The sequence below is a fragment of the Cokeromyces recurvatus genome, assembly GCF_025118155.1.
Source record: "Cokeromyces recurvatus strain NRRL 2243 chromosome Unknown BX663scaffold_2, whole genome shotgun sequence".
Lineage (NCBI taxonomy): Eukaryota > Fungi > Mucoromycota > Mucoromycetes > Mucorales > Mucoraceae > Cokeromyces > Cokeromyces recurvatus.
The window spans coordinates 9,377-530,162 of NW_026251388.1; the positions used below are offsets into that span (position 1 = coordinate 9,377).

Sequence of the window (520,786 nt, forward strand, 5' to 3'; positions counted from 1 at the left end):
TATATTCTCATTTATAATCATAGATATTCCCTTCATTTCACTTGTCTATTTTTATTTTATAACATGTCATTTATCCAGGCTTCTTTTTATAACTGTTGTCATTTATCTAATAAAAGAGAAATAGTGCTTTTCTCCTTTGAATACTCTTTTCTATCTTTCAAATACATAACATTATTCCCTCAAGTCCTGTTATCTGATTTGTTGTTTTCATATAATTAGTTATTTTACTACTGCTGCGCAGAGTAATCAATATTATTACTTTTCTTGAAATTGATTGGATAAACAACAAGTCTTAATTATTATAAAATAAAATGGATGACTCATCCAAGCCACCCTTTTTTTGTGAGCTGAACTTTAAATTTATCAAGTTGAATAAATATAATAATCAGCTAAAAAGATGTATTTTATTTGTCTATCTATTTATTAAAAATGACTGGTCTTTATATGCTCGATTATGGAGCAGGCAATGTTCGTAGTTTAGTTAATGCCATTCATCATTTGGGGCATGACATTAAATTTGTCAAAGAACCTTCTGATATTGCCCTTGCTGAGGTAAATACTTTAGAAAAAAATAAAAAAATAATATTAAAAATAAAAAAAAAAAACTTTTCTTTTTTTTTTTTTCCTCCTTTCTTGTTACTGAAGAATTCTTATGTAGAAACTCATTTTTCCAGGTGTTGGAGACTTTGGTTTTGCTATGCGTGCATTACATGCTAAAGGTTATTCTGAACCTTTAAAGGCTTATATTAAATCAGGCAAACCTTTTATGGCTATTTGTGTTGGTATGCAAACACTTTTTGAAGGCTCTGCTGAAAGTGATGAACCTGGTTTGGGTATTATTCCAGGAAAGGTACTCAAATTTGATAATAGCAACAAAGCCGTTCCTCATATGGGTTGGAATCATACAGATCTTCTCAAGTCACAACCTGATAATACACCAGGACAAGCTGTTAATTATAATCTGGATGAAAATAAGGTGTATTATTTTGTTCATTCTTATGCTGCGCCTTATACAGAAGAAAATAAAGATTGGGTTTTATCTACTACGCAATATGGTGATGAAATTTTCATTTCTGCTGTACAAAAGGAGAATGTATTCGCAACTCAATTCCATCCAGAAAAGAGTGGTTATGCTGGTCTTGCTCTTTTGAAATCCTTTATTACAGGAACGGGTGTAGTGGATGAAAGGACAGTGATATACAAGTCACCTATGAAAAAGGAAAACGATGCCTTCACAAAACGTATTATTGCTTGTTTAGATGTAAGAGCTAATGATCAAGGAGATTTGGTGGTGACAAAGGGGGATCAATATGATGTACGTGAATCAGAAGGAAATAAGGATGTTCGTAATTTGGGTAAACCTGTTGAATTAGCTAAACGCTATTTTGAAGAAGGTGCTGATGAAGTCACTTTCTTGAATATCACTAGTTTCCGTAACTGTCCATTAGTGGATACCCCTATGCTTGAAGTTTTGAAACGTACATCTGAAACTGTCTTTGTTCCCTTAACGATTGGTGGTGGTATTCGTGATGTTGTAGATCCAGATGGTACTGTTCATCCTGCTTTTGAAGTCGCTGGTGAATATTTCCGTTCAGGAGCTGATAAAGTGTCTATTGGTAGTGATGCAGTTTATTGTGCTGAAAAGTGGATTGCTAGTGGTGGTGAAAAGACGGGTACAACAGCGATTGAAACAATTGCTAAAGCTTATGGTTCTCAAGCAGTCGTTATCTCCGTTGATCCTCGTCGAGTGTATGTAAAGGATCCTAAAGAGACAACTCATCATACCCTGAAGGTCTCTCAACCTGGACCTAATGGTGAGGAATACTGTTGGTATCAATGTACTGTGAAGGGTGGACGTGAAGGTAGAGATTTAGATGTCATTCAACTAGTCACTGCTTGTGAACAATTGGGTGCTGGTGAAATTTTATTAAATTGTATGGATCGTGATGGTACTAACTCTGGATTTGAACTTGAATTGATTCATTCTGTTCGTCAATCTGTGTCTATTCCTGTTATTGCCTCTAGTGGTGCAGGCTGTGTTGACCATTTTACTGAAGTGTTTGAAAAGACGGGTGTTGAAGCTGCTTTAGCCGCAGGTATTTTCCATCGTCAAGAAGTCCCTATTCAATCTGTTAAAGAATATGTGAAAAATGCTGGTATTCCTATTAGACCTATTGATACAACTACTTTGTAAATAAATATATACATCATTATAGAAAATTAAAAAAAAAAAAATTAAATAAAATAAAATAAAATAAAATAAAATAAACGTGGTAAACTTCTTTTTAATCTTATTCTCGTTTCATTGTTTATTTAAATATTTCATTATCAATATTTGTTTATTTTTTTTAAACTTTGCCTAATAACGTATACATAGTACAGAAAGAAAAGAAAAGACTTTTCTTATTCTTGACATTAACTCATCATTAGCTTTACTGTAACTTTTTTAGAATGTATAGCATCGAGCCTAATTTATATAAATATAGAATACTTCAAATAAAACTCGTGCAAAATAGTATTCAACTGTCAGTCCGCGAAATTCCTGACCAATCAAGGAAAAGATATCATGTTAAATTCTCTAATTAAAGATTATTCTCGCCCCCGCAAAATTCTTCTCTGGAAACTAACACTATTTGAAATAAGCTTTCCTCCCCTTTTTGCTTTTTTCTTTTTTTCTTTACTTCTACATCATATTCACGTATTATTTTTTAAGCTATACTTTTATATTTATTATTATTAAAAAAAAAAAAAAAAACTTAAAGGAAAAGAAAAATAAAACTAAAATAAAAAACAATACTTGTTTTTTTCCCTTTTTTTATTAGTTACTGTTTTCTCCTAACTAAATCCATTTTTGATCTCTTTTTATATTCATATAAATTTATATATTTCCCCTTCCTCACAATTTTTTTTTTTTTTTTTTTTTTTTTTTTGTTATTAATTGTTAATTATAATGTCAAAATCAATACCAAGTTTTTCAGAAATTATTACACAATCAACGAATCCCATCTCATTTTCGGGATTAAAGGTCAATCAAATTAAAACAGAATTGACAAATCAGCTTACTGAAAAGAAAAGCTATTACAAAGACTTGGAACAAGTCCACTTAGTAGAAATGCATTGATTAATCAAACAGATATGATTCGAAAAGAATTATTAAATTTGAACCAATATGAAGAACAAGAATTGCCTGATGAAATTCGATCTAAGCTTGAAGATTTAGCCAATGAATTTCAGTACCTGAAAAATGTAAGTAAAAAAAAAAAAAATAAAATAAAAAATTAATACAGTTTTTTTTTTTTTTTTTTTTTTTTTTTTTTTTTTTTATTATTATTATTATTATTTTTATTTATTTTTTTATATTCAATTATAGGTAGCCAATTCACGTGATGCTTCCTTTCTACCAAATAATTATCTTTCCTCTACTCCTTTATTACCTCCTGCACCAACAAATAATTTATCACCTTCAAAGCAACGAACAAAGCTGATGAATGGAAATAGACGTAACCCCGATATCGAATTTGCAACAGAGATTGGCCAAGGATTATTATTCGAGGTACGAAAACTTCAAAATATCTTGCAGGATAAAGATGAAATTATCAAACAATTAGAATTATCTCAAGCTGATAGTGAAAGAGCGAGTGAAATTGTTCAAAGACAATTAAAACAAAAAGAAGAAAATGATGGTAATAATAATAATAATAATATTAAAAAGGTATACGTATATGTAATACTCTATTTTTATTTATTTATTTAATAGAAAAATTAAAGGATGAAAATTGGAATCTTGAAGTAATGAATCAAGAACTTCAATCCAATTTATTAGAAGCCAACCAAACAATTTCAAGATATAATATAGAGCTTGGAAGATTAACAAAACAACTCAAGAATCAATCAGAACAATTGGATATAATGAAGGCGCAAGAAGAGAAATCAGCATCCATGATGGAAGCAATGAAAGCACGTCATGAACAGGAAACATATCAGTTACGGCGACATGCAGCAACTGCGCAGCGTGAACAAGCCCAATTGAAAAAGCAAGTGGAAACACTCAACACCGAATTAAAGATATGTAAAGCCAAATTAGCCATTAAATTAGCTACCTCTTATCGTAGTGATGATGGTGATATCCATAGGATAGATCCTATACCTTCTCAAGATCAAGAATTACTATCTGAAGGTTCCGATTCCAATCAAATTGCATCTCTTTCTTCTGGTGCTGTAGTCTGCTCTGCACCTTCATCCGTGAATGGTTCTAGAAATCAAGCCATGGAGGTTGAAACACTCAAACAATCATTAGCTCATGCGCATCGTATCATCTCCAATCTCAGAAGCTCCTACCATAAAGAAAAGCTAGAAAAGTTTGAATTTAAAAAATTGTTATCAGAAAATCAAGAAACCATTGAGCAAATGCGTAAGGAACTAGCGAATCAAACGAGTTTACTGGGTCTTAACAATAGTCGTGCCTTAGTTAAATCAAATTTTAATAAACGGAAACCCATTTCACCAAAAAAGAAAAGAGGTGGTATTGCTAGACAGCCTAGAGGCCTTTGTCATAATGAGTTATTTGATACAGAAAAGCAACAAAGACAGCAGCAAAAACAACAACGACAACAGCAGCAGCAGCAGCAGCAGCAACTGTTGGAGGACAGTTATACAGAAGAAGAAGAAGAAGATAATACAAGCACTGATGAAGATAATTTTTTGGATCCTGAATTTTCTAATCATACATTAGGATTTGAAAATATGATGTCATTTTCTTCTATTACTATGAAGCCTCTATCATCTGAATTAGAAGCTAATAAAGTCCAAATGATTGATATTGGCATTAATACAGAGCCTTTAGAATGGTTTGATTTAAATAATGTGATTCATATCAGTGAGAATCATTCAACTTCAAGTATGGGTGATGAAGAAGCACTCGATATGGATACATCATCTACAAATAATACCTATTCTGAATCATATCTTATGGCACAAGAGAATATTCATGATAGTTCTCCTATCTCTAAAGAAGTAGTATCAAACTTGTTAACAAGAGACGTTCATAGTCATCATCAGAATGGCTCACTTATAAAACTCCCTTTTGGTCATGCTGACTCGATTTCTATATCAAAGATGCCATCAACGGTAGAAGAATATACTCGTATTATTCAGAAACATATTTCAAGAGCGTTAATCAAAGAGAGAGAATTAATGACAGAACGTGCAACCACACTTCTTTCTCCTGAACAAATGAGAATCTTATTCCCTTCAACATCAGAGGAGGATGCTTCTGATTTACAAGATTCATTCGCCTTAGGCTCCGATCATGATAACGATCTTGAAAAACTAATCCAGAAAGCTATCTTTGAAAAGGTAATGAAGATGATACCAAGAACTGGAATGGATGCATTAATAAGATCTGTTCGACAACAAATGAGAGGAGGAAATGAAGGAGAGGAATTAATAACAAGTGTTGTGAAAGATGTCCATTTAGACGTTCATGTTACACCTTCACAAGATATATTAACAACGGATTCACCAGTACCACCTGATCAGGTGATTAATGGATTTGAAATAACACAAAAGAATCAAATGAGGGATGAAAATGAATCTTTGAATCAACTTACTCTAGACAAGACAAGTGAGGTGTATAATTTATTAGAAAAGCAAAGGAGAGAATTTGAATCTGCTAAAAAGCAGGAAATAAAAGAGTTAGAAGCGACTCATCTAATGAATCTAGAGGAACAAAGAAAGGATATGGAGGACATAAAAAAGACTGAATTAAACAAGTTTATGCGAGAGATGGAAAGTTTGAAAGCATCTGCGTTAGAAAATGAGAAAAAGCAGTATGAAGCTAGTAAGCATGCTGAATTAGAAAAACAACGATTAGAGATGCAAGCTATCTTGACATTAGAATTAGAAAAGCAAAGAGATGAATTTGAGATAGCAAAATCCGTTGAATGTGAAAATCAGAAATCAGAGTTAGAGTTAACCAAGCAAATAGAGATAGAAGCTTTGTCTAAATTAATAGATATTCTGAAGAAAGAATTAGAAGATACAAATCAGCGTATGAAGACAATGTTAACAAAAGAAAGTGTAGATGTACTTATTAAGCGTGCTGTGGATGAAGCTCTATTGATTTCAGAAAGAAATCAGGCAAAGACATTAGCTGGTATGATATCTAGAGAATATGCAAACATAATGGTGAAAGATGAGGTTGAAAAGGCACTTGAAAAGGAAAGGAAGGAAGTAGCTAAACGAGAGGAATTGGAGGCGATAGATATGATATCCAAGGTAGAATCAGAAGCACTTGCTAAGGTTGCAGCAGCAGACGCTATTGTAAAAGAACGTCAGGCTACAGTTGCTCGTGAAAAGGACTTGATGACAAAGGAAGAAGTAGACTTTATGGTTCAGACTGCTTCTAGAGAGGCCGCTAAGAAAGAAAAGGTTAAATTATCCTTAATTTTGGATAAAGAAAGAAAGATGTTTCGTGAAAAAGAAGAAAAAATGATTCCTAAGGAAGAAGCTGAGAGGGCTATTCAAGATGCATTATTAAAATATCAGCAAAACAATATAACTATGAGCAGAAGAAACGAGTATGATCATCATCACCAGATACCCTATTTAGAAACATCCATACCTATAGCAAATTATTCAACTACTCAACAAACCAGCAGATTGGAACCTACTACTACTATTAAAAGGTCTATCTCTACTTCTAGGTTAGCCTCTTCTTCTATTGATCCAAGTCCTTCGCCATCTGTATCCTCCCCTGCTAATTCTAACCATCAACTAAAGTTATCAAGGTCTGTATCTTCATTCAAATTAATGTCTAGAAAAAAGGAAAACCATCATACACAAAAGGGCAAAACCATACAACAAAGCTTAGAAAGTGGGAATAATACCATCAATTCATTTGGTACTTTCTCTCTATTAGGTACTAGCAAATACAAACCATCTCATCGACTTCATTCAAGATCAACTATGAGCCTACGAGATATGACAAACAAGCAGAATTCATCCGTATCCATATCAACATTATCCTCAAATGATGACCATTATTCAAATAATCAATATGAACGAATGCATATTAGTGAGTCCTTTCCAAGCTTCTCAAATACTGAAGGTGGCACGAATATGGAAATTATTTCAGCTGTTACTCAGACAATGATCGGTGAATGGATGCTTAAAAATACCCGTCGTTATGTTGGTGGTGGTATATCTGAGAATAAACACCAGCGATTCTTTTGGGTACATCCGTATACTAAAATTTTATATTGGAGTTCTGCAAAACCTGGAGCAGAAGGAACTCAAGCACGAACAAAGAGTGGTATGAAAGCAATAATATTAATAATAATAATAAAAAGAGCCTTCAAAGAATATACTAATTAAGAAAATGTATACATCTATAGTATTTATTGAATCTGTATCATCTGTTCCTAGTCATGATTATTCTGGTATATCTACAAAAAGTTTACTGATTAAAACACCCAAAAGAGAGTTAAAGATAACAGCTTCAACACTTGAAAGACACGAATTATGGTTAAAGGTAATAAAGAATATCCCATTACAAAAAAAAAAAAATAGTATATTAACTTACAAATTTAATTGTTGTTTGTATTTAGTCATTAACTTATTTATTGGGACGACCTAATATCGCTAATCAACAAATTGTAGAAGAACCAAGACAATCAACAGATAATTATAATACTGAAAATACTAGTCATCAACAAGCTACTACGATATTAAGTGCACATAGTTCTGAAAAAAGTATACCACAAGTAGGAGATATTACCCAATATGACTCGGATGATTCAGAAGACATTGCCAACATTAGACAATGCTGTAATGGAAAACATGACTTATCTACTTTAAGTCGAGAAAATTTTCATCATAATCATTCTCATTAATATATATCTATTGTATATTTAGTAAATAAAATAATAATTCTATTTTTTTTTTAAAAAAAAAAAAAAACTCATTAGGAATTCTCTCGATCAAGCTAATACGTTCACCCCATGTATCGCAGAAGCTTGTATTCAAGTTACTGTAGAAGATTTCAGGGGGTTGGGGTAAGATATATGCTGAAACATATTGAGGCAGATGTCTTTTCTTTTTCTTTTTTTTTTTTTTTTTTTTTTTTTTTTTTTTTTTTGGAATGATTCAAGAAAGTTTTTGATCAAGTCAATTTTTATTTTGATCGGCAGGCTAAGAATTTGAATACATTGAATACAATTTCTCAGAACCTTGATTTTTAAACGCAAAACATTGTATAAAAAAAAAAAGATCCAAGTTTTTACCCCACATACGCCCTTTTTCAAGCCACTCTCAATGGTATAAACTTTCGAAAATACCTATCTGGTAACGGTATACTGCCTCTTTTGATGATGATACCTATGATCCTCGTGCTTTTGCTGGTATCTGTAAAGCATACCTGAAAGATAATCTTGGTGATCGACGAAACAGTAACAATGCTGTTCTCTTGTCTCCCTGCCGCCCTACCCTGGGTATCGATCCTATCCTCTGGTTACCTATGTCAAATACAGAACGCAGCCGAATAGTCCGCTAGCGCCTAGGTTGGTTACCTGGTGGTGTCCCTAAACCGTGCATCTATCATCCTAATGCCATGTTCACACAATCTCATGCTATATGGTCCCTACATATGCATCGACGATTACAAACGCCTTTGATCGAACCCGACCCTTTATCTTTCCTCTTGAATAAGCTGTCAAATAAACAAAAACGCAGGCCACCAATCTCATCAGCTCTCAACTCATCTGTCTTTCTCGCCTGGACAATTCGTTGGCCTGTGATGTGCCTTCTACTTTTTGAACTTGACTATCTTCATCATGGTAAACTTCCTCCAGAAACTCCCCCTCCCCTTGGTAAACTGGTTACGTAACTCTGAATTTAATATTTATTGATATATCTTGCTTTTCCTCTTCCCTTCTCTTTCTTTTTTACCCTTTTGTCTATCAGAAGGTTTTTTAGTACGCTTTTATCCTCTCTCGAACTGACCCGGGCAATCCAATACGCCAGTATTATGTGCTCACATGGGTTTTTAAAATTTTTGTTATAAAAAATTTTTTTTTATTATAAAAAGATAAATAAAAAAAATAAATAAAAAATAAATAAAAAAAAAAATAAAAAATAAATAAATAAATAAATAAATAAATAAATAAATAAAAAACAAAAAATCAATAAATAAAAAATCAATAAATATGAGATACAAGACAAAATGTGGAGTGAAGTTTATATTCAGTCCCTGGAGACCCCTTTCTCTCTTTTAAAAAGACTACGATTGTTACATGATTATTTTCATTGGTCACTAAATGATGCTATCCCCTACACAAAGTGACTATTGTAACAAAAAGTATGGGTCACATGCTCTTTTGTATTAATTGGGTACAGGTCACTCTTAATAATAAACTATAATATGCAAACGAAGAAGAAAAAAAAAATCGGAGTTAGGGTAGTAGATTTAAATAGTTCGAGATGTAATGTTTTTATTTCCATTTTACTTCTTCTTCTTCTTCTTCTCATCTACTAGTTTCTTAACATTATACAGAAATGAGTAATACAACCACAAGTAAATTTCAGACTTATACATATATATTGTATAAAATCCATTAATTTATTACTATTACTATTATTATTATTATTTCTTTTCTTTTTTTTTTTACTTTAGATTTACGTTTAGCATGTGTGGTAAATTAAATAATTAAGAAATCTATACCAGTTAAATAAATACATGCCTATATATTATAGATGGTTGGCTTACCTGCACGTGGAAAGACATATATCTCTTATAAAGGTATTATCCCTTTGAATATTAAGCTGCATAAGTAGTGAATATATATTAAAATATATATGGACTATTATTAGTGAGTCGTTATTTGACTTGGTTAGGAATTAAAACACACATATTTTCTGTGGGTAATTACCGTCGTAAAATTGCAGGACTAAATTTACCACATACCTTTTTTGATACCAACAATATGGAAGCAATGAAAATACGTCATGAAGCAGCTATGATGGCTTTGAATGATATGATTCAATGGTTTTTTAAAGAAGAAGGTACATTAGTAGGTATCTTGGATGCAACCAATTCGAGTAAAAAAGCAAGGGCTTGGATAAATCAAGAACTTACATGTCGTGGTATTCAAGTTTTATTCATTGAATCTATTTGTGACAATGAAAAAGTAATCATGTCAAATATTAAGGATGTCAAATTATCTTCACCTGATTATTGTAATCGTGATCCAAAGGCAGCTACAGAAGATTTTATGAAACGTATTAGTCATTATGAAGCTACTTATGAAACAATAACTGAACAAGATTTAAGTTATATCAAGTTAATCAATGTTGGAAGTCAATATATAATTAATATGATTCGTAGTTATTTAGAAAGTAGAATTGTCTATTATCTTATGAATTTACATACACGACCCAAAAGGATATGGTTTAGTAGAGTAAGTTAAATAAACAGTCAAACAAACAAAAAAAAAAAAAATAGAAGAAGAAGGAAAGGGAGTTTATTTACTTGTTTTATCTTTATTTATTTATTTTATTTTTTAAGCATGGTGAATCACTTTTTAATTTAGAAGATAAAATTGGTGGTGATTCAGGGTTATCTCCAAGAGGAGAACAATATGCATTAAAATTACCAGAATTAGTGAAACAAAATATAGGTGATAGGCCTCTTACTGTTTGGACTTCTTCTATGACTCGTACTATTCAAACTGCAAGACATTTACCATTCCCTAAAAAGCAATGGAAAGCATTAGATGAATTAGATACAGGTGTATGTGATGGTATGACATATGATGAAATAGCTGTAAGTAGTAGTATATCCTTATTTATATGAATTTGACTAAATAAAAAAAAATGAATGAATTAGGCAAAATATCCTGATGATTTCTCTAGGAGAGATGAAGATAAATTTAATTATCGTTATCGTGGTGGAGAGGTAAATAAAACATATGTAAATACATATATATATATATATAAATATATGTATGTATATGTGTATATGTGTATATATGTAGATATGTAAATATATATATATGTATGTATATGTATATAGAGCTACAGAGATTTAGTGCTGAGACTGGAACCTGTTATTATGGATTTAGAAAGACATGAAAATATTTTAATTATATCACATCAAGCTACTATTCGTTGTATGTATGCTTATTTTATGGGATTAAGTCATGAAGAGTTACCCTATGCTCGTATTCCATTACATACAATCATTGAATTAAAACCAAAGGCATTTTCTTGTGAAGAAAAATTATATAAAGGTATACTATACATCTCTATTTATCTATCTACATACATAATTAACATGAACATAATAGTGGATGTAGGAGCAGTGGATACTTTTAGACCAAAAGGTCAGAAATCACGTAGATTAACAAATGATACATTTGTGGATTCATCTATTCCCTTAGCAGAGGGTGCCAGTGGTGAGATTGCAGATGCAAATACGTCTATTTTACCGATTACACCTATCAGTGTAACTCCTTGTTAAACCATTATTCTTATTGTATTTAATCTAATCCTATTCCCCTCTTCTTCTTCCCTATGATCGTGTTTATTTTGTGATAAATGATTATCTATTTTAATCGTATTATTGATATTAAATGTATGCTTTATAATTTTAGATAAATTAAAAAAGAAATAAATTCTATAATAAATCAACAATGTCTATTCCTTGCAGTATCTTTAAAACAAATGCAATAAAAAGAAAAAGACAGTTATATATATAAAAGAACCATAAAAAGATAATAAACCAATACTATGTAACGAATGTTATAAAATAGAATTACATTTAAATATGCTGTAATGCCATGAGTAACTATGACAAAAAAAAAGTACCAAATATAGCCATTTTACTCGTTGTTAGTTGAAATGCATTTCTAAAAGAAAAGAGTATACTCTTTTATTATTATTACGTAATACCAATAGTAATGCAGAGTAATAGGATGTTTAGTTAGTGGTAGTATAACTCACTCGTTATATTATATTATGTGTTTCATTTATGGTAAGTTTAGACAGCAAAATTTATTGTATATATTAGGACTAGCGTATATATTTCCTTTTTTAGAGTAATAAAATATGATCAACAACACGTTAAAAAACAATAATAGTAGATCGCTTTATTACTACTTGCATATGATATTTATTTGTTGCGTTCATCTGTATTCTAAATAAATGATGGTAAAGTAAAATTTATTCCATATAACAACTGAATAGAATGATAAAAAGGAAGGAAGATGATACTAGCAGTAATTGAATAGTATATTTATTTATGTTATTTCCCGTAGTATACAATTTACTAAATCTAGAGTAGAAATCATGTTTATACCGTAGAAGCTTTTTAGTCTTACAAAAAAAAAAATAAAATAAAATAAAATAAAAAAATAAAAAAAAAAAAATAAAATAAAATGAAATAAAATAAAATAAAAAAAAATAAAAATAAAAAATAAAGGTACAGGGAAGGAAAGTAAATCATGTCTATGTAGGCTATATTTGGAGTGGTAGTAGCACATACTGCATAAAAAGTATAGAATTTAATTTGACACATTTCACCCTTATTTGGTATGCTTCTATCTTAAATTAGATAATGAACAATAATGCCAACGATAATACACTCTTCTTTAATAGTAATAAATTATATTATTTCATACAGGATAAAATGAATGACGTAATTAAGGGTCAATAAGTTGAACAGTAAATCCTTTTATTTATTTAATACGCGTATAACAACATATATGAATTTATTTTAGATTGATAAACATCTTCTTCTAAATAATCCAATCTCCGCAGTTGTTGTTGTTGTTTTTATTATTATTATTATTATTATTATTATTTTTGTTTCCGTTATAAAAAGAGCAGATTTTTATTTTCTACTATTTTTCATTTTTCTTTTAATATTATTCTTTTCATTAACGAACAAACAAGCTAAAGAAAAAAGGGGTCCTTTTTTTTTCTTTTTTTTTATATACATTCATTTTTTTTTCTCTTTGTGATTTTTTGTTGATCAAAAAATTATTCCCCCCTCTTTATACACATATTTTTTTTTTCTTGAAGAATGTTTCCGGTTCAAAGAGGTTTATACGGTCATCGATCAACTATGAGTCAATTTGCAAAGCCAGGATATTCATTCATGGCATTCGATCCTTTCCCTTTTACAAATGCAAATTTAACAGACTTTTCAGTTCCAAATAAATCACCTTTAATGCAATATCCTTCAAGTACAGATGAACTTTATGATCAAGAAATATCAAAGGAGTCTTCTAACAATTCTTTACCTCCAAAAAAGTAAAGCTATCATAAAATAATTCATTTAAAGAAAAAAAAATTCATTCAAACTAATTCTCTTTTTTTTTTTTTTTTTCTTCTGTGATAATTGAATCTAAATAGACCACTTACAAAAGCAGAGCGTCGTGCTGAGCATAACGCTATTGAACGCGCTCGTCGTGAAAACTTGAATTCGAAATTTCAATCTCTTGCTCAAGCTCTCCCTAATCTTATTAATTATCGTAGACCTTCTAAAAGTCAAATTGTTGAAAAGGCCTTTGATTGGGTTAAGCAAAGTATTTCCCGGGAAGAACGTTATCGTTATCAAATTTTGCAACTTCAAAGGGAAAATAAAAGACTGCTGGCTCAGTTAATGCATTATCAGCATCAACAACAACAACAACCAGAAGAAGGCGGACACGCTAAATATCCTATGGCTAACAACCCAATTCCAACTATTTGTACACCCCATGCCTCTACTACTACTACTACTATCATGAGTACTTCTCCTCCTGCTTCTATTCCTATGTATAGTAATTTGAATCCACCTACACCACCTCCACAATCTCTTACTTTTACTGCTACTTCGACTACTACTCTCTCTACCTCTGCTTCCCCTACTTATGCTCCTGTCAATTCCTCTATGAACGCCAATACGAATAACAATGGCTGGTCCACGAATCCTTACTTGATGAATCCTACTCTTCAAATGAACCACTACAATAATAGTACCGAAGATATTACAAAGCAGGACTTTGCCAATTCTAAAAGCGATGATGATGATAATACGAGTAGTGGAAATGAAGATGATACTGATTATCAATCTTCTCCGAATGGTATTTTGAATAATAATAATATTAAGCAAGCAGGGACTAACTAACTAACTTTATTTATGTAGCTTCTTACTTGGAAAATAGATCCCCTCAAAAACAATATGAAAAAGTAAATCAGAAAAATCTTTTGGTTAATGAAATTTATCGTAAGTTTCTTTATTCTTTATTTTATTTTATTTTATTTATATGTTGTATAAATAGCTGTTGGAGGTGAAGGAAATTTTCAGTCAACAGATACCCCTTTTGATTCACCCATTTTATTGAATAATTGGAATCAGTCTGGAAGATATTCTTCTCATTTGATCAATAGTGGTAATTTTGATCCTGGTTTAAATAATAGATCTACTCCAGCACAAATGTTATCTTAATCTTTCACCTTTCTTTCTAAGTTTTATATGCTTCTTTCTTAAACATTCCTTTGTATACATGACTTATATATACACATCTATATGTTTTTTTTTCCCCTTTTATTACATACAAACAAACAAACAAACAAAAAAAAAACAAAAAAAAAAAAAGAGAGAGAGAGAAAAGTTTGATACTTTTGTCTTTTATAATAATAGAGTGAGTATATAAACTAGCATATGGTCTAGTTATACTATTTATACATGTATACTCCATTTATGTAGAAAAAGCATATTGATTATGCTTTCTTCTTTTTTTTTTTTTTTATTTTACTTTTTACTAAAAATATACTTGAATTTTAACAATCCATTTGTATGGATACAAAACATATTACTTTTTTTGTCTTGTTGTTTTTGTTTATTGATCCGATAAGAGGTTTTAGTTTATAAATGTTTTTTTTTTATAAAAAAAGAAAAAAAAAAAAAAAAAAAGAAAAAAAAATTTATTTCCAACAAGCGACAAAACTTTAGTTTGAGATAAATACCCCATTTCCTTTTTTTTTTTTCCCGCAAGAACAGAAATGCGTTATTACTATGAAAATGACGCGTTTTAACATTAATGTATACACATATATTAATATGTCAAATTATGACTGTATTCTATATCCATATTTCTTATGTAAGCAAAACCAGTTATTCTGCTGTGACTGTAGTTGACTAAGGGAAAAAGTGAAAAGTTGACGTCGTCCAAAAAAGGCAAAAACTGTCTGAATTTAAAGTAACTCTACCACATAGCCGTCATAATGATGATTACGTAAAGTTCTAAATATTAATTCTATGCATTATCAAAAAAAAAGACACTTTATTTAATATATATACATATATACATGTATATGTATATGTAAAGATAGATAACAAAAAAAAGCGTTTATATTTCATAAATTGTAAGAGAAAAGAAAAAAAAACAGTTACATGAAAAAAAGAGGAGAAGGAAGATGATGATAAAAAGGGAATGAGGATAGGAATGTTATTCTATGTACAATGAAACATGCAAGCGTATATGTAAATGTAAATAAGTGAATATGAATGATAAAAAAAAGAGTAGTTTTCATAAAGTGAATGACAGCCATACTTATGCCCCTATTACATAGAATCTATTCTTTCTTTTTAGGAACCTTTTTAGATAACCCAAACCTGGGTAATCTTCTTGAATCCGGCGGTATAAGGGATTTTGTCTTCTTTTCTTGTATTTTTTCTTGTTGCTCCAACTGATGAAATGAGGATCTTTGCCTTAAAAGCTCCTCTGGCTTCTTTATATCTTCATTACTACTTATAGCAAATGGAGGTGTTGCAGAGTCCTTACCAACTTCTTCTTCTAATAATAATAATAAAAAGATATATTATTTTCTAACTGAAAAATAATAATAATAACACTCTATTTGCTTTCTTACCTATTTCAATCTCTTTCTTTATATAATTAGCAGAGGATAAGAAAAATTCATCAATTGTAGTAGGCTTCTTAACTATACTGCTTCGAACTTGTTTCTTATCAAGCCTTATAAGTTGACTTTCTCTAAGAGTATGGCTTGCTAAAGGGGATGGCGATCGTCTTCTTTTAATAGTGTTGGATGATAGTGTTGGTTTAGGTAATAATAATTGTTCATGTACAGTTATACTTGTCGTCTGCTTCTCTAATTGAAGGATATCCTCTTCTGTCAAGTCATCATGAAGAAGATAATCATCTTCTTGTTGTTGTTGTTGTTGCTGTGTCTGCTTGGCTAAGCCAACAAAAGTAGCCAGAGTACTCGGCGTGCTCGTATCATTCTCTTTATTCATACTTTCTAAGAGTAAATCTTCATCACTTAAATATAAGCTAGGTGGAGAGGTAACTAGTTCTTCATGATAAGATAGACGATCGTTAAATAATGTCGTGCTTTCTTGTTTACGTAGATCGTCACTAGAAAATAAGGGTTCCGGTAAATCATGAACATCATTTGGTATAGTATCATTGACTTCATAAGGTAAAGTATCTGGAGAACTATTGCTATAATCAATCCTATCTGTAGGGTTATACGGTGCTGTATCAGGCAATGATGACTCGGAAGAATTAGAACGATCAAGCGTGTTATTCATACTGTCAATTTCAGGAAGATCTTTTAAAGGATCATCAAATATAGGAGAAGAATCTAAAGAAGGACTGTTATTATTATTATTATTATCAGGTAGAAGAAGATCATCTATTTGATTGGATGCTACATCATGACAATCTGGAGTATCTACAAGATAAGGTGCAGTAGTTGCTGTTGTATCTGAATTTGTGCTACCAGAAGAATTATAATTATCTGGACTGTCAATATTATAGGGGGCAGTGGTAGTGTCAGAACTTGTATCAGGGAAACTGATATCAGATCCTTGGTGATAAAAATCATTGTTGGGTAGTGATAATGAACGTGGTAATAAATCATCCTCAATATCCTCTGATAAAATACGATGATCTTCAACAATTCCAGAATATCCATTTATGGTAAATGATAAATCAAGCTGTTGTTGGTCCTCTGTCTCTCGTTTTGACTGCTCCTTAAAAGCAATATCAGGCAATGAACAAAGTGAATTTTTATCATGATCATCTTCAGGTAATCGTAAAGAATCATTAGTTAATGAAGGAAGTTCTTCAGTTCGATGACTATCTTTTATATGGCTTGAAGTCTTGCTTAAACCCCAATGAGGATTTGAATCTTCAACATGCGATTCTGGTAGGGTAGTATTCGAAAACCAATTATCAATAAATGTTTGTTTGTAAGATTTGCCTTTTCCTTTTGAACCCATTGAATCTTCACGAGTTTGCTAATGATAACACGAAAAAAAATATTAGTAATTGCGTATTTTTTTTTTGTTTAAAAAAATATATTATTAATACACTTTATTACCAGTAGTGATGCGGAAGAAGTATTTGAAACTGCCTCTAATATACAAGTAAAGTTTTTTTTTTTAAGGATCAGTTTTCATTCTGAGTCAATTCTTTTTTTTTTTTTTTTTTACCTCCAGAGTAAGTTCTATTGTCTAGTTTCGTTAAAAATGATAACCCACTTGGTTGCCTTGTAGGTGGTATCTCACTAACTGTTATCAATTCATCAATATTATCCATTGTTAATTAGATGAATATATTTAGGTACCAAAAAAAAAAAAAAAAAAAAAAAAAATACAATTTTGTCATGAATTGAGAATGATACACTGGGGTGTATATAACTTTTTATTAATTTTTATTTTCTTAATTTTGTCCAAAATACATGATTTCTACGCAAAAGATTGTATTGAGATATAATTCTCGAATATGTTATCTTAGAAAGAATAAATATATATGCATATATGTATGTATTCGACATAGTGATAGAATGATTATGTTTACTTACAAAGTATAGCAATTACATCTGATATAGGCATAATACATAAACTATAATAGTATTTGCTTGTGAATCTATATCTTGACTAGAACAATGATCGACTGTATTAAGAGGAATGCAATAAACTTAGATATGTGTATTATTATCATTTAATCTTCAATCATAGTATTTAGCAGGGATAATCTACAAATAACAATAGTACATAATAATCACGACACGTATATTAAAAATATTCATTATTGCTATGCTATAAATATTTTCAGTTGTACTTGATCTTGAAGTATTCAAATATGTAAAGGTCTGTAATTCCTACTAATGTTTAATGATTATTAACAATTTTTGCTGGTATTTTTATTATAATCTTTATTATTGATTCAAGTTTTAATTTTTTTTTCCTTCCTTTATGTCAAACAAGTATTCTACTCAGGATTTACAATTTATGATTTGTTATACAAAATATCATAGTGACCTAGGATAATGTTAGAAACAAAAAAAAAATAGTATACATAATATGTATCCTTACCTGGCCTATATATTAATTTAATAGGCGTCTTAGTTTTATCGTCTTCATTTGGCCAAAATTCATGTATAGCTGCTCTGTCATCTATACCCCCATCTAAATATACAATCTGTATAGGTACATCTAATGCTTTACTGAGAGCAATGATTTGTAAATGATCTGATTCTCTACCAAAGGCTTCAACATGCATTGAACAAAATTCATCAATAGATATCATTTCATCAATTAGAAATGGCTCATATTCAGCAGAATGAATACGAAGGTAAGCAGAAGCTATGAACCGAAAATGCATTACAATAGCATTACTTATTTCATCTGTTTGAAATCCAATCAAAAGCATATCAGGATCGTTCTTATTTAAGGATTCATATTGTTGTAGTGTTACTTCATAAAAGTCTTCATAGGCTAACTTTTCAAATCCGCCTAGTTGTAATAAATTCTCTGTTTCTTTAAGTTTTTCAAGTCGTAAGTTGTATATACATTTATCTTTAATTGCGCTTTCAAACCATGCAAAAGCAAAAGCTTCAAAAAAAACCTGTTTAAAAGTCTAAATTGAATTAAATCTTTACATATTCTTCAAATACCTCGAAAGAAGCAGTTGCCTATATTATTTATCAATTAATGTTTATGATGGTGTTATTTATTTGTCTTTATCCTACCATCCCCACGACATTTTCTTATACTATCATGATCGTTATTTAGATTCTACATTAACAAACATATTTAAATATATTAAGATACATCTATTCAGTTCTTTTTTTATATATATACATATATATACACTTACAGTAACCTTCTTAAAGAAAGGCATGTTGTCTTTATATTCTTCAATAAGCGTTGAAATAGATTCTTTTTGACAAACTAATGGTATCTATTTAAATTCAATCTTTAGACAACATGATTATAAATGACGGCTATGTTATTATTATTTTTTTTGTAGCAATGTACTTTTTGAGCTTCTTCATCTTTTATTTGTTGTTCAAACTGTAAGATTTGTTCATCAGAGAGTACTGATTCTTCTTGATTAGACATTTTTTCTATTTAACACAGAAACCGAGAAAAAAAAAGAGTTAAATTCTATATGGGGTTGTTTTTATTTATTACGTGACTTATGTACATGTGTGTATCACTTTTTTTTTCTTTTTCTTTTTTTTTTTTTTTTTTTTTTTTTTTTTTTTTTTAATTTCTTCTATTATCAAAACGCATAATAATGACAACTAATATGGATGAACAGGGAACATCTGAAGACTTGGCTTCTTATGTAAATACACATAATACTAGCAATACATGTTTATATACTCACCTGAAAGAATAATGTTAAACCAATTAATAAAATTAGTTTATGGATGTAGCAAATAAACTTGTAAGCTTTTATTATTATTATTATTGTTATTTACCATTGTAGTATAGTATAAATAAGACATTCTAATAGCAAGCTAAATTGGATGATGCAAGCGATAAAATGACTAAAAAATGTAACTATTTAGATTAAAATATTTAACGTACTCAATATTTTTTTTTTTTTTTTATATAGTAGATGAAATGTCTAAAAAAATAGACACCTTAGAACGTTCTTTTTTACAGCAAATGGAAGAAACATCAAGCAATAATGGTATTAATTTGCAAGGAGCAAACGACAAAAAATAAACATTGTCATAGATATTCAAATACATATACACACATACATACATATATACATATATACACATAATAAAGCTCATTTATGTATGCCTATATCTCTTTATTTAATTATCAGCTTGAACCCAATCAACGTTGGCAGGTGTCCAATCAATAAGCTCACCAGCTTGACCAAACCATAAACCAATTTCCTTTTCTACAGACTCAAAGGAATCGGAACCATGAATAATATTACGACCAACAGAAATCTAAATATTTATAATATTAATATCCGTATATTCAAAAAAAAAAAAAAAAAAAAAAAAAAAAAAAAAAAAAAAAAAAAAAAAAAAAAAAAAAACTCCCTACCGCATATTGACCACGAATTGTACCAGGATCAGATCCAAGAGGGTTGGTAGCACCTATCATTGCACGTCCTTGCTTAATAACATCCTTTCCTTCCCAAACCTATAAGAAAATATATAATTTTTAAGATAAATGGTTCACACTATACAAATAGTATTCATTATCTTACCATGGCAATAACAGGTGTACCACTGGTCATGTAATTAACAAGTCCTGAGAAAAAAGGACGAGATTTAAGATCTGCATAATGCTTTTCTGCCAATTCCTTAGAAGGAGCAATAGCCTTTAATCCAACAAGTTTGTAACCACGTTCTTCGAAACGAGAAATAACCTTACCAACCAAGCCGCGTTGAACACCATCAGGCTAAAATTAGTAGAAAAATTATATTTATTAGATTTATTGTTAGAAAAAAAAAAGTTTCCATAATTTAAAATACCTTAACAGCAATGAAGGTCCGTTCACTAAACGTTCCCCTTTTTTTTTTTTTTTTTTTTTTTTTTTTTTTTTTAATAAATTATATTTAAAGAGATAATTAGTATTCAGTCATTTTAGATCTGTGTTCATATTAACATATTTACTGAACACCTGCAATTGGCTTAGAGTCAGCAGCAATAGATTCTATAATTTTTAAAATTTGTAAATAAAAAGGACATCATTCTTTGTAGCACTGCTTCCATCTATCAATATAATAAAATGAATACACGTACTTTGTAAATAGGCATAAGAGAATGCACTGGCAGTAGCAACACCAACAGCAGCCAAAGTCAAATGGAAGCTTGTTTTAGTGGTAGTATTACGTGCTTTAGTAGTGAAAGTACGAGCTGGATTTTTTGTTTTGTTTTTTTATCATTAATATACAATACACTATGTTACATGACTTCATTACCTTTTACTGTAAAACTAACAGGTCTAACAGCTATTTTATAGTAGCTTGTATAAATATATAACATTTATGACTTCTATATATAGGTATATTTATACATACCTGAACGAACAATGGTACGAGCAAACATGTTGGTGAATATATAAATGGGAAAGAAGGTGAAAAGAAAAAAAAAAAAGACTTGCGTTACTTGTTATAGTTGTTTTATTTGGGGAAATTTTAAATCAATAAACCGGGGAGATAAAAATAACATAACATATGTCATTATAATGTATGCTGCTTATTCTTATAAAGCTGATTTTAAATTGTTGGGTTTTTTTTCAATTTTACACATCATGCTTTTTATTAGCTATATTGAAGTTGCTATCCTTTTTTTTTTAACAGAACAATGGATCAAATTTGATACTAACAGGCTTATTTGCATAGATAGAAAACCTTAAGGTGAAGTAAGATTCTGGGACCCAAATATCCCCTCCCCTTATGATACTATGGATCATAGTATTATTTGGAATATTCTTCAACCAATACTCCGGCCTATTTTACTTTATTATAACACATATTTGTTGATGTCTCCATTGAAGTTTTATTATCCAAAATTGCTTTATTTAGATTCATACCTACTTCTAACGCATTTCGGAGCACTATTCAGTCATCATTTCTAAATTCTTACTATATTAACGGTCAGCCAGTCAGCTTTATTTAGGTCTATTTCTATATCAAATACAATAATATCTAGTGTTGACTGCTTATTTTATGTGGATAATATTGCACTGCTCGCTTCTAATCAAATCTTACAAAGACTTCTCGATCTATATCAGCAGCATAATTTACAACTTGGCTATTCGATAGAATCTAACCAAGCGTGCAATTCTCATTACATCGAATCATAATACAACTTACATTTTATATGCTCAACCTTTACCTCGTCAAGAGTTTCTTTTTCTATCTATTTTGGTATTTCTTTCCAAGATACTGATGTTTTTAGTGTCAAGAATCTTATTCAGCATAATACAGAAAAGCCTCATATCTCTATGCAAGTTCTCAAACATACTAGCATCAATGCATTTGATTTCTCCAAATTATTATCGACACACGATTGTATAAGCAAATGATACAACCTTAAATGGAGTATGATTTGGTTATCTTTAGATTTACAGTTGCTCAGCAGAGACAATTAGAATAAACTTAGGATACTTGCTTACGTACAATCTTCGGGGGGGATGTTTCACATACTACTCTTTAACAAAAGTAATACGAGATATGTATAAAATATCTTCCACAGCGAGAACGATACCACACATACAATGCAAATCAAGTTTATTCAATGGTTCATTTTCACTTCCTGATGATGCACTCTTCTCAAATGCTTACTACCATGATATTACTAACCTCATGTCAGGTCAATGGTATAAACTTACAAATACACTCTTTACCAAGACTTTTTTTTTCCCGTCTCATTAGACAGCAATACTATTTCAGTATTTCATAAATATCAACAACGATTTTCTTAAAAGATAAAATATTCAACGGGCACTTCAACACACATACAGTAAGTTATTATCTGTGTGTCGCTCAACTCGATCCCTGGATCCAATCCTTTGATCGCCTATACATCCCATCCTATTCTATTAAACATAGTAGTTATATTCTATGATGGATACCCAAACTTTGCTCATGTCTACAATACAAGCTCACCTATATCATGCAATGCTTCCTCCATGTACACACCAGTCTAAAACATCCCTACAGCTATTGCTAACTCTATTTCGTATATCATCAATATGCTACCTAAACGACCTCTCAACTCATTTACTAAGCTAGCATAGTAGAAAACTTTTTGGGTCCTTCTCTAGCAAATCTTATCACTTGTAAATTTAATACAACATAGTATGCTAATCTTTACTGCTAATATTATTTATAGATTCCTATTTCATTCATTGTATTCAAAAACATTAGATGCAATATCTATACTCCCCCCTTTTTTTTCCCTTCCTTTTCTCTTTCTACATTTTTTTTTACTTGAACCCATAAAGATGGGGATTTTTTTTCTTATTCCCTGTATTTTGAACTAGTCCAAAGGAATTTTTGGTATATAAAATACTCGTGTTCATCTGAATCTTTGGAAAAAAAAAACTAATAGTATATTATTGCAATAAAAAAGCAGGAAATTTGAATATTGTATATTTTAGAGAATACAATCAAACTGTGTATTTTATATTTTTGTTTAATTCATTTTAGTTATAATGCATGTATTTTTCTTTTTCTAGAAATTTATTTTAATATATATTACCATGCTATTAAATTTCTTTTGCATGATAAAAATGCATAAAGCTTAATTATTAGAGATGCATAATATGAGGATTACTTTTTGTGGCTTTGTGACCTATAGGTGACTGTTTGCATATTTAGTCGGAACATTTAAAATTTTTTTTTTCACTGTATAACAATTTTAAGAAAACAAGACAGTTGTTCTTTCCTTCCCTTTTCTCCTTTGTGAGCTTAATATAATAGTTGAAATGTCTGCTGAATACGAGGGTGCTATCGGTATTGATTTGGGTACTACGTAAGTGTTATAAAATGTTATACATACACATATACATATACATATATACATACATACATACATATATATATATATACATGTGAATGCATATATTTCAACATTATTACAATTTCACATAAACAGTTTACCATTTACGATAAATCTAAAACTATATTTTTTTTTCTGTTTTTCATCTTAAAATAGTTACTCCTGTGTTGGTGTTTGGGAAAGTGAACGTGTTGAAATTATTGCCAACGAACAAGGTAACCGTACTACTCCTTCTTATGTTGCTTTCTCCGATAACGAACGTCTTATTGGTGATGCTGCTAAGAATCAAGCTGCCATGAACCCCAAGAACACCGTTTTCGATGCCAAGCGTCTTATTGGTCGTCGTTTCGATGATCCTGAAGTCAAGGAAGATATGAAGAACTGGCCTTTCACTGTTATCGATAAGAACGAAAGCCCTTTTGTTCAAGTTGAATTCGAGGGTGAAACCAAGACTTATTCTCCCCAAGGTAAAAAAAAACGACCATGAATATAATAGAGGAAAAAAAATAGTAGCTTTGCATTGTAACGTTTTTTTAATATGATAAATTAATGTAGAAATTTCTTCTATGGTTCTTATCAAGATGAAGGAAATTGCTGAAGCTAAGCTTGGTAAGAAGGTTTCAAAGGCCGTTGTTACTGTTCCTGCTTATTTCAATGACAGTAAGTATATATAAATATATATCTGTGTATTATAAAATAGTGTGGATAATTAAATTATTTTGATTATTATAGGTCAACGTCAAGCTACTAAGGATGCCGGTACCATTGCTGGTCTTGATGTTCTCCGTATTATTAACGAACCTACTGCTGCCGGTAATATATATATTTATATATACATATATATTTTTAGAAAAAAAAGCAACGTTATAAGATTAAGGATATGTGTAAACTGATAATTCAATATAAATATAGCTATTGCTTATGGTTTGGATGCTAACGATAAGACAGAACGTAATGTTCTTATTTTCGATTTGGGTGGTGGTACCTTTGATGTTTCTCTTTTGACCATCTCTGGTGGTGTCTTCGCTGTCAAGGCCACCGCTGGTAACACTCACTTGGGTGGTGAAGATTTCGATAACAACCTTGTCAACCACTTTGTCCAAGAAATCAAGCGTAAGCACAAGAAGGATATCACTGGTGATGCTCGTGCTCTCCGTCGTCTTCGTTCTGCCTCTGAACGTGCTAAGCGTACTTTGTCTTCATTGACTCAAACCACCGTTGAAGTTGACTCTCTCTTCGATGGTGTTGACTTCCAATCTAACATCACTCGTGCCAAGTTTGAAGAAATCAACTCTGCTGCCTTCCAAGGTACTGTTGAACCCGTCGAACGTGTCCTCAAGGATGCCAAGATTGATAAGAAGAACGTGAACGAAATTGTTCTCGTTGGTGGTTCTACTCGTATCCCCAAGATTCAATCTCTTCTCCAAGACCTCTTTGATGGTAAGGAATTGAACAAGTCCATTAACCCTGATGAAGCTGTTGCCTATGGTGCTGCTGTTCAAGCTGCCGTCCTTACTAACCAAGCCGGTAACGAAAAGACTCAAGACCTCCTTCTTTTGGATGTTGTTCCTCTTTCTCTCGGTGTTGAAATGCAAGGTGGTATCATGGCTGTTGTTGTTCCTCGTAACACCCCCATTCCTTGTCAAAAGTCCAAGGTCTTCACCACTGCTGCTGATAACCAAACTACTGTCACTTTCCCTGTCTATGAAGGTGAACGTTTGATGACCAAGGAAAACAACCTTCTCGGTGAATTCTCCCTCTCTGGTCTTATCCCTGCTCCTCGTGGTACTCCTGAACTTCTCTGTACCTTCGATTTGGATGCTAATGGTATCTTGAAGGTTACCGCTCAAGATAAGACCACTGGTCGTAAGGCTGATGTTACCATCTCCAACTCTACTCGTCTCTCCGCTGCTGAAATTGATCGTATGGTTGAAGATGCTGCCAAGAATGCTGATGCTGATAAGGAACGTGAAGCTGTTGTTCAAGCTAAGCAAGACCTTGAAGCCTATGTCTATCAAGTTGAAAACAACATCTCTGATCCTAATGTCAACATGAAGCTCCGTCGTGGTGATCGTGAAGCTATCGAAACCGCTCTTGCTGAAGCCATGGAACTTATGGAAATCTCTGCTGATGAAGCTAAGGCCGATAATCTCAAGGCTGCTCAAGCTAAGTTGAAGCGTGCTTCTACTCGTGCTTTCGCTCATGTTTACTCCCAACGTCGTTAATATTTCAACTTCATACTTATAAAAAGAAATATGTTTTTTTAAAAAAAATGTTTTTATTTTGTTTAATTTTTTTTTGCACTTGTTTATAAATATATATGCACTTTACATAAAGAAAAATAATACCGTATGAATCTACATTAAAAGATTCTATCATAAATGAAATCATTACAAAAAAAAAAAAATGGTTTGTCTGACAATTAATTCATTCGTAGTCGATTTTAATTAATAAATTATGCCGAATTAAAAAAAAAAAAAAAAAAAAAAAAAATAGATATTAGAATGTCATATTAAAAATATTAGTTCGAAAAAAAAAAAAAAAAAAAAAAAAAAAAAAAAAAAAAAAAAAAAAAAAAACAGATAATTTGTTTAGTAACCTTGATGTCTTTTTTATTATTATTAATGCCCCTCATAGCTTTTCTAGTTAAATATGACACTTCTGCTTAATAAATAAATAAATAAATACACATGTATAAAAGAAAATAAGCTTTTTTTTTTTTTTTTTTTTTTTTTTTTTTTTTTTTTTTTTACAATAGTGAACTCATTTAAAATGAACATCATGTATCACACATTCAAATAGATCCCATAAATGGATATCATCTTTTATGTTAATCCTCATTAGACGCTTAGAAACTAGTTAACAGTAAAATGAAATTAATTTGAGAATATCCCTTGTTTGATAGGTAATCAATGCGTTTTATCCGAACACACACACACATACACATACACATATAATATATATATATATATCTGTATACCTATAAATATATAAAACAATATCTCATTATAGCCTATAATATTTTAATTAATTTCGTTTAATCTTTATTCTATGTTATATTAAAATAAATAAAAAGTCCCTATATTAAAAGAAATATACATACAATAATAGACATAGTGGTGGGGTGGCATGCGCCATTCTATACTTACAAAATGATACTCGGTCTATTTCTAGAAGATATATATATATATCTTAATATATATACATGTATACATATACAACTAAGACTATACATTGTCTAACATATAAAAGCTGATATACATATATGCATATAACATAAAAAGCGCATATACATTTATAATCGAAAGAGGAGACTCTATATTATATTGTACGATTGAATATGTGTGAAGGAGATTATTCAGAGAGTTGTTGAGGAGAATAAATATATAAAAAGAAGAGATATATATAATTTACTAGTGTTTTTTTTTTCCTCATAAATAATTTAAACGTTTATATTTATTTATATAATAAATCAAATACACTATAATCCTCAGTTTTTTTTTTTTTTTTTTTTTTTTTTTTTTTTTTTTTTTTTAAGTTTAGACAATTTCATCAATTTATATTTTACACTATTATTTGAATGTATATATTAATTACAGATAGAAGGGAGATTTATAACTTATTCAAGCAAGCAAGCAAGAAAAAAAAAACTCCTTCTCTACTGTAGTATGTGGCTATAATTCCTTTCTCCTATATGAGCTTTATATCTAAAAATACTATTTAATAACAAAATAAATATGAGTACTATATATACATATGTGTATGTATGTATGTATGTGTGCGTATGGTGGCAATGAAACTTATTTGTTAACATTCTTATTCCACTACACTCCTTATCTTTTTTTTTTTTTATGAATATATACATACACACACATATATATATATATCTATCTATATATATATCTATATATACATACTCATATGCTTGCGAAAGGAGTATATATGTTTAGATTGAAATCTATAATGTCAATAGACAACAAACATTAGAAAGGATTCATTTAGTAATAAAGAGATAGATTTACAAAAAAGGAGAACTAATTTATAACAGTTCAACAAAAAAAAAAAAAAAAAAAAAGAATTATTGAAAAAGGAGGAGTAAATAGAGGGGAACGAGAGTAATATAGAATTTAATATAAATATAGAAAACAAAAAACAAAAAAAAAAGAAGCTTTTTTCTTCGTTTTCTTTCTGCTGCTTATATTTATACAACAACAATAATAATAATAAAGTTATGAAATCAACCTGTATTTTACCTTCACTTTCAGACATTTTGAATCCTTTGCCTCAGCAGGATTATAAATCATATCAACAAAGAAATTTATCTAATGCTAGACTTAAGGTTTCAAATTTATTGTTATCCAAAAATGATATAGTATATGAAGAAGAACCTGTTAAAGCAAAACGAAAAAGAGCTTCCAGTTCTCAATTGAATATCCTGAATCGTGTATTTGAACAAACATTTTTTCCTTCCACTGAGCTTAGAATAGAATTAGGAAGACAGCTTGGAATGAGTCCAAGAACAGTTCAGATCTGGTTTCAGAACAAGCGACAATCACTTAGAATGAAAGAAAGAGCAAGCTATAACCATCTAATTCGTTCACCACCCATTTCGCCTTCATCTAATCATACATACTCATTTAATAATGCAAACCATCAAACAAAGTCGGTTTATAACACTCTACCACCACTTAAATTATCACAGGCTTCAACTATCTTCCCTTTAACGCCTTCATCATCTGCTCAACCAAGTCCAACATCCTTCGATCATCCTATTATACATCATGAATATTATAAATCATAAAGTTAAGGAATGTCAAAAAAAAAAAGAAAAGACATCTTTATGTTCTTGCATACTTATGTGATTCCCCCCCCCTTTTTTTTATTATCTTTTTTATAAATTGTTGTTGTTTACTTGCTTGCTAATTTTCGTGAGGAGAGTATTTTTTTTTTCTGTGTTTAATTGTTTTGTTAAAGAAATACAGAATAACATGATAGTAGTGATTTCTATAGCTACTGAAGTACATATTTATATGAAACTAATAAATTTTTGTATATGCAATGTTTTCAGATCAAGTTATCATATTTGGCGATTTTGCTAAATTCATGAAATATGTTCAATGACTGCATTATATCTAATTTAACATATCTATTTTTAAGTAAATACAAAAAAAAAAAGTTAATAATATGAAAAGATATGATGCTTTATTTTACTGAGCTTCGGTTTTTTAGTATCTTCGTTTATAGCTTGAAAGAATATTTATACGTATATAAAGATCATTCTATTTTAAGGGTTCTATTTTTGGGAAACTATTAACTTTATAATACAAAATAGAATAAACGATGATTTACATTTATAATAAATAATATATACTTTACGCTAAGCCCTTTTTTTTTTCTTTTAATATCTATTAAATTAGAGACTTTATTTATGGAACCAAATGTTATTTATTCTTTTCCTTACTAATGATTATTCAACTTGATAAAAAAAAAAAAAAGGAAAATTTTTTGTATTTTAGCTTCAGTAATACCAGGCTTTCATTTCCCTCTTAATGATGTATATTAATCCAATCATCAAATAAAGTGGTTGGAAAATCAATTAAATGATATAATATGTATTAAGGAGTAAAAAATAATGACACACACACACACACGTTTTGCAGAGTATATAATATTGTTAGCAAATAATCTTCAGTTTTATTTATAGTATACACATGTTAAATAGTAAATGAATGATAAATCAAATCAAGTGTAGAAGTAGAAAGAGTAAATTTAGTGATCATAAAAAAAATTCTTCTAAAAGAATTACACCAACAAGTTAATAAGAGTTGAAAAAAAAAAAACTACCTTTTAGATATTTGATCGAACCTAAAGTTTTCATAATTAATGGGTTATCTACATAATTATGATAATTTAGTAATTTATATTTGTAAAAAGTATATTAATCACTTGGTTGATTTAAGACGTATATAAGCTTAAATCCATACTATACTATACAGTCGATTATAAATATATAAATATATGTTTTGCTTTTAGTATAATCTTACAAAGAGAATCATCGTAATATTATGTATTTATTGCTTTGACATGATAAATAAGCACAACATGTTATTAGTTACATAACACTGCTTATTCCCCTATTAGCTGTTTAATTTTATGTATAATCATTTCTTATCTAATGGGTAGTTAACACAGTTATCATACTGCAACTTTTTTTTTCCGGAAATAGACTGCAGCCACTACAGGGGAGAATATGATTTAGACAGGGCAAAAAAAAAAAATAAATCATTTGCAACACAAATATAGAAAGAAAGAAAGAAAAAAGCAGCACATAAGCTACAGTTGATAGTGATCAATACTGATTTTTTTTTCTAGATGAACGACGCTGAGAACAGAATTATTGATAGTTACTCTAATAAAAAATTGATATGAGATGCTGAAAACTGTTTCTGTTCAACTAGAGATTACAAAAATTGTTTCAGTTTGTATTCTGACAGTTTGAATTTATTCTCCTTGCCCAATTTCATTCATTTGAGCCAATTTCTGCTGAACAAAGATTTTTTTTTTGACAGCGAATCATACTATATATAGAGTTCGAATGGAGGCAACAACTGCTAGAATACGATTAAAGAAGAATTTTATTTAAAAAATTAAAAAATGACCAATGAGCACATAGCATTTATATATGCTGTTTTGTCCTGGCCAGATCGCTATGAAAAAAAAAAGGAAAGAAAAACCCCTTTGGGATAAAAGGAAAAATGATAAAGTATATGTATAAGTGATGATAATTAACTGCCAGAAAATCGTTATTGTATTGAAAGAAGATGATGATCAGAGGGTTCAGGGATTTGGGAGTGAAGCAAGATAATCCATCTCCAAGCAGAATTGCATATATAGAAGGCCAGCGTATAAGCCAGGCATCAATTGATTTTCTCACTTTCTTAGTAAGGAATGTTGATGGTAATAGGAGGTTCAAGAGATAAGAGAGTGAGTGGATCTTCAATAGATTTGGGGCATCTGAAGGCGGTTATGCATATACATCCAAAAATACTATGTGACCGTGTGTGTTTGAATAGAAACTAGAATTTTTCTCTCGTGTTTTTTAATTTTAGTAAATTGCACTTTAGAGAGTAAGTTTTGTTAAAAATATATATATATATATCTTTATAAAAAAAAAACAAACTAATAGTAAATTGTTGACAAACTATAGTATATCACAATTAATGCCAAACGGAGAGAATACAATCTTGTTCAACAATTATGTAAGGTCAGACGGGTTTGCAATCGACTTTGTATTCAACAGACGACGCAAAGATAGTACCGTTAGATTACATGACTTGACACTCCAAGATTTTACTTATAGTGAAGTTGAGAGTACTTCTAGGCCTACCTTTATCAACCCTGGTAGGAAGTCTGTAATTATTGCGGCTGTTGGGTTGGGGGACTCCCAACAAATAAGAAGATGTAGTACGAAAGAATATTACACTATGACTGGATCCAAAAACTATCAGAAAAAGATGGAAAGGCTAAAAAATGAGTGAGGTATCACGTCTATTGAATCAGAAATGCCTACGGCCAAGACAAATCAATCTGAATTATACGACAAGTATGTAGAGTATATGCTACGCTACAGACAAGTTTTGTTCAATTTCTATGACTTTCAAAGAGCAAAAGATCGGGTTTACGTATATCAACAAAGGCAAAAAGCGGCGCAGATCATGGTCAATATGATAATAAACAGTGGCAAGAAATATGACCGAAAGCAAAGGAAAAAAAAAGAGAAGAAGAAAGGAAAAAAATAGCTCATGTGTTCCCGAATTGATTGTGGCCAAGTAAGCCAACAGACTTTATTTTTTTTTTCACGTTAATTGACGTATTTCACAATATAGAGTAAAACGGAGGCCCGCAAAGTTTAGTCAAGATGCCACCAAGGTCCCGCTAATAGTTTTTGGAGCAGGAATGTTTGGAAAAGATGGCATAAATCTTAAAGGAAATAAATGCGGTGCTACTGGTGTTTTGTTGAGGGCGGTTAAGAGGAGGGAGAAAGAAGGTGATCTTTTGGCGATAACTATTGATGAGTTCAAGACATCAAAAATATGCTACAAATGCTACGATGATTCGCTCAAAAAAGTAGAAAATATGAAAGGTTCCAGTGTTCTTGCTTGCAAAAACTGTCGAACACTGTGGCAAAGGGATTATAATGCTGCTAAGAATATGTCGCTCATATCGTCATATATCTAGAATGACTACGATCATCCTTCCATGTTCCTCCCCACTAGATCAACTAGATCAATTTTTTAATTTTTTTATTTTTATTTTCATGAATCGCCGTAGTAAACACGGCTTCCCTTTTAGGGATTTAGATTTTTACAGGTAAACATCTGAAAAGCACTGTTTTTTTTCGTCTAAAACTAATTTCTTTTTTGTCTAAAAATCAATTTTAATTCATCCAAAAAAAAAAAAAAACTAACATCGCCTGTATTTGAAGTGTAAAAACTGTAGGTACAAATTACAATGTTATTTTCAAATTCTTCAGTATAGGTGCCATAATATTTCTAATTAAATATCAAAATATAAGCAGTAACCTATATATCGAAAATCAAACATATACTACCTTATACCCGAGTGATAATGTTGTATATTAGCTCCTTTATCTTTGTTGTATCTCTTTTCGCAGTACATTTCATTATCTTTTTTCTTCTTCTTCTTCTTCCTAATAGGGTCGTAGAGACTGAATAAGAAAATGTTTTTAGTTCCTGAGAAAGCCATACATAGATTTTTACTTACATTCTCAGGGATATTTTATGAGTTTCTCAACATATCACCAATTAAAATACATTTTGCAATATTCTCTTCTATAAAACAAGCCAATTGACGAGGCTCGTCTTTATATATAAATATATTTTTTCCTCAAAATAAAACTATTAATAGCATTTAAAGTCAAGCTTTCTACCTTATTTACTTCTTAGTGAATGAAGAAGTTTTTTTTTTAATATTATGAGTCTGTGAAAGATTTTAAATTTTGTTATATTTTATAGTGGAATCTTTAACCCTTATTAAAGTTTAACTATGAACTGTAGTAGTGTTTGTGATATTGAATCTCCGCTACTTTCATATATACAAATATGTGAATGTGTGTATATATAATTTATTTTTTATTTTTTATATTACCAATAAGCCTTCATATTCCCTTTTTTTTTTTCTTTTTCCTTCCTTCCTTTGACAAAAGCTAATAATGGAAATAAATAAAGATGAGGCACTTCGTTGTCTTTTAATTGCAAAAAATCATTACGGAAACAAGAATTATGAAGCAGCGCTTCGTTTAACAAAGAAATCGCTTAAATTATATCCAACAGATGAGGCAAAAGAATTTTTAGCAAAAGCTGAAAAGGCTGCGAGTTCCACCTCTTCAACATCTTCCTCACCAAAGATGCCCTCGACTGAAGAAAAACCAAAGACAAAAGAAAGTTCATCGAGTAGTCAACAAACAGCTGAAGTTCGAGAAATTTTGGCTTGTGGTACTGATTATTATAAAGTTTTGAAACTTGACCGTCAATGTACTGATGTCGAGATCAAAAAATCTTATAGGAAGGTAATCTTACTCAGTTTAATGAACCAACTATAGTGTAAATCTTTTTCTTTTTTATTTATTTATTTATTTATTTATTTTTTATAGCTTGCTCTAAAATTCCATCCTGATAAGAATAAGACACCTGGTGCTGATGAAGCATTTAAACGTAATTAAATTGTTATATACATGTATATAAATATTTATAAACACAGTTCTTAATTCATTTCTTGTTATAGTCATCTCCAAGGCATTTACAGTTTTATCAGATCCTCAAAAGAGAGCCATTCATGATGCTGGAGGAGGAGATCCTGAGCAAAGAGGAGGAGGAGGAGGAGGAGGGGGATTTTCTGGATTTTCTGGATATCGAGCACAAAACTACGGAGCTTCACCATTTGGAGAAGAAATTTCGCCTGAAGACTTATTTAATATGTTCTTTGGGGGCGGTGGTATTAATATGGCAAACCTACATAGACAAGGAGGTGGAGGATTTTCGTTTGGTGGCCCAGCAGGATTTAGTAGTGCCACCTTTGTTGGACCTGGTTTTCGCGCTCGTACCTTTAATAGACAAAGACATTATCAACATCAGCAACAACACCAGCAGCAACAGCAACAAAGATCAGGATGGTCCATCTTTTTACAAATTTTACCACTTCTTCTTTTATTTGGTTATACTCTGTTTTCAGGTCTATTAACAGACGAAACACCCATCTTTTCCTTTCAATCGACTTCAGTTTATTCTCAACCACGTATGACATCAACACATAAAGTACCTTATTATGTAGAGCCTAATGCTTTTAGACCTTATCTTCAAAATCATTATAAATTGTCTAAAGTTGAACAACAAGTTGAAATTGATTGGGTGCGCTCTTTGCAGCAATCTTGTTTATATGAACGTAAACAACAACAAATGAAATTAAATAATGCTCGTGGTGCCTTTGGTTTTGTGGGTCGTGATGAGAAAAGATATCAAGAAGCTTTAAATATGAAATTAACAAGTTGTGAAGAATTAAAAAAGTTTGGAAATTATAAATAAACAAAGACATATAAATAAATAAATAAATAAATATATAATAAAAAAGGGGGTATTTAAATTAGAGCTAATTCTAAAGTCCATGTACGTCTTGCCCATAAGCGAATAGATTCTCCTTTGATTTTCACTGTATTTCCATCCCACCAATATTTTCTCTTTCATACAGAAAAATGATTAGTTTTTTTTAAAAAAAAAAAAAAAAAAAATATTATTATTATTCACTTACTGCAGGTTTCCTCCAAAATAAAAGTAGCTTTTGTGCTGTAGCAAGATGATGATGACTGGGCCCTGTTGTTTTTAATGTAACTAAACTCATGCTTATGATGCAAGTATGTTTAGGTTCGAGTTCTCTATAACCCCACGTGCTTTCCTTTGAAAATCCAGCATCACATAGCATGTCGATCAAATGGTGTTCAGCGGCACTATTGTCTCTTTCTATATTTTTTTCAAGTGCAGTAAACACTTGATCTTGTCTTTTTAAATACTCTCCTGCAGATAATTTGATCTGATTAACTGTAAGAGTTGAATTAGTAGTGACAATGCAATAATATTCTAATTCTTCTCGAAGAACAATGATAGCTTGTTTATCTAGTAATGAAGGATAATAACGTGCTGCTGGAAGCGATGCAAATACTAATCTTTCATCTTCATCTTTTCTTCCCTCTGTTATCATCTGTGCTTCTTTATAACACTTTAATACGTATTGTAAACATGCTGCATCAAAATCAACTTCGGTACCCAAGACTGTTTCCTCCTCCTCCTCTTCAGATGGGCCTAATACTAAACCATTAGGGAACATGGCAATCAATAAACTTTCTGGTAAATTAACAAGTGTTTCTCTATCCAATTCAATATGAACACCACGCAAGTTTAAATCAAGTATTTGTGGGATAGCATCTTGGATAGTAGTGTCATGGTCTGAATCAATATCCTCGTAGTATTCTTGAGCTGAATAAATGAAATCTTCCTGACTATTTGAAGTCATGTCTGTAAAGGTGTCCAAAAAAAAAAAAAAAAAAGAAAAAGAAAGATAATCATATTTAAATAAAGTTAAATATATGTATCCCTTAATACCTAATTTCCCCCTCAAACAATAACATAAAATAAATAAATAAAAAAAAAAAAAAAAGCTCCAATTTATTTATTTAACTGTTTAAGCAGAGGTGGCAGTCTTTTGCTTAGAAGCAGACTTTTGCATAGAAGAAGTACGACGACGTTCCAACTTTTCTTGCTTTTGTTCCTTAACACGCTTGGCAAGCAATTGCTTGTATTCAGCTTCAGCTTCGCGAGAGGCTTCAGCTCTTCTGCGCTTAAGAGCTTGTCTATGTCTCTTACGTTGAAGAGTAAGAGGAGTGACAAGACGTTGAATCTTGGGAGCCTTGGTGTAGGGCTTCTTACCCTCAGCCTTAGGTTGAACCTCACGACGAATGACATACTTACGAACATCATCAGCCTTAGACAAGTTCTATTATCATTTAAATATGCATAAGTAAAATATATATCTATATATGAATGTATGTCTTTATCTATAACTTACGAAGAACTTTCTAATCTTGGAGGCACGCTTAGGACCAAGACGCTTAGGGACAGTAGTATCGGTCAAACCAGGAATATCTTGTTCACCTTGCTTAACAACAACAAGAGACAAGACAGAGAGATCAGAACCGACAATACAACCACGGACGGACTTTCTCTTACGTTCACCAGTACGACGAGGACGGTAACAAGAGTGACCCTTAGACATCAAGAGACGAACACGATGGGGCAAAAGAACACCTTGCTTCATAGGGAAACCTTGCTTATCGTTACCACCAGTAATACGGAAAACGTAACCTTTGAATTCATCGCCGAGAGAATCACCAGAGACTTCTTGGGCCATACGCTTATCATAGAAACCTCGGCTAATGTCCATAAAATAATATAAAAAAAAGAAAAAAAAAGAAAAAGAAAAAGAAAAAGAAAATCAATACAAATTCCAATTAAATCAAAATAAGCGTAATCAACAATTTATTCAAAAAAAAAATAATAATTCTTTTATAAACACTCACAGACGACGTTCGTCTTCGATTTCGATCAACTTTTGACAGCCGGTGGCTGGATTAGCGATGTTCAACTAGAATAGAGAAAACAATCAGCCTCTTTTTTTTTTCATTCCACCGAAAAAAAAAAAATAATGTCATGAATGTGATGAACAATTGTAATAATTTTCCTTTGTTCTAATTTTAATAGTTGGATTTGTAATGTCAAAATTGAAATTTAATCGTTCCTCTTCATTTATCGTATTGTATTTTTTTTTTTTTTTTTTTTTTTTTTTTTTTGTACAAAAAATCCATGTTATCCATTATAACTGTTATACATCCATCCATTTATCTATTGTTCTGTCTTTTTTTTTCTTTTTATATAATTCATCACATCCATGACCTTTTGTGATTTTACCTTCATGTTGGCGCTGGAAGAGAAGGGATAATTAAAGTTGAGGGCGGAATATACACATATATTGTGTGTGTGTATGTCTGTGTGTGTGTGTGTGTGTGCGTGTGCGTGAGTGTTTGTCCCGCACTTTTTATTTTACCGACGATACAATAGAAAGTCCGTCTTTATAATTTTAGTCCCTATTTTGTGATTTCACAAGCTTATAATGATTAAAAAAAAAAAAACTTGTGACAAGGGGAAATGTAGACGTATTTATTTTATACCTTTCAAATGTCTACTAAAGATGAATATGAAGTATCGACTATTGGAGAAGAATATACAAATGAGTATCGAATTTTCATAGAAAAAAATGGTAAAGTTATTTCACCTTTCCATGATGTCCCTCTCTTTGTTGATAGTGAAAAAAAGATTGTGAACATGATTGTTGAAGTTCCACGTTGGTCAAATGCAAAATTTGAAGTACATGAAAAAAAAAAACCAAAAAAAATGAAGGGAGGAAAAACTAAATTAAATACATTTTATATAAAAGATAGCAACAAATGAGCCATTTAATCCTATTAAACAAGATGTTAAAAAAGGTAAATTAAGATTTGTTCGAAATTGTTTCCCCTTTAAAGGTTATATTTGGAATTATGGAGCCCTACCACAGGTAAAAATACAGATATATACATCTAATGTTACAAGTAAAATAATGTATTATTTTTTTAAGACTTGGGAAAATCCTACAATAATATCGAATGATACAAATACAAGAGGAGATAATGATCCTATTGACGTCTGTGAAATTGGACAAGAAATTGGGTTTAAAGGACAAATAAAACAGGTAAAAATTCTGGGTATCTTGGCTTTATTAGATGAAGATGAAACGGATTGGAAATTAATAGCGATTGACATTAAAGACCCCTTAAGTCATAAATTGAATGGTAAATAAGAACAAGAATAAATATAATAGTAAATAAGGCCCTTTAATGATTACATAATGTAATATAGATATTCATGATATTGAAATTTATTTCCCTGACTTAATGAAAGCCACACGACAATGGTTTAAAATATACAAAATACCTGATGGTAAGTTAGCTAATAAATTTGGTTTTAATGGTGAATTCAAGAACAAGGTAATAATATAAATAAGTAATACATAAGCCTAGTTTAATATATGAATATCAATAAGGATTACGCCTATAAAATCATTCAAGAAACACATGAATCATGGAAAGGGCTTATTGAAGGAAGAATACCTTATAAATCCGACACTCATCATATCAATGTGTAAATATATAAATATGTATATAATACAATATTTTAGTAATGATTATGTAGGATGAATGTAACCATCAAGAATTCGCCTTATAAATTGTTACATGATGATGATAAAAAGACAATCATGATAAAGGTAATGCATTTAATGATAGATATACAAATATCTCACTATGCATTACTACTAGCATCTAAAGAAGCAATATAAAAGAAAATGCCATGTAAAAGAAAAAGATGATAAATGGTACTTTGTAGCCAAATCTCAACTTTAATAAAAAGGAGGGAAAGAAATAATAGCGTATTTTAGACTATGTAACTCTTTGAAGCCGCCAAAAGAAGAGATTTTTCATTCCCAATTAAAGGAGAAAAAAAAAAAAAAAATCTCACTTTCAACCTCAGAACAAAAAAAAAAAAAAAAAATTCATATTGATTAAATCCGTACTTTTTTTTTTTTTTTTTTTTTTTTTTTTTTTTTTTTTTTTTTTTTTTCTTGGGCGTTTGTTTATATAAAATATAAATAATATTCTTTTTCTTTTTTACATAAAAAAAAAGATAAGAAGTAATTTATATTATTTATTCCTTCATTTTATCTCTGTCTCTCTCTTTCTTTTTTGTTTGAGTGATTTACATTCATTTTCCCATTTGAAAAAAAAGGAAAAGAATTCAACATTCAACAAGAAATATAACCCATTCCTTTCCTTTCTTCTTTTATAACATTATTATTTTTTTATAATGAGTTTAAATACTGTAATTGCTTTTGCACTCTTATTAAAAAAGGTAATTGTCTTCTTCAGCTTATATCTATTTTTATATGAAATGAAATAAACTTTATTATAGATGACTCAAAAAGACTCAATGAAAAGAAAAACGACTCAGCAAAGATTACGAAAAACAACAAATAATAAAAAGGATACTATTCCACTTAGTTCAGAAGACGATGATAAAAGAACTTCATTGATTGTCTCGACTTCTTCAATGAAGAATACTTTATTAAAAGCCTCAGTTATAGTAGACGAAGAAGATGTTGTGATAATGGATACAGAAGAGAAGGAAGATTTTATTGATGAACTAAAGGTAACAACAATACTATTGTACTATTATGTTTTAAATACCAAGTCATCATTATAGCTTGAACAGATAACAATAAAAGCAAAAGAGAACAACAGTAAAAAAAAAAAAATATTATGTGTTACTTAATATTTAACTGTTCTACTGTAGATATTATTATACGTGACTTCGCTTATCCAATCGATTCTCCCTTGCATTTCGGTCGAAATAGTGTGTTAAAAAATAATCAATCTACTATTTCTTTGTCTTCCCCAGATTTTACAGGAAGAGATGCACGAGCCCTTTTCGATTTTAAACCAGAAACCGAATATGAAGTTGAGTTAAAAGCAGGTCAATCGATTTGGGTTCAATATCGTCAATGCCCGGTATTTATGTGTTACTCATAATAGCTAAAAGTAATATTAATTTCTAACCATATTTTAGGGCTGGTTAATTGCTGATGTTCAAGACGAAACTGGTTTAATTCCTGAATCTTATGTAGAATTTATTTAACAAAAAAAAAAAAACTTTTTTTTTCTTTGTTTTATAAATATACTTCTTTTTTCTTCATGTATTATGTAATGTATTTATTTACAATTTTTATATGATACATAGCTTTCATATACCTGAGTAGGAATTATTATGTAATACATATCATACATTAATAAATTTGAGATGCCAAAGTAACTCAAGACTTGATTAATTATTATAGACATTTTCTTCATTTACTTCATTATTAATCTTGAAAATATAAATACACTGATTATGCAAACAACAAAACGGACATAAATTGCTATATAAAGGCAAAAAGAAAAAAAGAAAATGGCCACTTATATTAGTCCAGTGACTATTACTCTTCATGTAGATTTTTACAGCAAGAAAATTTTACACTTTTTTTTTTTTTCAACATTTAATTTACTTTTATTCATTACCATTTATTTTAATTTATTCAACATGTGTTCCAAGAGAATATGATTGCTTGACAATAATATACAAGATTTATTGTGCAATACTAGATTATTTATTTACAATAGAAAGAAAAGCGATATATGATATATGAATATAAAAAAAAAAAAATTAAAAAGAAAAGGGAAAAAGGTTTTCTGCTGCTACAAATCTATTATTGATGTCTCACATATTTTCCTACAACTACAGCATGATCTCTTTCATAGGGTTCAAGAGTAAGTTGTTCTTGTGGCTTAATTCTTTCTTCTTGAAGCTTCTTGACTTCACGAGCAAAGACAGTAGCTGCATCAACAGTTGAGTCAATACAAGAAGCCTTGATAGAAATAACAATATGTCCTTCATTCTTAAGGAAATGATGAGCATTTAAAGCAATAATACGTGCTTGATCAGGTTGAGCAACATCAGCAAAAATAACATCTACCATGGGAACCAACATACGATATTTTTGAGGATGACGAGCATCTTCAATGATAGGGACAACATTAGTACGCTTCTTGGCCATGTTAATCAAGTCACGACCAGGACGATGAGAGAATTCAACAGCATAGACAGCACCTTCAGGACCAACGACATCGGCTACATGAGAAACTGAGGTACCAGAAGCAGCACCAAGATAAAGGACCTTTTTACCAGGTGCAATATGAATATGATCTACACCACCCAATACTGCAGCAGCCAATTTAGATCTGAAAGGATTCCAAACACGATATTCAATCTTTGTTCCTTCAGGACCATCTACAGAAATACGTTTCTCACCATAGACAGCTTCACCAGGAACTAAATTCTTAGTTACCAAAAGATCTTCCTTACCACGGGCAACAAAGATGCCTGCATGTCTATGAGGTTCAATGATAACCTTGGCACCTCCCTTGGCACCTCCACGGCCGCCTCTAGCGCCTCCTCTACCACCACGAGCACCACCTCTAGCACCACCACGGGCACCGCCTATTTTTTTTAAAAAAAAAAAAGAAAAGAAAATAATTTGTTATTAGTAATCTCATTACTAGTAATTAAGATCGACTAGAAACAAAATTGAAACATTGACTTTCTTCAATTAATGAATCCATGTCGAACAAACTAACTTACCACGAGCGCCACCTCTAGAACCTCCACGGCCACCTCTAAAGCCGCCACGGCCACCACGGCCACCACGATCACCACCAAATCCACCACGATTGCCTCCACGTCCACCACGAGCAGCTCCACGACCTCCACGAGATTCAAATGCCATTATATTTCTCTGTTTTATTTTTTAACAAAAAAAACTGTTATAAAAAAAATTAAAAAAAAAATAATTTTGATTTTCAAATAAGAAAAAAAAAAAAAAAAAAAGAGGAAAAGGTCACAAAACTACTGTCACAACTAATTGTGAATTACAGTCACGTCCTGCAATAATAATAATTCGAATGGCAAAATACTCTTCTGAAAAATCCTTCTTGATATGTTAAGAAACTATATAAATATATCCCAATTTTGTTTATATCAGCATGCATTTAGACATTTGAAAATAGAAGGTAAATTATGGAAGTGGTTATTTTTATATATTTTCTATTATTTAATAGTAGTATAAATTATGTAATAGCAATGCTTAATACATAGAAATCTATTAGCATAATAATTCAACAAAAGATTATACAACCACTACAGATTGAAATGAAATAAACTAATGCATAAATTCTTCCAACTGGTTATAATAAAAGACTTGATACAAAGTGAAAGTTAAGTTTAAGTTTGTTTAATAATAAAGAGTTGGGGTTGGGTGAGTAATACAATGCATAAAAAAAAAGTTCATACAGCCATGGGTAAGAATTATAAAACCGTGTATAATCTATATGAATATAGAATCACTTTAAAAATGAATGAGTATCATTTATAAATCTAACAGGCATAAAATTCCATTTGTAAATATCATTGTTAGGCTTCTTGCTTTCTATTTATTTATCTATAGTCAGGAGGAGTCACTTTCTAAGATTGTTTTTTTGTATTGTTGGAGGATAAATAGTAAAAAAAAAGGAGGGATAAAACTCATTTGCAGATGAGCTTATGTTATGACAGTGCTTCCAAGATTATGACTAGTGCCATTATCTAAAATAAATTTCTACTTTTCAAGAACTTTAACCTATTCTTACATTAAAGACATGTTGAAAGGGAAAAGATCCTAGAAAGACAAATGAATTTAACTAGAGTGGAAGTAACTAACGAAATTTTTTATAGCAATATGATATTGAAGCCATGCTTAATTAAACAATATTTTAATATCGTATTTCTTTGTTCTTAAAAAAAAAAAATATTATATAAGCTATGTTTGACGTATTACTCATATTCTGATTCAGTTCCCTTTTTTTTCCAGTATGCATAAATTGCTACAGGTCACATGGTAATATATTCTAGTGAGCAATAACACTATTATATTCATGTGTGTGTATTTGACGTTATATCTTGCCTAGTAATTTATATAGATAAAAATATATATCTGTATACACATATATTTGTTTGGAGTTTGTTCATACAGTATGTTGCTATGTCAACCATGATAAGCCTGAAATTTTGTAAATAATACTAAATGGTTTTGGATATTTTTAGGCCGAGTAAATAATATAGAGATTATCAACTCTTGTTTCAACAGTGTTACATAATATTTTATACAAATTTCTTCAGCATTAAATAATGTCTTTTGTAATAAGATACTTTTTATTTTAACTTTATGAGTATTGCTGCTATTTCTTAATAAACAATATAATATATCGTTTATTTCTGATCCTTCCCCGCTTTTCTTTTTTTTTTTTTGTCTCAAATATGTATCTATCAAACATTCTGTTTCATGTTTCTGTTTTGCAGAGTTTGGTATTAATAAATTGTGTAGAAGATGGATTAAATAATATATATTTTTCCTTTATAAATATAATAATGAATCAAATTAAAGCTACACTACCTCTTTTTTTTTTTTTTTTTTTTTTTTTTTTTGCACTCTGATAAACAAAACGTCTCCTCTTTCTAATAAGGGGAATGGGGGGGGGGAAAAAAGGAAGAACAAATGTATATCCATATTAATATAGAATGAGTCTAGAACAAAGTGTATGTAGACTAACAGTATAAGCATACTGAATTCTAAATTTTCGATACGATAATTTTAATTTGCACCAACTATCATTCTATTACATATAATTAGCAACAGCATGTATTTTTCTGACAAAAATAGCATAAATACTTTCAATTCGATACTAAGCTTATACACATACATACATATAAATATATATATATTAGCTGGATATGATTTATTCTGTAAATAAAACAACTTAATGAGGTTAGCATTCATTTTAGTATACTTTTGTAATATTATTTAGTTTCTAATTTTACCTAATCAATAATGATTGGCGTACCTTAAATACATGTAAATATATTCATATATAATATAGATCAAAAAAAAAAAAAAAAAAAAAAAAGAAAAGAAAAAAAAAAGCTTCACTTTTTTAAAATTTTATTATTATTATTATTATTTTTATTGATAATTCTTAAAAGTCATAAGTAATGACTTTAGTACAATTGGGTGCAATAAAATTTGGCCATTGATTAAAGATCCATAAAGCAATACCATTTGTCCAACCAAAACCTGTTTGGGAAATATATTCACCTTGACTACCAGAGCGACCAATTGTATTTACATCAAACTTCTCAAACATGTGTCCCTCATCCATAATGGATGCATTTACCTTATCAAGGATACCAGGAACAGATCCACCGGTATTGACCCAACCACAATAAGCAGATGCAGCATAACGTTCAGCTAATACTTGTGCTAGTTTTACAAAGGGTGTACCCAGTGAGGTTGTCCAAGTGTGATTCTTGCTGTCAGTAACCTGTGAATTATCATTATCGGTATCATCATTATTTAAATAATTCTCAATTCGAAGCATACTTTGAATAGCAATATACGTAAGAGGAGGCCAGCCATTAGGCCAATCCCATTGCATTGTTGTATTATAGTAAGATGTGGTTAAGATACCAGGGTACTTTAATAGAGCTCTCTCAGTTTCGTCAAATAGCTTGGCTAATGTTGTCTTGTTCCTTGCTATCCTCTCAGGTAATGCACCCACCCAGATGGGGAACAAAGTGGCAGGTGTAAATTGAATATTTTGTGCATGACTCGTCAAATTGAAATCATAAAAGCTTCCTTCCTCTTCATTCCACATAAGGCTCTCTATAGCAGCTAAACGGTTCTTGGCTTGCCGCTTATAATATTTTGACTTTCTCTTACCCGTCCTTGTACGGTTATTACCAAATTGCTTATACCATTCAGATAACTTATTTTCAGTATGCCATAAAAGTGAATTGAGATCGATAGGGACTATATTGGCTGTATTGATGGTTCGAAGCATTTCATAACTTGCTGTTTGATTTATCGAGGGTACCTTTTGCTTTGTCCAACGAGAAGAATAATCCCAGCCTGTTTCAGCACCTGCTGCAATATCAGCATACATCTGTCGTTTTTCAGCATCTGTAAAGTGCGTACCCTTGTTGACTGTATTAAAGTCTTCAACATAGGACTCTGGGCGAGGTGATGTATTTGATGTTACATAATGATTTAAGGTATATATCTTGAATGATTTCGGATCTTTGACTTGTACAGAAGCATTTTTAATCCAATGAGCATACTCTTGCTCCAAAATAGGTAAAGCTTCAATCATAAAATCTCTATCGCCAGTCTTTTCATAATAAGCTTGTACCATATGAGTCAAAAATGGTGGCTGTGATCGGTTAAGGTAATATATACGTGCTCCATTAGCTATAAACAAAATGATTTAGTTTCAAAAAAAAAAAAAAAAAAAAAAAAAAGTGAGAGAAAGAAAGAAAAAACAATTTACTTACGAACAAACCCATATTTTTTTACAAAATCGAAAAAATTTTCAATCATATTTTTTGCCAATTCATCTTGATCACTGAGTAGGAGACCTTGAATGACGAAAAATGAATCCCTAATAATACATATATATATATATATGTAAGTAAGTAATGAGGACATATAGTGTTATTATAAGATTAGAATTCATTATATACCAATAATAAAATTCACGGAAACGACCGCCTGGTACAACAAATGGACGATTTACAGTCAAAGTAGATGTTAGACACTCTTCACACAAATTGGAATAATCAAACGTAAAAGATAGATTCCCCCATGCCTGATTTAGGTGGCTAACCCAACCGTGATATTCTGGATTGCTAATTTTATCAATCCAAGAAAGCTCGGGGATACTTATATTTTTTAGCAGTTTAACTTCTGAACCGGCAGGTAGAAAATTTTCTGACAAAAACTGCATAACTTGTTCTCTGGTCGCATTTGTGCCACCAAATTTTTGGAAAGAGTGTAATATTTCAGACTCTGATTTTGTGGTTGGCTATGAAATTTTTTTTTTTTTTTTTTTTTTTTTTTTTTTTTTTTTTTAAGAAAAAAAAAATGAAGGATAAATATCTACATTTCTACATTTATATACATTTGCTTATGTATTTGACATATTGAGTTATTTTATGTTTTACCATATCTACAAAAGTTTTTGAATCTTCAAAAATTCTTGCCAGTTGAACAGTTTGAAGTATTGGTCCATCACAATATATGGGTGAATCACACGAATATGAATCATGATTTTGAATAGCGAACACAGTAGAGAAAATCGAAATGTGAGTGAGAATAGCACCACAAATCAGACGAAAAGGATTGGTATGTATATACATGAATTAATAAAAAAAAATCTATTTACTATATGCTGAATATATTATATTCAGTGTATCAGATAAGTAAAATATATATTTATATATATGTATATATGTATAAAATAATGGGAATCAAAATATAAAATAAAATATATGCAGAAGAAAGAAAAAATGTGGGGAAAAAGAAAGAAGTAGGATTAATCTACAGATATTTATATAAATGCTTTTTTATATATGTATATGCATGTTGAAAAAAAAAAGCTTGTATTGACCGATTCGGAGAAACCAGTAAAACCAAGCGATATATATAAAACAGTCAAAAAGAGGGGGTTGAGAGGGGATTGAGGAGACAAAAAAAAAAGGTTTTATGAAAAATTTTAACTTGGAACATGTAGACGTTAATTAGATGTAATTGTGTAAAGTAAGACTAGTCTAAAATGTTCATATTTATCTTCATGACGAAAGCAAGTGTAACCTAGTTACTTGTTGAGATAGTATAAAGTAATATCATAACAATCATTTTGTTTTTACACATAGAAACAAATTAAACAATTATAATTATTAAATAGAAGACCGTATTGTTTGTTCGAGATTCACAGATAAATTGGGAACCCTTATAATCTATATTTGTATAGAATAGAAAAAAGGAAGGAAGTGATATATATATATATGTATATATTTATATATAAAATAACATTGCATTATGTACAAGATTTTCTCACTTGCACAATAAATTATGTCAAAGCATTTACCGATTACGTTAAAGAAAAAAAGACATCATTTTTCTTCATGTGCTACAGTAAAACATTAGAATTCAACATGCTATGTACAAGTATTTATAAAATAAATTCTCGATTCATATTCTTAAGTGTAGTCAGTAACATTAAATATGTACTCGATCGATAATAACTTGCTCATATGTTTCAAAGAAAGGTTTCTTCACAACTGTTAAGCTTAAAAGTATTACGGAGTTAATTACGGTACATGACAATTGACTATGATCATACATATTATGATTCTATAATACCAACAAACTTTTTTTTATTTTAATTATCAAAATACTTACATATATGTATATGTATATGTACGTATAAGATAAAAGAAAGGAGAAAAGGATATAGGATTATATTGATGATATTAATAGATGAATTCACTTGTATATATAAATTGATTTATAAAAGTATACATTATATTCATAGTTGGTTATTTACTACGATTTCTACTTGATAACATATTATTTTATATTTATATCTAACTTGACGGTAAAACAAAGATAGATTTGCAAGACTAATGTAAAGTACTCTGTAAATTTCCATTTTTGAACAGGCTATAAAGATAGGTGATGTTGCATTTTTTTTTTTTTTTTTTTTTTTTTTTTTTTTTTTTTTTTTTGCATCAGGTTTATTAAATCTGCACTCGTGATTTTTATTTTATTCTATTTTGCATATCGTCACCCTGTCTCTTCATTAAAAAAAAGAAAGCATATTAACATATAACCTATTATATATTTGAAAGCCTTTACTATAAACAGAGTTACCAAAATTCTTAATAATGAATGATTTTACAAAAAGTTGAACGGAAAATCCTTACTCTACATTCATATAAACATGGAATAGTCAATTTCTCTGTAAAGAATGTGTTAAATCTATTTTATACTACAACTATCGAACATTATTTGCCAACAATATAAATATCGAAGAGCTTATTAAATTTTTCAGTGCAAAGAAAGTTTTCTTAAAAAAAATAAAAAATAAAAAGTAATAGCCCTTGAGGTAAATTGATAATTTAACCGATATTATTGCCATATCAGAGGAACTATTTATTTATAATAACAAGAATTATTAACTTGACAAAAGTAGTAAAAACTCCTGAAATACTTTGTCCATAATGATGCCATTATTGTAGTTTTGTAAGATATCTGTATACTAAATCCTAATTTTCCCAACTAGCCTATTAGTTTCTTATTCGCCCATGTAGGTTTGATATGCTGCTGTAATCTTATCTTTAATATATATATATATATATATATATATATATATATATATATAAACAGTAATAAAAGGTAGACAATTTTGTTCCATTAGACTAGAATTTATTATATATCATTGTAGGATCAAAGAAAATAATACTAGTAGAATTTGTGATTTATAAGAATAGCTTTATCTCTTTACTATTTCCAATATGTCTTCATTGGTCCAAAAATATCAAATTCATAATTATTATTAATAACTTATATATTTAAACTTTATTGACGACTCTATGCGAATAATGTATTAATTGAATCATAAAGCTAATTCATGTAGCATGTCTCAGATTTTGAATATTAACGTGCGTTAAATGATGAGATGGTATATTGAATATAAATCTAAACCTCAAAGTATTTTTTATATCACTTCAAAATACAAAAGGCAATATAAGCTTAAAGAAAAAACTACAATGTAGCTTAGTAATAAGAAAAATGTTAGAAAATAGCAAAGCAAATTCTGTTAATGATATCAATTATGTATTTGATTACAATTGGTTTGTATGAAGAAAGGAAGGATATTACTTCTTGAGAGTGAAAATTTACGAATACAAAACATACTAAAAAAAGTCTCTTCTCTATTTTAAATGTAATACTTTCTTAGAATCTTCTAAAGATTAGACAAAAAAAAACTTATTGAGCTAATGTAACAGTGTGTCGAAGAAAATAACTAAAAGAAAAATAATATTTTGGAAGAACATCAAAGTAATACCGTAAAATAGATATCATGCATTTATTTAGGGGTTGTTATATATACTCTATACCTGAATATTTTATAGCAGTATTATCACTTATAAAAGCACTGAAAACTCAGAGTTAAGTATTATGTGTTTGAAGATATATATATATATATTAAATGTCAAAGTAAATTATCTACACCAATATATGTTACAGATGCTTTGAATGGGAAATATTCGTACTAGTAAACCGCATTAATAAATATTCAATTAATTCTAGTTAATTAAAGAATATATATTATACTCGAATCAAAATTTTTACATTTCTACAGAACACTTTGTTAAACTTGTAAACAAAGTATTGAAAAAAGAATGAGCAGTAGGTTAATTATTTCGATCTATTAGAGTTATTTGCTCAATGACATATTAAGAAAAAAAAAATAATGGTATGCTATTAAACATTATAGAAAGCTTAAGAATATAGTATGAAGAATAACTTTTCTTAAATAAAAAAAAAAAAGATTTTACCATTCTACATTATAAATATCTGAAATTTTATTTTGTCGAATGAACAAAAAGAATTAATCATGTATTTGTTTGTGAGCTAGATTTCCACCTGCCAACTATTTTATTATTTCTATACTTACTACAAGCCAAAATGGTTATGGTGGTGATAGTAATAAGCGAGGTTTTATACCTTTATCCTATATAATCATTTCCTCTACCAAGTATTTCTCATCAATTATTATATAAAATTATACTATTGTCAGTATTAATATATAATATTCAGCATTCTTATGAATTATGTGTGGCTTAATAACCTAGGCCAAGGAAACAACTTCTTTCAGTGACATTTTTATGAAACAATGAAATTATTGACGGGTATTAATTGGCTTTTATCAAGCTTAATGTATAGTATGCTTAGACAAGCACGAGGATTTTGGTTTTGATTGATTGAAAATTAAATAATTTGATATATCATAAGTATTTTCCTCCTTTTTTTATACGTGTATTCATACACGCACCATTTGGTAGTGATACAAAATAGAATAAAAATAAATAATTAATATATCCTTTTTCTTCTTCTTCTTCTTCTTGTATTTCCCTTTATTCTTCTTCTTTACAGATAGAAAAATGGATTTATATCTTCCAGCTGAGCTAGTCGAGTTAATAGCATTATGTCTATCTAATAACGAACAATTTCACTGCCTTACAATTTCTAAAAAATGGTATGAATCAATATTTCGAGCACTTTATAAAATAATTCGAATCAACTATCGTCGACAACTTAAATTATTACTCAAGCTGTTCAGCTATCAACCAAAGTATGGTCTCTTAGTTCGCCAAATTTATTTTAATAAATCAAGCCATAACATTGTTGGTATCACCACACAAGAATTAGATCAATTAATTACATATTGTCCATTTTTAGAAATTCTCGATTTCGATCAGAGTATTTGGAAATACATTAAACATGCCTCCATTTTTAAATATCAACTAAAACAGTTACCCACTTTGAATCTGTATGCACCTTCTTTATTTTTATTAGAGAATCCTTTCTATCTTCTCACATTAACTCAGTTAACTTTATGTGGTGAACTAGTGTCTCAACTGTTTGATCATTCTCCTAGACTGATTCAATTACTATCCAATACACCTGACTTAAGAAGACTCACTCTTGATAGTAAACAGCATAAATCACATGTTATTTATGTATCATATCACATTATAGAAGCTATTCATACTTCATTGACAAAACTTGAGGAATTGGAAATAACAGGGTCCTTCCAGTTTCATATACAAAATGGGGATGGATTATTAGGATTCATATATCCTACAAAAGTGCGTAGGCTAAAATTGAAAGCAAATTTATTGCCGCCTCAATGGATTTATTATATAGCACAAAAGTACCCACAGTTAGAGGAACTTGATCTAGAAGTGATGAACACGGCAGATAACTTGACATCTTATCATCAACGGGTCTTATCCAATAATATATCAGCTACTATAAAAGAAGATTCCAATTCACAATCATTATTCTCAGAGGAAGGCATTCAATACCTTTTCTCTCTATTATTAGATCATTGTTTGCGTCTTTGTAAAATTCAGTTAGACAGTAGAACAGCAACGATGTATTTAACACCATTCTTCTTTGAAAGGTCAACAAGCCATAAGTCTTTAAAAGAAATTAAAATAAAAAATATACCCTATAACCTTGTCTCTTGTGAACATGTATTTTTCGATACTTTGGTCAAATATGGTCAACAACTTGTGACAGGATTAGGCACAGAGTTCATCGATACTAACCCACTTTCTCATTTTACTAATCTAACAGAACTCAGTTTATGCTGTGGTTATCCTTATGTTGACTGTGGTTTAAATCTGCTTTTGATTCATTGCAAAAAGCTGAAGCATCTTACGATACGATCAGCTCATGTTATGATCGAACAACTAAATTATGTCTATTATCGTGAACTTAAAGGTCATCCACTAATCTCACTTCATCTGAGTGCTGTCTCATTTTCATCCGATATCTTTGTTTATTTAGGGAATGCATGTCCTGCATTAAATCAGCTTTCAATTTATGATTGCAGTCAAAGAGATAATTTTGCTAATTGTATTCATATCAATATGCCTAATAATAACTTTCATTCTATCATTATTAATGGTATTCGGCTTGATTCTGTACTACTTCATGCTCTTGTTTGGATGCCTAATGCACGTGTCTTATCCATCAAGACGGCAACTGGTAAAAAAAAAAGATGGTATCATGTTTATAATAGAAACAAGTTATGCTACCCTGTAAATCCAAAAATCCAAAGATTAAACGCTCGTAAAGCAACTATCGCAGAGTGTTATTATCAACTTAATCATCAAAGTTATTTAGACGAAATTATTAGTGAAATAAATCAATTATCAGATCCACAAAAGAAACATGACTTGTGTACAAGAAAAAATAGTAGAGAATGGGAAGATGATTTATTGTTTGGTCAAATTGAAATTCAATGTCGATCTATCAAGCACTGGGAATTCATTTGTCATACGACTTTTAACGAATTTTGATGTGTTGTTTCAATAAAGTAATTATTATTTTGTCTATCTGCTTCTATATTTTTTTGAAATGTTTCAATTTCATTTATAAATTGTAAAAGAGCTCGTTCTTCAGTATGTCCAAACACAAATCCAACGATTAAGCATATCAACACGCAAATTAACGTTAAATTCATCAAAAGACCCCCAAAAGCAGTAACTAAAGCAATGGGTAATCTTCCATAACTTTGAAGCGTGGTTGGTAACACAATCACAACGATGTATAGTAAAATATGAAGTATAGCACAAATGGCTAATGTATATAGTAATACGTTGGCATCTTTTTTTGCTCTTTCTTGATTAGTTCGTAATGCATCTAGAATATCATGTATAATAGCAGGTTCTAAATGTGTATAATTTGGATAGCATAGTAAAAAGGAAGGTGGGGCCATCCCAGTTAATTGATTATTTTTATGTTGATGAGCATTGCTTATTTTAAATATAGATACAACACCAAAATGATCTGAATAACTCATTTGTGAATCTGGTATGGAATTAGTAAAGACTACTTTGGAATCAATACATTGTAACTCTGGTGTATGCCTATAAAAAATATAATCTAATCGCTTTCCAAATCCTTTTCTAGCATTCGTATCCTTTCCCTGATCATAATAGCGAGAGAAAGTATTAAAAGGTGAATTGCATGTATACCCAAAAAATTGAGTGTATAAATCTGCTGTTATATTATTCACATCAAAATACTTTGGATCAGGTTCGCCATGTATCTGTAGCCATGAATCTGTCATGAATCCATGATCACATATAAGACGATAATTAAATGATGTTGGAATGCTATTAAAATCTCCTGACTAAAGGGGAAAGGGGGAGAGGATTTTCAATGAAATGATTTAAGTCACATGTGAAATGAAATAAGTATTGACATTCATACCAAAATAATTTGTCTACCCATTGCTGCTGATGTTCTTAAAATTTGTGCTAACTGCCAACATTCTGTAGCACGGTGAGCCCTATATCGATCTTTTGGTCCATATCCACCATGAAGATGAGTATTGAAAACTTCAACAAGACCAATGGTTGGATGATTGATGAGTGCCGATCCAATACCTTTACCAACATAATAATCTCCATGGAAGATCATTAATGGCTTTCCATTTAAAGTAAAACGATGATAAGCAGTTGAAATTATGGGAAATTTTGACAAGATGGCTAATCCACTTCCAAAGGCTCCACTGGAAGAAGGATAAAAAAAACATTTATTGTTTGTATAGAGCTTGTATTATTGTATACTCTTACCTATAAAAGTATTTAGAATAGGGTAAAACATGTTGAACAGATGCTTGAATCAGTTCAAAATCTTTGTATACCCAAATCTCTTGTAAAGTAATAATGTCATAATCTTCTTTACTTAGTGCCTCAGCTATAGCTTTTAAGCGATAGCCTCTATGTTTTGATACAAAAGCTAAGCCCCTGTAAAAAAAAAGTTTTAAGAATACCATTTAATACCTGCTCTGTTCCTTTATCTTACCAACAATTAAAGGACAACACATTTAGTTGATTAGCACAAGACATTTTTATATTTTTTTAAGAGAGAGAGAGAAAAAAGGAACATAATATAAAATTTAATGCAGAGTTTTACAAATAATAAATTTTTAGAGCACTGATGTTATTGTGCACATCCTATTGTTTATCAAAGATTTGTTAACAATTAAGTTATAAATCAAATCTTACAGATATCATATCTAAAAGTATAATAAATAAAAGGCATATAGTATTCTCAATTTACAGCATTCTAATTGGTTAAGAGACTGAGAATATCGCGAGTATATGTATGTTCTGATCCAACATCGTTGATATAAGCTCAATTTTCGAACTTAAAAGGCTCCTGCTGTAATAATATCTCTCCTTTTCCCCTTTAAAGAGATAATATAGTCATTGACGACATTACTTATGGTCTTAGAAAAACATAGAAAAAAAGTAAATTCAGTCGCCTCATCATTTACATCCGTTTTAAATTCAGCATTTGAAGCTTCATCTGTTAACTATTAATAAACGATGGAAATAATCAATTCCTAGAAAATGTTGTGAAAAAAAGAAAAGAAAAGAAAGTTAATTGTCTGTTAAAGGTGTTGCATAATAATAATAAGAATGAAATTAGCAAGTTGATTTGAATATAATACAGACTCATTTTAAGTGAATTGAAATGCTTAGTATTCCTAGTTGATTTTTAATTTGGTGTTATTAGTATAATTCAAAAGTTCAATAGTTATAACCATATGTCATTATCTGATGATATCTGAAAGCTTACTTAAGAGATACAATTCAGAGAAGCTATATCGAACTGAAGAAATGCTATAATTAGGTCGCTTCCAATACGTTTGAGTGTGAAGAAGAGAAAATGAACGTAAATACCCCCAAAAGCTTGTTTCATTCAAGTATAAGTGATCTTCCACTTATTACCAATTATATAATAAAGGCTAATGCTGATTATTCTTATCTCATTGAAAATACTTTCTTTGATATGGTAAAGTTTGCATTCAGGAGTATTAGAAGCTTACACTTTCATGATAGTAACTAAGTAAAGTTCTTGGCCTTTTAAGTGGAACTCAATATTTAACATTTTCTTTTTCTTTTTTTTTCCCTAGAATCAATAGGAACCAATTTAGAAATTATACTTAACACCTTGCACATTCATTATTCTTGAAAAATATCGACAAATTCAGCAATAGAAATGGAAGAGTTATTATTAGCAATGGAAGTAGTGAGCTATAGTTGTATATGAGCAACATTCAGAGTGTTATGAATGTAGTCGTCTTTACAACTAAGTTGATAGAAATAAACCATCATTTATTTAAATAATAAAGAGGCTATTCAAATAAAACTAGTGTATTGTATTTCACAGCATAATATTCATTCTACATTCAGTTTTAATAACAGTCGTTGTGAACTAAAGAAATAATTATATACATTGTATTATGTAATAATAAGAATTTAATAGGTTTATGACTGTTATATTCAATTACATAATTATTTATACAAGTCATACATGTCTATAATATTAAATATTGTTATGTAATAACATCTTAGAGGATGATAATAATAGTAGCTTATAAATAATTGGTATTGTTATAGCGGGAATATTCACTATGAATTAATATGAACGCGTTGCTTACCCCAGAAATAATAGTTAGTAACAGCGACGGCTAAAGGAGAAAAAAGATAAAAATACATCTTATTGTAAACAAAAAACATATAGATAGCACTTGTCATTTTTCCATATTATTTTTTCTTTTTATGAACTATACGGAGTTTTCACAAACTTGTCTTTTCTGTTTTCTCTTTCCTTATTCTTTTGCGCTTAAAACAATTAACATGTTTAAAGTAACAAAGTCTATTCCACAATCTATTAAAATACGTTAATAGCTTTCATTCTTGCTTTGTTCAGTCGCGAAGTAACCCAACATCGGTTTTCAGTCAGCAATATACGAATTACTGGTTGTAGCGTGACAAGAAAGATGCTGATGAACGAATGTTCAAGAGACAAAGAATGGCAGTCGAAGTAACTAACGAAGCAGCCTTCTCTTCTTTTGAAGCAATAATTTATAAAGTAAATTTTTAGTGGAAAACATCACTTGAGACTAACAATTAAAAATTACTATCCATATCGCCCAAACGGCTTCAAGTGTAGAAAATGGTTCAACAGTGGCTGACATCGAAGTAGGTACTCAAAGGAACGATGAAGTAGATGACGATTTGAAAGAATTAGAAAGTGTTATTTTTAAAGAGTAAGTCTATCACATCTTAGAATAGTCGTTGTTTGGTATTGATAAAATAGACTTCTTACTGCTATATATATATATATATATATAGATTTGAAGAAAAGATTATTTATTTAGACCAAGAAGAATATAAGCAATCAGAAAATGACAATGCAGTAGCCCTTTTCTTGTCTAATATTACAAATATTCCGTCGAAACAACTTTTAGATGATTGTCAACTTCTCCTTGAAATAATTCGTAACTGTGCAGCAAGTTCAAGAATAATTAGATCAACTATCAGATCACATGCACTCACTATGGAAGGACTTCTCGACCTTATGCTTAACGATGATTTGAATTTTACAGAGTTAATCTGTACACATTTGTAAGCTGCTCATTTAATATTAACAAAAATTAGTTCTAAGATCTAAAATTCTACGGAAATAACCTCAACTTAATAGATAGCCCAGGAAATCCATTGCAATAGCAACAGCTAGAGCAGAACACAGTATTTCTCACTACTATTCCAATTTTACATAACTTGATTATTTTATATAGTGATATGATTGATATGCAATGGTAAGCTTGTGACTTATTTTCGTAAAAAAAAAAAAAAAAAGTTAGTTTAACATATATCTTATACAGTACATAGGGTTGAAAGACAGGCAAGATCAACAGAGAATGTAAAGTGGGACAGTATTGCTTTTCGAGTAAAAAATAAGAAAACTACACCGCTTTTTGTTGAGTTATCAGGAGGTATTGATTTTAACAGCAGCATTGATAAAAAAAAGGTGATGAAGAAAAATTGATAAAGCATTTTATCAAAACGTTAAAAGTGAAGAAAGCTAAAGGTATTGAAATACCAAATCAGTTTTATATAAGATATCATGGTAAAATAATCATTTCTTTTGAAAATTTTCTCTATGAATATTGTATAGCTAAGTAGCAAAAATACATTTTTTTATTTAGATTTGAATATCTATTTTGATTCCCTGACTTACTACGAAGACTATTATATTAAACGCACTTACATTGTATTAACTTGTCCTTTGACGCCCACGAAGCTTAAGCATTTTGCTGAGGAAATTCCCCGGATATTTCAATACAGTCGAGGTATCTTTGATCAATTTACTGTCATGGTTGTAAGATTTGTGACTTAATTCAATAAGATAAATAGTCATAATAGAACATATAGTGCACTTGTATAATAATTCTGTCTATAGACATATTAAGAAGTATATTTATTCTTGTGTAGAAAAAACAATTAATAGAAGTCCTACATCTAAAAAACATATCTTCTTCTATTATTGTTATGCTGAATACAAATTTATAAAAATAACTTTACATATCAAGCCGTGGAAACACTAAGAATAATGAAGGTACACGTAATAATTGATCTCACTCAAAGTGCATGTGATAATAGTTATAGAAAATGAATATACTAAAAGACATGGATACATTTTTACCTGAATCATTATTCTCTATCTATATTTATAATATCAAATACAATTTATTGATCATAAAAAAAATACAAACATTCTTATATTTTGTACTTTTATAACCAATAAGAAGAATCATATTATAACCCTTTATCTTAATAAAATATATTAACAAATCTCAACGTACTTCCATTTGTCTCTTTTATTCTTTTCATTTCCTTATTTTATTTTTCTTTATTTTTTAAATTTACTTGAATCATCACACTCTTTCTTTTTTTAGGGCTTACTTCAACCATATTAACACCAGATTCCTCGGCTAACTACAACTCAAAAAAAAAAAAAAATTATCATTTTTGACATCTTTCTAAGGTCTGTTAACTTTTTTTTAGACGGAATAAATGAACCTCATACTAATGTGCTTTGTTTCGATTATCATCAAAGATATCTCATCTCCCATCTCTGTGATTAAAAAAGCTATTTCAGAGTCTACCATTAAGTTTTGACCCACCCTGACCAACTTAATCCAAAAAGTGGCCAACTGGTTCCCAAAAAGTCTGCCCAAACAAGCTTCCAAAATCCGACCAATTGAGTTTGAAAAGTTGACCAAGCCTTTCAGCAAAGTGACCAATTGAGGGTGACAACACTGTACTAAAATGAATCGTCATTATTTTAATAAGGTAGATTATTTCTTCTTTTCAGGCGAATTGCTAGATTTTTTTTTTTTCATTGTTGTACCTTAATTTACAGATAAACTTAATTAATTAAAACTCAGGTTATATAACTCCAATCATCTAATGTTGTATCTATTTCCCTTTTCTCTCTTCCTCTCTTTTATAAATATATAGCTTCTTCTTTTTATACCCTTTAAATTTTTTTTATTTTATACCCTAATTCTTATTAAATTTACTTTAATTTCTTCTTATAAATGTCATTAAAAGAAAAATATAAAATAAATTGTATACAACAGGAGAAAAATGAAGAAGCAATCCATAAAAAGCCTAATGATATACCAAAAAGACAGAAAATAGTGAAGGCTTGTAAAGATTGTCGCAGACGAAAGGTAAACAAACAAAGATCCTTTTAATGAAAATAAAATAAAATGAGATGGATACATAGATATATATATATTAACATTATTTTACTTTTTATTTCTTTCTTTTTTTATTTCTTTTTTTTTTATTTCTTTTTTTTTTTATTTTTTTTAAAAAAAAACAAAAAGGTTAAATGTGATGGAGCAACACCTTGCAGTACCTGCCAAAGGTCTTCTATACCTTGTATATTTGAGTCAACTTCACCAAAAAGAGGAGCAACTAAACACTATATTGAATCATTAGAAAATAGAATTAACGTTATTGAAAAGGCTCTTACTGCTATAAGTGGTCCTACAATGCAATTAATTGAAGAAACAATACGTAGACAGCAAATCATAGATGAGTCTAATTATGGTGGTTTAAAACAACAAGGTATAATTGAATGAATGTGTGTTTTTTATTAATATTTACAATCAGTGTATAGATTTAGTAATACAACACTACCCAGAAGATAAATTCTTAATAAATGAGTTAGGGTGCCCTAATTACATTCAAGAAATTACGACTCATATGTTAGATAATTGTTTAGATTCGATACAGTCTTCTTCACCAAAGAGTACGAATGATAATAATAATTCAACATTAAAAGAAGATATTGAAAATTATATTCAATTTTATTTAATTCAAATTCAACCTTATTTTCCTTTATTTGTACCTTCTCATTTTACTCGTCAGTTTGCTGCTCATGAATTACCAATCATATTAATATATGCAATCTGTGCACTGGGTTCTTATTTTCAACAGACAGGTGAAGATGAGCTATTTTATCATAGAGCCATGATCATGCTAGATGAAGCCATTGGAAGACCCTCTGTAGCACTTATCCAGGCATTATTATTGTTAATTAAATACATGGAATGTACAAATAACCCTTCCTTTTTTGATAAAACTAAAAGCCTTATAACAAGAGTCATTGAATTGTGTAAAATACTTCAATTACATCAAATTGTGACTAAGGATCCTTCAGATCTTGAAACTGAAACTGCAAAACGAACATTTTGCATGGCCTTTACTTATAGTATCCTATTATGGTAAATTAAATGAATACATATAAATACTTATAAACATGTAACTACAAAAGGAAATTTATTAATACTTTCTCTCTCTCTTTTTTTTTTTTTTTTTTTTTTTTTTCGTAAGTGTGGAGCAGAACATCGAATCAGATTTTAATACCGTTTTCATTAAAGAGTTAACGTTATTATTACCTACAACTGTAGCAAATGAATCAACTGTAGAATGTCAACGATATTTTATTTCTTTTTCATTCACATTATCACAAATCTATCAACATATAATTCGTGTTACGCAAAGACAAGAGATACAAAAGGGTTTACGCAATAATTCTCAAATATTAGAAGAAAAAATGGCATTATTGCATTTACAAGTCATGATTGAAAATGATTTGATGCATTTACCACCTAATTTGAGCTATAATTTAACTCATAATATGAAAAATCAGTATCCATTTCCAGCTGAAGAAGAGGTCACGTCGTCTGTAAATGTATCACCTATGACGAGGTTACTCCACATGCTGTACCACTTGAACGTAATACTATTACACTTTCATTATTTCATTCATCCACTTCTTCAAGGATCAAACGAGAAAACAACGGATTATGCACACAGACAAATGTGCGCATCATCTGCTTCCTATATGGTTCGATTAACTGAAGGCCTTTTATCAGATTCAAATCGATCTTATCGATATATCCCTCGTGGGTTGCAATTTGTTGCTTATTGCATCACTATTGCGCTTAGTTTACTTCGAATAGAGACAACACTTGTAAAAGATATGAAATCTGGGAAAATTTATTTTGATGAATATCAACGATGTGCTAACCTTGCTGAACGTATTGCATCTATATCTCCTTCTCATGAAATGCGTGCTTCTGCAAAAACATTAAATGATTTACCAGATACATTCAATTTATCTACATTAGATAATACTCATCTTGTTACTGCTACTTCTACTGCTACTGCTACTACTACTACTACTACTACTGTTGCTGCTGCTACTACTACTGCCACGAGTGCTACTACTACTACTGCTGCTGCTGCTGCTGTTACAGCTAGCCCATCTCCTTCTAGTACATCTTCTTCATCATTATTATTTCCTTCGAAAACCTATACAAATACAACTCCATTAACAACTTCGCCTATAGGTATGCTTTCTGATTGTTCATCGTCTACAATTATGTCTAGAAGACGAAATACAATTTCCGAAAGACCTTATCATCAAAGAGCACCTACATATCCTATTGTAGCTTCTCAGTCACTTTTACAACCTTCTAGTACTGATCTCAGTTCCTTTGCATTAAATGCTCAACATCAACCATTACATAATATTCATGCTACTCCACTTCAAATTCGTCAACCCACAGCAACAAACTTGAAGGCAAATACAATCTCATCACTTGAAAGAAATCATCTTCGAAGTTCAACTCAATCTTGTCAAGACCTGAGATCTTTGTATAGATTGCATAATAATAAAACAATGGTTATATCACCAAACCAGCAGCATAAACCTTCTCCATCTGTATCCAGTGCAATGAGCGCAACCCTAACCGGAACATATCGAAATAATAATAATAATAATGGAAATCGAAATGCATCGCCTAATTTACCTTATAGTAAGCCAAACTATAGCAACGATATGAATGATGCGCTTATTCCCATTGCTCCTCCATACCCTTCACAATCTGCTGGATATGTACGACAAACAGGGAAGATACGACGTGTTCGAAAAAGTGTTTCTATACATGGATTATCCAATACATATCAGCGTCAACAACAAAGATTAATGCAGCCACATCTATTAAATCAATTTACATGTACTCAGCAGCAGCAACAACAACAACAACAACAACAACAGTCAGAAGATCAATTATTTCTTCATCGTCCTTATCAACCAAGTTATGATGACGATAACATGAAATTAATAGCTGATAATTCAATAGAAACAGGAATGATGATTAATGACTTTTCAATGAATGTTGATTTCAATCATTTTTTAAATTCGTATCCTTTACCTTTAACTGATAATAATAGAACTGAAAGTCAACAAACTTTATAGTATGTATATATGTTATATGTGTGTACTTATTATATGATTTTTATATTTTTAATGTATAATAACACTACTGATAATAATTATAATATTAATAAAAAAAAAAAGAAAAGAAAAGAAAAAAAAAAAAGAAATGCATATATTTTTTCAAAGAAAAAAAAAGGAACAAAAGGTAGTTAAGGCACTATTATTGAGAAAGAGTGGTGAGAGAGAGAGAGAGAGAGAGCCAATTATAGAATTATTCAGTGAATAGTACACAAAAGGTTCCAGCTGATATAATAGCAGATCACCTGGAATACATAATACTTTGGAGAACCATTACAACATCAACTCCAAATATTGAATGGTAAATAATTTATCAAATAGCTTGATACCTGTCAAAATACATGGTTTCTACCGTATCTTTAGTGGCTCTCTATTAAACCTATGCTCTATTTTACCAACCTGCCAACCAACCAACCTACAATGAAAAAATAAATAAATAAATAAACGTACTCACATACTACAAGTCCGCTTTGTTGGTTTACCTAGTGATATTACTCTACTTTTAATACATTTACTGCTGCTGTTTCTCCAAACCTCTTCTGGCTCCACGCAATCGCTACCGCCTTACCTAATCTCCATGATGCTAAAGATATGACTTGATTCTATAATTCAGTTAATATCGTCCCTAGTGTCTGGAAGACAATGTTAATAATCATTGTATTGCTCTTAATATCAAACTACGGAATGTGTGCCTTCCCAGACTAAGGTATAGATCCTATCCTAAACAGTTATCTTGTCTATTACATTATATGTTTCTGCCTGGATTATCCTCTGGCAAGAAATAGGTTAGGTTATTCTCTATGCATTAGATACTCTATTTCATAATAATCTCCTCTTCCTCTTATTGAAAAATCTTTTTTTTTTTTTTTTTTTTTTTTTTTGGAAGGGAACCTGTTTAGGACGAAGGAAAGAGGGTCAGGGATGGTGTGTGGCATTTGAAAGTGACTATGCATGTCGAAGTAGATAATAGCATGGTCCCAAGTAAGCCTTGAGTCTGAGTGGAAGGCACGATGTTGCGGCTTGCCACCGGGGAGCTAATCAAGTCACCGTCGAACATATTATTATTTTGAATCAGAAATAATTGTAAGTCATGCTATGCTAATATTCAAAATAAAGACTGAGTCTGACTTTAACCGAAAAAAAAAAAAAGCCCTAAAAGTATAATTCAGACAGATCGACAGCTTTGTCACTTTAGAGCGTTTTCCATAAATGGTAGAATTTGCTGAAATTTGATACTTTATTAGTATATGTAGATTCAAATTAAACATATGATCTGTCAGAAATATTTGCAACAACATGCTCCAGCGCATTTTACCAGTCGACTGTAAAAAAAAAAGCTGATGTGGTTCTATTGCAAAAAAATAACAAACAGTACAGATGAATACAGATGCATATCTAGCGAAGACGTAGAAATTTTCTAATTGGGAGATGCTATGAAGAATGAAAACTTGGCTGATGTTTCTCTTTGCAAACTGGATCCCAACCGACATCAGGTTTTTGCTGCTGCTTATGGGGAGGGTGATGGATCCCATCAAATTAGGTGATGCTCTACTAAAGAGTACTATACCTTAACAAACAGGGTCTATAAGACACGCAAAGAGAGAAACAAAAAGAATGTCTCGAGAAAATATGGAGGATATACTTCTCAACATTCCTACAGCCAAGACAGCTGTTCTTTCAAACTATTTGCAATACATAACTTATATCCTCTTACATCTAAACAGAATACTAGCATTTAACAACTTCTCAACTGTTGAAAGTTGCTTTCATCTATACCAGGGAGTTCAAAGGGCCAGACAAGAAATGGCCAATGTCCTCATTAATGGTGGAAAAAAAAATACAATAAGGCCAAAAGAAAGAACACAAAGAAGAAGAGGAAGAAGAGGAAGAAGAGGAAGAAAAGAGAGAAGAGGAGAGAAAAAGAAGTGAAAAAAAAAGACAAAGAAGTTCCCCAGCAGACAAAGTGAGTATACTAGCAGCAAAGCAGAGAGACAAACACTATATTCATTAACTATTATTTATTTCAGGAACGCCAAGAAGCTTTGGAAGCCCCAACCTTTCAAATACGACAAGAATGAATTGCCTGTTATAGCTCTCGGAAATGGCATGTTTGGAAAAGACGGTGTACATTTGAAGGGTCTCAGGGCGGGAGTGACAGAAGGTCTTGACAAACAACTCAAAATAAGACAGAAATCAGGAGAACTTTTACTTGCTTCTGTAGATGAGTTCAAGAATGACCCAATTATTTTTTTATTGGCCCAACCTAGTTTCCCAGACTGTAAGCCGATCTGGACAATCAGTGCTATTTGGAAACCATTGTAAAGTGGAAAATGTGTGTCACAATAGATTTGTAGAATAAAAGGCAACTTTATTAATTTTAAGTGCAGACATATTATTTAACTCAACACCATAAAAGATCGGGGATAAAAAAAAAAAAAAGTTAACTTTGTAATAAAATTTTATACATAAAAGCGATCATTTTATTTTTTTTTAATAATAATGTCACAAAAAAAAAGATTTTACACTTCGCATAATGTTATTAAATCAAAAGATCTAATATTGGATAGTGATGAAGATGATAGCGACAATAGTGATTTAGACATCCTTGACTTGACTATATTAAAATTAGAAAGGTTGATGGACCAAGGCCAATATAAAGAAGCAAGAATATTATTTAACGAAATGATTAAATCAACTCTTTTCTCTACAAAGGATCTTTGGAAGATCGGTATTGAGATTGTAACAAATACTACACCTGAAGATGTTGTAGATTACATTCGTGCATTGCATGCCAGTTGTCAAGAAGATTTGGTAAAATTAAATAAACCATTTCACTCAACACAAGCTAATCACAGTTTTTTTTTCTTTTTTCTTTAAAAAAAAAAAGAAATTTGATACATTTAATGCATTTATCGATCAGTTGATGCTTGAAAAAAAATGGGAAATGGCTTTAAATGAAATAGATTTGTAAGATTTAATAAAGACACATAAGCAAATGACTTGATGTTAACGCTCTCTCTCTCTCTCTCTCTCCTCTTTTTTTTAAAAAAAATAGCGTATATAATCGATCTTTATATCACCATCCTACACTTTTACGGAAAACGGCATTCTGTGCATATTATCAATGGCAAACATTAAGACAAGAATTACCGCAACCATACCCTGAGGAAGAAATAGAGCTTGATGATGTTGATCCATCAATAATTTCGAAATATATGAAATATGAAGCTCTTGCAAAAGATAAATTAGACAATGCACACAACACATTACCCTATGATGTCGAACTTTTAGATAAATATTGTAATGTAAGTAATTACTTTTTTTTTTCTCTCTCTCTCCTAGAATTGATCTGAGTTTATTCCCATAAAGTTTTTAGATACTATTGATAACCAAGAGACAAAAAAATTAGTTATATTAAAATCTCTTGAAGCTTATAAGAAATCACCCAATTATTATTTAATTTTGTAAGCTATTCAAAATGAATCATCTTTAAATAACCCGGTTTCATTAAATAGTTGCCTTAATATAGCTTTTTATTGCAGGAAAATGGGAAAGATAACTATTTTGAAGGTGAATCTTTCCTTATGGAAATGTATGATTTGAACCCAACATTAGATGACACGTTTGGACTCAAAAAATTAGTAGAAAAGATCTGCGGTGAAATAAGTAAGTTATATATACAGAGGATAAAAAGAAAAAATAGAATTAATGTATGATTTCTTATAGATAATTGTATACCCAATAATGAAGATACAACCAAGATATCCTATCTTCAAAAGCAAGCAAACCAATTATTTAAATTCTTTATCAAACGAATAGATCACGGAACACTTGATATATGGTTTTTAGAGCAAATTCGAGATTCTATTTTAACACATGCATTAAGGTAAAAGAATGCATAAATGTATTGTATACTGAAAAAAAAAATTGATTATTTTTTGTTTATAGTACAGACATTCATGACATGTATTATTCCAAGAAAGTAGATGAATTACTTAAAATGCCATGTTTGTTAAGCAAGCAATCAAAGCCTAATTCTATAATTAAAATAGCAGAGCAAATAAAAGAAAAGATGGAAGGATTTAAAAAGAAGAAGCGAAAGGCAAGAGAGATGAAGAAAGAGGAAGAGAATATAACAAGTGAATTCCATGATATTGAAAACTTTAAAAGATATAAAAGACTTTTAGAGGAATTATATGATTAAGCATAAAGTTATTATGAATATGAATGAATAGATAAATAAATAAATAAATATGTAGTAAAGACTATGACGTATTATCTTCGAAACGTATTATGAATACCACTTTTTCCTGCTCTTTTATATAATTGATCTAATTCAGCTTCAAGAGCTTTAATATGAGCATGTTGTATCTCTAAATCGTTATTCAATTTATCTCTTTCTTTTATGAGCTAAATGAAAAAAAATTAGATAAAGATTTCTACAAAAAAAAAAGACTTTTTATATACTTTATATTCTTTACCTGTTGTTCCCAACGACGAAATCTAGATTCTTCGTTTTTAACTTGCTCAGTAAATAAGCTTCTTAGAGCTTCTTCCTTTTCACGAAATTTAGGATTTTCAGATCTCTTTGGTCTATTTCACAAAAATTATGTTTAATTATAGATAGATAGACAGATAGATAGATCGTTCTTACTTTGGTTCACCAAATTTACGAGTAACCATTTGTTGTTGACGATAATATTCATAATGATATTCTTCAGTTGTATTAATCAAGTCAAGCAGATGAGAACGAATTAATAAATTTCGAAGTTTAATAAAGTCACAATGATCGTCATTCTCAACTTCTGCTACACCCCAATCATATTCTCGTCCTCTCACCTTTTGACCATGTTGATTTACAACAAAATGGGTCGAGCCAATAACTGCAAACGGAAAAGCATCTGCAATAGCTTGATTACGCATCGTACTTTCCTCATCTTCACTTTCAATTGGACATTGAAAGACTTGAATATTATTCATTTGAATACATTCCCGGATCTATACAGAAAAAGAATAAGAACAAGAACAAGAAAAAAAAATTAAAAAAATAGGCTTAAAATTAAAAATTCTCTCTTTCGTTGTTTACTTGCATTTTCTTTAAACTTTTGCAAATCTTTCGGGGTTAAAGTATCAGCTTTAGCAATGATAGGAATTAAATTAACTCGAGTACCAAGTCTTTTCATAATTTCAATATCTAACGCTTTTAAGCTTTTTTTGTTTGTTTGTTTGTTACAAATTCTCTCTCATTGCATGATTACAAAATATAAGTTTTTTGTCATACCTGTGTCCATTTGGCCTAATAAAGTAAAGACAAGCATGAACACGCATATCAATTTTTCCTTGACGATAAGGTTGTTGCTCTTGTCTCATATAACTTTCATGTTGATCATCAATAAAATCAATGATAGGCAACCAACTAGCTTTGTTATTTACATAATCACCAAAACCAGGTGTATCAACAACTGTCAATCTTATTTTAAACCTATTTTCTTCCATCTCTTTTAAAATATACATATATTAAAAATTGGGATGACTGATAAAAGAAATAACCTATTTTACCTGCTTTTGTAATTTCAATGTCTACAGTTCTATCTAATTGCTTTTCAAATCTCTTTCCATAAAGTTGATAATTTTTAATCGTTGTTGCGAATAATGTATTTATAAATGTAGTTTTGCCTAATCCAGATTCACCTGTTTTTTTTTTCGCTTTATGAGAAACCTGAAACAAAGTTCTCCTTTTTTTTTTTTTTTTTTTCTATCATTTATACATTACCACAAACCATTAAGGTGAAATTAATACCTCTATTTGTAGCAATTTTATGTACTTGATTGGGTAAATGTGCAACACCTACACCAGAAGAAGAAATAGTTAAAGAGGACATACTCTTTTATTTATATATATATAAATATATACATATATATCTATGTATATGTAAGGAAAAGAATATTAATAATGACAAAAAAAAAGAAAAGAAAAGAAAAAGAAAAAAAAAAAGGTAATAATAAATTAATTTTCGAAACCCCTTATTATTGGGTAAAAGAGGTTGAATACATCAAATTTGCCCCCCAGATAATTTAAAGAAGGGAATGGGAAAAGAGAGAATGAAAAAAGTAGTGATTCTATTATTATCATATGATTATTATTTTTTTTTTTTTGCTCATGATTTAATAACAATAAAGAAGAGATGGCCTTTTTCTTTAGGATAAAGGCCCATCAAGGAAAGAAGAGGAATGTGTATCACGAAAAGACAAACAGGTGATGTTCGATTGTTTCTGATATTTCGAATCAGTGAAGAAGAGTCTTTATAAAGTGAAAGCCCCTTTCTACTAGTAGATGATATTTTTAACCATGACTACTAACGGTTATTTCTACTATGAACAAAGTAATTAAATTGTTTCATCTATTTGTACATACATGTATAAATATATTATCAATGATTGGTTGATTCTAGATAATAGCTTTCATTATTAATAGTTGTAATATCATGATCATTACAGAATATGCATATTACAAGCTACGGATGAATATGTGTACCACAAATTATGTCAGAATAAAGAAGGATATATCTTTATGATTAAAGAAGAAATATATTTAAAAAATTAAAAAATGACCAATGAGCACATAGCATTTATATATGCTGTTTTGCCCTAGTCAGATTGCTATAGAAACCCCCTTCTGGGATAAAAGGGAAAATGTTAAAGTGTATGTATAAGTGATGATAATTAACTATCAGAAAATCGTTATTGTATTGAAAGAAGATGATGGTCAGAGGGTTCAGGGATTTGGGAGTGAAGCAAGATAATCCATCTCAAGCAGTATTGCACATAGAGAAGGCCAGCGTATGAGCCAGACATCAATTGATTTTCTCATTTTCTTAGTATGGAATGTTGATGGTAATATGTTCAAGAGATACGAGAGTGGATCTTCAATAGATTTGGGGCATCTGAAGGCGGTTATGCATATACATCCAAAAATACTATGTGAACATGTGAAGAGTTCATTTGGATGGAAGGGGCAGGTTTGAGGGTGCGCGTCTAATATACGAGCGTTTGTTCGTATATCTGCCAAATTTACTGTAAAAAAGGAAATGCTAAAACATCAGTCTTTTTAATTTGGTTTTTAGAGGAATTTGGCAAATATACGAAAAAGGTGAGCGAAACACTGAAAATAACTTTTATTGAAACTAACATTGTGTCTCGATTTAATTTTTTCCACTTTGTCCCATTTTCGCATGTTTTTTTTTATTGACCCAACCTAGTTTCGTTGACTGTAATTTACAAATTGATTAACAGTTAGATACAAAAAGAGAAAAAAAAGAGAGATAGAATCCAATTAGCATATTTTATATTAAATTGATAATAAAACTAAGAAATATTTAAAATTGGACACTTTTTTAATATAAAAAGACATGTTATTCTTTATAAATAAATCATCTGAAATACAGGTCTTAAACGTGTTTATTAAAATCATGCTATCTTGAAATGTTGTCAATTTGACTCTTAAACGTTTGTTTTCATAACTAACATGAACAACAACCTCTATTCTTATTCTTGGTAGTAGTAAGTACATGACATTTGATTTCTCTTTTTTTTTCTTTTTCTTTTGTTTTATTTGAATTTTATCTGTACATTATATATGGATAATTTAAATAGATTCTTTCATATATTACAGGATAATAAAAGTTTTTTTTTTAATTCCATTAATATAACTTTTTTAATTAAAATGGGATTTGTTGCAATAAGGACAAAGGAGGAGAAGAAGATGAGATCAATGTGTTTGTACAACAAATTAGAATTAAAATATAAGCTCCGATTAAATTCTCGTTTTTTTTTTTCTTCTATATTCTTAATTTGGTAAACTGTACTTCTCCTTTTTTTATTTTATTTTTTTTATTTTTTGCTGGTATTTTTTAAATCAATAATAAAATGTTATGTAGCTTTATTGTGTAAGATAGAAAGGTTACATTATTTTAATTTTTACCTTTTTTTTTCCTTTTCTTTCCTTTCCTTTCCTTTTCTTTTCTTTTCCTCTTTTTTTTTTTTTATTATTTCTTGTAATTAAACACAACATATAAATGAAAGAATATAAGCTTGTAGTTTTAGGTTCAGGAGGTGTAGGAAAGTCAGCTCTGGTAATTACAAAGATTTAAAAAAAAAAAAAAAAAAAAAAAAAAAAAAAAAAAAAAAAAAAAAAAAGTAATTACACAGTATATTATAAACTCATCAAGGTCATCATTAGACTGTTCAATTTGTTCAATCTATCTTTGTTGAAAAATATGATCCTACCATTGAGGATTCTTATAGAAAACAAGTTGAGGTTGATGGACAACAATGCATGCTCGAGATTTTAGATACAGCAGGTACTGAGCAATTTACAGCAATGCGTGATTTATACATGAAAAACGGTCAGGGTTTTGTTTTAGTATTTTCGATAACAAGTCAAGTTACTTTGACTGATCTTCATGAGATTAGGGAGCAAATAATTAGAGTGAAAGGTTCTGAAAATGTAAGGAGAGAAATAGATATACATGAATATTAGATAAAATAACATTTGATATATATACATATTAGATACCTATGGTATTAGTGGGTAATAAATGTGATTTAGAAAATGAAAGAATGGTTTCAAGAGAAAAAGGAATGTCATTGTCACAACAATGGGGTGGAAAACCATTTTATGAAACTTCAGCAAGATTTAAAATTAATGTTGATGAAGTATTTTATGATGTAGTTAGACAGATTAACAAACAAAATCCTTCAAAAGAGAAGAATAAGAAAAAGTTTAAATGTCTTATTTTATAATATAAGTATTTATTCCTCCCTCCCTTTCTTCCCTTTCGCCTTCCCCTTATATATAAATATCTAATATACATAATAAAAATATATATATTTGTATATATATAAAATAAGATAGTGAGTTCATTTTTTTTTTTACTATGTATATATAAGCTGATTTGTTGTACGAGTCAAACAATATGTATTATTTACATTATTTATTCCATTCATTTAACTAAAGTCTGCCTCCATAGTTCGAGTCACCATTGATAAATATTCTAAAAATGAATTAACAGCTACTCGAAGCATTTTTGTATTATAACATTCGAAATGTCTATGTGAAATAGATAAACACGAGTGAGATCAATTGATCTATTAAAAAAAAATAATAATTTCAATCTTACACTTGAAGTAGATTATCCTGACTGGTAATTACTCTTTTCACTTGATCTGTCTTTAATTCTTCATCCACATTCATAACTCTTTTAGCAATTGTAGCTAAATGCTCATTTGGGAAAGGAATCTCTATAAATCTATCAAAATTATTTGATTATTATAATTTTTTTTTCTCTTATCCGTCTATTTTTATTACATTTTACTGTCCATGTTTAAATGTATAAAAATAAAATAAAATATAAAAAAATAAAAAATAATAATATTTAAATTTGACAGTGAAATTTTTATATTTAAAGAGAGAAAAAAAAAAAATGAGCATCTATTCTTTAACCAAAATAACCTTGAATTGCTTACTTTTTTTTTCAGTTGCATTTACTATCCTAATAGATACTGTGAGCATATTGTAAAAATTAGTATGCTAAAGTGGAATTCAATCTATTTGGATAATAGACCAACCAAATAAAATAATAAGTTTATATCTTGATTTCACCATCTCGGAGCAAGTTATAAGTAATGGAAAAAAAAATAGATAAAAGATAGAAATAGACAAAAGGTAAGAAAATAAGCTAAACATAGTTATATGTAACTATTTAGTTTAAAAGTAAATACATATTGAAGATATTTCTGGCATCTTCATAAGTTTTCTTTTCTTTCTTTTTAACCATAACTGAGTCAGTAATAGGAATAAAACTCTTATTATTCTATTCATATAACAAAAAAAAAGAAAAATTACTCCAAGTAATATAAATAAATGAATAGATTAGATTTCTATATTATCAAAACAAGTATACATGCATGTAATGAAATTCCAGTCTTTTTTTTTTTTTGTTATTATTGAAGATATGCATCATCAATTTATTTATTTGATCAAGTATAAATAAGAAAGACTATCATCAAGCTTTGTTTTTTCTCTCTCTTTTCTTTTATGTAAATATAAATGCTCTATATACATTTTATTAATAAAAAAAAAAAGACTTTATTGCTGTTATTATGTTTGTGTGTATGTAAAGGTGTGTATATAAACAATTAATTTGTATTATTTCCTTCTTCTTTTTCTTTGTGTGCATATTTAAGTGAAAGAGATATGTAATAATTTATTTGATTTTAAAATATGACTTTTTTTGTACATTAGTTGTTGAAAGTAATTTTCTTTGTTGATGATGTAGATGCATTAATGGAAGATATTTTCGAGGCAAGTCAACCACTATATAAATAAAGTTAACAAGAGTCCACACATATGTATTCACTAGTAACCACTTTACCAACTTTATTTTTTTCTTTATTCTCTTGACACTGAGGGCTACAATACCATAAGGATGAATCTAATATTGAAGTTGGATAACAATTTAGATGATATGCACGAGAACAACCTCCTTCACATGGTCTAAGTAAATCCTCTTTATTCTTTTCGGGATTTTGACAAATAACACAAAATTGCTGCACAATTGGACGTCGACGATCTTCTAATTTCTCCTTTACAAATGCAGATAAATCAAGCCTTGGTAATCGACTTGCCAAACCATATCCTTTATAATCACATCCATGTTTACTGTTTAAAAGGTGTATATGTGTATCTTATTAATTTCTTTTCTTCTCACACACACACACACACACACACTCTCTCTCTCTCTCTCTTTTATTTTTCTTTAAAAAAATTCTATTCCATTTACTTACTTGCATAATGTTCTTTTACCCCAAGGTCCTGGTCTCCAATTAACACCTTCTGTTGTACCGCAATATCTACACCAATCAATTCCAGATCGAGTTAAATTCTCAAATAATGTTTCTGTCGAATGAGATACTTTTAATTTCTTTTTATTATTAGAGTGTTCATTCATTGGATTTATTATATTTGAACTTGATATTTTTCTCTTTATTGTAGATGTTTTCTTATTGGGTACAAAGGAAGTTACTATTTTGTTCGTAACCAAATAAGGAAGTTTAGGAGTTTCTAATATGGTCATTTCTTTATTATTGCATTCCTGCTGCTGCTGTTGCTGCTGCTGCTGCTGTTGCTGCTGCTGCTGCTGTTGCTGCTGCTGTTGCTGCTGCTCAAATTCCGAGTTATTATGATGGTCAGAGTCAGCCAAGTGTTCTTCTTTCATGTCATTATTAAATAATACATATGTTTCTTCTTCTTCTTCTTCAATTGAAGTAGTTGGTGTAGGTGGCAAGAGACTAGGATCATGGTGATTAGTTATATCGAACTGATTCAATAAAGCCGACCAATCTAGATCATGATCATTTTTTATTTTTTCATTTAAAAATCCTAGACACCTTTTTTCATCTTGTTCATTATTGATATCTTGTTCAGTTGATAACATTGTTTGACCATAGTCAATACCATCGAATAAAGGTTCATGGTTGTACAAAAAGTCGGAAGGAGAGGTTACAGGTGACAAACAAGGGGTCGGAATATGAGAAGTAGTAGTAGTAGTAGTAGTAGAAGAAGAAGAAGAAATGATGGTATCATCTAATTGTTTAATATCTACTTGAGCTGTAATGAAAGGAGCAAGAAAGACATCATCTTTAACTAATCTTTGTGGAGACCAAAACATCCAACGAATTGTTTGCTGTAATAGTTCATTTGTAGATTGATCAAATAATGTATCTAAAATATTTATGGTCGCTGTGCTGCACTCGTGATACGATACATCGGCTGATCCAGTAAAGACAGAACTATTATCTTCATCGTTTAAGATGGGTGCAACCACTTTTATTTGATTGTTCTTGATCATTGTATCGTTATGAAGGGACATTATTATTAATAATTAACTCTACTTTAGTATGAAACTGAAATATAAAGCGTAAATGGAAAGAAGATAAATGATAAAAAGGAAGAAGAAGAAGAGAAAAAGAAAAAGAAAAAAAAGGAAAAAAAAAAAAGAAAAGAAAAAAAAGGAGAATCTTATAAATAAATAAATTATTGTATGATGATATGTTTTCAAATGCTTCAGAAAGGAGTATAAAAATACATGTATTATTAAGGTTATAATTATGTTATGTATACATAAATACATACATACATGCATTTATACATATTGCAAAACTTCCCCCTCCCCTTTCTCCTAAATTATCTTTTCCCCCCCCCCTCCTTTCTCCCTCCCCTTAATTTAATAAAATTCATTGTTTCTGCTAATATCAATAATCTCCCTTTGATATAATAAAGTTTCATTTATTATAAGGGTTTGTTTGACTTTACATTCTAATTCTTATATATACAACATGTTTTATTATTTTTTATAAAAGAGTCTCTAGAATCAATCTTGCACGTTTAGTTTCTGTTGTTTCTTCTTCTTCTGCTTTTGGTAAAGGAGCTGACATTGCTTGTGCTAATAACTTTTCAGCATCAAAGTCATCGTCCATGCTATTATCATTATTATTTACAGTTGAATATCCTGTCAAATGATGGCTAATAGTAGCTTCTTTTTTTACTGGAATCTTTCCTTCTGCTTCCTTTATTGCTTTCTATAATAACTCGTTAATTTTTTTTTTGTATGAAATAAATGCTTCTTTTTTTTTTTTACCTCACGTGCTGAACCTTGAAGATCTTTTAAATACTTCAACACATTATCAAACTCACTTTCAGGTATCTAAAATACACATTGTATGTTATCATTTAATACTATTCTTACTTTTTTTTTTTAATACTACCTCGTATAAATGTTGAAGTAACCAAATCTGCAAGACTTTCTTGAACTTCCAGGAGCTACGATCATTAACAAACAATCGAACATAGGCAAGTGCCTCTAAACAAACAAATAAATGTACGTACATGCGTGCGTATGTAAATACAAAATATCCTTTCTTCTACTCTTTATAAATAGGCTACCTTCTTGTTTTGTATCTTTTTTAGTAGCGATTTCATTATTTGTTGCTTTTGTTTTTGGCTTTTTAGCCTTTTTTGGCATTTTCTTTTCTTTTTCTTCCTCCTTTTCTTTTTCTTCCTTCTTACGCTTGTTTTTCATAGGCTCAGGTTTTTTCATAGCAGGACGATCCTTTTTCGTCATCTGAACTACTGTCTCCACTTTTTCTTCATTACCCTCATCGTCAAATGATACATGCGTATTTTTCACACCCTTCATAAGGGCCAACTTGGCTGCCTTTTGTGCAGTCATCGTCTTTAATAACTTTTGTCCTGGCGTAAGCTGTTTTGCCTTATCTTCCTCACTAGCTTTCTTGTTGTTAGATAGTGTTGTTGATTTCTTTATATTAGATTCATTTTTGTTAATCAACTTTGTATTGATCTTTTTAGTTTTTAATTTATTTGTTTCTGTATTCTTTTCCTTGGTATCTGTCATTTTTTTTTTTTGTCTTATATAAGAAGAAAAGATTTACAATTGAAAGATCTAAAAGTAATAGATCTTGAAATAAAAAACTTTTTATTAACAAACGAAAAAAAAAAAAAAAATCTTTCGGTGCCAACTCCGCAATAACTTTTACAGAGCCTGTCTGTCTAACTTGGAGAAATGCCTGATAGAAGATTCTAAATATAAAAGGAATAGAGCTTGATCAAAGTCGATGGATAATACTAATCTATTCCAATAATGGCCCTTCGTGTTCTTCATTATCAACAAGAATCCTTTTTACTTGTTCAATTAAATATTCGTATATTCTTTGTTCATGTATTTGTTACTTTCTGGTGCTTGTAGCTGTTGTCTTCATAACCGAGTTAGTTATTATTTAACGGGTAGTCTTTTGCACTTTACAGTGTCATTGTTCATTCTACATTCAGTTTTAATGATAGTATTGGAGTGCATAATAATGATAATGATAATATACTACACTATATTAGACAATAACAAGAATTGTGACTGTTATATTCCCATGGCATTTATCATGGATGATAAATAGTATTGTAATACAATTATATAATAATTGGTGCTGATATGATAGCTTTAGTATTCATTCGAGGTTTATATAAACATATTGCATGTTTTCTTATTAACAGAAATTATTCCGGAAAGAATAAAGATATTCCGTTATTAATATGAATACAAAAAGATATAATCCAGTCCTTTGTAGGTGAGGCCATATTATTTTCCTTATGAAAACATGTAAATGACCCGTTTTTTTTTTCAGTATTATTTCTTCTCGGTATAGTTCTTCGTCTATGTATTAATAAACTATACAGACTTGTCCATTGTTTTCTTCTTCTTCTTCTTTATCTTTTTTTTTTTTTGCTATAAATGTACAAATATGCTTGAAAAAAATAATTGAAAATTATAAAGAGCCACATGTTTGCTATCTATCAACGACTGAAAAATTATGCAGAATAGAGATATTAAATTTACGAAATTGGGTGGTGAAGTAGCCAGAAACTAAAAAAAAAAAAAGGACTGGTCTTATAAGATGATTTTAGCTTTTTAGTAGTAGCCACTGCCTTTGATAGAAAATGTATTTAATTTATTGCCCTCCCTCCACCTTTTTTTCTTTCTTTCTTTCTTTCTTTAAAGTGTTCTTGATTTAAATAGTTGGGCAGCTTAGCCCATTCAATTCTAGATTTTATTATTTACTTTCTTTTAGGTGTGGCAATCAATGCACAATTTTCTAAACTTGTAGCTAAATCAACATAATAAACTAATTTAACATCAAAGCCAAATTGTTCTAAATATTTAACTCGTCCAGCATCAAGAATTCGTTTACATTTATATCCAATTGCTTCACGTTCCTGAGCATCACGACCTGAAAAATGATTCCTAGAGATAACATTAGTTTTTTTTTTCCTTGGGTTAAATAAATTATATTCTCTTTTGAATGACTTTACGCTGTTTCATCAAAATTATCTTCATCATCGCTTACTGCATGGTTATTATCTTCATCCATGTTATCTTCTTCGTTTGATGGTTTTCTTCTACCATTTTTACAAGTGGCCCAACTTGTCATTTTGCATAATCGCTCAAAATCCGTTTTAGAAACACCAATGGACTTGAGGTAGTCTTGGTTGGGGTACATTTCATAACGACAAATTTGATGACAGCAAAGGGCAATAATAATTCCCGTAATAGGCTCACTTTAATATAACAATGAAAGAAAGAGATAAATATGAGGGAGAAGTTTTTTTTTTTTTTTTTTTTTTTTTTTTTTTTTTTTTTTTTTTTGTAAATAATAACAAGGTAAAAAAAAAATAAATAAAAAATAACTATACCTTTGTTGTCCCTTTGATTTTTCATGTTCAACATAATTCATTAAGCATTTCAAGGTAATATCAGTAGCACATCCACAAAGATGCTTTGACATAGCTACCACTTTCTTATCATTGTCTGCAATGCAGTCTACTTTTGATAAAACAAGATCCTTAATATCAATCATTTGTCGTTGTACTCTTGACTTATTCTCTGAATGCCCAAGTAATGCTTGATCTGCTTTATTACGAACGCTCTTTCTATCAATCAGCAAATAAGTTGCTTCTCCATTTTCCTCGTTAATCGCTCTTTTCACAAAAGCTGAAAGATCCCCTTTTCCTGCTCCAAATTCAGTAAAACATGCAGTTTTATCTTTTAACATTTCATTCTTTTCCAAATGTCCTAGTAAAGAAGACAGTTGATCCAAATGCTTTGTATTTGAAATAAATTGCCTTGTATAAGGGAAAGTAAGTTTTTTTTTTTTTTTAATATCATGTAGATAAATTATTTTGATTAGAATAATACCTTTTTTTCTCTGCAGAAGAATGAGTTAATTTTTCCATTGGAATAAGAGGGACATGTGCATCATATGCAAAAGATACTTTATCGATGAGTGACTCTAATTCTTCTTTACTTAGTTGATTTAATCGAACTCTTGCTAGCCAAGGTTGAACATGTAATTTTTGATGGGAGAAAATACTTTTTTGGAAATCTAATTCTTCCTGTGAAAGAGGTAGTGTACAGTTAACATTGAGTGAATGACACTTTGGTAATTCTCTAGGTCGAGCATTGCAACGATTTTTTAAGTGATTTTCAAGATCTTTCTCAAAAATGGTACTAAATGTATTAAGAAAAAAAAAAAAAAAAAAAAAAAAGAAAAGAGTGAGTGAGAGTGAGTGAGTCAGTCAGTGAGCTCTATTAGTACAAAGCATATAATATACACCAATTATAATACCCACTGTGAATTATCATAAGGACATGGGATTCTTTTTGGTAAATCTTTTGCATTCTCATCATCGGCACATGCTGTTAAATGTTCACCACAATACTTCAAGTTCTTTTTGGCCGGTAAACCACAATACCTTCTTTTTCTAAGAACAAAAAAATGGCCTATATAAAATAGACGTCTATCAGAATCTTTTTTTTTTTTTTATTTGAAATTTTTTTTTTTCTTTTGTTCTTTACATTGTTGAGGTTTTGTTGGCACTGGAGGAATAACAAATGGTTCAGATTTCCCATTTGATTTTTTGCTTTTCTTTGCTACAGTATCTTTTGGCATTTGTTTGTTATAACAAAGAAGAAGAAGAAAAAAAAGAAAGGGGGTGAAGGGACAAGACGAAAAATACAAAATAAAAAAAAAAATAAAAAATAAAAAAAAATTTTTGGCACAAAAATATTAGAAAATGTAAATACATATTTTAACATACATTTAACAAATGTTATTTTATATATGCATAATAGATACTTCATTCATTTTATTTTATTTCATTTTTTTTTCATTAAATTAAGATGAAAAAAATAAACAGCCAGTATCTCTTATTAATTCCAACCAGAAGTGGGAGCAGGAGCAGGAGTAGCTACATCTTCAGCCCAGTCAGCGGCAATAGTGTCAGTTTGAGCAGACCAATCACCAGAAGTAGCAGCGAAAGCAGCAGGTCCTTCAGCAGCAGAACCTTCAATGGTCCAGTCACCTTCTTCAGTATTAGCAGCCCATCCAGCATTTTCACCTTCGGGTACGGCAGCAGCATCTTCCTCGTTCTCCTTCTCAACTTCCTCAGGATCACGATAGAAGAACATATCAACCATGACGTCCCAAGCATTGCTGTATTCAAGAGTACCACGAAGACGGAGAACTGCACGAGCCAAGAGCCAGTAGATCAAACCAATAGCATGCTTACCCTTGTTGTTGGTAGGAATAGCAACATCAACAAACTTGAGAGAAGCATCAGTATCAGCAAGAGAAATGACAGGGATGTTGACATAAGAAGCTTCCAAAATGGCTTGGAAGTCGGAACGAGGATCAGTACAGACGATCAAACGAGGTTCACGGAAAGAACGAGTGATGTAGTTAGTGAAGGTACCGGGAGTGAAACGACCGACGATAGCTTCAGCACCAATATACTTGGCGAACTTAAGAGCTGCACGGTGACCATAAGGACGAGCTGAGACAACAACAATATCTTGGGGATTTTCAATGGCAGCAATAACACGAGAAGCCAAAATAAGTTTTTCCCAAGTCTTACCAATGTTAATCAAGTTGATACCTAAAATAATAATAATTAACCTTCAAATTCGATTACATCTTTCTCTCTAAATGATGAAATTAAAATTATTGCATTACCATCAGCACGACGCTTAAAAACATAAGGAGACATACGAGTGTTGACATTCTTAGTACCGATATGGCATTGAGCAGCCAACAAAAGTTGAATGTCTTCTTCAGTAGGGTTCAAAACTAATTAATTACAAATTGAAATTGTGAATGTTAATTTTTGATTCATATTTTTGTTTTTTATTTTTCATTTTTTAAAAAAAAAAAAAAGAAAGATTAACTTACCAGCAGGGATTTTTGACATTTTTACTAATTATTTTTTTCAAGCGGACGGCTATCGTTATTTTCTGACAAAAGTTAAGGTGCAGAAAGATTTATGAGGTTTAGAAGGCCAAATAAGTCCAGGTGAAAAAGGAGGAAGTTTCATCATTTTGCAAATTCAACAATTATTTAATAAAAGACAAAAAAAAAACTTTTATTTTTCACAGTCCGATTTTTTTTAAACGCCACAATTTTTTTCCCCTTTGATCTTCACGTACTTTAAAAAAAAAAAAACTCCAGATTGAGCATGACATTTAAGCCGTTCAACTTAGTTCATTGATGGAAATAAAAGATACCACAAAAATACCTTTAGGTTTAATGGTAAAAAGAAAAAGGAAAAGAAATAAAATGGAAAGAAGAGTAGTAATGACATTAATTAGTAATGGGGGGAAATAGGAAAGCTAGTCAAGGAACAATTACTGAATAGGCAGTGAAGGAGTAAAAAAGATGAATGGATTTAAACCCAGTTTTGGAATAATAGTTCTTTTTGGAAGAATTTATATATGAGCCAAAAAAAAAAAATAAACCTGAGCATCCAGCTTTTTTTTTTATCGGGTTATTTGATGATTATCCTTCTATCGTTCTTAAGAAAGCAAAATGAAAACCATGTAATCACTTTGAAGGCCTGGAAATTTATTTTCCAAGCCCTTGTAAACATATTTGCGAAAGCAGGTAATTAAACACATTTTCGAGTGATATACTCCAAACACTATTTGACTGCGCTTTAGCATTTTTAGTCATTATAGAGCTGCAGGTGTTAGCTTCCAGTAGAATTATGTGTTTGTTATTGAGACAGAGTTTTACTTGCGGTTGATGGGGGGGAGCCTTGTGTTATTATAGATCAGGAATCTCGCTGTAGTAAAAATATATACCCAGAAAAGTATAAACATTTGTATTATTGATTATATTTCTCCTTTTTAAATGTTATGCTTCTCAATAATTGAGTGATTATAGAAGAGAGATATAGCCATGATAGCCAAAGAATTTCCTGTGTTGTTCCCTTTTTAAACAGAGATAAGTGGCTATCGAAATGCTGTAAAACCAATAGAGCTTCTAAAATACACTGCATTTACCATATTATCAGGTTTATAAAATCAGCAGTGGACAATTGTAAAATTTAACATTTTCACTTAGTGGTAAACGCTGTCAGCAAGTACAGATATACTTCTTTATTTTTGCCATTATATTTGCTATTTTTATGTCTATTTGAAGAATACTAAACCAAAATCAAGCAAAATATGGTTTGAAATACTCTTGATAAGTCAGGTAAGATTATGCCTCGCATTACTAGAGTTTACAAGCAGTATATTGCTGCATAGAGTTAAAGATAGATAAAGTAAATAGGGGCTTACTGGGATATATATTTGGAAAAAGAGATTGGCTTGAAATAGTACACTTCTTCTCAGTAAATTATTCGATTATCAAAAAGAAAAAAAAAACGGAGAGCATTTAAATAGTATATTAATTTCGTACGACTAACTTGTAAAGGCTTTTCATTTAAGTAACCTTGTAAATCGCTTGAGTAGATAATATTACAAGCTTCAACAAGTCTTGGTGTAAAGGTTTCTTTCAAAAGTTTCTCTTATTTAGGTTTATTCTTACATACGAGCTATAATCGTTTAAATTGGATTTAGCTATTCAAAATAGTATGATGAAAGATAAACATTATTTATATTCTCTCTCTAGACAATAATACCAGTTAATCTATTGGATTTTGTAACATTGAAGAGCTTTACTCCGATGTCATAGATCTAAAGCAGTTTCTATTTGCTGCTATACTCATAATAATACCATTTTTATAACTTTTGTTATCCTAACAAGAGTTGTGATCTCTTCTATTTCGTATATATAAAGTACCTTGTATATTGATGCATCTGAAGGGGATGTTATTGAGTAAAATATAAATAACAAGAACAAAAGCAAAATAGATATCTTGATTACAAATTTTACTGTATGGCTTCTTCACTTTTGAAATGTAACTTTCAATATCTACTTTTCTTAGTGTTAGCGAATATGCTTTTGTTTTTCTTTCCATTCCAATCAGCTATAATATTTACATATATTTTATTAACAATTAAACATTTTGCTGCTTATAATGGCAGCGTTGTTTGCTATATTATTAATAATAATATTTATCTGCTAGAGTTTGTTGTTTATTTGATGACCTTATTTTATTTAAATATATAGCATATCTATTTTCATCTTTATAGGAATATAGCTTCAGCCATCTTCATATTTTGCTGCTAATTAATTCAAGAATAAATTTAGGATAACTGTTTATTTGCCATTATAAAGTTAAATAGGCATATTTATAATCTTTTCCTTCATAATAAGAGCAAATGCAATATATTATTATTTTGAGCAAAAAAAAAAAAAAAAAAAAAAAAAAAAAAAAAAAAAAAAAAAAAAAAAAAAAAAAAAAAAACTATACTAACTAGCTGTCAGTAACGGTCACGTATTACATAATAAATAGCTGAGGCTTATAAATGGTTATTCAATTTGCATGGTCGTATTTAATTACATCTACTATGATAAGCCTTATTATTATTGAATAGAGAATTCATGCTACTATAAATGATGATGAAATGATGACGAAATTGCTACCAAAATACATAAAAATACTTTGTTTTTCGCATTATTATATAAAAATGATTTATGAATATATTTATCAATCAAGAAGATGCTATTGGGATAATATAGCCAACGTTTAAAGCAGCTTTCTGTTTCACGATTTGTATTGTAAAGAAAAATGTGATAATTACAAACAAATAAAAACAAAAAATATTTATTAAAATTAAAAAAAAAAGAAAAGAAAAAAATACAAGGAAAATGATAATAATAAATTATGACAAGGACTTTACAATAATGATAAATTCTTTTTTATCCTTATTAGATGCTATAAAAAATTTCTCTCATAAAACATACTCCATAGATTTGCGCCTCTTTTTAATTTAATTGTTACTCAGAAAGAAAAATATGCTAAATACATAAATGTTTTTTTTTCCATTACATATTTACATAACCTGTATGTGTATATTTTTTATACAAATATTTCATTTAGTTTCATTTTAACTCTATTCCTTTTTATTTTATCTCATTTTTTTTTTTTTTTTTACTAGGCCTTACATATACTTATGTCCCGTAAACGATGGTTTGATATCTTTTGGAAAAGTAAAGATAATGAAGAAAATAATAGCCGCGACAGATACTGTCAAGGAATACATCGAAGAGCATCCACTGAGAATTCTCAACAGTCTGCTATAACAACTTCGACTTTATCTCATACTGAATCAACAGCTGTCAAATTAAAGAAAATAACAAATGGGGGACGCCGAATATTTATCAATTTACCCCTTTCTACCTTTTATAATAATGCAACAGCAACTGAAAAGAAAAGAAATTTTGCAACCAACAAAATTAGAACTTCGAAATATACCTTACTTTCTTTTATTCCAAAGAACTTATTTGAACAATTTCGTAGACCTGCAAACATGTATTTTTTAGCAATGGCTATTATACAAATGTTACCTCAATTTGGAGTCAAATCACCAGCATTAACTCTTTTACCTATCTGTTTTGTCGTATTTGTTACTGCAGTGAAAGATGGCTTTGAGGATTTTCAACGTCATAAGGTAGACAAACAGTATAATCAAAATATTACGCATACCTTAAGGGGTTATCATAATACAAATTTTCCTTATCAAGATTCATCTTCTTCTTCAGCAAGCGGTAAATTCTTGACTAATATTACTACTACTACTTGGCTATCTGCTATTTTATATCATCTTTCCTTTTTTAAAAAGGTTCCAGCTACAGGAGAAAGTGAAAATGTTCATGATGATGGAAATCAACAAAACTTGCCTTCCCATGCTGAGGATGTATTTGAAAGATCACTTTCCAAGGATATACGTGTAGGAGATTTCATTCTGTTACGTAATGGTGATAGTCTACCAGCGGATGCAGTACTTTTATCTACATCAGATAAAGAAGGGATATGTTATGTTGAGACAAAGGATTTGGACGGCGAAATTAATTTAAAACCTCGAAAGAGTATACGAGAGTTAAGTTATATTCAATCTGGAGCAGATTGTTTAAATGATTGTCATTTCTATCTTGAAGCAGGTGCTCCCTCTCCGGACTTGTATCATTTTGAGGGAACCCTCGTGAGGCTAGAAAGGGATGGATCATTAGTAGATAAATGGATAGAGAAAAGTAGGACCCCAGTTGGAATTGAGAATATATTACTTCGAGGACATGTGGTGAAGAATACAAAGTGGGCTATTGCTGTTGTACTTTTTACAGGCGTAGATAGTAAGATTATGCTAAATTCAGGTGAAACACCTAGTAAAAGGAGTAGAGTAGATAAACAAATGAATCAAGAGGTAATAATACAAACAATATATAATATGTATATATATATCTGTGTGTGTATGTAGTAACTATATACATATATATATATATATCTGTATATAGATTTTTATAGCATTTCTTGTACTTTTTATATTATGTTTAATATGTGCTATTATGGCTGGTGTTAAGAGAAGTTATTTTATGTCAAATACTTCATCATCTCTCTTTGCAGTCCAATCTGGGTCACCAGCTTATGTAGGGTTTATGAATTTTTGGTCTAGTTTAATTATTTTTCAAAATATTATACCCATTTCTCTTTATGTATCTATCGAATTTGTGAAAACTTTTCAGGTACTTTATATATATATGTATACCTCATTTTGTATTTATAAATTTCAATATAGGCATTTTTTATTTGGAATGATTTAGATATGTGGGATGAATCATCACAGAAATCATGCGTACCAAAGACAGTAAGTAAATATCATATATTCGCAAAATAGAGAGAGAGAGAAAAAAAAAAGAATAGTATAATTAATTCTATTATTATTAAGTGGATATTATCAGATGACCTTGGACAGGTGGAATATATTTTTTCTGATAAAACAGGGACTCTAACTAGAAATATTATGGAATTTAGAGAATGCACGATTGGAGGTGTCAGATACGGCAATAATGGATTTGCACCCGAATCTGAAGGCGCTCGTGGTGCCCGTATTCGAAAAGAGAAAGAGAAAAAGAGCAATCATAATGAAACGAATACTAGCAGCCATGTTGGACACGATCTAGAGGAGCAGCGTGAAGCTGTAATGAAGGAATCGACAGAAAATCACTTGCCATTATTGGATGTTGATGAAGATCCTCTTAAAGATAATGATGAAAAGAAAGCAAACAAAGAAAATAAAGATAAACGATTAGAAATTATGAAAGATTATGAAGCAACTATGAAAAACCTATTTCAACCAACTTATTCTTCATTGAACCCTAATAGACTTTCATTCGCAGATCCACAATTATTCAAAGATATTGAATCTTCAGAACCGGACAAAGAACTGGACAAACAATCTGCTAAAATTAAAGAATTTTTCATGTTATTAGCATTATGTCATACAGTAATGGTAGAAAGGATTGGAGAAGATGGTAAAGTTATCGAAGAAGAAGAAGAAGAAGATGATGATGATGATGATAAGAAAATGACTAAACAAGAACCAAAAATCAGTGAGAATATGGCTAACGGAAGTTATAACAAATTGAAAAATACAATCGTTAGTGACATAAAAGATGCAAAAGCATCGGATGAAAATGCAGCAACTGAAAAAATGGAAACAAGTAATTACAAATCACATACAGGGAGCACGAGTAAACTTCTTTCACAAGTCCCAGGTATTCGCCATTTAAAAAAGTCTTCTGATACTGAAGCTACTAATAAAAGGGGTGATTTAAGACGTAAAAAGAGTCGAGGTGAAGAATTCAATTCAATTACAGACGAGAAGCAAAAATCGGATCAAACGGATGATACAGTACGGATACAACTTAACTATAAAGCTGAATCACCAGATGAGGCTGCCTTAGTGAATGCAGCCAAAAATGCTGGGTTTGTCTTTCTTCAACGAAAGGGGGAAACAGTGACGGCAGATATTGTTGGTAAAGAATATCAATTTGAACTACTAAATGTGCTAGAATTTAATTCAGACAGAAAACGGATGAGTGTGATTTTGCGTCGGCCTGAACCATGGAATGATATCATATTGTACTGTAAAGGCGCGGATAATGTGATATCTGAAAGATTAGACAAGAGTAAGCAAGAGAAGGATGTAATTAATCAAACTTTTTCTCATGTGAATGAGTACTCTGAATGTGGTCTTCGTACTTTACTTGCAAGTTATCGCCTTTTAGAAGAGGATGAGTATAAAAACTGGAAGTCAGAATATGATGAAGCAAGTACTGCTTATGAAAATCGTTCAGATAAGATTGCTGAGGTACAAGAGAAAATCGAGGTTAATCTTAGACTACTTGGAGCAACTGGTATAGAGGATAAACTTCAAGAAGGTGTACCTAAATGTATTGAAGATCTTCGAAATGCAGGTATCAAAATTTGGGTTTTAACTGGTGATAAATTAGAAACTGCTATAAACATTGGATACGCAAGTAACTTGTTAGATGCCAATATGAAACTATGGGTCATTCATGGTAGTGATAGCCCAGAGAAGGTATTTCAAACCTTAACTGACACATTGGAAAAATTAGACAATAGACATGAAATAGATGATTCAATCATACAAGAAAATGCACTTATCATTGAAGGGTCATCATTAGCTCATATATTAAAGTCATCAGATTTAAAAATAAAGCTCTTACAAATTGCTACTCATTGCAAAAGTGTTATATGTTGCCGAGTTAGTCCACTTCAAAAGGCATTAGTTGTTCAACTTGTTCGTAAACATCATGATACTGTTACGCTTGCTGTTGGTGATGGTGCGAATGATGTAAGTATGATTCAAGCTGCAAATGTAGGAGTTGGAATAGCAGGTCAGGAAGGTGTACAGGCTTCTATGGCTGCTGATTATGCCATTTCACAGTTTCGATTTCTTCATAAGCTATTATTAGTTCAAGGTCACTGGAGTTATTCTCGTATTTCAGAGATGATATTAACTTTCTTTTTTAAGAATGTCTTTTGGGTATTTCCATCATTATGGTATCAAATATACAGTGCGTGGTCTGGCAATATCTTTTATGATTATTCATTCTTGCAACTTTATAATATTGTGTTTACAGTTGCACCTGTAGTTATTCTTGGTATTTAATAATTTATTATAGAGATTATTTTAATTGTACTTGATATTAAAAAAAAAAAATAGGTGCAACCGATCAAGATCTTACTTCACCTTATCTAAAGCATTTAACAAGTATTTATTCAATTCGAGGAAAATTATATACAAAGTTTAGGTTTTGGCTGTATTTTTTAGATGGAGTTTGGCAATCCGTCATTGTATTCTATGCTTTCTATTTATTGTATATTAATGGAAATCCTAATTCAAATGGCTATTCAGAGTCTATGTTACAACTATCTACATCTGTTGCAGTCACTGCTATAACATTAGCCAACATCATGCCAGGTTTTAATACTTACTATTGGACATGGTGGCAATTTACTTTTATTGGACTTGAATTACTGGTCACATTTTTATGGGTCGTAATTTATGGAGCATTCCCTTCTGTTTCACTTTGGGGCATGGCTAATATGGTCTTTGGTCAGGGTTCATTTTGGTTGACTTATTTATTAGTTATTATATTTGCATTTTTACCGCGTTATACAATTACCTTTATTTATCAGTGGTGGTATCCTAATGTTATTGCAAAGGGTCGCCAATTTGAGCTTTATGACAAGCGCATAAAGAAAAAAGAGAGGTAATATATATATATATACATGTATAATCGATATTTTTTTTTTCTTGTAAATAATTGTATAAAAGGGTAAAAGAGTTATAATCATCTTTTATTTCAGTAATAAAAATTTTTTTTGTTGCATATATTGTAATTGACAATATAAAACTAAGGAAAAGATATAAAGCCAAAGTGTTATTACAAAACCATTAATATCCTTATATAATTTGGTAGCTGAAACCATTTCTGTTTTATCTATAGACCTAAAAGTATTTATTTGCTCTTATCAGATATATAGACTAGATAAAAAATCAATAGATTCAGGAGTTCCCTTGAAGACATTTTGGATATAGAAATTCTATTTAGTAGTAGCAAAATAAATTACGATAGTAACAATGATAAAATGACGTCTAATTATGTTAACAAGAGTTTAAGATGAAATTAAGATAGTACCAATAACGTATAACAATAAAAGAAGATTGAAGGATGTATATACTTCATTGTAGCTGCAGTAATGTGTTTAATGATTTCCTACATTATAGCTTTTTTTTTATTATATCTGAAATAGATACCAGTATTAATAAAAGTTTGCTAAGTAATTGTATACTCATTTTTACAATAATATAGATATATATTGTATTTAAAAGAATACGAGGCACTTTTCTTGTTTAAAGAACTTTGATGATGATAACGTTAGACGTCCAAACTTATCTTTATTATGTATTGATATATAAATCAGATTTATCAATAAAAAAAATATCTATTTTCAGTATCCCTTGAATTCATTATTTATACTCTATTTTTATTACAATGAAAAAGAAATCGTATATTATGATTTTTATCTAGAAGGATAGATGGAAGAAAAGTTTGTTATGATCACAAATAAAAAAAAAAGTAACTCAGAAGCGTGCTATTGACATAAAATCTACTATTGAACAACTAGAAAGCAGAAGGAGATCTAAGGGCACTATTTTCAATAGAGTAAGCTCATTGGTTGAGAACAATAAAAGATTAGAGTGAATGAGGCCGACTTGGTATTCCCCCCCCCTCCACCTTGTCATCAACAAATCAAGTCAGAGGTGCTTTTTAATTTGTTTGGAAGAGAAGCAAATTACAGTGAACCTGAGGGGGGATATTCGATTGTTAACAGAGAGTAATAAATTCGAAGAAAAAGAGATAGACAAAGTTGGATGGATAAAAAGAAATAATGACTGGTCCAACATACATTCGAAAACTTTTTACGGTATTTATTGTTAAAAAAAAAAAAGAATAAACTAATACATTTATTCAACAAGTTATATATAAAATGATATGGAATATTATTGTTTAGAAAGTAAAGTTATATTTTTACAATTATTTATGATGTGCAGTTTACTGAAAGTAAAGTAGTTATTTTTTTTTTTTTTTTATTAAATCGAACAATTTGAAGCAGTCAAGTGATTAAAAATTACTGCTTAACGTGTGTATGTACTTGGATATTTTTGTTACTTTTTCAAGCAGTGACATAAAATTATCAATAGCAAACTAATCTTGATTAAGATTCTTTACAGCAACTGTAGCAGTGGACATCAGATGACCCCCTGTAAAACAAAGTTATTGAGTAAACAAGCGCTTATATTAGACAGAGATAAAAAAAAAAAAATGGAACTTTAAATTCCTTTTATGTTATTAAATTGTATCACTCACATATGATTTGTATACCTAATTTAAATAAAACGTTGTCTACAATTAAGCAACCGCCAACTCCTAACATCTCCGCACATAGGGAAAGGCAACAAAAGATACTTCAGCTAAATCACTATTACCAACCATGTTGGAGTTAAAATGCTATAACTCAAATGCCTTCTATGGTATGGGAACAAAGACATGCGGTACTAAAGAGCAGTAAAACAACAACCAACGTTAACAGAACTTATGTTGGATTACCGAGTCTGAAATCATAATGAAAAAAAAAGAAAGAAATAATGACGTTAGTACCTGGAATTGAATAGTTTTTTTTTTTTTTTTTATTTTTTTTTTTTATAAAAAAAAGGGGTAAAGATCACTTTATATCAAAATAAGGAAATAGAGTAAACAGTAAAATGTCGCATAGGATGTTTCTGCATCTTTTGATTTGTATAATTTTCTCGAAATATTTATTTCCATAAGTTCAAGACAAATAGCCCTTTTAAACTGTTTGAGGAAGAAATAGAAAATGTAAAACTGGGAAATAATAATAAAAAAAAAATGCCTGTTTTTATTTTATAACTATCTGGTGAGATATTTATTATAAATTGTTTACTAAAACGGGGATCCTACTGAGAGCCCAACAAATAGGATGATGATTGCTGCCTGAGGTATTATTAAACCAACGTTTAAATTCACCTTTGAGATTTGCATTAATGTCGCCGTTGGTGTCAGTATGTTGCACCAATCTATCTTTAATTTCATTGAAATTTTAATAAGGTTAAGCATAGATTTAGCTTCCTTTCTTCAGTGATGAACAAGCAGCGATAAGTATATATTCTTCTATTGTGATGTGAAAGAGAATCATACCATTATCTTTGCCGTAGCTATTTACAGTGACACAAGATGTGCAACATGTCAGAGAGTGAATACAAACATTTATAAGGTTATATCATAAAAGGTATACTGTTTATGATGAATCATAAGCTCTATAACGCAAGTATAATTTGTCAACATGCCACGTTCTGATACCAAACACGTTTTTCTACGATGACTCAAAAAATTTGCTTCATGATTTTTTTTTTTTTTTTTTTGTTATCTTTGAATACAAAAAAAAGCTAACATTCTATTGCTACACTATGTATTCATGAGATTGCTAATTAGTTTCATCTTTTGAAATCAGTATTTTTATAATTAGCAGATTTGATTAACTCATGTCTTTATATACATGACCACTTAATTATTGAAAACACACACACATATATATATTTAGTGTCAGATCGTGTTATAGAGTTCAAAAGATATTACATTGAAACCATTACAGGAGAAACAAATTATGATATTTTCAGAAAAGATGTACACCGAACCAGAATTATAACTTTAACTTTAAAATTGAATATCAAACCTTTTTTTTTCTTTAATGACTAACATTGAGTGAAAAATGCTTATGTAGAAAGTAATTTTCTCTGTGCTTATTAATATTAGTGTTATTTATTACATTTAGTAGCAGCAATAGTAGTAACATTAATTATTGCTAATAACCAATATTTCTCCGTTTTAACACAGCTTGGTTCAAGTAAATTTGCTTATTTTTTATTTTTTTATTGATTTATTTTTTTTTTGACCGGGAATTTACGTAATTAATTAAATCAATGAAGGATTATTTTGAAAGAGTATAACAGACAGAGACTGTGATGCAGCTATTTAATCTAAATATTTCCATTTAATTGGAACAACACCTTGCTTATAAGATGCTAATTTAATGAAAGCAGCAGGGCTTAGATCTATTGTTATTATTTATAATTTGTTAGCTTGTTAGTTTGTTATATAATCGAGATAAAAAAAAATATATTTGCTTATTACCTAAACTACCCTTTTTACATCCTGGACACTATTTAATTAGTTAGTGAGTTAGTCAGTCAGTCAGTCAGTCAGTCAGTCAGTCAGTCTTTTGGTCTAACAGTGGTTATTATACTACTTACTGTGTCTACCACTTTTACTTTTACTGTATCACCTTTGTTATTTTCAATTTCTATCATTCTTCCACAATTGGGATTTTTATCAGATTCATGTTTTTTGTTATCCATATCGTCTTTATTAACTGCAGCAATTAAATCATCTTTAGTATTTCTCCATCCACAAGAGCCCTTGTCAGGTGAATAAAAGGTAGCTACACCATGATGATCGAATCCACCACCGCTCTTTTTAGAAGATGATGAAGCAGTCTTTTTATGGCGTTTATTCGAGTGATGTTGTTGTTTCTTATCGAGACGACTATTCTTTCTAATTTTAGAATGGCGATGACTGTTCTTTTTATCCTTATGTTTGTCCTTTGTATGATCTCGTTCTTCTTTTTTGTGCTTTTTATCTGAATGATGACGACGCTTATGAAGACTATCATGTTCAGTAGCCATCATTCTTTCTTCATCATCTTTGTTTTGAATATCTACTAATGTATTTCGGCTCATTTCTTGTTGTTGTTCTTCAAGCGGCAAATCATAGTCCTGTTGTGGTACGGATTTGATAATATCATAATCAATATTGACATTGTTATTACTAGCTAAAGTAGGTGAACGAATAGGTGATGCCACCACTGAGTTAGTTAAGAAATAAGTGGCTGTAGTAATTGACAAGCCAAGCAGTAAAATAGACCTCATAAAGCTTAATAAATGAAAAAAAAAATAGAAGAGAAAAGAAAGGATGTTTATTATGTAATGAAAACAAAGGATGGCATTATATAATCTTAGTTCATTGTAATAAATTAAAAATTAATGCGGAATTGAATGTAGTTGGTGTGAGTAATGACTGTATTGTTCTTCATCTTCCCCCCCCCTCTTCTTTACTCTCTCACTCCCCCTTTTTTTTTTTTTTGCAGTAAAAATATATTTATATATACATATAAAATGAATTTATTCCATGTTTTTTCCTTTTCCTTTTTTTTTTTTTTTTTTTACTATTATTCCTATTTTTTTTTTCTTTTACCTTTTTTCTTGGTTATGGTGCTTAATAACATACAAACATTTTCTATATTAAATGAACCTAATGTGATTCATGTTGGGTTCAATCTTATAGAATATTTAGTATCAGATTTGATGTCTTGCCTTAATGGAATGTCAAATTATGTTATTATTACAGATAATCATCTTGCTCCGCTTTATTTAAATAAATTAATGAACGCTATTAAGTCTCACTTGCAAGAAACTCATCAAAGACTTTTCGTTCGAGTTTTACCCTCTGGAGAACAAACAAAATGCCGTGAAGTGAAGGCGTCCATTGAAGATTATTTATTAGATCAGTCATGTACAAGGGATACATGTCTTATTGCATTAGGTGGAGGTGTTATGGGTGATCTCGTCGGTTATGTTGCTTCTACATTTATGCGCGGAGTTCCTTTCGTTCAAATACCTACCACTCTTTTGGCCATGGTCGATTCAAGTATTGGCGGTAAAACGGCGATTGATACTCCCCGTGGTAAAAACTTGATTGGTACTTTTTGGCAACCAAAACGTATTTATTTAGATTTATCCATGTTGGAAACCCTTCCTAGAAGAGAATTTGCAAATGGTATGGCTGAAGTTATTAAGGTAAATAAATAGAAAAGAAGGGAGGGGGACGGGGGAGAGTGGGAGAGTGGGAGCGGGAGGAAAGGAGAATATCCCTACTTTCTAAAGAAAAAAAATTTTTTTTTTTTTATACATTCATAGACAGCGGCTATATCAAGTGAATTAGAGTTTATTAAACTTGAACAAGGAAAAGACAAAATTGAGTCAGCTTTAATGGGCTCAAATTCTAAAAATCAATCTACAATAGGTAACGAGTTATTGTTTATGATTATTATTTATAAAAAAAAAAAAAAATTTCTATTTGTATTTAGATTCCGATCGAGACTATTTAGCAAATGTCATTAGTGCTGCAGCCCAATTTAAAGCAAAAATTGTCACTCTTGATGAAAGAGAAGGTGGTTTAAGGGGTCTCCTGAATTTTGGTCATTCGATAGGTCATGCATATGAAGCAATCTTATCCCCTGAATGGCTTCATGGAGAATGCGTATCCATCGGGCTTTTGCATGAAGCTGAGTTATCCCGAGACCTTGGTCATTGTGATCAAGATGTCGTTGATAGGCTTAAAGAGTGTTTAAAATTATATAATTTACCTACTGAATTTGATACGAGAACAAAGGAAAAATTATCTATGGCTGATGTCATGAACATAATGAAGGTAGACAAGAAAAATAGGGGTACTCAGAAAAGGATTGTCTTGCTAAGTTCTATTGGTAAAACATTAGAACAAAGAGCAACGGATGTACCTGATTCTGCTATTGAAGCTCTATTATCAAAATATATAGCCTCTACTATGCATAGATCAGTAACTACTACGATAAGTCAAAAGTCCGAATCTGAAACTTTTTCTTCTTCATTCGATAATGATATTCAACTTCCAATGAGAAAGATATCATTAGAACTGATTGCAACATCACATGATATATTTGAAATTATCACATCTCTTCTTCCCCTTTCGGCTTTAAAAGAAAAAAGAGTGACTGATGGTTTTATTGAGATCAAGGAAGAAGAACATAAAATTATTTGTACAAGTCAATCATCTGATAAATGGGTTCATATTTACTTTACTAAAGAACCAGGCACAACGTGTCCATTAAATGAACATGAAAATTGGTTTGAATATGTTCTCTTAACTAAAGATCAACAACAACAAGAGGATATTTTACAATTTATTGATATCATCTGCAGTCGTCATACTACAAAGCATCATATTGACCCATCAAAGAAAGGAGCTCAGACTACATTTTTGACGCCTACTATCTCCAACTATGATTCTATAGAACCTTGTCTCTTCCAGCAATGGATCGAAAATACAGATGCAGTTGAATTCCGTGTGGATCATTTGCAACCTCCCTCTGATACTTTACATGATTGGATAACAACAACGGGGGAACAATTATTTCATTTACGTCAATTGACAAAGTTACCTATCGTCTATACTGTTCGTACTATAGCACAGGTTGGGAGATTTGACCCCTCTCTTGGTTCTGACCATTATCTTCAACTTCTTCAATGGGGCCACCGTTGGGGGTGTAATTATGTTGATCTTGAAATGACAGCTCAAGGTCTGGAAGAGATCATGCGACTTAACCAATATTATCCATGCACTAAATTGATCGCCTCCTTTCATGATCAATCCACTTGGTCAAGTTCAGGTATGACTCAAGTTTATAATCAAGCGAAACAGTTATTTGAAAGATATAATCATAAGGGGGTCATTAAACTTGTAGGCTATGCGAAATCATTTTGGGATAATATAGAATTAGAACAATTTAGACATCAAGTCGATCCTAATAATGATAAGGAAATCATTCTTATCAATATGGGTCCTCAAGGTAAATTGTCAAGGGTCACCAATCATTTCTTAAGTCCAGCTACTCATCCTACACTTCCTTTTACTGCTGCTCCTGGTCAATTATCGATTACCGAAATGTCATTTCTTCGTAAAAAGTTGGCTATGGAATGAATAAATTCAATTCAATTCAATTCAATTCAAATTCTACTATCTTTACACACATAAAACATAATAAAATAAACAATTTTATTATTTATTCATTCATCATTTATAATAAATATATTATTCGTCAAGATTATGCAAGGTCCTTCCAATTAAATAATTATCTTCTCTGATATTTTGAGCTAATCTTGTAGTCATTCTAGTTCCAATTTTACCGAGATAATAGCTCGTAATACCAATTAGAGCAATTGGATATGCAATTTGAACTAATCTTGCTCGCAGCTCTGTATCAGTTTGAGCTAATATAGAGATTTGAGTATAAGCAATGTTATATATGCATATGTATATATATTCATATAAATACATACCAATAATTTTTATATTTATATAAGCTGTTAAAAGAGGAAGAAAAATGGCTGCAAGACTGACAAGTAATAAGGGTCCAAGTAGTTTAACAATACATAATTTTATTTTCATTTTGTGAATACCATCTTGGAATATCTAATAAATACATACAAAATAAATAAATATATAAATGAATTGAATCATCTTTTTTTATATACTCTTTTTTTTTCTTTTTTTTTTAAAAAAAAATACTTACATTATCCAAAATATGTTTCAAATGATGATTAGGGATAATTTGAATACATCCATGAAGAATATTCATACAAACAAATCCTTGAGTCCATAATGGTATTACTTTGATGGAAAAGATATTCGAATCTATTTGTCTCAAAGGTAAAATTGTATAAAATTCAATCAATGCTCCAAATAAGAAGGGTATAATCAAACCAAACGACACCAGAAAAAATACCCATCTAAAAGCCTACATTGCAAAAGAAAATTAAGCCTTTTAATCTTTTTTTTTTTATTAGTATTATTATTATTATCACTTACCCATAAAAACCATTTTGTTAAATATCTCCACACGGATGCTAAAATATTAGGTCTTGAAATAATATCTTTAATGGCTTTGTAAGTATGCTTCATAAAAGAACCAAGTGTCAAAAGAATAAAGACGCCAAGCTTAAAAGAATAGATATCATGTACTTCATTTTCAACCCCAAATTTCATTTTAAACAGGTAACGACCTAATAAAAGAGGAGAGATGATGGCTGAACAACAAACTAACGTCATAATTAACCACATGAATATAACAAACACCAAGAGTCTCAATTTAAAATGAGGTGGACTATAGACAATGATTGTATTTATATCATTACCACCAGCCGCAGTTGCTGCAGGATGTCCTAAACGTCTTTCTGTTTCATCAATAGGTTCAAAAGTTCTATTGTCGACAGGGACTAGCATACGTCGACGATCAATAATAGGAACACTATCATGTCGAGGAACACGTAATAATTGTCCATCCCAAATATACGAAACATCATTACCTATCACATTTTCACAACTTCCTTCTACAGGGTAATAAGCAGGCTTAACTTGCTTTATCCATGCAATCCATGTATGATAAACAAGCGTTCCTTCTTCTTCTGGTCTTCTTCCTCCAAATATAAATGAAAATAATCTCAGTTGTCGACAGGCAAAAGCGGTGCATTTTAAAAATAATTGCTTCATTATTTTCTTGGGTTGGAAATATTTAACAATAACTGGAATATAGATTTGCCCTATAATTAAATCAATAGGCATAATGGAGATTGGACTTCTATTGTATAATATGGCGTTACTTTTATTTTTTCTTGATTCCCCTTTAAAAAAAACATAACTACTTACGATAAATTCCATCTTAAAGGTAAGATTTGACAGTCAACAACATCAAGTAAATGGACTACACTACCTACACCAATCAAGATGACAGTAAGGTAAATTAAAGCACTAGCACCAATTTTTTTAAATTGAAATAAGATGGGTCTTTCAATAATTTCTCGAATTGGATGAAATTGAGGATCGTTTGGATCACGAATAAACCACATAACACCAGGGCGTACCGTTTCACGACATGTGGTAACAAAAACGGCAAATAAGAACATAAATCCTGTCCCCAAGAACCAATGTAAAAAGATAGAAGGAATAGGATGTGTCTGTAAATAGCTAAGACGACTTAAAAGAGTTACTGCTTTAAATAATGGCAGCGTTGAAAAGTCCAATAAAAACCCACAAACGATAGGGAACAGAACAAGTTCAATTGTAATAAACATGCCAACTTTAAAAATCATACTCTGTTGACGAATAATTTCTTGCGCTGTACGTCCAAATGCTGCAACAGCAAGATTTTGTTGAATAGATCGAGTCAAATACCAGCAGCTAGCAAACGTTGCTACCATGTAACCAACCAAAATGCATGCAAAACGGTCTACAGCCGTTTGGCCTGTTGCTAATAATTGATAACGACGAAAAGCAGATTCAAAGATGGGATCTGTTTCATTCATGAATTTAGCCACAGATGTAAAAATAAAGGATGAATTGGATGCATAAGAGGTCATGTTGGGTATAATTTGATCCGATAAAACGATATCAGAGGATTTACTAAAGAGTAATGAATTGCTGATAATAAACGTATAAATGTACATAAATGAGTCTATTATTTTGTTGTAGATAGGTAAAGAAGAAATAGTCACAGAGATGGGTTGCAAATGATTTTGATAAATAGTATGTATGAGCCATGGTTTGACATAATTGGAACATATCATAATTAAATAATCTACTAATGGATCTGTAGCCCAACGAACCACTTTTAATGGTAAACGAATAAACTCCAATGTATCTGTCATAATGAATATCATACCAATGACGTATGGCATCCATACAGTAACAGCAAGACATAAAGCAATCAATACTGCTATCAAAGCACAGTTTTGCGCTAAAGACCATAAACTACCTTGCATACCAATTGCTTCGAGTATACCTTCAAATTCTTCAATATTTTCATCATCATCATCATCATCTTCTTCTTCTTCTTCTTCATTATCATCATTATTGTCGCCTTCATTCACATTATGATTATCAATAGGTTGAATTGGGGCCTGGACAAAAGGCCTATTTTCCTGTTCATTTTCTTCTTCTTCTAGAATAGGCTGATGACTTGAGGTAGGAGCTTCAGCGTGTCGTATTCTCGGAGCATTAGGAGGATAACCACGATGCGTAGTAGCTATGGCAGGAATCAAAGCATGATTTTGTTCCAAGATTTGATTTTGATAGCTAGGCATATGACCAGTAGTAAGTCTATTATCAACAAAAAGTTCCATACTCATCGATTTTTGAAAATTGATTTGTTCTCTATTTAACTGAGATATCAGGTTATTTTCAGAAGTTTCATCATCATCAAAAGAAGTAGGTATAGAAAGTGAAGGAGGCATTGATGCTGCACGAGGAGGTCTTGATGATTCAATATGATTGGAATGCATGATCGAATCTGACGAACTTGTTCCTGCTTCACCAAACCAAATTCTGTCATTTAGAGCGATTGGAGAAGAAGGTAAATCATTCTCAATCTCATTTCTTTCCTCCTGTTCCCAAGATCCATTCAATAATCCTTCTATTCTTCTTTGATCATTATTATTTCCAAAGACTTGTTCATCTTGAATCATTCTCTCTGCTGGCTGATCTAAAATAAAATTATTATCATCTTCAACAGGTGGCGGATCCATTGGAATATTCTGTACAATCCATTCTCTTAATAAAAAAATAGCAACAAAAATAACAACTACAATACAAGTTATAATTTGACCTTCAAAACAATCTGATAAAAATGTTCTTTATAAAAAAAAAAGGGATTAATATATGGATAGGTTCTCGTTTATCATCTATTCTTACCGTAAAGTAAAACGATTATTATAGGTTTGAAGCCAATTGGCAGTTATAGTTTCATTACTATAATTATATGAATCTAATATAACTGATATATTCTTTGCTTGTGCAAACTGATATCTCATATTTTGCAACTTGATAAAATGTTTTCCAAAGTGACTGCCCAAGAAAAAGTATAATCTCCATATCCAAATAGTAAAATAAGGTAATAAAACTAACCAAATACTAGATACAAGAATAGCTCTTAAAGTTTTTGAAATCACAAACAATGTCTTTTTTTGTAATTGCTTTAGAAATAATCTAGCAGGTAAAACTTCTGGCATATCTTGACTATAAACTATACATAGGATGATTTAGTTCATGTTGAACAAGAATGATATTTACTTTCTTTCTATTCTATATACCTGGTGTAAACGTAAAAGGGTGTCCGCATAATTCACAGTATCTAAAAGTTAAAAGCAATAATAAAAGTACACAATTATATTTAGTTATAAACTATAATACACATATATAATAAAATCATATTATACAGCTATAATGCATATACACTATTACTTTTTCCGGCTGTGAGATAGCCATTCTATTAGACTAATACAGAAAAAAAAAAAAAAGGAAGAATGTGAATATATACATATAATTCCTTTCCAAGTTAAATTGCTTCATTAAATTTTACCATTCTTGATGAACATATTTTATACTTCCAGCACATTTACAAGGATGAAATAAAGGTTGCTCAGAAGTGCTTTCTGAACGACACACTCTACATATTTCTGTATATAGTTTTTAAGTAAAAAAAAATGACAAAGGATAGCTTGGTTATTTACCTTCTTCTTCCTCCATGACCTTTTTCTTTTTTCTTCAAAAAAAAAAAAAAAAAAAAAAAAAAAAAAAAAAAAAAAAAAAAGAGTCACTTAAAATGTTGTATTTAAAGAATAATGAAGAGAAGAAGGTGAATAATTATCATAAAAAAAGCAGATAATTTTTATTTGGTTGGCAGTCACTACCATTTATTACAGCCTGAGTATAAAAAAAAAAAAAAGTGTGTATGAAACATGGCAATTTGCTTCATCAATTGCTGTTATAGCATTTTTAACGTTGTTCATGTCTTTTATTGCTTGTCTTCGTATTGTTAAAACAATTCTTTTTAATAGAAGAAGAAACAAAAGTAATGTTCATTCAACAATGCAAGAAGATAAATAAACTTTGCAGAGTAGAAAAGATAAAATTTTATATGAACAGTAGTGATATAATGATTAAATACGCGTGTAAATAACACGACATTCGCTGCATAAATACCACTTTTTTATTGTGACTCTAACATTGTCCATTTAAGCTCCATTTAAATCTTTTTTTTTTTAAATTTTAGATTGATAGATAACCTTATTACTGCTACTTCTTTTCTACTCTATCCTATTTTACATTTTTATGATTGAGAAATTTGATATACCAAAATTAGATAAAGTAGAACTCCTAGACAAATTATCTAATATTAGACTTCCTAATGAATTTAAAGATAACTCCTCTATTGGATGGAAATGTGGAACTCCAAGCTGGGCAGTGCAAGAAATGGTTCGCGCTTGGAAGGAAGGATTTAATTGGGAAGAAAAAAGAAAAGAAATGAGTCAATGGCATCATTATAAAACAACCATCAATGAGCTGAATATTCATTTTATTCATGAGGTGTCATCCAAGACTACAGATGCTATTCCTATCATCTTACTTCATGGTTGGCCGTCTTCTTTTTATGAGTTTCATAAAATAATTGAACCATTACGAGATGGAATAAATTCAACTCAAGTAATAAATATAATATATATATATATATACACACATATGCATATACATATACATATACATATACATGTACATATGAAAGAATTCATTCTCTTCTATTTGTAGTCATTCCATGTTGTCATACCCAGTTTACCTGGATATGGGTTTTCTGAAGCCCCAAAAACAGATGGCTCTGGTAGTATAGCTCAAATAGCAAATATTTTACATAAGCTTATGATCAAATTAGGCTATCAAAAATACAGTAATATACATACATACATACATACATATACACGTATATTAATTCATATTATAGTGATCTATGGTACGGATTGGGGCGCAACGATTGGAACTTTTATGGCACAAAACTTTTCTAATTCATGCTTAGGGTTTATTACAAACATGCCTATTGCAATGCCACCTTTACCTACATTATATAACATCATCTTTCATCCAATTAAAGTAATTTTATTTATCATTTCTTTATTTCTTGGATTTGATCTTGTTTATGGAAAAGGAAAGACAAAGAGATTAAAGACAACTGCTTATGCTAATGTGGATAAAGATGAAACGGCTGGATATCGAGCTATTCAAGGCACTCGACCTTATACATTAGCTTTTGGATTAACAGATAGTCCTATTGGTTTATTAGCTTGGATGCTAGAACCTTATCATCAATGGACTTACTTTCCATCTTCCTCTCATCAGCTTGTTCTTCCAGCTACAGTTTCAGTTGATGAATTCCTAACCCAAGTAACCATTTATTGGATATCAAACTGTATGTCTTCCTCTTATCGAATCTATTATGAAGTTAAAAAGAATCATAACAAGGCTTTAAAGGACATGATGAAAACATACGTTTCGGTACCTATGGCTGTATCTTATTTTGAAAATGAGGTAGTAAAGGTAATAGAGTATAACCATAGGATGTAAATAAGGATAGTTTAATATTTTTATATATATATCCATATATGTATCTAATTCATGTGTAGCTTCCTCGTGATTGGATAGAAGTTAGCTCTCATCTTGTTCAATTCAAGTCTTATGATAAGGTAAAGATGAATTTATATAAAGGATGTATTTATTCATTTTATATATGTATAATAGGGCGGTCATTTTCCTGCACTTGAAGTCCCTTCTTTATTAATAGAAGATATTCAAAAATTTGGTTCCTATATAGTCAATAAGAATAGTATTCAACAAGAACAGAAAATGAAGAAACTACTTTAAAATAAATAAAACTAAATGTTACATTCTTTGTTACAAAAGAACTGAGCATAAATTTTTTTTTTTTAATATTTATCTGCTGGTAGTGTATATTGTACACATATTTTTTTTTTTTTTTTTTTTTTTTTTAATTATTCTACTACATTGAACAGCATTCTATTTAAATCAAATACATAAAATAAAAATGGAACGTTCAGTGACCATTGATTTACCTGTAGAACAAGTTGCTAAAGTAGTAAAACGGCATCTTGTTTATCATCAGACTTCTTCTGCTTCTTCATCTTCTCTAATTCCACCACGACCTTCTCGTAAACAGCGTAAACAACAACAAAAGCAACAACAACAACAAAAAAATTATAAATTAAAAGAACAACAGCAACAACAACAAAAACAACCAACCTATAATACACATCATCTTTTACCAGGAGGTTCTATTTTAGACGAAATTTATAAATGGACAGCTCATGTAGAAAATAAACAACAAAAAAGAAATAGAGCACAAAGTATATCATTACCTGCCATTCGAGAACCTATTATAGATGCTTCATTTCAATCATTAAAACAACCTGGAGGCTTTAGACGTCATTATGTATTAAATAAAGCAGCAAGACAAGGAAAAAGACTTCCCAATTTTGTAACATCTAGTTTTGTTGAATTTTTATGTTTATATGGACATTTTGGTGGTGAAAATCTGAGTGATGCTGATGAGTCTTCTTCTGATTCAGAGTCTTCCTATCATTCAAGCGAAGATGAAGCAAGTAGTGAAGAAGATGTTCATGAAGTGGAAGGTAGCATTATGGCATACCGTGGACAACCTTTAAAGAATTATGTGTCTTATGGCAGTACAGATGATCAAGAGTATTCATCTTTATTACCAACGACAACCTCAAAGAAACCGTTAATACCTTTACAATATGAACAACTAGAAATAAGAGAAAGAATGCCGTTATTATCAAGGTCACGTCCAGGTCAAACATTACAAGGAAAGGCAACACCCGGAAAAGCGATGTTTTTATTATTAAAATCATTTGTTACTACAGGAATCATGTTTTTACCAAAAGCGTAAGTACCTTTGTCATTCCCAAGTACCCCCCCCTTTTATTCATTCTTCCTCTTATATAGGTTTTACAATGGAGGCTTAGTTTTTTCCATTTTTGCCATCGTTGCTTGGGCTTTTATATCATTATGGTCATTTTTATTACTCGTTCAGACTCGATTGATTGTACCGGCTAGTTTTAGTGATATGGGAGGAGTCTTATATGGATCAAAGATGAGAAAGGCAGTATTAGTATCGATTACTTTATCACAAATAGGATTTGTATGTGCTTATATGATCTTTGTTGCAGAGAATTTACAAGCATTAGTTCTTACATTTTCAAAATGTCGAGTCTTAATACCAATGCATCTTTTAATATTAGCCCAAAGCTTTGCATTTATTCCATTAGCTATGATACGAAAGATACAACGTTTATCTATATTTGCATTGATTGCTGATGTATTCATCGTGATTGGATTAAGTTATTTATTTTATTATGATATAAAAGAATTAATTGTGATAGGTATAGCTAAAGTAGAGATGTGGAATCCAGTTCATTTCCCTTTATTTATTGGCACTGCTGCTTTTACATTTGAGGGTATTGGTTTAGGTAAATACATGTATATGCGTATGTGTATATATATATATCTATATGTCTATATGTCTATATATCTATATGTCTATATATATATAGAATATAAGTAAATATGTGTATATGCGTATGCATCTATATATACATATACAAGTATATAAGCATATAAAGTATATACGTATTAAAGTTGTGTATAGTTATCCCTATTACAGAATCTATGAAGGAACCAAAGAAATTCCCCAGCGTTCTTACAAAAACATTAGTTATTATTACATGTTTATTTATTTCAATGGGAGCTCTTTCATATATGACATTTGGAGATAATATGCAAACGATTATTTTATTGAATTTACCTAGTAAAGATCCTATGGTATCCACTATTCAAACCTTATATTCCTTTGCTATATGTTTATCTATCCCCCTTCAATTATTTCCTGCTATTCGAATTATGGAAAATGGACTATTTACGACTAAATCTGGAAAGAATAATGCAATTGTTAAATGGCAAAAGAATGTATTTCGAGTCTTTATTGTCTTTTTATGCGCAGGTATAGGTATTATGGGTTCAAAGGATAAGCTTGATAAATTTGTTTCCTTAATTGGTGCCTTATTCTGTATTCCACTTTGCTTCATTTTCCCTCCTTTATTTCATTTAAAAGCGTTAAAACTACCAACCATTAGACGTTTAGCAAATTATAGTTTAATTCTATTTGGTGGTATTTGGTAAGTTAACTTGTTCTACATAAAAGTCTTTTTTTTTTTAACCATAAAGATATATAATATTAGCATGATATTCGTCTTTTTCACAACATTAACTCAATGGAATTCCTCTGAACCAACTGATCCTGTCAAGCAATGTATTATACATAAAGTATAATGTTTTAATATACCATCAACACTACTTGTGTAAAAAAAAGGAATAATGTTTTTTTTTATTATTATTATTATTAAAGTTTAGAAAGATGAAGTTCTTGTTTATTTATTTTTTCTTCCATGACTTGAATGACATATTCAGCAGAACCCCAACTTGCTTGAACCCCAAATCCACCATGTCCATAAGCATGTGTAACCTGTACAGATCTCCTTTTATCTCTTGAAACTAATTTAATACAAAAAAATAAATATCTTTTGTGTATTTTATATACTAATTTCAGTCTTTACATAAAATTTCATTTTCAATACGTGGTCCACCTAAACGTGTAGGACGTAAACCAACAGCATATCTAACGATGTCTAAAGGTTGATGATGATCCGTTCTTAACTCTGGACATAAATTAACCGTTTTTTCTAAAATCGACTTTGTAACTGTATCATCTGGAAAGGGATTACTAAAAGAAAAGAAGAGTTAATTATGTGTGTGTGTGTGTGTGCAAATGCATTTACAAATCATGTTCGTTGGCTGTTCCACCAAGAATGACAGTCCCGTCAGATCTAGGAATAATGTAATTTATATTTTTTTGTTTTCCTAATATTAATCAATCAGAACTTGTGAAAGAGGAAAAAAAAAAGTATAGAATGATATTACCTACATGTGTAATCGTCTTTTTAATGTGGGATGCTTTAATGATGACTGTTTGTCCTCTTGTTGGATATAAAGCGTTATCTTGTACGCCTCCAAGGAATCGAGCACCCAATCCAGTACAATTAATGACAGCAAAGTGCTGTTCATCTTTATTCATCTCTGTTGGCTGTTGTTGGTGCAAAAAATTGAAAATTTCATCAATATGGGAGAGTGAATAGCGTACAAGATGGCCTCCAAAAGATTTAAATTTAGAAAGTAACCATTTTAAATAGACAGGTGTATTAACAAGAACTTGGTGGGCCAAAAAAAATAAATAAAATAAATTATGTCAATATACCATTACATATCATTTTATGATAATAATTACCTGTAGTATAAGTATGTCCTATTTTAGCTCCTTCAGGTAAATTATCCTTTTCTGTCAATAATTGAAACTATAACCATATATCATTTAACTGTTACTTTTCTCTCTCTCTTTTTTTTTTTCTTTCGTTAATACTATACATTTTGAACTACATCTTTAAACCATGGATCTGTATTCTCAATAATAGAATCATCATCATAATAATCAAAGCTAGGAACTATCATGATACCCGTAGATTCCTTTTCATTATTCTCTGCAAGTTGAATAAACTTTTTATAACTAATCGTATCGAATCCTATAATAAATATTATCAATATTTTCCCCTTCCCCCCTCTTTAAAATGAATACAGATAAAGTTTTTTTTTTTTTTTTTTTTTTTTTTTTTTTTTTTTTTTTATCGTGTTACTTTGAAGTAATTGATCATCATTTTTCGCCATGGTTCGCCAGTGAGCACCTTAATTTCATCGTTTTTTTTTTTCTCAATAAACTTTCGATAATAATAATAATTGTGAGTTACCTGCATAGGGTGAGGTATATTCAATAGATAGGTCTCCAGGTAGATGCTTGGCTACAATAAGCACTTTTTTATATCCTTTTTCCATTAAACTTACTGCTGTAGTAAGACCAGTGACACCTGCACCAATCACAACTATCGTTTTCTGATTCTTCTCGTCCATCCTACTTTCTTCTTTCAACACACACACACACACACACACACAAAATTGATAAAAAAAAAAAAAAAAAAAAAAAAAAAAAAAAAAAAAAAAAAAAAAAAAAAGAGAGAGAGAGAGAGAGAGAGCAAGGAGAAAGAAAAAAAGAGGATATTGATAACCATGTTGATTGATTCTAATTTGAATGTACACTCTGTGATACCAATTACTTTATCCAATCATAACAACTAAAAGCCCTTCTTATTATATTTATCTATTTTTTTTTATTAGAATAATATGTATACTTGAACAGATTATTGTTATTATTATTATTATTATATTTATATATATATGTTAGCTAAGTGTTATCTATGCAATCCTTTTTTTTTTAAGATTATGTGTATTTGATATGCTTTAAAAATAAAGAAAGAAAGAAGAAGAAGAAGAAAAGAGATGCAAAAAAAAAAAAAAAAGGATTAAATAACAGGCTTTGATTTAGTTACATAATTACTAGGGAATAATCCAGAGATGGCATCCCCTTTACCATTATCTTTATATCCCATCCACCATACATTATCACTTGTATCTGTTACGACAATAGGTGTATTTGCACCAAATGCTAATTCTCCAAATTCTTTTGCATCAAATGGATATTTTGCATAATAAAGTTGAGGTGAATCTTCTGTAGCTGGACTATTCGTATTATTACTATTATGTAAAGCATTTGACATCATGATACTAAATGGCAAAGGACCTGTGGACATACCACCACTTGACATCCTTGGTTGTTTATGAACAGAAGAAGAAGAAGATCCAACAACCGCCATATCAGCCAAATCGACACCCGTCGGTTGTCCACGATGAATAGCTGCATGATGTCCTCCTCCATCTACAGCTGTTGAATAGCCTGTTGCAACCATGGTTGTAGTATTAGGATTGTTATTTGAATATTTTTCATTCATTGCAGGGAATGTATCTGCTGCTGCTGTTGTTGCTGTTGCTGTTGCTGCTGCTGCAGTATTAGTAGTAGTACTAGTAGTAGAGGGATCAGTTAGGTTAGCAGCATTAATCATAGCTAAAAGACTTGATGGTCGATACTTGGGTTTCCATCCTTTCATGGGTTCAGAATAATGATAATATTCTGGATGATGACGTCGTTTGATAAACAGAAAGAGGAAGGCAATGAGGACCAAGAAGAAAATGATACCTAATGAAATAGCAATTGAAATCAAAATAACGGCCGGAACTGAAAGATAATGACGAGTAGAGTGGATGGCTGTACAACAAGGCACTGCTGTAAAGACACGAGATATAGAACCCCCTGTTGCTCCATCACGAGATGCAGTTAACAAATAAGGATACCAACGATGTCCATCATAGAGTGCAACACTACTACTACTACTACTACCATCGCCAAAATCGGGTATATCAAGGTGACCCACGACCATCAACATGGTATCCGAATTGGCTGGGTAACGTGAAAGAGTCGGCGCTGAGGATCGTTCAATAGGTGCCCACAACAATTGACGAATGGAGGTAGTAGGACCCAAATCATGTTCAATAGATGTAAAATTTTCCCCATTCCAATTTGCAATATAACTACTACTATTACTACTTTTATTATTTGTTTTCCCTGTTATCAAATAACTACCATCACGGTCGTAAATTAAAGCGACAGGAGAAAGGAATTGTTCGTTATAAGGTGCTGCCTTCCAAGTCGCTGTGGTTGAGGTTGTATCTAATTCAGCTAGTGAAATAGATTGTTGTGTACCTATCGTAAGATCTCCTACTACCGTAAGTACACCTGAATCATTCAGAAGCATATCATGAATCGTTCCTGATATAACCGGTTGAATTTGATTCCATTGTCGAGTATCCATCGTAAGCATACAGATTGCAGAACAACCAAGTAAACCTGCAGTCGTGAAATGGCCACCCACAAAAACAGTACGACCATCTCCTTGAGGTCTGATCACATTCACTTGACCAGGTTGTCCATTTTCATCAAAGAGTCCATTTAACCCTTCTATAGTTTGACTTTCGAGGTCATAAAAGAGGATGCTCGTTAGCATCGTAGTCCCATCTGGTGCTGTCCCATTAAATTCTCCTCCAGCTACTAAACTATTTTTAATGACTGATAAAGTCCGAATCTCGCCTTGAATTCCTTGTAGGACACCTTGCCATGTTCCACCCGCTGTACGCATCACAAGATTGTACACCGTGTTATTCAGATGGAAATGACCTGCTAAAATAAGACACGTTTCTGTCTTATTTTTCCAAAATGCACCCGCATTCACAATAGCATCTGGATCTAATTGAGTAATTGAAGTAGAAAAGCTGTCACTTTGAGATGATGCGAGGGATATAAAGTCGGTAGTACGATACGTTTGTGCGTTTTTCACGGAACCAAGATATAAAGTTGTTTTTGGTCCAATTCGTACCTGATTTGCAATAGGACCTACTATAAGTGAGGTAGGTGTAACCCAGTTTTGGCTGTTCAAATCCCACTCTACATTATTATATAATATAGCATTATTATTATTTAAACTTGCATTAAATGGTCCTGATAAATGAATATGTTTGTTATCTGTTGAATATAAATAATCCACATTATTATTTACGCCCTAAAAAAAAAGATAATAAATAAATATATGAATATATGAATACATGTATATATATATAATATACTTACTTGATCCATGCCTGACCATGTATTTGACTGAATATTATATATAGCAACATGATTCAAATCATTTCTTTGCTGAGGTATCCATGTATTATTAAAGCTTCCACCCACAATCAAGTCTAAAAAAAATAAAAAAAATAAGAAAGAATAAATTATTTTTAAACAAAATTGTTAATACAAATTTATATACATATATCATTCATCCTTACTTGAATCTATAAGTAAAGAAGTAGAAACATCTCCATTTAAACCGCCATCTGTTAAAGGTACAAAACCTGTATCAAAATCATAAGCAACCAAACTGTTGATTGTATTGTTATTTAAAGTAAACTGTCCACCAATGTAAAGCTTATTTTCATTTGCTTGTAAAGTATGAACAATGGATCCCGATGGTAATTGTTGAGGAAGAGCTAACCAAGTATTGTTGTTGGGATAATAGTTTAAAATACTTGATAATGTTGAGCTTGTTGAGTTTCTAACAAATTGAATTGAACTTCCAAATAGTGTTACATTCGTTGTTGAAGATGTTCGAGCTGAAGGTGCTACTTTCATGACAATGGTAGGTTTAAATAAATTCGTTGTAGCTGCAATGGGGCCTGTATAAATTAATTTGTTTTCATCATTTACAATATCTTGATTTAATATTAAAGTAGATTTATTTCCGGGTGTCAATTGAATGGTTAATTCAGCTTGAGTACGTTCATCACAAGAACTTGTGCCTATACAGCCTGGTGTAGTTGCATATACATTATAAATCCCTTGAGCATAAATATATCTAAAAAGTAAAATTAAAATTAATTATGTATAAAGGTATCCTTATATGTATACATATATATAAAAGATCAAAATTTACGGCTGGTAAGTAGCAGATACATCCGTAGTTGATAATTCAGATACAGGAATACTAGCAACTAAGAAATTTCGATAAATTCCAAAAGAATATTGATTTGACCAATGACCTGTGGTAGATACTACAGAGGATTGAGAATTCAAATAAGAATAACAATTTGACTCAGTATTGCCACTCTCTGTTGATAGTTCAGGTTGAAGGGTAACATCTATTCATTCTCATCATTAGTATAACAGAGTCTTATTATTTTATCCATTCTATTCCATTTGTTTTTACCTGTCCTAAAAATACTGACACCACTTAAACCGCCACCTGAACCATACCAAGTATTAATATTGATTCGAATACCACTTGTAGTAATAGGTTTTAATACAGTAAAATCCTGATAAGGTATATTTAAATCATTTGATAAATAACATTCCTCTGTACAAGTCAAGTTCTGGTTTGTAACCGGGTCTTTGTAAGATAATTCAAAATATTCGTTTGATCCCAGAGAAATAATACTGAAAGAGAGAGAGAGAAAGATCAGATTTTGCATATATAATTATGTGTATAAATGTATATAAAAATATGTATATGCATATATATATAATACTCACCTAAATGAATGTGTATTTTTTCCATCAATATGAGCATTTGATAATCGAAATAGAGATGGTTCAAGAGGAGTATTAAATGTAGCTTCCCAATAACCAGGAACACCATCTTGTAAAAGCCAAGGTGCTCGAGAACAAAGAACATTTCTAGGATCTGAATAATTTCCAAAGTTCATACCATTTCCTTCTGAGATGGTCTATATATTAGAAGAAAAAAAATAAGAATAAATAAATAAATATATGTGTATGACATATAAGAAAAGAGAATTAAAATGTGTGTAGCTATATATATATATAAAAAAAAAAAAGATAGATTTTATTTACAGCAGTAGAAATTAAATTGATTTGTTGACTAAAAGTTTGATTCATATACTGACCATCACCGGTTGAATCAAATTGGCCTGCAAATAGAATTGATTGCTGTTGTTGATGTGGTAAAATAGAATAAACTGGGCCATTAAATCCGTTCCAAGGAACAGGAGACCATTGATTATCGTTCCAAATAGCAACATGTCCTGTAAATTGTTGGCTGTTATTAATAGGAGCTATAAAGTTTCCACCAACATAAACTGTGGATTGATTTAGACAATAAACTGAATAAACAGGACCGTCTAAGCCTTGTTGAAGAGGACTAAATGTACGTGATTGAGTATCGAATTGAACGATATTATTAAAAGTTGTATGATTTATGGTATTAAAGTTTCCGGCTAATATAAATTGAGTATCAGTTAATTTACAAAAGGTTTCAATTGATCCATTTATAGTAGAAAAAAAATTAAATATCAGCATATCGTCTTCTTCATCAGATGTAATGAGTGAAGTTGTTGGAAGTGATTCAAATTGAAGAGAGTTTTTAAATGGTGAAAGACCAGCATAGTCACCAACAAACCCTAATTGACCACCCACTGAATCAAGTTGTACTGCTGGTAATTCTAAAGCTGATTGTTGTTGAAATAATAAAATAAAAATAAGGAACCATAGTATTGTCACCATGCCTCCTTCTTTTATTGCTGTTATATAATCTCTATTTTATAAAGGAAAGAAAGGAAAACAGTTATAAAAAAAAAAAAAAAAAAGGAGGGGAAAAAGAAAAGAAAAGAAAACAGTAATAAAAAGGAGAATTAAAAAAAAAAAAAAAAAAAAAAAAAAAAATAATCAAATTGATAATTAATTTTATAAATTCAAACTCGTGTAAATAAAATAAAATATTTCATTGCATAACAAGACTTTATTAATTTTTTTTTGTTTTTGTTTTGTTTTTTTTGTTTTTTTTTTTTTTGCTTTCTTTTTTCTATTTTTAATAATGACATCTGCAAGCATAATTAATACAGATTTCCATAGTGCATAAGGTCAATATTTCTCTGTCATTCTTAATAGAGAAAGTATTTATACCCTCCTACATCGTTTCGGGTAAAATTCATTATGATGAAAAACTATTTATAAATAGTTACTGGTTCTAAATAAGAATTGGAAATAGTAAATCAAGAGGTTACCATTCTTCACTTTAAAATAAATAAAATGAGAAATATCGAATGGATATGCTTCTCCTTCCTTCCTTTCTTTCTTTCTTTCTCCTTTATTAATACCTATTACAGTAAATCTAAACTGGTTCGATCCTATATCTAGTCTTTATATATCTGTTTCACATATTTGTGTTGTCATAATTTCTTGCTACTTGGAAAGAAGCATATGGCTTATTTATCTTTATTGTTTGTTGCCTATTCTTTCATTGACAGTTAACTAGATAAACAAAGCCTTTTTTTAAAGGCTTATAGCAAAAGATGTTCTTATTACTTTAATTTAGATAATATTTCTTTTTGGTAATCTTTTAATACATTGTAATGATGAATACTCTTTATAATTGTTTTTTTTTAACCATGAATATTTGTTAAAAAGTTCTACAAACAGATATATGTCTTGACATGATATCTAAACCATAAATACAGCAGATTATATTGAATTTAAGATTTAAAGGAAAAAAAAATATCACATATCATTATTGGTAACAAATCATTACACATCAATTATTCTATTCATGATTTATCTTTTCTAAAATGAATATGAATCAATTCATTTTGCTACCTTTGACCTTTAGCCCTCCTATATGTGATAGTATATCAACTCAATATATGGAGCGCCTCATTCATACACTAGATATGTGTGTAAACATCTAATAAAGTCAATGTGTTCAACAACTGTCCTTTATTAAGCTTGCTGTCACTTTTTTTTTTTTTTACCATTCCTTCTTCTCATTAAGTCTCAAATGCTTCGAATTTATGTATTCTTCTCGGAGCCTTTTCAATAAAGACAGTGTTTATTCCCTTCAATGAAGCTACACTAACTTGAAGGAAGGGGGTGAAAGTGATAGTGATAAGAGGGGGGGGAGAATAAAAAATACCCTTAGCTAGTCTTTATTTAGGAATATCTACACATACTAAACATTTATAAAATAAATATATTTTGTATAAGAATTATCTTTATTCATATTATAGCAGGTATTCCTTTACATTATGAACATAGGGCGAGAATAAAATATATGTTTCAATGGAATGTTTTCTATTTTTTTTTTTTTTAAAAAAAAAAGGAGTTGAGAGAGCACAAGTTAACATCTGCAAACAGTATAATAAAGCTAGTTAGCTTGTTTTAATTGAAATATGAATTAATGAATTACAATGAATATATGTTTGAGTTTAAAGTAAATAGGTATCGTAGTAACGAATTTGGTTGATCATTTTAGTGAGTTACTATAGGAACGTGATCAAGAATAATGAATTAGTTCCTGATGATAATAATAGATCCAAATAGAATGACTGCTCTCTCTCTCTCATTTTTGTCACAATTGTGATAATAACAAAGTTTCTCCTGATAAATTCAATAGAAAAAAAAAAAAAAAAAAAAAAAAAAAAAAAAAAAAAAACTTTGAAGGTTGCTTCTGAGAAATTTTGAAAAAAAGATCATATGCTGTAGTATGTAAAGTATTCTAATAAAAGAATGTAAATGTTCTTTGATGCATGTTAACACTCATCTATATAATAAATATTTTACTTCTATGTATTACACATAGAACTAAATTAGTGATCACTATTGAACAATCAAATATAATATATCTAGTAAAGTTTAAACTAGAGTCGCTATCGGTTACGATGCAAATCATCACTTGAGATCCTTTTCTTTAATAGAATGAATTATTTTGCTTGTATAATAGATATTAATATGAAAAAAAAAACAATAGTAAGTGGTTATTTTACCTTGATGTATATGAAATGTTACACTCTAGACAAGGCCATTGTTGTTTCCTACAAAAATGAAACTATATTATAGATTTGTCTGTTTGCTACTGCTAGTTATTTGTACAATCCTTCACGTATCTTCATTATTGTTACAACTACAATTCCTTGGCTGGCTACCCTCTCTTCCTTTTCCTCCCTCCTACTAACCGTGTCGTCACAGCTCCATTTTTCCTTTTTAATAACCCTTTTCTTTACTCTCTTAATTCCTAAAAGGATAATTTATCTTTATTATTATTATCTTTTTTTTCTATTGATGCGATAAATATCTTGTGCTCTCTCTCTTTTTTTTTTTGGGGGGGGGGAAGGTTTTTTTTTAATGTACTATTTTTCATATTTCCAATCTCAGATAACCTCAAAAAAAAAAAAAAAAAAAAAGAAAAAGAAAAAAAAAATCAATAGTTTCATTTTAGTTGCCATTATTTTATATGTGTATATATTTCCCAAGTACATAGTAATGACACAATATCTTATTGCTGTATGGGATTATGAAGCTGAAGGTGAATTTGAACTTTCTTTTAAACAAGGCGATAGAATCAAATTATTAGAAAAGCATAACGATGATTGGTAAACATTCACTCCATCTTATTAGATTAAAAAAAAAAAAAAAGTTATTCATCTCTCTCATTCACTCATACTCACACTCCTTTTTTTTCTACATTCTTTGTAGGTGGGAAGGTAATTAAAAATAGTAGATAAATAACAGGGCTTTTAAAACGAAAATAAAAAACATTTGCAATTTCAACTATAGGTGAATTAAATGACGAGATTGGCTTTTTTCCTGCAAATAGAATTCGTTTAGAAACGCCTGAAAACTTGAGTAAATATATAAATTGACTTTATTTTTTTTTAAAAAAATAAGAAAACCAATAGATATTAACTTTCTTTAAAAGCGCACGAAACTGTAAAGTGTAACGTTTTTTATATATTTATAGAGAGAGAGAGAGAAAGAGTTGAAAAAAGAAATTAGCTTATCATCGATATAATGTTTACCCCCTCTTTTTCTTTCCAAAAAAAAAAAAAAAAAAAAAAAAAAAAAAAAAAAAAACATTAGGAATCAACTAAAATTAAACCATCAGCAATAGCACTCGAAGATGTACCTCCTGCCTTACCTTCAAGAACACAGCCACTTCCAGAATCACGTCCTATTTCAAGTCCACTGGTATCTGAATTTACGGAATCTCCTTTACCAGAAGGTTGGGAGCACGCTTATGGTAAATGCCATGAAAAAATAAAATAAAATAAAAACAATGTATTAACAACTGTAAATATTTACATACATACCTTGTAAAGATCAGGATGGTACTATTTATTATTTTAACGAATCAACAGGTGAATCTCGATGGGATAGACCAACTACTACTGCTATTACTCCGCAACTCACAGGACTCCAACGTGAAGAAAATAATAGTGTAGATACAATTCTTCAAGTTTTAAAACCTGAAGAGTTACAAAGATTGGTATTATATATAAAGTCAAGGGGTAAGGTTCAATTTAATTTTTTTATACTTAACAAAATTTTACAAATAGGAATTCGATAAATTACAACCAGAATGGATTCGACATAAAGGATATATTCAAATGAAAATAATATCTGGAAAGGAAGATGGTAGTAAGTTAAGCTCCTGGAAAGTATACTATGCTGTATTATCCAATGGATTTTTGTTACTATATAAGGAAGGACATGCTAGAAGCAAGGTAAAGGATTTGATAGAGATCATAAGTTACCCCCCCTTTTTTTTTTGCTCTAAAACCCATCCATAGAAATCCTCTAGAACACATGTACCTATAGGAAGCTTTGATCTTGAATCTTGTACAATTGATCCTGCAGGAAAACAGGATACAAGACGCAAACATGTTTTTATTATTTCTACACCTAGAAAAGTAAAGCTTTATGTTCAGACGACAAGTAATAAAGAATTCTCTGCATGGCTTGATGCTATTATGAGAGAGTTAATTGCACGTAAAGAAGGTCAAAACGATGACACAGGTAAAGTACTCTATTTGTATGTATTTATGTATTTTATTCATTTAATTCATTTAATTCTTGGGATTAGAGATTATGAGACTATTAAAATCATTAACCATTGATGAAAGTCAAATGAAAGTAAACCGAAAAATAACTCAAGAACATGTAGAAGATAAGAAAAGTTTGGGTCATTGGTTCTCTTCTAAGCCAAATAGTAGTGATAATAATTTTGCACAAAAATATCAATATGCTCAATCACAATCGTCTAATGGTAAAATAGTATAGATTATGATAGTTAAAGATACAAAAAATAGAACTATTAATATTATTATTAGATCATGATGTCTTTGGAGGATATTTAAATATGGAAGAAAATGGAGATATACCACATGTAGTGTCTCTATGTATTAAAGAAGTAGAAGCAAGAGGTTTGAAATCAGTAGGTATTTATAGATTATCAGGTCCTGCATCTACTATACAAAAGTATAAACTTGCATTTAATAAAGGTAAGAGAAGTTTGTATGTGATTATAGGGGAACAAAAAAAAATTAAGCCCATAACTTATATAGGAGAACATGTCAGTTTTAGAGAGGAACATGATATTAATACTGTAACTGGTTTACTTAAACTGTATTTCCGTGAACTTAAACAGCCTTTAATGACATATGAATATTATGGATGGTTTATTGAAGCTGCCAGTAAGTAAAGCATATACTAAGTATATGTATATGTATATATATATATAGAGAGAGAGAGATTCATCTATAAATATTTCAAATAGAAATTTCTGATTACGAAGAGAGAATGTATCAAATTAAATCAATTATACATAGTCTACCCAGACCTAATTACACTGTATTAGAATATTTAATGCGACATCTTCATTTAGTTGCTTCCTATTCAGAAATTAACAAGATGGAAGCCTCCAATTTAGCTCTGATATTTTCAGTGGGATTATTAAGAACATCACAAGAAGATGATCTGAGTAGTTTTATTATGTCTGATCTTCAAAGTAAAATCATAGAAGCCATTATTCAACAAGCAGATTGGTTCTTTGAAGAAGATAATGAAGAAGAACAAGAAATTGATTCACATGATAGAAGTCAAACATCAGACCTTATATATGTAGATAATCATTTTAATACTAGTAACAGTGAATATATCCATAAAGGACATTCAAAAACTGAAAGGTCTTAGTTTATTATAACAATCATTACAAATACATGAAAAAAAAAAAAATAAAGGGAAAATTTTCTAAAAAAAAAAAGGGAGAGGGAGAATTTGCAATAAATATAATATCATTCTATATTCACATATATTATCAATAATCAGTAAAAATATATACAATTATGTTTTCTAGATGTTCATCGTAAATACTATAAATTTGAAAGAAAAGGAAGAAAAAAAAAATTGAGTATACAGTTTGTAATTTACACTAAATATACTTTACTGCTCCAATTGCTCCTAAATGACCTTCATGTCGAAGAAACAATGCTTTCATTTCGCCATTTGACCAAAATTTAATAGCATAAGATAAAGAATTCATTGTGATTGGATGACCTATATACATATATACAGGATAAGTCAGTATGTTTTTATGTTTTTGTTTTTTTCTTAAAATAAAAAAATAAAATAAAAGACATATAAATAGGCGCACATTTACCCCGAATAAAGCATCCACCAAAATAGATTCGTTTTATACCATGTTGTTGTGCATTTAAATAAGCAATTTGACCAATATTGTTACTTACCATGTATAATAAACTCTTTGAAATATCAGCTGATTCAAATTTCTCTTTATTCTGACGTGCGCCTTTCCTGAAGACTTTTCCAAAACTAGAAGCAATTCTTGAAGACTTTAAACCAAGCTTACTATAATCTGTTCCGTATATATCACCTACTAATAAATCCACGTTTCTATTGTCTCCTTTTTTTGATATTTCCAACATATCTGCAAATATTCTTATTTAGTTTTATGATATACATAAATAAACTGTGTGTCTATATACCATCAAATGAGGAAGCATCTGTTAATAAAGATAATAATCCCCAAAGAGTACCACCGCCTAGCTTTAAATGTAGATGAGTATACATCCTGTCCTTTTTATTTATTTATTTATTTATTTTTTCATTACTTACAGAAGTTCCACTTATACGAGAAAAATCGTTTGGTCCTGGACCATCTACTTTAAGTATACTAACACCAGAACCAATATTTACAAGCTACAAGTGAATTAATTAATTACACGATCATAAAGAAAACATATCGATAGATAGATAGATAGATAGATTACCATATATGGATATATATTCTTTGATCGCTCTTCAAAACAAATAGGATTTGCATCAAGTTCATTATAAGTAAACACTTCAAAAGGTATTTCTGTAATAAAGAAATTGAGGCCTAAATAAATAAATAAATAAACATAGAAATGCAGAAAAACGAAAAAATTATATTTACCGGTAATTAAACATTCCATTTCATCTTCTTTTTGTATAATTACACCAGGTAATCGAGATTTTAATTTGTTATAATATAAATAAGCACCGCCTCCTGTTGCTTTAAGGATTTGCTGAGTAGTACCACTATAAGGTTGTTGTGCAACATTCTTTAATAATGTTACAATATAGTCAATACATTCATCTACTTTCTCTGTTTCAAACGTTTTAAAATGAAGGCGACCTCCTTTACAGTCTGCTGATAAAGTAAAATAAGTTATCTTCGCCAATGTTCCGCCTATCTAATAGTATTTAATATCTAATTAGTTTTTGTTTTGTTTTGCTTAATATGTAGAACAGCATTTGTGTGTATTTTTTTCTATTTACATCAATAGCTATTTGAGACACATGTTCCGTTTGATTAGGTAAAAAGATATCTCTTGTCTCGTGTGCAGAATGAAATGTTTCTGATACATATGCACCAACAATATTCATAATCTATTTTTATTTTATTTATTTTTAAAAGAGAAAAGAAGACAAAGGAAGAAGAAGAAAGTAACAAGGAATAGAATAGGATGAAAAAAAAAAAAAAAAAAAAAAAAAAAAAAAAAAAGATATTATTTGATCGGAGCCAACAAAAAAAAAAGCAGCAATATGTGTAATAATCCTTCTGATGGTGAGTCTATTTTTTTTTTATTTTTGGGGGAAAAAAGAAAGAAAAGGCAAGAAGGTAGAAGCGAGGAGGGGAAAAAAATAAATTAAATAAAATAAAAGACAGTGGTTTCATATAAGAAATTTAGATATTATGTGTGTGCATTGTTTATTAATTATTACAAAGACATTTTGTACTTCCTCTTCGAACCGCCTCCCCCCGCCCCTAACTTTAACCTTCCCTTGTTGAGTCGTAATACTAACTAAAATTAAACAGATAGACAAGAAAATAAGATGTGGTAATATGATTTAAAGTATGAGAAAAATAATAAGGGTGAGACATCGAATTATCAAAATTTATTAACAGTCTTTTTTTTAAAAAAAAAAAAAAAAAAAAAAAAAAAAAAAAAAAAAAAAAAGTTGCGGAAATTTAAAGCCCTTTGTTATCTAAAATAATAAAGATAATGCGATTTTATTAACTCGCCATCTTTTTTTCGTAGTTGAGCATACATATATCCTTCTTCTTATCTTTGGAGCATTGTGTCTAAAGTGACACCAATATAACTGGGGGGTTTTTTTTTCGTAATGTCTAAGAGGGCTAGAGTTTATAATGAATCAATTATCGTTCTATTATCGTTGCAATCAAACAAGTCTTTTGTTATTACTATTTCACCTCTTCCCCTTTTTTTTGTAGATAGTAGGGCACACTATCCGTCAGCCACCTTATCAACGTTCTTTTATCTCAGATACATCCAACACTATATTGGCTATTAGGGAAAAAAAAACTTATCGAATTACTGTATTAACCTCTAAATTCGAATACTTTATTTTTTAAACTTGTATATAGCTTAAGTATACATGAAAAAAAAAAGTAGTAACAAAAAGATAAAAATATAAGATTGAAGTTGTGTAATGGACAATCTGTTAAAATAAAAAAGTGAACAAATACTTTTTTTGATTTTAATATGTATTTGCATATATAAGTTTCATTGCCAAGTTTACATCCTATAAGTAGTATGACATGTGCCTGAAACTTTTCTTCTTCCTGGATGGTGTATTCATCGTACTACAAGATCATAATAATATATTACACGTTATCTATCTCTATATTTTACACAGACATATGCACGGCAAAACAATAAATTATAGTATGTATGTACGATAAAGAGTAGTGCTAATTATAATGAACATGAGTTCATTTAAGATATAACCCTTTTATTATTGTTATTTGTTATAATAATGACAAAAGTATATGTAAAATAGATATATAAAATTAAAAGGGAATAATAATAAGCTATCCGATAAATGTACTGACTTTTTTTTTTTCAATATAAATGCACATATATAAATGCGTAGACTATAAAGTATGATAATTATTCAATGAGGAAGAGATTTGGAGATTGGTGATAGGTGGTAGCAATAGATTATAAAAATCTTCTTCTATCTCCTCTTTTTCACTCATGTTATTTTTGATGGCTATTCTCGGGTCATTATTATGATTATTACTGGTATTAGATAACGGTAACAAATTTTTATTGTACACTTCATTTGAGGAAAATAGAGGATGAATGATTCTTAATTTTTCTAGCCAGTTTTCTGCTCGTTGAATTGTATCCTCAAATATAGTAGAGATAGAATTTAACATAGTGCTTGATTCTTGTCCAAACGCTAATAAACGAAGTGCAATATCTTCTTGTTTATATGGAATAACTTTTTTTGTTTGTTGTTGTATTTTACTGTCTTTTTGTTTATTACCTGTCTTGATATAATCATCATCATCATATAAAGAAGCCTAAAGTTATGATAACAAGATAGAGAGAGAGAGAGAGGAGTATTAAAAAAAAGGTAATTGTATATATCATATGTGTATATAAATAAGTTTTTTTTTTTTTCCTTTTCTTTACCCATCTAATAGGTAAGTTGAGAATAGCTCCTCGTATAGTTGCTTTTGTTTGATATGGCAGCGCATTAGTTGCATAGCATGTAATAATATCTATCACCTTTCGTAATGTTGATACCATATCCTGTTTAATTGATGAAAGTAGTGTTGCTGACTGTTCTTTATTTTTATTATTATTTGTTGCAAGTGAAACTAGAAAGCCTCGAATAACATTCATTTGCTCAGTTATATGTTGGATGGCATATTGTAGCCAATTTAGACAATATTTTAAACATTTCATGGATTCCTCACTAACAACAGCGACTGTTGAACCTGCTGCTGATCCGGCACCTAATACAAACTGCTGCCATGTTGTTGAACTGTTATTTTGATTATAACATTGTCTTGAAAACGATTCTGAGTTTGCTGCTGAATCTTCCGACGACGTATAACTCATCTTTCTCTATTACTTGTTTCCTAATATAAAATAATAAAAAGAATGAAAGAAAAAAAAAGCTCCTGATACACGACAAAACAACGAGAAGAGAAAAAGAGAGAAAAAAAATAGATATTTGAATATTTTTATATTTGTTCTTAGTTGTACAAATGATTTTATTTTTATTTTTTTATATGCGTCTATTTTCACATGCTTTTTTTTTATTTTTACTGCTAAACATGTTCTTATTACTTTGGTTATAAAAGATTCTTAATAAAAAGAAAAAAAAAAAGACGTGATATAAATTTTGCAATAAACATTCATTATCTTCATACTTGAAGTAGAATTTCCTATAAATAAGTTGAGAGAAGTTATTCAAAAAGAGACAAAGTAACAATAGCAAAGAAAATAAAAAGTAGTTGTATATACAATGGCAAAAAGTCCTATTATTGTAATCTGATATAATAAAGAAAAAAAAAGAGAGAGAGAGAAAGAGAAATAGTGAATGGTCAATGTTAAAGTAATAAAATCGTCTACTGTTTATAAATGTTTATGCTATTTTAGTTTTATAAAATCTATTATCTTTAAAAATGTATACTGCTTTGTATACAATTGCATATATCATAGTCTTTTGCTCACTATACTAATATACTAATAAAGTATCCATTTTTCAAGTCTTTGCATCATTTGTTAAATTTTGCCTTTTCTTTTTTGTTCTTTTCCTTTAACAAATGTATCTATATTGCGTACTGTCATTTGAATGGGTTAAGTATATTATTTATTTAATTTTGTTTTGAGTCTCAAGTAATAAAACTATACAATATGTTCTTTTCCTTCAAAGAAAATACTTATCATTAATTCATCTAATCAGATAGGGATTCTTGATAAACTGAATAACTTTGTAATATGAATTTCAAAGCTAAATTTAAATGTATTTTATAACTCTTTGACTTTTTATCTTTGCATTCTTTCACTGTATATGTTTTCACTAGCTCTTACTATAGAACATAAAGTAAATACACTAATAAATATCAATTTAAGGTACATAACTGTGTCAATTGTTTTTTCTTTTTTTCTCCACATGAATTACTTTAAAAAGTGTTATATCGTGCCTATAAAGGAATTCAAACTTACTTTATAAGATAATAGAAGATGTGATATTTTTCTTTCTCTATATATACATATCATATATAATTAATATGCTAATTTTCCTATTGACTGTCTCTTTTCATACTCATAATGATATAGAAATAAAATTCTACAAGCTTCATCTCTCATCTAAATATCAAGATTTGGATTTCTTTAACCATAGACACAAGTCCTTCTTACTCTTAAAGCTATTGGAATAATTCATATTTTTTTGTCTGAGTTATAATTTTTTTTTTCCTTTGATCCTCATAAAAGGAAAATTAAAGTAAGCAAATAGGTTAATTCTTCCTCTATTAGCCAGGTAAGAAAAAGAAAATAGAATAATTATGCATCCATCCATCTAAATAATGTATTGATTTATCATCTAACTAGTTCTTTAAAAACAGTCCTCGAACAGTTAATTATACAACATGTCGAAGAGAGAATCTAAGGCCATTTACTTCCAAAAGCTCAACGATTACTTGACTAACTATCAATCCATCTTCATTGTCAATGTTGATAATGTCAGCTCCAACCAAATGCACCAAATTCGTCACTCCCTTCGTGGTGAAGCTGTCGTTCTCATGGGTAAGAACACCATGGTTCGTCGTGCTTTGAAGGGTATGATCAACGAACGCCCCGAACTCGAAAAGCTTCTTAACTTCGTTAAGGGTAACATTGGTTTCGTTTTCACCAATGGTGATCTTAAGGATGTTCGTGAAAAGATCGTCTCTAACCGTGTTGCTGCTCCTGCTCGTGCTGGTGCTATTGCTCCTGTCGATGTCGTTGTCCCTGCTGGTAACACTGGTATGGAACCCGGTAAGACCTCCTTCTTCCAAGCTCTCGGTATCCCTACCAAGATTGCTCGTGGTACCATTGAAATCGTCTCTGACGTTAAGCTCGTTTACGAGGGTACTAAGGTCGGTCCTTCCGAAGCTGTCCTCTTGAACATGTTGAACATCTCTCCTTTCACCTATGGTATGTCCGTTGTTCAAGTCTATGATGCTGGATCTCTCTTCTCTCCCGAAGTTCTTGATGTTGAGGAATCCCAATTGGTTGGTAACCTCATGGCTGCTATCCGTGAAGTTGCTTCCATCTCTCTTGCTGTTGGTTATCCTACCTTGGCTTCCGTTCCTCACTCCGTTATCAACGGTTACAAGAACTTGTTGGCTGTCTCTGTCGCTTCCGACTACACTTTCCCTGGTTCTGAACAAATCAAGGAATTCATTGCCAACCCTGAAGCCTTCGCCGTTGCCGCTCCTGCTGCCGCTGCTGCCACTGATGCTCCTGCTGCTGAAGCTGCTCCTGCTGAAGAAGAAGAAGAAGAAGATGAAGATATGGGTTTCGGTCTCTTCGATTAAGTCAGTTAATCTAGCTTTCTAATACATATATGCATATACATTTATATACACATATATATTTTTTTTAAAAAAAAAAAATTGAGCAATCAATAAATTTTCTATTGTGCCCTTTTTTTTGTCAACAATAATATCATCTATTTGCAGCATTTTTGAGTTTTTCAATTGTCTGAGTTATATATTTAAGCTCTAATATTCTTGTCAATTACATTCTAGCCAATGATGAAAACAAGGCTTTAATTTTAAAGAATGGATTACTTATTTATTGCTCAACACTAAGATTGATTAAGCTTTTCGTTTATAGCAAAAGTCAAAGTTTCTTCTAGCTTGCATTCCCTTTTAATCATATTATTTCTTAAATGTGAATCTACTTGTTTTTTATTATTCAAAAAAAAAAAAAAAAAAGGAGAAATAATTACTGTTTCTAATGAATGTGATGCATTTCACTTTGAAGTTGGTGAATTAATCTATTTTTAACATGATTAGAATACATTTTTTTTTTTAAAAAAAAAAATAAAAAAAAAAATAAAAAAATCGTCGCAACAACAGTTTACATTGCAATTATAATAATCAAGATAATATACTTGCCTTAACATTTGTTCATTTTCTTCTTTATATTGTTGAATAGCTTGACGGAGTTTACCATTGTCATTTTCTAAATTTTGGAGTTTTATGCCCTGATCCTTTAATTTAGCCTAGTGTGTTTTTAAAATGTGAATTTCTTGAATTGCAATCCTAAAATTTTATAATTTTATACCTCTGAACTCTCAAATTCAGCAGTCATCCATCTCATTTCAAGTTCTTTTGATTTCAAAACTTCCTCCTTCTTCTGACATTCATCATCTAACGTTAATAATTTTTGTTTATATTCTTCATTTAATTTTTCGATATCCTTTTGCTGTGAGGCTGTAACGGTCTTTAAGCGATACGAAAAGCTTTCTAATTCTTTATCCTTCAAATCAAGCAACTGCTGGAATTGTGTTTGAAGTACATTGATCTCTTTTTGATGTTGGGATACAATAGATTGAACTCGGCTATCATCATTCTTTATAAAAGATGAATAAATACATTTGTATATAACTACACACACACACACATATATATATATATGTACCTTTAACTGTGATGCGGATACGACTTCTTCAAGTCTTTCTTCAGCTTCTTTGATTTCTTTATCTTTAACATTTAACATGTTTTCATACGCTATCTTGAGTGTTCGTAATTCCTCTGCAGTTTTGTCCGAATTTTGAACTTCTTTTTGAAGTTGCTGAACCTGATTATTCATAGAAGTCAACTCATCCTCCTTTTTCTTTAAAAGTTCCTTATTTGCAGTTTGTTCTTCCTCATGTCTAGATTTCATTTCGTTAACATAGTCTTCCTTTTCTGTCTTGACCTGTAATTTGTTTAATTAATAATTTCCTTGTCTACCTTTCTTTTTTTAATTATTTTTTTTTTTTTTTTTTTTTTTTTTTTTTTTTTTTTTACCTTTTCTAATTCTTTAATAGTATCTGCTAATTTTGACTCCAATAATTCAACAGCTTTTTTATTCTCAGCTTGAAGTACATTCATAGATTGATCATGTTCAGCATGAATCTCTGCCAACAGTTTTTGTTGTTCTTCTTGCCAAGTCAGTTGAATAGATTCTATTTCCTTTTGCATTTGTTCAGTAGCTTCTTCATTACTCTTTGCATGCCTTTCATCCTGTAATTGATACTCAGCTTGCAATAACGCAAGTTTCTCTCGATATTGTGATTCTAAATTCGCTTTCTCTGTAGCCAACTGAATTTTAACTAACTCTGTTGCCTCTGTAGCTTCCTTTAATTCTTTTTCCAATTGGTTTTTAGCGTTCGTATGATCATCTATCAATTGGCTAATTTGTAATTCAAAATTTTCTGCAAGTTCAGCCTATATAGATTGGTACATTTAGATAAGTAGTATACTATATAAAATAAAAATTACCTCTATTTCAGATCTTAATGATTCAGAATGCAACTCCATCTTGGATAATAACTTTTGTTGACTTTCTTCATGCTCCTTCTTCAAAGATTGAATAGCTGCTTCATTTACGGCTTTTAATTCCTGCAAAGTTGAATCATAATTGGCCTTCAGCTCGGTCTATACAATTTTTATATTGATAATTAATAATTAAAAAAAAAAGAAAAGACACACACAATATAATAAATATACTAAATTCTATCTATATCTTATACTTTACCTTTATTTTTTCAGTATCATCCATCGCTCGAGATTCATTCTCTTTCTTTAATAATTCTATGGCTTCGTTATGAGAAGACTTGATGGCTTCAATTAGATTTTCATGTGTTGAATTTAATTGTTGAAGCGTCATATCATGTTCGTTTTTTAAATTTTTAATATCATTCTCATGTTCCTTCTTGATCTCATTCAAGGATAATTCATGTCTTTCAATTAAAGATGAAAGCTCCTCTTTTAATTTGTTTTGATTTGACTCAACAACACTTTCGTATTCTTGATGTAACTTATCCAGTTCCTCCTGTTTAATCTGAATAGCTTGTACATGCGCTTCATTTAGAGTTTGGGTTTCAATAAAATGCTTTTCCTGAAGCATTTCTATTTCTTTATGCATCTCTTCCTGATATGATTTCATTTCTTGATCCATTGTAACCTTATACTCTTCCTTTAATGTCTCTATAGCCAATTCATGGTCCTTTGTAAGTTTCTCAAGCGCCTCTGTATGAAGCGCCTCGGCGGCCTCCATTTTCTTGTTATATTCTTCTACTAATGTCTTATTTGATTCTTTAAGTGTATTCATTTGTGACTCATATTGGTCCATCAGCTTCTCTAATTCTCCAGAACCAGATGATTTTAATGTCTCAATATGATTCATTAATTCTGTGCGTTGAGTTTCCAACTCTTCCAGGACCTTCTTCTGCTGTTCCATCCTTTCACTAAAATCTTTCTCAGCTTCAAGTAAAGCCTCCTTCTTAAGATCTAGTTCAGATTGTAAGGCTTCAATAGCCTCACGATGTTCCTTCTCCAATTCGGTAATAGCCTGATTGTGTTGTTCATGTTGTAATTGCATTTGCTGATCATGATCTGCTTTTAAAACAGATATTTGCTCATCTAATTGAACCTTATGAGAGGCTTCCAATTGTGTAAGAGCATCTTGAAGGTCTTTATCACTCTTTTCTTGATATTCTTTCAATTGTTGAAGATGCCCATCTTGGAGTCGTTCAAGGGCAATTCTATGATTCCTTTTCATTTCTTCTACAGAGGCCTCATTTTGAATTTGATTCTCCTGAACAAGTTGAGCATGATGTTCCTTTAAATCAAGAATCTCCTTTTCAAAACGACTTTTGATCTCTGTCAATCTTTCATCGTCCTGAGAAGCATCAGCAGCATCAGCAGCAGCAGCAGCAGCAGTCATCTTCCATTGCATCTCTGCTTCTTCTAATTGCTTTTTATGTGACATTTCTAATGTAGCAATCGAAACTTCAAGTTCCTGTTTAAGCCTATCATTGTCCTTCTGCAATGTCTCTATCTCTAAATCATGTCTCCTTTTCAATTCTTCAAGCTCTCTATCAAACTTGTTCTTCATGGTATTTAGTTCATCATTTGACTGACTGCTTATCGACATCTCTGCTTGATGTTGAGCCTCTTGTAATTGAAGTTGATATTTTTCTTTTATAGCCTTTAAGGCCTCATTATGTTGAGATTTTAATGTATCCAATTCCTCTTGATGCTTTTCCTCAATGCTCTCACGTTCACGATCACGCTGTAAGATGAGCTCCCGCTTTAATTCATTCATTTTAGAATCATTTTCAGCAACAAGACGAGTTATTTCGGCTTGATGTACAGCTTGTAAAGCATCCTCTACCTCTTTTCGAATATCTTCCAAATGACTATCACGTTCTGTAGCAAGGGATTCTAACTTTTGCTGATGTTGTAAGGCAATAGCAGATTGTTTTTCAATTTCTATTTTGAGTTCAGATTCCATTTGTTCCATACGACTCAAATGATGACTTTGAAGTTGCTCAATAGCTTGAGTATGACCTGATGTTAATTGCTCAATTCTGAGCTCAAATTCCTCACGAAGTTGACGTTCAGTTTCAGAGCGTGCATTCGCAAGTGTTGTGTTCTTTGCTTCCTTTAATGCATTTTCATGAACTTTTAAAAGATCTTGCAATTCTTGTTCATGTGAGGCCTTCAGAGCTTCAATTTCAACTTTTACTTGATCAAGTGCTTTCCTATTTTGTTCTTGAAGCGCTTTTTCATGAGCATCTTGCAATTCTGATAATTTATTTTTATACTCTGTCTCAATACGAGCCTATTCATCGAATAAATATATATATATTTATTTAGATACAATGTTTACATTTCCATATAAATAATTCTAAATTCATAATACCTTTTCATCTTCTTTTGCTTCTTTTATAAGTTTTTCAAAATTTTCTTTTAAAGCATTACTTTCTTCCTCATGAGCAGATTGCATGGATTGCATCTTCTTTTCAATGTTTTCTCTTTCTTCTTTTGCGGTTAATACTGCAACTTCATATTCAGCTTTAATAGCAGCTAAATCTTTCTCAAACTTTTCATGACACATTTTCTATACGTTGGGAGATGAGGGGGGAAAAATAAAAACGAAAAGCATGTTAACTTTTTTTCATTTTCCTTTTCCTTTTCAATATTATTTTAATCTTACTTCCGCCTCTCCTTGAACTTTCTTAATCTCAGTTTCAGTAATTGCTGCTTGTACTTGCTCAAGTTCTGCTTGATGAATTTCCTTTATGCTTTCAAGTTCTTTTTCGTGATTTGATTTTAATAATTCAATTTCATTCTAAATAATAAATAAATATGAATTGACCCTATTCTACTATTTCTTCTCTCTCTCTTATTTACCTTTAAAGAAGCAGTAACTTCATCGAGTTGCTTTTGACGAATAGCACTCAATTCTTCTAATTCGAGACTAGATTGAGTCTTTAAATGAGCTATTTCTTTTTCAAATTCGGCTTTCGACTCTACAGAAAGTGATTCAAGTTGATCAATTTTAGCCAAAAGGTCCATTTTCTGTTTTTCCATTTCTTGTTCAGCTTCAAGATCAGGCTCTTGCAATTTTTGAAGAGCTTCTTGAAGTTCACTTAATTGAGTTTCATACTCTTCTTTCATTTTTGTAATCTGTTGAGTATGTTGTTCACTTAGTTGATTACTTAAGCCTGTTAATCTTGTTTGATGCGATTTATGCATATCCTGATTCGTATAAATACAAAATATATATATATGTATATATATATATATATAGTTAATCGTAGAGAGTGGAATGTAAAGTGATATATGTACCTGAATACTTTCACGAAGTTCATCTATATCTTTCTTAAGTCGAGCTATCTCTGATTCCTTTTGAATAATACAATCTGCCAAATTTTGTTTTTCTGATTCTAATTTCTCTCTCAACTTTTCCATATTCTCACGTAATACTTCCTCTGCTTCTTCTTGTTGTTGAATCAAGATCGCCTTTTCCTCTTCCAAGACGGAGGCAGCTTCTTCCTTTGATTTTTCCAACATGTCATCACGATTTCGTTCTATCATCTGAATTTGCTCCTTGAGTTGTTTGATCTCTTCTTCTAATGATAATACTAACTCAGATTCTTTTGTTTCTACTCCATTATTACTGCTATTGGATTCCAGATATTTTTCTTCTTTCTCATCCTCTTTCTCCCCTTCTTCTTCTTCTTCTGTCATATTCATCTCGGATGTGGTATCATTCTCAGGAGTAACTAATCCAGTTTCAAGGCTTTCTAAACGTTGTTTTAATACATTTAATTCCGTTTCTTTAGTTTCAATTAAAGTTTGCTTTTCAGCTAATAAAGCTTCCATTTCTTCATTCTAAAGAAATATGAATATATATATTTATAAGATTATTAATCATAATTTTTTTTGGTAAAGCAAAACAAGTAAAATAAATAGAATCAATACCTTTTCTTTCAAAAGCTTCAATTCCGTTTTTAATTCATTTGATTTTGAAGCAGTCGTCGTAGAGGAACGAATCGGGGAAGTAGTAGCTGTCGTTGTTACTGCTCTACGAACCGAATTTGCTGGAATACGATTTGTACGAGAGGTAGACGCGGTTGGTGAAGCCGATTTTTTAGATGATGGGGATACAGCTGTTAAAGAAGAAGAAGAAGCTGCAGTGGATGAGCGAGTTAAAGGAACAGTTGATTTTCTTGATAATGGGGCCTTTGTTGTTGGGGTAGTAGTAGTAGTAGCAGTAGCAGTAGCAGTGGTCGATGAGGCATTCGATGTTATAGATGATCTTTTCGTCATGCTTGGTGCTGTTCCAACAGATGCTCGAGATGATCCCGTTGATGCAGCTCTAGTAGTCAGATTAGGTGTCTTTGAGGCTCTTAATGTAGTGGCTGCTTTTGTTGCCGTAGTGGAGCGAGCTGCATTTGTAGATGCTTTTGTGATGATGTTGGTACCTGACGGTGTCTTGGAAGCTCTAGTAGCAGTGGTAGGCCTTTTGGTAGAGTTTACAGTAGTACCTGTAAGACCTGCTGCTGCTAAAGAAGACAGTCTATTCCTTACAGTAGGTGTATTTTCAGTCATTCTCAAAAAAAGAAAAAAAGAAAAAAGAAGAAGAGAACAAGAAAGGTGTATATGTGGGGGCGAAATGAATTTATGAAAAATTTATATATTATATTAATATTATATTAATCGTCTGGGTTTCATATTAATTATACAAGTTACAAATCCAGTATAGTCGGATGATCTAAAAAGAACAAATAATCCAATTAAAAATGATTAAAAGATGAAGATACTTCTAACACCATGTTCACTAATCACCTGCCTTTTTCCTGTTACCAGTAAATAGAAGAAGCTGTGGTACAAGTCACGTCCTTCTATAATGAACTGATTTCTTTATTCTGTGATATGATGATTTCTTATGAATTATATTCACCTACGTGACTGTATATAAACATGTATACAAATATATAGATATAAATACATTTATATCCCAGATCTATTGTTATACAACAGCAATAACTCTGATTCGCGCTTAAACATTCATACGGATTTAAAACTAACCCAAGACATTGTATAAAATAATACCAAGACTTTTTTTTCTTTTTTATACACATATAATTCTCCTTTTTTTTTTATCTTTTATAACAAACAAACATATATAATAGAGATGAAGAAAAGAGAAACTTGTTGTTGGGTATTTCCTGCAAGATGGGCTATATTCTTTATATCATTATGTATAGCGGTAAATCAGTAATACTCTATTTTTATATATGGTAACACATTCTCACCATTTGAGTATTGTTTAGATATTTTCTGCTGCTTTAATTGTAGCCACTTTTAAGCATAGAAATGGTAAAGTAGTACAATATGTCAAATAGTCATTCATTTTTTTTGGAATTAACCTGATTTCAACTTTAGCAATGATGATTCATCTTTCAGTCATTAATAAAGTATTACCCTGGGTTTATATCATTATTCTAGGTAGTTTACAACACACACATATATACATATACATATACATATATATATATATATGTATATAAATATAAATATAAATATATAGTTTTATTTATATGTTCATGTATATTTATATATATATATATATAAACTGAATAGCCGTGAGTGGAGCAATAGGTGTATATGGTCTTTTAGCTACAGTAGCTGTAAAATCATTATATAATACATAAATATATATATATACATGTATTTATACTAACTTTATATGATAGGGAAACTATGGTTTTATGATTTTATATAGAGTCATGTATTGGTTGATGACTATATTTATTGTTCTCATTTGGCAAATTATTATATTTATTCTTGCCCTTGTGAATCGAACCAAGACAACAAATGCATGCAATGAAGCTAATCCACATCAAGACTATAATTCAACAAAAAATGCCACGCTTACCATTGATGGATATTCAACGACTTTATTAGGTCTAAAATTTGGTGAAACCTATGGCTTTGCTAATTGTGATCAAGCTGTTGAAGCAGGTATTATTGGCATAGCTATTTTATTATTTGCTGGAGGCCTTTTCATGGTAAACTATATAAATAATAAACTCTTTCTTTCTTTCTTTCTTTCTTTCTCATTGACTTGAGTTTATTTTCTAATAGACTTGGTTTGGTTTTACTGTGAATCGATATACAACAAGTACAAATGAAAATTATTTGGGATCAAGTGTAAGAAACGCTCATTGGGATGATCATTTAAGTGAATTACAGTCAAGTTATGCAAGAGATAGAAGAAGTGCACCTCAATATCCTTTAAACGATCTTAATAAAGAAAGGAGTCCATTTTCAAGAGGTTTAATGAAATTAAAATTAAAGAAAAATAATCGTAAATAAAATTATTCATCATCATCTGACATTAACAATTCTTCTAATTCACGTTCTTCATTTTCAGTTAAACTAATTTGTTTTTCTTCCTTCTTTTCTAATCTTAATCTTGACTCATTATAATGTTTCATAGAGTCTACTGTCAGACTCCATTTTCTAACTGAGCAATCTAATGATCCACTATAAAGGGTTGAACCCAAGATATCTAAACTGCTTACTTCATCAAAATGACCTTCAATGGTACATAACAGTTGACCTGATCCAATATCCCAAACACGGATCATATCATCACTTGAACCCGTGACGATATAAGGTCCTGCGAGAACAATTGACTTGACTCGATCTGGATGAGTTAGGACCATGTCTTGTTGACCTGTCTCTGTATGCCATCGTCTCACTGTTTTATCTGCAGAAGCCGTCCAGAGATCTTCTTCCCAGACTCGAACACAATACACACTTGTATCATGCCCTTGATAGGTTTGAAGTACTTGCATCGTATCTGCATCCCATTTTAATACATGTCCATCAGAGGAGGCTGAATAAATCCATTGACCTGATTCAGAGGCTGCTAAACTTTCAATCGCTCGTTTATGTTTCTTTTCAGCTGTTACACAATCTAAAGTGTTTCTATTCCATTTACGAAGGAAACCATCCGATGAGCCTGAATAAAGAAAATCACCTACAATCACAAGTGATTTAACAAAATCAGTATGTCCTTCCAAAGTGGCTAAACATTCGCCTGTCATCAAGTCCCATTGTTTAATTGTCTTATCCCAGGAACCAGTCCAAAGTCTGTCGTCTGATAATGCAATACTTGTCACAGGTCCTTGATGACCTTTAAAAAGTTTAACTGTTTTTGATGTCTAAAGAGAGAAAGATGAATGATTGAAAAAAAAAAAGAAAAGAAAAAAAAAAAACTTACAGTTAAAGAAATCTTTCTAACTAAGAAACCTGATTCAGCTACATACATGTATTTCTTATTTTTATCAAGCTGGATCTCTAATGCTTTAGAAGATAATTTGATGGCATCCCCTTTTGTATAGTTGTATTTAGCTTCCTTTTCTTTTAGTTTAGCAATTTCAGCATCAGTTTGAAAAAAAGCACTTGATTCTTGACTAATGTTGACCATTGTGTAAAGAAAATAAGTGAAAAATCAAATAAAATCAAATAAAAAAAAATTTATTAATTATAGAAAATCAATTATATTACTTGTAGCTGAGTTATGTCTTTGAAGTTTAGTATAAAAAGAAGGGTATTGTTCTGTTTGATGATGAAGATTGTTTATTTTAGTTGATTGACTTTGCTTTATCATAAAAGGAGGATTTACGGTACGTGCGTATTTTGGAAATGCAGGCTTTGTAGATTGATTAGGCACAGGTGGAGGAGGTATGTGATGTTTATTAGGCTTTTGATTATTCGATAATATGATCATCTCATCTTGATCATCGTCAAATGGACTCTTTAATTCTTCTTCTTCTTCTTTCTGCAATGTATTATAAAATGGATTATTAGTTGAAATGGTTAATGTATCTTGATGTGGAATAGTAGGGGATTGATATACAAATTTTTGTGTTAAAAGTAATCGTTTCCCATTGTTATTATTATTTAATTCATTTAAAGATAAAGAAGACTTTGATGATTGTAAATTAGCTTCTACTTCTGCTTCTCCTTCTTCCTGCTGATTTGTCATAAAGTATGGAATAAATTCATTTGCTGTTCCAGCAGAGCGAGACCTATTATGTTGTTTTTCATTCATAAATAACATGTGTTCATTATTATATGTTGTATTAAAATCTATGAAAGGTTGTTGTTGGTAAAGTAATGTATTTGGTATAGGTGTATGAGTAGTAAATGGTCCTATATAAGAACGTCTATTTTCAATATGTGATAATGAAGGCTTTTCATATCCTCCCCACCATGATTTTCGGTTTTCATCATGATGCGTACACTTGTTTTCTTCCGGTTCATTTGTAGATAACTGTTGTCGTTGAGGTAGTTCAGTTTTAATCAAAGTATCAAAAGCATTTGTACGAAGATGAGGTATAGGTGCTATATACATTATATGTTTATAAAATGATTTCAAAGAAGAAGAAGAAGAAAGAAAAAAAGGGTTATAAACAAACCTCCTAAATAAACAAGTGCTTGACTAATTTTACGTCCATTTTGAGCATGTGCAATTAATCTAAGCATAGCAAAGAATTGGAATTTATTTAGACCATCACCTGCTGTTTCAAACAATGTAAGGATCTATATATACATGTATTAAAAAGAAAAAAAAATAGAATAATAATCAATATGAACACATTCTGTGCAAGTTATTGATTAACCTCATTTTGCATACTTTCTCCAGTTTATCGTCAGGTAATTCACACCCATTCAAGAATTTTAATATAGTATGATTATCAATTTTTTGCAAATCAAAAGGATCCAAGTCTTTCCACCAAGATTCATATGTAGGTTTTTCTAATTCAGATAAATCTGAAAGTTGAATAGAAGGTGGAACACTTAGTTCCTGAGATGTCGTAGTCATAGTAGAAATGGAGGTAGAATTCGTATTGATTGAAGAATGCCGTTTTACAAACTGCTGTGATCTTCTGTTATCTTCTGTTTTAACTTTTTGTGAACGTTGAAATACAGTTTTTAACTTGTTCATATTTATTAAGAAAGAGTTAAAAGAAGGAAAGAGAAATATAAGACGCACACACACTCACACTCACACTCACACTCACACTCACACTCACAAAAAAAAAAAAAAAAAAAAAAAAAAAAAAAAAAAAGGATGCAAATAAAATAGAGTCTTCAGTTTACTTTTAACATAAAAAAAAAAAAGATACAAATTGGTTGTACTTGTATTTGGTAATTCCCTTATTTGTCCTCTTTACTGACTTTGTTCTATTTTCATCTTCATTATCATTTATTACCACTACTACCATCATTACTTTTTCGATAAGCATTCCCTATACTACACTTTACAAACATATCGTATTGATTTACCGCAATACATTATTATTGGCTTAGCTTTAAAAGTAAATAGCACGTTTTTTCTTATAATAATAAGAAAGTGATACAATGATAATAGGTATGAACTGATTTTCATTCAATTAATTAAAAAGAAAGAAATAATAATGCTTATAATAAATTCAGGGCATTTCTGTACCTTTTTTTTATTTTTTATTTTTTATTTATTTATTTATTTATTTGTTTATTTGTTTGTTTCTAATAGGCATAAATACTACTACTATTATTATTATTTTTTACCGAAATAATGCAAATAATAAATATGAAACAGATGGTATATTCATCATCATCCCGGTTTTTTCTACTAATAAAATCAGAACATTTTTTTTTTTTTTTTTTGTATAATGTGCTGCTATGCAAAAATCTTTACTTTCTTTGATCCGAAAGTAAGGTTAGTCTAAGGAGATAAGGGGAGGGGGGAGATTTCATAGTCTACTACTAGAATTAAGAACTATAATTGCTTATTCAGAGAATTTACTACAAAAGTGGCATACCATCCAACACATTCATATTCTCATCTTCACCATCTACAATTGGAGGAATTGGGACGTGGCGGATATTTGTAAATTTATAAGGGCAAAAAAAAAAAAAAAAAAAAAAAAAAAAAAAAAAAAAAAGTCCCTTCGTTGAAATATTCTTATCTGCCCTGGATATGAGTGCAAGTAATAATGATAATAAAGGATAAATTATAAATTTGATTATTAGTGGGAACTTGGACTCAGATGATTATATAATATACAAATACTCCATGAATAGTCTATAGATCAGAGTGTCTTGAATCAACAAAACATATATACTTATTTGGATATGAACATTGTTTCATGTCTCATATTCTTTAATAGATATCTATTTTTACTAATTCATGATTCATTCGTATAACTACAAGCAAAAGTTGTGCAGTAGACATAAAGGAATCTTTGACTTTATATTCTTTCGAAATTGAATAGATAGTCTTCTCTTTTGTCTTTATTACTATGAGCCATCATTCTTATTTTAGGGGGGGAAATATTGACATTTACTGATGCTTATGTCGGGAGGAAAATTAAATTATTAACCGTATTAATAATATCTTGTGTTGTATTTTTTTTTAAGGCTAGTAGGATAGTCGACATATAACAACAAATTGGACTATGAAAAAAAAAACTTTTATATTGTAGAAACGGGCGATGCTCCTTACTCACAGCTCAAGCGAGATTAATAATTTGATCTCTACAAAAAAAGGTATTTATTCGTCCTTAATTTATTTTAGTTAAAACCTCATTAAGCAGTCCTTGTTAATCGTTTAAAATATATAAATAAACCGAGCTATATGTAATAAGCTTGAAGAAATAAAGGATTTGATAATAAGAGCAATTACTGAGGTTCCAATTGTTCTTCCTAGGATTTTTTTTTTTTTTTTTTTGTGCAGCATTCTGTTAACCAATTTGAAAGGTATCTTAATAGCGAACCTTTTTAACAATTATAACCCCTTATTTTTTTATAGTAAAAGTAAGTAGTAGTAACAGTAGTAATAGTATTAGTAGTGGTAGTGGTAGTGGTCGTGGTAGTATATCGAGGATGATGTCCCCTTATTATTTCTGATTGATCAGAATTGAAAACATAGGTTAAAATGAAAACAAAAAAAAAAAAATAATACAATACTATTGGCTGTTAGGGCTTGTGTGTGTGTTTTTTGGAATAAAGCCACACAATTTACTAAAAAGTTTAAAACGATCATTGATATACAAATCATTTCTTTGTAAATCAGTGCAATAACCAAATCATACTACTTGTCATTTATTTATTTTATTTCTTTATAATAATAAATAATATTTATTTCCAAAGAAAACTTGAACATTTAGTAATGAAGGAATTTTATATATACTATTTGATACATGCAAGTTATACAATATAAAATACATTTAATTCTACAAAATACAATATTGAATAGAATTTTACGTATTAGCAATTTTTTTTTTAAATAAGTGATAAATATTGCATAGGTTGATTTATGATTCATAATAAGGATAGCTGAAAATAAAGTAAAAGAATCTTGATAAATAATCCTTCTATAGAGAATGTACTAGTTTCATTTTTTTTTTCAAATATATAAATGATTCATTACATTACCGCTTTCTTTTATTATTACTATCATCTTTCATATCTTCTTACAGGACTTTTTGAAGGCCTCCTTCTACTACTGACTCGATATGGACTATAATCAAAATATCTTCTTCTCTTTGAATAGTGTGGCCTCTGACGATAGTCATGATCACGTGGATAATAGTCTGGTTCATATCTTCTATAATATCGTATATTATTATCATAATATCGTATATTATCTCTTCTTGTATCATTAACTTGACGTGAATTTGAACATCTTGGTTGTTCGACAACGACGTCGTCATCATCATCATCAATCACGATAGGATTATCTAAAGATGTCCCACGTGAGGATGATGAACTCAAAGTATAATGACTCATATCATTAGATTGAGTTGATTTTTTAAGTTGAGGTAATAAAAAAAAATCACAAAGTTCACCCACCCATTTTGATAATCTATTTGATTTTCTAAACTTTAATTCACTCGTATTTTTCAAATATTGCACTTTATGTTGATAGAGTTCATCAATAGCCCACAAAGGCGAACTATTCGCTGTGTGGTAGCTATCTACAGAACTCCCTTCAGCACCATCAGAGTCGTCAATAACAAAGATCTCCTTGGCTTCAGGAATCATGTTATGGCGACTTGATGAGAACGATGCATCGTTCTGTGCGATGGGTTGAAGGGATGTTCCTTTTGAAACTACCTTTTGTGTAATATCACCATTTATTAAAAATGGTCTCGTGATTTCCTAATAATAATAAAAGATAAGCATTTTTTATATTACTAATTAAAAAAAAAAAAAAAAAAAAAAAAAAAAAAAAAAAAAAGTTACATATCATATACATACCTTTGTAGATGGATGGTTAATAGCTAGATTATTTGTTATTTCAACATCAGAGGACAGACTTATATAATCCTCATTAAGAGGCCAAGTATGGTTTGTCCTTACTGATGTGGTCATGTACTCCATCTATCTTTTATTTTATAAAAAAAAAAGGAAAAAGAAAAAAAAGAAAAAAAAAAGGAGAAAAAAAAAAAGAAATTAATAAAATAAAAAGGAGTAAAATATGCACAATTTGCATTGTTGTCGTCATCATTTTTATTTTTGAGTAACAAAAATGGTTTCACAAGCAGCAAAGAATTTTTTTTTTTTTTTTTTTTAAATTAATTCTTTTCAAAAAATTGATACATAATTTTTCGAACAAAAGAAGACAAGACATCCGCTTCTTCTTGATAAAATGACATGATGATACCCATAGCAAAACTAGTTATTAATACTTCAAAATGCTTCATTTTAAATACCCATTGATGTGAATAGGCTATTTGATAGAAGCTTTGAATTGCCTTGGGAAGCACGTAAAGAGCGAGTTCACTACGTCGCTTCTTATCTTCTAAGAAAATAGCTGGATAGGAACATAGAACACCTGCAGCATAGTAAATATATTTTGAATTCCATTGACCAATTAAACCTGTTTTAAGCAATTGACGGTGTAAGCAAATATAATATTGGTATAAAGTTACAAATGTAGCCATAAATGCACCCGATTTTAATGTTGCAATAGTAGTCTTTGATAACATAGTAACTGGACTATTATGTTAAAAGAAAAAAAAAAAGGGAGAACTATATCAGTATATATATATATATACACATATTTTACTATAAATGTCTATATAACGTTACTCTCTTTTAAAATGCTTTGCTCTTAGTAAAAGCATTGGAACAAAGTGAAGGGTGCCATAGATGGGTAAGAAACTTTTAAATACTTTAGTAAAACGGTCTAAAGCAGTTGCATGACAGCCAATGACCCAAGGATGAATAATTTCACTAAAATAAAGAGTATGAGTCATAAATCTATTGAAGGAAGGAAGGAAGGAATTATATACCAAGCAACAGGGTCTGTATTTGTTTTCATTCGTTTCACATAATCTATTGCATGTTGTGTAGGATGTAATTTCTTCACAACCTCTAAGGCTTCTTCTGAAGTAATAGGTATACCCCTTATCGTCTTTGCGTTTAATTGAATGGAACCTTTAGGACATCTTGCTGCTTTAATCATAAATGAATAAAAGTCAGGAGGTAAAGTTTCAGGCCTCATTGTATATGCATATAATACTTGTCCACAAGTTAATGCGAATAATAAAGCATCCCCATTTCTAAAGTAAAAAATATCACGAGCTTTCCCAGCATTATAAATAGCTTGAAGTGCTCTTATATAGTAGTAGAACAAAAATAAAATATATGAATATGTATACATATATACGTATATATGTATATAATTCAATGTAATATGAACCTCACTAATAACTGTTGTGAAATATCTATTCTACGTTCTTTCTTTTCAAATAAAATACTTAAACCAGCAATAGAACCACTTATTAATCCATTCAATCGATCATCTTTTCCTCGATAAAGTCGCATACCATTATTAATTAATTTCCAAAGGAAAGCAAATGAGCCAAACATGGCTCCAAACCTAAATGAATCCAAATTCTTGAAGGAAGCTTGTAGGATAGATGACCATTGAGCTCTAAGTTCAATTTTTTTTTTTTTTTTTTTTTTTTTTTTTTTTACATAAGTGAATAAGATAAATAGCATTATTATATCATAGATACATATATACATTACTTTCCCCTAATGATTCTTATTAAATATAAACAGAAGCTGACACTTGCTCGAACGCTATAAGCTAATACAAATGCCCCTATAAACGTATTGATGTAAGAAAATAAAAATAAAAAAAAGGGGGGGAAGGGAGACTACAACGTATATATGTATATTACTTGAACCGCCTTTTAGAGAGTGATGTATTATATCTTTTGGTGTATTTGGCTTTGACCAATCTTTTACATTTGTGAATTCAGAAGGATTCCTTTTTAATTTCTCAACTAGTCTTTGATAAGATGTTGTTCTGTATTTTAAAGGTTTAGACTCTAGATCAATTACATTCTCCATACTCTAAATATATATGAATGTATGTATGTCTGTTTGTCTGTATATCTGTATATATATATATATATATATATATTTATATTTATATATTTGTACGAATAAAGAAAAGAAAGAGAACAGGGAAAAAGATGATATTAATTATGATGATGTATAGTAACTTTGTCGACCTTTTCCTCTAATTTGATTCGTAGTTGGGGGAGGTGATGTGACTCGAATTTACCCCAGATTCGATAATTCACTTGAGGAAGAGTAACAGTGGTAATGATTTATTAAAGAGAATATACTAATTTATTGTTTTATAAAGTAGAATGCAAATAATAATAATAATAATACATATATAAAGGGAGAAGATGAATAGCAAGTATATCTAAATAAATATATTTCTAAGTATATAAATAATCAAGTCGTTTTTTTTTTTTTTTTTTTTTTTTTTTTTTTTTTTTTTGCATCTTCTTCTTTTATGCTAATGCTATAGTTGATAATGGTAAGCTTAATTCTGTGATTTGTAGGGTATAGGTTAATGGAGCAGGTGCCATTGATTTAATTGGTTGTTGAGGATATAATTCATTTTCAAATTTTAACTTTTGCTTGTTATTTTGCTGTAATTCATTCGCTGAAGAATGATGATGGCTGCTATTGATCATAGTAGTAGTAGTAGAGAGTGGTGGTAACCTCGTAAGTGCAGCATGCACTTGACACGTTTTATTTTCAATTTCAAATTCAATTGTTTTCCCTTCTTTCATTCCTTTCTCGACTGTAATCACAAAGCTATCTTCACCATTAAATGCTTGATATTTATTATTATTATTATTATTCATTTTTTTTCTAAGCAAAGAACAATGGATTGAACGACGATGATCAAACATTGTCTTGATCTTCACAGGATCCATTTTAATTGAATAATAAGCTCTTTTTGTCTTTGAATCAAATCGAATTGGGCAAGCTGTGGCTTGACTGAGATGAATCTATACGAAGAAAAAAAAAATTCATTCATATATTTATATTTTTGCTATATATGTATATAAAAGAAAAAAAAGGTACATAAATTATTATTACCAGAATTCCCCATTCATGCTTAGATGATTCTGATTTGATAATACGCTTTTCAATTTCATATAATGCATATGACTGAAATAGTCGACAAGTTCGCTCTAGTCGAACCAAGTCAATGATTGACATATAGCCAAGCATATTTGTAAATATTTCTGCAGGAAATAAATATTCCATATTGTATTCTAAAATAAAATAAAATAAAAAATAGAAGGAAAAAAACAAAAAAAAAACGGCAAAGAGCTTATTTATAAGCTACTTGAACGTTTAAATAGATGTTATAAATATGTATATGTTATTATCGTAAAGTAGTATTAAACCACTTTAGGTAGTAGATAAAGATCAAAACTCCGGTAAAAGTCTTTTATTTAGCCTTTAACCTAATCAAGATAAAATAAGTGGGACCACATAAAGTAATATGATGCATATATCCATTATCATTAAAATTCCATTTTTCTTTGTAAACCTTAATGATTGTAGTACTTTACTTTTTATTTAGTATAATAACAAATACTCCGACAATCTACTACCACCACTACTACTACTGCATACCTTATTATTATATAATACAGCGTTATTTTATTTATTACAACAATAACAGTCAGTTTATAATCTGGGAGATGGGAGTAGGTTCTTTGGGCTCTTTGTGGTAAAAGAAAAAAAAAGAAGAAGAAGAATATGATGATGATGAAAATGCTTTTACTATTACGATGCGCTATCCATGCAATATTTGTATGTCCAAAATTTGAATGGTTATCCTTGATAGTATAAAGAATTTTCTTTTGAATATAAAAGTATTTTTGAGTTATTATAGTAAATGAATAAATAGACTTGATTTTCTTTTTACATGCTAGATCAGCTATAATATTATATTGATTTGTATGTGTGTGTGTGTGTGTGTATGCCTTTACATGATAAGTATCAAAAAGTAACATAACTCGTGTAATCTAATTTTGGTGAATTTATATGCTCTTTTTAGTTGATCTATATATCAGTAAGGTGTTCTCTTATACGTCATATTACTATTCATTAATTATAATAATATTAAAAAAAAAAAAAAAATTAAATTTTCACCTGATATAACTATATAATATTAAATAAATAAAACTCATATATTGTTTATGTAAATGCACATGACGAATAAAAAGAAACAAAACAAAACAAAAAGATGATATTTTACTACTTTGTTAGTTAGCTATTTCAAGACCATAGACAACTTATCTTGTATTATGAAAACTAAACTATAAATTTAAACAGTTCCCTTTTAACTTTGACAGAAGATGATTACTACTTTTTTTTTGTGTAATGTAATTAAATATGTACAGTCGATTTTATTTTTAAGCGCCGATTGCGCCCGGTTCAGTTTTTACGAAGTCCGGTCCATGTCTTACGAAGTCCGGTTGCAATTTACTCTGGGTAACCTTATTACACATTCTGTAAGAGAAAATTCTTTGATAAAGAAGACAAAGAAATGATATCAACCTGTATAATGTATGAAGAGAGAAAAGACAATTGTTAAACAAAAGAAAAAGAAATTATAATTACTGTGGTTATCAAGTCTTGTCTGCAACCGTTTTATACTCTTAAGAGTCACTATTTTATTATAGTTAACAATAGTTTCTTTCAAAAGACACTAATTAATAATAACATATATATTTATGTGAGAGTTACAACAGTGAATACAGTAGTTTACTACTGCTACCAGTGTTATAAATAGTGAATATACATAGTAACAACACTAGTAGTAATAGTATATTTTTCAAAGTATATATCCTGATACAGTACATGCTCAACAAATCTTACTCTTCACGGTGTAAGAAAAGAAAAAATTGTAGTATGAATGAAACTTAATTTATATCACTTTCATACTCTAATTAGTATTGTTTTTGTTTTGTTTTTTCCTGTTTTGTTACCTAATAAATTTTCATACTTTGGATCAATAACTTGACTAAAATTCTTTAAACAGGTCTTTATATGGGTCAGACTACTTTTTATTCATAAAGTAGCTTTACAAGGAAAGCTTGCAAGTGTTTAAAGTTAATTAATAAAACCAAGTAACATAAATGGTAGACAATACATGTTATATAAAGACTTTAGATATTATTATGCTTATTGGGACAATGCACATGAAAGTATTCATTACAGCCTCAGTAAGAAGATCGTATTAAACATTGAAAATGAGCATAATACTAAGGGGGGAAGGATGTATTTATCTGATGCAATCAAATACTGATATATAAAAAAAACTCTTTTTCGCATATACAATCCTTCTTCTTAATATTCTTTTATCAAGAAAGCAAAAAAAATAAAATAAAATAAAATAAGATAAAATAAAATAAAATAAAATCCAACATTATTATTTACTGCTTTCGGTTGTTTTATTGACATTCTTAACAAAATATCTACTTTTTTTTTCTTGCACTTGTCGACTTTTATTTCAATTACATATGTTGTTATTTACATAGAATAAGGCAAAGCTTTTTTAAGCATTTTCTTTTGTGTTGTATTAACAAAAACAGTTTTTGAAAGTCGGTTTACTCTCTCTGCTGAAAAGCCTGAATTTAAGTGACGAATACCAGCTTGCCAACGTTTATAATTATTTGTTCCTGTAGGGAAAAACCTATATTTATTATATTTTAATTTGTAAAAAGAAAAAAAGAAAAGAAATAATATCTTTGTTTTATACCTTTTCTTTGCTCCTGAATGAGACTTCAATTTATATGCCATACCTCTTGAAGATTGACCAAAAGGTGAAATGGTCTTTACTAAACTACTTGTAGAATTTACTTTATATTCTTTTAATTCAGTCATTTATATTCTTTTTTGTTTTTGTTTTTTTTTTTTTAAATCTTGTTAAATAGTATACCTAATGAACGGAACATGTGATTGAGTTATATGGAGAAAATAATAAGAACAAGTATCAACCTAGTCCATCCACAACTAACCCCCCACATCTTTTTTTTTTTTTACATCTTTTTTCAGAAAAATTGAGTAGAGTTCAACAGTCACGATGTCAAATAATGGACTTCATTCTTGTTGCATTTTTTTTTTCTTCTTTTCTAAATCGCTTGTTTTTTTATGTTTATCCTAGATTTATAATGAATAATAATTCTAACAATGATAATACAACATTACTTAAAGAACAATTAAATTCGCTTCAAGAATTAAGGTAGAGATAATGGATTTATTTTTTTGTAAACAAGTTAAGATTTGAGTTTATATAATGTGTACATGCGTTTAGACAAAAAACGCAAGAATTGATTGATTGTAAAGCAGCATTGGTATCAAAATCAGAAATTTTAGACCATAAAAAAGATCTATTAGAAGAAGCCAATTCAGAAAGGCAAAGATTGCAAAAAGAAAAAACATTATTAAGAGAAATGTTGCAAAATATTAATCAAGATTTAAACTCGGTAAAAAAAAAAAAAGAAAAAGAAAAAAAAACAGGCATTGTTTACTTAAAAGTCTTGAGAATACTGTAGATTGTAGAAGTTGAGCGAACTTTAGCAAAAGAAAGTGAAGATCTTGAAAGATCTATAAATAAATTAAAAACCGAGCATTATGAGCCTTTACACGGTAAAAAAAAAAAAAAAATCAGACAAACCAAAAAATATTTATTAAATTAAATTAAAATAAATTAAAAACAAATAGACCAGGTGAATGAGATACGGTTAAAAAATGGGTTGACTAAACTACCTCATATCCAACAAGAATTAGAAGCAAGAATGGCAAAGTAAGTTTTTTTTTTTTTTTAAATTTATATTCTATTTTGAAAAAAAATTAATTCTATTATTTTCGTTTTTAAATAGAATACTAGAAGAGAGAAGAGTGAAATGGCAGCAAGAAGAAAATGCAACTTCATCTTTCTCGGCAAAGAGGAAGTTAAATTCACCAAATGCAAGTAACAGATCAAGGAGAAATTAAGTAAATAAAAAAAAAAAATAACATGTATATTTTTTTTTCAATTTATTTTTTTTCTATTTATTTCAATTTTTGTTTCCGTTTTTTTTTTTTTTATTATAAACAGATATATATATATATATATATATATATATTTTTTTTTTTATATAAAAACTAGGAAAAAATAATTTCTTTTATTCTTTTTTTCCAATTATTATGTAAAATGGGAAATGCGCCTTCAAAGAAGAAAGAAAGAAAGCTATTAGTAGAAAAATTGCATCATAAGCAACCATTTTATAATGAAGATGATATAATTTGTATTCATGATTCATGGATAGCACCACCACTACCATCATCGTCGTCAGCTTCATCATCATCAATTTCATCATCGCCTAAGACTATCTTTAATAAACCTATTCATAACCTATTTTCTCGAAACTTACTAAAAAAATCATCTCAAAGGAAATCAGCTTCTTCTGTAATAAACACATCCTATATAGACACAGTTACTCATTCAACAATATCTACATTTGCAAATGAGGACGATGTTAATAATACCTTTTATGAGAGTCCTATGGTGAAAACCGTGACTCGACTGTCTGCTCAATACGATCAAAAGAAGACAACTTCTCAATTTGAACTACTATTATCCTCTTCTTGTGCACCCTGCATCGTTTCACAACCTTTAAGGAGAATGACATATCTTCACAGTAGTAGCAGTAGTAATAGTAATAGTAATAATAATAGTAGCAGTAACAGTAACAATTATAATAATAATAGTAGTAGTAGTAGTAGTGGTAGAAGTAATAGTAGCAGTAGTATCAGTAGTAGAAGTAATAGTAGTAGTAGTATCAGTAGTAGTAACAACAACATGACAGTTACAAAAAATTCAATGTTATATCATAGTAATAATCATTCATTAACTTCTGTCAGTACTATAACAGCAACAGACGATAATGATGACAATGACAGTGTCGTTAGTATAAAAAAAAAGAATCAAAGAAAACCGGTGACGGGCCAAGAAATGAGACTGGAATTATTTTTGAATCCAAATGCTGAGGAACTTCGAAGGATAGAAAAGGATAGACAGCAAAGACTAGTAAGAAATGTAGTAAAATAGTATCATGACTGGTTCTCATGTGTCTTTTTATTATTATTATTATTATTTTATTAGCATTATGTATTAAAATATATCAGCAAAGGTAAAATTCATCAAGCAAAACTAGAATCACCTTCAGTGATTGTCAATTGGTGCTGTGGTATAGGCACATGGTGTATGGAAATGGCTACCATGTTTCCAAATACAAGAATTATTGGTGTTGATTATAAGGAAGTCATTACATCTTTCAATATGCAACATTCTTTACCCAATTTAAAATTCAAATACATTGCCGCTCATGATAAACTAACTGGCTTAGAGTCCTTTGAAGATAATTCTGTAGATTTCGTTATGATGAGAGATGTTTGGCTGATAAATATACCTATTTTAAAATGGGAATATGTTTTAAAACAAGTGTATCGGATATTAAAACCAGGCGGCTGGATAGAACTTCAAGAGCACAGTAAGTTCTTTTTTTTTTTTTTTTTTTTTAATATATACATGCATACATACATACATGCATATATATATGCTAATATACATAAAGCAACTCAGATTGGCACTATGGGTCCTTGTGGTGCAAAACTATTTCAATGGTACACTCGCTTCTTTACTGAAACCCAAATAGATAGAACGATCGCTAGAAAGTTAGGTGACTTTTTAGGATATGCGGGCTTTTCAAACATAGATCAGCAAACAACGATTAGCCCGGTAGGCGAGTGGTGTACGACACTAGGTATGTGTATTTTTATACAAATATATACATGTCTAATATTCCATATTTATAGAGTTAAAAGAATCAGGATTTCTGTTTAAAGACATTTTGGAGAGACATTTACGAGTTTTATCAAGATGGGTTGCTCAAGTATGTGATGTTGACGAAGGGTTAATAAATCAATTATTAACAAAAGTCGTAGAAGATGAAGCAGATGAACATAATACATCTGTTGATTGGATATTTTACACAGCAAGGAAACCAGCGAAAAATAGATAGAAGAATTTCATCCTCCACTGCAATAGACTTTTTTTTTAACATGTTATTAATTTTCAGTTTCATAAAAAAAAAACAAAAAAAAAACAAAATAATAATAATAATAATAATAATAAATTAAAAATAAATTACATATAATCTAATTTAGAGTATTAACTCTGCTCTTTGCATATCCTGTTCATTACTATCTTCTTCCATTGTTTTCATATGTTCAGCTATCTATTTTTTTTTTAAAAAAAAAAGAAAAAATTAGCTTTTGTATGTTTGTTTACATTAGGTTTCTTTTTTTTTTTTTTTTTTTTTTTTTTTTTTTTTTGTTACCTGTTCCAACTCGTTTAAATCCCAGCCTAAATCACTTTTATTCACTTTAAAATGATGAAGTTCATGTGCTAAAGTTCTCAACACGTTTTCGCTAAAAAAAAAAAAAAAAATGTTTGATATATGCTTCATGTAAATAGAATTGATTTACATTACTTTGAATGCTGAATCCATACACTATAGTCATCCAAGAATAGTTTACTGTATATATAGTACACATCATGATGATCAAATAAGTATTTTAATTCTAATAGAGCTTTTAAAATTGCTCTTTTGCCAAGTTTGAATAGAATATACACGTCTTGAAGTACTTTTTCACATAATTCAAAATTCCGATATAATGGATAAACTAATACTCTACGATAGCATGATATTATAACATCTTTTAATACATTAAATTGCTAAATTTATTGTTAGTAAAGAAAAAAAAAAAGAAAAACTCCCCTTCCCCCTTCTCTTCATTTTTTTATAGTCATATTTACCTCTAAGGATGATAAAGTAGGACTTATTTTACCTATACACCACACAGATTCTACGTTATTTTCTCCTTCAGTAATACGATGATTGTAACTGTATGCAAACATTAAGTCTACCAAACCGAGATAAGCGCTCTTCTCAAAAGATAAAAGATATTCTTTTCTTGGTAAGTCACGCATCATAGCTTCTTCATTAGTAGTAAACTTTAAAAGACTTTCTTTTTTGTCTTCAATTGATAAATGACTCAAGTCAATGTCTCTCGTTACATCTTTTGCTTCAATTTCTTCAATCAAAGGCTCTATTAAATAATAATGAATGAGATGTTGCCGTACTTTTCTTTTCTTTTTTTTTCTCTTAATTAATTAATTTACTTGTATCTGCTGCTTTAGCAATTTTTTGAAGTCGCTTTAATTCTTTTGCATAAATAGTTTTATATTTTATCAGTTCTTTAATTTCATCGTTATGAATGTAATCCATACAGTAGTGATCTTCATCAAAATGGTCATTTTCTGAGTTAATTCGCTCTTCTCGTACACTATCTGATGTTGACCTCTCTGGGTCTTGAATCTCATTAATTTCATTTAAAGTTTCGTGAACATGCGTAAAATAACCATGATATTGCTGATCGAACCCATAACGAGCTGTGATTGATAATGCTTCAGATTTAGGTACCTGTTGAGGTATCTCCCAATTAAAATCAATAGCCTCTTGAATTTCGTTTTCTTCTAATGCTGCTTCCCTTCCATCGTCTGCTGTTGAACTACTACCAATTACCTCAATCATTGGCTTCTTCGGTTGATCTTTAGTCTCTGCTTCACCTGTTCTTGCCAAGAGCTTTGTAAGCAAGTCAAGATCGGCGAATTCTTCTCCTTTTGTCTCTTTAGAAACACGAATGGTAAATTCACCAGCAGAGGGATCGTAGACTGCCTTTGAGTTGTCGTCCTCGATAATATTTCCTGGAAAATGAAGTCTATCATATACAAAAATATGAATTTTTTTTTTCATCTATAATGTAATATCTTATCTCATGGAAGAAGAGGTGTTGTTTATTTATTTTACCTTAAAAAATAGGGACGTAAATAAAATCTAAATTCACTGCCTTCTACATATAGATCTACATCTTGTACCTACAGAATTCAAGTTTTAATGATTTATAATCAACTAGAACGAGAGAAAAAAAAAAGTATTATCTTATTCACCTACTCTAACATAAGGAGTATGGATGACAATAGTGACTGAATCATCATCTTGATCTACTTTAAATGTTGGTGTAATCATGATGAATCTTGTTTTGTTTTTTGTTTTTTTAAAAAAAAAAAAAAATAAAAAAAAAATAAAAATAAAAATAAAAACAATATTAATAATAATAATAAAAAATAAAAATAAAATAAAAAATTAAAGCCACTTAATTATTCTTAAACAGCTCATATTATTTAAGCTTTTTTATGCTACTACGAGATGGCAGGAGGATGGAAGAGGACTGCTTGTTGGATATTAATTTTAGGCGGGGGAGGAGCAGCTCCGATACTTTTGACATATCTCTCTTTCTCTGTTACTAAAGGATACCCTAGTTTTCAACATGTTAAAAGCCATAATAAAACCACACTCTTATTTACGGTCAACACAAAGTGGCTATAACAACACAAGACTTTGTCTTCCTGCAATCATCCAGTTCCACACAAGTGCAATGATCCCACAAGAAGAAATGAACATACAAAGGAAATCAGTCCAGTATAAATTGCGGGGGAAGGTAATCCATCAAGATCACATTCAATTACAAAAGTTGATTTTTTTTTCTTTTCTTTTTTTTAACGAAACAAATGTAAATAGGGACGTCAATTTATTGATTTTGTTCGTGTAAAAGTAAAAGGAGGTGATGGTGGGGATGGCTGTGTCTCATTTCAGCGAGAGAAATTTCTTCCAAAGGGACCTCCTAATGGTGGTAACGGTGGCCGTGGAGGTAATGTTATTGTTCGTGCTAGTGCAGATGTTGGCACCTTGAAACGTCTAGGACGAGTTTGTTCAGCGAAAAGAGGAGAAAATGGAATGGGAGGTGGAAGACATGGGACGATTGGCGATCATTTGATTATTGAAGTACCTATAGGTACAGTGGTCAGAGAAGTAATTCCAGAAGAAGAAGAAGAAAAAAGAAAAAAAAGCGTAGAAGAATTAGAAGAGGAACGTGAGGCACGATGGGTGCTTTATCCTCGTTCTGAAGTTGATTCAGTGCCTGAAGGAAAAGTAAATTTTTTTAAACAAGCTGAAAGATTGATGGATGAGGAAGATCGATATTATCGATGGCGACTCTCTCAAGAAAGGAGAGAACAGATTAAGATCGATTTGACTCAAGATAAGCAGGAGGTCATGATATGTAGAGGTGGCGCAGGCGGTTATGGAAATCCTCATTTTTTAACAACAGAAAACCGATCTCCTAAATGGGCCACACGCGGGCGTAAAGGTGAAATAAAAGAAATCGAATTAGAACTTAAAACGATTGCTGATATAGGCCTAGTTGGTTTACCTAACGCTGGTAAATCAACCTTGCTGGGAGCAATTTCAAATGCTCATCCAAAACAAGGAAATTATGCATTCACTACTTTACATCCCTATGTTGGCACAGTGGATTATGCTGATCAATATCAGTTAACTGTGGCTGATATTCCTGGTTTGATTCAGGGTGCCCATCGTAATATCGGTTTAGGGCATGCATTTTTACGTCATGTTGAGCGTTCTAAAATTTTGGTTTATGTAATTGACGTGAGTGGTCCAAATCCATTCGAAGATTTAAAGACCTTACAATATGAATTGGAGGCTTATCGACCTGGACTTACTAAACGACAATCACTTATTGTAGCTAATAAGGCAGATAAAGTGGGTACAGCTAAAGAAAATCTTCGTTTATTACAAAACCAAGTCAATGAGTCTATCCCGATTATTCCTATATCTGCAAGATATGAAAAAAATATAGTCAAACTTACTTCTATTTTACGTAAACAAGTAGAAGCTATTCGTTTAAATGAAAATCAAAAATCAAAAGACGATGAAGAAGATGTGTAAAGACATCAAGCTTATTTATCCCCTTGCTATAATATTTAATTATTCTGTAGTATGCTTGTTTATTTTTTTGGGAGGTTTTCCTTTTTATGGTTTACTTGTATATATTTACATATATTATAGTGTATCTATTACTTTTTTTTTTAAGCAGTAAACATTAATATAGATATATATGTATGTGAAGAAAACTTCTTCAAATATAAACATGTGTTTTGATATCCTGTTTTATTGTTAATTTATTGTGATGCAAGTTCTTCTGCACGGGCTCTATTTTTTATCATAACTTCCTTTTTAGCAGCAATAAGAGCTGTTTGTCTTTCTTGCACATTATAAATAAAATAACCAAATGAACCGAAAACACCTGCAGCTATTAAATGTCCACTAGGATCTAAGAGTGGGTAAGATTTTCATTAAAAATGTCTTTTTTTTTTTTTCATAATTCAAATTAATTTACTTACTAGAGAAAAGTGGGCGCTTTTGTAAACCAAGGGCGTATGTACGGACAAGAACACCAAAAGCAGCAAATCCAGAAACACTACTGATTAAGCTCATTGAAGATTTAAAGAGTGGGGGAGAGAAAATATAATGTCAGTTTATTGACCCTGTTTTTTTTTCCCCCAATTTACTCCACAACTGCAGAAATATAGCATGACTACTAGACTACTTCAAATAAAAAAAAAAGAAAAAGATGACGTTGAAGTAGTATATCCAATTATATTTGGACTGACTTTAAATAGTTTGTAACATTAAAAAAAATGAGATAAGGGAAATTGACTAATAGATCAATAATGATATGCATGTTTGGGTGATATACATTGCCTATCTGCAGAAGAGCATACATACAGCAATCTTATATTTTTCCCTTCCAAAGTAGATTTCAAAACCTTTAATAAAAGTATAATTTACTTCAGTTTAATCTTATTATGTTCTAAAGCTAAATATATAAATACAATAGATACTGATATATTTTGAAGGAAAATAATGAATACTAATATACAGCAATATGTATACTCTAACACAAATATAACATTAAATCTAACATTAATCGTCTTTTGTGAAGTTAGTTTTTCTTTTGTTTATATCTGAGTTATCTCTATAGAAATCTCTACTACAGTTATTTTGCTTGATAAAATGAGCATTCATTTTTAATTGTATTATTACTCTATTTATGTTATAGTAAATCAAACAACTTATTTTGATTTTATAACAGAACCATTTATTGACCTTTTGCTGTTTACTGTCTGCGTTAATCGTTGAGTAGAAATAAATACTCTTAAGCCGTAGTTAAATAGGGAGAAAATAAAGTTTGATTTGTCTTTTTAGTCCTTTGCTTTGAACAGTAGGCAAACTAAAAATATTAGCCTGGTACTTGAACAAATTTGCTTTTGCAAACCAAAATAAAATAAATAAACGTCAATACTGTTATTCTTTAAAATGAATTATAACCAACTTTTTTCGCGATTTTACATAAAACCTATCTACATGTCAGTTTTTATTTTATTTTATTTTTTATTTTATTTTTTTACTAATCTTATTAAAGTAAGTGGAGAGAGAATAGATTTACCTACTAATCCGTTAAGGGATTGGCTTTTGAATTTTATAATGTTATATGTTCTAATAAAGTAGTTTCTTCTAAAAGTGCATTTATTTATTTTGCTAATAATAAGTCTACCAAAAATTAAGATTATTTTACTCAAAAGTGGTTTTATAACGAAGTAGTCTTCTGTATTATTATAGAAGATATCTTTAATTCGATATCTACATTATGTCCCTTGATTTATTTCAAGAAATAAGCATAAGCAGCTTCCATTGTAAAAAGAAAAAAAAATGGATATAGTATTCATTTTTCTACTATAAAAATCATTTAACAATTATTTTCTTTAAAAGTGTATATTGCCAAATTTCTAATACTTTTTTTAATGTCCCGCAAATTAGAATAAGAAAAAAAAAAAAAAAAAAAAAAAAAAAAAAAAAAAAAAAGACGATTTTTTTAATTTTTATTTTTTGTTCCTTTTTTCCCCCTTTTTTTTTTCAAAATTTAAAAGAACAATTTTGTTTGTATTATATTATAGCAAAAGCTATAAAATGACAAAATTATCAAAAAGATGGTGCCATTAATATTAATCTATTTATTTACTATTGTAAAAGCACAATCGCCAATTACTTTTACTGACAGCAGCAACACTACTAGTACTACTACTACTACTATACCAACAACAAATACAACTATTACTACTACTACCTCTTTACCTATTACCACCACCATCACCACCACCACTACTACTGCTGCTGCTGCTTCTGCTACTATTACTACTACACCTCCTATTATTACCACTAATGTTACCGCTATTACTATATTACCTATTGATACTACTACTACACCATCTATCACTACCACTATACCTACTACAATTATAACTCGTCCAATTGCATTACCAACAGTGCAGAGCACAGATTGGGATTCTAGCGGAAATCAACAAAGCAAAAACCAGCAGAGCTGGCTTAAAGAACACAATAGATTTATCTTTATTATTATTATCGGCCTTGCAATCTTAGCATTATTAATCTGGTATATTATTCGAAGTATAAAAGGAATGCGTAAAAGACTTGAAGAAGAAAATCAGGCACAATTATATATGATACAACAAGTCTCATCATCACCACAACCAGCAACAATGTCACCTTATCCGAATTTTGTTTCTGGATTTACACCACAATCTCCTCCACCTGCTTACAAAACACAAGAAAATACTCCAGTTATCATCCCTTCAACAGCAACTGAACATCGTAATTAATGATCCCTCCTTTTTTTTTTGGTCTTGGTTTCTCCTTCATTCTTTGATGTAATATATAATTTGTGTAAAGTTTAAAGTTGATCATGAATAAAGTACTATGTGAAACAACAATAGCGGACCGATAAATTTTTTTTTCTTTGTCTAACAAACTATTCAACTACTAACTCCCAGATCAATAGAAAGGCCCCCCATTCAGGTTACAGTATTTTTTTTTTTTAAAACTACGATACATATTATAATGGGCTGGCATCTTTTATTTTTGCTACATATTATATCAATTTTAGAGATAAATATTATTGAAAACAAAAAAAAAGGGAAGCTAATAAGAACTTTGAGATTTTTTTTTTATTTTTTTTATTTTTTTTGCTTATTAACCAAATTCTGTCAATATGCTTAAAACCATTCAATTTAGACCCGATAGAGATTAAACGTCGAAATCGCCATAGCTTGGTTGGTAATAACAATAATAATTGGATTAGAGTTTTATAGATTTAAAGGGGAAACTGTAATGGAATTTGAAAATAATGATCAGCACCAATAGGTATCTGAACTGTTCAGACTGCTGTAGATCTACAACTTTTGGCGATTTAATTTGAATGCTGAGGAGGAGCAGAATACTCAAAGGAGCGTATTCTACTTGAAGTTGTAGCTATTCTTTTATTTTTTTTCCTCCCTCTCTGACTATTTAATAAGAAAATCTTTACTTTTATAATTTCCTTTCCTCCCTTGAATTATGCTATTGTTCTCTTCAAATATACATACAAACATGTATATGTAATGCAGATTTATCAATGAAACTATATATTTTATAAGCATTTATTTGTTTCAGTTGATTTAATGATAGCTTTATCAATGTCGATCAGGGTACTTTTCTCCTTACAACACGCATAAAAGATAAAAATAAAAGATGCATACTTTTACTGTTATAATTTTACGTACAGTAGCCTTGAAGATTTTAATTACTCATATGTTAAATAATCGAGAGTTTCATTGTTGATTGCTTTAGAAATAATAAGTATACATTTATATATCAATAATACAAAAGAAGATCAGAGACATTAATTGTCTTTTTTTTTTTTTTTTTTTTTTTTTTTTTTTTTTTTTATTTCTGTCCTACCATTAATTATAGTCTCGACACATTTTTTATATTGTAATAATAAAAGTCGAGAACATGTATATTTTTTTTTATGCTACACTTAGTAAGTTCTTTGGCGCCAGTAGTAGGATTATAACCAATCCAATTATTTATTATAGACAATCAATTTCGTGCAACAGATATTTGGACACCAAAATTTTACGTGTTGTGCAGAAGGTTTTCATGTTATTTTTCGACACTGATCTAATTGTTCTATAATACAAGCTTTCTCACTCACTCTCTCTCTCTTTTTTTTTTATTGTTGTTGTTGTTGGCAGATGAGGGTGATATGCTTCCCAAGGATATATATATATATCAAAAATAAGAATGAATTGTTTGTTATACGATGTGTTTGTATGATATAATAATAGAATTAGAGTTATTTTCATTAAACCTCAAGTCAGTTATTTAACATGAGTTTATAAGAGACAACAATGATAAAAAAAAAGAGGGGGCTTACATAATACATTTTAATTTGTCATTTTTTTTTGGGGGGGAGAGGATTTATTATGAAGTTAGTAACTATAGTAGCATTATTTTGTTTTCATGGTAAAGAACTCTAAATTTCATCTAACCAAATAAAGCAGCATAGAGATGATTTAAACTTTATCTCCTTTCTCTTCTGCTTAAAAAAAAAAGGGTCTCTGGTTGAGTAGCCCAGAAGATAAGACAAGCTTTTATGATTATTATTTGTCAGAATGTAATTCAGGATATGGGGGAAAAAAATACTAGTAATAATAAAGGAAATGTAAAGCTTAAGAGAGACCTTGTATTATATATACATGTATAATTATTAAAATGAATTAGGTACTTTATACCATAAAAAATTTTGTTTCTCCAGACAGAGTTTAGACACAAATAAATTCCTATTATAATACTTTTGTTTTTTTTTTCAACTTTTTGAATGAATTATATATGTTTTTGAAAAAAATTGCATGGTATTAAAATATGCATACATCTCAGAGATTTAATGAAGAGATGCGTCTTGAAAATAAGGTTCAGCTGTTAAGTAATTTTCGAGAAAAAATGACCATATTAACTGTATATTTAATTCTATTGTGATATATTCTCTCTCTTTTCTATTATATAATAATCCAAAGTACTTTTTTCTTTGCCCTCCCCCCCCTCGCCCCTACTACATCTTTCTATACTATTATATGAATTATACTATTTTTGAATTGTCCTCCTTTCAATGGCTTCATGTCATGATTTATAATGCTTCTCTATAGGAAATACATTTTATTATTAATCTCTATAGCTTCATTTCATTCTTTATCTATTTCTATTTCATAACCATCAGCATAATTGAATTTGTTCAAAAAAAATAAATAAATAAATAAAAAGTAGGTCAATAATTTTTAATATATAGGATAGGTTTTGAAGCGCGTCAACTAATTCGAACAAAAAAAAAAAAAAAAAAGGCAATAGCGGAATTTGAATTATGTGACATGTTGCTGACTTCTAGTCAACATCAAATACTCAAATTGTATTGAGACAATATTGAAATCCTCCTCTTACTACATACATATTAACACGTATGTAAACCCATCCATTATCCATCCAACTAGAATAATAATATAAATCAGTCTAATCTAATCTAAAAAATAAAATAAATTATGTTTTATTAGTATGTCTGCCGAACTCGCTGTTGTCTATGCTGCTCTCATCCTTGAGGATGACAATATTGAAATTACCGTAAGTAGTGTGTCCCATTCAATTCACATGTTTTTTTTTTGGAACAAATTACTAATTTTAACACTACATTTTATATAAATATATAGGCTGACAAGCTCCAAGCTCTTGTCTCTGCTGCTGGTGTTGAAGTTGAACCTATCTGGTTCTCTCTCTATGCTAAGGCCCTTGCCGGTCAAGACCTCAAGGCTCTTCTCTTGAACGTTGGTGCCCCTGGTGCCGCTCCTGCTGGTGCCGCTGCTGCTGGTGGTGGTGCTGCTGCTGCTGATGCTCCTGCTGAAGAAGAAAAGGCTGAAGAGAAGGAAGAGTCTGATGAAGATATGGGTTTCGGTAATGTCACAAATGATTTAAATGTATAAATGAAAACAAGTATTAATTTATTTATTTATTTATTTTAAAAAAAAATTAGGTCTCTTTGATTAAGTCATTTAATCATCCATTTTTTTTTTTTTGCTCATAAAGTATTAAAAAAAAAATAAACTTCTAATTTCGAAAAAAAAACACATTCAACACTTTATGATTTTATTTGGATATTTATATATTGTAGTAATTTATATAGCCATTCTGTAGTGATTAAATTGCATTCAGTTGAATATTTTCAATTTGTTTTATTCTTATAACTGTAATCAAGCTACTTCAGAAAATTAGGTTTGGGGAAATAATAAGATATACTATCTCTAAAGTTGACCGGATCTACGAAGTGCACGTCTGCTTTCCATCTGTCATAAAAAAAAGAATTAGCATAATGTATTAAATTTTTGTTCATTCCTTTTTTTCTCGTTACCCATTTCTTTTTACATTCTTTATATTGCATAAAAAAATAATCGCATTTCCTTTTATCATAATTATTTTCATCAAGACATTTCATGCTTTGCTTTTCTTCTATTGCACAAGGATTCATGTACTTTGTTGTTTCTTTTACTTTAAATTTTTCATTAAAATCAGTTGGGGTTGATGGTTCATCGAATGTTGGTTTTGGAGGTGGAGGTGGAGGCTTTGTAAGAGGCATTTATAATACAAGGAATCTTTTATTCCATGAAAGGAGGGAAGGGTGAGGAAAAAAAAAAATAAAGCACCAAATGGCCCTGTATTCCTGAGTTTGAATAATAAGTTATTGCTGCAGATGAAATTCAACCAAATCAAGGATAACCGCCTTATTCTAGTCAATAGCGAATACGATTAAGGAATTTTATTTATTAAAAGAAAAGAAAGAGAAAAAGATTTTAATGTAACGTCAGGTATACTTTTTTTCAAAGTTTCTGTTGGCTGTTAAAAAAAAAAAAAAAAAAAAACTGCAGAGGTTGGATTGATCATTCCCAAATACAATTTCCAAAACGTCGCAATATGGACAGATAGTTAAATTATTTTGGTATCTATTTCAATAAAACACTTTTTACACTAATTCGATGCATTTTTATATTTTGACAATAAAATTCTCTTGACCAGACTAAAAAAAAATTCTAATTTTTATTTCCTTAAAATTTTATTTTTCAAACGTAAATCACTGTAATACCATTATTACTAGTGATATAAATAAAAAGAGGAAGGGGAGGAAGAAACATAAGTTGTTTAGCTTTCAGTATTTGAAAAAAAGCAGTTATGTGACTATTTCCCAGCTATAGTTAAGCCACAATAATTTACAGAATGAAACAAAGTATTCAATGTCACAGTTGATTTTTTTGCTGAGAAATAAAGCATTTTTTTTTTGACATAAACCATCTTTTAACCTACTCTAACAAAAAAAAAAAAAAATAAATAAATAAATGGTGAAAGCATATCTTCGTTATGAGCCATTAGCCACCTTTGGTGTAATTGCATCATCATCATCTAATATTATTTATGATCATACTGGCAAATTAGCTGTTGCTCCTTCACTTGAGGAAGTTATTCTTTGGGATCTTAAAAAAGGTGTTGAGGTAAAAGCATTAAATTAGTGTTCATTATATAATTGTTCAAGTCAAATTTTAATTAGGAGATTTCAATTAGGTTGGCAAATGGCGAGAATTTGGAAATAAGTCAGAGGTAACATGTATTGCTAAAAGTCCAAATAACAAGGATTATGCTATTGGGTAATATATTATTAAAAATAAAGGCAAATCTTTATACGTGTATACACATATATATATACATATTAAACTTTTGTTTTATAGCTATGCTGATGGTTCAATTCGCTTGTGGAATACAAATTCATCAACTTCTTCAGTTACTTTAAGTGGTCATCGAGCTGCAGTAACTGCCTTGGCATTTGACAGCAACGGTACCCGACTTGCTTCTGGATCTCGAGATACCGATCTGATTATATGGGACATCATTTCAGAATCAGGTTTATATAGATTAAAAGGACATAAAGATCAAATTACGTGTTTAGCCTTTTTAGATCCTAAAAAAGTTGACATGGAAGACAATGAAGTCGGTGTTTCTAGTGAAGGTTATGTTTTATCTTCTTCTAAAGATACATTGATCAAATTATGGGATTTATCTGCACAATTTTGTCGTGAGACGATCGTTAGTCATCGAAGTGAAGTTTGGTCTTTTGCAGTATCTAATGACCAGAAAATGATTATTTCAGGTGGTGCTGAGCCTCATTTAAAGGCATGGAAAATCGATTGGAAGATTTTAGGTTTACCATTAGAAGCACTTGGAGAACAAGAAAAGACAGATCATCAAATGGAGATTGATTCGACTAAACCAGCTACATTACAAAAGGCTATTAATATATATGGTCAGATTCCCCGTCAATCACGAGATCGCGTCGTGACAATTCAATTTCATCCATCTGGAAAATATGTAGGTGCACAAGCCAATGATAGATCAATTGAAATATATAAAGTGCGTGATCATGAGCAGATTCGTAAGAAAATTCAACGTAGAAAGAAGAGAGCAAGAGAGAAGGGAAAGGATGAATCGGAAGTGAGTAATGAAATTCAAGCAGAAGATGAATTTACAACTGAAACTGTAGTACGTACACCCGCTAAAGTGCGTAGTTTTGATTTTGCACCTGTTACGACGGATGTGGAAAAGGCAGGAGAGATTCAATTTGTCGCATCACTTAGTAATAATACGATTGAAGCATATACAATACCTGTGACAAAGGACAAAAAAGATGAAATTGTAGAACCATCACGTCTGTATTCAATTGATGTACCTGGACATCGTTCTGATATTCGTACTTTAGCACTTAGTTCTGATGATGAATTATTAGCTTCAGCATCAAGTAATTTATTAAAAGTATGGAACATGAAGACAAGATCTTGTATTCGTACTATTGAATGCGGCTTCGCACTTTGTAGCTCATTCTTGCCCGGTAACAAACATATTTTGGTTGGTACAAAGACGGGTGAGTTAGAATTATACGACATTGGTTCTTCATCGTTAGTAGAGTCTGTTAAGGCACATGATGGTGCTATCTATTCTCTTCAAGTTCGTCCAGACAAACGTGGGTTTGTTACGGGTAGTGCAGATAAAGATGTCAAGTTCTGGGATTTTGATATGAAACAAGACAAAAATAATGTAGCAAAGCGCTTAACCTTTATTCATATGAGAACATTAAAGATGTCAGACGAGGTACTTTGTGTTCGATATAGCCCTAATCAAAACCTGTTGGCGGTTTCCCTTTTGGATTCTACAGTGAAGGTCTTTTATCACGATACACTTAAATTCTTTTTATCTTTGTACGGACATAAATTGCCAGTATTATCGATGGATATCTCTTCTGATAATACATTAATTGCTACTTGTTCTGCCGATAAAAATGTGAAACTATGGGGTCTTGACTTTGGTGACTGTCATAAGTCATTGTTTGCACATCAAGAAAGCGTCATGTCTATTCAATTTGTTTGGGGCACACATTACTTCTTTACTGTCAGTAAAGATAAGACAGTCAAATATTGGGATGGTGATAAGTTTGAAAATATTATGAAATTGGAAGGACATCACGGTGAAGTATGGGCACTTGCTGTCTCAAAGCATGGTTCCTTTGTTGTGACAGGCTCACACGATCGTTCGATGCGTATTTGGGAAAAAACCGATGAACAGTTATTCCTTGAAGAAGAAAGAGAAAAAGAACTTGAAGAATTATATGAGAATACGTTGATAAGTCAAATGGAAAAAACCAATATGGATGGAGATGATATGGAAGTTGATTCCGCTGGTAAACAAACGATGGAATCCTTAAAAGCTGGCGAAAGATTGATGGAAGCGATGGAAATTGGAGATGAAGAAAAGAATGGATGGCTTGCCTATGAGGCAGCTAAAGCACGTGGATTAGATGCACAACCACCTCAACGAAATGCTATTTTGATGGCTATGGGAGATATTGAACCTGATCGATATGTCTTGGATGTTCTCAAGAAGATTAAGGCAAATGATCTTGAAGAAGCACTTATGATTTTACCCTTTTCTAAAGTGATTTCATTATTTTCATATATTGAAAGCTGGGCAAAAAAGGTATATTAATATAAATACATGATCCTATTTGCCTAACTTTTACTAACGTCTCTTCCTATATCCATCATCTAGAATTGGAGTATTGTCTTGGTTTCACGTGTATTATTTTCAGTTGTAAAAACACATCATAATCAAATTGTAGCAAACCGAATGATGCGACCTATGCTTGATTCTATTCGTTTCCATCTTCGTACTCAATTACAACGTCAAAAAGATATCATGGGCTATAATAGAGCAGCATTAACATATCTTCAACGTGATTATAAAGCAAGGAACACCTCTAACTTCCTTGATGAAAATGTTGATAAGCCTGTTGATGACGAAAAGAAACGTAAATTCGTTCAACTAGCGAGTTAAGAAAAAAAAAAAGAACCTGCCTGTAATAATAAAAGTAGACATTTATTTAATTTATAGACTATTATAGATTTATTTTATTATTAATAATTAGCTGTATTAGCTTTTCCTTGTCGATTTTTTTTTTATTATTGCTGTTCTTTTGGAACTCACACTTTCAGTATGAGTACAATGATAAAAAAATGTCACTTTCTTCAAGTCAGTTGGATAAAATCAATATCATAACATTATATTTGTATAATTATAAACATACGTTAAATATATTTCAGGATTTATACATGTATACATCAATATAGTAATTTGATCAAGTATACTGGATAACTATACAATAAGAAAAAAAAAAAGGGGGGAGGGTTGGGGGAGCAGGGAAAGAAGGAATTGGATATTTTGTACGTACTAGCAACAATAAAATAGTATATATAAGAAAGAATGTCGCTTCTTTTTTTTTTTTTTTTGTTAGTATATTTTCTATAAGGATACCTATAAATGTATAAATAAATAAAGTCCATGTAGATTGAATTTTTTTTTTATACTATATACAATACAGATGCAGTAGATTCTGTCGTTTTGATATTTTCTATAGTAGATGCTGTCATTGATGAAATTGATATCAATGCTAACTCTGAACGCTTTTTCATTATTTTTATTGGCATTGAATCATGATCATGATCATCATTCTTATTACCACCTCTCATCCTTTTTCGAGAGGATGAAGAAGATAGAGTAGTATGAGATGCGTCTATTGTTGTAGTCGAAGGTGATATCATACTACGATTTCTCTGCTGTTTTTTAATTGCATGTGCTAATAGTTGATTTCCATAAGCTTGTACTTCTTCCAGTTTAATATATAGATTAAAATCACACAAAAAGAGAAAATCCAATTCTAATTGATTCAACTCATCTAATCGAATACCTCCCACCTTTATGCATAAATAGGATGTTAGTATGATGGATGATAGTCAAATAAGGCAAATAACTATATTACTACTCTACTTTTGCATATCTAATGTTTGGATAAAATATATCTGAGGTAAACTTGGTAGCAATAATAATACTGAAAGAAGCAAAGGTGATGATATAAATATGTATGTATATATATATATATATAAATGGCTTGATAAAGTTACCTTGTTATTAATAATCTATGTACAGTTGAAGAACTTAATATATAATTTTTATCATTTGAAATACGATCGAAATAGATTAGTAAATAAATTAAGACTTCATTCGTAAAGGGAGTGTATTTCAATATACGTAAAATATATGAATAGATATCCATATTAGTTGCAGCACGAGAATGAAATCGAGTTAATATTGTTGTATTATTGATAAGTTTATCATTGGCTTCAATAACTGAATTTAGTAAATCAGCCACTATTTTAGCTAATATAAGAGTTGGATACTGAGCAATATTTAAATGATAATTCATTAAAATAAATGAAAGAAGAAGAAGGAGAGCTTTATCTTTTTCGAGTTTATGCTTTTTATTAGCATCAGGGACAACAATAAAGTCTATTTTTTTTTTTGTGGCGGAGACGAAAAGGAAGAATAATAAAAGCATTTTCAGATAAGAGTTGAACTTGAAAGAAAAAAAAGACAAAGTAGACTTGTGGATGTTAAGACTATTTCAAGCTGATCTCAATACTAATCAGTTTTAGCTCTCTGAATCCTCATCTAAATGGCATGTTATCCTTACAGTTTTTTTTTTTTTTTTTTTTTTTTTTTTTTTTTTTTTTATCAATTTAACGTTAAATAATCTTTACGAATAACAGTCATGTATGTTTTTCAGTGCAGGGCGTACTGTCATTGTTGTCTTATTGTTGTTGTTGTTGTTTTTTAAAGAGCGCCTCTGACAGAAATAGAGTCAACTTTGAGTATGTAACATGTAAAGCGTATCCTTAAAAAGGATATGAAATATGTATATCCTCAATTTTTGTCTGATTGAATTCACCTAGTGATCATAAATAGTCATGTAAAAAAAGCATATACCCATACCCATATCCATATCCATATCTATCTATATCCATATCCATATCTATATTTGCGTACATATCTATATACATATACAAATATTTTCATCGAATCTCTAATGGGATATTAACTGCTCCAGATTGCTCCTCTATTCTCTCTCGCCAGAAACAATAATATCGCTGTCTCGAATACAATTTTTTTTTTCTTTTTCTTAACGGAAAATTTAGGTTTTTACAGGTAAACTAGTTAATTGATTTAAAAAAAAAAATTTTTTTTTCTGTAACCAAGTAAACAATAATGAATAATAGGTCTTTCTTTTTTATTCATCTTTTTGTTACCAATCCTCTGTTTTATTTTGAGCATATGTTAGATTTTTTTTTTTTTAAAAAAAAAAAAAATAATCGCATGCTATATAATTCATATTTGGTTGGATAGAAAAAAAAAATCCTCTCCTTTTATGGTTTTATTCAAGCTTTTTTTTTAATTTTCCTCTTATTCATAACAATTTTCCATTCTGGTGTCTTTAATAGTTTTTCAAATTCTGACCCGTTCTTAGATGTCTTTACATTAACTTCATGTCTATATTTCCTTTTCTTAGTTCTAACGATAGGAGTCACTTCTTCTTCTAGTCTTGGTCTAGGACTAACTTCGAAATCTGCATCAGGATCGGGTTTTACAGTTAAAATAGAATGATATTTTTTGAGAATTGATCTTAAAGATTGTGATTTGAGATCCTTTTCCGTAAAGAGTGTACTTAATGAAGGCTCGTTTTCTAAAGCACGTTTTTCGTCAATAATATTCAGATTTTGATAACGAACATATTCTTGAACAGCAATTCCTAAACAATATATTGCTGATAGATCTATATCGGGGAAATTGGATTGTCTTCGTAATAGATTTGCTGCTTTTATCCTTAGTGATTCTAGTAGATTCTACATGGTATCATTAGTGTTTATTATAGTATATGCAAATATATTAAGATTTACAATAAAACATATCTGATCATTACGCCATGCATCTATAGATTCATAAAAAAAATTAATCTTTTTTCTTTACTTTTAAAAATGAAATAAATTTACCATGGTTGCTTATAATTGTTTGTGGGAAATTAGAATGTGTTGATGATGAAACTTCAGGATCATTTTCTTTTAAATATAATTGTCTTTTTACAGATCCTTTCAATTTATTGTTTGATGACATTTTAGTTAAAATAATAATAATAATAAAAAAGTAAAAAAGATATGCAACATAAAAAAAAAGGGAGCCAATCAAAAGAAAAAGACTATGATACACATAAAAAAAAAAAAATTCCTATCCGTTTATTGCTATTATTATTTTTTTCAGCGTCATGACCATAAATGGTTCAAACTCTTGTAGAGCTTCCCGTCTAATAGACAAAATATGTATAGAATAGTATATGAAACCGCTTCTTCTTGGCCTCAGCAGAAGGTGTAGATAAAGGATCTTTTAAGTTAATTTATATATAGCTATGAATAAACGAATTCATGTGTATTATACAACGACTACATGTATGGTTGAATCTTATAGTAAAGAATAAATATACGTGTTTTATATCTTGGGGTTTGGGCTAAGCATCTTTAGCGATAGACCCTACTAGTAATACTGTAGTCTTCCTCTAAAAGAATAATATGAATACATAATAATAACACATATTATGGCCTTTTTATAAATATATACGTATATATTCATGTGCATTTATCTAAAGACCAGTACCAGTTACTCAAGCATGTTCATATTAACCCCTCACTGTTTTGAAGCTATCTACAATAGAAATGAACAGATAAAAAAAAAGAACAAAAAAAAAAAGAGGAAAAGAGAGACAGGAAAAGAATAACAAAACAACAACAAAAACTAAATGATTATTAAAGCCATTGACATGCATAGTTTTCTATTATTAAATATGAATATCTCTTTAATTAAAGCAAGTGCTAGATTTTATATTTCGACATTTTAATTGGCTCATTCTTACATTTTATTTTTATTTTCATTTGCGTAATCAGAGACAAAAAAAAAAAAAAAAAAAAAAAAACTTGGAGAAAACAGCACTCATCTTTTTCTTCTATAAAAAGCTCATATTACTCATGTCTCATCAAAGTGGTATTCAAGGTGATGATAAAATAAAATAAATAAATAAACAATAAAGCTTCCAACTAAACTCGTTTCAATCAATTTTTTTTTAATCCTAACGTATTATAGTGTCTGAAGAGCTATCCAATGTCTTTACAAATGCTGTTTCTACAGGCAGCATTCGTTTCCTTCGCGTTTCTATAAAGAATGGTAATTAAACACATGTGCATGTAATATACTATACAACAAAAATATGATATTTACTTGTATAACTATTAGAATCCCTTGTACCTGATGGCACCTCATCTGTACAGAATGATTTCGAGTCAGGTAAAAAAAAAATGGATAAAGTATATTGAACTTGTTAATTTATTGTTACTTGTAGATTATAAAAAGTACATTAATGAGTATATTGAGACAAATTCACCCGCATATATTTTTGTTCGTTTGGATGAAAAGTCATCCTCAGGTGAATACAAATGGCTATTCCTGTGTTATGTACCTGATAATGCCAAAGTTAGAGATAAAATGATTTATGCTTCTACTCGAGTCACTTTAACAAAGGAATTGGGAGACTATAGATTCGATGACAGTATTTATGGAACTGAGAAGGTACAGTAACATGTAGATAAACCTATAATAATAGGGCATGCACTTAAAGTGAAATAATATAGTCGGAGTTTACTTGGGAAGGATATAAAAAGCATTTAGCACATAAGGCAGCAGGCGCCCCTTTGACAAAACGTGAGCAAGAGTTAGCAGAAATCAAGGCAGCAGAGGTATATTAGAAAAAGAAAGAAAGAGAGAGAAAGTAAAAAGAAAAAAAAACGAAACTCATGGATTAATTTTTGTGTTATTTAGGCTAAAACAGTATCTGATTACCAAGGCATTTCTGCAAGAAAAAGCTATGCTCCTGGTGTTGCATTTCCTTTAACTGATAAAGCTGTCAATGCACTTTCTGAATTATCAAAGACTAAAGAAAACAGATCCCATAACTTTGTTTCATTGGTGAGATATTTAAATGTAATATTAAGCAACATAACTTATAGTTTTATGTATAGTGCTTAGATAGCGAAAAGATAGACTTGGATAAAACTGCCAATATTTGTGTTGATGAATTACGTAAAACAATAACAGAAAATGCTCCACGATTTACTTTCTATGTTTATGAATATCAGCCCTCTACAGAATCTCTTAGTAAGACGGATATCCCTAATTCATTATTAAATATTAGCTCACATATATAATTTAGTATTTATTTATACGTGTCCACCAAGCTCAAAAATCAGAGAGCGTATGTTATACTCTTCTTCAAAGGCAAATGTAATTACAGCAGCTGAAAATGATGCTTCAATTAAAGTTATTAAGAAGGTATGAAGTAGAATTAGTAAAAAAAAACAAACAAACAAACACATATTAACAAATTCTAGCTTAGTTCGAAACAAGTGATTTAAGTGATTTAAACAAGTCATATTTCGATGAAGAATTATTAGAAAATAGTAACTATTCTGACTCTAATAACAGTGGATCTGGCTCTAGTACACCTACTGGTAGTATTGTCAGTGAAAGAATCCAAATGTTAGGTGGTACTCGACAAGGCTTCAAACGACCTGTAGCTCCTGGTAGAAGAAGACCTCAAACTACCCAATCTTCCTCTTCAACCAATACAAATTCCTCTTTTTAAATTAATATTTTTTTTTGACCTGAATTAAACAATTCATGATTAGAAGTATTACTTTTAACTTGCTACTACTTCTAGCTGAACTGTCTCTTTATGATTCAAACATTATTATGTAATCTCAGTACCTTGATAGTAACAACTCATCATTATAATTCTTTCGTTTTATTTGTATACGCAAACTTTATTATTATTTTATTTTCGAAGACGTAAACAATTTTTTATGCGCGTAGATCATAGTCTAAATGCCATTTATAGCCAATAAGAGCCGGGCTTAAAGTATTTTTTTAGAAGTGCTATTTAATTGGATAATTTATCACAAGAAAAAAAAAAACTTCAGATTTTTATTATTTTTAGTCCCCTCCCCTCCACCCCCCATTATAGTGTATATATTTATACATGTATACATGTATATAGACAAATATACATTTATTTATTTTTGTGAAAAATGTCACTTATACAATGCATACAAGATCAGGCTTCATACTACAAAAAACTAACCATCGAACTTGAAAGTGAATTCAATGTGGATAAAGAATTGTCGATTGTTAAGCAAGAAAAAGAACAACTTTCTGAAGCTATTCGTTCAAAAAAATCCGAAATAAATTCACTAGAAAAATACTCGTAAGTTTTTTTTTTTGTATTGTATATAACATATATATATATATATGTATATAAAGTAAGAGAGAGGCAGGAAAAAAAAAAGAAAGGATTAAATTGTTATACCTGTATAGGAAAAAGGAATTTCAAGATGTACGTAAGATGCGACATTTATCATTTCGATCAGCTGCAGCCACAATATCTGGTAAGAAGAAAGAATTAATGGCAAAGGAGGAAGCAAAGTATCAACTTGCTTTCGAAAATGAACAACGCTCGAGAAGAGAATTAGAAGAGCTCCATGCCAATTATGATTCTGCTGTTGCTAAAGTAAGACAAAATTTATGATATCCACAATAATAATAATGTTGTTTATATTTTCAAAAATAGGAAGCGGAACTTATTTCACAAAAGAGCCATTTTAAAGACGCAAGACATCAATATGAATCATTATTAAAACAGGTATATAAACTTATTTAGTAAGATGGAGATTTTTTTTTCTTTTCTTAAGGTATATTTACATTTATATAGATTTTTCAATATGAAGACCCTAATTTTCCTATGGAATCTCAGTTAAAAGCAGAATTAACGAATTATATTGAACAAAGACGTCTAGTAAAGAAATATTATATATATATGTATATGCATATACAAATAAACTTATTGTATGTATTATGTATAAATATATAGGCCAAAAGAGATAGGGATCGTTTTGTAAACGCTGAGCGAGCACTTTCAACGACATTAGTAGATACGAAGAAAGTAATACGTTTATTAGATACAGTGATTAACTATGTACCGTTTGAGATATTTGGTGGCCCTATTATTGACGAAGAACAAGTTGCTTACTTGGAAGGTAAATTTTACAAAGAAAAATATGTATATAGATGTGTGTATTTACATATCTCTGTTCTATATTTTATGATAGCTTCTAAAAGAAGAATTTGGGAAATTCAACGTTTATTAAATTCAGTACGCACTACATTACCAGAGATACCATATCCACAAACACTTGATGTCGTTACTAATAATACATTATTATCTATGCAATTTAATACAAACTATATTGATATAGCATGGAAAGGTATATTATAACCTGTATTCGTGTATGCTGTACTAAACATATTCATGTATTTAACAGCGAAAAGTTCACAATGTTTTGGAATTTTAGCAACTGCTTATCGAAATATACAAAATTCATTAACTTGGGTTAAACAATACAAAGAATATGCAGTTGGAGCGATAAGTCGATTAGAAACAGCAGTGAATGTAACAAAAAAATCGTTAGAAGCAGAACGAAAAAGAATTATGGATACTGTATTAGAAGGATATGTGGATCCATCTGCATCTTCAAGTACTGCTGCTGCACCGCATAATTTATTTGATACTCCAAATAATGACTTACCTCCTCCTGTTTACGAGGCCCCACCTTCTATGAATACTCGAGAAAATAGTCAACGTCAAGAGCAACATTCATTACCCATTATTCCTGATAATTTAACACCTATATCACGTTTATCTGAAGTGTCAATCAATACTATGGATGACGCCAATGGCTTATTGTCTACCACTAGTATATCAGCTAATAATAATAATAATAATATAACCGCACCGCCTCAGCCGATAACACCTGTAATTAATAGTGACAATGTACTTGCTAATAATAATAATAATAACACTCCTACATATATATCACATAATGTAAATAATCCATTTGTTCAATAAATTAATAATTACGCTAAGCTTAGAGTATTATGAATACTGTATTCTAAACCTTATAAATTTATTTATATATTTAATAAAAGATGTTTTTTTTTCCTTTTACACAAGAGAAGCATATGCTTGAAACGACTCTAACACAATAATAATAATATTATGTGCATCTTTCTCAGTAAATCACAAACAAGTCTGATTGAATTGAAGTGGTTTATGATAATTGTTGTATTCTTTCCTAGTTATGCTTGATAGAATAAAGTAAATCAATCCAAGTGATGTCTATGAGAGGATACACATTTAAGCGATAATAATTTTAATACATACTACTTGTGCATTATAATCTAACTCAATATAATTCGAAAAGACTTTGGTTTTAAAATTCTTAAACTTGGCTGTATTGTCGATATTATTCAAAAAAAAAAAAAATCCCCCGTATTGACATATTGTCTGTTCTTATCAATAATTGCATTTTAGTTGGACACATGTTGACGTGGCTTATCATGACTCACTTGAGGCACTCCTTACTATATTTAATATTATGTGCTGCACATATTCAGCACAGCCTTCACATACTTTATTGTATTTTTAGGTTTTTTTTTTTTTTTTTTTTTTTTTTTTTTTGTGGTAACTTATGACAATGTATAACATGCCCCAATATGACTTAAAATAGAATAGAATTTGTATAAGCTAGTGCACCCTGCTCGTTAGTTGTGATGCTAGTGTTACAAATCAAACTTAGCAATAGCCACTCAATTTTTTTTTTTTTTTTATAAAAAAAAAAAATATAAATTATGTCTTTTACTATAAACATATGTTTTATCTATATATAAATAAAAATTGCTGTAACCTCTAGTTTTATTGTTTATACTTGTTCAAAGAAAAAAGCTTCAATGTTATCTTTAAGATTAAAATAAAGTTCTATACTAAACAATTTATTTTTGGAAATACACGAACTTTTATTTTTATTTTTTTTTTTTTGGTAATACTTTATTCTAAGCCACGAATCATAAGAATGATAAATGTATATTATAGGATGCTTATATAATACACATAGATTGCTTTGTTTTTTTTTATCATCAAGTAGAAGCATATCCAATAACAGCACAAGCCAAACGAGCACCAGAGTTACCAGTTGTGTTAGATAATGGAGTGCCACCTAAGCCAAGATCATCTTTACCAGTATGAATAACAATACCACGACTACAAGAAAAAAAAAAAAAAGAGTGTGTGTGTGTAAGTAAATAAACTGGATATAGTATTTATCTATATAAGTACTTACCCAATAATAGAGTGTGGGCCAGATAAGCGAAGAGTAGAAATATTAAGATTAAGCATAGCTTGTCCTTCGGCGTTAGCGACAATATTACCAAAGTCACCAACATGTCTATTTTTACCGGTAGGGCCACCATGTGTCTTATTGAAAGGGTTATAATGGGCACCTAAAGAGGTACAGCCTAAATAGATATACATGTATATATTTATATATTGTAAAAATAAAAAAAAAATTTTAAATATATGTGTATATTATTATATATATATATATTTTCTTTTGGTTACCATCAGAAAGGTCGCCATATTGATGAACATGAATACCATGATCACCTTGAGGTAATCCAGAAATATTAGCAATTACTTCAGTAGGACCATTATGTTTATGCTGAATGAAAGTAACAGAACCACTAACACCAACAGAGGTATCATTCAAGTAAGCAATGGCTTTAATGGAAGTGTTACAAGCAGTGGCAACGAGTGCAGAAGCAAGAATAGCAAGAGCAGTAAATCGCATTATTTTATTTATAAACTGATATGAAGAAAGTAAAGAAATGAGAAGAAGAAAAATAAAGTATTTTTTTTTTTCGTTTTTAAATACATATTTATATATTTTTTGTGTTGTATTTAGCTTGTTTCTCTATACGTTTTCACTTATGACATAAGTGGCACAGGGGATTAAAAAAAAAACACACACACACACACATATAATAATCCCTGCCTATTATCTTCCTTCTTCCCTCCCGACCCTCAAACAATGTGTCAAATAAAGGGTAAATTATTACAACTTAATATGAATGGATCTTCTTTCTTTTCTGTTACTCGCACAAAATAATATTTTTTGTGTATTTAATCAGATAATAATTTGATGTGGAGATATAAAAAAAAAAAAATAGCTTGTATTTATAAACAAATAAAAATCTGATAAATAGTGTTGTGTCATTACAATTATTGAAGATAACATGTCACAAAATAATATCAAGACATGCACCTTTTATATATAGATAGATATATATTACTAATAAGTATTGTATTTGATATGCTTTTTTAGATTGGATCACACCAATTGTACACTGGTAAACAAGATAAATATTTACAATTTGGACATATCTATAAAAAATATATATACAAATATATATATAAAAAGGTTAGTCTGACATGTACAACAAGACGGAAATCAATTATAACATTTACTTTGCTCGGATCTTTGGCTGAGTAAAATTCACGAATAGATACAATATATAGAACTGCTACTATAGCTAAAGCCACTAATCTTAATATCCAAGTAACAATTTTTCTTCTTTTAGAAGCCAATGGCCGCATGGGCGCAATCATCATACCCATAGAAAGACCAACTGCAAATCCGCCTATAAAATAGATATATATATATATTTTAGTATCCTAATTTCATCTTTCATAGTTTATATTACCAATATGAGCAAAATTATCAAGACCGGGTAATAGACCAAGGGCAAGTGAAATAATGGTAGAGATGAATAAGCTTATCAAATCACGTACGGGATGCGGTAATAATTTCCAATTTACTAAAACATCAATAAACATGTATCCAATCAAACCAAATAAAGCACCTGAACAACCCATAGAGGCAGTTAAATTTGGGGAAAACATAGCTGATAGCACGAAGCCCCAAATACCTGAAGCCATATAGAGGACCATATAACGTACAGTACCCAATGATCTTTCTAAATCAACGCCAAGCCTTAGATGAGTAAGCATATTGATAAGATAATGAATAACGCCCGCATGTAAAAATATAGGTAAAACAAAACGAAAGCTTTGGTCAGGTGTATCACCATGACTAAAGCCATTAAAACCACATAATTGCTCTAACGTACAGGTATCACTCTGAAGTTTATAACAATTTCCGATAGTTGTTGTTGATGGAAAACTTGGTATAGATCGAATACATGGAGTAAATCGTGCGCCTATATTGACTAACACTTGAAAACTAGGACCTATCATTGGATTAAATGGATTTGTTTCGATTATTCTGCCTGTTAATTGATGATATCGTACGAATTCAAAAATTAAGGCACCAGCCATAGCCATAGCTGATATATAACTAAAATAAGCAGATCGAACAGGTCCAATAAAGAACCTTAAAAATAGATTTCGATTAGTATAAAGTTGATTTTGTTCTATTGATTGGGTTTGTATTAACGGATACTGTTGTCCTATCATAGGTTGTGAATCATGATATTGTTGAGTTGGAGGTGATGTTAATCCGATATTATTATTATTGTTGTTGTTGTTGTAGTAGTAATAAGGCTGCTGTCCAGTGTTAGGATAATAAGGCTGTTGTCCAGTGTTATAATAAGGTTGTTGTCCTGTATTATAATAAGGGGAAACTGCTGGTGCTGGTGTTGGTGCTGGTGAATAATATGCTTCATTATTAGTAGTAGGTATATTTATAGGTGGGGAATCGGCTGAATGCGCTTTTTGAAAACCATGTACATGACGTTGATGCATTTCATGTGAATCCCACTCATTTAAATGTTCTTGAAATGGAGTATTTGAAGATGGCATTGAGTTATTATTTAAAGATGGTGAGCTAACAAAATAAGATTGAGCATGAGTATCATCCGTATTTGTCTTATTTATCATTTATTATATAAAAGAAAAGTACTTTTTTTTTTTTTTATTTTATTAATACAAAAAAAAAAAAAAAGGAGGTTTGATGTATGATAATAATAATTCATACAATAGAGTTCTATTTTTGGAGTAATCTTAGTTTTAAATAATAAACACGTTTTTTTTTCTTTGTAAACTTATAAAACAGGTATATATCTGATAAGTGGTAGATGCTATTAAGAAAACATTGCGTGTATTGTATATTATCAGATCCATAGGCATGCGTGTATATAATTCGATATAAACTGTTATTGTAAATACAACAGAATTAAATACGCTTATCATCTAGAGTGCTTTGATTAACCATAAGATGCAGTTGAAAATTGATTACAGCTAAATATAATAGACTAACGTTACATATTTCAATGCATAATATGAATCCTTATGTAAGCATACATCATTAAGTCGTAGTAGTTTTTGTAAGTTTTCGTTTCTTTTAATTTCACTACATGTCTTTAACAAAGTTATTATTGCAACACTATTGAGACAATGCAAAAACAATGTTGAAACAGAAAAGATGATTCTGAAACAAATAAAATAGAAATCAATACTAAACGAAAGAGAGATTATTTTATTTTGTAAGAAAAAACACATTTTTCTTAAAGAGTCCTATTTCTACCATAAAGTTCATTCACCTAGGTTTAAAACAAACATGTCTTGTATCGTATTTCATTGTAAATTTTGTATGAAAATTGGTAATAATCAATATTCACCATTTAATAATAGAGAGTGTACTTTTCTTTTTTTTTTTTCTTTTTTATTGTTATTATTAAAATGTTCCTGTTCTAAAAGAAAAAAAAAATTTCCTGGAAACTATTTTGGTTTCAGATTTATAGAATCAGAAATGAAAAATAGAAAACACTACCAACTGAGATAAGGAGTAAAAACTAGTCTCATTTATTTTACATATTTTGTTTTACAATTTTTATTAAGGTGCTTACAATGATAGTATGCGTCAAATCAAGACCACCACAATGAAGCCCTATATAGGTCGCTATATCAAGCATAAGAAAAGAATCCTTTTCATTAAAACTATACCAGATTCCCTTTATTCAACATCTGCTTGTTTTATTTGATATCGTCACAAACAAATATATCAGAAATAGACTTTTTTTTTTCGTTATTTCTTAAAATTAATGTTATTAAGATAGCAATGAACACAAAAGTATTAAGAAGAAGCATGAGAGGTCATACTACTATCTCTAGAGTCTATAGGTGATATATATATTTCCTATTGATCTGTTCCCAAAGTAGCCCAAACCATGATTGAGATTCTATCGAAATAATTACTTTATAGTAAAGTATTTATCTCTAGCTATTAATTAAGCTTCAGAGAGAAACTATTCCTTATTTCTAATTATCCTTATAGCTTTTGAAGATGAAACATATTTAGAGCATTTTGGTATAAAATTATTGCAAAAGAGGATGAATATTCTATGGCTACACTAGTTTTAATGTGTCTACTAGGTCTTACATTAAAGATACCAAAGCTAAATTACAAAAAGTAAATATCAAACGACAAAAGGAAACATAAAACCAATTCTTTTATCAAAAAAAAAAAAGTAGAATTTTAATGTAAAGATAGTTGACGGTTCAAGTACATTTCTTATTAGAGTGATACTACAACTAATAAAGCCCAAAATATATGTAAAATACTGTGTATTCTACAGACACAGCTTTTTTTTTTTTATTTTATTTATTTATTTAAATTTAACTGAAGATATTCTGTTATTTCGACTATCATCATTCCTGCACACTATTTTATTGGTATAAGACTTGTACTATATTCATTTGAAAATAATACCACTCTAAGATATACTGTTCAACAATTTAACAAAAACACGAACAAAAGTATTAGGTCCTATATCTAATAAAAGTTAGACTAATGTAGTAACGTATCTAACAAGTTCGAAGTATTAGTCCATTGCGGATAATTTATATTGTTACATCATATCCTCTTAATATACATATTATCATTCGTTGAACGTAATATATATATACACATACTGGCACTCTGAAGAACTCAATGGTGGTTATTTAACTTGCTCTCTTGAGTGTCTTACACGACTAGTAGATATATCAATAGAGCCAAATATCTGAACCAATTAAAGATCCCTTATATTATCTTTTAAATACATTTTCTTTTTTGTTTTGTTTTGTTTCTTTTTACAGATGAGCAATGTCCCTACTCTAAATTGTATCCTTATCTTGGTCTGTGTTGTCCTTTATAGAACCTGATTGCTCCTTATACCATGAAAGTCTATTTAAAATGCCGTCACAACCCAGGCATTATTATCAATAAAAACTCCAATAAGAACTGCTTTTAATCATCTTTTCTTTCATTGATAATCCCAGCTTAAGAAGTACCTGATGTATTCAATGTTCCGTATCCAACTAGGATTTCTTTTAAAAAATAGTCATGTAAAATTGATCAAAGTATCAGTCAGCGGGAGTCATAATATTTTTAAAATTAAAAATAAATCTGTTTCACAAAGTGGTCGTTTCTTTTCCACATCAAAGATGGTACATCCTTTAGACGACCAAACAGTCGAATCCTTTTCTATTCCAGGAGCTAAGGTTTTTGACAGATATTTTGACTGTCCTTTAGGTATTCGTTTTTTTTTCTTTTCTTTCTCTTTGTTTGAGCAATATTACTATTTTTTTTTGAAATTTATGTTATTAATAGTATACATTTGTAGATTATTCAAATGAGACAACAAGCCCTAAAATTAAGGTCTTTGTTCGACATCTAATTCCAGTTGACAAAGTCTCATCCATGAAAAAATTGCCTTTTTTCCTTTACCTTCAGGTAAAATTATTATATTATGAAAGTAATATTAAAACACTTATTTTTTTTTTAAAAAAAAGGGTGGTCCTGGTTTTGAATGCGCTTTACCAGGAAATGGTACATCAGGCTGGATTAAAGTTGCTTTTGAAAAGGGTTATCAGGTTCTTTTACTTGACCAACGGGGCACAGGATTTTCATCTCAAGTTTCTTCTGAATCACTTGATAAATTATTCAAGACAGATGAAGAAAAAGCAGATTATTTGTCCCATTTCCGTGCCGATAGTATTGTAAGAGATTGCGAAACCATTCGTAAGCAATTAACAGCTGGTAGATCTGGTACAAATGAAGAAGAAACTCGTATTACTTTACTAGGCCAAAGTTTTGGAGGCTTCTGTATTACAACTTATCTTTCTTTATTGTAAGTTAATGACTATTCATTTGAAGATTACCTAACTTTTTTTTTTTTTCCTTTAAAAAAAAACAGTCCAAAGTCTATTCAGAATGCATACATTACAGGTGGAATTCCTCCATTAGTTAATAATCCAGATGAAGTATATAGAGCTTTATATCCTCGTATATTAAAAAAGAACAAACTTTATTACAAAAAATTTTCTCGAGATATGACACGAGTTCGCCAAATTCATGCATATTTAACAAGCAACAAAGTCACTTTACCCAACGGCGGAAATCTGTCTTCTCGTCGTTTTCTTCAATTAGGTTTATTATTTGGTGGTGCGGGTGGATATGATACAGTTCATGGGATTGTACAAGCTGCTGCAAATGATCTTGATCGTTTAGGAAAATTAAGCTATCGTACACTAAACAGGATTCAAGAAGTCCAAAGCTGGGATACAAATGTTATCTATGCTATTTTACATGAGGCAATCTATTGTCAGTCAAATCAATCCAGTCGCTGGTCTGCTGAACGCTTATTAAGTGAGGAACCATTTGCTACGGATTTTGAATGGCGTTTACAGAACTTGAAGGAAGATCAGCCTGTTTACTTTACTGGAGAAACAATTTATCCATTCATGTTTGATGACTTTGCCGAATTGAGACCACTCAAAAAGGTTGCAAACTTATTAGCTGATAAAAGTTGGGGGCAACTTTATGACACTCAAGTCTTGAATAAGGTTGAAAATATCCAAGTTGCAGGTGTTAGTTATTACGATGATATGTAAATATTAGATTAGAGAAACAATTCAAGCGTAGGGTTTGTTTGCTTTAACTCTTTTTTTTTCTAATTTAGGTACGTTGACCTTAAATTGTCAGAAAAGACAGCTAGTGAAATTAATGGTTTTGAACAATGGATTACAAATGAATATGCTCACAAGTAAATTTTTTATTTCAAGTATATATTTATTATTGTATTTTATTTATATTATTTATACATAGTGGTCTCCGGGTGGATGGTGAAAGGATTTTAGCTTACTTGATGAAACTTGCTAGAGGAGATGAAGCTTATAATCGTTAGTATTTTACTATTCAATCTTTTTAGAGATTACACAAGTTTCTTTACATGTACTTTTTTAAATTAACTTTTAAACTGATGATGACATGCTCAATAAGATAACATCTTTTTTTTTGAAAATAAAGGACTCTGCTCTCAATTTGAAAAATAAAATAAAATAAAAAAATAAAGGCGGCTTATTGCTATTAGTAAAGATACTTTCATTACATTATTTCGCACTAGATAAATGAGTGGTATATGTTCATTCTTTTTTCTTTTTTTACCATTCGCAGATATAATTGTAAGCTCTATTGAACGTAAAAGAAGAGTAATACTACACAAATACATTGATACAAGAATAACAATTCTAAATTCAGATATTATTTAACTATGCCATCTGATGAACTCATTATTGTCTTGAGCAATGTTTTCAACTGATGATGTTCTTCTGTCTTGAAGCATTAATTCGACTTGCAAAGATTTTTTTTTTTAAATATTGTATAATTTTGAAACTTTTTTTTTACATATTCTGAAACGAGTTCTTTTACATTATATTCTTTTATATCTTATTTAATACAGGTAATCTTGATGTGTCAAATAGCATCTATTTTTGTGCTCATCACTAGAATAAAAAAAATCATATTTGACCAAGTTAACATAATTTAATCGTACATTTATTTATTTATTTTAAAAAAAAAATCCGCGTTATTTATTGAACCCGCCATTTTGAAGCCCTTTTTTTCCCCCCTTTTTCCTATTGAATGCATCTAACCATCTTTCATGACCAATCCATCAATATTGCAAGAACGTAGTATTGTCGTTATATGTGAACATGTATCGAATTACTGTGAACAATATATAAATTCTGCTACCAATCTTTCTCCTCATTATTTGAGATCATTTCATTCCTTTTTACCTGATTTTCTTGTACATGTATTTGGTTCACCAACTACTAGGTAAACGTAGTAAACTGCCTACTATTTTATACATCTAGAAAATAATAATAAATAAACTTAATTCGATTAAAAATATTTAGAGGTTGGATACAAACCGAAATACAGCCAGTCCAAGAGGAAGCTATTAAAAAGTTACTTTCTATTAATGGCCCTTTCTTTCAAGCTTTATTAAAACTAAGTTTGTACCCTGAATATTCTTATATTCTTGTGCAAGAAAGTTTACCAGTAAGTGTAAATCCTAATTATAATAGATACCATACCATATCCTATCTCATAGACTGACATAAATTATAGGTTGATATACGACAGATACTTTCAACAGGAGCTATTCATCTTTTGCCACCCGTATATAAAGATTGTACAGATATAGGCACTTCTGCAACGACACCCACAAATCCATTAGACATAAAAGCCGCAGCAACACGACAGTCTACACTCATATCTTCAAATGTTGGAGGAAATAGGAAAATTAAGCTGAATATACTTCAGTTTTATTTGTATTACTTTGTAAGTGTTCCTACATGGCCACCTTTATCCCCTCCCTCTCCTTCATTCCCTTCTACTTCTTCTCAGCCTACATTTACAACTTCATTTACAAATTTTACAAAAGGTGGAACGACAACGACAACGACAACGACAGCAACAAATACAACAGTAAACAACTCAAAGATGTATTCCTATGGGACCATCAGTAATACTTCATCCACCCTAAATTCTTCGCTCTCTTCTAATAACACAAACACAAATCCACCCCATTTAATACCAGGCAAACTAAGAACAATGATATATAGTGTATATGACAGTGTGCTAGAGGAGTATTTGACTCAACTTATCCCTATTGGCACAAGTAACTCATTCCCTAACATTGTAAATACATTCCTCTTTGATGCGTGTATGGAACTTTGGATTCGTACAACATGGGTTTCTTCAGGTCAACGACTTAGTAATGAGATTATGCATTATATCACAACCTTTGTAAAATACATTGTTAAACATAACCTTCGTGATTGTGTTTTAAATGAAAGATCATTATTTTATCAAGTCTACTCAACTCTTAGGGACGAATTATATACTCTTATATCTCGATTAGCATTAAATTGGTGTAAACAAGATGATTATTTACAAGTGGTTGAATTGTGGTCTATATGGGCTGCACCATGGAGATTTGGTGCTACTCCACGCAGTTCAGAGAAGCAAGATTACACGCCTATCTTACATGGATGGTCACCTTTTATATTAGATAATATTTTATATTATACTTCATTGGTTAATATTCTCTTACAACGTACTAGTACATTTCCATACAAAGACAATTCAATACAACAGCAGCAGCAACAACAACAACAGAAGACATATACGTCGGGATATAATGATGGAGGTACAATGGGTGGGCATTTGCGAATTTTGTATAGAATCATTAATGTGATTAAGGCACGAGAACTTGTTGAACTTTTGGCCTCTATTGAAAAAGGATTAGAAAAGTTTCAAACAGGATCAGTAGGCATAATGACTGGATCACCTTTGTCAAACAAGCCATTTAAACGTTTATCATTAATAGCTTATGGAACTGATAAGTTTGATTCTGTGATTGAAGAAAAATTAAAAAGGGCATATGATATGCTAGTATTACTGGAAGGTCAGACAGGAGGTATTTGGAAGCCAAAGGGTTTATATACGAACGATATCCAACCTCGTTCTGAGGCACTTTTAAAGACATTAAATGCTATTTATAATGCTATTCTGGTGCGCGAGGGTAAAAATTTGAACATTGTCAATTCGCAAAAAGCAGCTGAACAATTAAATCAGTTAAAAGAAGTTTACAGGATTTTAACTACACTTTTTAATGTATAGTAATCGTATTTTTTTTTGTATTCTGTATACAAAGATATCAATTAGTAATGCATTTATTTAATAATATTCTTACAGGTAACGGATACAAGTCATTTAGTACTAAATACATCAACCACACACACTTCACAGCCAAAGTCAATAACGCCAACCACAAATACATCAACAGCTGAATATAAACAAAAGTTAGCAGGCCTAAGTAATGGAGGATTCTTGACAGAAAAAGAGATTGAACTTGTTCGACAAGGAAAAATGATATGTGCTGAAGATAATGTTCCTACTGTAGGAAATCGTTCACAGAATATCGCTCGTTCTTATGAACTTTCTATTCTTGTACATTGGACACTGTTGATTGATCAGAAACTTAACTTTTATGTAAGTCAATTTAGAGAACCTTTAATTTAATATTAGCTAATGAAAAAAAAAGTATAATAATCTATTATCAGAAAATATCAGACCCAGCTTTTTACCTAAACGATTAACGACTAGACCACTTGCTAATCCAGTAGATATAATATACATAGTGATACTATTGTATATATTCTGGAGTTTTATCAGATTTGTCTTTTAAGGGTTTACATCTATATTCATATATAAAAGAAAAAGAGTTTGCAAGCATTCATGGTTTACCTTATAGAATATTACACACTGTAAATATTATATAATAATAATATTATTATTATTATTTTTTTTCTTTCTTTCTTTCTAATTAATGTATATGCGTATTTGTAATTAAAGTATGTTATTATCAATTTCTATAATTCTTGCTCTGTATATTTGTTTTGAATATCATTTGTTTGAAAATTAACTATGATTTTCTCTTAATTTTCAGACATAGATTACCTCTGTTTCACTTATAACAGGAGGAACCAGTAATAGAGTATATATTAATATGAATAAGGACAATGCTCAAGATAATACCACACCTACATCTGAAGGTACAACAACTACTCACTTACTTTACAAAAATTCATTCATGGTCTGCTTGAATAGTCATGGATCCTAAAGGAAAACTACTTGGTGATCGATATATCGTACCATCCCATAAATCAAGATCAATGATCAGGAAGATTGAAAAGTCGCGATTATAAGAGTAATGTATCCCTCCCTTATTAGCCTGAAAATAAATTTAATGGGTCAGTTCTGGGCAACTATAAAAGGAAGATTGAAGCATCACAAATCATTCATTATTATAATAAAACCTCATTTTAAATATTCTAACTGTCTAAAAAAGAAAAAGAAAAAGAAAAAGCAAAAGAAAAAGGAAAAAAGGCAGTATATTAATCGTAAACTTATAAAAATGATACAATAATTCTTTCGACATTGGCAAATATATATATATACATGTATTTTTTTTTAAAAAAGGACAGTTCAATTTTACTTGGCAAAGTGGCATTTATAGTATTCCTACTTTAATTCCAATCCTACACCTTAAAAATACCACCTCTACAATAATGAATTGCCCAATGAAGATTTCTTCCCGTACCTCCGTGTTCCTATTAAATCTGGTGCTGTCGTACATAAATCAGCACTTTTACAACAAAACATTAATAAAGCACTTGGAGCGATGAGATAGCTTATTACCCTTGGTGTAAATAAAAATGATTTTGACTACCTTCTTTCAGCTTGTTTTTACGCCCAAATAGTTCGACCACAATTAGAATATGGATTAGCAATCACAACCTTCAACCTACGGGAAATCTGCTCTCTAGAAAACTGCCAAAATCAATGTATGCGTCAAATTTTTGGGTGGGCGGCCTTTCACCTCAACCAAAGTAATGTTACACCTAACAAATTTACCTAGCATGAAAGATCATATTTCAATACTCCAAGTACGATTTCTTTTTAAATCCTCCTTTCTACCAAACGATGTATTATTGACGAAATTGCTACCATACATATAGTCTCAAACTAAATCAAAATGGTCCCAACTATCCAAATCTCCTCTATGAATATCAGTTTACAATGAAAATCTTAATACTACGTCTCAAAGATTTTAGTAGAAAACGAAGACGATTCCTGCTTGACAGCTACCGCTCAAAACTACAAGAAAAATATTCAAAACTTTTATCTCATTGCCATAATAATCTAATTGTCGACCCTATTCTCACGATACCAATGACAAGAAGTGAACGGTTTCGTTGCGTGCGATGGTGACTTGGTTGGTTACCTCTTGGTAAACCTCCCCAAGCCTGCCCCTTCCATCCAAATGAACTCTTTACACGCTCACATAATTTTTCTTGTTTGCATATGCATAACCGCCTTCAGATGCCCCAAATCGATTGAAGATCCACTCACTCTCTTATCTCTTGAACCTCCTATTACCATCAACATTCCTTAATAAGAAAGTGAGAAAATCAATTGATGCCCGGCTCATACGCTGGCCTTCTATATGTGCAATTCTGCTTGGAGATGGACTATCTAGCTTCACTCCCAAATCCTCGAACCCACTGACCATCATCTTCTTTCAATACAACAACGATTTTCTGATAGTTAATTGTCATCACTTATACATATACTTTAACATTTTCCCTTTTATCTCAAAAGGGGTTTTCTTTCCTTTTTTTCATAGCGATCTGACCTGGGCAAAACAGCATATAAAAGTAATGTGTTCATTGGTCATTTTTTTAATTTTTAAATAAAATTCTTTAATCGTATTTTTTAGTAACGGACATTTAATTTTCGCAGTGACATTATTTACTGTTCTCATTAAAACTAAAATCTGCGCTTATAAAAAAAAAATTTGACATTATTGGCCTTTCTTAGGTTGCTTTTTTTTTTTTTTTCGTTCTCTTTTTTTTTTTTTTTTTTGTAAAATAATTTGATGAACTCTCAAGAAATTCCTGATCCAGTCCAAGATTTTAAAGCTTTCCAAAGTTCACTATTTAAATCATTAGTTTCAGCTACTGCAGCTGTAAACAGCATTCCTGTCGAGGAAGTTGGTTTTTTTAGATCACTTGATAGAGGTTTTGCCAAAGATCTTGAGCAAGCTGGATCTAATTCTTTATCTATTGGTAATGCTTTATTACAACAATGTGCTATCGACTGTGGTCTTTTAGTCAAAAGCTTTGAAGATACGGACGATGTTGTTGAACGATATGGATCAGTCACTGATGTTTGCGATAGTTTATTAGAGAAAGCTGTGAGTTTGATTACTATAGATTTCAAAAAAAAAAACTAATGGAGAAATTCATTTGAATCATATTTCTAGGATATATGCTTGGATCAACTTGGTGGTAAAATAAAACAAGATGATTTTAAACAAGCCACTCCTGAAGTAACTCAAATTGCAACAAAAGTAAGAAAATGAGTCCTTTTTTTATGTTTTTTATCTCTTTTTTTTTTATCTTTTTAACTTATTTAACATGAATATAGGATAAACTGGATTATAAATTTTTACATGCTAATAATGTTATACGTCCTCAGATGAAATTCAAAGATAAAATCGATAATTCGAATACAACACCATTTCAAAGAAAAATTAAATACAAGCCTCATGCTCTTGTTCCTCTTGATTTTACTGTAACATCTGAAGATAAATCACTTCCTCATCCGTATGCATATGAAATCAATAATATTGAATATCCTGAACGTATGTTTCAAGTTCAAGAACCTGAAATGTATAAAGCTTACGATACCACCTCAGCTACCTGGGTTAATACAGAAGAAGGGTTAATAGAAATGATGAAAGACTTTGAAGGAGTTGAGGAATTGGCAGTTGATTTAGAACATCATAATTATCGTAGCTATCAGGGCTTTACATGTCTCATGCAAATTAGTACTCGTGATAAAGATTTTATTATTGACACATTAGAGCTCAGAGATAAATTATGGATGTTGAACGAATATTTTGCTGATCCCAATATTACGAAGGTACTTCATGGTGCTGAGTCAGATATTATATGGCTTCAACGTGATTTTGGACTTTATATTGTGAACTTATTTGATACTTACTTCCCAACTAAAGTACTTGATTTCCCTCATCACGGTCTTGCCTATCTCTTAAAGAAATATTGTAATTATGACGCTGATAAAAAATACCAATTGGCTGACTGGAGAATTAGACCTTTACCTGAAGAAATGTTGAATTATGCTCGTTCTGATACGCACTTTCTTCTTTACATTTATGATTGTCTTCGTAATGAACTGGTAAATAAATCTACCTCTGAGGATGGTAATCTTGTTCGTTTCTGTCTTCAAAAATCAAACGAAGTAGCACTTCAAAAGTATGACAAGGAAGTATATGATCATCTTCACGGTCTTGGACCTAATGGTTGGAAGAATATGTTATCGAAATGGAAATATGCTATCAATCCCCAACAATTAGCTGTCTTTAAGGCTCTTCATAGTTGGAGAGATCATACAGCAAGAGAAGAAGATGAATCTTGTCGATATGTTTTACCTAATCATATGCTTATGGCTTTAGTTGAACGTATGCCTACTGACTCTAGTGGCGTTATTGGCTGTTGTAATCCTTGTCCTACTTTAGTGCGTATGAATGCACAAGAGATTAGTTACATCATTCAAAAGGCAAAGATGGAAGCCTTATTAGCTCCTAAAGAAAATGCTTTCAATGAAGAAGCTAAACCTGTTACTGTAGAAGTCAAATCAACACATGGCAATAATAATGGTACAATTACAACAACTATGAAAGTACAACAAATTAGAAAGAAACGACCTCATCTTGATTCTGATGTATTTGATTTAAAGAAAGCCAAGAAGCTTAGAACAGAAATAGCTTCAAAATTAGAGAAGGAGACTTCTGCATTATTTGGTTCCTGTTTTTGATAAAATAATATAGCGACCATTTTTTTTCTTTTTTGTTTTTTTTTTTTACAAAGTAGAAAGAATGAAAGAAAAGAAAAGAAAAAACATGTAAATAGAATGCCTTGTTTATAGACTCTATTCTTTAAATTGAGGTGGCTTTGCACTGTTTAATAAAATAAATAAATACAAATGAATACATAATACAAATGAATATTATATATCTGTATACATATATATTTTTTTTTATAAAAATAATAAGTATCTACATTCATAAGTTATAGGTAAGATGATTAAATTATTTTACTTTCCTTCTTCTTCTTTATTGATGTATAAAATGTTCATATCTTTAGTTATCATTTTATACCAAATTTATCAAGTCAATTAACTTTATATCGTTAGTTGTTGTTTGAATAACTCAAGAATCTAAAATCTATAGTATTATACCACTATAGTATTACAATTCTTTGACGCGGTAGGTTTTGTTTGGATGCAAAAAAAATAAAATAAATAATAATAACAGATGAGCAGTTTAACTTTGGAAGAATGACTACTGTCATTTAGTTATCAGTTATTCAAATGAAGTTTTATATTATATATAACATAAGAGAATGTGCATAACAATGTCGAAATTCTCATTGCTAGGATCTAAATTGTAAGGACTCAATGACTTGTGTCTACTTAATGTCATTAAGCTCTCGGTGTTGAAAGAGTCATATTCTTCATCAATGTCCATTGCTTTATTTTTCTATCTTCATCGTAGACGGTGCCTTGTCCATTTTCATAAAAAAAAAAAAAAAAAAGGTTTATTTTATTTAAATCAAGTGAATAGAGTTGCGTGCAAGACGGAAAATAAAATCTCAATGAACGGTTTTTGATTTGCCAACGGGCGGTACCTTTATTCCCAAAGAACGGTTCTTTTTCCCATCCGCTGAATAGAGTAGAAATAATAACAGTTCCATCCTTTACGCACACAGCAGCAAACTTAATTAAATAATTAAATCTGCAACATTATATAATGGTGAGTTGAATTAAATGATTAATCTGAAACGATGATTATATTAAAAATATGTTAATTATATTCATCAAGTTATTGTTATACAATGTGGTTGTTCATGATATAATATGACTTAGTTCATTAAACTTTGCTGCATTAGTGACAAAGAGTTTATTATTGAGTTCTCTATAAAATATTATATTAACAATTTCAATTAACAAGGGTTTCTGAAATCCTTAAAACCGTATAATAGAAAACTTGATTTTGGCACCAACACAAGATAGAGGTGGCATTGTAATATTAAAAATTTAGATAGTATTTCATACAAGAGTCGTAGTAACTTTTGAAATGAGATTTTTTTTTCATTTTCTTTGATTTTTATAAAAAAATGTCCCCTAGAAAATTAAGGGACAAAACCTCCTAGAAAATTAAGAGGGTGCCCCTAGAAAATTAAGAGACTTTGATGCTCCTAGAAAATTAAGAGACTTTGGTGCTCCTAGAAAATTAAGAGACTTTTTTTATGCTCCTAGAAAATTAAGAGCAATAATTGAAAAAGAAAGAGAAAAAGAAAAGAAAATTATTAAAAAAAACAAATCGTAACTATTCATAGTTTTTCAAAAAAAAAAAAAAAACGTGACTCGTTCTTTTAAAATTATGTAGCAGTCATTTTCAAAACGTGGCATTGTAGAGAATTAGCGAATCAACACTATTTCCGGAAATTATTCATTCATAAAAAAAGTGTAATTTTATGAACTTATTAATTATAATCGTTTTTTTTTAATGTTTCAACTCTTGCTAAAAAGGAATTAGAACATTTAGAAAATGTTTAGATGATGTACACAGAACATTTATCAGATTTAACAGCGTAGATTCTGGTTCTTCTAGAATAGTTGCTACGAACAAAAAAAAAAAAAAAAAAAAAAAAAGACGTCAAGCGTCCTTTTGAGAGATGGCATTGAAGAAATGGAGTAAGTTGATTAAAAGTTGATCCTTCAAGCTGAAAAACTCATAAAACATTCTTATTAAATTAGAGGAAGTACAAGGTAACAAAAATCAAACTAAAGTGCTTTGGAACGTTGTCTTTGATACTATTAAGGACCCTCTTCAGCAAGATAACTAACAGGAAGTACAATGATGAACAGATAGATCTTTTCATTGATTTACTTGCTACAGGATCAGATGTCTAAATCCGCCTGTATGACTACAGGCATTAGTCAATCATCTGAATACAAACATAGAAAAACTTATAGAGAGAATCCTGAAAGGAGTCCCGTTCGCTATAGTTTTTTATGCGAACATTCAATTCTTACAGTGTCTCTTCTTCCCCTTCTGGCTCTTTTTCTATATCTTTTGCACCGCTAGTGAGCCCCAGCTCATCGACTAATTCCTCATCACACTCTATTGACGTGTCCACATCCTCAATTGTGGGTTTATTATACGTCTATTATAGGCTAACATAAACCTCTTCAAGGGACATCTTCTTCATCAGTACGACAATAGTCATTTTGTAGCTTGGGGAAATTACGAACTACAGTTTTTCCACTTGATATTGAGACAAATCAAAATGATATTAAAAGAAAAAATTTAAGAGGTGTTGCTTAGCATAAATTGAGTTCTTTTGCAGGGCAACCATCTGAAGATGTCTCTGTATGTCTCTGCTCCATTCTTGACAGTCTTTAGCAGCAATTCTTTTTTTTTTGGCAAGCAGTACTAATTATTGGAATTAATGTACCCATTGTCGTCTAAAGTTAGAAATGAAAACAAATTCTTCAGGGTTTTTTTTTTACATGAAAAGAATATTAAGCAAAGTGGAAGAAAAAAGAGTTTATTTGATTCATTTTAGTTGTGGTATATGAAAGTAGACCTTTAGTATAAGAAGGGGCATTTGAACTATTTTATTAGTGGCATTATTATTATTTGTAGTGAGGGAAATAGGATATTTTACCGTACTATTACCATTCGTTCTTAATCTTATTTCGATAATAATTTTTTTTTTTTTTGTAAATTTTTTATTTAAGAAATTACTATATCCAATCAGTCAAGGCAAGTTCAAGACTGTTGCAAGTCCTTAAGCTGTAGCAATAAACTGATCTTCTTTTTTTTCATTTGAATCCTCAGTTCATCTTGTTCAATTTCTCGTTTCTTAGCCAATTTTAATTCTTCTTCTTTGACTTCTTTAATTTTTTGTAATTCCTGTTCATATAATTCCACCACTGAATACTGCTCATTAGCAGTAGTGGTAATGGCTGCTGTTGTACTTGTACTTGTAGATGGTGTATATGCGTTATTGTTATTTGTACTATAATTTTCGGCAGCTGTAGTAATGTTAGTGCAGCGACACCAAGTAGAAACACGATTCAAAGTAGTTTGAATGGTATCACAGCTCTATCCTCAATATTAGTCAGTGTTCTGTTTATCAATAAATTGCACATCTTACTTACATATTATGCAACAGGCTGATCTTTAAATATAGCAGGCTTAACGAACAAGGGAGACAAAGATCGGCATAATGTACATTTTTTTTTTATTATAATAATAAAAGAAAGTTGCTGCATTCTGTTTGGTTTTAAATTTTGGAAGACAAAAGCTAAAAAGAAAATTATAAATGAAACTTATTTTATACTACAAATATTGAGACAGCACTTACCCAGCCACTTTTTGACTTTTTATAATACTAATAGGCTTTACAAAGGAGCATTTCTTCATAATTTCCATAATATCATTTGCAGTCTTTCCTTTGATTGTTGTTTTCTAATTCTTCAGTTGACATTTTTAAATTATTGGTTTTTGTGTATGTGTTTTTTTTTAAGAAAAAAAGGAAAGAATGCGTTGAGTCCACCTTGTCATGATTGTAAAATTTATAACTTAATTCAATAAGATAAATAGTCAAAATAGAACATATAGTGCACTTTTATAATAATTCTGTCTATAGACATATTAAGAATATTTTTACTCTTGTGTAAAAAAAATGACAACATTTTAAAATTTATCTTGTTCAGCTGAATATAAATTTATAAGATAAACTGGGGTAATACAAGTACGCGTAATATCTGATTCCACTCAGAGTTATAAAAATAAATAGATGGAGATATATCTATGATCATTCTCTTCCATGATTACGTCATGAAATACAATTTGTTATATTATTACTCATCATCCTTAACCACAAAATATATAAATGCTCTTACGTAATTAATCATTTTTTTTTTATGTTTACCATAATAAAACTTATTGGCAACTCTCAACGTACTTCTTCTGTCTGTTTTCTTTTTATTTCTCTTTTTATTCTTTTCTTTTTATTAATATTTTATTATATTCGTACATGTGAACCACGATACACCTAGGAGTCCACAAACGAAAAAGTTGGAAATAAAGATACCGTTCATTGACAAATCAAAAACCGTTCTTTGAGATTTTATTCTCCGCCATGCATGCAACTCTATTCACTTGATTTAAATAAAATAAACTTACTTTTTCTTTTTTTTATGAAAATGGACAAGGTACCGTCTACGATGAAGATGGAAAAATAGAGCAATGGACATTGATGAAGAATATGTCCCTTTCAACACCGAGAGCTTAATGACATTAAGTAGATACAAGTCATTGAGTCCTTATAATTTAGATCCTAGCAATGAGAATTTCGACATTGTTATGCATGACTTGGAGGCAAAAAAAAAAAAAAAAAATACGTTAGGAACAATCAGCCAAAAAGTACAATGTCTATACTGCTGACGATCAAACATCATTTGTATACTTCAGAAAAATAAAGCTTTTGAGTGCAGCTGTGGCAGGTAGAGGTAGCTGGTATTGTTGAACGTACCGCTCAAACTTGGACTACGAGACTGGACAATGATCCTATATTGGGATATATTTGGGAAGGAAACCAAGAAGATCAACCGACCTAAGGCGCAACTACGAGAAGAGAACAAGCATCGTTCATTAGAGTTCTTTGATGAATACACTCAAGCTACAAGAAATGATGCCATGGACAGTTTAACAGAAAAAGAAAAATTTGAAGGGCTAAATATAAAAGGATTCTCTTTTGGTAGTTTTATACTGCATGAGTGCAACTTGACTGTTAAAACAGTTACTCGTCATCCAGCTGCAAAGAAATAATGACAATAATTTTCGATTAGACGCCTACGCCTACGCCTAAAGTGGGTGGAAAAAATGGAGTAAAATGGATATCGACTTCTTAAGTAGTTGCGCTTCTGTTGATGACATTAATAAGAAAAGTTCTTATGCACGTTCAGCTCGAGGTACATCGGCAACAACCATTAAAGCAATTTATCCACACTGGTTTAGGAGCTAACACATACTCCATTGGATCGTAAACTTTTTTTCTCCTTCTTCATTAAGAAATGTTTTCATGTTCATCTTTATAAAAGAAAAAGGTATTCATCATTATGTTATATTTTTATTAGGAAGAGAGAGAGAGAGAGACAAATACAGGTGCAGAAGATATGCGACAATTTGGTGCAATCTTCCTGCCAATTTTAGTTAGCCAGTCCTGACACTTGTTTTTAACCAAAGTGACAAAAACAATTTAAACTCATGATCCAACATTTATTTTTGTCTTCGTTATTTTTTTTTTAGAAAACGCTAAATTGCATAAGTTTGACTGTGTATGCTATAATTTTAAAAGAATTAGTTTGTTTGGTTGCTTGTTTTTGAGACATAATAAAACTTGTTTTTTTTTCTTTTAAATCTTACAGTCACTTTACGCCTTGTACAGATGCATATGTAGTAGAAGATTGATAATTTAATTTGGGGGGGGGTACAGCAGCATCTTTGAATTTATATTATAAATTTTTCTCAAGAAGATCTGATTTAAAGCAGTATACTGATTCATATTAGTCATAAGATTCTTATTTCCTTTAGACTAAATATTTTTTTTTTTGGTGAAACAAAGTATCCATTGAATAAAGTAGTAGTCGTATATAACTTTCGTGAAACATCTTTAATATCAAAAGTATTTATTACTTGACCCCCTCTCCTCCTTTATGTACATCTGTTATCATTCAAGGTAGATAGTAACAGATTCTATTATTTGTTGAGATAGTGAAGTATGAAAATAAATTTACTATAAATGGTATATTTTACTTCCCCCACACAAACATAAAAGGAAATTTAATCGGCCCTTTTTTTTCTTTTTTTTTTTTTTTTTTTTTTTTTTTTTTTTTTTTTTTCATTGAAAATGTACATTCTAAAGAGTTTGCTTCAAAATAGATGGAATTGACTTTTTTTTTAAGTTATTTTCTTCTTCTGTCTATTACATAAATAGGTTGTGAAATTTCATGTAATTTTGATTCAATGAAATAAACAGGCTATACATATATTTCCTGCTACTACTGTCTATAATTGGCTATATTTTCTAAAATTACATAATCTCACATCAATCATATGTACACAGTGGTGACACAATGAGCATACAATGATCTGCTAAAATAAGTCTTCTTTGATCTATAAAGTTTAATAACGGGTTTTAAACAAATCATTATTTTCCTTTTATGCATCCAAGCTACCTTTATGCTTTTCTTCAAACATAAATTACTAATGTGGAAAAAAAAAGGAAGAAGATAGAACAGGGAGTAACAATAAAAGATGTGCATATATTTTTGCATAAGCTTTTATTTATTATAAATTCCTTTTCTTTACACATTTCTCTTAAAAAAAAATTAAAAAAAATAGATGATTATGTCACATAAAACATACACAATGATAAATAAACTTGTACTTATTAGCTTCTCGGTACAAACCGAGTTATTTAAATAAACGTATACAAATTTAAGTGTGGGGAAAATTGAATACATGCTAGATTGATGCACAAGCCTATAACCTAATACAAATAAGAACTTTTTTTTTTTTTTTCTAATTTTTATAAATTTGAGGATCAGCAAAGTGATTTGCATTTCGTGTTTTCTTTTTTTTTTTTCATTTTAATATATATTTATTTTAAAAAGAAAAAATACTAATAATGCCAGATCAGGTAGAAGAAAAATCAAATAATAAAGGTGAAATCGAGCAAGTTGAAGCAGTTCAGTCGAATGAACAACGACGAGATGATTCGATTTTTGAAGAATTTTCAGAAAAGGAAGAAAATAAAAAAAAGAATATATTTATTCGATTTAAAGAGTCAATATATTCTAAACCTGAAAAAAGAGAAAATGCATGGAAACTATTAACAAATCTTACTAATACTCAAAGAATAACATTCGCTGCGGGTAAATATTTATATATATATATATATATATATAATACATGCACTGTTTATGTTTATATATTTTCTTTATAATAGCTTTCTTTGGCTGGACTTTAGACGCCTTTGATTTTTTTTCCGTTTCTTTATCAGCGACAAGAATAGGTATTTACCTTTGTTTTATGATCTCTAGACTGTATATACTCATCACATATAACTTTTCCTATTTTAAGCTGAAACTTATGGTGTTCAGCCATCTGATGTAACAAGTAAGTCAAATTTAGAATCATGTTTACATAGTTATTTATTCTAAATTGGCTAATTTTTTTTTTTATTTATCCAAAATAGGTGCAATTACTACTACTTTGGTATAAATAATCTAAAATACTACATAAATTATTTTCTCACTATTATTTTTAACTTTAGATGTTGCGTCCTATTGGTGCTTTAATTTTCGGGTAAGCTTTTTCTTTTCTTTTTGCAGTATCTTGAAGAATTTAATTTAATTTAATTTAATCAAAATTGATAATAGTGCTTTGGCCGATAAATTTGGACGTCGTTGGCCGCTTATGATTGATATAGTTTTATTTTCTGTTATTAATATGGCAAGTGGTTTTGCACCCAATCTTCAGACTTTTATTGGGCTCCGAGCTATTTTCGGTATTGCTATGGGTGGTGAATGGGTAATAATAATATAAGATAGAGAATATATTAAAGATTTTTAAAACAAATTTTCTCTTTTCTATTCTTTATATGTATATATATTTATATATATAGGGCTTAGGTGCTAGTTTAGCCTTGGAATCATTACCGATCGAAGCTCGAGGCTTATTTTCGGGAATTTATCAACAAGGATATGCATGTGGGTATCTTTTAGCGACATTAGTGAATTATGCTGTTGTTCAAACAAATTCATCTTGGCGTATTCTCTTTTGGGTGGGTGCTGCCTTTGCAATATTGGCTATCGTCATTCGAATTTGGGTCCCTGAGTCTGATACGTTTGAGAAACAAAAGGAAGCACGAAAAATTCTTGGACGTTCTTTATTAACCGAAATAAAATTGGCTTTAAAGCATCATTGGTTACGCTTAATTTACATGGTTATCTTGATGGCCTTTATGAATTTCTTTTCTCATGGTTCTCAAGATCTTTATCCCACCTTTTTAACTACTCAGTTAGGATATACGCCTACAGAACAAACTGTAACAAGTGTGATTATGAATCTTGGTGCAATTTGTGGTGGTATCCTTTTTGGTTATCTCTCTAATTACTTTGGTCGACGTTTGATTTTATCTGTTTGTGCTATTTGTGCAGGTGCTTTTATACCTTTATGGATATATGGTCCTAATATCCATACCCTTCAATTTGGTGCCTTTGTAATGCAATTCTTTGTTCAAGGTGGATGGGGGTAAATAATAATAATAATAATAACGCGTTACTTTACCTATATATTAAATATTAACTGCCCCCCCCTTTTTTTTCCTTTTTTCTTTCTTTCCACCCATTATAGTGTTATTCCTGCTCATATTAATGAATTATCACCTCCATCATTTAGAGGTCTTCTACCAGGTCTTAGTTACCAGCTTGGTAATTTGGTAAGGATTATTATCAAGCTTATTTTAAAATAAAATCACTCTATTCATATTCTGGAATTAGATCAGTGCCGCATCAAGTCAAATTGAAGCCACTATTGGTGAAAAATATCCAGTTCGTAATGCGGATGGAAGTTTCAAGTTAAATACAAAAGGAGAAACTATTGCTGATTATGGTTTAACTCAAGCTATTTTTATGGGATGTGTTTGTGGATGCTTATTAATTACAGGTAATATAATAATACAATATACTACTACAAGTCCATTTATATATATATATATGTATATTTATTTTGTTTCTATAGCCTTGATTGGCAAAGAAGAACGTAACCGAGACTTCTCTGCAGATCTTGCAGAAGGTCAAACTAGTCATGCCATAAGTCCTGGTGACATTAAAGCAGAAGAAATTGAGCAAGGTCATGAAGGAACCTCTCGAGTATCTAACTAGAATTTATTATCTTTATTACTTTATATATCTTCTTTATTATTGTTATTAGCATTTGATTTATCATCGCTATATGTATATTCGTTCTTTTTATTCGAATATTATAATTATCAGTAAATAAAAAAAAATGAATTATAATTACAGTTGGTTAATTCATGTATAGTGATAACTGTTAACTGTTTTATCTTATATGTGAGCATACAGCAACTACCAGTGCGATAATTTCAAAATTGAACTAAAAAGAGCCAAATTAAAAATGCTTGTCATATATATTATGCTTATACTCAAACATCGAAACACACATTTTTTTTAAAAAAAAAAGAAAAAAAAAAAAAAAAACTTTGTTTTGCCCGAATTTTGGGGAGTCGCTTTTTCAAATAACAATGATTTTATTTATTAATTGAACCCTTTTTTTTTTTACCAAAATTATTCTTTTTTTTTTTTTTTTTTTCCTTAAAGTAAAATGAATCTGGCACAACTTCTAGAAAGTGGCCTATCAAGAACACCACTTAATACTTCATACTACCTTGGATGTGTTTTTGGTTTAGTTCTTGCACAAAATGTTTTGGCAGAAATTAAACCATCCACAATATCAACACCTGTCAAACAAATAATGGCTACTCCTATGGTGATTGCTGATTTAATGTTTCCAGTATTTTTTAGAAATGATGGTTGTAAGTAGTCCCACCCCCTTTTCTCTCTCTCTCTCTCTCTCTCTTTAAGCTTTTACTATATGAATTATAACTAAACAATGCTGAATATAGCATGGAACTTACTTGGTGCTACCATCTTATTTATGGCATTTCTTCGATTTTGTGATCTCTTTTTGCTTGCTCCTGCTATTCAAGGTGTAGAAGCATACGCTTCTATGAAATTCTTACGTGATGAGTTTTGGAGTTGTTTACGTACCTTCCCTAAAAACAAAGAAGAAGAAAAAAAATTTGTAAAAGACAAAGTAAGGAGATCAACAAATAGTTTCTTACAAAAAAAAAAAAAAAAATAACTTTTTTATTTTATTTTCTTCAGAAATTTTATCATCTTATACCTTATTTCATTTTTCATGCTCTTGTTTCTGATATTATTGTTGCTTGGTTTTCAACTTTTACAAATGAAGAGCTTATGAATACATATCATCAGAGACCTGTTTTCTTTTTCTTCTTCTTTTGCATGGTTTTGATCGCTATGCCTGCCGGATTTACAGCTAATGGTTATTTATTACAGATTTTATATGTTCTTATTTTTGAGAAAGGTTCATACTGTGAAGGTATGTATGTAGATATCAAGGACAGAGTTGCATTTATAAAGTACTTTTTTTTTAAAAAAAATAATTTCTATATACAGCTCAATGGCGTACTTTGATGAAGCACCCAATTTGCGCAACATCACTTGGACAAATTTGGTCTGATCGTTGGCATCAGGCACTTAAATCAACTTGGCTTCAATTGCCTTTCAATGAAACACGTATTTTAACAGAACGTCTATTGACTAAACGTCGTGTAAAGAGTGCTAAAAGATTAGCTATTATGGCTGGGGCACTTTCTGTGTTTATGATGTCAGGATTATTACATGAATACTTGGCTTACGTGAATATAGGCTATCATCAATATAAGCAATATATGGGAGAGGAGATGTGTTTCTTTACTATTCATGGTGTCGCTGTGATGATCGAGAAATTTGTTGCTAAAGCATGTAAAGGACAAAAATGGGCAACTAGCAGCCCCGTTATTCTCATTCTTAGACGTGTCTGGACCTTGGGTTTTGCTTGTTATACCATTCCTCTTTTCTTAAGGGCTTTCATGTACTGGGATTCATGGCATTCTGCCCCTTTCTTCCCTTTACAACCCTACATTCTAAACATAATGCGACAAATTCCTGGAATGCATCACATCTGTGGCAGCTTATTTTAATTTTATAGATATAGATATATATATACATGTATATATTAAGCTCGACTTTTTTTTTTCTTTATTGAACATATATAATGTATTACTATTTTAGAATAGATTCTCAACAATTGTAATTATTACTACTACCCTCTTTTTTTTTCTTCTTCTTTTCTTCGGTAAAATTATGTTTTATAGTTTGGCTTCCTCCATATACATGTATATAAATAAGCTTTTTTAGTTCTATTTTGTCTTGATTTTGCTATTCACTTTATTTTGTGTTTCCTAAAACTTCTTCTCCACCTTTATAAATATGCTGCTGATAGCAAAGCAGGACAAGCCATTAGATCAGCGTTCTTCCTATATTGAAAAGCTCTATACATACATGTTTATCATTTTTATTCTAGAATCATGCCGTTCCAACCAGTATTAAACTTGCATAAAGTGAAATTATATATGAGAGAATAACAGGGCAGAAAAATAAGAAATGATTTATCTCAAGAATCCTTTACTAATATCGAAAAAAAAAATAACCATCGAGACAGAACTGGGATAATTGCACAAAGTCTTCTTTTCATTGCTATATATTAGCCTCTTGCAATGTGCAAACTTTTTCTACATGCAGAATGCGTAAAAGATAAATTAGCAGCTTTCAAATGTGTCAATGCATTCCCTGTACACTACACCATTTCGAGGATCAACGTTCTAAAGTAGTCATTTTAGTTAGCTATTTTGATGATCCTTATTATTTGCTAGTATATTATGCATTTGCTATAGAAAAAAAAAAGGGGGGAGAGGGGGAAGAGTGGGATTCATTTTTACTAACTTGTTTCAGCATTACATTTCTTTTTTTAAAAAAAAAAAGTTAGAAAAACGATTTCGTTCTCATTTGCTAGAATTTCACATTACTCGCATTGTTTTGTTTAAGCATTGTAAAGCTTTTGATAACCTAATGTACATGGCTGTTTGGTTTATAACATGTGGTCCATAAAAATGAAAGAAAAAAAATTTTTTTTATAAGATTAGATGTACTTTTAACTTCTCATGGTTAATAATCCCATTACTATTAAAGCTTCATTATTCAATGAGAAAAAAAAAGATATTATTAACAATAAGAATGCAAACAATAATACAAAATAACTAAAGTGCTTATTATAATTTACTGTAAAAAAAAAAAAAATAATAATACATGTACATTTACATTTTAATGTAGATGTTTTACATTGATCATCAATTTTTAAGATGTCTATAAATGGATTATCACGTAAGAAAAAGTATAAATTTAAATAAAGCTCTTTCTTAGATGAAACATTGTTAAACAAATGAGCATATATAAAACAATATGTAATAATAATAATCGAAAACAAAACAAGATGCAAATGGGATGGGGTTATTGTGACTTATTAGACTTTAGAGCAATAAGAAGATCATTTTTGTTATATTATTATATTTACACATCATGATTTTTAAACCAAAGCTAAAAAATAAAATAAAAGTTACATGTAAAGATTACAGACAAATGAAGAGAAATGAGTTTTAAGAAAGGCTTTATTATCAAGATAATACGCAGTATAAATATAGAGAAAAAGAAAAGTAGATTAAACAGAATGATCTCAGAATAAATATACTTTATTATATTATACAAAATTACATGTTTTTCGAAAAATTAGGTTTATAATAATAATATATTTCCATAGCACAAACAATTTTTTATTCTAATTATGCAACTTTAAAATACAGGTATTCTCATAGGCTCTGAAATTTAGGAAAAAAATAAATAAAAAAAAACAAAAAAAAAAAAATATTATAGAGGACTGTATCCATCACAAATATTTCGTCATCATCCTATTCATAGTACAATATTGCTTTAGTAATAGTCGTTCAAAGCACTCTCTCTTTCCTTTTCTTTTTTGAAGCTTTACTGCAGTATTTTGTACAAATTGATTATAGCTATAAATAAATGAATACTTTGATCGACATGAAGGTTTAATAAGTCATGCTTAAAACGCTTGTTGATGAACTTTCATTATGTTGTATACAGATGCTAATAGCTAAAACAGAAGTTTATTTTTTTTTGTTTCCTCCCCGTTAATAGCAAACATTTAATTCAATTTGAAGGCACAGTTCATGAATCAATAGTTGGAGAATACAAGTGCTCTGTTGTATAATTACTTCATTGATACAAACTTATTGATAATATTAACAAAACTGCTTTTATAAAAGAGTTTTACTTAAAATAAGTCTTTATTTTATCTCATCTCATTCTCTGTTGTGAAATATCCATTTTTAATAAAAGTTAAAGTAAACATTAGTCTTGATATTGTTAAATAATAAAAAATATCTTTGGCGGGTGAGTCAATAGAAAAAGAAAAAAAAAAGAAGTGAAGAATAAACAGCAAGTGAATAAACAAATGCTTTTTGAAATCATTTAGTGATAGTTAAACAGGATAGAATAATAGAAAACACACACACACACACACAAATAATAGATTTCATAGTTACATGTATAATAAAGGTACTACGTGGTAGTAAATAGTTTACAGATATAAGCATATAATAATAATAATGTTGACATTACTGAACAGCAATTTGTTAAAGATGTGCTATATTATACTTGATGTCTTTAAATTGCATTCTATTTTGTTACCACTAGAGAATAGTCTTGCAGTTTAGATTCTTTCTACAATATATTTATATCTCTACTAAAGTTGTTCCTAATTATGATATTATATACGTACTTTGCATAAAAAAAAAGAATTTTTTTATTTCTTGATAGAACAGTTCTAAAAGTATATAATGACATATTAATTACCGTCATTATATAGAGGATTTGAAGTACATGCAATAATAAGGTTTATATGTACATATATGTATATATTTAGGGGCGATTTTAGTATAGGTTTAAATCTCATATATAGACTATAACACTCTCTGTATCAAGAACTTGAAAGATCAGGTTAGTCGATAATAATAATTTAAAAGCTTAATGATAGTTAATAAAGATGTTCACAAACATAAATCTGACTTTCTTAATCTAAATTGTAATAAGCGCTTCTTTGGCTTCGGTAGAATAAATTCCTTTTTTTTTTTTTTTTTTTTTTTTTTTTTACATGTGCATGCTCACAAGCTGATTAAATAATCTTGTACTATTCATTGCAATAATTATATATGATACAACATGCTACAAATCACGAGTTTTATTCTAGGTCAGCATAATTTGTGAATTCTCTTATCTTTTTCTCTACTGCTGCTGCTGCTGCTTCAGGATAATATAAAAATAAGAAAAAGTACCTTTCTTATCTATTTTAATATATTGTTTAGTGTTCCAAATTGTTCTTGGCAAATTAAGTGAATAAAATATCCGGGATCAATTATCTACCAGTAAATACAAACAACCGGGGCGTCGTAGTAGGAAAAAAAAAAGGGTTAGTAAGTAGATTCATTATCATAAGAAAAAAAAAAAAGAAGACCAATACAATCAATCGAAATAGAATAATAGGGAACTAAAGACATGAAACAAGGCCAATTATAATGGATAAATTGAAATATTTATATACTTTACAGTTTAGTGTTACATTTAAGCTTCTAACCTGTCCCCCTTAAAATATATAACAATCAATTGGGATCAAAAAAAAACACCCCCTTCAATGTAACATTTTAAAGAGGATTTATAAAAATAAAAATAATGATATTACAGAGCTAAACACTATTATTATTATTATTATTTTGCCGATGAGTTTTTCTTCGTTTTTGATGACAAGAAAGAAATATATCTTATAGCAACAAAGTCGGGAATTTTTTCTGAGTGCAAGTTAATTAAGCATCAGACAAGTTTAACTTCAATTTTTCAGTGATAACTGATGAGTTGATGATATGTTTGCGTAGCCTAGAGGATAGAATACATTTATAATTAAATCCTTATGTGAATAATCCTAAGAAAGTAGTTTAATATTATATTCTCGGTCATTGTTACTTCTTGTTTAAAATGGATGCATATTATACTTTGATTTTGATTTTTTTTTAAAAAAAAAAGAAATTGCTGTAGCATATTTCAGAATAAAACACATCTACATGAGAGTATACGTAAGAGAAAGCTCGAGAAATTAATAGTATAACTTATTCCAGTTTTGTATTTTTTTGTATACTGTATTGGTAAATTCTTTATTTTAATAGTCGAAAGATTCTATAATCTCGCTAACAAACTAGACTAGGTAAGTAATAGTTGAGAGCCAATAATGCTAGATCAAGTATTCTATTTCTTCTATATATATTACAAAAGGCGCTTAATGCTTATGGCAATACTTTAAATCAAAATCAGGAGAAAATTCAAATTGTAAAAAAAAAAAAAAAGCAAAAAAAAAAAAAAAAAAACAAAAGACTTCTACCAAAATTATTTACTCCATGCTATCAAGATATTATGTAGTTATTCATTGTCATAAATCAATTCAGGTACATAGCTTTTTTCGAAAGAAAAATAAAATAAAATAAAAAGGGATAACAATTGTTTATTTAAAATCGGGGCATAGAAAAAATAAGAAAAAAAAAAAAAGCTTTAAGGTAAGGTGGGATTAATGATTAATGAAAAAAAAAAAAAGATATTTTTTTTATACCTCCTTCTTTTTTGTGCTTTGTTTCTTTTTCTTCTTCCTTTTTTTTTTTTTTTTTTTTTTTTTTTTTAACAGAGGGATAGTTGGCCCTTGCGTACTATATTAAATATAGCAAAAAACTTTTTTTTTTCGTACCTGAATTAGTTAGATAAATAAAAAATAAAGAGAGAGAGAAAGAGAGAAAGAAAGAGAGGTTGATTGATAGAATATACGGCGAAGGAAGTGCAAATAAAACTTAAAGTTAAATTAGCCTTCTTTATTTTATTTTATTTTTTTGCCAATAAACTTGAATAATATATATGTGCATGCATGCATACATATATTAAATATTATACGCACATACACACACGCACACAGCTTATTTGTAGCCTTCAAAAATGTCAAAGAGTATTAGAAATTTTTCTGAACCAAACAACCCAGTCATAACTCAAGATCATAGTCCAAATAAACCCTTTTATTCTGTATGGCATATCTATTTTTTTTTCTTTTTTTTTTTAGGCTACTTATTAACTTTAATATTATGTATGTAGCTAATTGCATTCTATGATATATTATTATCAAAAACTTTTCAATCACATCAAGAAGCTATAGCATTTTGTAGAGAATTATGCTCGAATTATGGATTCACCGTCAAACAGGAACAAAGTACACATAAGGTAATTAAAATTTTATTTTATTTTATTTTTTTTTAAAAATAAAAAAATTAAGCTCAACTTATACATGTATATACATATACAAGAGTATTTATATTTATTGCTCTAGAGAAGGTTTACCAGATTCTCATAGAAATCCAAAAGTTAATCCACAAAGGAATCGACAATCACAACGTTGTGAATGTCGATGGCGCATTGTGTTATTTGAAAATAGTCAAGGAGTTTGGGAATTTCGAAAATCTCAGAATGTCGATGCTTTCATTCATAATCATTCATTATTAAAGCCAGACGAAATAAAAAAGGAATGGCCACGCGAAGTTTCTGAAAAAATATTTGAATTAGCAAGACAAAGATTGCCAACGAATGAGATTAGACAGCAAGTACGTGAATTATATCCTGACATTTATTGGGACGATAGACGCTTTTATAATCGCCTATCAGAGGAACGTCAAAAGATGAAGCAACGTGATACTATCGAAAGAGCCTTACGACTTGTTAACCTGAGCGCACGAATCTGTATGGTGAATGCTGGTAGTGAAGATTTATCTCATTATGTTGAAAGAAAATTAAACTACTTGCTAGAGACTACGTGTAAATTTGCTAATATGGATTGTAATTCAATTACTGATACACCTGTTTTTAATACAATAACAGCAGAATCGGGTATTTTTGAATCTTCTCAATTGCCTTTTTCTGTATCAAATGATATTGATACTTTAAAGAAAACTTCTATAATGAAATCCGAAAATTCGAAGAATAATAATAACAGCAATATAAATAAGCTAGCAGCAAAACAAGTTGATGATAATAATGTAACTATACATAATAATGCATATAACCTGTACATACATATATAATTATCTGTATCTTACAAACTTTAATTATTTATATGTGTTTTTTCTTTTTTATAATAATAGATAAAAGAAATCAAACGCCCATCTTCAGACAATCAAAATAAATCCTTGGAAACATTACCAAAGGGATATATAGCCATTCCAGTTTCGGACTATACATTATACGTAAAGATGTATAGTCAAGGCTCAGTAGGAGATATCAGACGCGCTATTTTTGAAGGGCAAAAATCAAATTCGAATATCATCCATACTAGCTCTGCTCATTCTCAGTATAGTGACTTACCCAGAAGACGATCACGAGCATTATTTGTTTCTGAAGAACACAATGATTTAATGGAGTTAGATACTCCTGCGAAAAAGGTATCAAAACAATTTAGTTCTATTCTTTTGGATGATGAATTAGATGGCATGTCTGCTCATTCTTCTCCTTCAACTTCTCAAACGACCCTGTTTACACCTACTCCAATACCAAGCACAGCTCATGCACAAAGTAGTCATCCTAGACAGCAATCAGATTTACTACTAAATACTCAATTTAATACACGTGTTTCATCTGTTCCTGTTCCATTAGTTGCAGAATCTGCGAATCATTTGTTATACGAAAGTAACGATGGAATTTTACCAACTAATAACAGAGCAAGTAGTTATTTACGACAAACTCAGTCCCATATTCCTTCTGCTACAGATAATGTATACCCTATAATTAATCTAAATGCCTCTATAAATACTCTAAGGAGAGAACAGCCTCAGCGACTACAGCAACAGCAACAGCAACAACAACAACAACAACAACAACAACAGCATAATCTTACCTTTAACCCTATCTCTTTTATACCTGCTGCTGCTGCTGCTGAACAACAGAGTTCAAATACCGAAACAGGGATTCCTACTTTGCCTCATCATGTTCAACATGAAAGAGCCTATCCTTTGTCTTTTGGACCTACATCACCTCCAACCCTGCTGTTAAGACCTCAATCTAACACTTTTCCTCAAAAAGCGTCTACCATTGAGCCACCTGCTACACGAGCTACTACTTCATATCCTTTGGAGTTCCCTTCTCAAATACAAAATATGTTTGATGAATCAAGTAGAAGATATTATAGTTACCAGGGACAATCTTCTACAATTCCTCCTCGACCAGTCCTAGACACTGCTATGCCAACCATCACTTTATCCTCCCAAAAACAAGTTGAACATCGCCATTATCTATCTCAGCAACAGCAACATGGAGATACTCTATTTTCTTATAATTTAAATCCTTCGCAGCAGCAGCAGCAACAGCAACAGCAACAGCAACAGCATCATATAACCCCACAAGATGTATATTCAATGCCGTATATGATAAATGAACAACAAGCTGTTAGTTCAACAGACGAAAGAAACATAAATCATCCTCAATACTAACAACCTTTGCAATGAAGAGTTCGTGGTCCAAACTAAACCAGGTTTTTCCTTTTTTCTTTTTATACTTTTTTTTCTTCTTATTATAATTTTAGAAGAGCTGAAGCTTTAATTCTAGTAGTTTTATTACGTAATGTTTTTTTTTCCTTATTTTTATTTTAGTTTTTTAATCAAAATATATAGTACGATTTTTCTTTGTTTTTAACCCTTATATAAAATAAACTGTTTACTCTGTTTTATCTACCTTTTTCTTTTTGTAGATGATTTATGTACCACTGTATCTTCTACATGTAGCAAATCATTATCTATGAACCACCTATCACGCTTGTTCTCGACAAAAAAAAAAAAAAAAAAAAAAAAAAAAAAAAAAAAAAAAGAGGGGAGGAGAGAGAGAGGGATAACTTTATAATATATTTTTTTTTTCTTGATATGTTCACTACTGTATCTTTAACTAAACATCATATAATATGATAGGTAGATTTTATAAGTATGATAATGTTCGTTAAGGATAAAATATATATATGCACATTGAATATACACACGAATTAATACTTGGAATTTTGGATTTAGTTATATTTTATTTATTTCTAGTTGCCTACTTGCAAGTTATTAAAAAGTACCATGTAGACTTTAGTAGCAAGTATATTTTTTTCTTCTTTTAATCTCTATCTAAATGTGATACATAAAAAGTATCAATGGCTATTCTATAACATACTGCATTATATGCAAGCTTTTTATTGCTACATCCTTTTCTTTTCTTTTTTTTTTTTTTTTTTTTTTTTTTTTTTTTTTTTGCATACATATCTATTCAATAATATCTTTCTAATATTTTAGTGTACGTAAAAAAAAAGAGAACTTGATATGTTTTAGAATGAATAAATATATATGCTTGAGTTATGTAAATCTATTAACAATATTAAAAATATCCCTTATATTTAGTGTTTGTTGATTAGGATAGATTGTCGACTATAACGCTGTCTCTCTTTCTTTTCTTTTTTTTATTTTTATTTTTCTTGATATAAGCTTATTCCTTATTCTTAGGGTTATGTACAAGATAATTACATTCGTAAGGTATTCATCTCTGTTATCTTCTTTACAATTTTGTGATAATACGAATAGTTACGTAGACTCCTTTTATAAATATCTAAAAGAATAAGAATATAAGTGTGTAGATATTATATAATTTCGGGTGTGTGTGTGTGTGTGGTGGTGGTGGTTCTGTTTAGATCTACCATGAGTATCATACATATTGAATTATATGCTGGGTTAGTCAGTCAGCCAGTCTACTTTTTTTTTAAGAAAAAAAAAATAGTGTAGAATGATGAAGAATGATATTTTATAAATCTACATATTCAGAAGCTTAATCAGCCATTTAAAATCTGGATTTGATGTTTCTACTTTCCCCCTCCCCTCTTTCTTCCCCTTCCCCTTAGAACTAGGAGTTCATACCACTTGTAATTCAGTAGAAATAAAATAAAAAAAAAAACGTGTTCAATTATCTTTAAGCTTTTTTCTTTTCTTTTCCTTTTTTTTTTAAAAAAAAAAACTAAAGTATATTTATTATATATATAAATAAATAAATGACTTTTGATTTTGAAGAAATACCAAGGGATTTACTTAGTTCTATTGCACCAACAGATAGTATTGTTATAGGCATAAGTGAAGACGTTAAGCTACCATGTAAAGGTATATACACACATATATATAAGTCTTCTATACCTTTGTACATCAACTTTTGCTTATATATATTTATAAAGGAGTATCTGCTATATTTCGCCAAAGATATGCAAACCATCTACTTCAAGTTCAAGCTCAAAGAAAGACACTTGGACAAATTGCCATGACTATACACGAACAACGTCATATATTTTATTTAATTATGCGACACAAGCTTTATAATAAGCCTAGATTTATAGATCTTGAAACTTGTCTGATCGAATTACGTAAAAGTTGTGAAAGAAACGGTATCAAAACCTTAGCTCTTTCTCGTGAACAGGGTACAGGATTTGAAGGGTTTCCAGAGAAACACATGAAGGAATTACTCTTTACTGTATTTGATGGTAAATAAGTGTTATTCTATTGAAGATGAAGAAGAAGAAAAAAAAAAAAGGGGGAAGGTGTATTCTCATAGATATTTATTATAGGTTGGCATGGTAAACTAATGATGTATACAGGTTCATAAATATAAACTATTATCCGATTAGTGTGGAAAAAAAAAAAAAAAAAAAAAAAAAAAACGATAAAATATCCTATCATTCATATTATGCATGACTCTATTTTTTATTATTATCGTAACCCCATCCCCCCTTTTTTCTTATTTTTTTTTATATTATAAACAATAATAATAAAAAAATGGTTACAGAAGAGGAGCATGCACCTCTGTTGAAAAGATCTAACCACAATGTCAGTCATTGGAATCGACTGAAAAAGAGCACCATGGTAAAAAAATAAATAATAAAAAATAAAAAAATAAAAATAAAACAAATGCAGAGATTTTGACGCATAATTCTATTCATTTCAAACAACTACATTATGTTCAGCTTATTCGCGCATTTATTGCATTCTCTATATTATTACTCTTTACTGGAGGGATTTCGATGCTCCAGCGCTATTGGAAAAAAAACAATACGTTTGATTTTGGTGATTTAAAAGGATATTGTTCACATGTTCAACCCATTCAACCTCATGAATACATTATTCGATATAAGAAATTAGCCAAGGCATTAAAGGAGGAAGATGCCAGTGCCTTCATTATGGAAGGCGGGGCAACCATGCTTTATTATACAAACATTGACTGGGAATTGACTGAACGTCCTTTTATGGTCGTTCTTCAGTTGAATGAGAGTGAGCCTACTGGTATTCACACGACGATTGTCACACCTGCCTTTGAAGCAACACGTGCAGTTAAGAGTGTAAAGGAAGCAAACTTACCTAACGAAATTCAACCTAAATTTGTAGAATGGCTTGAGGATCGTTCTCCCTTTGATGTTCTCAAGACTATTCTTATTCAACCTACCACCACAATTGACGACGACGACGACAACAACAACAACAACAGAAGAAGAAAAAGACAGCAACCTATTATTTTCGTTGAACAAAATGTCCGTTTATTCGTTTTCCAAGGCATCTCAGACGCTTTGTTGACGGGAAAAGTCATGATGGCGCCTCGATTCATCCGTATGTTGCGCATGGTGAAATCAAATTCTGAGCTTGAAATAATGCGATGTGCTAACAAGGTGACTGAATTAGCCATTCGTACCGTTCGTCCACATGTCAAGATAGGCATGACAGAATTGGATATCCAACGTTTAATGGAAAACGCGCTTCATACTGCTGGATTGACAAAGACTTGGGTTTTAGCTCTTATTGATGAAAATGCAGCGCTTCCGCATGGATCTTCTAGTATGAAAAAGGTGACTGGACATAGTAGTGTTTTAATTGATACAGGAGGAGAATTATTAGGTATGTTCCAAAGCCCCCATTTAGTATTATTATGAGTAATGAATGCTATTATCTCTTCTAGGATATCAATCTGATTGTACAAGGACTTTCTTTATGGGGGCAAGAGGATATAATCAGACAATTGAAGATGCTTGGTATCTCGTTCGTCGTGCTCAGGAAAATGTATTGAATCATACAGAGGCCAACATGACCTGTGCCCAAGTTGATTTAACTGCACGTCATATTATTGATAAAGCTGGATATGGACTTTATTTTACACATCGTCTTGGTCATGGTATTGGTAGAGAAATGCATGAAGAACCTTATATGAATCAAGGCAATAAAGCACAACATTTAGTGCCGGGAATTACCTTCAGTGTCGAGTAAGTTTTTTATAGAAACGTTTACTGTTGTTACAAAAAAAAAAAAAAAAAAAAAAAAAAAAAAAAAAAAAAAAAAAACTAATAATTCTTATTTTTACATAGACCTGGAATATATGTGCCACAAGAGTTTGGTATTCGTCTTGAGGATATTGTTTTCGTAAGAGAAGATGGTAAACTGGAACTACTAACAAGCGGCTTGGCTCAAAATCCTTGGACACTTTAAAATGAAAAAACTAATATTTATAAAATTTTATACATATTACTTGTCATATCTTGCATCTTCAAACCTTATTTCTAATTGCTAAAAAAAAAAAAAAAAAAAAAAAAATGCACCTTAAGCTTTTTACTTTTTTTTTTTTTCAGTGGCTTATCCATTTTAATTTTTATATATTTATGTGTGTGTGTGTGTGTGTGTATTAAAAAATAGACTTTACAATATCTTTGTGTGATTATAATGTCTGATTTGGAAGATCAAAAAGTTTTGTTGAAAAAGAAACAATGAATAAAGAAGAAGAGGAAGATTATACAGAGGACTATGATGATTATGATGATTACGATGATTATCTCGATGATGAGCTTAATGATGCTGATATGTGGGATACTGCTACTGGAGGTAAAATTAGAAAAAAAAAAAAATAGCTTCAAAGTTTTTTTTTTTTTTTTTTTTGTTTAATTCCATGTTTATATACTACAAAATTGTATACTGACTTGAAGTGTTTTTTTTTTCTTAAAAAAAAAATAGATTTTACTAAACAATACAATAAACTACGACAACAGATTGCGCCTTCTCCCAATACAGATAAGCCTGCACCCGTAGTCAATAGAAAGATAGCTCCTATAGCAGTACGTAGTAAAGCTGGCAATGCTCAAACTAATTCAAGCACAGCTGATAAAAAGCAAATGTTAGAAAGCCAAATTGACAGTTTAGGACATTTTGCTAGTCGTATTCATATTGATGATTATAATCCTAGTAAGATATCCTCCTCTGTTGCAAGTGATATTAAATTAAGTTCTAAAAAAGCCAGTGGAGACAAGTAAGATATGGTTTCGAATAGACAATGAACCCTGCTATTTATGCTTAACATGTCATATTTAGGACAATTCAAAAAGATAAAGCAGATCGTGCTACAGTTGAACAAGTACTTGATCCTCGTACACGTATCATTCTTTTTAAAATGTTAAATAGAGGGATATTTTATGAAATTAATGGATGTATAAGTACTGGCAAAGAAGCGAATGTATACCATGCAATGACAGAGGATGGACAACATAGAGCTATTAAAGTCTACAAGACCTCTATCCTAACTTTCAAGGATCGAGATAGATATGTTACAGGAGAATTTCGTTTTAGACATGGCTATTCTAAATCAAATCCAAGAAAGATGGTTAAAGTATGGGCAGAAAAGGAAATGCGTAATTTAAGACGTCTTCAACAAGCAGGCATTCCTTCACCTAATGCACTTGTGTTAAGAATGCATGTATTAGTGATGGAATTTTTGGGTGATAAAAATGGATGGGCTTATCCTAGATTAAAAGATGCAAATATTGAAGCGTCAAGATATCCAGCACTTTATTATCAACTTGTAAAGAATATTCGTACAATGTATCAAGTTTGTAAATTAGTTCATGCTGATTTAAGTGAATATAACATCTTGTAAGTAAGTTTTAATGTATTTAATTTTTTTTATACAGCTTCTTTTCTCAATTTTTTATTTTTTTTAACAGATATCATTCACGTAAATTATATATTATTGATGTATCGCAGTCTGTTGAACATGATCATCCTCATGCTTCAGAATTCTTGAGAAAAGATCTTTCAAATGTGACAGATTATTTTGCAAAGAAAGATGTTCGAGTGATGAGTGTAGTCGATCTTTTCAAGTTTGTTACTGACATGTCATTTGGTAATGAAGAAGAAGAAGTAGATGCAAGACTAGAAAAGGTAATCGAAAATTTATACATGTATTAATGAGATGATAATAAACTAATATATAAATATATACATATAGATTCAAGAAGAGATGAATAATAATCCAAATAAAGAAATTAACAAAACTGAAGATGAGATTTTTGTAAAATCTTATATACCAACTACATTAGAAGAAGTGATTGATATTGAAAGAGATACTTTAATAGTTGAACAAGGAAAAGCAAAGAATCTAGTCTATGCTGATTTACTCGGTACAGGCGTCACTTCCACCCTAGAAAAGTTAAATATCAGTGATGATGAAGAAAAAGATCAAGATGATCCCATCTCAGAAGAAGAAGAAGGAAATGAAGATGAAAGTGAATCTTCTTCAGAGGAAGATGATGAAGAAGAAGATAAAAAGATGAAAAAGCCAAGAGGGAAAAAGAATGAAGATAAAGATGAGAAAAGAGAAAGAAAACAAAAGGCAAAAGAAGAAGCTAGAGAACGTAGAAAACATAAGATTCCAAAAGCAGAGAAAAAGAGAAAGATCAAAACTAGTAGTAAAAAGAAGAAATAAAGGATTTCCTTTCTATTTGTTATTGTGCCACCAAAGAAATAAAATAGAAATAAAAATGAGAAAAACCAGTCTTGTTATTTGTTGAATAAATAAGCTTTTTTTTTTTTTTTTTTTTTTTTGGTTATAGGCTACACAATTATTATATTTCTTATTGTGCAACTAAAACTAAAACAAACGTACATAATTTCATCCCTTTTATCTTCTCCTTGGGCGACTATGAATAAAACGACAATGACGATGTAAAAAGGGAAATCACTTGAATATACTTTTTTGAAACTAAAAAAAAAAAAAAAAAAAAAAAAAAAAAGAATTACATAAATCTCGGCAAATAAGCTGAGTTATTTTATTCTTAAATCAAAGAGTTACACAGAAATTTGAAAATAAGTCTTTATTTATTTATTTTATTTTATTTTATTTTTTTTCGGCTTTTTCTTTTTCTTTCTCTTTATTGGTTTCTTTGTATTATTATTATTATTATCATGAAAAAAGTCTCTCTGTTGAATTATCCCTTCGAACTAGTTGCGCCTATGGTGGCTATTGGATCTGTTCTTTTATTACCTTTAGGCCCGCTTTTGATCCCTCGTATCTATATCTTGTTTTTATTGATTTATTTTACTGTATTCTTATACACTCAAGTAAATCATCTTTTCAAATTTTATCTTACTGCAACTAAAATGACAAGAACGATTCGTAATTATAACAATCAACGTAATAATAACCAAGAGCTTGACAACTCATCACTTACCATTACTACTAAATCTATTACATCTACTACTCGTGAAAGAATTCTTTCAGTTGAAGAACTTGAAGAAATGGAAACTAGTTTAAATTTTTATAATAATACTCAACTGATTCATGCTTTTATTATACCAAACTATGCGGAACCAGAAGCTCTTTTAAGAGATACTATTAAACGTCTAGCCAATCATAAGTAAGCATTTTTTTTTTATATACATGTATTAAAAAAGCGGAGAAAGAGAGAGAGAGAGAGCCATTCATTGATGATATTTAATTTTATTATATTATATTATATTAGAAATGCTCAAACAAATTATGTTATTATTTTAGCTATGGAAGCATCAGAATTAAATTATGAACAAAAGGCAATTAATTTAGAAAATTACTTTAAAGACAGTTTTCTTCAGTTTATTATCACTGCTCATCCTGCTGATATACCCGGTGAATCGCGTGGTAAGGGATCTAACGTTGCTTATGCTGCAAGACATGGCTGTGCTCAAATGCTACAACATGGAATTGATAGAAGACAAATTATTTTAACTATATCTGATTCAGATTCTTCCATTTCTGAGCTATATATTAGTGAGGTTAATATATAAATATATACACATATATCATACTATTTATATAGATATACATTTATATATTAATCTTATTTCTTGATTTAGGTTGAAAAATCTTTTAATCATGCTGAAGATCCTTATTACTTGTTATTTGCACCACCTATCTTCTTTTCTCGTAATTGCTTTGAAGTTCCTGCCGCTGTTAGAATGACGGATATTACTTGGTCTGCTATGGTCATGTCTAGTTTAAGTAATAGTCGTGGTCTTTCTTTCCCTTGTTCAACTTATAGTTTAAGCATGATATTAGCAGAAAGAGTTGGCTATTGGGATACAGATGCTGATTCAGTAGGAGAAGATATGCATATGATGTTGAAATGTTTCTTTAAAACCGATGGACTCGCTCGCTGTTGTCCTATCTTTGTACCTATCAATTTAACAAATGTTCAAACATCAGGTTATCTAGCAAATATGAATGCAAGATTCGTTCAAGCAAAGCGACACTATAATGGTATTGCTGATTTGGCCTATACACTTCGAAATTCATTTGGAGTAAAAGATACAAGTAAATTAGATAACTTGGCATTCACAAAAAAGACAAGTTTACTTTATAGTTCTCATTCATTTTGGCTTGATAAATTAATTATGTGTACAAAGGTAATGGAAGCTCATCTTATTCCTGTTAGTTCTGGTTGGCTTATGTTTGCTGCTGTACCTTTGATGCAATTCATCTTATTTCCTCCTCATTCTATGATTGCCTTCGTTGACCCTTCAGATAATCCAATTCTTACTTCAGAGTTTTATTCAACTTTGTGGAACATTGTTAAGATCATCACTGTCTTTTTACCACTTCCTTTATTTGGAACTTTGGCTATCTATGAGCGCCTTCACCGAATCGTTGATCGGGAACTGTATCGCAAATCAGAATCTCGTAATTGGCGTAACACATTTGATTATATCTCTTTACCTATTGCTGCTTGGGCTTTTATGACAATTCCAGCTACTATTGCTTGTATCAAAAGACTCTACAAAACAAATGATAAATATATTGTAGCAGAAAAGTTTTTTGAAGCAGTAGATAACGAACCATAATAATAATAATAATAATAATATATACACCTATATGCATCATATATTTATATATCTTAATACTCACTAATTATAATACAAGTAATTTTTTTTTTATTATTATTATTTCATCTATACTAATATGTATAATTCATATAGATAGATAGATATATAGATAGATATATTTTAGCTTATAATAAATGTAATCATCATTTATACACAATTCTATTTTTTTTTATAGTAGAATATGTATGCAATGCATGACATAATACTGTATGCATAATTATACATAAAGAATATTTCATTATTTGTAAAAAAAGTTACACTGAATTTGTGATATATACACACTATAAATAAAGATGTTGAATCATGAAAAAAAAACGTCACAACAAACGAATAAAGAAGGATTACAATATTTTATATGCATTATTATAAATCTCTTTTGCTACTTCTTTTCTCAAGAATTCTATTAAAGATGAAGGTTCTTTAAATTCAATACTACCAAAAAAAAAATTAATATTTATAATTTGTCTTTTGCATCATGTGTAGTACCTTTCATGTTGAAAATAAATGGTTTCTATTGGTAATAATAATCGTGAAGTACTTGTAAGAAAACATCCTTCCCATTTCCCTTCTTTAGCATCTTGAAGTTTAGGGAAATCCCATTTAATTGGGATCTGATTCTTTTCACAAACATCAATAACAATTTTTAGAATAGATCCTAAAAGAATATGATCTAATGATGCACAGTAAACAGCCTTATCAATGACTGCTAAAAAGTTGGATGCCATTCCTTCATATATGTGTCCTTTATCATCAATTAAAACGACTTCATTTACATCTTTAGCTTTATTCCTTTCTGATTCTTGTCTATCTCTCACCCATTGAGAATTCTTTATTTCAGGCGAATTTCGCATCCTTTGCTCTATTTCAACTTTGATACGCATTTGAGGTGGTAATGAAGGTAGAGATACAAAATGGGCAGCAAAATAAGCTTTGTGTGTCTTTTCAAGTAAAAACAAATAAATAAATAAATATATTGACTTTTATTATTATTACCTGGAATGAATAGGTTGCCATTAAAGATACTTTGGCTTCTAAAGGATGTTCACTATTGGATGTTGGGTCCACTTGTTTATAGAATGTTTTTAACCCTTTTCTTAATAAAGGAATCAACTTGTTCTCAAATTGAATAGGATCTCTAAGAGATGCCAGGGATTCACTAGCTTCATGGGTCTCCTCAACTGTATTTCCTTCAAATTTTATATTTGCAAGTGCTTTTGTCATTCGTTTCATGTGTGTATTTAGCTCCACAATCGCATCTCTGTGCACTGTACGCATTCCTGTATAAGCCCCTAAATTAAAAAAAAAAATACATACATACATACTTGGTTAACTATGTTGTAATTTCTTCGCTCCTTTTTTTTTTCTTTTCTTTACCGCTTGGATAAGAAAGAATAAATTCATTAAATGTCTTGTTTCCTAATTGAATATCATATTGTATCTTTTCTTCATCGTTTTCGTTGACATTAACTTGTTCAATTATAACTTGTTTTGTATAGAAAAAATAACAGTTTAATTTATATTTATATTTTATTTTATTTTTAGGGTTGATGAGAGAGATAATTACGTGTGGTAGGTTTCAACATGGTAGAATAATTTTTTAATTTGTATCGAGAAAAACGTCTTAATTTAGTTACAAGAGAATAACTATGAAATAAAGACCGCATTAAAAAAAGAAAAAAAAAAAGAAATTATGCCTGAAAAGCAATGATTATTATATAGTGTTGGCTTTATTCAATGATTGGTTAGTTACCAAGATATTTAAGCTGAGTAGTAGTAGTAGTAGTAGTAGTAGTAGTAGTAGTAGTAGTAGTAACCGTTACATAACCTTTTTAAGAGTGTTCTATAAATGTGTTCATCCATAGTAATTAAAAAAAAATGATAAACTTTGTCGGTTAGAATTTAAAGAGTACATAACTTGGAATCTATTTCTATGCAAGAAATAAATACTAGCACATAGTAAGAATAATAAAAAAAAAGGTTTTACAATTTGATTGTTTCACTCTATATTCTTCTTAGATACTAAGAGTCAAACAAACGTCAAAATATGAATAAAAGTCATTATATAAGAACTGTTCATTCCTTGTACTAAAGAATACGAGTTTTTTTTTCTTTTCTTTTTTTCTTTTCAAATTATTAATTAAACATAATGATAATAATAATATCAAAGAATGCTTTATTGAAGGTCATTACGCTATTATCAATTGTGAATATACATTATTGTCAACCTGTAACTACTAGAGGAAAAGGATATTTTAAATTACCTATACAAAAGTTTCAATCTTCATCAGTCACTGGACATGATATTTTTACTGCTACCAATAGTACCTCTGTTGTCTCCTTTATGACAAAGAAGCAAAAGCAACTCTCTTACAATCATGGAACTGGTAAGGAAATTAAATAAAATTAAATTAAAAAAAAAAAAAAAAAGTATTACATATTTGCTTACTTGTATGAATAGGTTATTATGGTGAAATAAGTGTGGGGACACCGCCTCAAAAGTTTAACGTAGTGTTTGATACAGGAAGCGCTGATCTTTGGATTGTATCGACACAATGTAAAAGTGATATTTGTAAAAATCACGGAAAGTTTGATTATGATGCCTCTGAGACTTATAATACGCTAGAGGATGATGATAGCAGCATTCATATTTTTTATGGAACTGGAAACATGCACGGACATTTAGGTGAAGACACCGTACGGTTATGCAATAATCAGATTATTATAAAAAATCAAGTTATTGCAGACGCTGTAACGATATCACGAGAGTTTATTGGCTCTCCCTTTCAGGGCATCTTTGGTCTTGGGTTTCAGAAACTAAGTAGTTCTCCAGACTATAGCCCACCTCTTCAATCTATCGTTGAGCAGAATCTCATGGATGAACCTATCTTTGCTATTTATTCTCAACAGAAGGCAGGTGAAATTGATTTCGGCGGAATCGATACAACCCGCTTCATGGGCACTTTAAGTTATGAAAAAGTAATTGATTCTAGTTATTGGATGATTAAAATAAATAACATTAGGTTTGGTTCTACCTATTTTGGAGAACGAAAAGCAATTGTAGATAGTGGTATAATCTGTGTTATTTAACTAACTAACCAACCAACTAACTAACATATCTTATTATAATAATCTAGGTTCTACTTTAATTATCATGTCTCGTAAAGATGCAACTGTGTATCATAGTCAAATTCCAGATGCTATCTTTAATGGCGATGGAACTTGGTCATTTCCTTGCGCAAATATAAATAAAGTGAAACCTCTTATGATTAAAACGTCAACTGCACTACTTACAATTCCAATGAGCAAATTATTTATAACTCCTGTAAGCTCAACAAGTAAAACTTGTCTATCAGGTATTTCAACAGATAATGAAGAAGAAGGAAACACATGGATACTAGGAGATATCTTTCTACGAAATTTTTACACAGTAAGTTTCATATATTGTAAATATGTATACATTTATAAAAGTGTAATTATACAAAATTTTATTTTCTATCAAGGTATTTGACTTTGGAGAAAATCGATTAGGATTTGCACCTGCTATAGAAGACATTGCCATGTCTGATCCTACTTATAAGCAAATAGGACTCTAGCCCTTTATATTATTATTTTTTAAACATGCTGGTTTTCTTTTTCTATTTCATTTGAAATCTTTTCAAATAAAGCTTCTATTTCTTTCGTATGTACGTCAGGAACAAATTTAACCGAAATCGGTTGCCTTAGTTGACGTTGAATCATCATGTTTAGTAAATGGGTATAATGTTTTAAAGCTCTATGTACATTTCCTCTTTCTCCTTTTTTAGTTGAAATGGGTTCATATAAAATTTGACATTTTCTCAGATTCCTTGAGACTTTTACACCATGTATATTCACTTGACTAGGTGTAATCCATTGAGTGGGAAAATCTTCAGTCGAATAAACGGTTAAAATAGCCCTCTGTATACGCTTTGCAAGACGATCTTGGGCTATTGTCGGTGTAGCATCAAATTCATTAAAAGAGATGGGCTTAGCTGGAGTTGTATATAGATTCTTAATAGTACTTGCTCTTTCCGCAATCTATATCATTCATAAACTCAGTTTATTTAAAGAAAAAATAAAAAAAAAAATAAAAATAAAAAAAGGCTCTTTTAATTCATTTAATTTTTATTTACCGTCTTATTATCATCACCTTGTCTCCTCTTATCGGCTTTTGTTTTAAAATATTTCAATGCAGGACCAGGGATCATAAAGTTATCCAATATATGCTGATTCTCTGAACTATACCGAGAAGGTTTTGTCCATTTATTTGGAATTCTAGCACTGACCGAGATGAATCGCTTTGTACATGGGGACAAGCAAATTTTTGAAAAGTAATGTGTTAATTGCATTATTTAACTTGACATTCAACTGAAAGAAAGATGTTGAAATAATTGTGGGAGGAAAGTTTCTTTATCCAATAATATTTAATTAGAAGAAGGGATAAAAAAAAAAAATTTACGAACAATCTGAGCTTTAAAATATAGAAAAGACAAAATTTGATTTGGTAGTGCAGCAAGAGATATGCGATCATGTGTATATTTCAAGCTTAATTATTTATTATTAGTAGCCTATTTCACGAATATAGTTCACAGAGATTTATTATCCAAACTTAAACAGTTTTCAAATGTAATGCTTTGATGAGCTTCAGTTATAGAAGACGGCAAGCATGACGCTTTTATTCAGAAAAGATCTCTTCTCTCGATATTTGTCTTAGTCTTCGATTAGCATCATTTTAAATAATTCAATATGTATATGTATATACATGTATTATAGTGCAAATCAATGGCTTATACTCTCTCCTCCTGATAAATACAGTATGATGGATATTAAAATTATACATATAATATTAATAGGTTATAATTGCCTCAAGTTGATTAAACTACACAGTAGCCTTTAATTCTCTCTTTCTAAGGGCTTTTTTTCTTATTTATTTCTTTTTTCAAGTTAATCTTTTACTTTCTCTCTTTTTTTTTAATTGAGATTTAGAGTAAGGTTTCTCGAGTTTCTTTACACAGAGTTTTTTTACTTTTGAAAAAAAAAAGTGATGCTAAAAGGAAAAACAACAGTATACAATGCTTATAACAACTTCTTTCTCTTTCTAGCAAATATGTTTTTATAACGAAAATAAACTGCTGCCTATTTTAAGATAATATATATTCTTTGGCTAGACAATACTACAAAGCATGAGGTGAAATTATTCTACTATTAAGATAAATTACTAAAGCTTCTTTCACTATAGCTAACATTGATAATAAAAAGATAGTTATCACAATTAGCTAATAAAAAAAATCGTGTATGCCTGGTAGTATACCTTCTTTAAAAAAAAACCTTATCATTTTCTGAGAAGACTACAAGGTAATACAATATGATTCACTCATGTTAAATAAATGAAAATAACTTATTATAAGCTGTATAGGATAGTAACATCGCTTTTAGTCGTGAGTCTCTTGAATTTTGTCTATTCATTCTATTCCTATTCTATCTTTTAAATCTCAGATTATTCATAAAAATTTTCTTATTTCAGGTTAAAATTCTACACTAGAGTCGGAAAAAATGGGTTCGATCCGGAACTCTTCGATAACTACCAAATTTAGAAACTACCTTACTTAGCCAACTGGCCCGAGGATCAAGTTGGAATCAAGGCAACGAGATTACTTTGGTAAAGTGTAATACTTCCTCTTTCGACATACATCTATTCATTAAAGATGAAGTAAATAGACATATAAAAAATCCATCCAAGTAATAATCAACTAACCTTATCTGTATCTGTTATCTATATAAATTATTAGGCTTGAGATTTGTTCTTTCTCTGGCCACAAGATCTACCCCGCCAAGGGTAAGACTTACGTTCGTGTTGACAGCAGGTAAATTGAATTGTTCATTTGATGAAGAATATGTAAAGTTAACACCCTTTCCTTTTTTTTTTACTTGATCTTTTATTCAAAATTTATAGAGTAAGTGTTTTAAATTCATTAAAAAAAAAGCGAATGACTTTATTATGGATTTCAGTGAATCAGCCATTATTATAAGATAGTCGATTTTCGTCTGACGTTTTTCTTTTTTTTTTTTTATTCGTTCATTTATAGACTTTCCGTTTCATCAACGGTAAAGCTGCTTCTTACTTCCTTCAACGTTTGAACCCCCGTAAGATCAGATGGACTCAAATCTACCGTCGTTTGAACAAGAAGGGTATTACTGAGGAAGTCCGTAAGAAGCGTTCTCGTCGTACCGTCAAGCACGAACGTGCTATTGCCGGCGCCTCTTGGGAAGCTATTCGTGCCAAGCGTAACCAAAAGCCTGATGCTCGTGCTGCTGCTCGTCAAGCTGCTATTGCCAAGTCTAAGGAAGTTAAGAAGGCTGCCGCTGCTGCCAAGAAGGCTGCTAACCCTAATGTAAGTTACTCAATCGAACAATGCTCGATTATACATATACTAATCATATATGTATATATATATATATTATAGGTCAATCACTCTAAGGTTAGCAAGCAACAAGCCAAGGGTTTCGCTCCTAAGGCTGCTGCCACCTCCCGTTAAATAACTTATTTTATCATACGAAAATAAAATATAAGCTTCATTAAAAAAAAAAGCCTAATTTACATGTAAACTTGAAGTAACTATAATAATTATGTGTAATTACACTTCTTGAATTTATAGTGTGTTTTCATTCAATGGGAACTTATATATAAATATGTGCACATATGTATTTTTTTTTTTTATTATGTCATTTACTCTAAAAATGAGAATTGATCATCCTTTTTTAGTAGTGTATAGTTATAGTATGATTTAAGTAAAGAATCTTATTCAATCTATTTTTTTTTTAATTTCATAATTTATTCTGAGCATTATTAACTAACAAGTTTATGTTTGGCTTATTTGAGAAAAAAAAAATACAAGTAAACTTAATTACAAACCGTTTTCTGTGACTATAATTATTTCCATTCTTCCTTGCAGAAATACAGCAACATAGTAAACTTTAAATTACTTTAAAGTCCCAACAATAGTATTCATGATTAAATTTAGCAAACAAGAATATTCTATTGGTTTGTATTATGGATTGACATCAGCAAACTATACATTTCACAAGATTGCAAGTATAATTTACTCATTAGTGAAAAAAAAAAAAGAAAGCTCCCTATTATATAATAACCGTCACACTAGATTACCACATATGCATAAGAAAAACGTTTAAAATATACATTTTTAAACCCAATGAGCACACTGATAAACTACATATCAATGTTACCCAGGGGAATTCTTTAAAAAAGAAGTGAAGGAATTAAAAAGAAAAAATGGGTTCAAGAGGAACAAAGTGAAAGGAGATTTAAATAGCAAAACGAGGGTTTAGCGGGACAATTGTTCAATTGGCTGTTAAAAGCGCATACCTCCAGTCGAGGAGCTATTGATGTGACCTACGGATGCAAAACACCTGGACCACCAGAGCCTTTAATAGGCTGATTACTTGCTTCCAGTCTCTTTCTCTGGGGAAGTTTTTTTTTTTTTTTTTTTTTTTTTTTTTTTTTTTTTTTTTTCACTTTCTCTTTTTTGGAACTGGCCAAGGCAATACAGCATAAAAATTGCGATATGCTCATTGGTCATTTTAATTTAAATAAATAAATTCTTTTAATTATATTAAGCATAGAAAAATTTCCGATTTCCCCCTCCCCTTTTTTTTTCCCTCTCTCTTTTTTATTTTTTATTTTTAATTTATAATAAAAGATTATATATTGTGAGAAACAATTATGGTGAAGAAAGAGATAGTATTAGAGTTAGATTTAACTGATACAAAAATGAATGTAAGTTTGTCATGCTTTTATACAATTTATATTTTAATGAAAGAATAAATAAATAGACATCTTCCACAACAGAAGATTTAAACAATGCAGAGGATACAAATCAAGAAAAATCTTCTTTAAAGACAAAAAGTAAAAAAGAATTGAAAACACAAAAATCTTTAAAAAAGACAAAGTCATTGCCTGAGCTTGGAAACATGAATAACAAAAAAGAAGAAAAGGATTCTAAAAAGAAAAAAAAGACCTCCAGAAAAAAGACTATTAAAAAGGAAGGTAATAAAGAAGATGCAGTTACTGATACTGCGAAAACCCTTAATAAGAAGAAATCTAAGGAAGAAAACGGTACTGCGGAACATCAACAACAGAAAAGTGAGATTATTTCTCAGCAAACTCTAAATGAGGATAGTACTAAACCTGAAAAGCGCAGCAATCACAATGAAAAAAGAAAGATGCCGTCCAAGAAGGTTTCCAGTAATGACGATGAAATAACATACACGGTTGATTATAATAGTATAAGGGAAGCTCTATCTGAATCATTTAGCTTAGATGATAGGCATAAATCTGTACATTTTGCTCCGCTAATTATAAAGTCTAAAAAGAAGAAACAACTACCCTTACCTCAAGTTTCTAAATCTGCTTCACCATCAATACCTGTAGATCAGTCTCCAAGGACCTCAAATACTTCTTCACCTTCTGCTAAGAGTAATTTATTATTATCATCTATTAATTTAGCTTAATATGTCTAACTTTAGTTCATAATAGATCGACATGCTGAGGTTCCTCCTCCTCCTAGTTTGACTACCAATAATACTGCGGACAAAAAGAAAAAATCTTTAAAAACTACGCATAATGAAAAATCAATTATTAAAAGAATCAAAGAGAAAAAGGCTTTGGCTAATAAGAATACTGTTACTACTGAAAAGCAAGATCAAGAAATGACTGGTAAAAAGAAATTGCTCAGTAATCAAAAAATTGAACGATCTATTAAATCTACTGATAAAAAAAGAAGCTCTGCAATTACTTTGGGTACGCCAGTTAAGCCAGTTGTTTTTGTAAAAGAGAAAAGTCACAAAAAAAAGAAGAGTTTGGATAAACAAGGTATAGGTGAATCTGTTAAGCCTGTAGTTTTTGTAAAAGAAGGAAAAAATCAGTCAATGGTTATCTTGGCCAAAAAGGCAAATAAAATCACCCATGATGAAAAAAGGCGTGAAATCAAGGAAATTAAAAAAGGAATGAAAACGATTGATAAAGTAGACTATTGCCATCCAAATGATATTATTCACAGTAATAGGTCTGGTAGAATTCGATATGATCGTTATGTTGATCCTAAAATATGTGAAGAGAAAATTAAACAAGGAATATATTATCAGGGTGTACTTCGAATTAATAAACGATCTCGTTTAGATGCTTATGTAACTAGCGACAATTTGGATGCTGATATTTTTATTAATGGTCAACGTGATCGTAATCGTGCACTAGATGGTGACAATGTTGTTGTTGAATTATTGGATTTAGATACTGTGTGGGAAAAGAAGAAGGAATCAATGACTCAAAAGCGTGAGCAAAGACATGGCACTGTTGAAAGGCCCCCACAAGAAGAAGGCGAAGAAGATAAAGGAAAACCAAAATATGCTGGCAAGGTTGTTGCTATTACCAAACCCGGTAATAATCAAAACTGTGCTGGTATTCTTACAGTTTATCGTAATAACTCAACTGAACAACCATCTCAAGAAGATGAAGTTGTATTAGCTTCTAATGAGGATGATAATGAAGACATTCAAATTGATGCCAGTACTACTACTACAGTTACAACAAAAAATAATAATAAAGATATTCGCCTTGTATGGTTCAAACCTATCGATAAACGAAAGCCTTTGATTGCAATTCAACTTAAATATGCGCCAAATGATATTCTTACAAATGAAGAAAAGTATAAACGTTTACTAATGGTAGCTAAAATTACTCGCTGGCCAATTGATTCTATGTATCCCTTTGGTGCTGTATTGCGTGAATTAGGCCATATTGGTAATATTCCTGCTGAAACTCGAGCAATTTTAGAGGATAACAATATTGATGAAAAAGCATTTAGTAAAAAAGCGCTTAAAGGTTTGCCTAAATTGCCTTGGTCTATTCCTCAATCAGAAATTGACAATCGTCGAGATCTTCGTGATATACGTATTTTTACTATTGATCCATCTACTGCAAAGGATTTAGATGATGCCGTTCATGTAACCAAGCTTAGCGAGAATGAATATGAAGTAGGCGTTCATATTGCTGATGTGTCTCATTTTGTTCATCAACATACAGCCTTGGATCATGAAGCGTTTGATAGAGGCACGAGCACTTATCTTTGCGATCGTGTGATCCCTATGTTACCTTCTTTGTTATGTGAAGAGTTATGTAGTTTAAATCCTGGAGTTGAAAGATTAGCCTTTTCAGTCATATGGAAAATGGATGATGCTGGTAATATTAAAGAGACATGGTTTGGAAAAACTATTATCAAGTAAGTTTATTTTACTACGTAAATAGCTATTTTAGTATCTAACTTCTTCTTAATAGATCTTGTGCTAAGTTGGCTTATGATGATGCTCAACATGTAATTGAAGGTCATGGTTTACCTAAAACTGCTAATGTAAAATTCTTTACAGTTCCTGAAGTTGAACAGGACATTATTTATTTATTCAACCTATCTAAACAAATGCGCCAACGCCGATTTGCTAATGGTGCTTTATCAATGAATTCAATTCGACTTTCTTTTGAACTTAATGAACTGGGTGAACCTTGTAATGTTTCCATATATGAGCAAAAGGATGCTAATCGTCTTATTGAAGAATTTATGCTTTGTGCCAATATGAGTGTAGCACAAAAAATTAGTAAGCATTATCCTAATGAAGCTTTACTTCGTCAACATTCACCTCCACATGAAAAAACCTTGGTAAGCTTATTTTACAGACAGTTTATATATATGCATAAATAATATTAATTTTACATTTATAGAATGAATTTATCAAAATTGCCGAGAGTTGGGGATACTCCTTTGATGGTTCATCTGCTGGCTCATTACAGAAATCTTTTGATGCAATTGATTCTGAAGATATTAAAACAGTTTTGAGACTTATAGCTATTAAACCAATGCAACGTGCCAAGTACTTTTGCACAGGTGCATATGATATTAGCGAATATAGACATTATGCACTGAATGTTCCTCTCTATACTCATTTCACATCACCTATTCGACGTTATGCTGATATTATTGTTCATCGTCAATTAGAAGCAGCCCTTAACGATAAACCCTCATGCGGCTATAAAAAGAATACAGTACAAAAGGCTGCAGGCCATTGCAATGAGCGAAAAGAAGCAGCCAAGAATGCTCAAGACATGAATATTCAACTTTATCTCTCTCATTATCTTCATATGGTTGAGGCTAAAACGGAGAAACCTATTATTTGTTCTGCTATTGTAACACAAGTATTAAGAGACTCCTTTGATATTTTAGTGCCTGATTATGGTCTTGAAAAGCGTATCCATGTTGACGCATTACCAATTGAGAAATTTGTTGCTGACCCCCAGAAAAATAATCTCTTTGTATATTGGAAAGAAGGTATCGAATCTAATTGGGAATGGGATGAACGGCGTAGATTAAATGAAAATTATGTTGGTCCTTCTGGCTCATTACTGAATTATGATACAGTTGATGACTCAACCGAAGATGACAATGATGAATCAATTGCTACAAAGAAGTGTATCAAGATTCCAGAAGAATTAATAAGTGATAATTTGATAGATCAGAAAACTAGAATGCAACGTTTTGAACCTTTATCTAAATTATCTGTTCGTATTCAGGTTAATGTTGATCGTTCACCCCCAATTATTAATATTTATCCTGTTAACCCTTTTATATAAGACTAAGTAATAAATATTTATTTTTATAATAACGAAGTTTTAATGTATCTGCCTAATATGAGAGTACCTTATTTATGCAGCTAAATTATAATTTACGCAGTCTCAATAAGCCACAAAATTTTATGATATTTTGTAATGAACTTTTATTTGCTTTCTAATTCAAGTGTATTTTAATTTTCTAATTTTGTAGAATTTAGAAATATATAAATATACAAATATTCATTCATATACATATAAAAAAAAGAAATGAATAGCAATACAGCTCAATTGGAGGATTATTATGTAACTCCAAAAGAGATTGCTGATGCTTTAAAAGTAAAAGATCTTCCTAATTTAATTCGAGGTAACAATTTTATGCTTTTTCTTTTTCTTTTTTTTTTCTTTTATTCCTTTTAAAGAAAAAAAAAAGTATAGTTGCAATGAACTTGGATGTTAATGCTAACATGATTTAGGTTTATCCAAATTAAGATCACAACTTTCAATTGCAGTTAAAATTCGAGTAGATCCTACCGAAAAATATACAAGACCTCTCGTTGAATATTGTCAATCATGTACAGATAGTCAAGATCTTAATAATTTATGGGATTATCAAGCTTCCGTAAATATAAACAAGAATGTATTGGCAGAGAATTTAACTAATCACTTATTATAATTTCAACATGTTATTAGTCTAATTTACAGGATTTAGAATGCATGTTACCCGACATTATAGGATTATTCATAAAACTCTGCACAACGCCTGTTATCCGTTCTTACGGTATCCAACTGATTCAAACCATTTTACAAAGACAAATGAAGTACATTTATCGCGGCATCTCTTCCTTACGTATTCCTCATTGTCAATCCACCTTCCGTTTATTGACTTCAATAGTATCTTTTAATGAATCAACAGCAAGGGATCTATTCACAGTATTTAATTTCCAAGCTGAAGTAAGCATTATCCTTTTTTTTTTATGATTATTGATGAAGATAATTAGTTCTCATTTTTATTATTTTTTTTAGGGCTTTTTAAGAGCTTCAAGATACCGACAAAACAAAAAAAATAAAAAACCTCAAAGCTATATATATGGTAAAATTCTTAAAAGGATTTTTTTTTTAAAAAAAAAGAGCCGTTCTTTTTTAACCTTTCTTTTCTTTTTTTTTTCCCCTTAAGATTTAAGGACCAATTATGTCCAATTCGTCCTAGCATTTTTTAAATATGGTGACTCGGAATTAAAAAAGCAAGTGCTAAGTGTAAAAAGTCTTGTAAGCAGTATATTTATGGGAATAGAAGAAGACGCATATCCAGTAAATATTTATTTGTTTTCAACTGATTTATATAATATGGAAGCAATTAACCCAATTTAATTAGTTATTGGAGCAAATTCTCGCAGTCATGTATGAAAATTTGATTTTGGATAATAATGTGCCTAGAAGCAACAAAGTATTCTTCTTTTCATCTTATATCTTGGAAAAAATTGCTAAAATTTACTCACGAACTGAAGAAGAAGAGACGAATAAGGGAGAAGCAGGTATTCCTGCCGATTTGATCCACCATTTTTTGATTTCAATCTGTAGTGTGCCTAATGTTGGTGTTTGCTTCCGTGATACATCATGGTATAATGCTCAGTTAAATCCCGACGAGACTATATCATCTAATGGCAAGAGTCCGCATATTATGAATCAAGTATTAGCCAAATTTATTAAAACACTTAAGCCTTCAGATGATATGCGTCAACAGGAGCTTGTTTTGAAAATTTTAAAAGCGTGTCCTGAACTTGTTCAAGTGTAAGAATAATATTTTATATATTTTTTTTTATTTTTTTTTTTAAAAAAAAAGAAGAGATGTCTAAATCCTATAATTTGATGATAGATTTTGGAACAATACAGTTCTAATGCTTGAACCACGTATTTCAAGTAAATGGCTGGCTAATATGACTGTTTTACAGAAAATTATTCAATTGCCTGTTCCATCTTTATATTATGGATCAACAGAGCTTTATCCAGCAGAGCCTCCCAGTCCAGAGACAATCCTCGACAATATTTTACCAAATGTTTTTAATCGTTCAGCTTCTAGTAAAGGACTTCAACATGCTAGCCCTCTTGTTAGATATACAACTATGCTTGTTTTATCTGCTGCTTTCCAAAAATATGATAAAGTAGCTCAATCTATTAAAAATGTCATTATGTCTCTTGAAAATTTGGAAATGGAACAAAATCGAGTAAATAATACATCTAATGAAGATCAGAATAAACCATTTGAAAATTGGAAGCGATGTCTTGAAAATGTTCGTGAAGGATTACGTCGTCGAGTTCCCGATATTTTAATCTTAGTTGCACTACATAAACGTACAACAAATATTACTGTTTTGGAGGGTATGGATGAGGAAGAAATAAAATGTCAAAATCAATTATTACAAGATACTGCTTTTAGAATTATTCGCTACTATCAAGAATTTATACCAGAAACATTAATGGAATCAAATATTGATCCAGGAAACTTTATTCCTTCTGATATTTTGAATGTAAAGCCTGGAACTTTAATTCATATTTTGACTCTATTCTTGAACATGCCAAACTTTAATTGGACTAACAAATCATGTAAGTAGAATATATATATTCATTTTAGAAGCGATAACAATATTAATAATACATGCATAATTAAATTAGCTGGATCATCTGTTTCACATATTACAACGTTACTAACTTTGTATATGCAAACACCTTATAAATATATTCGTGAATTGACTGGCAAATTACTGAATCAAACTTTATCTGGCTCATTTATGTTTGTTCATGATCCTGATGAAGTAAAGCTTTGGCTGATGGCTTTACCCCGGAACTTTTCTTCAACATCTAACAATTTAATCATGTCGGAAACGCAGCAAGCTATTCTTCAGTTCTTGGATAATTGTATTAATAGATTTATAAAGGCCCAATACAAGTATACAGATCAATTGGTAGAGCTTGTTAATACAGTAAATTCGAATATTATTTCGAAGGAGAGTAATAATGCTTTAATGCGTGCTTTGATTGTATCCAGTACAACTTCTGATGCTACAACAGATTACAAACATCCTTTCAGTCCACTTTTATTAACATTATGTGAGAATTTAAATTTTATCAAAGCAGAAAGACGACCAGCTGTATTATACTTGACAAATTTAATTTCATTGTTACTTACAAAACAGAACATTCCCTTTTATCTTCAAGCCATATGTGCAAAATTAGATAATGAAGTTGATGATTCCATAAAGATACTTCCTTACGATGTAAGCGAATGGAGCAAAAATGAAATGATCCATCAAGCAAGATTATGTTTGGGTCAAGAAGCATTAGATTCTACTTCAAGCAATACCAGTCATAAAAATATCGAAAACAAATTAGTTTCATTGATTAAACGTAAGTTTTGCAACTAGGATCTCTTATTTTCTTTATACATGTATTCACATTATTCTTATTATAGAAAATGACATTAAGGATATCAATGAATGTAAAAACGAATTTCTCTATATTTTGAACCAACTACCTGTTAAAGTATTTCATCAACATTTAGAAAATATAGCAGCATTTTGTAGCCAACAGTTAAATTGGACTTTATATGAACCACTTGTAGACTATATTCATACTCGACATCCTTTATCAGGAAGTATTTTTTCGTATAATGATGTGGCTCATATGAAGTCATTAATCTCTACGGAACAGTAAGTATCTATATATATATATATATATATATATATTGCCCTTCAAAAATATATTAGGACTTCTAATTATTCAATTATTTATTTAGTGAGCATACGTTATCATTATTAAAGCAAATTCCTTTTAATGTTCTATTTTACAATACAGTTATTTTTAAAAAGTATGACCAGGAAATTTCCATGATCTTATTGAAGCATGCACTTGACACAATGAGGTCTAGCGAGTTGATGAATGCAACATCATTTATCTTTCAACATTTGAATACGATTTTGACGAGCACCAGCAATAATGATCAGAGCTTGGATGCACTGAAATTTTGCTTCACCCTTTTAAGCCATATTGTAAATTTAATGAATCAAATTCAAGATATTAAGCTACGTTCAGAACTAAATACCTTTATCTTTAATCATCCAACTCTAAGATACCTTATATCCGAAATCACAAGAGACATTCGATCTTTCGAGAATATAGACACTTTCCCTACTAAAATTAGTTCAACAGTATGTATTTTTTTTTATTTTTTTTATTTTTTTTTTTTGAGAAATGGCGGTTAAATGGGACGAACTAACTTTTTATCTTTTGTCATAGTATCTTCAATTGACTATTTTATTTATCAACATTTTTGGAAAAGGGTCTAATGGACAAACATTATTAGACTGTATAATTCGAGTTGATTTTGATGGTCTTCATAGATATTGTGAAGAAGTCTTGAAAAGCAACCATATTAACGAAATTATGAAAAAATTGTTAATTATACTTGTAGAATATGTGTATAACTCCAGCACAACCGAGAATTATACTATTCCTTTCAAAGCATTCGAAATTATTACACACCTTTGGAAGTTAGGCACAACTGAAGAATTTCATTTAGAAGTGTTATCCTTATTAGAATTAAGCATGTCTCGAGAACAATTAGCGACCAAGAATGAAGTTGAACATAATGCCATTCATGTGCTTTTAGATGCATGTTGTGAGCCTATCATTAAGTATATTTTGGCTGGTAACAAATGCTCAATTGATCTAGACGCTCTTCGTACATCCTGTGTTGCATCTTCTATAGAAGTCGCTTCAATAGTTCTTAGCTATATCAACAAGCAATGTCCGTTAACACCTAACCTTGTAGATATTATACATATTGGTTATGATCTTTTATTGGACAAAATGGACGACCGAAATGAATATCTTACAAGAGTGATTGAATATCTCCTGAAACAATTGACTTTAGCAGCTGATGTCAATACATTATCTGTAGAAATGCCAGAGGATGCATTTTTTGACAAATTTGTTCAATTTTTCAAAGCCATCCCCGAAAATTTCGACTGGTCTAATTATGTAAACCTGGAAATTGTACGTGATTTTATATTAACAACGTTAATGGATGCCATCTCTAATGCTGCAGCCATTCGCTTTGTGAGCACATTAGTTGAACGTATCTATGATGGCTATGAGAAGCTTGAACCTATAGAAACTTATCTTCGTCGTATTCTGGATCATGATCAATATCAAAGTTTAACTTCACCTGATGTAGCTAAATTGCTTGCACATCAAATACCAGCCAATGATGAACAACGTTTTGCAATTATACAATTAGTTTATATCTTAAACAGAATACAACCTGCGATTTTGGGTAAAAACCATGGTTTACTTGATCCTCTTCTAACTAGCTATAGTGCAACTATAACAACTACTGATAAGCTTATCCTTCATATTTTGATGACTTGTGAAAAGCAAGGTCATGAAACAATCCTTCCTAAATTACTCATGTGGGGGCCAGGCTCTGATCGTACACGTCAAGCACATGCACAAGCAGGTACTCTACTACAAATTAGTACTATTTCTATTGAAACATTTAGTTTAATTGATCCTGCCTTGATGAAATATACCTTCACTCATTTCCCTGCTGAGCGTACACTTGAGATGGATGCTGATTTTACCGATCATTCTTCCTCTGTCGTTTATGATCCTTCATTTTTCTTTCCATTATTTGCAAATATGATATCCTCTGGCGCGATTGAATGTCGTAAGTTTATCGAATGTAATGGATTAGGGTTTGTCATTGTAGGAATGTCATCCACAAATGATATGATTCGACATATTGCTTATCAAATGATGGACCAATTTTATGTCATGATACAGCACGCACGCTTTAAAGAGCAACCTTCTATCTTATTTGTTTTGGATATCTTTAAGAATTCTATTCATGACCGCTCTAACAATGATGTACCTCCTCGTATTCCCGCTGCTATCAGTGTCTGTATTGCGCATGCAATGTCTATCTTACTTCATCCTGAACACTATATGCATCCTCATATTACCAATTGGATTATGCAAAGCTCAACCTTTGATTTCAATGTAAGTTTAGTATATTATATATGAAACAAGCTTAAAAAAAAGAGAGAGAGAGAGAGAGAGACTAATACTTTGTATATTTAGTATGTTCCAATGTTTAACTCCTTATTTAATTCAACTTCACCCAATCATAAAAAGGAGCGTCTTTGGCTACTTTATGTGCTATCATCATCTATAAAAACATTTGAAGACTATAAAATATTTTCAAGACAAAGTATTTTTGATCTAATTGCTGTATTTTATAACTCTTCATGTGCTGACAAATTAAGTAAAAAAGTGATTATTGAGGTAAGTATTTATATTCATATAAAGAAATAGAAAGAGAGAGAGAGAGAGATTCATTAATTTCTTATCATAGATTATGGAACAAGCAACAGCCATTCCCAGTGTTACATCTAACTTAATACAATATAATGGATTACTAGCCTGGATACATCAAGCAATGGCTTTTGCCTCAGATGACGAAGAATTTAAAGCATGGGAAGGCATATTAAAATCAACAATGGATAGTGTTCATAGAATTGAAAGAGTACCTGAAAAAGTAAAGTCAATATTATCTGATGAAGCTCTTGTATTATCAGAATTAAGATAAATATTATGTAAGATATTTAATCGCGCAAGATTTTAAGTTTAATTACATAATTATACACACCTAATAAATTTGTATATTTATAATTAGAAACATTGTCTTGGTATATTTTCTCTACTTTAATATCTAATACATTAGACATTCAGTTTGCTTGTTAAAATATATGTATATATTTGTATAAGATATATTTTGAAATATGTATTATGTTTGTTTTCGTTTTTGTTTTCGTTTTTTTTTTTCGTTTTTTTTTTCGTTTTTTTTTTTTGTGTAATTATATTATGTACAAATAGATAAAGAAAATTGCTATAGATTAAGCATTCGTATATACACAAACATACACATATATATAGATATACATATAAATATGTATGTATATATAGTTATATTAGTCCTTTTTTTTTGTTTTTTGTTTTTTTGGTCATGTATAAAAAAATAAAATAAAATAAAAAATGATACTAGGGAGAAGTAGAAGGAGAGTGCATAGTAAAGAGATTATAATAGTAGTTTTACAGTTGATTATAAAAGGGTAAAAGTTAGAAATGTAATATATAAAATATGCTTATATATGTGTATATATAAAAAGTGTTATGTAAATATAGGGGAGGGGGGAGGTTTTTTTTTTTTTTTGTTATATAAATGTACGCTGTTAAAGGTCTTCAATAAAAATACCAGAAGATTCATTTGATCCTATAGAAAGATTCTCTAGGTCTCCATCTTCATCGTCAATGACAATCGACTCAACTTCATCTTCTTCTTCATCTGAAATAATAGTTTTTCTATTCTCAATTTGTTGTGATATATCATCGCTTTGAGTGTATAATTTTTTCTCAGAGCCTCTACGTTCCATATTAATCAAAATAGCAGCAGCCTCAAGCATCTGGACTTGTTGATGCTTTGTTAAAGGTAATTTTTTTGTAATTTCCCATTCCTCTGAATGCTCCCAACGATGCTTTTGTAAACAATTGGGGCTTTTATATGACTTTCCACAGTCATTGCATCGGTATTGTCCACTAAATGATTCCGAAAGACCTCGATTAATAGTAAAAGTACTCTTTCTTCTACCTGCAGAACTACTAATATTTATTTCTGATTGGCGACGGTTACGGATAGTTAGTCCTCCAGTAGCTGCTGCTGTAGCAGTTGCTGTAGTACTTGTAGAAGAAGTTGCGTGTAGACTTCGTTTATGACTTACGGGTAATGGTATTAATGAATGATCAATTGTATAGTTTTCTGGCATAGAAGTTGAATAGTCTTTAATAGACATATCATTAAAGACTGTTTGGAGTGAGTCTCTTCGTTTTTTCTGTTCGTTAATTAGGACAACAGGAGCTGCAGATGTAGATGACTCTTCACCACAAAAGGAATTTGGAGGTGAAGGAAGTCCATTTGCTGTACTAGTTTGATGACCTTTTTCAACAATAAGCATCCTTTGCTGCTGTTCTTTCTCTTGTCGAAGTTGGAAGCTAAGTAAGGACGACATGATGTTTGTCTTATTCAAAAAAAATAAAATAAAATAATAAATATGTAATGTAAAATTGCTAAATGGTATATGTATATTTATATGTATTAAAAAAAAAAAAAAAAAAAAAAAAAAAAAAAAAAAAAAAAAGAGGTTCCAGGGCGCAAATTAAAAGGAAATAAAAGAAGTTCGGCGATTAAATTAAGAAAAGCCATGTTTTTCACAAGTGTATGCTGCAATTAAATAAAACCTAAATAAGCATATAGTAATAAACTTTACTGCACTGTCCGAGTCGGTTTAAAAAGAAAAAGGAAAAAAAAAAAAAAAGGAAAAAAGAGGAAGAAGAGATGGTCTCAAATGTGAATAAGGAAGAAAAGAAACTATTTTGTTTGAATAGGAAGAAATGTAAATATTTTTATTTAAGGCTCGAGTTTTATGGAAACTATTTTCAAGATTAGGATAAAATATCATCATTCTCAAAGAAATATCTTGCGAATGCATTTTGGATATGGACTCAAAATTTGGAAAGAACTTCCATTTGAGTGGTTATATTGGACTCTGATGGCTTTATTGTCTTTATCTGTTCTGGATAATCATGCTATAGTATTTCTGCTTAAATTATGGACGTTTACAATTATTTCTTAGATGATAATATTAACCAGCAGCTGTTGTTTCGGACTTATTCAATTAGCATAGATAGTAGTCTTTGCAATGATTATATGTGATTATTTTATTTTATGCTATTAGAGTATATAATAATGCAATTTGTATACATTTATTATTAGTAATTTTACTTTAAAAGCCTGTTTTAGGCATTTCATTTTTTTTCTTCTTTCTTCTTTGAGACTTTGAACTTTTATATTGAGATATTGATGATCATATTCGGCTAATTGCTTAAAAAAAATAGTCAAAATCACTCTTTAAGTTGATACTACTTCAATGTTCATATACAATATATCTATGGAAGATTATTTAATTCACCTTACGATACGCAAGTCAAGTCCAGTTTTGTTAATGAAAACAAAAGTCTTAAGATTATCTTTCTGTTTTAACTTTTGTTTTTATCATAGAAATTTGTATCTGTGGCGTATTTTTATACTGTATCATACTATTTATAAAAGTAGAAAGAAAGCCCTTGGGATTTTTGTATACAAAAAATCGTTTTGCACTTTATTACTAGTTAAAAGTATGGCGTATTTGATTAAAAATCATTCGAAACCTATAAATCAGTTTTTGAATCTTTAATAATATATTTTTTTTTTGTTAAAGTAAGTTAAATATGAAATATCTCATAATATTAATAGATAATATGCTTATGGATAACAATCGTCAAATAGTTTTTTTTTTATCAAACTAAAGATTTCTATATACTTAGTATAAATTAAGAAGGGAATCACATTTATAATGACATAATTACATACATAATATAAAGTTAGAACTTAAAACTTCGATACATAAGAACTATAATGCTATATTGTCGGGACGCTTTTCATAAATAGGATTAAAAAATCTTTAAAGTATAGCCTTCAGAGTTTTTAGATACTAGAGCCGAAGATTTAAAACATATATAGACGCATTGTAATTGTTATGTTTGATGTATTAAAAGGAGAGTAAAAAAATGCTTCTGTGACAAAATAAAAAATAAATAAATACATGTTATACACAAGCATTGTGATTATACGCCAAATACAAAACTTATTCATAAATAATTAGACTAACAGTACTATGCTTCAAAGTTGATAAGGTTTTCTTGCTTTCTGTATTTTAATACAATAATGTGCATATTAGGATCAATACTTTGAATATAAATGTTCGTATTATAAACAAGGAGTTGTGATTCATCTTTTATCATCTACTAATAACTACTTGTGGATTTATAATTAGCTTTTCTAAAGTAGCTATTATATAAAAGTAGTATAGCAGTAGATATAAATATACATAAAATAAATTATAGCAGCTGTTTCTAAAATCAAGTAATAGTTTGTTAGCTTTAAACAATAACTGATTATTCAATCCTATAGTTTTATTATTATTATTATTATTATATGGATATATAAGCTATAAAGATGATTAATACTTGTATGATATATAGTCTTAGCCATTTGTAGCATCAAAGAATACATCATTTCCTTCTCGTGTAGGCAACTTGTTTACTTGTTGATCGTTAACTTTAGTATATCCAAGCCGAGTTGAACGGTTATTCGTTGGTGTAATAACTGAACTATCGCTAATACCGGAGTTAGATAAACTAGTGTTACGGATACCTGATGAAGATTTACTATACCTATAATCATTGTTATTTCTTTCATAATCAGTTGTAGTAGTAGGAGAAGAAGTATTCATAGAAGAGATATTTCTAGTATTCTCATAATTAAGATTTTTAATCTGAGGATTATAATTCTGACCCTTTTCAGTGTAAGTATTATAGGGCTGTGATACGTTGTTATGATTGAACATGGACGAGTTATTAATAAGGTGGTTATCATTTCCAGTAGATTCTTCTTTATTATTTGGCACAGTCATTGGCTTCATATCTAAAGCTTCATTTTGGTGCGGCTGTTCTCTGGTATCACCTCCAGCAGTAACAGCTTTACTATTATAAGGTGTATTTTGATGTTTACTATTATACATACAAGTATTTTGGTCAAATAATCCATTTAAGTTTTGTGGTTGATTTTTATCATTTGTAGGTATCGCCTGATTTTGATTTGTTTGCTTGGATGAATTATTATTATAATTATTATTGTTACTTTCTTTAGCTTGTTGGGGAGATGATTTAGTAGTTTTAACAGGAGCATTTTGCTGAGAATATGAACTATGATCAATAATATTATTTGCTGCTTGTTGATTTGGTGAATTCATACTAACTTCTTCATGTTTAATAACCATAGAACGTATAATTTGGATCCATTGTTGAATATGATTAGGATCAGTAGAAGATAATTGGAGTACTCTTCTACTTTTAAATAACCCATTTATTATTTTCCCCTTCAACTTGAATAAGTGGGTTAAAGGGTCAATAAACGCTTCAGATTGAGGTAAAAATATGGATAACTCAGGATTCATAGGTAATTCCATCAGGCCATCTTCAGAAGCGAAACGATACAATATACCCACTATACATATATATATATATATATATATACAGATAATATAGTTAGAAAGCTTTTGTAGATATATTAACTTTCTCATATAAATATATATATATATCATTACCTGGACTTATGATATAGTACCCTCGACTCCAACCCTTTCCATTTAATCTTTGCAAATATCCTGCAATCAATGGTTGAGCAAGCCGATGGTTAGCATTTGGGAAATCAAGATGATTCATGTCTTTAAAAGCAGCTGTTTGTTTAACTAGTTCATTATCATGATGATGAACAAAATCCATCCATTCAGAGTCTGTTTCAATGGCATTAAAAATATTAGCTGCTTTAGTGATTCCTTCCAAGTTTTCTAAATGTTTTTGACAACGATATTCTTCAAAACTTTGAAACACATTACGATAAACATTAATAATTTTTTGTTGCTCAAACTGACGATAAGCATCCTGTGTATGGAGGAACTCTTGATGTAAGCGGTTTTCTTGCTTATACATGTTTCTGATTGTATGAATTACAGCTAATATAAAGTAAATATATATATGTGTATATGTATGTATTTAGTCATTTATCTTTTTCCATATTTAGTATATTAGTGTATATTATACCATATTTGACTAACAAAGGATCTCTTTTAGGTATGACATAATAATCGTTTGCCTTTTCTTGCTTATTAAGGGTAGAATGAATATCGAAATTATAGCGGGTAATGATCTTATCTACTTTTTCACGACAGTTATAAAGTACAGTTGTTCTTAATGCTTTATTTTTTCTTAAAGATCGCATTTTTTGATCAATATCCTTTAACATATTGTGCAATGATGGTATAATAGCGTTCTCAATAAATTCGACAAAGTCTTCATGAATTAAACTATTTTCACGACTATATTGTCTAAAGGACATCCATGCATCCTGTACACCATTTGATGATTTGAATTGATTTTTAATTTTAGTAGGGAACTTGAAGTTAGCATCAATTTTTTGATAACCTTTCCCTGTATTAGTTTCAACTTTTTTAATACTGCGAAACAGGCTAATCTATAAATACGTTTGTTAAACAAACAAAAAAAAAAAAAAGAAAAGAAATGGTTAATATTCATTGATAAATATTAATGCATTCCGTCAATAATGTACCAAATATTTAATTGAAACCTGCCAATCTAACAATCGTTTGCATAAAGTATTGACAGGGTCTATCCCATCTTTCATACTATAAATCTGCTTTTGAATAGTTCTCTTTCGTGTCGGAAGCCTAATGATAGAAGCCTTTCGAGGAGGACGTGCTGTAAATTTTGGAGGTGGAGAAACTAACGGCACATCAGTACGACTATTACTCTGTTGATTTAATCCTCTCCTTGAGTTTTCTATATTATTTGTTATTTCTGAAGATACTGTAGTGTTATGCGTTACAGTTGGTGTAAAATCTTCAGCATTAGCATCATGAGCTAACCAAGGTAAGCCAGATTGACCAGGCACGACATTAAATGAATTTTTATTACTTGTTTGTACAGGTGAGATGGGTGGAGTAATAATGCTTTGGACTGGCTGTTGTTGCTCTGTTTTTTCAACGAAATTATTCATATTTTCTCAAGTAAATTAATAAGAAAAAGAAATAAAGTTATTATTTAAATCCATTTACGTATTTATACTTTATGATATTATCAGTAAGAAGATATAGTCTGCATTATATAATGACGCTAGTTAAGGGTAATGATTTATTATTATATCCAATAATATTTTTACGTTGGCGTATTTTAAGTTACAAGCCTTTTTTTTTTTCAGAGTCAAAGCTGATTATGCTATGGTTCTATACGGCGCTTTTTAACTAGTTCATCATCATCTTCTAATTCATCTTCATCGCCGTCTTCATCTATTTCATCTTCTTCATCTTCATCCTCTTCCAATACGGATATATCTCTTTTTAATGCATTGTTTTGTTCTTCACCTTCCTCTGATTCCTCACTATCACTAGTTTCGTGTATTGTTGTACTACTATTAGTTTGTTCCTCCTCTTCGTCATTCTCTTCTTCAGCCTCATCATTATCATCAAGAACTGCCTCTTCCTCCTCCTCCTCCTCCTCCTCCTCCTCCTCTTCTTCTTCTTCTTCTTCTTCTCCACCAGTATCTTCTTCTAAATCCACTTCTTCTTCTTCTTCACCATCTTCTTCTTGTTCACCATCTTCTTGTTCACCATCTTCTTCTTCGCCATCTTCTTCTTCCTCTTCTTCCTCCTCATCGTCACTATTCCCTAAATCTTCTTCTTCTATATCTGATTTCGCCTGGAACTTGTCTAGGAAATTTTGTACTTTTGTTTTAAAGATGGATTCATTTATTGATTGCGATAATAGATCATTATTATTCTGAATAGATAAAACTAAAAGATGAGTATATTGAAGATCTTTAAATAGTTGAGTGCATTTTTTCGTCATGTATATGAATCGTTCTTTATATGTATTTGATTTATCTTTTAAAACTTGACATAAATCAGTAATTTGTTCTTGTCTTTCAAAAATATTATCTTTTAGCCATTTTTCTGAACTATGTTCGATTGATTGCATCTGGTTGATAATAGCTGCTGCATATGCATCCTCTTCATTCTTATATCTATTTACAATAATAAGGTAAGACTACATGTTCTTTTTATTTAAGGAAATGTGTAAACAAATACAGTACATTCCAATGGCTTTATGAACTAGGTTTTTATCGTTCGCATCATCATAACTTATTAAAATAAAGTCTGTAACACAATTATTTAAATGTTGTTCTTCTTTTGATTGAACCATGCTAACTTAAATGCTTATGTAATATTTATATATATTTATATTTATATGCTGTCAAGTGAATAATTATATATATCAAGCGTATTATACAAATCCAAAAAAAAAAAGATAATGATAATAAAATAAAATAAAACTAGACCGCGTAAAGTTATAAATAATTATTTATTGATTTTCCCTCCCTTTATTTCTAAACCCAGTAATAAAAATTGTTTCCTTTTTCTTTTTTTTTATATATGAACAAGACTAGTAAACTACTAAAGCCTTATTTGAGAAAATTTGTTTTAGAAACTCATCCAGACTTTTTTCAATATAATTCATTAAGAAAACAAACCAATGCCACTTCCTTACAAAAATTATATAATATACTTCAACCAGACAAAGATACAAAATTTGATACAGAAACAATTAAGCTAAAATTCTTTATAAAGAGTCAAAAGAAGCATAATAAAGAATTGCCAGCAGCTGTTGCTACATTTAACTATCGTGATTCAGAATGGAATAAAGCAAATACATTTCTTAACCTATGTCAGCAACTTAATATACCCATTTTACAGTCTGATGTAGACATTGTTAAGGAAATGATATCAAAGGAACTAAATAAGGCTATTAAATCCAAGCCATATAAATCTTTAACGCAAGAATTTGCAGAGAAACTGCATCAGAAATACAATGCATACACAAATAAGAAATGGGAGCCCGATGATATACTAAAGCAAAAGATGATCATGTTTGATCCACTTGTAAATCAGACATTAATAGCTAAGAAATTATGTCAATGGCTACCTCAATTACAACCTCAGCTATGGTGGGGTAAAATACCTATGCTAATAATCTCATCTAATTCTGATTTACCTCCTAAAGAATTAACTAAAGATTTATTAATCTTTAAAAGTAATATGGAATTCGAAGGTAATGAAAAAAAAAAAAAAAAAAGCATACAATAATTAAATTCAATCTATTAATTAAATATAAGTTAGATTTGAAGAATTACCTAGACGTACGTTTGAAGAATATAACAAAATAAAACCATTATTAGCAGAAGTAAATGATGATCATATTGTATTGTTTAATATTATGAAACTTTCCGTTTCTCTTTTCTTTTTTTGCCCCTGGTTATTGTTGTATTTCCTTGTCGTCGTAAATTGCTTTAAGAAGAAGCATTAATATGATTGGACAAAACTTAAAAGCGGGGCTTTTTTTTGACAATGACAAAAAAAATACCGTTTTTTTTTTTTTTTTTTTTTTTCTTATTTACCTGACATCAATTAAATTTTGAACAACATTACTTACAAAAGACAATTTCAATTAAATAAATCCTTTTTATTTTTATACATGTATATATTTATAAATGGGGAAAGATAATCATCAACAAAAGTCAATATACCAGGCTAATCTTAGACAGGCTTTAGTAGCAGGTGCCTTGGCTGGGACTGCTGCTGATTCAGTTTTATTTCCTTTAGGTATAATTAAATAAGCAAATTTTGAAATAAAGAAATTACATGTAATAATGGTTTATATATATATATATATAACGATAAACAAAAATAATAGATACCATTAAAACACGATTGCAGTCAAGAGCTGGGCTTGCTATATCAGGCGGATTTCGTAGTGTTTATTCTGGTTTATTGTCTGCATTTGTTGGAAGTGCTCCAAATGGTAATGCTAAGCAATATATATATATTTACAATGTAATTTATATATTTCTCTACTAATACAGAATACTTGTAGCTGCTTTATTTTTTGTTACTTATGAAGCAATTAAAAGGTTGCTAGGTGCTTCTACAGATGGTTTATCAGATTCACCCTATATTTTTATGACAGCCGCTACATGTGGTGAAATAGTATGTATGCATTTTTTATTTTTATTTTTGTGTGTGCATGGGTGCTAATTTGACAGTATATAGTCTGCATGTACAGTTCGTGTCCCCACAGAAGTTATTAAACAACGTATGCAAATTAAGCAATACAATACAACATTGGGAGCAGTCACTAGCGTATTAAGGACAGAGGGATTATTAGGATTTTATCGAGGTTTTTTACCCACTGTAGCTCGAGAGATTCCTTTTACTTGTATTCAATTTCCTGTTTATGAATATTTAAAAAGAAAATACAGCGATCATAAAGGCGATAATGTAGAACCTCTTGAAGCTGCTGTTATGGGTTCTTTAGCAGGTGGATTTGGTGCGGCTATTACAACACCATTAGATGTTTGTAAGACTAGAATTATGCTTTCATCCAAGGTTTGTAAATAGTATGAATTATGGAAATAGATGACTTGAGGAAATTTAATTATTATTTATATCATAATAATAGACAACAGAATTTGGTATCAAGCCATATACAGGCATTATAGAAACGATTAAGAGAATAGTTCAAGAAGAAGGCGCAAAGAAATTATTTGCAGGTCTTGGACCTCGTGTTTTATGGATATCTATTGGCGGCGGTATTTTCTTAGGTGTATATGAAAAGGGATTAAAGACTTTTACACAATTACAATTATTGGAGAAATAATATAGAGTTGAATTATTTACACATGTAACCATTAGAGGAAGAGGAAGAAGGAGAAGAAGAAAAACTATATATATAGCACACAATCACTTTTTGTACATATACATATACATTGTAATATTTAATAAAACCTGTAGTATGCATCTTTATAAGAAAATCGTGATGCTTTTTTCTAACAGGCTTAAGAAAAACTGGTGCAACACTGAGAAGAGATTGAACTAATATGAATCTATTTCAAAGCCATTGAGATCCTTGTAGCTGAGACGATTTTTATTTTTTTCTTCAATTCATTTTAACTTTATTAAACAATATCGACTTAATAATGTCATTTATCCCATACTGACCAGACCAGCAAGAGCAATTTGTAGATGAATACATTACTTCCGATAAAGAAATGGAAAAAAGAGACTTGTGATTGTAAACATACATTCTCATATACTTACATACGACATATTATTTATTTTATACAAATTGTTAAATCCAATAATATGAATAAAAGTAAGTAGAGAGACAAAATAAGTGAACCGTCTAAACAAAGTATGATTTTTGATTATGGTTGGCTCTACAGGCCAGTATCTAACCAGGTTAACCATCAGGCTAACCTCTATGTCGTGTATATAATGATGTATTACACAGTATCTTATAATATACAGATTAGAGTCATGAATATTATTTGATTTCAGTTTATAAGACATTCTTGTAATGAGAAAAATAATAATATTATAATAAATACTAACGTTACGAAATAATGACAAGCCAAACAATAGTATAAAGAGTTATAAATGATAAAGACATATATGAATTATAGACTGTACCTATTAGTCATATATACACATTATTGTTATAATATTATCTAGTATACTATCTATACAATATACAATATAATGACATTCATTCAAGTAGTACATTGAAGAATGAATATAGAACACAAAGAAATCTATATCAAAAAGCATCTTTCCTATATCATTCACAGGTATGAACAAATGAGATCTCATTATTTCATTTCAAGGAAAATAACCAAACCTGCTAGATCGAGCACGAATAATTTAATATTTATTAGAGTGAGTTAACTGAGATTAATTCTTCATTCTGTTCCTGTTGCAAAGTAACCCGTTCTCCACAAGTTATAAATAAGCACTCCTTTTTTAGAGCTTAGCTTTTTTAATTTATTCTTATTTAATTTCTTCATAAAAAATCATTTAGCATTTATAATAAATTTAGAGATGTTATCTTAGTTCTTTTTAGAACTGTCATGAGCTGATTTATAATGTCATGTTTCTTGATTAAACATTCGGATCAAGAAATTCATCATCTATAACATAACTTATTCGATCGTAACTAACACTTTTCTGACTCACATCTTATGTCAGGCCTCTTTAACAATTCTTATAAATACTCTCATCAATTTAAATTCATAAATAAAATCATTGACACTAGAACCATTGTTCAGTCTCGTTGACTTTCTCTTGTCTTTTTATTATTTTTATTTGATATTTTACAAGTAATATCACACATATTTCGATGTTAGAACAGTATATAGAATAAAATGCATTGTATACTATATAAAGGGGGAGGGGAAAGATTACTGTGAATGCAAGTCAAAGATACTTAAACTGGTTTTCATAGCATGCATCAACGAAGCTAAAATCGTTAATCTTTACAACATCATTTTGGCAAAAGAATGATTTTAAGCACAACACAAGAGAGACTAGACTTATCAAATACCCCTTGTTAGAAAATAGTAGTATATTGTACAAATGAGATGCAAATTAGTTGCCTAAATAGGAAAAAGAAAGTTGATGAGAATATAAACAAAAAAGTGAAAACAAAAGACATTTATTTTATTTACTTTTCTTTTCTTTAGCATAAACACATTTCATATAGTCATAAAGAAGATATAAAATTGACAACATTTTACTATTTTACACATTGTTACTTTTTATAAGAAAGAAAGAAAATTAAATAATGTAACTGTGTGTATTAAATGTGGGGTAACACATATTCTTATCGATTTCATATGATTGTGACTGTAATTTACAACAACGACCTCCTTATTCTTATAAAAAAGTAGATATTCAAAGTTATTTTTTCTTCTTTTTCTTCTTTATTATTACTATTTCTTTTGTAGGTAAGTCATTAAATAATACTATTTTATTCTTCTTCTTCTTCCCTGCCCTAGGAGGAAATTCTTTTTCTCATAGTTACCACTTATGTAACGCCTTGTGAATCAACAAGACACCCTATCTTGCCCTCCTTGAATTAGGAGGACATTGTAGGGTATCTTGTTGATTCAGAGGGCATTACATATTGTGCTAGCTATGGGTTTTTTCTAACCTCCTAGTAAAAATAAAAAATACAAGAACAAAGAAGGTGCAACGAATCCTAGCCTCCACGCGGCCACCTTTGGACTGCAGTAAATATTATTATTTTTACTGTTGACGAATTGGGGATTCACTTTTTTATATATGAAATAAAAATGAAAATAAAATACAATAAATATCTTTTTTTTTACGCGTCTTTTAATAATCTTGTGCCTTTTCTTTTTTCTCTAAGAAAAAATATCTATTTTTCTTTAACTAAATTGTCTTGGCCAATTTTTCATTTCGTCTCAACTAGATTCACTGAAAATTTGGCCATCCCACTAGAAAGAAATTGTGTCCAAATATTTATTCAAAACCCAATATATTAAATAATTATTATTATTATTATTATTTTCTTTTTGGTATAGAAAGAAAAGCTATAAAGTCTTGTTATTGATTATACATTTACAAATTTCTAATTATGATGAACTCTTCTTGGTAATACGCTTTTTATTAAGACGTTTATCATCGTGTAATTCCTATTTCAAGAAGTTAGTCATGTTTATTTAAGGAAAAAAAACACTCATTTCATAATTTACCATGCTAGCTGCACGTTTTGCTGCAGTGACTTCACCTAATTCATCAATAATATCATTTTCATTCACTTCATATTTTTCCATTTGTTTATCTGAAAAAAATCATATGTCAATCAAACCTTCACTATGAACAAATTGATAATAACTTACTTATACGTGCTTCAATGTTTTGAATAAGTTGAATATCTCTTTCAGTCACAATCGAAATAGCTTTACCTCCTCTACCAGCACGAGCTGTACGACCTACACGATGAATATAATCTGTAGGATCTCGAGGAATATCGTAATTTAATACACATTCCACTGAGGGAATATCTAAACCACTATATAATACAATCATGGTTAAATATCATAATAAAATTTATTTAATTTAATTTTTTTTTTGTATCTTACCGAGAACCAACATCAGTTGAAATTAGGATCTTTATAACTTCAGCTCTAAATTTACCGAGTGAATTTAAACGTTCCTGTTGTGTCATTTTGGAGTGAAGTCCTGTACATCGAATACCCAATTCTTTTAACATATTTGTTATTAATTCAGCTGTTGAGCATCTTCCACAGAAAATAATAATAGACTTGTCATTTAAATCATCTGAACGTAATAAATGTGTTAAATAGACTATTTTTACTTGTGATGGTACAAACAAATAGAATTGATCCAAAGTACTGACAGTAGAGATAGACATATCGCAAACATGAACAAAGGGACGTTTTTTAGGATCTTCTTCAGCATCACGTAACGCTAAAATCGAATCTGTCATTGTAGCTGTGAAAAGAAGGGTATGTCTGTCTTTGGGTAGTAAAGGTAAAATGACTTCAAGTTCAGGTGCAAAAGTGGAAGATAACATTCGATCAGCTTCATCCATAACTAAAAATTTACAACGTCTCAAATCTACTGCGCCTGAACTGCTTCTGATATGATCTCGAAGTCGACCTGGTGTTGCAATAATAACATGTGGTTTTTTTGAAAGTTCAATAGCTTGTTTCATCATATCTAATCATGTTTAAATTAAGATAAAAGATGAGTGTTAACTTGAATATAATATGTATATATATATATATATAATAAGCTTACCCATGCCACCAACAACAACACATTCTTTTAGGCCAACTCCTTTACCAAGAACTCGAAATTGTTCCGCAATTTGAAATGCAAGTTCTCTTGTAGGTGTTAAAACGAGAGCAAATACACCGTAAGGATCTTCTGATAATTTTTGTAAAATCGGAAGTGCAAATGCAGCAGTTTTACCTGAACCTGTCTTTGCTCCACCAATAACATCTTTACCAGCAAGAATAGGTGGTATACAAGCTCTTTGAATCTCTGTAGGCTCTTTGATTGACATGGCTTTTAAAGTTTCACAAAGCCAATCATCAATTCCAAGATCAGCAAAGGTGGAGCCTTGAGGCGCAATTGTTTGTTTCTTTTTCTCGACTGCTTTTTTTTGTGAGGCAGCAACTCTACTTAATGTTCTACTTTCTGTCATTACTTGATATATACAAATTAAGGGAAAAAAAAAGCTATGTAATTTTTTTTTTTTAAAAAAAAAAAAAAAAAAAAAAAAAGAATTGAAATGAAATGAAAAAAAAAGAGAACTATATGACGATGGTCACAAACCGAGTCACAATAGTCACCTTTGATTTTTATTGTGTTTGTTCCTGGAATATAGAAGCGGAGTTTTATTCAAAAAAGAATTGCCAGATTATTATGTAAATGTATTTTTATTTTATCAAATTTTTGTTGTATAATATTTATAAAATCTCATAACAAATAAAGTAAAGGGGGGAAAAGTAAACAGCGAAATACATGATACAAATATATTATTATTCTTGACTGTTCCCTCCTTAATAATTCTTCATCGAATTCTCAAAGATAGAAGCAAGTTGTTCACGAGCTGGCTCACGAGTGGGGGCAAGTTTAGTAACACGATGCTGAGGTAAAGCACCTTCAACCAAAGCAGGAATATAAGATGAATCATAGCCAAGTGCACTCAAACCATTTGGAACTCCTAAATCTTCAAGGAATCGAGTTAATCTTTCGGCAAGAACCTCACCAGCCATAGCTTCCTTAATTTGAGTAGGATCGGCACCAAAGGCGGTAGCAGCATCAATATGACGATCGGGGCATGCAGCAGATGTAAAGCGGAAAACGGATGGTGCAGTTAAAGCAACAGAGACACCATGAGGCTAAGTAGAAACAATGTTAATTAGTGTGTGTGTGTGTGTGCATTTTTCACATTAAAAAAAAAAAGAGGGGGGAGAGGGGAGCGTTGAAAAATTAAACTTACAACAATAGCATGATCGACATTATAGCCAGGATGCTTATAGTTCTTGTTCAAACCACTAATAGGATAACTCAAACCATGACAAAGATGTACACCAGCATTACCAAAACCAATACCAGCAAAAGTAGCAGCTAAAAGCATCTGGCCTTGTGCTTCATGATCCTCAGGGTCCTTAACGGCTCGGGGTAAATAATCAACAACCATCTTCAAAGCATGAAGAGACCAAACATCACTAATAGGGTTAGAACCTTGATAAGCAGGTCTCTCAATAGGATCTTTAGGACGAGGAGAACGTTGGTTATATGGCAAGGCAGTATAGGATTCGAGAGCATGACTTTATATTAAAAAAAAAAGATGAGTTTTATGTTCCTTTTTTTTTCCCAAAGTATAATTACCATAAAACATCTAAACCACTAGCCAAATGAACTTGAGAAGGCATACTACGAGTATTTAAAGGGTCAACAATACCAAGTAAAGGCTTGAGTGCACGATGAGCAATACCAGTTTTTGTGTGAAGGGGCTCATAATCAAAAATGGCAGTACCAGTTGTTTCTGAACCAGTACCAGCAGTAGTAGGAACTATTATAAATTAATAAGAAAAAAAAGAAAGTAAGATATAATAGTACGCCAAAAAAAAAATTATGTATTGATGACTCTTACCAGCAATTAAAGGATTTAACTTCTTTCTGATAGGTAAGCCTTTACCAATAGGAGCATTGACGAAATCTAAAAAGTCAGCTTCTGGATGAGCGCTGTAAAGACTTGCAGCCTTCGTAGTATCAATAACAGAACCACCACCAACAGCAACAAATGCATCAGGATTATGCTTACGTGCAAAATCAATAGCAGATTTAAAACTTCCATCTGTAGGCTCTACACGACATGTATCATAAAGAACATAATTGACCTTATGTCTTTCTAGTGATTCAATAACTGCTTTAACTGGATGAAGCTTGGCAATCTGAACGAGACAAATAAATAAATAAAGTTGTATAACACTCATATTTAAGATTAAACTTACATTGCTATCAGTATAAACAGCAACTTTCTTTGCTTTAATGTTATTTAAATCCATACCGATTTCACTTGTAATAATAAAAATATTTGAATTGACAGTTTTTTTTTAACATAATATTTTTTTTTTATTTTTACCTAGTAACACCAGGACCAAAACGAATATTACTAGCAGCCATTTCAAAGGCATAGTCTGTAGTTTCTTTGGCACTGGCATAGTTACGACCATATTTTAACAAACTGGAAAAGGCACCCAGATTAGCATTATGGGAGTGTGCGTGAGAGTGACAAGGACAACTGCTAGCCCCAGATTGAATTAAGCTTAAAAGACGTGTAGCGTTTGTACGTGAAGCTGCTGCTGCCATTGCAACTATATTATTGAAATAAGTTATAGAGAAAAGAAAAGGTGAGCATATAAGTGTGTGTATTTTTTTTTCTTTTTTGTACACAATAATACACTTCTTTTTTGGAAAGTAAGGTTTCTATTTCACCACGGTCACATGATTCATACTATGTTTAACCGACTCATCATCTTCTAGCAAGTAGGACAGAATTGTCAAGGAGGTATTTATAGAGCAGTATATTTATCAAACTAAACAACCTATAAAAAGGTTTTTAATAGCATATTGATATTGGCCTTAAAAAAAAACACATGAATATAAACAAAAAATCAAAGAACAATTTCACAGTTTCATTAAACGCATAAAGCATTTACCGTTCATTTTCGAGCTTTATTTTCTCAAGGTTTTATAGTGTGGGACTAAAAAAAAATAAAAAAAAAATATCCTTAAATTAACATTAATTATAAAATAAAAAGTCTATTGTTAGCGTATTATTTTAAATCAAAGGAGAAGGAAGTGTGAATAGTGCGGGGCGGGGAAATAGAGTAATAATATATTGAGGAGACGATTTATATTCTTATGTTTTTTTTTCTTTAGGCAAGTTTGTTTGTATAAGCAAGCCAAGAACCTGGTGGATATTGATAAGTGGTTCTACTACGTGTGGTACGACGACTCATTTCATATTTATTTAAGTTTTGTTGATCCTATTATTACATAAAGGCATAAACATATAACCTAAAAAGTTACACTAAAATGTATTCTTGCTTACCAAGGTACGCTTTTTCATTCCATTTAACAAATTATGAAACTGCTTTTCTAATTCTCGTTTTAGTCTAAATTCACGAACACCTTTAGGATTTAACCAGTCTAATAACCGTTGTATCTACAAAATAAATGAAAATGTAAGTTTTTTCTTTTTTTCTTTCTTTCTTTCATATAAAAGCTTTACATCTTCTGGCTCATCATAAGATTGCCACCATTCTTCACTCGTATAAGAATCATCTTTCTTTGTCAATGCTTCAATACGCTTTTCAAAAAATTCCACTTCTTTGATTAAGCCTTGCTCCTTCATTAACTGAGATACAAACTTAACACCTCCTCCACGCCCGCATGGTAGAGATACATCCAAATCTATTGATTCAATCGAATCACGCTCTTGCAAAACCATCAAATCTGTATCACTAGGACTTTGAACAAATAACCTTCCAGAACCATGCAATAATGTGCCTCCAATATCATCCAAGTAATAATAACGATTATAAAATTTATCTCGACCAAGAGGTTTAATACGATGATTATTATATTTACGCATATCACGTTCAATCTGTTCTTCCTTTTTGTGCATAACTCGTTCCTCTTCATCAAGTCGTTTACGAGTTGCATTTCGAATTTTAAGCTCTTGATTTCGTATACGTGCTTCCTCACGTTGAAGATGATGTAATTTCAATCGTTTAGCTTCTCTTTCTTCTCGTTCTTGTTGGCGTCGTTTCAGGGCTTCCAGTCTTAATTCATGACGAGAAAGCTGTTCTGCTTTACGTTGTGCTTTTAGAAGTTCATTATCCTCATTATCACTCGTGTCATCATCAGATTCACTTTCTTCAGTTTCATGTATTTCCGGTAATTGGTTATTTTCTTCATTTTGTTTATTTTCCAATTCACGTCTTTCAGCATGACTTTAATATAAATAAATGCATTAATATTCTTGTAAGCTGTATGTATCGATATACTTACATTCTTCTACGCTCACGACTCAAGTCAATTTTTTGTTTACGAAGTTCAGTTAATTGATCTTGGCATTCATCCATATAATTCCTAAGTTTTAGATGTAAGTATATACATAAAAGAATTATTATCAACATTAGTTTACTTGATAACATAGGATTCATTGGCAACATTGAGTAAAAGTTCAAAGACGATAAGCTTATCACGTAAACTTAAAGATATATATGCTTGTTCACGCTCTTGTAAAGTAGATGTTGCACTTGGTACAAGATGACTTAAAATACGATCAATATCAGGTAAAAGTTCTAATGGTGCAAGCTACATAAAAGAGTAAAATTTGAATATACAAATGTAAGCTACTGACTTTACATACGATGCCACTTTCTTATTGTCATTATTGATATATACCTGATTAATAAAACCTATTAATATATCTTCCCATCCTATTCGTTCTTCTTCTGTATCAACAGTACCATTATCCCAATTATGACCAATAGCTTCGACCTCTGCACTACCACATCCTCTCTCAACTACTAACTCTCTTCGTTGAACTGGTGGTCGTACTTTCCAAATGTGTTCATCATCTTCATTTTCATTATCACTACTATACTGACTACGCGATTCTTGTTGAAGGAGTTGTTGTGGAAGTGGTGCAATTGTTCTAGAAGCTTGATAACCAGATCCATATAACGAAATTGCAGCAGCCATAGCAGTTGACCCATGTCCTAAACTTTCTTTTTTTAAACGCTCTCTTTGTTTAATGATTGCATTCAGTAGGGCAACATTGCTCTCTGTCATGATAGTTGAAGATGCATGATGATGTAAAGCACTTTCAAAGTCATTCAAACTAAAAGGGGATAATTTTAAGGGCTGTGAGAAAACACTTAAGAAGGACCAGACCATTAAAAATGTTCCAAAGCTATCATTTGGAATTGTATGTTGATAATTAGGTTGGGGTCGTAAAGGCATACCACCTGTAGGGTTTTCTGCTTCTGTGTTTGCCCCTTTTGTGCCTGGTGTCATATCAACTATTTGACCTGAACCATCTGGATCTCTTCTATAGACAGGTACATTTAAATCTTCCATTGGGTACTTTAAGGTACTTTCGATTCTCCTAGCATCCAACATGATCTGCTTTGGTTCTTCATTAGAATTAACATCTGCAGCTGCTTCAGCAACTGCTGCTGCTACAGCGGCAGCGGCTTCACTTCTCTTCTTCCGAGATTTTGAATATGCAAGGTCTTTTGCTGCTTGTAAATCTTTTGGTAGCTTGGTATCGATACTAAACTTTTTAGCAATATCTCCCTATATAAAAACAAACAAACAAACAAACAAAAAATAAAATAATAATAATAATTAAATAATGAATAGCTTGTAAAAAAAAAATTATATTTAATAGCTTACACGAACAACCCAAGGGGCACCAATATATGTATCCTTTTCTGTATATTCTTTAATAAATTTCTTGAGCAAATTCTTAGAGAACGCATATCGCTCACGTCTAATTAGACCCCTTGTTAGTATAAAATAATAATATACCTTTAAAATTTACCTTAATTTAGTTCCGGGTACAATCTTGACAGTATCTTTTTTAATAAATCCTTTAGGGGATATAACTCGAATCTTATAATATTCCTGATCTTCCTTATCATTGTTCTCCTTCTGATCCTCCAAATCTTCATTAAAATCAGGTTTTTTAATGATATTTAAAACTTTAACGGCAACTCTGTACAATAGTTATAGTGAATAATAATGTATTAATATAAATCCCTTTAACAGTATAATAATAATAAATACTTTACGTGTGACGATTGTCCCAATTACAATAAAGAATTTCTCCTTCAACATAGTGACTAGCAAAACGTTGATATGTATTATCCACAATAGTATCCAGACGTGCAGTTTCTAGCAAATTTACTTAGGTCTGCATACCCCCTTTCCCTTTTTGTTTTTTGTTTTTTTGTGGATATTAAATTACTTACGAAATTGAACATGAAGTAAAACATTCTTTTGAAGTTGTTCTGGAAATTTATCTTGAACACGTTCTTTTTCAGTCTTTTCACTTTCTAATGCTTGTTTATAAGTTAAGTTTGATTTGCCAGTAGATTCACACTGCCAAATGGGTTTTCTGTACAGTGAAATTCGTTTGATATATTCTCTATTTTCAATATATAAAAAAAAGAAAGAGGATGAAGTTAAGGAATAACATATGCTATTTGAGGACATAAATATTTTTTTTAAAAAAAAAAACGTATGCAGATACGCGAGCACTTTATGATTGAATGTTAATAGTGCGCGCGTTTTACAAAAAAAAAAAAAAAAAAAAAAAAAAAAAAAAGGATACGAATAGTCTGTAAAAATTTCGTTTGTCAAAGTTGAATACCAAACTAAAGTATTTTTGGAATCTTTTTTGTGTTCATCGTATGGAGGTGGTTTAATGAGCTCAAGTTTTTTACGTCTAAGTAAAGGCATATTGATCTAAATCTATGGTAGTTGCTAAAGGTCCAATATAAAAAGTAAATAAAAAGTCATAATAATACTACACATGAATAAGAAGAAAAAAAAAATCTCTTCCCCCTTCTTAAGAAGCTCATACGTGGCTTATCTTTTCTTGGGCATATTTTTTTCAGTTAGATCGTACCTTTTATGCTACTGTGGAATTCAAAGAAAGATATTTGAAATCAATAAAGGTTAAGCCTGATTAAAGAATGAAATCGTAAGTATTTCTCTTGAAATTCCTTTTTATGTGATAAAAGAAAGAGATGTCTATTTTACAATCTAGTCTGTTATTTCAGATTTAAGCAAAGAGATTTGAGAAACAAACACAGAGAGTCAGATAGAGCAAATAAAGAATGATTTTTTTTTAAAAAAAAAAATTGTAAATCGACTCATCCTAAAATGGGAAGTATTTGACTGTCTTTTATTTATTTTTTTCATTTTATTTTTTTTTTAATTTTTGCTTGTCAAGTAGCATCATTATGCCTTAGAAGTTATAGGTATAGATATGTGATAGTGAATATATTCTTAACATAGATGATGCAAACAAAGTATAACACGGGTTAAGGTTATTATAAGAAAAGAAGTACATAAATATGCTATTTTCATGAGAATATGAACTGACTTTTATTTTACACTTTTCAGTTTATACGATGTACATGATAACAGCTTTAGTAAAGGATAGGGAAAATAAATAATGATTACTTAAATCAAAGTTGATTTGCAAACACTATAGTATTATAAATTATAATCTATTTATAATATTTAAAGCTTCTAGAATGACAGATTAATAAAATAAAATAGATAGAAGCTAAACTTGCTATTAAATTATTGGTTGAGGCTCAATAAGTTAATGAAAAAAAAAAAAGTCCTTATAGAGGATTTATAGATAAAGAGAATTAGTATTAATTTAAGCTTGTTAGTTCATCAAAGTTTGGGACTTGAAGTAGCTGAAGCCACAAGTAAACATGTTATAACTCTACAGACCACTCAGGGATGGCGCAATATAGATAAGAAAGACTTATATAGCATTATCAATGAAACTTATTTTTTATAATGGTTAAGAAAAAAAAGGAACATTCACTTAGTTTAAGAGTAACAATTGCATCGTATTACTTTGTTGATTTGGGAGGTGATAAAGTTAAAAGCTATTAATCAAAATTAGAATAGAAAGATGAAAGACAGTAGAAGCAATAACTGCCACAGGTTATCGCTTCAATTTTATATGCAGCACCATAGATGTCTTAGACAAACATAAGAGCTTTAAGGTTTTTTACCTAGTAATAAAGAAAAAAAACAAAAGATGCTTTTAATTAACATGATCTAGCAAAAGAAAGTTACTGATGAGTACTGAAAATAATGTGTTTCTACGATTCATGCACTTGTATCTAGTTCCCTTTCTTAAACACTGTTTTCACCTATGTTTCTATATTTATGACTACTCCGAGCGAAAAGCAAAATTAAACAGCACGTGCTCATTTGAGAGTTAAGATATTTATAAATGATATATATATGAGTGTAGCATAGGAAAGGGAAAAAAATAGATTATCAGACTACAAAGTTCTATTCGAATAAAGAAAAATCCCTTAAGGGGACTATGTTGATCAGAAAGTACTGAACTGGCCATGTTTAAATAAACAAATATATAAACTGTTCATAACAAACAAATCCTTTATTACACATTATTTTCCTGATTGCTTTATATTATATTCGTCAATAAATAAAGATCATTGTTCGGGTCAAACCTTATTAGTAACAATGAACATTCCCAAAGTCAAGCATTTCGGAGAAATTCCGGAAGATACATAATAATGCAAATATATGGATCTGCAGAATGATTTGCAGTAAATTCCTTTTTTGAATTAATTTGATTTAAAGATATAGCGTATTGAAGCAATACAGCAGTAAACTCGATCAGCATCTAATAGATAAAGAAGTATATCAAATCTTTTACAAGAGTCCTAAAAATACGAAAGCTCTGATGAACATAGTGAATATTGGATCGAAGAACACCGTATAAGATGTACAATTTGGATGTAAAAACGTGAATTAAAAGCTATTCTAAAGAACCTGACACATTTAATCATATGTTTATCATTCAACTGTACAATGTCCTCTAGTAATGTAATAAATAGTTTTCTTTTTGGAAATGCTTTCTTTGTGTAATATTCAATGTATTCTAGCTGTTGGATTAGTATGTATCCTCTTAAATATGCTCTTATTTTAGATTAGTAAGAATGTATGATAAACGTTACAAATATAACTCTATGAAGATAAATATCAATTTATTTAGAAGAATATAAACGTATAAAACTATATTTTGATACATAATATGGAATTAAATAAATTAAAGTATAAATTTGTGCTATCATATTAAGATCCACTTTATACGTAAAGAGTATCAGAGTATAAGAATAAGATATCTTTTTATATGTATATCATTAGAAGTTATTCTTCTATACAAACACCTACATATATACATACGCATCTCTATGTATACTACAATAAACCACACTATAATTCAGTCTGTAAACTATATTTCATAATTTATTTTTATATTGCTAATAATACGTTTATTTATTTATTCCTACAGTTCATTTATTATCAAAGTATAAAGTCTACAAACCTCAGTTTATTACAAAGTGCTTTCTATAGAATACTCTTTTTGAAAAGAAAATGACGTGATGTGAAAAAAAAAGTCGTTAAAACGCATAGCGCATGCTTGGTGTCAATTCTTTGCGCCATCGATGAGAGTATAAAGGAAGGTATGAGTTGACCGACATTTGTCGCTCAGGGTATCGACATTCTGGACAGAAGCAGTCTTACACATGCGCCAAAACATTTCAGAGATCCGCATCAGCGTGTTCAAGTTTTTTAAAGAGATAAAGCCAGGCAATTCCTCCAGAGAACGAGGGAATGTTAACTTGCCAAGTTCAGATAAACATTATATTCCATCATGACGCAACCGTATTAAGAAAAAGACCACTGAAAATCCATTTATTTGAAAGGCCAACGAAGTATTCAACTGATTATTGTCAATAGTTTCTTTGCAAAATAATGCCAAGCAAAGCAGGTCATGGCAGAGGTTAAACTTGTCAAGTGTGGGTTGAGTAACCTTTGCTTGTCCAAATCCTAGACTGTGCCCAAACACCAACTGATTCAGCTTAGTAATCGTTGCGTCGGATCTTTTTTTTTTTTTTTTTTTTTTTTTTTTTTTTTTTTTTTGCGTTACTATCGGTTTCAATATTTCTCCACCCTAAAAGAACATGTTTTTCGGGGTTGGATAATATACTGGACAATATAGGATGGAAATAGGTGGTGGTAAGTTCGTACTCAGCAATTGATGTTTTGTCCTTAATAGCTTGCAGAGGCAGCTCATTCATGGCTTTGATTATCCCACAAACCACTGAGGAAGCGTGTTCATCTAAATTAATACAAAGTTGTGATAATAGGGTAGTTGCCTCATCTTTAGATTGAACCTTCTGCTCAACTGAATCGATAATACGGGCAACATTTGCGCAGATTCCATCCGTAATGTCTATATTTTTGTCTATCGATTATTGTATAAAGTTCTGATGAATGCCACATAATGTTTCCTTGGAGAAGACATCGACCATTTTTTCACTATGCTGGCTAAGGTATGACAGAAAAATGTGTGATAAAGCGAGGATCTCATGAATGGATGTTTCAATTTGGAGTAAGTTTGCTCTTGATAATGCCACTACATTTTATTGGAATATTTGAAATAATTTGGCCACATTTGGATCATTAAACATACAGGGGACAACTGGTATGGCGTTGATATCTATTGATGGGGAAGTAAAAGCTGCTGGTGAAGGTGGATAGAGGATATCATCTTCCCTCTCTACGGTCGGTGTTCGAAGAGTGGTTATAGGTAAAGGCATGAATTCTACACTATTAGAAGCAACAGATTGTGTATCAACTGTATGCGTCAGAGCTGTTGACCGGAAGTTGGTGGTTAGGGTTGTTGTTTGTTCCTTTAATATATTTTCTGCGTAGTCTGAGCAAGACTCTTGTGTGTCTAATTGGGTTCTAAGCTGCTTCCTTTCCAACCAATATAGCGTAAAATCACTTGTTCGTTTCCAATTGTTGAAGCCTTCCATTAAACTGATTTTGTATTGCGGAATGTAATGAGAAATGATGCTCTGGTATCAACTTATGGTATACTGTTTGTCCAGTAAAGTATGATGCTCAGCAAATGTCTTGCATATGAGATTATCTTTGTTATCAATACACCATTGGACATCATTCAAGATGGTCCTTTGTCGTTTTTGTCGTCTGCTCATCAGATCAATAGGAAAAGTAGTGAAAGAACTTGAGTGTGGTATGAGCTCTGTTACGCAGTGGTAGAGTTTAAACAGTTATTTTATTAAATAGAACCACCTTTATTAAAGCGAGCAATTGAATTTATAGATACAATAGTAAGAAAGTATACTTATTATGTTGGCTTTGGTAATTTAACAATATAATATGTTTTACATGAAGAGAGTGGAAAGAGGGGATAAACAAATATAAGTAAAATAATACGATTAAATAATACATTTATTAAAGAAAAAAAAAGTGATCATAATGAGCACAATAGTTTAAATAACTGCATTGTCCGAACCAGTTCGCGAAGTTAAGAGTAAAAAAAAAAAAATCTCTTAAGAGTCAAGAGGGAAAATGAAAAAAGTATTGAAGAATAATGAAAAATAAAAGGGAAGAAAGTAAAACGAAAGAAAGATAGAGAAAAAATTCAGAAACAAGATAGAGACATCAGCATTTTTATCATTACAACCATCTCATCAAACTAGCACCGATATCAGCTGGAGGAGGAGGGAGATCTTCACCATGGAAAATATGATCCAATTCATGTAGGATCAGGCAAATTTCAGGCCAACGTACAGACCAGGAAGAGACAGATAGGACTTTTTTTTTGGTTTTTTTTGCGGTAATGAATTTAGTAAGAAAGAAAGAGGGTCTTTGATGGATCTGGGCATTTGTAGATGACGGTGTATGTGCAGACATTCGGTAGCATGAATACGAGAATAATTAACTGCAGGATGGAAAAGACAGGTACAAGGTTTTCCACCAGGGAGCCAACCAAGATGCCAGCGGACCATTTGGCTGCGTTCTGCATTTGACATAGGTAACTAGAGGATAGGATCGATACCTAGGGTAGGGCAGCAGCCCAGGTCTTAACACATGTTCTCTCAATATTTATTAATGGCCCACCAGACTACTCTACCGAAGGCAGCTATGTCCATGGTTATCTTTCACCATTATTGACCACTGTCTTTGGTTCTGATCCCCTGTTGAATATGAAATGGGCTAATGGCCAATTAAAAACAATGATTCCAAAGCATACAAACCAGACTTTTTGGTTTGCAATCTTTCAGGTAGTGTGAAGCATGTTGTGTTGAATTCCGTATTTAAATCTGTAGATCAAAATTCTTATGTAGAATCTGACTTGGTAAAGCTTGCCAAGCAAATGAGATTTACTATGACAATTTGGTTTCGAGCGGTATTGTTGAACCAAAGGTGTACGGTATTCATTGTGAAGGCAATGATTTACATACGTATGTCATGAATCTCGATTCTCCCAAGGTCTACAGAATGATCAGTATTACCAAGTTGAAGCTCTTTGGAAAATTGGACCAGATCACTTTCCTCCATAGCATCCTTACACATTTGATTTGTCTAAAGAACGTTGCTCATGAAAGTGCGCTAAAAATTGAAACTGCTGTTATATCTAGCTGCGCTACTTTGAAACGCCCTGCTCCCTGCCCACTTTTGCATTGGTTGTTCAACGATTCTTTTGTTCTGTCCCGTGCAACCAAGATACAGAAGAAATGAATGCTCTTGTTTTTTTATTCACGGCCATTATTCAAAACTGACTTTTTGTATGGATACTGCTCACTCTCCTTATACTCTCTTCACCATCGTTATACAACACGTTCATTTACTCCAAGTTTTCTACCGACTTTGGCTGTAATCCCCCTTTGTCTTCCACTTTCAATCAGAATATTGATAAACTTCTCCCTTAAACTGTCATCGTAATGATTGTATTGCAACTTAGGTTCTGCAACCACAAATCTTGCAGAGGTCCTTTTATTATTTGTTGAATATTTGGGCTGCCCATTACCGTCAAGTTTTCCGGCATGTACCGTTTAACTCTGAACATATTTTATTATCTATTCACCGGCTCATATCTAATTTATCCTCCCAACTTTCTTTTGACCCCACTAATTAACCCCTATATATCTCTCTATATATCATCTTCTTTTCCTCTCCCTCTATAAAAGGTGACGTTTTAAGGACATTAAATAAAAACTAGAGTTTACTCCCCTATAAAAAAAAAATTATTTGTTGAATCGAATAGCTTCGATTTTAAGGTAGATATCTCGACTAGTTATTGTCTCCAAGACTATATTGGAGTCGGTCATATCTGTTAATACACCTTCCATCGGGTCATAAACTTCAGTTCCATTGTCATTGAAGATATTATCATTTCCATCTTCATAGTAGAAAATAAATGTCATGGTAAAACTTTAGAAATAAAAGTGTAATAGTAAAAACTCGAAAAACCCGGACACTGTTTATCAGCCGGACTGTAATATAAAACAAAAAAAAATAGATCGTGCTTGTGAAATAAATACAGTGCATAATAATATTGTATAAAGTTACAATATAAATAATTTATAATAGACTATTTTGACGGGAAGTTTAATATAAAATGTAGCTTTAAAAGGGAATTCCGGAACTATTGTACATAACATATAAAATGCATCTATTTCTTTCTTCTTTCTTCTTCTCCTTGATACACATCTCTTCTTTATCTTTCCCCTCAATGACACACAGTAGTAAAAAGAAACAAGATAGCCAAGTTCAACGTCTATATCAGTGTGACTTTTGTTTAAAATCATTTTATAGACTAGAACATAAAGTACGTCATGTTCGCACTCATACAGGAGAAAAGCCTCATGCATGTACCTTTGAGCACTGTGATAAAAGATTTGCTCGTTCTGACGAATTAAGTAGACATATTCGTGTTCATACTGCGTCACCTGCTATATTATTACAACGATGTAAAAAAGTACGTAGATTGAATTATGCATCAAAGTCAAGATCCATAGATGATGAAGAGGCTTATTTAAAGCAACAACAATTTTGTTCCATTCTTCGTTTTGTTCATCCATCTAATACTACTACAAGAAATAATAATAATAATAAACAACAAACTAGTTATAATAACAAAATTCGTGGAAGTCCGTATAAGCAATCAACTAATTCAAAATTAAATCATTGTCCCATTTCTAATTGCTATAAATCCTTTTGGAGAAAGGGTCAATTAGCACGTCATATTGAAAAGCAACATCAAGCTAGATTCACTTTTGAAGAATTAAATAATTCAGAGAAATTGTCTGCTTTATTGAATTCACCCTCCTTACCTTACTCTAGTAGTAGTTCAGAGGAAGAATCAAATAGATGTATTTGGTCTTCTAAGGAAGAAGACAAAGGAAATACAACCGTTGTAGTGGATTTACCTCCTATTTTCATGAGTCATACTTCCTCATCATCTGTGATATGGGATAATGATAAACGCTGTCAATTACCTTCTATAAAGTCATTATTATCACATTTATATCATCATACTAATAATCAAATAATGTAATTTCACCTTCATCATCTACACACTATATTTTCATTGTAACTATTTGAAATAAAGCATAAATGGTCATAAATGACAAAATTCTATTGAAGGAGATGCTTTCAGTGCGACCTTATTTTGAAGAAAATAAATAGCACTCCTTTATTTATATTGAATAAAATCACGATATTCGTTTCAATATGTATGCCTTCAACATTCTTTTACAATAAATAATATCTCTTTATTAGATACTTTTCCTAATGACCAAGACACTAGTATCTATTGACGTACTTTAACAGCAAATATATTAAAGAAAACAACTACAATCTGTAGCAGAAAAATACAAAAAAAGTGAAGGCTCAATTACTTGCTGTAGCAGAGAAGAGGAAAGGAAATAATTCTATTTCTTTTTTTTTTTTTTTTTTTTTTTTTTTTTTTTTTATTCTTTTACTTTTTTTTTTCTTAAGGTTAATAAACTGTACTATTGTTATTAGAAGAAGTAGAGTTGACTATATTCGAATTTGCATTCATAGAATTAGGCGAATTGTTACTATTCATGGATATTTTGTTTCTATTGTCTTCTTCCCTTGCACTTGCTTTTAACTCTTTCCATAGAGTTTCTTTTTGCATACTTGCTTTACATAATTTATTGCGCGCTCCCTGAAGACGAGCTATATATTCATTGCTATGATTAATATTTTCCTATTTTTAACCGTATTAGATGAATGAATGATTCCTTGTTGTATCTTTAAAATGTACGTTACCAACAATAATTCTTTTACTCTTTTAACAACTTCTCTTGCTTCAACATCCGCGTCTATGTCTATATTTTTATTATTCTCATCGTCTTCTTCGTGATCATGTTGCTCTTTAATTTTAGTTTCAACTTCTGAATCAAGTTCTTTTGGGTCTAAAGGTTCAACCGTACTAGATTGACATTTTTGACCTGATTCTTGTTTCACTTTATTCACATTAGTAGTACTACCAGCAGCAGAGCTTAATGTTGTTGCTGCAGCTTTAGCAGCTTCCATATCTTCTTTATATTTTCGGCGTTGTTCTGCTGTACGTTCAAATGTCAAGTCAAGATAACGTGGATCATCTTGATGCATAATAGCTGATAAACGACATAAAATTTTATTAAAATTCTTCTCATTTTCAATAAATTCCATGGATGTCTTTGCAAGTGCATCGATTTGATTAGATAATAAAATTCTTCTTAATGCTGGTCTACGTACAATATCGGTTGGGACCTCGATAGGACTTAAAATATCTATTGAATCCTCCACACTTAATTACACTTATATATTATAATATGCGAATAACTTTACCTTCAATATTAATAAGTGTATACGGATCTTCATCATCATCAGAAACTCCATCTTCCATTCTTCTACGTTTTCTTTTTACAATAGTGTGCTTTTTATCTCCTTTTGTAAACTAAATGAAAAAAAATAAAATAAATTAGTAAAACATTAATCATCGTGTTTAATCTTATAATTTACCTCTGTTTCTTCAGCAATTGTTTTTGGTGCACGTAATTTATTTCCTCCAAATTGGGAATCTGATGCTGCCCATCTCTTCAGTGTTTTATAGTTAAAGATAAATAGTAATAATAATAATAAAAATCAGTAGAATTTAAACGTGGTTAGCATTTATATTTATATGTATATAAAAAGGATATATTTATAGCCTCTATTATGAGGAACTAAATCAACTTGATCAACGTCACTATCATCATTATCATTCTGTATCCATTTAGCTGCAGGAGGTTGTGCTGATGGAATAGGCTGTGACATGCTAAATAATAAATAATGAATTCAATAGAATAATTCACTCTTAAAAAGGAGAAGGGAAAAAAGGTTTCTCTCTTTCCCTCTCTCTCTTTTTTTTTTTCTATCCTCGTCTTTATATGTTTTAAATCACAGATTAAAGTCACGTGCTGTATAAAGAACTACGTAGTTGTAAATTTTTTTTTTATTATTATTTTTTTCTAAAAACTTATGTTTACATCAAATCAAATGGACTATCAATGTCCAATTGACGATGAGGGATCGGACATGGATGTGTCTTCTGGTGATGAAGACTATACCACAAACAATGTAACTACAAATATTCAACCTGCTACAGTAAAGACAAAATATTTTTTATTTTTATTCTCCTAAATAATTAAATAAACATGTATATATTACTTTTTTTTTTTTTCTTTTCTTTTTAGATGAGTGGTGGAAGTTTATATGGAATTTCAAATAATCATCGCCAACAAAGATCAGTACAAACCAGAAACACTACAGTTAACTCTTATAGTCAAAATTTCTCCCGTTCTGAGATTGATTCATCTCGTTTTATAAGTGTTGATGATTCAGATGATAGCGATGATTCCTATCACACTGCACCAAGCTCGCCCATGACTATTTCAGAAGAAATAGAAATGGAAACACCAAAGAAAATAAAACAGGCTGTAGAAAAAAGGGATGATCATGATGCCCTAGATAGAGAGTTTGCTCGATTAACAAAAATGTATGAAGACGTACTAAAACAAGAAGAAGAGATTAAAAATTTGATTGAAGAGAAAAAGAAAAAATTGCAAGTACAGCAATTAGAGATTCAGGTCCGTAGATCTATCAAGCGCAATAGAGAAATACCAAAGAAATCGGAACAAGCTGAGTCATCTACATTAGCATTGAAGAAGAAAACAAAGTTGGATAATACTCCTTTAAAAAATGTTAATTCTTCTCCATTAGTAAATGCATCAGTTTCACACACACCAAGTCCAATGGCCATTGTATTAGATGCGCACGCTTCAAATCCAATGGTGAGTACATCAACTGCATCTACGTCAAATCCGATGGTAAATACATCAATTGCATCCATGTCAAACTCAATATCAAATTCTCTTAGAAGTGAAAACAAACAGAAATCTACTACTAGAAAAGAGAATTTAAATTGTATATATAAGCAACAAAATGAGCATAGCAACAATGGACGGTCGAATGTATCCAATTCACAATCTACTAGTATAACCCAGAGCCCACTTATCGTTGATCTTACAAAGGATGATATGGAAATAGACTCTAATAAGCCATACCGTTCGAGACTTGAAACAGCAAAAATTGATGTACCTTTTTCTGATGTGTATCAAGGAGAAAAATATAAAAATATCCAAAACCAACTTCCATCAACAAGCACTAGTGAATCTCAAAGAGGTCTCCAAAATAAACTTAAAAGAGGAAAAAGCCCTGATATCCAACAATTTAGTATGCGTGTCTTAGATGGAATGACAGAAAAGGAGATACGATCAATGATTCGTAGATCACATATTATTGGTCATGTAAGTCTTAAACAAATGCATATCCAATTATGTGATTTAAGACAAAGAGCCCTAGAGAGCCCTTTAACTTATGTGCAAAAGGTACATGCTGAAGTACTAGTTGCACTTATTATGTCACTCTGTCATGAGAAAGGGGAACATATACCTCGCAAAAATAAAGGCGTTGGTCGACACATGAGACCTTCATCTAAACTTGTTCTTGGTCCCGAATTTTATGGTCATCCAGATACATTAGATTATGAAACATATCCTTTGTCTAAAGGAAAACTCAATGATGCTATTACTTATTTTAGAAATATGGAAGTTAATCCTTTTATGCCTCCAGCAAGACTTAATACTCTTCCAGATAATATTAAAAAAAAAGTCATGAAATATTTTGTAAGTACATACACATAAAAAAAAGTAGATGAATATATTAATATATCTTTTATAGGACAATGTAGGATATTGGAAAGACTCGGTAACAAAAAAGGATAAGAAAAAGATTAAGAAACTTGTTGAAAAACATCAGTGTGACCTTCTTGATGTAAGAAAGTAGAAATACTAATTTATGCTAGTTTGCTTATTTATTTATTTTTTTAAAGAAAAAGAAAAAAGTTTACTCTATCATATCATCTAATTCTAGTTCATCAACAGAGTTTACTGCACAATCATCAAGTACAGCCTCTTCGACTTTGAATCATCAATTAGAAGGAACATCAACCGATTTTGCAACTGCTAATACCAATCCTGCTTCTCCTATTAAACCCAATGAACAAATATCTGAGGCAGCAGTAACATCAACGCGACAAGATACAGTCATCAATAGTCCTTTATCCTCCGTTAAAAATGCTTCTCATAATAAATCGAATGAAGCAGAGTCATCAAATAAAGTTGCATGTGCTAATCAGTCTTCATCTTCCATTACTCCTTATATTAAATCTCAAGAAACGGTATCTAAATCAGATGTAAATAAGGCAAGTAACTTTCAACCGTATCATTCTGCACTTTCTTCACTTGGTATATCTTTTAATCAACAGCAAGAAACACAAGCTTATAACAAAAATACCACAGAATTTAACCGGGAGTCTACTCATCAAAGAAACTCTTCCAAAGGCAAAAACAAACAAAAAATGATCACTACAGATATATTGTGTGAAGCCGAAAGTAGTGGTGGTATTTGCAGAGATAAAAATTGTATGTTTGTACACTTTTCAGACTTTATGTAATCCACAATATGTATTATTTTTTTTTCTTCTTTTTATAAAACATGATTTATATAAATATGTATATGAGTGTGTATGTGTTTGTATGTGTGTGTAAATATATAAATAAATAAAAAAGGAATTTATGTTAACTTATGCACAAAAAAAAAAAAAGCAATACTAGTATTCCTTTATTATTTTTCTGTTCGCCATGCATTCTCTAATTGATTTAATTCCTTTAGATATTCAGGACTTGGTAATGACGTCGTTTGCCAATCTGATGATTCAAGAAAGCTACTAACTGAGCCATGTACTTTACCTTCCATTTTCATTAATTCAGTTATGAAACCAATATTGGGTGACATATTGGGTCTAGCTTTTATCACATGTTGATAGGCTCTTTTTAACGTCCAGCGTTCTGACGTTACCAAATAAGCCAAAATAGCCGTAATTGAACGTGATTTCCCTGCTTTACAATGAACATATATAGGTTCATGATTCTTTTTAGCTTCCTCTAATAGTATAATATGTTATAGACACACACAAAAAAAAAAAAAAAAGATATAAGCATGCATATAAAGCTTTACGTTTTATATATTTATTTACCTATGAAGCTGACTGCTTCCATCATGACATGTTCAATGTTCTTCATTTCTAAAGTATCGCGAGCAGCAATTTTATGATATATTAAACGATCACGAACTAACATTAAACCTTTATCATCACATTCTTCTGCCATATTGAGGACACGTTTAATTTGACGTACTTGAACCAATTGATTTGCTTGCTCATCTGTCTCAATTTCAGGTCCCACAAACAAAAACCCTGGGATCACGTCTGAAATGACAAAATCAAAATCAGTTTCTGTACATGGGGAAATATCCGCTGTCAAAATCTCATCATCTTCTGCAACTTGATTAAGACTAGAATGAGCCCTTATCGAGTTCTTGTATACTTGACCTTCCTCTTGTTGTAAAAAAGAATAAGTCTGAGTTGTTGTTGTTGTTGTTGTTGGTTTGGTGATTGTTGAGTTTGTATGATAATTAGAAGAGGGAAGAAGACTATTGTTATTATTTAAAAGTAGTTTCTGGGACCTTCTTTTGGCTTTACGCGCCAGCGCGTTTGCATTATTAATACGAGCAGCTTGGGTATCTAACGTAAACAGACTTGCCCTTTTGTTATCTACATCATTTTTAGACTCACCAAGAGTATAGCTGATAGATCGTCTGGGTCCATAATTATTATCAGTGTTAGGTCTTAATGTTCCTGTAAGAGGCTCATGTAAATTGGAAGAGATAATCCAAGATTCATGAAGGGGAGCCTTCTGAAACTCCTGAAATCCACCATATAAATAATAGACTTTACTTTTACCATCTAAACATAATCGTTCTAAAACACTCAACAAAGTCCAAGCCTGAGAAGACTGATCGTTTTCTGGCATGTCTTGATCATAGACAACCCAAATTTTCATTCTATTATTGCTTTTATTTTTCTTTGTTTTCATCTGAAGCTCAGCTTCTAATGCCTTTTGTTCTAATAGAGTCGAAAACGAATGTTCGTGAAGGGTAGACAGTAACGATGAGGTTATATCCTTTGTCTGTTGCTTATGCAGCTGATAAGTTTCTCTTCCCTCAACTGTCGTAATGAAGTTTTCAAGATTGAAATTCGACACTGTACCTCGTTGATATCGTTTGATAAGTAATGAAGGTAAATTGACGTTAATGGAATTTCGTATACGTTGCTTTTGATAATCAACAAGATTTCGAACATCAATCAGGAGAACATTTTTGTTGCTGTCACTGTCACCGTCGTCTGATAACATCTGAATTAATTCCTCTGGTTTTAAACGAATTTTATTCAAGTCTATCCGCTTTTTATGAGATTCTGAATGAGTACGATTTAACATTTTACGTTGAAAAGATGAGGATATTGACAAATGCTGATGACTTATTGATCGATGAGGCACAAGTGAGTTTTGGTTAGTTGTACTCCCGAGCCTAGCTAACAACTCCTCATCTGTTATACTTGAATGATTTGCAATGAGTTTTTCAAGTGTAGCAAGTTGTTCTAAAGGCAAGAATAAATTTTCCAATGTTAAGTTCTTTGTTGAAGGTAAATGACCGAAAGTGAATGAATGACGGTTTACTTCTTGTACGGATACCCATTGGTGACGATGCTGATGACGTTGCTCTGCTGAATAACGTTTTCTTTGTTTTATATTTAGTTGCGATGATGCTATATTATGTGGAGTAGATATAGAAGATGATATCGGAGCGCAAGCATGTTTATCAGGTGTAACTATTGGAGGACGATTTTCGGTATTCTTTGTGGAAACAATATTAGGTAAAGATATAGAACTTCTTGGAGGCTGGTGAGTACTTGTAATATTCTTTGTATCATACTTTTTTGATTGATACTTCTTTTTATCATGATTATTGTTGTTAGAATTAAAAGTAGAATAGAAATTAAATGGAAGCCTTTTAAATAAACTATTTGCTAAACTTAATTTCTTTGTTGGAATAGATTTTTCATTCTTCGTTGACTTTGATTTATTAGTGTTACTATTATTATTTTTATAACGGTCAAAAAGCATTCTTTATTTTATAGTCTTTTTTTTTTATTTATTTATTTAAAGAAAAAGGAAGAAGATAAGTTCTATTCCTTCTGTAAATACAAGAAGAAAGGAAGAAAGAAAGAAAGAAAGAAAAAGAATATAATAATAAAATACTTTATGTATAAAAATATATTTTAATAAACTTATTTTTATATTCTTTGTGAGACAATAATTATTTGCTTCCTTTGGTAGTAGTCAAAAATAGATACAAAGTTTTTTTTTTTTTTTTTTTTTTTTTTTTTTTTTTAAATAAATTAGCATCTTTTCGCGTAAACAACTTTTTTTTTTTTTTTTAAATTAGCGCTAAATGATTTTCAAATTAGTACATTTTTCCATTTAAGTTAGTGTATTAGCTTATTTAATTTGGCATATCATAAAAGGTATTTTGTGAAAATATATCCCCATAAATTAGAGTATTGGTTCCTGATTCATACATTTATAAATAACTATATAAAAAAAAAAGACTTTATAATTCATCTTTTGAAGTTGTTGAAAATAACTTTTTAAGCCAACACAAAAATTGTTGAAATTTAAACGGACAATTAAACAGTCTCTTATAATACCGGCCTTCAACTTTGATCAAACCATTTTAATAGAGTAATATAAAAAATACAAAGGATAAAGATAAATAGATACTGTTTATAGCCTCAGCCCTTGATTTACTATTAAAATCCTATATTCCTTATAAACTGAAATACTATTCCTGATAAGATGACTAGCATTCATTTCATGATAAGCATCCAATATATTCAAAACATCACATATAAAGTTCAAAGAATGCTCAAACTGAATAATAACTAATATATTCGCAGTCTCCTATTCATTGCTCCTTTTGTGTTTTTTTTTACATCTAAAATAGTTTCTAGTTAGCTTTTTTTTTATTTTTTATTTTCTTAGTGTCAAATTAACGTTTTCTTTATTCAAGATTAGTATCCATAATAGTAAATAGCGACCCCTCTATTTGAAGGAATTATTAATTTAGCTTAAGCTTCCCTTATTCGATATGCCAGAAAGAGGGTGAAAATGCTCACTAAAACTTGCTTCCTCTATAAAAAGAACGGAATCACGAGTCCAATGTATGTCCTCATCACTTTTTTAGTTAATTATTGTATTCTTATGAATATCTGAAATATCTTTACATAATCTTGCAGTTGCAAGTATCTATTTTTTTTCTTTTCAGCGTAAGTATGGCATACTAGATAAGATGATAATACAGTATAGAAGTATATTTCAAAAAAAAAAAAAATACTGAGTAAGGCTTCTCCTCCCTCTTCTACTTTTTAAAGAACTATAGCAGGACACTTTTCGTAATGATCATAAAGAAAGTTAGTATAGTTGCATTCCGGGAAGGTTTTTTTTTTCTTGTATCAATTATTACATTTAAATAATTCGATAAAATCGAATAAATCATCAAACGAAGATGCAAGTTGCTGTTTAAAATTTTGCTTCTATTATATACATTAACTCAATAAAGCAAAAAATATGCTAATCTCCCCCCCCCCTTTTTTTTTGAGACTCTGTATATATGAAGAATTAAATAGCTTTACAATTCTTATTTTTTAAGAGTGGAACGTCTATAACTTAAATATTAATAAAAAAGGGGGGGATTTTTGTATATATCAAAAGAGTTAAAATTCAGTTCATGTTGTTACAATAATTAAAAGTGAATATCGTTAATTACTTTTTACTGTTTAAATAGATTTTTATATATAAACTATATATGCATATACATCTATATTTTTATCATTCTTTTGTACGGCCCTGTCCTTCTAATATATTTCATAACTTCCATGTATGTTGAATTTAACTTCGAACAGCTCGTCTACGACCACCAACTTTAGAGCCCATTACATTCATCTTTTCTCCACCACCTCTTTTACGAAGTGTCTTCTTTGTGGTACCAGTTGTTGTTTTCGTGTTGTCTTTTTCCCCTTCATTGTTGTCGCTACTCTCTTGTTCTTCATGAATAACCATTGTTTCTTCTTGTTTTTTATTCAAAATTTTGTATATCAAACGTTTTGGCCATTGAACGATAAAAAGATTGCTAATAGTAGGTTTAGCTACCCATTCAGTATTTAAATGTACAGGCTCTTTTGTTTGTTCATCAGGATACACAATTATATAATGATCGTTCTTGACTTCACAGCGCATCGTTCTATCACCTACTTCGATAAAGCTACGACCTAAAGTAGGCGCACGACCCTTAGGCGCGTCTTGAAGCATTCCATTTCTAGCATCATTTACAAATTGGATAATTCTACGCTTTTCTTGATGATAATTTATTTGACCCGCAATATATTGCATGCCGGCACTAATTAATAAAAGTACAATTACCACTGTACCTAATCCAGGTCTAAAACGACTATACAAATAGCCTGTACCACGCCAGCGAGGCACACCATTTTTATAGAAGAAGTTGTAACGTTCACGGCTTTTAGGATCACGCAAAATAGATGCTATAACACCTAAGCGTGCAAATTTTTCCTTGGCTTTAGGGTCATTTTTGTTTTTGTCAGGACTAGAAATAAATTTATTTAAGAAAAAGAAATATTTACGAGAGAGGGAAATGTTTTTTTTTAAAAAACACACACACACACACACTTACTGCCATTTTAATGAGAGTTTACGATAAGCTTTACTAATTTCAGCCTGACTTGCAGATGGCTATATATGTCAATATTGTTAGTTATTTTTTTTTTTTAATTCATCAAGTATGTTCGAAAGTTAACACGAAAATAAATACTTACACTAACACCCAACCAGTTGTAAAAGTTTGTGTCCTTTCCTTCTGCTTTTTCCAAAGCATCAACAAGATCAAAAATTTCGAAGTCGGCTAATAATTATGATGAGATTCTAACATCTCTATTTTTTTAATGAGATTTGGCTAAATAGTACCTTCAGTCCAAGCCTTCACCTTAGGCACTATGGTTAAGATGACAACCGTAAAAACTAATAGCAGACTGCAAATGCTTTGATTCCCAAAGAGTTTTACACGTACCATGTAAATGAGATTTATACAGTTAAGGAAAAAAAGTAAAAAATAAAAAAATCAAACAATTATTATTATTTTTTTTTTTTTAAATAATTATGATAAAAAATGAATGACCGCCGCCATAATGTCTTTACAATATTGAATTGCTCTATTCAGTTTATGAAGATTGAATATTGTATTTAAAAGCCTTTTTAATGAATAAAAGAGAAAAGGGGGAAAGTAGAAGTTAAACTAACAGATTATCAATTAAATAGCTGTCTTCCTGACACATATATCTCTGTGGAAAGTATCAACAGTAAAACAGTTAAACGTGCAAAGAACGATGTATCCTCTTATCGCTTAAAACAGTATTTTTGTCGGATTATTCTGTGATTTATACAGTGAGAAATAGAAAATATAATTTAATACATAAGTATTACTACTACTACTACTACTACTACTACTACTACTACTACTAACTACTAACTACTACTAACTACTAACTACTAACTACTACTAACTACTAACTACTAACTACTAACTACTAACTACTAACTACTAACTACTAACTACTAACTACTAACTACTAACTACTACTAGCTACTACTACTACTAGCTACTACAATTGTTAATAATTACATTTCTTGGATATTATGTCTAATATATAAAGAAGCTATGCTAAATAATTGTGTAAACACACATAAGCAGATTTTATTATCTGTATAAGAAAACACCAAGTTATTTACAGAATGCACAAAAAGTTAGTATCCACTAGCAAAGATAGTCATCTAGAAGATGATAATCGCTTTTAGAAATAATAAACTTTCAGGTACCTGCCATGAAGGAAGAACAGACAGCATCTACAGTTTAATCCTGATACTTTCAAGTTTATAAGCACTAAAAACATTTATATATCTTTCTTATAACTAGAAGTACAAGATCATGTTACACATAAATAGTAGCTATCATAACAATATACACTATATCTTTGTTTATATAAATTCAACTTTCCCATCATGATAGATGAATATTATATATCAGAAACTAAGCTTTGATTCAAGTTTTCTTTACTTGATAATAAAGTAAAGATGTCGTTTTAAACTTGCTAAATAATTAATACCCATTTAACTACTTGTAATCTTTTTATTTCTGATGATACTCTGGAAGTCTATTATCTTCTTTGTTGTGATGCTCGAATACTCTAACAATGAATGTTGTATAATGAACATTATGCTGTGACGTACAATACACTAGTCTTATTTGAATAACCTCTTTATTATGTAAATAAATGATGGTTTATTTCCATTAACTTAGTTGTAAGGACGACTACAATCATAACAGATTCCACTCACAGTACACATATTATTTATAAAATAAATAGATACAAAAGATCTATAATCATTCTCTTCCACGGTTACGTCATCAAATATAATGCATTATACTATTACTCATTATCCTTAACCACAAAATATATAAATACTTTTACGTTATTAACTTTTATTTTATATTAATCCTTAACTCATAAAACTTATTGTCGACTCTCAACGTACTTCTTCTGTCTGTTTTCTTTTATTTCTCTTTTTATTCTTTTATTTTATTTATATTTATATTTTATGGCATTCTTACCAGTAAACCACAACATGCGGTTATACCATGGTTATTATGACTGTGGTTACGGCTATGTTTTTTTTATGTTGAAACGAAAACTTACGTATTTTCATGCTCTTTTTTCTCTCTCTCCTCATAAAAAATCATGGTTTTCATCAGTCGCAATCACGCGCTCTGTATCTACTACCCAACTAAAGTTCAACCAAGAAAACGTTGCTAAGGCTCTAGAAAAATTTCAGGCATTAAGCGATGAACACGAAGTGTGCTACTTGAATGATTCCACAGTTCCTGTACTTGTATTAAAACCAAGACTATATGGTAATTCTTTCTTTTTCAAGGAATATTTCACAGAAGAAAAACCAAAAGTAAATGTTCCAAATAAATCTGTCATAAAACTTGGTATGCTGTTGATTTTTTTTTTTTTAATTGTGGTAGTTTCACTAACTTGTAGTTTAAATTAATTAGAAACGAAAGCCCAAGTTTTAAAATTTATAAATGAAATATCCTCTACTGAACCTGCTCTTGATGATATGTATACGCTAAAAATAGTATTACTCTCAGATATTTTCGTTAAAATGTTACATTATTCAACATTTTTCAACAAGAAAACATTGAACAGTTTCAGCTCGTTTTGTGGGAAAATCAAATTAAACTTTATGGCGGACGTGCCCTCAAAAAAAAAAAAAAAAAAAAAAAAAAAAAAGAAAAATGAAAAAAAAAAAGATCCAAGAATGAAACTGGCTCATACATATACGATATTGGAATCTTTATGTTTTACAAGATAAATACCAAGGTAAAATGAAGGTGTTTTGTTCTGATTTCCTTATTGACTTTTCATTTGTAGTAAACGTGCTAAACAATATAGTGGAATACAAAGGATTTTTAGAGACACAAAAAGAATTAGGTTTAGATTCCACAAAAAAAGCAGTAATATGGGTCGTCCTGGATTATGCTGGTTTATCAACAAATGTTGAAGATTTAAAAGAGTTTCTCAGGTAAATACTAGATTAATTGACATATGATTAACCTATATGTTATCAGGCAAAGGAATATTAAAAAAATAATAATTGATAGACTCCCTATCACATCTGAAGTAGAAATTTATGAAACAGAGGTGTTGCTTCAAGACCAAAAGGCAATAAAGAAGTTCGATTGCAGAACACGACCTATACAAAGATCCTTATGAAAATATATCATTGCTCAATAAATTATTTTATAAATACTCTCTTGAATTAATATACTCCTTTTTTTATGATAGTTTATCTTTACTCACAATATAATTGTTGTATATCGATCTGCAATTACATTAATAGCTTACTCTTTTATTGTATACAGGCTCTGGTTTAGCTACTACCACCAAGTCCTCTCAGTTGGCTATCCGCAACATATTTAATTAAGTGCATCATGTTCTTACAAATAGACTTATAATAAATAAAACCATTTTAGTATTTCCTAACTGCAGCATTAGTAATCGATTCATAACATTACATAATTATCTAGCTGACATCATATCTAAAAAGATATAATGAACAATGGCGTTGGTTCATAGTGGATTGGATAACAGAATAAGTTATTCCGAATGTCTTGCTGATTAGTTATTACTAAATGCAATCGACTACCTAATCTCAATGATTACTCGGTTTCGAAGCACATTAGAAAACTATATAAAGCCTAATGTGTGTTTTTTTTTTAGCTGTAAATAAAGATAACTTTTTTCAATAATCAGCTAGTCTGATCACATACTGGTTTTTATTTTATCCTTTTTTTTTTTTTTTTTGAAAAGCACGACGCTATTTTTCAACATTTTTCAGATGATTTGCTTACCTTTTTCGGATACAAATAAAGAAAACTTCTTCAAACACTTTAACAACATTTCTTTTTTTTCTTCAAGATTCTGTAGTATATAATGAAGCAAAAGCGTGAAAAGAATCCAATTGACGATTTAACGATATCAAAAGGAAAGAAGGCTTTATCGAGTTAGTATCAAAAACATACATAGCGAGAGAGTATGTGCCATACTTTTTTTTTAAGATGTGGATCATGATACATCTACTTTGACGACGTTTGTTTCAACTTCACTTACTTTGACGCCACCTGCTTCTACTGATTTCACTTCGCTTACTTCTACTGCCTCTATATCACTTGCTTCTACAAGTTTTTCTTCTAGTAATTCACCTCATACTTCAAAGAAGATACAAAAAAAAAATAGAAAAAAAGCGTGCCTTGATCAATTTTAGAATGGAAACAGCAAGCAGTACAGTGGAAGAAACGGATACAGTAAAACATAAAGTAAAACAGTGTAAATGCGGCTCAACCACCCATCTAAGAGTAAACAGCAATGCATCCCCCCTAAAAAAGCAAAAAGAACCAACGCACGGTCCCAGACGAGAAAAAAGAGATCTTCGTGATCAAATGCTCTTTGAAAAATATTTGTAGAAACGCTAAGCTTGTTGATCAAATATCTCTTGACACGGCACACACAACAAAAGTGATGTGGGTAAGATCGTTGTTTATCAACTATCTTTTTTTAAAGCTCTTAACGAAGGGTGAAGAAGTTCCGATTATGAGTCAGAATGATGTCTACTTCATCTTTACCGTAGTTACTGGTAAGGGCAAAAAGTCTCCCAGTTATATTCAACGATACTTTGTTGAGTTTTGCAATGAATGTGAAATTGATGACACAATCTTACGATCCCTCAAGAGTATTGGATGTTCTTCTATTTTATCCATTGTATATAAACAACACGATGTGCTCATACGCAACCACGTATGTTAGAACCACGAAAGGAGAACAATTCGCTTCTTTATAGAATCCTTGTCCGATAAAGACTCCACATTTTTCGTTTGTAAGGGCTTATCTGTTAGCGAAAGAAAATCTCTAGCTAACTATATCTATTCGCTAAAGCTGAAGCAGAAATCCGTATGGCCGTCATCTGTCGAAAAAAATCAACATTTTGAAGAGATTGTACAAAAGATGGAGTCGTTATGGTCTAGCTATCAAGCATTAAGCTGTAACTCGGAAGATGGGTTCGTCTATAACAGCAGCAAATATCATCAGAAGTCATCTACTGGTGAAAAGTCAGTTATTAATAATGTAAGCAAATTCTATCCACCTACCCCGACCGACCATAAAGAAAGGTCAGTAAAAACGATCATTGCTTTGGGCAATGGTGTGTTTAATACTAGTTCACAAGGCAACAGGTCGTCGCCCGGTCAGAACTATTACACAAGCGTTGAAGAGGTATTGTGGGCAACAGTTAGAAGTAGTAATGGTTGATGAATACCTCACCAGCTAAATCTGCAACAAGTTCAAGATCAGAAATATTAAGATTGTGGTGACCAAAAAATCAAAGCGAAGAGAACACACGATATTACAGTGTCAAAAAAAAACACTTGTAATATTATATGGAATCGCGACATTATGGCAACTCACAACATATTGGACTTGTTTTTATTTGCTTTGAAAAATAATAATCAATGTCTGAGCCAATTCAAGCGTAAAGACGCAACCACCGATGAACCATCCCCGTGTGGCTGATATGACTCTCTCATACGTCCGTACAGCGTAAGTTCTATATAAATATTTTTTTTTAAAAAAAAAAAAAGTTTACAAGTTTATTAATTATTATTTTTTTTTAACAGTCTTTACATTTTTAAAGGTTTGAATGATTTCTTGTTGGAACTCGTCTAAAACTAACTTTTTTTTTATCTGAATTTCCTTTTTTATTTTATCCGAAAAAGGTAAGCAAATCGTCCAACTAACGTCGTTTGAATTCAAAGTGTAAAAACAGTATTCTTGTGACCTTGTTTTGGCAAAAGATGTAAAGAAAGAAAATTACAAATAAATCATCTGAGTTCATAAGTTGTATTCATTCAATATTGGTAATTGTAATAAAATATTTGGATAATTCAGTGTTCATGAAATATTATAGCAGTTACTACTACTACATTAAGACTTTAATTATTTAAATTTGCACTATTTTGTTCTATATTTAGATATATAATTATCATTATTATTATATTATGCCCCTGAAACAATGGAACAGAAGTTTATTCTAAAAATAGTTAATGTTTGCTTTTTTTTCAAGTACGTATTATTCGTAATAACCAGCAATGAAATGACCGCATGTTCACTATCACTACTACTACTACTACCACTACTACTACTATTATTATAACTTTCACTTGTATTATGTAATACACAGTAGTAATAATAAAAAGAAACTTTTTGTTAAACTCATTTAAAGAACAAATATAATATCTTTATTTAAAAAAAAAATTTTTTTTTCATCTTGGAATATATTTCAACTTATCAAAAGTAAAGAAGAACCTTTCGTTACTTGTTGTATTTAAATCCTTTAAATTATTAATTTAATATGATGAAATACACCAAAATAATTATTTCCTTTAAAGCAATACACTTTGTTTATTGGTCGTGAAATAATGAAAAGACTCTTTCTTTTTCCTTTTTTCGGAATCATAATCGATAAATTTAAAGTCAGTTTATAAAAAGAAAAAATAAGGGCAACAACAACAACCAATTTTTTTAATAATTTATTTTTTATTTTTATTTTCTATCTCCCCTTTTTTATTTTCAATATCATAAAGTAAATAGTTTTTCTTTTTCTTTTTTTTTTTTTTTTTTTTTTTTTTTTGATTAATCTAAATTACTTTAATAGTCATGTCCGCTGAAATTAGAAGAAAGTTAGTCATTGTTGGTGATGGTGCTTGTGGTAAAACTTGTTTATTAATTGTATTTTCAAAGGGTACTTTTCCTGAGGTAAATAATAGTTTTATATTTTATATTCTTAAAGAAAACAAAAAAAAAAAGTCAATGTGCTCAAATGTATATTAGTTCTATGTCCCTACTGTGTTTGAAAATTATGTTGCTGATGTTGAAGTAGATGGAAAGCATGTTGAATTGGCTTTATGGGATACAGCAGGTAGGAAAAAGAAAAAGAGAGAGAATGATTATTAGGAATAATTTTGTTATTAATACTAATAATAATAAATAGGCCAAGAAGATTATGACCGTCTTCGTCCTCTTTCTTATCCAGATTCACATGTCATTTTAATTTGTTTTGCAATTGATTCACCTGATTCCTTAGAAAACGTACAAGAAAAAGTAAAGTATACACACACACACATATATATATATATGTCCTATTATTTTATTTATAATAACACATCATTTATAATACATAGTGGATTTCTGAAGTACTTCATTTTTGTCAAGGACTTCCAATTATTTTAGTTGGTTGTAAGAAAGACTTACGTAATGATCCTGCTACAATAGAGGAATTGAGAAAGAATTCACAAAGACCAGTTACAAGTGCAGAAGGTTCAGCTGTTGCTCAAAAAATTAGTGCTTATAAATATCTCGAATGTTCTGCAAAATCAGGAGAAGGTGTTCGTGAAGTATTTGAACAAGCAACTCGTGCTGCTTTGATGGTAAATAAAAAGAAGAAGTCTAAGATGTGCAATCTTTTGTAAGAGATGTGTACATGTAAAAAAGAAAGAAAGAAAAAAAAAGCAACTTTTTTGTTTTACTTTTAATACTTTTATATACACACATATAAAGATTTATTATTATTATTATTATTATTATTACAACTTGAATTATATGTTTTAATATACAATGCTTTATGATATAAGTAAGAATACATGTGTTATTTAATACTATGCATATCTTAATATCATACATACTTTTTTTCTTTTCTGTACATCTTTTCTCGCATATTAAAAATTTATTACGCCACATCTTTTGGAAAAAAAAAAAAAAAAAAAAAAAAAAAAAAAAAAAAAACTATTCATGATTCCTGTCTCTTTTCTCCCCTTTTTTCAGTGAAGCGATCTATACTTACAACCTATTTGTATACTATACTTGGACATGAAAATAAAAAATAAGAAATATTAGTTGCTTAATCTTCTTTTTATTAATAAAGTCAATGATCTTTTCTTTTTCTTTTTTGTTAACTCTCGTCTGTAAATTTATCATCTACATCAAAATAAATATCCGAGTCAGTCTCGTCCAAAGAAGGAAGAATGAGTGTGTTGGTAAAGTCAAAATGAGGCAAGTGTTATCGGCGATAATGATGCTCAACGATACGAGGAGGCCTAATTACCGATTGTAATAATATCTTCCTTGAGGATTCCAGCCTGTTATGCAGGAGAAGAGGCAAATAGAACGTACAGAAACCCTTACTTCAGTAGTCGGTAAACGTAACAGTTTCGAAATCTAGGATAGAATTATACAAATGCTAATAGGCTTATCAAGTTGCAAGGCGTTGACAAACATAGAAATAACCCTATAATTCAGGACTTTTAGTCAAGTAGTAGGATAAGGTTGACACTGAACATAAATGTGGATTTATATGAGCTCTAACTTTGAAAGTTTTAATAATAAAACGATGAGAACGTTTTTCTTTTTGAGTAGTGGACTTCAAAGAAAATAAACCGAGCATCATCAAAATAATAATAATAATAATAATAATAATAAGGAAAAAATATGAAAGAAATTAATAAGACTAGGGCAAAAGAATTATATATAGAATCATATTTAATAAACTCCTTTTTCTATTCTTTTGATTTTAAAAAGGATCATTTATACCATTATTCAATCAAATCATATCATTATATCCTCCATTAAAGTGAATCAGGGGAAGATTTGAAACTATTCTTTCTTCCATTTTGTTCAGTTACAGTATTCATGATGGTTGTTATCTTATATAAAAAAAGAGTGTCCCCATTATGACAATGCTTATAAAAGTTTTCAAAAATGAAAACTACATGTTTTTTTTTCAAGCATATGACAAGCGCGTTACGCCACATCAGGCGAAAGCTCATTGTTTTGATGCTCGCGTTTACAATTGTAGCAATAGAGAAAGATATACTCACGCTCAACCCAAATATGAGTGTACTTCTTATGTTGAATCCTTTGATATCAAAGAGAAATTTGCTGAACATGCGGATAATATGCATCTATTGTAAATGATAGACCGCTTTACAATTGTAGCTTCTTTTTTATTTTTATTTTTTCGATCTAGTATTTATTTTTGTATAGTGTTGAAAGAGCCTCTGAGATCTCAGCAGAAGAATAGATGATAATGGCATCTCCAAGAAATTCAACAGCTTTTTTACTCCTTGCCAAGTACAAGAAAAAAATTGGATAAAAGTCAGATAGTAACTTTAGTGAGATTCTGTAGAATCCTCATTTATGATATTATCTAGAAAGTATTAATACTTCTCATCTAGTGTATTACCCGGTATCTTTATATTGCAGGAACGAAATAACTTCATAATTTTACTAGAGAATATTTTCCCCTTAGATCTATTTCAAAAAAAAAAAAAAATGTGGGCAAGACTTAACACAAAAGTATTATTCCCATGTCTCCTGTACAACTTTACTTTCCAAAATAGAAAGTGTTATGATTGTTATGATTGTAGTCGTCCTTATAACTAGGTTAATAGAAATAAACCACTATTTATTAACTAATAAAGAGGTCATTCGAATAAAATTAGTATATTGTACTTTACAGCATAATATTCATTCTATATTCAGTTTTAACAATAGTTATTGTCAATGTATTCGAGCATTAACAACAATTATATACATCTTATTATGTAATAATAATAAGGATAAAAGAGCCTTAGTGTTTCATTTGTATTGCGTCTATGATAAAATCAATATCAGATATAGAAAAACTTCAATTTTGCAACGTTTTATTTCGGGAAAATGAAAACGGAAGAATTTCGGGGGCTACAATCCATTTTCGAGAATCTAAGGAAACACAATTAAAAACAATTCAATTTAAGAGTCTTACTGATTAAGAAATATATGCAGTAAAAACGTTATTCACCCTTGCGGAAGCAACGAAGATTATTAGAGAGAAACTACATATGGATCACATGTTTTTTTTTCTAGCATACTTAAAAGAGGTTACTAAAACCAAATCAGTATAACCATCAACTATAGCTTTATGACTTAAGTGAATAATGTATGTAGAAAGAGCTGATTTGCAGATATACAAACCTCATTTCGTACGGATAACATCTAGTACAAAAACGATAGACATTAATCAAGTGAAACAACATGCAAACTGAAGTCTTGGTGCAAACATCTTTGAAACATACTATTATAAACCTCGATTACAAGAACATAACTCTGCTAGCATCATTAATTCAACTCATTGCTTTTCTGAGGACTGTACCACATTGGATGCCGAAGGTGAGCCAACTAATGTGTCCAAACCAATCCTTGTTGACTCGCCTTCGACATCCAATGTAGTACAGATCCACCATTCATATTCATCCAAACTATTTACAAGATATTAATCAAGATACACGGTAATTATCATATTTCTCTTCATATCATACATCACTTTATTTTTTTTTTCCTCTTTTACAAACTATGTTTTTTTTTGTAAGAAGAGAATATTGAGGGGGAGTTCCTTTTAACAAAGCAAGTATCTCTTTTAAATATATAAATATCCTAGCGCATTTTATCTTATTCTTTATTAAGTAAAATTTAACCTTTAAGAGTAGAGAGACAATAGTATAAAACAAAACTCTTTGATTAGGATATGTAATTCTACTGTATGATTCATACCTTCTTTAGAAAGTCATTTTGTTGTTGATAAAAGTACAAAAATGAATGCTGTAGAGTAAATAGTTTATTATCTGTAAATAAATAATAAGCCACCGTACATAAATATTTTCATTCCTGCAATAAAACAAAGTTTGTAGGAAATCACTCAAAAAAAAAAAAAAAAAAAAAAAAAAAAAAAAAGTATTGTTGTACATCATATGAATATATAAAAAGTAGAAAGGCATATATTAAATTTTCTTTTTCTCTTCTTCTCTTCTCTATTTATTATTATTATTATTATTCTAGTAAATCTATGGTGAATAAAAGAAAACTAAGTTCATTACTTTCATTAAATAATGATGTTCAAAGATCTGTAAATTTCTTTTTTCTTTTATTATTATTTGATTCTTTTTAAACTTTAATTCGTATTTCAATTATAGAGTATTGAAAAGCTGATAAGTTTTTGGGATATTGATAATAAAGGTTATGTTTCTCCATATGATTTAATTGCAGGTAAGAAAAAAAAAGAAAGAAAGATAGAGAGTGTATGTATGTATAGATAATTTAATCCTTCCTTGCATGATAAAGGTTTTATGGAACTTGGCTATAACGTAGTATTTAGTGTTTTCTTTGGTGCTAGTATAGGAGTTCTCTTATCTACTCATGTTCATACTGGATGGAAGATAGACCCTCTATCGCGTACTAATTTGAAAGGTTTGATACGATATAAGAAAAGAACTCAAAATAACAGAGGTGCCTTTGATGAAGAGGGAATATTCAACCTTGAAAAGTTCAATACTTTCATTGACAAGTATGCAAAATATGATCCTTCTGGAAAAACAATTAGGGTGACTGAATTTATAAAAATGACGAAAGAACAAGAACAATTGGAGAATAATATGAACTCCTGGTATAAATAGATCATCATGTATGAAATATTTATTTATATCTTACATTTTCATCAATAGGTTCAAGTTAATATTGGAAATAGGAATGGTTTATTTTTTTATAGGACATTATGGTTATTTTACAAGAGAAAACATCTGCTCTTTTTATGATGTAAGCATATAGATAAATAGATAATAATCTTTTTTCTCCTCACCCCCCCTTTTTTTTTTAAAAAAAAAAAAAAAAAAAAAAACTTTAGGGTTCAATATTCTATCGTCTTAGAAATGACTATATAAGTACTCTGAAAGATAAAAGGCAAAGAGTCTATCTGTCTGAAATGGATGGATTAAGAGGCCCATATATTTCAAAATCTTATTTCGGATTAGATCCTAGAGAAATGGAATATAAAATACAAGCTATGTTTAATTCGTGGCAATCTAAAGTCCAAATTGTACAGAATTTAAATTTGGATAAATGGTCTAATCCAATTAAAAAAACTGCGCATAAGATGAAAGAGTATACAGTCTCACATGTATTCAAACAACCCACTTCTGTTATTAATGGTGTTCCTGAACCTACACAAATTATTCATTCTCCTTCTGAAAGTCCCGATGAGGATGCTAATTTGGAAGAAAACTTGAATCTTACAGGAGTTGCTAGTAAACCTGCTTCAGAGACATCGTTGACAGATGATGACTTCTTTAGTGCCCTCTTAAGTCCAGATCAAACTTCAGCATCAACAAGTTTGAATGGTAGTAGTCTCTTTGGTGAGCAATATAATGGTGATACTCATATGAATCGAGAGGAACCCATCATTTTCAACTATGATTCAAATCATAGTACTGATATGCCTCTTGATGATTCTACCACATTTGAACGTGTACCTTCCCATTTGTCTTCAAAACCTGATTCTTCATTGGATACAACAACAGCTTCAATGAGTAGTTTTCTTCGATATGATGAAGTTGACTATAAGAATTGGCTTACTGAAACTTTAACAGGCGTTCAATACGATCATGTTGAAGACACGATCGAAAATACACCCAATTTATCTATTGATCAACAGCAACTTAAACTGGATGAAGAAGTTAAACAAGAAAAAATTATGGATAAAGCTGAAGATAAAACAGAACTAATCGTTACAACTCCTCTTCCTGATGAAAAAATTATCTTCTGCTTTGAAGACCCTTTAAAAGAAGAACAACCTCCCATTATTCCTTCTCCCAAGGTCATTCATCATATAAATAAGCTATCTTCTGATAACAAGGTAAAAAGAAGAAAAAAAAAGGAAAAGGAAAAAAGAAATAATGCTAATTTATTTTATTTTATTTTATTTTTATCCTTTTTTTTCTTTTTTTTTTTCCTTTTTTTTTTTAAAGTAATTTCTACATTTGTTTGATATGGATATATACATCTTCAAATCTCATTTTACAATTCTTTTCCTTAAGGAAAAAAAAATAACATTTTTACATGCACTATCACATTTATATAAAGCATATATAATGATAACAACAATAAAAATAAAATAATAATAAGAAAAAAGTTTTATAGTTTAATATAGCCATATATATATGTGCATGTGTGTCCATGGACATTATATATATTTATATAAATATATATAAACATATATGAAGTAATAGTATTCTCTATAAAATAAGTTACTTCTTAAGCTGACGAGAAGAAGGATAAAGATGAAAAAATAACTAATATAAAGAATTTGGATTAGACATACGTCTATCTATACAAAAGAGAATTTTATCTTCACAAGATAACACTACAATACCTTTTTCTTCACACTCTTAGATGATATCTCATAATCACCCGTATTAAGTGACTCTGACATAAGAGATGAATTATTAGATGTCAAGATTTTAGAAGGCGGAGGAGAAAGTTTAAGTTGAGTCTTTATTCCTTTAGATGGTTTCTTTAAATTGATTTTTTGCGCCATTTTCTCCAAGAAAGTAGGGGAGCGTTCAGAGGAATCGATTGTATTAGTAGGGTTAGGAGTATTCCTTCTTGAAGAACGAAGAAGATTGACATGATAAGCAAGTGATGAATGACGTTCCATCGGCTCTTCTGATTGATGATGTAATTTTAAGGGGCCATGAGGAATGGTTGAATTTCGTTTGGCTTTATTAAATGGCATACGAGGAGATCGAACCTTGTGTATAGATAAAGATGAAATATTGGGTATTTCAAGACTTGGTCTATTAGAGAATAAAGCAGATGCCGAATACCGATAATTGTCAAAGATACTTCTACGTTTCTTATCATAATGATAGAAACTACTCCTGGCTCGAGCTTTCATAATAGGTGTTGTACAGACATCCTTAAACTTCATATCAACAACTTTACATCGTGCCTGATAGTTTTCAACATTAAAATTCGGTCTACTATAAGAAGCCATATCACTTGCCACGGACAAGGGGCGCTTCATGGATGATGTGAGACTGTGCAAGGAAGTATAGCTATTATCTGGTTTAATTTTATGAAAACTGAGAGGACTAAAAGAAGATCGGGATAAATACTTGTTTTGGTTTACAACACTATCGAGGAAGCTACTAGTCTGTGACGTAAAAGATGTGGAATGACTACGATATTTTTCTTTTTTATGTTTTCTTTGTGCCATTAATTCAAAACTAGAAATAAATACATGTTCCAATTCATGTTGTTTTGTATCAGAAGATTGATTCACTGAATCCTTTTCCTTTGAATCTTTAATTGCTTTATCTAACTTTTCTATCCAAACTTTCTTTTCTGATTCGCAAATAGCACAAAACTCTAATATATGTTGACTATTCTCTAATCGCCAAGGATAAAATAAAAAATCTATTATATAGGTTTTTAGATTTTAAGATATAAAAGAATGTATATATATATATATGTATGTATTCAAACCTTTATCATTTGGTAAATCAACCAAATTAAATTCAAATAAAGAAAACCAATGCTTTGGTATATATTGTTCGCGTTTCTTGGCTTCTGTGATAATCATATAATCTTTAAATAAAGCACATCCGACTCTATCACTTGTTTTACTTTCGATGTTAGGTCGAACTATTAAAGTGCCAATCAATAAGCAACTGCCTAAAGATTCAAACCATCGTTTATCCATATGATACTCAGGCACCAAACGTGATAAAAATAATTTACTCTTTCGATTTGTTTCCATAACTGATTTTGCTATATCAATCTTTTTAACTATGGCATGAATAATTTTCTGTGCCTCTAATAAAAGTAAATATTCCTCTGTATCCTTTAAGGTTGAATTTTCAATAGTCTGAAGAAGAACTTCATATTTAAAAATTCTTTGAAAAGGCTATACATACATATTAGTTAATAAATTAATATATATATATATATATATAATACAATTACTTTACAATAGCAAAATAGTCTTGGAATTTGAGTTTACTTAACCCAAGGGATTCACTATGAAAATGAAATATACTATCCATTTCTTCTTTAAATTTAGGGTTTGACTGGAGTAAACAACTAAATGCGGATACAGCATAATCGTATTTTACACAATAATCATGATAAATATCAAGTTTTGGTGCCTAAATATTAAATATATATATATATATATATATATATATATGCTTAGAATTATATACATATGTACATACATATACATGCAATTTTACCCATTCAATAAAAGAAAGAAGAACACTTTTTAGTTTAGTTGAATAAGGAATTGTATTTTGTTGATTTTTATCGCCATCATGTGCCAAAAGTAATGCGTTTGTAAACTTGATGTGAAATGAAGCTATATCGAGTGCATTACAAACAATATTCATACGTTGTTCTTTTGTTATATCTGCCATTTTATAAATCTCTTGAAAGAAATACTAAAAGTGAATCCCATCCACAATATAAATGGATAATTAATAAAATTATTTGAAAGAAAAAAAAAAAAAGAAAAGGCATGAGTGCAACTTACGGTACACAGCATACTAAGATTGGAACTATAACTCTTTTCAGTCATAATCAATTCATGAAGGGAACTCATCTGCTTGATAATTCTTTTTTCTTCTGATGAAAGGGATTCAAAATCTAATGGAAAATCAGGTTGCTCTTTTATTTCCATAGGAAGACAAATGGCATGTTGATTACCATTCACATATTCTTTATAGAGTTTACGAGATACAACAAGGTATAGATCATCCAAGTTGAGATTCCTAATAGTTTGTACCATGGAACGATGGGAGCTCATGATTGAAGGTGAAGGTAAAACATCAGGTTCTCTTTGTTCATTTTGCAAGGTCTTTTGACCAACAGTTAGCATAGTATCAGCACTAGCCAATGAGAGAGGTCTACTGGGGTCTTTTTGTTCTATCAAGGAAGATAGAACAACATCATCATCATTATCATCATTATTGTCAAAGGAGTTTTGAACAGTTTCTTCTTCTTCTTCATCTTTTGATTCTCTTCGACGCTCATAATGTGCTGTTACTTTCTTTAGACGTGAAGGAGAGGGAGGTGATGGAGGATCATCATCAAAGGTAGTAATTTGTTTTGGAGAGAAATCATCGGACTCATAAGCAAAATAGGATTCCACTTTATGCCTTGCTGCTTGTCCTGCAGATAGACTTATATCCTCAGGTGTTTGAATATTTACCTTTAACACATCTTTTAAATCCTTATGAGATTTTGTATGATCTTTAAAATGGTCATAGTCAATTGCATGAAGTTTTGCCAGTTTATGTGTTATTCCCTTAAGTGAGGCACTCTCCTGAGGTATAGGTTCCGAAAAAACTTTTGTAAAGACATTCATGACTGGGATAAGTGAAGAATCATCACCTGGTGGTGTTTTAGGACCATGAATCACTATCTTGTTTAATATACTCACTTTCTGACGATCAGAAAAAGCATCGCAATTTAAACCAGCTGGGTCAGGAACAAATTCTAGATATTTCCCGGTATTTAATGTATTGTATTTCAAAGCTGCATTATTTAAAGCCTCAGCGATAGTAGCAATGACTTGAAGATTAGAATCATAATCATCTTGCTTTTCTTTTGGAATATCGATGACTTCAGAAGTTGTTTCTATCACTGATTGAGACTCATTCTTTATATCATCACTCATTGATTCTGGCGGAATATTATTCTTTTCATTCTCATCTGATACCAAATATCCAGCAGAATCATCCAAAAATGTATCTGCCATAATTATTCTATCCACTTGGTCTTTTAAAATTCAGTAAAAAAGAATAGAAAGAGAGAGAGAGAGAAAAGAATAATAAAATAATATGTATATCTATATATTAAGAAGAAAAAAAAATAATAAAATAAAATAAAAATCAAAATAAAATAATACGTTTTCGTACGTAACTATAATGTTTTATATTGCTATATTAACTGATTTAATATAGAACCATTATCCTTAATTAGATCCCATTCTTTTGACTTATATTTCAATCAACTATAACAAAGTTATTATTATCTAATAATACTTCTTACTCTTTATATACTTGGTACCAACTTATATTAAAGACTGTCATTCTATAACAGTTGTTGATCTAATAATAACATGCATAATTGAAATATGTTTAAATAAAACCCAGCAATAGGAATGAGATCGACATTCAAATTTTAATTCATCTGTATTATGTAATCAAAGAAATCGATTTGTTCAAATATAAAAGCCAATTTTCTAGTAGCCTTTTTTTTTTATGATATAATTTCCTTTCCTTGTTCATAAGCAGTAAAGAAGTGACTAAGTAAAACTCATACTAAAAATTGTATTTTTTTTTTTTTTTATTTTTAGTTTAAACTATATTATTCATTACTAACAAATTAGTAGGTGCATAGGCTGTTGTTCAATAATAATTCGTTTCAATGACCGCCATATTTAAGAAAGATAGTTGGCCTCTTTTCCCTTTTCTTTTTCTTTTGTTTAAAGCATTCAAATGAGGTCAGAAATTCATATTTTAAATCAAGGTAGTAAATAAAAGATAAACCTGAATAAAGTCGTTTTTTTTTTAAAAAATTACTTGCTTTTATGTAATAGAGGATTGGGTTCAAAAGTTTCATCTTGAAAATAAAATTGATAGTAAAATGAAGAAGCTCTTTTATTATGTTATATCAATAACCTTTTTTTTTTTTTTTTTTTGGCTTCATAGTAAATTTACAAGTCGTTGTAGAAAACGAATCTACTAAAATTGAAATAGATGAAATTCCAAAGTAAGCATTATAAAAGAAACAAGTTGTACAACATATGATAATAATATGTATTGTGTAGCATGAATAATAGCAGTAATAAAAGGGATTCTTATTTACAGTCTATCATGTTATCTTCAGAACCCGCAACAATATGCACGAGTCCAATTTCTTGTACGGGTATTGAGACATGTACTTGCTATAAATGTCAAAGACAGAAAAGACGAATAGTGAACCATTCTACAGCCATAAAATCATTACCAAATCCAAATTCTACTTTTGTCATTTCAGAGGCTTATACACCCTTAAAGAGAATAACAAAAGATCAAAAGCCGATCGAAAGAAGGGAAACTGCTTCAGAGAGTATTTCTTACATACAGCAATCAAAACCTACAGTCCCATCACCGAAATCGACAACGAAAAGATCGAATACGTTGAGAAAGAGACCTACATTAAAATCTTATGAGAAGCATTTACCAAAGCCTGCTTATTCACAAGATGATTGTATTTATAGAATGCAACAAAATGAAGAAGAACCAAAGGGGAAAAAAGTAAACGATAAGAATGAAAGGAAAGTCGATCAAAGTGTCGACAACTATCAAATTGCATGGAAAGATGATCAAATGGGTCATGATATCTTGACTTCATTTGTCACTTTTCAAGCTATTTTTGAAGAAGAAGGAAATGATAATAAAGGGTTATCAGATTTGTTAGAACGACGTACAAAGGAATTAAAATATCAAAAACAACAGCTACATGATGATAAATCCTTCCTAGAGAAAGAAATAGATTCATTGCCACCAAGATTACATGATTGTTTAACCATGAGTTATCGTCAAGGGCCCAAACATAATCCTTTGACTCTTTATCATACTATGAAAATGCGAAATGAAAAAGAAAGATTAGCTGCATATAGTAAATATTTTTTTTTCTTCTTCTTTGGAATATATCATGTGTAAAAAAAAAAAAAAAAAAAAAAAAAAAAAATAGAATGCTAGTTTTTAAGATTTATTTGCATAATAGATCTTGCATTTGAACATTGTATCAATGCAAACAGTGGAATGAAAAAATGGGTTAAACGAACAAGAGTAGCACCTACAAGACAAGATTCAAAATTAATTCGCCCTATTCGAGCTTCCACTATCAAACGAACTTTACTTAATCCACTATCCTCGAAAAGGAATAAAAGAGAGGAATTATCAAATAATGTATTATTACCAGATACAACCGAAAATTATAAAAAGACTAAGAAATCAGCAAAAATAAGCATGAATACATATCATCTGCCATTTATTTCAGAATATCAAGATGATCCTAGTCATCCGCCCATGAGAGATGTTTTATCTGCTGCATATGCTTTTTTACCAACTACTAGTAATGATGATCATCCTTCTCTAAAGAATATATCCGATTATTCTAATAAAATACAATATGAGCATATAGATATACCAGGTCGTCCACGACACATATTGACCTCTGAAGTAAGTCTTTATCTTAGTGTGATAAATATATATATATATATATATATGTGTGTGTGTGTATATTGATATACATATATTGATATAATATATACATATGTTATAGGTTAATGATAATGCTAGTATTTCATCTTCAGATTCAGGACATGGTGAATCCTCATCTTTTAAATTGATAAAGAGTAGACCAGGTCGTTTACTGTACTCACTAGGAAGAAAGGCTTCCATTCGATCCTCTAATAAATCAATTTCCATTTTGTAACTAGGAAAAAGAGTATAATATTTGATTCTATCCTTCCACTATTCACATCTTTTATTATAAAGTAGATAAAAAGAAACAATGAGTAGAAATAATATACATCTAATCTTTATATTTATACAATTGATCAGTTTATTAATTATTAACTCGTTTTATCTTTTTTTTTCTTCTTCCCTTTTCTATATAATATACTCTTTTATATCTATTATTTTTATAATCTATCGTCTAATTAAGTTAAGGAATTCTTCTCTTGTTCTAGGGCTACTTCTAAATACACCCAACATACAACTTGTAACAGTTGAACTACCAGGTTTCTATTTTTTTTTTTTTTTTTTTTTTTTTAGATTAAATAAATTTAAAAATATGAATTGTACACAAAACATGTTACCTGTACACCTCTAATAATAATTAAAAAAAAAAAAAGGGTGAGAAAATAGGTCACTTAAAATTGATGAATGTATTTACCTTGAACACATACAAAGATGTGAACATTCCATAACAACAGCTACACCTTGTGGTTGAAGTATTTCCATTAATGCAGTAGCTATTTGTTTTGTCATACGTTCCTGAACTTGCAATCTTTTTATTTTATTAATAATCATAATATAAAATCAAATTCCTTGGTTTACCTTCTAGCAAACATTTCTGCAATACGAGCAAGCTTACTAAGACCAACCACTCGGCGATTAGGAATATAAGCAATATTAATTTTACCCATAAAAGGCACCATATGATGTTCACATAATGAAAAAACATCCACGTCTTTAACTAAAACCATTTCATCATGATCTATTTTTGTAATACGACAATTTTAATCGTAAGCATGCATCTCCGATCTTTTCTTTCCTTTTTTTTTTTTTCTACCTTCTTCAAATATAGCATCATTGATCACCTCTAAAAACCATTCAAGTAAGTTATGAGAATATATATATATTATTGCATCCATTATAAAGGAAGGAAGTAGAAGAGGTGAAGATATTTACCATAAATATTTCTTTCATAGCCTTGTGTAAAGAACATTAAAGCCTTTGCATAACGCTCTGGTGTTTTTAATAATCCTTCTCTATTAGGATCCTCACCAATACATGTCAAAATTGTTTTAACGGCTTCAGCCAATTTATTTTCTCTTTCTTCCCTTTGTTCAGGTGTTTCATCTCGACGTTCCCGAGCACCTAAACCTTTTATATGCTATTAGTATTCACTTGTACTTCAAAGTATGAAAGAAAAAAAAAAAAGGAACTTACTTGGCCAACTCATGCCATCATTTTCTACTGGTGTTGCTACACGGGGTATCTTTAATTTATCTTCTTTTAAATCTGACATCTTGTACCTTTTTTTTTTTTTTTTTTTTTTTTCAAGGATACAATGAAAGAAAAAAAAAAAAGAAATAAATTATTACCATTCATAAAGTATATGGGGCTTTTTTTTTTTGCAGATGTTGATATTTCATTAACCGAAAAACTTCGTGACTGCTGCCGTATTACAGGATTTTTAAAAAAAAAATCGGGACCAGAGAATTTTATTGGACGAATTTCAATTTTATTAGAGATAATTGCAAACTTTGAAAACATTATTGAGAGATATGTGGAGTCTAATAGAAACACATATTCCTTTATCTGAGACTGATTTCCTTGTTGATACAACTATACTAGTAATTCTCAGAATGTCTAATGCAATTTAAGTAATAACCAATAGTAACTTTCTGGCAGACTTCCACAATACGAGGCATAAAAGCAAAATTCCCATCGAGAGAAATCTCCTTGGTATTGCTTTTGATTTTTGACCAACATGATACAATTGAAGTTGAGGAAAAGGCAAATAAAGAGACATAACTAGTTGGTTATATCCCTTACTGCAGAAACGGTATGATACATTTTACAGTTATTCAAGACAATATAAACTCTATTCTTATCATGCCTATTAAGTACATCCATGAAAACTTGGTCAAATTTAACAATATGATATAATATAGTGTTCTTCTTCAAATATTTCTTCTTGGTATCCGTTTTCTTTTTTTTATTTTTTTTTTTTTTACCTTGATTAAGGAAAATGTTTTTTCAAGTTTATCGACATCGTTTTGTTTAAGAGATTCAACGTCTGAGAAGTTAATGGTACTGAAATGTGAGATACATCCAGTAACACTAATATTGACACCCTCCCCCTTTTTTTTTTTTTTTTTTTTTTGCTATGAACTTACTTTGACTTTGACTAACTCACCAAGTCTTGACCAAGCTAAACCATGTATCATTTGAGTATTAAGGCCTGGTTTATTGATAAAAAAAACACTTTTTTTTTTCTCTGCAAGTCAGTGCTTGTATCTTTCTATTTGCTGACAAGTTTATGTCGAAGGTGAAGAGTTCATTTTGAGTCCCTCTTAGTATTATATTTGGAAGCTTGTTTTAAAGTAAAGAAATATTATTTTGATAAATGTTTACACAATGATGAAAGGAAAATTGTAAAGCCTTTGAGCTGACTAATAAGTATCCCTTGTACTATCACCAGAGTAGATGAAGGATGTCTGTCAATGTAAGATACAAGGAATCGAGAATACTCGGGTAAAATCCCTTCTTTTTCTTTTTGTAGTTATCTTCAAAAAAAATAATTTGTAACTGTCTCTTTTTAGGATAAAATCCTGTAAGAAAAGAAGTGACCAATTTATATACATATATTTATTCCCTTTTTTAAGGAACAATAATAACAAACATTTCATTTTAATAATTTTGAAACCGAATCAATAAACTTATTGTCTATGATAATCAGATCTTTTTTTTTCTCACGTACATTTTCATTGGTCAATCAAATCTAAGATTTTACAAATTTTTTTTTATGGAGATTGAGATAACTATATACATAGATATATAAAAAAAAAGGCATTTTTTTTCAGTCCGTACAATGTATCATTTCTTTAATAGTGTTTAATAAATAAAAAGAGGTTTCTGTCTCAGATAAGATAAATAACACAGTTTAATTAAACTTGCATGTTTTAAGTATAGAACAAGAATATATATAATGAAATATGTATGCTATATATGCTTAAATAATAAATTAGATAGTCTACTTATTATTGCTACTTTACTTCTTAATCAATAACTCCGTATTTGACATTGTTTCCTCTTTTTATATATGCTTTTTTGTTTTCTTCCAAATGTAATTACTTTTGAGACCTTTAAGCTATTACTTGAATAATAGAAGACTTCAAGTATGTAAATTGAGTGAAATAAAGAGCATGCAATAGAAAGCACAATAGGGCTAAATGTTTGTAATTGATAAAAAAAAGCATTTAGGAGTTCTATATGGAATATACTTTTATACAAATGGTAGATACATGACTGAGGTTCTCTTTCAAAAAAAAAAAAAAAAGGAAGTAGTATAACAAAAGTAATTGTATCCTCTAATAGATTGAACGACATGAAAAAAGAGACTTCTCTTTATAAGATAGCATGTTAAGAATGAGTTATGTATTCAGTAGATGCTTCTTTCTATTCACTTTGTTATATAGACAATTACAATTATAACAGAATACACGATCATCTCATAAAAATGACTAAATATTTACGAGCAAATTCATACCATTTGTCCTAGAAAGGTAAATATACAAATACTATAAAATAATTCAGCTTTAAAATTGAAATTATGTTATTAATAGATAACGCTTGTATCAAGAAATCCATAGCTTGTGTAAAAATGTTGAATTGAGTAGAATTTATACTTATAAAAGATATAAAGAATCGTAGTTTTTTTTTATAAAACATTATCCCTTTGTCTCCTATAAAGCTCTATATTAAACTATTGAACAACATTATATTCTTAAAGATCTATAGAATGCCTCCTTCTAGAGTGGAGTACAATTAGCTTCTATTTCATGCAACGTAGCATTCATTTTTATTATTATTATAAACCTAAACATTGTACAAACAGTTCTGCCTCATACAAATATATGTGCGTATAAGTAAATACATGTATTATATATTGTGAAAAATGTGAACAATCCTTTTTCTTTTTTCCCTTTTTTTTTTTTTTTTTTTTATTACTAACTATTAAAAATTTCCTTCATAAAACTTTTCTAAAAAGGTTGTTGGCTTGGGTGGCATATTATCTTTAGCAAAGTAGTTCATAATATGGTTTGTTTGTTTCCAGACATTCATCACTTCCTGATATTCCATCTCTCCTTTTGCATATAAAATATCACGAGCTTCGAGTGTTTCAACATATCGATGTCTTTCGAATTCTTCACGAATTTTAGCACGAATTGCTGAAGAAGGTATACTGATCTCATGAAGCTTCATCATTTCAGGAACCTACCAATATATAGAGTATAATTAGTTTATTTTATTTTTTTTTTTTTTGAATGTTTTGTGAATTTCAAATCCTTGAATTTTAATGTCGAAATTGTGGGGTAACATACAGATTTTTGCCATTTTCTATAGAGTGCTAATGCACGAGTTCTAGCTGCTTCAGCTGACGGAGCAGATGCTGTAGTAACAGCAAGGTGGGCAACGCCATAAACTTGAGACATTACAAATTAATAAAGAGTGCGGGGGAAGAAGTATAAGAGAACAATTATTTTTTTTTTTAATACACATATAAAAAAAAAAAAAATAGGCACATCTTTAACCCCAGAAACCATGATAATTTGCGATTCCTTATGTAGCCTCCAGAATTATTTAATTGGATAAAGAGAAATGACGTAAGCATATCATGTTCCTATCTTTACTATAATATTCATAGTGAAGTAATGCAAGCCAAAAAAAAAAAGAAGCTAATAAAGTATTATTATTATTTAATGGTCTTCTTCTCATGTTTTACATAGTGTTGAATTAAAATTGAATTCACCTGTTGCAATATAGTTGACAGGGATCATTAGCAAGTAGGGAGTAGTTGTATTTATATCCTAAGTTCTAATACGACTATGAATTTTTATGTCTTCAGTATATAACCGAAGGGTTTTTATAAATCATGAAGCACTAGAAAATTAACAGTCTGATAGTTTCCATAGAAAGCAATTAATAAAGAAATATACATGTATTCATTTTATCCGGTAGAGATTAGTCTGTATCTTTCTCCCTCCTCTCTCTCTTTCTCTATATATATATGTATATTCATATACATATACTAGTTTTATATAAAATATAATTTCATCATCAAGATACTTCAAATATAGCTAATTTTCTTCTTCTCTACCTAAAACTGTATTGAATAAATAATAAGCAATTTAGATTTCTAGATTTTAGTGCTTTTTTTTTCTTTATGAATCTAATGCAGATCCTTCTTTTCTTTAATATATTTATATTACGTTTTTATTAAGCCCTAATGGAGTAGTAAAAAAAAAACCCCTACTTTAAGTGTAATCAAACAAAGTTGAACAGCACATAAATGCATTCAAAACATATACATGTTATTAAAGCTATTAATAAGTACGCCAATATACATGCAAGTACCCATAACGCGTTTTTTTTTCATAGTATAAAACAGAGATATTTGTGCCTTATATTTTAGTATTATTAAAAAGTACTATATTGTTTCGATCAATTTATAATTAAGAGCGATTCATTACACTTTATATTATATGTATGTTATAAATCACTTTTTAACCATTGAAATCTTTGTAGCATACAATTCAAAAAAAAAAGCATAATGTATGATACATTCAAGTCAACAAGTAAAGTAAGATCAAATAATAAAATTAACCTGACTTGCGCTTTTGGTTAAAGAATGATAAAGTTCGCCTTCTATTTCTACTATATGCTCTATCAATGCAGTTTGAGCAGATATAATTCCAGACTCGGCTAAAAAGATAACATACTTAGCTGAAGACCATAATAACGTCAACTTTCAAGTGTCGTAATTGGATTACTAGGAATAATTATCATTGGTTTATTCGTGTTGGGCGGTGGTCTTGACTATAAACGTTATTACTTCAGGTGTAATTCTCACTACATCAGATAGAACTGTTCGTTACTTGAGGTACAGTTGCCGTAACTTCAAATATAATTGTCGTTCAATCAGTTGCAGTTGATAATACAGATGCAGCTGATGTAAGTACAGACAAAGCAGATAAAATAATTTTCATTCCTGAAGAAATTATAGATTCTACAGATAAAATGATTGCCTCTTCTAAGGAAATAATAGAGTCAACAGATGATACTACTTAGTCAAATGATGATACTACTTCCCCCCTCCCCGCAATTGATGATTATAATACTGTTAAGCTCTTACTGTTGAGAAGGCGTTAAATCTAGAAGGGTAAGTAAATTATTAGAGTGGGTCCCCTTTTAGGAAGATTTGGCATGATGCTTTTAGAAATAGAGCTTAAAGTGGGATCACTACCAGTGTAAGGATTGGTATAATCAACATCAAAGTACAAGTAGAGACAGTATAATGACGTGTTTCTTTTCTATGACTGTGGGAAGATATTGTTCGTGTTACAGAATCTATTTTCTACCCAAGTTATTGTATACATCAATATTTATATATAAACAAAGCTTGTACAACTTCATTAAGCTAGATGTTTGTATACAATTAAACAAATTATATGTATAAAGTAATTAAAATGTCTATTGTAGTATAATGATTGATTAAATGAATTTCTAATAAAAATTGTAAAGAAAAAAAAAAAGAAGCCACATATAGTGAAATGTAAAATAAATTAGACTTGAGGAGCAGCAACTGCAGTAGTTGTAGTTGTAGTAGAGGTATTATTATTTGATTTTTTATCTTGAAGTAAATCATAATATAATTTAAATCGCTCAAGAACAACAAACGTAATGATTGTTTGAGGACCTAAACGAATAAATGCTGGAGTCCAACCTTTAAAGAATGAAGAGATACCTTCTGCTTTAAACATTTGTTTCATTATTGTTATAGATGACATTCTACTATTACTATGGTCAGCAGAAGCTGTTGCAGACATAATACGGGTTTTAATGACATCAACAGGAGAACATACAGTGGTAGCCACAAGTCCCTATAAAATAATAAGCATTAATATAATAATAGTCATATTAATAGCAATCTTACAGCAAGTATACTAGATGCTAAATGAATAGGAACACCATCCTCCATCGAAGTGTGTTTTAGTAAAATATGCTTAAACATATCATAAGAGACACATTGCGAGGAAGTCATTAAGATGGCTCTATTCATATTAGGACCTACGCCACGAAATAATGCTGAAACTCCCTCTTCTTTTGTGATACGAATAACACCATCAATAGCATGTTTGTAGTTACGACGTTGTTCATAAGGTAGTTGACCATCATTCTGCATACGAACATTGATTACATCTCCAGGGTTACCACATGCTCCTCCTAAAGCACCAGCAATACTGGAACAAATTAATAACTGACCAAGGCTGGCTTCTATTAATAATTTAATTGGATGAGTCATTTTACGTTATAGTTTTATAATCTCCTTTTTTTTTTTTTTTTTTTTTTTTTCTCCCCAAACTTTTTTTTTTTTTTTTAATAATTACTTTGATGAGTGGTAGAAGTAATAAAATCTTTTAATTTTTCATAGACGCCAAAACGAACAGTTGAATAAGTAGCTTGTCTAAGTATAGATGCAGATAAGCCTGCATAAAGTCTAAAAAATCCCTCATTTTTGGCAATCTTGACCATTGTTGAGAACATGCCTAGCTTCAGATTACCTTTCGTAGTTTGAAGTCGAACTTTAGTTAAATCAAATGGATGAACAACGATGGCAGCAACGCAAGAAGCAGTTCCACCAAAATAGAATGGGTATGTTTTCTTTACCGTTGCCATGATATTATGTAATCAATGGATCGTTAATAGAAAGAAAAGTATGAACAACTTTGAGGAGAAAAAAAAAAGCTGGAGTATTTAAGACTGTTTTTTTTTTTTTTTTTTTTTTTTTTTTTTTTTTTTGAATCCAGTTCATTCACCTGATTTAAACAATAAGAGTATTGAAACTAACTTTTGTACTTTCTGTTTTTCATTTCAAATATGTGTAAATGGAGTCGAAAACTATAAATATTATAGCACTTTAAATGATCAATTTACTACCTTAGTTTAGCATATAAGATGAATGTATAAAAAGAGTCTTTTTGAAATATATCTATTATATATGATTGAGCATATATCAACAGATTAATCAATTCTTCTATAATACATATATACATGATTACATATAATGACAAACTATCAATAATTCATAAGAGCATAATACAACATAGCTAATAACGGTAAAGAGCACAGAGTATAAGAAGTAGAGTGTCACACAGTTATTTGTTGATATGTCTCAATTAGGTATACTTTTAGTAATTATATCAATTGAATGTATTATCTATCCTTCATGGATGTAGTAATAAATCCTTATTAACTGGGTTTAAAGCTTGATTCTCAAGAAGATGAGCAAAAAAAAAAAAAAAAAAAAAAAAAAAAAAAAAAAAAAAAAAAAAAAAAAAAAAGAAAAAAAAAGTAAAATGTTTCAACTTCACTTTTAGTTAGTATTTTTATTCAACAAATTTGGCTTTCGTTTTCTTGTCAAATCAAAGACATATTGCAATCTTTATTCATTCTTTCTTTTTACATTTGAGCTTATATCTGTGTAAAGCAAATATATTTATTATTTTGTGCTAAAGGATCGTTCAAGTATTGCTCATATAAACTATTTATTAAAAAAAAAACAAATATACATGAACCTAGAGCATTATTCATTGAAATAGAGTGAACTATAGGTTTGAGCTTCAGAAGAACTACTATTTTTTTTTAAAGAAAAAAAAAGAGCTTAGTTAGCTGATTAAATAAATGTTTTCTGCCTATATCGTTTGATATTTGCTGGCAAGATATTAATGATGATTGAATATTCATTACACAAAATATCAGCTATGAGTTAATGTTAAAGAGTAATAACTAAAGATATTTCTTACAAGTATTCATAAATTTAATTTATCCCCTCTCTTCTCCCTTTTTTTATAGCTTCTTATTTGTGCTAAACAACTATTTTATTAATTAGATACCAAGAGATGCTGTTTTGAATATAGTCATTCCTATACAGTATTAGTTTATAAAACAATAAATTCAAGTCTACTAACTAACTATGTGAACTAAGAACTTATATATAAACTCAAAAGTTATGTAGCTTACAGTGAATTAAAATCTTATTGATAAATAAGTAGTATCGATAACAAAAAAAAGATTACTGCCTAGAGATGATAATATAAAGTCTTTATCTAACAATTTTTAGTAAATAATTAAGATAATAATCATTCTATTTCTGAAATTAGTATATATTGTGAATAAAAGACTTAATGTTAATAAATTTAGGATCGCTTGTTCTATATTAAAATAAAAAATTTTACCGAAATTTTAAGGGCAATAACACATAATAGGATAGTAAACCTTTCATGTATTAATATCGTCTGTATGTTTCAGGTAGTTAACTCGAAGAAAGATGCCGCAACAGCATTTAAAAGCATCAAAATTTATATTGAACCTCTAAGATAAAATAAATAAAATCACAATATTAGATGTTATATAGGCAAAGAAAATGAGATAAATAAAATATATATAAATATATTTTTTTATTTACAATATTTGTCTTGGAGAGTTATATAATTTCCCTAAAGGCATTAAAGTTAATACGGCTTGTAAAACTAAAAATCATAGGATATTATTTGCTAATTCTATCATAGATAATAAATAAAGTACATATTCAATTAATAGTCTGTCGCTAGATGGATATTAAACTGTGGGCTAACTGCATTTTAAGCTTTAAAATAATTATGTAAACCCATTTGGTTATATTTCCAAACAGGATACATAAATTAACTATTGTATTCGCTACTGTTCATGATACTGTTCCTCATGATCCTAGAAAAAAAAAAAAAAAGCCTTTTCTTGAATTTCATTAATTTATTATGTTACCGATGTTAAGATGTTCAAGAAATAAGTAAATTTTTATAATAGCCTTAATTTTGTTATTATTATTATTATCCTACTAATCTTTCATACATATAACATATAAGAAATCGAGAATCTCTTTTTTATTATACAAACCAGTTGTCTTATAGTGTTCAAAATAAATTTAGGCAATAATAAGGAATAAAGTAGTTCTCAGTACAAATAAGGATTTATAAAATGATGGTGAAGGAAGGAAATCAAGTGTATAAGTGATCATAAGAAATGTTCCTAGTTATATCTCTATATTCTAAAGAAAACTTTGATGATGATATAATTGCTGTATTAGGGGATATTTAAATGAATTCAGTAGAGAATGCTACATTATATTAATAGTTTCCTTTTATTTTCATTCTTTTTTTTTATTACGTCCACATACCTATTGATGATAAGGAAGAAAAGATTTATTGTATGTACATATACATTTATATTTTTACTATATATAACAAACTAAATTATCCTTATTTCTTCAGATAGCATTATATAAAGTAAAGAAACTTGGTATCTTATCTATGTATTTAGAATATTATTACAGAAATAAGATAAGTGATGTAACTAATAAACGAAATGATGGGTATATAAATTATCCTATTCTTCATACCTTGCTTTTATTTTAATCTAAAAGTTGAGTGTAATACAGACGCGGTTTAATCTTTTAACCCAAGTGACACTGATTATTTTAAATGCGGGGTAAATTAGGATGAAGGATTTGATACTTGATTTAAAAGTGTCATTGACTTATTCATTTTCTTTCTTTTTTTTTATTTTTAATAAAGAAAAAATATGATCTCTCCTATCTTAATTCGTAAATCTGATAATATCTTTACTACTCAGAAAGTAAATTCAACTAAATAACTAAAATAAATAAATAAATAAATTCACTGTTAAATTCTATATGCTGTACAGTTAATTCCCTTTTTTTTTTAAAAAAAAAAATTAGATTAATACATGTTCACTTGCTACCACAGCTCCTATTATTCCTACTCCTGATGAGCAAAATACTGTAAGGTTTTCAACTATAAATCAATCAATCAATCAATAAAAATGATAAATAATCTTATATACATACATTTAGACTTTCCCTAGAAAATATGGAGATAAACTTATAATAACACTTATTCCTGGCGATGGTGTTGGACAAGAGGTCTCTGCCTCTGTAAAGGATGTTTTCAAAGCAGCAAATGTTCCTGTTGAATTTGAACAATTTAATATCACCGGATTGACTCCTCTAGATGATCCTCTCCTCCAAGAATCTATGAAATCTCTTCGTCGTAATAAAGTTGGTTTAAAAGGTGCTCTTTTCACTTCCACCTCTAGTTTAGATCATAAATCTCTCAATGTTAGCATACGTAAAGAACTTGATTTATATGCTTCTCTTTCTATTTGTAAGAATGTTCCTGGTGTCAAGTCCCGTTTGAATAATATTGATATAGCTATCATCCGTGAAGGTACCGAAGGTGAATATTTGGGATTAGAACATCAGGTTTGTATTTTTGTTTATTCAAACATGCAAAAATAAAAATAATAACATTTGCAATATTATACTCAAGTCTGTACCTGGTGTTGTTGAATCTCTTAAAGTTATTACTCGCACTAATACTAAACGCTTGGCCCATTTTGCATTTGATTTTGCTGTCAAGAATAATAGGAAAAAAGTTACAATTATTCACAAAGCTAATATTATGTAAACATAGATTTAAAGAGAAGAAATAATATGTAAGTAAAAAGTAAATATTAACTGCTTCCAATTATATAGGAAACTAGCTGATGGACTCTTTTTAAAGACCTGCCGTGAAGTTGCCAAGGAATATGCTCATCATAATATTGAAGTGAATGACATGATTATTGATAATACGGCTATGCAACTTGTTTCTCGTCCTCAGCAATTTGATGTTATGGTTATGCCAAACTTGTATGGTAGTATTGTATCCAACATTGTAAGTAAATGTATATTATATACTCAAGACATCATATTATTTATTACTAATCTGCATATAGGGTGCTGGTTTGATTGGTAGTCCTAGTTTGGTTCCAGGTTGTAATATTGGTCCAGAATATGCTTTATTTGAACCTGTATGTTGCTATTATATAACTATTATTAATTATGACTCATTTATTCTACTTGTCTAGAGCTGTCATCATGTTGATCTTAATATTCAAAATCAAGATATAGCTAACCCTACCGCTATGCTTTTATCTGCTGTTATGATGTTAAGATACTTAAAACTAGATGAATATGCCAATAGAATTTCGACTGCTATCTACGAAACAATCCGTAATGACAAGTTTAGGACTTTAGATATTGGTGGTAATAGCAGTACCAAGGAGTTTACGAATGCTGTTATCAGCTACCTCCTATAGAAAGCATATTAAATAAATTGTTTTTGTCTTTAATTTCACTTATTTTATTATATTTTATTTTATTTATTTTATTTTAATTTTAATTTTTTTTTTTTTTTTTTTTTTTTTAACTTGTATATAATGGCAACTCTACCTCAATTTGCATCATCAGCTACGTCAACACCAAGATCAGTTTTACTACAAATAGAAGATCAATACAATAAACGTATTGATGATGATATTGCTAAGCTTGTCGATTGTTTTACAGATATTGTTAAAGTGGGAGAAGTACGTAAACATCGTTAATAGTCAAAATTCATCTGCAAGACTAATTTCTTTTCTTTTTTTTTTTTTTTTTTTTTTTTTTTTTTTTTTTTTCATTTGCAAAGAACAAAGATAAAGACAAGTTTAAAGTGGCCCAAGAAGGGTATCAAATAGAAAGTCAAGCTGCTCAAATTGTAAGTTATTATCCAAAGCATATATAACATGCCAACTCACTTTTCTCTCTCCCCCCTCCTTATTTTTAGGTTCGATCTTGTGAATCTTTATTATCATTAATTGGAGAATTAAAACAAAACTTGTTACTTAATGACACAAAGACATTGACCACTTTACGGCAAAAAAAATCAGAACAATTAGTAGAAAATACTACAGCAATTAAAGAAAGATTAACACTTATGAAAAAAGAATTGGCAGACACCGTTTATGACTTGGAATCTGTCTACTATCGCTCCTTATCAGACCCTTAACCAATATTTATATGTATTTGTATTTTTTTTTTACAAGATAATTAAAACAAATTTAATAAGAAAAAAAAATAGACATTTTATTTTTTAATTATTATATAATGTAATTTCTTAATTAAAAGAGAAGGGAAAAAGCATTATTATTTTATATATACATGTATATACATATATATATATATATATATATATAAACTACAAGGGAATAAAATTAATTTTCTAAAGGTTCCTCCAAGTCTTCTTCATTTTCATCTCTTTGACCAACAAATGACTGCAATTCAACCAACTTACGGAATACACCATTTTCTCTACTTAATAATTCATCATATGTTCCTAACTCGGCGACAATTCCATCACTTAAACATGCAACCAAATCAGCAGAACGGATAGTAGAAAGACGGTGAGCAATAGTCAAAACAGTACGACCTTGCATCAAGCGATTTAAAGCATCTTGGACCAAGACTTCAGAAGCTGAATCAAGTGCACTTGTAGCTTCATCCAAGATTAGAATCTTGGGATCTTTTAATAATGCACGAGCAATTGCAATCCTTTGCTTTTGACCACCACTTAAACTGACACCACGTTCACCAACGAGTGTATCATATTTATCAGCGAATGTATTAATAAAGGAAGCACAATTGGCTTTGATAGCAGCATCTTCAATTTCTTCCATCGTTGCATTCTCACGTCCGTAGGCGATATTTTCAGCAATTGTACCAGCAAATAAAGTAGGTTCTTGAGAGACAATACCTACTTGCTCGCGCCACCAATGTAAATTAATATCCTTCATATTTGTGTCGTCAATGAAGATATTACCAGCAATAGGATCATAATAACGAAGCAAAAGGGAACCAATCGTAGATTTGCCAGATCCAGAAGATCCAACAACAGCAATAACTGTACCTGGCTCAACTGTCAAATTGAGGTTTTTAAAGATGTGTGAATGAGGACGAGTCGGATAACTAAAGTTGATATTCTCAAATTTGATCTTTCCTTTCACTTCACTTAGTATTTTACCACTGTCCAAGAGGATTGGACTTTGACGTTCCAATAAAGCAAAGATACGATCAGATGCGCCTACGCCCTTCATAATCTCAGAATAGAAAGATGTCAAACCGCCTAGGGATGTACCTACGTAGGCAGTATAGAGCATAAAGGAAGTCAATTGGCCAATAGAAATGACATCTTCCATCACCATTTTGCCACCATACCAAAGAACGGCTAAAACGGCTAAATTGCCTGCTAAACCTGAACCACCAAAGAAGAGACCACTAGCGAGGGCTTCTTTTCTAGCCAATCTAAAGACATCCTGTACACGAATACTATATCGTTTTTGTTCCTCTTCTTCTTTTGCAAATGCTTGTACAGTACGTATATTACCAATACGCTCCTCTGCAACCTTTGTAACTTCACTTATTGCGCTTTGTGTCTTTCTGGATAAAGTTTTTACATAACGACCGTAGACGATACCAAATAAAGCAATAGGAGGAACAATCACCATCATAATACCAGTCAGTTTAGGACTAATGACTAACATCATTGTAGACCCTACAGAGGCCGTAGCTAAAGCTCTATCATGTATTTATAATCAGATATACTCACTGATATATATATATAAAAATATCTAAACTAGTTCGCTTGTCTTTTTTTTGTGTTACCTTAATCCATCACTCACATTATTTGTCAAGCTTCTACCGACAATTGCTGTATCTGTTGATAATCTTGAAATCAATTCCCCAGTTCTGTTTTTATCAAAGAATGCCATATCTTGTCTTAAAACTGATTTAAACAAGTTATTACGAAGTCTTTGAATAATTCTTTCACCAGAGATTCTAAAGAGCAATACACGTCCCATGTTTGCTGTTGCACCTACTGCAAATACCAATGATAATACACCTGCAAACTGTGGCATAGTTAAACCTAAATAACCTTCCATAGATGGGTGTGTGACTATATCGATGATTTTACCCATTGAGAACGGGATTGACTATGTATGTATATGTATATAAGTATATATATATAATCATCGGTAAATATACAAATGTATTTATTTTCTTTTACACAGGTATCTGCTTACCATTGTAATTGCCGAGGATACTACTAGTAAGCCAGTAGCAGCTAGAAGCATATATATATATGTATAAATCAACTTAGACTTCTTTTATATATGTATATATATATATATATATATAAAGGGTATAATTACCGGTTAAGTTCCTTAACTCGGGTCTAGCCAAACGAAACAACTTTTTTACTTCGCCCAAATCCTCAGGTTTTTTTGGTGATTTAATCTCTTTATTAGCAGTCGTCTGTCGACAAATATGGGTTGTAGTAAACGAACGTCGTATGATTGGCCTTTTAAAGGCTAAAATCTGGGGATGAGAAATTAACAACGCAGGTGGTTTCCTTTTACATAAAGGTGTTAACTTAATATTTGAAGACAGACATCTAAACAATAGCATATTGTTTTATTTAACAAAAAAAAAAAAAAAAAAAAAAAAAAGGATAAAAGAGATGAATAATGATGGTAAATTAATATTCTATAAATTTTAATCTCAGGGGGGAAAGAATAAAAGGTTTTTTTTTTTTTTTTTTTTCAGCATTTGACAGTGTTGCGGCGTTTAGACAAAAAAAAAAAAAAAAAAAAAAATGACAGCAATAATTATACAGTCAAAAATTGTGTCTTTTTTTTTTTTTTTTTTTTTTCCTTTTTTTTTTTTTAATACATACTTTAGTTTTTTTATTCCCTTAAAATTAAATTATACATAAATGCATCAATCAGAAAATTTAGATTCGATACCACAACCTAATTTACGTTTAGTTGAGACAAAGTCACACGCGCTTCACTATGGCTGGGTATTTTGGTTCATGCATCGATCTCCAGGAGAGAAGATTGTAAATTATGAAGGCGCAATGAAAAAAATTGCCACTTTTAATACGGTATTTATAAAATAAAAAATAGGATACATTATTTAAAGTAGAATCATATTATTCTAAATAAATTTCGGATTTTTTTTTTTAAAAAAAAAATAAATAAATAAAGATCGAAGAATTTTGGGCAGTTTATAGTCGTCTTCGTCGTCCAAATGAATTACCAAATATTAGTGATTATCACTTATTTAAAGAAGGGGTTAGACCCGTATGGGAAGTAAGTGTTTCTTATTTATTCATGTGAATAATTTGTACATTTACTTGACTTTTTTTTTCTTTCTTTTTTGTTAAAAAAAAAAGGATGAGGCAAATATTAATGGTGGAAAATGGATAGTTCGAGTGAAGAAAGGATTAGCTAATCGATACTGGGAATCGTTAGTATTGGCTATAATTGGGGATCAATTTGATGTTCAAGATGAAATTTGTGGTGCAGTTTTATCTATAAGAGGTTCAGAAGATATTATTTCTGTGTGGAATAAAACTTCTTTTGATGGAAAGATTAATCTCAAAATTAGGTAAAATTTATACACATCGATCTAAAAAAAAAAAAAAAAATTTTTTTAACTTTAAACAACTGATTAGGGATACCATTAAGAAACACTTAAATTTACCAGCAGAAACGACAATGGAATATAAAACACATAATGATGCTCTAAGAGACAATTCTAGTTTTCGTAATACGGATGTTTTCCGATAAAGATAATATATTAAATCGAATACGTTGTAATCTTGCTTCTAAGGGAAGAGAAAGTAAAGAAAAAAAAAAGATATTATTTCTATTGTATATAAATGTGTTCAATAAGAGTGATAAAAGTATAACAGAATTCTTCTAATGTTTAAAGAAAAAAAAAGGCGTTCATTAAGCTATACATATATGCTCTATGTATTCAAGTAAAGGAAATGGATAAGATAAATTATATCACGATACATAGAGTCATGTTAAAGATAAACGTATTATATGATAGATGGGTCTTATATATTAAATGACTATAAATTATAGCCTCTTTAACAATGGATACGTAGTGCATATAGTTTATGAAAGAAACTACAAGTACACTACTAACTAATGCTAGTATAGTTATAAACGTAATAATAAAACAAAATGTAGTAGTATAAAATCATCATTCCTTTTCATTGTAGTTTATTTTAATTTATATGCGTTTACATTTATACAAGTGATATAAATGTAAACGTATACAAATATATGTATTGTCTTGTATGTATTATATGTATATGTGTTATGTGATATATTAAACTTTTTTTTTTTTTTTTTTTTTTTTTTATTCTTCTTATTTTCTTGTTTTTTCTTCTTCTTCTTTCTTTTCTATATCTGATAATAGAGAAGATGTAAGATTAGGAGCATTCTTTAATTCATTAATAGAATAGAGTCTAGACCCAGATGTTATACCTTCTTTACTACTACTACTACTACTATCTTCTACTTGCTTCGCATTAATACTGTTAACAACCTCTGTCGGATATAGTTCAGCTACAGAATCCCTAATCTTTGCATACCATTCTTCCTCAGTTTTGCCATTTAAAAATGCAATAATCTCAACTGTCATATTATCACAGCCTACTCCCCCTGTGTTGGATGAATCAGCAAGACAATTATCCATTAATCTTTCACATATTTCTTTTAAAGGAACATTATTAGCTACATGTTTTCGAACAAAAGTAGCTACTTCTTGATTTGTCATGCAATCCCAAATACCATCACAAGCTAATACAATAAATTCATCTTTATCTGTCATTTTGTGTACTGTAATATCAGGATCAGCTATAAATGTATATTAGTGAGTAAAAAGTATACATACAATACTTAAATTTATTTCTTATTGTTACCTGTAACAGCTTGTTTCTCAGGTGGTAAATCGGTTGCATTTTTAAATTCAAAATCACCTAAAGCTCTTGATAATGCAAGGTTACCTATTTATTTATTTATTTATTTTCTCCATTAAAACCGAATTATATGTATATATCTACTTGATATGTAAAATTACCATTAACACGCCCCATTTCAACATATCCTCCAGCATTCTTAATACGCTCAGTTTCTTTAGGATTTGTTGGCTTATGGTCTTGAGATAATGCAACAGCTATGCCATTAGCACAGATAATAGCACGAGAATCACCAGCATTACTCTACATAAAAAAAAAAAAGGTTCATAAATTATACTCTTTATAAAACATGATATAAACTTCTTACAATGTATAAAACATTATCCTTTGTTAATAATGCAACAATCGCAGTACATCCAGAAGGCTCATGTTCATATTCAGGATCTTAATAAAAAAAATAAAATAAAGTGTGTCATTATTGTGTCATTTTTTTTTCTTCCATGGAAATTGAAAAAAGAAATACCTTCACGTAAATTTGCATCAATTTGAAAAAAGCCTTTTCGTAGACTATCCTTATACTCTCCCTTTTTAAAGTCTTCTGAATTTATGACAAGTTCCGGAAGTTGTTGGCTGCTATATTTTGCTATGTTAGCACCTAATGAATATCAAATTATGTAAACATTCAACATATATAAATTGACACACTTTTATTTATTTATCTTTTTTGCTTTACCTCCATGTCCATCAAATACAGCAAAAAAAGCAGTGCCTGTATTTTCATAGTCCAAGATATGTGTATGTGCATCTTCCATACCTAAACAAGAAATTGAATATAAGAAAAAAAAAGAAATACTTTCCATTTATACACTTACTTATTCTCCAGCCTTGCATGGAAGAAGCACCAAATAGGAGCCTACTATTTTTTCCCTCGGTTGTATGCTTTGTTGTAATGGGCGAAGCTAATATTTGGCCCATGTCGTTTCCTTTAAAAATCGTAAACACGTTTGTGAAAAAATAAATAAATGAATGGCTTGGTAAGTGAACTTCTTTTTTTTTGTTTACTTTTTAACTTTCTATTTTTTTGTTACTTTGATAATAAAAATAATAAAAAAAGTCAATAAGCTATAAACAAAAAATTTTTTTTTCTCTTGAAATACACTCACAAAAAAAGAAAAATAAAAATAAAAAATAAAATGAAATGGAATAAAACAATGACAATGTATTTACTAAATATTAATAATAGAGTTTTTACATTTCAAAATCAAACAATGTTAGTATTTTTCCGGACGAATCAAAATTAATTTTAAGACATTTAGCTTACCTTTTTTGGAAAAAGTAAAAATGGAAATTAGATGCATGTTTAGACTTTTTTACCTACTAGACATCCAATAATGTTAGAATGCTAATTAATAATTGCCAAATAATAATTTCTAGTCCTGCGCGCCGAGAGACAGTAGATGCAGGTGGCTCTTTGAGACTGAATTTATTTGAAGAAAGCTTGAAAGCTTAGCTTGGAGGGCAAGTAGGTGTGCCTAATTTTATAATCATAAGCCAAATAATCCTTTATAAACATTTTGCTTACAACACAACTAGTGATAGCCTCAAGCGTTTGAACCATAAGCAAAGGTCGAAAAAAAAAAATGACAACCTCCGCTCGGCGAGATCCCACACCACACCCACCACCAGTAATAAGATAAATGTTGTCCGTATAATCACCTTTTTTCTTAAAAAAAAAAATCTTAGATAAACTGGTTTTCTTTCACTTTCTTACTTTATTGAACATGTCTAATGAATATCGGTCTGGCATTATTAAAATAAAGAAAGAAACGGTTTTCAACAATCGACTGGTATTTAATGAAGGTCAGAACTTAATAAAAAATGTATATAAAAGTTTTTACTAACTGATATTATAGCAAACGCCAAGTGTACCGACTGTGAAGAAGTAGGACATTTCAATAAAAACTACTACAAGTGCAAGTTTTACAAAGAAGCAGCCGCTGATGATGGTACGGCAATTTAATATTATACTATTTATATATAATAATGATTATGTATAGTTGGAACTTCAAGCAAGAAAAGAAAGCAAAGCAAAAGTTTGAAGCAAGCTAAACAAACAGCAAAACGACAAAAGACCACAAATGATAATGTGACCAATCTTCATTGTAAGAAATGCTGTGGTGATAATCATTCTACAACAAGATCTCCCCTATGTCCATACAATATAACACCTAAAGCTAAAGTATTAGAACAGAACCTTGGCACTAATTACAAGGCGTTCACAAGAAAATTACTTTTTGATAGTTGTATCAATCAAGCTCACCGCCATATTAAATCTAACATCATACAGACATGTGCTGCCGTGAGGGATATCACAGTTAGAGCCAAAATTTTTGTGAATTACTATGTCTTGTTGAACCCAAGTGGACAAGTCCACAATGGTATCTTTAAGAAAAACTTTTGGTACAGCATGTGTCAACTGATAAACAGCCAAAGAATCACAAACCAGAAAGACATACCAGCCGAATTAATTAATATTTGGAACGATTTTCATAACAGATACAGACATGCCAAAGTGAATATCACACTTCTTCCAGGTGCCAGTCAGTGTATCTCAGAAGCATGCACTGAAATCGAAACGCTGTATAATAACATGATTGTCGAAACATTCGAGCTTAAGCTTCTGTCTTTTCTTCGCTACAAGGTCCAAATGCTATTACCGGTAAGTGTAACATTTCATTTTTCTTTTTTTATGACAATCACTTACATAACAAATCAATAGAATGTCACAAAACGCTCTGTAATTGATTCAATCTCTCGTGAATACTGCTACCAATTCATTTGCCAAGGGAACTCTATCTGGCCTGAAGATGACTGCATAAATGAAGGAGTAAAAACAGTCATCCGCGATATGTGCATACCTTTCAAGCAGGCACTAAACAGAAAAGTTACCTTGAACGAACTTGCAAAAGATCCAGGTGCATTTGTCCAATTTTTATTATTTCTCAATGCCGGATTGGAGCGCGAAATCGAAGAACATAATCCTTACGATGTGAGGCGACTCCCACTGCCAAAGCTCATTTCGGTGTTACCAAAAGCATCAGCACATTGGAGATCAATCACAATAAGTGTGAACGCTTTATCATGTTTTACAAAAACGTCACTGCCACGGGGATTTCAAAGACAGCTAAGATTGTTTTATGATGTTTTCAATTTTGGGAAACTGCGATACAGAGAGTGAGTATAGATAGAGATTGTATCAAATCAGACTTATGTATTTCTTACTTTTATATTTGATACGGACTGATGGGTTTGTTGTGGATTTTTTGTTTTACAAAAGATGTCAAGCCAGTTACGGTCCTTCTTTGCAACGCTTTGAGTTGACTCTTCGCGACTTCACTTTACCAGAAGTAGCAAAGGATTATCATCCAATTTTTGTTGACCCTGGGAGAAAGTCTGTATTCACTGCTGTAAGTGGTTTAAACGAGTCTAGGCACCCAATAATCCGCTGCAGTACTAAGGAGTATTATCATCTTACTGGTTCGACTGTTTTTTCTGCCCAGCAGCAATTTTTGAAAAGTCAAAACGGAATAGAGGATATTGAATCAAGAATCCCCACAACCAAGACATCAAACCCGGAGCGTTTTTTAGACTATGTTCAATATCTGTTTGATAACATAAATACTTTATTCAACTTTTACAATTCCAGTACTGCAAAAAAACGCTTCCAACTTTATCAAGGGAGGCAAAAAGCACAAGAAACTATGGTCAATATGCTTATAAATGGCGACACCAAATATAATCGAAGTAGGAGAAACAAGAAGAGGCAGAAAAAGAAGAAACAAAAGAAGAAAAGAAAGAAGAAACCAAATAAGAACGATACTATCAAGTATAAATATTTTCTACTTGAATATATTCAAACAGTTATTAATTCAATTTTTTTTCTTTAGAGAAAAACTGAACAAATGGAGACCCATCAAATACAAAGAAGACAAGACAAAGGTTCCTCTGATAGTATTTGGAAGTGGAATGTTCAATAAGGACACCAATAAGATCAGGACGCTCAGATGTGGGGTGACGGGTATTTTATGGCGCGCGCTGAAAAGGCGAGAAGCGGCTGGACAACTTATCACAATCACAATTGACGAGTTCCGAACATCCAAAGTATGCAGTAAATGCCAAACTCTAACCTTGATGCCAGCCTCGCCTGTTACTAGATTGAGTGTACTGGTCTGTTCTTCTTGTCATACTCTTTGGCAAAGAGACATTAATGCCTCCCGAAACATGATGACAATCTCTATCAGCATTTGGCAGGGACGAGAAAGACCAACACCTTTTCAACGCACTACCACCACCACCACTACCACCACCACCACCACACCGCCACAGTCATCGCTGTAATAAACACAGCTTACCTAGTGTATTTAGATGACCACATTCACTCAACTTCTGTTGTTTGGATGCTTTACAGGTAAGCGTCTGAAAATTATGTTTACTTTGTTTAAAAACTAATCTCACTTCTTCTTCGTTTGTCTAAAAAAGGTAAACTAAATATTTAAAAACTTATTTTGATTCGTCCAGAAAAAAACTAACTTCGTCCAAATTTAAAGCGTAAAAACTGTAGACGAATTAAACGCCCCACTCTTGAATTGGATCCCATCCTTTACTTACCAATGACTACCTCAGAACGTAGCCGAGTGCTTCGATGGCGACTTGGCTGGCTACCGGGTGGTAAACCTAAAGAGTGTGTCTTTCATCCGTCCCATAATTGGAGCCGACAACATGCTATTGAGTGCTTACATGTACATCATCGTCTCTACATGCCTACTTCAGTCGAAGATCCCATCTCGTTCCTCCTCAACTTGCTTCCACTACATAAACCTCGTCGTCCTTCTGATTGTACGAGCTGGTATACTTTATGGCCTATTCTTTGTACAATTCTACATGAACTTGATTACTACTTCCATGATGAATTTCCTCCTGATCCTATCGACCCTGGTCTCAAGCTGTTGAATTGGTTATCCAAGTAATAGTGTGTGTCTTCCTGATCACTTTAATCTGGTTTGTATTTAAATTGTTTCTTCTCACTTTCTCACTTTTTCGCTTTTTCCTCCTTATATTTTCTCTTAATTCCAAAATACTGCTCTTTTCTTTTTCCTTCTCGTTTTCCTTTTTCCCTTCTTGTCCTTTAGGAAGGTTTTTATTCTTATTTCCCCTCTATAACTGGCTCGGGCAATATTGCGCATTTATTTCGTCGCTACATGCTCATTGCCAAAAAATTTAAAAAAAAAAAAAAAATAATAATAATAATAATAATAAAACTCAGAATTTAATCGTAGACGAATTAAAATTAAATTTCAGACTCAATGATTACCATTTTTGGACAGACCACAAAGGAATTAATTTTTGAACCAAGTGTAATTTCATACGTTACCAGTAGCTATCTCTAAATATCTAAAAGAGAAAAAGGTTGTTTACTGCAATGTAACAATGAGAAAATACTGTTGTTTTTTTGGGGGTATTTTTTTTTCTTACCAGCACCATCTTTCCATATCGAAATGGATATGGCTAATATATATATATATATATATATATTTTTTTTGGCTCCATAACATCAATAAACGACAGTAGATTTAAGGGCATTTAAATATCATCTTTATACAAATAAAATCACTTGATGAGTTCAATTAAAGTAAATAATCCATCAAAAAGGGGTTACCATTTTTTTTTCTATATAAAGAACTTTTAGGATAATAAAAAAAGAAAAGAATCAAGTAATATATAAATATACATATATATATATATATACATATAAAGGTTTAGTGCTTCATGTAGAAGGGCATATATATTTGAGATAACAAAAGATTAAATTTTATTAGAGGTATATTGAGGAGAAAAGAGAGGAAAGGGTGTTGTGTAATGAGAGAGAGAGAGAAAAAAAAAGAAAAAGGGAATAAGTAAAGGAAACAATAATTATTGGATTAGCTTATGACTGCTCAGTAATGTCTTAAGGAGGAGCAACGGTACCCATAGTCTCAGTAGCAACAGTAAGAGTACTAAGAGCAGAAGCAGCTTCACTAGCAGCAGAAGCGGCTTCACTAGCAGCAGAAGCGGCTTCACTAGCAGCAGAAGAGGCTTCACTAGCAGCAGAAGAGACTTCACTAGCAATAGATGAAAGATCTTCACTTGACATTGGTTCTTCCAAGTCATCAAAAAGATCAGAGAAAGCGCTTTGTAGTCTAGAAATAATGGAAGAATTATCACCAGAGTAAGTGAAAACATAACTAGCATCAGTAAAGGTTTGAGTATCAGTGTAGGAAGCTGTAACGGTTTCGGTAACAGTAACTTCGTATGCATCAGTTAATTCAACATAGGTACTGGAACCAGAAACGATAGTTTGAGTAGCAATGATAGCACGTTTAGCTAAACTGTATAAAGAAAAAGATAAGATTAATATTTAATTATCAACTGACATGATAATAATAATATATACTCTAAATGACCGATAGGATTAGCAGTAACAACAGCAACAAGAGCAGTAATAGCAGTAGAGAGAGTGAAGAGCTTCATTTTATAATAATTTAATTTATATTCTAAGTAATTTCTAAAGTAGAAAAAAAAATAAAAAAAAAGGAAGAAGCAAGAACTCAATAGCTGTATTTATATAATATTTTGAACAATACGTTTATCTTATTTAAGATTTAACTTTGCAAACAGATTGTTTTTGTATTTTCATAAATAAATAAAATAAATAATAATAAAAAAACAACAACAATAATAACTTGCAAGTAAATATATAAATTTGTAGACATATACAAAGCAAAGGGAAAAAAATGTAGTTTTTTTTCAATCTATTTATTAGTGTTATATATTATCTTTATAAATCTAAAGCCTTATAAATTCTATCATTTGCGTTAAAATCAAGAAATTAAAAATTGAACTTAAGGGCTGTCCAATGGAATGTTAGCGTAAACAAAAAAAAGACCCTTTTTTTTTTTTGGTTGAAGATTATGCAGTTCGATTTAATTCGATCTGAATAATAAACAACGATAAAGTTCAGCAACAACCCAACAATTCAAACTGTTTCCAAGAAGTCGATATTGTTGCATTTGTGTAATATCTTCAGGGAATATAAGATGAGGTAAGCAGTGAGCAGGGCTAAACGGTTGAATATCGTGACTTGAATATTGTTCTTTAGATACAAGAGAATCTAATTGATATTTTGGCCCAGGGAATGCATGTAAACGAGATATTTCAGTCGGTGAAAGGAAACGTAGCCCAAACGATAATAATGATTGCATATCATCCCAATTATATTCTACATTCTGGGTAAATAGACAGTATTTTTATTTATTTATTTATTAGCTAATTATTTATACTTTTTTCCCCTTCAAGTAATATAATATAAATATATACCTCTAAATCTTTAGTTTGTATTAAAGAGCCACTTGTCTGAATATGATGTGATCCATATGCCTGTAAAATATATACATTTTAATGTTAAAAGGAAAAAATAATAAATGTCACTTTTGATTTGCCTTTGTAATACATGATGTTAATTTATCTGTTGGCCTAACGATATCTAAACGAAATTTGTATAGTCTTAAAATATATTTATCCGGCACAAGTAATCTTTCACTTTCATCTTTTCTATCAGAAAAATCTTCCAAAAAATAAGATAATGGAGGAATGTTGATTTCTACTTGTTGACTAAACGGTGGCCATGTAGTATTTATTGTATTTTCAAATAAAGGCATATCATTTTCTTCTTCTTTTAGATAAGCCACTAAATAATACCTTACACGATTATTAGGAATACCAAACTGAGTGGGTGTTAAGAGGTTTTCAATCAAGTGGTATTTTAATTCTTTCAACTGCTTTATAAGTTGGAGTCTTGTCTTTGATGTCTAAATACATAATATATATATATATGTGTGTGTGTAAATCTCAATTTGAATATTTCTTCTCATTGTTTACCTCAAAATTCTTCACATTCTCTAAAAATAGATATTTTGGAAGATTACATAATGTTGGTAACAGATCAACTAAATGTAATAATGGCTTTGCTCGAGGATCTTCAATATCTTTTTGTAGCCCACCTGAGGTATAAGGTTGACAAGGAGGACTAAGTAACCAGCATTCAGCTTTATAAGCATCAATGTCTTTGGCTGTTAATCGATCAATAGGTTTCTATTATAGAGTAATGTAATTTACATTTTAAAAATAAAATATGTTTATAAAAGATAAAAAACAACAACAACAACAACAACTTACTGTTATAGGAGATATGCCAAAGTTATGCTTATATACTTTATTAGCAATTAAATTAACATCAAAAGCACCAACTACTTGAGCATTAATGTTTGCTATTTTTAAAGCATAATGCTATTATATCAATTTAGCAATCTAAAAATTAACAAGTATATATAATTGCTTTTACGAATTAACTATACCAAACCACCAATTCCACTAAAGAACTCTAAACAGCGAATAGGTTCTTTAGACATTGTGAAATGAAAAGAAGTTTAAATAAAGAAATTTGTTTTCGCCATTTTATTAAAAATATCTAGCTGGATAATATGTGTGAACAATAATTTTTATTTACAGTGAGAACAGTGCCAAAGAGCAGTTTTATTTTTATTTTTTTTTTCATTGGTTGGATTGTTTCCCCCCTTTTATTCATATCTAAAACTTGACAAAAGAACAAAATGAGTGCTATTTTTTCTTTACAAGGACAAATAAGGGAAAATAGATGACCAAAGTAGAAGTAACGCTATAAATGATGTTGATTCACATCATCTGAAAACTTTGATTAATAGTTGATGTTACTGCAAACCTCGGAGACCAGAATAAGGAATTGCTTATTAAAGACTCAGACACTAGAATGGAAGATATGACCAGACTTGTAGGAACAGTAATGAAGCAGCATACTTTATGTAATAATTACAATAGTGAAAAATGGCTCAAAGAGAATAAAGATTGGAACATTCTTGAAAAAAAAAAAAGCAAATTGAGAAAATGTAAACAGCAATATACGAGAAATTTTAAGATTTTGGATCACATACTTTTGAAAAAAAAAAAAAAAAAAAAAGCTGAGAACTACTTCTATAGATCAAAAGATAAATAAAAATTTATTATATGCTTATTGCATTAAAGAATTTAGTGCTTATGGATTTGAAACAATTGTAAAGCTGTGTTAGCCATCCATTTCATATTATACTAAGAAGCAAAAAGATAGACTTTCTATAGACTAATAAATAAAAGTATTTATTGAGAAAAATATGTAACACATGAAGAGAACTTTATTTATGAAGAAATAATATAAAGTCCTTTTATTTCATTTTGTTTTATTTTTGTTAACAAATATAGCATTTAAAATGTCTTTTTCTCGAGAGTCATTAACTGAAGATGTCAGTAAAAAAAGTAAAGGCATAATCTCCAGAATGAAAAGGTCATTTTCAACAAGTGATAGCAGGCCTCAGTAAATATTGTTCAAATATCTAATACTTACATATTGTTAACTTCATATTATAAATATAGGTTAAATTCAACTATTGCTAATAATATAATAGAGGGGAAAGAAAATAGGAGTTCTTCCACTGATACAATAATCCAACATGGTTTTACCGTTAATAGTAATTCTTTACCCATAAATAGTACATCTTCTAGTCCAATACCTGCTGCTTTTAAAATATACCAAAATAAGGGTGACAATGTTAATTATTTTAGTGCTTTATCGACAAGGACGCTTTGTTATGAAGCATCTAATTCATCTACTTTTAACCTATCAACTCAATTCTCTCCTTTTTTGATTAAGAGCAATAGTAATTCATCTCAATTAAATGATGATACACCACACTCGTTAACAGTAACAAGCCAAAAGTATAAACATATATAATACACACACACACACACATACATATATATATATATTCATCCTTATAATTTAGAAAGGGCGACAGAAAGAATATTTCAACAGTTAATGAAGAATTACAAGCTAAAAGCATATTTGAAAGAAAAATAGCATCGATAACAAGTGATAATGACAAAGTAGGCTATGCACCAACGCCTGCTATGTATTGGTCTCGTCCTGAAGTTTATGGAATTAAGCCATCTTGTGTTAGGGCACATGCTAGTGTTGTTTATGGTGATAAAATGTATGTTTATGGGGGTATGAATAACAATTCAGTTTGTTCAGATAAGCTTTATGTGTTAGAGCTAGGTAAGCTAAAAAAAAAAAGATGAGTATATAATAAATGAAAAAAAGTAGCTTACATAAAATAAAGATACATTTACATGGTCTATTCCTAAAGTATTTGGAACACTACCGCCACCATGTCGAGCTCATTCATTAACAGTAGATCCCAATAATGGTAAAATTTATTTATTTGGAGGTGGAGATGGGCAAATTTATTACAATCATCTTTACGTCTTGGACATTTATACTATGACATGGTCTCAACTAAAAACAAATAAGTCATTATCAGATAGAAGAGCACATTCTACAATTATTTGGAATGAAGGTTTATATGTATTTGGTGGAGGAAATGGAACAAATGCACTAAATGATATGTACAGATTTGATTTAAAGACTGAAGAATGGACAGAAATTAAGACTATTAATAATACAACAGCAAGAGGATATCATTCAGGAACAGTTGTTAACGATAAATTAATTATTTTTGGCGGTAACGATGGAAAAAGGTGTCTTCGTGATTTTCATATTTTGGATTTGGAGAGCCTTGTATGGGAGCATATGGAAGATATTGGAATACCAAGCTTTGCACACTCAGCTATCTGTTTAGGGTCATTCTTGTTTATAATTGCTGGTCGTAATGAAAGACAATATTCTAACAATTTATTAATGTTAAATTTAGGTATAAATAATATTCATATCAGTCTTTATGTCTTTACTTAATCGTTGTATATTACATTACATTTATAGTCAATATGAATTGGGAAACAAAAATAATTTATGGACAGGCGCCATCCCCAAGAGGATACCATACCTCTGTATTGCACGACAGTAGAATTATTTTATTCGCTGGCTATGATGGGTCAGTTTTCTTGAATGATATTCACATACTTGATTTGAGCTCATATTCTTATTTACCTCAAATTACTAATTTTACAATTAATATGCATAAAAAAAATGGGGTGTGCATTTAATCCAACAATTTTTTTTTTTATACATATTTGTATTTACTTGTATTTACATTTATTCATTTTTATATATTTATATATTTATATACACATATACATATACATGTACATTCTTCATTGAAATCTATTTACACATGTTCCGTTTTGATTCTTTTAAGAAAGAGTATAATGCAACTACAAATGATGCAATTCAAAAAGAATCCGTAGTACATACTAATGGTAGTTTACTACAACGTATTACAGCATCAGGTTTAGATAATGCTAAAACCAACTCAACTTCTTTTTCTATACCTATACCAAGTAATTCTTGGGGAATGATAACATTAACTCGTTTACAGAATGCTGATGATACTGAATTGGATGACATTGTTGACTTATTACTTAATCAAAACAAGGTAAAACAAATGGTACCTACTCTTTTTTTTTTTATCATAAAATAATTATAAATCCTAATTATATATTGTAATATAGACTATATTATTGTTACCAGTATCTATACCATCTCATACTTCTACGATTGTAGATCGTAGTTTTATTATGGATCATGTCGTTGTATATAATCAAGATAGAAATCAAGTTTTCACTCTTAGTGGCATTCGTGGTATATTTCAAAGGTAAGAAAGAAAAAAGGGGGTGTATAATTTAGATGTTAATATTAAGAAAAAAAAATAATAGAGATCAGCTCATTCCATTAGAGCTTTTGTCTTTAGAGAATGAAACAGCTAATTCAGTAATAGATGCATATAACAAAAAGTAAAATTATGATTATAAATAATATTATCGACTAGTAGCTTATATGTTATATTGTATAGGACTTTATTCGATACTTTTGATTTAGATCCTTCTTCAATAATAACAGATGATCATCTTAAATATAATATTCTTGCTAGTCATGTTCAACTTCCACTCCGAGACAATCAATTTATCACTGTTATGTTAATACAAAAACCTATTTTAAAGAAAGATGTAATAGACTGGATAGCATCAGAAGCAAAAGTTGAAAAATGTATTAATGAGCCATTAACACTGGAAGATTCAGCAAGTCCTAAAGTGAATGAGTACAGTACCGTAAAGAAATAGAATGATAAATGAATACTTATTTATGTAAAATACAGGTTTATTAAAAACTATAGAAAGACCTCACACAGAACAGCAGAGATATCAAGTAATAAGTTATTAGACTTTTTGGATGATTTACAAGAGGAAATGATGCAAGAGGAAAATGATAAAACAGTAATTAAGCAGAGACTTGATGTGATAGAAACGTATATTTGTAGCCAGCTTTATGATCAACTATTTGCTCACCCAGATACGGATGAGGCAATGCAGGATGAAGCAATTGAATCACGTATTGCAGCGCTTAACTTATTAGATCTTGACCTAAAGCATCTAGGTGTCTCTATTGTATATGATGATAATACCAATTCAACATTAACGGATGCCATTAAAGAATCAGGGAAGCAGTTACAACTATTGAATAAAATCAGAGGAGCTAAAGAAAAACTCAAAGTGCTTATAAAAACACACGAAATTATTGCAGAGGCTATTGAGTTACTTGCGAGTCAACAAGCTCAATTAAAAAGGGAAGAGAATGCTGAAGAGGTAGTGGAAGTTGTTCAACAAGAAATGAAACAAGCTATTTTATCAACTACTACTGCAAATGATAAAGCAATCACAAAACCTACTTCGTCAGTTAACGCAGACATTTTATTGCCCATTTTGATTTTTACCATTGTAAAATCAAATCCAACTCATCTCTTATCCAATCTTAAGTTTATTCAACGCTATCGTCGACCTGATGAATTGACTGGAAGAGCAGGTTATTGTTTAACTAATATATTAGCGGCTGTTTCATTCTTGGAGACAACAAATTTAGTTGGATTGGGCTTATCAGCAGACAAAGTATTTAGGTAAAGAAAGCAAATTATCCATGAGTACAAAAAAAAAAAAAAAAAAAAAAAAATACTAATACTAATAAAAACATATATAAATAAAAAAAAGTCATATTACAGATTTGAATGCAACGACTAATAAATCTACACAAGCTTCCTCAGTCACCAAGTCAATGATGAAATCTCCAAATCAACAACCATCTAATAATTCTGGTCTAAAGATGGTATCTGATGTATTTGATGGATTAGGTAAATTTTGGCAAAGAAATACTCAAGACTTAGAAGGTAATAAGACAGTTTCTGGTATCATGGAGCGAGTTAGAAAAGTGAGTGATGCAGCTCAACCAATTCTTAAAGAGGGTTTAAGTGAATTAAAAGAAATTACTACAAAGTCTTCTTCACCTTCCGTCAATAATAAGCTTACTACAAAACATAGTAGTTCATCATCCTCCTTATCTTCTTTACCAAGTTTTATTGAAGATCGTAAAAATCGTACTAAACAGCAGAAGGTAATAGATATAAATATATATGCATATATGTTTGAAAAAAAAAGGTATTCATTTGTACACTTTTATATAGTCAACAGGAATAGCGTTAAATGAAGGCCCTATAGTGAAATTCTTGGAAATGAAGTCAGTAGATGAACTTAAAATAGGAGAAGTGACAGAATTATTAGTAGATTATAAGCGATTAGCTGCTATTATAAAACAAGCAGGACTTGCATAGTAAAATACATGCTTTATTTGAATAAATGAGCCTTATTAAACACAGTCTATGTAATATGCCTTCGTTACGCTTTATATATTTATACAAGCAGAGATAAAATATACAATAAGAGTTGGAGTATGTATTGAAGCATAGCGATTTATAAAGCATGTCACGTTCCAAAAAAGCTTTAGAATTAGTTAAATTATATATTTAGAGTGAACTAAAGTTTATTGTTATTATTATTGACAGTATAGTTATGAAGCTATGATTAACTTGGAAAGTTCGCAATATAATTGTTCATAGTAAACTATTCAAATCAAGCTGTAAAAGAGTCCGCATATTTCATTATTATCAAATGTTATCTAACTTCTTTTTATTTCCAGTATAGCACAAAAGTAAAATCTTTACTTTTAAGGTATCATTACCAATATTATTTATGCTGCTTTTACCAACATAAAATATTCACTCTTTTCCCACAAAAAGCAATATTACAAACTTAACTTTAACTGTTTGTAAAAGTGAAAGAAGAGACTTAAATCTTCAAAATATTAACAAAAAAAAAGTGTGAGGGGAGGGGGAGCAAGTATGCAACAAGCTCTTTGTTAAAGACTTCAAGTCATAAGGTCAAAGACGTAAAATAAATGGAGAAATTTAATAGAACTGATATTTCCCTTTTTAGATAAAATTTTATTCTATGAAGACGCAATTAAAAAAAAAAAAAAAAAAAAGAAAAGATGCTTTTGTATATTTTACCTTTTATATATCATATTGGAAAAAAAAAAAAGGAAAAGAAAAAAAAATGAATCCAGATAATTTAACAGTAGTCTCACCTATAATGAAACGAATTGTTGATGGAGTTCTTAATAATACAGTAGATCTAACTACAGATGCGTCTTTTCAGTTAGACGATGATTCGCCTTTTGAACGTTCTTTATGTGCAGCTTGGGATGTTTGCACAGTTGAAGATTACGCCTTAGCAATGAATGATTCGCAATTCCATAGAGTTCTTTTAAAAGTATTATTGAAGAGACCGAATTCAACACATGTATAGTTAATTTTATATATCTCTATTTAGGTTATTACAATGACGAAAAGGCCTAGAACAAGAGAATTGGCCATGGGCACATTAGCTAACATGGCTTGTCATTGGAATTGTGGTATTGGTCCTTCATTAATTAATGATATGGATGTATTAAGGTTATGTCGATCTATATTATGGAATGAAAATGATTCTAGAGTATTATTAGAGACGACTCGGTAAGCAAATGCATATACATATATATATATATTTGTATGTATATATGTATATGATATGTATACATGTATCATATCATGTAATATATTTCTTATGTTAATATAATTTAATATATAGACTCTTAAATACATTTTTATCTTGCTCTATTGATACAAGTCATCAAACAGTGATTGAGCATGATAACTTGACAGAATTTCTAACACCTATTCCTATGGCACCTTCAATATTTCATCAATGTACAATTATTATTTGTAATACGCTTTATTCTGAGTTATTATTAAAAAGTCTAGAGCTAATGACTCGCATCGTTGTATATACTAACGCTATCACACATAGTATTAGTAAACGTAGAGAAAGACTAATAAAGCAGCAGCCAGAAGAAGATGATGAATATAAATTTATGGATAAATCAGATACGCTTAAACTTGTACAATGGGGAGCAGAAAGACTAGAGGAAGAGAGTCGGGGTGTTGGTATAGGAATGGGATTTCATCGGGGTATAGCTAAGAATGTGATGCATTTATTATGGGCATTAATGGCATATGAATGTGGTAAGTATTAAATAATAATAATAGGAACTAGTAGTAATGTTTGTTAATCTATCTTTTATTGGCTTTTTTTTTCTTTAAAAAAAAAAATAAAAAAAAATAAAAAAAAATAAAAATAAAATAAAATAACAGTGATAGGGCCAGAAATGACACAAGGTTTAGGACAGTCAGTATCTAGAATAGTCTCTTATATTCAAGAAGATGAAATAGATACAAGAGTTGAAGACGAAGATATCCAAAACCTAGCACAAGCATTAAGCACAAAATTATCCATGGCTAGTTAGTTAATATACATACATATTTTTAGTTGTAAATTTTATTAAGTACATAAAAACAGTGATTATTTTCTTGAACAAGTTGATGTATTTATAACATGAAAGCCTTTATTATTGACCAAGTAATTTCGGATGATAGATTCATCGAGTCGTATATTAATAGCTTTTTTAGGTGTACCATTATTATCTGCTGTAGATATCATGCCCATACCATGTTGATCATCTTCAATTTTAAAATTCTTTATTTGATTATTTGCATTTAAAAAGTTATCAATTCGAATATAACATTCAGCTATTGTCATATCATTAGGTGCAGCTGGAGTAGTTACTGGTTTAGAATTTGAAGGCATGATAATATAATATTAATAAAGAAGAAGAAGAAAGGAGAAAGGCAGAGAATATGGTAATGATGACAAAATATATAAAGTCAGAAGATTACTAAAAAGCAGTACATTCCTCTTCTTTCATAATTTACTAAGTCAATTTGCTTTTTTTCTTCTTACTATGTCATTATTTATCATACGTCAATTTATTATGTCCTTTTTTATTATTATCCAATCAAAATGTTTTCTTTTAATTTTGAATTGTCCACTGATCGATATATTTTACCAATGAATTATACTTTGTTGTATCTTTCATTGAATGTAACTTTTTTTTTTGAGATATTTATTATCGTGATTGATAGAATAATTATATTAATGGTACGTATTATATATCAAATTTACTAGAAAGATTCGTGGTGGATAAAATATACATATATAAATATATAGATAGTCATGTATGTATTTATGTCTATTATATAATAATAGCACTGTATAGCTAAGCAATAATGTGCTATGCTAAAAATCTGTATTATTAGGAGGTAGGTTAGTAGGTTTTTGTATCAATAGGCCAGAGCATTTAGTTAGTTGTTAACTATATCGAATAAAAATTAGAAATCATCAAATAAATTTCAGAAAGTATACTTTTTGTATTTGAATAAAAACGATTACTTTGTGAAGTTAAATCTTGAATGGGAGGAGTGTATCGTTTGTTATGTTATATTAAATAAAACAAGAAATAAAAAAAAAAGAAGTTTATTACTCTTACTTCTATGGCTTTTTCCATTACTGCTTTTAATGATTCGGCTAGTCATATGGAGTGAATATCAGCATGTCGTGTCATGATAAGATATAAATCTTTTCGGTTTTTTTTTGTTTTTCCTACAATATGACTAAACGTGCTGTTATTGCTACTGAGACAGTTGTTGAAAACTGTTTTATCTATGTTGAATTAATCAACACTTTTCAAGCTATTGCTGTTGATACTACTACAGTTACCCTTACTAATATTATAACTGAATTTGATGTTGATTATACCAATTCTTACACTGGTAGTGATCCCACTTTAAGCTCTATTTCTAAAAGTATCATGCCAAATCTTCCTAAAAGGGGACCCACCCTAATAATTTACTCACCCTTCTAGATTTAACGCCTTCTCAACAGTAAGAGCTTAACAGTATTATAATCATCAATTGCGGGGAGGGGGGAAGTAGTATCATCATTTGACTAAGTAGTATCATCTGTTGACTCTATTATTTCCTTAGAAGAGGCAATCATTTTATCTGTAGAATCTATAATTTCTTCATAAATGAAAATTATTTTATCTGCTTTGTCTGTACTTACATCAGCTGCATCTGTATTATCAACTGCAACTGATTGAACGACAATTATATTTGAAGTTACGGCAACTGTACCTCAAGTAACAAACAGTTCTATCTGATGTAGTGAGAATTACACCTGAAGTAATAACATTTATAGTCGAAACCGCCGCCCAACACGAATAAACCAATAATAACTATTCTTAGTCTAGTAATCCAATTACGGCACTTGAAAGTTGACGTTATTATGATCTTCAGCTAAGTCTGTTATTTTTTTAGCCGAGTCTGTAATTATATCTGCTCAAACTGTATTGATAGAGCATATAGTAGAAATAGAAGGCGAACTTTATCATTCTTTAACCAAAAGCGTAAGCCAGGTTAATTTTATTATTTGATCTTACTTTACTTGTTGAATATATCATACATTATACTAATTTTTTTTTTCAATAACCATCATCAACTCTACAGGTACTCCTATATCAAGATACTTTCTTTAAGGATATTGTACATGTAAAGCTTATTTAAAAAAGAAGACCATTTGATTTATACAAAATGCTCTGATTGAATTTGCTTGTAATATATAATATAAACATATTTATTTATTTATCTATTTACATACTAATAAATGAATAACATAATCAAAGAGTATGTTATGATTGTAGTCGTCCTTATAACTAAGTTAATAGAAATGAACCATCATTTATTACATAATAAAGAGGTTATTCATATAAAACTAGTATATTGAACTTCACAGCATAATATTCATTCTACACTCAGTTTTAATAATAGTCATTGTTAGAATGTTCGAGCAATAATAATAATTATATACATACTTCAAACAGGATTATGACTGGTATATTCAATTACGTAATTGTTCTTGAGTGATACATATCAGATATACATTAATAATATTGAATATTGTTAAGTAATAAAATCTTATACAATAATAATGATAGTAACTCATAAATAATTGATATTGTTGCAGCTAGACATATTCATTGAGAATTAATATTGATGTGTCGCAGTTCAATAATAATGATTCGTTATGTTTCTAGGAACAGCGACAACTCAGGGAGAAAAAAAAGAATAAAGAAATATCTTATTGATCGCAGAACTATTCGGAGACAATGCTTTATGTAAAACATTTTATCATAGTAAAACTTGCTTATCTGAATCATATTTCCATTGATAACACTTACCTTGTAAAAACATATAAATAACCCTCAATTTTTCATATGATTTTCGTGGTACAATTTTGTATTATCTTTAATAAACTATACAAAGTTTTCACAGACTTGTCTTCTGTTCATTTTTCTTCCATTGTCTTTTTGCTAATCAAAACACATATAAATTTTGGTTGTACAATTTTTGTATTATCTTTAGTAAACTATACGAAGATTTCACAGACTTGTCTTTTGTTCATTTCTTTTTTGCTAATTAAAACAGCTGTTATAAGGTGATATATTACGGACATGATCATTTCTATAGTGGTGGATCAAGGTAAATCATGGTAGATCAGCCCAGAGGGTCATTTCTACACTGATGGATCAAGATAGATCAAGGTAGATCAGTCTAGGGGATCATTTCCAATACGAGGGTAGATCAACCGACAGGGCCATTTCCACAGGGGTAGAACAGTTGAGGGCACCATCTCTACGACGGAGTAGTATGGTGGCTAAGCCCAGAAGACCATCATGGCACTAGATAATATTTTTAGACAAGTATTGCATGATACTCCGGTGTGGAAATGACCCTCTAGACTGATCTACCATGATCTATCTTGGTCTACCAGTGTAGAAATGACCCTCTGGACTGATTTACTATGACCCACTATAAATTTTATTATATTAGTACTTTTTACTTCACTATACCATATAAATTTAGTAGAGTCTGCTTCATTAAAGTCCAAAAAAGATATTATTTTGAAAGTTGAATGAACTCAGAAGTTATACAAGTTTCATTGTATTTATACTACTTTATTATTAAAACATAATATATTGTATTCATTACAAACAGATAGAATTATATACATGAAAATATTTAAACATTACATGAGTTAGGAGGTAAAAAACGAGAGAAATCGATAAAATAAACAATAAAAGGCTTATAAGGTGATATTATCGGTGTTGCCTTACAAGTGAGATGAAACGATATTAAATGGCAATTATTAGATGTTTTTTTGCCAGATTCAAGAACATAATATGTTAGTCGTTGCATATCAATGCTGTTTAAGTGCAATCTTTATATTCTTTACAATTTCCTTATTCGCTTTTGTAATAGAAGGTGCCAGCACATTCGTTAACTTTACGAGCACTCTATTTAATTCTTGGTTGTATAAAATACGAATTTTTTCAACGCCTGTAACATTATAAATATCCAATATCTCTTCAATGATTTGTGGTATCTTCTTTGATTTATCCTTGAATTTAAGCATAATAGATTCAATAATATCCTTTTCAAGCTGAGCTTTGTATTTCTTATTAAATCTTTCAGTTGCAATTTTCATAAATAACTTTGAACCAAGGGTGTAATTATAATATGGCTCTCCATCATCTGAGGGTATTGCTTTTGGAAAGTCACATAAGGTAAATATGGTTACTGGCTGGTCAGTTACTATATTTAAAATGTCAAATGTCGCTCTTAATTTATCGTAAGTTTCTATTTCGGTTAACTTGGATCGAATCTGTCTAACTTGGTATAAGGAATGCGAGATTTCAATTCTACTACATTCAAGATTTTCACCGAGAAGCTTTGCCTCTTCATATACATTTCGATCTAGAAATATCTGGGTGTTTTTAGAGGATTCAACAGAGTTTAGAAGAAAAGATTTTGTTGATGGTCTCACCTCTGGCAAATGAATTGAATCCACTCTAATGCTGGCAGTAATGAGATAGTTGAATTCCATAGTTCTAATGATTAATTTTGTTCCTTCATTTGTCTTGTTTGTCATTGGCCACATATTTTGATATTTTATATCGCTTGGAGGAAATGACACTTGTGGATTTTCAAAATGTGGATCAACAGAAGGCGTTCTTCCATACATTTCGAGACTTGTAATCAAAAGTGTTTGCCCAGTTTCAAAATTATATAAGATAGCACCTGCCATGACCTTTGCCGCAAAATACTTCATGTTTGGGCTGGATAGCCAACAGGTATTTAACAATGTGCAAATATTCTTCGTCAACTCAAAGTAATGACGCTTGCTAAGTGTCTTTGCATAAGGACCGTTTAAAATTCTCGAGCTGAACCCATTGTCATTTGAAAATTGTCTCATGACTTTCTTTTCCTATTTGATATATCGTCGTTATCTTCTTTAGCAACTTCGATGTCCCGTCTCTTCCTAGAGATGAACACCTTTTCTCCATGATATTTCTCAATAAGGATATCAATATTGTTTTTACTGGTCAGCGCTGACATTTCACCATCATTTTCATTGTATATGCCAAAGGGTTCCAGATTCAATGAACTCACAATACCCACTATCCTCTTTTCCATAGAATATTTCTCTTCTGTCAATTCAAATGAAGAAATCACCGAATCTTCATATGCTACTAGAGTACTGCATTTCATGACTGACTTATTTAGCTCAGGAAAAGTGGGTTATCTGATTTTAAAGTTTTTAGTGTCAAATGATATGTAAATGCCATAATAAAAAAAAGAGTTCTTTTTTTCAACTTTTACCTTTTGAACGCGTGCTCAGTTTTTTGTAGATGGGAATTTCACAGGTCTTACTGCTATTGATATGTTTCAATAGCGAGTTCTTTGAAACAAAGTTGTTTTTGCAAGAAAAAGGACAAGAATATCCTTTATCAGTAGATTTAAACTCAAATTCAACAATGCCATCATCTAATAAAGTATTAATTGGGTTGCATTTGGCTTGATTAACTTTCTAATTTAAAAAAACAAACCTTCAGCCACCAGAGTCAAAGTAAAGTCGCAGTGGTAGTCTTTGTAATGGATCGGTAGTTTTGGAGGAAGTAATTGGTCACATATTTTGCAACCTTCCTTTTTTCCATCTTTGTTGGATGACGACAAATCTATTCTTAGCGAAGAATAATTTACAGACCAAAAACAGAAGTTATTGGGCTGACCTTTTTTTTAAAAAAAAAAGTGTCTAGTCATGTGATTTGTGTTACAGGACAAGCTCTGGATATAATCATAAGTAATATTATAGTAGATGAATTACATAATAAAGGATAAATTATAAGCCTGAATATGAAATAAAACTCTGTATATAACATCTTGTAAATAATATAAAACTTATTGACATCCAATCGTCTAGATGTATCGATTATAAGACATCGTATCATTTCTAAATATTTATTTTTATAACTTTGACAAAGGATTCAAGTCGTCTTTGATCTACTGAAATAGACACCAGGAACCTAAGTTCAGATCAAACAATCTACAACCTTAATCAAATCATTATAACACCCAATAGATAATCCATATAAATCAGTCTCTTGAATCAACAAGATGTATATCCGAATACTAACACTGTGTCATGACTTATGTTCTTTGACGATCATTTTTATTTCTTTGATTCAGGATTCATTAGTATAAATACAAGCAGTCGTGTAGACATAAAATAATCTTTAATCTTTAATTCTTTCATTTCATTCTATTTTTTATTTTATTCTTCTTTTCATTGAATAAGCAAAGTCTCAAATTATGCTTCCTTTTGTTTTCTTTCTTTTTCTTTTTTTCTTTGTTTCTATCACGAACTATCACAATATTTACCCTTCTCAATTATATATTTATAAATATCTACCTAAATTCCTATTTATTTTTACTTCAGACTTTTATATTATTATATTTTCAAAAATAAAGCTTAATGTTCAAAGACTTGTTTGTTTTTATTTTATTCTATTATAACTTACATTTATTCACAGGGAGGGGATTGGGATCAGTGCACACATACACAATTAAACACACACCACCACCACCATACACACATACCCTGTTATTCCGTTTCGGCGGCTCCTGAATAGCAGGAACGGCAAGGATCGGTAAAAAAAACATAGAGGCACACACACTTAATGGGGAGGTAATATATATATATATATATATATATTATGAGTTGGGTTAGACTTTGTGAATTCGTTGAAAGTCTTAACAAAGTTATAAAAACCGAGCTAAGTTATTTTATTTGTATTTTACAGATATTTATAATATACTAAAATGAAAGTAGGCGGTGAATGAAGCATTAAACAATTTGTATTGAAGAAGTTGCAGAATTAGCGAGAGTGCTGTCGGAAAGAGGAGATAGAGCTCTTGAGTAATTGGATAAGTAATAATTAGATACTGAGATAAGTTTATTATGAATGAATGGTCGGATATATACAGGATGAGAATCTTAGTCTGTGATTAAACAGTAATACTTGTTGTGAATCAACATGGTTAAACTTTATGTAATTAATATACTGAGCTATTTTATTATTATAAGTATAACAATGGGCATTTTCAAATAAAAGATGCAAAAGCAGTCAGTTAAATAGTAATCAAAGAGAAGACATATAGGTTGTATATATCAATGATAATAACGAAAGCAGTGTACAAGATAGTTAAGAATCGAGATCAAAAGGTACGATAACTGCGCACTTTATCAAATTCATGAATGTTCCGCTTGGTATCTTGGATTTTAATGAAGATCTAAAAGGGAGTTATTTGGTGATGGATAACTGCACTATACATAAATCAAAACCAATGATGAGGAAAATCAAAAGCCGTAGCTATAAGCTGATGTATCTGCCTCCATATTCGCCTGAATTGAACCCAATTGAGCAGTTTTGGGGCAATCTTAAAAGGAATATTGAAACGCCACAAACTGTTGACTGAAGGAAAATTGTCTGATAGAATTGCTGAGGCATGTGATGCCATACCTGCTGAAATTCTATACAACTTTGCCAGTCATTCTAAACGACAAATTATTCAATATTATCATGAAACTCCATTCTAATCATTTTGAAGTCAAAAAATACATATCATTTTCAAGTCAATTCAAAAGGAAAAAATTTCTGGACATACAGGGACAATCATTTGTGGGCTAGTGCCATTAATTTTTTGGAAAGTGACATATAATTTTTTCAAAGTGACAAAATTTACCATTCTCCTTGTATTAAAATTAAACGTTTTATTTATGTCGGACTTTTTATTTTATATTATATGTTTTAATTCACCCGTCGTCACATTTTTTTTTCGACTTTTTTTTTCCTTCACTATTGTTATAAAAGAAAGAAAAATAAGCATAGACTTATACATTTATATACAATTCGTCAGTAAACAATAACTAATTAAATAATAGATTTATAAAAAATATATTGTTTCTTTTTTTTTTTTCAAAAAAATAAGAAATGGATACAACAGCAGATGTAAAAACTCCATCCTCAACTTCAAGACATTACTTTTACAGAAAGGCGACACAACCTGATCAGGCCATCTTTCCTAATAATATCAATAATGTCTTTTTAAATGGAATAGATACTGCAAATGCGTTTGAAAGTAGAATTAATGATTTTTTACAAAAAGACTTGATACAACATGCAGTTGAAAAAATTAGAAAAGATGCAACTCATGACTTGATTCGCCGTAAAGCAGATAGAAAAGCAAGAAAAGAACGAGAGGAACATAATGCCAACCATCATTCGAAATCAGATAAATCAACAAATACAGTAAATGAGAATGCAAAAATAGCTATAGAGACTGATATTCCCTCAGAAGAGGATAACAATTTAAAAAAATCTACGCCTCTTTTCGAAAAGTTAAATATTTTATCAAATATTGAACAAAGTGCCTGGTTAGCAAACATTCATGATGATGCTTTATTAATGAATCCTCATCAATGGCTCAAATTAGCTAGTTTATTTAATGTCAATTCAAAAGTTTCTAGACAACAGACTTTATTAGACATTGCAGGCTTGGATGAAGTACTTAAAGACAGGTCTATTAATGAAGACAACATTGGACGTTTAGAGAATTATTTAGAATTACGTGACATTCAAAATAGAAATTATGCAAGAGATGCGTAAGTTTAATCCTTAAATAATAATAATATATTATTTTAACTAAGTGAATTCAATTAGTGTGGCGGAAGGTGTAAAGCTTATTAAGCAAAATCGAGTGAAAGAAGCAATGGAATTTTATAAAAGAGCATTAGATATGGATCCTAAATATGCTGAAGGATGGTTCCATGTTGCTGAAGGGTAAATTTCCTTGTATTTTTTTTTTCTTTTTTCTTTTAAGAGATAACCTTGGCTGAAAAAAATTATATAGACTTGTACAACAAAGAAAACTGACAGAAGCAGCCGATCATTTGGAACGCGTATTAAAATTAGACCCTATACATGAGGGAGCAAAGGCTCTATTAGCTAGTATTCATCATACAACAAATACTAAAAAAGTAACAGTAGGCGATGAATGGGATCTTGTAGATGAGCGTGGAGAATCAATTAATAAAAAGGCATCAAAGAAAAAATCATCTAAAAAACATAATGATTCGGATATTTCAGATAATGAATCAGAATCAAGCACTCGAAAAAAGAAAAAATCATCCTCTAGAAGATCACGATCAAGGGAAGATTCAAGTCGAAGAAAACGAGATCGAGATGATAGACGACGCTATCACTCTAAAGATGGACGAAGAAGTAGGACATCGAGAAGCCCACGTGTATCAAATCGCGAGCATAGTAGTAGAAGGAATGAATCCATAAAAAGGCATCATTCAAGCGATAATCATGTTGAAAATGATAAAAATAAGATTAAAACTAAAGATGATCATAGACACAGATCAAGAAGCTCTCATGACAACCATACATCAACTAGATATTCCAGAGATCGTAGTCAATCTTATGAGCGTAGATCTAGCAAAGATAAAGCTCGTAATAGTCAACGTCGTTATAGAGATTCCAGTCGTCGTCGACATTATAGTGAAGATTCTGAACGTAGTTCTTCTCGTACTCGTAGACGTCGAGATGATAAAAGAGAAGAACGCATCGATAAACATGAATCAGAAGATACAAAGGAAAATAATAAAACAAATAAAAGTGTGACATCAAATGATAATGATCACAAAGAGAACATAGCAAAACAAAATGATAAAGAAAGGGAGAGGGAAAGGAGAAAGGACAGCTCTAAATTAGAAAAAGCGACTAATGATTTGAAAAACACGAATGAAAAAGCAGTAAAGGATGAGCATAAATCAAGGTCACCAAGCCGTAATCATAGACGAAGAAGATCGTTAACTCCTAAAAAAAGTAGCCATAGAAAACGTTCTAATTCACCAAAACGTGATCATAGAAGACGCTCAAATTCACCATCAACTAGAAGAAGAGATAGTAAAAGAAAACGTTCTCCATCTCCCAGGAAAAGACAAGATGAGAATAAAAAGAGGAGACATACAGAATCACCTTCTATAGATGAAAATAAAAGAAGAGAGAGATATAAAGACCCAAGAGATGAACATAGTAGTAGGAGTAGCAGAACAAAACTAATAGATGAAAAGCATTTATCAATGACTAAGAGCTCTAGTAAAAGAAATGAGGAATCTAGAAAAGATACATCCTCTCCAAAAAAACAAAAGGAAAAAGATATGATATTAACAAATTAAAGGACTTTTTTTTTTCTAATGAAAAATAATTTTCAAGCTCTTTACACTGTACAGTGTAATGTATATTTTAACACATGTCTTTTTTTTTTAATATTTATATATATTTGTATATGGTAGATTTATTATTATTATTATTGCAAGTGTGTGCTATACATATAATTATATGCATTTGTAAAATATATATATCGATATATACAAATATATAAAATACGCTTTGTTTGTTTATTCATAATACTAAATATTAAAGCATAGAAGACAAATAATGATTAGTAAGAATATAAATATTTATTTATATATTATTCAAAATAAAACACAACACACTTTATTCATGATAAAGATGATCATTATTATATAGTTTGGGCTAAGCTTCATTATTAAATAAAGGACATAAGTGTATGTAAAAGGTTAGAAAGCATAATAGAAAATAAAACTTAATTTAAATATTACTGAAAACAATAATGCAGAAGACCATAAAAACAGATAACGATAAATATAAATATATATATATTACATTTGTATAAATAATGAATGAATATGCACAAATTAAAACAAAAAGTATTAAATAAGAAGGAATAATAGTAATAAAACAAGTCTCACAAGATAAATAAGATCATAGTGTGGTTTAAAATGGAATAATTTGATATACATATATAAACATACAATGTACGCTGGTAAAGGAAATAAAAGAAATGTATGTGTGTGTGTGTGTTTTGTTTAAATAAATCCCCTATAAGTGCTCATTATAGCTTCTCGAGTACTCAAAACATTTGATAGTTGTTTTCCCTCTCCGTTATTTTGTAAAGAATTTGATAAGATTGGAGATGAATAGGTGGATTCTGTATTATTTAATATCTGATCCTGTTCATTCTGTTGTTGTGGTAACGATTGAGTTTGATAAGATGACAGCGGCCTACTAGAGACAAACTGAGAAAATCGATTCATAAGTGAACTTATACGTGTAGCAGTTGATGTTGTGGACGATGCATTAGAAGAAATAGAATTCTGTCTTAAATGAAATGTATTGTTCTCTGCTGCACTTAATTGGTTAGCCAGTAACCAATCTTTTTGAATTTGTTCGTCTATAGGTTGCTGTTGAGATGAATAGGTTGTATTTACAGAGTGTACTGATGAAGTACGTTTCACTTTAGCAGTCAAACTGTTTGCAAATCCTAGCTTCTGAGACAGGTTCCTAGCTATATTTCCTGTAGATGCTCTCTTTCTATTTATATCTTCATTGGTTACTCGTGTAAGTGATAATCCTCGCTTAAAAATATCATCTAATGATTCTTTTGACCCTCTTCTAAAAGAATCTAAACTTACACGTGCCATATCAGTAGTGAATCTTTTAAATCTACCGGAATTAGTAGACGAGATAGATGATGTGTCACTGAAATCACCACTAAATAATCCACTGCTCCTCTTATCATTTACTCCTGGTATTATTTTTCCTGATGCCATTGCTTGTAGTCGTGTTTCTCGTATGGAATACGCTCTACTTAACACAATTTGTATGTCACTTAATGGATAATTCTATTAATTAAAAAATTTAGTATATCAATGGTCCATTATATTAAAATCATTAGTCCTAAACTTTACTTGTAAAATACGCATATTATTAGCGAAATCACCATCAATAAGCTCTTGTCGAATACATCTAAAAAAAAATTAGAGAAATGGTTTAATTCTATATATTAAAAGACAAATCATCTCTTTTTTTTTTTTTTTTTTTTACTTCTATTCCATTTCCTTTTTTTCCTTTTTCTTCTAATATTTGAAAAAAAAAACTTACATAAGCATCGCTACAGTAAAATCTAATAAAAATTCAAAGTGGCCTTCTTCTTGTCCTTCTTGAATTCCTCGATCTGCCAGAATAGAATCCCACAAACGAATGACATCAGGTAAATCGAATTCTTGTGAGCAAAGAACAGTAATCCAGCGGAACGCATAATATTGTTCCTTAATATCCTTTTTACTTAAATCTCTAAACAATGGTCTATCAAACCATGCTAATCGTTGACTCATACGCCACATAGTTGCATTAATACCTGTACTAGCATCTTGGTCAAGTGAACGAACAAAATGATCTCTAACGTCTGCCATTAAAGTTGTAAATACAAAAAAGGAATCTGCCTCGGCATATGCTTGAGACTCTTGGTCCTCTTCAGAAGCCTTTGCGGTGAAAACATAATAGATGGGTGCTAATAATTCATTCATTCCTTGAACATAACCCACACCAGGATTTAATTTGGCATATATAAACAAAATACGTTCAATTACTTCCCAATGATAATCCATAATAGATACATCTGCTTCAATAGCTTTCTGACCTATATGATGCTCTGTACCATTATTTTGATGTTCTCTATTTCCAATTTCTTCGTTTAAATGTGCAATACGTCTAAATAGAGATCTACGTGATGGGATATAAGGACAAATTGGTTCTAAATGATCTGGCTCCACTTTTTTATTAGAATTTCCAAATTTAGGTACAAAACTTGAATAATTATTGCTTTTTGAAGTAAAAGCCGTTGATAGTTTTCTAACGATACTTCGAGGGGTAGAGATGATGTCTGATCCACTATCTAAGATACCTGAAGAAAATGATCTTGCTGAACTTCTAGAGTTTGAGCGTGCTCTTGTATCTATTTTATTTCCCGCTGCTGTTGACACATTAAGTGATGAAGCTACTGTATTTAGTTGAGGATTCAATATCGTATTATTTGTGTTGATCGTTTTAAGTGACTTTTTTGAGGTAGCAGATACTGATCGGGGCCGACCTTTTAGTCCAAAAGAAAAGCGTCTCGATTTTGATTCTTTTTCAAATGGCGATTCTTCAGCAATCAATATTGACAAAGGATCCTGTTCAAATTGTGTTGCTGTTTGTTGATGGGAGTTAAGTGATTCTTCTGATGTATCATTTATTGTTGCTGATAGTGGATTTAGTGGATTGATAGGTACATATTGTTGAAAAAATGCAAAATCCGGTAAAGTACGTCGGACATCTTTATCTATTTGCTCTAAAATCAAGTTATCTTGAAAATAAGCAGCCCATTTGGATCCTGGTTCAGCATTTAAAGGCTAATAAAATAATGTTAAGTCAAGCTTGAAAAAAAAAAAAAAGCATTTTTTTTGGACTTTTACATGATCATTTGTTGGAGGCTCTTCTCCAGGTTCTTCTAATAAATCTTTAACCCAATTCTACATGTAAATAATAATAATAATAATAATTGGATGTGAATAGTTTTAAAAAAAAAAAAGAAGGTTGGGTCTTTAATATTTACATAATAGTTTAGTCTTTGCTTCTTTAAAGTTGTTTCCCACATCCTTTTATCAGGTGGCAAATATCCCATAAGGACTTTCCAAGCAGTTGAACGAAGACCAGGTTCGTCAGGTATACCTATTTTTTTTCATTTAATTTGTTAGCTAAAATTACTTGACATATTTATAGTTTATTTACCATGGAAACAAGCTTCCCGAAAAGATTTCATGTCAATTATAGGTGACCATTTCTCTTTAGTGTCTTCATTATGATCTTCAGTGCTTAATACTGATCGAAAATATTTTAATCTATTTTAATTAATTTAAACAATAATCAAATCAAATTAATTCCAAATTATCAAATATAAAACCGACCTTTCTTTGTATGTTGATTCCATTTCAAATAAAACTACAACAACAAAAATAGCCTAGTGTAGGGGAAAATTAAATAGAAATGATATTATTTAGCTTACAAAAAAAAAAAAAAAAAAAAAAAAAAAGGCTGAATTTTAATATACATTAAAGTTCGAAATGTTTCAGTACAACGAAGTATTATAGAATAAAACCAATCATGAGGTTTTATAACAATAAATGGCTACAGCACATAATTCTACTAAGAATATCTTCCAACTAATGACGTGTAAGAGGGCTTTTTCTGAATACTGTATTCTATAATGATAGTAGATAATAATGAACTTTTCATTTAAGCTATGATATGATATCTATACCACTCATTTATTCCGAATAAAGACTTCAAATAAGATATATTTAGCATTATTCTGTCTGTATAAATATATACAAATATAAATATAAATATATAAATACATATACATATATGTATATCAGTCATAATACGTATTTTAGATCTATTTGCTATTTATTATAAATATAGATTCTTTATTTAATGTTTTACACTACCTTCTTTATTTCTCTATGTTATTAGTAATAAACTATTATAGACTAACATACGTTTTTTTTTTATTTAAAAAAAAACGATTACTAATAATACCATAGGATAGACCGAAAAGAAACGTCATCTTTATTGTTGATCAAATTAAAGTAAACTTTAGAGAGAAAAGCGTTAGGTGTATATAATAGATAAAACACGAATATGAAAAAAAGTAAATTACTGATTAAATATGTAAACTTTAAATGTGTTTCCCAGCTAATACTTAATCGTATATATTATAAAAGAGAAGGTTATTGTTACAACTTGAATCATTCTTTCTTCTTGTAGCGGTAAAATGATTTATTTATAGATATGTTATAATGGACAGCACAAAGATTATATCATACTACTTGTTGCTTTTCTAAGATATCTCATCAATATTTATAACTGAATAATTACAAGAAGAAGAATGATTTATATCTTTACTAAACACATCTCAAAGCAATGATTCTTTATAGCTATAGAGAATAGACTACTACTACTGGCAACTACATATAATGTTTATAATACATAAATAGAAAGAGTATTCGCATGTTTATTATAATAATACTGCACTTTCAATAAGCTCGTAAAAATGCTCTTTTTTTCTCATTATTGAAGACTTGTTTCTATCAATTGTATTTCTTCTTCTTGATCTATTCCATTCAATTGATCGTTTGTTAGCATTCTCTTCTTTCAAAGGTATTAATAATTCAACATTCAGTTCATGAAATAAGTCGTCTTTCACTTTCTGACAGGCAACAGTCATCCTTGTTACTCTACCTGTAATCATGCTATTTGTAAAGTTATCATTATTGTACCATTTAGCATTTGATTGATCATATACAAATGTATTTAAATGTAAAGTCATCGTATTTAGATCAGTAGTGGCAGAAATAGATTTTAATAAATCAGCGTTTGATTTACTAATGCGTCCACTTAAAATTAAATGTGTTGAGTTTGAACAGGAAATCAGTCTTGATAAAACAGCTGCTACCTCAAATGATTTTATTATTCTATGTTGCTCTAAAAGAGTCTGTTGCTGTAGTGGCTGAATTTTTATATCTGAAGATATCTCGAATGCTGGACTAGTAGTTATTTCGTAAATATAGCCTAAGAGTCATTTTTAATTATAAATAAATAACTAAACATATCTTATTTACTATGCATTTATATATAAACATATAAATATTTTTTTTTACCAAATGATACATGATTGTTTAAATTTGGATTTATTCCTTGATTTATGTCAAACTCTTGTTGTTGAATTGCATTTAAACAGTCCCCATTTAAATAAAAGACTTTACACGTTATTAATCGAAATATATTATATATAAGAAAGTAAATAATTTGAATCATATTCTAACAAAAAAAGAATGAAATAAATAAATTGAAAGAAATTGTTATGTTCAAAGCATAAAAATATGCACATTTTGTTTTGATTCAAATGCCAACCGAGATTGAACTCCGAATCTTTTTTTTTTCTTCTCGTGACTTGATTTATAGTTGAAGCCTTGAAGCTTATCCGGGGTAAAGAGAAAAAGGGAAATCTATCAGGGATACTCCTTTTTTTTTTTTTTTTTTTTTTTATCCTAATATTTATTTATATATCAACAGTATGCCATTTTATGAATTAGTCTGTATAGCTCGCCATAATATGGTTGAGGTAAAATAAAGTAATATATTTATATATATATACATGTATGTATATTTCTTTGAAATTTTAAAAAAAAAATTCTTATTGAACATTAGAGTAATTTAAAAGATTTATTAAAAACTTCAGCTAAACAAGTCATTAATCGTGGTGGTGTCGTTCGAGGTTTTGTAAACTGGGGTGATATGAAGATTCCACATAGAATTAAAAGACATCAAGAATACTTTACAGACGGAAGGTAATTGTTTAAATAGTATAATCTGAATGGAGAGAAAAAATAAATAAATAAATGCAATTTTAACATGTCAAAAATATATGTATTGTAGATATTGGGCAATGCATTTTGACGCTAATCCTTTAATTGTTCAAGAGCTTGGAAAGAAGCTTTCAGTTGATACACGTGTGTTGCGTCATACATTTATTAAGCTCGGTGATAAACTCGAAACTATTATTGATAGACCAGATAAGACATAAAGCAATCTTTTACAACATGTATATATACACATCATCATCTAGCAAATTGATATAAACAAACCCCTTTTTTTTTTTCTTATGTGGCATTTATAGAAAGAAGTGTTATTCTTATTATTACTATTAATTTACATCTTTTTTTTTTTCTATTTGATTTGGATTCTTCTTTTGTAAATATATCGAGAGCTTATATAAAATGAATAAATATGATTTTATTCTGGTTGAATTTACTTGAAGAAAATAGCTCGTAATTTTCTTATGACATGAAAGCCTTGATAATAAGAAGCTCATAAAATATAAATACATTTTTAATATAAATAGTTTTACGATAATATTTATTTATTGAAGTTAATTTATACATATAAGATTCGAATTAAAAAGTAAAGAAAAGAAGGGAAAAAAAAATCAAGGACAAATTAAGCAAAGGCATCTTCAATATCAGCTTCTGTTGATGCTTCTGTTTCACTACTAAAGTTCATAAAGTGTGCACCACGATGAGATTCATGATAGAATTCCTTTGGTACATCCAAAACAAGTCTATAATTCATGTTTGCACTAAATTGGGCACCCATAACTATATAAAGGAGTAATCACTTTTAGTTCACAAAATTCATTTTAATGTGTCATATCATATTAAATACTACTTACAGTTATAATTCCAAATTTCAGTGGGTACCATAAAGTAACCAAGGAAACGATCAGATAACAAAATTTGTACCTTTTCACCATGAGTAGGTAAATAGCCCTGAGGTTGATTTCCAGGATCAATATTACCCTTACCCCATTCAAAACCAGCAGGTGACAATTTATAAGCAGTAAGAGAACATGAACCAGGTGTAAAGGAACAGGTTAAGGTGATTGTCTTTTCACCATCCCATGTTTTATGATTGGCCATAAGTTTAGCATGTGTAGTAACATCCTGAGGAGAAATATTCATTAATTCTTGGGGTTGAGTATGAATCCAACCTAAAGGTTCCAAATCATTCAAATATTCATGTTCAGGGAGGTTATTTGGCAAATGAACTGTTTGATGTGTACCCCATTGTGGAGGAATAACAACACAACGAATTTCCTTTACATTTGGTGCATCAGGGGGACTGACACCATAAAGGAAACCAGCAATTTGAGTACGCAAATCAGAGATAGTAATAAATCGTTTCAAGATGTTCTTAGGCATAACATAGGTATAGGTATTTTCCTTAATATCATCCGAATTTACATAGATATGGTTGGTTCTCAAATACAAGTTAGTGGCTGAAATGGCACGGATACGCCATTCTGTCTTACTTGAGAAGGTAGCTTGTTCATAATTACTTGTAGTAGTAACAATCATCTCATCACCATGAATGTTACGAGTCTTGGTTGTAACAGCAGTCAATTGTGATTGTTCCTTAGTTTGCTTCTCAATTTCAGCAATTTGTTGACGTTGAAGAGAAGGTGCTTGAATTTCCATACCCAAAATAATATCTCTGATTTCAGATTGTGTAAGAGAAGCAACGTTTACGTTGTTCTTCTTACCATAATCGGCTAAAATCAAATCCTTCATTTGAACTTCTACCTTTGCCCATTCTTCATCAGTAAGTGTTGGCCAGATATGATGAGGCTCAGTAATTGTGCTTCTGTCAGGACGTAAAATCATCTTTGTCTTATCTGTATTCACATGAAGTGCACGTAAAATGAGTACTAAACGAGAGAAAGCAGTGTATGAAGAGAAGGTCTTCAACCAATCGTCGTACAAATTGAATAAGACCATCTGAGGTTCAGTAGCCTTAAGAATCAAATCACCAAACTTCTCAATCTTAAGACAAGCTTGGAACGGTAATTGAAGTTCAGAACCCTTAATGACAATATTAGGGAAATCAAGCAAGTGTACTTCCAAGGGATCTAACATACCCTTTCTAGTAACAATAATTTGCTTGGGTTGCTCTTCTACAGGAAGTGAACGAATCAAAGCGGCAACTTCTTCTGCAGTCTTCCACTTGGCTAATTGACCAAGACGCTTTTGACCGGCCCAAACAGATGTATGAATGATCTTCAAGAAGAGTTGACCAGTACGAGGGTTGAAAATGAAAATAGCACCATTAATAGGTTTAGTCGTTAAATTACCTTCAAAGGTCTTGTGAATAGTAACACGATACACATTAGTATCATCAACAAACCAAATAATTTGGTTACTGAATAATTCACCATAGTTAGTGGATGACAAGTAGGGTTCAGTAGGTTCAGATGAATACAATTGAAGAGCTTTACGAATACGTTCACGTAAGACATAAAGTGCAGGGTTAGCCTTCATGATCTTGCTCATGGCTTGTTGAATAAGAGGCTTCATACCAGGAATCCAATTACCGTAAGCAGAATACATATTATAAGCCAAGTCGACACCAATCATAAGACCAGTAGGAGAAGGATAGATACTCATGTTATCAGTAGTGTAATCCAAGAATTTGGCACGAGTATATCTTTCAATATCATGAGAATCGTAATCACCCCATCTCAATTGAATATCAAGCCAGTACTTGGTCGTAGTAGGACCTTCCATAACATCCTTAGGATCACTTAAAAGAGAAGGACGAGAAACAGGCCACTTATAGGCAGCAAATAAAAGAATATCAGAAGCGGAAGAATTCATCTTGTAAGACTTTCTAGGGTGAATAGTTTCCTTTTGAACAGTTTCAATTTGAAGTGCTTCCAATTCACGATCAAATACTTGAGCAAAATCCATAGTTAAAGCTTCATGGATCTTTTGCCACAAGTGAGCACGGAAAATTTGGATAAGAGAAATCTTCAAGGTAGGGATTTTACCATGCATAAAGATACCAGTCAAATCAAGTTGTACTTGGAAACCAACATATACATTACTACGATTAATGGTAGGAGAAAACCATAATGTGAAACGACGATTGGGAATTTGGTTCAAACCAGATCTTTGAGCATTGGTCAATTTCTTATATTTCATACTTTCTTCAAAACCGGAGGCACGTTCCCAGAAAAGACCAACCCAGCTGGAATAAAGTGTAGCTTTGAATAAAGTATGTTCCAAAATACCTTCTACACCACCTAAAGCTTGAATCATATCTGTACGATAATTGTTCAAATTCCAAAGTTTACCATCATGACGTTGATGCGTCCACCAGAAAGGATTATTCTTTAATACTTGATATTGTTTGAAATCTGTACGTACACGCCAGCCCTTATCATAAGCAAGGGTATGTCTATCCTTTTGGAAAAGAGTGTTGATACGAGGAATACCACGATCCCAAGAATCTTCCAAATCTTCCAAGGTCAAACGTCTGTTTTGAGCATTTGCTTCTTGACGCTTCAGGGCATACTCAGCCCAAACACGTTGAGAATCAATAAATTCAGATTCCCAAGATTGAATGTAACGATACAAGTTAGGAATCATTGCATCTTCTTCATGACTCATACCAGCTCTAAAGTGAGTAATACCAGTTTCTGTTTGTTTAGACCAACGCAAATCGGATTGAGGAATCAAGATATGTCCCATAGATAACATACCTAAACCACCTAATTCTTTAGGAGCCATAAACACAACAGGGGGGAAACGAGAAGGCATTTTTGAGTTAAGACCAATTTTGACACGAGTTTGAATCTTATTTTCACACTTGACGAGCAAATCAAGCAATTCACGAGTATGGACAACAGCTTCACGGAAATAAGTCATTAAACCAATGAGAGCAGTGTTCCATTTATTAGCAATCTTACTGAAAGTGGTACTACCAGAAGCCATCAAAATTTGACGAATACGGTTATGGAATCTATCCATGGATTCTTGATCAACACGCAGATAAGCTTGAGCAGTTCTTTCCTTGGTTTGCTCATTAATTAAATTCCAGACACCATCCTTCAACGTAAATTCTTCATTCATACTTCTAATCTTGGGTAAGATACGGACTTCAAAACCACACATCGAGAAGAGCAAGTTTGGATTATCCTTAGAATATACACTAACAAAACTATTTTCCCATTCAATGGTAGTCAAAGATCGAGGCAAACGATTCTTAATATCCCAAAATACTGCACGGCCTAGGTTAACATCGTGCTTCATCAAACGCATACGACAATCACGAGGCCAGCATTTCTTATTATTATAGCCTACAATGTTTTCAAAATTAGGGTCAGGATGTTCTGTCAGATAACGCTGAATAAGATCACGTGCTTCATCTGCAGTGAAACGGAAAAAGATATGAATACGATCAATATATCTAGAATAGAGACGAATAGGATGACGAGATTCAGTCTCTACATCACGATATTGTAAGAAATCATTAGGAAGTTGGGGAGGACCAGCCATTTCACTAGCACGATGAAGACCTAAGACCAACAAATCTAAAACAAGACCATAGTATTGGAAGATGAAGGAAGCAAATTGAAGACCACGAATCAAACCATAGGCATTAACATGATTCATATCTTTGTAATTCAAAACAACATTGTTCTTTGCAGTAGCATAATCGGCTAAATTGTGGTCAAGAATAAGACGCAAAAGACGACCCAAGAGAGTGAGATCGATCTTTTCATAAACACGACTGAAGTTTGTTTCCATCATAACGTTACACTGTCCTTCTGAAGTATCCCATACATCGGTCAAGTTGTTAATGCCCTGACACCACTTGTAAACCAATAATGGTGGAGGCTCAGAATCAGAAGGTTTGATCCATGCAGGGAAGAGGTGACGCTTATCCGCTTCATACCAAAGATACTGATCAAGGTAAGCATCAGTGATCTTTTCAAGAGGCTCGATATCATATACAGGAATAAGATGAGAATAAAGATCCATAAATTCAATACCAACTTCCTTAAAAGCACGCTGGGTCAATAAGAGACGCTTAATACGTGAAAGGGCTTCATGAGGGTTATCATAAGCTTGCTCAATCAAACCTAATTCTTCTCTTTGACTTTGATTCAAACGACCTTGAACAGAGTAAGCTTCACGAAGACGTTCAAGAGCAAGGATAAGTAATTTAGTATCATGCTTATAAGAAAGAGGAGGGAAGGGAATAGGAGAGAACTTTCTGCTTTCAAGCCAGTGAACTGTAGAGGTGTAAATGGCAACAGCCTCTTCAGCTGTAATATAAGGACCATCCTTAAGATAATTATGTTGTCGCTCTTGTTCAGCCTTCAACCATAGACGTGTCAAACGGCCCAAGTTCTTACGACAGATGGTCTTATCAACAGTAGCACCTCTTCTAATACGTTCACGATTATAGTGTGCAACACTAGTCCACCAATCAGCCTTAGCTTTGATATAACGTAAAATCATATTTTCAATAGGAGCGGGCATACCAGGTACCTTCCAAGGAATATTAGCCTTCCAAGCTCTCCAAGCTTCAGAGAGATGTTGAAGGATAGTACGTGATTTATTGCCTTTAATACCTTCAGGCATGGCGTCCATAATATCGTGAAGTACAGCAGCTCTCAATTCCAAATCATAATGAGAATCAACACGTTGCTTAGTAACAGTTTTAGCGATACCCTTAGAATGTCTACCTTCAAATTGACGAGCAAGTAAATTACCTAACCAACGTTCGAGAAGAGGAACGATACCACGCATAAAGAAAAGCCAAACTCTCCAACCGGGAGCCCAGAAACCGACACCAGGACCTTTACCAACAGGACCTGTGTTGAAACGGTAATAGATCAAATGCTTCAAATCTTTACACATACGGATCTGTCTCATCAAACGGTATTTATAACGATACATACCGGTCAATTGGCCAACATGAGCAAAGATATATTGGAGACCATCAGCCAATTGGAAAGCATCCACATTACCAAGACGATATTGAACATGTGCATCAACAACCAACTTGGTTAAACGTAAAATTTCTCGACAAAGATGGAAAGCATTACCGAAACGTGACTTCTTTCTTTCTTTAGTTGTTAATGTCTTAACAGGCTTCAAGTTAAAGTTATAATCAAGATGTAGGTAGTTCAAATTCTTACGATGAATCAAGAGATTCAGCATATTATAACCCTGTCGACAAACTTGAAGACCTGCTTCAACCCAATCAATTTGTGTAGTTTGGAAGAATTTAGTAGCCTTCAAACTACGGAATAGATATTTCTTATTGAGGGCTTTTGGAGGGCGATGATGAAGAGCATTTAATACATAGCATTTAAGCAACTTTTGATATGAAACACGAACCTTGACAGGTTGGCCAGGGGGGCAATGTTCAAGATACCAATTTTTTACAAGAGGCACATCTTGAGCACGACGAGTGCGACCAGATCGTTTATCAAAAGGATGAGGTGCCCAGTAAAGAGCAATAGCATTTGCAGTATTGTCAGTATAAAGCTCAGTATCATCTAAGAAAGGAACAACAGTTTCGGGTAAAGTGAATTCAGCATCTTCTTCATTATCACCAAATATTTCATCTTCATGCTTTGTACCAGCACCAGCCACAGTACGAGAAGAAATGGGATTGATGATAGGATCAAAGTAAAATGCAGGAAGATCAGGATCTTCGGCACGAACATAGACAACTGTAGGAAAATGATACCAAGAAACTTTAACACTACGAGGAAGAGAATTATACAAGAAAGGGAAAGCGATCTTATACTCGGTACGAATGGGTTGACGAATAATGATTTTGTTGATATCGTTAAATTCATTCCAATCATCATCAGCGGTATCCATATCACGATACAAAGGCTCAAACTTAGGCCCACCAGGTATAGCCATACTTAATGCCTTTGCAGTGAAAAAGGAATTAAGATCAAAAAGATAAAAATAATTTTTATCATTGAGATCTGACAGAAGTTGATTTGCGATACGATATAGAGTGGACATAATGGGTAAATCTAAACGCCATTTGCGATAAGTTGAACCATTGACATATTTTGTATCTATCAAAGGTTTATTATCGTAGAACCATTCATAAATAGGAGCATCTTCCTCTTCATCTAATTCCATTTGAATAGCTTCAAGAGGTTCAACATCCATAATATTATCACCATAATCAAGAGGTGGTTCTTCGTCATCAAAAGGAGGGAAACGCATACGCTTAAAATGTCTTCTGTCACGCTTTTCTCTACGCATCATAATCCATTGAGAACCCCATTGAGCAATATAAATAGGTTCAATAACCCAAGGAATTTCATTGACAAAGGTAATTGCACCTGTAATATGATACAAAACACTTACTTCTCTTACTTGCTCCCAAGGCATAGGCATATTTTCCAATAACTTTAAAACAGCATGGGGAATATATTTAAGTGCACCAAGGTAAATACGTTTATCATGTCTAAACTTTTTTGCAGTCATGTCACCATGGTCTTTAATAATTTTACGAAGGTGCTCAGGAGGCATGTCAGATTTTTCATGCTCAATAAAGCCTAATTAGAAATTAAAAAAAATAAAATAGAATAAAATAAAATAAAATAATTAATTTTTTTTCTTTCTCTATCCAATGATCAACACATGTACATACCGAATTTTCTTTTTTCGCCATAACGTTTATTTTGCAATTGTTGCCATTTTCTTGATTTTTCTTTTAATTTTTCTTCGCTTTGAGGATTCGTTTCATACGCGTACTGATCATATTGATTTGAATAAAGGGAAGGCGCACCACCTACAGGGATGGGCATTCCCGGATCATTACTTGCCATTGTAAGATTTTCTAAATTAAAATAAACTGTAATCAATTAAATAAATAACTATCCTATAATGATATTTGTTTCTACAAAGATGTCTTTAATGTTGATAAATTATATTACCTTAACTACAGAAGTTTAGGTTTATTTGTATATTCTTTTCGTTGAAAATGAAAGGAAATAAACTGGTTATGTCAAATACGAAATAAAAATGAAATAAAGAAAACCTTGTTAAAGTGTTTATGTGCTTTGTAAATGAAGGAAAAAAAAAAAAATATGTAAAAAAATCAAGTTGCGCAGCCTGTGACTTGAACTCTTCGCCTTGTCAAATATTTGTAACTCAGCTGGCTTCTTCATTAAAGATTAAATAATATGTCTGCACTTAATAAAGTTGCCTTTTATTCTACTCATTTATTGTAACACATATTTTTCCACATTATACTTCATTACAGTCGAAGAAACTAGGTTGGGTCAATAAAAAAAATTTGATCATTTCCAAAATAAATTGGGACAGGGTTGCAGAATTGGGACACCAGTAGGAAAATAGGAAATCAGGGTGAAAATGGATCACATAAGAGAATATGGGACACGAACGCGAATGTGGGACTATACTGAACAAATTTAAAGATTTTTTTTTTGCCTTGATTTAAGGGTTGTAACCCTAAAAAACAGCCAGCCTCTATAGCGCTCGTATCATTTTAGTACTTTATGATCTAAGAGTCGAAGACAAAATTCATTTGTGTATAACTTTTTACTTAACCAACAAGGCCTTTATTGTTTAAATGATAGCTGAAGTAATTCTGCTCAGTTATAAAAATGAATTTAAATAATCAAAAGATATATTCTCTTCAATTATAATAACAAGACTTCACGCCATGGCTTTCATTACAATGTGATACGTTTTACACTGAGTATATTTTCTAGTTAGCAGACAAATGTTGTCTTGAACTCTTTCTACTTCTTTTTTCAATTCATCAATGCCACGCTCACCTATTTACCCTGAAGTGGAGCATTTAATTTTCCTCAAGAAACGTACAAAGCTAGAAAAGGTCAATTCTGAAAGTAAGAAGGACAACTCAATCACTCAAAACCCTAAGAGAACATGTAAGTAAAAAAAAAAAAAAATAGATTTCTTCGCAGGAGACAAAGGAATTTTTTTTGTCCACATAATGGACCAAAATACTAATATTACAAGTGGTTAACTGTTGTCCCAAATGGAATCTTCATTTCTGATTTACGTTTTGCTGCGAAAGACTTCTTTTATCAAAGATTGATTCGTTATTGGTGGTTCATTAGAATGAATAATCGAAAAAGAAGAAGAAAAAGCCGGAAGCAATCGACGAACGTAATGTGTTTTAGTGAGTGCTGCTAAACGTGCGATTGTATTGTAAAAAAAAATTTTTTTTTTACACTTTTTATGAATGTTAAGAAGGCAGTTGATCTTTACACTATGGGTCCTAATGATTCCCGTTCATTATTATATGGTTTCTGTTTAGATTATCTGATTTTATTGTTTAGAAATACGATTATTTACTTATCCAAGTTTATTTTATAACCAATTGTTGTAGATAATAGCCAAGCGGTAAGAGACTATTTCTTGCTGTACATTGCATCTCCTGCTGCTACTACAGAATTTGTTGGCATTGACCCATATATTGGAAGTTAGTGATTGTGTCTTGCTGCAAATATATCGATTTTTAGTTTCCCCCTCCCTCCCCTCTCCCTCTATTGTCGTTGTATGGTTTGGAACATTCTCTTCAATATCGATGTCTTGTAAAGTGATATCTTGATACGACTTAAATGGTTTGTTTGTATGTTCAGTATTCCAGGAATGTGCTCGTAGACTATTACTGTAATAATTGTATTGATTGCATAGTTCCTGAATTTGTATGGTTAGATTCTATAAGATTGCTAAAGTTGAACTTCTGGCGTAGGTTGTGTATTTTAACGCAGTTTTGGTGTCTGATTTTTTTTTTTTTTTTTTGAGTATCCGTTCTCTTCTTGGTTCCCGAAACTCTAATTTGGTAATCATCTTTGATACTATCCATTGTCTGATGAGTTCACATGAATCATTATTTTCGACTTCACTATTGAAGTTTTCTATATTGACAATCCGTTTCTCTATTATATAAATATATATAAACGTTTCCTACTATGTTAATTTGTCTAGATGTTTAGTGTTTTAATCCATCATAGTTATTCTACGATACACAGCTTGGAAAGATAAGGTGAAAAAAAAAGGGGGAAATTATTTTATTACATTATATTTAAAGGAAAATAATGCATAACTCAGAGAGCATGTATCAATCACATCTTCGGCAAAATTGGCATTTTGAAATAAATAGCAGTCGATTGTAACTCCTAATAAGTTGGCCTATACAAAAAAAAAGAAAAAAAAATTGTGTTATTGCACTTATGAAATGATTCTACTAAGTGACTTTTAAGAACCTTTAATGTAAACTAAATTTCTTGGTATATTTATCAGTAGTTTTCTAAAACTGATATCTTTTCAGCTGTACCTGTTATATATAGGAAGCGTTTTATTTTTTAATCTACAATTTGCCATAAATAATATTTACTTACAAATAGTATTTTGGATCAAAATCTCTAATAGTTATTGATACTTTAAAATTCATTTTATGAATCTTCGATACAATAAAAAAAATACATAAAAGGAGACAGTTCTGTTCAACAAAGAAGATATAAAAAGGAGAAGAATTGACATAATAAGAATAGAAAGCAATGATGATTATACAAAGCTCAGTCTCCGCTTTTTTTTTTTTTTTTTTTTTTTTTTATTGCAGCAGATCCTTTATTAGTGGTAAATATCATGACGTATTTGCTCATGTTCAATAATATTTTATTTTCAATCGTTTATTAAATTCCTATTCTCTCTATTTTTTTTTTTTTATATTCATTTATTTTTTTTTATATATATACACAGATATATAATTATATACACATTTTATTTTGTCTAACTTAATATACAATCATTCAATGCGAAAAACAAGCATTACTTCTAGTCCTAATACGATTAATACTACTACTAGTGCAACAAATAGAAGTAAAAGAATAATGTTTCAACAATTATATGAATTATTTACCTTTTTATTTAAATATGTTCAATCCATCTTATACAATAAACAGCAACAAACTCCTGCAAATAATAGCAATTCAACAAAGTCCTCAACACATAATTCAATAGCACTTCAATATTACAAAGGAAAAACGCTTGTACTCGATTTAGACGAGACACTTGTTCATTCTGTTAGACTAGGAACAACGGAAACAAAGGTTAATCCTTCCATTAAGAAAACAATTGAAGTTACAAATGATAGACAAAGTATACTTTATGAAGTATACAAAAGACCTCATGTTGATTTCTTTCTCTCTACTGTATGTAATATAGACAAAAATATACATGTATAACATATATGTATATATGTATATATATATGTATCTATGTATATATATAATAATTTTATTTTGGTTTAGATAAGTAAATGGTATAAGGTAGTCATATTTACGGCATCAATGTCAGAATATGCTGACCCTGTTATTGATTGGCTGGACCAAGACCATTCCTATATAAGTCAAAGATATTTTAGACAGGTGAGTTTTACATTTATTAAGAAAAAGAAAGAAAGAAAAGAAAAGAAAAAAAAAGAATTTGTATAGTGTTTTTAATTATATGAGACTTTTTATAGTCATGTATTTTAAAAGACGGAAATTTTTTAAAAGATATTTCCATAGCTGAATCTGATTTATCTAAAGTATGCTTGATTGATAATAGTCCTGCTGCATTTGCATTATACCAAGGTAATAAGAAAGAAAGAGAAAAAAAAAGTATTTTTATCTGTTTAGATTTACTTATTAAATATTTATTTATATAGAAAATGCAATTCCTTTACCAACTTGGATATCAAATCCTAAAGATGATTGCTTATTAGATTTATTACCTTTATTAGACGCACTTCGTTTTACTGCAGATGTTCGAAGTATTTTAAGTTTAAGAGACTCTAATCAAATTTAAATGAAAATACGCATTTTTTTTTTATACATGTAAATAATTATTAGTGATGATATTCTATTATATTTATTACTATTTAATGTTAATTTATTAATAACAAAATTCCCTTCTGAATATACAAGGGAGAAAACACACATGCTCACTGTAAATAATTACATTTATTCGAATTTTATATATTTGTGAATATATAAAAAGGTTTTGTTTAAAGCAATAAGCATGAAACTGTAATTGAGTATTATTACTATAAAGATGTATTGTCTATAGATATATAACATACACACATATTAGTAAAGGGGAAGAGGATATAAACAAACAAAAAAAAAAGAGAGAGAGAGAGACATAAAGAAGTCCCTTAATGTATCATTTGTATATGAAGGATAACCAAATACAGCTGTTTACTATGAATGCTATATTTATCTATTATTCATCTAATAAAAATAACTTTATTAACCGAATCTGGTCAATCGATTTTACTCCCTAAACCAAGTAAAAGAATTTAGGAAATATGAAATGAGTTCATTTTCATTATTTTAGTTAAGCTCAAAGAAAAAAAAAAAGAAAAGGAGATAAGCGTAGTGAAAAAAAAAAAGGAGACCCTTTTACAAAAGTATAAATATGAATATAATTTCTTTTTCTTTTCTTCTGTTTTTTTTATTTTTATTTTTTATTTCCTTCATTAAACTCTTACTGTCCTTAAAAGAAGACAAATCTATTTATTAACTGTCACTCATTTTATACAAAAAAAATATACAATATGAAGGTAAAGTAAAGGAATTTATGCATAAACATGGTTAAAATCTCGGTACACATATAAATATTAACTTTTAATAAATAATGGGATATAGTTCTCAACTATGGCTACTATGTTTATTGGCTTTGCAGCTTTGGTCGTTGCAGATGATGAAATTGTCTACTTTCTTTCTCCTACTATGGACTCTGAATTTACAACGGTAGATGAAATTACTTTCACTGCAAACGATATCACAAACGATGCAGATGAAAGAATTATTGCTAAATTATATAATGCTGGTGATAATACAGAGATTAAACAGATTGGCTCCTATACAGGCGAATCTATCGTACGCCCTGACGATCATAATTATTGGAGCTTTAATTGGGTTGTTGATGTACCTCCAGGGACTTATTATGTTCGTCTTTTTGAACAAGATGCTGATGGAGATATTGATGATGACGATGAATGGGATAACCAAGTTCGTAGTCATGACTTTCAAATTAAAGTACCTGTTAACAAGAAAAAGAGGGCTCATTTTAAGAGATCTCAAAAGTGGTTGAAGAGAGCCTCTACTGAAGCATGAAGGAAGAACTAGTAGTAGTAGTAGTAGTAGTAGTAGTAGTAGTCTATAAATTATCTATACTTTTTCTTGTGTTATTTTTAAATTATGAATATAACAGATATTTATGTGTATATTATATGCATACATATACTGCTTATATCTTTTTATTTATTTATTTATTTATTATATTTGGAATAAATTTTAGCATTTTTTATTATATAACGTGTTTAGGCTTATAATAGATACGCCTTTTTGCTAAAATGAAATCTCAACACATTATTCTTTAAAATAATTACTCGAAACCAACTTATCCAGTTCTTCTTTTGAAGGGTTTGCACGCGATTCTAATTCAAATAATTGGATGATTGCTCTGCAGTAGGCTGTTCTATTTTAATAAACGTTTATTTTTTATGCGGCATAAATATACATTTTTTTTTTTAGTAAAAGGTGTATAAGACTTTAAGGGAGATGCGTCTAATTTAGCTTGCATACAATTTATTCTCTTAGGAGAGAGAACATGTTTTTTTTTTTCATTTATTTATTTATAGACAACAACAACGAACATCTTGTTCTTATTACAGCCATTTTTCTCTAGTAAGTGTCAACGAAAATGCAATTAAAAACACACATACACACACACAACGTATTTTTCCTTTTATAGAAAATTTCAAGTATCCTACTTAAAAAAAAAAAAATAAAAAATGTTATTTATTATTATTTGCTGTTTCTCTCATTTATACTTTCTTTGCATAAAACGTGATGGTGAATAATAAAGTCCAATTACATGCATATGCTATTCCACTTCTTCATGCGGCAAAATATCCTGCATCTGACGTGTGTGGTGCATTATTAGGTAAAAACACAGCTAATGGTTTAGAAGTTCAAACAGCCGTACCTTTTTTCCATAATTGGACGACCCTTACACCCATGCTTGAAATTGCCTTGAAACAGGTAATCAAAAATAGAACAACATGTTATATTATGATATAAATAAGAAAAAAAAATAAAATAAAACAAGTTAAATGACTTTTGACAAATTAGACCGATTTATATGCGAAAAAGAACAATCTAGCTATTATTGGTTGGTATCATGGTAATGCACGTTTAGAAGATGATACTTTACCTGAAAGATCTATTAAAGTTGCAGAGACAATTAAAAAAAATAATGATGGGAAAGCAATTATTTTTCTGGTAACTTGATGGACACTATAAAATGTATATATTTCTTTAGTCATAATGAAAGTTAATATTATTGTTTTTTTTTAGTTGGACAATAAACGATTTTTAAAATTAGATGAGGATGAAACTGCGATTATGGTAAAGTAATCAGATTTGGATTTTATTCTAAATACATTAACAAAATTGTAGCCTTATGTAAACACAACAGATAATCAATGGAAAAAGATAAAAGAACCTTTTAAAGCTACTAAGAGTGAAATAGAGTTCAATGAAAATGATACTTATTCTAAAGTACGTGGTCTTTTCAATTCTTCAGCTTATAATAGAATTTATGACTTTGACGAGCATTTAGAAGATGTTTCATTAAATTGGTTAGATATCAGTAAAATGACTTTATAGATAATAATAAATAAATGTATTGTTATACAAATTTCTTCTCGTTACGTTCAACGCGTAATTTCCAATAGAGATAAGCAGCGATAGCAAATAAAAATTGAGTTAAAAGAGCATAAAAGATATACTTCAAGATACTAGAAATGGTCCCTTTTGTTTCTGCTGAATGTAAATTCACTTCATTCATCTTTGTCTGCATCATATTTGATTGTAACGAGATACGTTTCTATACAAAAAATAAAAAATAAAAGAGCTATATTAAACTGCAATTATGTTCCTTTGTTATAACTAACTTACATCCAACTTGCTAAGAGTTTGTTCTAATCGATTTAAAGATGATTGGATATCTTCTAATTTACGGTCTTGATCTTTACTTATTCTCTTATAGTGTTCAATATTGTTTTGAATTTGATTTGATACAATACGTTCTAATTCTCTAGAATTATATACAATAATTATCAATCTTTATAGCCGTACTACCCATTGGATCAACTTACGAGCTAATAATACTATTCGAACCAAGTGAGTTACTTGAATCTACTTTTTTATAATTACCACTGATAGCGTCGTCAGGACTGGGTGCACCCAAAGCTTCGATTTGTAATTGCACAAGTTGAATATGTTCGATTGCTCTACGTTGTGTATCATAGATAGCAGCCTACAGAATAGGAATAGAATAGAATAGAATTGAGTATGATGGCTAATTACACGTGTCTATTAACCTAATAAATACCAAAGTAGCAGTCGTTTCTCCTTGAAGATCTTCGTCTACTGTATTTCTTAATTTTCTCATTTGAAACTCGGCTTCTTCGATTTTCTTAATAATTGAATAAGTGTCATCATTTTTTTTTTTTTATCTTTATTTATTTATTTACCTTTTTCTGTTCTTCATCAATACCTGTGAACTCTTCGCCTCTTTTCTTTTTCTCTTCTTCCAAAGGACGCTTAGGATGCTTTATAATAATAATAAAAAAAAAGATTTTAATATAAAACTATTATCTTTTCTTTTTCTTTAAACATTTTACCTCTAGCTTTTGTGGTGGATTTAATTGTCTTGTTTCAAAAGAGATAATATCATGGTCATCTACAAAAATAGATACATATTTATAATAAATAAAGTGCAAACAAAAGGGTGTAAATTGGGAAGGGAAATTCTCCTTACCAGCAGGTGTATGTGATGCTGCCTTTTCTCATAATAATAATAAAGTTAATAAATGTTATGTGTTGGTGATCTTCTTTCACTTACAGATATACCAAAATAATACCCAACAGGTAATTCAATACCTGATTTTTGTACACAAATACGATAATCTTTTGCACCACTTCCAGTATCCATTGAAACCTAAAATAGAATCGTTTCAAGGAAAATGTGTATATAATCCTTAAACGATTGAAACTTACTGTTAACGTCTTTTCTTTATATGACACTTTAAGATAAGAAGGGTTTTCGGTATTTCTATAACTCATTGAACATGAACCAAGCATATGTTTTCTTGGATCTACATTTGCTGAAGCATAAGCAATAGTGCCATCATTTAATAATATCATTGTACTAGGTTTATGTGTCTATAACATGCAACATAAATTAAGTATACATGTATATATTATATAGCGATATGGGGTAATAATAATAAACTTACTATAGGGTTAGCAGAGTCTAGCCATATGCCAAGCCCATTCCAATTGTCTCTTGAACCAAAAATGGGTCCTACTTCCATACGCTCCTTTGTATACCAAAAGGCTAAACCACGGCCGCCATTCAAATGCTTACCTGAAACTTTAAAAGCAATCTCTATCTCCCATTCGTTGTATGAATTAGGAATCTCTGACCAAATCCATCCCTTTGTATTTGGTACAGAAGGCGATAAACGAATAAAGTCATCTGCCTTGAGAATGTCTAACAAAAGAAGAAGAAAAAAAAAGTGAAAAATAATAGTTCAGTCATATTTACGAGTTCTTTTTTTTCTTCTTCTTTTCTTACCTCCACCTGTTGTCCAAAAGGGAATACTACCGTTGTAATAAAAATTCTTTTTAAAAGAAAGCTTGTAATCAAATTTAGAAATAGGTGCAAAAGGTAGATTTGCCTCTGCTTTGATAGGATCTGCTTTGTTGCTACTACCCCATAGTCCAGCATAAGTTGACTGAAATAGAAATGTGGCGATGACTAAGATTCTTATTGGCTTCATTTACATAAAGTATATACGTATTATAGAGGAAATAAAAAGAGAGAGAAAAAAAAAAGAGAGAGAGAGAGAAAGGAAGGAAATGATGGAATTAGGGGATAATAAGGGGTATGCGCGATAGAGAGAGAATATCTATATATATTTGTGTGTGTGTGTGCGAATGAAAAACAGACAAACGTTATACACAATTAAGGACTTTCCCGCCACATGTTGTCTCCTTTGATTGCAACGTCGTGCTTTAAATTTTATTTACAGAAGTAGTAGCTTCTTTTTTTTTTGAAAAAGAAATAGAATTCTCTTTTATAATTGGCTAATATAGTTCGAGTATCCCATATACAAGGCTATAAATTCTTTTTGGGCTGAATAAATCAAAGTGTTAAGCTAGACTTCAACATTTGCAGTGAATGCATCATAATAGCTTATTTCTTTATTTATGTTTATGTTTATAGATATTAAAAGCAGTAAGTATAACAATTAAACAATTGTAATTCTTTCTACCTTTAAATATAATGTTCCTTACATCATTATCGTTGCTTAGCTAAGAATGTTTGAAAGCTGTATTTGTCTGTTCATAACACAGACTATTTCTTTAAATGATATTATAATAAATTGATTTCTTCTATGTCTTTAGCTGTATATTTAAACCCAATATCAAGACAAGAACACCTTTTTGTCAATGCATATTATATTATAGTCCTTTTCTCTCTCAGTCTTTTTTTTTTAAACTGTCAAAGTCAAAAAGGAAATAAATGATAAAGAAAGAAAGAAGGGATATATTTGTGTACATTATATGAACTCACATATGCATACATTAAAAAAAAATTTTTTTATTTTACCCTCAAGTAGTAGTAGACGACGAAGAGCCTTCACTACTACCATTTGGACTTTGAACACATAACTGTACAGAAGATGTTGTTGATAAAGTTGGTTTTGTTGATGAATTTTCGCCTCCCTCTATCCTTCTTTCTTCTTCAGTCTTTATATTCTTTTGTTTCATCATTGCTTCTTTTCTTTCCCTTTCCTCTTGCTCAGCAAGAGACAAGCGTATTGCTTCCATAACCATCCAATCTTCTAAATCCATATTGGCATCTCTCATGTTGGATAAGAATTGATTATATTCGGTAGCTGCTGCAGAAGAGGCTGATCGCCCTGACCGTGTCAAAAGTGAACCAACACCTGCTACTCTAAGCAAATTATTACGTCCTCTACTCTGTTGATTACCACTGCTGCTGCTATTATTATTATTACTGCTGCTACTACTGGTACTAATACTAATTCTTCCTCTTCCACCAGTACCTGCTGATGCTGAATTCCTTCTAGAAACTACTCTCGCTGCATTGGATAATGGTGGAGTCACTTTATTCCAATTTGGTCTAATATGATCTATAAAAAATATTATATTTAGCAAAAAAAAAAAAAAAAAAAAAAAAAAAAAAAAGGCTTGCTTCACTTTTTTTTTTATGTGTATGTACTAATCATATTTACCAACTAAGACAACATTTGGACTCTCATGACTTACACTTTCTCGTCTTGGCATATCAGATTCACCAATACCTGAAGTTGTATGTCGAGTTCCCGACACAGTACTATGAGAGCTACTTCTGGGACGACCCTATTTAATCCATTAAAGTATAAATACATGTGTGTCTATATTTATTTTAAAATACTTTACTTGAAATTTTTCACTCCATAATGGGGGTTCATAAAGTACGCCATAATTCTCTTGCATACAAAAGGGACAAGTGGCAGGAATGGAAGGAGTTTCGATAGGACGATGAATTTGAACAAAGCATTCTGTACAAATAGGTTGATCACAACAACGAGAATAATTAATATTAGCAGGATAATACTACCCTCCCCCGCCAAGAAAAAAATAAATATAAGTACATGTATATGGTCTATCTAATACGCATTGTTCTCATTCTAATTTACCAGAAAACAAATAGGACACTCTACGGCATCATTATAAAGCATTTTTTCTCTTTGTTTCATCTTTTCTACGTATGCCTTCTTTCTTTCAAGAAAAGGGTCATAATGAGTTGTGTTGTTGTTTTTATTATCTTTCATTGCTTTATTAAAGGATATACTACGAGGTCTACCTTGAGGCTTATTATTTTTAACAGAGATAGTTGATAATGAAGAAGATGACTGTGGAAGTGGTAAAGTAATAGTAGTAGTTGAAGGAGGAGATAATAATTCTTCTTCTATTTCTGTTACTACTGTTTCGGGAGCATCGGGTAAACCTTAGATAATTTATCATTTTGTTAGCAACTGTATAATTTTATATAATAAATAAATTCTTATTTACCTTTATAAAATGGTGCTATTTTCCTTGCCATAATTAAGTTACGAACAATACGAGGGTCATAATCTTGTTCAGTTGCCGTATAAAGTCCATTTGGAAATACGGCACCTAAATCTACAAGGTCATCATATTTTGATTCTTGACTACTAGGTCGACTAGCACTTTTTATATTAAGATTCTTAACTGAGGAACTACTTTTAGATGTGTTGGCACCCATTCTTTTTCTTTTTTTTTTTTCTTTTTCTTCTTTCTTCTGTAAATAAATAAAGATATTAAATATAGTATGTAAAAGAAAGAAGAAAAAATAGAAATAAATAAAAAGGAAATTTTCATATTTTAAATATGTATAATGAGTAACCAAATGTGGAATATCTGTAATAAAGACATGATACCAAATACGGTAAAACGTTTTCCTTCATTTTAATTCGTTGGTAAATAATATAGGAAAGAGTTTATTTTCCAAACACGAATAAAATAAAAATAAAATAAAAATAAAAATAAAATAGAATGAATTTATTATGTAGTAGTAGGAAGAGTGGTGGTTGCTGGGAATATATCAGTCACTGCATTAGGTGGAGCTCGTCCTTGAATATCCGTTAAGGCACCTTCCAAGATGTAAGTATATGGTAAAGATTTTCGATTTTCATTCATTTCATAAGCAACTGTCAAACTACATCCTATGATTAATCAATTAATAATAATGTACACTTCATTTTAAAACAAATTCTATTTTACTTGGACATTGATATCTATATTGTTTTTCGTAACCATCACGTCTATTGAATGGAAGAGATGCATAAAATTAATAAAAATTATTTTTCATCCATTTCTGCTCTTCTTTCTATCTATCTATCTATCTCTCTCTCTCTCTCTCCCTCTTTTTTGTTATATATATATACCTTTTTAATAATACGCATTCACCTGCTTCGGCTGTTAATTTATATGTTCTTCTAACATTTGAAATAATAATGGCATTATCTGTTCTTCTTATTGGTAGTTGTCGCAGATCAGCGTCAATCACTAATAAAAATTCGGAACAAAGACAGTAATAGACATGAAGTTTTTTTGATGGATCATCATTAGTTAGTGCATGATCTGAAGAAGAAACTACAGATGAAGAAACGATCTTTGGCATTAGACTAATGTTTTAATGGTAATAATAAACACATTACGACACAGAGGAGGAAATAGTCTAATAATTAAATTATTTTGCCATTTGTGACCTTTTTTTTAACCATATTCAAATTAAAGTACTGCTTTTTTTTTTTTTTTTTTTATGATCTATGCCATCTAATTTGTATCTTCTCAATTAAGATTGCTGTCTTCTGACCCTTAAGGTTATGGTCATTGGCAAATAATTCATAGTGAATGGCAAGCGCAAGCCATTATTACAGTATTAAAACGACATGGAAAAAGCTCATGGTACTCTCTGCTAACTCTAGTCACTTGCCCAATAAAGCAATTTCGTCCGTCTATCTACTTGTGTCGGATGTTTTTCTTGCTTATCACCATTCTATGAGAACATCCTTATTTCATCGTTTTGTATACTTGGAAATAGTCGTCAACCTCCACTGATAATCCTTTTATAAATGGCACTTTTCCAGATTCGGTTTTCATGGTTAGAGCACTTTTTATAGAATTTTTCTTCTTTCTAAGGACGTTAAAGAAGCGATCTGTACGAATGAAATTCAGCTTCCTGTCTTTATCAGTTGATTAGAAAGTGATTAAACTTTTTCTTTTTCCCCGTTGTCTCCCTTTTCGGATCTTCATAATCCTGGCTTTTCTGAACTCAAGGACCATCTTCTATTCAATTTGACACTATCGTTGATTGGCGGATATGACACTAGTGTTGCTGGATCATTCTTTGGCCATGATTATGAGGTACCTTCAGCTATCTATCGCTACCTTTACGAGGCATCCCGTTAATGTCTTTTCCCTACTAGAAGTGCATACACTTTTTTTTTTATAATCTTAGAAATGAGTTAGTCCATCACAAATGGAAGTTGATAAAGAGCAATTTCTTCTTGCAAATATTACAAATTATAATTTTTATGTTAATTTTTAAGAAAGAAGAGGGAAAATAATAATAAAAAAAAAGGCAGTTATGAGCAATCAAAATATTATGATGGCCCCTGAGACGACAAAAACACTCTTTTTTTTTTTCCTCGACTTATTAGTTTACTATAAAGATATAACTAGTGGTAAGGCAACAAAGGAATTGAGAGAGAGGGGTCGAACTGGTTACAACTAGTTGGAGAAAGATTAACGAAAAATAAATCTTAATAAATCAGACAGAGCGTCACTTAGTTGAAAAGGATAAATCAGAAAAAAAAAAAGGCCTTATAATATCCAAAAAGATATTTTTTTTTTATTTGTGCGGGATTTTTTTTTTTTATTAAAACGTGTAAAATTCTTGAAAGAATGATGTGAATTAATATTATTACATCATTTTATGTTGATGATAGATTCATTATTTAATTGCGGATTTACAATTATTTTGATGGCATAAAATCCTGTAGCTATTCTAACACATTATGTTGAAGAATGGCTTCTTCTATTTAACGTTCGCTTCTGTCTATCGTTACAAAGATAAAATAAAATACGCAAGGGTTCTTTCTTTCTTTCTTTCTTTCTTTCTATTTGACACTATGACTTGTACAAATCAATTACACTTGCCAAACACTACAAATTATTTGACAATGACGACTGTAAAGTTTTAGACTAAAAGTGGAGTGTTGTTATATTTCAAAGGCCGCCAATCAGATGGCAAAAGGAGGAGAAGGAAAAGGAGGCTTTAAAGAAATAAATGAATACTTTTTTTTTTCTTTTTTTCTTCTCTCTTTTTTCATATAAATAAATACATATAGACATACAATAAAAAAGAAGGAAAAAAAATGGAACTTACACCTAAGCAGTTACATTATTTTAAACGAGAATTAATTACACAGCAACTTGAAAAAGAAATCAATTTAATTTCTACAAATCCTAATATTATAAACGATGAAGGACAAGAGGTATTAGAATCAAGGACACTTCCATTTCTATCTTATATTTTTCATCATATTATTGTTGAATTTCCTTTATTGAAACATCATACGAGTGATCAACAATTTTGGTCAAAATGTAGACTCTTTCTAAATGAAATGAATAAAGTTCAATTATCTTCATTTTATACACCTCGTACGACTGAGGGAAATTTACAAAGAAAATCGATGCAGTCCAAGATCCAAAAGTCACTCGTCTTTGCCTTCTGTGCGAGCATCAAGACAAAGCAAGGTAAAGAAGAAAATATTCGAATTCATGACGGTATGCTACAAGAAGATCTTCCGAGGACTACGTTGCCTATCCACTCCCCTTCTTTATTCAAAGTAAATATTGTTGCTGTGCGAGAGATCAAGACGAGGAGGACCCTGCGAGAGGTCTCTCATGCCGAGTTCATTATCGAGACCTTATTCGTGGATGCATCAGAACCCATCTATGTCGCTCGTCGTCATGGTGATTTTCGTCATCTTAGAGATCAGCTCAGACATCATTTTAAACACCTCGATCTTCCATTGGTCCCTACAAAATCGAGTTCAAATCAAGTTTCATCTTCTCTGTATCGAGAGAATGATAGGCTCCTATTAAGAGCCTTTCTGTATCATCTTATAGGTGATCCAATACGTAACGAAGAAGGGATCAGTCATCAACAACAACAAATTCGAAGGAGTTCTATGATGAGAAAATTCTTAACCAAGGATCCGATTGTGTTTACATTAGAAGAAGAGGAGGATATATTAAGACGAGAAGAGGCAGATGAGGAAAGATGGATTCAAAAAGAAAGGCTTCAGCAAGAATTAAACAAACGTGTATACGAATTAAATGACACGTTAGAGCTGATGAAGAAGGATATCATGAAAAGAGGAGGATTAAAGAGACTATTTGAGATTATTAAGAACACAAAATCCATTGAAGATTTACCACCTTCTTTAAAGAAAGTGTTTGAATGGGGTAGAATCAAGTAAGAAGGGTTAAAAGAAGAAGAAGAAGAAAATATATATGATGTGTGTGTGTGTAGTATCATTACCCTGACTGTTTATTTGTTTTACATAGTTTTGCATTTGCCTTACATAAGCAATTTATAACTTCAGATACAGCCACAGAGAATTTAAATAATTTGAAAAGGACACATAGTTTAATGCCTTATAGAACCATGTCACTCCTTCTTCGATTTTCTAATCCAATGTCAATGATTAAAGGTATATTAGATTTATTTTTAGCCCAACCGTTTGGAGGAAGAAGTCTATTTCAAAGGTATGGATGATAAATAATAGGTTAAGAGATTGGCTATGATGCTTATTTATTTTTTTTTCTTTTTCATTTTTCCTTCTTTCCTTTTTTTCCTTTTTCATATATAATGTATTATGTAATAACATATACACTATTATTTAGATTGATTATATCAAATATGAATGAAGAGGTTAAAGCACTTGAAAAACAAATTGATTTACTTGAAAAGAAAGTAAACGATAAAGAGATTTGTCAAAAATTATATAATGCAGTTAGAACACCTTTACCAAAAGAATCTGATTTGAAAAGTAAGTAGTGGTAAATTGGAGCTATTTAAGTTACATTCATCTTATTTCCCTCCCCCTCCTCTCCCTTCGTTTGATATATAGCTTATAAGACCCGTATTATGGAACTAACTTCAATACTTGGTAATCATGAAATAAAGCCTATCCTTTCAAATGAACAATTAATAAAGGTAGCTACATTGGATGAGACAGATGAAAAGAAGAAATGGATGAAATATATAAATCACCTGTGGGAGCTCTATACAAATCAATATGAACAAGAACTAATGATTCATTTAGTCTTTCAAGGCATTACAGGAGATTTACTTAAAGAGCTTATTTCGATCTTTTATCAGCCATTAGCTCAAGTGTATAAAGCAGCTGATATTAGTACGACTATTAAACATGTCTCTTCTTTTATTGATGATTTAATTCATGTTATTATGGATGATCAAAAAGGAGTTGAGACGAATAAGAGAATTCAATCATTTATTGATCTTGTACAACGACATGAACATCACTTTTATGAGTTTGTTCATAACGTCCATACACAAGAGGCTTCCTCTGTCTTTGATGAATTAATTCAGTATCTTGATACTCTATTTGATTTTATCTCTCAAGGAATCCCTGGCCAGATTGATCTTGATGAATGCATAGAGAAAGCAGCTATTTCATCTTTCCCTCAAGGACTTGAGCTTTTAAGAAAAGAGATTGATGCTATCTGTGAATATCGATATAAGCAAAAGATGCATCATTTTGAAAGACAGAAATGTAGGATGACAGCACAACATGGCTTCCATGATTATTCAACTAAGGAAGATCATGATACTAATTTCCTTCAATATGTATTTAAATCAAATGAAATTATTATTAGTGATTTAGAAGAATTTGAATATGAAGATACAGAAAGTGATTACAGTTATAACAGTAGTAGTAATAATAGTGGTAGTGGTAGTAGTAGAAGTAGTAGTAGAAGAAGTAGTAAAAGTTATCCTCCTAGTTTTACTACAAATAGTAGTGGATCCTTTCTAGAATCCAGAAGAAATAGTATAGGAATTCAAAAGCCTATGTTAGAAATGATACCAAAGATTACACCCGTTTTTGTAGAACAAGTTATTTATTTAATGAATCAATAAAAATAATAAGTATATGTAATTATATATGTGTATATAAATATGTATATATATATATATGTATGTATATATGCGAATGTGTGTGTGTGTGTGTGTGTGTGTGTGTACAAATATATACATATACATATATATATGTGTATTATATTTGAGTTTACCATCCTCTTGTGCCTGACTTTTGAGTACTACGAATTAATAAATTTCTTAATAATTCCCACCTTTTCTCACAAAGTTCAGCACTATGTCTTCCTTTTAATTTGGCTTCAGCTTCTTTCCATCGACATTTACTTAATCTTGTTAAAACATGAGTTAATAGTATTCTATCATCTTCTATTGTCCATGCTTCAAATCCTTTAATTATCATGTCATCCTTATGTTTAGGTGATTTTGAGGGTTCACTTAAAGGAGGTGAAAATGTAGAAGTTCTTGTTGATGATGATTCAAAGGGATCAAGTTGTATACTGTTTCTTTGCAAAGAAATATCACGTGGTGGAGTAGGTGGACGCCAATTATCGTTACAAGGTATTATTTTTTCACGTTGTTCCTAATTATATACAGATAAATAAAGAAGGAATCTATTTTTTTTTTGCGTGCTATATTCACCTTTTGTTCCATTTTTTGAGCTTTATTTAATACATAAGTTATTAAATCTTTTGCTGATGGCCTTCTTGCTCTTATTTTTTCTTTTAAAGAAGATATCACTTCAGAATCATCCTGCATAAGAATTTTTTTTTTTTGGTTTGTTTATCATCTAAAAACTATGAATTGGATTATGATTTTTATTACTTTTTGTTCTTCATCTTCACTATCAATTATATTTCCATGTTCATCATATTCAATAATCAGTTTTGATTTCTCTATCCTCATCTATGTTAAGACTTTAAATTTGAAGGAATTAAAATAGTTACCTCGTTTAGTTGGGCTTTTAGGAATACTAGGTGAGCCTGTTCTTTTAAAATTTAAAATGATACGACGAACACTTTGTTGACTAATTCCGCACATTTTGGCTATCCTTCTATTCGATGCTCCTGCTTGATATGCTCCTATAATAAGCCATCGTTTTGCTTCATTTTTATCTACACTTGAATTATTGTTATATTTGTTGTTAGAATTCATTTTTATTATAAGGAAAAAAAAAGAAAGAAAGAGAGAGAGAAAGAAAGAGAGAAAGAGAGAGAGAGAGAGAGAAAGGGAAACAACTAGTTTTGTTGAGATTGAAAATGTATTTTTATTATATGCATTAGTATAATGCTTCAACCAATTATTTTGAATGGAATTTAATTTTAGAAAAAATAAGAAATAGTTTCTTATAATTCGTTGGAAAAATAATCAGGACTTTCCACCTACTTTTAATTAAATCTCTTCTTTTATTGGACAATAACGATAGCCATTATAAATTACTTTAAGAACCAAGGTTCCAACAAAGACATATTTATTTATTTTTTTTTCATTTTACAAGGTACATGACTTGAGATTTCAAATTTTACAGCAACAGTAACTACTAGTCTTTTATGAAATTATGATTTTTTTTTTTTTTTTAAAAAAAAAAAGCTAACATTGACTTATAAAATGTTAATTCCATCAAGTTTAATACTACTACTTGCGATAGATGATTTTAGTATGAATACTCCCCCTTTCTTTTCTCTATTGAGCTTGTTTAAATTCAAGTGAAATGGATCTTAATTATACTATAAATAAGTGTCTATAATAAAGATATATAAATAGTCTCTTCTTATTATTTATCAATTGACCTATTAAAAAGGTAAAAGGAATTTCTCGCAAGAATAATATACCTCATTTTATGGTTTTATGTATTCTTTTATTTATTTTCCTTTTTTTTTCCTTTTCTTTTGTTCTTTTTAATATGTATAAAATCCTTCCCTTTTTTTTTTTTTTTTTTTTTTTTAAACATATTGAGAGAGCCAACGGAAACCATCGCCATAGCCTTGTCTCATAACAACAGAACACATGAAAACTTCAATAGGACGAATATCATTCAAAACTACTTTGCCCTAAATCATTTGTAATGTAAATATAAATAGATCCTGTATCATCAGATATAACCTACCTTGCCAGTTGTCTGGAATAAGCCTAATTCTTGTCGAAGTGCTTCTTCACTAACAGCTCCAGGAGCATCAATCTTATTACCGAGAATTAAGAATGGAACTTTTGAAAGTTGTTCAATAGCCAAAAGTGCCTAAAAATAGAATGATATATATTTATATATAAAAAAGATATACATGTAGGTATATTTTTGTCGTAAAATAGAATTATTTAAATATTCAATTTACATCTAATTCGGCCTTTGCCTCCGGGAAACGAGCATGATCAGCACAATCAACTAAAAAGACAATACCACCGACTTCAGGAAAGTAATCTCTCCATAATCTACGGGCTTGTTGGTGACCACCCAAATCATAAGTAGTAAATCGAACATTACCAATCGAAAGTTCTTCTGAAGCTATTTTAAATTCAATATAAATTAAATTTTACCGTCTCCATTAAAATGTGTATTTAAGTAACTTACTGGGATGAAGAGTAGGTTGTAAAGTAGCTAAACGGTCATTCTTCAACATGTGTAATAAAGTAGTTTTACCAGCATTATCAAGACCCAAAAAAAGAATCTTCGCATTCTTATTCATAAGACCTTTAAATAAAACGCGAAAATAATACCTCATCTCCGTTAGTTTTATTTTTATTTCATTTCATTTTATTTTTTTTTATTAATTATACACTTTTTATTTTATTTTCCCATACCTAAAGAGGCCAAAACATCCCAAAACCAATTAACAAGAAACATAATTTGTAGATTAAAGATTTATCTATTTATTTTTTTTTAAAGAAAATAAAAACTAAGAAAAAGATATTCAAATTTTTTTTTTTTTTTTTCATAAATGTAATCATCATTATTTATTGTTGAAGAACTCAGTCAATACTATAAATCATATGATTGGCTTAAAAATATTTATTTTGAATAAAGAATGATCACCATATTCAAAGCATATTATTATTATTATTATGATATGATTTTATTTTTCATTGAATAGTGTGAAATAACATAATTGATTACTTTTTTTTTTAAAAAAATTACGTAAGATTTTATACAAGATAAAATTTCACTTTGTTACAGTTGATCCAATAAATTATGTCTTCCAGTGAGAACAAAATGTTGCCCAATCAGAAATAAAGTTTCGCTGCCATAGGAGTAAAACGTTGCCCTCTTAGTTCTCCTGAGAAAGCCTTTGATTATAATATCTATTACAGTCCTGACAAGATGAAGAACTCTTCTTCTCCTTTTTTTTTATTAAGATAGATAAAACAATAAATAATATAGATCAAACGTAAATAAACGTTATCTATTCCTCAAAAAAAAACAATGAGGGTTCATGTTTTTCAAAGAAATAGCCAATCAAATGTAAAAAGTTATACGTTGTATGTGTGGAGTACTATATGGCGTACGCGCATATACCATATAGTACTCTATACGTACAACGGACGAATGTTTTGCAGTGACTATCTTTGCATGGCTTGTTCGCACGTAAACGTTATCGTCTATCAATTTTAAACTTTCAAATCGTAATTTTGATTGGTGAAAGAATACGATGAAGACAGTTGGGATTTGACTCTTCTTTGTTTTAGCGGCCAATTCATTGATTATACGGCATGCATTTCTGTGCACTTTGACAGTATCGTTTTCAGTCTTCTTACCATCACAGAGTGAACCGCCAAATTCAGCCAGAATAATTGGTCCCTTGAGCTTTTTTATAAAATACAATACCATCAAACCGATGATTATTTGTATAGTTGGATTGTATCTCAAACCATTTTGATGACAATTCGGGCATGCCTCATAAGCAAAGCCCGAAGAACTGGTACAACAACCGAAGCAGCGCAGATACACTCCTAGTATTCCTTTGTTGTCAATGGACCACCAAATTCCAAAATATTCAAGCTAAGATAACGAAAGAATAAAAAATTAATTTATGAAAAATATCCTGCATATGACATGAATAATAATATCTTACAAATTCGTCAAGATAGACTCCATGGCTAATATATCATAGTGTATACAGGCATCAAATTGGTCGAGCGGGACAGAGGATGTGCAGCTCACCATTCTTAAAGAACGGTAGGAAGGGGGACAATCTTTAATTGCTGAAGATCCCATCTCGTTCCTCCACTACATAAACCTTGTTGTCCTTCTAATTGTAAGAGCTGGTATACTTTATGGCCTATTCTTTGTACAATTCTACATGAACTTGATTACTGCTTCCATGATGAATTTCCTCCTAATCCCGTCAATCCCGGTCTCAAGCTGTTGAATTGGTTGTCCGTAATCAACTGATTTGTATTTAAATTGTTTCTTCTCACTTTTTTTCGCTTTATCCTCATTATATTTTCTCTTAATTCCGAAATGCTGCTCTTTTCTTTTTCTATAATTGGCTCGAACAATACTGTACAATTATTTCGTCGCCAAAAAAAAAAAAAAAAAAAAAAAAAAAAAAAAAAAAATAAAAAAATAAAATAAAATAAAATAATAATAATAATAATAATAATAAAGCTCAGAATTTAATCGTATTATATAATACAAAGTCATATTTTCCTTTTCCTGACACCCCCTATTTTTTTTTTTTTTTTTGGCTTGAATTAAAAAAAAAAAAAAAAAAAAAAAAAAGACTACTTTAAGTTATTGAATAATATCTGAGGACCCTTGTTTTTTTTGGCTTAATTTTTTTCATATTATTATTTTTTTTTTTTTTTTTTTTTTTTTGCATGTCTATATTAACTCGATTAAATAAACGACTATTATTACCAACGACTACTCGGCATGCACATAAATGGATACACACATCAGCTTATCTAAGAATACCAGTAAAGCCAGAAATAGATCCTATGGTTAATACTTCCAATTGTTCAACTCAGACCATTAAACTAGGTCGTCATCGATCAATAGGTAAATTAAAACGAAATAAAAGGATCTTGTCCACTTTACCTGGTAAATAATAATAATAAAGAATGTATAGCAGTAGAAGAGTATATACATATATATAGTCCGTATTATTTTATTCATTTATATTTATCTTTGATATAATAGAATCGGTTCTGTCAACAAACTATATTCGACATACAGCAATAAAACCTTCACCTAATAGCGACATTTATTCTTCATTTATACCCTCCTATGTATGGAAAGAACTTGACTATAGTATTCAAGCTGGACTTGCACCAAAAGGGGTGATGGCCGCTTATAATCACACAGATCATTTAATACTTCATGTTCCAAATCCCGGAGCTTGTTATTTTCAAGATCATATCGTGCATAAGCTTGCCGCTAAAAATAAAACAAATTTACTTGTTTTGGATTCACAAGATTTTATCTTTTTAGCCCAACATTGCTTTCATCATGATGGTAATCATTATTTACAAATATATATATATAAGGAGTTGGTGGAAAGTGTATATAAAACTAAATAGAATCCCACTCACATCATACATATATATTAGCTGCTACTTTATTACCAATGCTTTCAGCTATAGATCCTGATTCAAATGTTTTACTTGCTTTAAAACAAGCCAATTTTAATTTAAAAAGTAACGAGAATGAGGATAATAAAGGTTTGATCGGTCGAGGAAAAGTTGGGGACGCAGTAGAGGTGTACAAGAAAGACGAAGAGAATGAAGAAGACTTGATAGATGATGAAGACGTTGAGAATGCAAATAAATTAAAGATTAAAGTAAACTCGAAACCAGTAGAAATTGACCTTAATGAAATAATGAATCATCAACATCATCATCATCATCCTATTTCACTAGAAGAAGGCAAGGATATACATCAAATATCAAAATCATTGTTAACTCGAGTATCTACGAAATACATGGAAATGTTTAGACAATTCTTATCGGAGCCTGATGGCCTTACAGCAGGGGATGCAGGAAAAATAATCTATTTAAGAGATTATGGAAATATGCAGGATGCCTTTACGAGAATTATGTTGAAATCATTGGTAATGGCTGTGGAGGGTTTAAAACAAAAGGGACATCGTCTTATGATAGTTGCTTCTTATTGTGAAAGATCTGAATCATGGTTATCAGATTATCATCAAGAAGAAGACGAAGAGAGAGAAGGAGAAAGTAGTATGACAACTGCGATCTCTAATATGCGTCCAATCTCTATACTTCCTTCATTAGAGACTGAAGATCAAATCAATCAATGGAAATCTTTAATGAAACAGGATGAAGCAAAACGTATCGCTGAGATTAATATGAAACAACTTTTAGCCATGACTAGTCAAAAGAGTAGTTTAGAGATAAAGCCTAAAGAGCCTACTTCATTACTCAAGGAGCTTCTCAACTTATTAGATTATGAAAGTATATCAAAGGCAATTTGGTCTCCAATTGAGGTAGATCGACGTGTGATGATAGCGATAGGTCACGCATTAAATCGAAATAAGAAGGTGGTAGATGTAAATGATTTCAAAATAGCGCATGATATTGTTCAACACACTTTCAAGTTGAGAGAGAAAAATACAAAAGATGTCATAGAAGCTATCACACCTACTACTGTACGTTTGACTAAAGATGGAAGTTTAGATATTGACTATTTAAAAAAAAATTGCAATGATTATGAAAGAAAGATGATTTCAAGAATTGTAGATCCATGTAAGTCATATACATGTATATTTATATATATTTTTATATATTTATTTAATTTATATATATTTACATACATATATGTATAGCCAAAGTCCAAGGATCCTTTAAAGATGTACGTGCTCCGATCACTACGATAGATACCCTTCAATCATTAGTTTCTTTACCTTTAAAACGTCCAGACTTGTTTAATAAAGGTATCTTGAAACGAAATTTTATTCCTGGTGTATTATTATTTGGTCCTCCCGGTACTGGCAAGGTTTGTCTTTAAATAGGAATATATATATACATATACTCATAAACTGACTTTTTTATCATTACTACAATAGACTATGTTAGCTAAAGCAGTAGCAAAAGATAGTGGAAGTCGAATGTTAGATATCCAAGCAAGTGATGTGTAAGTATATTGAAATAAAGTATCAATAGATAAAATAATTAATATATTTGGTATGTATTAGATATGATATGTATGTTGGTCAGGGAGAAAAAAATGTCAAGGTATTTTAGTAAATAATACAATTCTTTTTTTTTCTTTTAAGGAAAAAAAAAAGTCCAACATTTTATATTAGGCCATCTTTTCCCTTGCAAGGAAACTTTCGCCTTGTGTAATATTTATAGATGAAGTAGATAGTTTAATGAATAAGCGAGGAGGAGATTTTGCATCCAATTCACATCGAGAGATTATTAACCAACTTATGGTTGAATGGGATGGTCTATCAAGCAATAATCAAGGTGTTATTGTAATGGCAGCAACAAATCGTCCTTATGATTTGGATGATGCTGTTCTGAGACGTATGCCTCGACGAATTTTAGGTAAAAAAAAAAAAAAAAAAAAAAAAAAAAAAAAAAAAAAAAAAAAAAAAAAAAAACTAGAAAAGATAATTATAAATTACTTACTTTATAAATATATATATATCAAAGTTGATTTGCCAAATGAAGAAGATCGTATAGAGATCTTAAAGATATTATTACGAGATGAAGACCATCAAGTATCAGTGAAAGAATTAGCCAAAATGACTGAACATTATTCAGGTTCAGATTTGAAAAATGTGTGTGTATCAGCTGCACTTAAAGCTGTTCAACAAGAAGCACAGAGTAAGATACCTCAAGTGCTAACAATGGAACACTTTAGAGAAGCTCTCAAGATGGTTCCTCCTAGTTCAAATGAAGATATGGATAGTTTGGTTGAAATTAGAAAATGGGATAGTAAATTTGGTGATGGAAAGAAAAAGAAGAAGACATCTATTGGCTTTTCGTCATCCTAAGAAAAAAAAACAAAGGAAAAGCAACATAAGCTTTTTTTAGTATCCTTTCATAGGATTGTATAGATAATTTATCAGCATGTATATTAGAACCAAAGGGAAGAAGAAGAAAAAAAAAAAGATACAAAAGGGAGAAATTTTAGAGAGTCTTTTTTTTCTTCTTCTTCTTCTTTTTACAGACTAATAAAATAAAAGCTGTATTTGATATTAAAGTAATTTTGAATTTAAGTTATCAAGATAAGAATTGTGATTTACTTAATAATGAATAGTCTTGAAATATTAATAATGAAAATAAAAACTAAATAATAAAACAGATCGAGATAAATTGCCTTCAAGTACTATCTTAATAAACTAACAAAAGTGGGTATACTTGTCAGATAAAAGACTATACACTAAATCATCGCAAGTAGTAGTCCAACATGTTTTGTCAGTTACTACATCTTACCTCCCTAAATTTTATTTATTCGCTTTCTAGTTCTAAAAGTCGAATTGTTTCAATTCATATGAGTATTAATATGAATTGTTAAAGAAGTGGTCTGAGATAAGATGTAAGTTAGAAAAATGCTAGTTAATAACAAAATAAAGTATGTTGAAGATAATGAAGTGTTAGATACAGTCAAGACTAAACAGAATCAATTATAAAGTCGCTAAATTATATAAACAGTAGAGTGGGGGGGGGAAAGAGGGCTATTCATTCTATGATAATCTATCTAAAGAATAACAAAATTATATCCTAATTATACTGCTAAATATCTCTTTTATGCATCTAATAATAAGCTACAATAAAATGCTGTCATCTTTTTGTATCTGTTAGAACGTTTGGTTATGTGAAAAAAAAGTTTTTTTTTTCTCTATTTATTTACAATATTAAAGATGCAAGTAGTAGTCACTTGTGTAACATTTCATTATGAAAAGATATAAAAGGCACGCATGTTTAATTTCCCTCTTTTTTTTTTCTCTTTTCCTTTTTTTTTTTTCAGGAAATATGGGGAGCCTGTTTTAGGCCGGGCTATGAATAGCACTGTAAATTGCCCCGTCTGTATAGTGCCTCCCATGGCTGATGGAAGGTAACACAGGCTTATAGAATAGTGAATTTATGTTTATCGATAATAAGAGTAGTTGTTAAAAAAAAACATTAACTACAAACAATATTGGTTCATCATATACAAAAGTGTTAGACATCTGAAGATTGTTTGGTTAAATAGCCCTTCTTATTACAGTAAACATTAAAGAAGTTAAAACGATATATGCATTATGAATGATGCTTTCAATTATAATAAAAGTGTAAAATATCAAATGAAAAATATTATAAAATAAAAATAATATAAAGAAAAAAGAAGTCGATGAGACTGAACAATAGTTCTATAGTCAATCACTTTATTTATGAATTTATATTGATGGTATTTATAAGAATTGTTAAAGAGGTTTCAGTTAAGATGTGAATCAGAAAAGTATTAGTTACAACCGAATAAGCTATGTTATAGATAATGAAGTGTTAGAAGTTTTAATATTATTTGATAAAGTGGATCAAGAGGGTTTCAGGGGGAATCAAGACAGAATTCCTTGAATAATTTTCTAATCCACATGTTTAACCAAGAAACATGACATTATAAATCAGCTCATGACAAAAAGACATTTAGAGTCTGCTTATTGTCATTGTAATTAAAACCATCAAATATGCTCAAAGTTAATAGTTCACATATAAACGGCATCCTTGTTCTTTATCATTAGAAAATGATATTTTTGGGCTGATTTATAATGATATGTTTCTTGGTTAAATAAGTGGATCATAAAAGTTGTTTTTTTTTTACATTACTGAAAATAAATCATAAAACAGCAATAGTCATTAAGCGTAATTCAAAATAGATGCAGGATACAATTCTTATAAAGATTTGTACCATACCATATATACTGTTTTATACCAGCTATTATACTATATTTAAAACGAATTACATTGTTAATATGTTCGAGTGATCTAACTCTCATGCTTAGATATATTATTTAGGCATAGGCACTAATGATTATTTGTAGCTTCCTTTAAATAATATCAAGAAAAGTATCATCACTAACTATAACAGTATTCTCAAATCAAGATAAGATAAATAAGAACAATAACTATAGGGGCAATATTTAACTAGATAAAGCTATATTTAAACTTCTTTAATTAACAAACAAGGTTAAAAGATTCATGTATTTCTTTTGAAACTTTGTGTATGAAGAGCGAAGCTTTAATTTGAACTATTTTTTATTTACTACCACAGTAATCAAGCAAAACATGCTTAAAAGTATTTAAACACTTTTTATCAAATACTAAATAAATAGCTTTTAACTATCTTATTGAGCAGTCAGTATCTATGATCTTTTCTATATTTTTATTACACCTTTATTTTCATTGTTGTGAATACATCAACAATGGTATCATTTATAATAATCAGATGAGTTCCGTTACATGCCTATTATCTTTAGAAGGATCTAGCCAAGATTTTAAAAGTTAATTCTTGATAAAAGGAAAAAAAAAGTGAGAAGGCTCGTTTCACCTAATACTCAAGGAATTAGAGGAACTTCAAAGGTAGTTTAATTGTTTGACAGAGACATATAGAATATTCACATGCATAATTTACTTCAGAGCAAAATAAAGCAATATACATGGATACGTAAGACTTACGGTATCAATAAATATGAGAACATTTTATTCGTTTTACAACTTGACACCAGAACTTTTTTTATTCCACGTCTTTATTCGAATAAGCAATTATTAGAGAATTTTCTTTTTTAAAATTAATGGTGAACCCATGGTGTGATATTGAGCAATTGTAATGAAGCGATATTGTATTATTCAAGTATAAAAATAAAGGTAATATTTTAGCCATAATGTTATACTTCAGAAAAATTAAGGGAATACAAGTTAGAATCACTCAATTAAAGTCTGTTAGTGACAATGAAGTTTGTACAGTAAATATATTACATATTTTTACTAAACGAACAAATTTTCTTCACAAATTATATCTATGTAGAATACACTCAGATAGACACATTTGATAATGTTATCAAATGTACCTCTATGGCTTCGAAGTATACTTTATACAACATGGATAAATATAAATATTAACAAAAAAAAAACTCGTTCCATAATCTTGAAAGATATAAAGGAAAAAATATTTAATTTTATTAATATGTATAATCAGACGCGGTAAGAAAGATACATATTACATTATCACGAGCTAATATATTTGCTTTTCAAAAACCGCCTTTTTTTTTTATAAAAAAAACCTCAAATTGAGTGTTGAATGATTGTATAAGGCACATATTTTTTTTATTATATTGAATACTTTGTATTTACTATGTGTGATTTAAACTGGTGTCCTATGTGTGATTGCGCTATTTCTTACGAATCTGTGATGATAAGTACTTAAATAATTAATCTATATACTAATAAGCATTTTATTATTAGGACTCTTTATATTGCTCTCTTATTTGTCTGTTGAAGGATACTGACTGTTATTATAATGCGATATTAAATAAAGACCCACAAATGTTTATACCGATGCCTGACATATATAATTCAACACATATAAACGATATGAATGACTCCTCCAATATGTTATTGTCTTCATCACCGCTTAGTCTATCAAAATCTGTTGATACATCAGCTTCATTTACACCAGCGTATATTAATCTAGATCAATCAATAGAAAAACTTAATAAAGCTACTATTTAAGATCAACTAAGTCTATCATCTATAGGCTTTTCATATTGTGATTATAATGAAAATGCCTTATCAAATCAAGACAAGTACTATATCAATGATTATTCTACATCATATTTTAATGAAGCATTAATATCTTTTTTTATTTAATTAAAAACACAATAAAATAAGACATACATTTGTCCCCTCTTTTTTTTTATTTCTCTTCATTAAATAAGGTGATATTTTTACTCAAATATATGTAACAATAGAAACAAATAGGAAAAAATGATTGATTGAAATTTTATAGCCACATAAAATGTTCAGGGACAGAATTTTAATAAAAAAAACATAATGTGATTTTTATAACACGTATAAACAGCAATTAAACTAGATCTTTCACTCATAAAAAAGTAAAGATTAATAGCGACTGCTTAAATACATAGCACTTGAATATACTGTATTGCCCTAATCAATCAAGATGAGCAACACTCTATAATAAGTAAAAAGGAAAAAAAAAGCAAATATATGAACAAACTGCAAGAGGTATAAATATATTAACGTTACTATGAAAATAACTATTTCAACAATTGGGCTTCAGGGGTAATTAAAGAATGAGTGAATGCACTACAAAGTAAACAGTTTATTTTTTATGTATTATAACATATACAGTAAATCAATGGGAAAATCTATAAAGAGACAGCTTTAAAGACCTTTGTATTTATACTAGAAAACTCGTTTAATATGTACGAGTTTTTAATATGGAGAGATAGCTGAAGGTAGCAGTATATATAGGGAGACATTCAAACGAACTTAGTCGAATCAGGTTTATGATTAGATGATAACTGTACAACTTAGGTTTATTATTATAAGGCAAACCTTTACTTGTTTTTATAATTACTCAGAATTCTCTTTTCCTGTTGCTCATATCAGCATCGTAAAGAATAAAGTATTGAAATATAGCATTTCATTCTACAATTAATTTTTTGTCATCAAATAAGCGCTATAAACATTTAAATCTTTAAATTTAAGAAGGTCTTCTTTTTTCTTAGCAAATCTTATTGTTTCATTTACATTTTCGTCAGAATCATATCATTCACCTATCTCAAAGCAAAGTCGAAAATCTATCTAATAAAGCATATAAAATAAAATATTAGTATATGTTTACGTGTATTATTCAGTTATAATATTAAAGATACAAATAGTAGTCACTCGTGTAACAATTCATTATAAAACGATATAAAAGGTACGCATGTTTAATTTCCCTCTTTTTTTTTCTTTTTTCCCTTTTTTTTTTCAGGAAATGTGGGGAGCCTGTTTTAGGCCGGGCTATGAATAGCACTGTAAATTGCCCCGTCTGTATAGTGCCTCCCATGGCTGATGGAAGGTAACACAGACTCATAGAATGTTTATTGATAATAAGAGCAGTTGTTTAAAAAAAAACCATAAACTACAAACAATATTAGTTCATCATATACAAAAGTGTTAGACATCTGAAGATTGTTTAGTTAAATAGCCCTTCTTATTACAGTAAACATTAAAGAAGTTAAAACGATATATGCATTATAGATGATACTATTATCTTTAACAAAAACGAGTAGGCCTTAGTAGATTCATTAACAGTGTCTGCTCATTGTCATTGTAAATAAAACCATTGAATAAGCTCAAAACTGGCAGTTTATATATAAATTATATCCCTATTCATTATCATTAGAAAAAGATCTTTTGATCTGATTTATAATGATATGTTTCTTTATTAAATAAGCGAATCATAATTTAGATTCTTATACTCTATTTTGACAAATAATAACACTTCTTCCGGTTCATACACCTTTAACAATTTTTATAAGAAGTACTTATTAATTTAAGTTCAAGTTCATAAATGAAAATAGCTAACTATTGTTCAATTTTATTTTGGTCTTTGACACACAGAAATTAGTTACAATTCAATTATTTGTTTTCTATTTACATATCTTCTTCTTCAATAAATAGACGTAAATACTTGAATTCCTAGGAATACTCCATATCATGTCATTCAAATAATATATATTAAAAGTTTCTTAACGCCTTTTATTATTATTTTCGTTATCAGATGAAGAAGATAACCAGCAGCAGCAGCAGTTTGATAGAACTTCTGATATTTTATCTAATCTTATTCAAGAAGCCAATGAAGCTGTTCATAAAGGCAAATCCCTGAAAACATATGGTATTTCGCTATCATCTTTATTCTTTGAGCGTAGTTAAAAAAAAAAAAGAAGCAACATTCACAACTCTTGTCATAGAAAAGATTAATAAAAGACAACAACAAGAGTATCATTTTTTTTATTCTTATCTTTCAATGAAAGAAGAAACTCATTCTAACTATTTTTCTTTTCATTATCTCTTGTACAACAAATATCGATTATTATTATATGTATATCAATAAAATAGACTTGTTTAATTAAAAAAAAAGAAAGAGGTAAGAAAGAAAGGGAAAAACAATAGAATAAACAAAAGGTGATAAAATGGGAGTATACATTAATATCTATATTACATGGTGAAGTTGAGACAAAATATAAGAAATATGAGATTAGACTTCTTCTTCTTCTTCTTTCATAACAGAGTCGTCAGCTTCTGTTTTGAAATTATTATTATTATTATCATTATTATTATTAGTTTCTTCTGATCGTATCTCATTTGGTTGATATTCAGCTTCTTGTATTTCTTCCATAGTAGTCTCACCTATTGTAACAGGTTCTTTTATATCAGGATGCATGTTTCCTTTCTCTTGTTGGAATACTCCATTTAAATCAATATCAGCAGCATGGATCGATTGTTGTGGATTTTCCTCATCCTCTACATCAGCATCGTCATAAACTTCCTCATCAATTAAATCATTCATTACCGTCTGATCATCTCTATCTTTTTTATCTTCTCTTAATTTCTTTACAGGATCTTCATGATGTGTAGTCTCTAAAGTACGTTTTCTGCTTTGTCGAATAGCTAGTGGCTTGGGATTTAATACCAGTTCGCAAAGTGAAGCTATGCGACGAGAGATAACAAGATCTCTTGGCCAGACAAACTTTGAATTGTTTGAGTCTCCTCCTCCTCTTTCTTCTTCTTCTTCCTCTTCTTCTTCTTCCTCTATGTTTTCTGTAAGAGCTTGTTTAACATGATAAAATGGTAAATCAGGATCATCAATGATTAAATCATTACGGCCAATACCGTGTTTACAAATGCCTTCTAATAAAGCTTTATCATGTTTAGGTACCTCCCACCAGCTAATATTTTTATGTATAAAAAAAGAGTAATTAGGTAATAATTAAAAAAAAATTAATATAAACTATAAATGTACCTTGGTAGACCTGAAGTTTTTCTTGCTTTAGTTAATATAATATCCAAGTCAGGATGAACTAGAACCTTTTCACGAATGGCATTCATTTGTTCAATACGTTTTAAAGAACGGCGAGCCTTATCATAAGGAATTAAATCGCTATTTTCATTATTATCGTTGGGCTCCATACTCGATTCGCGGCTAGCAGCATCCGCAGTATCTTTAGGTGATGAAGCAGGTGTATCTATATCTGCTCCTCCTACAGCAGCAGCAGCAGTAACAGCAGAAGCAGAAGAAACAGTGGCCGAATTATCATTTTCAGCTAAATGACGTTTTACAGCTTCTTCACAGGCAGCATAAGTCTCTTTATAATGAAGTGTAAGTGCTTCGTCCGATTTTTTATCAAGTCCCGCAATTTCTTTAAAACGATCCCATTTAAAGTCATCATTATCACGTTCAACACCAAATGACATAAGTGTCTTGATGAAATCACTCTTGTTTTTCTTTGTCCAGCGATTAGCATCACCTGCTCTAGCTCTTTGTCTTGGAGGAGCACGTGTATCTTTTTGACGTTGTTGTCGACCTTGGAGTCTACGTTTACGTGTGCTGCTTGCCTTTTCTCTTAAGAATGCAGCAATAATACGACGAAGACGCATACCAATATCAGCTTTAGAAGGCCAAATATATATTTTAGGTTTGATTTCATATTCTTCATCATCAGTGGATTCATCATCATCCTTTCTATCTTCATAGTCACTATCTTCATCTTTTTTACCAAATGTTCTTTTCGACATCCTATTAGGTGATTTTACAGGCTCCATCGAAGTTTGTCGACTGCTATCTGCATCATCATTCTTATCGTTGGTATTGGTATCATCATCTTCCAAACCACCAGAGAGACTATCATCATATTTTCTACCATAAAAGCAGAACTCAGGATCATTACGCATTGCAAGATATTGTTGATAACCATGTTTGCAAATACCCAACAACAAGCAACGATCTTCATCTTCGCCCCACCATTTAGCTGGTGGCGATCCAGTCACTTTAGGGATTTCTAAAACTTTAGCTTCTTCCCAATCTGTCGGTACAATTCTATCTCGAATTAAATAAAGCATTTGAATACGAAGTAAGAAATTACGACCTATAAAAAATAAGTATATAAATAATTAGTGATACTTTTTTTTTCTTTTCTATTTTTTTTTTTTTTTACCTTTTCTTTCAATATGTTCGATATAATCTTCAGGTGCCTGAAGCAAGAAAGATTTGAATTCAGTAATTTGCTTCTTAGTGGCACCAGAATAAGGAATGGAATCATTTTTCTTAACTTCATCACTAGCATCATTAGCTAAAATAGTCTCGATATCTTCGATCAATTTACGATCTTCTTCTGTCACCTTCTTCACATTCTTTATAATAGGAAGTACTTTTCGCATTAAAGCTCTTGTTACAGCCTTCAAATCTTTTTCAGAACGACGAGGGAAATGAGTAGCCATTAAATCCCATCTACCATAGCCATAAATCATCAATTTACGTTCGTATTTAGTTTTTTCTGAAAGTGTCCAAGGACGAGCCTGATCACGACCACGACGGGATTTTGACTCCATTTCATCTTCATAAGCATCCGAGTCATCTGCATTATCGTTGGATGAATAAGATCCATCTATAGGTCGAGAGCCAAATCGTTGTACTTGACGTCTTCTACGAGGCATAGAAACAATCAGCGGATTTTCCTCACGTGTTTCTGTAGTATCAATTTGCGCTTTAGCAGCCCATTTTTCCCAGAAATCGGGATCATCTAAATCAACACCTGCATTATCTTCATCAGCAGTAGAAAAAGTGGCCTTGGAAAAGACGGAGCCTTTTTCATTACCCTCATGTCGAATAACAGTTGTACGACGCTCAAGAATTTGGTCAATATCTTCTTCACAAAACTTTGTACTAGCTTCATCATCTAACATGGCACCATAAGCACCCTTTTTCAAGAGATCTTCGATTTCTTTTCTATTTAATTCAGCAGTCTTATTGGTGCTACCATCGTCATGAGTTCCCATAACAGCCTTATCAAGGCCAAGCTTCATACCAGCACGATCAAACATATCCTTTTCATATGTATTTGCACAAATCAAACGATAAATTTGAACTGGCTTCGTTTGTCCAATACGATGGCATCTGGCTTGTGCTTGAAGATCATTCTGGGGATTCCAATCACTGTCAAAAATAATACAAGTATCCGCAGCCTGCACAAAAATAAATAAATAAATAAATAAAAATAGTTCATTAGATATAGTATTTATTTAATGATTTCACTTACCGTTAAATTGATGCCAACACCACCTGCTCTTGTACAAAGTAAAAAGACAAAAGATTCTTCAATAGGAAGAGTAGAAAATCTGTCAATAGCTGCTTGACGTTGATCACCTGGGATACTGCCATCAATACGTTCATAAGCATAATTTCTACCACGAAGATAATCTGCAAGAATATCCAAACAACTAAAAATAAAATAAAAAAGATGAATATAAATCTAGTATATAATTTATAGATATATTCTTTTAAATTACCTTGTAAACTGAGAAAATATCAACACCTTATGATTACCTTGAATTAACTTCTTCAAAAGCTTATCGATAAGAACCAATTTACCGGAAGATTGAACAAGACAGTTAAACTGCTCTTGAGGTCCAGTAGCATTACATTCACTTACTATAACATCTTCAGCACCTTCAAGAAGATATGGATGTATACAACATTTACGAAGTTGCATCATAATATTACGAAGATGAGGCATATCCTTATTAGCTATAGTATTAAAAAAAAAAGATGTGTTAAATACATGTGTTATTTTTTTTTCTTTCAAAAAATCATTTCTTCAAAAAAAAAAAAAAAAAAAAAAAAAAAAAAAAAAAACTTTACATTTTGATCCTTTTCTTAAAAAGCTGAAATTTTTCTCAAGTATAGCACGATACCATTTCTTTTGAGGATTGGTTAATTCAACTTCAATTACCGTTTCTTCTTTAACAGGAATAGTCTTTTCTACATCTTCCTTAAAACGTCTCAACATAATTGGTTTTAATAAAAACTGTAACTTTTCTACTTCTTGAGCAGAGTTTAATGAACCATATTCAGCAAAGAATCGGTCTTCATCATTAAAGACATCAGGCTGCATAAAGTTTAGTAAACTGAATAATTCACCCAAATTGTTTTGTAATGGTGTACCCGTTAATAACAATTTATGATCCATATAAAATGTTTTCAGAACTTCCAGTACTTTGGAGTTTTTGTTTTTAAGACGATGTGCTTCATCAAAGACACCACAACGCCAAGGAATATCTCTTAAGGTCATAGCACTGGCGGAGGCCATTTCATATGTCGTTATAAGGACATCAAATTTAAATTTGTTTGGGACAGGTTTTCCTTCTAGATCTTGATAATAAAATTCGGTCTCTATAATCAAATTACGAGCCAATGTGCTACCACGAAAATCAACGACATTTAAATCTGTCCAAGCTTTAAAAGCACGAGTCCAGTGAGGAATAGCTATTTCAACAAAATATTAGTTATCAAGTATAGAGTTATATTATAAAAATAGTGCCATACTTGAAAGAGGAGCAACGATTAAAAACGGGCCACGAATACGAATTGTATTGTAAATATCGTTTAATAGCGCGACTGATTGAACTGTTTTACCCAAACCCATTTCATCCGCTAAAATACAGGATCTGAAAGTGTAGTAACAAAATCTTAACCAATTTAAACCTTCAAGCTGATAAGGACGCAATTTGTTGCCATATTTATAGGGTGGTGAATCAGCGTATTCAATAAATCGAGTTGCATCAGGACGAGGTGGGGGAGGAGCTAACTTTTCAGGAGGTATTTGTTTTCTGGCCAAAAACTCATCAAGTGAAATGCCATTTACTTTGCGAACATCTTCTTCTGTCTCCCAGGTAGATGCATCGTAAAATGTAGAATTCCATTTTACAAGATAATATATTTTTCGCTCGCCTGTAGATGGATCCTCTAATTCACCATCATCAATAATACGTTCAATCTATTTTAGCAAGATAAGTACAATGAGACAAACACAATTATATATAAAAGGTGGTTTACCTTTAGATATTCAGAAAAATCTTCACCTTTGTTTCCATCTTGATGATATTTCTGTAAAAACTTCTTAACACGATGTTTACCCAAATGTTCACCTTCAACTTGTTCAACAGGAACCCATTCAACATGAAGGAAACTAGTATTCTTGTATTTAATTAGTAATTCTTCTTCTCCTGTTTCTTCATTCTTTCTATAATCTAAAATTCTTTCAAAAACTTTAGTGCCCATTGGAATCATAACAGGTTCATCTGCTTCTGCAGATGTCTGTTTTTTCTTTGGGCGCCTTTCTTCATCACTATCTTCAAATTCACTATCGCGTCCATCCGATTCTTCGGATTCAAGATCCTAATTATAATAATAATAATAATGAGATTTATAAACACGTAATTATAGATACAAATTAATACTTTACAAAATCCTCTTCATCCTCTGAAGATAAATCATAAGCGCGTTTTTTCTTGGCCGCGTTTCTTACAGGACGTTTTGGACGTTCTGGCATTTGATGTTGTTGTTGGTACATTTGTTGATGATACTGCTGTTGTGATTGTTGCATATGAAGTTGATATTGCATCTGTTGCATCATTAACTGTTGATGAGGCGGCAATTGTTGCACGCGAGGATCAAAGCCTGGTTGTAACATCATTTGTTGTTGACGTTGCATTTGTTGTTGACGTTGTATTTGCTGCTGATAAGCTTGCAATTGCTGGGGAGAGAGTTGTTGTAACTGCTGGGGAGGTAATGGTTGCATGATAGGATAACCATTAGGAAGTGAGCGTGACTGAAGTAATTGCTGATGTTGGTTGGGATACGTATTCATGAATTGTGAATTAGGAGGCCTTATAGCTTGCTGTTGTTGAGGAGGCACTTGTTGTTGTTGTTGTTGTTGTTGTTGTTGCTGTTGCTGTTGTTGTTGCTGTTGACGTGGCATTTGTTGCTGTTGCTGTAACCCTGGATGATTCATCATTGGATTTTGATACATCATATTAGGCATACCTCCTTGTGGTGATTGCTGCTGAGGAAGAGATGGCCTATTCATGATAGATGTATTCATTGACATGGGGGATGCGTTTTGTGGTTGTCGTTGTTGCTGCTGTGAATAATTATTAAATCCACCCATCATATTGAAATTCATTTGCTGTTGTGGTTGCTGCTGTGGCTGCTGTTGCGGTTGTTGTGGCTGCTGTGATTGTGGCTGCTGTGCTCTTAGGTAATTGAATTGTTGTTGTTGTTGTTGTTGTTGGAACATTTGAGGAGAAGCTTGATTAGGTAGATGTTGTTGATGCATCATTTGAGATGGCTGCGGCTGTTGGTTAAACTGCTGTTGCTGGTAATAAAAATTAGGATCAACAGATTGTTGACCAAAGTTCTGTCCAGACTGTAAAGCCATCCTATTACCTTGAGGCTGTTGCTGAGCCTGATTAGGATTATTCATTAAATAAACTGGATTAGACATGAAGTTTTGATAAACATCCCTTTGTTGTGACATCTGTTGTATATTCGTGACAAGAAGTCTCCGGTTAATTCAAAGATTTTCCTATTATGTTCCCTTTTCTTTTTTTTATTTCTAATTTGCTTCCAATCTTTTTTTTTTTAAAAAGAAAAAATAATAATAATAATAAATTGGGAAACGGAAATCTCTCCTAAATCAATATAATAAAAGAGAATTAATAAAGAAAAAAAAAATTTGTTTTGTTTTATTTTATTTTTTTTTATTTTTTTTTTATTTTTTATTTTTTTTGTGAACCAGCGTTTTTATTATTGGTTCGTAATTGGCTTCGCGTCTGAAGGAGTAGTTGACGTGTTGGAAGGACAGCCAATTTATTTATTTTTTTTTTCACTTTTTACTAATTCTTTTCTTTTCATTTATTTTATCTTTCCAATCCAACTTATCCTTTTTATTTATAAATTTCAAAATGTAATAATCCGTCTTTACTTACCAATCTAGTTAATATTCAATTTACAAGACGAATAAAGAATAAAACTTTTTATAAAAAAAAAATTCTTCTATAATGATTATTAAAAAAGAAGGGGGGAAATAGTAACAACGATTTTATCGCTTTATTTGTTATTATATTAATCCCAGTCAGTCAATTTTTTTATGAATATTTTTATTTGTTGGTGAACATTATTAGGATTTTGGACAGTTTAGTTTCTTATTTTATTTTATTTTATTTTTTTTGAACCCCTTTTTTTTAAGTTTCCATGGTGATCCCTTAAGGGGCTCTATATTTAAATGAAATAGATCTTTGTTAATAAAGTAAGTTTATTTTGATTATGATTTGTTAATTCTTATCTTGAGATCAGATTTTATGAGCATTCTATTCCTATCTCTAAAAAGATATATACAAATGTGTATATGTCAGAAGATTTAATATCCTAGATTTCTGTCAGAAAAAACAACAACAACAACAAGAAAAATGGCACACTCATGTAGTGTATGGATATTCATCTATTATATATACTGAATGGGGGGGTTTTTTTTTATCCATCAGTTAGGCTTTATATATAAGAAAGATAATCTTTACCCTATGAACCAATTAGAATATAGCAAAATTTTGAAAAGTTTAGCATTTATTGTAAATTATGTTTCAAAAAAAAAAAAAAAAAAAAAAAAAAAAAAAAAAAAAACGTAAAACATGGGAAAACAGTATATAAAAGAGTAAAGACACTTTCAATATCATTCATGTTTGCGCTAGATAAAAAGAAAATAAAGTTATCTTTTGGTTCCTGAAAATTTTTAATTTAAAAGTAGATCAAGTCATCAAATATATACAATCAATGCATAATAACGGCAACCAACTCTTTCTCTCAAATATAAATAATCTAACTATGATGTAAAATAGTCTCTTGAAAAGAAGATATGCTTTCTTTATAACAGAATGCAATCAGAAGTGCCTACTCAATTAACCTATTACTATAAAATACAGAAAAGCATTTTTTTTATATAAATATTAAATAGTAAGAAAAGAAAATTCTTTTTTACGTACAGTATAATAATTTATAGTTGAATAAAAAAAAAGGTACTTATTCTACCTGCTATCTTCCCAAGTCAACTATTACTAAAATTTACAAGTTATACAAATCTATTTAGCAGATCTTTTTTTTTTATTGTAATGGACAATGATAGAGGAGTAATTTCACTACATGTCATAACATATATTCATATATAGTATGGATATATAATTCTTTAAAGATTAATGAATATTTATATATACAAATATATATATATATATATATTTATTGCTTACAAATAAATGAATGCTGACAAATCCAGCTTGTCAGATTTAACAAACAAATCCAAGTTTCATGGAGTCAAATAATATGTTACTATTGGATGGCGGTAGTTGATTTCGGGGAGTTGTAAAAAGCATCACCGAGAATTTTGGAAATGAGTATAAATCAAATTTCATTAAAAATTTTCCCTCTTTTTATTTTTTTATTTTTATTTTTGATAGCACCTACATTCTATACCTTTCCCCCTACTCTTTATCCTCATATACATTAAAATAAATAAAGTAAAAAAGAAATGGTTGAAGCATTGCAAAATGAAGCTATTCTATTTACAGCACCTATGACAGTAAATGAAAATGATTTTGTCAAAGTTAAAAAAGAAACTGAAGAAAAAGTAGGTCCAGCTGGCAAAGTACTATTTGAAGTGATTGATAGAGTAGCCAATGGTAAAAATAAAATAAAATAAAAAGTGATACACACACATATATATACACACATGTATATACATATATACAATAAATTCATATCCTGACTTACCCTTTCTTTTTTTTTTTTTTTTTTTTTTTTGTAAAAGCTCCCCTTCGCAACAATAGTCTTGATCGAATCTATTCCAATTTATTTTTACCTACCGTTTCAACTCATACTCCCGTCATCTTTTCACGCTACTTGGCAACTCTTAAGAATGAGGGTCAATTAGTATTAAAAGAATCTGTTTTATTAGAGGAGTTAAGTAATACAGTCTGTCCTATCTCTCGTAAAGAAGATGAAATCGTTTCTCTTTTGAAGTTAGCTGGTTTTGTGGATGTGGCTGTAAAGGAAACAACACCTATTGCAGATCATCAATTACTTTCTTTCTTTCAACTTTGGGGTGTCCCTGAGAAGAAAATCGATCAGGCTATCGTTACACGTCTCTCTGGTAAATTTGCAATGACAGAAATTCATGCAAGAAAACCCTCTTATAATGTGGGACAAAAGATTTCCTTAAATTTTAAAAAGAAAAATAATACAACAACAACATCATCAGCTGAAAAGAAAAAAAATATTTGGTTAATTCATACAAATGATGATGAGAATAATAATATGGAATTAGAAGATGAAGATGCTTTACTAGATGAACAAGATAAAATTAAGCCTAGTAAAGAATCTTTAACACGTAAGTTAAGCTATTGTTATAATTCAGATTAGTAATCTAATTTTTTTTTTTTTTTTAAATATAATATAATTTATTTAGGACCTGATGATTGTGACTTATCAGATGGAAAGCGTAAAGCATGTAAGGGCTGTACTTGTGGTCGTGAAGAAGGAGACGAAGAAGAGGATGGCAATGTAGTGGCTCTAGACCTTATGGATGATATACAGGAAGAAGTCATCGAAGTAGATCCTACACCTAAAGCAAACTCAGGTTGTGGTAGTTGCTCTTTAGGTGATGCCTTTAGATGTTCTACATGTCCTTATATGGGTATGCCTGCTTTTAATGAAGGAGATAAAATTAAATTAGGTGGCATGTTTGAAGTTGATGATATTGACGATTTTTAAAAAATATATTTTTTTTTACATGTGTAAATATTGACTATAGATAATTATTAATTGATAATAATAATAAAATTAAAGAAAGGATAATAAAAAATAAATGTATTTTTTATCAACAATTTAATAACAATAATAATAAATTTCTTATTTTTTCTTAGTTGAAAGAAAGTCTTTCACCGCCATGAATTTTAGCAGCAACAATGATACGAGAGCCGGTATGTTCTTTCTTATAGTAACCAGACTTAAGATGAGGTCTGTACATGGTAACATGGATATCTTCAGGATTAGGAGCTTGAATAGTTGAAGGCTCACCGAGAAGATTAAACAAGGTAAAGTCACCCTCATAGCTATCAGCAGGCTAATATAATGAATTAAAATGTTAGAGTGAAAACCAACACTATATGTTTATCTATATAACTTACAATGTCAACACTAGCTGGACCAAAAGTAGAGGAGGCAGTAATATTAATCTTATCACTAGTAGGTTCAATGTTAACCTTAGTAGCACCATGAACAGTACCTGCAGCAAATCTCTCACTTGGTTGGTAAGTACCCATAACTACACCACGAAGTACACCCAATAATAATTTTTTGGCTTTTAAGCTCTAAAATAAAATAAAATAAAAAGGTTAGGTTAAAAAAAAAATGTTTAAAATAATAATAATAACGCTTACGTCAAACTTGATTGCACCACGGTCAAGACCTGCCTTAAGAGTACCAAATTCAATTTCTTCAAGACCTTCGCTACCAGTAATACGACGAGCTTCTCTAACTTTGAGTTCGAGATCTTCATAATATTTAAGATTGGCAGGGAAGACAATATCAACATTATAAAGAAGACAGTTTTCTTTTTTGTCTTCATCAGGGTGATGAGGAGGCTTCTCTGGACGATCAGAGTCTTCTTCTTCATATCTTTGAATCTCTCTATCCAATATATTATGGAAGCGACCCCGTTCAACTTGAACAGCATATTGTCCTTTATGATCAAAGGCAGAAATCTTGACCTCCTTTTGAAGTTCATTACGACCACTGTAAAGAGTAACATTCACCTTGATATCTTCAAGAGACTTATCAACAGACTTTGAAAGACGAACATGACTGCCAAAAGAGAAATGACCATCTAAGAAAAGACCAGCGCGAGCAAACTTCTCGGGTGAAAATAAAAAGACGGTAGAAGTAGCTTCGAGTTCATCCATCTTACAGAAGGGCTCTGATGGGTGACCATGAGGATGATGATGACGAGGCCTGCCTTCAATTTTAGCAAGACTAAGGCCTTCGGGAAGCACTTGAGCATTATTATGATGATGAGGATGGCCCTTATGGCCATGATGATGGTGGTGGTGGTGTTGAGGCTCTTCCATAGTGGCAGGCTCATCATCTTTAGGTTGATCCTTATGATGAGGATGATGAGGATGATGAGGATGATGTGGGTAGTCTTCCTGATTCATATGATAGCCATGATGTTCAGGTTGATCCAAAGTACGAAGATTCCGGTAATTTTCTTCAGGAATAATATAAGTATCTTCCAAATTTTGCAAATGTTGTTTCAATTCCTGATAAGGCTCAAAATGATTTAAAGTACAGGGTTCAGGAGCATCTTGAGGACGTAATTCCTAAATAAAACATGATATATAATGATAAAAAAAAGATTAATATTAATATTTCTTCTAATTTTTATTCTTTTTTCTATCTTTATGCTATTTTACCAAATCATATTTTTCCTATAATTTATAATGATTATTTATAAATTAGTACTACGTAAAATTAATTATTATTATAAAAAGAGCTTACAGAAAATGCTTTCATAGCAGGACCGCCACAGAGGTGAGTCAAACCCAAAAGAGCGATTGCACCCCCAATGAATAATAAACCAAAACGTTTACAACCTATATAACATGCATTAGTATTGTATAATTCTATAAAGAATAAAAATAAAAGCTATTTATTTTACGTCTTGGAGAGTTTTGAGTCATTAATTGATGTTCCTCATAAGCAGGTAAACCAGCTTCCTGATCAACATCACTGGTAGGAACAGCAACGTATTCAGCTTTATTGTTAGTTGGCTTTTCCATTGTATATAATATAATAAAGAAAAAGAGAAAAGAACAATATTTATCCACATATATTTTAGATTGGATAATATACGTCAATGCCAAGCAAAAAATATTGACTGGGTTTTTTAAAATTTAAGTTTTTTTTTTTTTTTTTTTTTTTGTAATCCATGAAAACTATTAGCCAATTAACAGATAAATTCTTTATGTTTACATTCAATTTGTCAAAACAATTGCAGAAAAAGACTCCTTCTTTGTTTATATACCACATGTTATTTAATAATCAGCAAGAAAGGACACACAGAAAATTATTATTATATGTTATTTCTTTTGATAATAATGACATATGTTCGGAGTTCACTTCATTGCTGTTATAGCAAGCTTGACTGCTTTTGCTGCTGCCAATAAGCATACAGGTATAACAATTTCTGTTGAACCCATTGATCCTGTAGCTTGTCAGTTAGATAGTGCTTTAGTGCTTTCTTTTAGTAGAACTGTTTAGCATTATTATATTTGTATTTAAAAAAAGCTTATTATCAGATTATTCCTCTTTTACTTTCTCTTTCTCTTATCTCTTAATATTTGGCTAAAGATAATTTCTGGAATTACTTTTGTATTTTTTACGGTTTGGTTTTCTCTTTAGAAGGTACCTTTCCACTTGCTAGATTTTATTTTTATTTTTATTTTTAGAATTTACTTTTCTTAGGACACAAATTCCCTTTCTTTCTGTCATTATCTCATTATACATCTTCTCTCAAAATGATATTGCACTTGAAAAAAAAAATTATGTTAATGTGAAAAAAAAAAAAATATGCTATCGCATTTATGGAAATTCAAGTGTCAAAATAGATTCTAGTAGAATTGGTCGAGACACTCAAATACCAAATAAGAAACTTTCTGCTAGCTATAGTAATATCTTGATCTTTTTTTTTAAAAAAAAAAAGCAGGGAAGATTATATTCCTTATTTGATATTTTCATGCCTAATTGATTAATTCCTATTCTCCATCAATATTCCTGGGGTAAGTATTCGATACAATTATTTTATCTTATGACTATCATTACCATAAAAGTTATATCTTATGTTATTACCCCTCAGATTAAGCCGATATTTGTATATATATACATATATACTTACTGCTATACTGTCTGGGATATATAACATCTGATTATAATCCAACATGTAATTGGTTGTCTACACTCTGTCATCACATAAAGAATAAAATGTTTATTTATATACTCTTATTTAACAATGTTTATTAATGAATTTTGTATATTGAGTAATAGCATAACGTGCAGTTAAATATGTTAAGCTTTATTGAATAACCTCTTAATATTTGTTATGTAATAAATAATAGTTTATTTCTGCAGTCTTAGCTATATTGAAAACTACTATAATGATAACATATATTGTAATCATAATATGAATATTTAATGCCAATATTTCGTTTTAACTTTTATATATAAATATATATACATATATACTTTTAATTCTTAATAAACATATTAAAAGGTTCTGAAGTATTTTATCTTGTTGTATTCTCTTTTCTTTTTAAAAGCTCACCTAAACCACTACACTTATTACGATTGATTATTTTTCTATCAGTATTTTGTAGCCTCTACTACTGGTAAGAATTTTTTTTTTTTTAATAACCATTTATTTTTCTCGAAGCTGCTATCCTCCCACTAAAATAGATATTGATTCTTTTTCCTGGTACTTTAGCAAGTTTTATGATTATCGGTAGTTCTTTGGTATCAAGTGATCGTATTTTGTCTGTAAAGTCATCTATTTCTAGTAATGGTTGTAGAGAAAAGCATCTTCAAACGTTGGGAAGACTTTGTAAAAATTGGACATACTTTAATTATGCAAACTTATTCTTTTAACTAAAAATATATGTTTCTTCGAACGTTTGCAGATGATGATATCACAAGATGTCTTAACAAGATTTTTTTTTTTTTTAAACGAAAGCCAGACTTTTGCAAAAAAAAAAAAAAAAAAAAAAAAAAAAAAAAAAAAAAAAAAGATCTAGTGTTCTGATTGTAGAAAGACGTAAGCTCATCAATCAACACCTTCAAGATTACTTTAACTTGTCGAACTATGAATCTGTATATCTGTTATACCTACGGACAACACACTTTGTTAATTGAAGGAATTAAAATATATACAGCATACACAAATAATATAATAATTTGGCCATTTGGCAAACATTCTTGACATGTAGTCAATATTCTTGTGGGAGATTCAAGTGAGAATAATCAAGCTAAAATAGAGAAGATGAGCCCGAAGGTGTAAGTATAGAAACAATATTAAATGAAATCTGTAAAATATATCATTCCTCTTGTTGCTAACTTTAAGTAAGCTTTGATCCTAAAGAAAGAAGAATAATAGCAACTGACAGGATTAAGGTCCAATTTTCTAACTTTAATTATAATCTTGTCATAGATGCTCTTTTCATCTATATTAGTGTCGTATCCGAGATCATATCGATTCCGGAGAAACACTATTTATTATTATATGAAAGCAAATCCAATTAAACATTTTAAGACCTTCTTTTTTTTTTTTAAGTTTGCTCAATTTATTCAACAATTTAGATATGCCTGTCTTTAATTGATTTCCACTTCGTTTATTATGAGCTCCCCCCCCCGTTATGTGGCGGTGGATTCAGAAAACTTATGCTAAATTATTCTTGATCGTTCCTGGACTCACCATCTATTCTGGTGATAAACTCGCTCTATGGGCAACTGCCATGAATATGAACTTTCCTACGCTTCGCTTAGACCACAAGAGGAAGGTGCATTAAGTTTTAGAGGAGGGATTCAGACAAATGGTGTGGGAGTTTGCGATAATGATAGAAAAAGAATAGGTAAATAAGGCAGGTACACAACACAACATAGTGTTCAGGTGGAGCAGACTCAGCATATGAGTGAAATAAATATATATAGCAACATGTGGATCTTGTTGGCAGTTGCGTTACTGTAGACCCTGAACGTCGAGACTTTATGTATTTTGTACATGAAAAAATTTTACTTTTAAAAGAACTCATAAAGTAGAGGGTAGACCAAGTCATTCTTAAACAAATCATCGTACTGCACGCCCTATACATCGTAGGATGAAGTTTTCTTGCTACATAAAGAAACAAAAGGAATAGCAGTTGCTAGTTAAAACTTTGAGATGTGTTCTTGGAAATAATGCTGTTTTTCGTGATGGGGTAACTAGGCTACTCCAAATGCTCGATATTATGAACCAACAAGAGGTATTGGTTTTCAAGATTTATTAAAAAAAAAAAAAAAAAAAAAAAAAAAAAAAAAGCAAAAACAAAACGCAAGTACTCGATAGCATTTGATGACATAAACCTATTATTACATTAATAAAATAAGCTTTGCCTCCATTCAAAGAAATGTAATTGTATCTGTAAAAAAATCCAAGACCTTTATAAGTTATGTATAAATTGCAATATATTACAAAGTATTATTTGATTTTGTTAAATTGTCTGTTTTTCCTTTTCTTTTATTTATGTATTTATTTATTTATAGTAGCAAAAAGCAGCTTTAGACTTGTATTATTTATATAACTTTTCTCTTTGCAAGATAAATATTTTATGTTAATACATGACTTTATTATATAAAAGATTTTAGATGAGAGAGTGAGTTACTGAAGTATTAGTACTATAACGATATGGTTAACAAATTGCTGAGAGAGAGAGAAAAGAGGAGGTTTTACTATCAAATAAAAGTATTTGGCATGACCACGATGTTATAATGAACGTATTAATATATTTTATTTAGAGACCACTCTTTATTGTCTATTTTATGTATTATTAAATCATCTTTTTTTTTTTCGCGTTTAGTAATAAAGGAGTGATCAAACTGAGTTAAATAAATCACAAGTATTCAGCAGTTTATTATTATTATTATTATTATCATAAAAAAAAGCTATACCGCAAATAATTCCTTTTTTAATTTGAATAATACTGTAAATAACTTCCCACAGTAGAGGTGGGGGGAGGGTTTTTTCATTTCATAAAACAAACGTATATATGATGCATATGTATCATTACTTACATAATAAACGCGTCTTTCTGTTAATGCATATAATATACGCATAAATTTAATAGTAAATCATTCAAGAATTCTATGATAGGTTTTATATACGCATACATACATATGTGGCGTTTTATTTGATTTTATTGTATCCAAAGAGAGTGTGGATGAATAAATGTTTTTTTTCGTTTCTTTGTTTGTTTAGGCTTTGTATATTTTATGCATACTAGGAAATACTAAACCAATCAACCGCAATTTTACTTTAAAAGGTACTAAACCCGAGAAATTAAGCCGAAGAGAAACTTTCTTTATTAGTTAAATTTTCTTTTTTTTCTCTTTTTTTTTTTATATGTATATCTTTCTATCGTATGATATCTTCTCGTACATACAACTTTTATAATGTAGATTTTTTTTTCTATTTTTTTTTTCTTTTTTAATCAAGATATTTTATTATTATTATTATTATTAATAATGATAATCTAGTTTTTTTTTTTTTTTTTTTCTATATTCTTATTCCGAAACATGGCAAAAGACTTAATCTTTTATGTCAAGTTTTAGTTTGATTTCCCGTTACTGAAAAAAAGGAATAGAGAAAAAAAATATACATATATATATAAATACACATAAGTCTAGTTGCTTTTTTTTTTTGTTTTTTTTTCTTTCTTTCTTTCTTCGCTTATTATCTTTTAACACTTGTAATTTAATAATGAATCGATTAAGAGTTCTTGGTTTAACATCTTTTACTCAACAAGCTCGTATAACAGCAAGTTTTGCTCTTAGACAGCAACCACGTATTATACCTCGTGTAGTAGCAGCAACTACAACTAGTACTTTCTTTAATCATCGTACTTATACAACTACTCCTTCACAAACATTGAATGGTTGGGCATGTTTTGGTAAAGATAAGCCCCTGGTTAAATCTGAATTTCCTTTAACTGAATTTGGTGATGATTCAGTTGATATGGATATTATCTGTTGTGGTATTTGTGGCACTGACATTGTAAAGTGATGCAAAATATATACATATATGCACATTGGATTAACAACGCCTTATTATTATTATTATTATTAGCATACAATTGATTCAGGATGGGGTCCAACAAATTATCCAGTTGTAGCAGGTCATGAAATCATTGGACGTGTAACACGTATAGGAAAGAATGTAAAGCATCTCAAGGTAGGAGATCGTGTTGGTGTAGGTTGTCAATGTGATTCTTGTAGGCAATGTAAGAACTGTAAAGATCATAAAGAGAACTTGTGTGAGGATCATGCTATTTGGACATTCAATGATCACTGGAAGAATGGAGATACAACCTATGGTGGATTTGCTGACCGTTGGAGAGGTAATAAGGACTTTGTATTCAAGATCCCCGATGCACTTCCTAGTGTAGATGCTGCCTCTATTATGTGTGGGGGTGTGACAACGTATGCACCTATGAAGCGTTATGGTGTCGGTAAAGGAAGTAAGATAGCTGTACTAGGCTTAGGTGGTTTAGGTCATTTTGGTGTTCAATGGGCAAAGGCAATGGGTGCAGAGGTGGTAGCCTATGATGTTGTACCTGAAAAGATAAAGGATGCAAAGGCACTTGGTTGTGATGATTATGTCCTCGTACAGGAGCCTGATCAAATGAAACGACATATGAATTCATTTACACATATCCTTGCTACAAAAGTGATTAACAAAGCTTGGAGTGATTACTTTAATATGTTGAAGAAAGATGGTATCTTTATTCTTTGTGATATTCCTGAAGTTCCTTTGTCTGGTTTAAATGCACTTGAAATGGCAGCCAAACAAATCACCGTTGCAGGATCATTTATCGGTTCTCCTGATGATATTCGTGAAGCCCTTGATGTTGCTGCCAAGAATGGTATTCGTACCTGGGCTAACGAATTCCCAATGGATAAAATCAATGATGCTATTCAATTCGTTAGAGACGGACAACCAAGATACAGAGCTGTTCTTGTAAATCAAGCTTAGCTTAAAAAAAAAAAAAAAGAAAACAAAAATAGAAAATAGACATATTGTCGTTGTTATATATATATATAAATATATCCATTTAATTTCATTATTATTATTATTTTTTTTTTACTCATTACTATTACTACTGTATTTAAAGAAAAAAATAAATAAATAAAGCTATATTATTATTCTAGGCTCAAAGACATATTGTATACTACTACTATTACTATTGTTACTGTATCATCATTTAAACAAATTTTATTCTGAGCTTTAATCTTCATTATCTTATGCCCCAGGATAGATACGCGCTCCTTAAAATTAGAATGTATTAAACAAACAAAGGAGAAAGATTTTTTGTGACGATGGCGGCTAGTCGTTATCTTTAGCAGAATATTCTTTCTAGAATAAATATTTATTTAGAGTCAAAGATATACTTTAAATGGTATAGAGCCGTTTAATCTAAAATTAGACAATTTATTATAAGATAAATGCGAATACTAATATGAGACATTTTTAAACATGCATACATGCACACACACACACACACACATGTATCTGTATATTTGTATATATTTGTATATATTTTTATAGTCTTTACTATAGTTAATAATACATTTTATAAATAAGAGTAATGTATATTTTTTTTTCCTTTTCAGATAAGAGTAAATGTACCTGAAAAAAAAAGAGAGTCCTTTTTTATGTACGTATTAAAAAAAGTACCGAATATAATTTAGTTTCAACTTTAAGTTTGTTTGTTATCTATCTTAGTATGTTTAATTCAATCAAGCAGTAAAAAATACTGATTAGTATTTAAAATGTATAATACCCCCTAAATCTACCTACTCTCTAAATCCATTCCTATATGTCATAATCAAGCATAAAGAACCGGACCAGTACTTTTTTTTTTCTTCCTTTCTAATTTTATTATTATTTTCTTCTTTTTCTTTAATAAGCCTTATTATCGAAAACAAAATTGATGCTGTTGTGTTTTTTTATTTTTCATTATCAGTAAATTTGATACATATTTGAAGGGAGATTTGACGTTTTTTTTTTTTTTTATTAAAAAATTGATAATCTATTAGAGCTAGATTGATAATCACTTTTATTAGCATTAAATTGATTGGAAGAAGAAAACTGAGAGAGTTAAGGAAGTCTATATTTTTCCTTATATTCTATATAAATAATAAGCATTCAGTTCAAAATGAATTAGTCAAGTCCTTGATGTAAAAGAGTTAAATAACAATTTGAAGGAAGGGAATAAAGCGACTGGATACAATAAGTATATATTCAATGGCAGAATAAATGAATTCATTGTTAACAAATATCTAAGAAAGTCTAAATAGAAAAGAAAGTAGCTTTTACACAAGGCTAGTATTATTTTAAGTACACTCTATTGTTTCAGAAAGTAGTATGCCGAGGATAGATTTTTTTATTATTATTTAGAAAAAAAAACGAGAGAAAGAGAGAGAAAGACAGGAGAGACATATTATTAAGATTGTTTCTGACCTGAAGGAAGAGTATACATCATTAGAAATAAGTTTACAGATACACTGCTAGTAGGATCAAACAATTGGCTATCAAAAGATTAGATGAAAAAAAAAAAAAAAAAAAAAAAAAAAAAAAGCTCTAAAGATTTCATCTAAAAGGAGAGAAGAATTACTGTTCTGGAATGGATAATAGGTAAGTAATTCGATGCCGAGAACGAAATATTTTTATATAACTCTACTAGTAACTAATTTAAATTAAACACTCTCAGACATAACAAACAAAATTTAAAGTTAAAAAAAAAAAGAAAAAAAAAAGCAATAATGTAAATATTTATAAAGAAACTCCTTTCTAAGGCACGAATGACTATTAATCTATTCTTGCTACTTTCATTTTTAGTACACATATAGAAAAAAAATTTTTTCTTGCTTATTATAATCAGCTATTTTTCTTTTCTTTTCTTTTCAAAAGAAAAAAAAACATTGCTTAAAAAAGTCTCGAGTGTTCGTTGCTAGCTTTAAATCTTCTTTTTTAAATGCTATGTTATCATTTATTCTTCGGTAATAAACCAATATAAGGAAATATAACCGTGCAAAAATTAATCACTGAGTGTTAATTTCGAACTATAACGAAAAAATCACCTTCAAGACAATTTTTTTTTTATTTTTTTTTTGGAACATTAATCTCTATAATGTCATCAAATAAATTAAGAATCCTTTGTCTTCATGGCTATAAACAAAATGCCATCATGTATCGAAAAAAGACTGCTGCTGTACGGAAAAGCATTGAAGACATTGCTGAATTGGGTATAATTGAAACATACACAAAGTAAAGATCATCATAGTTAAATAGATGAATTTTTTTTTCCTTTTTAGTTTACATTACGGGACCTCATTACATTAGCCCACCTACTTTTCTAGATATTGCTGAACGTGAAGCCGCGGCAAAAGAATATACTTCAGAAGGTTTCCTTAAAGAAAAAAGAAAAAGGAGAAAAAGAAAAAAAAATTCATTAAACATTATTTTCTATTATACTCTATAGAACATGAGCCCTTTGGGTGGTGGTATGCACCAAGCTATAAGCCAACTCAAAATGGTTTTTTTGTCGGATTTAAAGAATCCGTTGAATACTTTAAAAATATTTTACTAAAGGAGGTATTTATTATGTAATGATATTCAATATTTTATAATTGCATATTCTTAAATACACACATACACACACACAAAAGGGGCCTTTTGATGGTATATTAGGGTTTTCTCAAGGTAGATTTATTTTGTATTTTATAGATAATATATATTTATATTCATATTCATATTTCTATTTTTATATATATCTTATCTTTCTAGGAGCATGCTTCGCTGCTCTTTTGACCGAAATGTTAGAAAATAGATCTAGTTTCCCTGAACTCATTTCCCCAGAGTTTAATCATGCCCCTTTTAAATTTTCGATTCTTGTTGCTGGTTTTAAACCTACGATGCAAGAAGCTACGAATGTATTGTTGAACAAAGAGTCCAAAGTGAAGACACCCAGTATGCATTTTATTGGAGATTTGGATACGCTTGTTTTGCCTGAAGCCATGATGTCTTTAACTGAAGCATTTGAAAATCCAAAGATATTCCGTCATTCAGGAGGGTAATATTTAAACAAGCCCCATTATGAATGTCTATTATGAAATCATACTTAAATTTTTAATTATAGTCATTATCTACCATCAAATACCTCGAGTCGAAAGGAATTGAAAGACTTTATTTCACAATTTGTAAATTAGTTTATAATAGAGAGTGGGAGAAAAATTAGATATTTATCTAATAACTAGAAAGGTAATAATGTCTATGTTGTTCATACATAGGACTAGAATTTATTACCAGGTAATACACAAAATTGTTCCTATAATCATGTCATATTTATCTTGCATTACTTGAAATTATAATAGTGTGAAGAAACATGCCATTGTATAATAAAGGATTTCACGGAAAAAAAAATATACATGTATCTATATAAAATAATGGAATAGATATTTCAAGAATATGTTGATGGCCTTTACTCTCAAATGACATTGCTTCATATCACAAAGTGATAGTTAGCTGCATAAAAGTTAAACTTCTTTAGACTCAGTTTGTTACTCAACTTGTTCATACTAGTAAAGTTGATGACAGTAAAAGAAGATAGGACAACGTATCTTGAAGGAGTACAAATAATTATAAAGAAGACTATATCAGAGAGTTAAATATATGTGTATATACATATGTGTATGTGTGTCTATTTGTGTGTCTGTATACATACATATATATATATAGAGAGAGAGAGAGAGAGATTTTTTTTTCTTATATTGTATAAGAACGATGAATATATCATTTCATTTTATATTCTGTATACACATACAAATTTATATATTAAAAAAAAACCTTATTAGACACAACACGTACAAAGATTTAAATAATTCTAATTGTACCCATAAATCCTTCAAATTATATTTTTTTTTTAGAGGAATGTTAAACATAATACAAATACTGTATCTTTTTATTAAAAAATAGGTTCAAAATTATTTTAAATCTTTTGTTTGTATTTAATACATGCTCTCTTTTCCTCAAAGAAGCAATCATATATCAGATACATAGTCTACTCTATTTCGACAATAAAAGTTACTAACAAAAAAAAATATGTATTATTTTTTCATAATTAGAAAATATATCATTTTATTTTCTTCTAAGCTCTTTGTGTAAATGTTCTTCGAGTCTCATTCTCATTAACTGTGACAAATGAAAGTTGTCTTTTTTATCCAATCAATTTGTAACAGTCACATCATCGATTATTAACATGATGCGATGGCTTTGAAAAAAAAAAAAAAATATAAAAATTTTTTTTTTCCTTTATAATCAATTTTTTTTTCCCTTTGCTGTTATTAAACAGAGTTTCCTTTGGTGCTCCGATAACACTTGAAAAATAAGAGACTCCGTTTCTTCTTTTAGTCAAATAGAGTACATCCTAACTTAACACTTGCTGTATATTTAAAGCCCTTTTGACGCATCTATATATTCGTATATTCCCCATATTTCTTATAACTTAAAAAGAAAACCCTCTCACGCTACCATCTTTATTTCCAAAAAAAAAGATCCTTTTTCTTGTGAACACTTATAAAAGAGAAATCTAGTTTATTCTAATTTAGATTTCTTAACCAAGTTACGAAGCGCCCTTTTTTTTTTAAAGTATATAGAATGTAAGTATTTTAGTATATATGCACGTATATAAACATACATATATTTATATATATATATGTTTATGCTTTTATATACAAACATATTTCGTAACTCAGAATTTTTTTCAATTAACATCAAGTAGAATGCAACCATTTACACCCTATTTTGCTGGCTATGAAAACCAGCAACAACCTCAAACAAGTCAACCTCAGCAACAACCACAAACAAATCAACCTCAAGATCATCAGCAACCTCAACAGCCTCAACCTCCTCAACCCTTGAGTATGAATGGTCCTAATCTTGCTATTTATAGCCCTGCTGCAATGCAGCCTTTATCTGTCTTGACAGCTCCTCAAACTAAACCTGATCAATCACAACCTCCTATGGGTACCCCTCCTGTTGACCTTGGTGCTCATGGTAAACCAAAAAGAAAGCAAGTAAAGAATGCCTGTGGTAAAATATAATATTATTATTATTATTATTTTACGTGTAAATTTGTTAATTGTTCTTTATCAATTAGTCAACTGTCAAAAAGCTTGTAAGAAATGTGATGAAGGTAGACCTTGTCAAAGATGTATTAAATATGGGATTACGGATACTTGTGTTAATTCTGTTCGTAAAGAACGTAAGAAGGGTATTAAACGTGGTCCTTATAAGAAGAGAAATAAGAATGGTATTTTTTTTTTTTGTTTTCAATAAAACGAAAAAATCAAGTGATACTAAAATAAGCCTTTTTCTTTATATATATACATATACATGTACATGTACATATTTGTATTCATATAATAGGTGTTGATAGCGCAACTTCATCTGGTACCTCTACACCTAATATGGCTTCTCCTATGACAAGTGCAAATATTTATGCTCCAAATAATAGTATGCGTGCTCCTAATACAATGCCAATTCATTATCAGCCATTTACTCAACCAGCTTATGATCCTTATGGTTATGCTAATAATGGTCAAATGATGCCTCAAGCATATATGGTTCCAGCTGCCACTATTCAGCAAATGTATCCAACAAATCCACCTGTTTTGTCTTATCAAGCTGCTATGAACATTATTTCTCCACAGCAACAGCAGCAACAGCATCATCAACAACAGCAACAACAACAACAAGCACCTTCTCTTATCAGTGGCAATTATAGACCTCAAGAACAACAACCACAACCACCACAACAACAGCAACAGCCTTCTACTGATCCATCTGTTAATGCAGCTAACACGAGTGCCACTGGTACACCTACTAATTCGACACCCGCTCATGGTGGTGATAACTTAAATGGAATCAAAGCTGAAGATGATGACGATGAAGGTTCCAAATTAACTATCTTATCTCAACTGTGTAGTGCTGTTTTAGATCGTAATGATGCACCTAAACAGGACACAATGACACTTCCTACTACTACTACCACAGAAGAGATTAAACAAGAAGAGGCGCATCAAAACACACCTCCTCCAAGTCGCCCTCATTCTCGTGAAACTTCCCATGACAATAACACGAATAATGTAACAATGCCTACCACAAGTGGACCTAATTTCGGAGCTGATTCTCCTCATACCTATGTTAATGGTCATTTAGCTCATCGTGGCCCCACTACTGCTGCTGGTAACAGTCCTGTTGGTACACCTCATGTTGCTTATGGAACTCCTGGTTCTTCTCCTTCTGAGTCACCTGTGGGTTCACTTCATTTCAATCATGTTCCTAAGCCTCAACCTTGGATGCAACAAGCAACCGCAAATATCACTTCCACTACTACACCTGATCCATCTCAACAACAACAACAACAACAACCTCAATAATAATAATAATAATAATAATGAATTTTTTTGATAAAAATAAAATATTCTTAAGACGAATTAATTTTACTGCCTAGCTTTTTTTTTTTTTTTCTTAAAGAAGCACTGATATATATATAATAAGTCCTATTATTCATCTTGTATCAGACAAGTGTTTTATTTATTTATTTATTTATTTATTTATTTATTTATTTACATAATAAGGGTTATATATATATAAATATGTATATGTATCTATATTTATTTAACTTGCTTAAACAACGTTTCCCTCAGAATAATACGATATAATAAAAACGATCGATTGAAGAAGAAAAGAAAAAGAAAAATAAATAAATATTAAGATCTAAGAGGGAGGTGCAGTTGTGGTAACATCTGAAACAACAGGATTGTTCTTTAAGGAAGGAAGATAACCAGCGCCTACGATGGGTTTCGTGCCACGATCGACCATTTCAACCTTGACGGGTAACTTGTAGGAGGCTAAACGGAAGGCGTCCTTGGCGATTTCCTTACGCATCCCGGCAATTTCAAAAATGATACGATTGATAGGGACACGACAGGCCCAATATTCAAACGCACCTTTACCTTTACCCATACGTACTTCATTCCCTTTACTGGTGACTGGAATATCTGGGAAGACTCGCATCCAGATCTGTGAGCCCTTGATGGTCTTCAACTTTCTTTTAAGTAAGTTATGAACCGCTGTCAACTGTCGTCCTGTCAAACGTGCCCCTTCCTTTATACGTAGACCAAAATCGCCAAATTCAACTGTCGTCCCCTTTGTCGATCCACCGACAGGAATAGGAATCTTGCCCTTCTGTGCCTTTCGGTATTTAGTACGTTTGGGTGAAAAGTTGGATGCCAAGCGAACAGATTGTGTCAGGGCTGCAGGGGGGTTCAGTAGTGTTGTCTTGCTTGACAATGGTTGAAAAAGACGAGTGACAATGTCAGATGTTGTGTTGATTGTGCCCAACATATTTCTTCTAACTGTTGTAAACATCCTGTATCTATGTCTTTGTTGTTGTTGTTTTTCTTTTAAGCTAAATGTTTCTATTAACAAAGGATATAATAGGTCTAAAAATAATAATAATAAAAAAAAAAAAATAAATTAAAAAAATAAAATGGACTGATGGGAGCCTTGTTTGGCTTTAAAGTGTACAAATATACGCACATATTCACTTATTATGGCGGGGAGGAGCTTTTAAACTCCGTACAATAAAATCGACTACTGCTGTTTATATAAATGATAACTCTTGATAAACTTTTGCTTAGAATGAACAAAACTTGTTGAAACAATGTTAGCGTATTTTTTTTTTATGAATATTAGAATAAAGAGGAGTGCAAACATAAATTATATATATAAGAATAGACTAAATAATGAATATTACTTTTCTTTATTGAATTATTCATACTTGCTAAACTTATCATTTTTATTTCTACGTATACAGGGAAATTCTATATTTATTAAAAAGTGCATTGTGTCATTTAGTTTGTTCTACTAGTTTTTTTTTTTTTTTTTTTTTTTTTTTTTTTTTTTTTTTTTTTTTTTTTTTTTTTTTTTTTTTTACAAGAAAAAAAATGAAGTTATGATGAATATGATGCTTTATTTAGAGTTGGGAGTAAATAATAGGGGATCTTTTATATACAAATGTAACGTCCTATTTATATAGTAATAAATAGATCAAATGGAACAATTTAAGCAAGTTTAAGGGAATGCATATTTTGAGGATGAGAACCAAGACCATTAGCATATTGTAATTCACCACTATTATTATTTTTTATAAGCAAAGATTAGACTCAAGTTAAAATTTTAAATGTACTTTTTTTTTTTCCTGTTTTACCTAGTCTCATACTCATACATATCAAGTGCAACAACACAACTTTCACGCACAACTCTTTCATGATCTTCTTTATATTGACTTAAAATTTCAAGTACTTCTGGTGTAGCTATAGATCCTAAAGCTTCAGCTGCTTCATGACGAACCATATCAATCTCAGATTCATCTTGAAGACATTCAGTTAAAGCAGGGACAGAGGCAGGATGTTGTAATTGACCAAAGACATAAGCAACTAAAAAAAAAAAAATTATTTAAAATGAAAAAAAGACAAAAAAAAAAAAGACCTCTTCTCATTTTTACCTTCATGACGGAACAAAGCACTCTTATCTTTTAAGCCTTTAGCTAAAGCAAGAACAGCTTCTACACTACCAATTTCACGCAAAGCAAACATGGCTCGATAACGTTTAAATAATTTAAAATCAGGGTTAGTTAAGATAGCTTCTAATTCTTCTACTGATTTTGTTTCAGTTGCAGGTGGAGCAGGATCTACTGAGCTATAGGCACTTTTATTTGTTTCTCTTTCAGCCTTTGTCTTTGGATCATTTTCATATTTGATTCTATCAATCGCAAGTTCACAGGTTTCTACAACTGCAACACTTTTATCATTCAAGTATTTTTCAAGCACAGGAAGTGATTCTACAGATCCAATAGCACCTAAAGCTTCAGCAGACTAATAAGGATGATATGACACCGTGTTAATATATATATATGTCTATTTATATAGTATCAACTATATATTTATATACATGTATACCTCATGACGAACAATTTCAGGCTCATTCAAGTCTTCTAATATTTGAGTAAGAATACCATTAGCACGAGGATTACCAATCTGACCAAGACAATAAGCAAGTTCATGTTTTAAAAGTTCGGAATCATCATTGAATGCTAATCATTATTATTATTAAAAATAGGCTTACTTTATTCCCATATATTTCAAAAGTTAGTTTACCTTTAGCTATAATGTCAATAGCTTGGTCCGTAGCTATATTCTTGAGAGTAAATAATGTTCTAAAGCGTTCAGCAAGTTGAACTTTGCCAGAAGTATTACAAAGTGAGTCTTCAAGTTTCTTATAATCCACATTAGCAAAATTGGTCATTTTTTTTTTGTGTTTTTGTTTTTGTCTTGTTTTATAGACAGACAAAAATAAAACAACTTTTTATATCTTTTAGATCTTATTTAAAAAAAAAAAAAAAAAAAAAAAAAGGATTTAAGCCACCTTGTAATTTTAATCTCTCACTCCACACAAAAGGTGAATACATAATCAGATTATTTTCCCCGCGGATAATGATGAAAACAATAAAAAAAAATTATGATTGCGTTAATTTAAATCTGACACAAGTTATCGTCATGAAAGGTAATTAAATAAGGAACAATGTTCTAGAGACTTACTTTATCATCACAGATAGTAATAATAGAATTGACAAGTTAATAACACACGTCATCCATAACATGTATATTTGGGATGGATTATAAATAAATACATCAAATAATGATAAACTAGAGATCATTAGGATGGATAGCCAGTAACAATCATAATGAAATATTCAGCTTCTTTGATTACATAAAGAAGAGATAGGATAGCAGTTAATTGATAATATGAAAAAAGAAAAAGTCAGGTTAAAGATGATCATTACCTGTTACAAACATCAGATAATAAATAACGATGATTGTTGTTGTACTGCTGTAATTTTAAAAATTATTTGATAAACACTCGGATTTTTAAAAATAAGAAGCTACTTGTAGTGACATATAAAAATCTTTTTTTTTTCTCTTCTTTTCCTTTCTCTTCTTTTAATTTGCAAATAAAAATGAATGACCTCTTGGGCGATGAAATACTTGGTCATCCTGGATTAACTATTGAACAACAGAAAAAGATTGCTGAACTTCAATCACAAGCTGCTAATCGATCCTTATCTACACCATCTGCAGAACGTTTCTCTATGAAACAACCCACATGTTCCCTTTATGTAGGTGAATTAGATCCTGAAATTGACGATAATGTTTTAAGAGAACACTTTAAAACTGCTAAAAGTATACATATCTGTCGTGATCATGTTACTGGAAGAAGTTTAGGCTATGCTTATATCAACTTTTACAAAGCAGAAGACTGTAAATAGATTATACAAATTAAATAATGATCAAAATAATAATCCATTTTTACTTAGGTTCTGATGCTTTGAAAAATATGAATTATTCATTAATTAATGGTAGACCTTGTCGTTTGATGATGGATGAAAAAGATCCAAATAAAAGAACTACTGGAACAGGAAATTTAGTTATTAAGAATTTACCCATCTCAGTAGATGAAAAATCTTTATATGATACATTTGCTCAATGGGGTAATGTTGTTTCTTGTAAAGTTATAAAGAACCCTAATGCAATTCGCTGTTATGGCTATGTCAATTATGATTCAATTAGTGCTGCTTCAAGAGCTATTCATTTAGTGAATGGGACATTTCTTTTTGGTAGACAAATGTAAACAGGAAAAAAAAAAGAAAAGAAAAAAAAAGAAAGAGAAAATAACCCATATTCATGAATGGATATTTATATACATTTATATATTTTTCCTTTTAATAGTGAAGTCAGTCATCAGGTTCCCAAGTCTGAAAGAGAAGCTTTAGCGAATGAGCAGAATATGAAATCACAAAAATTTACAAATATTTATATCAAGAATATTGCTCTAGATGTAACAGAGAACGAATTGCGCGAATTGTTTGGTTCAATTGGCCCTGTATCTTCCTTATTAATTCAACGTGATGAAATTAATATTTCAAAAGGGTTTGGATTTGCTAATTATGAATCTCCTGAAGACGCAGAAAAGGCGATTGAAAAATTCCATAATTATGATTTTTATGGGAAAAAACTATTTGTCACTCGAGCACAGAAAAAGTCTGAACGTGAGGATGAATTGAGACGTCAACATGATTATCAATCACGTATAGAGAAAACACCAAAATACCAAGGGGTTAACTTATACGTAAAGAATCTAGCTGATGATGTGGATGATGAACGATTAAAGAAAGAATTTGCTCGTTATGGACAAATCACAAGTGCCAAAGTGATGAGGGATGAAAGAACAGGTATGTCTAGAGGATTTGGATTTGTTTGCTTTGCATCACCAGAGGAAGCAACTGAAGCAGTTGTGCAAATGAATGGTTGTCAAATTTCTTCAAAAGAAATTTATGTTGCTGTTGCACAGCGTAAAGAAGATCGTCGTCAGTTTCTTGAGTCACAGCTTGCACAGCAGAAGAATTTCCTAGTTCCTCTTTCACCACGTCCATATCATCCACAACAAAACTCTTCATCTGGACAAGATGCCAAGTATTCCAGTGATAACACTATTTCTACCCTTAACTCAAATGATACAAGTAACCCATATGAATTAACATTAGCTGGTTTAGAAGCCTATTCACCGGAAGTCCAAAGTCAAATTTTAGGTGGACGAATTTATTCAATCATGTAAGTATTTTTTTTTATGCGAAACTTTAAAACTAAAAAAAGAAATTAACCTCATTTATGTCTAAAAAAAAAAAAAAAGATCTAATACATATCCTCAAGAAGCAAATGAATTAACAAATGTATTGCTAGAACAGGATAAAGCTAAGCTAATCCAGCTTATCAATGATCCGTCTAAATTAAAAGAAAAAGCAAAGGAAACCATTCTATTACTGTATTAGAGGAAACATGGCTAAAAATGGACCAATAAGCAACTATAGTCTATATTTGCATATTGTGACCTGTAATTCTACTTCTAGCCACACACACACACACATACGCACACAAAAGAAAAAGGAAAAGAAAAAAGGAAAAAAAAAAAAAGAGACATATCATACATGTGTATATTTTAAATTTCTTTTGTTAAGGTTATTATTATTGCTAAACATAACATATAGTATACCATATAACATTATATTGTTTCATTTAATATATTTATATATTATACAATAAAAAATATTAATAATGTATATCAAGCTTAAAATTTCTTTCTTTCTTTCTTTCTTTCTTTCATTTTTTTGGACTCTTTTTTATTATTATTATGACGTCAAATAAACCTATATCGTTCACAACTACAAACGAAGGTATTCAAACAAACAGACAACAACCATCTATACCTACCACCTCTACTTCAACTTTACCTGTCTTTTCTACCGCTTGTAATACAACTGTCAAGATCATTCCTCCTAGAACAGCAAAAGAACCGAAAACATCCACTAGTCATCCCATTAAGTAAAGAGATGACATTTTATTTATTTATTTATTTTTTATTTTTTTTCCACCACTTGCTGAATATGTTATATATTTATTTATATAGTATTAGTTGGGTCATTCCTATTGATATTTTGAATTATTTGTCGACTACAAAAGGATTTCCCAATAATCTTGATCTATATGATTTTCTCGATCCTAATGTAAAAGAGAAATGGCTTAAGCATGATGAACAACAAAAACAACTACATTCAGAGTCAACGAATCGACATGGGAGAGGCAATTTATGCCTAAGTTCCTGTCCTGGTAAGAAAGTGAGATTGACTGGACCTGTAGGTGGTAGAGCAGCTATCAATCGTGATTTAGATATGGATTTTGAACGTATGAGAACGGTCGGGATTACAATGATTATTTGGTAATGCATATAGATGATACTATTTTATATTATATATGCCAGCCATGTATCGTAATGACATTTTATGATAGCTGTCTAGGCGATGATGAATTAGCATTCTTGGGCGCACCTTGGCCAAAATATATCAAATCAGCAAAAGAACATGGTATGGAAGTTATAAGATTACCCATGTTGGAAGGACGTTGTCCGAATACACTATTTGAAGTGAAAGAGATAGTGAAAAGAGTGAATATAGAAATATATAAAGGAAACAATGTACTAGCGCATTGTAGAGGTGGTAATGTATACAACATGATCATCATCCCCTCCTCTTTACTTATGTGTCTATATTAGGTGTTGGTAGAGCTGGATTATTTGCAGGATGTTGGTTATTAGAAAACTTATTATGTAAAGATGCAGAAAGGACAGTGGCAGTTTTAAGACAAAGACGAAGCTCAAAAGCAATTGAAACTTATATTCAAGCAGAATATTTAATTCGTTATTCGATCACTGTGAGGCATCCATTAGGGATATCATCGATGGTTACTGAAGGGGCAATAGTACCCTTTGAATTCGAAGTAGGCCCTCCTTCTCTATCGCTTATTGCCGAGCTGGAAAAATTCATATTAACTCATGATTCATCACAACAACAAAATGATGAAATCATAACTGCTACCACAGAGATATCACCACCGACTGTAATCATTCCCAACACTATCTCTTCAGATTCTTCTTCTTCTTCACCTACTCAAATTCGTAATACAGCAAAGTTATTATATTCACCAAGATATTAACAAAAAGTATCATGCATACATCGTATATAATACAAAATCTTACTTTTTTCTATTATTAGTTTCATATATAACATGCCTTGTATAATAGAGATTAATATAATTACACCGTATGACATTTTTGAATACTGAATTAAATAAAAAAAAGAAAAAAAAACTGTTAAATTACATGGTAATTATTATCAAACTATTTCAAATGTTAGTAAGAAGAACATTAGCCAGTATCTTTATTCTTTCATTCCAAAGCAATTATTTATCTTTTCAATTTTTTTTTTTTTTTTGCTGTATTAACACATTACACTAAGATTGTTATCAAGCAAGATAGCTAAACAAAATCCAAGGAGATGAGGTCAAATACATATAGGCAAGCCCTTCAATTTAATTGGCCAAGCATGACAGCTTTGATCTTATCATCCAAGTACTTACCTTTCTTTGCCAAGTTTTAATTTATATCGCTTTGCCACATCACTGCCAACTGTTATATACATGATGATGTAATAATTGTATTAAAGTCAAGAATGACTAGATGATATAATGATTATTAGTTGTATACTTTAGGTATACAATATTATTTGATTTTAGTTTATAAGACATTCTTGTGTTATGAATAAAAATAACAAATATTGATGTTATAAAATAGCGAATTAATCAAACATAGAATAAAGAATGACTAATGATAAGGATCCATGTATTGAATACATTAGTTAACTATATACAATAGTGTTATTGATCTATGCTAAACTATCTATAATAACTCTATCCATGTTGAGTACTACATTGTTATACGTGTAATAATATTTATACATGTATATATTTTTTGAGGGGGAATTACGAATAAAAGAATGTTTGACACATACTATATGCTTTCCTTACTAAGTTATTCGCAAGTATAGACAATATTTGATTCTGAGGGAAAAGAACAAACACTTAATATGATCTTGCTGACTGAGATTCATTTCCAGTCAGGGGAAAAATAATAAATGTCGCTATTCTTCTTTTAACCTTTCCTCATCATGCAAATGCTGCAAAATTTATCTGTTCTTCAGAAGATCTATTTTGTACTTGTTTTGAACTCATTGATAGAAGGTTTGAATATACATATTTTGTTCTGTCTTCTTTGACTTTTTACCTGATTAACAACATGATTTTAGTTAATGCATATTATTTTTTCATTTGCATTTGTATCTTTTTTTTTTGTGAAACTCAAAAAGTGAGGAGATAAACATGTTAGCCACCTTTTGGAAAAAACTACAATTTGATACGCAAACAGATAGAATGTGTAACATTTCAGTTTTTATTGTTTATTCTATGTCTCCCTTTTTTTTTTTTTTTTTCAAAGGGAATGATAAGACTTCTTTAGAAATTTTATAATACGTAAAATTCATTTATAAGAAATAAAAAGGAAAAATAAAAAAAATACAACAAAAAGTAAAAGGAGAAAAGAAAAGTCATACACTTGTATATTGCAAATTAAAGGAGTAAACAATAATAGATGCATGTGTGTGAAAAAAAAAAGAGGTCTAATATGTTCTTCTTTTTTTTTTTTAAAGTAAAAAAAAAAGAGAAATAAAATACTTTTTCATGTTTTTCTTTTCTTTATTATTATTTAGCACAAGAATATTCGTATACGTTGCCTTTTCTTTTCTTTTTTTTTCCTAAAGTTAGAGAAAGTCAGGGTTATGAAGTGTGCTCAAGTCACATAGCTTGGCTTACTTGAGAGTGTAGAACTGTCCGTTTATAACATGGCTAAAGGAGAGGGCCTAGACTCTCTTTTGGTTACTACATGCATATCCGCCTTCACCTTGGGTTATTGCAACCTTAGATAATTGATGGGACCTTATCGAATTTTGACTGCTCAAGTTTGATTTATTTCCAAAGGAGGAGGGAAATAAAAAGGATACTTGGGGTTGGAAATTGTAAACCTGTTCCTTTTTTAGGGAGATTAGCGTACTCTTTGTCTGCACCATTGAAAGGGCTTATCTCAAGGTTTAGTTTTTCTGTTTTTCTTTTTGGAGGTTTTTCCTTCTTTTTATTTTTATCTAGTTGCTGTTTATAAAATAAAAATAGATAAGGATGCACAGCTTACGTTTCTGACCGTGGTTTTTTCATCTATTTATTTAGTTGAAGAATCCCAACTTGTATTTACTGTTAAGTCAAAAGTAGATGCTAGGGGTCAAAGAAGGGACATTCTCAGGTAAACAATAGTCAAGTCGTGCACTTCATATATCTGGATTTCTTCCACTTCGCCACGCTACAGGTCAGAATGTTTAGCCCGGCTTCCAATGAAACTTACATCCAACTGTATTTTTTTATTGGGTTATGGGGTGAGGAATCCTATCTTTTTCTTCTAGCAAGGCTTGGGCCAGGTTGGACTTTGCCAAGTGTCTACTAGTCGAAATTGGTCTATCTTTCTTGAAGAGGAAAAAGAAAAAGAAGAGATCAACCTCTATACAAGGGGGATTGGTTATAATTTTATTTTTGGGATTAGATATGCTTTCACCTTCTCGTGGTTAATCCTGTTAGTATCAACTCTCTTCTACTAAAGAGATTTGAGAACTAAGAAAAGCATAAATGCGTAGTAATTTATTATTATTATTAAAAGTTATTCATACAATTCAATTTTTCCTTTTTTTTTTTTTTTTTTTTTTTTTTTTTTTTTGGAAACACGAACAAGCATGTTCTGGGCTCATTAATTAATTAATTTGTCTAATAACAAAACATTAAACTCAATTTCTTTTTCCAAAAATAACATTCTAACTACAAAATATTTATAGAATACGACATTTAAGTACAACAAACTACAGCGGATAATGTTTTGCAGATTGTAAAAACTAAATCTTAACTTTATCCCTTTGTAGACTATAGAATGTAATGAAATAAAAAAAGGAATTTTTTCTTTTTATTACTATTACGATGACAGGATAACATGAGTAAATAAATATAGTATCTGTAAATATAAATACAATGGATATAATAATAAATAAAAAAAAGGATATATAATAAATAAAAAAATGCTAAAAAAAATGAATGGATAATTAATAATAGACCTAAATTAATCGTGTATTGTAGTTCTTTCAAGTATAAAAGAAAGATGCTCTTGTGCGGCATAGCTTCCTTTACTAGCAGCAAGTCGATACAAATCATCTGCTTTCTTTATATCTACTTTATCGACAAGACCTCTTCGATAAAATTCCGCTAATTTAAACATAGCTGTAGCTTCATCTTCTTCAATTTCTTCATCCAAAAGCATCATCATAGTAGAAAAGATTTCTTTTTGTTGGTCTGCTAATGAATACGACTTATTTATTAACTCACTATACCAATAGAAGGCTTGATTCAAATCTTGTTCAACTCCAAGACCATTTTCATAGCATTGAGCAACATCAAGATAAACACGATATCCAAAGTCTTCATCTTTGGCAAATTGGATAAGAGTAGCAGCGGCTTCTTCTTTACTGGCTTGAATAGAAGTTATATCATCATTGGCCCAACCATAAAGATGGTATCGTGCAATCATCATTTTTGATAAATATTGAAATTCGAGTGGCGCATGCTGATGTGCAGCTTGAAATAATTTATAGGCTCGAGTACGACTATCGATGTCATGATGTAATATACGTCCAAGGTTGTATTCTGCTTGCCAACGATAAGGTGCATTCTTATAAATTTCAAACAACTGAACAGCAATTTCATACTGCTCTAATGCAATTATTGGATCTGGAGGAACAAAGATACCATGCTGGTGATAGATACCAAGGTAATAAGTTGCTGTAGGATGTCTCTGTGCTGCAGATCTACAAAATAGATCATATGCTTTTTCGAAATCTTGTTGGATAATGATATATTCATCATCATCATCATCATCTTTATTCTCTTTTTGATGAGTGTCATCTCTTTCTTCTATATTTGCTTCTTTACCACGATGATAGAAAAGCCCGAGCTCAAATTGAGCCTCACGTAAACCAAGTTCTGCAGCAAGTTGAAGTTTAGCAAAGCCTTCTTCTTGTTCCTCTATACAAAAATTTTCATTCAAAAACAATGTTCCTAATTGAAGCATAGCCTCTGGAACATTCAAGTCGGATGCAGTTCGCAGGTATTCAATTGACATGCATATATCAGGTGATAATAGAAATGAATGAAGGTCATCGTCCTCCTTTGGAATACCCTTCAAATAGTATAATCCTAGATAATAACAAGACAGTCCATGATTTTCAGGATTTGCATTAACAGCCAAATCATAAAACTTGAAGGCCTCAATATCTTTATTTGATGCTGAAATACGTCCCTGTGCATACATTTGCGCAATACGGTAGTAAGCTTCAGCATCGTGTGTCATCTCAGCAGAGCGGATGTACCATTCATATGCAAGTTGATCATCTTTATCAGTGCCAATCCCATTTTCGTAACATTGACCCAATGTGTTATAAGCGTGAACACAATTTAATTCATTAGCACATATTAAAAGTTCCTAATAAATAATAATAAAAGAGAGAGAAAAAAAAACCCCCCAGAAGTTTAGCAATTAGAAATTGAATTATGTATGCTAAATCAATTTTTATTTTTTATTTACCTGAAAACCTTTTTCTGGATTTAACTCAATGCCACCATAACCCTCTATACAATAACGTGCACAAAAGAAGCGGGCAAGAACACTACCTTGACTTGCAGCCTTTTCAAAATACTCTAATGCTGCGGCGTATTGCTTTTGTTCATACCAAGCCTCTGCAGCGTATAAAGTGGCATTCATATCACCCAAGTGTGATGCTCTTTCAAAACATTGAATTGCTAAATTTTTCTCATCCTCTTCACTCTGGAATCGAGATTCATTCTCTTCGTTATCTTCACAAAGACTAGTTTGCGTGCTACTTGGGGTAGGCGGCAATTGATGTGTTTCGTTTGTAACAAGAGGAGGAGAAAACTTAATTTTTGTTTTAATACAATTATTATAGGCCTTCCCCAGGATAATAAGAGATTCTGTATCACCCGCATCTCCTGCTAGATGTAAATACCTCAGGGCCTCCTCAAGACATTCTTGTTGTTGCATTGGTGCATTCAAAAAGGGAGCATCTAGCTGTTCAAGATATTTTTGTCCTATAACACGCATGGCGAATACATGGCCTAAGGAGGCAGCCTTCCTTTGATAGTGTAGTTCCAACTCATGATCATGGTTCATGCTAGCCATTTGCGCTAGCATCCATGCACTTTCAGGATGTGATTTGGATTCAGCCAATTTAAACCAATCAGTAGCTTTATGCTTATCGACTTGTATCTCATCATATTCACCGTGAAGATAAATCATGCCCATACGATATTGAGCTTCTGTATATCCTAATTCGGCACTCCTTTCAAGATAAGTCAGTGCTAAACGAATATTAACAGAGATACCCTCAATAAGTCCACTCCCATATATATCGGCTAGGTTAAAATAAGCAATACGATCGTTGAATTCTTCAGCTGATTTTCGAAACCAGAAAACGGCCTGAAGGGCATTTGCTTTAGTACCAGTACCGTTCAAATAACAGACACCCAAGGGTTGAAATGCATCAGAGAATTGATATTGAATAGCCAGCTCAGATAGTATATTAAATGCAACCTCAGGACAAATAGTTTTCTTGGTATCAAGTAATTCTTGAAGACCTCTAGCATTAGTTTGTACAGAAGGAATATAGCCTAAAGCTAATCTAGCTACCATCATTCGAGCAGTCATTCCCGTCTTGTTCTGTTCAATCTTTGGTTCTTTAGATGCTAATAGATAATAGTCATAGGCAAGGGTTAAATTGTCTATTTCATAATATAATTCAGCAGTTGCGGAATAAGCACTAAAAGAGTGGAAATAAAAAGGAGCAAGTAAAGAAAGAAAGAAAAAAAAAGAGAGAGAGAGAGGGAACAAGAGTTACGTGAGTATATCATCATTAAATAAAATAAATAAAAATAAATAAAAATAAATAAAAAAAATAAATAAAAAAAATAAATAAAAAAAATAAATAAAAAAATAAAATTAACAATAGTTATACTTACTAAGGGTAACCTAACTTTGCAGCCTTTAAATAATATTCTACAGCGATATCTAAATTTCTTTCTGTGCCAGTTCCTTTATGGTAACAATCTCCTAAAAATGCCATTGCTTCAGCATCATTTTTTGCAGCAGCTTTTGAAAGTAAATCGATTGCCATATGGAAATCAGTGTTTAGACCGTGTCCAGTTAAATACATCTTGCCTAATTCACGTTGAGCATAAGTATTATCTCTTTCAGCTGACTGTTTTAGGCATTGAATAGCACTTGTCCTATCTTGTTGAGCTAGTTGAGTAAGACCTTCATAATGATGAGTTACCATGAACTGTAAATAGATACGAGCCATGTAAGAGATAGACTCATGGATACCAAGGCGTGCTGCCTTTTGAAACCATTCTAAGGCTGTTTCTAAATTAGGCTTATTATCTTCTTGGCCAATTCCTTTATAATAGCAAAGACCCAAAGAATGCATAGACATAGGATGACCCTTAATTGCAGCCTTTTGATACCATGGAAATGCGTCCTCTGGCCCCTTAAGTGGTATTACCTGATTAGACATCATATATGCAACCTATTTCATCATATTTAATATATATATAATGTAAATTAATATAAATATATATTAATTACCAAAAATGTGGCATCATTATCACCACCTTCTGCAGCGATCATAAAATGTTGAAATGCCTTTAGACGATCGATATCGAAAAGTTCTGGGATACCTTCATCATAGATTGACCCTAGCCAATAATGAGCATGGGGATTACTTGATGTCTCCACCAAGTTTAAGAGCATTTTATGTGCTAATACAGGATCATACTGAATACCTTCTATAGCCTCCCGACAAAGATGATATCTTGCTACAGATAAATGTGCAGTTTGAATAGATTGTTTATCTTTAACAGGATCACCATATTTGAGAACATGGCTATAAAGACGGAAGGCATCCGTGTGTCTGGCAAGTTTTTGTAGTAAAAGCGCCTGATCAATTTGTACATTGTACATATATGGACTGTCTATCTCAGCGGCCTTGGCATAGAATGCTAATGCCTTCTCCAGATCAATATCAACCCCGATACCGTACTCATAGCATTTCCCAAGAAGGGCCATAGCAGGAACATCTTTACCAGTAGTAGCAGCACGTTTATACCATCGAATTGCCTCACGTTCATTTTTCTTAGTCCTTTGTCGACTGTCAATTGAGATGGTTGTGTCCTGGGGTGGTAAAATGACATTCCCTTGTTGATAGAGTTGACCAAGCACTCGCTGAGCGTAAGGAAAGCCTGCCATAGCAGATTGCTTGATGAGTCGAATTGCTTCCTTATGATTCCTTTGTCTATCAAGACGACCGAAATAATAGACAAGACCAAGAATATATTGCGCTGCGTGATTATTATTTTCAACGGCAGCCTTATAATGAAATAATGCCATGTCATTGTTTTGTGGAATACCTTCTCCCTTATCGTACAAGATCCCCAACTGAACATGTGCACGGCTATTTCCCTAAATAATATATTGATAAATTAAATTTTTTTTTAAAAAAAAAAAAAAAAATACTAATATATACATATATGTATGTATTTTACTTTTTGTATGGCTTTCTCCAGCCATTCAATTCCTTGTACATAATCATGTTCTATTATTAGTCTGTCACCTAAAGCAGCCTGAGCATCTGGAAACCCTTGTTGAGCACTCTTTTTATAATATTCTTTTGCCTTTTTTAAATCCTGTGGAATATCAAACCCTCTTTCATAATGAACACCGATAAGGAACTGAGCATACCTAAATATATATATATATATATATATATATATATATATATTGTATATATTCAAATATAATATTTAGTATTAAATAATAATAATAATAATAAATAGCAGAACTATATACGTATATACATATATATTTATATTTATCTATTTACATGTTATTATTCTTGGCACTTTTATGTAAATAATTTAATGCTTCATTTGTATTTTGTTCAACACCCTCACCTTGAAAAAGCATTCGAGCTAATGCGCATTGTGCTTCAGCAATTGTAGTTAGAGTAGACTCATTGATTTGCATGCATTCACTCGCTCTTCTAAAACATTCAAAGGCTGCTGTTTTATCTACCTTTTTCCCAATTTGAATACCATTTAGATAACATTGGCCAAGGGTATAGTAAGCCTCACATGATGGATTTGATTTCAATAAATCGAATCCACGGTCTATATCTGTAGTCACGCCTAGGCCAGAGATAAGACATTTAGCAAGATAAACAATGGCTATATGATTACTGTCATTTATTAAAGAGAATGAAGTGTATTGTTCAAGAGCATTATAAAACTGAGTCCAATCGAAAGGATCATTCTGTTGTTGAGCTCTTTGATATGCTTCCTTTATGATGAGATGTGATTGTTGAGGATATGTGTTTAACATATTTAAAATATCCTCGGTTGAGATTGCATTTATTAAATGCTTTCTATTATTATGGCTGTTATTGTTTTGATTAAAGAACTGATGAAAAGGAGATGAAGATGCTGTTTGTGTAATGGAATCTGAGACAGGATACAAAGATTTTCTAGAGATAGTCGATTGGTCAGTGATGTCGGTGAATGCGGATGTATTTACTTCAATTTGAGAGAATGGATCGTTCGATAAGGTTGTCCAAGCAACACTACTGATATTACTTTTATTTGAATAAAGACCTGCATCGCTAGTTGAGTTACTACTAATGACAGATAAATGCTTTGTGGTAATTCCACTATGACTGTTTAATACACTAGAGGGTGAATTTATACGTCGAGGTCTTTTTAATTTTAATGGGTCGTAATAAGGTGAAGGAGAGAGAGATGAAGGTTTATTAAAGCTTGAAGGACTCGATTGCATACTTAATGGCTGAGTGATACGATGACTATTATTTTTACTTTTTAAGTTTGTTGTTGTTTCCATTGTTGTTGTTGTAACTTGGTTTTCAATTATTTTATCTTTAGGTAATTCGTGTTCAGTTGTCGTACAGGAAGACGGAGTTGAGAGATAGTTATCTGTTACTGTAGTAGTAGTAGTAGTAGTAGTCAACTTCTTCTTCCTATTTGACCTTAACACTGCTTTTAGATGGTTCTTTCTTTTCTTGTTATGATTAAGAGATAAGTCATTATGATAATTGGTATTGACTAACCGAGAATTTGGATCGTTACTGCTTTTACTATGTTTTGCTCCCATTTAATTAAAGTTTTTTTTTTGTTATACTAAAAAAAAATAAAATAAAAATATAAAGGTTGGGTAGGGGTAGAGAGAAGCCTTATTGTTTTTTGTTTGTTTGTTTGTTTAAATAGATATTATATAGAATCAAAATAAACGAAAGAAAGAAGAAATGAGTAAAAGAAAAGCTGATTTTCTTCTTGAATTTTTATGCTGTAATATATTAAAAGTTGAGATCAGGTGTATCTCTGCAACTTGAAAAAAAAATGAAATTTAAGGGGGTGAATTTATTGTATGTAAATGTAATAATGAAGTAATTAATATATATGCTTAAGCATATATAATTGTTATATATAATGAAGGGAGATTAAAAATAGGCTGTTTTAAAAAGAAAGGACAAAAAGAAAAAAAAAAGGAAAAAACAAGAAATGAAAGAGAAAGAAAAAAAGAGAATAAATAAATAAATAAATAAATCTTCCCTAATTTGATTAAAAAGGTTCCTAAAATGTATATTTGAGAATAATAAGCATAAAAAAAAATACAACTTCCTTCAATAAATTAGAATTCGTCTAACCTCAATAGAGCCCATTATTTTTGTGTTCAACAATTCTAGTTCGCTATTGTAGGCTTAATTTTGTGTTCATTATTATTATTTTTGGAGATGAAATAGGGTACTTTTATTAAAAGAAAAAGGTAAGAATCCAATCCTTTTGATTAGCTTATTAACTTCTTCTGTAGACAATAAACTCTGCTTATTGATACAAGCCTATCTAAAATGGACCCTAAATTTATTTTAATATCTATACTTCTCCGTTCTTGTGTTATGCTGTACGTATCATCTTTTTTTTTCCTCTTCTTCTTCTGGGATGCTACTCTGTGATCATAAAATAGTAGTAATGGATCATGTCATTATTGTTTTTTGTTTTTTATTTTTATTTTTGCGAGTTGTCAGACCATTTTTTTTTATTGTTATACACGTCCTAAAGAATAGAGTACACTTTTAAAGAAGAGATCAAATAATTAGGGTTTAGAAATATCAATAATACTGTTAAAAGGCAAATAGTCACTTAAATTGATAGCTTTTTAGAGCCTTTTTTTTTTCCTATTTCTTAACAAACATGTCTGTGTAAAAAGCGTAATTTCTTAATATTATTTATATGCACAGATCTTTTTTTTTTATTATTATTACTATTAAATACAGATATGATTTAACGTAGTTTATTGCTACGAATCTTCATTACTACTACTACTACTAGTATCTTCAACCCTTGTTCTATGACCTTTTAAGTTATATAAGACTGCAACATCATTAAAAGAACGTTTTACTTCATTTGTTAACTATTTATATATTAAGAAGGATTTTAATCAGTTTATGATTACATAAACAGGTATCTACAATTACCTTTTTTATATGCCCCTCTTCAACTAATCTATTAAAAACAATCTTACTTTGTGATTGTTCTCCATAGTCAAACATCAAACTAGAGCGTACTTTTTCAACAAGGTTTTTTACATTATTATACATGTGTGACGAAAAATGTTTATAATAGTGATACATCTCGCCTTTTCTACTACATTCACTACCAAGATAAAATGTAACTGAGCTCGGTAAATCGTCCGAAGAAAGTTTTATTTGAATCTTTGCTGGCTTATTATTTCGGCATGCTTCACATTTTATAATATCATAACAATCAAATAGTGTAGAAGAATCTTTTTGTTTCCATATTGAATATGTATCGATTGCTTTCTATTATTTGATTATGTTGTATTAATTGTATGCATATACATATATATATATATATAGTTGCCTTATTGTTGTATTATACCTTAAATTCAGGAAGCCAGACGTCACTAGTTACCATTGAATCTTTATAACCTTGTATTCTTTTCATGACCGTATTTTTAGCTATACTATATTGAGCATGTGTTGCTAATATATTGAGATTTACTTAGATAAAGAGAGAGAGAATAATAATAATAATAGTAGTAGTAGTAGTAAATATACTTACAAATATCGAATGTAGGGTTCAATATTAATTCTATCAAGTATTGTATATAAATTTCAAGCTGTCTTCTAAAAGATAAGAGTCTTCTCTTACTGAACTCAGCTACACAATACAATGTAAATTAGTTATCATTTGATTATAATTAAAACGTGTTGTGTAATTTACGTGGCATTTCCATTATAGCTAATTCGGAATCTTGAACAGTGGCTTTCTCACCATCAATGATATCGTCATCTACAATAAATTCATCATTGTCCTCATCCTCATCAGTACATGTGTCACTATCAGTATTCATATGAATTGAATATTTTTCAATAGGGCCCTTCTCTACTACATCATATTCTGATAATTTAGATTTTCGATCTATAGTAATAATAATATAAGAATATTACTTGTCCTTTTTTTTTGTTAATAATAAAAGACCTTTTAACTTCTTTAAGGCTTCACTATAGCGTGATGTTCGTCTACCTCGTGTTCTGCTTTGTAATATGTCTATAGATACATTAAGTATATATGAATATATACATATTTATATATTATTTTTGCTTTTGCTTTTGCTTTTTTTTTTCTGTACCTGATTTATCAAGAAAATTTAAATCATCTTGAATATCATCCTCTTTGATAAAAGATATGCATGTATCAGTGATTTAATATAATATAGGCGTTATTGTATAACTACCTGATCCTGATACATTATCTTGTTTGGAATACTTTTCATTTTCTTCCTCTTCGTCGCTATCAATAATAAGTCTTTTTCTTGTTGGTCGTTTTTTCTTGTGACTCAAAACATCTTCTTCTTCTTCTGATATAATTAATGATGGTTCATCTTTATTGCCTTCAGAGATCGTATCTAATTCAAGATTATCATCATCGATCTCGAATACTTTTTCTAACATTGCTACATCATCAATATACTTGTTATTAATCTCGATTGCTTTTTCTGACATTATTGATTTATTACAATTGTCTTTATTTGACGTTTGCGCACTAAATAATAATAATAATAAAAAGAAAAGAATAGGGTTGCCATAATTGTACATTAATTATAAACATGTCTGTTTTTGATAAAATTGCAATTATATTTTGTTTGTTTGTCTGTTTGCTTGCTTTCATTTTACTTTTCCTCATTCTGGATAGATAATACTTCTAAACTACTCGAGATATCTTCATTTTTCTGTTCATTTTTTTCTTGTACTTTAAAGTAATTCAATAAAGTCTTTTGTCTTTTTTGACTTGGTTGTTTATTTTTTGACATTACTTGAAATAATAAGTAAAATAAAATAAAAAATAAAATAAACTAAAATAAAATTAAAATAAATTTAAATTTAAAATTAAGCTTAAGCTTATTATCTCTCCTTATTGTTTTATATAATAGAATAATAAATAGTTTTTTTTTTCTTTTTCTTTTTTAGGCTTCTTTAAACATCCAACCACCTTTGCCCATGGTATCTATAAATTTGGAATCAGCCTTTTCAATCATCTTTTTACGCAAGTCACCATAAATTTCTTCTCCAGCAACAGAAACAAAATATTTAGGAACCCATTTCTCTTTCCTTTCTTCGCGCTCCTTTCGTAGGACGCGTTGTTGATTTTCAATTGCAGATTTTTCACTTGAAGCAGTAGCATAATCTCCTGATTTAAGCGCTTGAGATACCTTTTGCCAAATACGACGAGATTCTAATTCGTCTTGTTCTTCTACAGGTCTAACATAAGGCTTGGGTTTCTCAAGTATATTTAAATCAAGAAAATTCTCTGTCTTTTTATTCTTTGTGATTGTAGATTTACCCGTCCATTGTCCTTCAATAATGGTAGGACTTGTGAGTGATTCATGAGAAATAGTTGCCTTGAAGTGATGAATTTCTCCAGAAATCCATCCTTTTGTAGTATATTCAATAGAAGCAAAGAAACCACTTGTAGAATGAACAAATGATGTACCATGTAATTCAACATAAGGAGCTACACATACACACACACATATATGTATATATGTATATATGTATATATGTAATAGATTGTAAGATATTTTGTATGTATTTTTATCCTATTATACACACATATACACACACAAATATATATATATACATATATATTCATATACTACTTTACCAGCATACCAAATACCATTGACTGATACGGATGGTAACGTAAATAAATAAGTTTCATCAAGTTGAGTTAATTTAAGTGTACAATAACCAATTTGATCTACCAACATTTGTGTTCCAGAGAAACGGGTCTTTTGTCCATCATGACCATTAACACTAATGCCTGCTTCTTTATTCTCAATGTAAAATCCTGATACAGGAGGGTGATGAGATACTTGTTCACAAACAATACGTGTATGATCATCCCATTTACAATGAAATTGTTCACCAAGAATAGGATTAAAGGGCTTCTTCTCCCATTCTCCTTTAGGTACACGACTAGAGAATGATCCATTTAAAGAAGAAATAAACCATTTAATAGCTGCATAGAAGCGCTCCTCTGCACTATTTGATTTTCCAATTTCACACAGCTATCATCATAATAATGTATGTTTAATATTTTATTAAGAGAGTCAATAAACACAACTTACAAGTCCTGGTTGATCAGCCCAAAAGGAACTATATAAAAAATGGAATAATATAGATTAAGGACAATCCTTACATGTACATGTATATTTAAATGAAAGAAAAAAAAAACTTACGAATATTCTAATAAAGAGATGGGGGCCAATAAGAATGAAGGACATGTTAAATTAGAGAGGTCACCAGTAAAAGAAGCTAAAGTCTTTAAGAAAGAAGAAAAACTGCCTTGTTGATCAGCAGGAATGCTTTCAAGTGTATTATCTGATGCAGTCATGATGAAGTGAAAAAAATAAAATAAAATAAATAAATAAATAAAATAAATAAGTTTAGGGGGTTACAACATATTCACTGTAATCTATCTCCTTTTTTTTTTTTGTGTATGTGTGTGTGTGTGTATTCATGTGTAACTAACAATTTTAATTCGTCATTAAAATAAGTTTAAATAGTAACAACCCCGGATTCCCTTCATAATATCAAGATTTTCCCGCCCAGTCCAATGATGGGGATGTCAGCGGGGTATTCAACAGTGTTATTGATCGCATAGGAGACTATTCACTGCTTATTTGCTAGGGGGAACCTTTTATTATTTTTCTTTCATGTTTTCCTGTATTTAATTTATATTATGAAGCTCTACAAAAAGTACTCTTGCTACTTATATCCAAAAGAAACAAACTACATAGAAGTGTATTTCCTTTCCTACCTTCACTTTATTATAATCAAAAAAAAAATACTCATCAATATATTATTATGATTTTCTATTACCTGTTTCCCATAAGACAATACATTAACCGTTGTAGCTAAGCAACATTAAGTTATATTTATTAAATACTTAATCATTAATACTCTAAATTTAGGCTTTTAACTGTATAAGTCTTCCTATTTAAGCAACTTTGAGTGATTGCAAGCGTCTTATATGATGAAGTTAATTAAAAAAAAAAAGAAGATTCACTTTAACTTGACTTTTTTTTTATACCCTTTCAAAGGTTGATACTTCATAATTATTTTTATTTTTATTCTTTTTGCTTCTGCAGCTAATTCAATTCTATCTAATCACTGATAACAATAAACATTTGCAATAGTAATTTACACGTTTTGTTAGGATAAAGTTGAAGAGATTTTTATCCAGTAAAATAATAAAACATAATAAAAGATGATATCGAATTGCTGATAATCATCTTTTTTTTTTTAATGATGAATATATGCTACATGAGAGGTACTACTATTTACTCTTTTCAATACAAGCCAATTCAGCAAAAAAAAAAAAAAAAAAAAAAATATACATATACACTATCTAGCTTAAATTCGCCTAATAAATTAAAAAAAAAAATATTTATGTTTGATAATAATAATAATTGTGACTTTATATATTATCATATATGACTCCAAAGATAACTGCTTTTCTTTTCTTTTTTGACATTATAAAAATCATGACAGATTCTGCAGAGCTAGAAGAAATTGTTAAAGTAATTCTCCCTTTTTTTTTTATTTATTTCATTCTATTTTGTCCATGAGATTTTAAGTTTTGTCGATTAAGACTATAGGAGAACATCTTTCAAAATTGTCAGATACTAGCACTAAAGATCGACCTGTGAAAAGGCGATCTATCGAATCTGTCAAAAATATAATTATCAGCATTAAAAATAGAAATGATACATCCATAGCGGCGATTTTTTTACTTGAGAAGACATTGGATGCTTTACTCATTTCCTCTGAAAGTGAAATTGAGATGGTTAGAGAGCAAACAGTTGATTCATTAAATAGGTAAATAATAATAAAAAGAGAGAGGGAGAAAAAAAAAAGAAAAGAAAAGAAATAGATTAAGGGGGAGCGAAGGTGAATGCTTATTTCTTTTTTGATTTCATGATCAAAGATTGATCAGCTATTGTGAGAAGGGAGAAATAAAAAATAATTTGATGGAAAAATTGCTTGATCACATGACACAACGTATTAAAAAAGAAACAACTGAAGAAATTCGTGTTGCTTGGATGGAATTGTGCGTTAAATTATCAAAACAATCAGATTCTAAAATTTCAATAAAAATAAGTGAATTATTCATGGATATAATGCAAATAGCCGGTGAGGATCTCTTTGCTGATGTACAAAAGGAATGTGCAAAGCTTATTGTATTGTACTCCAACACTCAGTCTAAATCTGTGGATTATGCCTGTGAACGAATGATTCGCTTAACAATGCCTATTCTTACACATAAGCATGCAGCTGTTCGAGTTTCTGGCATTAAGGTATATATATATATATTTATAATTTGGGTATATGGGCAATAATGATGAATATCTTACTGTTTATATACATAAAGGCTATGGAGGCAGTATTAATGGCATCACCAAAAGGCTTGCATTCATTATTTGAATATAATGAAAAATTAGACAAACAGCCAATCATTCCAGGATTAATTTATGATACATCTGCATTTGTACGAGATAATTTATTTACCGTATTAGGCAACTTATTATGCCAATGGCCGCCTCGTGAAAGATATCAATATGGGGAAATGATATTACCTATTATTTTATCAGGTACATTTGATGAACTACCTACTGTACAGACAACATGTCAAACAAGTTTATCTAAAGTTGCTAAAAGCTGTACACAAGATTTATATGATGCTGGAATTTTACAAGAGATACCCACAGATGAAAAAATAGTTGAAAATACAGGTGATTGCTAAAGAAGTTTATATATAAAAAAATTACTAAATTTGTTTTGTATGATAATTAGGTTTAAAGCATCTTGTTCACATGTGTTTCGAACATAGTCTAGACTATTTACTTCATAGTATCACTGACTTTATCAAGATTAGACAAGAAACTGCCCTTGATTCACTTAAATTATTTTTAGAATATGTGGCCTTGGATGACCTTGTTCGACGAATTAAAAAGATAATACATTATTTGTTTATTGCATATGCTAACCAAATGGAAATAAGCACCCGTGATAGAATTCTTGGTATTATTAATCTGTTATTGACTCAGCTGCCATCCCCTGAATTGTACTTGGATGTTCTACTGCTCAAATTAGAAAAAAGTTATTTGGCTAAAGAAAGTAACGGCTATCCAGGTAACATAACTATTGCTGTTGTTATGGACTTTTTAGAGTATCTATGTAACAAGCCCAATATGACATTATCAGAATCAACACAACAACGTATTCTTAATGCTATCAATAAGCCTTATCTAAAGGAATATGCAGAGGAAGATAAATTAGCTTATTCAGTAAATTTGATAAAAGCTTCCCTTAATAAAACAATTAACTTATAAACTATCAATTATTACTCTTGGCTAAATTCTAAAAATAGTCAAATACAAGTAGTAACATGGATACTTGTATCATAATGATGCTTAAAAACAAATACTTTATTTAAATAAAGAAATATTAAAAGGAAATACTATATATAGTATAATTATCTTTTTATAGACGAATCAAAAGTGCTGCGTAGGTATGACGTTTTGTAATCAAGTTTTAAACGTAAGCAATGATATGTAAACAAGCTTTTATGCACAAGCTGATATTCAAACTATGAACGGCGATTTAAAGTGAAATTCTACCTTGAAGAATTATAGCTGAAATTTTGGAATTTGGAATTAGATTCATGTAATTCTTTTTTTTTTTTCTTTTTTGATGATGATACTGATAATGATGATGTATAGATAGCGGAGTGTAAATTATGCTCCATCTTTTTTTTTTTCCTCTGCTTACTCAATTGCTCACTCACTCTTACTTATACAGCTCATTAAGGAAATGACTACTTCCATCACTCTTCCTTCTGCATGCGATTTTCATATCCATCTTCGTCAAGATGATATGATGCGTATGGTGACACCCAAAGTTGAAGAAGGTGGTGTTTCTCTTGCATATGTTATGGTAAACGATCTATAAATCAGTTTAAAAAAAAAAGAAAATAAATGTATTTTGATCTAACTTTTTTTTTTTTTTTGGTTTCGTTTCCCACATACATACACATAAAAGCCTAATTTACAACCACCTATTAAAACAACAGAGCAAGCAATTAGTTATAAAGCAAAATTAGAAGCACTTGCACCTAATGTCACTTTTTACATGACTTTGTATTTGTCACCTGAATTAACTGTTAACGAAATTCGTAAAGCTGCTAAAGCAGGTATTGCTGGTGTCAAATCTTATCCACGTGGTGTAACAACAAATAGTGAGAACGGTATTGAAAACTATGAAGTTTATTATCCTGTATTTAAAGCAATGGAAGAGGAAGGTATGGTTTTAAACTTGCATGGTGAAATACCTAGTGACGCACAAAAAGATATATGTGTGATGAATGCTGAAGAGAGATTTTTACCGGAACTTGAAAAGATTCATAAAGCCTTTCCCAAATTAAAGATTGTTTTGGAACATGCTACGACAAAGGCTGCAGTTGAGATGGTAAAGAGGTTAGGTGATACAGTAGCCTGTAGTATCACTGTTCATCATTTACAGTTGATTGTTGATGATTGGGCAGGACAGGCACATCATTTCTGTAAACCAGTTGCTAAATATCCTCATGACCGTGAGGCCTTGAGAGAGGTGATCAGATCAGGTCATCCCCGTTTCTTTTTAGGAACTGATTCTGCTCCACATCCTATCTCAACCAAGGAGGGCCCTCGTTCTAATGCCGGCGTTTTTACTACCCCTCTTGTTTTACCTTATCTTGCAAAAATCTTTGAAGATATGGGCTGTCTTGATCGACTTGAGAACTTTGCTTGTCATTATGGCAAACAATTTTATCGTCTTTCTCAAAAGCCAGGATTTGTGGATAAGAAAGTTACGTTAGTTAAAGAAACAAATGTCATTGTCCCTTCATCTTATCAAATTTCTACTACAAAGACTGAATTAGGCTCTGTTGTTCCTTTCTATGCTAACAAAGATATTGGATGGAAGATTGCTTCGAATTTTGTTTAATGTAATATACATTTTAAAATAAAATCATTGTAATAAAATGTTTTATTATAGTCTACATCATGTATTCTTGTTAATACATATATATCATTATTTAAAATAATAAAGTTCTCTTTTTCTTTAAATGAACACCTAATGATTCAGTATCTTCTTCGTCTTCATGGTTTTTCATATCATCGCCTTCTTTTACATGACTATAATGCTTCATGAAAGTCTCTTTGTCTTGTTCAAATCGATTGTTTTCAATACTTTTCCTAATAGAAGTCATGAATTGATTCAATTGATAAACATTATGACTCATCAACAAAATAGGACCTAGCATTTCATGAGCATTAAGCAAATGATGAATATAAGCCTTTGTATGGGGGCGAGAACAGGCATCACATTTACAAGTAGTATCTAAAGGCTCAAAGGCATGAGCTAATTGAGTATCCCATAAGCTTAATGTCTTTGGTTGATTTGATTCTGTACTAATGGTGTCTTTAGATGCTAACTCTTCACCAAATTTAAATATAATCGCACGTCCTTTCTCTGTAGCTTTATATGCATAGCTTCCATCAAATAAATCAATACCATTTGAGATACCTTCCAATATGCCTTCAGGTGAAGATAAACCATAAGCAATTCTAGGCTTCTCTTGAGGCAAATTGTCAATAGATGCTCTAATATGTTTATTTAACTCATCTCTCTGCAATCCAAGTAAATTGAGAATGAACCCTTGCACGTCACGTTCAGCTGTTGCTATAGCAGAACGAGCACGTTCATTTATATCTGTGTGTCCCATCACATGAGCAAATACTGGAATATCTAATTCCTAATAACCTATTTATATCCTAATTCTCCACACATTTTATTTATTTATTTATGTTACCTTGGATTTGATCAAATTTTCATCCAACCATTTTAATGATCTATCTACAGACTTTTTAATACGTTTTGTTCTTGCTTCCATATCAGTAATATTGTCTGCCATAGGAGAAATAACATCCGGTCGATAATGAGTCAATGCTTCTGCCCACATATCAGAAGTAACTTGACGAACACCACCATGCGAATCAACAGAAAGATATTTATCCGTATTGAAAGAGACAGGTGATAATTTTAAAGGATCACGTATATCACAGAATAAAAGATAATTCTATATAAGAATATATAAAAAGGGGGATAGTTATTTTTAATAATAAAAGATGGTTTTTTTTTATTTTATTTTTTTACCTCAAGATGCAAATATTTATGAAGACCATGAGGGTATTGAAAAGATGAAGGCACTTTTTGTTCTAAGCTAAATGTAGAAACATGCACATAATTAGATGTCACTATAATCCTTTAATTCTTTTCTCAATCTCTCTTTTTCCCTCTCTCTCTCTCCCCCCCTTTTTTTTACGTTAAAAAAAAATCTTTACAATTGTTCTAAAGAGACTTGAACTAGTTCAATGGGTAATGATTTCAAATTATCTGCAACAAGATGGGGTACTGAGCCACGAAGAGTATAAGTCATACATGCTGGTGTTTGAATTGTTTTATTCTTTTTAATAAATTGTAATGCTCCTCTACGAATCAAATTGGAGTCTGTTTGTTGTAATTTAAAGTTAATTGCACTAGCCATCTTTTGCATTCGAACAATAAAAATGTCAAAAAAGTGGCTTTTATTTATAACAAAAAAAAAAAAAGGACTGATATTAAAATTAAAAAAAAAAAAAAAAAAAAGACAGCTTATTATTATGTGATTTTTATTTGAGATTTTTTTAAAAAAAAATGAATTACTACATATTATATTGTTATTTATTCAATTGTATTATTAGATATCGAAGATTTCTTTGAACGACGTTTACGCAAAGTACCATTTGCTACTTTTTCTTGACGAGTAACTCTCCTTGAGCGCATTTCAGCATGTCGATTACGATAAGAGTCAACTGCACGTTGAATAAGACCTCTTCTGCCAACTAATTGCTCGCTATTTAACCAACAAAGTCTCCAACCCAACTCATTACAACTTGTCTCGTAGTCCCATCGATTACCGTCATATTCATCTCTATGTACATTGGCTCTTGGATAAATCTATAATATATATATATATATATTTTAATTGAAATATACATATACATATATTTATATACTTACAGCATTTTGCATACGAAATTCAGCCCCAATATCATTTATATTTACATTATGCACATCTGTACGAACTGTATATTCTCTTACAAGACGATCATGCGAGTATAGAAAAGTGATATGCTCAATACCATTGATTATTTTTGCTACAGGTTCGTGAGCTGTCAGTGAAACAACTGAAGCAACTGAAGGATGAGATGAATTTCTCTTGCCATAAGTACGTTGAGGTTGACACATGTCATTAGAAGAATTACGACGGTTTTTACGTACAGTTGCCTTATGATGATCAACAGACATCGACATCATACTTGTGTTCATCATAGTTGGTAAACTATGTCTAGGCATAAAATAATTCGGTACAGGCGGTGTCATTAATCCACTATTAGGTGTTGAATAGGCTGTATTCACCATTGAGGGTGGCTCTGTAGTCATATTTGTTGAAGTGAAACTACCGCCGTAACCAAAACCTTCCATAGGAATTATATGACTGTAATCATTTGTAGTTGGATCTTGTGGTATTATGTTATTCAACATGTAATGAGTATTGTTATTATTAGGGATAGAGGGATTAATGATAGTATTGTTGTTGTTATTATTATTGTTATTATTGTTAGTATTATTATTATTTGTAGTAGTAGTAGAAGAAGTAGAAGTAGTAATAGTGGCTGTATTAGAATTAGTAGAATTATTAGTAGTAATCGAGGTAAAGGTAGGTGTGGAAATTGTATTAGCTGTATAAGTAGCATTGATGGAGGTAGAAGATGAAGGATTTGTTAAAAACGGTATATTATGCTGAGGCTGTAGTTCTTGTAGATTCCATTCTCCTTGTTTCATTTGTTGAGCAGAGAAAGAAGTTGAATTCCAGTTTTGGAACATTAGATTTGAATCTAATGGATGAATGATGGAATTAGGTTGGGAAGCACAAAAAGTGTCATGTCCTATATTTACGGTAGTATTACTAGATGTAGTAGGGACAGACCAAAAAGTAGAGTTAATAAAGTTATCATGACTTATGGATGCATTTGTAGTTGAGCTAGTTACTGCAGTAGAAAAAGAGCTGTAATTGGTTAACTCGCCAGTTGCAGTAGTTGCTGAAGAATATGAATTCTTTCGACTATTACTGTTACTATTGACATTTTGTGCAACATAAGATTCCTCCAAAATGTCAGATGGCCTTCTTTGCTGTAATACAATAGTATTTTCTGCATTTGTTAATATCGATGTATTCATCTCGATTCTATTTTCTGGGAAAAAAAACAAAAATAGAGAAAAAGTAAAGCTACTAATAAATAAATAAACAACCAAGTGAAAAGAAGAGAACGAAAAACGAAAAACGAAAAACGAAAAAAAATGTATAACATGTTTAAAAAAAAAAAAAAAAAAAAAAAAAAAAAAAAAAAAAAAAAAAAAAAATAAAGTACTTATCACTAGTAAATTAACCGCGTACAAGAAAAGAATTTTTCTTGTTTTACCCAATAAAATTTATTACATTTCTCAGATATGGATTGAAACCGACTCTCTTTTTTTATTTTTTATTTTTTATTTTTTTTTTTTACGACTTAAAGCTACTATTGAAATAATAGTAAGCATCATTTTTCGATTTCGCGTATTTTAATATGAAATGTAAACGTTATTGATGTCATTGTTTTAAATTGTATTAAAATTTTATGCAAATTTGGTTATTATTGTCGTTGTTCTGAAATCTTATTTTGTCATAATAAGTAATCGATTCAATGATAGCTAAAATGCTTTGTAAAACTTGCCATCATGAAATTCTGACAAATCATTTTTCATTTTATTTTATTTTTTCATAGAATTTGAAAAAAAAAGATGTTTTTTCTATATTTATTTTTCGTCTATTTTTAATTCAGTGTATAATAAGACCATATTTGGTTTATTTATTTTTAACCGGAGTCGGTAGGAATAGATGCCAAGATACAAAGTAGCATATAAAAATATACTGCCACCGCTCGATTGTGATCAAGTATATAAATAAAGACGAAAACATGAGAAGGATCAAGTTCAACATTCCCATTTTATTTATTATATTAAGAATAATGGTGTACTTTCTTTCTCTTATGCTCTCTGCAGCATTAGTATCTGCAGATACAATAGATTATTGGAAGAGTTTCACCTCGAAGACAAATCCTTTGAATGTATCTATTCCTTCTATTACACAAACAACCAGTCTTGATCCCTTCAAGGAATGTGTTTATTACAATCCTGACCCAGCTGTGATCAACATTAATCCTGCTGAATGGCCCACCGTTTGGGTAAAAGCTACTTCAAACGGTATGAACGAAACAGAAGAATTCAGAAACTTGTATAACTCTATTGACTGGTCTAAGGCTCCTGATATTCCTGTCCGTACAGCTGTTGATGGTGTCTTGGACATGAGTGGCTACAATGCTACAGCTGATCCTGACTGTTGGTGGTCTGCCTCTGGCTGTGTTACTCCTAAGCTCCCCGATGTCAACAAAGATATTTACTATTGTCCTGAACCCGAGACTTGGGGTTTGACTTACGATGATGGACCCAACTGTTCTCATAATGCATTCTATGATTTCCTTCAAGAAAAGGAATTAAAAGCTACTTTATTCTACATTGGTTCTAACGTTATTGACTGGCCTTATGGTGCTATGCGTGGTATTAAGGATGGTCATCAAATCGCTTGTCACACTTGGTCTCATCCCTTAATGACTACCTTTACAAATGAAGAAGTTCTTGCTGAATTTTACTATGCTCAAAAGGCTATCAAGCTTGCCACTGGTCTTACTCCTCGTTTCTGGCGTCCTCCTTATGGTGATATTGATAACCGTGTCCGTTGGATTGCTACTCAATTAGGTTTGACTGCTGTTGTCTGGAGTGAAGATACTAATGACTGGAGTGCTGTTAGCCCTGCTACTATTCCTCCTGTTGAACAAAACTACGAAGCATTTATTGAAATGGGAAAGAATGGTACCTTTGCTGAAACTGGTAACATTGTCTTGTCTCACGAACTTACTAACATTACTATGTCCTTGGCTATGAAATACTTACCTGATATCATGTCTTCATACAAGCATGTTGTTAACGTCGCTACCTGTCACAACATCAGTTACCCTTACTTTGAAGACTTTGAATGGACTCCTGTTATGAACGGTACTTCTAAGAGCACTATTGAAACCTCCAAGTCTACTACTACTACTACTGATGCTTCCAAGTCTACTACTACTGATGCTTCCAAGTCTGACTCTGATTCTTCCAAGTCCGACTCCAATTCTTCTACGTCTGACAATGACAAATCTGATACCACTGCCTCTAAACACAACGCTATTGTAAGCGCTGGTAATGCTGTTCGCGGCTCTAGTATGGCTTTACTTGGTGCCCTTGCTGCTGCCATTTATCTCATTTAAATAACCGTTTATATTGATTTATTTTAGCATTTTGTTTTCTCTTTTTCTTTTCTTTTTTTTTTAAAAAAAAAATTCTTATTTCATTAAAATTATTTGCGTTAATAATAAAAGTTCAGTTTAATTTTCTCTCTCTCCCTCTCTTTTGTGCTTATTTATAATATGCTCTAGAATGCTACATTGTCTTTATCTTTTTTATTAATATTGCATTGTTACTTATGTGTCACATCCTGCTGAAAAAGGCTTATTTAACTTAAAATGGTTCTTTTTTTTATTATTATTATTTGATTCTGATAAAACATTCTTCCAATAAGCTTAAAATATAGCATAATGTCAAGTTTAAATGTAAGAAAATGGAACTCCCTTCCTCCCATGGCTTATATATAAATTAAAAAGTCTATTTAAAATAATATGTATTAGACTTTATATTAGTTTTGAATAATCGAAATTAATATGTATATCATAAATAAAACGCAGCCAAATGTTTGATGTTTATTAACTAAATAGCAACACGTGTAATTTATAAGGTAATATATTGATATAAATTTTTTTTTAAATAGCCATATAATAGTATGCATTCTTAATGCCTTATAGCAATAGACATATATATATATATTTATATATATACTATTATTTACATTTAATGTTTTATAATTCATATTGATGTGTTTAACTTGAAAAAAAAAACATTTAGTAAATAAGGTTATACTAGACAAATTTTCGATTATTATTATTATTGTTTCTTACAAATATTGTTATAACGACATTTCTGCATTCAGAAATATCTAACTGAGTTATTAAACGATCTATCAAAGTTTATATTGCTGGATATAAATGCAAGGAGACAAAAAGGTCGTTATAAAAACACTTGTATAAGACAATCTAAGCCTTGTTTTATAGAACACTTTGTTTGTATGCCTACCATTTTAATTAACTATAGCATTAAAAAAAATAAGTACATTAAATGAGGCATTTCTTTAGAAAGAGAAAAAAATTATTAACTAAGCATCTTATCATTTAATTATCAAAATCAATATTAATGATTTTGATGAATAAATAGTAAATAATTCTATTATATGCCAACCAAGTTTATCAAGTAACATAATAGTTTTTTTTTTATTTTATTTTTTCATAATTTAAACCTATATATGGAGCTATCTTGCTTTAAAGAACTCCTTTTACATCAAGTTCAAAGATGCCTTGTGTTATGTATGTTTATGTGTTTGTATACATAATACATACCTATGAATGTATATGTACAATAAGTTATATTCGTTACGCGTTTTGTCGTGTATAGAAATTAGGCCACATTCTTATATATTTTGATAAATTCCAAATGAAATGAAATAATAAAACATGCTCTTTCCCCTCCCTCATATGTTATTGTTGTTGAAAGAAGCAGTTATTAATACATTAAGCCAAATATGAGAATAATAATAATAAAAAAAAAAACCTTATTTTATGTTAGAGAATGTAAAATAATAATAATTGATTATTGATTTAATAGGAATTTATTTATCATCACCCATTCATTAAAAACCTCTTTTTTTTTTTTTTTTTTTTTTTTCTAGAATACTGTTAATCCTTAATTTAAATCTACTACTTTACCTATAAAATCTCGTGTTTTTTACAAAATCAGCTTCGTTCCTTGTAGATAAAATTACTCTATACAGTACAGAATACTGACTTTTACGCGTTTAATTTAGAAAAAAAGAAAATGACAGCTTCGGTAATACTTGGAAATATTGAGAGCTCAGTTCAAGTAGCATATTAATAGAACATCTATTTATAAAACGATCTACGACAAGTAACAGCAGCAACTGAAACTTAAGCAATCAATAATATTATATTTATATATATATATATGTATATGTATATACAAACTTATATATTTTGAAACCGGTAAAATTTACCAAACTTTTATTTTTTTTTACTTTAAAAACTATATATTAAGTTATTTTTAGATGACACCCGGAAACAAAAAAATATATAAATAAGAGAAAACAATAACATAAGATCACTCTTTTTTTATTTTATTTTCTTTCTTTCTTTATTAGCTTTACTTTTTCTTTTCTTAAAATACTATTCAAAATGGTATTAATCCTTCCTTCGTTGATTCTTTCTGCAGCATTAGCTTCTGCACAAACTATAGATTACTACAAGAATTTTAAATCACAAATCGACCCTCATAACGTAACCGTTCCTTCCATTAAACAAACAACTAGTCATGATCCCTCAGTAGAATGTACTTACTATAACCCTGATACATCTTTGATCAACATTAATCCTGCTGAATGGCCTACTGTTTGGGAGAAAGCTACTTCAAATGGAGTGACAGAATCAGAGGAATTCAAAAAAGTGTATAGCTCTATTGACTGGACTAAGGCTCCTAATATCCCTGTCCGTAAACTTAATCCTGATGGTTCTTTAGATACTTCTCACTATCCAGATAGTGATCCTGACTGTTGGTGGTCTGCCTCTGGTTGTGTTACTCCTAAGCTCCCCGATGTCAACAAAGATATTTACTATTGTCCTGAACCCGAGACTTGGGGTTTGACTTACGATGATGGACCCAACTGTTCTCATAATGCATTCTATGATTACCTTGAAGAACAGAAATTGAAGGCCACTATGTTCTATATTGGTTCTAACGTTATTGACTGGCCTTATGGTGCTATGCGTGGTATTAGGGATGGTCATCATATCGCTTGTCACACTTGGTCTCATCCTTCAATAACTACCTTTACCAATCAAGAAGTTTTTGCTGAATTCTATTATTCCTTAAAGGCCATTAAGCTTGCCACTGGTCTTACCCCTCGTTACTGGCGTCCTCCTTATGGTGATATTGATGATCGTGTTCGTTGGATTGCTACTCAATTAGGTTTGACTGCTGTTATTTGGAATGAAGATACTGATGACTGGAGTGCTGATAGTCCTGCCACTCTTCAAGCTGTTGAACAAAATTATGAAGATTTCATTAGAATGGGTACAAATGGTACTTTTGCTGAGAGCGGTAACATTGTCTTGACTCACGAGATCAATAACACAACCATGTCTTTGGCTCTTAAGTACTTGCCTGATATTATGTCTTCATACAAACAAGTTATCAGTGTTGCTACCTGTCACAACATTAGCTATCCTTACTTTGAAGACTTTGAATGGACTGATGTCTTGAACCGTACTATTCCATCTAATACCTCTACTACTATTGCCCCTGCTTCTACTACTGCTTCTGCTTCTGCTACTACTATGTCTACTATTACTACTGCTACTGATTCCAAATCCTCCTCTATTGCTACTAGCAGCCCTGCCGCTTCTGGTTCCAAAGATGATACTAAACCCTCTGCTACTGCAGCTAAAGCTGATGCTTCTATTAGTGCTGGTGTCACATTTGCCCCCAATATTGCCTTACTCATCGGTTTCCTTGCTTTCTTGTTCATTTAAATTTATGCATACGTATTCTAGACTTTATTTTAACTAATTATTATATTTATATCAAATAAAATCAGACTTGCTTTCTTTAATTATAACATAAACTCATTTAATCTACTTGTTCTTTTTTTTTTTCTTCCTTGAATATAAAATATTTTTTCCTAAAATAGCTATTTTTAATTTTGTGGATTCCCAAAAAAAAAAATTTTAGTGAAACCTAAAAAAAAGTCCATGCACATACTGCAGTAGTAACAAAAAAAAAATCACCGCCAAACAAAAAAGAAAAAATAGCATCACGCATTCATGACTTCATTTATTATTACTCTATTACTGCAAAATCTTTATTTATATACAGATATTTATAAATATATATAAAAGATTTACATACCTTATTTCATAAACTCATTCCAGGTATTACTTACATGTGATATCAAGACTTATCATTGTTTTCCCAACAATACTTGAACTTGCAATTTATTAAAGAAAAAAACATCTTGACTTTAAACACGCACACATTATAAAGCAAAAATGAATACGACGTGTTTCCTCAATTCTAAACTTCCACAGCATGTTTCAGAATTTTATAGAAAATAAAAACAAGCATAAACAAAACTTACTTGCATTTTGATTTATGAGCATTAATTTTAGTTATGTTATCATACTGAAGTTACACGCCCAAAAGACAGTAACACCGTCGTCGTCGTCTATTTTTTTTTTTTTTTTTTTTTGTTCTTGGCATTCTTTCTTTATCTCCCGCTCTGGATCTGTTTAAACTATAATTACTAGTGAATAGAATAAAAGAAAGGATGGGGGGAGGAGGAGCTTCTATTTCAAGAAATTATATTATTTTTTGATTTAAAAAAAAAAAAAAAAGTCGTAGTAGTTTTTATTTATAGAAAAGTATGTATGTGTATACATAGTTAACAAAAAAAAAAAAAGGCCAACCTAGAATACCTTAAACAGACACTTTATTATATCTTTTAAATGCCAGTTTTTTGCCTTTTTGATTAATGACCAATCACTAGTCAGAAAAAAGACACATAATAAACAATGTTATTTCTCCTCCATTAACGACGTATTGTTAGAAAATCTATTATCCTACTTTGTTTATTCATATTTTTTTTGTATCAGAAATGCTATAATAGCTTTTTTCAATTGATAACTGTTTACCCGACCATATTTGTTAGAATTTATTCTGAAACATTTTTGAGTAAATAAAATTCTAATTTAATTGAAAAAAAAAAAATCATATTATTTTACTGAATTGTAGTGGTGGTATTATATTAACTATGAAGGTATACACAACTTTTCTCCCCTCCCCCTTTATATAGTATTTACAATACTAATTTAGTTTGGTAAACGAATACAAAGCCAACAATTCTCGGAATGGAGTTCACACTACTTGGATTACAAAGGCCTTAAAAAATGTATTAGTCTTTTGTTAGAAGATCAAGCATCTTCTGCTGAAGCAAAAAAAGCTTCATTCTTTTTTAAACTTGAAAGAGAATTAGAAAAGGTAATATATATATACTCATTAATGTTTTTTTTTTTTTTTTTTTTTTTTTTGTTTTTCTTTGATCTGATTAATAATGATGAACAGATCAACTTGTTTTATCTTCAAAAGGAAAATGATCTAAAAGTTCGATTAAAAACCTTGATTGATAAAAAAAAATTGATACAATTAGATTCTAATCGATTGAGACAATTTTCACCTCAATTAACTTCATTAGAAGAAGCATTTGTTCAATTTGAAAGGGATTTAAACAAATTGCTGGTAAAGTAATATTTCATTTGTGCTATTTTTTTTCAACTTATACAGTATTGAATAGAAATATGTCGAATTAAATAATGAAGGATTTAAGAAAATATTGAAAAAATGGGACAAACATTCAAAGTCGAATACAAAAGAACTTTATTTATCTCGTCAAATTGATATCCAGCCTTGCTTTAATCATCAGATTTTAGCTGAATTGGCTGATAGTGCATCAACAAGTCGTATAGAAATAAGCCATTTAATTATGACTACTACTACTAAAAGCCACGATGAAAATATAAGATTTCAACAACAAACGAGTCTATTATCTACGAATAGCATTATCAACAATAGTCATAATTTACCAGCAGATGATATTGAGTTTGGACTCTTACAAGCTTTATCAGCTAATCAATTATCACTTGTTCAAAGCGAATTGAATAAATTGACTCTAGATGAACATACTGACTCTATTACACGAGCCTTTTTTCATGCTTGCCGTTCTGATACTTTTATTGAAATTATAGAATTACTTGTCAACACAAATAAGGTGCAATTTGATTATATGGATGATATTAATGAACGAACCTTCTTGCATATTGCTTCTATGAATGGTCGATTTGATATTTTAAAGCTTGCATTTGCTCATTTTGGAAAGAATGGGGGTTGTGATATCAATGTAAGAGATATTTATGGTCGTACAGGTCTTCATTATGCAACTATGAAAGGCTTTGATGACTGTGTTTCGCTTTTGTTAGATCAGCATGCAGATATCGAAGCAAGAGACTTGGACGGATTTAGTCCTTTGTTGTATGCTATCTCTAATGGTCATACAACGTCTGTGCAAATTTTACTTGATGCGGGAGCTAATATCGAGCCAGAAAATGAAACAGATCATATTCCATTTTCAGTAGCCTGTTTTTATGGCTATACTGACATTGCCTTGAGTCTCTATTATAAGGGAGCTAAAAATTTACCGAATTTAGAGTTACTTTATCCTTTACATCTTGTTGCTCAGAAGGGACATGTTGAATTATGTCGTATTCTTTCTAAAAATCATGAATATTTAGATAAGCCTGATATCTATTATAATTGGACACCTCTCTTTTGGGCTGCTACTTATGGTCATATTGAATGTGTCAAGATTTTGATTAGTGAAGGATGTGAACTGAATCTAATAGACGAAAATGGAAAGACAGCATTGCATTATGCTGCTTGGGAGGGACATACAAGATGTGCGCAGTTAATGATAGAGGCTGGATGTCAAGTTATTATCGATCCACCTTTATCTAGAAGAAGAAGAATAAGAAATGGGGATCATTCACACATAACGCAGCCACCTTCTTTACTGTCTACTGAAGAAGAAGAAGATAATAATAATAGGAAATTTGAATCTGAATTAGAAAATATACCATCCTTAGAACTTCCACCACCTATCATACCTTTTCGTATTTATGGACATAATTATTTAGACAAGAAATATCAAGTACACATCGTGCTTAAACAACCTCCTATCAAACTTTATGATACTACACCTATATCTTCAATCAAACTAGTGATCTCCTTGAATCCTAATAACGGCATTATTCCTCATAGTCTTATTTTACCAATGGCACATCAACGTGAGGTACTTCAATTTCAACTTGACTCACTTGATCATGTTTTACTAGAGATGGATGTATTACCTACCTTTGGTACACATGCATTAGGTCGAGGAATTATAGCGCTCTCTGATTTTATAGTCTCTGAAGGTCATCGTACTGTACTGTTATTAGATAATTATCTTAAACCGATAGGAGAGGTTGTGTTTGATTATCTCTTAGTGAAACCCTTCTTAGGTAGTCAACTTGAAGTAGGCGGTCGTATTGAAACTTATTGGAAGTCCAAGATGACAGGAGCTACGTTATTAACAGGTGTTACAGACGCTATCTTACCAGCCACAGTTGTATCTTCATTTGTAATCGCTTCATCACTCTCAGGGGACTATTCACGTATTGTCGTACAACTCACGAAAGATGGTGTACCAGTTGTATTTACAAATTGGATGATACCCCTTGATCATTTAGATTTAGCTGTCTCAGACTTGACCTTTCATCAATTATGTCTCTTGGCAGAGAATTATGAAAATAACGATGGTCAATCTCTAATGACTTTTACAGGGAATCTAAATCTTGTTCAAGAATTGAAAGAAAAAAAGACAATATTGACACTTACAGAAGCATTAAAGGTATACACTTAAATTAGACGCCACACACACACACACACACATACATACCTTTTTTTTTTTTTTTTTTTAATCATTATGAACTTTAGCTACTACCATCTACTGTGGGCATCTTATTGGAAATTAAATATCCAAATATAAATGAATTAAATATTCATTCATTCTCAAATATCATAGACGAAAATAATTATGTTGATATTATTTTACAATGTATCCACGATCATATTAGTTCTTTATCATTAGATACACCTTCAACACGTATCATCTTTACTTCCTTTAATCCTGCTATCTGTACTCTTGTTAACTGGAAGCAACCCAATTGTAAGTAAATCAGTTTAATATATGTATGTGTGCATGTATCTTTTTTTTTTTAAAAAAAAAAAAAAACTTGAATTTTAGTTGCTGTCTTCTTTAGCACTTATTGCAAGATGAATAAACAAGAAGAATCAAAATATAAATCAACAATTTGTAATTCAAAGTTTAATATGTTTTCAAGCGAATATTCTGAAACAATCAGAACTTCATTAAAAGAAGCCGTTCGATTTGCAAAGCGTAACAATTTACTTGGAATTATAGCTGATGCTGCTACTGTAGTAAGTAGAAGAATGACTTTATAACAAAGAAAGACACACTCACTCACTCACTAAATAATAATTATGTTTTAATAAGGTTCAAATTCCTTCTCTTATTTCAAATATTAAAGAAAGTGGTCTTGTTTTGGTTACATTTGGTGACATAAATGATAGAAATGATTCTGAATCTATTTCAATACAGCATAAACAAGGTGTAGATGCTATTATGATGCATGATATTGTTCATTTCAATACAGAAATGGCTGTAGGATTTTAAATAAATAAATAAATAAATAAATAAATAAATAAATAAATAAATAATAATACAATAAGAGTCGTCACGAGAAGGAGTTTGAATATGTTGAGTCAATCTTTGGTCCTTGTCATGGATTCAATTTGAAATTCTAGTAAGCACTCGGAAAAAAAGACCCTCCTCTCTAATCCGTATCTCTGCGCAATGCCTAAAGGTGTGTTATCAATATAAAAAATTATAGACAGATAGACTAGGGGAGAAGGAGGAGGAAGATGACAAAGGAAGCAGTATAATAGAAATGGAAAGAAGGAAAATGGATGCGACCACCAACATGTTGGATGGATGCATTATTTATTTATTAGACTATTGTAAAATTAGAAGAGAAGGTAGTGCATCCATCCATCCATCCATCCAACAATCGATGGATGCTATCATTCAAATAGAGTCAAATGAGATGATATGATATGCTCAACTTGATACGAAAAAGATAGATGGGATTATGTTCAATGTTTATTCAACGTATAAAAGAAGGAATGATATATCGTGAAAAAGATAACATGATGAAAGAGGGATATATATACATATACACATACATATGCATATTTCAAAAAAAAGGTGCAAATTAGATTCGATTGACGATACACACACACAATGGACGATTATGAATAATTCCGCATCTCTTAATGTCCATTCAATTAAATTTTGTCATTTTCCTATATACCTAGAATTGCTTCCAATGTTACTTTCTTCACTTCCTCCAGACATTTATATTCATATTCTCAATATTAACATTCTCTTTAGTTAGCGTTTCCGGTACTAAGTTCCGTATGACCCTCGGTCTCCCTGTCGGCGCTGTCATGAACTGTGCTGATAATTCTGGTGCCAAGAACTTGTATGTCATTGCTGTTCGTAACATCAAGGGTCACTTGAACAGACTCCCCGCTGCTGGTTGTGGTGACATGGTTGTTGCCACTGTTAAGAAGGGTAAGCCTGAATTGAGAAAGAAGGTCATGGCTGCCGTCGTTGTTCGTCAACGTAAGGCCTGGCGCCGTAGAGATGGTGTTTTCCTCTACTTTGAGGATAACGCTGGTGTCATTGTTAACCCCAAGGGTGAAATGAAGGGTAAATTTTTGTCTTTTATATTTGTTTTCTCTTTATTTTTTTTTTGAAGAAGAAGAAATTACCATTACTAACTTTCATCTTTTTTATTTTTATTAGGTTCTGCCATCACTGGTCCCGTTGCCAAGGAATGTGCTGATTTGTGGCCTCGTATTGCCTCTGCTTCTGGTACCGTCGTCTAAGCGAATTCTCTTCCTTATCAATTTGACCATTAAAAAATAATAAAAATAAATATGTTTTACTGCAACATAAAATGTGTTGAATTCGAAGAAAAATATAATATTTCTATGAGAATTGCAGATTGAAATTAGAAATTGTGCATTTAAAAAAAAAAAAACAAATTGATCATTTAATAATTTACTAGGCATTTTTATTCTTATTTTTAATGATAAAATCAATGTCTACTTAATAATAATTAAAAAAAAAAAAGAGAGAATTAATTTAAACTTGAATATACATAAAAATTAGTTGATGAATCTTGATGAAAGGAAATTACACTGTTATTCTTTATTTTATTTTTTTTAACTTGTTTATATATTTAAATCAAATCGGTAACTAAATTACAAGAAAGTTGGGAAAGAAAAAATAAATACAACGAAATCAGTTTACTATGACTCGAATAATAAATATTTTATGAAACTTACCATTCATGGGCATTTCATCAATTTGTGTACTATAGTATTGTTCAATATCACGTAAAATCTTAAGATCATCATTTTTGACAAAATTGATTGCTACACCCTTACGTCCAAAACGACCTGATCTACCAATACGATGGATATAGTTTTCACGATTGGAAGGTAAATCATAATTAATAACCAATGAAACTTGTTGTACATCAATACCACGAGCCCAAACATCTGTTGTAATCAATACTCGACTATACAATTAAATCAAATGTTATTACAAAATTTATTTGAAATATTTATATAAATATTCTCCAACCTCCTACCCCGACCCCTTACTAACTTACCTAGCACCTTGACGGAACTCTTGCATAATAGCATCACGTTCTTTTTGAGGCATTTCACCATGCATGGCTGATACTGTAAAGTTTGCTTCTCTCATCTTTTCAGTCAACCAATCGACCTATATGATATAAATAGGATTGAACATACTGATCAACTACGAAATAACTATAATATATATATATGTATGTATATATAGACTTATACCTTTCTTCTAGTATTACAGAAAATAACAGCTTGTGTAATTGTCAAAGTATCATACAAATCACATAGAGTATCAAATTTCCATTCTTCACGTTCAACAGCAACAAAGAATTGCTTGATGCCTTCTAAAGTTAATTCATCACGTTTGACAAGAATACGAATGGGATCTGTCATGAAATTATTAGTCATTTCTAAAACGTCATTTGGAAGTGTAGCAGACAAAAGGACAACTTGTGTTCCAGGTGGAAGATAACGATAGACGTCATAAATTTGATCTTTAAAACCACGATTTAAAAGTTCATCGGCTTCATCAAGAACGAGCATCTTGATATTACGTGTACGTAAAGTACGACGACGGATCATGTCATAAACACGACCAGGTGTACCAGAAACGACTTGAACACCAGCTTCTAACTTACGAATATCTTCACCCACATTAGTGCCACCAATACAAGCATGGCATTGCACGTTCATGTAGTCACCGAGAGCCAATACAACACTTTGAATCTGTGTGGCTAATTCACGAGTTGGTGATAAGATTAATGCTTGTGTTTCTTTAATGGTGGTATCGATAACTTGCAAAGCTGAAATAGAAAAGGTAGCTGTTTTACCAGTACCTGACTGGGCTTGAGCAATGACATCACGTCCTTTGATGATGGGAACAATAGCTATAAAAAAAAAAATAAACAATTATTTAATCTTTATGCATCCACTTATTTTTTTTTTCATTTTGCACACATCACATACCTCTTTGTTGAATTGCAGAAGGCTTTTCAAAGTTATAAGCATAAATACCACGAAGTAAATCTTCTTTCAGTCCAATAGAGTCAAAAGTAGGTACAACTTTAACCTTTAATTGACAATGGAGAAAACGAAAAAAAAAAAATTAGTAAAGCAAAAGTAATGGAAGAGACAATAGCATTAAAAATGTTAAATAAACTATTTACACTTTCCGAGGTTTCGAAATTAAGCTTATCATCAGAGGCGTGATCAAACGACATGATGTTAGATATTATATATTGAAAATTGTTATTTGGCAGCTATTTTGAAAAGCTTTTTTTTTTCCTTCTATTTTTTTTTTTTTTTTTCCACTGACTCGTATTACGGAGAAAACGTGACGTTTGATTAACAGTCACACATTATTTTGAATTTTTTCTTTTTATTCACCAAAGAGGTACCTGAAACGTCACTAATTAACTTGAAAGTGTAAACTCGCTTAGTATTTTGATTTGTTAAAAAAAAAAAGTTTTGTTTTACAATCACATAGTATCTATTTATAAGAATAGTAGAAGAAAGTTTGAAAAATAATGAAAATGGCATTATATAATATATAAATATATTCATTAAATAGTCTTATAAATCCGAGTTATTTTTTTTTTTGAAGAAAGCGTTTTATAAGGAATAATTGATAGATTATATAAAGCCAAAATTCGGAGATAAAAGCAAAATGTGACTTGAAGCAAATCATCTAGAGTCATTTTTTATTCGAGATTCTTCTGAATGTCCAATCTTTTTCTTTTTCCTTTTTTTTTTTTTTTCATTATTATTATTATCAAGTGTATAAAAAATGACTACGGAATCTCTTACTGTTGGTGTTCTTGGTAGGTAAAATGATACAAAAAGAAAAAGAGGAGGGTATTTTCTTTTTCGATATTATATAGAAAAGATGGCTTATAAATGATATTAGCTTTACAAGGTGCTTTCATAGAACATATTCACATGTTAAAGAGAATTCCTGAAGTGAAAGAAGTGATTCCAGTCCGTACTGAAGAACAGTTGAATTCTGTCGATTGTCTTATTATTCCTGGTGGTGAATCCACGGCAATGGCTCTTATTGCCGAACGTTGTAACATGTTGGAACCTTTGCGTAAGTTTGTTCAGAAAAAGCCTACTTGGGGCACATGTGCAGGTATGATTATGTTGGCAAAGGAAGCCACAGGAGCTAAGAAAGGAGGACAGCAACTATTTAATGCATTAGATGTTGTTGTAAACCGTAATCAATTTGGATCTCAAAAGGAAAGTTTCCAGACTATGTTACATTTACCTGAGTTGGTAGGTGAAGAACCCTTTGCTGCTGTATTTATTCGTGCCCCTGTTATCAAGGAGATCAAGTCACCTAAAGTTAAGATTGTGGGTCGTTTAGAACAAAAACATGGCCAAACAGAGGCTGAGACGGCTATTGCTGTCCTTGAGGATCATCTTTTTGCTACTGCTTTCCATCCTGAATTAACAAGTGACGATCGTCTTCATAGGTTTTTTGTTAATATGTCTCTTAAATACAAACAACAAAATTAATGATTATAGAATACAATAGAAAAATACCCATTTTTTATAAAATTAATATAATATGCATACATATACAAATAATGTATATTTGATTATAATTTTTAACTGGAATAAAGACATTTTATATATATGTATTTATAATAATTATTAACAATAAAAAAAATAGTTGAATTATTTACTCTATATCTATTATTTTTCATTTGCGTTATTTGCATCAGAATGATTTTGACTTGAAGTTGATAAAACTGTATAATTTGACATGTTTTTCGAATTTTGATTTGGGAAAGCTTTAGCATATGAATAAACTAAGCCTGCAATAAATCCTATTATATAACAAAGATGAATACATGTATATAAATAAATATATATATATATATATATATATATATATTGGGCTAAAAAAAAATGATATTACCAATCATGATTGCAGAGACATTTCCGAAGGTTGCTGGATCACCGAAAAAGATGATACCAGAGATGGCAATGGGTAGTTTATTTAGTGATCCAACCATTGAATATGTAGTAGAAGAAGTTGTACGAACACACCAAGATGATGCATAGGACATACCAAATGCTGATATACCCGAGAATATCATGGCCCAAATACGTATCTGACATTGTTCAGGAGGACTAATAATAATAATAATAATAATAATAAAAACGAGTTTTTTTTTTTTTTTTTTTTTTTTTTTTTTTTTTTTTTATAAGTAGGCCTTACAAGTTTAATAGTAGATTTTGAGATGACCAATCTTCTAATAATAAGCTGGGAATCATAAGTAATGGAATTGATAAGATGTTATTGTAATAAACAGTGTCAAAATCTTTGAAATTTGTCAATTTGATACGTTTTCGCATGTATAACACAAAAGAAGCAGATGAAAAACAGTTTATAATCATCCAAATATAACCAAGGACAGCAGATGTACTTGTAGTTAACGGTATAGCTCTTACATCCAGTAGAGATTTAATTACACTAGATACATCATTCCAGCCAGCAATAACAGATGATAATGTCTATTTCAATCATTAGTTTGATGTTGATTGTAGTGTACTCTTTTATATCTTACCATTAATAAAAACGAAACTAACATCATGGATGTAATATTACTTCCAAACCAAAGAACTTCACCATATGCAATTAAAATAATTGTCAAATTCTTAAAAATGGTATACACTGGAATAGGTAAATATTGTAAAGCCTTAGATCCTGTATAAATCATGACAGCCAAAAAAATAACAATTGGATACCATTTCTTAACTGTTTCTATTTCCAATTCACGATATTGAATCAAGTTTAAGAATTTAAATATCTGTAAAAAGATGACCGTTACGATACTTTGAATTGTTAGCAAGAGAAAGAACATGTTGAAATCACCACCACTAACGACATATTTGTTTGTTACAGTCATAACAATACTGACTATACAATACGTAAAGATAGGTAAACTTCCTTGAAGATAAGGAGGTATAATAGTGGATGTTTTCTTTTTATATTTTAAATCCATAGTAGGCATGTTCGGTATCTTGCTGGGCAATCGTAATACATTATTTGTGTTAATGGCTAACGATATGTGATGAAGCTTTGTATCGTCCTGATTATGCCCCATCCTTTAGTTTTATATTCAAACTTACAAGAGAGAGAGAAAAAAAAAGAAAAAAAAAAGGAAAACTTGCCTGTAGAGTATTTATTTATTCATTTACTTTGTCCTAGATCTGCTGTATGTTTACATAAATAATGCATACCAATAAAAACAAAATGCATACCGTAATTAATTATACAGACACGCTATTATACTATTAATTAATAGTGTGTGTATGTGTGTGTGTATGTGTTTTTTACATACAATACTATTATCTCTTATAAGAAGAGAGAGATAGAGAAACTGACCAGCTGTATTAGACATACAAGGATGAAAAAAAAAAATTCTTCGAGATCAAATAAAAACAAAACAATGATTACGTAGTTTTATTATGCAGTATTCATCTGGTCGTTGAGAGCTGTTATTTAACAGCTAATGTTCATATTTTGAATCTATAATTAAATATTTTTATAGTTGAAATATATTTTCTAACTCTACTACTGGCTATTTTGAAAGAAGGTCACTAAGGACGCCTCTCCTAGTGGAGGACAGCAAGTCAAACTACTTGAGATTTAAGCTCAGTAAAACATCAAAAGATTGCATAAAAAGAAGCAGAAAAAAAGCCTTATTTAACTTTATTATGACTCATTTATCTTTTTCAAATAATTGTTTCATTATCATATGTAGTACCATTTTTCTTTTCTTTTCTTTTCCCCTTTATAATAATTAAATGTCAATATTTCAATTACCAACAGAAATTTGGAAAGAAATTTTTAAACATTTGAAAAAGGATGATCTCAAGAAATGTCTACCTGTTTCCAAATCATGGCATCATATGATTAATCCTTTATTAGGAGACAATTTATATATCAATTTACACGATCTTAACTTCCCTTCACTTCTTACTGACTTGACAATATATCCTACTTTTGGTCCTAAAATCACACATATTACAATTTCCTCTGAATCATCAGATCTTGGTCGCCCAGAGATGTTAAGATCGATAATTAATCATTGTCCGAATCTAATTGAATTACAGTTTGACAACTTGAATCCGTACGAATATCTTAAAATCCTTAATAGTAGAGAGACATTGATGCCTCATATTCAAGCGATCAAACTTCTTAATCATTTAGTATGTAGTCCCGCAGTAAGAAGATTTCATCTTTGGGTCAACTACAGATTTCGTGCTACCATCCAATCTATTGATATTATGGATATAGATGATAATGGAGCCTTAAAGAATTATGGTGGACTTGTGATGTTTATCTCTGACTTTCCCAACTTGATAGAATTAAGAGCATGCTGCGATTTCATACTAAGAGAGGAGGTCAATGTGATCAATTTAACGAGTTTGCTGAACAACAGCAAGAAACTTAAAGTGCTTCATTTAAATCATTTTAGCAAAATTATAGATACACCTGAGGATGTGCCTTCTGATGATGTAATAAGAGAATCCCCTTTAACAAATCTTCAATTAGGAGTATTACGGCTTGATATTAAGCCTCTCCAGTATGTGATGGCAAGATTCCAGAATTTATCTAGTTTCTGTCTAACTGCAAATAACATTGAACCAGATCATGTTATGGGCTTTGAAGCATCTGATAAAGTTGTTTGTGATTTTCATACTTATTTCAAAAATATTGACCGTTATGCTGTTAACTATACCTATAAAGGCGAGCACTTCTTTGATAGAAATATCATAGAGACATCTTCAATTGTTGATGCTAATGATATCTTGCTTGAAGATTTAGTGAATTATTTTGAAGATGATATGGGACGACTTTACACGTGGACAGATGAAGGAAACAGTGCTTATGAATATTTTAATCATTTAGATCATGAAGATATGATGTATTACGACGATGAGTTAGATATTGATCCATATTTTACAGATGAAGATCCTACAAGTAGTAACTTGGGATATGAGTTTGAGTTTGATGAAGAGGAAGAGGAAGTGGAAGCGGAAGTGGAAGTGGAGGAGGAGGAGGAAATGGAGGAAGAAGAAGAATCTTTACAAGGACTTTGGGAGTCTGTTGATGAACTTTTTATAAACTCTCAATATGCTATGCAAACCTTTATGGCTCATGATGATATCCTTTATAATATAAATGATAACTTTGAAGACGACGAACCTATTTGGTAAAGGAGATTAATGTAATTTTGTACTATATAAAAAGACTATAAGCAATAAAATGAATCTTTCTTTCACTCACTGACACACACATACTCTCTCTCTCTCTTTCTCTCTTTCTTTCTTTCTTTCTTTTTTTTTTTCTATCAATACTGACAAGAGAGCATAGAAGACTGTTCCTTATATAGAAATATTATTATAAGCTTGAATTCATCTATACTACTGATGTATAAATTGACGTTAGTATATATATATATAAATATTTGTATACACTATTTTAATATTAGGAAATAATTTATCATTGATATAATAGCCATTCTCCAATTAGCAGTTCACAATTGATTTGGCACATCTTTTTATAATGATCATAAAGAATCATTACAGTAGTAATCCTTTTGAATATATACATTTATATACGTATATATATATATTGCACACTTATGAGTCAAAAAAAAAAGTAAATAAATATATACTACTACTACCACTAATAGAATTATATATCACACTACAATTTATACATGTTTGTGGACCCTGTTTATTACATAAAAGTGTTATATCGATATTCTTTTTATTATAAATAATGTGTTTTGCTATTCATCATATTCTTCTTCTATATTTTGTATATGTTTCCAATACCTTGTTATGTTTTTATAATTCTTTCAAGTGCAGCTTGGAGTGATGCAGAATTATATTTAGGTTCTTCACTTGTTGGATCTGCTTCCACCACCATACATTGGATACCTAAGGATTCAATAGCTTCCACGTCTACAGGAATAAGTGAATTTGAAAGGTAAATTAAATGAGTAATATAGGTCGATGGAGGCTGATCAGGAATCAATTCAGAAGGGATATCGAAAGACTGCGAAAAATTAAAATAACCATTCGAGGGATAACCTTCCTCTTGACCGCCAACGATGCTAGGTGCTCGGGATATTTGAAGTTGACCAAGGGATGGCGTTAGTGGCCAACGTTTGGAATTAAAATCAGCGACTGGTCTGCGATAAGAGTCATTTGATAAATGGCCATTTTGACATAACGCGTCCTCTTCAATATGCGTATCATAAAATTGACGACGTGCATCAATCAGCTGACTTTCATTCAATGCATCTGTAATTGTTCTTATAAAATCAAGGGCAGTGTAACCGTCTGTTTCACGATCTGTGGAACCATTCAGGATAAGGATTTTATGGTGTAATGAAGGTGAATGAGAGATAGCATATCCAACCTTTCGTAATATTAAGCAAGGTAAGATGGAAGTATAAAGGGAACCAATAGAATAAACAAGTTCTGTACGATTCTTTAAATGATCTAGAATCTTTGGATTGGGTAATGGATAAATCTCCTGACCATATTCATTTATATAATAGATACGTGATATGGGTGCTGGTAATTTCTCTTCTGTTGTTTTACTAAAGATTAAGTTGCCATTCATTACATCATCGTTATCTAACAATGGTGAATTTGGCAACGCTAGTCTAGAAAAGGCATCAATAGGATTCATAGATCTCGTATCTACCTTCTTTTGCCCTGGATGACTAATTTCACATTGACCATGTAATATCTGTCCATCCTCTAATAATGCAGCAATAGCCGCTGTATGATTCGTATTAATGATTGGTAAAACATACGTAGGTTCTCGAATAGCAGTAATCGATGAGAAAAGAAAAATAGCCGCTTCAAGTGAACCAAAAAACAAGCGTGCGCCTGTTAAAAAAAAGTTACCAATCGACCCATGGCAAAAATTGAAATGTTTATGAGCTCTTTTTAATATTTCAAAGTTAAACAAGACTAAAAAGCCCCTGATCGTCTCCTTTTTCTCAATAGGGATCTTTTCCCATAATCTATTTTTTTTTTTTGGATGATTTATGAGTTGGGTTATAAGAATGGAATAGAAATTCAGTTTTAATACTTTACTTGTGTCGTCCCTCAACAATTAAGGACCATTCATCACGAACGGCATGCTCATCACCCATCGAAGATAAGCGATAACTGAGTAATTCTTTAATAGCTGATTGTTCTTCTACATTATGTCCATCAATATTAATTAAACGTGTAAGTCTTGATCTTAAATCGCCAATACTAGGTCCACCTAAAACCCTCAATAATTCACTCTAAAAAAGAAAGAAAAAAAACAAAAAAAAGAAAGGAAGATAATTTAATTAAATATAGTTGTTGATGATAATGGATAGTATTGTTATTATTATTATTTTCTTTACAGTTGAACCGCCATTGTCAGAAATACCTAACGCATAACAAACACTAGGTGTAATTGCTTGAAATGCATTAACTAGAAATAATTTTAAGAATATACAAAAAAAAACCTCAATGTCTTATATATTATTCAAGTACCAATATGATTGCAGGCAGATCCACCTGAAAATACAACGAATGAAGGTTCTGATGTCATGTTTATGATTTAAGAAAAACAAAAAAAAAAAAAAACATGATTTCTATATTGATAATTCCTTTTATATGCTAATTTCAAGCTCAGTAACAATTTATTATTTACATAAGCAAAACACGTATTTCATTTTGATAAGATTACTATATTTATCTTATCTAATAGAAAATGCTATTTTTTCAGCCAAACATATCATTATAGCCACCCTAAATATTTATAAGGAAAAGTTAATATTAATATTTTTTTTAAACAAGTTAAATATAATTTACGGGAGGTAATAATTCATCATTATCAGGTTCACCACTAAAAGGTCTTCTTGGTCTACTGTTATTACCTCCTCTTCCAGGCGGTCTAACTGGTAATCTTCCAAAAGGCCCTATAGGATCAAATCGTGCTCCAGGAGGAACAGAACCTCTAAAAAAAAAGTAAGAATTAATAGCTGTGTATATGATTTTTATTAATTTACCTTGGCAAAGGTTCAGGGCCACCAAATAAGCCAGATGGGTCGTCTAAGCTACTACGATTGCCACTTCGATTACCAAAGATAGGATGATCAGGACCAACGAACATGCCATCACCACTTCTATGAACCAAAAGTATGTTAAATATTTATATACATGTACAATATTTTCTTTTTTGTGCTATTTACCCTGGCATACGTATTCCACTACGAACACCTCCTAAAGGACGTAGATCAGATCCACCTACATCAGGGTAAGCTGGATCATCAAAATCTGCTGAGCCTGGAATAGGAACTCTCGTAGTAGGATTTCTTTCTGTATTTGGATTAGGCTCATTTGTAATTGCCGCAGTATTAGTAACAGAACTATTAAGAAAGTATTAACATTTGTTTGCATATTTGCATATTTATTTTATCTGAAACCTATTATCCTCATATCCAGGCTTATTTAACCCAGGTATTAAGCGTTGAATTATATTCAATTTAAATGCTTTAATAAAATCTTCAAATCGATTGGAAGAAATAAAACCATGCACTAAAGGCCTATCAGTAGAAGAAGTATTATAAGGAAAGAAAGAGGCAGATGTATAATCTTCTGTTGATATATCCAATATTGCCGTCTTATTATCCTATATTAATTATTGTATAAGTAACCAATAATGGATGACATCTATATAATTATTACTTACACCAATACCTAAGCCTAAAATAATGCATTTGCCTCCTAACCTCACAATTTTAATTACAAACGTCAGACTTGATTGCGGATGACTATATCTAAAATTATAATTATGAGGTCCGTTGGCATTCCATTCTTCTGGTAACTTCCTTACATTACCATCTCCCTCTAATTTTAAATAATGTTAATAGTTTCATATACATTTGTATATGTATATATTGAACATGCGTATATACCTTGGCGTGCGTCATCACCTAATCCTGCAAAACGGAAACCAACACTCAGCATAATGGCGTGAGTAGCAGCAGCAATGGCGTCATAAGGATCCTTTAATTCAGTCGCAATCTGGGAAGTTGAATGTAATATAACTGAAGGATCTAAAATGTTTTCTTTATGTTTTTCTGACATGACTTTCTTCTTTTTTTTTTTTTTTTTTTTTTGAGAGAGAAAAAAAAACTGTATTTCCTAGTTTTGTTTCTATTATAATATTAATACTATTCAGTCTTGTGACAAGTCATTTTTTTTTTATGCAATACTTGATTTTATATTTCTATTCGTTTATTTATGTATCATCATGTATTATTATACTTTTTATTGACTTTAAGCTTGATATTTTCTAAAGAAGAGTATACTTCACCCCCCTTAAAAAAAAACTCTTTCCAGGGAAACTATAGACAAAAATTACGCGACAGGAGATTTTTTTGTAATTTTATTTTTTTTAGGGAGAAGTAGGTAAAAGTTATATTTACATCTTAAATTCTCTCCTATACACTCTTGTATAACCTTTGTTTTCACTAGGATTCCTTCCCCTTATGTATGACTAAATTAAGTAAATAGACCTCTCCCTTCATACCTTTAATCATCTCTTAGGGATAATTTACACATAAAACAATAAACTACAGTCTTGCACTTACTAATTCAATTTACTAGCATAATAGAACTATTGCTTTTCTTTTTTTTTTCTCTCTCTTTCTCCCTCTCTCCCTTTCTTTTTTTTTTTTTTTTTTTTTTTTTTTTTTTTTTTTTTAAAAAAAAGAGAAAAATGGAAGATAAGAATAAAAATACACCCTTCTCTTATTCAGATGCAACCATATCTTCACAAAAAGACATTAAAACAAACTTATTTGATGATACACTTATGCAATCACATTTAGATCCTTCAAATCCATTCGCCTTTTCTCGTGAACAAATGATATCTATCGTAGATCAAGCGCGACTTGATTTAATAGAATACATGGGGGGCGTCGATACTATTGCAAAGGGATTACATTCAGACATCACTAAAGGTATCGAATGGAATGAAGGAAATTTGTCGTATATCCGCATGTTTGATCTTCTTCAACAACAACAACAACAACAAGAGGATGAATTTTATAATCCTCAGCTCCCACTTTCACCAAATGACTCGAATACATTTGTGCAAAGGAAACAAGTGTTTGGGTCTAATACTCTACCTAAAGTAGAGGAAGTCGTATTGTGGCAACTCATGTGGAATACGTTTCAAGATAAGATTTTAGTAAGTAATAAAAAAAAATACAGACATGTATATATTCATATGTATGTATGCATGTATGTATGTATGTATGTATGTATGTATATGTAATATTAAACTCTCTATTACAAAAAAAAAAAAAAAAGTTACTTCTGACTGGTTCAGCTATAATTTCATTATCAATAGGTATTTATGAAGACATTTATACGGTAGAGTATGATAGTTCAGGTAATAAAGTACCTAGCGTAAAATGGATAGAAGGCGTAGCTATTATTATTGCCATCTTATTAGTGGTGATTGTTACTAGTGTAAATGATTATCGGAAAGAAAAGCAATTTCGTTCATTAAATGCTAAAAAAGAAGACCGAGATGTATATGTAACTAATTCTACATGAAATAAATAAAAAAAAAATGAGGGGGAGGAAGAAGAGGAAGAGGAGGGGAAAGGGATTAGTTTTCTTTTTTTTTTCTTTCTTTCTTTCTTATGACTATACATAGGCTATTCGTTCTGGTAAACAAGTGCTTATATCTGTTTATGATGTACAAGTGGGAGACGTATTAAAGCTACAGCCAGGAGAAATTGTCTGCGCAGATGGTATCTTTATAGAGGGGAATAATTTAAAATGTGATGAATCCAGTGCTACTGGAGAGTCAGATGCAGTTCTCAAATTATCATGGAAGGAAGGTTATAAAAAAAGAAAAAGGGGATCTCTAGACTCTGTTCATTTCTTTACATGCATATCTGAAAGTGAATTCCAAGAAATTATTAATAAAAGAAAAGAGAATGAGGGGCAAGCGCCAAATCCATTTTTAATTTCAGGATCTAAAGTAATTGAAGGTATAGGCACTTATTTAGTGACAGCAGTTGGGCCCTATTCCTTTCATGGACGTTCATTGATGACACTCCGCATAAAGAATGAAAATACACCTTTACAAGATAAACTGGATATTTTGGCGACTCAGATTGCGAAATATGGATTATTTGCTACTGTCTTTTTAATGTTTTTGCTTATTTCCCGTTCTGTTATTGGTTACACCACCGGGAGCCTTTCTACTCTACCATCGGATATTATTTCTCATGTTATGCAAATATTAATTACTACCATCACTGTCATTGTCATTGCTGTTCCAGAAGGCTTACCGCTTGCCGTCACTTTAGGTATATAATATATTTATTTTTTTTAAAAAAAACACATGATCTAAATTATTATTATTATTATTATTGTTATTATTATTATTATTATTATTGCTATTGTTATTGTTACTATTATTAGCTTTAGCTTATGCAACACAAAGAATGTTAAAGGATAACAACCTTGTACGAGTATTAGCAGCTTGTGAAACTGCAGGAAATGCTACAACCATTTGCTCAGATAAAACAGGTACTTTAACAGAAAATCGAATGGAAGTTGTGGCAGGAACATTTGGATCTTCGTTTCGGTTTCTTAAAAATCCTCCTATTTCGCGTTACCATGATTTAATCAATATAGATCATATCAAGAATAAAGTCCCTATTGCAGTAAAAAATGTCATAAATCAATCTATTGCCGTTAATTCAACTTCATTTGAAAATATGAACATGATGGGCGATAAATCATTAGTAGGTAATAAAACAGAAACTGCTATGCTTTGTTTTGCAAGGGATTGTTTAGGTTCAGAACCCTTTGAGTTGCTAAGATCGTCTTGGCATCTTGAGACCCTTTTTCCTTTTAGCTCATCTCAAAAGGCAATGGCAGCTGTAATTCGTATTTACGATGAAGATGGGAAACCTATTTACCGTGCCCATCTGAAAGGTGGATCAGAGTTCTTATTAAATAGTTGTAGCTCGATTCTATCTATGCATGATCCATGTTATGAAACTCAGAAGGATAGCTATCCTATCTCTATTCGAGCTATGACAGATGAAAATCGAATAAGAATAGATAAGATCATTCAAAGTTATGCAACGCGTTGTCTAAGAACGATTGCTTTATGTTATCAAGATTTTGACAATTGGCCATCAGATAGAACATTAGAAGAAATGATTGAAGAGAAGAAGTTAACGTTATTAGGCATTATTGGTATTGAAGACCCTTTAAGAGAGGGCGTAGCAGATGCCGTTTCTATCTGTCAACGCGCTGGCATATATGTTCGAATGGTGACAGGTGATAATATATCAACAGCTAAAAGTATTGCACGTCAATGTGGTATCTATACAAAGGGAACGATTGCAATGGATGGAGCTACATTTAGAAAGTTAAATGAATGTGAACGAATAAAGATACTTCCTCAGTTAAGTGTGTTGGCGAGATCAAGTCCTGAAGATAAAAGACTATTAGTCAATACCTTACGTGAAACAGGAGAAATAGTAGCAGTAACTGGAGATGGTACGAATGATGGGCCAGCACTGAAAGCAGCTGATGTTGGATTTAGTATGGGAATATCAGGAACAGAAGTAGCTAAAGAGGCATCAAGTATAATTCTTATGGATGATAATTTTTCAAGTATTGTTCGAGCTATCGCCTGGGGGAGATGCGTAAATGATTCTATTAAAAAATTTATACAATTTCAGTTAACAATCAATATTACAGCAGTTACATTAATAATGATATCTAGTATAATGAACGATAAACAAAAATCAATTTTATCTACAGTTCAACTTTTATGGGTTAATTTGATTATGGATACATTTGCAGCTCTTGCACTTGCCACAGATTCTCCTTCTTCTGATTTATTAAATCGATTACCAGAAAGAAGAACAGCACCGCTTATAAACTATAGTATGTGGAAAATGATTATTGGACAATCTGTATATCAATTGAGTATTACCTTAATACTTATCTATACAGATATATTAAACTTATCCGACAATGAAGCCACTTTACAAACTGTTATCTTTACAGCCTTTGTATTTTGTCAAATATTTAATGAAATCAAGTAAGAAGATGTTGATTACACACAAACATACATACATACATACATACATACATACAAACCTTTTCTTTTCTTTTTTTTTAATTAATTATGTATATCATTAGCTGCAGAAGAATTGATAATGACTTGAATGTGTTCAAAGGAATAGATAAAAATAAGTTGTTTATATTTATTATTTCAATTAGTTCAGTTGGACAAGTTTTTATCGTTCAATATGGTGGAGCAGCTTTTCAAACAAAGCCGCTTAATATAAACTTATGGGCTATATGTATTTTAATTGGTCTAATTTCATTACCAGTGGGCATTATTATACGTTTAATTCCAGATAGATGGGTTTCACTCTCCCTAAATTGTCCAAGTCAACAACAAAAACAAGAAGCTACAAATCAAAATGAAGAAGAATATCATCCACTTGAAGAAGCCATTAAAATGAAATAAACGTTATTTATTTTGAAGTAAAAGGGGAGAAAATATGTATTTTTATTGGCTATATGTATGATGCATAAAAGAATTTTTTTTTAATAAATAATAGGAATACATGAATATTTATAAAAAAAAAAAAAAAGTTTTCGACGAGTGACGTCTTACATCTCCTATTTATTGAATTTTCTCAATTCATTTTGTATTTTATATTTTTTTCTTCTTTTTATTTATTTATTTATTTTTTATTTTTATTTTTTATTTTTTATTTTTTTATTTTTTTTTTTTAAAAAAATTATTGTTTAACAAATGTCTCTTGAATTAACTGAACTTGTTAAAAGACCTGGTGCTGGTAGAGCTGGTAAGCCAGTTCGTGTCAGAGCCAACTTTTTTGAAGTAACTGCATTCCCTACTCAGAACATTCATCATTATGATGTTACTTTTGACCCTGCTGGTATGCCTGCTGTTTTGTATCGTAAGATTTGGAAAGCTTTTGAAGACACTAATGGCCAAGGTATTTTAAATGGCATTAAGGCCGTTTTTGATGGTCGTAAGAATGTTTTCTCTCCTAAGCCCCTTAACTTGGGTGAAGAGCAAGCTAAACAATTTGAGGTATGATTTTTTTTTATAATGAATATGTTTATTATTTAAAAAAAAAAAAAAAAAATTAAGAAATTTTATATAGATTGAACTTGAACCCGGAAATTCTAAACGCGCCAGCAATAACATCAAGCTTCGTATTAAGAAAGCTGGTGAAGTTAATATGGAAGAACTTCGTCGTTTCTTGATTGGTCAGTCTGCTTGTACTTCTAACTGTCTTACTGGTATGTTACAATTTCATTGACAACAATGAAACAAGAAAAGAAACACTGTGATTAATTTTTATTGTATTTTTAGCTATTATGGTTCTTGATGTTCTTATTCGTCATCTTCCTTCTAGCCTTCATACTACCGTCGGTCGTTCCTTCTTTACTCCTGAGGGTAAGCGTCCCCTCCCTAATGGTGCTGAGGTATGGCAAGGTTACTATCAATCTGCTCGTCCCACTGTTGGTAAGTTTTTTTTTTTCTAACAAAAAAATAGAATTGATAACTTCTAGCTTCATACTTGGAAAATATATACTAAATGTTGATAACAATTATTTTTTTTATAGGCAAGATGATGATTAATATTGATGTTAGCGCTACTGCCTTCTATGAATCTGGTCCTTTACCTGAAGTTGTTGCCAAGATTTTAGGTCGTCGTTCTCTCGATGAACTTAGACGCGGCATTCCTGATCGTGAATTAACTAAACTTGAAAAGATTCTTAAATCTCTTAGAATCATGGCTGTTCATCGTGGTGATAAAAAACTCAAGTATAAGATTACTAAACTTACTCCTTCTTCTGCTGATAGAACTGCTTTTAAGGATGATGCTGGCAATGAAATCACTGTTGCTAATTACTTTGCCAAGCAGTATAACACTCGTCTTAACTTCCCCTTCTTGCCTTGTGTTGTTGTTAAGAAAGATATTTACTTGCCTATGGAAGTCTGTGAAGTTATCCCTGGTCAACGTCATATGAAGAAGCTTAATGAAAAGCAAACAGCTGAAATGATCAAATTTACTTGTCAAAAACCTAATGTTCGTGCTAACAAGATCAAGCAAGGTCTTAATCTTTTGCAATACAGAGATAACCCATACATGCAACAATTTGGTATGGCTGTTAAGCCCGATATGGCCGTCATTAATGCTCGTGTTTTACCTACTCCCAAGATTTCTTATAATGTTTCTTCTCAAGAACCAGAATTTGCTCCTCAAGGTGGTGCCTGGAACTTGAAAGGTAAGAAGGTTGCTCATGGTGCTACTCTTGGCTCTTGGTCTGTTGTTAACTTTGCTGGTAATGTTCCCATGCCTGCTATTCAAAGATTTATTCGTGAATTATGTCAAACTTTTATTGATACTGGTTTGAATGTCATTAACCGTCAACCTCCTATTTCTTCCGCTGACCCTCAAGGTAACATTGAACGTACCTTGAAGGAAGCTTGGTTGAAGGCTGGTAATGCTGCTAAGGCTAACCCTCAACTTATCGTTTGTATTTTGCCTAATACTGGTGTTCCTTTGTATGCTGAAATTAAGAGAATCTCTGATACTATCATTGGTGTTCCTACTCAATGTGTTCAATCTAAGCATATTGCTGATGCTAAGAAGCAATACTGTGCTAACGTTTGTCTTAAGGTTAATATGAAGTTGGGTGGTATGAACTTGTTCTTGACCCCTCCTTATATTCCCTTCATTGCTCAACGCCCCACTATTATTATTGGTGCTGATGTCACCCATCCTGCTCCTGGTGATATGAATCGTCCTTCTATTGCTGCTCTTTCTGCATCTATGGATGCCCGTGCTTCAAGATACTCTTCATCTATTCGTGTTCAAGCCAATCGTACTGAAATTATTGCTGATCTTGCTAACATGATCAAGGAGGTCCTTAAGAATTTCTATCAATCCTGTGGTCAAAAGCCTGAACGTATTCTTTTCTATCGTGATGGTGTTTCTGAAGGTCAATTCAAGCAAGTTATGGACTCTGAAGTTGCTGCCATTCGTGCTGCTTGTGCTTCATTAGATAAGACCTACAAGCCCACTCTTACCTTTGTCGTTGTTCAAAAGCGTCATCATGCTCGTTTCTTCCCTATTGAAATGCGTGATGCTGATCGTACTGGCAACTGTATGCCTGGTACCGTTGTCGATACTGATATTGTACATCCATTTGAATTCGACTTCTACCTTCAATCTCATGCTGGTCTTCAAGGTACTTCACGTCCTACTCACTACCATGTCCTCTATGATGAGAACAAGTTCACTTCTGATTCACTTCAAGAATTGACTTATAACCTCTGTTATATTTATGGTCGTGCCACTCGTGCTGTCTCCATTGTTCCTGCTGCTTATTATGCAGATTTGATTGCTGCTCGTGCTCGCTTCCATCGTCGCGGTGAGAACTGGTCTGATACTGATGCTACATCTGAATCTCTTGATTCTGATGCTCAAATGGCCAGCTTTGCTGTTGTTAAGCCCGAGCTTCAAAAGGTGATGTATTTCATGTAAAAAGCTCTTCGTTTTTTTTTTCAATTGTAAACGCTCAGCTATATTATTACATTGCTTTAAAAAAGAAATTCAATTAATTAATGGAAATTATATCTAACAATATATTATTATACATAAAATTTGTGTATAACTTTAAATAATAAACACATATAAAACTTATACTTTTTTTTTTTTTTTTTTTTTTTTTTTTTTTTTTTTTTTTTTCTTTTTTCATTAATACGTTAAAGCTGCATTGATATGCGTACGAATATTTGTAACTTAATATTTCTGGTACATTTTAAAATAATGTCTTTGTGCATAATGCTATACTTCAATAATGGAATACATCAGCAACTATTCCATTCGTGGATATAAAGACAACAGTGATAAATAAATGACAGTAATAACAATAAAAAATTTTATTCTATTAATAACACTAATTCTACTCAATGTATTTATAAACTGTGTTGGTATGATGTGGATTTACATTGTTGTATTTACTTTACATTGATCGTATTTATGACAAATTTAGCTTTTGATATCTACTTTCTTTTACCAGGAATCTTCTTATATGTCTTTTTACCAGAAAAGAGATCAACATAATCAGGTAATTCAGGTTCTATTTCTTTCTTTTCCTTTGATATTTTCTTTCCTTCTTCCTTTTCTGTCATTTCAACATCAGAATCAGCCGACTTTTCATTTCCAACCGATTTCTTTTTGTTGTTTTGAGTTAAAGATGTAGGAACAGCGATCTTTTGTGCATCTTTAGATCCCTTCTTTGTAATGACTTTAGGTTCTACTAATTTCTTTAATGCAACAGCTTCTTTTTCTTTCTTTGTAGGTCGTTTGTAAAACTTTGCACTTTTGCCCATATTATTATGAGGTCTTTCAAGATATAAATTTTATTTTTTTCTTTAAAAAAAACATAAAAATGGAAATTATACTGAACACTAAGCCACATAATATTTATGAGTGGTTTGTAAATCAAATCTTTATTGGATCTGGTAGTGAAATAAAAGTTGCATGAGAAGGTCCTTCATAACAACAACTTATCCTACTTGATTTATAAAAATAATCTTCCTAATTTATCTGACAGCTATACACGCATATAATATCTTTTTTAATTTGATCATCTGCAAGATAATAAGGGTTTACTCTTAACACTCCTTTTAAGGACAAAAGCATTTATTAGTCAGTACGCTTCTCCATTTAGACTGCTACTAGTCTATTTATTAGTATCAAGATATAAATTACATTAAAATTACCCGGGTTTAGATTATCAATGAAAAATATATATATGCATATTTATTAGTAAATCCCTTTTTTTTTCTTGAAAAAAAAAAAGAAAAGAAAAGAAAAAGGAGGAAAAGAGTTAAAAGCAGTAGTTATGACACTACACTATTTATGGGAGAAGGTAGCAAATGAAGGAATTGCTGTTATTAAAGTATTCTAACTTGAAATTGATTTAAGATAAAATAAGATAAAGCAATCTTTTTCTTCTTTCCTTAATGGAATGTGAAATATCAAAGACATTTCTACTGGTATTAGTATCCCTCTGTTCCACAATATACTGCAGATTTTGTTTATGAGTTGAGTTGTGGTTTAGTTATACTGTGTAAAAGTATGTGTCATTTGGGAGGGGGTAGTTCTGGCGTTTTCAAGTCCTTGAAGCTATTGCATATCTAATATTCATATTTTAAAGTTAACACAAATGCTTAGGCTTTATGAAATATAATATTTTAAAATTCATTCATATTCATCACCATAAGGCCTAAGCAACTTTGAGAGTTGTTTGTATAATATACCAGGTCGTTCTATAATCATTCCTCTTATTGGTACTACATTCTTGGTTTTCATACCATTACCAAATACAAGTAAAGGGATCCGACTTTGATCATTTAAACGAATATCTTTGGTCGTCACTGTCACTTTTTATGTTCATGGCTTCTTTTTTTTTTTTCCACGTATTTTCTTTCTCCAAACGAGCATAACATATTAAGTAAATTAAAATTACCTAGACTATTTCAGCTGGATTATTGAAGAAGTAAAATTATTTAGACATACAGTTGGTTTTAGTGTGTCACTTGAACCTCAATTAGTTATCATGTCTAACCCGGTTCTTGTTTACTTGACTTTGTATTCTAATATGGTGCAACTCATAATGAATCAAAAAAAAAAAAAAATAATAAAGAGTTTGTAAGCTTTATAATCGATATCTATAGTGGTAAGTTACAACAGTTCTAAAAGCCTAAATTCCATTATCAGTTTATATATGACAAAGACTTTCAAATATAAAGTTTAGGACGAGATATATATGTATATATATATATATATATACCATGTCAGATATTGAATTCAAGTCAATAAGAATTGATTTAGTCACGAAAACCTATTTTGGTTTAATAAATCTATCAATTGACGCTGAAACAACTATATAATGCAATATTGTAACAATATTCACTCTTATTGAAACCCAGTGTTAAAAAAAAAACAAGTATGCAGTTAAAATTCTTTCTTTCCTTTTCAAAATATATAATAATTATAGTGGGGGGTATGCCTACAGCTCCAAACAGTATTCTTTCTCGAGAATTTTTATTATCCCAAAAACCTATCATATTATGGATACATGATCCTGGTGCGATTTATAATCATGATGCTGTAGTTAACCCAGACATGTTTCCTAATTTTAATGATGGTCAACTTTTAAGGATTCATTGTCCACACAATTCTCAGCAAACACAGCAACAGACACAAAATAATAAGCAAGATCAGCAAGATCAGAAAAAAGTTCACGATCCTCAAAAGCAAAGTCAGCAGACTCAAAAGCAACAGCAAATGGATCAATTTGAACAACCACAACATTCTTCTGATGAACATGCTGAACACGGTCTTAACCAGAATTTTGATTTTATAATAGTCAAAGGTCATGCTGTTGATAGGGAGAGTCTAGCAAAGCAACAACAACTACAAGTATGTTTCTTTAAATATATCCATATTTATGCGTTCTCTATATTCATATATTTATATATAAACATGTATATATTGATTTACATGTATCTATTTTATCAAGCTCTCAATTTCAAAGGATATAGCTGATAGGTTTAACTTACGATCAAGACAAGAAGTTTATGTTGAATTGGTAATATGAATAGTACAGTTGATTTAATACCCCACAACATATTTTCTTACTTTCCTTTTTAATAGATAACTAATCCTTATCAAGTCGCATTAGATCATGTGGAACTAGCCTTTAAAGAGCAATATTTGGGGAGAAGTGATATGTGGAGGCTTCAACAAAGCTTGAGTGGAACATGTGTTTATCATGAAAAAAAGATATTGTTTGCCGGGTCAATTAAAGCAACTATTAAGCGATTATTTGCCAACGATGAGCAAGTTACCTCTGGTTATATTACGCCAGCAACTCGAATGATTTTTAGATCAGCATCAGCAAAATATTTTTTATTTATTCAAATGTCAAGAGAAATGTGGGAATTTGATGAGGATGGTGAGCTTTATTTTGAAAAGGCGATAAGTAATTTTTTGCCTCATTTATTCAGTCGATGGAAGGAAGAAGGGACAAATCATGTTGTATCTATCGTTTTGTTTACAAGAGTATTTTATGAAACTAAAATCGATGACCCACTTATCAATCAATCATCAGATGGTCGATATTATAAGGATTTCTATAAGGTATTGGCAGATTGGGAGACGACAGATGACTGGATGTCTGTTATTGGACTCTTAAAGAAGGAACAGCTTAATTTCCAACCCGATGTCTTATTACGATATGAAAATCAACGTCAGGTAGTGAGTGGACAAATTTCTATGGCCTATGAAGGAAATGTGTTGGAGGCAGTCAATTTGGCACTTAATCCATTTGATAAACATTTTGTAGATAGAGATCTAATGAGAACAGGTCTTTCCATCATCTTGATTACTCCAGGTGTTGGCAAATTCTTTGTAAATAAAAAGCTATTAAGATTGACAAATGAACGTATGACGGACAATGGTATTGCTATGGATTTGGTATGCTTGTCACCTCTACCATTACATATTACTCCACTTATGTGTTACATGGATGCACCATTGACATTTGATATAGAGGCTATGGCATCTAATGCAGATATAATGGCACCGCGAGGGGGTTTAGGAAAGCCACCTATTTATCCAGGAAACTCACCAGAGAAGGCAGCTTTGTATATTAACTCAAATCAAAAAATAGGTTATATCGATCCTCTCTATCGTGATTCTAATGATGCTCCTACTCAGAAATACTATGCTGTTCCACATTGGATAGATTGTAGTTTTTACCATCATGAAACAGGTCGATTCCTTAAACAGGATAAATTTAAAACAAGATGTAAAATGTATGAACTTCAGATGATGGGTATTATGGAGCATGATATTCGTGGTATTTCTATACCATATTTAACAGAAGATTCAATTGTTGAAAATAACAACACCAAAGAAGCATCTCAGGTGCGCACAATCAGACAACAAAGAAGCTGTGGTAGTCTTAGTGATAAGTCAAGGCTATGTGATGAAAACAAATCAAGTTCTTATGTAAAGAATGGCGAAACCTATCTTTCTCGATCAGCAAACTTATCAAGTAGTGTTAGGCGCACTTCTTTTTTTGGAATAACAGAGATAACACCTACTCAACCTCAAAAAAATAATAGTAGTCTACTTGAAAAGGCTCTTAGAAGCTATGATAATTACGATAGTATGCTCTTCAAAACTTCACCAGAGCCTAGATTTAATAAGCGTATAACACCTGGACCAACTTCAACTTCTGCAAAGTCAACCAAGATTCCCCATTCTTCTAAAAATTCATTTGATATCCCTGATACAAGCAATAATAATGATTTATGGCAAAATACAAATGCAAGGTATAAAGCTACAACTGTAAGTCATCTGTTTATTAATTTTACTAAGCAATAATACTAAATCTGACTCAAAATATATATATATAAAACTATAAAAAATATAAAAAATAGACATGGCATCATACTGGTGATCAACGTCGTTATCCATCTATTTTATCTCATTCACAGCAAACTGGGGGGAAAGGACCATTTGATAGTCATCCTTTACCTCCTCGTAAGGAAGACAAAAATATTTTAGATCCTTTTAAAGCATCACCAACTTTTAATGGTAGAGATGATAATAATGGAAAGATTCGGCCTTTTCGAAGAGGCACGGTAAATAGTAGCGAGGTGAAGTATACATCAACCGTAACTGGTACAAGTAACCAGCAACCACAGCAGCAACATCAACAACAGCAACGATATTTACAAATAAGTAATCAGCCAAACAATGATGAAGAGGAATTTACTGTTGTTAGTTCAAGTACGGTTGATCCGGTACCAATTAATAATAAGGGCTCAGGAAGTCGTTCAGATAGTGGTCGTAAAGCACTTAACCACTCGCCTCGTCAGGGAATAGCTTCTGGTAGCCTTCCATCAATTCATAAACAATCCGGAAATAGTGATATAATGCGTACAAGCTTTGGTACAAATGTAGTTAACAATCTAAATCGATCTTCGCCATCATATAATTCAAATCGACATAATCCTTATAAAAATACTTTGATAAATCCATGCAATCCTTCTGATAACCAAAATTTATTCACTTCACATTTACGTCGTTGGCAGCATGCATTACCTACAGTTAAAGAATGTGATGGTCCAAAAGTACATTGGAAATCATTAACAACACCTGCTTGTTTACCATTAACTACAGATTATTTCCCCTCACATGAAGAACTAACGTTTCGATATAATCATTACATGTATACTGTCTCTGCAAGCGAGGATACTAATCTATATCAAGCAGGTGATCGTAATTTATCTGAGCATAAAAAGACAGAAAATCTTTTAATAGAAATGTTAAGTCAAAGACTTGCACAAGGGTTTCAAATTATTGTTGATAACACAGGTAGTTCAAATTATGCTAAGCCTGCCTTGATGAAAGGTGATGGGCTCATATCTGCTCTCAATAATCTTAACAAAAATAAAGATAATTTTGGAACACCTACAGCAGCTAATACTAATGTGGGGAAAGAATCAGAAAATAACAACATAACAATGACTCGTGCTAGTGGAAGTCCTACAAATAATAATAATAATACAACGAATACTGTGGGGGTAACAGGAAATACAAAATTAGCACCATTCGGTTCTAATGTAGCTGTTCCAATTGTTGGAAAAGGAGCGCTGGATGATAACGAGAAGATAGCATGGAAACATATGGTTTGGTGGTTATCGATGGGACACCAAGTTCATCAATTAACCTTTGACTCTTCTGGTCAAAATGTAGAAGTTCGCCGTTATGTACGTATGATCGAATTTGATGTGAGCAAGGTCAATTATAAATGCGCTATTTGGCCAAAAAACATGATCACATACCGTCCTAAAAACGTTGCTTTTAGTTATCCAAGTTTAATGTATCAGTGGAATTATTTGGATCATCTTGTTGCCGGATATCAGGAAGAATTGACTGACAATTTACGTTTCTGGCGTGCCCGTTTTATTGTAATTCCTCGTGAGACATTACCTACAAATATTATCCTTACTGGTGCCTTACATGATAATTTAGATGAGGAAGAAAAGAGGATAGCTTTATTTGAAACTTGGATTCAAAATATTCGTAAAGCAAAATGGCTTACTCCTGAAGAAAAAGAAGAACTACAAAAGAGACGAAAAAAGGAAATAGGATTTTCTGATTTAGGCATTAAGCTCACTACGATGGATCCCTCTGCATACGTTGCAAGTGATGCTATGGGAACATCTATGACTTCTCCTGTTGAATCAAAGAGCCATAGTAATATTTTATCATCCATTATCACCGGACAACTATTGACTCGTGATTCAAAATCAAAAGATATTGCTATAGCAATGCAGGATCCCAAAGGAGGAGTAAAAATTATGGATCGCCGTTGGCACTTTAGAATGTATTATGATGTTTTCACTGGTACTGAACTTGTTGACTGGCTTATAAATCAAATCGAAGATATAACAACGAGAGAGCAAGCTGTTCAATTTGGTAATTTACTAATGCAAAGGAGACCTCCTTTATTTCATTCTGCTACCAATAGACATAGCTTTTTGGATGGTAATTATTTCTATACTCTACATGATGAATTTGCCGTAAAGAAACAGACAAAGGCCTCCTATCGTAAGGTTTTTGGAAGTAGTGATTCTGCAGTAACAGCAATATCTGTAAAAGAAAAAGATAATACCTCTAATGATATAAATTCACTTCGACAGATCCCTAGTACCACTTCTAATACTTCCATAAAACGCATAGAATTTCAAATGTCAAAATCCATGATTATTGATATAGATCCTTATAAAAAGAGTGATCGACGTGAAACAGCCATTTTGCATTATGATACAATCCATAATCCTCGTAACTGTTATCACTTTCAATTAAATTGGCTTGGTTGCACAGCACAACTTGTTCAAGAATTACTACAAAATTGGAGTAGACAAGCAGAGAGATGCGGATTAAAACTCGTGGAAGGCTCTGTAGATCAAGCATATGAAGATTTAGAAAATAATAACCCATTTCAATGTCCAGTACCTATTTCAATGGTTGTACCTCCACCTCCAGTAGACGAACTTATCATAAAAACAAAAATTGATATCCCCGCGCAATTTTACGAAATTGCGCTTGTTCGTCATCTTGGTTTTGTTCTTGATGTTGAGTCCGACTATAATTTTGATCGTGCGAAATCAGAAGGTGTTGACCTTTCCTATTCATATATTAAAGAAGTCTATAAATTTGATCAGTATATACATCAATCCGGTGTATCGTTTGTGCAAATTCGTCCTGAAGGGAAAGGCTTTTATTGGGTTAACAATCGACTCTATACTAATCATACGCCAGCTTTGATTGCTAATAGAAGACAGCCTTCCTCACAACAGTTTTGCCATCCAGATGTTTTTCGCACAAAGTTTCAAAATCATTGTAATGATACTAAATGGCTTTCAGATTTCTGGGAAACAACAAGAACAAACTTCCTAAAGGGGATAACTCCTGATAGCTCAGATGCCTGGGTATTTGAAAACTCTGGAGCTGTTGTTGAAACTAATCTGTATCGACCAGTCATAAATACAAATATAACAGAAAATACAAATGATACTGCGAGTGCGATCGTTTCTCCAGCAAACGAAAAAGGGTTAAATATCTCCCCTAGTGGCAATATCAGTAGTGCATCAACCTTGGTAGAAGCTCCTATAGTTCAAGGTACTACTGCTCATTCCCAACATAATAATATTACTGTAACTATTTCTACAGCTTCTCCATCTCTTTACGACCCTCAATTAGTTAACCTAGCGAATAATAATACTACTAGTACAAGTAATAGTTCCCTTAATTCACCTGAATCTCATAATATTTAATCTTGCTGCGCATAATCAGTTACTTTTATGTATTTTTATTTCACCATTAATACCATTATTCATGTTTTACATGTATTATTATTATTATTATTATTATTATTTACAAAATAAATAAATGTATGTACTTATAAAATGAATGAAAAAGAAAAGGTTTATGGATATAATTTATTTTGCCAAGTTGTAATGAACTAGTTAAAAAGAAAAAATAAATAAATAAATATTACATCTCTTTTTTTTTTATTGTATTGTAGGTTCATTGGGTTTGGATTTAATGATACAATGAAAGTAAAATAATCTCTGCGATATCCACATACAGTCTGTATAAAGTTAGATATTATATTTCTATATGTATTTGGCTGAATATATTTGATTAATTTTAATATTATTTCTATACGTAGTAATGATTTTTTTTTCCCTAGTTGTTGATTACTTCTCGAGCATTATTATGATTCTATAAGATGTCCCTGATAAATAGAGTTATTAAATAGTGAACACATGTAGCTTAAAATGGTATCTGATTATTATTTCATTACAGTTCAATATACAATCACTTGATATCACATAAGGATATTAATGTAAAGACTAGAGTACACCGGATCAGACTTTATATATTGCTGAATTTTGATATTTACTAAATTAGCAATATGAGATCAAATTTGCTTTTTAACTTTGCTAACGCTAAGTCAGCACCAGGATTTACTACTATATGCTAAATCCTTATTGATTGAATATTTGGAACTTAAGGATACCTATCTCACTGACCCTCCTACGATAATATTATATACAAGTTTCTTGTAATAAATTTAGTATTATTCATGTAGATTTATTCCAAAAAAAACAAGAGTTATATAGGGTCCCCTTCTTTTGTCATTTCTATATTTTAATTGTTTCAATAGTCATCCTCCTTTAACTTGGCCAAAAGCGCACTCTTATTTATACTTACAATACGATAGAGTACAATCCATTTAATATCCTTAATATCCACTATCAATTGTTCGTCTAATATACCAATGAAATGCGAGTATTACAATACAAATCTTGGGTCAAAGTACACCGTGCTAGTGTAACAAGCATTGTGTATAAGGCTTTTATAGATAGATAATAGTCAAAACATATTATTGTTGTATGTGTAGATGAATTTCACACATCAAGGATTATTATAACATAAATGATCCGGTCCGAGCGGAAGTAAAAAATTTTAGTCCAGCGCTCATTATGAACTTGTAAATCAAAAACTACAATACGAACATCTAGTTCCCTATCAATCTCTCTCTCTCCTTTTTTTTTTTTACATTTCTACAATCGTTCCTTTTTTTTTCAAATTACTGTATAATAATTACATTCGTTTATCTGTAAATTGAAGTCATTCCCTCATGGATTCACCTAAAATATCTAATCTAAACATGTCGAAGCCAACGATTGCATCTCGTAGAACTACATTATCTTCTCAAAGATCAATTTCAGTTTTATCTATTAACACAAGCGCTGCACATCATGATTCGGTAAGAAAAAATAAATCGACCAGTAACGTTAATCGATTATACCAACGATCTCTAACTGGATACTGCATCCCACCGTATTCTGCTGAAATTGTTCAGAATAGTATGAGTCCCGAAGAACTTTCAACAAAGATTGCTGATAATTTTCAACAGTTTTCTAATATCCTTACTCAGCTCTCAAGTAAATCAACAACAAAACCAAATAATAATAATAATAATAGTTGCCATTTGCCCTTAATAGTAAATCAAAATGATACCATATATAATACACCGAGCACATCCCCTCATCTCACTAATAGCATGTTCCCTCAAACTTATTATAGCAGTGTAACATTTAGTCCTTTATTCTCACCTCCTCCTACATCTCAAGAACCACGGAAAAAGGAGTTTTTTCAAAGTAGTCACGATTCATTGTCCATAACAAAAGGCATATGCTCTTCACAATTAAATTTGGAAAATAGCGAGGCATCATCATTAAAACTAGTAAGCAGTATCTTGAATAATGAAGAAGGATCTAACAACGATGCATTGGATAATTATGCAGTTTATTTTAAGAATGCTTTGGACAATGTAGGGAACACAACAAGACTCCGACTTATTGCCAAATGGTTCAATCACGCCGCCTCAACTGGTAATATTCAAACCATGCAACAAATGTTGGTAGATATCAAAGTAGATGTAAATTCTTCTGATGATGAAAGAACTAAGATCAATCCACTCATGTATATCTCATATTTTGGATATATTGATTGTCTTAATTTACTATTAAACTATCCATCAATCGAAATAGATCAACAGGATAAAAGTAAGTTGACCTTATACATCTGTCATTGTCGTACGGATTTAAAATTCCGTTCATATTATATGTGTGAAAAAAAAAAAGAAAAAAGAAAGAAAGACTCATTTATATTTGTATATAGAGGGATGGACAGCCTTGATATGGGCAGTTCATGGAGAAAAAGAGGAAGCTGTGCGGATACTGTTAAAGCATAGTGCTAATACTATGTTATTAACAAAGCAAGGCAGGACTGCTGTTGATTATTCAACATCAGAATCCATCAAAAAACTTTTAGGAAAAATAACCGTTACCGTACCTGCATCTAAGATTAATTCTTTTATACAAGAGGATACATCAAGTGAAATAGTTTCTGTACCATATTTGAAGAAAGATGTTGACTTGTATTACAAAATTGGAATCGATGGTTATGATTATTTCTTGGCTCACCAAAAAAAAACCCGAAGCAATATTGATGCTTATTCAAAACCTATCTCTAATGAACTTCAATGTATTCCATCAAGGCCAGACTTTAATCAGCTAATAGAATATAGCCCAAAGTCATCACGACTACAAGAAAATAAAAATTTAGCTACTAAGGCATACATATCACAAGAAGAAGAACAAGATATAAAGCAATGGGAAGATTGTATAAAGTCTTCGTATATATTTTCATGGAACCAATGCTTACCTGATCAAATGCTTGTATTTAGTCAAGATGATGTATATATTATTGTAGAAAGTGCCTTTTATATGGCTGATCCCAAATTGCTAATAAATGAAGGCCCTTTAAGTAATAGACTTTGGCAACCTGCTAACATTATCTTTTTAAGTGCAAGATTTGCTCATTACTGTCATAGTAAAGAATTACTTAATTCATTACTAATGGCAGTTATTAGTAAACTTACCAAGATAATTAAGGTAAGGTTGTTATATATACATCAACAAACATAAACAAACTTATTTTCTTTTCTTTTTTTTTTAAAAAAAAAAATAAAATAAATAAATTATAGACTACTTCTCGTGATATACAATCATTGGCTTTCTGGGTAGCAAATATGTTACAATTATTAAACTATTTAAAAAAAGATCCCGGATTATCAGTGTCAACTCAAGATTCACAAGCAGATATTTCTGATCTTGTTTCGAATGCTTATACGGAACTTCTTACTGAGCTAAAAAGAAAGTTTGACAAGATTTTGGAGCCATCATTGATGGATTATGACTCAATTGAGGAAATGGAACAAATATCGTTTGTCGATAACTGGCAAAGGTTCTTCAAAAGAAGAAATAGTAATAAACGACAATCAGTCTCAAATACTGATGTCAAAACACCTACAGACGAAACGATAGGAAAATTAAATTCATCCATTAATAATACAACGACAAACACTAATCCTTCCGAACAAACGATATCATCTATTGCATCACCTCACTCTATTACAAATTTACTTCAGCAAGTACAATCTATTCTTCAGTCCTATTACATTCCTTCTGCTATCATAATTCAAATCATAAATCAAATCTTTCATTATTTATCAGATGAAGTTTTTAATAGAATTTTAACATACAAAAAATATCTTTGTCGTTCAAAGGCGTTACAGATTCGAATGAATATATCTATATTAGAAGATTGGGTTCATAAAAACAAGCTTCCTACAAATTTAAATTATTGTTTTGAACCTCTCATCCAGTTATTACAGTTACTTCAATGTCTATCACAAATGAATGACGTTACACTCTTTAGCTCTACAGTTGAAACCTTTGACAAACTGAATGCATTGCAAGTTAAAAGATGTGTCCAAAGTTATCGCTATGAAGTCTCGGAAACTAGATTATCGGAACAAATAGAAAAAATGGTGAATAAGGAAGAAAAAAAATATCAAGTTCAATCAAGAACATCTGTCGAAAGCTATAAAAACAACAATATAAATCAAAAACAAAGATCACCAAGTACTTCAAGTTTAAATAGTCTAATTGACGCAGCAATACCTCTGAATAAAAAAATGTCAATAGAAGACAATATATCATTTGCTACCATTAATAATCAACAATTATATAGTAATAACTTGGAAGATAAACAAAGTTCTAGTTTTAAATATATGCTTCCCTCTTGTACAACACCTTCACAAGATTTGACATATAAGCAGGACAAGAATAAAATGATTATTCAAACAGAAGACAATATTATGCTATATTTTGACACAATTTACAAGGAAATTAAGCTAAAAAAACAAGAAGAATTTGATCAGTTAGATAAAATTTTTCCTAGCATTTCTGAAGAATGGCTTTACTATGTGGATAAAAAGATACATGCACGATGATGATAGAATAATATTTGTATGCCAAGTTTAGTAATACATTTATATACAAATATGTATATAAAGCAATTTATTCAAATTTTGCCTTTTTTATTTTATTCTTCATAGTATACAATTAAATAAAAAATAAAATAAAATCAACAAGTACATAGCGATTTAATTATGCTGTAATTGCCCTTGTCATTTCATATGGGAGAAGGTAATGAGACCCCTTTATGAGTCAGAAGAAAAGAGGGAATCAGAAATAGTATGAGTATACTAGTTCACTACGGGGACAATTAATTCATTAATTTTGACACCAGAAGGAGGAAGAGTTTGATGAAATAAATAATTTATTTTATGTAAAATTATACAAATCGTTAAACAACAAACTAACCAAGAAGAAGCTGATTATGAAGACTTTGGTTTCTTTAGAATTAGTTAGTTGAGGGAAGAGGAAAACGGAATGGTAAACATGAATAGTATTTGGAGTTGATGGTGCATATGGAGACATTTAATAGAGTGATTGAGAAGAATGTAAACCGAAATTGGATCAATTTTGTGTCTTATCATTGCCTGGGCAATAATCCTTCGATTAGCTCCCCTTTTCTCCTTCCCCTTGCTTACTATAGTTACCTTTAATTCTAAGGTATTTTTTTAGTATCCTTTTTCATTGATGAACTAAACTAGGAAATCTTGATGTAATTCATATCTTGTATCCAACTTGGGAGTTTTTAAAGGTTAAATAAAATTATTGTCTATTTGTAATGTTAATTTTTTTCCTCTTTTTTTTTAGAAACAAACAAACAAGCAAAAAAAAAAAAAAAAAAAAAAAAAATGCTACGACTTTATGCTAAAATTCTACTAAACATATACAACAGAAAGGCAGCATAAGAAGGCTACTTCAAACATTAAGTAAAACTATCATGTTGCACCTTACAATATAAGGCACACTATATAACAACATTATAATAGTTTTATCATCCTCTTACATTGCACAATGAAGTTATAAGCTTATAAAATTGTGAGATGTATTACCTAAGCTTAATTGTATAAAGATAAACGTCTTTTTTTTTTAAAAAAAAACAAGATAACTATCCTAGCAAGCTAGATGGCCAAAGCATAAAGTGAATCTGTGTATTTGAGATATATTTAAACTAATAAACTCATTAGTTTCTATCCATTTTTTTTGTAAATATTAGAATGAGGTTTAATTTGAAACGATGTTATAATAAATAAGCTTAGAATGCGACGATTTAGTTAATACATATCCTTACCAATGAATATAATCATTTATAATTAAATTTTTTTGCATGATTATATCTTTTTTAAACTTAAATTAAGATTCAAAAGCATATCCATGCATAAAATATGCTGCCATCATATATAATTCCTTTTTTATATTTGTTATTTCTGAAATGGACGTACCTGAACGACAGCCACACACTCCATCACACCTCCAAGGGAAATATGAGGTCTGAAGAGACACTCCAGGCGCTTGGGGCCCAGCCATCTCACGGCCGTGGAATGGCCGGTTGATGAGCATAAAGAAAAAATATATAAATTGCAATTTTTTGCAGCCCTTTTTATACCTTTTTTTTTTAAGGAGTAAGGAGTTCTTTATTTAAGGAGTATTATTTTATCCAATTAATTTGCTCGTATTAATTGCGTCTTCTTTTATTTATGAACATGTGCGTAGTACAATAAGTGTAACATCAATGGGCAATTCCTTTAAATAAAGGCTCAGTTTTTAAAAATTCTGAAAGGGAGGCCTTTTTTTTTTTCTTTTTTTTTTAAAAAAAAGAACTCTATAAGGGTGACTTTTATTTTCTCAAAATGCGATTTTAGATAAACCAAAGGGCAGATATTATTCTTTACTTACCAAAGTTAAATGAGTACATATTTTTTTTATGAGGATGGGTAGGGGAAAATTATTAATGAAGAAGAACGCGATGTAATGGAATGGGAAGAATAAATAAACCCCTTCCATTTAGAAACGTTAGAACCCGCCTTAGGTTTTAATGTGAAAAAGCAAAACTTAGAGCTAAAGTCGACTAACAAAGGTTTGGATACTGAAATAGGGGAAAATGCTGTCAAAGTAAAGAACAAAAGTAAACACTATAAAAACTACTCCTATGATCGGAAGCTACTTTTTGTCTATTACAACAGGATAAAATTGTTTAAATCTAAAAGGACAGCACAAAAATGGACTAAGAAATTCAAAGATTGGATCATCTTTGAAAAACGAACCAATACCGTTAATAAACCAGCGGGACAGCTTGAAAAGAGGCACAAGATCTATCTTTTCAGTTTTTATGATAGCCATCCTCAAGCCAAAGTCACAGATGTAGTTGTTTCGATTACTGAGAAATTTGAAGGGCTTACACTGAAAGAAACAAGTGTCAAGAGCTTCTTGAAAACTAAATGCTACCTTTTATCCAAAAAAAAAACATTCATTATCCAGCTCCTAGAAATGATCCAACCAAAATTGCAAACTGCAATAATAGCATGGGTAGAAAAGTGGAATAAAATAGATATGAATTACCTCAAAAGTTGTATTTTTTTTTTGATGAATCATGTTTCAATATCAATATAAGATCTCCAGGATGATGGTTTATTAAAGATATACTAGCTATTGTGGTCACTCCTAGTACCAGGGAAGTATCGCATACGGTTTTGAGGGATGTAATTTTAGCAAAATATGACGTGCCAATGGAGCTTCGGAATCCTCAGAATCACTCATTAGAAAGAATAAAAATTGATATCTGTAATCGCAAAAAAGGAAAGCGCCATATAAACTAAAGAAGCCTATCTCCAAAGGTACTATCACAGACCACTATATGAATTTTATTCAAAAAAAAAAAAATGGATAAAATAGATTGCATCCTGGAAATGGAACGATACGGTATAGTAAAGAATAATGCACCCATTCATACCATTAATGAAATTGACGTTATGGTAACAGAGAAAAGATATAAGCGCGTTTATTTCCTTCCTTATTCATCTGAGCGTAACCCTATTGAGTAATTTAAGTCCATAGTTAAAATAAGGCCAAACGTAATCGATTTCAGAACAAGAAAGATTTATTTATAAGAATAACTAAGACACATAATACTGTTCCTCCCAAGCGTTTGTTTAGTACTCAGTAAATATATTTAAAGAATGATTGAAGGATAATCTAATTTAATAAAATTCTCTATACTTTTGGAAAAAAAAAAAGAGAAAAAAAATACCAATTAGGATTTAAAGAAGCCGCCCTTTGAGACTTCAAAAAAAAAAAGCCGATTCAAAGAACAATTCACCTCTAGTAACTCTTATTATTATGAATTAATGAAGTATTTTTTTTCTTAAATTTTAATTCTAGATAGATTTACTCAAGGAAAACAAACACAAATAATTTCTTGATATTTCGTACAAACTCAAACTTATAAATGTTTTTGTTTGATTCTTCAATGTGTTCCACTATTTTCTAGAAATAGCATAATATTAATATTTAATTGTAAGCATTATATTTTAAATAGAATTATTTCTCTGTAATAATTTTATTAATAAGAAAGAGGATATATGTTTATGATTATAATAGTAAGTATTAAATAGTTTTTTTTTTTTTTTTTTTTTTTTTTTTTTTTTTTTTTTTTTTTAGCTTTATATTAAAATAAATAATGTTTGATTTTGTTTTTTCTTTTTTGATAAAATTTTAATATCTCTTAAATAAATAATGGTTACTGTTATCTATACGACTTGTTTGCTCTAACTTAACCGGTTTAATATAAAATTTTGATGATTCAGTATCAAGAGATTGTCTATTTGCATCATTTTTTAATAATGCTATCGGTTTTGTCACTATATTCGACACATCAGGCTTATGTAATGGCTTAGGGAATTGTTTACATTTGAGAAATTTATAGCCAAGTGACAGATCCTTTTGTAAAGCATCCTGTCGAAGACATTTTTCAGAGCAATATAGAGAATCCTACGTAGAGTATTGTAACATAAGCTTATTATATGGTAAGCATACTTTGAAAAGGCCTTACTGAATTTTCCGTAATAGCATTATCACAATAAGTACACCAATTTAGATCAGTCATTATATATGTTTATAATAATTTTACAAAAAAAAAAAAAAAAAAAAAAAAAAGGGAGAGAGAGAGATAAAAAATGAAAATAAAAGGAAAGAATATATTATAAATTGCATAATTTTTTTTTTTTTTTTTTACATGATATTAACACAGGACCAATAATCATGTCAAATGCCCTGAATGTCAGCTTTAGGAAATATGTTTCACATATAAACAACGCTTTTTTTTTATAATTCCGAATCGTCACCTTCGTCAATTTCCATTAAGATATGCTCTAATGTTATTCCATCGCTATCACTAATATTATCCAAATCGTCGTCATTTTCTTCATCATTGTCTTCTGATAGACCTCTGTATGTCTCTTGATTATGATTTAATCTACGCATTCGACGTGCCCTACCCCATCTCGATAAGGAAGCAATCATACTTCTTGTAATGTAGATGTTCTCTTCAATGCTTTCGTTATTTTCATTATTATTTTCTACAATACGTTGTATATCATACATAAGCGATGAGCTTGAATAGGATAATGGATTATTTGGTTCTAGTTTAGCAGAAGTCAGCCTTGGTCTAGAGGTTGGTGTATATATTTTAGCTGTTGAATCAATGCCTGATATTGCTAAAATTGGTAATTTTGGATGACCCTAAATCAAAGATATTTATATTCTATTTATATTAATTATAGCTATTTGTATAATACCTTTGCTACATTAACAATTTCATTATCCGCTTTTAATATTTGAACTATTTTTGATGTATCTTTATCCCAAATAAATAAATGACCACCATCACTACCAGATATTATATATTCATCACGGAGTCCGTAAAAATCAACATCTTTAATGGTCTGTTTATTCGAAAAAAAAAGAAAGAGAGAGTGACAGATTAGTCATATCTTGATTATACACACACACACACACATGTATATATATATTTCTGTATACCTCAATATTACAATGCCCCTTATATTGCTTCCTTGGCTTTACAACGCCTACATGGGTCTCGAAATTTTGTCTCATAATTTCTTGAAAGACTGTTAATTCTTCTAAATCTAAATCATAATTATCATTATCTTCGCTCATCATTCTTCTTCGATAAAGATTCATAATATGTCTATCCATAAAATTTGTATACATTACAAATCCATTGCTTTCACTACTACTAGAACTAGTATTTATACTATTATCATCTTCTTCTTCTTCTTCATTTTCTTCTTGTTGAAAATTTAAGAATTGCCTCAGATCATTAGGACTGTATAAAGTTATATACAATAATTGGATCCATGTATGACGAATAGTGTGTGCTGATAAATCTTCAGTAAAATTCGAATTATAATTTGGTATAGCTATTCCTTCACATGTAAATGTACTATCCAAATCGGCTTTAAAAGTTTTCATCATTATTAAATATATTTCATCTAACTGATATGAATGCATGCTATTTGTCTGTAAGGGAGCATTTGATGTTGAAGCCTCAGCTTCTTGTGATGACAGCTGATGTGAAAATAATTCTATAGCCTTATTTAAATAATAAGAAGCCTTTTGTAAACACAGTTTACGATGTGAGAATGAATTTCTAGTCTCTCTTAATATCCAATATGCTATAGATAAACACCAGAAAGCTTGCCATGTTTTCACATGCTCTAATAGCTGTTCAGCTTTGCTCATATTTTCTTTGGACGTGTTTAAGATTTTAACTACAGGGATAAGATGATTATCACCTGTTATTTGTTCTTCGTCTTCATTCACGGTACCATCTTGGTCAGTATTATTATTATCTTCAGATGTATGGCGTTGATAGGAATAAAGTACAGCACGTATAATTAATATGCATGCATCACCTATAGCAGCATCAATAGAGTTATCTGATTTATTATTTTCAAGGTAATTCTCTAAATCTTTAATAACTCTTGAAGTTTGTTGAAAATTATGTTCAAAGTAAAACTGAGTAATAATGTCAGTCCATAAGGATTTCTTTTGCTTTGTGTTTGATAATTCATAAGTCTCGCAAGTCGTATGATCTGCATTTTGTACATTATTCTCATTATTTAACCTATTTTGTGCTACATCAGAAGCGAAAGTTGTGCTTGATACGTAGGAAGATTCTTCTGGAGAATCATGAATGTTGAATAGAAAGATACCATTTGAAGACCAACTTCCAATGAGCTATGAATAATATATGTATCAATAAGAGACTACATGTTTACTATGATAAATCATATTTACCTCAGAGCTATTATATCTACTAAATTGACAAGCTGTAATGTGTTTACTTGTTCGGTTAATACCATCCACTGAATGCGAAAATCTTTTTACGCATCTTAAAGAACCCATGACATTTGTCGTGTTATTTGTTCTTACTGTCTGTTGTGACCAAGAAGAGCCCAGCATTCTTCTATCATGAAGATAGATATAATCATTTAAACCGGCCACTGCAAAATAATGAGGAAATAGCTTATTAATTGACATACTATTCAATTCAATATTGTATTTGCTATAATCAACAATTGGAGGGGGACATCCTTTCAGTACATTATCACCTTTTGGAAGTGGAAATTGACGTGCAGGTCTACTTTGTGCATAAATAAATGATCTTATATTATGTTTGGAGCATTCATGTGGTACTCTTCGATCAAAATGTCTTACGGTACCTATAAGAAAAGAAAAGAAAAAGTCATTTTAATTATTGTTCAACTATTTTGCTTATATATATATATGTATAAAAAGTAAAATAAAGAATATAAATGTATGCAAATGTAAAGCAACCTTTATTTCATTTTTTTCATTATTTTATTTTATTTTTTTATTTTATTTTTTATTTTATTTTTTTATTTTATTTTTTTATTTTATTTTTTTACCTTACCATCTTGAGAGCAAGTAAGAAATTCAAATGGGTTATTTTCATAAACACATACTTTTTTTAGTTGGTCACTATGACAAACATACATTGAATCTAAGGGTAAACTAGGATTGTTTAAGTCAAAAATACGAATTTCTGAATCTCCAGCGCCAGATATAATGATATTATCTGATGTCTCTGGCATAAACTTGGCAGAAAAAATATTTGCAGTATGACCTATTATAAATAGTGTTAAACTGTCAAATTCATGATAAGCATATTTGTATTTTTATATGAATATTTATACCTGTATTTATTGAATGTACAAGCTTATAATCCTCATATGTAAAATAGATATTCAGTTTTGTATCATCTGAGCCTGTTAATAGCTTATCTCCATCTTTTGACCAACTTTAATAAAATGGTTAGTTAAATAATAAATTATGATATACATATATGTCCATGCTTTATTTTATTTTATTTTATTTTACTATAATGTATTGATACAGCCTGTATGTCCCGGTAATTCTTTTGCAAGTGCCATTTTTGCCATTAGAAATCTGTCTGAATATACATCGGCATCTTTTATTACATTAACAAAAAAATAGAACGAGAAATGAGATGTTTAGTATACACTTTAACAAAATGAAACGAACCTGTTAATCGTCTGTTTATTCTATTCACCTTTTCTGTTCCATAAATTCTTCTTTCATACAAATATCTATTAATATTTAATGCCATAATATCTTTTGTTATAAAAAAAAAAAAAAAAAAAAAAATATAAAAAAGAAATTTGCATAAAACAAAGTTTCACTAGGCTTTTCTCTTTTTTTTTTTATCACAACTGTGTTTGAATTCTATTAGAAGTAGAGTGGTCCGTTTTTCCTGCTCTTTTTTTTTTGGGTTTTTGTTTTTATTTTAACATCTTATTTTACATAAAATGTCCTTAGCACAATGGAGACAATTTAATTTTTTTGATAAACAACAAGCTACTGACCCTAATGACAAAACTAAAACACCCGCTATTTTTCAAGTAAGCTAAGTTATATAAATACATACACATATATATATATATATATTTTTTTTTCATCATCAAGAACTAAAAATTATAAAGAAACAAGACATTTCAGTATTTGCAACGGGACATGGATATATTGCTTTGTCTGATATCCTTTTATTATTATCTAAATCAAACTTTAAATAGTTTTTCTTTTTAATTAATAACTTCTGCATTTGTCCTTAACTCCCCTTTTTTATATTTTTACATTCTACAGGTAGCATTTATATAGTTGATCGCTCCTTTAAAACACAAAAATTCCTTGCATATGATGGAGGAAGAGTAACTCATTTGAAGCAATTAAAACAAAAAAATATACTTCTATCTGTTGGTGTATGTATTTTTATAGAAAAAAAAACACACAGAAAACAAAAAGTTGCTGACTTGTTTTATGATTAGGAAGAAGATACTGTTTCAGGTACTCCCATTGTTAAGTTTTGGGATATGGATGCTTTAAAGCCTATTGCAAGTAATGATGATATTATTGCACCCACCTTAATTCGAACAATCAAGATTCAACATGGAGGGAAACCATATCCAGTAAATTATATATTGATATATGTATACGTATATATTACTGTAATGAATAACGTAACATATTTTGATTATATAAGGTATCTACATTTGCTATATTGGAAAATATGTCACAATTGGCCATCGGTTTAGCCAACGGGGTAGTTATTTTAATTCGTGGAGATTTATCTAAAGATAAAGCAATAAAACAAAAAGTTGTTTATGAAGGAGAAGAACCGATTACAGGACTTGGATTTAGAGAGCAAACAAAATCGACTATCCTATTTATTGTTACTACAAGTAATATCATGTCTTATAATACAACAGCTGTCAAACCTACTGTAGTAAAGTATATTATAAAGAGGAATAATAATAATAAAGATGGTTTACTGATATATAATACGTGTAAAAAAAAGACAATTTTGGATGAGCAAGGATGCGGCTTAGGATGTGCTGTAATGAATGATCAACAAGAAATGGTTGTAGGCAGAGATGAAGCTATCTACTTGTATGATCCAACAGGAAGAGGACCTTGTTTTGCCTATGATTCGCCCAAATTTTCACTTACTTGGTTTAAGTCAAATTATTTAATTATTGTTTCACCACCTATAACTACTTCAACTCATTTCTCAACTGGAAATCGGTCTCCATTCAATTTTAGTTCAAAGAGAATCTCTGCTAACGAATTAACTAAAATTGCTATCTTTGATACAGCAAATAAGTTTGTAGCCTATGTTGGTACTTTTGTAGGAGGAATCCGTGGAGTATTTTGTGAATGGAATTCTATTTGGGTTGTTGGCATGGATGGCAAGGTAAAAAAAAAAAACATTATGGTTTTATTTAACCTACCTTCTTCTCTATTTTATAGCTTTATTGTTTAGAGGAGAAAGACACACCCACAAAATTAGAAATATTGTTCAAATTAAATCTATATGTTTTAGCTATTAATTTGGCTCATATGCAAAAATATGATGATAGTAGTATTGCGGAAATATTTAAAAAGTATGGTGATCATTTATATAATAAAGGTGACTATGATGGATCTATGGAACAGTATATTAGAACTATTGGCCAATTAGAACCCTCTTATGTCATTCGAAAGGTATGAATGTAGATATATATTTGTTATATAAAAATGTTTAACAGTAGTATATATGAATGTAGTTTTTGGACGCTCAAAGAATATACAATTTAACAAATTATCTTCAAGAATTGCATTCTAAAGGCTTAGCAAATGCAGATCACACCACACTTTTGTTGAACTGTTATACCAAGCTTAAAGATGTTTCTCGACTAGATCAATTTATTAAGGTATGTGTATACAAGTACACAAATATAAGTAATAATAATAATAATAATAACAATAAAGCAATATAATGTCAATAGGCCGATACAGATTTAAACTTTGATTTGGAAACTGCTATCAATGTATGTCGACAGGCTGGATACTTTGAACATGCAGTCTATCTTGCAGAAAAGTTTCAAGAGCATGATATGTACTTGGATATAATGATTGAAGATATAAAAAATTATGATATGTCTTTAGCCTATATTAAAAAATTAGGCCCTTATGAAGCAGATAAAAATCTTCAAAAGTATAGCAAGATATTACTAACTCATTTGCCTAAGGAGACAACTCAATTATTGATTGAACTTTGTACGGGTATATTACCATTAGCAGCTTCTAATAATCCAGCTACAACTTCTGGAACAAAATCTCCTGCACCTAGTGACAATACAAGAGCACTTTCCAACTTGCCCTTTAGCGGTCCTAGCGCAACAGATACAGCTTCTATATTTTCTAATCATAGCACCCCTAATGGTACTCTATTGTCATCTGCTCTAGGAAAAACACTTTCAACTAAAAATGTATCGAATCGACTTGGATATTCTCCTCCTTCACCTCGCAAATTTATGTCAGCCTTTGTTGATCATCCTGACTGTTTGAAAGTATTTTTAGAAGCAGTATTTAAAAGGCTATGGGGCGCACATATAACTTCTTCTCCAACAACAATCTCTTCTCCCACTTCTAATGATACAGCAGTGACATCTACAAAAGGAGATCAAGGAGAAAGACAATGGTCTGCTCAAGAGCAAGAAGAACGTAAAATGATTTGGAACACTTTATTGGAACTTTATCTAATGGATGATGATGAGTCTCTATCAGCTCAGGACAGACAACGTCGTAGAAGAGAATGCCACCAAAAGGCTTTAGCTTTATTACATGATGATAGCGTACAGTATGATACCAACCAGGCATTAGTTCTTTGTCAATTGAAACAGTTTGATGAGGGTATTGTTTATTTATATGAAAAGACAGAAATGTATACAGATATATTACGTTATTGGATGGATAAAAATAATACAGATTGTGTTATTGAATGTGTTAGAAAATATGGGTAAAGAGGGGAAAAAAAAGAATAAGAACATAATAACTAGATGTAGTAACTTACTATTTTTTTTTTTTTTTTTAGTCCTAAAGATTCATCATTATATCCAATGGTCTTGACTTACTTTTCTTCTACACCTGAAGTATTAGGGAGATCAACTCCAGAATTATTATCTGTTATGAAGCATATTGATGAACAGGATTTACTACCACCTATTCAAGTTGTGCAAGCTTTATCAAGATCTAATGTTGCAACAATTGGCTTATTAAAGGAGTATATTGGAAGAAAAATCGAGCGTGAGCACCAGGAGTTAAAGCAGGTATAAATCTTAGTCATTAAATATAATATATGCATATATGTAGTTATTGTTTTATATTATAGAATGAAGAACTGATTGAAAGTTATCGTGAAGAGACTGCAAAGAGAAGAAAAGAAATAGAAGAACTTCAGACAAGGTATAACAAATTCAATCTCATAATATTCAAATTATTTATATATTATATAGTGCTCGTATCTTCCAAGTACAAAAATGTTCCGGATGTGAAGGTAATTTGGATCTTCCAGCTATTCACTTTTTATGTAAGCATTCATATCATCAACGGTAAGTAATCCGTCTTGTAAATCAGAAAACAAATAGAAGTTAATGTTGAATGTTTAGTTGTCTTGGCTATGATGATAAAGAGTGTCCTCAGTGCGCTATTCAGCATCGTATGATTACTGAAATAAGAAGAACACAAGAAGCTAATGCTGATAGACATGATCTTTTCTTTGATCAATTAGATCATGAAGAAGATGGATTTGAAGTGATTGCAGACTACTTTTCAAAGAATACCATGACTTTTGCAAAGCTTATTGATTAAATAATAAAACAACTTCTTCCCTGACCCTGTCATTTCCATCAATTAAATTTCAGCCCTTGTGAGTGTTACACGCCTTAATTATTAGAAGTTTTGTTAAAAGAAAAAAAAAAACCCCCACTAGTATTACCATTTTCCTATAACTGCTTCCTCCTCTCAGCTCTTTTTTTTTTTCTTATTGTTTAAAGTTTCACTTTTATATATATATATATATATATATATATATGATTCGTTCAACATTACAACGATCTATACTTGGATTGAGTCGCATGATTCGTCCATGTCAACAATCCCGAACTTTTTTAACTAGCCATCATCATGCTTACATGAATCATTCATGTTTAAGTAATCACACTCGATCTTTCCAGTTATCATTCCAACAGTTGCGACAGCCTCAACGTTATTTGACTACGACAGTTGCTACGACAGCTACTACTGTCACGAAGCCTGCTGTTGCTTATTGGCTTTATTTTAATGCCAGTATGGTCTTTACGATTGTTGTTGTAGGTGGTTTAACCCGTTTAACTGAAAGTGGGTTATCTATTACAGAATGGAACGTTATCTCGGGTATGAAACCTCCTAGATCAGAAATGGAATGGAATGAAGAATTTGAAAAATACAAGCAATTTCCTGAATATAAACTGTAAGGATATATGTATATAGTATGATGTTTGATCATTTAATGCAACTTTTTTTTTCTTCTTCTTCTTTAAAAAAAAAATGAATAGATTAAATCGACATATGACTTTGGAAGAATTTAAGAATATCTTTTATTGGGAATGGTCTCATCGTATGATTGGCCGATTTATCGGCGTTTCTTTCATTCTGCCTGGTCTTTATTTTGCTTCTAAGGGGCATATGTCAAGACGAGTTGCCAAGCAAACTTTGGGAATTACTTGTTTATTAGGATTTCAGGTAAGCTTAAAAGCTTTATTAATATTATTATTATTATTATTTACTATGTATGTTACGTACATCGTACATATACATATATGAATAGGGTTTTATGGGTTGGTATATGGTAAAATCAGGACTTTCAGAGGCATTGATGAAGGAGCCAGGCACAGTACCACGTGTAAGTCAATATAGACTGACAGCACATTTAGCTACAGCCATTGCTATCTATGCTAGCACCATCTTTGTTGCAGCCGATATAATACGTGAAAATAAATTAGTCTCTGGAAGATATGGTCAACAGACTGCTTCCATGTTAAACAATCCCGTCTTGAAACGCTTTAGAATCGCAACACATACTTTAGGTGCCCTTATGCTTGTGACGGTATTATCGGGAGGTCTAGTAGCTGGTTTAGACGCGGGCTTGATCTATAATGAATTCCCCTTTATGGGTGAAACTATCATCCCACCACTTAAGGAACTTTGGTCAGATGATTATGTAAAGCCTCAGGATCATGGGAAATGGAGAAATTTGCTTGAGAACCCTACTACCGTACAATTTGATCATCGTACCTTGGCAGAGACAACGGCTACATTCACTACAGTTTTGTGGTTGTACTCTAAAAAGATTCCTTTACCCAAGAATGCAAGAATAGCTGTCAATATAATGATGGGTGCTCTTCTCTTGCAGGTCTCCCTCGGTATCTCCACTCTTCTCTATATGGTACCTATTGAATTAGCAGCTGCTCATCAAGCAGGTGCACTTGCTCTATTAACTTCAAATTTCTGGTTAATTCATGCATTACGTCGTGTTCCTCTTTAAAAAAAAAAAAAAAAAAAAAAAAAAAAAAAAAAAAAAAAAGAATAATATGGATAATTTATTTCACAAAAAGTATAATTACAGAGAAAAATAATAATAAAAGCAAAATATTACATGCATGTACACAGAACAACATATAATAAACATGATTATTATATAAAATGATTTCTTTTTTTTTTTTTTGTTTGGATATTACAAGAAACGTGCCAAGTCGCTGGAAGCAATATTTAACTCTGGTGACTGAGCGTTCAGATGACGAATGAGTTCAATCAAATGATTACGAGTATTTTCCTTTAATTGTTCATTATCGGCAAGGACAAGGGTGAAGATATGAAGGAATTGAGGCAAATGACCAAGGACAAAGGCATTATTAGTAGAGAATAATTGGAAGATACAATCAAAGACAGGTTGATTTTCTTCATAATCAGCTTTCAATGGCAAAGCATTCACAAAGGTAGGTAAAACTTGGTCTAAAGGTACAGCCTCAGGATGTGCTAAAATTAAACGAGCAACTGCACCAGCGGCATTGTCCACTGTATTAGGTAAAGTTTGGTTGCTAAAGAGGGGCGAAAGAGCAGTCAAGAGTTGACCATAATGAGGACTCAAGTCAATTTGTGTATGAAGAGTGAGACAACCTAAGGCAAAGGCAGCGTTACTACGTACAAGTTCATCTTCATCACCACAGGCCTTTACAAAGATGGGCAATAAACGTTCAGTGTAAGATGTGACAGCAGACTTGATTCCAGCAATGCATTCACCTAGACAGCCAATAGCCATCGATCTTTCAGACTGTGTCTTGGTAGGTTTATAATATTTAATCATAAGAGGCATGTAGACTTCAAAGTACTTGGCGAAATTAGGACCCACTGTCTCACAGAGAGCAGCAACAAGGTCACCTGCAGATGTAATCAAGAGTGACTCGGATTCAATTTCGTCATCCTCTTCCTCATAGTCGCCATCATCAAAGGTCTGTTGGCAGAGAGACTTCTTTTGGAAGATTTCTAAAAGGATTTGCGCAACATCTTCAAGACAACCTGAAACAATAAATGGACCCATTAAACGAAGGGCAGTAACGAATTCTTGACAAATTTGAGCAACGACAGAACGATCATCCTCTTCCTTCCATAATTCTAATGTCATGGGAATAACGGTGCTGGCTAGACTTTTGATATTATCGTGAACAGGGTAAGTAGCAGAGACACCGACAGTCCAAGGAACAGGATTAGACATGGTATAAAAAGTCTTGAGGAAAGTAAACATACTTTGAATAGCGCATTTACGAACGTTATCATATAAATGAGCAGCAAGTTTCTGAAGTTCGACAAGGGATTCTTCAATATAAGGTAAGAAATGAGATTTTGTGTTGGCAAAGAGTTCACCTAAGGCGTCAACAGCAAATTCTTTTTCATCAGCAATAGCAGAGTTGAAATTAAAGTTTTCAAAGTCCTCATCGATATCATCATCCATGTCACCTGTAGTCAAATCAACCTCTTCATCCAACACGGTTTCATTCTTTTCTTCAGCCTTACAGGACTTTAAGATTTCAGGAACAATAGTGGGCAAATAAGGAGCAAACTCTTCACCAAAGACACGTGCAAGATTAGAAAACAAAGCAAATGAACATTCACGAAGACTAGGAGAATCTAAATGAAGTTGCTCAACTGCTAAGGCCATCAAGTTTTGTACATAAGGACGGAAAATATCAGCACCAACTGCTTCTGCAATTGAACCAATTGTATCAGTAGCAACGCCACGAAGCATTTGGTCATCAGAAGATTCCTTAAGTGACATAAATTGAACAATTCGGGGTAAAACTTGGTTAAAGTAAGGATGAAAGACTTCACCTGCGGCATGAGCAGCACTGCCGATGGCAGCTATGACAGTAGCACGAGTCTCGGTCTCTACACCGTTATCCAATAAAAATAAAAGTTTTTCCATCAATAATTGAAGGTATTGAACAATATCTGAACCAAGACCCTCAAGAATAGCATCAAGAGCATTGCATGCATGCTTTGTAACTTCAGGATTATTATCATTCATCAAATTGAAAACAAGAGGTAATAAAACTTGGTGATGTTCAGAAATATCGGCAGGCATTTCCTCGGCAAGACATCCAAGAGCCATACAAGCAGCACGACGAACGATAATTTCAGAATCTTGAAGACCAGTGCAAACAAGAGGAAGAAGTTCATTTAATTTGTTGGCGATAATATCTGTACAACCTTCAACTGTTACAGCAAATGCCATCATGGAAGCTTTACGATAATTTGGGTTGGGATTTTGGATATAATTAAGAACAAAAGGCATTACGATTGGGAATACTTGTTGAGGAGGGATGTTTGTTGCTAAAGCATTTAAAACTTTATATGATAACTAATATAATACAATAAGTACTCTTTTTTTTTGTTATTACTCCAAACATGTATGATAAATATACTTACGCGAGATGCAGAATCTTCATCAATATCTTCAGGATCCTCTTCAGTACCAATAGGCATTAATCTTTCCACAATATGACCCACTAATTTCAAATGTCTGATCTTATTTTGTTTGCTAGTGTAATGCAAGTACAATTAATATATTTAATATAGCTGATATACAGATGTCTATGTTAACTTACTAAACAGCTGCCCACATTAAGAAGGATAGAGCAAAAACACGAATACTATCATCTAACTCAGTATTGGCACCGATTGTCAAGAAAAAGTCGATTAAATTAGCAAGATGTTCGCTCAATAAAGGTGCATCCTAAATATATATATATATATATGTTAAAGTTGTTCCATTTTTATGCTATGTACATAACAAAATTATGTCATTTACCAGCATTAACATTGTATCAAAAACTTCAAAGATTTTTGCAGCGTTTTCTTCATCACCGTCCTTAATACATTGTTCTAAAACATTAACCATGTTGGGCAGAATGGCTCTGAACATTTTCTACATCAAAAGTAATATTTAGCTGTGCGCACTTTTTTTTTTTACTTAATAAATAAACATCCCAAGTCTCTATTCACTTACAATAGTAGATTTATCTTCACTATCGACAAATTCTGAAAGTTTACCAAGGACTAAGACTGTAGTAATTCTAACAGATTTACTTTCAGCGTCAACAATTAATTTATTGAAAAGTTGAAACAAACTAGCTGTATTGTTCATAAAAAGATCAGCAATCACTTCGAATAAGGTATATAAACAATAAATGCCTACTTCACGATGAGCGGCGTTTTGGCTGGCACATGATTCCTGTAAAAAGTTTAACAGTGTTGGCCATTTCTCATCAGGCATGTCAATACTAGCTACAGAAGATATAACTCTAGCAATGGAGTGACGAACAGTTTCACTATAGAAAATTGGTCAGTGTATATAGACATTTAGATAGTTAGGTTTTTATTATTATTATTTCTCGACTTACTTTTGCTCATTAAGGGCAATAGATAATAGTTGAGAGCGTAAATTAACCTTCAAGGCTTCTTGAATTTGAGGCCACCATTTTGTAATTCTCTTACGGAGTTCAACTGCGGCTAATTGACGTACTTGAAAATGAGGTGAACGTGAGATAATCTCTACAAGAGCAGGGACACAGTCAGCTGAAGCATAATATTGTGTATTCAAAATAGATGTAGCCTATTGTTTAATAAACTAGTATGAGTATTTATATCCATTTTACAAAAAAAAAAATAGTTAAATAAAAAGTACATTTCTGATAGTCTCTGAATCTTGTGCCTGAGCTAACTTTGTTAAAAGATCATCGAGACCTGCAAGAAATTGCTACAAAAGAAATTATAGAAAATTTCAGTACAATCGTTATTAAAAGTAATCACTCTGCTTCTTTATTTTCAAAGTTTACCTCCATATTTATGATAAAGAAGGTTAATATGAACTAACTATGAAAGCAAAGCAAAGAAGAAAAAAAAAAAATAAATAAATAAGAAAATTTTTTTATCAACAAGAAAAAAAAAAAAAAAAAATTTGTGTTTCCGAAATTCGTGTTTGGCGAAAACGCCAAAATAGAGTTGTGAACGAGTTCTTCTGTGACTGTAGTAGCTGTCTTTTTTATTTTGAAATAATGCCACCCCTGGGAACACCAGATTTTCCCCCTCCCAATTTACAAAAAAAAAAATAAAATAAAAAAATAAAATAGCTCTTTTCATACATTATTTTAATTGAATCATGGCCAAGAAAGCAAAAGCAAGGGTTATTCTCGTAAAATTATTATCCACTGCTGGTACAGGTTACAACTATATTAAAAGTCGACCTAGAATTGCACCTAAATTGTCAATGATGAAATATGATCCTGTTGGTAATGGAATATATACATACATGCATCTACATTACGAAAATGATGACAGTCAATACTAAATAATGTTCATTTTTACTTTTGATATATAGTCAAGCAGCATGTTTTATTTACTGAAACTAAAATGAAAAAATAAGCAGCAATAGTTGATGAATTGTTTTGTACATAATATATAAAGGAAACTACTCGCCATTATTTTATATACATATATATAGATGTATGTATTTATATATGTATATGAATATATTATTTAATTAGCGTTTATACCAAAGAGCAGAATGAATATTTACGTCTACATGTGTCATAAATGAATTTATATATACTGTGTAATATAATTACATAATATAATCGAATTTCCCTTTCACTTGTTATTAAAAGTAATACACAGAAATGAATGGATCGCTTGTATTAAGCACACATGATTTATGCATAGAAATTTTTAACTATCATACGTCTTAAATGAAACCTTGTCACATTTGCATATGCTTTGTACACCAAGTTGTTCTTCAGAAATGTCCATTAGGAAAAAAAAAGGGGGAGGGGAGAACAAAGAGAGAGAAAAGATGTGTGTATAATAAATAAAGATAGGAGAAAAATTAAGTTAAGGATCAATATTTTATTCTTTATTTTTTTTTTCTTTTTTTGACTAAAACAATAGACTATTTATAAGCTAATAACGAGTTTTTTCTTTTTTTTTTTTTTTGTATTATGTGTTTATATCATAAAAGCATATATAAGCTAAAATCATTGATAATGATTCAAATCATGTATTCATGATATACTATATTGACATTAAACGATCCACTAAACGTATTTAGTTCTCCTGTACATTCTTTCCCCCCTGATTATTTAAATTATATAAATACTAGGAAATATAAGGATAGTGAATAATGTTTCTTTTCTCTCTTCATTATTACACTATCAAATGCTATATAATAGAGTTTCTTATTGTGCTACTCTAATTGCATGTTTCGCAATAATAACAGAAGCTGCTGACAGTTATGAACAAATCGTATCTCAATGTCAATCGCTGAATGAAAGATCGAATAGCATTAGGGATTCGTTTATCTTTGCTTATAATGGCTATAAAAAATATGCCTATGGACATGACGAGATTTTACCTATATCAAATAAATCCTATGATTCAAGGTAATACTTTTTTTTTCTTATTGTTATAATAATATACTATATTGACCATGATAATGATAGGAATGGTTGGGGAGGTTTGTTATAGCCATAGCAACATAATTCGTTTATCTTTAACTCTTTCTTTCTAAAAATAAATAAATACACACACACACATATATATATATATATAGCTACTATCATTGACTCTTTAGATACACTGCTTATTATGAATCTTGAAGAAGATTATCAACGTGCATTAGAGTTTGTAAGTAAAGTTGATTTCTCAAAATCAAGCGTAGTTTCTAAAGGATTTGAAACAAACATACGTTATCTTGGTGGTTTACTTGCTGCTAATGACTTGAGACCGAATCCGATTCTTGTTCAAAAAGCAATTGAGGTTGCAGATAAGACATTGCTTCCATTGTTTACTGATACTACTTCTATGAATGTAAAATTAAAAGTTCCTTATGGCTATATGGATTTAATAAGGTAATTTTAAAGAAAGAAAGAAATGTATATAATAGTTAATCCATTGATGAACTTTTAACATGTTCAACTTGTGTGTCAATAGAAATCAACCTCAAATAGTTGATTCAATTCTTCTTGCTGAATTCGGTTCTTACTCTATGGAGTTCACTCGATTGTCACAAGTTACTGGTGATCCTAAATATGAAAAATTGACTAATGATTTAACTGATGTTATTATTAAAAATCCTACTTCTATGCCTGGTCTTTATCCTGCTTTTTGGACAGTAAATCCCTTTGCTCCTATTAATTCAAGTAAATAGATTAAATATATCTTATAATAGATTTGCATATGAATCAGATTTTTTTTTTTTTTTTTTAGGTCTAATTACAGTAGCCGGCGGTACTGATAGTTTTTATGAATACTTGATCAAAAATTATCTTTTGCAGAATAAAGAAAATGGTGATTTATTAAATACATGGCAAAAGTCTGTAGAGAGTATTGAAAAATACTTGCTCTCTCCTACTGTAGAAGATCCACAAATACAATTTGTTGCCTCAGTTAGAAATAGTACCATTTATGCTATGTCGAATGAATTGGTAATATATATATATATATACATATATGTATATAATAACGTTAACTTACCATATATATATATATATATATATATATATATATCTATTAGATTTGCTTCTGGCCTGGTAATATTTTGCTTGGTATTTCTCAAATAAGCGATCAAGTCAAAAGAAATCAATATAGAAACTTTGCAGATATATTTTTCAAATCATGTATAGAAATTTGGCAAAAGACAAACACAGGTATTGCACCTGAAAGTTGGACATGGCACCCTAGAGAAAATACAATAGAAAGAACATTAAACAACTTACTCGGAGGAAATTTTAAATTTTACACAAAGCAGGAAAAACAAAAAAGAGCAGTTGGAAGAACATTTGAAATAACTAGTGCATTTTATGATTTAAGACCAGGTAATGTATAAAAAAAATAGAATCCTTATAAAACTACACAAATGTATATTGATATAGTAATATATTTATTTAGAAACGATTGAAAGTATATTCTATTATTATCGTTTAACTGGAGATAAACAATATCAGGATCTTGCTTGGGAATTATATTTAGCTATTGATAAATATGCAAAAACTGGCTCAGGATATGCAAGAGTAGATCATGTAGATATAGTTCCTGCAAAGTTACAAGACTTTCAAGAAAGGTAATCATGAATATTAAGAAATTAATTTATGCTATACGTCTCTAATAATATCTTAAAAAAAAATAGTTTCTTTTTTGCAGAAACATTAAAGTACTTGTATCTAATTTTTGCTGATAAAAACTGTATATCCTTAAATGATTATATTTTTAATACTGAAGCACATCCTTTTAAATTACCAAGCCCCATTCAATTCCAATAATAATACTTATTATAATAAAGTTATCTTTTTTTTTCCCCTTTTATTCTCTCTATAAAAATAAAATAAAATAATGATACATGTACACAAAAAAGAGTAATAATATATATACATACACATACACATACACATACACATACACATACACATACACATACACATACACATACACATACACATACACATACATATATATAGTAGCCTCCGTCATTCTTTATTTACCCAACTTCTTTCTTAAAGCACGAGTTCTTTTTCGCAATTTTTTATGTTTATGTTTATTCATCTTCAGGCGACGTTTTCGAAGCACACTGGTTAATTCAAGTTTTTCAACTGCTTTTGTTGTAGATGAAGTTCTATTGATCATGGGTGATGGAGGAGCAGGTGCGCTAAAAGGAAGAAGACGAGAAACATGTTCAGACACTTTTGACATAGATACTGGTTCTTTAGAAGCTAAATAAAACAAACAGAACTTAATAATTCATATATATACAATGACCTTCAATACTTACGAGAATATGATAATAGAGCCTTGTTAAATACATGTGGGGTTATGTTGGATGAAACATTATGTGTTGAGATAAAACGCTGTGATCTCCATAAACTAGAGTATTGTGTAATTTGAGCACGATTAGTAGCTGTCAAGAATCGTTGAAATATTTCTTTTGAAAACGTGTTCAACAACATGCTGACTTGTAAAGAAATATTTATATTTATATATTTGTGTATATTTATATATATATATATATATTTTTTTTTTGTTCTTTCTTTATAGGGAAAGGAAATAAATAAAAGAGAAATTCAAATTCACTGTAGAAGGGAGGGGGGTGGATCTATACTGAGTCAGTCAAGTAATTGCTTATTATCAATTACAGAAAGAAACCCTGGTCCCTTTTTTTTTTTTTACCAACCAGTGATCATTCCGGAGATATCAAATGTCCCGGACCGGATATTTAAAAATACTCTGTCATTTCAGAATGAGTTGAGAAGAATGAATTTTGACCAAAAAGGCTCAATTAGTTGCATACAGTAAGGTCCTCCTTTTTTCGTTGTAAACTCCATAGCATGGTATGTTTGTCAAAAAGGGAATCATACAAATAGATATGGATGATGAATGGATTTAAACTGTTTAAAGGAGAGAGAGGGGATAAACAAAATATTGGATGGATGATATATATATACATCTTTATGTGAATCATATTTCAGAAATGATGACTAACCTGCATTTTCTTTTTTTTTTTTCTTTCGCATTAGTCTCTCGTCGTTCCCGAAAGATCTACTGTATGTTTATTATTATTAATTTTTAGCAACAAAGAATTCAAGTTTATTCGTTTTTTATTAATTTCATTTTATTTTTTTTTATTTTTTTTTCTTTAGTTCCAACACATTATTCGTCTTCTTAACACTAACGTTGACGGTCGTGTCAAGATCCAAATCGCCTTGACCTCTATTAAGGGTGTTGGTCGTCGTTTCGCCAACATTGCCTGTAAGAAGGCTGATGTTGATCTCACCAAGAGAGCTGGTGAACTTTCTTCTGAAGAATTAGAACGTATTGTCACTATCCTTCAAAACCCTGCTCAATACAAGATCCCTGCTTGGTTCCTTAACAGACAAAAGGATATTGTTGATGGTAAATCTTCTCAAGCTATCTCTAACGTTCTTGATACCAAGTACCGTGAAGATCTTGAACGTTTGAAGAAGATCCGTGCTCACCGTGGTCTCCGTCACTATTGGGGTGTCCGTGTTCGTGGTCAACACACCAAGACCACTGGTCGTCGTGGTCGTACCGTTGGTGTCTCCAAGAAGAAATAGTAAGTTTACACAAGTAATGAAGAGATTATTATTATTCAACAGTTAACTAATGAACTACATTTAAATAGAATTCATTTCTTCATTCGACACTTTTTTTTTATTTCCTTTTTTTTTTCTTTTAATAGGAAGCAAATGCTATGGATATTTTAAAACAGTTATTTTTTGATTTGAATTTGGCGGGTTTCTTTTATTAAAGAAAAAAGGAATAAAAAAAAATTACAAATGTATGCATATATTATTTACTTTTTGAATTGTTTTTTTTTTTATTTGCTGGCTTAAATAATTTTCTAGCTTCATTTCATAAATTTCTGAAATTTGGAGATCATCTTTCAGTTCGATAAAAACATATAAAAAAAATTGATTTCTTTAACAGCACAACATATGCAATAGAGTGAGTAATTGGAATTAATAAAGGAGGCCAGTCAATACATGATACCAGTAAACAAGATCAAATTTATATTGTGCCATTAAAGGTTATTTAGGATTTGAATGTACTTGTTGTAGAGAGAATTATTTTGCTAATATTTTGATATATTATGTCAGCACATTAATTTCTGCTGTCAGGAATTATTTCAAATGATTACAAAACCAGTGAATCTTAGGTAAAGCTTAATAAGACTGTAAGCTCCTTTCATTATTGAAAGATGTTGTTTTTATAGCAGTTGTATATATATATATATATAGATGCTCATACTATATGATGCTCTATGCTGTTTGTGTTAAGTTAATTAAAAGCACTGCTCTCAATGTGCTACTATTAACTACAAAAGAGCTTTATCTTCATAAACAAAAATAATAATTGTATTTGACGCATACGCATAAAGAACTATTCTCATCATTACTATTTGTTTTGTTTTTTCAGTGACTATTATATGTACATTTAGTAGATAATAAAATGAGTATTTTGTATTTTTATATGAACTGACTTTATCACAAACTCTTTTACTCAAATGGTTTTTAATGCTCTTGTTCCTTTCAAAAAAAAAAAAAAAAAAAAAAAAAAAATTACGTAATAATTTTAGTTGAATAGAATTTGAACCATAACGCAATAAATTATTGTTTTAAATGTGAATTTTTAATATGCGAGAAACAGGAAGAATATAATAAAGTTTAATATTAGCTATTAAAGAATTCCCAGTTGGAAGGTATAATAGTATTGACTTATAATAATAGCATGTTGTTATATTTTTATCTTCAATTATTTTCATCCAAATAAGTATTCCAAGCAGCTGTTTGACATACTTTTAAGGAATACAAATCTACTATACAACGACGATCTTTTTTTTTTTTTACATGTAATCCTTTCCTTTCTATTCTATTTTGCCCTGCTTTATCTATAGATTTTATTTTTTATTTAGATTATACGGGGGAAAAAAATTATATTTTTTTGATATATAAAACATACAAATAGTCCAAATAATCTTAACTATACAGTAGTAATTAATTTTTTTTTTATTGAACAACGTTTCACTATAATTAAAACATCACATTTTATTAAATATCGTGTTTTATTCTTTTTTCTTTTTTCTTTTTTTTTCCTCTTATAACATATTCTTCTATCCTTTATTCCTTCTCTAAAATAAAAATATAAATCGTCATGTTCCTTCGTTCACGCAATAGGTCTTCAAAGGAAAGTGTTACATCTTCACTTTCATCGGGAAATGCATCAATTATCACACCATTATCGTCAACAGCAAGTCTTTATCAAAAAGTAGAAGTCTATAATATTCAAAAGGATGAAATTATAGACTTACAGCAAGAGCCACGCAATAAAAATGATTTAACTATTGAAACTATGTCTGCTGTAATTGCTGCAGCCGTTCAACTCTCATCTACAAATGGTTCACCTTCTTCTCTTTCACTCGGTAATGCTTCTATCGTAAAATCCTCGACTACAACTACAAAAAAGAAGAAGAAGAGATTCTCTTCACTTTTATCTTTTTCTTCATCCTCTTCCTCTCAGAATAAAAAACAGCAAAGCAATTATTGTTCCACTTCTCCTCTATCTTCATCGTCACCTACAACTCCTGATCATTTATTTGAAGGTTCTTCAATTACTTTATCAGATGATGAAGATCCACTTTCTTCTCCTCGTATCAGTTCTACTACTTTTAATAGCCATATCATGATTGATGATGGTCGTGATGAACTTTTATACCGAGGAATTCAAATTAAAGAAATCAAAACTACCCTTAAACCTTTAGTAATTTCAAATGAAACACGTTTCCCTTTACCTGAAGTTAAACTCGAAAGACCAAGTTTTGCTCGGATTAGTTATTAATCACACCACATGTAATGTATACATCCATTTTATACCCTTTCTCTCTTTTATATAAATAAATAAATACATATATACATATACATTTAATAAAGTCTGTCATATATCATTTTTTTTTGAATTGCTTGTATAGCTTTATCTGTTAAATGAAGATTATTATTTTATTTTATTTTTACAAGTTCAGACTATGTTAAATGCATTAAATATTTTAAGATTTTTTTTTTACAGTGGATTATATGAGATCTGTTATGCCTCCTTTTCTAAACGTTGCTTGTTGCTATCATGGTTAATTCCTCATTATACTAATGTTGTTGGCTCTATTCAGTTGTATCAAGTAGTGGGCTCTTATTGGTGTGCTAGTATGAAGCTTCTTTCCTTATCAGTAGCACTTTCCTGCATATTATTAGAGGATTGATGGCGGGCATTAGGAAAACTTTCTTAAATTCAGTCAGATCCGTAAAAAAAAAAAAAAAAAAAAAAAAAAAATCGCTCTGTTAAATTAGCCCTTTTCGACCACAGACGGACCTTAACACTCCAGCTAATACCACCATAACTCAACTAGTTGTAGGAACAAATATTATGCGGGTTAATTTTTAATGCCCTAATCACGTTCCTGTACCATTGCCAATGAGACCGATCTACCTTTTGATAATAACTTCAGTTCAATTTCTATCGGCCATATTAATAAAGCATTTCAATAACTTTTTTTTTTCGAAATAAATAAAAGACACCTGGTGTTCGACCTACCTTACCATTAAAAAAAACAATATCATTTCTTATAGGATTTAATAGAGTCCACTACTACACTATTATTTGTTCAATCTCTATTGGTAGTGGTGTTTATACACCTCTTTTCCTCATTGCTGTGGTACACAAGCTGTTTTTTTTTTTTTTTTTTTTTTTTTTTTTTTTTTTTTTGCTTAAGCATGTATATGAAAATAATTTTATTGAGTTTAAAATAACCCTCCTGATTGACTTTGGTTTCAAAATGACCACTGAATTTCACTCTCACAAAAGATTGCTGAAGTGGAATCTGATCTTATTTTCAATTTACGCTTGAGTAGGACATGCAAATTAAGAAAAGAGAGGGGAGGGGCGGGTACTAACGATGATAATGATGATGATGATGATTAGACTTTTGATTTTCATGTGGCTTGAAACATACTATAGGATTTAAAAATAAAGAAACCAAAACAGCTAAAAGCATCCTTAACAAGAAACAGAAGAAGATGTATTCTTAAACACTTAATAAATTCAATATTATTGACACGTGTTTCTTTTTCTTTTGCAAATTCATAGACTGCAGTAGTAATCGATACACTTGAAAAGCTCTATGATTCATTTAAATATAAAGAGCCTCAATCGGACAAGGAAATAGTATACTTCCACTATTAAGCTAAATTTCACTGTTTACATGCTGAAATATATGTGAATTTATGACTTTACAGTTGAATTCTTCTTTTTTTTTTGGTACAATCAAATACAATATGGTATCTCTATAAAAATATTAGAATTAAAATGAATATAGTAATTACAACAAGTCAACGAGACTGAACAATAGTTCTAAAAGCTGATTATTTTAAATAGTGGGCTATTTACAATATAAAAAAAAAATCCCTTAATATCTTCCTCTCTGAAGATGCGAGTTGATGTAAAGTATTCGAATAATTGAACACTATCTTTATTGAAACTTTATTGCAGTTAAAGAACCAGATCTTCTTCTGTTTCAACTGCCTTTTTCTTTATAAGCCAGCGGGGGGGGGGGGAAACTGGTATCATTCACAAACGTATTACTGCCAGACAATATTTTCCTCCTAATTAATAAGGGGAGTTGCAACGTGTTGTGAGTAAAGATTTTATATAGCACGTACGATTCATTCATTCATGTCTAAACGTGTACAGCTCCTTCAGTCATGTTAATCATATGTATTGAGAAAATTATCACCAATATCATAATATAGCAGCAGTAGTTTTATGCAACAAAAATCTTTCCAAGTTCAATTGCGAGCAATACACCACCCTATCTTTTGTCAACCACGAAGAAACAGATTTGAATCTGCTTATGGCTTTCATTTCTTTTCTTTTCTTTTTTTTTTCATTTTTTCAAGCAAAGCTGCTTAATAAATGTTGAAAGATGGAGAGACCTTGTTACGACGATTCAAAACTTGTGCAGATATGCACGAGATGTCATCGAAGGTATCACACTACGGGAAAAAAAAAAAAAAGTGGTATGATAAGAGAGAATAATATGTTCCACGTTGGAGGTTGTTCATGATGAGATAACGGGGATTGGCCGTCAAATAACAATCTTACAAATGTCTAAAGACTCTTTGTTAAAAGAAGGTTAGACAATCATATTTTTTTTTTTTTTTTTTTGAATTTGACGCAATTTTAGTGGAATTTTATGAGACAGTTTGAATCATCAATAATAAGCTTATTATTCATTTTTCATAGTTTATAGAACAAAAAGTTAGAATTATATAATATAATACACATGTTGAATGCCAGTTTTTTATTTAATAAATTATGTGCAGTTACTAGCATACACATATCTAAAGAACATGTTGAAACGTTCAGATTTTTTTAACAAAAAAAAAGATTCTTTTGTCTTTCTTTTTTTTTTTTTCTTTTTACAAGAACATTATATGTTGATATACAAAAGGAAAAGGGAAGTTACTAACTTTTCTAATAACGGTAGTGTTCAGGCTTGTAAGGACCTTCAACAGGGATACCAAGGTATTCAGATTGGACAGGAGTAAGTTGAGTAAGTTCAACATCGAGCTTGCTCAAGTGAGAACGAGCAACTTCTTCATCCAACTTCTTGGGGAGAGTGTGAACACCGACAGACCACTTCTCAGATTCAGTCCAGAGAGTAATTTGAGCCAAGACTTGGTTAGAGAAGGAGTTAGACATGACGAAAGAGGGATGACCAGTAGCACAACCCAAGTTGACAAGACGACCTTCAGCAAGAAGGATGATGTGACGACCATTCTTCATAGTGAAACGATCAACTTGAGGCTTAATGTTAGATACAGAGGCAGCGTTGGCCTTCAACCAAGCAACATCGATTTCAACATCAAAGTGACCAATGTTACAGACAATGGCATCATCCTTCATTTCTTCAAAGTGACGACCAACAATAATATCACGACAACCAGTGGTGGTGACGAAAATTTGACCTTCCTTAACAGCTTTTTCCATGGTGGTAACTTCATAACCTTCCATAGAAGCTTGAAGAGCGTTGATAGGATCGACTTCAGTAATGATAACACGAGAACCGAAAGCACGGAGAGCGGCAGCACAACCCTTACCAACATCACCATAACCAGCAACAACAGAGACCTTACCGGCAATCATGACATCAGTGGCACGCTTGATACCATCAACAAGAGATTCACGACAACCGTAAAGGTTATCGAACTTGGACTTGGTGACAGAGTCGTTGACATTGATAGCAGGGAGCTTAAGTTCGTTGTTCTTGAACATCTTGTACAAGTTGTGAACACCAGTGGTGGTTTCTTCAGAGAGACCCTTGATGCCAGGAAGCAATTGAGGGTACTTTTGATGAACAAGGTTGGTCAAATCACCACCATCATCCAAGATCATGTTAAGAGGTTGACCGTCAGGGAAAAAGAGAGTTTGTTCAATACACCAGATGAATTCTGTTAAAGAAAAAAGGACAATATTAGATCTTTTTTTTCCCCTCTATATTATATAACTCCTAATTTATATCGTATATCTTACCCTCATCAGTTTCACCCTTCCAAGCGTAGACAGGAATACCAGAGGCAGCAATGGCAGCAGCAGCGTGGTCTTGAGTAGAGAAAATGTTACAAGAAGACCAAGTAACTTGAGCACCAAGAGCAACCAAGGTACGGATAAGGACGGCAGTTTGAATGGTCATGTGCAAACAACCAGCAATTCTGGCACCCTTAAGAGGTTGAGAAGGACCATACTTACGGGCAATTTCCATCAAACCAGGCATTTCATTTTCACTAAATATAAAAAAATAAAATAATGAGTTAAGTATTACATTCTAGATAACAAAGATAAGGCTGCTTACGCAATTTCGATTTCCTAATGGTAGATTATAAATAATTTGAAAAGAAATAAAATAAAATAAAAGTTAAGTATATGATGTCGAATAGTATAAATTCCTATTTATTAATTTGTCATCTAACCTTCAAACCGAAAGCAGCTATACACGTAAACAAATAGAATTAGTTTATCTTATTATTAAACATAAAAAAAAAGAATAAAAGTACTTACCGAGAGAGATATCAGCAACCTTATAGTTAGTAGCCATGTTTGATGTTTAGTTGAGAAAAAAAAAAGGAGAAGTTCCTAAAAGCTACACGTTCATTGAAGTTTTTAATAAGATTTTTTTTTTAGGTTTGAAAATTTTTCTTCAAATCCATCCAATCAGAAAAGAATAAGTAAAGGCTGTCCCATGTTCCGCTTAATTTCATTTACAGCAGTTACACTTTACGAATTCATATCTCCTTACTAGAGCTTGTGTAACTGATAGATCATATAAACATGGTATAGTGATGGTGAGCACACAGTCATTTAGAACAGGTTCTATTGACTCTGGTGTTATATTGAAGAAAGAATTCAAAAGCCAGTTAAATATTTATATTTCCGAATTATGTTATACAAAAAGCTGCTTCTTTTCATTTAGTAAAAATACCATTAAAGCCATCTTTTTTTTTATAATCATGCAATGGAAAATAATTAATAGTTGGCACTTATGAAGCGTTTTGACAAGCTTAGAGAGATAGAAACAAATCTTTTACTTCCTATTCGTGTTCTGTTAAGGACTTTTTAGAGAACGACGGAATAGATAGTAAGTTAATAAAGTACAAGCAATTAAGTTTATGGCTTAGATAAAGTAAAGCCTCAATTAATTTATGTATTTTTCAATAGAAACATGAGTATATTTTTTTTTCTTGCATAAATCAGAATAGAATGGTAGAAAGAGGAAGATAGCTTTTATGAGCCAATACCTTGAATTATCAGTAAGAAACTAACTGGAGGTAATATCATAATTATTTACCGAGTCAATAAAATATCTCAATATATTTTACCTGTTAATATTTTGAATGACATTATTGTCTGAATAACTACTATTGTTTTTTTTTAACTTTAGATTAAGACTATTGTCAAAAAAAAAAAAAATAGGTGCCATAGAAAGAAATTTAGACACTCTGGAATCGTTTTTTAGACGTTTCTGCATTTTTTATTGGACAAATATTACTAGTTTCCAAATTGTCTTGGTTTTACAGACGAGCTAAATCTTTTGCCTGTAAATAATACCTAAGGTAATGTTTGAATTAAATGCTATAAGAGTTGTTGGTCTTTGCTTTCTTAAAAAAAAAAAAATGGCATGCCATCTTGATCACTTGTACCACTCGAAGCGACGGCTTTAGTGTTTGCTTTGGGTTTGCTAGAAAAGCCAAAGATGCGAAAGAAGAAGTACAATTAGAGTTGGAAGATTTTTGCGATGAAGAAGTACAAAAGTATTTTCAGCCTTGTGCTGTCGACCCAGGCAGAGATCATATATTTACAGCGACAGTACGCCATGAAGAAGATTAACAAGAAATAAGAAGATGTAGCATTAAAGAGCGACATTGTTATACAGGTTCCAAGAGAAGGACTTGGCATGTAGGAAAACTTAAATAAAAAGCATCGAGACAGATTTCCCTTCAGCAAAAACTGTAGGCATTGAAAAATGGAGCAATTATATAGAGTATGCTCTCAAACATGTGCCCCAAATCTTCAGGTTCTACAATGAAAGGTATACAACCCTTTCGTTTCAATGATAATTCAAGGCAGACAAAGGTCAAATAAAGAGATAACCAACATCTTATTTAATGGAGGAAAAAAAGTACAAGAAAGCCAAAAGACTGAATACAAGGAAGAACAGAAAGAAAAGAAAAGAAAAAAAAAAGAGATAAGAAGAAACAAGAGGACAAAAAGAATTTATACGGTAATAAATGTAAAACTACACCAAGAAAAAAGCCGAATCCAAGCCTTCTCTTTGTGTACCTCTCGTTGTGTTTGGTGATAGAATGAAAAGTTTGGATACGGTTAGAATAAAAGGCCAGATGTCAGTTGTCAGATGCCATAGCAATACTTGGGAGAGAAATCAAGCTTAGATCAAAAACTACATTTTGATCGGCTATTGTCAGCATTAACGAGTTTAAAACCTCGAAAATATATAGCTTCTGTAGGGAAACAAGCTTAAAGGCAACAAAGCTTCCGAATGATAAATATACTAAAAGTATTCTAGGTTGCAAAAACTGTTGTATACTTTGGAATAGAGATGTCAATGCAAGCAAAAATATGTTAGATATTTTGCAGTCTATTTAGGAAGAAAAAGGAAGACCTGCTGTCTTTCATAGAAAAATCACCGTAGAGGAAACGGTTTCGCTAGCAATAGTGATTTAAATATCTACACATTTTTGAACAAAATTGTAACACGCATTTGTCCAAAAACTAACAGTAATTCGCATCATTTTTTTTTTTTTTTTTTTTTTTTTTTTTTTTTTTTTTTTTTTTTTTTGTAATCAAGTTAAATCACTGTATATAGGACCCTTTTTTGATTTTCATTATTGTTATCAGTGACTTATTTTCTTTTAACAACCGCCAACAAAGCCTCATTTTTTTTCTTTATTGTATAATACAATACTACTACGCATAATGCTCATACTAGTACTTTAGTCTAAAAATCTTCCATCAAAACTTTATTTTTTAAATACCAATAGCTTAGCTACGAAGCTGATACTAGGTTTAGAATGGGAACTGGGTAACCTATCACAAAAATTTTAACAAACTTTCTATCAAGTAATCTTTTACTAAAGTATTTCTTCCTGTATCTATTTTTATTTTAATCTATTTTAAACAAGACAGATTGGCATAAAAACTTGACTAATCATAAAATACGAGTTTTGAACTTATATTCAAGCGCTTTTTTAATATTTCCTTATAAAAAAAAATACAATATTGAAGCTAGGGAAGTATCAAAGCAAAATGTTAATGAAGAAAAGGCTCTTTATAACAAATTATAAACTCTTAGAAAAGGTAAATCTTTTCATTTTGAATTATATATCTTCACAACTGCCACAAATGTAGTGGCTTAAAGATAAAAATAATTGCCCTTTATTGAAAGAAATAAAGAATGAAATATTCACCGTAAAAGCTAAAATTGCTGAGACAGTTAAACAGTTAGAGTTGAAGAGTTTAGAAAACAAGAACGATGAGTGGTTTATTCTATTAGACCAGAATTGCTGTCTTTGTACTTAATTTTACATGCATAATAGTCGCATGTATTACTTTTATATGAAAGATATTTACGTTTCTTTAAACAAAAAGTTTAAATCATTTGTCATACCATTAATAACAAAGTAAAGCTCTAAGATCTTTGAACCCTATATTGGATACATTATTAAGTAATTAATTAGTGCACTATTTTTCTGTTTTCTCATATTTGTCTTGAGCCTATTGTTAGAAACCTTTATTGTAAAACGAAAATCGTTATTTTGATAGCAAAGACCAATTGGCACACTCTAAATACTTCATTACACTTCTTGAAGGAGTTTTACTATTAAATATAATAAATATCAACTATAAAAAAAAATGAAGCCTTGTTTCTTTCTTTTTCTTCCATATTCCATTAAGAATTTTTATAAGTAACAATAACTTCTTCAATTTCATTTAATGCAGAGAAAATATCTACATTATTTGTGTCAGTTTCGTGTTCATCTTTTTTTTTTGAGCTTCATATTCTTCTCTATTATCAAATCATAAATTAAATTCATATCCATGTGAAAAACTGTATGGTTTGAAGTTCGTAGGTATATTTAGTTTCTAAAATGGTGCAATTTAATAAGACCAATTCGTTCTAAGATGAAATTACTACTACTAATAAGCTGGCAAATGAGGCAGTATGTGTTTCAACTTTAGACATAATGTACATCTCTTTTATATATGTAATGTTCTGTTTTTTTTTTCTTTTTGAAATATGTTTCGTCGCAAATACCATAAGTTTTATCCATTGTCAAGTTATAACTTCAAATTCTTCCATAATATTTACACTACTGAGTCACCTTGGTTCATTTATTAAGCATCAGCTTTTGTAGTATTTTTTCCATTACCATTAGTGATATTTGACATATGAAAAGACAAAGACATAAAAGATACGTCTTCTTGAAAATCCTATGTTAATATGATGCAATCAAAAAATGATTTTTCATTATTTATAACAAGAAACTGAATAATAGAAAATAAACGAAAAGCAGCCTATGTAATATTGTCTAGTATACAACGTATAAGCAACTATTATTACTATAAATAAATATCTATTATAATCTTCTTTTACCTATTTTTACATTAATCTGATTTGATACAATGTAGAAATAAGGCTAAATACGACACCAGTATCTTCTTTTTACACCTTTCAATGTTGGTTTTTCTTTAGTTGATAAGTGGTCAGCATTGTCATTTATATTACATAATAATAATAATAATCAAACCGCTGGTTACTGACGTTATCGAATTCTTTAGTTATATTGGAATAAAGATTGGCTCTTTTAGATCTAAACTTCTTGTTGTAGAGAGATGCATTGTCCCAAACTGTTAAATAGATATGAGTTCTGTACCATAATTCGTTATGATCGTTTTGTAAGAGCTGACCTGAAAACCAAAGTTCAATTGATATTTTTCTGATGTAGCGATATAGCTGGTGTTCTAATAGTCTTATTAGCATAAAGTTAGGATAATAACTCGTCAATTTTACACTGTGACTTTTTGTTGTAATTTGTGTACAATATAATACACGAATAGTAAATATTTATTTCACAATAATGCTGTATAAACAATATCATCACGTCAAATATAAAATATGTAATCATCAAATTTAAAGCCTCTAAATAAAACTCTTATTGAGTTTGCAATCTATCAAATACAATACCATATCATGACTGTTGGTAATATCTTGAAGAAGTCAATGTATAGCACAACGCCAATGAAATAAAGCATCTATAATTGCTATTATCATTTATAGCCACAAGGAAAAGTATAAATAGACGGGGTAGTTTGTACAAGAAGAAGAAGTCTTTTCCATATATTCTAACTTCACGAATTATTTTTGCCTTTTATTCTCTCTTTTCTTGCTGTAAATGGCTATAGTTGGATCGAAAAAAAAAATGGCTCATGAGTTGTGGAAGATATGGCTGAAAACGGGCTGCATTTTTGTCAATCATAAAACCAAGTTGTCTTTCTTTTCCAAACTTTATTTCGCATACGTGCTTTATTTTACTAATATCCTTCAGTTGGCAGAACTTAGTTCAGGCCGGTTGCTTGTCGATAGTTTTTTTTTTTTTTTTTTTTTTTTTTTTTTTTTTTTTTTTTTTTTTTGTTCTTCCAAATCCATCCATAACTTGATGTAGGAAGAATATCTTTCTAATTTAAATGGATACATCACTATTTCGTATTTCTACTGTGAAAGAGGGATTTCTATCAAATAAACAGACATAATTTCTCTGATTTTAGATTTATCTTCAATTAAATTGAGAAGAAATGTTTGTAATATTGAATATATAGTAGGAAAATGTACATGTATATACAAATATATAAAAAAGATGTTGATATATATTAAAATCTTGAATATATTTAAACAAAAGGGACGGTTAAAAAGGAGAGTAATAGATGACTGATGTTTTATAGATAAGGTATTTATATAAAATATATTCAATTATAAGTTAAGATATAATAATGATTATTACTGCATAAGCATCATAGTATTAATTGATTCATATATGAGGAGACTTCTCAGTTAAGGCTGGCATAAAACAAAATTATAGTAAAAGAACGAGTATATTCTGATCGGCTAATAGTAAAGGAATAATTTGAGATCGTAAAGAGGGCAACATCCCTTTGGTTCTATGTGAGGCTTGAAAGTATTTTTAATTAATTAAAAAAAAAAGGTATCTTTGGATAGTGTATGTTGATAGTCAAAATAATGCTTTAAAGAAACAACTGGTTGTTTATATGGCCTAATTGAGATAGTATGACTAAGGTAGCTAACACTATTTTTTATTCAATCCTTTGTGTTAAACCCTGTATTATGGCCATGACTAATGTTTGAGATATAGGCTCATTAATACAACTTCTAAGGTCTAATTGAAGCAGTTATTAATCATATTTGCTTACTTGGTATGGTATTCTCTCTGGCGTGGTGCATTTAATTATTCCGGTTTGAAGTTTTAGTAGTCATACATCTTCTGTCTCAATAGATGATTGCCAACATTCTTTTATTTATATCTTATTTCATTATATACAGCATACTAATTTCATATGGTTAGATATTTTACATCATAGCCTTTGTAAAAGATTGCAATAATTAAAGCTTATGAAACTGGGTGAAAAGAGTTCCTGTCTACGTGCTGTCTCAAATTTCCATTCATACAATCTGACTTTTTTTTTTTTTTTTTTTTTTTTCATGCATGCAAAAAAATATTTATTTTTGTATAAGACTTGTACAAAAGAAAAAAAAAAAGTACTTTTATTTTAAATCGCTTTTTTTTTTCCTGACATGTATAAAAGTAGAAATAAAATAAAATAAAATAAAATAAATAAATAAATAATGTATGCATCATGTAATGGTGGCTGCTGCTGGCATTAAAAAAATATGCTTAATACTAATATGAAATCTTACTTGCCAGTAGTAAAGCATCTATACATCATCATATCCACTAATATTTAATTTATCAATTACAAGACTAAAAAAAAAAAAATGTATATTTTATTTTTCGTTTCCTCCTTTCTAAAACAAAGTTTGCTTAATGTACTTCTTTAAGCAATGTCTCATTTCAGTTTTAATTTGCTTACATTCTCCCTTGTTGAATGCTTGTGGAATGTAATTCATTACAAACGTGGTTCTATTAAATACACACACACATATACACATATATAATTATTAATACTATTTTATTTGTACAGTGCTGTTCACAATGAAATTACTTACCGTTCTATAGAAAATTTTATTCCTGAAAATGATATACAACAATCTTATAAGAATGATATACTTGACTCAGTGGGTTTTGTTCAAGCTGGCTCATTCTTTCCTGACTGGTAAAAAATGGAGTATTACCTTCTATTTGTGTGATATAATAGACACCTATTCACTTACACACATATATAATGTATATTAGGGGATATCAATGTTTGGGTAATAATCAGCAATCAGAAGATGGTAACATATCAAAATTATTCATGTATTTTTTTTTTAAAAAAATATATATATGTATATACAAATATTAATTTTATATATGAATGAATATAATACATTATTAGCGCACTGGCCAACTTTCATAAAAGTAGCTGTCAATTATGTTCGAGAAGTTTATCCTATAAACCAATTTCATTCAAATAAACATGTTAAAGTAAATAAGAGAATCTTTCCTCTTCCTATATTTTTTTGTTTGTTTGTTTATTTGCTTATGAATAAAAATTTATCGTATGATACTTTTTTTTTTCTATAGGGACTAATATCATTCATCTTTGCCATCATGTCGCATGATATGGCGGATATAAAATGGCATAGCTTAGGAGGTTTATCTGATTATTTTATTGTTGCTATGGCAAATTCCGATTTCCATAGTAATGATGAAGAAGCCCATTTAGCAGCAGACGCAGGAGGAGAATTCACATTACGACATTCAAGCGAGTTATCCTATCTTAATGAGACCTGGCAAGTGCCTATCAAAGATATAATTGAGATTTATAAAAGACTTTATATAAATACTACTACAGTAAAGGTACCTTTAGAATCGCATCTTCGTTATTGTATGGCAACTGCCTTTGCCGCTTCAAAAATCGATGTTGAATTTGGACAGCTGATGTTTGGTTATTATGGATCTAGAAGTCCATTTTTAATTGAAGAATTTTATGATTATTACAGGGGAGGTAATGTTTTACTTATATATATATATATTTATATACATGTATATGATTATCAACTTTATAGTTTTAACTATATCATATTAGGTATTGAAGATATATCAGGAAGTGTAACTGATTGTTATCCGCAAATGATTGATGCCTTTGAGAATGGAGCAATCCACAGCGATCCAGATATTTTATGTGCTAATTATTTTTCAACTATGGGCAGTAGTCATCATAATAAAAAAAGAAAAAAGAAGAGACAAATCACATGCCCACTAATTCAATCCCAGTGCAAATCCTCATCATTATTACACAATAAAATGTATGAAAGTTATGATTCTGTATCAGGTGTCTTAACTATTACATTAGATAAACGATATACCAAAAATCAATATACCACCAAGAAGATAACTGATAAAGAATCATTATTACCTATAGTAGAAGAAACAACGGTGATTGATAAGCAGCGATATGGAATTAGAAACAAGAACGATCAATACCAATTCCAAGTCCCACTAGGTCCAAAAAAAATGAATAATAATAATAATTCAATGAATGAAAATATAAAGTATAGTGCCACTAATACAATAAATAACGAGATTAACCAGCAGCAATGTCTATCACTCGACAATAATTTGATTTCAGGTATTACTTTAACTTTATCCACGTCCTTTGCTAGATTAGGCCATCAGGTCATTATAGGAGACTTTAATGGTAATGGACAACTTGATATGGCTATTTCAGCACCTTATTATTATAATCACAACCGTCATATTCAAACAGGTGCAGTATTTATTTTACAAACAGTTTCTGAAATCCTTCTAAATGAGAACCAATATCAAAAGCCTTATGATATACGAAATTTTACACAAAACCAATTACTTGAAGGAGATGTAAACCATGGACGATTTGGCTGGTCTATGTTATCGATTGATATGAATCAAGATGGTATTGACGACTTGGTAGTTTCAACCCCTTTCCTTGAAGGAGGAGGAAGTGGGTGGGTTGATGTTTATTTTGGTCGAGTTTTGGTCGGACTTTCTTCTTCCTCACAACCAGACATTCGAATTTTTTTGTCCCAAGAATCATTACTAGGAACGGTTTTAGTGGGGATTGATGTGAATCAGGACGGTTTCAAAGACCTGATTATAGGCTGTCCATTATGTTCTATTGACAATCAATCACAAGTAAGTTTTTTTTTTTTATCCTCTTGACCATTAATATAATACTACTAAAATAATGATACAATTTTTTTTTTATTTTTTAATAAAAATATCTATATCTATACGATAGACGGGAAGAGTTTACATTATTAAAAGTTCATCAAGTTTAGCTCGTTATCCTGCAACTATAACGCAAGCTGACTGGATTATTGATAATCCTAATATACAAGAGGATGTATCAAGATCTGCGTATGACCATTTTGGTGAATCAATCCTACTAGTCAAAGATACTCTATTAATTGGAGCTCCAGGTTATTGTATTAATATGAAACAAAAAGTAGGTCGAGTTTATGCTTTTGATATAAAAACAAAAAAGTTGAAATGGATCATGTCTGGTTCCAAAGAATTTCAACAATATGGGAAGTAAGTCAAAAAAAAAAAAAAAACGTTTCAGCTGAGATTAAAACTTAATTTCAAAAAAAAAAAAAAACTAACAAAATTAAATAATTATTTTTTATATGTAGAAGGCTTGCTACAGACAATAAAGGTAGTTTATTAGCTATATCAAGTCCATCAGAAGTAAGTTACGAAAAAAGAATAAGAAAAGAGAATAAATATATATGAATTCAATAATGATAGTAAAAAAAAGAAACTAAAGAAAAAGCTTATCTTTTTTTTCGCATAATGTAATACAATAGGAAACATCTATTGGATTAAGAAAGTTCTGGCAAGGAGGAACTGTAAGAATTTATGATTGGGATAAAATACAATCTAATAAGGGTACAGCTTTAATACCACGATTTGAAATGGAAAATGGTATGATAAGTATTATTAAAGGCCGTACAAATGCAGGTCATTTAGGACAATCTATTTTATTTGTAAATGATGATAACAATCATAATATATCGAGTATATGGATAGGCGAACCCTTATCTGAACAAGGTAGATATCTTTCTTTTTTTTATTATTTCTAGTCATATATCATTTATTTTTTTACTTGTCATTAATTGAATTTTATTAAAGAAAAGGGACGTATTTATCATTGGTCTTTTAATAATAGAAATAGCCAAGTTAGATGTATTAGAAATAATCAGTTAATCTTAGTAAGTCTTGTCAAAATAATTTGCACTGAGTTTTAATTTGCTCGTGCCTGAAATAACCGCGACGGAGTTAATAAAAAATTATAGGCACGGTTTGGGTCACAAATCGGGCAATTAGGTACAAATGCTATTTGTATCACTTCACAACATTATGGTCAAAATGCATTGTAAGAATGAAATACAAATGTTTAAATTAATATCAAATATTTATGCATAACTCTATTTAGGTATTCTGGAGCTGTCACTTTATTGAAAGGGAAAATCATATAATATTTTAAATAGCAGGAGGTAATAAAATAGATAAAAAAAAATTTGAAACATAAATTTTAAACATAGATGAATAAATATAACTATTTATTTACAGGAGAAGAAGTCTATTTACTACAAAGTATAAAAAAGAAAGAAAAAAGTAACTTTGAACTTACTTAAGTGAGACATTTTTCATACTTTTGTTCCCGATTGTCTTGGAAAAAATTTTTTTTTTCTTTTTTAAAACGCCAATATTTGCCCTGGACTAACTGCATGACTGTATTGAACCACTGAAAAAAAAAAAAAAAAAAAAAATAGCCATATATTAATAGTAAAAAAAAAAAAGAAATATAAATATATACTTATTTTTTTTAGACTTTTTTCTGTTGTTGTATTTTGTCATTTTATTATTATCTTTTTTTCAAATTTCCTTTTTTTTTTCTTTTTCTTCATTGTTTCTTCCTTTTTATTATTTATATACATTATTTATATTTATTTATAATACAATAAAAAATAATAATATATTTAATTTAATTATTTTTCTTTTTTTTTTTCATTTATTTATATTTTAATTATGCCACAAAAGAAAAAAGCAACTGGACGTAGATCTGAACCTAAGCTATTTCGTTGTACAGGATTTGGTAACTGTGATATGGTCTTTACTCGCAGTGAGCATTTAGCTAGACATGCAAGAAAGCATACAGGAGAGGTTAGAGAATATAATCATAAAAAGAGAAGAAAAAAGCTAACTTGAATAACATATAAATAAATAGAAACCATTTAAATGTGTTGTACCTAATTGTGATCGAATGTTTAGTAGATTTGATAATATGATGCAGCATACACATACTCATAATCGTACAAAAAAGAAAGATAGCCATGGCTCAGATAATAATCACAAAAAGATTGTACCTGAAAATAAAGCCAATAATATGCATTTACCTTCTATGCCTAATTCACCAAAGACTTATAATAGCCAAAAGCCTCATATGATTGATAACCATATAATTTTACCCGGTCCACGTCCAGTAAATGATCCTAATAATAAACCAGCTACAGTTATCTATCCACATCCAATGTATTATCAGCAACAACAACAACAACAACAACAAACTTACCCTCATCCTCCTCCATCTCCTAATTCTCAACAAGAGGAGGATTATATCAAATATCAACAGCAGTATTATAGTCATTATCCTATTCAACAACAGCAAGCTTGGGGTACTCCTACTATCTATTATACATCTACAACTCCATCCCAATTCCCTTCCACAAACATGATGATGCCTCCTCCACACTCGCATCATCATCCACCACCTCCTCTTTCTCAACACCCTCCCCCTCCCTCACTATCTCAACAACAGCAACCGTCTTTTGTATCATCTAATATGACTGATTATTTTGGAAGTAAGCATGAGGTTCAACAACAACAACAACAACAACAACAACAACAGCAGCAGCAGCAGCAGCAGCAGCATCAACAAGAACAAGAACAGCAAGAACAGCAACAGCAAGAACAACAACAGCGTAAAAATTCAATTCATAGCGAATCAACGACAATTACAATGTCAAAAAGAAAACTTTCGTATATTGAATTGTCTACACCTATTCAAGAATTAGGATTAAAAAATCATTATTATCCCATTATGGCCTTAGCTAATAATCGTGCTTCTTCTGATTCAACTACAACAACAATGATAGAAGACGACGACGACGACGATGAAAGGCAAATGTCGCCATTATCTATCAATGATTTAGAAATGAATAGTGATAATAGCAACAAATCTTCACCGATATCATCCCGTTTCAAGCCAGATGGTATTGATATCACACTAGATGAATATGAAGCACTTCAAGGTTTTGGTAAATTCTGTACCGAACCTATAGTTCGAGAACCTATCTTAATGACCCGTATTACGACTTCACCTTCTTCTTGTATTTCTTTGCCTATTGAACTACCTCCTTTACACAATATATCACCTGCTGCCGTTTTATCGAATACAGTCAGTTTATCTTCTCGAATCCAGGCTTTCCGTCAACACGTCTTAACTGCACATGAATCCTTTCAAAGACCAGTACGAAATGGCGTCATCTAAAAAAAAAAAAAAAAAAAAAAAAAAAAAAAAAAAAAAATTCATACACATAGCAGCATTGTAATAGCCAATGATCTTCATATCTAACTACTATCGATTTTTTTTTTTTGGCAAAACATTCCCCCCAAAAAAAATTTTTTATAATTTTTCTGACACAAAAAAAAAAAAAAAAAAAAAAATTGAAAACCTTGATAAGAGGACAAAAAATATATATAAATATTTATACACGCATATATGTATAGCATTATATATCCATTATTTACGTTATACTCATATATTGCATTCCCCTCAATTAATTATTTTTTTTTTTATTAATAGTATTATATTTATTTATAAAAAGATTTTATATACATATACATATATATTTTTTTACAAGTTATTTTCTATAAAAATGTGATAAAAAAAAGAACTCGTTATATAGTGTAGAATAAATAATAATCATAGTCATAGAAACTATTATCCGACTGATAAATGTAGACTCTTTTAATACAGTACACTACTGCTTTATGATAACATATTTATCTATAATGTGAGTTGAGTTTAATGTGCGCCCCCTTTTTTTTTTTTTACTTAACTTGGCTTGAAGTCTGCACAACAAAACATATAATAGCTAGAATCCTCAATCATTGAATATGATAAGCATTTAATTTCCCTTAGGATAAACATATTCCAACGATAATTTTATTTCATAGCTTGGTAAAATCAGAAATATACTAATGAATATTTTTATTCATTATTAGTACGTATTTTTTTTTTTTTTAATAATTCCAAATATTTCATAATATGTAATATAAAGTAGAGTTAAAACAAGTAAATTGATTTAAAGGCATATTTATGCTAAGATAATAGATATACATATTTTTAAAGCTGTTGATTTATAGCATCATTACAAGTGCTTGAGCTTATTTGTATCAAGTGTGTTTAGAATAGAGATTGCACACATCATTATTAGATGAGGTTCCTTTTTTTTTTTTTTTTTTCTTTACAATGATTTGTGTGTAGAATAAAGTTGATTTTGTTATTTTCATATGTTTCTTTAGTTTGCAAGTTGTTTATGACAAAGAAGTTGTACAAACAATCTTTTGTCATACTGCATGCATATTTTATAAAAAAAAAACATTTTCTCTCATATTAAAATCTATTATGATTGTATCTGTACCACAGTAGACTATGAATACTATTTTTGTTGATTATTATGTAATATTCTTCAGTTATACAAGCAGCACGTGTTATGCAAGAATAAAATAATATTTTTGTTCTTTCAACGAATCAAAAATAGTTGTGACAAGGAAAATTCAATGAGTTCTTTAATTGATTACTTTTTTTTTTTTCTTCTTTTATTTTTTTAAACAAAATGGCAATATTTAAACAATCAAGTCATTGTTGCTTTTTAATCCCCATAAAAACAGGTTATTTTTTTTTTATTTCATTTTATATTTTGTCGTTATTAAAAAAAAAAAAAGACAATTCATTTTAAATTAACAATACTAATTATTTGTTTTGTTATTTTGCATAAATAAAAAAAAAAGGTGTCTATCTTATAACTATTTTTGGACTAGTAAATGTCGACAATAAAACAATCAAAAACAATACATGATTCTTATAGATTATTTATTAATTTAGCTTAATAAATTATCTGGATTCTATGGTCTCATAGCGTTAGATTACAGCGATCCTATTGTTGTTTGTGTACATATTTATTCACTTATAGCGTTAGGCTTATTTTCTCTTGGCCTATACGGTATTCATAATGTATGTAAATAATGAACATGATATAAATATATTGATATTGTGTATAGGACAAATACACGTATATTCGCTATTTCACCTTATTTTATTGGTTTGACTTTTTAATTAGTACAGCCACAACAATCTATTTTGCTATTCAATGGTTTGTTTATACAGATCATAATTTGCTTGAATTACAAGATGATCCAGTAAAGAAGCAGCAACATGACGACGCCTTCAGAATTGAAAGCACTGTTAGCATTATATGGCTATGTCTTATTCGAGTAATTCATGTAAGCATTCAAGTTGATGAGATTATATATTGTTATTTTAACTTGTTTCTTTTTTAGCTTTATTTTGCTTATACTCTAACTTGTTATTATGTCTCATTGGGTAAAGCGCATTATTCCAAAATAACCGCTTCTGTGGATGAAGAATTGAATTTCTCTGGTTATAATGAATTGGAAGAAGAGGAAGAAGAAGAAGATAAAAATGATAATGATACAAGTCCATTAGCTGGAAGAAGAAGACAAGCTTAACTTATGTAAAACAAAATAAATAAAATGTGTATTTTATATAAATGTGTATATTAGTTTATTTTCTTTTTTTTTTAAATGTTATTCAAATGACTAAAACAAATTGTATGTTAGATATATATTTATGTATACACGTATTTCTTTACCTCTTATAAATACTCATAACATTAGCCACAAATGCTTCTAAATGAAAGATATCTTTTCTGCCAATATGTAATCGATGCTCCTATATTTTATATAAATAAATTAACATTTGAATTATTATAAAGATGAAGATTATTTACATGAAAAGCTGCTTGTTCAATAATTTGAAGTTTAATTGATTCTGGTACTTTTTCTATTAAATAAAAAGATAATCGTTTCAAAATAATACTAGGCTGAATACATTTAGTAATAAGGTCATATAAATATCCACGAATTTGAAGTAGTTTAGTAGCTGATTGTTCTGTTATAATGGCATCTGCTATTTTTGCAATCGCTTTTTCCCAATCCAAATCCTCAGGTCGTGTCACATTGGTTAAATCAGGACTTTTTATAAAGTTAATAATTTGTTATAAATACATATATAATATACTTACTATCGAACTGCTGTACTTTCTAATGATAACATAGCAGCACGGAGATTTCTTTCTGCATGTTCAGCAATATGTGTAGCTAATTGTTTTGGTAATACAAATCCTTCCTTGCTTGCAACATCTTGCAGAATACGAACAATTTCTGGTGTTTCAGGCCTACCCACTCGCATCAATAAACAACGAGATCGAACAGGAGCAATAATTTTACTTAAACTATTACAGCAAAGAATCAAACGCATAGAAGATGTGTATTTTTCCATTGTTCTACGAAGTGCTGCTTGTGCTTCTCTTGTCAACTCATCTGCCTGATCAATAATAACAACTACAGTAATAATAAATTGCAATTAAAACATACGTTCCTTCCCTTCCACACACACACACACATTCTCTGTATCGGTATTTCTATCTTTTTTTTCATCTTACTTTTAAATTGGTGTTTGGCGTTAGCATCAATTTGCTGTGATTGTGCAATGCTTTTAATGACATCTTGAACAATGACACGATCATACATGCCTAAATCACTATCATAGTGTTAGATTTAAAAAAAAAGGCTCTATTAGTGCATTGATAAAAAAATTACCTTGGATTTAATTCCAAATGAAAATTACTTGATACTACTGTAAATAGCATTTTACGATTAGAAGTAGTGACAAATTGACGTTGATCTACTTTAAGCTATGTATAAATTAATGATCAAATGTTTGCTATACAACATATTATATATATACTTTATCAACAGCAGGGCCATATATCTCTCTCAAAACAGCAGTAAGTCGAGTCTTTTTACCAGCACCTGAAGGCCCATAAAATAATAAATGAGGAAAGTTATCAGAATGGGCCTTAAAATACAAAAAAAAAAAAAAAAAAAAAAAAAAAATTAGATATCGATATATAAAAGAACCTCATTTTACTGCTACAATAACTTTACCAACTTTTTCAGATGAGTAGACAAGTCTTTATGATATGAAAGTTGATCAAGTGTTTTTGGTTTATATTTATCTGCCCAAAGACTCATGATATATTATATTTTCTTTAAAAAAAAATAAAAAAAAATAAAAGAATAAAAGAGGTTTCAACGCGTTTATTTAATTTGAAGAGCGCGTTTTGTTGTATACATTTATTTTATTTTTATTTTTTTTTATACAAATGTATAAAAGCCTATTTGTTTTTTTTTTGTGACTCAATTTTATTTGGTATCTTTTGGAGGAGGAAGGTAGAATTCGAGTCGTTTTTCATAAAAATAAATCAGCTTTTATAAAGACTTTTTAGTTTACAAATAGTTTAAAACTTGTATTAGTATAAATTACCTTTAAAGGATTATGCTTTTTAAGAATTCGTGTTGGAATGTACGTATTTTTTTGTTCATCTTGAGACCATTTCACCTCTGCAAAATAAACATTGGGCTCATTATAAAAGACGTTAACAACTGAATCTATATCTGACCATAAATATCCAGCAGGTGGCGTAGAAGAGATTTGAGAAGCTTTTATTTCTTGAATAATCTGCTTACGATCTACTTTGGTCGAGTTATGTGATGAGCTTACTTTTCTTTTCAAGCTGTTAGATTCTTTACTCTTGTTTTTATTTTTACTATTCAACTTTTCATTATTAGGGTGTTTTTTTCTAAATTCAGTCAATGTATAAGGTTGATTAGCCCAGTATTGATTGATTAATCCTTTTGCATAACTATTAAAAATAAAATGAGCACATTGTTTTTATGATTAATATTATAAATATATGTATTTTTTTTTTATCAAAGGAGATTTTTACACATTGGATTCTCTTTCCCATGTATTGAACTCTTCGTCATAGCCTTTCCATTTAATTAAATATTCTACAGCATTCTAAAATAAAATAAAAGAAAATTATAGATCAAATAATGAAAAAAAAAATGCTATTTTTTACTTGTTCTCTTTGTGAATGTCTATGTCCAACAATTTTTTCAACCTCAAATATAGCATCGGTAAGATCAGTTTGTGATTGTGTCGTTGATTTGCTCATTTATTTCGGGTATACGTGAAATGTAGAATGTATCTTGAAAAGAAAAAAAGACAATTTATTTCTTTTCTGTATCGCGCATTTTTTTTTAAAAAAAAATCTGTTAGTCTTTTTTTATTTACCACTATCATTATTTAAGAATGTATCCATCGCTTAATCCAGTCCGGAATGGATCTCGTTGGTATGCAAAAAAGCAGACTCAACAAGAGAAAATAGATGAAATATCTTTCTATGAAGAGAGATTGGCAGAAAAAAGATCGGAAGAAATCCAAGTTACAATACCCATTTGGGTAAATGGTGAATATATTATACCAACCAAGATAATGGATAAGAATGAAATAGAAGAAGAAGAGGAAGATAATTTAGACGAGTTTTTCACTCGTGATGAAGAGCATTACGCTTCAAATGAGTCCTTAGAAGAGGATGAATATAATAACAACTTTAATAATAACTCATCACCTTCTAATCAGTTTGCAAACGAATTATACCATGACATGTATAGTCCTTATGCGGATGTACCTGATCAATATGAGACTCCAGATTCACCCGAAGAATATGAAGCTCATCATAGTACCGAATACCCCTTTTAAATCTATTACACATAATTTTGTACATAGTAATATACATTTGTCATGACAATAAAGACCATTTTACTTGTATCATTGTATATAAGTCACAATTCTTTTTTTCTTTTTATCAACTCTTTTGAATTAACAATTAGATACTATTTGATAATTTATGTTGTTTGCCAATCATAATTTTTTGATGTTGAAGCTGTTTTCAGCTGCAATAGTAACAATCGAATCATGTAATAATCAAAGACTTTCTGAATAAGTATAACATGTTGTTAAGATACACCTTATTGTGTTACTAATATTATCTTGATATTTATTGATAATTATTAGTTACTAAAATACACACTTTTAGTATTCCCTTTGAAAGTTATTTGTTTATACAAAAAAAAAAATACCATTATCGATTGAGCTACCCAGTTTCGTTTGTCTCTTTGATATTACCTATTTCAGGCATAATTGTCATGATATTAAAGAGTCATTAAAGTGTATGCATTTTAGAGTACATGGTATTCGTAGTGCTATAAATATCAATAAAATAAAATGAAGCAGTAAAATGGTATTAATGATAGAGTAGTAAATCACAGCTGTATATGGTAGGTAATTTTCAAACATGTACAGTATGATATGCTGCAGATGGAATCGATTTAACTTTACTAAGCCTTACTCTAGATTGAGATGGCAAACATAAATCTTATACTTGACTTGACTTGATATACTCATATACTTTATTTAGTAGGAAGTTTTTATAAAATCTTTCATATATCCTCACGATCATATACGTTTCAAGAAAAGCGCCTAGTACATTTAACGTCTTACTTGACGGGACTATACTGGTTTGAAAAAAAAAAAGGAGAAGTAATAATAGCAGCTTTTTAAGTTATCATTTCATAAAGAATACTGGGATAGGTTTTTTTTTTCAAGGCAAAATAATAGAATGAATGATAATGAAGATGGATTATGACCACAAGAAATCACTATCTACTCTATCATTTATTTGAATTTGATTTGCCATTTAAAATCAACGTCATCATTTTTTTATCCAATCAAAAGATAAAAAAAATATAAAAAAAAATAAGGTGTGAAATAAGGCTGTATATTATTCCAAGTTGCTTCATCACCCCACATTATGGCCGCTGTTTAAATTATCTCCATACACCTTGGATTTGTTTTTTTTTATTTTTTTTTATTTTAATACAGTTATATTACATTATGTCGATACCAGGTTCAACAGCTCATCGCTTACATGTTCAATCACTTTATAAACGTTCATTAAAGCTTTCACTTGATTGGTACATTCAACGAGATTTATGGCGTCAAAAGGCTTTGCAAATTAGAGCACGATTTGATCAAAATAAAAACATCACCAATCCCAAACAAATTCAAGCTCTTGTTCAAAACACAGAAAAGGAACTTCAAGAATGGGCTCATCCTGATCCTTATAAATGTAGGGTTTATATGCATTGTTTAATTTTTATATGGAACTCGAGATTAATTATTATCATTATTTTTTTTTTTTTCTTTTCTAGTGCCTATGGGTCCTGACGGTACTAAATGGGAACGTAACCTTCCTCCTATTGTTGTAAGTTGAAGCCTATCTGTATATACATATATCAAACTTATACACCAGTTTTAACTTTTTACCAATTTAAATATAGCATGGTGAAACTGTCCATCATCACTAAATCTATTTACTGAATATGTGTGAGCATTTTTTTTTTATTAGCAATAAAATGACAATAATACATGTAGATGGATGAAACTGAAAACTTTACAGCAGTTTATAGATTAAAAAAAAAAGAAAAGAAAAAAAGCACGCATATATACAATAAAAAAATCAATATAATAGATGCAAATAAGGGAAACTTTTATATTTAAAAAAAAAAGGCTGACAACGATATTATTACTATGGCCGAAA

At 30.4% G+C, this 520,786-nt stretch overlaps 203 protein-coding genes across 203 annotated transcripts; 112 read left to right on the top strand and 91 right to left on the bottom strand.

Annotated features, from left to right (window-relative positions):
• Positions 1–422: 422 nt before the first annotated feature.
• Positions 423–2,255, top strand: BX663DRAFT_493931 (imidazole glycerol phosphate synthase-like protein hisHF). Its single transcript, XM_051525425.1, has 2 exons — positions 423–552; positions 659–2,255. The coding sequence occupies exons 1-2, from the start codon at positions 430–432 to the stop codon at positions 2,192–2,194; spliced, it is 1,659 nt and encodes a 552-aa protein (XP_051386815.1). The 5' UTR covers positions 423–429; the 3' UTR covers positions 2,195–2,255.
• Positions 2,256–3,484: 1,229 nt separating this feature from the next.
• On the top strand, positions 3,485–3,975 carry BX663DRAFT_426937 (uncharacterized protein; the record flags this gene model as incomplete). The annotated part of the gene is made up of 2 exons (XM_051522586.1): positions 3,485–3,683; positions 3,758–3,975. Coding segments are annotated over 2 exons (417 nt in total), but the record flags the coding sequence as incomplete, so codon positions are not given.
• A 1,599-nt stretch (positions 3,976–5,574) lies between these two features.
• BX663DRAFT_426134 (uncharacterized protein) lies at positions 5,575–6,030 on the top strand (the record flags this gene model as incomplete). The annotated part of the gene is made up of 1 exon (XM_051522523.1): positions 5,575–6,030. A coding segment is annotated over one exon (456 nt), but the record flags the coding sequence as incomplete, so codon positions are not given.
• Positions 6,031–9,514: 3,484 nt separating this feature from the next.
• Positions 9,515–11,702, top strand: BX663DRAFT_493941 (6-phosphofructo-2-kinase-domain-containing protein). The gene is made up of 7 exons (XM_051525426.1): positions 9,515–9,571; positions 9,671–9,796; positions 9,868–10,454; positions 10,562–10,819; positions 10,883–10,951; positions 11,069–11,285; positions 11,343–11,702. Exons 2-7 carry the CDS (start codon positions 9,751–9,753, stop codon positions 11,513–11,515), a joined length of 1,350 nt encoding a protein of 449 aa, XP_051386818.1. The 5' UTR covers positions 9,515–9,571; positions 9,671–9,750; the 3' UTR covers positions 11,516–11,702.
• Positions 11,703–12,933: 1,231 nt separating this feature from the next.
• Positions 12,934–14,610, top strand: BX663DRAFT_493954 (uncharacterized protein). The gene is made up of 3 exons (XM_051525427.1): positions 12,934–13,308; positions 13,411–14,266; positions 14,322–14,610. The coding sequence occupies exons 1-2, from the start codon at positions 13,079–13,081 to the stop codon at positions 14,165–14,167; spliced, it is 987 nt and encodes a 328-aa protein (XP_051386819.1). The 5' UTR covers positions 12,934–13,078; the 3' UTR covers positions 14,168–14,266; positions 14,322–14,610.
• A 1,008-nt stretch (positions 14,611–15,618) lies between these two features.
• Positions 15,619–17,609, bottom strand: BX663DRAFT_482541 (uncharacterized protein; the record flags this gene model as incomplete). Its single annotated transcript, XM_051524440.1, has 4 exons — positions 15,619–15,839; positions 15,916–17,308; positions 17,392–17,426; positions 17,504–17,609. The coding sequence occupies 4 exons, from the start codon at positions 17,607–17,609 to the stop codon at positions 15,619–15,621; spliced, it is 1,755 nt and encodes a 584-aa protein (XP_051386820.1).
• Positions 17,610–18,302: 693 nt separating this feature from the next.
• BX663DRAFT_547951 (peptidase C65 Otubain-domain-containing protein) lies at positions 18,303–19,417 on the bottom strand (the record flags this gene model as incomplete). The annotated part of the gene is made up of 5 exons (XM_051531046.1): positions 18,303–18,334; positions 18,389–18,907; positions 19,045–19,090; positions 19,173–19,256; positions 19,334–19,417. The coding sequence occupies 5 exons, from the start codon at positions 19,415–19,417 to the stop codon at positions 18,303–18,305; spliced, it is 765 nt and encodes a 254-aa protein (XP_051386821.1).
• Positions 19,418–19,557: 140 nt separating this feature from the next.
• Positions 19,558–20,152, top strand: BX663DRAFT_493959 (uncharacterized protein). The gene is made up of 4 exons (XM_051525428.1): positions 19,558–19,646; positions 19,725–19,748; positions 19,818–19,860; positions 19,920–20,152. Exons 1-4 carry the CDS (start codon positions 19,596–19,598, stop codon positions 20,030–20,032), a joined length of 231 nt encoding a protein of 76 aa, XP_051386822.1. The 5' UTR covers positions 19,558–19,595; the 3' UTR covers positions 20,033–20,152.
• BX663DRAFT_465078 (nucleoside diphosphate kinase) lies at positions 19,997–21,401 on the bottom strand. The gene is made up of 8 exons (XM_051524032.1): positions 21,355–21,401; positions 21,256–21,285; positions 21,077–21,190; positions 20,948–20,987; positions 20,806–20,842; positions 20,538–20,732; positions 20,372–20,470; positions 19,997–20,271 (listed from the first exon to the last, which is right to left on the bottom strand). The coding sequence occupies exons 1-8, from the start codon at positions 21,380–21,382 to the stop codon at positions 20,131–20,133; spliced, it is 684 nt and encodes a 227-aa protein (XP_051386823.1). The 5' UTR covers positions 21,383–21,401; the 3' UTR covers positions 19,997–20,130.
• Positions 21,402–23,768: 2,367 nt separating this feature from the next.
• On the top strand, positions 23,769–26,309 carry BX663DRAFT_557490 (hsp70-like protein; the record flags this gene model as incomplete). The annotated part of the gene is made up of 5 exons (XM_051531768.1): positions 23,769–23,815; positions 23,999–24,309; positions 24,398–24,502; positions 24,575–24,655; positions 24,755–26,309. 5 exons carry the CDS (start codon positions 23,769–23,771, stop codon positions 26,065–26,067), a joined length of 1,857 nt encoding a protein of 618 aa, XP_051386824.1. The 3' UTR covers positions 26,068–26,309.
• Positions 26,310–28,049: 1,740 nt separating this feature from the next.
• On the top strand, positions 28,050–28,837 carry BX663DRAFT_493970 (uncharacterized protein). The gene is made up of 2 exons (XM_051525429.1): positions 28,050–28,611; positions 28,697–28,837. The coding sequence occupies exons 1-2, from the start codon at positions 28,074–28,076 to the stop codon at positions 28,702–28,704; spliced, it is 546 nt and encodes a 181-aa protein (XP_051386825.1). The 5' UTR covers positions 28,050–28,073; the 3' UTR covers positions 28,705–28,837.
• Positions 28,838–30,663: 1,826 nt separating this feature from the next.
• On the top strand, positions 30,664–31,380 carry BX663DRAFT_572715 (uncharacterized protein; the record flags this gene model as incomplete). The annotated part of the gene is made up of 3 exons (XM_051532137.1): positions 30,664–30,809; positions 30,952–30,969; positions 31,050–31,380. 3 exons carry the CDS (start codon positions 30,664–30,666, stop codon positions 31,378–31,380), a joined length of 495 nt encoding a protein of 164 aa, XP_051386826.1.
• A 1,610-nt stretch (positions 31,381–32,990) lies between these two features.
• BX663DRAFT_493972 (uncharacterized protein) lies at positions 32,991–34,524 on the top strand. Its single transcript, XM_051525430.1, has 3 exons — positions 32,991–33,431; positions 33,516–33,576; positions 33,647–34,524. Exons 1-3 carry the CDS (start codon positions 33,075–33,077, stop codon positions 34,441–34,443), a joined length of 1,215 nt encoding a protein of 404 aa, XP_051386827.1. The 5' UTR covers positions 32,991–33,074; the 3' UTR covers positions 34,444–34,524.
• BX663DRAFT_465090 (uncharacterized protein) lies at positions 34,396–35,441 on the bottom strand. The gene is made up of 2 exons (XM_051524033.1): positions 34,667–35,441; positions 34,396–34,595 (listed from the first exon to the last, which is right to left on the bottom strand). Exons 1-2 carry the CDS (start codon positions 35,423–35,425, stop codon positions 34,497–34,499), a joined length of 858 nt encoding a protein of 285 aa, XP_051386828.1. The 5' UTR covers positions 35,426–35,441; the 3' UTR covers positions 34,396–34,496.
• Positions 35,442–35,593: 152 nt separating this feature from the next.
• BX663DRAFT_426961 (40S ribosomal protein S6-B) lies at positions 35,594–36,319 on the bottom strand (the record flags this gene model as incomplete). The annotated part of the gene is made up of 2 exons (XM_051522588.1): positions 35,594–35,905; positions 35,978–36,319. 2 exons carry the CDS (start codon positions 36,317–36,319, stop codon positions 35,594–35,596), a joined length of 654 nt encoding a protein of 217 aa, XP_051386829.1.
• A 599-nt stretch (positions 36,320–36,918) lies between these two features.
• On the top strand, positions 36,919–38,514 carry BX663DRAFT_493979 (inorganic pyrophosphatase). Its single transcript, XM_051525431.1, has 8 exons — positions 36,919–37,051; positions 37,136–37,332; positions 37,403–37,522; positions 37,583–37,796; positions 37,864–37,991; positions 38,048–38,145; positions 38,197–38,269; positions 38,322–38,514. The coding sequence occupies exons 2-8, from the start codon at positions 37,144–37,146 to the stop codon at positions 38,403–38,405; spliced, it is 906 nt and encodes a 301-aa protein (XP_051386830.1). The 5' UTR covers positions 36,919–37,051; positions 37,136–37,143; the 3' UTR covers positions 38,406–38,514.
• A 95-nt stretch (positions 38,515–38,609) lies between these two features.
• Positions 38,610–39,718, top strand: BX663DRAFT_493988 (uncharacterized protein). The gene is made up of 5 exons (XM_051525432.1): positions 38,610–38,910; positions 38,971–39,207; positions 39,262–39,298; positions 39,352–39,566; positions 39,625–39,718. The coding sequence occupies exons 1-5, from the start codon at positions 38,866–38,868 to the stop codon at positions 39,691–39,693; spliced, it is 603 nt and encodes a 200-aa protein (XP_051386831.1). The 5' UTR covers positions 38,610–38,865; the 3' UTR covers positions 39,694–39,718.
• A 362-nt stretch (positions 39,719–40,080) lies between these two features.
• On the bottom strand, positions 40,081–41,425 carry BX663DRAFT_539657 (Fibrillarin-domain-containing protein). The gene is made up of 2 exons (XM_051530725.1): positions 41,233–41,425; positions 40,081–41,091 (listed from the first exon to the last, which is right to left on the bottom strand). Exons 1-2 carry the CDS (start codon positions 41,375–41,377, stop codon positions 40,301–40,303), a joined length of 936 nt encoding a protein of 311 aa, XP_051386832.1. The 5' UTR covers positions 41,378–41,425; the 3' UTR covers positions 40,081–40,300.
• A 2,233-nt stretch (positions 41,426–43,658) lies between these two features.
• On the bottom strand, positions 43,659–45,876 carry BX663DRAFT_482554 (trehalase; the record flags this gene model as incomplete). Its single annotated transcript, XM_051524441.1, has 4 exons — positions 43,659–44,929; positions 45,013–45,119; positions 45,202–45,542; positions 45,682–45,876. 4 exons carry the CDS (start codon positions 45,874–45,876, stop codon positions 43,659–43,661), a joined length of 1,914 nt encoding a protein of 637 aa, XP_051386833.1.
• A 3,813-nt stretch (positions 45,877–49,689) lies between these two features.
• BX663DRAFT_427145 (uncharacterized protein) lies at positions 49,690–51,618 on the top strand (the record flags this gene model as incomplete). Its single annotated transcript, XM_051522600.1, has 3 exons — positions 49,690–50,535; positions 50,602–51,454; positions 51,521–51,618. 3 exons carry the CDS (start codon positions 49,690–49,692, stop codon positions 51,616–51,618), a joined length of 1,797 nt encoding a protein of 598 aa, XP_051386834.1.
• Positions 51,594–53,175, bottom strand: BX663DRAFT_482556 (Endonuclease/exonuclease/phosphatase; the record flags this gene model as incomplete). Its single annotated transcript, XM_051524442.1, has 4 exons — positions 51,594–52,454; positions 52,535–52,835; positions 52,900–53,073; positions 53,132–53,175. 4 exons carry the CDS (start codon positions 53,173–53,175, stop codon positions 51,594–51,596), a joined length of 1,380 nt encoding a protein of 459 aa, XP_051386835.1.
• An 826-nt stretch (positions 53,176–54,001) lies between these two features.
• On the top strand, positions 54,002–56,521 carry BX663DRAFT_482557 (uncharacterized protein; the record flags this gene model as incomplete). The annotated part of the gene is made up of 8 exons (XM_051524443.1): positions 54,002–54,173; positions 55,027–55,162; positions 55,287–55,388; positions 55,474–55,746; positions 55,920–55,940; positions 56,014–56,117; positions 56,198–56,251; positions 56,331–56,521. The coding sequence occupies 8 exons, from the start codon at positions 54,002–54,004 to the stop codon at positions 56,519–56,521; spliced, it is 1,053 nt and encodes a 350-aa protein (XP_051386836.1).
• A 994-nt stretch (positions 56,522–57,515) lies between these two features.
• BX663DRAFT_119789 (uncharacterized protein) lies at positions 57,516–61,062 on the top strand. Its single transcript, XM_051521514.1, has 4 exons — positions 57,516–57,860; positions 58,020–58,263; positions 58,322–58,922; positions 59,032–61,062. Exons 1-4 carry the CDS (start codon positions 57,726–57,728, stop codon positions 60,962–60,964), a joined length of 2,913 nt encoding a protein of 970 aa, XP_051386837.1. The 5' UTR covers positions 57,516–57,725; the 3' UTR covers positions 60,965–61,062.
• A 798-nt stretch (positions 61,063–61,860) lies between these two features.
• On the bottom strand, positions 61,861–62,037 carry BX663DRAFT_418116 (uncharacterized protein; the record flags this gene model as incomplete). The annotated part of the gene is made up of 1 exon (XM_051522368.1): positions 61,861–62,037. A coding segment is annotated over one exon (177 nt), but the record flags the coding sequence as incomplete, so codon positions are not given.
• A 116-nt stretch (positions 62,038–62,153) lies between these two features.
• BX663DRAFT_493998 (uncharacterized protein) lies at positions 62,154–62,828 on the top strand (the record flags this gene model as incomplete). The annotated part of the gene is given in 5 exon segments (XM_051525433.1): positions 62,154–62,320; positions 62,341–62,409; positions 62,443–62,521; positions 62,561–62,583; positions 62,603–62,828. Coding segments are annotated over 5 exon segments (418 nt in total), but the record flags the coding sequence as incomplete, so codon positions are not given.
• Positions 62,790–63,236, bottom strand: BX663DRAFT_494005 (uncharacterized protein; the record flags this gene model as incomplete). Its single annotated transcript, XM_051525434.1, has 2 exons — positions 63,031–63,236; positions 62,790–62,966 (listed from the first exon to the last, which is right to left on the bottom strand). Coding segments are annotated over exons 1-2 (247 nt in total), but the record flags the coding sequence as incomplete, so codon positions are not given.
• A 218-nt stretch (positions 63,237–63,454) lies between these two features.
• On the top strand, positions 63,455–64,210 carry BX663DRAFT_119636 (uncharacterized protein). Its single transcript, XM_051521513.1, has 2 exons — positions 63,455–63,814; positions 63,891–64,210. The coding sequence occupies exons 1-2, from the start codon at positions 63,503–63,505 to the stop codon at positions 63,972–63,974; spliced, it is 396 nt and encodes a 131-aa protein (XP_051386841.1). The 5' UTR covers positions 63,455–63,502; the 3' UTR covers positions 63,975–64,210.
• Positions 64,211–64,866: 656 nt separating this feature from the next.
• Positions 64,867–66,970, bottom strand: BX663DRAFT_494012 (Septin-domain-containing protein). The gene is made up of 7 exons (XM_051525435.1): positions 66,777–66,970; positions 66,563–66,694; positions 66,285–66,501; positions 66,094–66,211; positions 65,658–66,001; positions 65,485–65,596; positions 64,867–65,413 (listed from the first exon to the last, which is right to left on the bottom strand). Exons 1-7 carry the CDS (start codon positions 66,883–66,885, stop codon positions 65,279–65,281), a joined length of 1,167 nt encoding a protein of 388 aa, XP_051386842.1. The 5' UTR covers positions 66,886–66,970; the 3' UTR covers positions 64,867–65,278.
• An 808-nt stretch (positions 66,971–67,778) lies between these two features.
• On the bottom strand, positions 67,779–68,030 carry BX663DRAFT_426444 (uncharacterized protein; the record flags this gene model as incomplete). Its single annotated transcript, XM_051522544.1, has 1 exon — positions 67,779–68,030. A coding segment is annotated over one exon (252 nt), but the record flags the coding sequence as incomplete, so codon positions are not given.
• A 995-nt stretch (positions 68,031–69,025) lies between these two features.
• BX663DRAFT_494014 (small GTPase superfamily) lies at positions 69,026–69,858 on the top strand. Its single transcript, XM_051525436.1, has 3 exons — positions 69,026–69,135; positions 69,243–69,509; positions 69,575–69,858. The coding sequence occupies exons 1-3, from the start codon at positions 69,079–69,081 to the stop codon at positions 69,803–69,805; spliced, it is 555 nt and encodes a 184-aa protein (XP_051386844.1). The 5' UTR covers positions 69,026–69,078; the 3' UTR covers positions 69,806–69,858.
• On the bottom strand, positions 69,842–70,401 carry BX663DRAFT_557504 (CTAG/Pcc1 family). Its single transcript, XM_051531769.1, has 3 exons — positions 70,371–70,401; positions 70,183–70,311; positions 69,842–70,112 (listed from the first exon to the last, which is right to left on the bottom strand). Exons 1-3 carry the CDS (start codon positions 70,382–70,384, stop codon positions 70,010–70,012), a joined length of 246 nt encoding a protein of 81 aa, XP_051386845.1. The 5' UTR covers positions 70,385–70,401; the 3' UTR covers positions 69,842–70,009.
• A 712-nt stretch (positions 70,402–71,113) lies between these two features.
• On the bottom strand, positions 71,114–72,272 carry BX663DRAFT_494018 (uncharacterized protein). The gene is made up of 3 exons (XM_051525437.1): positions 71,849–72,272; positions 71,437–71,723; positions 71,114–71,378 (listed from the first exon to the last, which is right to left on the bottom strand). The coding sequence occupies exons 1-3, from the start codon at positions 72,136–72,138 to the stop codon at positions 71,269–71,271; spliced, it is 687 nt and encodes a 228-aa protein (XP_051386846.1). The 5' UTR covers positions 72,139–72,272; the 3' UTR covers positions 71,114–71,268.
• A 951-nt stretch (positions 72,273–73,223) lies between these two features.
• BX663DRAFT_494021 (uncharacterized protein) lies at positions 73,224–74,549 on the bottom strand. The gene is made up of 4 exons (XM_051525438.1): positions 74,007–74,549; positions 73,829–73,923; positions 73,702–73,767; positions 73,224–73,642 (listed from the first exon to the last, which is right to left on the bottom strand). The coding sequence occupies exons 1-4, from the start codon at positions 74,473–74,475 to the stop codon at positions 73,415–73,417; spliced, it is 858 nt and encodes a 285-aa protein (XP_051386847.1). The 5' UTR covers positions 74,476–74,549; the 3' UTR covers positions 73,224–73,414.
• Positions 74,550–75,639: 1,090 nt separating this feature from the next.
• On the bottom strand, positions 75,640–77,645 carry BX663DRAFT_557506 (methyltransferase TRM13-domain-containing protein). The gene is made up of 6 exons (XM_051531770.1): positions 77,485–77,645; positions 77,259–77,409; positions 76,825–77,136; positions 76,323–76,751; positions 75,942–76,187; positions 75,640–75,873 (listed from the first exon to the last, which is right to left on the bottom strand). The coding sequence occupies exons 1-6, from the start codon at positions 77,576–77,578 to the stop codon at positions 75,687–75,689; spliced, it is 1,419 nt and encodes a 472-aa protein (XP_051386848.1). The 5' UTR covers positions 77,579–77,645; the 3' UTR covers positions 75,640–75,686.
• On the bottom strand, positions 77,645–78,977 carry BX663DRAFT_557507 (ribosomal protein S2, flavodoxin-like domain-containing protein). Its single transcript, XM_051531771.1, has 3 exons — positions 78,857–78,977; positions 78,641–78,754; positions 77,645–78,563 (listed from the first exon to the last, which is right to left on the bottom strand). The coding sequence occupies exons 1-3, from the start codon at positions 78,873–78,875 to the stop codon at positions 77,839–77,841; spliced, it is 858 nt and encodes a 285-aa protein (XP_051386849.1). The 5' UTR covers positions 78,876–78,977; the 3' UTR covers positions 77,645–77,838.
• A 2,858-nt stretch (positions 78,978–81,835) lies between these two features.
• On the top strand, positions 81,836–86,803 carry BX663DRAFT_494033 (uncharacterized protein). The gene is made up of 6 exons (XM_051525439.1): positions 81,836–81,917; positions 82,012–83,274; positions 83,366–83,593; positions 83,647–83,715; positions 83,797–86,038; positions 86,101–86,803. Exons 2-6 carry the CDS (start codon positions 82,027–82,029, stop codon positions 86,652–86,654), a joined length of 4,341 nt encoding a protein of 1,446 aa, XP_051386850.1. The 5' UTR covers positions 81,836–81,917; positions 82,012–82,026; the 3' UTR covers positions 86,655–86,803.
• Positions 86,804–89,995: 3,192 nt separating this feature from the next.
• On the bottom strand, positions 89,996–90,705 carry BX663DRAFT_427098 (RlpA-like double-psi beta-barrel-protein domain-containing protein-containing protein; the record flags this gene model as incomplete). The annotated part of the gene is made up of 3 exons (XM_051522597.1): positions 89,996–90,075; positions 90,155–90,182; positions 90,274–90,705. 3 exons carry the CDS (start codon positions 90,703–90,705, stop codon positions 89,996–89,998), a joined length of 540 nt encoding a protein of 179 aa, XP_051386851.1.
• Positions 90,706–91,461: 756 nt separating this feature from the next.
• Positions 91,462–93,817, top strand: BX663DRAFT_528792 (3-dehydroquinate synthase-domain-containing protein; the record flags this gene model as incomplete). The annotated part of the gene is made up of 3 exons (XM_051530185.1): positions 91,462–91,875; positions 91,996–92,101; positions 92,166–93,817. The coding sequence occupies 3 exons, from the start codon at positions 91,462–91,464 to the stop codon at positions 93,815–93,817; spliced, it is 2,172 nt and encodes a 723-aa protein (XP_051386852.1).
• A 111-nt stretch (positions 93,818–93,928) lies between these two features.
• On the bottom strand, positions 93,929–98,416 carry BX663DRAFT_547977 (uncharacterized protein; the record flags this gene model as incomplete). The annotated part of the gene is made up of 10 exons (XM_051531047.1): positions 93,929–94,107; positions 94,177–94,309; positions 94,410–94,634; positions 94,706–95,474; positions 95,543–97,522; positions 97,583–97,913; positions 97,981–98,021; positions 98,132–98,164; positions 98,250–98,346; positions 98,401–98,416. 10 exons carry the CDS (start codon positions 98,414–98,416, stop codon positions 93,929–93,931), a joined length of 3,804 nt encoding a protein of 1,267 aa, XP_051386853.1.
• A 567-nt stretch (positions 98,417–98,983) lies between these two features.
• BX663DRAFT_494042 (Alpha/Beta hydrolase protein) lies at positions 98,984–100,621 on the top strand. The gene is made up of 5 exons (XM_051525440.1): positions 98,984–99,373; positions 99,476–99,611; positions 99,666–100,255; positions 100,342–100,401; positions 100,457–100,621. The coding sequence occupies exons 1-5, from the start codon at positions 99,002–99,004 to the stop codon at positions 100,577–100,579; spliced, it is 1,281 nt and encodes a 426-aa protein (XP_051386854.1). The 5' UTR covers positions 98,984–99,001; the 3' UTR covers positions 100,580–100,621.
• Positions 100,622–100,696: 75 nt separating this feature from the next.
• On the top strand, positions 100,697–103,120 carry BX663DRAFT_446713 (transmembrane amino acid transporter protein-domain-containing protein). The gene is made up of 4 exons (XM_051523686.1): positions 100,697–101,638; positions 101,699–102,222; positions 102,402–102,927; positions 102,991–103,120. Exons 1-4 carry the CDS (start codon positions 100,761–100,763, stop codon positions 103,079–103,081), a joined length of 2,019 nt encoding a protein of 672 aa, XP_051386855.1. The 5' UTR covers positions 100,697–100,760; the 3' UTR covers positions 103,082–103,120.
• Positions 103,121–103,133: 13 nt separating this feature from the next.
• On the bottom strand, positions 103,134–104,809 carry BX663DRAFT_494047 (uncharacterized protein). Its single transcript, XM_051525441.1, has 8 exons — positions 104,608–104,809; positions 104,497–104,544; positions 104,231–104,385; positions 104,094–104,160; positions 103,730–104,017; positions 103,588–103,669; positions 103,366–103,532; positions 103,134–103,303 (listed from the first exon to the last, which is right to left on the bottom strand). Exons 1-8 carry the CDS (start codon positions 104,765–104,767, stop codon positions 103,152–103,154), a joined length of 1,119 nt encoding a protein of 372 aa, XP_051386856.1. The 5' UTR covers positions 104,768–104,809; the 3' UTR covers positions 103,134–103,151.
• A 162-nt stretch (positions 104,810–104,971) lies between these two features.
• BX663DRAFT_557515 (cortical protein marker for cell polarity-domain-containing protein) lies at positions 104,972–109,930 on the bottom strand. Its single transcript, XM_051531772.1, has 7 exons — positions 109,197–109,930; positions 108,876–109,069; positions 108,553–108,779; positions 108,280–108,484; positions 107,636–108,201; positions 107,433–107,545; positions 104,972–107,364 (listed from the first exon to the last, which is right to left on the bottom strand). Exons 1-7 carry the CDS (start codon positions 109,863–109,865, stop codon positions 105,217–105,219), a joined length of 4,122 nt encoding a protein of 1,373 aa, XP_051386857.1. The 5' UTR covers positions 109,866–109,930; the 3' UTR covers positions 104,972–105,216.
• Positions 109,931–112,561: 2,631 nt separating this feature from the next.
• On the top strand, positions 112,562–113,181 carry BX663DRAFT_120417 (SH3 domain-containing protein). The gene is made up of 4 exons (XM_051521515.1): positions 112,562–112,726; positions 112,830–112,837; positions 112,911–112,979; positions 113,053–113,181. The coding sequence occupies exons 1-4, from the start codon at positions 112,617–112,619 to the stop codon at positions 113,127–113,129; spliced, it is 264 nt and encodes an 87-aa protein (XP_051386858.1). The 5' UTR covers positions 112,562–112,616; the 3' UTR covers positions 113,130–113,181.
• A 922-nt stretch (positions 113,182–114,103) lies between these two features.
• Positions 114,104–114,834, top strand: BX663DRAFT_426905 (Rho GTPase activation protein; the record flags this gene model as incomplete). Its single annotated transcript, XM_051522581.1, has 3 exons — positions 114,104–114,149; positions 114,217–114,399; positions 114,464–114,834. The coding sequence occupies 3 exons, from the start codon at positions 114,104–114,106 to the stop codon at positions 114,832–114,834; spliced, it is 600 nt and encodes a 199-aa protein (XP_051386859.1).
• Positions 114,835–115,372: 538 nt separating this feature from the next.
• On the bottom strand, positions 115,373–117,156 carry BX663DRAFT_494061 (type II pantothenate kinase). The gene is made up of 8 exons (XM_051525442.1): positions 116,955–117,156; positions 116,590–116,869; positions 116,423–116,532; positions 116,268–116,351; positions 116,138–116,198; positions 115,792–116,079; positions 115,579–115,688; positions 115,373–115,504 (listed from the first exon to the last, which is right to left on the bottom strand). Exons 1-8 carry the CDS (start codon positions 117,060–117,062, stop codon positions 115,493–115,495), a joined length of 1,053 nt encoding a protein of 350 aa, XP_051386860.1. The 5' UTR covers positions 117,063–117,156; the 3' UTR covers positions 115,373–115,492.
• Positions 117,157–118,398: 1,242 nt separating this feature from the next.
• BX663DRAFT_494066 (transcription factor Opi1-domain-containing protein) lies at positions 118,399–119,764 on the bottom strand. Its single transcript, XM_051525443.1, has 2 exons — positions 119,123–119,764; positions 118,399–119,010 (listed from the first exon to the last, which is right to left on the bottom strand). The coding sequence occupies exons 1-2, from the start codon at positions 119,552–119,554 to the stop codon at positions 118,576–118,578; spliced, it is 867 nt and encodes a 288-aa protein (XP_051386861.1). The 5' UTR covers positions 119,555–119,764; the 3' UTR covers positions 118,399–118,575.
• A 736-nt stretch (positions 119,765–120,500) lies between these two features.
• On the top strand, positions 120,501–120,982 carry BX663DRAFT_494068 (uncharacterized protein). The gene is made up of 3 exons (XM_051525444.1): positions 120,501–120,531; positions 120,668–120,704; positions 120,768–120,982. Exons 1-3 carry the CDS (start codon positions 120,513–120,515, stop codon positions 120,880–120,882), a joined length of 171 nt encoding a protein of 56 aa, XP_051386862.1. The 5' UTR covers positions 120,501–120,512; the 3' UTR covers positions 120,883–120,982.
• Positions 120,983–121,054: 72 nt separating this feature from the next.
• On the top strand, positions 121,055–122,098 carry BX663DRAFT_494070 (ribosomal protein L10-domain-containing protein). Its single transcript, XM_051525445.1, has one exon. The coding sequence runs from the start codon at positions 121,093–121,095 to the stop codon at positions 122,020–122,022; it is 930 nt and encodes a 309-aa protein (XP_051386863.1). The 5' UTR covers positions 121,055–121,092; the 3' UTR covers positions 122,023–122,098.
• Positions 122,099–122,501: 403 nt separating this feature from the next.
• On the bottom strand, positions 122,502–123,678 carry BX663DRAFT_572798 (uncharacterized protein; the record flags this gene model as incomplete). The annotated part of the gene is made up of 4 exons (XM_051532138.1): positions 122,502–122,714; positions 122,777–123,064; positions 123,134–123,361; positions 123,556–123,678. The coding sequence occupies 4 exons, from the start codon at positions 123,676–123,678 to the stop codon at positions 122,502–122,504; spliced, it is 852 nt and encodes a 283-aa protein (XP_051386864.1).
• A 5,509-nt stretch (positions 123,679–129,187) lies between these two features.
• Positions 129,188–130,336, top strand: BX663DRAFT_547987 (uncharacterized protein; the record flags this gene model as incomplete). The annotated part of the gene is made up of 7 exons (XM_051531048.1): positions 129,188–129,262; positions 129,327–129,372; positions 129,439–129,501; positions 129,637–129,683; positions 129,750–130,064; positions 130,141–130,206; positions 130,310–130,336. 7 exons carry the CDS (start codon positions 129,188–129,190, stop codon positions 130,334–130,336), a joined length of 639 nt encoding a protein of 212 aa, XP_051386865.1.
• A 37-nt stretch (positions 130,337–130,373) lies between these two features.
• Positions 130,374–131,491, bottom strand: BX663DRAFT_528797 (WD40-repeat-containing domain protein; the record flags this gene model as incomplete). The annotated part of the gene is made up of 2 exons (XM_051530186.1): positions 130,374–131,225; positions 131,285–131,491. The coding sequence occupies 2 exons, from the start codon at positions 131,489–131,491 to the stop codon at positions 130,374–130,376; spliced, it is 1,059 nt and encodes a 352-aa protein (XP_051386866.1).
• Positions 131,492–131,501: 10 nt separating this feature from the next.
• Positions 131,502–133,104, bottom strand: BX663DRAFT_494079 (uncharacterized protein). The gene is made up of 3 exons (XM_051525446.1): positions 132,704–133,104; positions 132,486–132,609; positions 131,502–132,411 (listed from the first exon to the last, which is right to left on the bottom strand). The coding sequence occupies exons 1-3, from the start codon at positions 133,013–133,015 to the stop codon at positions 131,549–131,551; spliced, it is 1,299 nt and encodes a 432-aa protein (XP_051386867.1). The 5' UTR covers positions 133,016–133,104; the 3' UTR covers positions 131,502–131,548.
• Positions 133,105–135,155: 2,051 nt separating this feature from the next.
• On the bottom strand, positions 135,156–136,482 carry BX663DRAFT_494082 (uncharacterized protein). Its single transcript, XM_051525447.1, has 3 exons — positions 136,315–136,482; positions 135,490–136,215; positions 135,156–135,390 (listed from the first exon to the last, which is right to left on the bottom strand). Exons 1-2 carry the CDS (start codon positions 136,435–136,437, stop codon positions 135,511–135,513), a joined length of 828 nt encoding a protein of 275 aa, XP_051386868.1. The 5' UTR covers positions 136,438–136,482; the 3' UTR covers positions 135,156–135,390; positions 135,490–135,510.
• Positions 136,483–136,631: 149 nt separating this feature from the next.
• On the bottom strand, positions 136,632–138,420 carry BX663DRAFT_426074 (uncharacterized protein; the record flags this gene model as incomplete). Its single annotated transcript, XM_051522520.1, has 6 exons — positions 136,632–137,055; positions 137,149–137,292; positions 137,352–137,621; positions 137,762–137,995; positions 138,094–138,169; positions 138,249–138,420. The coding sequence occupies 6 exons, from the start codon at positions 138,418–138,420 to the stop codon at positions 136,632–136,634; spliced, it is 1,320 nt and encodes a 439-aa protein (XP_051386869.1).
• Positions 138,421–138,862: 442 nt separating this feature from the next.
• BX663DRAFT_557524 (uncharacterized protein) lies at positions 138,863–139,701 on the bottom strand. Its single transcript, XM_051531773.1, has 2 exons — positions 139,474–139,701; positions 138,863–139,382 (listed from the first exon to the last, which is right to left on the bottom strand). Exons 1-2 carry the CDS (start codon positions 139,642–139,644, stop codon positions 138,876–138,878), a joined length of 678 nt encoding a protein of 225 aa, XP_051386870.1. The 5' UTR covers positions 139,645–139,701; the 3' UTR covers positions 138,863–138,875.
• A 2,223-nt stretch (positions 139,702–141,924) lies between these two features.
• Positions 141,925–142,194, bottom strand: BX663DRAFT_426186 (50S ribosomal protein L35; the record flags this gene model as incomplete). Its single annotated transcript, XM_051522525.1, has 2 exons — positions 141,925–142,087; positions 142,154–142,194. The coding sequence occupies 2 exons, from the start codon at positions 142,192–142,194 to the stop codon at positions 141,925–141,927; spliced, it is 204 nt and encodes a 67-aa protein (XP_051386871.1).
• Positions 142,195–142,519: 325 nt separating this feature from the next.
• BX663DRAFT_494100 (uncharacterized protein) lies at positions 142,520–143,483 on the top strand. Its single transcript, XM_051525448.1, has 5 exons — positions 142,520–142,636; positions 142,709–142,880; positions 142,950–143,043; positions 143,119–143,200; positions 143,277–143,483. The coding sequence occupies exons 1-5, from the start codon at positions 142,566–142,568 to the stop codon at positions 143,389–143,391; spliced, it is 534 nt and encodes a 177-aa protein (XP_051386872.1). The 5' UTR covers positions 142,520–142,565; the 3' UTR covers positions 143,392–143,483.
• Positions 143,484–143,590: 107 nt separating this feature from the next.
• On the top strand, positions 143,591–145,460 carry BX663DRAFT_547993 (S-adenosyl-L-methionine-dependent methyltransferase; the record flags this gene model as incomplete). The annotated part of the gene is made up of 4 exons (XM_051531049.1): positions 143,591–144,466; positions 144,542–144,929; positions 145,014–145,202; positions 145,255–145,460. 4 exons carry the CDS (start codon positions 143,591–143,593, stop codon positions 145,458–145,460), a joined length of 1,659 nt encoding a protein of 552 aa, XP_051386873.1.
• BX663DRAFT_120925 (uncharacterized protein) lies at positions 145,390–146,027 on the bottom strand. Its single transcript, XM_051521516.1, has 3 exons — positions 145,779–146,027; positions 145,590–145,676; positions 145,390–145,410 (listed from the first exon to the last, which is right to left on the bottom strand). The coding sequence occupies exons 1-2, from the start codon at positions 145,905–145,907 to the stop codon at positions 145,602–145,604; spliced, it is 204 nt and encodes a 67-aa protein (XP_051386874.1). The 5' UTR covers positions 145,908–146,027; the 3' UTR covers positions 145,390–145,410; positions 145,590–145,601.
• Positions 146,028–146,233: 206 nt separating this feature from the next.
• Positions 146,234–147,530, bottom strand: BX663DRAFT_426477 (SHQ1 protein-domain-containing protein; the record flags this gene model as incomplete). Its single annotated transcript, XM_051522549.1, has 4 exons — positions 146,234–146,469; positions 146,624–147,222; positions 147,312–147,379; positions 147,456–147,530. The coding sequence occupies 4 exons, from the start codon at positions 147,528–147,530 to the stop codon at positions 146,234–146,236; spliced, it is 978 nt and encodes a 325-aa protein (XP_051386875.1).
• Positions 147,531–147,831: 301 nt separating this feature from the next.
• Positions 147,832–149,309, top strand: BX663DRAFT_528800 (obg family GTPase CgtA; the record flags this gene model as incomplete). Its single annotated transcript, XM_051530187.1, has 2 exons — positions 147,832–148,002; positions 148,083–149,309. The coding sequence occupies 2 exons, from the start codon at positions 147,832–147,834 to the stop codon at positions 149,307–149,309; spliced, it is 1,398 nt and encodes a 465-aa protein (XP_051386876.1).
• Positions 149,310–149,542: 233 nt separating this feature from the next.
• Positions 149,543–149,858, bottom strand: BX663DRAFT_528801 (uncharacterized protein; the record flags this gene model as incomplete). Its single annotated transcript, XM_051530188.1, has 2 exons — positions 149,543–149,694; positions 149,765–149,858. 2 exons carry the CDS (start codon positions 149,856–149,858, stop codon positions 149,543–149,545), a joined length of 246 nt encoding a protein of 81 aa, XP_051386877.1.
• A 1,470-nt stretch (positions 149,859–151,328) lies between these two features.
• On the top strand, positions 151,329–152,482 carry BX663DRAFT_494115 (uncharacterized protein). The gene has a single exon (XM_051525449.1). It carries the CDS (start codon positions 151,412–151,414, stop codon positions 152,099–152,101), a length of 690 nt encoding a protein of 229 aa, XP_051386878.1. The 5' UTR covers positions 151,329–151,411; the 3' UTR covers positions 152,102–152,482.
• Positions 152,483–154,865: 2,383 nt separating this feature from the next.
• BX663DRAFT_528802 (60s acidic ribosomal protein-domain-containing protein) lies at positions 154,866–155,351 on the top strand (the record flags this gene model as incomplete). The annotated part of the gene is made up of 3 exons (XM_051530189.1): positions 154,866–154,931; positions 155,018–155,258; positions 155,338–155,351. The coding sequence occupies 3 exons, from the start codon at positions 154,866–154,868 to the stop codon at positions 155,349–155,351; spliced, it is 321 nt and encodes a 106-aa protein (XP_051386879.1).
• Positions 155,338–156,218, bottom strand: BX663DRAFT_494118 (uncharacterized protein). The gene is made up of 2 exons (XM_051525450.1): positions 155,714–156,218; positions 155,338–155,648 (listed from the first exon to the last, which is right to left on the bottom strand). Exons 1-2 carry the CDS (start codon positions 155,935–155,937, stop codon positions 155,606–155,608), a joined length of 267 nt encoding a protein of 88 aa, XP_051386880.1. The 5' UTR covers positions 155,938–156,218; the 3' UTR covers positions 155,338–155,605.
• A 440-nt stretch (positions 156,219–156,658) lies between these two features.
• On the top strand, positions 156,659–159,827 carry BX663DRAFT_494120 (WD40-repeat-containing domain protein). Its single transcript, XM_051525451.1, has 4 exons — positions 156,659–156,844; positions 156,915–156,997; positions 157,079–159,374; positions 159,447–159,827. Exons 1-4 carry the CDS (start codon positions 156,692–156,694, stop codon positions 159,729–159,731), a joined length of 2,817 nt encoding a protein of 938 aa, XP_051386881.1. The 5' UTR covers positions 156,659–156,691; the 3' UTR covers positions 159,732–159,827.
• Positions 159,828–160,255: 428 nt separating this feature from the next.
• On the bottom strand, positions 160,256–161,157 carry BX663DRAFT_426445 (cyclin-domain-containing protein; the record flags this gene model as incomplete). The annotated part of the gene is made up of 3 exons (XM_051522545.1): positions 160,256–160,648; positions 160,722–160,782; positions 160,856–161,157. 3 exons carry the CDS (start codon positions 161,155–161,157, stop codon positions 160,256–160,258), a joined length of 756 nt encoding a protein of 251 aa, XP_051386882.1.
• A 927-nt stretch (positions 161,158–162,084) lies between these two features.
• Positions 162,085–162,915, bottom strand: BX663DRAFT_494123 (uncharacterized protein). Its single transcript, XM_051525452.1, has 3 exons — positions 162,779–162,915; positions 162,686–162,717; positions 162,085–162,631 (listed from the first exon to the last, which is right to left on the bottom strand). The coding sequence occupies exons 1-3, from the start codon at positions 162,897–162,899 to the stop codon at positions 162,167–162,169; spliced, it is 618 nt and encodes a 205-aa protein (XP_051386883.1). The 5' UTR covers positions 162,900–162,915; the 3' UTR covers positions 162,085–162,166.
• An 825-nt stretch (positions 162,916–163,740) lies between these two features.
• BX663DRAFT_494128 (uncharacterized protein) lies at positions 163,741–165,763 on the top strand. Its single transcript, XM_051525453.1, has 9 exons — positions 163,741–163,826; positions 163,917–163,997; positions 164,067–164,117; positions 164,173–164,399; positions 164,462–164,566; positions 164,649–164,795; positions 164,849–164,984; positions 165,040–165,158; positions 165,223–165,763. Exons 1-9 carry the CDS (start codon positions 163,802–163,804, stop codon positions 165,469–165,471), a joined length of 1,140 nt encoding a protein of 379 aa, XP_051386884.1. The 5' UTR covers positions 163,741–163,801; the 3' UTR covers positions 165,472–165,763.
• Positions 165,764–166,070: 307 nt separating this feature from the next.
• On the top strand, positions 166,071–167,828 carry BX663DRAFT_494133 (uncharacterized protein). Its single transcript, XM_051525454.1, has 6 exons — positions 166,071–166,392; positions 166,453–166,524; positions 166,594–166,677; positions 166,753–166,918; positions 166,991–167,146; positions 167,204–167,828. The coding sequence occupies exons 1-6, from the start codon at positions 166,228–166,230 to the stop codon at positions 167,785–167,787; spliced, it is 1,227 nt and encodes a 408-aa protein (XP_051386885.1). The 5' UTR covers positions 166,071–166,227; the 3' UTR covers positions 167,788–167,828.
• Positions 167,829–168,596: 768 nt separating this feature from the next.
• On the bottom strand, positions 168,597–169,911 carry BX663DRAFT_121254 (copper/zinc superoxide dismutase). Its single transcript, XM_051521517.1, has 3 exons — positions 169,336–169,911; positions 169,058–169,232; positions 168,597–168,978 (listed from the first exon to the last, which is right to left on the bottom strand). Exons 1-3 carry the CDS (start codon positions 169,562–169,564, stop codon positions 168,855–168,857), a joined length of 528 nt encoding a protein of 175 aa, XP_051386886.1. The 5' UTR covers positions 169,565–169,911; the 3' UTR covers positions 168,597–168,854.
• A 16-nt stretch (positions 169,912–169,927) lies between these two features.
• BX663DRAFT_494136 (rhomboid family-domain-containing protein) lies at positions 169,928–171,708 on the bottom strand. The gene is made up of 3 exons (XM_051525455.1): positions 170,478–171,708; positions 170,242–170,414; positions 169,928–170,157 (listed from the first exon to the last, which is right to left on the bottom strand). Exons 1-3 carry the CDS (start codon positions 171,670–171,672, stop codon positions 170,095–170,097), a joined length of 1,431 nt encoding a protein of 476 aa, XP_051386887.1. The 5' UTR covers positions 171,673–171,708; the 3' UTR covers positions 169,928–170,094.
• Positions 171,709–174,146: 2,438 nt separating this feature from the next.
• BX663DRAFT_494145 (Alpha/Beta hydrolase protein) lies at positions 174,147–176,182 on the top strand. Its single transcript, XM_051525456.1, has 6 exons — positions 174,147–174,307; positions 174,399–174,508; positions 174,568–174,905; positions 174,972–175,664; positions 175,737–175,820; positions 175,883–176,182. The coding sequence occupies exons 1-6, from the start codon at positions 174,220–174,222 to the stop codon at positions 175,959–175,961; spliced, it is 1,392 nt and encodes a 463-aa protein (XP_051386888.1). The 5' UTR covers positions 174,147–174,219; the 3' UTR covers positions 175,962–176,182.
• Positions 176,183–176,627: 445 nt separating this feature from the next.
• Positions 176,628–179,494, top strand: BX663DRAFT_539692 (uncharacterized protein). The gene is made up of 5 exons (XM_051530726.1): positions 176,628–176,893; positions 176,974–177,124; positions 177,188–178,738; positions 178,820–179,116; positions 179,169–179,494. The coding sequence occupies exons 1-5, from the start codon at positions 176,718–176,720 to the stop codon at positions 179,310–179,312; spliced, it is 2,319 nt and encodes a 772-aa protein (XP_051386889.1). The 5' UTR covers positions 176,628–176,717; the 3' UTR covers positions 179,313–179,494.
• Positions 179,495–181,565: 2,071 nt separating this feature from the next.
• Positions 181,566–183,529, top strand: BX663DRAFT_426537 (ribonuclease H-like domain-containing protein; the record flags this gene model as incomplete). The annotated part of the gene is made up of 3 exons (XM_051522555.1): positions 181,566–181,883; positions 181,953–182,018; positions 182,117–183,529. 3 exons carry the CDS (start codon positions 181,566–181,568, stop codon positions 183,527–183,529), a joined length of 1,797 nt encoding a protein of 598 aa, XP_051386890.1.
• Positions 183,530–187,994: 4,465 nt separating this feature from the next.
• On the top strand, positions 187,995–188,914 carry BX663DRAFT_494164 (uncharacterized protein). Its single transcript, XM_051525457.1, has one exon. It carries the CDS (start codon positions 188,352–188,354, stop codon positions 188,616–188,618), a length of 267 nt encoding a protein of 88 aa, XP_051386891.1. The 5' UTR covers positions 187,995–188,351; the 3' UTR covers positions 188,619–188,914.
• Positions 188,915–190,419: 1,505 nt separating this feature from the next.
• BX663DRAFT_494165 (major facilitator superfamily domain-containing protein) lies at positions 190,420–192,901 on the top strand. The gene is made up of 10 exons (XM_051525458.1): positions 190,420–190,726; positions 190,801–190,866; positions 190,935–190,970; positions 191,050–191,069; positions 191,128–191,159; positions 191,234–191,384; positions 191,479–192,107; positions 192,210–192,294; positions 192,356–192,521; positions 192,597–192,901. Exons 1-10 carry the CDS (start codon positions 190,480–190,482, stop codon positions 192,737–192,739), a joined length of 1,575 nt encoding a protein of 524 aa, XP_051386892.1. The 5' UTR covers positions 190,420–190,479; the 3' UTR covers positions 192,740–192,901.
• A 275-nt stretch (positions 192,902–193,176) lies between these two features.
• BX663DRAFT_121494 (uncharacterized protein) lies at positions 193,177–194,959 on the top strand. Its single transcript, XM_051521518.1, has 3 exons — positions 193,177–193,691; positions 193,763–194,000; positions 194,078–194,959. Exons 1-3 carry the CDS (start codon positions 193,488–193,490, stop codon positions 194,641–194,643), a joined length of 1,008 nt encoding a protein of 335 aa, XP_051386893.1. The 5' UTR covers positions 193,177–193,487; the 3' UTR covers positions 194,644–194,959.
• BX663DRAFT_494170 (uncharacterized protein) lies at positions 194,779–195,744 on the top strand. The gene is made up of 4 exons (XM_051525459.1): positions 194,779–195,324; positions 195,446–195,464; positions 195,529–195,581; positions 195,684–195,744. The coding sequence occupies exons 1-3, from the start codon at positions 195,220–195,222 to the stop codon at positions 195,570–195,572; spliced, it is 168 nt and encodes a 55-aa protein (XP_051386894.1). The 5' UTR covers positions 194,779–195,219; the 3' UTR covers positions 195,573–195,581; positions 195,684–195,744.
• A 3,559-nt stretch (positions 195,745–199,303) lies between these two features.
• BX663DRAFT_557547 (uncharacterized protein) lies at positions 199,304–202,340 on the top strand. Its single transcript, XM_051531774.1, has 4 exons — positions 199,304–199,687; positions 199,757–199,882; positions 199,966–200,691; positions 200,797–202,340. Exons 1-4 carry the CDS (start codon positions 199,604–199,606, stop codon positions 202,135–202,137), a joined length of 2,277 nt encoding a protein of 758 aa, XP_051386895.1. The 5' UTR covers positions 199,304–199,603; the 3' UTR covers positions 202,138–202,340.
• Positions 202,341–203,661: 1,321 nt separating this feature from the next.
• BX663DRAFT_494176 (uncharacterized protein) lies at positions 203,662–204,335 on the top strand. The gene is made up of 3 exons (XM_051525460.1): positions 203,662–203,820; positions 203,892–204,194; positions 204,279–204,335. The coding sequence occupies exons 1-3, from the start codon at positions 203,715–203,717 to the stop codon at positions 204,314–204,316; spliced, it is 447 nt and encodes a 148-aa protein (XP_051386896.1). The 5' UTR covers positions 203,662–203,714; the 3' UTR covers positions 204,317–204,335.
• Positions 204,336–204,887: 552 nt separating this feature from the next.
• On the top strand, positions 204,888–208,444 carry BX663DRAFT_426388 (RIO1 family-domain-containing protein; the record flags this gene model as incomplete). The annotated part of the gene is made up of 8 exons (XM_051522538.1): positions 204,888–205,596; positions 205,658–205,958; positions 206,061–206,095; positions 206,479–206,571; positions 206,701–206,992; positions 207,055–207,561; positions 207,651–207,900; positions 207,968–208,444. 8 exons carry the CDS (start codon positions 204,888–204,890, stop codon positions 208,442–208,444), a joined length of 2,664 nt encoding a protein of 887 aa, XP_051386897.1.
• Positions 208,445–208,869: 425 nt separating this feature from the next.
• Positions 208,870–210,913, top strand: BX663DRAFT_494184 (uncharacterized protein). The gene is made up of 3 exons (XM_051525461.1): positions 208,870–209,375; positions 209,481–209,769; positions 209,851–210,913. The coding sequence occupies exons 1-3, from the start codon at positions 208,924–208,926 to the stop codon at positions 210,832–210,834; spliced, it is 1,725 nt and encodes a 574-aa protein (XP_051386898.1). The 5' UTR covers positions 208,870–208,923; the 3' UTR covers positions 210,835–210,913.
• A 200-nt stretch (positions 210,914–211,113) lies between these two features.
• On the bottom strand, positions 211,114–212,533 carry BX663DRAFT_494188 (aminotransferase). The gene is made up of 5 exons (XM_051525462.1): positions 212,441–212,533; positions 212,251–212,358; positions 211,870–212,165; positions 211,363–211,814; positions 211,114–211,308 (listed from the first exon to the last, which is right to left on the bottom strand). The coding sequence occupies exons 1-5, from the start codon at positions 212,457–212,459 to the stop codon at positions 211,218–211,220; spliced, it is 966 nt and encodes a 321-aa protein (XP_051386899.1). The 5' UTR covers positions 212,460–212,533; the 3' UTR covers positions 211,114–211,217.
• Positions 212,534–213,022: 489 nt separating this feature from the next.
• BX663DRAFT_572851 (aspartic peptidase domain-containing protein) lies at positions 213,023–214,741 on the top strand (the record flags this gene model as incomplete). Its single annotated transcript, XM_051532139.1, has 4 exons — positions 213,023–213,260; positions 213,335–213,943; positions 214,011–214,303; positions 214,377–214,741. The coding sequence occupies 4 exons, from the start codon at positions 213,023–213,025 to the stop codon at positions 214,467–214,469; spliced, it is 1,233 nt and encodes a 410-aa protein (XP_051386900.1). The 3' UTR covers positions 214,470–214,741.
• On the bottom strand, positions 214,232–215,310 carry BX663DRAFT_121684 (uncharacterized protein). Its single transcript, XM_051521519.1, has 3 exons — positions 215,028–215,310; positions 214,356–214,932; positions 214,232–214,285 (listed from the first exon to the last, which is right to left on the bottom strand). Exons 1-2 carry the CDS (start codon positions 215,241–215,243, stop codon positions 214,489–214,491), a joined length of 660 nt encoding a protein of 219 aa, XP_051386901.1. The 5' UTR covers positions 215,244–215,310; the 3' UTR covers positions 214,232–214,285; positions 214,356–214,488.
• A 1,216-nt stretch (positions 215,311–216,526) lies between these two features.
• On the top strand, positions 216,527–217,432 carry BX663DRAFT_494211 (ribosomal protein L24e-domain-containing protein; the record flags this gene model as incomplete). Its single annotated transcript, XM_051525463.1, has 4 exons — positions 216,527–216,604; positions 216,684–216,758; positions 216,980–217,286; positions 217,359–217,432. Exons 1-4 carry the CDS (start codon positions 216,600–216,602, stop codon positions 217,428–217,430), a joined length of 459 nt encoding a protein of 152 aa, XP_051386902.1. The 5' UTR covers positions 216,527–216,599.
• A 992-nt stretch (positions 217,433–218,424) lies between these two features.
• Positions 218,425–219,541, top strand: BX663DRAFT_121763 (uncharacterized protein). The gene is made up of 3 exons (XM_051521520.1): positions 218,425–218,689; positions 218,746–219,388; positions 219,439–219,541. The coding sequence occupies exons 1-3, from the start codon at positions 218,636–218,638 to the stop codon at positions 219,459–219,461; spliced, it is 720 nt and encodes a 239-aa protein (XP_051386903.1). The 5' UTR covers positions 218,425–218,635; the 3' UTR covers positions 219,462–219,541.
• A 377-nt stretch (positions 219,542–219,918) lies between these two features.
• BX663DRAFT_426539 (uncharacterized protein) lies at positions 219,919–222,589 on the top strand (the record flags this gene model as incomplete). The annotated part of the gene is made up of 3 exons (XM_051522556.1): positions 219,919–221,189; positions 221,246–221,621; positions 221,684–222,589. 3 exons carry the CDS (start codon positions 219,919–219,921, stop codon positions 222,587–222,589), a joined length of 2,553 nt encoding a protein of 850 aa, XP_051386904.1.
• Positions 222,590–222,835: 246 nt separating this feature from the next.
• BX663DRAFT_482610 (ribosome 60S biogenesis N-terminal-domain-containing protein) lies at positions 222,836–229,211 on the top strand (the record flags this gene model as incomplete). The annotated part of the gene is made up of 13 exons (XM_051524444.1): positions 222,836–222,932; positions 223,042–223,187; positions 223,259–223,519; positions 223,592–223,658; positions 223,743–223,834; positions 223,941–224,356; positions 224,442–225,169; positions 225,239–225,970; positions 226,035–226,272; positions 226,359–226,770; positions 226,859–228,622; positions 228,704–228,907; positions 228,978–229,211. 13 exons carry the CDS (start codon positions 222,836–222,838, stop codon positions 229,209–229,211), a joined length of 5,391 nt encoding a protein of 1,796 aa, XP_051386905.1.
• Positions 229,212–229,569: 358 nt separating this feature from the next.
• BX663DRAFT_494217 (uncharacterized protein) lies at positions 229,570–230,783 on the bottom strand. The gene has a single exon (XM_051525464.1). The coding sequence runs from the start codon at positions 230,686–230,688 to the stop codon at positions 229,855–229,857; it is 834 nt and encodes a 277-aa protein (XP_051386906.1). The 5' UTR covers positions 230,689–230,783; the 3' UTR covers positions 229,570–229,854.
• Positions 230,784–232,759: 1,976 nt separating this feature from the next.
• Positions 232,760–236,657, bottom strand: BX663DRAFT_446797 (uncharacterized protein; the record flags this gene model as incomplete). Its single annotated transcript, XM_051523687.1, has 8 exons — positions 236,445–236,657; positions 235,585–236,375; positions 235,182–235,357; positions 234,960–235,106; positions 234,380–234,809; positions 233,884–234,291; positions 232,952–233,783; positions 232,760–232,894 (listed from the first exon to the last, which is right to left on the bottom strand). Exons 1-8 carry the CDS (start codon positions 236,552–236,554, stop codon positions 232,762–232,764), a joined length of 3,027 nt encoding a protein of 1,008 aa, XP_051386907.1. The 5' UTR covers positions 236,555–236,657.
• A 114-nt stretch (positions 236,658–236,771) lies between these two features.
• Positions 236,772–237,747, top strand: BX663DRAFT_494223 (uncharacterized protein). Its single transcript, XM_051525465.1, has 2 exons — positions 236,772–237,460; positions 237,529–237,747. Exons 1-2 carry the CDS (start codon positions 236,785–236,787, stop codon positions 237,573–237,575), a joined length of 723 nt encoding a protein of 240 aa, XP_051386908.1. The 5' UTR covers positions 236,772–236,784; the 3' UTR covers positions 237,576–237,747.
• Positions 237,748–237,959: 212 nt separating this feature from the next.
• On the top strand, positions 237,960–239,056 carry BX663DRAFT_420588 (mitochondrial carrier domain-containing protein; the record flags this gene model as incomplete). Its single annotated transcript, XM_051522400.1, has 5 exons — positions 237,960–238,011; positions 238,103–238,210; positions 238,283–238,395; positions 238,459–238,798; positions 238,899–239,056. Coding segments are annotated over 5 exons (771 nt in total), but the record flags the coding sequence as incomplete, so codon positions are not given.
• A 2,872-nt stretch (positions 239,057–241,928) lies between these two features.
• BX663DRAFT_426078 (P-loop containing nucleoside triphosphate hydrolase protein) lies at positions 241,929–243,442 on the bottom strand (the record flags this gene model as incomplete). The annotated part of the gene is made up of 4 exons (XM_051522521.1): positions 241,929–242,050; positions 242,109–242,281; positions 242,352–242,952; positions 243,034–243,442. 4 exons carry the CDS (start codon positions 243,440–243,442, stop codon positions 241,929–241,931), a joined length of 1,305 nt encoding a protein of 434 aa, XP_051386910.1.
• Positions 243,443–243,658: 216 nt separating this feature from the next.
• Positions 243,659–245,652, bottom strand: BX663DRAFT_494234 (alcohol dehydrogenase). The gene is made up of 6 exons (XM_051525466.1): positions 245,393–245,652; positions 245,262–245,325; positions 244,901–245,201; positions 244,636–244,819; positions 244,244–244,574; positions 243,659–244,142 (listed from the first exon to the last, which is right to left on the bottom strand). Exons 1-6 carry the CDS (start codon positions 245,617–245,619, stop codon positions 243,801–243,803), a joined length of 1,449 nt encoding a protein of 482 aa, XP_051386911.1. The 5' UTR covers positions 245,620–245,652; the 3' UTR covers positions 243,659–243,800.
• Positions 245,653–245,956: 304 nt separating this feature from the next.
• On the bottom strand, positions 245,957–249,632 carry BX663DRAFT_494236 (uncharacterized protein). The gene is made up of 10 exons (XM_051525467.1): positions 249,300–249,632; positions 249,120–249,222; positions 248,870–249,043; positions 248,722–248,818; positions 247,726–248,622; positions 247,463–247,635; positions 247,327–247,407; positions 246,545–247,268; positions 246,365–246,478; positions 245,957–246,299 (listed from the first exon to the last, which is right to left on the bottom strand). Exons 1-10 carry the CDS (start codon positions 249,541–249,543, stop codon positions 246,189–246,191), a joined length of 2,718 nt encoding a protein of 905 aa, XP_051386912.1. The 5' UTR covers positions 249,544–249,632; the 3' UTR covers positions 245,957–246,188.
• A 2,807-nt stretch (positions 249,633–252,439) lies between these two features.
• On the bottom strand, positions 252,440–253,937 carry BX663DRAFT_572865 (uncharacterized protein; the record flags this gene model as incomplete). Its single annotated transcript, XM_051532140.1, has 5 exons — positions 252,440–252,736; positions 252,929–252,998; positions 253,147–253,363; positions 253,439–253,534; positions 253,592–253,937. The coding sequence occupies 5 exons, from the start codon at positions 253,935–253,937 to the stop codon at positions 252,542–252,544; spliced, it is 924 nt and encodes a 307-aa protein (XP_051386913.1). The 3' UTR covers positions 252,440–252,541.
• A 1,010-nt stretch (positions 253,938–254,947) lies between these two features.
• Positions 254,948–255,680, top strand: BX663DRAFT_494245 (uncharacterized protein). Its single transcript, XM_051525468.1, has one exon. The coding sequence runs from the start codon at positions 255,400–255,402 to the stop codon at positions 255,667–255,669; it is 270 nt and encodes an 89-aa protein (XP_051386914.1). The 5' UTR covers positions 254,948–255,399; the 3' UTR covers positions 255,670–255,680.
• A 495-nt stretch (positions 255,681–256,175) lies between these two features.
• BX663DRAFT_426405 (uncharacterized protein) lies at positions 256,176–256,355 on the bottom strand (the record flags this gene model as incomplete). Its single annotated transcript, XM_051522540.1, has 1 exon — positions 256,176–256,355. The coding sequence occupies one exon, from the start codon at positions 256,353–256,355 to the stop codon at positions 256,176–256,178; it is 180 nt and encodes a 59-aa protein (XP_051386915.1).
• A 118-nt stretch (positions 256,356–256,473) lies between these two features.
• On the top strand, positions 256,474–257,928 carry BX663DRAFT_494246 (uncharacterized protein). Its single transcript, XM_051525469.1, has one exon. The coding sequence runs from the start codon at positions 256,598–256,600 to the stop codon at positions 257,486–257,488; it is 891 nt and encodes a 296-aa protein (XP_051386916.1). The 5' UTR covers positions 256,474–256,597; the 3' UTR covers positions 257,489–257,928.
• BX663DRAFT_494248 (uncharacterized protein) lies at positions 257,897–259,330 on the bottom strand. The gene is made up of 5 exons (XM_051525470.1): positions 259,146–259,330; positions 258,967–259,046; positions 258,793–258,901; positions 258,229–258,734; positions 257,897–258,166 (listed from the first exon to the last, which is right to left on the bottom strand). Exons 1-5 carry the CDS (start codon positions 259,258–259,260, stop codon positions 257,933–257,935), a joined length of 1,044 nt encoding a protein of 347 aa, XP_051386917.1. The 5' UTR covers positions 259,261–259,330; the 3' UTR covers positions 257,897–257,932.
• Positions 259,331–259,430: 100 nt separating this feature from the next.
• On the top strand, positions 259,431–262,166 carry BX663DRAFT_494254 (uncharacterized protein). The gene is made up of 4 exons (XM_051525471.1): positions 259,431–259,563; positions 259,680–261,170; positions 261,226–261,318; positions 261,377–262,166. Exons 1-4 carry the CDS (start codon positions 259,465–259,467, stop codon positions 261,998–262,000), a joined length of 2,307 nt encoding a protein of 768 aa, XP_051386918.1. The 5' UTR covers positions 259,431–259,464; the 3' UTR covers positions 262,001–262,166.
• BX663DRAFT_494256 (uncharacterized protein) lies at positions 262,109–264,668 on the bottom strand. The gene is made up of 2 exons (XM_051525472.1): positions 262,583–264,668; positions 262,109–262,490 (listed from the first exon to the last, which is right to left on the bottom strand). The coding sequence occupies exons 1-2, from the start codon at positions 264,567–264,569 to the stop codon at positions 262,171–262,173; spliced, it is 2,307 nt and encodes a 768-aa protein (XP_051386919.1). The 5' UTR covers positions 264,570–264,668; the 3' UTR covers positions 262,109–262,170.
• A 1,573-nt stretch (positions 264,669–266,241) lies between these two features.
• On the bottom strand, positions 266,242–267,623 carry BX663DRAFT_494257 (uncharacterized protein). Its single transcript, XM_051525473.1, has 4 exons — positions 267,486–267,623; positions 267,338–267,423; positions 267,196–267,254; positions 266,242–267,108 (listed from the first exon to the last, which is right to left on the bottom strand). Exons 1-4 carry the CDS (start codon positions 267,589–267,591, stop codon positions 266,394–266,396), a joined length of 966 nt encoding a protein of 321 aa, XP_051386920.1. The 5' UTR covers positions 267,592–267,623; the 3' UTR covers positions 266,242–266,393.
• Positions 267,624–269,073: 1,450 nt separating this feature from the next.
• Positions 269,074–270,355, top strand: BX663DRAFT_539719 (uncharacterized protein; the record flags this gene model as incomplete). Its single annotated transcript, XM_051530727.1, has 4 exons — positions 269,074–269,568; positions 269,951–269,962; positions 270,014–270,164; positions 270,244–270,355. Exons 1-4 carry the CDS (start codon positions 269,175–269,177, stop codon positions 270,353–270,355), a joined length of 669 nt encoding a protein of 222 aa, XP_051386921.1. The 5' UTR covers positions 269,074–269,174.
• Positions 270,356–272,143: 1,788 nt separating this feature from the next.
• BX663DRAFT_494262 (uncharacterized protein) lies at positions 272,144–272,465 on the top strand (the record flags this gene model as incomplete). The annotated part of the gene is given in 2 exon segments (XM_051525474.1): positions 272,144–272,381; positions 272,401–272,465. The coding sequence occupies 2 exon segments, from the start codon at positions 272,144–272,146 to the stop codon at positions 272,463–272,465; spliced, it is 303 nt and encodes a 100-aa protein (XP_051386922.1).
• A 1,252-nt stretch (positions 272,466–273,717) lies between these two features.
• BX663DRAFT_446823 (GTP-binding protein rhoA) lies at positions 273,718–274,769 on the top strand. The gene is made up of 5 exons (XM_051523688.1): positions 273,718–273,776; positions 273,849–273,949; positions 274,025–274,112; positions 274,185–274,294; positions 274,375–274,769. Exons 2-5 carry the CDS (start codon positions 273,851–273,853, stop codon positions 274,660–274,662), a joined length of 585 nt encoding a protein of 194 aa, XP_051386923.1. The 5' UTR covers positions 273,718–273,776; positions 273,849–273,850; the 3' UTR covers positions 274,663–274,769.
• A 2,059-nt stretch (positions 274,770–276,828) lies between these two features.
• Positions 276,829–276,999, top strand: BX663DRAFT_426473 (uncharacterized protein; the record flags this gene model as incomplete). The annotated part of the gene is made up of 1 exon (XM_051522548.1): positions 276,829–276,999. A coding segment is annotated over one exon (171 nt), but the record flags the coding sequence as incomplete, so codon positions are not given.
• An 819-nt stretch (positions 277,000–277,818) lies between these two features.
• On the top strand, positions 277,819–280,147 carry BX663DRAFT_557571 (Caleosin related protein-domain-containing protein; the record flags this gene model as incomplete). The annotated part of the gene is made up of 7 exons (XM_051531776.1): positions 277,819–277,832; positions 278,063–278,129; positions 278,197–278,269; positions 278,345–278,666; positions 278,725–278,815; positions 278,904–279,911; positions 280,139–280,147. 7 exons carry the CDS (start codon positions 277,819–277,821, stop codon positions 280,145–280,147), a joined length of 1,584 nt encoding a protein of 527 aa, XP_051386925.1.
• Positions 280,148–280,302: 155 nt separating this feature from the next.
• Positions 280,303–283,814, bottom strand: BX663DRAFT_548041 (uncharacterized protein; the record flags this gene model as incomplete). The annotated part of the gene is made up of 6 exons (XM_051531050.1): positions 280,303–280,347; positions 280,428–281,473; positions 281,543–281,963; positions 282,028–282,204; positions 282,292–282,495; positions 282,588–283,814. 6 exons carry the CDS (start codon positions 283,812–283,814, stop codon positions 280,303–280,305), a joined length of 3,120 nt encoding a protein of 1,039 aa, XP_051386926.1.
• Positions 283,815–284,556: 742 nt separating this feature from the next.
• On the top strand, positions 284,557–286,543 carry BX663DRAFT_482629 (uncharacterized protein; the record flags this gene model as incomplete). The annotated part of the gene is made up of 6 exons (XM_051524445.1): positions 284,557–284,587; positions 284,658–284,699; positions 284,770–284,830; positions 284,889–285,721; positions 285,830–286,287; positions 286,391–286,543. 6 exons carry the CDS (start codon positions 284,557–284,559, stop codon positions 286,541–286,543), a joined length of 1,578 nt encoding a protein of 525 aa, XP_051386927.1.
• Positions 286,544–286,758: 215 nt separating this feature from the next.
• BX663DRAFT_426776 (uncharacterized protein) lies at positions 286,759–287,863 on the bottom strand (the record flags this gene model as incomplete). Its single annotated transcript, XM_051522569.1, has 7 exons — positions 286,759–286,854; positions 286,929–286,938; positions 287,006–287,119; positions 287,170–287,329; positions 287,405–287,434; positions 287,524–287,718; positions 287,785–287,863. The coding sequence occupies 7 exons, from the start codon at positions 287,861–287,863 to the stop codon at positions 286,759–286,761; spliced, it is 684 nt and encodes a 227-aa protein (XP_051386928.1).
• Positions 287,864–288,575: 712 nt separating this feature from the next.
• Positions 288,576–288,833, bottom strand: BX663DRAFT_421251 (uncharacterized protein; the record flags this gene model as incomplete). Its single annotated transcript, XM_051522408.1, is given in 2 exon segments — positions 288,576–288,725; positions 288,744–288,833. Coding segments are annotated over 2 exon segments (240 nt in total), but the record flags the coding sequence as incomplete, so codon positions are not given.
• A 1,744-nt stretch (positions 288,834–290,577) lies between these two features.
• BX663DRAFT_528821 (uncharacterized protein) lies at positions 290,578–291,056 on the bottom strand (the record flags this gene model as incomplete). The annotated part of the gene is made up of 2 exons (XM_051530190.1): positions 290,578–290,838; positions 290,946–291,056. 2 exons carry the CDS (start codon positions 291,054–291,056, stop codon positions 290,578–290,580), a joined length of 372 nt encoding a protein of 123 aa, XP_051386930.1.
• A 2,077-nt stretch (positions 291,057–293,133) lies between these two features.
• Positions 293,134–294,355, bottom strand: BX663DRAFT_122510 (mitochondrial carrier). Its single transcript, XM_051521521.1, has 3 exons — positions 294,012–294,355; positions 293,558–293,898; positions 293,134–293,504 (listed from the first exon to the last, which is right to left on the bottom strand). The coding sequence occupies exons 1-3, from the start codon at positions 294,298–294,300 to the stop codon at positions 293,187–293,189; spliced, it is 948 nt and encodes a 315-aa protein (XP_051386931.1). The 5' UTR covers positions 294,301–294,355; the 3' UTR covers positions 293,134–293,186.
• Positions 294,356–297,240: 2,885 nt separating this feature from the next.
• BX663DRAFT_528823 (isocitrate dehydrogenase, NAD-dependent) lies at positions 297,241–298,818 on the top strand (the record flags this gene model as incomplete). The annotated part of the gene is made up of 7 exons (XM_051530191.1): positions 297,241–297,294; positions 297,398–297,460; positions 297,533–297,940; positions 298,008–298,141; positions 298,214–298,394; positions 298,456–298,530; positions 298,588–298,818. The coding sequence occupies 7 exons, from the start codon at positions 297,241–297,243 to the stop codon at positions 298,816–298,818; spliced, it is 1,146 nt and encodes a 381-aa protein (XP_051386932.1).
• A 109-nt stretch (positions 298,819–298,927) lies between these two features.
• BX663DRAFT_494289 (uncharacterized protein) lies at positions 298,928–299,161 on the top strand. Its single transcript, XM_051525475.1, has one exon. The coding sequence runs from the start codon at positions 298,939–298,941 to the stop codon at positions 299,101–299,103; it is 165 nt and encodes a 54-aa protein (XP_051386933.1). The 5' UTR covers positions 298,928–298,938; the 3' UTR covers positions 299,104–299,161.
• Positions 299,162–299,320: 159 nt separating this feature from the next.
• BX663DRAFT_528825 (P-loop containing nucleoside triphosphate hydrolase protein) lies at positions 299,321–301,305 on the bottom strand (the record flags this gene model as incomplete). Its single annotated transcript, XM_051530192.1, has 3 exons — positions 299,321–299,445; positions 299,802–301,111; positions 301,199–301,305. 3 exons carry the CDS (start codon positions 301,303–301,305, stop codon positions 299,321–299,323), a joined length of 1,542 nt encoding a protein of 513 aa, XP_051386934.1.
• A 945-nt stretch (positions 301,306–302,250) lies between these two features.
• BX663DRAFT_494294 (translation initiation factor eIF 4e-like domain-containing protein) lies at positions 302,251–303,290 on the top strand. The gene is made up of 4 exons (XM_051525476.1): positions 302,251–302,480; positions 302,584–302,688; positions 302,772–302,986; positions 303,054–303,290. The coding sequence occupies exons 1-4, from the start codon at positions 302,310–302,312 to the stop codon at positions 303,166–303,168; spliced, it is 606 nt and encodes a 201-aa protein (XP_051386935.1). The 5' UTR covers positions 302,251–302,309; the 3' UTR covers positions 303,169–303,290.
• Positions 303,291–303,743: 453 nt separating this feature from the next.
• BX663DRAFT_494296 (phosphatase 2C-like domain-containing protein) lies at positions 303,744–305,499 on the bottom strand. Its single transcript, XM_051525477.1, has 9 exons — positions 305,376–305,499; positions 305,186–305,296; positions 305,047–305,127; positions 304,837–304,968; positions 304,681–304,757; positions 304,475–304,616; positions 304,317–304,400; positions 303,880–304,251; positions 303,744–303,801 (listed from the first exon to the last, which is right to left on the bottom strand). The coding sequence occupies exons 2-9, from the start codon at positions 305,286–305,288 to the stop codon at positions 303,761–303,763; spliced, it is 1,032 nt and encodes a 343-aa protein (XP_051386936.1). The 5' UTR covers positions 305,289–305,296; positions 305,376–305,499; the 3' UTR covers positions 303,744–303,760.
• A 1,095-nt stretch (positions 305,500–306,594) lies between these two features.
• BX663DRAFT_426863 (uncharacterized protein) lies at positions 306,595–307,551 on the top strand (the record flags this gene model as incomplete). Its single annotated transcript, XM_051522577.1, has 2 exons — positions 306,595–307,032; positions 307,093–307,551. Coding segments are annotated over 2 exons (897 nt in total), but the record flags the coding sequence as incomplete, so codon positions are not given.
• A 31-nt stretch (positions 307,552–307,582) lies between these two features.
• Positions 307,583–308,260, top strand: BX663DRAFT_426290 (uncharacterized protein; the record flags this gene model as incomplete). Its single annotated transcript, XM_051522532.1, has 1 exon — positions 307,583–308,260. The coding sequence occupies one exon, from the start codon at positions 307,583–307,585 to the stop codon at positions 308,258–308,260; it is 678 nt and encodes a 225-aa protein (XP_051386938.1).
• A 106-nt stretch (positions 308,261–308,366) lies between these two features.
• BX663DRAFT_494310 (uncharacterized protein) lies at positions 308,367–308,781 on the top strand. Its single transcript, XM_051525478.1, has one exon. The coding sequence runs from the start codon at positions 308,505–308,507 to the stop codon at positions 308,709–308,711; it is 207 nt and encodes a 68-aa protein (XP_051386939.1). The 5' UTR covers positions 308,367–308,504; the 3' UTR covers positions 308,712–308,781.
• A 1,422-nt stretch (positions 308,782–310,203) lies between these two features.
• Positions 310,204–310,932, bottom strand: BX663DRAFT_494323 (uncharacterized protein; the record flags this gene model as incomplete). The annotated part of the gene is made up of 2 exons (XM_051525479.1): positions 310,804–310,932; positions 310,204–310,738 (listed from the first exon to the last, which is right to left on the bottom strand). Coding segments are annotated over exons 1-2 (428 nt in total), but the record flags the coding sequence as incomplete, so codon positions are not given.
• Positions 310,933–311,138: 206 nt separating this feature from the next.
• Positions 311,139–312,852, bottom strand: BX663DRAFT_465273 (S-adenosyl-L-methionine-dependent methyltransferase). Its single transcript, XM_051524034.1, has 6 exons — positions 312,764–312,852; positions 312,585–312,695; positions 312,288–312,500; positions 311,849–312,217; positions 311,727–311,786; positions 311,139–311,635 (listed from the first exon to the last, which is right to left on the bottom strand). The coding sequence occupies exons 1-6, from the start codon at positions 312,815–312,817 to the stop codon at positions 311,333–311,335; spliced, it is 1,110 nt and encodes a 369-aa protein (XP_051386941.1). The 5' UTR covers positions 312,818–312,852; the 3' UTR covers positions 311,139–311,332.
• Positions 312,853–313,654: 802 nt separating this feature from the next.
• Positions 313,655–315,512, top strand: BX663DRAFT_465276 (uncharacterized protein). The gene is made up of 5 exons (XM_051524035.1): positions 313,655–313,791; positions 313,851–314,192; positions 314,261–314,532; positions 314,597–315,187; positions 315,256–315,512. The coding sequence occupies exons 1-5, from the start codon at positions 313,688–313,690 to the stop codon at positions 315,477–315,479; spliced, it is 1,533 nt and encodes a 510-aa protein (XP_051386942.1). The 5' UTR covers positions 313,655–313,687; the 3' UTR covers positions 315,480–315,512.
• Positions 315,513–315,607: 95 nt separating this feature from the next.
• On the top strand, positions 315,608–318,091 carry BX663DRAFT_482642 (uncharacterized protein; the record flags this gene model as incomplete). The annotated part of the gene is made up of 8 exons (XM_051524446.1): positions 315,608–315,868; positions 315,945–316,087; positions 316,149–316,226; positions 316,286–316,531; positions 316,589–317,383; positions 317,475–317,614; positions 317,642–317,874; positions 317,945–318,091. 8 exons carry the CDS (start codon positions 315,608–315,610, stop codon positions 318,089–318,091), a joined length of 2,043 nt encoding a protein of 680 aa, XP_051386943.1.
• Positions 318,092–319,208: 1,117 nt separating this feature from the next.
• On the top strand, positions 319,209–319,890 carry BX663DRAFT_426791 (uncharacterized protein; the record flags this gene model as incomplete). The annotated part of the gene is made up of 2 exons (XM_051522571.1): positions 319,209–319,330; positions 319,446–319,890. The coding sequence occupies 2 exons, from the start codon at positions 319,209–319,211 to the stop codon at positions 319,888–319,890; spliced, it is 567 nt and encodes a 188-aa protein (XP_051386944.1).
• A 3,964-nt stretch (positions 319,891–323,854) lies between these two features.
• BX663DRAFT_494339 (uncharacterized protein) lies at positions 323,855–325,811 on the bottom strand. Its single transcript, XM_051525480.1, has 4 exons — positions 325,699–325,811; positions 325,472–325,636; positions 325,112–325,394; positions 323,855–325,076 (listed from the first exon to the last, which is right to left on the bottom strand). The coding sequence occupies exons 3-4, from the start codon at positions 325,358–325,360 to the stop codon at positions 324,009–324,011; spliced, it is 1,317 nt and encodes a 438-aa protein (XP_051386945.1). The 5' UTR covers positions 325,361–325,394; positions 325,472–325,636; positions 325,699–325,811; the 3' UTR covers positions 323,855–324,008.
• Positions 325,812–328,143: 2,332 nt separating this feature from the next.
• On the top strand, positions 328,144–330,395 carry BX663DRAFT_482646 (uncharacterized protein; the record flags this gene model as incomplete). The annotated part of the gene is made up of 3 exons (XM_051524447.1): positions 328,144–328,814; positions 328,873–328,992; positions 329,063–330,395. 3 exons carry the CDS (start codon positions 328,144–328,146, stop codon positions 330,393–330,395), a joined length of 2,124 nt encoding a protein of 707 aa, XP_051386946.1.
• Positions 330,396–331,109: 714 nt separating this feature from the next.
• Positions 331,110–333,883, bottom strand: BX663DRAFT_528830 (rab-GTPase-TBC domain-containing protein; the record flags this gene model as incomplete). Its single annotated transcript, XM_051530193.1, has 6 exons — positions 331,110–331,925; positions 331,992–332,049; positions 332,185–333,473; positions 333,537–333,593; positions 333,677–333,792; positions 333,853–333,883. 6 exons carry the CDS (start codon positions 333,881–333,883, stop codon positions 331,110–331,112), a joined length of 2,367 nt encoding a protein of 788 aa, XP_051386947.1.
• A 1,698-nt stretch (positions 333,884–335,581) lies between these two features.
• BX663DRAFT_123162 (uncharacterized protein) lies at positions 335,582–335,975 on the bottom strand. Its single transcript, XM_051521522.1, has 2 exons — positions 335,784–335,975; positions 335,582–335,725 (listed from the first exon to the last, which is right to left on the bottom strand). Exons 1-2 carry the CDS (start codon positions 335,938–335,940, stop codon positions 335,712–335,714), a joined length of 171 nt encoding a protein of 56 aa, XP_051386948.1. The 5' UTR covers positions 335,941–335,975; the 3' UTR covers positions 335,582–335,711.
• Positions 335,976–336,160: 185 nt separating this feature from the next.
• Positions 336,161–336,983, top strand: BX663DRAFT_494344 (30S ribosomal protein S6). Its single transcript, XM_051525481.1, has 3 exons — positions 336,161–336,247; positions 336,334–336,473; positions 336,562–336,983. Exons 1-3 carry the CDS (start codon positions 336,200–336,202, stop codon positions 336,707–336,709), a joined length of 336 nt encoding a protein of 111 aa, XP_051386949.1. The 5' UTR covers positions 336,161–336,199; the 3' UTR covers positions 336,710–336,983.
• A 41-nt stretch (positions 336,984–337,024) lies between these two features.
• BX663DRAFT_494348 (pre-mRNA-processing-splicing factor 8) lies at positions 337,025–344,591 on the bottom strand. The gene is made up of 4 exons (XM_051525482.1): positions 344,444–344,591; positions 344,158–344,361; positions 337,355–344,062; positions 337,025–337,280 (listed from the first exon to the last, which is right to left on the bottom strand). The coding sequence occupies exons 2-4, from the start codon at positions 344,333–344,335 to the stop codon at positions 337,123–337,125; spliced, it is 7,044 nt and encodes a 2,347-aa protein (XP_051386950.1). The 5' UTR covers positions 344,336–344,361; positions 344,444–344,591; the 3' UTR covers positions 337,025–337,122.
• Positions 344,592–347,241: 2,650 nt separating this feature from the next.
• On the top strand, positions 347,242–348,493 carry BX663DRAFT_494352 (NLI interacting factor-like phosphatase-domain-containing protein). Its single transcript, XM_051525483.1, has 4 exons — positions 347,242–347,716; positions 347,816–347,932; positions 348,028–348,139; positions 348,214–348,493. The coding sequence occupies exons 1-4, from the start codon at positions 347,318–347,320 to the stop codon at positions 348,351–348,353; spliced, it is 768 nt and encodes a 255-aa protein (XP_051386951.1). The 5' UTR covers positions 347,242–347,317; the 3' UTR covers positions 348,354–348,493.
• Positions 348,494–349,104: 611 nt separating this feature from the next.
• BX663DRAFT_482652 (uncharacterized protein) lies at positions 349,105–349,666 on the top strand (the record flags this gene model as incomplete). Its single annotated transcript, XM_051524448.1, has 2 exons — positions 349,105–349,110; positions 349,196–349,666. 2 exons carry the CDS (start codon positions 349,105–349,107, stop codon positions 349,664–349,666), a joined length of 477 nt encoding a protein of 158 aa, XP_051386952.1.
• Positions 349,667–350,404: 738 nt separating this feature from the next.
• On the top strand, positions 350,405–351,223 carry BX663DRAFT_548067 (uncharacterized protein; the record flags this gene model as incomplete). The annotated part of the gene is made up of 4 exons (XM_051531051.1): positions 350,405–350,596; positions 350,687–350,836; positions 350,912–350,962; positions 351,014–351,223. 4 exons carry the CDS (start codon positions 350,405–350,407, stop codon positions 351,221–351,223), a joined length of 603 nt encoding a protein of 200 aa, XP_051386953.1.
• Positions 351,224–351,710: 487 nt separating this feature from the next.
• On the bottom strand, positions 351,711–353,403 carry BX663DRAFT_426409 (legume-like lectin family-domain-containing protein; the record flags this gene model as incomplete). Its single annotated transcript, XM_051522541.1, has 8 exons — positions 351,711–351,875; positions 352,093–352,170; positions 352,243–352,301; positions 352,380–352,401; positions 352,464–352,559; positions 352,619–352,783; positions 352,858–353,114; positions 353,199–353,403. 8 exons carry the CDS (start codon positions 353,401–353,403, stop codon positions 351,711–351,713), a joined length of 1,047 nt encoding a protein of 348 aa, XP_051386954.1.
• A 778-nt stretch (positions 353,404–354,181) lies between these two features.
• Positions 354,182–355,987, bottom strand: BX663DRAFT_539747 (uncharacterized protein). The gene is made up of 5 exons (XM_051530728.1): positions 355,709–355,987; positions 355,333–355,643; positions 355,073–355,249; positions 354,886–355,012; positions 354,182–354,783 (listed from the first exon to the last, which is right to left on the bottom strand). The coding sequence occupies exons 1-5, from the start codon at positions 355,920–355,922 to the stop codon at positions 354,239–354,241; spliced, it is 1,374 nt and encodes a 457-aa protein (XP_051386955.1). The 5' UTR covers positions 355,923–355,987; the 3' UTR covers positions 354,182–354,238.
• A 197-nt stretch (positions 355,988–356,184) lies between these two features.
• On the bottom strand, positions 356,185–356,887 carry BX663DRAFT_494383 (uncharacterized protein). The gene is made up of 3 exons (XM_051525484.1): positions 356,605–356,887; positions 356,441–356,481; positions 356,185–356,382 (listed from the first exon to the last, which is right to left on the bottom strand). The coding sequence occupies exons 1-3, from the start codon at positions 356,838–356,840 to the stop codon at positions 356,222–356,224; spliced, it is 438 nt and encodes a 145-aa protein (XP_051386956.1). The 5' UTR covers positions 356,841–356,887; the 3' UTR covers positions 356,185–356,221.
• A 1,670-nt stretch (positions 356,888–358,557) lies between these two features.
• BX663DRAFT_557598 (uncharacterized protein) lies at positions 358,558–361,394 on the top strand (the record flags this gene model as incomplete). Its single annotated transcript, XM_051531777.1, has 4 exons — positions 358,558–359,705; positions 359,798–359,998; positions 360,137–360,282; positions 360,364–361,394. The coding sequence occupies exons 1-4, from the start codon at positions 358,600–358,602 to the stop codon at positions 361,392–361,394; spliced, it is 2,484 nt and encodes an 827-aa protein (XP_051386957.1). The 5' UTR covers positions 358,558–358,599.
• Positions 361,395–361,473: 79 nt separating this feature from the next.
• On the bottom strand, positions 361,474–362,543 carry BX663DRAFT_494387 (uncharacterized protein). Its single transcript, XM_051525485.1, has 4 exons — positions 362,297–362,543; positions 362,175–362,245; positions 361,992–362,102; positions 361,474–361,932 (listed from the first exon to the last, which is right to left on the bottom strand). The coding sequence occupies exons 1-4, from the start codon at positions 362,502–362,504 to the stop codon at positions 361,543–361,545; spliced, it is 780 nt and encodes a 259-aa protein (XP_051386958.1). The 5' UTR covers positions 362,505–362,543; the 3' UTR covers positions 361,474–361,542.
• A 727-nt stretch (positions 362,544–363,270) lies between these two features.
• BX663DRAFT_494389 (small COPII coat GTPase) lies at positions 363,271–364,235 on the bottom strand. The gene is made up of 5 exons (XM_051525486.1): positions 364,146–364,235; positions 363,916–364,035; positions 363,680–363,849; positions 363,457–363,585; positions 363,271–363,400 (listed from the first exon to the last, which is right to left on the bottom strand). The coding sequence occupies exons 1-5, from the start codon at positions 364,186–364,188 to the stop codon at positions 363,293–363,295; spliced, it is 570 nt and encodes a 189-aa protein (XP_051386959.1). The 5' UTR covers positions 364,189–364,235; the 3' UTR covers positions 363,271–363,292.
• A 562-nt stretch (positions 364,236–364,797) lies between these two features.
• Positions 364,798–365,505, bottom strand: BX663DRAFT_482660 (uncharacterized protein; the record flags this gene model as incomplete). Its single annotated transcript, XM_051524449.1, has 2 exons — positions 364,798–365,340; positions 365,503–365,505. The coding sequence occupies 2 exons, from the start codon at positions 365,503–365,505 to the stop codon at positions 364,798–364,800; spliced, it is 546 nt and encodes a 181-aa protein (XP_051386960.1).
• Positions 365,506–366,626: 1,121 nt separating this feature from the next.
• Positions 366,627–369,304, top strand: BX663DRAFT_426494 (P-loop containing nucleoside triphosphate hydrolase protein; the record flags this gene model as incomplete). Its single annotated transcript, XM_051522550.1, has 8 exons — positions 366,627–366,798; positions 366,894–367,454; positions 367,500–368,048; positions 368,129–368,298; positions 368,369–368,436; positions 368,498–368,537; positions 368,609–368,852; positions 368,961–369,304. 8 exons carry the CDS (start codon positions 366,627–366,629, stop codon positions 369,302–369,304), a joined length of 2,148 nt encoding a protein of 715 aa, XP_051386961.1.
• Positions 369,305–372,608: 3,304 nt separating this feature from the next.
• BX663DRAFT_494396 (uncharacterized protein) lies at positions 372,609–373,191 on the top strand. Its single transcript, XM_051525487.1, has 2 exons — positions 372,609–372,696; positions 372,753–373,191. Exons 1-2 carry the CDS (start codon positions 372,643–372,645, stop codon positions 373,017–373,019), a joined length of 321 nt encoding a protein of 106 aa, XP_051386962.1. The 5' UTR covers positions 372,609–372,642; the 3' UTR covers positions 373,020–373,191.
• Positions 373,192–376,298: 3,107 nt separating this feature from the next.
• Positions 376,299–381,892, bottom strand: BX663DRAFT_426330 (P-loop containing nucleoside triphosphate hydrolase protein; the record flags this gene model as incomplete). The annotated part of the gene is made up of 11 exons (XM_051522536.1): positions 376,299–377,443; positions 377,513–378,539; positions 378,614–378,794; positions 378,864–379,101; positions 379,216–379,839; positions 379,900–380,350; positions 380,410–380,751; positions 380,819–380,941; positions 381,020–381,133; positions 381,272–381,402; positions 381,520–381,892. The coding sequence occupies 11 exons, from the start codon at positions 381,890–381,892 to the stop codon at positions 376,299–376,301; spliced, it is 4,749 nt and encodes a 1,582-aa protein (XP_051386963.1).
• A 2,040-nt stretch (positions 381,893–383,932) lies between these two features.
• Positions 383,933–385,173, top strand: BX663DRAFT_548077 (cytokine-induced anti-apoptosis inhibitor 1, Fe-S biogenesis-domain-containing protein; the record flags this gene model as incomplete). Its single annotated transcript, XM_051531052.1, has 3 exons — positions 383,933–384,083; positions 384,212–384,790; positions 384,869–385,173. The coding sequence occupies 3 exons, from the start codon at positions 383,933–383,935 to the stop codon at positions 385,171–385,173; spliced, it is 1,035 nt and encodes a 344-aa protein (XP_051386964.1).
• Positions 385,099–387,348, bottom strand: BX663DRAFT_123759 (uncharacterized protein). Its single transcript, XM_051521523.1, has 6 exons — positions 387,119–387,348; positions 386,959–387,053; positions 386,874–386,888; positions 385,842–386,780; positions 385,590–385,772; positions 385,099–385,525 (listed from the first exon to the last, which is right to left on the bottom strand). Exons 1-6 carry the CDS (start codon positions 387,237–387,239, stop codon positions 385,322–385,324), a joined length of 1,557 nt encoding a protein of 518 aa, XP_051386965.1. The 5' UTR covers positions 387,240–387,348; the 3' UTR covers positions 385,099–385,321.
• A 33-nt stretch (positions 387,349–387,381) lies between these two features.
• BX663DRAFT_539755 (uncharacterized protein) lies at positions 387,382–389,197 on the top strand. Its single transcript, XM_051530729.1, has 5 exons — positions 387,382–387,634; positions 388,068–388,127; positions 388,730–388,737; positions 388,823–388,844; positions 388,940–389,197. The coding sequence occupies exons 1-5, from the start codon at positions 387,565–387,567 to the stop codon at positions 389,098–389,100; spliced, it is 321 nt and encodes a 106-aa protein (XP_051386966.1). The 5' UTR covers positions 387,382–387,564; the 3' UTR covers positions 389,101–389,197.
• Positions 389,198–391,938: 2,741 nt separating this feature from the next.
• BX663DRAFT_494411 (chaperonin 10-like protein) lies at positions 391,939–393,270 on the top strand. The gene is made up of 2 exons (XM_051525488.1): positions 391,939–392,257; positions 392,330–393,270. Exons 1-2 carry the CDS (start codon positions 391,964–391,966, stop codon positions 393,233–393,235), a joined length of 1,200 nt encoding a protein of 399 aa, XP_051386967.1. The 5' UTR covers positions 391,939–391,963; the 3' UTR covers positions 393,236–393,270.
• A 2,123-nt stretch (positions 393,271–395,393) lies between these two features.
• Positions 395,394–396,657, top strand: BX663DRAFT_446898 (serine hydrolase-domain-containing protein; the record flags this gene model as incomplete). The annotated part of the gene is made up of 4 exons (XM_051523689.1): positions 395,394–395,508; positions 395,745–395,857; positions 395,932–395,965; positions 396,050–396,657. The coding sequence occupies 4 exons, from the start codon at positions 395,394–395,396 to the stop codon at positions 396,337–396,339; spliced, it is 552 nt and encodes a 183-aa protein (XP_051386968.1). The 3' UTR covers positions 396,340–396,657.
• A 1,386-nt stretch (positions 396,658–398,043) lies between these two features.
• On the top strand, positions 398,044–399,702 carry BX663DRAFT_548081 (uncharacterized protein; the record flags this gene model as incomplete). Its single annotated transcript, XM_051531053.1, has 3 exons — positions 398,044–398,353; positions 398,421–398,573; positions 398,690–399,702. 3 exons carry the CDS (start codon positions 398,044–398,046, stop codon positions 399,700–399,702), a joined length of 1,476 nt encoding a protein of 491 aa, XP_051386969.1.
• A 199-nt stretch (positions 399,703–399,901) lies between these two features.
• On the bottom strand, positions 399,902–400,766 carry BX663DRAFT_494414 (ribosomal protein L16p/L10e-domain-containing protein). Its single transcript, XM_051525489.1, has one exon. The coding sequence runs from the start codon at positions 400,694–400,696 to the stop codon at positions 400,043–400,045; it is 654 nt and encodes a 217-aa protein (XP_051386970.1). The 5' UTR covers positions 400,697–400,766; the 3' UTR covers positions 399,902–400,042.
• Positions 400,767–401,280: 514 nt separating this feature from the next.
• On the bottom strand, positions 401,281–402,712 carry BX663DRAFT_494416 (armadillo-type protein). The gene is made up of 5 exons (XM_051525490.1): positions 402,487–402,712; positions 402,289–402,422; positions 401,835–402,204; positions 401,538–401,766; positions 401,281–401,461 (listed from the first exon to the last, which is right to left on the bottom strand). Exons 1-5 carry the CDS (start codon positions 402,632–402,634, stop codon positions 401,392–401,394), a joined length of 951 nt encoding a protein of 316 aa, XP_051386971.1. The 5' UTR covers positions 402,635–402,712; the 3' UTR covers positions 401,281–401,391.
• Positions 402,713–403,346: 634 nt separating this feature from the next.
• BX663DRAFT_528848 (uncharacterized protein) lies at positions 403,347–405,001 on the top strand (the record flags this gene model as incomplete). The annotated part of the gene is made up of 3 exons (XM_051530194.1): positions 403,347–403,647; positions 403,704–404,013; positions 404,116–405,001. 3 exons carry the CDS (start codon positions 403,347–403,349, stop codon positions 404,999–405,001), a joined length of 1,497 nt encoding a protein of 498 aa, XP_051386972.1.
• A 533-nt stretch (positions 405,002–405,534) lies between these two features.
• BX663DRAFT_494419 (protein-tyrosine phosphatase-like protein) lies at positions 405,535–407,157 on the top strand. Its single transcript, XM_051525491.1, has 4 exons — positions 405,535–405,765; positions 405,851–406,159; positions 406,231–406,436; positions 406,493–407,157. Exons 1-4 carry the CDS (start codon positions 405,575–405,577, stop codon positions 406,930–406,932), a joined length of 1,146 nt encoding a protein of 381 aa, XP_051386973.1. The 5' UTR covers positions 405,535–405,574; the 3' UTR covers positions 406,933–407,157.
• Positions 407,158–409,837: 2,680 nt separating this feature from the next.
• Positions 409,838–416,075, bottom strand: BX663DRAFT_494427 (uncharacterized protein). The gene is made up of 6 exons (XM_051525492.1): positions 414,867–416,075; positions 414,529–414,724; positions 413,573–414,445; positions 412,948–413,513; positions 411,500–412,748; positions 409,838–411,397 (listed from the first exon to the last, which is right to left on the bottom strand). The coding sequence occupies exons 1-6, from the start codon at positions 415,874–415,876 to the stop codon at positions 409,982–409,984; spliced, it is 5,310 nt and encodes a 1,769-aa protein (XP_051386974.1). The 5' UTR covers positions 415,877–416,075; the 3' UTR covers positions 409,838–409,981.
• A 1,274-nt stretch (positions 416,076–417,349) lies between these two features.
• BX663DRAFT_548087 (uncharacterized protein) lies at positions 417,350–419,386 on the bottom strand (the record flags this gene model as incomplete). Its single annotated transcript, XM_051531054.1, has 9 exons — positions 417,350–417,463; positions 417,528–417,872; positions 417,952–418,055; positions 418,135–418,233; positions 418,297–418,494; positions 418,555–418,623; positions 418,706–418,747; positions 418,811–419,118; positions 419,250–419,386. The coding sequence occupies 9 exons, from the start codon at positions 419,384–419,386 to the stop codon at positions 417,350–417,352; spliced, it is 1,416 nt and encodes a 471-aa protein (XP_051386975.1).
• BX663DRAFT_494434 (uncharacterized protein) lies at positions 419,336–421,107 on the bottom strand. Its single transcript, XM_051525493.1, has 4 exons — positions 420,815–421,107; positions 420,704–420,731; positions 420,238–420,643; positions 419,336–420,087 (listed from the first exon to the last, which is right to left on the bottom strand). Exons 1-4 carry the CDS (start codon positions 420,967–420,969, stop codon positions 419,540–419,542), a joined length of 1,137 nt encoding a protein of 378 aa, XP_051386976.1. The 5' UTR covers positions 420,970–421,107; the 3' UTR covers positions 419,336–419,539.
• Positions 421,108–421,990: 883 nt separating this feature from the next.
• Positions 421,991–423,978, top strand: BX663DRAFT_494442 (armadillo-type protein). Its single transcript, XM_051525494.1, has 4 exons — positions 421,991–422,456; positions 422,566–422,935; positions 423,010–423,370; positions 423,432–423,978. The coding sequence occupies exons 1-4, from the start codon at positions 422,422–422,424 to the stop codon at positions 423,968–423,970; spliced, it is 1,305 nt and encodes a 434-aa protein (XP_051386977.1). The 5' UTR covers positions 421,991–422,421; the 3' UTR covers positions 423,971–423,978.
• A 473-nt stretch (positions 423,979–424,451) lies between these two features.
• On the top strand, positions 424,452–425,621 carry BX663DRAFT_426264 (dihydroorotase, homodimeric type; the record flags this gene model as incomplete). Its single annotated transcript, XM_051522529.1, has 2 exons — positions 424,452–424,574; positions 424,680–425,621. 2 exons carry the CDS (start codon positions 424,452–424,454, stop codon positions 425,619–425,621), a joined length of 1,065 nt encoding a protein of 354 aa, XP_051386978.1.
• Positions 425,622–425,671: 50 nt separating this feature from the next.
• BX663DRAFT_494454 (tRNA-guanine(15) transglycosylase-like protein) lies at positions 425,672–426,758 on the bottom strand. Its single transcript, XM_051525495.1, has 2 exons — positions 426,490–426,758; positions 425,672–426,432 (listed from the first exon to the last, which is right to left on the bottom strand). Exons 1-2 carry the CDS (start codon positions 426,637–426,639, stop codon positions 425,713–425,715), a joined length of 870 nt encoding a protein of 289 aa, XP_051386979.1. The 5' UTR covers positions 426,640–426,758; the 3' UTR covers positions 425,672–425,712.
• Positions 426,759–426,838: 80 nt separating this feature from the next.
• Positions 426,839–427,284, bottom strand: BX663DRAFT_494456 (uncharacterized protein). Its single transcript, XM_051525496.1, has one exon. The coding sequence runs from the start codon at positions 427,231–427,233 to the stop codon at positions 427,018–427,020; it is 216 nt and encodes a 71-aa protein (XP_051386980.1). The 5' UTR covers positions 427,234–427,284; the 3' UTR covers positions 426,839–427,017.
• A 73-nt stretch (positions 427,285–427,357) lies between these two features.
• BX663DRAFT_539768 (uncharacterized protein) lies at positions 427,358–429,082 on the bottom strand. Its single transcript, XM_051530730.1, has 2 exons — positions 427,740–429,082; positions 427,358–427,676 (listed from the first exon to the last, which is right to left on the bottom strand). The coding sequence occupies exons 1-2, from the start codon at positions 428,958–428,960 to the stop codon at positions 427,401–427,403; spliced, it is 1,497 nt and encodes a 498-aa protein (XP_051386981.1). The 5' UTR covers positions 428,961–429,082; the 3' UTR covers positions 427,358–427,400.
• A 726-nt stretch (positions 429,083–429,808) lies between these two features.
• BX663DRAFT_548092 (chitin deacetylase 2) lies at positions 429,809–431,125 on the top strand (the record flags this gene model as incomplete). Its single annotated transcript, XM_051531055.1, has 1 exon — positions 429,809–431,125. One exon carries the CDS (start codon positions 429,809–429,811, stop codon positions 431,123–431,125), a length of 1,317 nt encoding a protein of 438 aa, XP_051386982.1.
• Positions 431,126–433,146: 2,021 nt separating this feature from the next.
• BX663DRAFT_494459 (uncharacterized protein) lies at positions 433,147–434,662 on the top strand. Its single transcript, XM_051525497.1, has one exon. It carries the CDS (start codon positions 433,214–433,216, stop codon positions 434,564–434,566), a length of 1,353 nt encoding a protein of 450 aa, XP_051386983.1. The 5' UTR covers positions 433,147–433,213; the 3' UTR covers positions 434,567–434,662.
• An 817-nt stretch (positions 434,663–435,479) lies between these two features.
• On the top strand, positions 435,480–439,387 carry BX663DRAFT_494461 (uncharacterized protein). The gene is made up of 7 exons (XM_051525498.1): positions 435,480–435,849; positions 435,906–436,070; positions 436,155–436,328; positions 436,384–438,534; positions 438,621–438,852; positions 438,931–439,124; positions 439,201–439,387. The coding sequence occupies exons 1-7, from the start codon at positions 435,844–435,846 to the stop codon at positions 439,378–439,380; spliced, it is 3,102 nt and encodes a 1,033-aa protein (XP_051386984.1). The 5' UTR covers positions 435,480–435,843; the 3' UTR covers positions 439,381–439,387.
• Positions 439,388–439,531: 144 nt separating this feature from the next.
• Positions 439,532–440,729, top strand: BX663DRAFT_494469 (60S ribosomal protein L23). The gene is made up of 3 exons (XM_051525499.1): positions 439,532–439,570; positions 440,158–440,478; positions 440,575–440,729. Exons 1-3 carry the CDS (start codon positions 439,561–439,563, stop codon positions 440,655–440,657), a joined length of 414 nt encoding a protein of 137 aa, XP_051386985.1. The 5' UTR covers positions 439,532–439,560; the 3' UTR covers positions 440,658–440,729.
• Positions 440,730–441,013: 284 nt separating this feature from the next.
• On the bottom strand, positions 441,014–442,648 carry BX663DRAFT_548095 (ATP-dependent RNA helicase FAL1; the record flags this gene model as incomplete). The annotated part of the gene is made up of 6 exons (XM_051531056.1): positions 441,014–441,030; positions 441,120–441,355; positions 441,449–441,564; positions 441,651–442,315; positions 442,395–442,497; positions 442,595–442,648. 6 exons carry the CDS (start codon positions 442,646–442,648, stop codon positions 441,014–441,016), a joined length of 1,191 nt encoding a protein of 396 aa, XP_051386986.1.
• Positions 442,649–443,173: 525 nt separating this feature from the next.
• On the top strand, positions 443,174–444,112 carry BX663DRAFT_494474 (PdxT/SNO family). The gene is made up of 2 exons (XM_051525500.1): positions 443,174–443,248; positions 443,335–444,112. The coding sequence occupies exons 1-2, from the start codon at positions 443,215–443,217 to the stop codon at positions 443,940–443,942; spliced, it is 642 nt and encodes a 213-aa protein (XP_051386987.1). The 5' UTR covers positions 443,174–443,214; the 3' UTR covers positions 443,943–444,112.
• A 10-nt stretch (positions 444,113–444,122) lies between these two features.
• On the bottom strand, positions 444,123–445,297 carry BX663DRAFT_528859 (uncharacterized protein; the record flags this gene model as incomplete). Its single annotated transcript, XM_051530195.1, has 4 exons — positions 444,123–444,256; positions 444,349–444,563; positions 444,652–444,947; positions 445,001–445,297. 4 exons carry the CDS (start codon positions 445,295–445,297, stop codon positions 444,123–444,125), a joined length of 942 nt encoding a protein of 313 aa, XP_051386988.1.
• A 769-nt stretch (positions 445,298–446,066) lies between these two features.
• BX663DRAFT_494476 (uncharacterized protein) lies at positions 446,067–447,823 on the top strand. Its single transcript, XM_051525501.1, has one exon. It carries the CDS (start codon positions 446,244–446,246, stop codon positions 447,657–447,659), a length of 1,416 nt encoding a protein of 471 aa, XP_051386989.1. The 5' UTR covers positions 446,067–446,243; the 3' UTR covers positions 447,660–447,823.
• A 357-nt stretch (positions 447,824–448,180) lies between these two features.
• Positions 448,181–450,082, bottom strand: BX663DRAFT_494478 (uncharacterized protein). Its single transcript, XM_051525502.1, has 4 exons — positions 449,997–450,082; positions 449,864–449,934; positions 449,562–449,758; positions 448,181–449,488 (listed from the first exon to the last, which is right to left on the bottom strand). Exons 1-4 carry the CDS (start codon positions 450,052–450,054, stop codon positions 448,288–448,290), a joined length of 1,527 nt encoding a protein of 508 aa, XP_051386990.1. The 5' UTR covers positions 450,055–450,082; the 3' UTR covers positions 448,181–448,287.
• A 220-nt stretch (positions 450,083–450,302) lies between these two features.
• BX663DRAFT_426620 (PI31 proteasome regulator N-terminal-domain-containing protein) lies at positions 450,303–451,595 on the bottom strand (the record flags this gene model as incomplete). Its single annotated transcript, XM_051522561.1, has 6 exons — positions 450,303–450,462; positions 450,515–450,631; positions 450,698–450,874; positions 450,932–451,137; positions 451,198–451,353; positions 451,389–451,595. 6 exons carry the CDS (start codon positions 451,593–451,595, stop codon positions 450,303–450,305), a joined length of 1,023 nt encoding a protein of 340 aa, XP_051386991.1.
• Positions 451,596–452,325: 730 nt separating this feature from the next.
• BX663DRAFT_528862 (PMCA-type calcium-translocating P-type ATPase) lies at positions 452,326–455,599 on the top strand (the record flags this gene model as incomplete). Its single annotated transcript, XM_051530196.1, has 5 exons — positions 452,326–452,703; positions 452,826–453,056; positions 453,244–453,364; positions 453,461–453,838; positions 453,960–455,599. The coding sequence occupies 5 exons, from the start codon at positions 452,326–452,328 to the stop codon at positions 455,597–455,599; spliced, it is 2,748 nt and encodes a 915-aa protein (XP_051386992.1).
• A 654-nt stretch (positions 455,600–456,253) lies between these two features.
• On the top strand, positions 456,254–459,250 carry BX663DRAFT_494491 (Piwi domain-containing protein). Its single transcript, XM_051525503.1, has 4 exons — positions 456,254–456,624; positions 456,698–456,836; positions 456,910–457,062; positions 457,164–459,250. The coding sequence occupies exons 1-4, from the start codon at positions 456,322–456,324 to the stop codon at positions 459,089–459,091; spliced, it is 2,523 nt and encodes an 840-aa protein (XP_051386993.1). The 5' UTR covers positions 456,254–456,321; the 3' UTR covers positions 459,092–459,250.
• A 2,330-nt stretch (positions 459,251–461,580) lies between these two features.
• BX663DRAFT_494494 (uncharacterized protein) lies at positions 461,581–467,539 on the top strand. Its single transcript, XM_051525504.1, has 4 exons — positions 461,581–462,040; positions 462,141–462,209; positions 462,275–463,975; positions 464,068–467,539. Exons 1-4 carry the CDS (start codon positions 461,624–461,626, stop codon positions 467,473–467,475), a joined length of 5,595 nt encoding a protein of 1,864 aa, XP_051386994.1. The 5' UTR covers positions 461,581–461,623; the 3' UTR covers positions 467,476–467,539.
• A 1,217-nt stretch (positions 467,540–468,756) lies between these two features.
• BX663DRAFT_494497 (DIL domain-containing protein) lies at positions 468,757–472,243 on the top strand. Its single transcript, XM_051525505.1, has 3 exons — positions 468,757–469,779; positions 469,895–470,670; positions 470,763–472,243. Exons 1-3 carry the CDS (start codon positions 468,849–468,851, stop codon positions 472,071–472,073), a joined length of 3,018 nt encoding a protein of 1,005 aa, XP_051386995.1. The 5' UTR covers positions 468,757–468,848; the 3' UTR covers positions 472,074–472,243.
• A 1,901-nt stretch (positions 472,244–474,144) lies between these two features.
• Positions 474,145–474,645, top strand: BX663DRAFT_426714 (uncharacterized protein; the record flags this gene model as incomplete). The annotated part of the gene is made up of 1 exon (XM_051522565.1): positions 474,145–474,645. A coding segment is annotated over one exon (501 nt), but the record flags the coding sequence as incomplete, so codon positions are not given.
• BX663DRAFT_494505 (uncharacterized protein) lies at positions 474,428–475,434 on the top strand. Its single transcript, XM_051525506.1, has one exon. It carries the CDS (start codon positions 474,915–474,917, stop codon positions 475,074–475,076), a length of 162 nt encoding a protein of 53 aa, XP_051386997.1. The 5' UTR covers positions 474,428–474,914; the 3' UTR covers positions 475,077–475,434.
• A 258-nt stretch (positions 475,435–475,692) lies between these two features.
• Positions 475,693–476,173, bottom strand: BX663DRAFT_494506 (uncharacterized protein). Its single transcript, XM_051525507.1, has 2 exons — positions 476,084–476,173; positions 475,693–476,022 (listed from the first exon to the last, which is right to left on the bottom strand). The coding sequence occupies exons 1-2, from the start codon at positions 476,135–476,137 to the stop codon at positions 475,747–475,749; spliced, it is 330 nt and encodes a 109-aa protein (XP_051386998.1). The 5' UTR covers positions 476,138–476,173; the 3' UTR covers positions 475,693–475,746.
• Positions 476,174–476,188: 15 nt separating this feature from the next.
• Positions 476,189–479,732, bottom strand: BX663DRAFT_494511 (WD40-repeat-containing domain protein). The gene is made up of 8 exons (XM_051525508.1): positions 479,623–479,732; positions 479,458–479,548; positions 479,274–479,377; positions 478,991–479,203; positions 478,354–478,778; positions 477,073–478,293; positions 476,829–476,975; positions 476,189–476,772 (listed from the first exon to the last, which is right to left on the bottom strand). Exons 1-8 carry the CDS (start codon positions 479,705–479,707, stop codon positions 476,356–476,358), a joined length of 2,703 nt encoding a protein of 900 aa, XP_051386999.1. The 5' UTR covers positions 479,708–479,732; the 3' UTR covers positions 476,189–476,355.
• An 811-nt stretch (positions 479,733–480,543) lies between these two features.
• BX663DRAFT_494525 (uncharacterized protein) lies at positions 480,544–483,970 on the top strand. Its single transcript, XM_051525509.1, has 9 exons — positions 480,544–480,880; positions 480,953–481,348; positions 481,405–481,638; positions 481,701–481,847; positions 481,923–482,935; positions 483,011–483,245; positions 483,308–483,381; positions 483,432–483,527; positions 483,585–483,970. Exons 1-9 carry the CDS (start codon positions 480,665–480,667, stop codon positions 483,784–483,786), a joined length of 2,613 nt encoding a protein of 870 aa, XP_051387000.1. The 5' UTR covers positions 480,544–480,664; the 3' UTR covers positions 483,787–483,970.
• Positions 483,954–485,507, top strand: BX663DRAFT_494527 (cytochrome oxidase assembly protein-domain-containing protein). Its single transcript, XM_051525510.1, has 3 exons — positions 483,954–484,426; positions 484,512–484,698; positions 484,784–485,507. The coding sequence occupies exons 1-3, from the start codon at positions 484,008–484,010 to the stop codon at positions 485,498–485,500; spliced, it is 1,323 nt and encodes a 440-aa protein (XP_051387001.1). The 5' UTR covers positions 483,954–484,007; the 3' UTR covers positions 485,501–485,507.
• Positions 485,508–485,534: 27 nt separating this feature from the next.
• On the bottom strand, positions 485,535–489,418 carry BX663DRAFT_494531 (armadillo-type protein). Its single transcript, XM_051525511.1, has 8 exons — positions 489,348–489,418; positions 489,197–489,268; positions 488,913–489,124; positions 488,519–488,840; positions 488,321–488,437; positions 488,118–488,245; positions 487,939–488,050; positions 485,535–487,870 (listed from the first exon to the last, which is right to left on the bottom strand). The coding sequence occupies exons 1-8, from the start codon at positions 489,351–489,353 to the stop codon at positions 485,690–485,692; spliced, it is 3,150 nt and encodes a 1,049-aa protein (XP_051387002.1). The 5' UTR covers positions 489,354–489,418; the 3' UTR covers positions 485,535–485,689.
• Positions 489,419–489,670: 252 nt separating this feature from the next.
• BX663DRAFT_427055 (50S ribosomal protein L33) lies at positions 489,671–489,933 on the top strand (the record flags this gene model as incomplete). Its single annotated transcript, XM_051522594.1, has 2 exons — positions 489,671–489,800; positions 489,890–489,933. 2 exons carry the CDS (start codon positions 489,671–489,673, stop codon positions 489,931–489,933), a joined length of 174 nt encoding a protein of 57 aa, XP_051387003.1.
• A 707-nt stretch (positions 489,934–490,640) lies between these two features.
• Positions 490,641–492,858, top strand: BX663DRAFT_494535 (glycoside hydrolase). The gene is made up of 8 exons (XM_051525512.1): positions 490,641–490,946; positions 491,007–491,020; positions 491,117–491,414; positions 491,497–491,705; positions 491,773–491,990; positions 492,080–492,380; positions 492,454–492,625; positions 492,692–492,858. The coding sequence occupies exons 1-8, from the start codon at positions 490,723–490,725 to the stop codon at positions 492,822–492,824; spliced, it is 1,569 nt and encodes a 522-aa protein (XP_051387004.1). The 5' UTR covers positions 490,641–490,722; the 3' UTR covers positions 492,825–492,858.
• A 69-nt stretch (positions 492,859–492,927) lies between these two features.
• On the bottom strand, positions 492,928–493,679 carry BX663DRAFT_557637 (uncharacterized protein). The gene is made up of 2 exons (XM_051531778.1): positions 493,331–493,679; positions 492,928–493,271 (listed from the first exon to the last, which is right to left on the bottom strand). The coding sequence occupies exons 1-2, from the start codon at positions 493,503–493,505 to the stop codon at positions 493,036–493,038; spliced, it is 411 nt and encodes a 136-aa protein (XP_051387005.1). The 5' UTR covers positions 493,506–493,679; the 3' UTR covers positions 492,928–493,035.
• Positions 493,680–493,883: 204 nt separating this feature from the next.
• On the top strand, positions 493,884–494,832 carry BX663DRAFT_494540 (40S ribosomal protein S18; the record flags this gene model as incomplete). Its single annotated transcript, XM_051525513.1, has 4 exons — positions 493,884–493,886; positions 494,073–494,099; positions 494,196–494,630; positions 494,699–494,832. 3 exons carry the CDS (start codon positions 493,884–493,886, stop codon positions 494,628–494,630), a joined length of 465 nt encoding a protein of 154 aa, XP_051387006.1. The 3' UTR covers positions 494,699–494,832.
• Positions 494,833–496,144: 1,312 nt separating this feature from the next.
• BX663DRAFT_494541 (uncharacterized protein) lies at positions 496,145–497,004 on the top strand. Its single transcript, XM_051525514.1, has one exon. It carries the CDS (start codon positions 496,228–496,230, stop codon positions 496,909–496,911), a length of 684 nt encoding a protein of 227 aa, XP_051387007.1. The 5' UTR covers positions 496,145–496,227; the 3' UTR covers positions 496,912–497,004.
• A 2,380-nt stretch (positions 497,005–499,384) lies between these two features.
• On the bottom strand, positions 499,385–501,246 carry BX663DRAFT_494543 (adenosylhomocysteinase). Its single transcript, XM_051525515.1, has 5 exons — positions 501,178–501,246; positions 501,090–501,106; positions 500,972–500,985; positions 500,653–500,903; positions 499,385–500,570 (listed from the first exon to the last, which is right to left on the bottom strand). Exons 1-5 carry the CDS (start codon positions 501,212–501,214, stop codon positions 499,594–499,596), a joined length of 1,296 nt encoding a protein of 431 aa, XP_051387008.1. The 5' UTR covers positions 501,215–501,246; the 3' UTR covers positions 499,385–499,593.
• Positions 501,247–502,289: 1,043 nt separating this feature from the next.
• On the top strand, positions 502,290–502,503 carry BX663DRAFT_548116 (uncharacterized protein; the record flags this gene model as incomplete). The annotated part of the gene is made up of 2 exons (XM_051531057.1): positions 502,290–502,312; positions 502,359–502,503. The coding sequence occupies 2 exons, from the start codon at positions 502,290–502,292 to the stop codon at positions 502,501–502,503; spliced, it is 168 nt and encodes a 55-aa protein (XP_051387009.1).
• Positions 502,504–505,345: 2,842 nt separating this feature from the next.
• On the bottom strand, positions 505,346–505,764 carry BX663DRAFT_494549 (uncharacterized protein; the record flags this gene model as incomplete). Its single annotated transcript, XM_051525516.1, has 1 exon — positions 505,346–505,764. A coding segment is annotated over exon 1 (259 nt), but the record flags the coding sequence as incomplete, so codon positions are not given.
• A 1,766-nt stretch (positions 505,765–507,530) lies between these two features.
• Positions 507,531–511,667, top strand: BX663DRAFT_494551 (uncharacterized protein). The gene is made up of 13 exons (XM_051525517.1): positions 507,531–507,826; positions 507,910–508,041; positions 508,122–508,162; positions 508,264–508,352; positions 508,452–508,875; positions 508,957–510,041; positions 510,148–510,440; positions 510,542–510,596; positions 510,716–510,959; positions 511,041–511,120; positions 511,205–511,284; positions 511,345–511,405; positions 511,482–511,667. The coding sequence occupies exons 1-12, from the start codon at positions 507,753–507,755 to the stop codon at positions 511,385–511,387; spliced, it is 2,640 nt and encodes an 879-aa protein (XP_051387011.1). The 5' UTR covers positions 507,531–507,752; the 3' UTR covers positions 511,388–511,405; positions 511,482–511,667.
• Positions 511,668–511,940: 273 nt separating this feature from the next.
• BX663DRAFT_482705 (uncharacterized protein) lies at positions 511,941–513,462 on the top strand (the record flags this gene model as incomplete). The annotated part of the gene is made up of 3 exons (XM_051524450.1): positions 511,941–512,075; positions 512,140–512,773; positions 512,852–513,462. 3 exons carry the CDS (start codon positions 511,941–511,943, stop codon positions 513,460–513,462), a joined length of 1,380 nt encoding a protein of 459 aa, XP_051387012.1.
• A 1,320-nt stretch (positions 513,463–514,782) lies between these two features.
• On the top strand, positions 514,783–515,731 carry BX663DRAFT_494574 (Inositolphosphorylceramide synthase subunit Kei1-domain-containing protein). The gene is made up of 5 exons (XM_051525518.1): positions 514,783–514,868; positions 514,989–515,017; positions 515,083–515,211; positions 515,259–515,480; positions 515,538–515,731. Exons 1-5 carry the CDS (start codon positions 514,814–514,816, stop codon positions 515,724–515,726), a joined length of 624 nt encoding a protein of 207 aa, XP_051387013.1. The 5' UTR covers positions 514,783–514,813; the 3' UTR covers positions 515,727–515,731.
• An 18-nt stretch (positions 515,732–515,749) lies between these two features.
• BX663DRAFT_494582 (DNA clamp loader) lies at positions 515,750–517,351 on the bottom strand. Its single transcript, XM_051525519.1, has 7 exons — positions 517,227–517,351; positions 517,027–517,137; positions 516,879–516,973; positions 516,722–516,819; positions 516,302–516,620; positions 516,008–516,251; positions 515,750–515,949 (listed from the first exon to the last, which is right to left on the bottom strand). Exons 1-7 carry the CDS (start codon positions 517,311–517,313, stop codon positions 515,866–515,868), a joined length of 1,038 nt encoding a protein of 345 aa, XP_051387014.1. The 5' UTR covers positions 517,314–517,351; the 3' UTR covers positions 515,750–515,865.
• Positions 517,352–517,367: 16 nt separating this feature from the next.
• BX663DRAFT_494584 (uncharacterized protein) lies at positions 517,368–518,377 on the bottom strand. The gene is made up of 4 exons (XM_051525520.1): positions 518,204–518,377; positions 518,069–518,142; positions 517,606–517,984; positions 517,368–517,547 (listed from the first exon to the last, which is right to left on the bottom strand). Exons 1-4 carry the CDS (start codon positions 518,297–518,299, stop codon positions 517,485–517,487), a joined length of 612 nt encoding a protein of 203 aa, XP_051387015.1. The 5' UTR covers positions 518,300–518,377; the 3' UTR covers positions 517,368–517,484.
• Positions 518,378–518,436: 59 nt separating this feature from the next.
• BX663DRAFT_482709 (uncharacterized protein) lies at positions 518,437–518,886 on the top strand (the record flags this gene model as incomplete). The annotated part of the gene is made up of 1 exon (XM_051524451.1): positions 518,437–518,886. The coding sequence occupies one exon, from the start codon at positions 518,437–518,439 to the stop codon at positions 518,884–518,886; it is 450 nt and encodes a 149-aa protein (XP_051387016.1).
• A 1,116-nt stretch (positions 518,887–520,002) lies between these two features.
• Positions 520,003–520,730, top strand: BX663DRAFT_494591 (uncharacterized protein). The gene is made up of 3 exons (XM_051525521.1): positions 520,003–520,315; positions 520,398–520,450; positions 520,527–520,730. Exons 1-3 carry the CDS (start codon positions 520,081–520,083, stop codon positions 520,551–520,553), a joined length of 315 nt encoding a protein of 104 aa, XP_051387017.1. The 5' UTR covers positions 520,003–520,080; the 3' UTR covers positions 520,554–520,730.
• The last annotated feature ends 56 nt before the right edge of the window (positions 520,731–520,786 follow it).

Bases quoted from the DNA above. Each gene is read 5' to 3' on its own strand.
- BX663DRAFT_493931 (XM_051525425.1), top strand. From the start codon at position 430: ATGACTGGTCTTTATATGCTCGATTATGGAGCAGGCAATGTTCGTAGT. The intron at 553-658 runs GTAAATACTTTA...ATTCTTATGTAG, and splicing joins CTGATATTGCCCTTGCTGAG to AAACTCATTTTTCCAGGTGT.
- BX663DRAFT_493941 (XM_051525426.1), top strand. From the start codon at position 9,751: ATGGTTGGCTTACCTGCACGTGGAAAGACATATATCTCTTATAAAG. The intron at 9,797-9,867 runs GTATTATCCCTT...GACTATTATTAG, and splicing joins GACATATATCTCTTATAAAG to TGAGTCGTTATTTGACTTGG. The intron at 10,455-10,561 runs GTAAGTTAAATA...TTATTTTTTAAG, and splicing joins AAAGGATATGGTTTAGTAGA to CATGGTGAATCACTTTTTAA.
- BX663DRAFT_493954 (XM_051525427.1), top strand. From the start codon at position 13,079: ATGTTTCCGGTTCAAAGAGGTTTATACGGTCATCGATCAACTATGAGT. The intron at 13,309-13,410 runs GTAAAGCTATCA...GAATCTAAATAG, and splicing joins AATTCTTTACCTCCAAAAAA to ACCACTTACAAAAGCAGAGC.
- BX663DRAFT_493959 (XM_051525428.1), top strand. From the start codon at position 19,596: ATGACAACTAATATGGATGAACAGGGAACATCTGAAGACTTGGCTTCT. The intron at 19,647-19,724 runs GTAAATACACAT...TAATAAAATTAG, and splicing joins CTGAAGACTTGGCTTCTTAT to TTTATGGATGTAGCAAATAA. The intron at 19,861-19,919 runs GTAACTATTTAG...TTTTTTATATAG, and splicing joins CGATAAAATGACTAAAAAAT to TAGATGAAATGTCTAAAAAA.
- BX663DRAFT_465078 (XM_051524032.1), bottom strand. From the start codon at position 21,382: ATGTTTGCTCGTACCATTGTTCGTTCAG. The intron at 20,843-20,947 runs GTAAATATGTTA...AAAAAAAAAAAG, and splicing joins AAGCCAATTGCAGGTGTTCA to GGGAACGTTTAGTGAACGGA. The intron at 20,471-20,537 runs GTAAGATAATGA...ATTTTCTTATAG, and splicing joins GTACACCTGTTATTGCCATG to GTTTGGGAAGGAAAGGATGT.
- BX663DRAFT_493970 (XM_051525429.1), top strand. From the start codon at position 28,074: ATGAAATCAACCTGTATTTTACCTTCACTTTCAGACATTTTGAATCCT.
- BX663DRAFT_493972 (XM_051525430.1), top strand. From the start codon at position 33,075: ATGGAAATAAATAAAGATGAGGCACTTCGTTGTCTTTTAATTGCAAAA. The intron at 33,432-33,515 runs GTAATCTTACTC...TATTTTTTATAG, and splicing joins TCAAAAAATCTTATAGGAAG to CTTGCTCTAAAATTCCATCC. The intron at 33,577-33,646 runs GTAATTAAATTG...TTCTTGTTATAG, and splicing joins TGCTGATGAAGCATTTAAAC to TCATCTCCAAGGCATTTACA.
- BX663DRAFT_465090 (XM_051524033.1), bottom strand. From the start codon at position 35,425: ATGACTTCAAATAGTCAGGAAGATTTCATTTATTCAGCTCAAGAATAC. The intron at 34,596-34,666 runs GTAAGTGAATAA...TCTGTATGAAAG, and splicing joins TATTTTGGAGGAAACCTGCA to AGAAAATATTGGTGGGATGG.
- BX663DRAFT_493979 (XM_051525431.1), top strand. From the start codon at position 37,144: ATGTCTACTAAAGATGAATATGAAGTATCGACTATTGGAGAAGAATAT. The intron at 37,333-37,402 runs GTACATGAAAAA...TTTATATAAAAG, and splicing joins GGTCAAATGCAAAATTTGAA to ATAGCAACAAATGAGCCATT. The intron at 38,146-38,196 runs GTAAATATATAA...ATGATTATGTAG, and splicing joins GACACTCATCATATCAATGT to GATGAATGTAACCATCAAGA.
- BX663DRAFT_493988 (XM_051525432.1), top strand. From the start codon at position 38,866: ATGAGTTTAAATACTGTAATTGCTTTTGCACTCTTATTAAAAAAG. The intron at 38,911-38,970 runs GTAATTGTCTTC...ACTTTATTATAG, and splicing joins TTGCACTCTTATTAAAAAAG to ATGACTCAAAAAGACTCAAT. The intron at 39,208-39,261 runs GTAACAACAATA...TCATCATTATAG, and splicing joins ATTTTATTGATGAACTAAAG to CTTGAACAGATAACAATAAA.
- BX663DRAFT_539657 (XM_051530725.1), bottom strand. From the start codon at position 41,377: ATGGCATTTGAATCTCGTGGAGGTCGTGGAGCTGCTCGTGGTGGACGT. The intron at 41,092-41,232 runs GTAAGTTAGTTT...TAAAAAAAATAG, and splicing joins TTCTAGAGGTGGCGCTCGTG to GCGGTGCCCGTGGTGGTGCT.
- BX663DRAFT_119789 (XM_051521514.1), top strand. From the start codon at position 57,726: ATGTCATTAAAAGAAAAATATAAAATAAATTGTATACAACAGGAGAAA. The intron at 57,861-58,019 runs GTAAACAAACAA...AAAAACAAAAAG, and splicing joins AAGATTGTCGCAGACGAAAG to GTTAAATGTGATGGAGCAAC. The intron at 58,923-59,031 runs GTAAATTAAATG...TTTTTTCGTAAG, and splicing joins ACTTATAGTATCCTATTATG to TGTGGAGCAGAACATCGAAT.
- BX663DRAFT_119636 (XM_051521513.1), top strand. From the start codon at position 63,503: ATGTCACAAAAAAAAAGATTTTACACTTCGCATAATGTTATTAAATCA. The intron at 63,815-63,890 runs GTAAAATTAAAT...AAAAAAAAAAAG, and splicing joins CCAGTTGTCAAGAAGATTTG to AAATTTGATACATTTAATGC.
- BX663DRAFT_494012 (XM_051525435.1), bottom strand. From the start codon at position 66,885: ATGTCCTCTTTAACTATTTCTTCTTCTGGTGTAGGTGTTGCACATTTA. The intron at 66,002-66,093 runs GCAAGTAAACAA...TTTTCTGTATAG, and splicing joins TGCAAAAGTTTAAAGAAAAT to ATCCGGGAATGTATTCAAAT. The intron at 65,414-65,484 runs GTAAAGAATATA...TTTTTCATTTAG, and splicing joins TTCGTCGTTGGGAACAACAG to CTCATAAAAGAAAGAGATAA.
- BX663DRAFT_494014 (XM_051525436.1), top strand. From the start codon at position 69,079: ATGAAAGAATATAAGCTTGTAGTTTTAGGTTCAGGAGGTGTAGGAAAG. The intron at 69,136-69,242 runs GTAATTACAAAG...GGTCATCATTAG, and splicing joins GTGTAGGAAAGTCAGCTCTG to ACTGTTCAATTTGTTCAATC. The intron at 69,510-69,574 runs GTAAGGAGAGAA...TATACATATTAG, and splicing joins GAGTGAAAGGTTCTGAAAAT to ATACCTATGGTATTAGTGGG.
- BX663DRAFT_557504 (XM_051531769.1), bottom strand. The intron at 70,113-70,182 runs GTAAGATTGAAA...TATTTCACATAG, and splicing joins CAGGATAATCTACTTCAAGT to ACATTTCGAATGTTATAATA.
- BX663DRAFT_494018 (XM_051525437.1), bottom strand. From the start codon at position 72,138: ATGACCATATTAGAAACTCCTAAACTTCCTTATTTGGTTACGAACAAA. The intron at 71,724-71,848 runs GTAAGTAAATGG...CCTTTTAAACAG, and splicing joins GGTAAAAGAACATTATGCAA to TAAACATGGATGTGATTATA. The intron at 71,379-71,436 runs GTAAAGTGGTTA...TTATTTATATAG, and splicing joins TAAAGAAAAAAATAAAGTTG to TGGTTGACTTGCCTCGAAAA.
- BX663DRAFT_494021 (XM_051525438.1), bottom strand. From the start codon at position 74,475: ATGACAGATACCAAGGAAAAGAATACAGAAACAAATAAATTAAAAACT. The intron at 73,924-74,006 runs GTAGCCTATTTA...TTGTTTGTTTAG, and splicing joins AAAAGATACAAAACAAGAAG to AGGCACTTGCCTATGTTCGA. The intron at 73,643-73,701 runs GTAAAAAAAAAA...GAGTTATTATAG, and splicing joins TTCAAGGTTCAGCACGTGAG to AAAGCAATAAAGGAAGCAGA.
- BX663DRAFT_557506 (XM_051531770.1), bottom strand. From the start codon at position 77,578: ATGCCAAAAGATACTGTAGCAAAGAAAAGCAAAAAATCAAATGGGAAA. The intron at 77,137-77,258 runs GTGGGTATTATA...TAATACATTTAG, and splicing joins TGTCCTTATGATAATTCACA to TACCATTTTTGAGAAAGATC. The intron at 75,874-75,941 runs GTAAAGTCATTC...TGTTATCTCTAG, and splicing joins GATAATTTTGATGAAACAGC to GAATCATTTTTCAGGTCGTG.
- BX663DRAFT_557507 (XM_051531771.1), bottom strand. The intron at 78,564-78,640 runs GTAATGCAATAA...TTATTATTTTAG, and splicing joins TTTTAAGCGTCGTGCTGATG to GTATCAACTTGATTAACATT.
- BX663DRAFT_494033 (XM_051525439.1), top strand. From the start codon at position 82,027: ATGTCCCGTAAACGATGGTTTGATATCTTTTGGAAAAGTAAAGATAAT. The intron at 83,275-83,365 runs GTAATAATACAA...ATCTGTATATAG, and splicing joins ATAAACAAATGAATCAAGAG to ATTTTTATAGCATTTCTTGT. The intron at 83,716-83,796 runs GTAAGTAAATAT...ATTATTATTAAG, and splicing joins AATCATGCGTACCAAAGACA to TGGATATTATCAGATGACCT.
- BX663DRAFT_494042 (XM_051525440.1), top strand. From the start codon at position 99,002: ATGATTGAGAAATTTGATATACCAAAATTAGATAAAGTAGAACTCCTA. The intron at 99,374-99,475 runs GTAATAAATATA...TTCTATTTGTAG, and splicing joins ATGGAATAAATTCAACTCAA to TCATTCCATGTTGTCATACC. The intron at 100,402-100,456 runs GTAAAGATGAAT...TATGTATAATAG, and splicing joins AATTCAAGTCTTATGATAAG to GGCGGTCATTTTCCTGCACT.
- BX663DRAFT_446713 (XM_051523686.1), top strand. From the start codon at position 100,761: ATGGAACGTTCAGTGACCATTGATTTACCTGTAGAACAAGTTGCTAAA. The intron at 101,639-101,698 runs GTAAGTACCTTT...CCTCTTATATAG, and splicing joins ATCATGTTTTTACCAAAAGC to GTTTTACAATGGAGGCTTAG. The intron at 102,223-102,401 runs GTAAATACATGT...AGTTGTGTATAG, and splicing joins ATTTGAGGGTATTGGTTTAG to TTATCCCTATTACAGAATCT.
- BX663DRAFT_494047 (XM_051525441.1), bottom strand. From the start codon at position 104,767: ATGGACGAGAAGAATCAGAAAACGATAGTTGTGATTGGTGCAGGTGTC. The intron at 104,545-104,607 runs GTAACTCACAAT...GATGAAATTAAG, and splicing joins ATATACCTCACCCTATGCAG to GTGCTCACTGGCGAACCATG. The intron at 103,533-103,587 runs GTAAATGCATTT...CTTTTCTTTTAG, and splicing joins ACAGCCAACGAACATGATTT to TAATCCCTTTCCAGATGATA.
- BX663DRAFT_557515 (XM_051531772.1), bottom strand. From the start codon at position 109,865: ATGGTGACAATACTATGGTTCCTTATTTTTATTTTATTATTTCAACAA. The intron at 108,780-108,875 runs GTGAGTATTATA...TCTCTCTTTCAG, and splicing joins AAAAATACACATTCATTTAG to TATTATTTCTCTGGGATCAA. The intron at 107,365-107,432 runs GTAAGTATATTA...CTTTTTTTTTAG, and splicing joins CATGGTCAGGCATGGATCAA to GGCGTAAATAATAATGTGGA.
- BX663DRAFT_120417 (XM_051521515.1), top strand. From the start codon at position 112,617: ATGACACAATATCTTATTGCTGTATGGGATTATGAAGCTGAAGGTGAA. The intron at 112,980-113,052 runs GTAAATATATAA...TTTCTTTAAAAG, and splicing joins AGAAACGCCTGAAAACTTGA to CGCACGAAACTGTAAAGTGT.
- BX663DRAFT_494061 (XM_051525442.1), bottom strand. From the start codon at position 117,062: ATGAATATTGTTGGTGCATATGTATCAGAAACATTTCATTCTGCACAC. The intron at 116,870-116,954 runs GTAAATAGAAAA...AAATACTATTAG, and splicing joins TGTCTCAAATAGCTATTGAT to ATAGGCGGAACATTGGCGAA. The intron at 116,080-116,137 runs GTATATAGACAC...GAATATTTGCAG, and splicing joins AGATGCTTCCTCATTTGATG to ATATGTTGGAAATATCAAAA.
- BX663DRAFT_494066 (XM_051525443.1), bottom strand. From the start codon at position 119,554: ATGAGTTATACGTCGTCGGAAGATTCAGCAGCAAACTCAGAATCGTTT. The intron at 119,011-119,122 runs GTAAAGAAAAGG...TCATAACTTTAG, and splicing joins TCAACTTACCTATTAGATGG to GCTTCTTTATATGATGATGA.
- BX663DRAFT_494068 (XM_051525444.1), top strand. The intron at 120,705-120,767 runs CTATATATACAT...CTCTTTTCATAC, and splicing joins GATGTGATATTTTTCTTTCT to TCATAATGATATAGAAATAA.
- BX663DRAFT_494070 (XM_051525445.1), top strand. From the start codon at position 121,093: ATGTCGAAGAGAGAATCTAAGGCCATTTACTTCCAAAAGCTCAACGAT.
- BX663DRAFT_494079 (XM_051525446.1), bottom strand. From the start codon at position 133,015: ATGAACAAGTTAAAAACTGTATTTCAACGTTCACAAAAAGTTAAAACA. The intron at 132,610-132,703 runs GTATGCAAAATG...ATGTATATATAG, and splicing joins CTGACGATAAACTGGAGAAA to ATCCTTACATTGTTTGAAAC. The intron at 132,412-132,485 runs GTTTGTTTATAA...TAATGTATATAG, and splicing joins AGCACTTGTTTATTTAGGAG to CACCTATACCTCATCTTCGT.
- BX663DRAFT_494082 (XM_051525447.1), bottom strand. From the start codon at position 136,437: ATGGAGTACATGACCACATCAGTAAGGACAAACCATACTTGGCCTCTT. The intron at 136,216-136,314 runs GTATGTATATGA...TATTATTATTAG, and splicing joins TTAACCATCCATCTACAAAG to GAAATCACGAGACCATTTTT.
- BX663DRAFT_557524 (XM_051531773.1), bottom strand. From the start codon at position 139,644: ATGGAATATTTATTTCCTGCAGAAATATTTACAAATATGCTTGGCTAT. The intron at 139,383-139,473 runs GTAATAATAATT...TTCTTCGTATAG, and splicing joins AGCATGAATGGGGAATTCTG to ATTCATCTCAGTCAAGCCAC.
- BX663DRAFT_494100 (XM_051525448.1), top strand. From the start codon at position 142,566: ATGAATAATAATTCTAACAATGATAATACAACATTACTTAAAGAACAA. The intron at 142,881-142,949 runs GTAAAAAAAAAA...AGAATACTGTAG, and splicing joins TTAATCAAGATTTAAACTCG to ATTGTAGAAGTTGAGCGAAC. The intron at 143,044-143,118 runs GTAAAAAAAAAA...AAAAACAAATAG, and splicing joins GCATTATGAGCCTTTACACG to ACCAGGTGAATGAGATACGG.
- BX663DRAFT_120925 (XM_051521516.1), bottom strand. From the start codon at position 145,907: ATGAAGCATATATCAAACATTTTTTTTTTTTTTTTTAGCGAAAACGTG. The intron at 145,677-145,778 runs GTAACAAAAAAA...AAAAAAAAATAG, and splicing joins ATTTAAACGAGTTGGAACAG to ATAGCTGAACATATGAAAAC.
- BX663DRAFT_494115 (XM_051525449.1), top strand. From the start codon at position 151,412: ATGGTGCCATTAATATTAATCTATTTATTTACTATTGTAAAAGCACAA.
- BX663DRAFT_494118 (XM_051525450.1), bottom strand. From the start codon at position 155,937: ATGCCTCTTACAAAGCCTCCACCTCCACCTCCAAAACCAACATTCGAT. The intron at 155,649-155,713 runs GGTAACGAGAAA...TTTTTTATGACA, and splicing joins AAAGAATGTAAAAAGAAATG to GATGGAAAGCAGACGTGCAC.
- BX663DRAFT_494120 (XM_051525451.1), top strand. From the start codon at position 156,692: ATGGTGAAAGCATATCTTCGTTATGAGCCATTAGCCACCTTTGGTGTA. The intron at 156,998-157,078 runs GTAATATATTAT...TTTGTTTTATAG, and splicing joins AACAAGGATTATGCTATTGG to CTATGCTGATGGTTCAATTC. The intron at 159,375-159,446 runs GTATATTAATAT...TCCATCATCTAG, and splicing joins TTGAAAGCTGGGCAAAAAAG to AATTGGAGTATTGTCTTGGT.
- BX663DRAFT_494123 (XM_051525452.1), bottom strand. From the start codon at position 162,899: ATGTCATCAAACAATAAATTGAAAGGATCTGTAAAAAGACAATTATAT. The intron at 162,718-162,778 runs GTAAATTTATTT...ATGAATCTATAG, and splicing joins AACAATTATAAGCAACCATG to ATGCATGGCGTAATGATCAG. The intron at 162,632-162,685 runs GTAAATCTTAAT...GATACCATGTAG, and splicing joins ATGATCAGATATGTTTTATT to AATCTACTAGAATCACTAAG.
- BX663DRAFT_494128 (XM_051525453.1), top strand. From the start codon at position 163,802: ATGTCTCATCAAAGTGGTATTCAAG. The intron at 163,827-163,916 runs GTGATGATAAAA...AACGTATTATAG, and splicing joins TCATCAAAGTGGTATTCAAG to TGTCTGAAGAGCTATCCAAT. The intron at 163,998-164,066 runs GTAATTAAACAC...TATAACTATTAG, and splicing joins TCGCGTTTCTATAAAGAATG to AATCCCTTGTACCTGATGGC.
- BX663DRAFT_494133 (XM_051525454.1), top strand. From the start codon at position 166,228: ATGCGACATTTATCATTTCGATCAGCTGCAGCCACAATATCTGGTAAG. The intron at 166,393-166,452 runs GTAAGACAAAAT...TTTCAAAAATAG, and splicing joins ATGATTCTGCTGTTGCTAAA to GAAGCGGAACTTATTTCACA. The intron at 166,525-166,593 runs GTATATAAACTT...ACATTTATATAG, and splicing joins ATGAATCATTATTAAAACAG to ATTTTTCAATATGAAGACCC.
- BX663DRAFT_121254 (XM_051521517.1), bottom strand. From the start codon at position 169,564: ATGCGATTTACTGCTCTTGCTATTCTTGCTTCTGCACTCGTTGCCACT. The intron at 169,233-169,335 runs GTAACCAAAAGA...ATATCTATTTAG, and splicing joins ATATGGCGACCTTTCTGATG to GCTGTACCTCTTTAGGTGCC. The intron at 168,979-169,057 runs GTAAGTACTTAT...TTTTTCTTGTAG, and splicing joins GGCCCACACTCTATTATTGG to TCGTGGTATTGTTATTCATA.
- BX663DRAFT_494136 (XM_051525455.1), bottom strand. From the start codon at position 171,672: ATGATAAATAAGACAAATACGGATGATACTCATGCTCAATCTTATTTT. The intron at 170,415-170,477 runs GTAATATAAACT...TCTATTTTATAG, and splicing joins TGATAATTTTGCTCATATTG to GCGGATTTGCAGTTGGTCTT. The intron at 170,158-170,241 runs GTAAATGTTATA...TATTTTTTATAG, and splicing joins CAGCCAAAGATCCGAGCAAA to ATATGTCCAAATTGTAAATA.
- BX663DRAFT_494145 (XM_051525456.1), top strand. From the start codon at position 174,220: ATGGTACATCCTTTAGACGACCAAACAGTCGAATCCTTTTCTATTCCA. The intron at 174,906-174,971 runs GTAAGTTAATGA...AAAAAAAAACAG, and splicing joins ACAACTTATCTTTCTTTATT to TCCAAAGTCTATTCAGAATG. The intron at 175,821-175,882 runs GTAAATTTTTTA...ATTTATACATAG, and splicing joins ACAAATGAATATGCTCACAA to TGGTCTCCGGGTGGATGGTG.
- BX663DRAFT_539692 (XM_051530726.1), top strand. From the start codon at position 176,718: ATGACCAATCCATCAATATTGCAAGAACGTAGTATTGTCGTTATATGT. The intron at 176,894-176,973 runs GTAAACGTAGTA...AAAAATATTTAG, and splicing joins TTTGGTTCACCAACTACTAG to AGGTTGGATACAAACCGAAA. The intron at 179,117-179,168 runs GTAAGTCAATTT...TGAAAAAAAAAG, and splicing joins ATCAGAAACTTAACTTTTAT to TATAATAATCTATTATCAGA.
- BX663DRAFT_494164 (XM_051525457.1), top strand. From the start codon at position 188,352: ATGATCCTATATTGGGATATATTTGGGAAGGAAACCAAGAAGATCAAC.
- BX663DRAFT_494165 (XM_051525458.1), top strand. From the start codon at position 190,480: ATGCCAGATCAGGTAGAAGAAAAATCAAATAATAAAGGTGAAATCGAG. The intron at 191,160-191,233 runs GTAAGCTTTTTC...AATTGATAATAG, and splicing joins ATTGGTGCTTTAATTTTCGG to TGCTTTGGCCGATAAATTTG. The intron at 191,385-191,478 runs GTAATAATAATA...TTATATATATAG, and splicing joins TTGCTATGGGTGGTGAATGG to GGCTTAGGTGCTAGTTTAGC.
- BX663DRAFT_121494 (XM_051521518.1), top strand. From the start codon at position 193,488: ATGCTGAATATAGCATGGAACTTACTTGGTGCTACCATCTTATTTATG. The intron at 193,692-193,762 runs GTAAGGAGATCA...TATTTTCTTCAG, and splicing joins AAAAATTTGTAAAAGACAAA to AAATTTTATCATCTTATACC. The intron at 194,001-194,077 runs GTATGTATGTAG...TTCTATATACAG, and splicing joins GAAAGGTTCATACTGTGAAG to CTCAATGGCGTACTTTGATG.
- BX663DRAFT_494170 (XM_051525459.1), top strand. From the start codon at position 195,220: ATGTGCAAACTTTTTCTACATGCAGAATGCGTAAAAGATAAATTAGCA.
- BX663DRAFT_557547 (XM_051531774.1), top strand. From the start codon at position 199,604: ATGTCAAAGAGTATTAGAAATTTTTCTGAACCAAACAACCCAGTCATA. The intron at 199,688-199,756 runs GTATGGCATATC...TTATGTATGTAG, and splicing joins CAAATAAACCCTTTTATTCT to CTAATTGCATTCTATGATAT. The intron at 200,692-200,796 runs GTAACTATACAT...TTATAATAATAG, and splicing joins AACAAGTTGATGATAATAAT to ATAAAAGAAATCAAACGCCC.
- BX663DRAFT_494176 (XM_051525460.1), top strand. From the start codon at position 203,715: ATGACTTTTGATTTTGAAGAAATACCAAGGGATTTACTTAGTTCTATT. The intron at 203,821-203,891 runs GTATATACACAC...ATATTTATAAAG, and splicing joins CGTTAAGCTACCATGTAAAG to GAGTATCTGCTATATTTCGC. The intron at 204,195-204,278 runs GTAAATAAGTGT...TATTTATTATAG, and splicing joins ACTCTTTACTGTATTTGATG to GTTGGCATGGTAAACTAATG.
- BX663DRAFT_494184 (XM_051525461.1), top strand. From the start codon at position 208,924: ATGAAAAAAGTCTCTCTGTTGAATTATCCCTTCGAACTAGTTGCGCCT. The intron at 209,376-209,480 runs GTAAGCATTTTT...ATATTATATTAG, and splicing joins AAACGTCTAGCCAATCATAA to AAATGCTCAAACAAATTATG. The intron at 209,770-209,850 runs GTTAATATATAA...TTCTTGATTTAG, and splicing joins CTGAGCTATATATTAGTGAG to GTTGAAAAATCTTTTAATCA.
- BX663DRAFT_494188 (XM_051525462.1), bottom strand. The intron at 211,815-211,869 runs GTAATAATAATA...TTACTTGAAAAG, and splicing joins TGGCAACCTATTCATTCCAG to ACACACAAAGCTTATTTTGC. The intron at 211,309-211,362 runs GTACTACACATG...TTTTTTTGGTAG, and splicing joins ATTTATTTTCAACATGAAAG to TATTGAATTTAAAGAACCTT.
- BX663DRAFT_121684 (XM_051521519.1), bottom strand. From the start codon at position 215,243: ATGCAATTAACACATTACTTTTCAAAAATTTGCTTGTCCCCATGTACA. The intron at 214,933-215,027 runs GTAAATAAAAAT...TGAATGATATAG, and splicing joins AAGGTGATGATAATAAGACG to ATTGCGGAAAGAGCAAGTAC.
- BX663DRAFT_121763 (XM_051521520.1), top strand. From the start codon at position 218,636: ATGGTGAAGAAAGAGATAGTATTAGAGTTAGATTTAACTGATACAAAA. The intron at 218,690-218,745 runs GTAAGTTTGTCA...ATAAATAAATAG, and splicing joins TAACTGATACAAAAATGAAT to ACATCTTCCACAACAGAAGA. The intron at 219,389-219,438 runs GTAATTTATTAT...GTCTAACTTTAG, and splicing joins TTCTTCACCTTCTGCTAAGA to TTCATAATAGATCGACATGC.
- BX663DRAFT_494217 (XM_051525464.1), bottom strand. From the start codon at position 230,688: ATGTCGTCCTTACTTAGCTTCCAACTTCGACAAGAGAAAGAACAGCAG.
- BX663DRAFT_494223 (XM_051525465.1), top strand. From the start codon at position 236,785: ATGAACAAGACTAGTAAACTACTAAAGCCTTATTTGAGAAAATTTGTT. The intron at 237,461-237,528 runs GTAATGAAAAAA...AATATAAGTTAG, and splicing joins AAGTAATATGGAATTCGAAG to ATTTGAAGAATTACCTAGAC.
- BX663DRAFT_494234 (XM_051525466.1), bottom strand. From the start codon at position 245,619: ATGGCAGCAGCAGCTTCACGTACAAACGCTACACGTCTTTTAAGCTTA. The intron at 245,202-245,261 runs GTAAGTTTAATC...TGTCTCGTTCAG, and splicing joins CTGTTTATACTGATAGCAAT to ATTGCCAAGCTTCATCCAGT. The intron at 244,820-244,900 runs GTAAGAGTCATC...AATTTATAATAG, and splicing joins GTTAAATCCTTTAATTGCTG to TTCCTACTACTGCTGGTACT.
- BX663DRAFT_494236 (XM_051525467.1), bottom strand. From the start codon at position 249,543: ATGTCCTCAAATAGCATATGTTATTCCTTAACTTCATCCTCTTTCTTT. The intron at 248,623-248,721 runs GTAAGCTATTAA...GTTTTTATATAG, and splicing joins GTGCCCCTTGGGTTGTTCGT to GGAGATATTGCTAAAAAGTT. The intron at 247,269-247,326 runs GTAAGTATATCG...TTTATATTAAAG, and splicing joins AGTCGTGAGCGTAGAAGAAT to TCATGCTGAAAGACGTGAAT.
- BX663DRAFT_494245 (XM_051525468.1), top strand. From the start codon at position 255,400: ATGAATCTCGATTCTCCCAAGGTCTACAGAATGATCAGTATTACCAAG.
- BX663DRAFT_494246 (XM_051525469.1), top strand. From the start codon at position 256,598: ATGCATCTATTTCTTTCTTCTTTCTTCTTCTCCTTGATACACATCTCT.
- BX663DRAFT_494248 (XM_051525470.1), bottom strand. From the start codon at position 259,260: ATGTCACAGCCTATTCCATCAGCACAACCTCCTGCAGCTAAATGGATA. The intron at 259,047-259,145 runs ATATCCTTTTTA...ACTATAAAACAC, and splicing joins TCATAATAGAGGCTATAAAT to TGAAGAGATGGGCAGCATCA. The intron at 258,167-258,228 runs GTAACGTACATT...GGTTAAAAATAG, and splicing joins GAGTAAAAGAATTATTGTTG to GAAAATATTAATCATAGCAA.
- BX663DRAFT_494254 (XM_051525471.1), top strand. From the start codon at position 259,465: ATGTTTACATCAAATCAAATGGACTATCAATGTCCAATTGACGATGAG. The intron at 261,171-261,225 runs GTAAGTACATAC...TATCTTTTATAG, and splicing joins AAAAAGTCATGAAATATTTT to GACAATGTAGGATATTGGAA. The intron at 261,319-261,376 runs GTAAGAAAGTAG...ATTTTTTTAAAG, and splicing joins ATCAGTGTGACCTTCTTGAT to AAAAAGAAAAAAGTTTACTC.
- BX663DRAFT_494256 (XM_051525472.1), bottom strand. From the start codon at position 264,569: ATGCTTTTTGACCGTTATAAAAATAATAATAGTAACACTAATAAATCA. The intron at 262,491-262,582 runs GTAAATAAATAT...TTATACTATTAG, and splicing joins GGAAGCAGTCAGCTTCATAG to AGGAAGCTAAAAAGAATCAT.
- BX663DRAFT_494257 (XM_051525473.1), bottom strand. From the start codon at position 267,591: ATGGTACGTGTAAAACTCTTTGGGAATCAAAGCATTTGCAGTCTGCTA. The intron at 267,255-267,337 runs GTAAGTATTTAT...TGACATATATAG, and splicing joins ACAACTGGTTGGGTGTTAGT to CCATCTGCAAGTCAGGCTGA. The intron at 267,109-267,195 runs GTAAGTGTGTGT...ATTTATTTCTAG, and splicing joins AAACTCTCATTAAAATGGCA to TCCTGACAAAAACAAAAATG.
- BX663DRAFT_446823 (XM_051523688.1), top strand. From the start codon at position 273,851: ATGTCCGCTGAAATTAGAAGAAAGTTAGTCATTGTTGGTGATGGTGCT. The intron at 273,950-274,024 runs GTAAATAATAGT...AATGTATATTAG, and splicing joins CAAAGGGTACTTTTCCTGAG to TTCTATGTCCCTACTGTGTT. The intron at 274,295-274,374 runs GTAAAGTATACA...TATAATACATAG, and splicing joins TAGAAAACGTACAAGAAAAA to TGGATTTCTGAAGTACTTCA.
- BX663DRAFT_122510 (XM_051521521.1), bottom strand. From the start codon at position 294,300: ATGGCAACGGTAAAGAAAACATACCCATTCTATTTTGGTGGAACTGCT. The intron at 293,899-294,011 runs GTAATTATTAAA...AATTATTAATAG, and splicing joins TACTTCTACCACTCATCAAA to AAGCCAGCCTTGGTCAGTTA. The intron at 293,505-293,557 runs GTAAGATTGCTA...ATTATTTTATAG, and splicing joins TAGCATCTAGTATACTTGCT to GGACTTGTGGCTACCACTGT.
- BX663DRAFT_494289 (XM_051525475.1), top strand. From the start codon at position 298,939: ATGGCAACTCTACCTCAATTTGCATCATCAGCTACGTCAACACCAAGA.
- BX663DRAFT_494294 (XM_051525476.1), top strand. From the start codon at position 302,310: ATGCATCAATCAGAAAATTTAGATTCGATACCACAACCTAATTTACGT. The intron at 302,689-302,771 runs GTAAGTGTTTCT...TAAAAAAAAAAG, and splicing joins GGGTTAGACCCGTATGGGAA to GATGAGGCAAATATTAATGG. The intron at 302,987-303,053 runs GTAAAATTTATA...ACAACTGATTAG, and splicing joins AAGATTAATCTCAAAATTAG to GGATACCATTAAGAAACACT.
- BX663DRAFT_494296 (XM_051525477.1), bottom strand. From the start codon at position 305,288: ATGGGCCAAATATTAGCTTCGCCCATTACAACAAAGCATACAACCGAG. The intron at 304,969-305,046 runs GTAAAGCAAAAA...GATATTCATTAG, and splicing joins TGTATTTGATGGACATGGAG to GTGCTAACATAGCAAAATAT. The intron at 303,802-303,879 runs GTATAACATCTG...CTCTATTATCAG, and splicing joins TAGTAGTAGTAGTAAAGAAG to ATATAGAAAAGAAAGAAGAA.
- BX663DRAFT_494310 (XM_051525478.1), top strand. From the start codon at position 308,505: ATGCCAGCCTCGCCTGTTACTAGATTGAGTGTACTGGTCTGTTCTTCT.
- BX663DRAFT_465273 (XM_051524034.1), bottom strand. From the start codon at position 312,817: ATGTCTAAAGAACCTATTCGCTGTTTAGAGTTCTTTAGTGGAATTGGT. The intron at 312,696-312,763 runs GTATAGTTAATT...TTGATATAATAG, and splicing joins TTAGTGGAATTGGTGGTTTG to CATTATGCTTTAAAAATAGC. The intron at 312,501-312,584 runs GTAAGTTGTTGT...ACTCTATAATAG, and splicing joins TTGGCATATCTCCTATAACA to AAACCTATTGATCGATTAAC.
- BX663DRAFT_465276 (XM_051524035.1), top strand. From the start codon at position 313,688: ATGTCTTTTTCTCGAGAGTCATTAACTGAAGATGTCAGTAAAAAAAGT. The intron at 313,792-313,850 runs GTAAATATTGTT...TTATAAATATAG, and splicing joins ACAAGTGATAGCAGGCCTCA to GTTAAATTCAACTATTGCTA. The intron at 315,188-315,255 runs GTATAAATAATA...TTACATTTATAG, and splicing joins TTTATTAATGTTAAATTTAG to TCAATATGAATTGGGAAACA.
- BX663DRAFT_494339 (XM_051525480.1), bottom strand. From the start codon at position 325,360: ATGAAATGCAGTACTCTAGTAGCATATGAAGATTCGGTGATTTCTTCA. The intron at 325,077-325,111 runs GTTGCTAAAGAA...TATATCAAATAG, and splicing joins GGAAGAGACGGGACATCGAA to GAAAAGAAAGTCATGAGACA.
- BX663DRAFT_123162 (XM_051521522.1), bottom strand. From the start codon at position 335,940: ATGATTCAAATTATTTACTTTCTTATATATAATATATTTCGATTAATA.
- BX663DRAFT_494344 (XM_051525481.1), top strand. From the start codon at position 336,200: ATGCCATTTTATGAATTAGTCTGTATAGCTCGCCATAATATGGTTGAG. The intron at 336,248-336,333 runs GTAAAATAAAGT...ATTGAACATTAG, and splicing joins CTCGCCATAATATGGTTGAG to AGTAATTTAAAAGATTTATT. The intron at 336,474-336,561 runs GTAATTGTTTAA...TATGTATTGTAG, and splicing joins GAATACTTTACAGACGGAAG to ATATTGGGCAATGCATTTTG.
- BX663DRAFT_494348 (XM_051525482.1), bottom strand. From the start codon at position 344,335: ATGGCAAGTAATGATCCGGGAATGCCCATCCCTGTAGGTGGTGCGCCT. The intron at 344,063-344,157 runs GTATGTACATGT...ATTTCTAATTAG, and splicing joins TGGCGAAAAAAGAAAATTCG to GCTTTATTGAGCATGAAAAA. The intron at 337,281-337,354 runs GTAAGTAGTATT...TCCTTTATATAG, and splicing joins TGAAATTTGGAATTATAACT to TTATGGGTGCCCAATTTAGT.
- BX663DRAFT_494352 (XM_051525483.1), top strand. From the start codon at position 347,318: ATGCGAAAAACAAGCATTACTTCTAGTCCTAATACGATTAATACTACT. The intron at 347,717-347,815 runs GTATGTAATATA...ATTTTGGTTTAG, and splicing joins TTGATTTCTTTCTCTCTACT to ATAAGTAAATGGTATAAGGT. The intron at 348,140-348,213 runs GTAATAAGAAAG...TTATTTATATAG, and splicing joins TGCATTTGCATTATACCAAG to AAAATGCAATTCCTTTACCA.
- BX663DRAFT_539747 (XM_051530728.1), bottom strand. From the start codon at position 355,922: ATGGGTGCCAACACATCTAAAAGTAGTTCCTCAGTTAAGAATCTTAAT. The intron at 355,250-355,332 runs GTAAATTAGAAT...GGGGGAGGGTAG, and splicing joins AGTGTCCTATTTGTTTTCTG to TATTATCCTGCTAATATTAA. The intron at 355,013-355,072 runs GTAAAGTATTTT...TGGATTAAATAG, and splicing joins TATGGAGTGAAAAATTTCAA to GGTCGTCCCAGAAGTAGCTC.
- BX663DRAFT_494383 (XM_051525484.1), bottom strand. From the start codon at position 356,840: ATGCCAAAGATCGTTTCTTCATCTGTAGTTTCTTCTTCAGATCATGCA. The intron at 356,482-356,604 runs GTATATATATAT...TCCATTCAATAG, and splicing joins GAATGCGTATTATTAAAAAG to ACGTGATGGTTACGAAAAAC. The intron at 356,383-356,440 runs GTAAAATAGAAT...GATTAATCATAG, and splicing joins ATATAGATATCAATGTCCAA to GATGTAGTTTGACAGTTGCT.
- BX663DRAFT_494387 (XM_051525485.1), bottom strand. From the start codon at position 362,504: ATGAATTCTAACAACAAATATAACAATAATTCAAGTGTAGATAAAAAT. The intron at 362,246-362,296 runs GTAACTATTTTA...AGATGAGGATAG, and splicing joins TAAAAGCCCAACTAAACGAG to AGAAATCAAAACTGATTATT. The intron at 362,103-362,174 runs GTAATAAAAATC...ATTCTTATGCAG, and splicing joins GTGAAGATGAAGAACAAAAA to GATGATTCTGAAGTGATATC.
- BX663DRAFT_494389 (XM_051525486.1), bottom strand. From the start codon at position 364,188: ATGTTTCTTGTTAATTGGTTTTGGGATGTTTTGGCCTCTTTAG. The intron at 364,036-364,145 runs GTATGGGAAAAT...TTTTATTTAAAG, and splicing joins GGATGTTTTGGCCTCTTTAG to GTCTTATGAATAAGAATGCG. The intron at 363,850-363,915 runs GTAAGTTACTTA...AATTTAAAATAG, and splicing joins ACAACCTACTCTTCATCCCA to CTTCAGAAGAACTTTCGATT.
- BX663DRAFT_494396 (XM_051525487.1), top strand. From the start codon at position 372,643: ATGTGTGATTTAAACTGGTGTCCTATGTGTGATTGCGCTATTTCTTAC. The intron at 372,697-372,752 runs GTGATGATAAGT...TTTTATTATTAG, and splicing joins GCGCTATTTCTTACGAATCT to GACTCTTTATATTGCTCTCT.
- BX663DRAFT_123759 (XM_051521523.1), bottom strand. From the start codon at position 387,239: ATGGAAAAGCCAACTAACAATAAAGCTGAATACGTTGCTGTTCCTACC. The intron at 385,773-385,841 runs GTAAGCGTTATT...ATTTTATTTTAG, and splicing joins GTGGTGCAATCAAGTTTGAC to AGCTTAAAAGCCAAAAAATT. The intron at 385,526-385,589 runs GTAAGTTATATA...TCATTATATTAG, and splicing joins GTCCAGCTAGTGTTGACATT to CCTGCTGATAGCTATGAGGG.
- BX663DRAFT_539755 (XM_051530729.1), top strand. From the start codon at position 387,565: ATGTTCGGAGTTCACTTCATTGCTGTTATAGCAAGCTTGACTGCTTTT. The intron at 387,635-388,067 runs GTATAACAATTT...GTGTCAAAATAG, and splicing joins TGCTGCCAATAAGCATACAG to ATTCTAGTAGAATTGGTCGA. The intron at 388,845-388,939 runs GTAAGAATTTTT...CTGGTACTTTAG, and splicing joins TTTTGTAGCCTCTACTACTG to CAAGTTTTATGATTATCGGT.
- BX663DRAFT_494411 (XM_051525488.1), top strand. From the start codon at position 391,964: ATGAATCGATTAAGAGTTCTTGGTTTAACATCTTTTACTCAACAAGCT. The intron at 392,258-392,329 runs GTAAAGTGATGC...TATTATTATTAG, and splicing joins GTATTTGTGGCACTGACATT to CATACAATTGATTCAGGATG.
- BX663DRAFT_494414 (XM_051525489.1), bottom strand. From the start codon at position 400,696: ATGTTTACAACAGTTAGAAGAAATATGTTGGGCACAATCAACACAACA.
- BX663DRAFT_494416 (XM_051525490.1), bottom strand. From the start codon at position 402,634: ATGACCAATTTTGCTAATGTGGATTATAAGAAACTTGAAGACTCACTT. The intron at 402,423-402,486 runs GTAAACTAACTT...AATAATGATTAG, and splicing joins TATTGACATTATAGCTAAAG to CATTCAATGATGATTCCGAA. The intron at 401,462-401,537 runs GTAAAACAGGAA...AAATAATAATAG, and splicing joins ATGTATGAGTATGAGACTAG to TGGTGAATTACAATATGCTA.
- BX663DRAFT_494419 (XM_051525491.1), top strand. From the start codon at position 405,575: ATGACGTCAAATAAACCTATATCGTTCACAACTACAAACGAAGGTATT. The intron at 406,160-406,230 runs GTAATGCATATA...ATTTTATGATAG, and splicing joins GGGATTACAATGATTATTTG to CTGTCTAGGCGATGATGAAT. The intron at 406,437-406,492 runs GTAATGTATACA...TGTCTATATTAG, and splicing joins ACTAGCGCATTGTAGAGGTG to GTGTTGGTAGAGCTGGATTA.
- BX663DRAFT_494427 (XM_051525492.1), bottom strand. From the start codon at position 415,876: ATGGAAACAACAACAAACTTAAAAAGTAAAAATAATAGTCATCGTATC. The intron at 414,446-414,528 runs GTAAAATACATA...TATATTATTTAG, and splicing joins TGGAGAAAGCCATACAAAAA to GGAAATAGCCGTGCACATGT. The intron at 412,749-412,947 runs GTAAGTATAACT...CCACTCTTTTAG, and splicing joins GCAAAGTTAGGTTACCCTTA to TGCTTATTCCGCAACTGCTG.
- BX663DRAFT_494434 (XM_051525493.1), bottom strand. From the start codon at position 420,969: ATGACTGCATCAGATAATACACTTGAAAGCATTCCTGCTGATCAACAA. The intron at 420,732-420,814 runs GTAAGTTTTTTT...TTTTTTATATAG, and splicing joins ATCTCTTTATTAGAATATTC to TTCCTTTTGGGCTGATCAAC. The intron at 420,088-420,237 runs GTAAAGTAGTAT...GTGTATGTGTAG, and splicing joins CAATGGTATTTGGTATGCTG to CTCCTTATGTTGAATTACAT.
- BX663DRAFT_494442 (XM_051525494.1), top strand. From the start codon at position 422,422: ATGGTTAGAGAGCAAACAGTTGATTCATTAAATAG. The intron at 422,936-423,009 runs GTATATATATAT...ATATACATAAAG, and splicing joins TTCGAGTTTCTGGCATTAAG to GCTATGGAGGCAGTATTAAT. The intron at 423,371-423,431 runs GTGATTGCTAAA...TATGATAATTAG, and splicing joins AAAAATAGTTGAAAATACAG to GTTTAAAGCATCTTGTTCAC.
- BX663DRAFT_494454 (XM_051525495.1), bottom strand. From the start codon at position 426,639: ATGTGGGCAGAAGCATTGACTCATTATCGACCGGATGTTATTTCTCCT. The intron at 426,433-426,489 runs GTAACATAAATA...ATAGGTTATTAG, and splicing joins AAAATTTGATCAAATCCAAG to GAATTAGATATTCCAGTATT.
- BX663DRAFT_494456 (XM_051525496.1), bottom strand. From the start codon at position 427,233: ATGCAAAAGATGGCTAGTGCAATTAACTTTAAATTACAACAAACAGAC.
- BX663DRAFT_539768 (XM_051530730.1), bottom strand. From the start codon at position 428,960: ATGAATACATCGATATTAACAAATGCAGAAAATACTATTGTATTACAG. The intron at 427,677-427,739 runs GTAAGTATATAA...TATATATTATAG, and splicing joins AATTTCGTATGCAAAATGCT to ATTTATCCAAGAGCCAATGT.
- BX663DRAFT_494459 (XM_051525497.1), top strand. From the start codon at position 433,214: ATGGTATTAATCCTTCCTTCGTTGATTCTTTCTGCAGCATTAGCTTCT.
- BX663DRAFT_494461 (XM_051525498.1), top strand. The intron at 436,071-436,154 runs GTAATATATATA...AATGATGAACAG, and splicing joins TTGAAAGAGAATTAGAAAAG to ATCAACTTGTTTTATCTTCA. The intron at 438,853-438,930 runs GTAAGTAAATCA...CTTGAATTTTAG, and splicing joins TAACTGGAAGCAACCCAATT to TTGCTGTCTTCTTTAGCACT.
- BX663DRAFT_494469 (XM_051525499.1), top strand. The intron at 440,479-440,574 runs GTAAATTTTTGT...TATTTTTATTAG, and splicing joins CCCCAAGGGTGAAATGAAGG to GTTCTGCCATCACTGGTCCC.
- BX663DRAFT_494474 (XM_051525500.1), top strand. From the start codon at position 443,215: ATGACTACGGAATCTCTTACTGTTGGTGTTCTTG. The intron at 443,249-443,334 runs GTAGGTAAAATG...AAATGATATTAG, and splicing joins TCTTACTGTTGGTGTTCTTG to CTTTACAAGGTGCTTTCATA.
- BX663DRAFT_494476 (XM_051525501.1), top strand. From the start codon at position 446,244: ATGTCAATATTTCAATTACCAACAGAAATTTGGAAAGAAATTTTTAAA.
- BX663DRAFT_494478 (XM_051525502.1), bottom strand. From the start codon at position 450,054: ATGACATCAGAACCTTCATTCGTTGTATTTTCAGGTGGATCTGCCTGC. The intron at 449,935-449,996 runs GTACTTGAATAA...AATTATTTCTAG, and splicing joins ATCTGCCTGCAATCATATTG to TTAATGCATTTCAAGCAATT. The intron at 449,489-449,561 runs GTAAAGTATTAA...AAAAAAAAATAG, and splicing joins ATTGTTGAGGGACGACACAA to ATTATGGGAAAAGATCCCTA.
- BX663DRAFT_494491 (XM_051525503.1), top strand. From the start codon at position 456,322: ATGTCTCTTGAATTAACTGAACTTGTTAAAAGACCTGGTGCTGGTAGA. The intron at 456,625-456,697 runs GTATGATTTTTT...AATTTTATATAG, and splicing joins AGCAAGCTAAACAATTTGAG to ATTGAACTTGAACCCGGAAA. The intron at 456,837-456,909 runs GTATGTTACAAT...TTGTATTTTTAG, and splicing joins TACTTCTAACTGTCTTACTG to CTATTATGGTTCTTGATGTT.
- BX663DRAFT_494494 (XM_051525504.1), top strand. From the start codon at position 461,624: ATGCCTACAGCTCCAAACAGTATTCTTTCTCGAGAATTTTTATTATCC. The intron at 462,041-462,140 runs GTATGTTTCTTT...TATTTTATCAAG, and splicing joins CAAAGCAACAACAACTACAA to CTCTCAATTTCAAAGGATAT. The intron at 462,210-462,274 runs GTAATATGAATA...CCTTTTTAATAG, and splicing joins AAGAAGTTTATGTTGAATTG to ATAACTAATCCTTATCAAGT.
- BX663DRAFT_494497 (XM_051525505.1), top strand. From the start codon at position 468,849: ATGGATTCACCTAAAATATCTAATCTAAACATGTCGAAGCCAACGATT. The intron at 469,780-469,894 runs GTAAGTTGACCT...ATTTGTATATAG, and splicing joins AATAGATCAACAGGATAAAA to AGGGATGGACAGCCTTGATA. The intron at 470,671-470,762 runs GTAAGGTTGTTA...AATAAATTATAG, and splicing joins AACTTACCAAGATAATTAAG to ACTACTTCTCGTGATATACA.
- BX663DRAFT_494505 (XM_051525506.1), top strand. From the start codon at position 474,915: ATGGATAAAATAGATTGCATCCTGGAAATGGAACGATACGGTATAGTA.
- BX663DRAFT_494506 (XM_051525507.1), bottom strand. From the start codon at position 476,137: ATGACTGATCTAAATTGGTGTACTTATTGTGATAATGCTATTACGGAA. The intron at 476,023-476,083 runs GTAAGGCCTTTT...TACTCTACGTAG, and splicing joins ATGCTATTACGGAAAATTCA to GATTCTCTATATTGCTCTGA.
- BX663DRAFT_494511 (XM_051525508.1), bottom strand. From the start codon at position 479,707: ATGGCATTAAATATTAATAGATATTTGTATGAAAGAAGAATTTATGGA. The intron at 479,549-479,622 runs GTTCGTTTCATT...ATGTAATAAAAG, and splicing joins AATAAACAGACGATTAACAG to ATGCCGATGTATATTCAGAC. The intron at 478,294-478,353 runs GTAAATATGATT...TATTATTCATAG, and splicing joins GTAGATATAATAGCTCTGAG to CTCATTGGAAGTTGGTCTTC.
- BX663DRAFT_494525 (XM_051525509.1), top strand. From the start codon at position 480,665: ATGTCACAATTGGCCATCGGTTTAGCCAACGGGGTAGTTATTTTAATT. The intron at 483,246-483,307 runs GTATAAATCTTA...TTTATATTATAG, and splicing joins AGCACCAGGAGTTAAAGCAG to AATGAAGAACTGATTGAAAG. The intron at 483,528-483,584 runs GTAAGTAATCCG...TTGAATGTTTAG, and splicing joins AAGCATTCATATCATCAACG to TTGTCTTGGCTATGATGATA.
- BX663DRAFT_494527 (XM_051525510.1), top strand. From the start codon at position 484,008: ATGATTCGTTCAACATTACAACGATCTATACTTGGATTGAGTCGCATG. The intron at 484,427-484,511 runs GTAAGGATATAT...AAAAATGAATAG, and splicing joins CAATTTCCTGAATATAAACT to ATTAAATCGACATATGACTT. The intron at 484,699-484,783 runs GTAAGCTTAAAA...ATATATGAATAG, and splicing joins CTTGTTTATTAGGATTTCAG to GGTTTTATGGGTTGGTATAT.
- BX663DRAFT_494531 (XM_051525511.1), bottom strand. The intron at 488,246-488,320 runs GTAAATGACATA...ATATATATTTAG, and splicing joins TTGATACAATGTTAATGCTG to GATGCACCTTTATTGAGCGA. The intron at 488,051-488,117 runs GTAAGTTAACAT...GCATTACACTAG, and splicing joins TTAATGTGGGCAGCTGTTTA to CAAACAAAATAAGATCAGAC.
- BX663DRAFT_494535 (XM_051525512.1), top strand. From the start codon at position 490,723: ATGCTATATAATAGAGTTTCTTATTGTGCTACTCTAATTGCATGTTTC. The intron at 491,706-491,772 runs GTAAATAGATTA...TTTTTTTTTTAG, and splicing joins CTTTGCTCCTATTAATTCAA to GTCTAATTACAGTAGCCGGC. The intron at 492,381-492,453 runs GTAATGTATAAA...ATATTTATTTAG, and splicing joins ATTTTATGATTTAAGACCAG to AAACGATTGAAAGTATATTC.
- BX663DRAFT_557637 (XM_051531778.1), bottom strand. From the start codon at position 493,505: ATGTTGTTGAACACGTTTTCAAAAGAAATATTTCAACGATTCTTGACA. The intron at 493,272-493,330 runs GTAAGTATTGAA...TGTTTTATTTAG, and splicing joins GGCTCTATTATCATATTCTC to CTTCTAAAGAACCAGTATCT.
- BX663DRAFT_494541 (XM_051525514.1), top strand. From the start codon at position 496,228: ATGTTCCTTCGTTCACGCAATAGGTCTTCAAAGGAAAGTGTTACATCT.
- BX663DRAFT_494543 (XM_051525515.1), bottom strand. From the start codon at position 501,214: ATGGCTACTAACTATAAGGTTGCTGATATCTCTCTCG. The intron at 500,571-500,652 runs GTAAGATATACG...TTTCTTTAACAG, and splicing joins GAAGGGTGAAACTGATGAGG to AATTCATCTGGTGTATTGAA.
- BX663DRAFT_494551 (XM_051525517.1), top strand. From the start codon at position 507,753: ATGTACTTCTTTAAGCAATGTCTCATTTCAGTTTTAATTTGCTTACAT. The intron at 508,876-508,956 runs GTAATGTTTTAC...ATATCATATTAG, and splicing joins TTATGATTATTACAGGGGAG to GTATTGAAGATATATCAGGA. The intron at 511,121-511,204 runs GTAAGTCTTGTC...AAAAAATTATAG, and splicing joins GAAATAATCAGTTAATCTTA to GCACGGTTTGGGTCACAAAT.
- BX663DRAFT_494574 (XM_051525518.1), top strand. From the start codon at position 514,814: ATGGCAATATTTAAACAATCAAGTCATTGTTGCTTTTTAATCCCCATA. The intron at 515,018-515,082 runs GTAAATGTCGAC...TTATTAATTTAG, and splicing joins TTATAACTATTTTTGGACTA to CTTAATAAATTATCTGGATT. The intron at 515,212-515,258 runs GTATGTAAATAA...TATTGTGTATAG, and splicing joins GCCTATACGGTATTCATAAT to GACAAATACACGTATATTCG.
- BX663DRAFT_494582 (XM_051525519.1), bottom strand. From the start codon at position 517,313: ATGAGTCTTTGGGCAGATAAATATAAACCAAAAACACTTGATCAACTT. The intron at 517,138-517,226 runs GTAAAGTTATTG...TTGTATTTTAAG, and splicing joins CTACTCATCTGAAAAAGTTG to GCCCATTCTGATAACTTTCC. The intron at 516,820-516,878 runs GTAATTTTTTTA...ACACTATGATAG, and splicing joins CATTTGGAATTAAATCCAAG to TGATTTAGGCATGTATGATC.
- BX663DRAFT_494584 (XM_051525520.1), bottom strand. From the start codon at position 518,299: ATGAGCAAATCAACGACACAATCACAAACTGATCTTACCGATGCTATA. The intron at 518,143-518,203 runs GTAAAAAATAGC...ATTTTATTTTAG, and splicing joins GACATTCACAAAGAGAACAA to AATGCTGTAGAATATTTAAT. The intron at 517,985-518,068 runs GTAAAAATCTCC...TATTTTTAATAG, and splicing joins TGGGAAAGAGAATCCAATGT to TTATGCAAAAGGATTAATCA.
- BX663DRAFT_494591 (XM_051525521.1), top strand. From the start codon at position 520,081: ATGTCGATACCAGGTTCAACAGCTCATCGCTTACATGTTCAATCACTT. The intron at 520,316-520,397 runs GTAGGGTTTATA...TTTCTTTTCTAG, and splicing joins TCATCCTGATCCTTATAAAT to TGCCTATGGGTCCTGACGGT. The intron at 520,451-520,526 runs GTAAGTTGAAGC...ATTTAAATATAG, and splicing joins GTAACCTTCCTCCTATTGTT to CATGGTGAAACTGTCCATCA.